This window comes from Lipophrys pholis (assembly GCF_963383615.2).
Source record: "Lipophrys pholis genome assembly, chromosome: 12".
NCBI classification, from domain to species: domain Eukaryota; kingdom Metazoa; phylum Chordata; class Actinopteri; order Blenniiformes; family Blenniidae; genus Lipophrys; species Lipophrys pholis.
This window is the reverse complement of record NC_137641.1, coordinates 10,442,504-10,972,520: the sequence shown is the minus strand read 5'-3', so window position 1 is coordinate 10,972,520 and position 530,017 is coordinate 10,442,504. Positions and strand designations below refer to the sequence as shown.

The 530,017-nt window shown below is 41.9% G+C and overlaps 8 protein-coding genes across 10 annotated transcripts in view; 6 read left to right on the top strand and 2 right to left on the bottom strand.

Annotated features, from left to right (window-relative positions):
- alad (aminolevulinate dehydratase) overlaps positions 1-4,837 on the bottom strand; it is a 6,150-nt gene extending 1,313 nt beyond the window's left edge. The window contains 12 exon segments of the mRNA XM_080476514.1: positions 388-514; positions 516-518; positions 600-774; positions 850-905; positions 1,953-2,002; positions 2,005-2,040; positions 2,210-2,293; positions 2,376-2,511; positions 2,644-2,740; positions 3,494-3,544; positions 3,651-3,776; positions 4,767-4,837. Coding sequence (XP_080332640.1) covers positions 388-514; positions 516-518; positions 600-774; positions 850-905; positions 1,953-2,002; positions 2,005-2,040; positions 2,210-2,293; positions 2,376-2,511; positions 2,644-2,740; positions 3,494-3,544; positions 3,651-3,769 — 934 coding nt within the window. The 5' untranslated portion in view covers positions 3,770-3,776; positions 4,767-4,837.
- Positions 4,838-5,088: 251 nt separating this feature from the next.
- On the top strand, positions 5,089-7,308 carry tmem203 (transmembrane protein 203). Its single transcript, XM_080476515.1, has 2 exons — positions 5,089-5,220; positions 5,630-7,308. The coding sequence occupies exon 2, from the start codon at positions 5,878-5,880 to the stop codon at positions 6,292-6,294; it is 417 nt and encodes a 138-aa protein (XP_080332641.1). The 5' UTR covers positions 5,089-5,220; positions 5,630-5,877; the 3' UTR covers positions 6,295-7,308.
- Positions 7,309-10,325: 3,017 nt separating this feature from the next.
- Positions 10,326-36,784, top strand: tprn (taperin). Of its 2 annotated transcripts, none has more exons than XM_080476512.1 (4): positions 10,326-12,666; positions 34,094-34,295; positions 35,752-35,876; positions 36,028-36,784. In XM_080476512.1, the coding sequence occupies exons 1-4, from the start codon at positions 10,516-10,518 to the stop codon at positions 36,088-36,090; spliced, it is 2,541 nt and encodes an 846-aa protein (XP_080332638.1). In that variant the 5' UTR covers positions 10,326-10,515; the 3' UTR covers positions 36,091-36,784. The 2 variants fall into 2 exon arrangements, with proteins under 2 accessions (XP_080332638.1, XP_080332639.1); XM_080476513.1 differs by having other exon boundaries at positions 10,350-12,666; positions 34,094-34,289.
- A 2,052-nt stretch (positions 36,785-38,836) lies between these two features.
- Positions 38,837-41,931, bottom strand: ssna1 (Sjogren syndrome nuclear autoantigen 1). Its single transcript, XM_080476516.1, has 3 exons — positions 41,695-41,931; positions 40,793-40,992; positions 38,837-39,540 (listed from the first exon to the last, which is right to left on the bottom strand). The coding sequence occupies exons 1-3, from the start codon at positions 41,744-41,746 to the stop codon at positions 39,448-39,450; spliced, it is 345 nt and encodes a 114-aa protein (XP_080332642.1). The 5' UTR covers positions 41,747-41,931; the 3' UTR covers positions 38,837-39,447.
- Positions 41,932-69,190: 27,259 nt separating this feature from the next.
- Positions 69,191-96,173, top strand: ehmt1b (euchromatic histone-lysine N-methyltransferase 1b; the record flags this gene model as incomplete). Its single annotated transcript, XM_080477042.1, has 26 exons — positions 69,191-69,202; positions 69,996-70,083; positions 70,173-70,768; positions 74,188-74,440; positions 74,554-74,705; positions 78,739-78,891; positions 81,354-81,425; positions 81,509-81,611; positions 82,528-82,644; positions 84,022-84,293; positions 85,913-86,145; positions 86,228-86,443; positions 86,533-86,615; positions 86,710-86,816; positions 88,166-88,288; positions 88,361-88,462; positions 90,094-90,198; positions 90,283-90,437; positions 90,524-90,694; positions 91,798-91,942; positions 92,029-92,106; positions 92,991-93,106; positions 93,205-93,291; positions 94,012-94,090; positions 94,163-94,338; positions 94,939-96,173. The coding sequence occupies 26 exons, from the start codon at positions 69,191-69,193 to the stop codon at positions 95,117-95,119; spliced, it is 3,975 nt and encodes a 1,324-aa protein (XP_080333168.1). The 3' UTR covers positions 95,120-96,173.
- A 9,440-nt stretch (positions 96,174-105,613) lies between these two features.
- cacna1bb (calcium channel, voltage-dependent, N type, alpha 1B subunit, b) lies at positions 105,614-332,681 on the top strand (the record flags this gene model as incomplete). The annotated part of the gene is made up of 50 exons (XM_080476704.1): positions 105,614-105,918; positions 108,622-108,727; positions 114,685-114,824; positions 185,319-185,410; positions 187,633-187,785; positions 195,625-195,812; positions 225,689-225,792; positions 228,421-228,536; positions 230,907-230,996; positions 236,606-236,695; positions 239,354-239,575; positions 239,728-239,840; positions 240,517-240,629; positions 243,208-243,339; positions 252,179-252,251; positions 252,546-252,663; positions 253,355-253,422; positions 253,588-253,694; positions 257,235-257,297; positions 258,945-258,986; positions 262,480-263,163; positions 264,376-264,581; positions 264,965-265,103; positions 268,022-268,151; positions 268,871-268,930; positions 269,141-269,247; positions 274,008-274,028; positions 277,697-277,793; positions 282,617-282,777; positions 283,170-283,307; positions 288,906-289,107; positions 289,561-289,725; positions 290,435-290,545; positions 293,424-293,507; positions 299,220-299,336; positions 300,163-300,228; positions 302,574-302,665; positions 302,786-302,936; positions 305,415-305,542; positions 307,386-307,482; positions 314,389-314,494; positions 314,636-314,743; positions 316,246-316,355; positions 317,637-317,818; positions 319,194-319,323; positions 319,414-319,524; positions 322,721-322,759; positions 325,482-325,728; positions 331,075-331,298; positions 332,121-332,681. The coding sequence occupies 50 exons, from the start codon at positions 105,614-105,616 to the stop codon at positions 332,679-332,681; spliced, it is 7,209 nt and encodes a 2,402-aa protein (XP_080332830.1).
- A 9,082-nt stretch (positions 332,682-341,763) lies between these two features.
- Positions 341,764-478,285, top strand: LOC308117666 (uncharacterized protein). 2 transcript variants are annotated; one of them, XM_080476705.1, is made up of 68 exons: positions 341,764-342,027; positions 382,716-382,863; positions 383,106-383,264; positions 388,204-388,396; positions 393,247-393,378; positions 393,695-393,775; positions 413,746-414,435; positions 418,072-418,116; positions 418,718-418,837; positions 419,279-419,317; positions 419,420-419,473; positions 419,556-419,609; positions 423,484-423,591; positions 423,709-423,762; positions 426,966-427,019; positions 427,396-427,440; positions 427,888-427,941; positions 429,158-429,202; positions 429,287-429,340; positions 430,487-430,531; positions 430,620-430,673; positions 430,752-430,796; positions 432,002-432,055; positions 433,000-433,044; positions 433,115-433,168; positions 434,267-434,374; positions 434,525-434,578; positions 437,865-437,918; positions 438,351-438,395; positions 438,818-438,871; positions 440,029-440,073; positions 442,036-442,089; positions 442,258-442,311; positions 442,731-442,784; positions 444,027-444,080; positions 444,212-444,265; positions 447,783-447,827; positions 448,179-448,223; positions 449,757-449,864; positions 450,020-450,073; positions 450,161-450,214; positions 450,742-450,795; positions 451,978-452,085; positions 456,081-456,134; positions 456,246-456,353; positions 456,605-456,658; positions 456,798-456,851; positions 457,654-457,707; positions 457,799-457,852; positions 458,813-458,920; positions 459,504-459,557; positions 459,651-459,704; positions 459,844-459,897; positions 460,374-460,427; positions 461,259-461,312; positions 461,406-461,459; positions 461,665-461,718; positions 466,133-466,186; positions 467,109-467,162; positions 467,295-467,348; positions 467,830-467,847; positions 468,110-468,163; positions 468,857-468,919; positions 469,026-469,191; positions 470,837-470,946; positions 473,954-474,034; positions 475,085-475,267; positions 476,489-478,285. In XM_080476705.1, exons 1-68 carry the CDS (start codon positions 341,904-341,906, stop codon positions 476,636-476,638), a joined length of 5,499 nt encoding a protein of 1,832 aa, XP_080332831.1. In that variant the 5' UTR covers positions 341,764-341,903; the 3' UTR covers positions 476,639-478,285. The 2 variants fall into 2 exon arrangements, with proteins under 2 accessions (XP_080332831.1, XP_080332832.1); XM_080476706.1 differs by lacking the exons at positions 341,764-342,027; positions 382,716-382,863; positions 383,106-383,264; ... (1 more) ...; positions 393,247-393,378; positions 393,695-393,775 and adding an exon at positions 404,296-404,469.
- A 5,653-nt stretch (positions 478,286-483,938) lies between these two features.
- On the top strand, positions 483,939-508,207 carry man1b1a (mannosidase, alpha, class 1B, member 1a). Its single transcript, XM_080476702.1, has 13 exons — positions 483,939-484,076; positions 491,063-491,171; positions 494,504-494,709; positions 496,233-496,372; positions 498,461-498,579; positions 498,948-499,139; positions 499,950-500,098; positions 500,963-501,151; positions 501,626-501,816; positions 502,742-502,862; positions 503,143-503,337; positions 505,586-505,717; positions 507,284-508,207. The coding sequence occupies exons 1-13, from the start codon at positions 483,975-483,977 to the stop codon at positions 507,491-507,493; spliced, it is 2,055 nt and encodes a 684-aa protein (XP_080332828.1). The 5' UTR covers positions 483,939-483,974; the 3' UTR covers positions 507,494-508,207.
- Positions 508,208-530,017: the final 21,810 nt, after the last annotated feature.

Here is a 530,017-nt window from a genome sequence, read left to right as displayed (position 1 = left end):
CCGTACATCAGCGAAGCCGATTACAATAAAATTGCAAAGAAAGTGTCAACTTTTTAACATAATTTGTCAAGGTGAGTTTGTAAAATTACCCATAATGCAACAGCTATAGAACTTTTCTGGACATTTCACTGTATTTTGCACCAGAGGTTTTCATTAGAATTGGCTTTACGTTGAGAATCTAGACATTTTCATCATAGATACTCTCCAAAGAGAAGTTTTAAAGTTTAGATTTAAAGGTTATTATGCCACTATTTTACCGGTCCGGCCCACTCAGGAGGAAGTTGTGCGTTTTGTGGCCCCTGACCTACAATGAGTTCAGACTGTGGTCGGTACAATATGGTAATCTTTGTATGAACTCGCTGTGAGGGACCGATGGCAGACGCTCACCTGCCCTGCGGAAGGCGGTCATGGCCTCCATCACAGCCGCCCGCAGGTCGAAGGCTCCGGCCTGGGCGCCGTGCCACATCATGGCGAACTCCCCCGACACGTTGTACACAGCGAGAGGGTGGGTGGGGGAACTGGACACAAGCGGAGGGAAGGAGTGAGGACGTTACTCCAGACAGCGGGTTCGTCGGGCAGAGCCAGCTGCAGCTGCTCACCTTGTCTTTCACCTCCCTCACGATGTCCAGGTAGGGCAGGCCCGGTTTGACCATGAGCATGTCGGCTCCTTCTCGAACGTCGCGCTCCACGGCTCGCAGGGCGAGTCCTCTGGCTCCGGGAGGAAGCTGGTAGCAGCGGCGGTCCCCGAACGCAGGCTTGGACTGAGCAGCATCCCTGAAGGGGGAAACACAGCAGAGGGCTGCAGCTCCGTCCAGGTTTCGCTGACCTGCTCTCACAGCGTTCACTCACCTGAAGGGGCCGTAGTAACAGGACGCAAACTTGGCACTGTAGCTCAGCACTGAGACCTGAACACGAGAATTTAAACATCAAAACACAGACAGCTACAGGAGCTGCGGAAACCTCCTTTTGACAGGACCTCAGTTGTTCTTATTAAAACTTTGAATGCAATGATCAAACATCTTAGAGATTTTAATAGGAGATATGATGTTCTGTAGCCAAAAAACACATGGAAATATGTTTGCTTGTTATCTCAGCACAGAGATTCAGGCTTTCTGAGGTCTTGTGTGGAAGAAAAGGCTGAGACAGATTACGACACTTAAATGCCGTTAAACCCAAAAGAAGAAGAAGAAGAAGATTACGACACTTAGCAGCAGAACATAAGCCTTGTTTCCACTGCACAGAGTGTGACGGGACGGTGAATAAAAAGGTATGCGACGTCATTATGTAACAGTAGACTCTGCCCTCTCGGGACCAGCGAAAAAAAAAAACAGTTAACAAAACAGCCAGTTTTCCCACCGCAAAGTGGAGTATGTAAACGGCAAAAGAGAATTCTCAAATTGTCTCACTAATAAGATCATGATAAACAAAGTCATATTACACATTTATTTTACACTATTACTGCTCCACCCAAATGTCCATGATAGCAGTATAGATGCTCCTCTTGATATTTTGGCAGAACATCATTTACAGTCTGTCTTAGTTTTGTCACTCTCATTCATATTATGTCTGGCCGCAGTTGGCTGGTGGATTTTAGTGAAGGAGTTAAGTTTCTCTGGGGATGTTACTCCATATCCAGTCAGTCTCCTGCACTCCGTACACGTCTAATTTTCAGCTCACCTGGAACCTCGACTCAGCAGGTCCTGAAAAAGTGGCTCGTCGTACGTGGAAAGCCCAAATGCATGTTTACGAATCGAGAGAGGAAACCAAGAAAACTCACTTTTAAAGAAGTATCGTAACGATGCAAATGTAAAAGCTGCACCACATCTGGCAATACATTAGAAAACGTGTCGTCGTGTCTGTCTATTTCACTCCATCATTAAAGTAACAAACCGTTGCACGCGTGTTGCAGCTTCTGTATTGTGGTGACATGTTGCAGGTTGCGGTAGCTTTACCTTGTTCCCCAGACCATTAGATAGGAGGGCGTTCTTTATGGCTCTGACTCTCCGTCCATCATGTCGGAGGGAGCGATGATGTGGCAACCTGCACAAAGTCACATCAATCTATTAATCATTCAAAACAATACAGATAATAACAAGAGGAAGAATCAGTAAATCTCCATCAGCATGTGTCAGCTGATAAGGCTGAACGATTTTCACTTGAAACATTGTGTAAACGGTGATCAACATAAGCAAAAGAGGAGCTGATGTACCAGCTCGTGCATAAGCCAGCGCGACTTCGCCCAAACGCAGACAGCTGGCGTCGTTGTCGAGGGTGCCGTCGTCATTCAGGATACCTGCAGGGAGAAGAACAGGAACCGGTAAGAACTCCGCTTGTAAGCGATCGTTCTGATCGTTGTTTCGCGCCGGGACACTGACCGCAGTGTCCGTGTGACGTGTAGGGACACAAACAGACGTCGCACGCCACCAGCAGCTCCGGGAACAGTGACCGGATCTTCTTCACCGCCAGTACAGCCGGTGTGTCGTCCGTGTCGGCGCCCGAGCCCCGGTCATCCTGACCGTCGACACACAGGAGATCAGTGTAAACAAAACGCATCTAGTTCCAATGTTGAGAAGGCTACCGTGTACGGAGGAAAAACTCAAGCAGAGGACATGAAGACAGTCATGAAACATCAGCTGGATGCACCTTTTGGATCTTGGCGGGGACGCCAAATATCAGCACGCATTTCAGGCCGTTGTCCACAAGCGGCCGCAGCATCTCCTCCACCTTGTTCACCCCGTATCTACAGTGCAGGTCCAGTTAGAAGTGGAGGAAACACACACATTCTTCACTTCAAATACACATTAGCTTGAAGACCATTGGAAGAGTTTCATCTCTGTGTCCTTCCAGATATTTTGTTACGGTTTTTATTTCTTGCAATTATTTGGAGCAGGCGTGAATTATTCGCAGTATAAAACTCCCTTCACATTCTGCTCAATCAGCAGTATCCAGCTTCTTTTTATTTTACGAGAGAATTTTTTTCATTTACCCACTATTTTCTAAACCTACAGTGGCAGGAAACAACTTCTGCTTTGCCAAAACATCACAGTGAAGCCAAAATAAAAGAAATAGACGGTTTCCAGGATCTAGACTGTAAACCATGGGAGTCAAACATAAGGCCTGCGGGCCAAAACTGGGCCGCAAGTCCAATCTGGCTAAACCACCAAGCAAATTGTACAAATTTCAAAGAAAACATCGATTTTTGAATGAATTTTTATAAGTAGTGGAGACAACACAACACTGAGACCCAAGCTGAGATCTCAGTGATGCTGTTGTGATGGGGGGGAGGGGGGGGGGGGGGGGGGGGTCACACTTTAAAAAGCCTTTTGTAACGGATTCTCTCCTTATCTTCAGCTCCACCCTACTGTTTTTATCTGCAGGCGACACCCGAGCGCGAGTCACAGCTCTGTGTCGTGTGATTTAAAAATATATATATTATCACATTATTCACAATAGATATAATAGAAATGTAATTTTTTGGGGGGGTGACACTTACCTTGCCTGTCCCGGCAGGCTGCCGATGGGCTCCACTGCATCAGCACTATCTCTGTAAGAAAACAGCGCATGGTTTAAGCTTTAGGTACTGACGTACACCGTCATCCGACACATTCATTGCAAATTTGATGACGACATGGTGTCTAAATTCCACTCACGTGATGAATATAGGGTAGATTAGATTGTCCGGCCTCAGATCAGAGGCGCAGGTCTGCCAGCATCTGAGCGTCGGGTGGAAGTACCCACTGTGGAGGATCGACTCAGCCGGTGTCTGCATCTTTGCCCTGCAACAGAAAGACCATCAGCACCGAAAAACACACTGGCACTGGGGTGTCAAGGTCTGTTTCGTCTTTACCCTGAGAGCAGAGGCTAAACAAAGCCGTCACAATCACCCCACTCAGCTCAGACACCGTGAAAAGTGAGCAAGCATGCGTGATGCTGCAGGACCAACAATCTGCAAGTTTCCTCTGATCCTTTTTCATCCCTCACAGAACAAAAACTGAGCCTGTACATACGTGATAAGTGACTCTGTAGTTTCCCACACAAGCCAAAGACACAGCTGATCACTCTTTTCTTGAGATTTACGAGTTCAGTCTCATGTCGTGTATTTCAATGGGACAGAACTAATGTGAGAATGAATGGAATCATGTGGTGTGTGCCATCACAGCCTAAAACATAACCATTCCTATTAAAGAGTTTACTTGCGTGAATCCAAATCTCCACAGTGCCACTTTAAGATGACTCAGAGCAGGTAAAATTAAAACTTTATTGAGAATCCAAATGACAACCCATGATTAACTTTATTGAACAACATTAGTTGGACAAAAGCCACGTCTAGATTACTGAAAAATCAAACATTGTGCCACATGACCACAAGTAAAACATTCCATTACAGTACATTCTTGAACTGAATGTAGATAGGAATGAATTCCAAGAAGTTTAGATTCATATCTATTATCGTTGTTTTAAAGTATTTCATGTGACCAACTGAAGAATGTATGAACGACTATCAAACATTAACATTATCTGCACTAAACAATTATGAATTTGAATAATATGGGTAGATTTGTTACATTTCTGGAGTAAAATGATAAAGAAATGTCAGATTAGATCACAAATTCATTTAACCTCATACAAGTCTAAATGTCACCTTGCTGAAATAAACATCCTCACGCCAGCTATCTATGGAGCGTTGAACCCACTAGTGGAACTCGTAAATACGCTTTTAGTTTCAATGTATGATCAGAAAATAGTATTAAAAAGGACAATCTTACCAGATCCCTTCCAACTCCTCCACACTTCTACACGGTCTGTGTCTTCTTCGTTGGTTTTAAGGAGTGCGCCTTACTACCGCCACCTATCGACTGGATTGTGGCTCAACGCTCCTGTTTTAACACTATATTTCAATTTAAAACAAAAATTACCTTTTAAAACACGTTATTTGTATTCACACAAATTTATGGAATTAATTTAAAATCTTAATTTGTCGTCTAGTACTGGAAAAGTCTCACTCGCGGAACCAAAACTGATTTCTCGCGAGAAGACAGCTGATAAGCGAAACTCATGACACCAGTTGATGTCTTCTCGCGAGAATTCAGTCTGGCTCCGATGGTATCGGAGACAAACATCGCGAGATGACAGCAGCTGGAGCTAGGATGCTAACATCTTGTTAGCCCTGTTGTATTTTGACTCTTTCATGGAGAAGAAGACTTTTCCAGCCGATTTAAGGTAAAATATCGCGTCTTTGCAGTTAAATACTTCTTGCATGTTTGCACGAATGTGTTGTTTTCAACTAGAAAGCTCTCCATTGTGCCTGTTTGTCTGTGTTTAGCATACACTGTTAGATGCATCATCGTGATTTCAGTTCGTTTATTTTAAACTGATTTTCTCATTAAACAGTTATAATATCAGACAGAATACAGCTCGTGTCATTTATATTAAGCAATCAACTGACAACGTCATTAAGTGTAGGAAAATAGTGCGTAGACCGGCTGTTCTCACTAACTGCCATCTGAATTACCAATGGGCTTTTACAATGGTAAAATAAGACAACTTTTATATGTTTGTACAGTTGTCGATCTGTGTGTGTTCCTTTCTGACACTCTGTTGTATTCATCTTGTTTGTGATCATTCCCAGATTGGATCTGAAGATGTAGCCAGCAGTGGATCATCTCTGCAGTAGATCACCACTCCTAACATCCTCAGTGAGCCCTCCTCTTCATTCCAGTCCTGGAGGGTTTCAAACCCTAAACCAGGGCTGCCCGGTGGCCGTCCTCAGCCAATCAAGACCCCTGATTTTTTTTCTCCAGTCCTGGAGGGCTCCCCATCCTAACCAGGGCTCACCTCAGTCCCCCTCTCTCAGACCAGACCCCCCCTGTCCTGACAATGCTGTTCTCCCTGAGGGAGCTGGTCCAGTGGCTGGGCTTTGCGACCTTTGAACTCTTCCTCCACCTGTTGGCGCTGCTGGTCTTCAGCATGCTGGTGGCCCTGCGAGCCGACATGTTCACTCCGTCGCTGAGCTGGTGGCTGGTGTTCGTGCCGCTGTTCGCCGCCGATGGCCTCAGCACCTACTTCACGGCTATCGTGTCCATCCGGCTGTACCAGGAGAACGAGAAGCGGCTGGCGGTGCTGCGGCTCCTCTGGGTTCTGACGGTTCTCAGCCTAAAGCTGGTGTGTGAGGTGCTGCTGTGCCAGAAGCTGGCCGAGCAGGAGAAGGCCACAGACCTGTGGTTCGGCCTCATCGTCTCGCCTCTCTTCATCCTGCTGCAGCTGCTGATGATCCGGGCCTGCCGCGTTAATTGAAGTACGACGCATTAATAGCGCAAGCACCGACGACGCAGAGAGTAGTTTCCATCTGCCGTTAGAGATTTAAAGCATAACGATGGTGTCCTTTTTCTTTTGGCTCACGGCCACATTTCTGCAAAAAAAAAAACACCAGAGATTTTCACGCTCCACATCACACAAGGATGTAGATTTCTAGGAATGGTTTCTAACAGCTTTAAAGCCAACGCAACAAAACATGTTGCGATGCAGTATCTGAAAATAGATGCAGACAATCCACTGTGTGTCCACTTCCTGCGGAGTAATTCTCTCCATTTATTTCGATCTCCTTTTTTTTCATAAGGAAAGCTTAAGACTCAAAATCCCAGAGAGTCTGAAAACGGCAGAGGTGTTCGCTCGAAACACAGTAGTGCCTGGACAATGTGCAATCACTGGTAAACAACAAGCCATGAGGAAAATCTATACCAGAGTTATGTTTTGATGCACATGTGCACACATGTTGATGGTGAAATTTGTAAGCAGTGATGTTTGTGGTAACGCTCCCGGTTTAGAGATTCCCGGGTGGTTATGCAGCTTTGTTGATCCCCCACCTCGAGGAAGACTTTTCCATCAAAAATGGAATTCTATTCATTGTCTTGTGTCTGACTTCTGACCTTTCTTGCTGAAAGTCGTCATTCTCCTCCATCACATCTCCAAAACTTGTCAGCTCGGTGGGAGAGAACGGTTTGGACGGGTTCAGCTCACAGTGTTGAAGGAGCCGAATGTGATTCCCACAAGCAGCAGCTCTTGTGCACTCAACTTCATTAAAAATAGCTGTTTATTTTCACAGTTTGTGTACGGCATGTAATTTAAAGCCTCCTTTAAAGGTCAATTCCTCTCGTAAAATCTTGTGTAATATGTATATGTTGTTTTTTTTAGTTTGATTTTTTGGGATCGAACAAAAATCATTATATCTTATTTATCTTGTGTTTTTGCAATGGAACCTTCACTGTCATCTGTACATACATGTAAATAAAACGTCCAACATCTATAATTATCCTGAGTTTGTGGTGGAAGAGCTGCTATACACTTTCTAGCCACGAGGAGGCGCTGCTGTATTTATTTGTGGATCTTCTGACGAGCCTCAGCTTGACCCATGACACAGGTTTGTTCTTTTTCACTATTTTATTTTTTCACTTCACTGTTTATAAAAGACAGTTTAGTTTGAAAATCCCCGTTCTTGAGGACAGTGATGGTGCAGAGTAGAGAAGTGAGATTGCTGGTTTGAATCCTACAACATAACATTTTGGGGGACATAATCTTTAAGGGATAGGCAAACAAAAGCCTTGGCTGCCGCCTATACCCATTTCGGCAACAGGACAAAAACAAAAAAACGTGTGTGTGAACTTAAAAGCACCATGATGTGAATACACAAAAATTCAACTTTCGAAACTGAAACTGTGACCGAAATAAACCATTCATTCATTCATTCATTCAAAATTCTCACTGCATGTCCCTGTTGGAGACCCAGCAGCTCCCTGCAGAAACTCACTGCTCCCAATATGAGCAGTTATGGTTCTCCATGAATAGGAAGGGTTATAATCAGAGGAATCATTTCTCCAAGGGGAGCAATAATTGTAACTGCAAATTAAAAATCTCAATCAATTGTCATTGTAACTTCAAGCATAATCCAAGAAGAGTTTCTTGACTCAAAAGGTGTATCACACTGGATAATGTCATATCCATCCATATTTCTTTTGTAGGGGAGCTGAAGGTGAACCCAGACAACAGGACATGAGCAGAAACAACGACACCCATTCAAATTCACAACTCTTCTCAGACTGAAGGGGGAAACTGGAGAAAACACACACACATAGAGAGCATGCAAACTACAGAGAGGCTCCATAAACATCTCACTATAAGTAGTGAAATGTGTTTGACACCCCTGAAGTAGAGTGTCCCAACCTGGGGTCTGGTACCACTTCAAGAAGGCTCCAGAGATCCCAGTGAGGCCGGAGGCCTTGCCTGTTCCGAGGTGGTCAACATTAGATTTGTGCAAGAAAACAATAAAATGACACTTTCCTTAAATGAGAGCAGATCTGTGAAACTGCATTGCGACTGCACTGGTGGTTGGCTTCCCTCCAATAAGGTCAAGGTGTCTGTATTAGTCTACGTTGGGAGAAATGTGTCTTGGACGGAGGGGTCGGCTGCACAGGCAGCATACACCCCTCATACAACAATAAAAACAAACACCCTGAATAAAAAATAAATACCGGTAAGTGAAATATAAAGTGCAACCCATCATCACACAGGTTAAAAACACAAGTGCAATGTGCAAGCTCAACATTATGTATATAAATAATACAGAAGAGAACCTTTGCACTGTTTCGCACAGGGTTATCTGGATGACCTTACTGGCTTCCTGTCTTTCTGTTCATCCCGGTGATCTGCATGTTGATGAGCTCCACTGACAGGGATGGATGAGTGTTTGTACCGATTGTGTTTACATAGTGGAACCCTGCACCTTCGTCTGGAGTTAAGTCAAATGCATTCAGGGTGCAGTGCGAGCGAGGTGTCTCATAAAATATCGTCAGCCTGTCTTGAGGGTCATTTTTAATATTTTGGCTAATAAGTGAATGGAAAAGGCTGCACAGTGACACAGTGGCTATTGCTCATGCCTCTCAGTGAGAAGGTCATAGGTTCAAACACGGGCCAGGCCTTTCCTGTGTGGGAGGGTTTCCGCCAGGTACTCCGGTTTCCTCCCGCAGTCCAATACCATGTGTGACGTTAATCGGTGACTCCTGTAGGATCTGAGTGTGTGTGTTTGTCCTGTGATGGACTGGAGACCTGTCCATGTGTATCCTTTAGCTTGGATTGGCTCCAGCGCTCTGCAACCCTGACCGGGATAAATCAGTATTCAGGAGATGGAGATTGGAACAGGGGTCCACACTCTTTGTTACACATGATCTGGCAACACTGCATTTGCGGTACTATCTTGCATACTTGAATTTTCTTATATTGCTGGACTTTTTTACTGTATATTCCTACATTTGTGTTCTTTAATTCCTTTATATCTATGTATGCTGCTGGGCCTGAGAAACTAATTTCGTTTATGTGTCCATGCATGAGAACGACATGACATGTTCAACCTTGATCTTTTAGGGGAAAAGTTGGTAATGGTAAGCAATAAAATAAATGGGAAATTATTAGTGATAGATGCTTCTTTTTTTTTCTTCTGCTTTTTAGAGTTTATCCTGTGTGGCTGTATGCAAGAGATTCACATCAGCATATTTTTATTTATTTATTAAATACAAGTTATTCAAGGAAATTCTTGGTTTGATTAGTGATTTTATTTTCGAATGAATTTTTCCTTCTTTTGAAAAGGGCTGGAAGATTAGAGAAGAATGAAGAAGAAATTAAAGGGAATCGGTGAGCAAATAAAAACATGTCAAAAAAAGTAAATAAAAAAATCAATATCAGCTGCTAGCAAATATAACATGTAAAATTTTTGGATCAAACCTTTAAATCACATGTGCTTCTTCTCGCTCCTTCACCTGGGCTCTTCTTAATTATGGCTCCATGATAAATATTTGACGAGGCGCAGTAATCTCTTGTAGTAGCCAAGAATAGCCGGCTAAGTGCTGATTCATGTGCATCTTCTCATGCGTTTACTGCACCCGGATTATCGACAGGTGGCATCACCAGCAAGTGATCAGCCTCCATATCGGATGTATCATCACACCTGAGGCAAAACAAGCCTTTATCCCCCTCCGTCTATTTGGATGTGACTACGTAACGGTGTGAATCCAAAATATATTGATGAGGAATGTATTTATCATCAATCAAATACACGGTTCACCTGCTGAGAGGAGAAAGTGGAATGTTCGAGTTGTATGTGAACGCAACATGTTTGATTGACAGGCCCGTCTCTCCCAGTCAACAATAGAAGGGGGAGTGGTTTGCGTCAATGTGCGGAGAGCGATATAAATATAGGGGGCGTGTCATCAAGCTGCAGGAACCAATCAGCAGGTGAGTGGGTTTGTGTCTGCAGCGAAGGGGCGGAGCCGCGTTCAGGGCCGGTGGGGACAAACGGAGGCAGACGGTGTGGAGGCAGAAGGAGAGAGAGCCGGGGGAGAGTGAGCGGTGCAGCAGGTACACACGGAGCCGGACACAAGCCTTCCACAGCCGCATCGGACCGCGGCAAAACACCGCCTCCGAGCCTCCCTCTTCCCCCTCCGTACTGCTTCGCAGTGACCCTCCGCGATGTCGGGCGGAGGAGAGGTTCGCGTCCTCCGCCAAGAGCCCGGACAAGAGAGTCCGAGGATGCCGGCCTGGAAGCGAGAAATCCTGGAGAGGAGGAGGGCGAAGGGCGGTGGGTCTGGAGGAGCCGGGGCTCCGGAGACCAGTCCCGGAGCCGCGAGCCCGCAGCCGCGGCTTAACGGCGAGGCGGCGGGGAACGTGAACGGCAGCGGCGGCGCTGGACCCAAAAGAGACGGCGGAGCGAGCGGCGGGTCCGGGCGGAACTACACCATCAACACGGCCAGTCAACACTTCAGCAACAACAAAGAGACGCGACCGGAGGCGGATGGCGAGAGAACGAGACACGAGAGCCTGGTGCTGCAGGAGAGCCTGGGGCCGCTGGAGGAGAACCCCTTCATCAAGCTGGAGAAGGAGTGGAGGAGGCGGCAGGACCGGGAGAACGTCGCCCGCCCGGTGCAGCACATCCTGGAGCTGTACGGCAGCGTCCCCGGCATACGGACTATCCGAGCGGATAACATCATCATCATCGAGTCGGACCCGGATTACTTCCAGGAGGACGGAGGGGTGAAGACGGGCTCGAAATGGCAGCAGAACGGTGTGAGTAGTTACAGCTCACTGAACGACCTCCTGGACCGGAGAGGGAGTGCTGTGACCGAGATACGAGCCAAGGAAGTGGTCATTTATGACACCACGTTGAGCAAGAGCGAGGAGAACCTGAGCACCCTGGGCCGCCCTGATCACAACGACCAGTATGAAACAGGAGAGGGTCAAGGCAGGGTCAGCCGGATCCTGCAGAAGTTTGACAGCAACTATGGGAAGCTGCAGAAGAAGTCCCACAGCACAGAGAACCTGCTGGACCTGGATTGCAGTGCCAGCAGCAGGCCAAGACTCTGGCCCAAGCCACAGCCAGATCTGGTGCCAAAGCCCAGGCTGACCCCCTCTTTGAGCAGCCCGGGCAGCAGCCAACCATCATCACCCGTCTTCCAGAGTCCCTGGTCTTCCAAACCAAAGCCACACCCTGCTGTCTCCGAGCTGGGCAGCCCCCAACGCTCCCCCGTGACCCCACAGTCCGTGTCTTCCTTCCGTCAGCGGTTTGAGGAAAGCGGGGCCCAAGGTGCAGCGGTCACCCCGAGAGACGAGCCAGACAGCGGGCCAAGCAAGCCCACCAGAGAAAGAGACTGGGAGGGTACCGAGCTGCCCCCGAAACCTAAGATGCCATGCTCCCCGGAGACCCGACACGCCCGCGCTGAGTCCCCCTCCAGTCCCATCTTGTCCAAGGTGGCACGGTCCTCTCCCCATTTCGAGATCCGACCTTCCCCAAAGCCGGATCTCAATGAGATTCCTGACGGGGATTCCCAGGCACGAGCTCTCGCGAACCTGCGTCTGCAGTCCCGAAACTCTTTTACAGTGATCCCCAAACGGTGTCTCGCCACCTCATCTGTAGCAAGCAGCCCTGCAACACCTGGTCCCATCAAGTCTTCCCCCTCTCACAGGGTGACGGAGGTGGCCATGTCAGGACTGCCAACCTCCCACACCACTATTGTCACTCCACCATCATCATCAATAAGAATAGAGGAAACGGTGGAGAGGGTGTCGAGGCAGTCCAAGTCGGACCCGTCTCCAACCATTGCCACAAGTCTCACTCCTCCTCCGCCCTCTGAACCTGTATTCCTCACTTCAGCTCCCTCCTCCCCACCTGTCCTGACTTCACCGCCGTCCTCTCCAGCTGTCCCATCCTCACCCCCCTTCATCCCCACTCCTGCAGACCTTCTCTCACCCCCGTCTGCCCCCTCCCCAGCTCCGGGGCAACCTCCTGCGGATCAACTACCAGTGACAAACATAGACGACATCGAGGTGGAACCCCAACAGAGGGTCCCTGTTCCCAGCCCCATGGTGCAGAGGAAGAAGGCAAACACCTTCACAGTGGTGCCTAAACGCAGGGTGGAGACTGACGGGCTGCCGGCCTCGCCCGAGCCCCCACAGGAAGCCTCAGGCGAGGCTCCGGCAGGGTCTACGCCGCCTCAGGCCCCCTACGCACAGCTGGGCACCCTGCTGAAGAAGCGCTACCCTGCTGTGGAGGAGATCGAGGTCATCGGCGGATATCTTTCTCTGGAGAAGTCCTGCCTCTCCAAGACGGGCTCCACGGGCAAGAAGGTGAGAGCAAAACACTCGGCAAAGCTTTGCTGCCTCACTGACCTGAATTTACAGCTTGTGCTCCGATATTAGCAGAAGGAATTTATCAAGGGAAAAATTGTGCAAAAAAAAAAGCTTTCATCTTCTGAAATTGGAGGTTTGCTGTGTCTCTCTTTTACATGACTGAACATTTTGAACGCTTATATTACTGTATATACTTGTGGCCTCACATTTGTCAGTGATATGTTTGCTTATATATTTGATATAGTTGAACCAGAAAACAAAAGTATTTTTTTTGCGACAGAAGGTTGTTGACATTTCTGCTTTTCTGTTTAATTAATGTTGGCATCATAAAAAATGTAGCTTGGACGAACCTAATTTGTCATTGCAACAGCAAATATTAATGACTGAAGCCTGTAAACTTGTGCTTTAACAAGTACCAACACGAAAATGGAAGTCGTTTAACCCTTCATACCGCATGCAACAAAATCCTCCCAGATTGCCAAGACGGTGTAAATACATGTATATGTATGAAATATGGTCCACTAATCTGACAGATTCGACCAGCTCGAGCTCCAAAAACTCTTTCAATTAGTTATTTTTCTCACTTGATATCGTTAAATTGACCTCCACGCTGTTGAGCACCATTGTTGTAACATTATCTGGAAACAGGTACTCTAACCACGACTTACTATATTCACAGTGCTCGTAAAGCTTTTTTTCCTCCCCAAGTTTTTCCAAATTATCCATCAGAGTTGTTTTGATCAAAGGAAGGTGCAACACATCCCAGCAGCTCATTCTTTAATTCTCATCGATTTCACAATTGGAATCTTCAGCTGAACGCTCCATCTTTGTTCCCGTGCACATCCTCCACCAGCCAGTAAAAGCGCTACCATTGCTCCTTTACACAATCCTCCTGCCCAACACGCTGCCAAATGTTACTGGCGGGATCGTCCCGAGTTTGGTCTGATCTAAATGGGGCAGCAAGTGTCACAGAGCAGCATCTCCTGTTTTTGTTCCCCCCCCCCCGAGCACCTGTCACACCTATCTGTTCTCCAACCTGGCTCTCTGCTCGCCCAGCTATTCTCCTCGCTTATGTGTGTTACCCTAAATCCCCGTCCCATCTCTTGACCTGCCGCATGCCTCTGGTGCCTAAGTGGATTAAAAGCGTGTGTTTACACACCGACTTGAAGCTGCACGCGGCACCCCTTTTTTTTTTTTTTTTTCCCTCCTCCTCTTTCCTCACTGTGAACCGCATGCCCGCAAGAGCCAGTTATTTGTCGCAGAGCTGCATTATTGGGTTAGGCGGCCCTTCAAGCTTATTGGCGGAACAATCTCATCGAGGCTGTAGTGGGTTCCTCAGGAATTTGGCTCATGGATTCAGGCCGGGTCTGACCCGCCGCTCTCTGTTAGAAAACTGCTACCAACGGGTCAGTCAATCAATAAACCTTTTTTTTTTTTTTTTTAAAGCATTTTTAATGCGAGTCAGACGAGCATCCCTCCTTCACAACACGATTTAATCACAATGTCACAACGTGTTCGGAGCCGGAGACCACTGAGGGAAACACTCCCAATGCTTTAGAGATTACGAACAGACTGAAAGCTCAGAGTGACAACTCGGCCCTAAAATAAAGCAGCACAGACACGAATACATAGATAAGATAAGTTGAACTCGATTCTGTTAATTTTTAAAGTGTCTCTCAGTAAAATCAAGTCCATGACCTCGTTTTGATAAGTGACCATCAATCAAGTTCCTGTATTTATCTGCAAGTTTTGATCTGGAGTAGTGAAAAAGATGGTGTTGATCCGTGCTGTCATGTTAATAAGTAGTCTGACATTGTCGTACTATTGCAAACTTTACTTTCGACGCCAAAGTTTCAGTTTTGATGGATGACGGCCGTTAGCTTTGCTTGCTAACACAGTGAAGACTCAACGCGGATATGTTTGTGTTTGAGGGGACATATTCTAGATAAGTTCGCTCTTCAGCATTTCAGAAGTGAAGCAGTTGTTCCGTTTGTTATTTGTAGTCACTCTTCTCCAAAATTTGTTGCAATGAAGCTTGATGTAATGTTGACGAAGATGACAGAAATACAAGCCGTGAGCACAATCTCGTGTGGTATGGCTCCATCTGATTGGCCTTATCACAGTTCAGTCACTCTTTTCTGTGTTGTTGTTGATATCATCATTCTAATAATTCTAATAAATTTGTGAGATGTTTCAGAGATCCCTCTGACAAGCATAAACACGACACACACTACGCGTCAAAAAAGTATTCAATAACAAATCAAAGGAGTTGTATTGCTTGCATGCTAATGTGTTTTAATGGTTACACCAGTGCAGTTCGACCTCACTCAGACATCAGCGGAGAGCACAACACCCACATCTGCTCTTACATGAAAACCATTACAGGTTCCCCTAATTCATCTTGAGCTCAGTTTTTCTCCTCTCTGGCCCTAAATCATAATTAAATGATAGCAGAGGGGTGTGTTTTGTGCACGGCTGCTATCTTAATCACCGATCTGCTGCCTGCCTGGTGAGGGTCTTGCTGTATGTTGCTCCTTTCATGTGTATTAGGGATTAATTAAATATCAGGCGAATGTTTCTAATTAATTTTGCGAAGGTGCTGCGGGCTGCGTTGGAGCCCAGCATGCCAGGCTTTATTTTCCATGTGTTGGTGTTTGTGTTGCGCTGGGGGTGGGGGGGGGCTCCAGCTCTCTAATGTAACACATCAGTGTTATTGACATCTCGTTGGGTTCAGCTGTAGCAGTTGCATGTCCATCTGGGCCGGAGTCCAGCATCTCAACCCTGGCGGTTCCTCTCGTCTGACCATGCACAAAAAAACCCCCCACATTGTGAGGATGCGTTCGGTTACATCACTACCAAAAACTGATCGCTTGACAAAGCGCCACATAGCCTCCGATTCAGGTTTTGTTCAGCTTGGCGGTGGCAGTGGTTCAATCCAGGCCTGCGGTGGAGCCTCTCAGATTCCTGTTTCCTTGACCCGGTGCGCGTGTAATCCTCTGCTCTCGCAAGTAAATCCAAGCACCTCGACAAGCAGGGCAAGAGCCTCACTCACAATCTTATCTCACAGTTTTTACAGTCTGGCTTCATGCAGCTGCTTCCTTAACAGGAAGGCCACAAGGAAGTGTTACACGTTTACCCATGTAGGTTTATCAGTGGTAATACCAATGTCACATTTCGGTTTCTCCTAAAAAAGCCTTTAGACTTTGATATTCTCAACAGACGGGTAGAATTACTGGCTTTAGCTGAGTTTAGTGTGTTAAGTACTTCCGTACAACATCTTTTAAAGAAACTTTCTTGGGTTTTGTTGTAACTCTTCTGATGTTCACGGAATCAGGTTATTATTTTGGGTAGTAATGTTAAATGTGACTACAGTGTCATATAATGACATTATCTGCACATTCATGTGACTATTTTGTTTACCGTCTGTTTGTGGAACTGCAATTAGTTCAAGCTGCGTTGTAATCGCAACCTTTGGGAAGCTGGGAATGATGGCCATGGTGTCAAATTACAGGCACCCGATGCTACTGCACGTTTGCCTTCACGTACGAGTCCTATCATTGGAACGCCCTGTGCTTCTGAATAGGAACACGAAAAAGGGCTTTCAGCAAAGGAGATACTATAATCTTTGATGGGGTTTCCAGTGGAAAAACCCTGAAACAACTGGGTACCAGCAATAATGAGTCTGGTGTCAAATTACAGGTACTTAATGTTGCTGCCATGCATCCGGTTTTTAAATGTGTATGTTCTGGCATGATTGAATGGGCTTTTAGCAAGCGAGGATAATGCAGTACTAAATATAATTTGTGATATCTGTAATAATAATAATGTCTGAGCCAATCTATGGTATGAGAAAGAAGCGGCTGTTAAATTCTTTTATGATCTCGGGGTGCAGAAGAACTGGGCTTCTTGGCCAGTCAGAAGAAAGTTTAGGTTTTAGGGTACAAGATGAGGGGTTGATGTGGGTTTGTACCGCTAAACCACCGTGTGTGACGTCTGTTTTAATCACAGAACAGTGAACCAGTAAGGTAATGCCAAGATGATGGGGCTGGTGTCAAATTACAGCCAAAAACATCTGCTGCATGAAGTCGCATATCGTCATTGATTGGCAGGTTCAGCCTGATTGGCCAATCACAAGAAAAGCGGTATTGTTGTTAATCCGTGTCTGATGTTGGTTTAATCTCAAAACCCTGAGCTAATCAAATGCCAATGTGACATCGAGCCTGGTGTCAAATTACAGGTACTTGATGCAGCTGCTCATGGCTTCCTTGCATTCAAGGGTTGGCCAAGATAATTGCAGTGGGTGCTGTCTTCTGGAATTGCATGACCCCGAGTGAAACTGGTAAAATCAGGATTGTGGTTGAGGCTGGAGTCAAATAACCGGTACTTGATGTCACAGAGGTGAGGTAAATAGCTTCACGGACATTAGCTACCCCAGTGTCTGCAGCATGTTCTCTCCGAATAAAGTGAATAAAGTTCTTTGGGTTTTCATTTATAATGACTGGTACGGACCCTGCAGACTCCATCGTGCACCCTTGTTCATGTGCGTAGATCACTTCCGACGGCCACACATGAGCACATCCTGGCTTTTGTGTACTGATGGCTCGCACTAACCAAACACTTTGTTCCTTTTGTTGTCTGGCCAGCTCCTCTCGGTCATCATCAAGGCCCTGATTTCTTTTCTTCTTCTTCTTCTTCTTGTCTCTTTTTGGGCAGGGCTGTGCAGGCAAATTACAAAAGCACAGAGGCTCGGTCTGGCCTGTGTAATTTGGGTGGAATTTTTTATTTATTTTTTTCGATGCTGCTTCTGTGTGAGAGCAGCCTTCGAGAGCGGCCTCGGCGTTCTGGTCTGGGAATTTTCTTTTTCTTTTTTTTTCTTTTTTTTACGAGAAGCTCGGCTGGAAAAGAATGTTCCGTACGCACGTCACAAATGGAGTTGATGAAGTCTTCCTCTAGGTTTTTCCTTAGTTGTTCTTCCACTGCACATCCCGATTGTTGCAAGGTCCTTTCAGGACCTGTAGATGCTGTAGATACTTTCTCTTTCTCTGCCCCCCTCCAACCACAGTGCACTGCTTTATTCCTGTGTGGTGGTGGTTAATAAGGCCCGTCCCCTCGCTCCCAGCTTCCTGTGATCTCCTCTCTACTGGGGAAGGAGTGGTGGAGGAGCTATGTAGGTCAAGTGCAGCTTCTTGTACCACATCACTTCCACATTAGCATAAAATTTACTCTCTTTTTTTTTTCCAGTGAGACACAGGCTACAATTGACTCGGTTTCCATCTGCACTTTGATTGGATTGGGAACTCCTATCTTAGCTAAAGCAGGCAAAATTGGAAGGTTTTTCTCTCTCTCTCTTTTTTTTTTTTTTTTTTTTTAATATCCATGTGGTAAATGGAGCAGCTCCTTGTAAAGCAGAGATGCGGCTGGAAAGCATTCAGGTCGCCAGGGGAAGAAGTGGTTTGTTTTTAAGGCCGCTGCTCCCTCACTGGTTATTATGGGAAAAGGAAGACGGGGGCCCATGTGTTTGTCAGCACAGCATCCAGAGAGAGGAAGAGCTTTTCTGTTGCACCCCGCCTTTTCTTTGCCCACCGCGCATAGTTTCTGTGCCCTCGCAGGGGAAACACATTGCTGAGATTTAAATAGCACATTCATGTGTGATTATGAGCATTCTGTGGAGCTAATGATTGTTTAAAGAGGAGGTTTGAGTGCTTGTTATTGAAAGGAATTCAGACAAATGCCTCTTATTTTAATGAAAGTTGAATTACAGTCAGGTTGGTTTCCTCTCAGATGGGCACTAGCTCATGATTGGACGGAAACATTTTGCCTGTCTTGGTTCGTCACGCCTGTAAAGTTTCAAGTGGGTCTGGTATGTTGATCAAGGCAGGTGCAAAGATAGTTTGAAACACTTTAACTGCATGTCGTATTGAGTGGAAGTTTAAATAAGAATGAATAACTTCTAGATCTCTATACTGCTTTGGGATCCTGGAGCTCAGCCCAGCTGACAATGAATGGCAGTGGGAACCTTCAACAGGTCACCAGTCAATCACAGGAAGCTTAAAACTTTTATTTATTTTTTTCTAAATAAATGTAATATCCACCAACAAGCATGCAAAGATTTATTCAATGCCAGCCTCACCTGCATTAAGTTGAGTGACTATGTGGCAGTCAGTCAGGCTTGATATTAATATTGTGCTTGCATGCGTAGGGAGTTGGGGTTCAAACCAAGGTTCGACAAGACACAATACTTTTCTGAGACGAAATTGAAAGTCAATCAAGATGTTCATCCTTTGGCTTTGGACCCTTTTAACACCCTTTTTTTTAAACTAACATCCAGTTTGCTTCATTTGTGAAAAAGCTGAAAATGTAGTTATGATTGAAGAAGTAATCGACCATATTTAATCTTAAAACCATCATGACCACGAAAGCGAGAGAAAGAAACTTGCCAGTGCAGAACTTATCGTAAGTTTTTTTTAAAGAGCGTCTCATTTTCCCTAGAAAGTCTGTGAGACTTTTCAGAACTTCCGGAGATCTTGCAAAAACATGGACAACCTTTTTCTTTTTTCTTTTTCTTTTGGGACTTCATGAACTCCTGATGGCAGGAAAACCAGAGTATTGGAAATAATGGAATCACAATGTGTTGCGATCCACCCTCATCTGGTATAAAGGCAGTATTCTGCTATTCCATACATCTCTAAACATATTCCCATCGTTTTGAATGCTCTCATCAAATGTCCTTTACACAGAAATGACAGAAATTCTGAAAACGATATAGTCGCCACGTTGGGCCGCTGTTTATTGTTTTTGTGATTAAAGTACACACACGTCGGCAGAGAACAGTAAGTCATAGCCATTATCAATGGGAGTACACGGACATTCGTATGGACAGACGATGGAGTTAGGTTGTTTGATGATTGATTGATGACTGTCAACAATAAAACAACCAAGTCCCAGAAGAATATGGAGTCATGACACTCTGGAGGAAACATTGTTGTTATTGTCTGTCTAATGAGCAGGTGCAGAAGAACCGTTTACTGGTACACATACTCAGAAGCAGCGTTTCAGAGAGTGTGCGTGTCCCTCGGCCTTCGCAGAGTTGGAGCCTTTTCAAAATGTTGCGTTTTCAGTGGCTCAGAGTACCGTTGTCTAAATGGACACCGAAACGCAGCAGAAGTTTTTTGTGTTTTGAAGTTTCAGTTTAAGTTCAACGCCGCACGGTGTTTTGGTTCCCCCTTGAAAGGCTTTGGTTGGCTCAATATGTGGAATGGAGCTAGTTGGTGGTTAACATAAAGCATGAAGCTGCTTTACAAAGGCCCATTTGAAAACAAAAGATTTGAACAGTTTTTATTTTCTTTCCTGCTGCTTCGATATGAAGGTTTCCGATTGACTTCAATGTCTTCATTTTGTGAGCTTGTGTCGGTGTGTCAGCAGGTGTGGAGGCAGTAGGTCAATCCTCAATCAAATCATAAAAGCACTCTGCATTCTTCATCTTTTATTGGTAGCAGTGACAACTTTCCTTTTAAAACGAAATACATTCTGTCTTCCTGAACTTAAACCTCAACATGCCCTGGTCACTGTAAATATCTCTATTTACTCTGTTTCTCCCTTTTTTATCATTGCTTCTTGAAACAACTTTTAACTTTAAATTTATGCTTTTTAAACCTACAAATACAATGCCTTTTATCCCTTATCCAGGGCAATGCTGTGTATTATAATGAATAGATAATAGTGCAATGGTTATCGATCATTATATCTGTCTGCTTAGTTTAAAGAGATCAATAACTTGTTAAAAAGTTGTTTGAATATGGACAAATAGCTGCAAGTGTATAAAGGAACAGATACGCTATTAGAATCAGTGGTGATGCGTTGGATCTGTGGATCAATTCTGGCTAGAATATAGAAAATGGTTTCATAAATACATTAAATCTCTTGGTGTTTGACAAGTACAGTGGATATTGTGGTGAAATAACCAGATAGTGATGGTTCAGGTGCATGAAAATCTTATTTAACACAATTACAAGTGAATTAAATAGAAATAGATTATTGATATAAATTTAAATGGGCCAACCTGACATCGTTATAGTGAGTACAGTCGGCATCATAAGAGCTGAGATACTATAAAGTTAGATACAAAACGTGCAGTTTAAATCTGATTGAATGATTCCTGTAGGTGAAGGTGCACGCTATGACATGATGGTTAAGGTTTCTTTAATTTGTAAATAGAACTTATAGTTTTGATTTATTTATTTTTTGTCTGGTGTGTGTGTGAATGTGGCAACACTGCTGGGATTTTCCCCGCCACTACAGGAAGTGGGTCAAGTCACAAAAATGTGACTCAGAATGCTCCAATCAGCTCCAACGTTCTGCTTTTTATGACACTGGTGGAGATAAACACGCCACTAAAGGCCGACATAAATAAAGTTGGTAGCAGCTGGAAAACAGTTCCACTGATAGAGTTGGACTTCAGCAGAATGAGTGACGTTGCCTGGGGCAAAATCTGACCACATGCTGGTGGTTTATTTCTTCGAAGTCACAAATCGGACTTTGGAGTCGCAGTTTATCTCATTTCAAGGACGAGTTAATATTTCCAAAACGGTGCCTGAAATCCAAGTGCCTCTACTTCTAGTTAAATGTCATGCCGAAAGGAGGTTAAAAATACCCCAAACTTGAAGAGCTGAGGCTCGGTGTAACACAGGAAGGCTGATGAAAGGCCACACTCCTACATTTACATTGTGCGCCTGGTCTACAGGTGTGAAAGTCCATTGTGTTTAATTATTTACATTCCCCACATCTCCTCCCTTACACTTCCTGAGAACTCGCCACCGCGACCCGCCCCCTCACTTTTTCTCCTTTCTTAAAGCCACGTGTCCTTTAAAATGAAAGCTGGTCACCCGCTGTGCTGACTGCTTTGGTTGTGTATGGAGGCCGAGGTGAAGTCAGGAAACATGTAAAGTCTGCGGTTCATAGCGTTAAACCATCACAGTGTGTGTACAGTTAGCATGTTGTCCTTCATTTATTCCGCTTTATACCACTAGTGAAGGTCTATTTCAATGATTAAAACTGTATGGAAGCAGGAGTGGGCCTAGTTTCCAGGCTGCACATTATATTGTGTATTTATCGTAATCGCAATATCAACTTGCTCAATAAACATATGGCAAAAGACTGAATAAGGCCTTGATTATACAACTTTTCAAGGGAGAAATACACAGTTTTTGCGTTGTCATCCAATAAAAGTTTCGCACTTACACGGTGTCCAGTTATACGGAAACAGCAGAAATGCTGAATTTGCATTGCATTTAAAAAAGAAAACATACAGACCACATAGGCGCCACTGGAACGACATAGTCAATGTTGTTTTCTTTGATTGGTTATTTTTTAACAGTTTAAATTGAGAAATAAATTATAGTGGTTACAGTATTATATAAGTTGTATAGTTTTCAATCTGTCCTGGTGTCTTTTTAAGCAACCTCTCGAAAACTCGCCTCATATGCGCGGCCTGGTGTGAAAAGCTGCAAAGAGGATGAGGATTAGAACTCCGAGAGGAAGCAGAGGGGTGGAAATCAGAGCAGTGAGTCGCTCTTTGACAAAAATCAGGTGCTGGTTTTAATATTGTTTCAGCTTGGGTTGTGATGCTACAAAATGCATGACTTTTCATATAAATCTACTTTAGACAAGCTTGTCTATACATAAACATTGTAGTGCTCTATAAGTGACAAATATAGACGTTTGCTCTGCTCTCAACGAGTGCATTATATTTATATTTATATTTAGCCGCTAAGTGTGTCCTGTATCTGAAACAAAGTTTGAAAGAACAAAAGGAGAGGCCACACAACCTTATGTGCGGTAGAATGAGGTAACGTGAGCAAACAACGACGTAAGCTGCGATCTTTTAATACACAGCAATGAGATTTAAAAGGCTGAACACTGAAGTTTCAGGATTTAAACGCTAGAATTTGATGGCTGCCGATGTAACAAAACAAAAACACTGATGCAGGCTAAACAAATGATTTACACACAAAAATAAATCCTGTTTGAAAAGATTAAGAAAAAAAACATTAGAGCTGCAGGGATTTATTTACAAGGTTATAATGATTAAAGCACCTTGAGTTTGCAAACAAAGCTGCGAAAGTGGACGACATTAAAAATAAGTTATATTTCTTTCGAAAGTTTTGACGTAAAATACACCAAAAATATATTTATATTGATAATCAATTCAAGGTTTTTTTTGCTTTTTTTCTATTGACAGTAAAAACATTAGAGTTTCAGGGTTAGTATAACACCGTACAATTAATGTAATTGTCTTTTAAGCCGTGTTTTGAAGGCAAAACTTTGAGGTAAATTAACAAACATCAATATTGGACATCAAAAGAATTGGAAGTTGCAGATTCTTATGAACATTGACATAAATGCGACATTAACAATTTCAGTTATCGGTTTATTTTTTGGAGGAAAAAAGGGGTTAAAATTTAAGCAAACTAATTTATGTAACAACTAATCGAGAATAGGAAAACTTTTGTATGTTGGGTTTCTGTTTACACGACAACGGTGCCCAGAGCCACTGAAAACAAAACTCTTGGAAAACGACTCCCAAGGTGGAACTTTACAAAAACGCTCCACCTCTATGTAAAAGTGGAAAATAGAACTTTTAGATATGCTGCTTCTGCGCATGTGCGCCATAGTAAATAGTTCTTCTGTGCACGAGTGAGTAGATGGACAACAACAACAACACATGAGTCCCAGTGCATCTTCTCCTGGGACTTGGTAGTTTTATAGTCGACGGTCACCAGTAAAAACAATCCAACTTCATCCGTCCATACGAATGTCCGTGTTGTCCCAATGTTAATGTTTATAGCCTGTTGTTTTCTGCTCGCATGTGTGTGGCTTTATTACAAAAACAAACCGCAGCGCCCACTAGCGGCCTTGAGTGAAAACTACATTATTTTCAGCATTTCTGCTGTTCCCATGTAAACTGACATCGTTTTCAATACCTTGCCGTGTAAACGTGAAACTCTTGCAAGGCGAAAGTGCAAAAACGATGCGTTTTCGCTTGAAACGTTATTGTGTACATGGGACCTTTATTTCTAATAGTCCGAGAATAGCTTTCATGGAGGTGAATCTGCTGCTTGTGCTTTCGGGATTACCTGGAACGCTACAACCTATTTTCATTCCGTCATTGGTCGACTGAATCCAAACAGTTTTTGTTGTTACAGAGCAGAAATATTCAGACCTACCTCTTCCAGGGTAGTATTTTGAGGTAAATCCAGAGTTTTTACATTTTACAGCACATCCAACTCTTGACATACAGCTTGACAGGATTGGTCTGCACAGTTTACTGCAATGTTGTGATGAGCTGGACGCTACAACCTGGTTTGGAAAATCAGAAGCAAGCAGATCACACTACATGTGGAATAAAGTGTGAGCTTCCTGCGTCTCCCACCCTAGGACCTGCTGACGCCCATGTACTGCTCTCACTGTCCCGTCACACCAGTACTGAAGGTTTTCACACAGTCTTTCGCTCGATAAAGTCATTTGCCGAGCAAACTTTTTTGAGTCACAATTTCTCCTGCAACACATGGAAAAGAAATCTTCTTTCATTATTGATATCACCAAAAACGTGTTTCTTCTCAGGCCTTGGAGGCTATAGGGGACACACACTCGCACACAGCTGTGCTTCAATCCTCGCATAGACACACATGTACTGGCGCACCATTCAGGGTTTCCCACACCACCTCGAGGCACATGTGCAACCCTGCAAAGTCGGTGTGATTAGAATTCAGGCAAAGCCCCCACGATGGTCGTCATGTTTAATTCAGGGTGCGTTTGTGTGTATCTTCAGAGCAGGAAGCCAAAAGAAGAGGCCGACTGAGGCTTTTTCAAAGTTTATATAAAGGAAGTGGAGTGGGCGAGTGAGAGGCGCAAAGTAAAGGCCACTGACTTGTATTATCTGGATGCCGTATTTTGTTATCTCGATCACTGGAAGGTGAAATCTCTCCGTGTGGCTAAATGACGTTTTTCAGCTCGGTGTCCTCGATTACTGTCCCAAAACACAGATGGTGGAGCTGCGTGTGGCGCTTTCAATGCCGGATGTAAATGTTATTCAAATACGTCTCTCACATGACCGTTTCCATGCTAAATCTGTTTCCTTGTTCGTTCTGCTGTGTGCGCCTCCTCCTCCCCCTCCTCCACCATGCCCCCGTCACATATCCATGGCGCCTGTCGCCAGGGCAACGCCAGCCGCGGCCATTCTATCCTGTCATTAGGATTTCCGCGCGCGCGCGCTCTCTCGCCACTCGTGTTTTCCCCTTGTTCTCTATAATTGGTGACAGCGCTGCGACGTGACGTAGGAAGACGTTCGTTCTGTAATCCGCTGAACCCAAATCAGTGATTTTGTGGGTGGAGAACCAAACAACACGGCTTTTTCATGTATCGGGCAGCACTGGTGTGTTTCATGAGGCCCACAGTGAGAGGAGAAGAGGCAGGTCTGTCATTTCCTACATGTGACAGCCTTTAAGATTGAGGTGTTGGCATTAAATCCACAGAAACAAAACCTGCTTTTAGGAACAATCAGGAGCACTTTAAAAACAGACGTTTCTCTTTGCTGACAGACGAGGACAGAGCTGCCTGAAATGTACATCAAGTTTGTTTTTAATAAAGTATTGATGTCGTTTTTCTACTTTGTCACTATCATCAGGGTGCTAGGCAGTGAGGGCCGAGGCTCGTGCCCCGTTTACAAGTGAAAATGCTAAACTTTTGTTGCCTTTTGGGTGTCCCGATTACACAACAACGGTGACTAAAAACACTACTTTTTTTGAAAACGGCTTCCAAACTGGAACTTTTGAGAAACGGTCTGACTCTATCTCGCGTAAACTTTGGAAAACTGGGGTTGCACAGATGAAATGAGTTTGAGAAGTTGTTTGAAAAAAAAAAGACACCAGTAAATGTATTTCATTGGGTTGGGAACTTTTGAACTATTAAACGTTCCCTAGAGAAACCTCCTCCAATCACAATCCAGTGTGAGGGATCCGACACCATTCTTTGTTTCAGACACACCCAACCACTCTTCTATTCACGCCAGAGTCCAGAAGTGAGCTGTCAAAAGGTCCCGAATGCTCCCACAATGACAGTACATGTGTGTGCGCAAGGTGGGGATTGCCGACAGGTTTCAATCTCCACCCTCCCAGTGTCGCCTTACATTTAAAGTGTGTGCAGTTCTGTTCCCGAGCGGGACCAATTTAAACCGCCCCACTTTTCTGAGTTTGGATCTGTGACGGCTCACCGATACCAGTTTCTCCCTTCCCTTTTTCTTATCAGTCAGATAATCCAGCAGCGATTACACGGGGACGCTCACAAAGACTTTGCGACAAAGGACGTACTATTAAAGAGTGACTCACGCGGGGCACGGCAGTGGAAAAGATATTCTATGCCGGGCATCGTTCTCTGGCCGAGCTGCGAGTGCCAGACACCCACATGCGTCACGGTGTTTCCACAGTTCAGTTTAACAGTGTTGTCATGCTTAATCACCAACAGTTGTAGCACTCGCAGCGCTTCCATCTGAGCACACTGAGAATGTACGTCACATGCAGTGAGAAATGTCCCGACACCAACACGCAGGACGTTGGTGTCTCGTGTGGTGCTCGGACCTTCACTGGACTGTTTCAGCCCTGATGTGATGCTGTTTGGGTCAGAGCCACGAGCAACAGAGGTCTGAATCCCGACACCTCGGAGCACATTTCTGTAGGTACAATAAAACCTCTGATGTAAGGACACCCTAAAATCCACTCTTCAGAAGGACACATCATGAGGACAGATTGTAGGACCAGTTGGTATTGAATGAACCATTTGGCAAGTTACCAAACCAACACAACATTGATCAAGCACAGAAAATCATTGACAACAGATCGTTTCCTATTATAAGTTAATGGCCGTCCAAACACCCTGTCACCTCGTTTACGACACATTTGCATGTAATCAAACAAAGTGTTCATGGTATCAAGTCATATTAGCCCCAGTATGGATGATTTATTAAACGTTGATCATTATTTAAGTTCGGAGAATCGCAGCGGGAGAATCTAGTCGTCTCCTCTCGACTGTATTTTGCTGCAGAAATTCAAATTGTGAACAATTTACTGTAATTAGATTCACCACGTTCTGTGTGCGTTCTGTAATCTATGGTTTTGTGTGCAAAAAAACAACTGAAAAAAAACTCCTTTGGCACCTGGCAGCCAGGCAGAAAAATCCAAGATGGCGGCTATCGGGAAGACCGACATTGAAAACTTTTCTTACTTTGGCCGTTTTAGTGTCGCTCAGCTTGTCTGTTGTGTGCGTTCGGCGGATTGTCTGCTCATTTAGGTTGTTGGCAGTTAAAAACCTGTCTCATTAGCATCTGGATGCTGTCGTAAACCAGAAAATTTCTCAGAATTATTAGCAATTGTAAATCATTGACGACCCAAATTACTTCATACCAGGTAAACCGAGATGAGCAGAAATCCGAAGCATTAAAAAAAAAAAAATAAAAAAAAAATTCACATTGTTTTCACCTCAGTTTCTTATGAAACTTTGAGAGAAATCCCTCATGGATTTTCCTAACTTGTACCTTGTAAAACTTGAATTTCATTAGTGGAATTGGTAAAGGTTGCTCAGTGGAACCGTGAAGATTTTTAATCAAGGACACACTGAAAAGTGAAGTTCGGGAGCAGCGATTGCGTTGCGGTGTAATTGTACCTTTGTGCCCCGTGTATAATGATGCACAACATGCCCTCCTCTGTTACTCTGTCCTAATCTGACGGCTCAGTGGTTTGGGTACACAGCATGCTTTGTTTGAGTACATGCAGGCTTTGTCATCCCTCTCCTCAGGTGCTAATGCCGCGGCAGCTAAACTCCTCAGCCGGTTCATTGTGGTGCTGTTCTAATATTATCCACCTGCCAGGAGATTAGCTCTAATCAGGCACCTGCTCGGTCTGCCTCTAAGCAGCGTCCGTTTAAGTGGACTTGAACGTGCCACGGACTTGATTTATGTGTTTGCTTGTACCGAAGCAGCGGGACGCTTCCCTGAGCCTCAGGTGCACAGTCGATGTCGCGCCCTCCGCCACCCGGCGGAACGCTGAGCTGAACAGGAAGAGATGCAAACGCAGTGCCGCAATTTCGCCCATTCAGCTTGGAGCCACTTCTCACCAAAAACCAGGACACGCCATGCCGGCTGGCCTGGAAAGAAATTCCTGGCGTGCTGCCCATCTCGCCCATTGGCCAAAGCCCATTCATAAAGACATAATCTCATCTACCAGCTCTCCTCCTCCTCCCCCTCCTTCCTCCTTCCTCCTTCGTCTCTCATGTCTTCCTTTGTCAGTCTTCGCTGTCCGTTCAGATCTCACACAGGCATCGAGCAAATGGAAAAGTATTGATTCCTCAGCAGTTTTCTCTCTCCAGACATCAACCTTCAAACCAATTCAGATTCAGCGTCAAAACTTTTTTTTTTTTTTTCACCAGAGCAAATCTATCGTGCTGACTTCTCAAACAGTCTGATTCTGCTGCAAGAATTTTCTTTTTCTATTTTTTTTTAGCTCAAATCCACATATGATATAAAGTATAGAAATGGCAAATACAGTGAAAAAACCGCTTCCACTGTACATTCGAGTGTTTTCACTCTTGTTTTTTGGACATTTCACAGTAATTTGCAGCAGAGAGTTTAATTAAAATTGGCAGTAATTGTTTGGTTTTGTGAAAATATAGACCTTTTCACCACGTATGCTCTGTGCCACAACAAAGAAAACTTTGGTAAAATTTTAACCTTTAAATTTAAACCCAGTCCGTCCCACTCCAGATGAAAATGTACTGTATGTGGCCCCTGAATTAAAGTGAGTTTGAGACCGCTGCTCTAAATGCTGCAACAGCTGATTGAGCGTCATGTTTCCATGATTCCATGACTCCTTAACTGCTCTGCATGATGAGGCTCTTTTGGCTAAAAAAGAAGCCCTGAAGAGAAGTGGGAAGTTCACAGTGGAGAGGCTGTTTTGGTGCGCACCAGAGGACGGGAGTCGTGATCACACTGACCTTGCTTCAAAATAATTGCTCCCATAATTTTTTATTTTTTTTTTTTTTTAATTGCTCTGACCTAAAAACCAACCATGAAACCACTTTTCAAAACGTACAGTTTTGGTTCTTTCAGATGCATTCATGCCAGCAATTCTTTCATGTGATTGGCTCCCGGTTTTGTGACTTACATCCAGGCCAAAACTGGATTGTCTGCTCTGTAAGTGCTGGTTTTATTGGGGGGGGAAACTTTGGAAAGTGGTCTGTTCTGAGAATAGCCCTATGCCACTGGTGTATTTATCTGTACTTTGTGACACGTGATAAACGGCATTAGTGGTGTTAATGTGACCGTAACACCACTACTTTTGGCAGCAACATGTTTGTGGTTGAGGAGTATTCAGTGGGCTCTGTTGTCACTTTACGTCATGTGATGGTTTGAGAGCTGCTGTTAGCTTTAGCATTAATCAAAATGGTGTGGCATATAGATCGGCTCCGTTACTACTTCACTTGCATCACCTTAGCCTGTATTTACATGGCCTGTGAAGTATTACCACACATGTTATCGTCCCTTTTTGAGGCTCTATTTACACATTTTCAGGTGAAAACGCAAAACGTTTGGTGCATTTTGTGTGTCTGTTTACAAGACAACGGTGGTCGGCGTCACTGAAAACACAACTTTTTTAAAACGGCTCCCAAGGTGGAACTTTCTGACAACGCTCCGACTTCGTTATCATGTAAATGAGGGGAAAACCTGTAAAAAAATAAAAAGTTTTCTAGTTATTGTTTTGTAAAGGTAAAACTGTTGCTTGAAACGTTTTAGTGTATATGGAGCCTTACTTTGTATTGACAGTAACTGGTACAGTACTTTTTCAGAAGTTAGTATTTTCTAACTTCCCACGGTTATGGAAGTGCAGATGGTTTAGAAATCTGCAGAAAACAGAGTAGTAATGGAACTGGATCAGAATCTAAACATCGACAGTTCTTATCATAAGACTAGTCTTGATAAATCTATTGCGCGAGTCAGAATTAGATCATCATCCTGAAAAGGAGTCTCTCCGACATCATCAGTTTTCATGAGAGGCTAAACAGATTCCTAATTGGTGGCAGATTTCATCAACAGCGTTAATAAAATGTTCCCTTTACTACAATCATCAGATGAGGCGATAAAGCTTCATCCTCTCACACATGCGTGCACTTGCATTGCTATAAACAGAGAGCCTTTGATTACTCCTGAACAAAGCTGGTATAATAAGTCAGTTGTTGGTGTCCTGGCGTTGCCGTTTGAGCGCCCCCGTGGTGAACAAGAAGGCCGGCAGGCCCGAATCGGGCCCCAGTTGGCTCGTCCCACAGCCTGAGGACAGAAGACGAATCACTTCTGCTTCCATGACGCCGGCTTTTTATGCCAGACTAGAAGACTAGCAGCTCCGACTGCAGCAGGACAATCTAGGCCCCACTTCAGTTGTGTTTTTCTTTCCTTTCTGCTGAACGATAAGAGTCGGGCAGAGGACGGGGAGCGTTGCAGTCTCACCTAACAGGAGTCTCATGTGAGACGAGACACGGGGGGAAAAGCGAAAGACGGTGAAAGAGGAAGCGAGCCCAGCGGCAAGCTTGATTTATTGATGGCACTCGCTTTTGGCATCCAGAGACTTCCTCCAAGACAGGATGTCTGTTTAGCAGGGAAACACAGTCTTCTTTTTATTTATTTTTTTATTTTGCAGCGTAAGATTTTACACAGGAACTATAGAAAGCAGTTTGAGGGGCTAAAAATAGGCGACGTCTGGGAGAGATGTTAACATTGTGTCTGTATGTGTGTGTGTGTGTGTGTGTGTGTAGACACACAGCACCGTGCTGCTTGTACAGATGAATGAAAATCATTTCTTCTGCTTGATAGAAGGAAACAGTGTGGAAAAAATACATGCCTGGGTAAAAATGCAATCCCTCTAAATGCAATATCTGTTAATGGAAGCAGTGAGCCCCAACTTATTTCATTTTCCCTCTCTGATTGGCTGCAGAGCCCCCTGTACAAACTCTGGTTTTCCAAAACCGACAGAGGAAAAAAAAACAAACCCAAAGCTTGGATACAATCAAATCAATCAAGTTTTATACCCTCTAAATATTTCCCAGTCCTCGGAGAAACAATTAAATGTTGCCTTGGGCCTTTTACGGTCGGTAATCTTTCAAATTGCATTTGGTCAATTCAACAAGTTGCTAATTGTTGTGTATGTTTTCACCTTTTGTGTGCACAGACCTGAGCTGCGGCGTATTTATCTAGAGACTTGATTATATTTAGCAAATCTGAACAAAGTACCTTACGCTCTGCTCTCAGTAAAACACATTAAAAAAGAGCGGTCCCATGTGATCTTAAAGAATCTGATGGTTGTTTAAGGATTCCCCTGATCCCAAATAAACAGACAGAAACAAGGTAATCTTACTTTGTGGCTAAAATGACAGTTCTCATTTGTTAATTCGTACTTTTACAAGTTATATTAGGTTTTGTTGCAGAAAACAAAACAATAATGACTCAGGCCTCTGATCATTACTGACATGGTCCAGTTTCCTGGATCGAGTTTGATTCTTGCCCACGCTGCAAACCAACCTTCATAGGAAGCTTCTTTTTTTTTTTTTAACTTGTCTAAGTAAATTAAATTACTTGTTCTTTTTACCTGGAAAGCTTTTTGTCATTGTTATTGTTAACCTGTGATTTCTCATCTGGAATGCTCACGTTAACGCCCTCAAAAAAACCTTGTATGTTTGAGAGTGTGCCTTGCTCAAGCATCATCAATCCATGATGATGAGGATAGTTGTATTAGTGAGTATAAAAGCTGCCTTCAAATACCTGTTTGCACTAGACAAGAGGACCAAACCTTTTCCTGCTGCGGTTCATTGACTTCTAAGAGCAGCACAGGCCGAAAAGCATCGACGTCCGCCAAACCTGAAAACTAAAAGACGTCCAATCTACCCTCTCCTGGCAGATAATGGAGAAATTGCTCCAATACTTTGGACTTTTTTTATGTTTTTATCAGCAATTCTAAGCTTCAATCTGTTGAGTACCTTCAGAGTAATCCTGGGGATACATTTAGGTCAGCATTACTGTCCTAAGTCCTAAGTGCAGTTTCCCACATGGCTTTGTCAGACTTTATGAGGCGGGCTTCTTGACCTGTATAAATGTCCTATATTTTGTAATCAAATGCAGCCAGGTTACGTATATCTGATTCAGGCCACATTTACACGACAGTGTCTCAAGTGAAAACTCATCTTTATCTGAAAGAATCGCTAATCAATAGTCTCAATACGATACTTTGAGACTTCTGACATGACTGTAGAAACCTTGAGTGTCATAGCCACGTCATATTCTGTAAAAACTCAACTAAACTCTGGCTGTAGGGCCAAGCTTGTTGTTGTAAACACGTGCAAATGTTTAGTCATCAATTCAGAGCCCAGTTGATGAACTCTAGATATACAGTGTTTATTATTGGGGGGGGGGGGGGGGGGGGGGGTTTCTACTGAACTCGTATCATCATTTTTTTAGACATTAACCTTTTCACACTTGTGAATTGGTGAAGGATGTGGGAACCTTGAGGTTAACCGGGAGCTCAGCGCAGCCTCACTGAAACGGAGGCGCGGTGGCCGGATGGCGGCCTTGTGATGGAGATTAGGGCAGATTTAGCTCCTGGGCCACAGTGTGGAGGGAGGCAGGTACAACACGGTAAGAGCAGTCAGCTGACTGCCTCGGGGGGGGGGGGACAGACACAGACAAACCTACTGTTTCATGCGTGCGGACGTGCGTTTATCAGTTGTGATCTCCCCGGCAACTCAAAAGGAGAAAATAAAAGCTCCTGCGCCGCCTGCATGTGGCCAGAACACATGAATAGTGGCTTATTAGAAACTGTTTATGGCCTCGGTGTCAACTTACAGCCCAAAGGCAGAGTTTGTTTTTGTGAGCAAACCGAAGTAAAAACTTTTATTTCTTTGCAATGGAAAGTCGCATCCAGCAGCTGGTTCATTTCTCTTTAAACTGACAGATGCTTGGTGAAGTCGTCTCAAATCGATGGAATCGGGACAAGTTAACGTTGTGTTGGAGGACGTTTTGCCTTTTAACGGCCCGAACTGATGACTTTCAGGTCCAGTTGCTTTGAGATCATGTTGTGGGGCGCAACAAACCCTCGCCATTCATGTGGGATCACGGGCTTTGTCTCGCCGAGCGGATCCATGTTTGCAGACGGACACACCCTGTCGATCAATCCTCGTCCTCGTCCCGCCTACCGCGGCCGTGCAGTGGAGGCGGCCCGAACGCACTGCGAGAATCGCCAATTAAAAGCTCTGCTGAATAAGTCATGAAGCGGCCGTTAGTGCTGCATCAGCAGATGACTCAGACTCGGGATGGCCTTCGGTTTAATCGCACAGCAATGAGGATGTAATAACCACTTAATGGTAACTGTGCTCATAAACCGCCGTCAGTTTGAAGGACCGTGTCCTCGAGTCATTTGTACAACTCCGCAAAAGTTGGGACACTGTGGAGAATGGGAGCGATTATCGGCTGCAAGGATTTACAAACCTCATCAAGACGTTTTGTATTTACAACACAACATCTGATCACATCATTGAAATCATCTAAATTTCAACACCTGAAACTCTTGAAGATGGACATAATTGTAAAACTGTCTCGCTTGATGTATTTCTAAATTGACAGACACTATGAAATTAAGCTTTAGTCATTGCTCCAATCCCCTTGCTCTCAAGGGAACAAGGAAACCTTTGTCTGGATTTTCCTGCAGCATTTCATTTGCAGTTTAGATATAATTAATACTACAAGCTACATTTGAGCCACATTTGTGTATATTGCTTGTATTGTTTGTGATTTTTTTTTATATTCCCGTGGAGAGTGGTGTTTTTTTTTTGCATCCCGGAAATCAGAAATCACAATCACAGAATCTTGGCACAAAAACCCTCAGATTGAACGCGTCGAACACAAATCAAAGTTTTATTTTCGTTTTGCATTTGGAAGAACTTTGCTATAGACAACTGAAGCTTCATGTCTTACTTCAAAATGAAGAGCGTCTTTAAGCCGACCACGGTGAAGAAAAGAAGACACTCTGTGCTGAAAGTGTTTGTCGCGCAGACAAAAGAACGGCGTGTTGTAACTGATGGTGTCTCGTTGAGCTTTCAAAGGTCAAATTAGTTCAAAATGACGTGGAGAGAGAGATGAGTGGTCATGACGTGTGCATGAAAAGAGATGTTCTGAAAGTACTACTGCAAATACCTTGAAGACTGATGGCTGAGTACAGCATCATGACGTAATGTGTTTCCTGCTTTACTATTTCACTAAACACTGAACTGACTCACTTCTCCGCTAAAAGACGAAGGGCTTTACAGAGTCAAATATTCACGTGTAGTTTTTCTGTCCCAGCTGGCGATCTCCTTCAACGAGTCGAGTCTGCAGAGTACGTACGAGTACCCGTCGGAGAGCAGCGTGTGGGACAGCGGGGAGGAGGACGAGGACGACAAACGGGACGGGCAGCTGTCGGACGAACAGCCCAGCATGGTGGGACGCATCCACATCCCCCGGCCCAGCCTCACCGGCTCGCCCACACACGCTGGCAACGGTAACGGTGAGGGCGCGCTGAAGACACGCCGGTCAGCGTGTCCCTGTTCTGATAAGACATCGGGAAGTTTAAGGATTCACAGGGATTTCATTCCCCGATGGTGTTTTTGGCCCCTGGTCAACCGGCAGGATCAAGATGCCAAAAAAAAAAAAAACAAACCCCAATGATTAGTATCTTGATGTTGAACCAGATGTTTAGAGATGGAATGGTTCAGGTCAGGGGTCGGCAGCCTTTATGACCTGAAGAGCTGCTTTCACAATTCCCCACCAAATAAAATTGGCCCGGAGCCACAAAACTATCTGAAATGAAACAAAAACATCTTAAAATAAAGTGTCCAAGGTACATTTTAGATATATTTTATTCATTTTTTAGCTCTTGTAGCCATTTTTTTTTTTTTTTCATGGATTTTTCTACTTTTTCTACTTCTGCTATTTTATGCATCTTGGCTAAACTGATGCATAATTTTAACCTTTTAGCCGCTTCAGCTATTTAACTATTTATCGCTGCCGTGTGCTTCCTCGTGGTTAGAGCATTTTTAGCTATACTAGCAAATGTTTGTTTGGTTTTTTCCCCTCGTTTCTTCTTTTTTCTTTTCCTGAAAAACAAACCCTGTACGAGCAATTTTAATCATTTTAGCGGAAACATTTTTTTACTGTGTTATTAAAGGATTATTTGAATAGTTACAGCAATTTAATAATTGTTTAAGGCAATTCCTGGTATTCTGGCTGCTGTACTTTATTTATCTATTTTTATCCTGGAGATTAGACCACTTTTGAGAATCAGTGTGTTATGCAACGAGAATCCCAAATGTAAGGAAGATGTTTATTCACAAAGAATATTCTGAAAGCTTCAGCGAGCCACTGCAGAAGCGCTGAAGAGCCACATGTGGCTCCAGAGTCGCAGGTTGCAGACCCCTGGTTCAGGCTAACTTTACTGTTTATCGATGATCCCCAGAAGTTGAGCCCTGATGACGATTAGCATTAATGTCATAATGTAGTAACGGAGCAGTCGCTGCAGAAAAGTAGAATCGCGTGTAAATGTGACCTGGTTTATCACGAGTGTATTTATTGACTGACGGAGGAGAAGCATTGCTTTGATGTGTGTTGGGCTCCTAAAGAGAAGCCTTTTGAAGTTTCAGATTGAGTCAGAGGTGTGGAGACGTTTGCTGTCTGTTGAAAGCTTCCGCTTCTGCGGCCGTCTGTGGTTTGAAGCGAGCGAGCGGGTCGTGCACCAGAGTCTCATTTTCCGCTCATTCACGTTGGCTTCACCCTCCAAAGAGAGAAGGAGCTGAGTGAAGCCTGTGATTCTAGTTATGGCTGCTTTATTGCCTCATTGGTAATGGCGAGGCGTAACCAGGAAGGGAACCCAGGAGTAGGGTGACACAGACCTCTAGTGGACAGGCGTGGAACTGCAGCAGAGTGCAGACAGAAAGTGATGCTGATCGTCTCTGCTGTGTCCGCAGATCTTTCTAACTACATTCCCAAACACTCGGTGGACTTCAGCACCTGGCAGGAGCTGAAACGGGACGAGAGCGCGCTACAAGAGGAAACCACTGCACACCAGACGCAGCTCACCGAGGAGGTCATGGTGAGAGGGAAACGCATGCGGACCATCATTGATTCTAAACATCACAGTGGGATCAGCCACAATTAATTCAATTAGTTGATATCATCCAAGTACGTACTTATTTCTATGGTGGTTGCACGTTTCATTGACACCGAGTTGATTTCCTCCCCAGCTCACGCCTGCAGACAGCTCCTCGCTCTCTGATTACAGCAGCGAGCCCGCCCTCTACTTCTGACCGACCAATCAGCCTCCTGCTGTCCACTCTCCAGAGAAGCACACCTTCCTGATGGGATCTCCTGGTTTGTTTGGTTTCTTTTTTTTTTTGGGGGGGGGGGGGGCTGATTTCCTGCCACGGTACCACTGCAGCCTCCTCCACCTGCCTGCCCTTGGGTTTCCTTCTTCTTTTTTTTTTTTTTTGGTTGAAGACAAAAAACCCAAAAGAAGCAGCTGGACTGTCTCACCACTCCGCTCTCCGGACAGTTGATCTGTCGACGCCGACATTTCTCACCAAATCTTCACCCCGCCACACTTTTTCACTCAATGTTGTACGCCAAGGAGCGAACACAAGGGAAGGGAATGAAGCGGTTTCGCCACTCGTCAGTGTTAGCATGGAGACGCAAGGACTTCCTCCAAGAGGAGCTGGAGAACTCTTTACAGCAGATTCAAACACACACACACACACACACACACAAAAAAAATGATGAAAGGGTGCCACAGATGTTTTCTTCTTTTTGTTGTTTTTGTATGGCATGTTTTGATTTCAGCTCCGTTGGTCCTCTTTATCAAGCTTCCGTATGCCTTTTTTCTACGTTCTCTGGCAAACTATGCTGTATCCAAGCTGCTGGACGACCGGCTCGGAGGGAACATATGCATCCCAAGAGGGAGGGAGGGTGGGGGAGGGGGGGGCGGTCAATCAGTAGCAACTCTGTAAAAAAAAAAAAAAAAAAATTTAAAAAAAATACAAGCTTGAAAGAAGTGACCTTGGCCAATAACGTCTGTAATGTTCATACTGCTGGTGAGGAAAGGAAGCGTCCCGCTCTAGAATGTCTATATCCTCTAGAGGAAAACTCCTCGGACTTCTCCTGTATTTATTCCTGCTCGTTTGCATGTTCTAAACCTGCTCATGTACAGAAACAAAAACAACAAAAAAAACAAAAACTTCTTTGTTTTGTCATGTAGACATTTTGCTTGATGTGGGAGGAAGCAGAAGCCCTGAACCCCCCCCCCTCCCCCGGACCACATGTGTTTCTGTCCTTGTTTTTCCAGTGGGACCTCACATACTTTGACATTCCGGTCCATTGAAGACGGTCGCTGCCCGATCTGACACAGAAAACTCTTTTGTTCAGTAAATGCAATGCCGGGCTGGCCGGAGGGCACTCGGCACGCTAGAACGAACTATGCTAGGCAAAGCGTCATCCTGCTGGGCCCAGATTACAATGCAATGCTAACCAAAGCCGGGCTACGCTAGCTAGCAATTGGGCGCAGGTGCTAATCTCACAAAGCTGCGTTCTGAGCTAATGGTTAGAAAAACGACATGAAGCGCGTCATAACCAAGGGGTTGTATATTTAAATCCATCGCTATCGGCTAAACCTCATCTCACCCCAGCTACGAGCTAGCGTAGCATAAACGCTTGCCTTGTAGGTTGAGGCCTGCCGTTAAAAACGTGGTACTTTTGGCCAAAAGAGGAGTTGTACATTCTGTGCTCAGTCAGAACTCGTCTCATAGTACTGCGCTACAGGCCAGCACAGCAGTGTTTCCTGGCAACACGTAGCTTAGCATAAGAAACATGTTAGCATTGTAACCTTATAAAACTATAATCAACCCCCGAACGTCGAACAGTTTACATTTTTCTCTTACTCGGTTATTTTGCAGGAAGCGGCATTTGCGCAAACGTATTGAACAAATGAGAAATCTCTGCGGATCTGGGTCATGATTTTACAAATACGACTACGGCGACAATGATTCTGATCATTTTGTGAGAATGAATGCAAGTGTGAGAAATTGTTTTTTTAAATTCAGATTTTTTTATATCTTTTTTTTTTTTTTTTAAGTCATCATGCCAACTGATTAAAGTGTTGCTGTTAGCGGCCTCATGTTCTTTCTTTCCGTCCAGGATCGACGCCCCTTCGGCCAGTATTGCTGTACAGTTTACACCCGTCTTTTCAGAGGATCTGTCTCTTTATCGCTCCCGTCGTTCCATCTTCTGTTCTTGTCCAATCAGATGACACTTTCTTCAGTCTTTTTACTGTCCGGAGACCGTTTGATAAAAAAAACTTTTGTATCGTCTTTGATGTTAAATGTGTTTTTGCACTGTCATGCTTAGAGCTTTGTTTTGCACCTCATAAGTCGGAAGAAGAAAAGGAGGCGACAGAGGAAACGTGCACTTAAAGAACAAGACGCCTAGCTGGAGAGGTTCATTTTAACAGAGGTCTGTCGGGGTTTATTTTTAACTGGAGGTACAGACTGCATTTTGAACAAACTCTTCACTTCATGATGAATGCACTGCCGATGATTGCCATGACCACTTTTTAGGTTTTTTGTTTTTTTTTAAACTTCTACGCCACAGCCTTGCATCAAAAGTCTTACAATTGTCGGCCTTGTCACTGTGACCACTGACAGCAAACTGAAAACTCCTTTTCGTAACACGTTGGCACGTTTTAGCTCCTTTGCTACAAATAACATTAGCTTGACAGCTAATGTATACAACTTCAGCATGTTTTCATGTATTTTTTTTTTTTAAGGTGCTGTACGTACAATTCAGAGAGCGATGAAAGCCAGCCACCTGATTGACTAAGTAGCTTTAGCATCAAAGCTAAACAGCGAAGACTGCTGCAAAATGCCCCAAAATGGAAACGTTTCAACCACATTTCCTTATATGGGCATCTCTAGGCCAGTCAGTCATGTGAGGCTGGTGTCAAATTACAAGCATGAAGCGTACAATGCCTTCCGAAATTTATTTATTTATTTTTTTTTTTTTTTTAAATTGTACCCGTTTGGTTAAATTGTACACTCAATACTTTTAATTTCTACATAACACAGTCAGATTTCTTCTTGAGGCTGATGTCAAATTACACACCCTGTGAAAGACATGCTGGAAAAAAAACCGGGCGAGTAGGTTCATTTCCAGTTTGTAGCTGAGGAACTAACACATGCTAACACCCCCTGTCCTTCCCTCTGATTGGACGCACTGTGGAGGCGTGGCTACTGGTCACATGACTCAATCCATCTGCAGTAACTTCTGCCTTTTGATGAGCGGATGTCAGAGGTGTGAAGCAGAGAGAAGACCTCTGTGCACTCACACTGTAGCAACTCTGTGGTAGAAGCTCCATCCTTTTTCTTTTTTTTTTTTCAATCTCCCCCTCGTCTGTAAATCTACATCGCAGCAGATGTGCTTACTGTAAAGTTATCGTTGATTCGAGCAAGTAAAAAAATTTAAAAAGTGATGTCATACTTGTACAAATAAAAGCTCAATAAATAGAAAAACTTGAAGGAACACGGCTGCTGTGTTGATTGAAATCCATTTATTTAGAAGAAGTTTAAATATATAATTAGAATCTTGGTCAGTGGCTGTGTGACCTGCTGCCGCCGGGGTCAGTGCTCCTTCCTGCGGGGCTCCGTGGCTTTGCTCAGGTTTCCCGCCTCCTGCTTCAGGACGCTCAGGAGCGACTGCGAGCTCTCCAGGATCTGCAGGACAGGAACACACACACATTCACCAGGTGACGAAGCAGGGTGTGGGTGTGTGTGTGTGTGTGCGTGCGTGCAGGGAGTCATTAGAAAAGGGAGCATGTTGTCTTTAATCAGAGCGGCTCAGGAGGGTTTGTTTGTGTGTGACGGGGACGAATCGGAGACATGCACGCTAGTTTAAAGACTGAAGGAAAATCTTCCTCACCGGAAGGTTTGTGGCATTTTTGGGGATTATTTAGCAGGAATTCATAGTAAAATGGGAATAAATGGAGTTTAAAATTAACTACTTTAGAGGACACATTTGTTGGTCGCTTTTGTAATAAAACCACGCACGTGTTCAGACAACATACTATGAACATTAAAGGCAAGTACACAGATAATCGTATGGATAGAAGACGAAGTTGGACTGTTATTACAGTGGCTCTGGACTACAAAACTACAAATTCCCACTAGAATATGGATTGGGAGTCATGACACTCTGGTGGCAAACGTTATTTGTCTATCTACTTGTGCATTTGCAGAAGAACTATTTACCACAGCCATGAAAACACAAGTTTTGTACTTTCACTTGAAAACATTGTCATGTAAACGGGGCCTAAATGTAATAAAGATTAAAAAATATGATGAAACAAGCTGTACTGTAACCGGTGCAGCAGGCCTCCTGTGATCTCGGACTCTGTCCAGACCAGGTCCCAGACCTCAGGTGGGAAACTGCTGGGCTCCAGAGTTGCGTTAGGACAGGAACCTCAGGTATTTCTAACTCTAATCCAACATTTTCAAGCTCCTAATCTGCCAGTTTAAGAGCAGGAAACCAGGAAACTAGACTGATATGGTGCTGCAGAGTCCTTCTACACTGGGAGATCTTTGAAAGATTATAAAGATTGTGTCTAAAACCAATGGCTTCTAAGAATGAGTGTGGATGTAAAAGGTCCAAGCAGCCTCAAAAAGCACAAATCTGGATTACTAGAAGCAGGTCACTAACATAAGATAGACTCTCAGAGGTAAAACGTAGGCACAGATGCATTAATATATATTCATAATACTGTCTGAAATTAGATTGAGAATTTGTGGAAATGATCTGCATAAGTGGTCCTTAAGATCTCACATGTACAGATTACAGTATTATTAAATGGATGGACTCCATCGTCTCCGAATCGGCCAAAGCTGAATAGAAGACGGACGTATTTGTAGAATTTGGAGAAATGTCTGCTCCGACCCTCCTCAGACCGGGACGTGTTCAGTGGACCCCCACCTTGGTGTAAGCGGCCTCGGTCTCTGCGATGGTGCGGTCGAAGGTGGCTCGAGCGGCCTGCCTCTGCGTCAGGCTCTCGCTCACCCTCCTGAGCTTCTCCGACAGGATCTGGATGTCGTGCTCCAGACGCTCCTTCTCCTCTTCCTCCTGCTTGATCTGCCGGTTCAGCTCATCCCTCTTCGAGCACAGGTCCTCGATACCTGGCGGAGGAGATTTCAGAACCATTTACACGATAACAAGTGAAAACTAATGGTTTTTGCATTTTCATTTCAGAAATGTTACGCGTTTACATGGCATCATCTTGAAAATGATGTCCGTTGACACCAAACCACTGAACAAATGGGAAAAAGAAAAAGAAAACATAGATTTTTTTTCCCCTGAGATTCAAGCCATGAAAGCTCGCTTACCCTGAAAACTAGCATTAGCCTCAAAGCCATGCTGTTAAAACACCCATAATGAAACAGCTATAGGGAGAGTTTTTTGGACATTTCTCTGTATTTTGCACAATATTTCATTAGCATTGCCTTTGTGTTGAGATTAGAGTCATCTTCAGTAGTAATTGTTTGGTTTTTTTGAAAATATAGACAGAAGAGCAGCAAAATATTAATTTCTCTGTAGACAGCTTTATGGCGCTCGATTATACAGTTAAATTGCAGTGCAGTGGCCTGCAGAGGGTTAAAATGGACTTCCAGGTGATAGACAACATAATCTGTGCAGGTTAATCAGATTGAGAGCTGTTCGAGCTCACTGAATGGGAGAAAACCTGATCTGGGTCGATGTCAGGGCTCATTTCAAACACAGAACTGATGTAACTGGAAGTTAAAATAGAGTAATAAAGGAGGAAGGGTTAACTATAGAGCGACAGAGTACAAGAAAACAAGGTTTAGGGCTGGTTTACTTACACTTGACAAGTTCGTTGTTGTAGGTCTGCAAGGCGGCGGCTTGTTGGGTCATGACGCTTGAAGATTATTACACACGGTTCTCCTGAGTCCCTCTCGGTTCTGGAAGCCGGTATTTGTCCACACAGCAGTTCCAGGTGTCGGTGTTTGTCCTCACAGCTGACCGAAGGAGAGTTTGAGACTTTTAATTTAAGAGCTGCCGGGCTCTTTCATGGCTTCCGGTTTCCCGGGCAACTGGAGGAGTGACACTACCGCAGCTGACCAATCAGACCGCAGCAAGTCTTCTTCGTGTGACATATTTGGATTTTCTTTAATGTGTTCTGTGGCGCCCCCAAGTGGTAGTAAAGATGCCCTGCAAGGACGCGTCAAAACGATAAAGGTTTTAAACACATTTCGGTTCAGGGGCCACGAACAGCATTAATAATTACTCAAGTTTCCAATAAACAATTGATCTAACTTATTTTAATGCCTTAATTCATTCTGCTTTTCATGCCTTTCTTAATGACTTTTTTAAAAATGCATTTCATAATCTTAATCGCTCAAGATTAGGATTCTTTATTGCCTTGTTTTAATGTATTTTCTTTATTTCCTTGTAAATCACTGGAAATTGACTTATGTCTGAATGGTGCAACGGAAAAAAATTTGCTTTACCTTGTATATTGTAGTCAAATATCCAAACTTGTTGTGAGGCGTGAATCTTTTTACTGTATTTAACCCCTTCTTTTATCAGTATTTGTTGGGTATGTATGAGTGTTGTCAAACTGGAGCTCGCTGTGCAGTGTAATGTAGTATTTTACAAAAACTGGAAACTCCATAGAGAAGCACATTTGTACAGTGTTTAACGGCGTTTTACAGTGTTACTTCACAGAAGCCGGTAAGGGGTCAAATCTGTTCCAGCAGGATGATTATTTGCTGAGTTTGCATGTTAATCCTGTGACTGTGAACTTTTTAATGGATTGTTTACCATTTTCCAACAGTTCAAAGTCATGAAAACTAGGATTATTTAGTGATGATAAATATTCAGTGGATGGATGGATGGGTAAAACACATTTTATTGAATAAATATGAACATTTTATAAATTGAAGACTCTTTATTTCAGAAAACAAAAAACTTCTGTTTTGATGAGTTGTTTCATTTCATTCAGTTTGATTCCTGTTTTTCATATTTTCGCTTCAGTCATTTTTATTGGTGCCTTTACTTTTATGGTGCTATTTTTTATTGTTACTCTGCCCAGGAGGTTATACAATCATCTGCGTTTATTTGCCTGTTGACAAGAGATCTCAAAAAGTAATGAGAGGATCTTCATAAAAATTCTTACACGGGTGCATTTTGATCAAAGGAAGAACCCATTAATTTTTGGTGGTGATCCAGATATAAATAATTGTTCCAATAGAAAATTTTCATTCTGCAATATATTGTTCATCAAATTATGAAATAAAATCATGTGGTCACCAAATTTAAATAAATGAATATAGGCAGTTGATCTGGATGTGGAATATGTGTCATTTCCCTGAGTCCATGTCGACCCTTGGCGGAGGTCAGAAATCTCTGATTGCTCTTGTTTTACTGTGCCACAGCATTCATAAGAGGTTTGCAAGCTTCGGGTTCTCAGTGCAGCCATGTAAATGCTACGGGAAAGAGTTAAACTCACCAAACTCCATGAATCAGTTCACTCACTGAACAATACTTGTCTCATTTGCCGCATTTGAAGGATGATCCTGCTTTTGAGCTCTGCATGTAAAGGTTAGCCATGTATGGAGACACTCATGAGACAGCTGTGCCTCCACCCACAGGCCATCTCTGCACTTAAAATAGACAGTATTCAAGAAAAGGTCAGGCAGGTCGGAGCTGAGCCCGCTCGATCCCGTCTCCTCGTGGCCTTACAGTCTCTGAAGTGTGAGAATTTGTTGAAGCGCAGAGTGGTCCACTTTTAGTTCCTGAAACTCAGTGACCAAGAGTTTTGGAGATGTTGGTGTACTGTGTTTCCCTGTTAGGTAACAGACCAGGCACTTTGCTGTCATGACGAACAATTGTCGCATTTGTTCCGTTCCACCGCTTTGTGTGACATCCCTTTGGATGCTGCCCAAGTCAATGTGGCCACTTTGATGTGGTGATCAGTGGAGTTCAGCCCAGTGGTGCATCCTAACACTTCCTGCTTGGCCCCTCCTGCTGTGATACGCTCCCTGCTTTCTAAGAACAGGAAGCTGATTGAATTTAAAAGGAATCTGACACCATCCCTCGGCCCGTGTCATCTTTAGTTCAGGACCTCTGAAGAAGATTACAACTAACATGTTAACAGACTGAAAGAAACAACAGGAACTATTGCAGAAAAGTTTGGTACAAAACACAGAGAACTTTATAATGGCGATGGGAATTCTGTTTCTTTCATGTGAGTCGATTCTTATAGCTCAGCTCTCCGTGACACCGCTTAAATTTTCTCATTGTGAACAGCAGCGCCCAGCTCCTGCTGAATCTCTTCCTCTCCTGTTACTGAGAGGAGCGTCTGCACCTCGTTAAAAGACCGCAGGGCTGTGGAGCGCCGACGTTTCAATAAACCGAGTTAACAAAAAAACAAGTGAGCGCAAAGCGGCGGATGTCAACAACAATGGAGGGTTTACGGCCGATGAAATATTTAAATATTGCGGGCAAGTCGAGAGTGATGATCGTCACTATTAATCAGCAGACGGCTTCATTGCCGCTCTTCCTTACAGACCCGTTCCTCAGTGCTAGGTACCTCGACGGAGGGGTGACGGAAAATCATAGCCGGTGGTCGCAATTCTTTACGTGAAAACCCATCCTGCCCCACCCCGTCCTGGCACAAATAATGCGGTCGGATCGTAGCTTTGAATACGCTCGTTCTTATGGCTCAACTCGCTGAAAAGATTCAGTTCTAATAGCTTGGCTCACTAAAATCTGTCGGCGCTCACAGCCCGGTTCACTAAAAAGAGTTGGTTCTTATAAAAAAGGCTCATTAAAGTTATTCAATTCTTGTGACTCATCTCACTAAAAAAGGTAAATTCTGGCCATCCATTTAAATAAAAAGGAGGCCAGTGACGGAGGGGACCCAAGGAAGGTACAGTGATGGACTCGGTCCTTGCTGCTGACAGTTGCAGCCTCATACAAGGTACATGCTTGCCTACATTGCACTTCCACTACCAATTAAACACATTTCGCAATATTCTACTGTCTGACTTTGAATTTGCTTGCAGTGTCTGGGGACAGAGTTGTGCTATTAGAGCCACCAGGAGACGATTCAGTTTGTATATTTTATTGCAATTACAGGCTTGCCATGTCCTTTCGAATGTCAATATGAGTTCTCTTGATTCATGTATGTATATGCAGGGGGAAGGCACATCTGCAGCTGCGGAGTGGACCTCTGCAGATGAGGAGACACTATCTGTGGGCTCCAGAAGGCTTGAGGTATCATGTGAAATGCGTGGAGATTTACTGCTTATTTAGTCCAAAAAATATATATATAAATTAAAAGTAAAAAATGTGTTGCAGGACCATGAGACTACACAGCCTCAACAGGAAGCTGGTAACGTTGTGAGTAAATGCTGAATAAATCCATGTGATGAACAAATCCTGTTGTGCTGATTGGCATTTCTTCTCCAGAATTTCACAAACTATGAGAATACTGTACGCAAAACATCTGCAGAAACAGACGCAGCTGGATTTGTGTATTTTTAAGAGACAGTTAAAATATAATTACCTTCTGTCAGTTCCATTGTAGTCCAAATGTTTAAATGGTGATATATAATTATTTTTCCTTTTTTTCCCCTCTTTCATCATCATGTATAATTTCTTTTGAATGTCTGTATTACACTGTACCTATTTGAGTGAGGTCAGATTTTTTTGTATGTTTTTGAACCTTTCAGTGTTGTTGTTGTATTAATAAGGAAAGCATTCCAAATAAACTGTCTGGCTTCTAACTTTTATTGCTCAAACATTGTCTTTTTATATGTGCTTTGGGTCTTTATAACTTTGATAATAAATGATACTAAAACTAGAAATCAACCAGCAAATGAAATGACAAAGTTATATCTGGATGATGTAACATGTGTAGAAAAACCGTGGAAATTCTGTAAAACACGCTCATTTCTCACAGTACCAACAGCAGTACCTGGATGTTATCCTGGTTTGGAGCAGGCTAAGCTGCAGAGAATAAGTCACCATGGTTACTTGTCCAGGATAAACGTGGCCCTTCTTCTGTGCAACCGACTGGAGGCTAAATTTATCTAGGATAACCAATATTTCCAGGCTTAATCCCTTATCCTGGTTTTGAACAATACTCCTCTGGTCTTTTGGCCCGGCTTGATAAATGGAGTCAGTTCAATTGTTCAGCACACTAAAAAGAGTCAATTCTTATGTCGTACATCTCACTAAAAAGAATTGGCTCTTATGGCTCGTTTCATTAAAAAGAGTCAAATCTTATGGAAACAAATAAAGTCAAGTAAAGAAGAAATCATCTGATATACACAGTAGAGATAATGGTGCATCCATTAGTAACTCCGAATTGGGAAAAATCAGATTTTGAGATGGAAAAATACATCTGAAGAAAAAAATTTGGAAAATTAAGAGAAAAAACTGACATCCTTTAATGAGATGGCATTTCTGTATTCACCTAATATTATTTACAAGAATTATTTACTTTAGTTCAATACAGCAATCTGAATATTTTGATTTTAAAAGAAAAATAAATGCAATTGCAAAATGATGTTCTTTTGAATGTTTACATCGAAAGAATGGTGAAATATCCAAAACACACATTGTTCATTATTTTTTCTTAAAATGTTCTTACATTTGAACATGCAACAACCAATTCAGAATATGAGATAAAACGCCTAAAAAAAATCAAAAAACCTCTTTCTGTTAATGTTGGTAAAAGCCTGTCTCTTGTAAGTTTGCATGATTTCTACATGCATGTGTTCACAAACTCACCCTCACAAGTTGGCTTAGGGGTTAATGCTACTTCTGCTGCAATCAGATCACTGATCTCTCCACTCAGATCCCCAGTAAATAAATCAGCATTTAGGTTCATTGAAAAACAGATAATGTCTTTTTTGGGGGGTTAAAAGAAGGTTTTCACGGGGATATGGTCAGCCTCAACAATTAGACTGTAATCTGATCTTCATGCAACAATAATATGACTTATGCTCGTTTCTTAATAATAACTGCGTGATTAAACTTCCTCATGATTCTTTTAGCATCATCTTGGTCACTTGATCTAATTATTGTAATTAGAATGAACTTAAATCAACTGCTTCTGTGCTTCTTTAAAAAAAAAAAGAAGAAACAACTAGATCACCAGGTTACACTGTGTTAACTAGCTGAGCTAACAATAATCCAGCAGTAACCAGAAGAACAATGATTCCTTGTTTATATATGAAAGTGTCTGAGTGTACAGAGGTTTACAGGCCCATGGATAAAATGTATTTAGTTGTGGAAGAACTAGTCTTTGACCCCGGACCACACCCAATGTTTTTGGAGGGAACCGGCAGAACTGGAACTATGATCAGTGTCAGCGGCGAACCACTCTGATAATCTTGTACACACATGGAAATAAATTACAGAAATTTCAACATCATGTGCAAAATCAGTTAAAAAAAATCAGATCTAAATGTGTCCCTTCAAAATCCAAAATCTGTTAAGCCCTTTAAAGTGATGTACACTTATAAATCTAGAGAATAATCTGTGTTACATAGCAGAGTCATGTATACAGCAGTATAATGTATTTGGTTTTATGTGACATTACTTCCTCCCTGCTGCAGTCAGACTCTTCAACCAAGCCTGCTCCCAGTAGACCACTGCACACCACAACCGGACAATATCACTCCACTCCAACTGGGCAATAAGTGGTGCTATAACTATAATAATCTATAAGAACGTATTTACTATGTAAAATACATCCACCCCCATATTCTGTACATGTCCACACTTATAGGCACCGTGTGCATATTTTTTCTATTATATTGTATTTTTATCTGCTTTTTTTTAGTTCCTGCTATGTGTGCTTCTTTCTCTGTACTATCCTGTTGTACCACTGCAAATTTCTCCACATGCGAGATAAATAAAGGGATATCTTATCTTATATCTTATCTTATCTTATTTACATATACAACCATTATTCTTTATGCCCATTTGAGGGATTTTGCATCATTTGACATCACTTGGCTATTGGCGAGGAACTGTGTTTTTCATTGAACTTTACAATTTACTTAAGTTTCACTGTATTATAACAGTCTGTTTTGTTACAACATTGACCTCCATATTTGTCATAGCTTTTGTATTTCTCCCTTTCTGCTATGTCTCCTCTCCCTTGTGTGTCTGTGTTTGGTGGGTGGAGTCTACATGACCTCTGGCTGGGCTGCACACCAGAGATTCATCTTCATCAACCCCAAGCGCTTCCTCCACTCATCGCCATACTGTCCATTTTACCTCATGTAGTATCCTGCGTCTCAGGCTCTAGGATCTTTAGTTGTTTTTCTGTAACTTGACAAACTTATGTGCTGTTTCCCTGGTCCTGGTCAGATGATCCCTAAGAAGTGCCCATCCAACCGACTGTTTGTGACCGAGCTCCTCGGGTCCTCCGTTGTCTATTGAACCAACTCTTCACCAGTGTCTTGTGACTCTTTAGGGACAGACGGAGGTTTTGGTGGCCGAGTAAGGAGAGTGATGTTCAGGAATATGTGGCCACCTGCCCTGTCTGCACCCAGCACAAGACCTTCCTTCATCTGGTAACTGGTCTGCTTCAACCTCTTCCCATGCCTCAGCATCCATGGTTCAACATCGTGCTGGAACTCTTGACTGGGCTGCCTGTGTCAAAAGTTAACATGATTATACTCACAGTTGTTGACCGATTCTTAAAATTTTTTACACATTATTGCACTGCCAGTATTACCCTCAGCAAGAGGAACTGCTGAGTTTTTTTCTGAATCTGGTTTTCAGAATACACACGTTCCCAGTCGACGTGGTGTCAGATTAGGGGCCCCAGTTCTTCTTCACTAGATATACCATGAAGAATTTGCTGGCCGTGCGTGGAGGGGATGGGGATTGCAGTACCTTGACTGGAAGGGCTACAGTCTTGGCAGCATTTCAGGGAACCTTTGAACCCTTTGAACATTCTGGACCTCCAACCTCCATCGACTACATCCTTACCAACCTGGGCCATTGGGAGTCGGCTATCAAGGGGGTCACTGTAAGGGATAATCTTGTGTCATAAGCCTTGTCTCCACTGCACAGTATGACACGGCACGGTACGGTAAAGCATACCCAGATTCTGATCTGTTGCCTGGTCCCACCGCAGACAGTATAGTTAAAATGTAGACAGGTTTGTGAGCTGTCATGTAACAATACAGGTATGTGACATCATTACATCAGAACATATTTGGTGCAGCACTAATATATGCTGTGACAACGGATGCTCAAGGAAGCCGTTCACCAGTTCACAGAGAAGTGTTTCCAATCTGACCGGTAAGGGCCTTAATCATCGCCTTTTTGTTCCAGAACCTGTCGAGTCTCGGATGAGCCGATGGGGACACTCTTCGAAATTGATCTGTCCACCTGTGTTCCATTGCACATGGGCTTTTCTCCAGCAACATTTCTGGCGTCCCTTGATGTCTTGTGGCACTCGAACCTCTGTTGCCACCTGCTCTATCTGTGTCCTGCAAGGCCTCTTACCAGTCCCTGGCAGGAGTTCTGCAGCCACTAAACACACCTATCTGGCCATGGGTCCATATTGGTATGGACTTTGTTAACGATCTGCTCCCATTAGAAGGCAATACTGTCATATTTACCATTGTTGACCGCTTGTGTGTGTGTGTGTGTGTGTGTGTGTGTGTGTGTGTGTGTGTGTGTGTGTGTGTGTGTGTGTGTGTGTGTGTGTGTGTGTGTGTGTGTGTGTGTGTGTGTGTGTGTGTGTGCGTGTGTGTGTGTGTATATCAACACTATGTGATCCCTCAAGATATCACCTGTGGGCCATTGTCTGACACGATATCTTGAGGGATCACATAGTGTATATCAACACAATGTGATCCCTCAAGACATCGTGTCAGACAATGGCCCACAGGTGATATCCCAGGATCCCAGGTATGGAAAGCCTCTGAGGACCTCCTTCAGTCTCTCCTCAGGATACCACCTTCAGACATATGGGCAGATGGAGTGGGCGAATGAGAATCTGGTGAATCCTCCACCCCTCCTCCTGAATTTCCCTGTTGCCCAGGGTTGCATATGCCCACAACTCCCTCACCAGTTCAGTAGCAAGTAGGCCCCCTTTCATGGTGTCATTGAAAAATCAAACTCTCTGTTTCCCAGTCCAGGAGGAGGAGGAGGAGGAATAGGAGGCAGTGCCATCAGCACAGGTCCCTGCCTGGTATGGAAAAAGACTTGGGCTGTTCTCCTCTGGGGCCTATACTACAACCCGTGATAAACATATCCTTTTACCTGTTAACTTACATAGACATGCATGATCCTGATAAGGGTCAACAAAAAGTTGGTCAACAACTTGATAATTCTACACCGGGTTTTTCCTTCAGGATCAGTGTGCGTTCACATGGAAGGGGTGGAGTTTGCAGTGTCTGACCCATCACACACACGGAGAAATCCTGCAGAGCTGCTGATGTATTTAAGGAGCAATTATTCTCTGAAAATATGAAGAGTTCCAACACATCCACCAGGCTAAAAGCAACACTGTTGCCGCAGCCAAAGCAAGAAAATTCCTGACTTGTTAATGAGTAACTTCATGAGAATATACAATATCAATTCATTGGCTCGTATAAACACACACTGCACTGGGATCACTCAATTTTACTTTATAACAGCATAAATGTGTCGGGCAGAACTTCTTTTAGTTCATATTTTCCATCGAGTTGTTTTGAGGCTGTTTCCTCCTTGTGAGTGCATTTTGTGTTGGATTATCATTTCCTCACCGTGATGGCGCGAGTAGTTGAGCGCTCCCCAAATTCATGTTTCTGCAGTTATGTCAGATGTGACCATTAACCTCGTTACTTCAGATGCAACCCTCGTGGCCCCGAAACAGACCTGGGAACAAGTGAAGCACAAGAACAAAAACATCCTTCAAAGCCTCAGTGACCAGGCTTTATTTTACTATGTCAAAAAGATTGCTCTCAAAACTCTTGTCTCCTCTCTGCTCTGCTGCTCTCTGCTCTGAACCTGCACTCCAATCAGGGTCATCTAAGAATAGGCAGGTCATTTTCCAAGAGATCTGGTCGGTAAGGAAGCAGTGCTTTTATACTCACTGTGATCTTATCCACAACATAACCTGCTCCGGAGTAGGTTAGACATTCACATTAAGTTGCCATGGTGATTTATCCCGGTAAGAAGTGAATAAGCGTTGCAGTATGGAATACTCCTTGAAGTTACCTCAATGAGAGAAAATTCTGAGTCGTTGTAGAAGTCCCTGCTCTGCTACTGGATCGCCACAGAACTGCACCCACCTATACACCCGGTCAGAAGGTGGGCGTGTGGTGCATCACACTGTAGTGGGATTGTTAATGTGAGGTAGGAGGTACATAGATTGTAGGACGGGGGAATCGAGGTACATTATTGTCGTTGTTGTTGGTTATTACTATTGTTGTTTTTAATCATAGTTGAAATCTAGGGCTCTGGAGCCACATGTGGCTCTTTGGCCTTCTTGTAGTGGCTCCCGCAAAGCTTTCACTGAATTATATCGAAATAAACATTTTATCTTATTTGTGTTTTTTTTACACACCAGAGTCATTTTCAAATGACTTATATCAATTGTATAAAAAAGGCTTCAACAAGGCACAATGATGAAAATGGTAAAAAAAAATCTAAAATGACTAGAATTTGTACAGACAACAAAGCTTGAAAATGAAAAGAAAAAACTAAACAAGTAAAGCTGCTTAGAAAAGAGATAAAATGGTTCAAAATGGTGAGGATGTCCATCTTTCCTGTCACAAAAAGACTCAATAACTCCTCCCTGTAAATTGCATTTGGTGAGTTTTGGTTAATTTCATCCTTTCGGTGCTTATAGTAATAACCGTTAGGCCTTGTACATGTTAAAATATTTAAATTGTTCACTTGATCTTTATCCTATCTTGTTTGATATTCAACTTATTCTCTTTTCATTCTGTGTGGACCAATGCTTGATGGAATTCCCCCCTGGGTTAAATAAAGTATTTCAATTCTATTCTATTCTATTCTATGACAGAATTGTCTGAAAATGCTGGAATAGAAGAATGAAACCTCTAAAATCAGGTACAAAACAGCTGAAAGTTGAAATTGAAATGTTTACCATCCTAAATTGTAATTGAAACTTCATAGATGCCACTCTGTTTTTGTAAGTGTCTTAGAACTACTGTATAGATGAAACTTTAGAAGCTGTCAGTCTGATATTGTTTTTATTATTGTTGCGGTTGTTGTTATGATTGTAGGTTATATATTATACATATGTATATATATATATATCTATATATTGGTGTTGTTTGTATATTGTTGTCTCTCAGGTGTGGTGAGTTACAGTGTGGTGGGATCATAAATGTGACGTATCCGGGTGGGCGGGGTTTAGGTGCAGGCACCATGGCTTCGGTTGGGACGGAGGTGAGTGTGTGAGCTTTATCTACGCCGAGCTTCTTTCACTTTTTCGCTGTTTTCCACGTCTCGGAAACCGTACTTCGTCCCGGCGGCCACGGCGCCCGGCTCGAAGCGGGCGGGTAGCGGGGGCTGCGGGGTCGCTCTGTCGCGAATTGCCGGCTGCCAGCCCGGAGTCTTCTGCTTTTGTGCTGGACCGGAGGGCAACTGAATGTGCAGGAAGATGCTGCGCCCCGGAACATGAATCCCGGCCGCGGGCGCGCTGCGGGCTCCGCGCCGGGCTGCGGTCATACATGGTCCCGGCCAGTGTCACTGTCCTGCCTGTGTCCAGCTTTAATGGCTCACAACAAACCAGACTTACAGATGTAAACATTTACCGAGCCCCAATTGTCCCCTGCGTTAGCCCTGCTGCCTGTTACCGGCTCCGTGGCGGCTGGCTCACTCTCATGCATTTGTGAAGCTAGTTAGCAGCGATGCTAGTTAGCCGACTGTGTACACTTTGAGAAACGGAGGCTCCAGACAGATTTTAATTGATGATTTTACACGACAGACTCCAGTCTGAATGGCGTCGGAGCCACGCTGTTAGACGCTCTGTTGATGATGTTCTGTCCTCTGTGCCGGGCAGACTGTTAGCTTCACGATACCTGATGCAAATGAAGGACCCGTGGCGGTGCAGGCAGCCAGCCACAGCCTCCCCCTGCATACATATGGCGCCAGCTTCGATAGCCTCTTCCCTCTCTGCATGGCTCTGCTTTCTCTCCCCAAACTTTGAAATTATATCATCGTCTGACTGCAGGGTTGTCATAGTTAGCAATGTGCACATCTGTCACGGCTACCAGTCGGTGGGGCACACAGCCGGCTGTTGCAGCATCACTTGCATTGTGTTTGTTTTGGTCGATGTTTCATCAGTTTATATGTTTGAGTGTGACCTGTCACCTTAGGCTACAGATCAATGCACACATGTGGCAGAAAATTCAGCCTTTTGTTTCATATAGTCGAGCAGATGCAGGAGATGGTGCTCATTTACTGCCAGCAGGGGGCGCTCTAACCTGCTATGTGATCATAATGAGAAGAAAGTGAGTATCTCATGTCTGTTCAGACACTACCTGATCACTTCTGGTCAATTTATTTTTTCCGTCCATGCATCTTCTATACTGCTTAATGTGCAAGGTAGCAGGGCGCTGGAGCCAATCCCAGCAATGGTCGAGGGCAGGATACACTTGGACAGTTTCACTAGTACATCACAGGGCAAACACACATTCACATTCACACCTAGGAGCAGTTTAGGTTCACCAATTAATCTCACATGCATGTTTTTGGACTGTGGGAGGAAACCAGAGTATCCAGAGCAAATCCATGAATGAACAGGGAGAACATGCAAACACAGAAAGGCCAATTGGTATTTGAAACCAGATATTCTCGCTGTTAGGTGAGAGTGCTGACCGCTGCTCCACCACGTGGTATCAATTTCTTATAATCCTAATGATTCTTAAATTCAATCAGGAACTTACGAGAGGAAAAAATTGTGTCTTGCCAGAGAAAGACAGCACAACGCACCAGCAGCATCACCTGACAATTTAAATCTATATTATATTGTTGAAATATAATATAGTCTATTGTTTTCAGTTTTAAAGAAATGGGAAGAAATACAGGAAACGTAATGATCACATTCCCGATAAAAAGAGAAGACCAACAGTGAAGTTGGTTTTGAATTGCACTAATTGAAATACCCTTAATTTGACCACTTTTACCAATATGTTCTTTAATGTAATAAAATCATTTAGGAAGCACAAAACTGACAAAAATCATAATATTTCACAACCTAGGATACTGGTATCACTATAGATGCATCCCTATTTATCCCTGTTGTTAACTTAGAATGGTTACTGTTAAAGAAGCCAGAAATGTCTGGAATTTTCAATACTTGTTTTTGTGATAATATGTCGAAACGACCAAAATACAATAAAAAGTATCAAAGAAACAAAAAGATTGAGACAAAACAAGTCTTCATACTACCTTGTGAAAACCGCAAAAAATCTCCTTTTCAGTATCATCCAACTAATAGAAGCAAATGTCAAAAAACAAACCTATACCATACTGTTCAAAACTGACAGAAATCTGGTTTTGGAAACAAAATATTTGAATTGAACTTTCAAGCTAAATTTGAAATGTAAAAAGAAAAATTAAAAGGCAAAATTGTCGACATATAAAGGTGGCATGTTTGAGAAAATTGTCAATAACACAACTGTAATTATCAGTGGAATTCTGAATCGTGGTTTGGTGAAAAAGTTTCAAGGGGATTTGGATTTGATTCAAAAGGTTAAAAAGATCATCACCTGGAAATGATTTTTTTTTCTTGTACATGTATATTGGTGTTGGACCTCAGTTGTAACTTGACCTGACAACCTGGAGTTTGAAATTGTTTTCTTTTGTTTGGGCTTTGTTCAAACCATGGTGGCCCACAAGGGGGCGCACCTCAAAACGGGAGAATTTGATTTCCTGTGTTGTTGTCAACACAAGAGGCCAATATTATAAACTCACCTCTGATAGATTTAGCCACAAACCGCTAACAGGACCAGTCTAACCTTTGAACATCATGGGATTTACAAATGACCCCTGTGTTTATTTTAAATCTCCAGGATGCTTTGTTCTGCGGCCTGCATGTTTGTTGACGGCTTCACGATCATTTTCCATTTTTATTTTTTGTGAGCAAAGGACCGCCATGTTATCGCCATCATTGACAGTTCCTGTGGCCAATCAACAAGCGCCTAACATCCGTACCAGTCAAAATCTCACATGTACCTTCACGAGAGAAAGTTACGGTATGAAAAAGGATTAGAACGAGCTCTATATTCGATTTAAAGACAATTTAAGGGAGACTAAATATGTGAGATTACTAGGTGATGATTCCTTTAAATAAAACACACTTTTTGAGAACACAATCGAACCGTTTTGATGTTTGCTACCACATTTGCTATCGGAGTTCAAATGGAAAAAGGCAGAAGAATAAGACTGAAGTGTTGAGAGTTCAACTGAAATGCTCGAAGTGCAACAACAATTAGAGCTTAACTTTTCCACCAGGGTGCTGGAGGGCTTCTCTGTGGCATGTTTAGCTGTAATGCAGTCTCCTGCCACTAGTCAGCGCTACAGTGCCATAGGATATGTAATTGAGTTAGTTTTCAGGTTCTGTCAGAACCCCCCCCCCAAAAAAAAATTGCTCATAATCCCTCCACAGGAGCAATACACAACCATAACTGTTAACCCTTACATCAACTCAAGCATTACAAGCATTAATTTACTGCTGCTAGTCGCGGGTGCTACGTAGTCACACTAAGGTTGGATTGAGCCTTAACTCAACCTGGTTGGAGATAATAACACTACGTATCACAACAGTGACCTGCATCTACTTACCAAAGCCTTTCCCTTCGGTTTTGTGGAAGTTAATACTATTATTAATTATGATAATCAAAATTTCTTTAACAATCTCACCCATCAGTGGGAAGCCAGAGTATGGTGCTCTGGGGAGCTGATGGGAGTCGAGGGTCTTGCTCAGGCACCCACGTTGGTGGCCTGTCTGCGGCGGGAATCGAACCTTGCACCTCCCGATCCCAAGCCCGCCGCTCTAGCCACCAGGTCTGATTGCACCTTACGAACATGCTAAATGCTAACCTCTGTCGCAGCATTTAGAAGCCAACATGGTTGTTGGTGATTGTCATTTAAAGAGCTCAAAGTATGTTTTCTGACAGTTTTCCATTGAATTAGTCGCTTGATCACCAGATCTGTGGCTTTGCTTGCACTCCATACCTTTGAATGCTTTAAACAAAAGGTTATGGCCCTTTTTGCTCCCCTGAACACGGTATGTGTTGGTAAAATGAATATGAAAGAAAAATATGTTGGGAGACAATTGCGTTTGGGCAGGTCCAGGTTAACCCGACTGCTTATCCACGCTGTTTAGGCTGATGACAGAAATCACCAAAGCAGTCATGATAGTCTAGATGTGCAGATGTTTCTCATTTCATCCAGAATGCAACAGGAAACACGGTAGGAGACCAGATCGGGCTCAATGACAAGTTCCTGGTTCCTGTTAATGAATTTAAAATGTCTGAGTTGTTGCTCTGTGATGCTGTACCTTCACAGGCTGTAATATAGATTTAAACAGGCTTTCCTGAACCTTGTTTTGTCCCATGGACCAGTTTGATGCAGGACAGTTCTTCAATGACCTGTAGTTGTTTTGTGTGACTTTTTAAATATAGTAAGCAAAATATAATTAACTTGCATCTGCCTCGTGACTGGGCATCTAGTGCAGTAAGGCCCCATCCCATTGGCCAAATTTGTTTGACATGAGTAGCATTAATCCACAGTGCATGAAAATATGATTTATTGCACTAAAGTCAATTTCATTGTGTATGTTATGATTGTTGATATTACGATAAATTGTGGTTTCATGGCTTTAGTAGCCAGGCCCATGCTGCCTGTCATACAGAGAGGGCTTGGAGCATGTGAATCACCAGTGTTGATCAACCCATGCTTTAAGGAGGACTCTTGGCATTTTCTTTTAAATACATTTTGAGGTCCAGTTGTCAAAGCTTTCCACCTTTTCCAAAAAAGCTCTCTGGTGACAATTCTTTTGATGACTTTCCTACGAGGACTGCCTTGCGGGCCTACAGAAGGCACTGAAAAAATTCACGAGTCTGATGAGGCGTGGGTGGAAGTGGTAACTTTAAAAAAATATATATATATAATGCCCTGAAGACTAAAACTATATTACATTTGATACGGGTAATTCAAAAATGTTTGGCCTCGTAGGAAATGATTTATGGGCTGTGACCTGTCCACTGCTTCTTCGCTGACGATGTCTGACTTATTTATATGTAGCACTTGTTATGTTTTTAAAGGCTGCTGTGAGTCAAATATTCAAAAAGATGATATAATCTAATATAATGTTGTCTCATATCCAGATTGTCACATCTACTTCAGATTCAGAATAAATTCTTGGTCACTTGTGTTGTTTTATGGGCAAGAAACAATATCGATCAAAATGTTTACACGCTACGTTGCTGAAACTATGAACTGGAAATTCTAGTAAGTTAACTTTTGCTCGGTTTGTGATTTCAACGGAAGCCAATGTCTTTTTACACTTGCCCAAAGGTAACGGTAAAAAAAACGACGACACAGTATTCACTTAATTAAATTCCCATAATATGAGACCAGTGTTGCAGAAGCCAGAAGTTGTAAGGGTGACCACCGACCTGACAAATGATCACGTATTTCCAAATTTGCATGAGAATAAAGGAAGCATAGGCAGCAGGACCAACTCTGTGCCTCAGCTATGGACCTATTGGGGGGGTGGGGGTGGGGTGGGTTGGGGGGGGGGGGGGGGGGGGGGGGGGGGGTTCTCACTGAAAGGAGACAGCTTCTTTCTCTGTCCCCCTTAAATCTGGCCCTGCCCACCACGATTGTCCAAAAGCATATGATACCAAAGGTATCATATGAAGTGTTTGTTGGAGCATGATGAAACTGATCCAGGCCAGAGCATTCCAAGCCAGCTATATAGGTACACATAAGTATTGAATTGCTCATGTGAGGCCTCTGATTGGGTTTAAAACAGCTTGACAAGAGTTAACCGAGTAAGTGCAGTCACAAAGTTGTTGTCAACTCCGGGTAGGCTTTCTGATCTTCAGAAACACAGTTACAAAAAATCTTTTCTTTATCTCAAACGCTGAAGTAACCTTCTTTATAGCCTTTGGCTTTTCAGTGAAGTTTTGTCTCCCTCATTTAACTTTTAAATTTACTAGTTTTCATTTGCCTTGGTAATGTGTTGTTAAGCTTTGGGATAAGTTTAGAATATCAAGGTAAACTCGTGAAGTAGGAGTGGGGCTTAGCTTTTTATGGGGGGGGGTGACAGACAACACAAGCTCCAAATACTGATAATACTGAAAAGTAATTTCCATCTGTAGCATTACATTGGACCCGATTATAGTACAGTGGGAAATGATAAGGATAATTAAATTGAAGACCATTAATTCTGTTGGGAGAATTAAAAGTGCTAAATGAATTTCATAGTAATCTAGACAGTTCAGCAATAATTGAAAACATGACGTGCCATTCTTTCTGGCTCATAAACCTCAATGGAGGTGTTTCCTTTAGGTCTCCAACCTGGTTAGTTAAGATGTATTCATTCATTCAATTCAAGAGGAGGTGTTGAGCTCAGACATGAGGTGAAACATTCATGTTTGAAACATCTCTTGAGGCACCTCAGACAATTTGATGTAGTTTGACTTGTGATCCAATAGACTTTGCTCTAAGGCCTAATTTACACAATATTCTTCAATAAAAATGGAAATGTTGGTTGTGTTTTGGGGCTCCAATTACACGACAACTGTACTTGGAGCTACTGAAAACGTAACTTTTTGAAAACGCTGCTACTGCGCATGTGCCCCACGCACGCAGTAATCCTTTTGCACGTGTGCGAATAGATGGACAATAAAAACAATGTTTTCCTCGAAAGTGTCATGACTTCCAGTCCATATTCTCACGGGACTTGTTAGTTTTATTGTTGACAGTCACCGTTGATAGCAATGCAACTTTGTTGTGTGTCCATACGAATGTCCGTGTACTTGCCATTGGTAATGTTTATAGTGTGTTGTTGTCTGTACGAATGTGTGTGAATTTTCATTACAAAAACAACCAACAGTACCCAGTCGTGGCCCAACATGTAATCGTTTAAACAAAATACTTTTCTGAAACAAAAATGCAAAATTTATGCATTTTCCACAATATTGTATCGTTTCAAAGGCTCGTTTTTGCATTTTCCTTTCAGAAAAGTTTTGTGTTTACACGATTCCATTTTGAAAACGATGATCGTTTGCATGGAAACGTCAGAAACGCTGAAAACAACTCCCCCCTGTCGTTCTTAGAAATGTTCCCATCCACATGGCACCTTTTAAAATGACTCAAAATTATGTAGTACATATGCCAAGATAACACTGAGCATGCAAATATCTGCGTATTTGTCTCGCCTTAGTAAACCAAATAGCATCAGTAGCTTCTGCAGCTTGATCTGGAGCATGTAGTCCTTCATTGTTGTTGTTGTTAAATGATGTGGCAGAGAGGGTCGTTTTTCACTTTTACTTTCAACAAGACAATCTTTTAAAAAAACGAAATATATCTCTTGAAAAATAAGACTAGGACTTTAATAAAGTGGATTTTAAAAGAATCACTTGAAATTCATTCAAACGTGGTACTTTGAAGGAGTGACCGAACTATCCTCAGTACAGTAACAAATCTTGAGAAGGTGAAGCAATTTCATTGCAAAAAACAAAATGAAACATGTGATTGCTCAGATGGACGGGTCATACAACGATTCTGTAGGATAGTCATTGACCACATCTATCTTGATCTCCGTATTGGTGATTTGCTCATTTTTCCCGTCAACATACAGAGTTCAAGGAGTCAGTACGATAAAAGTTAGTCATTACTCATTTGCAAACTGGAATTAAAGAACCTACATTTACACAAAACCTGGACATTGACACATGTAAAACTCTATACTATACTCTATACTGTAAAACTATTTCATATTTGTCTCGGTTGTTGTTATGGGATGCCGTCAAAGTGGCAAAAAATAACTGAATTCTTCCTAATCTTTAAGTTGGGCACATATGACCAAATTTAGTGTGTTGTCCGTTCTGCTTTACTCATTTGGATGTTTTTCTTTCTTTTTTTTTACATGTCTGAAATGAAAGAAAAAAAAGTCATTTTCTGCCTTATGGACAACTAATAAACTCAAAATGATAAGTTGATGACGATGAAAATTGTCAACTTCCTGGTTTACTGTGTCATCATGCTTACTTTTATTATAGGCATAAAAGTACAAATGGTGCTGATGTCATTCATTCTTGTATTGTAAACAACCGACTCGAGCTTGTTGGCAGTGTGTTGCAATCCTGGCAGCTAATTATGTTAAAACTTGTTCAACTTAGACCCGCGAAGCTGCTGCAAGACATTTCTACAACTACAACTAGCATGCTTCAGCATTGTTGGGAGAGAGCCTAAACATTTTAAAGCTCACATTTGGAAATGATCATTATACGTCTTCCTCGTTAAGGTTGAATCACATGTCCTTGGTAATGCTGTGATGACATAAGCATCTGAGTACTGTTGATGTTATGTTTAGCTGAAGTAAACACCGAGTCCCTGAAAGACTCGAGAATTGAAGGTTCAATTGGAGAATGCAGATAGATGACTGAATATCATCCAAAAATTCCTGTAATAGTTTTATCTTATTAAAAAAGATATTTGATTGTAAGACTGCCTCCAAACTCAGTATTTCATCAATAAGGATGTTCTTGTTGTCACTGTTACACAAGTGTAACTATTGTCTCCTAATTTTAGGTCAAAAACCAAAATAAAGTTACTTCAGGGTTCTTTCACAAAAAAACCTTGTTGCGATTCAGGCCCTGTTTACTTGACAACGAAAACGAGTGAAATCACAAAACCTTTGTTGCATTTTGGGTGTCCGTTTACACGACAAAAGTGGTTGTTGCCACTGAAAACACAGCCTTTGGAAAACGGCTCCAAAAGGGGAACTTTCTAAAAACGCCCAGGCTCCGCCCTAAGTGGACGGCGAGAGTGCTACTACTGCGCGTGCGCACCGCCGCAATGGTAAATAGTTCTACTCATGAGTGAGTAGATGGACAATATCAAACATGACAGCTTCTGGAGTGGCGGGACTCCCAGTCCATATTGGACTTTTGCTGTCTATAATTGAGATTCACCCCGGAATTGCATCCAATTTGCCATCTGTCCATACGAATGTGGGGTACTCTCGATTGTTAAAGTTTATAGTACATTGGTCTCCGCATGTTTGTGTGTGTTGTTTCATTAAAAAACAAACAACAGCACCAACTCGTGGCCTGGCATGGTAACTACATTGTTTTTAGTGTTTCTGCCGGTGCTGTGTAAACAGACATCGCGTTCAGTTCACAAATGGTTCTATCGGCTATGAAATTGGCGAAATAAGATTTATAAATGTCATAAAGATATTTGTAAAAATCTAAACTGAACCTGGAAACTGTCCACCTCTGGAGGCTCCTGCTTCTTTATTTTCCAGAGAGTGGTTGTTTCAGCCCATGTTTGGCTTCACTGTCATGTTTTGGCAGGTCAGTGTAGGAGTCTACAGCCTTTCTTAGCTTCTGTTCACACAAAATCTATCGGTTTGAAATGGCGTTGTTTTTCTGTGTGATGCGCATTCATGTGCAACAATTTCTTCGCTACAACCCAAGAAATAGTAAATGCTTTAGTTTGCATGCCATGCCACTGGTTGGTGGATCGTTTTCTGTAAATCAACCACACATTCATGTGTGCAGAGAAGAGTTCAAGCTCCTTTTAGCTGTTCTCCCCAAAATGTTGTGTTTCCCCTGTTTAAATGGGAACTGGTACATTTGAAAATGCTGCACTCTGGAAAATTTATCTATAGACTCACAATGTTTATGTTGTGTAACCAAATGGGCCAAAACACAATGAAAGTTTGCTGCTTTCTCTTGAAAATATATCAAACATAATGGTGCTTACATGTAAGACACGATACAACAATTCAGAATGTTATTTTATTCTAATGTGACTTGAAAATGGTTTGGGTTAGGGTTAGGGTTTTTCTACTGAGGTCTTAGGAGAATCTAAAATTCAGGCCTTATTGTGAAAAGAAGAGCAATGTGTGATATAATCTCTCAACTTGTTTCAGAGAGAGCTCTGTTCAGTACGAAAAAGAGACTTGGAAAAACAAAGAGTCAATAGGCACCATTTGCTTGGCCCAATGATGAGTCTGGACAAAAGATGCAAATTGAGTAATCGCACCGATAACATCAGCATGGTTACAGTTAACACCTGGTTCAGAAACTTATCAATCTCTCTGCGTAAAGCTTCTAATCTCTAATGCGAATATACTTTGAATGGGTACAGACACTTGATATGCTGTTATTGAATTTACTAATGTCGTGTCATATGCACGGGGTGTCTAAAGAATGAAGGCGTTGCTGTCAACAGACAGTCTCTGTTGAATCCCGGGCTCATGCGCCAGGTTGTCATTGTTAAGATGTGAAACAGGAGACGGCACATTCCTACCTGTGTCAGATGTTCTAAAGAAAAATTATCCTGTGAGGCAATGAACGTCGACTGTCCAGAAGCCTTCAGGCAGAAAGGCCAGACATTTACACGCTTTGAAGATTCTTTTGGGCTTCTTTTAGATTTTATTTGAGTTTGGGCCGTTTCAGGATATCAAATTCAAGTCTGCTCCTTTCCTGAATGGAAAACATCCACGTTATTGTTTCAGCGAAGCACATGGACATCAGTAGGAAAAGTCCTTGCTGACTCACTGCTTCACCTAGGTTTAGCTTTCCTGCGCCGTCTCTCCTGCCAGGCTTTTTTCTTCCCCAATGCTGCTCCTTCATTTCTCTGACTCGGTGTCTGCTGTGGGGCCTGGCAGCGCTGCGTTTCCCTCCGTCCTCCAGCTAAGAGCTCGTTGAAAACTAAAGATGCTCCTGTCGAGAGGCTCAGAACGTTGAATGTGACAAGAGATAATTCTTTTTCCTCCCGTCCTCCAGTCGTGCAGGTAGAACATGTGCGTACAGGCTGTGAAGTCAGACTTGATGGACAAAGACATATTTTCTTTTTTAAACAATAGTCATAGTAGCAGAAAGACGAGCATGTCTGACATGTGTATTGGCACAAGGCATGACAGGAAAGCGTTTGTGACATTATAGTAACGTAATTAGCTGGCTCCTGTGGGTATCTTCAGATGACCGATGAGACGAGGTCTTCCAGTTCACAGGAATGGAGGGATGTTAGTTGGAGCATGCTCTGTAGAGACCTTTCTGAAGAGGAGGACCGACAGAGGGAGCCACCAGGTCACATGACCGGCGAGGTGAATGTGCATGCGGGGAACGAAAAGGAAGAGAGGAACAATCTGTTCGACACATTCTCTCGGTCTCTCTTTCTTCATTCCCTCCCTCCTTTCTGTTGTCTCCTTCTCTCTCTCACACTCTCACTCTCACTCTCACTCACTCCCTCCCTCCCTGACGCCTTCTTCTCCTCAATGGAGGCCGTGAGAAGAAAGCAGGTATGATGCTTCCTGGAGGCGCACAAGGGAAAAAGACATGTTAGCTTTGTTCTTTTCACCATTGGTTGGCTTTTAATGGTCAGAGGAGATGCACAGTCTTGTTGCCCATCTTTCTTTTCATCCTGAAAGTTGCCATCAATTGATTCGGGCTCTTGCTGTGTCCTCTCTTCAAGATGGTCTCTCACTTGTGCTCCTTGAGACGGTTGCTGCTGCTTTTATCAGCAAGTTTAATTGGTCCTGATTCCTGAAATCTGAAAGACCCGACCTGGAGGAGAGCGTGATCTCTGTGCGCTAGCAACGCGTTCTTTATCGGAGAGAGATTTGTGAACTCGACATGTTGGATCCTGTTGATGGAGAAGGCTCCTCATGGATTATCACAAACAGCTGTATTCAGAGCAGTCGCAGCATGACGACTGTCACGCCGTTCTCGATAGGATATAGAAGTTCTGGCAACGACGCCGATATTTTAAGCTTTCTTTTTTCGGCTGTATTGCTTTCTTTTATCTCGTCCTCTCAGTGGTCAGTGTATAATAAGGTCCCTGGGGTCTGAGGATGTATATGATGACGAACCAACTCCAGCATGCAGGCTGTAGCTGCTGTTGATGTATTATAAAGTGCTGGTGGCTGTGGTTATGAGCTACTGTTTCTGGCCCAGTGTCAGTCGTGGTATTTCTTGGTTTTGCTGCACCCTTGGCTACAGGATAAATGAAGTGTGTATATATTAAGACACGACATCCATTTCCAGGCCACCAGCATGCACTTCATAGTGAAATTGTCTTTTCGAGAAATTCTTTAGCGCATTGAGGGATTCAATGATAAAAAGTTCCTAAATTTGAACTTGCTTCCTTCATATAAAAAAACTAAAAAGACTTGCTACTCTTTGATGCAGACTTAGTTTTCTACTCATCTTCCTTATGCATCCAGAGTATGACACATATTTCTTTATTTTCAGTCATTAAAAACCAACAGAAATCTTCATTTGACATTGATGGAAGTTCAGATTCTCTTTAAAAATAAAGGCCCTGAACCAAAATTCAAAAAAAAAATTTGTGCATCATTAAGCTCTTGCCATTTGGAAGGGGAATTTTTTTCACAGTATATTCATAAAAGTGTCAAATATAAAGCTACTTTTACTTCTGAGGGGAGTTTGGTTAAATTGTCATTGGTACTCTCATTCACAGTGAGAATATTTCAGATTTAAATCCCGACTTTGTTAGTGCAGTTGTTTGCCTTTTTTCAGACTGGCAATCTGCCAGGGATCTACCCTGCCTTAAGGCCGCTACACTCGCAGATGAAAGATAGCAATTGTAGGAGAATTGCCGCGAAATCTTTGGCGTTCGCTCTGAATCAGTGGTCCTATGTTGTGCTGTGAGACGTGTTCAAGGACAGCCGTTGTCATGGTCTTGTGACCAAAGATGACCTGCTATAAAATTGTGACGGTTTGGGGTGATCATGACTGCTGCTGCGACCTGTTCTCTGCATTTACATGTAGCATGTTTTGTTGGAAAGTGAAAGACCGTAACAGTAAACGCCAACATAAAATGCTACGAGAGGCTAACAAGTACTTACTTCAAGTTCCCTTTGCAACATTGGCATCCCAAGTTGGCCTCTCTTTCCGAGTCACGACCGTGTCCTTATTCTCCTCATCTCCTTTTTTGGGGGTATTTCTCTCCCAACACAAAAATGGCGAGGCACTGGACGTGTTATTCTTTCGCAATCGCGTATTACTGCACAATCACAGTAACTCACACTGTTGGCAGGGTTAGCCTGGGTGTTTATCGTGCAATCTGCACACCGCAAACTTCATGTCGTGGCCCAAAGTTTATTAGATTCATGTCGTACAGTGTAGCTAGCTGTGAACGTACAAGACTGTTTGAATAGCACAGTCTGCCGGAGCCTTTAGTCGCCTGGGAATGCAATTCACTCAAAATCAATTTGTACTTCATCGCACAATTTTTGTGAATAAATTTTAATCATTAGCACTTTTCTTTCACTTTTAAAATTCTGGCAGTTTCAATTTGAAGCCACAGTGCATGAAAACACAATTTATTACTCATAAGGCAGTCTTGTATATTGATAAATTTACAACATATTATGGAGCCCTCATGTGCACGCACTTGTATTTTTGCATAATAGCCTCCTCTTAGTTTTTGTTAATGTGAGGTTGAATAAGTTCAAGGAAAATTATGAACCCGATGCTGCGGAATGTCTTTATCTTAAAAGTGATTGTGGTGGCTATTTCAATTTCTCTTCAAATAGCATAGTGAGAACTGAAGAAAAAAAAAAAAAAAAGGTTTCCTTTTTGTCAATGACACAATTGAACACAGTCCTAGAGAGACAAAAATTCCAGAACAAAGAACTGATCCAGAGGAGCCATGAGCAGTGTGATCGAAATACCCAAAACAAGTCTACAAAAATGAATGAATGAAAACTTTCATCAAAGTTTAGTGATGATAGAAAAATCTTTGCTGTCTTTTTAGAAATATCATAAGGTTGTAATCTAATTGAAAATGTTTTTTTTACCCCCCTTCCCTTTATCTTAGATATTACCCATCCAGTCCTCACCCGTTGGCTTTACTTGCAGCAACAATCAGAATTTGAAATGGATCTGCTCTATGGGAATTGCTCCTAGTTAATGGTCATCCAAAGAAAGGATTTGATATGTATGAATCTCTTCCCAGAATGGAATTAGTGATGGGCCATTCTGGAATATAGAATGAACATATTTAAAGTGCCAATAAACTCAGGATAGTAAATGTGATGACAATGAATTGATTATGCTTCAGTAGGTAATGAACATTTACAGCACATCTTATGAATGCAGGGATAACTGTTGTAAATGTGGTTGTGACTGGAATTGTTCCTTACCAATCTGTCTCCACCACATTCTTTTGTCCACTGGGCCCCAACAGGCTCTCTAACATAAATTCCAGGTGATCTGCAAGACAAAGAAATAATAGCCATTCTTTAGCGCAACTTTATTTTTTTTCTTCTTCCCTGACTCTCCTCCAAGCTGTTTGGGTTTTTGTGTGATACTGTAGAATGTGTCCTGTTTCAGTCTCTGAAGGAGATAAAAACAGAGCCATCCGAGAGGGGAGAATCAATCATCATCAGACAGCTTGCAGCCAAGAGACGAGGGCTCACAATTGGGGTGCCTCGCTTTCACAATGTGAAATGGAATTTTTCTCCCGATCTGTCTGATGGGCAGTCCTGGAAACGATCCTGGGTTTATCTCTTTGGGGTGTTGGCCCTTTCTTGTGTGCCTCTCTCAATGTGGCTGTTTGTTGTGCAACATTGTTTGAGGCTTGTGTTTAGATGGCTCGGACTTGTTTTCAGGTCTCTTGCTGCAGATCTAAAGATAGGTTGCATTCCAGGTTCACATGACGACGTACAGACAGTGAATGATTGAGCCATTAGAAATCAGATACAGGCTCTTTGCGGTTCATTTCTGGTCATTTCTGGTTAGCCTGTGTGCAGCTCACTGCAAGGCCCAATCTGGCGGGTCGTCTCTGAGCCATTGGGGCCTTTTTCCTGCAGCCTTTTCTGAAATCTTTGGGCTCCTTTGACATGTTTCCATTTTTAATGAGCTTCTTAAAGCGCATGATCAACTCATACTGCCTGAGCTTCACCTTGTGGATCCACAGTCCATGAGCTCCCAGAGCCCCCCTTCAGTCCCCATCTAGTGGCAAACTGCTGCAATGGCCGCCTCGTGTCAGTAAACAATCCGGTTGCGAAATGGCGGAGATCTGCAGACAGGCTTCTCTGCCTCCCTCCCCCCACCCCTTTCTCTTTTCTAATCTTCAGTGTGGCTATTCCACTGTTCACCACTAGGGGGAGGGAGAAGGCTGGTGGCTTTTCCTTTTTTAGTAAGTGGTTTTCCTCAATTTATGAAAAACCTCAAGGATTGTACTTGTGCTCATCCAGACATGTTCAGTGGACATCTCCATGTTGATAACACAGCCTAGCAGCATAGTTCCACACTAGAAGTTCTTTTGGAAACAGGTTTTGTGCTCGCAGCACCAGCTCTTGGCCTTGTTGTTTGGCTCAGGGACTCCTGACTTGTTCTTGTGGGGTAGGTGTCATTTTGCAGGCAGACCGTGGCTCAAACTGTCTGGTTAATCTTAGGATTTGACTTTCATAGCCCCATGAAGAAGTGAATGTACAGTCAGTGTTTGAATCCTCTCAAACTGAAGCTCACCACTGTCTCTGGCATAGTGTGAAGGGAGAATACTTCCTTGGAGTCCTCAGGACAATCAGACACAGCTCCTCCTCAGTATATACTGTCCCAGCCCCTCAGCCAGCAGCCACGTCTCTCTATTTGCTTTTACTTTTGCCTGAAATGAGCACAAGCCTTTCTCTTCATTGCCGGCTACGGTGTTCTTCAAGGTCAAACTGACCTCGTTCCCCACTCCCTTTTGATATTTGAGCTGAAAAGGTGTCTCGGATTGAAGGATCTGCAACAAAAGGATGTGGTTCAGAAGTGAAAGGATGAATTCAGAATTCTTTTTGTTTTCCACGCCGGTCTCGTTTCCTTCGGGTCTAACTGTCCCGGAAGGTCGACTGTGCTCTCACTAAAAAGACGCCAGGTTTACACTTCCTAGTGTTGTCTCTGTGAGACATAATGAGGGTTGATGTATAGTGGAGGTTTCATTGAGGCTGCTGCAGGAATCTACTGCTCGATTAGGTTGGCTGTGGCATAGAAAGAGTGAATGGAATCGCAGGGGGTGGCCTGCATTCAATTGACGTAACCTTTGTAGTCTTTCAGACAATGGGACAGTTGCTGAAATGCACAAAGAAAAAATTGCTGGATGCACAATGCACAAGATTCTGAAGGTTTTTCTGGGAGTAGGATGCAGGTGTGAGATGAGATTTGTTCCTGCAGTTCTATACATTTAGGGACCATAGACTCAAGATAATGTGTTGTTTCTCTAATTGTGAAAAAAAAAAAAGAAGTTAAAAGCAAAACCAGGACAGACACGAGGAAGCAAACCACCATAAAGGAAGCTTTACTCTTGAATCAAATGCAGATTTATAATTGAGTTTGCAGCAGGATCACAAACTGCATGAAGCAGTAGATTTAGACAAAAGCAGCACAGAAGGTCAGAGGAATGTGAAGCTTGAACGTTTGGATCAAAGGTCGTCAGAATCACACAATGAGTTCCCAGATTAACGCAGATTGATAGATTCAAAAAAATAACCCCAAGTGCTCCAGGATGTTAGAAGTTCATTCAGATGTTTTCGGTCTCGCTAAAGAAAATGTCACACAACAATGTTTTTTTTTTTTTGTTTGATGGCTGTTAGTAATTTTTAGCAGATTCGTTTACAGATCTTTTTTTGGAGACTCTTGTTTGTCAAACTGAAGCACAGTCTGATAAGATGGAAGAGGAATAAAAGCTTCTCATTTTGAGCAAAAGAGGGAAAATGATTTCTCTTTCTCAAGTCCCTCATTGCTTTGACTGTACTAAACATCAGAACCTACTGCTCAGCATCACAATGACGGTGAGGAATTATCCATCTACACAGATGGAGCCACAGAACTCACACCTCAGAAGCTTTAGTGTTTAGAACAAGACCAGAAAAGAGAGTTAGGGAAGGTACTGCCACTGTATTTGGTACGGAAGGGAAAAAAAAAAGAAAAGAAAAGTTCAAGAATGGACTTTAAAGCAAACCGAAGTAACTCCTCATGAGAAGTTTCCAGGGGGAAAAAGAAGCAAAAACTGTTAGATTTAACATATTTAGGCAGTTGGAGAACCCCTGGAACAGTTTTCAATATGTAATTACTTAATGAAACTGACAGGAGGAAAGTCAAAATGTTGCTGGAGGTGAGGGGAGGTGAGAGTCCATCAAACCAGGGTCACAACAGGCTTCATCACATCAAGGGCTTGATGGACAATCCCGAGTGGCTCAGAATTCATCTGTTTAGTTGGTCAAAGGCACGAGGAGGAGTGACTGTATCACAAGGCCCAGCCTTAGATATTTGGAGGTAGAGGGCGCTGTTCTGCCATAGATGTGGGACTGGGATTTCATAAACACCCAAACCCTGCCAGTGCAGGCCTGGAAGTCAGGCGATAAAAGAAGTAGGCCTGGACACTGTAACTCTCAGCTTCTATATATGTGTGGACTTGTTTCCCCCTGTTAACAAACTTCTTCACTAAATCTGTTGTTGTAAAGAGGAAAGTTGTTGGAAGATGATAGAGCACCGCCATTCTAATATCTCTAATATCCTAATATGTTGAATTGCTGTCTGCATTTTCTGATGTGAAAAAACTTACACAACTGACACTCTTACCAAGGAATTAGCAGAGAATAATGGCAGCTTACATCAGTAGAAATGTTTTTAGACTTTAAATTGAAGCCAATACTTCTGGACATTGTGGTGTTATTCCTCTCCAGGACTTTCCTACTTATGTACCCTAGTTTAGCTCTTGTGTGGTTATTCAATCAGTCAAATACCAGCATCAATTTTAAGACTTTAAGAACAATCTTTAGATGTTTTCTAAACAAAGCACTTCATTTTAGATGATTTGCTTAACAAATGAATGACCCTTACAAGAAAGACCAGAGAGCTGCTCTATATTCACCTCTTTCTGTTTATTTGTTTTTGTTCCCTGGCAGCCTGCTGCTTTGGCAAAGAGCAGCACAGAGGGTGCGTCAATGAAGAAAGATGGACTCAACGCAGTGAGCAATGGAGAAGACAAGTCAGGTATTTACTCGGAGTGCACTCAAAGAGCGATCTGTTGGCTGCAGATGAGGTTTTAAATTCTAACTTTGTTTTCTGTGTTTGAGTTGTAGACGCAGACAAAGAGGTGGCAGCCAGGCTGGCCTCGTCTCCGTCGGCAGCAGAGGCGACGCTCAACGGCACCGACCACGAAGGCACGAGGCACAAGAGCCCAAACACGAACAAAACGACGCTGCTGATCAATGAAAATGGCACGTCGGACATGGAGCCACCTCACGGCTCCGTCACCGGAAGCAACGGTTTCATTCTCACCAAACACCAGGAGCAGCAGGAGGAGGAGGAGGAGGAGGACGAGGACGAGGGTGGGGAGGAGGAGGAGGAGGAGGAGGAGGAAGAGGAGGAGGAGGAGGGCGGCAGCGCTATGGCAGCAGATGTGGGAGTTTCTTCCCCTCACAGGACTAACTGTTTGCCCCCGGACTCACCGACGGGGGTAATAGCCGCCAAGCCGCCTCCTTCCGCGGCCACGTCAGAGTGCACACAAAGCTCTGGCGCGCTAAGGACTGCCCCCGGTACGGGGACCACGTCGGGACGAGTGACGCCAGACACTAAAAACGGCTCGGTTTCGTCGCCTCTCCCCGCCCCGGCACCCATCACCATACACAGAGCGCGCAAGACCATGTCCAGACCTGCTGTCAGCCCGGCACAAAAGGTAACGGCCATCATCACATCTGGTCCAACCTCCGGCTCATCAGCTCACTGTGTAGTCAAAAAAAATTAGATAATAAATAAATACTTTTCTCCTCATTGCAAATTTGCTTTGCTGCCACTACAGACACCTCTGGTGTCGCGTTTTCACTCTCAGGGCCTAATATGCAAAAGTGTGAGTGTAATTATCTGAGCACACTGAGGGTTGTCTGGCAAAATAACGCATGCCGGTTATTCTTATAACCGGCATGCGGTTATCCCTCTTGTTTCACTCTTATTTCAACACACAAAACATTGAGGGTTTTATAATATTGGATGAAATGACCTTACAGAATGCATATAATAAATTCATTTAATTTACAATGCATGGATGGATGGATTAAAGCAATTATAGCTTTCATGCTTCCAGAGACGTTTAACCCTTTTTAAAAGGAAGATGCAGATCAGATCAGCCTCAGCAGAGAAGCTGCTGTTATGTTTTTTCAGCTTCGGTTGTCATTCCTTTATTTTAAGATCTTCTTTGATCTGAATATTTTCTTTGACGTCTTCTCAAAGCATTGAAGTTGTGACAGATCATTGCTCTTGTTGTTTCCCTTATTTCTTGTTTTTTTGTTTGCGTTAACTCTTCGATATATTTAACTTCCTCCGCCAACATGTACATTTTGTACATTTAGATCTCTGTCCGGTCTTTCGATACACACAGTAACACTCAGAACACTCACTTGAAACCTCCTGTTGGCGGAAAACATCAGTCACGCTGTTATTTTTTTGGGGATGACCCGCAAAATGCACAAAACGCAACATCTGTTGGTGTGGGCAGACCCTTATTTTGTTTCTTTATTTGCACACAGTAAGAATATACTACAGAATTCCAAGAAATAAAAGCTGACTGCAGGAGAGGACAGAAGGCCTGTATGAAGTCCTTCACACCAATGAACATCACAGTATTGAAAATAAAAATAACAAAGGATGAAGGAACAACGTGCCGAGAAAATGAACAGAGAAATTGATGAAATCTGCCACCGCCGACTCAGGATCAGTGGGATTGTGTTTCTACAGGAGATTACATAATTTAAAAAGTTCCAGAGTTTGGCCCATTTGATGCTTGGAGGTACAACAGAGTGGAAACTGAACGTCTTTTAGTTCCTCGTTGGGTCGGAGTGAATGTCTGATGACAAGAGGGAAAACTTGTATCTGAACGGTCTTGTTTCTCATTCATGAATTTATACGTAAATATGCTGCTTGTTGAGTATTAATGGCTAAAATTGGTAAAAGTATAAACTTTCTCAACGGAGTTGTCTCTTGACTTCTGGAATATGAGGTGTGTGTGTGTGTGTGTGTGTGTGTGTGTGTGTGTGTGTGTGTGTGTGTGTGTGTGTGTGTGTGTGTGTGTGTGTGTGTGTGTGTGTGTGTGTGTGTGTGTGTGTGTGTGTGTGTGTGTGTGTGTGTGTGTGTGTGTGTGTGTGTGTGTGTGTGTGTGTGTGTGTGTGTGTGTGTGTGTGTGTGTGTGTGTGTGTGTGTGTGTGTGTGTGTGTTCCAAGTATTTTAAGTGGAGAAGGATGCACGGCAGCCCAGACAAGTGAGACGTGGATATATTAAACTGTAGTGCTGTGACATCACACATGACTTATTGACTGAGTGAGATCCTCTCCTGATAAAACCAGAGGACTTGGTATGGCTTCCCGATGTCTCTCATCTACTGAAACCCTCAGAAATCTGATACATGAAACCTGTTTAATTCCAAGATCTCTGATTAGTAATTTTGGCTCAATTTTAAAAGATTCTTTGTTTGTTTTTTGTTTTTTTAGGGCATTTTGAACCGTCTCATCCAAGTATTTCCACGAGAAAGACCTCCTTTTGTTTAATTAACACATTTGATACAAATAAACAAATCCTTATTGTTTTGTTTGTGTTTTTTTTTTTTTTTCCTGAGTGATGTGGAAGACTTCTTCCTTCAAGGATTTAACACAGATTCACAAAATATTCAGTTGTTTAAAATGTAGAACGGAGACAAAAACCCTCAAAAGTTCCATTAGTGAGAATACGTTTAATGATTGTGGTCATTGTTTACTGAACCATTATGACACAGAAAACGGAATAAAAATTCAGGACTATAAACATCAGCATTTATTTTTTTCTTTTGAATTTCCATTCAGTCAAAATGTGAATATTACCCATGAAAAGCAGGTGTTTTTTTTTATTTTTATTATATACACACACTTTCTCACTGCAAATGATGGTATTAACCAAACACTGTGCAGATTACACTTTTGTACAATGGTTGCAGGAAAACTTAGACACTTTGTGTTGGTGGCAAGTACTTCACAAAACCGTCATCACTACATCACACTGAGCCATCTTTTGGTTTTCAAGGCATTTTGTTGCTAAATTGAATTGCAAGTTTGATGCACAATAATCATGTTCACACACTGAGGACTTTTCCTTTTCTCAAGTGTGTCCAGAGTCTTGTCTTTTCTCAATTTTTCAACGGATACCGTCACTTTGGTATTAATCCGCTTGTCCGTTTGTTGCAGACTGCTGATGTAAGATCAGTCTGAATCAAACTCTGTAGTGGGCACATGGGATAAAACCAGCTTTCTCTTTCTCCAAGCAATCTCAAATCGCTTTTTAAAACCCCCCACAAGAGCTCTTTCACTGAAATTAGGATTCATGATTTCTTAGAATATATTAGCCAAGGGTATCAAAACTAAGGGCCTTGGACCAAAACCAGCCTGAACAGCAAGAGGCTCCAATCCGGCTAAACCACCAAGAAGGGGTTCAAATTTCCAAGAAAGCATTTAAAAAAACAACCAAATGTCTAAGACCTGAGCTGAGATATCAGTGATGCTGCCATGAAAGCGAGCTCCCTCGTTGCTATCAAACTATTAAAGCCGTGCTCTCAGGGTGAGTTTGTAAAAACACCCATAATGCAAGTATTTTTGATATTTCACTGTATTTCTCATCAGGTTTTATTCTAATTAGCTTCATGTTGAGGTTGTGGTTGTTTTCCATAGTATCCGTTTTTTTTTGTTTTTTTTTTTACAAAAAAACAGACATTTTCATGACATATAGCCTGCGTCACTACAAAGCCAAACTTTTAAAGTTTATGAAGTCACTATTGCACAGTCAACATGAAATTGAGTTGAATGTGGCCCCTGAATTCAAATGTGTCTGACACCCCTGATGTAAGCTGTTAATCACGAATATTGAATTTGCACTGAAAAGAAATTTGAGCAGCACTTCGAAATGATCAAACATCTGTACCTTTATTTGTGTCTCGTCTTATAGATTCCAAAAGTGACAGATCTTCCTATATTTTGTCAGGAACTTGTTGTGAGACAAAGAAAACGATAAACCTTCTGTGTTATAATCTGAGTTGTTAAAAAATTGACGTTAACTGTTGTTTGTTTTTCGACATTGCAGCTTCTGAACAGGGAATTAAGAGAAGCCAAGAACGCCAAACTAGAGAAATCAGAGAATCCGGTTGCGCCCGGCGTGCAGAAACCCTCGGAGCTGTCCCCCGCTCAGAACCATCTACCTCAGAGTCCGCCGGAGACGCCAGCTTCAGCACAAACCGCTCCATCAGCTTCACCAGCACCTCCACCGCCTCCAGCTCCCGCGGAGCCCGACGCTCTCTCGGCTTTTCCGGCGCCGACGCCAACCAAGCTTCCGCTAGGTCAGACCCAATCACCTGACACACGACCTTTTTCTTTTTTTTCTTTTTTTTTTTTTTCTGTTTGGGGTGTTTCAGAGGATAAGTTGGTCATGTGGGTGATGTCTCTCGTACAGCAGGCTCGTTCTCGGCGGGGTTGTCGTCGCGTAAGAAGAAGAGGAGGATGGGAACGTACAGCCTCGTCCCCAAGAAGAAAACCAAAGTGCTTAAGCAGAGGACGATGTTGGAAATGTTCAAGGAGCTGCAGCATTCAGCCAAGAGCCCTCAGGTCTGACAGCCACACACTCGCCAAAGTGAATCAGATCACATTGTGGAAAAACCCCAAAATCCCAAAGGGTTTTGGTTTGGTGATATTAGAAATGTTTCCTGGTTCAGTCAGACTCTCCTTGTGGATTATTCTTGATTATTGAAAGCAAGCGGCATTTTTCTGCCGTCTCAGACAAACAGAAAACAACTTAGGCTCTTGTCGGGTTGAGTGTGCATGCATGCTTTTGAATGTTGCTTCCATGCATTGTAAAAACAAGAACTCAAATTTTAGCTGCGTCCAAAATTGAATAAAAAAAAAAATTAAAAATAGTTTTATATATTTGACCAGCACGTACAATTAGAAAAAGGAAAAAGATGAAGCCCCGCAGTGAGCCCCCAATTTCTTTTTCTTTTAAACGGCAGTTGCACTTTTTGCAATTCTATTAATGTGTCTTTTGTTGTTTGATTCCCTATATTCTTTTCATATGTGCCATTCCACCACTCACACTGACTGGACAACAGAGGGTGATGAGCCTTGATGGAGACTCTGATAAGTAATTATCAACTGAAGAGTCATGTTTCTTAAGAATAAGGTTTTATTTACACTGTCGGTGTAATGTGACCCGACTTCGATGTTTTCTTCTAATGCGGCACCGATCGGATCTGCTTTTGGACAATGTCGGCAGGGAAGAGGCACATTCCGAGAGTTTGAAATCAGATACAGGCCTCAGTCACCCGAGAAACATGTAGTGTGGAGTTCTTTGTGACGGCCGAATGTCACGAGGTGGAAGGCTCTTCAGATGTGTGGGTGGATTGTGAAGTTGCACCAACTTAGTTGCAAGAGGTGGAGGGCGTGTGTGTCGTGTTGAGTCAGTGGTTAACGGTGGAAATATACCAACACAAACTGCCAACTAAGACGTTTTACTTTTATAATAATATCAGAGTTTTAATCACCTCTTCTACAAAAAAGAATGTTAAGACGCTTTTAAAAACTGTGTTGCAGTTTCACGGATCTGTTTACAGGTGCAAGAACCAGTTGGCGAACCCTTCGGGATAACTTGGATTTTTCTGCATAAATTGGTCATGAAATGTGTCGTGATCGTCATCGAAGTCACAACAGACAAACACACGTTTTATTGAGCGCAGCGTGTCAGAATTCACGGTGCAGTGTGGGAAAAGTATGTGTTTCTCCAAGAGGTAATTGGATCCAGGAGTCAACCAACCCAAAGTCAAATCAATGTGATGAGATTGGATGTGTTGGTTAAAGCTGCCAATAAAAAACCGTGACCCATGCCTCGAACAAAAGAGCTCTCGGTAGACCTACGGTCAAGAATTGTTGACTTGCACGAAGCTGTAAAGTGCGTGTGTCCACGGTGAGACCGACTGCCTACAAGTGGGGAAAGTTTGGCACATTTGCTACTCCTCCATCGAGATAACTTTCCTGAGCAAAGCACAGAATGCTCAATGAGGTGAGTATGAGGGCTTTAAGGTCGTAAAATGACTATGTATGGAGAGTTAATATGTCTGATGTGAGATTTATCAACATGTGAAATAATTTGTCAATGCGAACTGGAATCGGCAAACGTCATCCCAAAATTTGACTCTCTGTATTTTGAAATTTGTAAGGAATCTGTATTTTTACATGTAATCAGATTTGTCAATGCGTATGGAGATATTCATAGTTGAAAAGTCTTTGGTTTGAAGTGATGAAAATACAGACTAATCACCGGTTCCGGGTCAACCAGCTTGGCTGGTTTTTTTGTTTTGTTTTTTTACACATGACTTTTTCTATACTGCTGCCGTGACAGAATTCATATCTGTCGATAAAGGTTTTTCCTGCCCAGAGCTCAGGCTCACAGGCTGCACATTCTGGTTGTGTACCGCGCTGTACTTCGGTTATGCCGACTGCAAGACATCAGGTGGCGCTATGCCCCAGAGTCTTATACACTCTGCCCCATGATGTCACATACGTTCAATGATTGAATCCCGGCCACACGCGGTGGACACATTTTAATGTTGTTCTGCAGTATGGATAATCTACACCGTGCCCCACAATGTGTAGAAAAAGTCACGTGTAAAAAGAGCTCCACTTGTGATTCGTTTGTATTTTCAGCACTTGTCGCCAGAAACGTAGACTTTTCAACGATGAATATTTTTGTACACATTGACAAATCTTTTAATACTAACACAGATGAGCATTTTTTTCGGACATTTGAAAACCTTATGACAGAGGGACAAATTTTAGGTCGACTTGCAGATTCCGGTTGGACTTGACAAATTCTTGGACATATTGCCAAATCTCATTTGGGACACGCGTATTGAGATACAGACGGACAACTCTCAATACACATTCACAAAGGGTTCAACTACAGTAACTCCCCCATCGGTGAGGAGGAATCCTCTGCTGTCCAAAACAAACATATGTTGTGAGGGGAGGGTGAAACCCCACTGCAGAGGTTTCAGGAGGGCAGAAGAGAGCTGAAGGGTCACAATCCACTTTTATTTCTTTGATTATCATCCAAAAGAAAAAAAACGATCAAGGAAAAGTCACCGCCAACAAAAGAACCATTTTCTTCTTCATGAGCTGCGTCCCACTCACCATGTGGCCTACACTCCCAGCCATCTTCACTCCTCACATCTCCTCTGCTCTTCCCTCGTCTTCGCCCCGCCTCCAGACTCCTACTGCCCAATCGGTATGGAAAACCTAAGACCATCTGTCCACCAACTGAAGCTCAACAGAGGATGAGTGATGCAACAGGACAACGACCCAAAACATAGAAGTAAATCGACAACGGAAGAAAATGCACCTTCTGGAGTGACCCAGTCCGAGTCCTCACCTTAACACGACTGAGATGCTCTGGCATGACCTCAAGAGGGCGATTCACTTCGGAAATCCCAAGAATATCGCTGCACCAAATCTGTTTTTTTAAAAAAGGAATGATCCAAAATTCCTGCTGACCGGTGTGCAGGTCTGATCTGTGACCACAGGAAACGTTTGGCTGAGGTCATTGCTGCCAAAGGAGTGTCAACCAGTTGTTTAATCCAAAGGTTCACATACCGTATTTTCACGACTATAAGGTGCACATAAAAGTCTTAGATTTTCTTCAAAATGTGCGGCGCGCCCTATGGTGCAGTGCGCCCTATGTGTGTGTGTGTTGTTGTAAAGCGGACGTAGTAGTGAACACGTGTGGGCGTGGATTGTATTTAAATGAACGGGTATGTGCGTTATGCAGAACATCGTTGTTTTAACAACCCTGAAAATGGCGAAGAGACCCGCTTATGAAGCACAGTTTAAACTGAAGGCCATCAGCTACGCGGAGGAACATGGAAATCGAGCAGCCGCGAGAGAATTTAAGATTAATGAATCGATGGTTCGCAAGTGGAGGAAGCTGGAAAACGAGCTCCGACAGGTGAAGAAGACGCAGCTGAGTTTCCGCGGACATAAGGCGAGGTGGCCCGAGTTGGAGGAAAGACTCGAGCAGTGGCTCATCGCACAAAGAACGAGTGGGAGAAGCGTTTCGACGGTCACCATTCGACTAAAAGCAGTAACGCTAGCAGAAGAAATGAAAATTGAACATTTCCAAGGAGGTCCGTCTTGGTGCTTTCGTTTCATGAAAAGGTGCCATTTTTCCATCCGGGCCAGAACTACGGTAGCGCAGCAACTTCCAGCGGATTATAATGAAAAGCTGGCCATCTTCCTGGTACTTTTCCCACCCTGCACGATGAATGTTTCAATAAAATCATATGAGCGTAGTCTGTCCATTGTTATGACTAAGAAGATCAGAACATATTTATACAGAAATCCAAACAATCCCGAAGGCGTCCCATACTTTTTCTTGCAACAGTACATTTTCAAAGTAAAACTCTTGCAGTTTCTATGAGTTGCTTTTACGTGACTGTGTCAGATCCAGTTTAAAAAAAAAAAAAAAAGTGAAACTATGAAGGCCGTGCGCTCAGAGTCGACCAGCATTCCCGGTCAGTGCTGACATGTAATGCCAGACTTCTTGTCACATTTCATTTGCTTTGATAATCTCGAGTCCTCCGCTCTCTCACAGAATAAGGAGGTGACGAGTGTGAACGGGGAGAAGATGGGGAATGCGTCTGAGGAGGAGGAGTCCGAAGATCTGGAGTCTGAGGAGGAAGAGAGACGTCAGCTCGCGGGAGAAGGCGTCAGCACTGTCCAGGAAACGTCCGAACCCACAGATCAGGTCGGAGAACAAATCCTGGCTGGTGTTGCCCCAGTGATGCTTTCCCATCCTGTGTGGGAATTGTTAGGTTGCTGCTCTTGCTTTGGATAAAATGTGCATTTCCAGCAGTAATACATTAAATTTCCCCCAGGTAACTTTACATCGGTTGAAAGGGTTTTATGTTCCTGGAATAAAATCTTCAGGAAATGGCTGAATTTTCATTTCCAGGGCTGTAGAACTGACACATTGTAATTTAGCGTTATCATAAAAGTGAGCTGACCCAAGGAAATAGTTTAAGTACACTTGACATTCTTAAAGGTTCTGACAGCAATTGTCATACAGTGGTGTGAAAAAATGTTTGCCCCCTTCCTGATTTCTGACTTTATTGCATGTTTTCCACACTTAAATGTTTCAGATCATCAGACTAATTTAAACATTAGTCAAAGATAACACAAGTAAACACAAAATGCAGTTTTTAAATGAAGCGTTTTATTAATGAGGAAGGAAAAAAATCCAAAGCTCCATGGCCCGGTGTGAAAAAGTGTTTTCCCCGCAGCTCCTGTTAAAACTTCACTGTGGTTGATCACGCCTGAGTTCAATTTCTGCCGCCACACCCAGTGTTCATGACTCCACCGTAAGGAAGAGACTGGGTGGCAGAGTTCCAAGACGAAAACCACTGCTAAGCAAAAAAGAACATTAAGGCTCGTCTCAGTTTTGCCAGAAAACATCTGATGATCCCCAAGACTTTTGGTAAATATCCTGTGGACTGATGAGACAAAAGTTGAGCTTTTTGGAAGGTCTGTGTCCCATTACATCTGGTATTTCAGAAAAAGGACGTCATACCAACAGTAAAATCTGGTGGTGGCAGCAGAATTCATGCTTCCATTTATCACGGCAAGTCTTCCAAGCAGCAAAACGGCCCCAGACCATCACGCCGTCTGCCAAATTATCCTGAAGGAGAATGTCCGGCCATCTGTTCGTGACCTCAAGCTGAAGCGAACTTGGGTTCTACAGCAGGACAATGATCCAAAACACACCAGCAAGTCCACCTCTGAATGGCTGAAGAAAAACAAAATGAAGACTTTGGAGTGGCCGAGTCAAAAGTGGTGACCTCAATCCTATTGAGATGCGCTGGCATGACCTTTAACAGGCGGTTCTTGCTCGAAAACCCTCCGATGTGGCTGAATTACAACAATTCTGCAAAGATGAGTGGGCCAAACGTCCTCCACAGCGCCATAAAAGACTCATTACAAGTTATCGCAAACGCTTGATTGCAGTAGTTGCTGCTCAGGGTGGCCCGACCAGTTATTAGGTTTTAGGGGGCAAATACTTCTTCACCTCATTAATAAAATCCTTCATTTAAAAACTACATTTTGTGTTTACATTTTTGTTATCGTTGACTAAAGTTTAAATTTGTTTGACGATCTGAAACACTTGAGTGTGGAAAACGTGCGAAAAAGTAAGAAATCTGGAAGGTGGGGGGGAAACACTTTTCCACGCCACTGTATTTCTGTCATTAAAGGGATTTACCTCACTGACGACACATAGAGACGGATGAAGCTGAGCTTCCAGATGAAACGTCTCTATTTTAAAGTCCTTCAGAAGACGGTACAATCAGAGATGAGGAGTTTCTTTAAACTGCCCCCCCCCCCCCCCCCCCCCCCACACACACCCCAAAAATAACCACCTTGGCCTTCATCTCACTCGTGGCAAGACGCACAATAGCGCTGAGATGTAAAGATGCAGCTTCACTCACCCAACGAAACGACGACATCATGTCCTGTCTCTTGATGAATGTATTTCTCTCGTCACAAATCATACATGCAATATGAGAAAGCTTGGGAGACCAAGTCTCACAGTACTTCCAGACCACTGAACCAAACCTAAACCCATCTGAACTCGGACCACGTTAACCATTTAATCTTTGTAGCCCTCCCTCTTTCGTTGATTCTTTTTCACCATCCGCACCCTAAAACAGAGCTCCGTATCAAACTATCGTATCGCTGTGGTAATAATCAATGACACCCTGGGTGGTTTTTCCTTGTCATAGTTTGGTTTTCTGACCTTCATTCAATGTAAAGTGTGAAATCCATTATTATTTTACTTCCTTTTTTGTCATTAGTACATTCCTAACTGAGCTGGATGCCATAAACTAACATACATCTAACGTTCTGTTTGGTTACCCTGTACTTGGAGGACTCTGGTATCTCAGCATACACAATGGTGTTTTGTGACTTTCAGTGTTTTTTTTTTAAGAGAAAGTAATAAAAATGTCAAAAGTAAAATAAAACAATTGCAACCATTAAATCATCTATTATTGGGTTTACTGTGATTAAGCTTTTCAAGTCTTCCAACGATGAGATCTGCTGGATTTAAGTGATCGTCCCAGTTTTCATGTCAGATATCGAAGTTCAAAATCCAGTTTGCTTGGTGGGATTTTAGTTTTTTCTCCTAACTTTTGTCTCTCGCTTCTTTGGGTGCAGTCGAAAGATGAGCAGGAGTCTGAAGAATCTGCAGAGGAGGAAGGAGAAGAGGAAGGCACAGAGTCTGACCTAGTAGGAACGCTTTAATATCATCAGAGTCGGATGTTAAGCTCCGCTGCATGTTTTCACTCAATGACTCAACTGCCTTTCCTCAGAGCTCCGAGTCCAGTCTGAAGAAGAAGCTGAAGAAGAAAACTAAAGCAGACAGCGCGTGGCTGCGGCCCTCCAGGAAAAGGAAAAGGAGGATGAAGGCTAAAGGTAATCACCCTCACATCTCGATCAGTCTGCTTCTCGAGGTAAGAAGCTTTTAGATCGTGTAACGGTTAACATCTTCCCTCTGGAAAACAGACGGTCGTTCTCTGAAACTTCCCTCGTAACGGTCAGGGTCGTCCCATAATCTGAGCCACAGCTTTCAACAGAAGACATGGACAGCTCCAAAACCATTGGGACCTCGTGTTAAATATGAATGATTCAATGAATGATTTATTTCTGGCCACAATTCAACACATAGAAAAATGCAAACGCCAACGGATACAGTTCACTGTAACTGACCAAGAAAAGAAAGAGGCTGAGGCCAGTGGATCATTGATGCAGATCTTCTAAATTCTATGAATAAAAACAATATGTACAACTAACAAACAAAAAACCAACAACAACAAAAAGGAAAAAAAGAAGAAAGCTCTAAAGAACATAATATATGAACACCATGAATTATGATATTCCCTTTCCCTCATCAGTCTGAACTGTAACCCTGAATTCTTCTTTATTTTTCACTCTTTTTGAAAGACTATTTAATTTCATCCCTGAGAGTTTAACTCCCCGAAGAGAAAGACATCTATATCATAGATTACGTTTCACTTTTCTCAAAAATAAACAACCCTTAAATTATATTTGCTATTATTACTTTACCTTTAATGACTCAATGCCCCTTTGACTCGACATGATTCACTCTTTGATTTTTTTTTTTTTTTTTTTTGTTATTTTTTATTTATTTTCACTGAATATCAGTCACTCACCTAGTACATATCACAACCACAGTTTTAGATCTCATATTAGGGAGCGTTTACAAGTTATCCTAACACACAGAGGTGAAATGTGTCCGCGTTTCTGCAGTTTGAAATTTCCATTTTGTTTTTCTGAGGTGAAGCATTTCTCTTTGTGCCTCCCTGCTCAGAACCTGAAGCAGCGGCTGTTCAGGCCGAGGCCGCGGCTCCGGCCCGCGACGACAAGCCGTACACACCGGTCACGCCAGCGGAGTCTGCCAACCTCAGCAAGCCTCCGCACAATAAAGGTCAGTGGCATTTTGTTCACTGGTTTTAATGAGAAAGAGACACGAGTTTATCTACATTTCAGTGCAAAGGCGGTTCAACTCGGTGACTGAGTGTCAGTTTTCAAGCCACAGAGATACTTACTGACAGCACTTGGATTCCCAGTGGGTCTTTGTATCACTATGAAGAGGACGTTTTATATATTCAAATTTTAACTCTCACACACAGCCATATTCAAAGCAACGGGTCAGCAACTATCCACACGCGTGTTTTTGGACTGTGGTAGGAGAATGGAGTACACCAACTGAACTGCTCATGTAAAATCACACCTCAACACTTCAGAAACTCTCGGCAACAAAACAAAGCTGGTGTTTTAGTCATCATCACACCTCAAAGTTTTTTTGGAAGTTGTTGCAGAGTTGGAATGGACACGCCTCCTCAAAGTCATAATTTTTTATATTTTCAACTGTGCTTTATTGCTCTGATCAATTACTTGCATTTTCTGGCTGGTAGCCCTGTAGTAATGCAGTTTTCCAAGGAAGTGACATGTTTTTAGCTGGGCTGTATCCTCCACTGGGACACTTTGTCAGTGTGGATGTGCAAAAATCAATTGCATACACATCCAATGAGTTTAGTAGCACTTTCCTAAGACAATACCTTATACCATATTATAACCCTTATTATAACAGTTATTACTGAACAAATCTGGAAAAGTCCATCAGACACAATCATGTGTTCTCCAGTGTTTTGTTTCTATCTCAGGTTTATGGTTTACCGTGTTGGGTTGTAGGATGTCGAGATAAAGTATTATTATAAACATGTGCAGAAATTGTGTGATCGTCCACGTTACTCAGGCGAAGACATTAAAAGGGTCATATTATGCAATATTCACTTTCTAATGATTTTCCAACAGTAATATGTGTCCCCATACCTGGAATGACTTCCCCAGAAGTGAAAAAAATCTCTCTCCCTGGTTTGTTTTATTTTTTAAAAAGTGTTTTGCTCCAACGAGCCGATCACAAATCAAACCCTGTAGAGTGTCATCAGGGGTTTCGCCAATCCCAATCAAGGCAGGCCGTCCCTTTGACCCTCCCACAATTAGGCAGCTCTGCTCTGGCACATGGCACCACAAGAGGAAGTACTTCCTCCTCTTCCCAAGATGGACATGTGTGGGCGGAGCCAGTCCACCTCACACAGACACAGCAGACTCTGAATGCAGCTCCTATGATCTAATATTAAAATGGATGGAAATCAAGGAAATGCTGGATTTGGGAGAATAAACTTTGAATACAAGGTTTTTGGACCAATGAGACCATGTGAAAGTGTTGAAAAGCTGGATAATATGACCCATTTAAAATAGGAAGAAGCCCTAAAGTCTGCTCCTGGTCTTTTCCCCCCAGCAGAGTCGGTGGTCGAGGAGGCCCAGGAGCTCCCGCTGTGCAGCTGCCGCATGGAGACGCCGAAGAGCCGCGAGATCCTCATCCTGGCGGACAGGAAGTGCATGGCCACGGAGAGCGTGGACGGGCAGCTGACGCGCTGCCAGAGCGCCGTGCTCAAACACGAGATGATGCGTCCCTCCAACTCCGTCCAGCTGCTGGTGCTGTGCGAGGACCACCGCAGCGGCATGGTGAAGCACCAGTGCTGCCCCGGCTGCGGCTTCTTCTGCAGAGCCGTGAGTGCAGTCCGTTTCCGTTGATCGTCACACGTGGCACAGTTTACAGCCGGTTTTCAGTCGATTATTAGAATGTCTTCACAGAGCAATGCTGTGTCCTTGAATGTGTCTTCTGTTTCTAAAACAGTGAATGATCCATCTGGAGAATCCTTCTCAGCCACACGCATCCCATGATTCATTGCACTTATGAAGCTAACATGAATTTGCGTGACTTCTGCAAAATTAGTAACTTTCTTTCTTCAGCAGCACTTGGCGAACAGGCATCAACAACACGTGTTAACAGACACAATCCGCAATCATTCCACGCGGTCAAGTGTCTGTTTTAGCTTTCAACTATTCATAGTGAAGAATTATACTGTGCAAAAGTCTTAGGCCATGGTGGAAGAAATAATGCAACGCAACAATGCTTAATAAGGAAATTAAATAAAAGCTCTGTTCGGTTTGTACTCGCTTTAAGATAAAATGCAAAGTGACCAAAATAACAATAATATTAACCTTAACAATGATAACACAAGGTAGTAAATGTGCATATTGACGGAGTTGTGAGAAGACGTTTAGCTGAGTTACTCTCACACATTCTCAATGACTCTAATTGACAATAGATTGCTAGATATTTTTCTATCTATTCCTAATAAATAAAGGTTTTAAGGTTAGTACCTGTTAACACAATGTGTTTATTGGCCTTCCAAATAGTATTTCTTTCAGATTGATGATCAATGAGCCACAGACCAAACATGTCTCTTTCTGTAACTCCATGCTGTTGTTACTCAGGTCCAAGTCTCACTTTGAGTTTGTTGAAAGGTCGTCGAGGTCCCTTTTACTCACAGCCGCTTTATAATATGTGAGGAAATGCCTCCTAGACACCTTCATTCTGTTACCATAACCCTGTAGATTATCCAGAATATTCAGAGAAACTGTCGTCTATTGTCGGCAGTGTCCCGCAAGCCGCTGACCTGAGACGCAGCTACTTACTCAGTCAAAATAAACTCATGCGTCTCTTTTCCCTCAAAGTTCTCGTGTGAAGTCTTTAATCACAAACCCAACATTTGACCAGAAATGTTCACAAACAGAACTCACTTTGTGTTGGTTAGTTATCTTTTGCTTTTGGCAATACATCTTTTTTCAATTCTATCTCGGGATCACGTTTGAAAACAACAAAGGTGGTCTGTTTTCCAGCAACACGCGTAAAAATGATCCAGCAATAGTAAATAAAGACAATCAAAGTATAAGTTTGTTTTGAGACCTGATTTAAAGACGTTATGGCTTAATGCGGAGTGATAACTGTTTCCTGAGAATAAGAATGATTTGATCTGCTGACCTCAGAGTCCGCTGGGGGCTGTAAACATGCAAGGTGTTGGTGAGCTATAAAAGCAAACAATAAAACTTTAAAATGAATCATAATGTGTCCAGCACGCCAGCAGGGAGAGGCGATTACAGGCGTAATAAGATCTTTATTTAGTATCTTAACAGGCGCATGACGAGATGATGAAGTGAAGCTCGGTCAACACTCACATGAAATCAGTTGCAAAAGAAAGAGACGGCTTGAATTTAGAGTTGATCAAAGTTGAGTTCAGTCCTCGCGGAGCTTCTTGTTGACGTGTGTTTGGTTGTTTGCACAGGGGACCTTCATGGAGTGCCAGCCAGACGTCACCATCTCCCACCGGTTCCATCAAGCTTGCGCCTCGGTGCTGAAAGGTCAAAGCTTCTGTCCGCACTGTGGGGAGGAGGCCAGCAAAGCCAAGGAAGTCACCATCGCCAAGGCCGACACCACCTCCACCGTCCCTCCCACAGCGGCTCAGGGCCCGGCCACGCCGGGCGCCCCCGAGGGCCGGGCGGACACCACCACCGGCAGGTAAACCGCTGACGGGGAGCAGAGCGAATTGATTCGCGATATTTTTCAATCACTTCAGTCAATTTTCAAATTGATCCGCCAGCTCCTCTTGTCCGACTCTGGGTGCCGAGGTCAGCGGGAGGGCTGACAGCTCGCTCTCCATCCGCTCCCCTCATACGCTTGACCCCGCGGCGTTCCCGGGGGCCACCAGGACGGCGTCCCTCCATGCCACGGTGGGGGCCTCGGTCACACCCACACCCCCTCTGGGACAATCCCGAGAAACTCTAGACAGCATCCTGGTGGCTCTGGACATCGAGAAGTGAGTCGGACCTTCTGAGAATCATCTGTTTACCTCACTCACCGAAACCTCTAACTCTTTTTACTTTGTTTTTTGTTATTTATAATCAGACCCAAGAAGCTGCGTTTTCACCCCAAGCAGCTTTACCTCTCAGCCAAGCAGGGCGAGCTGAAGAAGGTGGTGCTCATGTTGGGTGCGTTCACTCCTCCGCCAACTCCTTGTTATTCTGTCACAGTGTCTTTGTGCCCTGATGAGGTTTTTAACCGTCTGTCACATCTACCTTCTAGTGGATGGCATCGACCCCAACTTTAAGATGGAGTCTCAAAACAAGCGCACGCCGCTGCACGCAGCGGCTGAGAGCGGACACAAGGACATCTGTCACATGCTTGTCCAGGTAAGAGGCTGCTCAAGAGGTTAGAGCTGGTTTTACGATAAAGAAGTCCAGAAAATGATATGCTGCTTGGAGAGACGTGGAAGAAGAATGGAAGAAAATATCAGGAATGGCAATGATCAGCTCCAGGGTGATCAGACGATCTGAAGTTATCTCTGAGTACCGAGACAATTACAAGACGCCTGTGTGAAGCTAATCTATCGGCAAGAAGCCACTCAAAGTCCCTCTGAGGTGGAGAAAAGTATTTGTGAACTGACGAATGCAAGATTGTTCTTTTAGGGTCTAATGGGTCAGATAAACACTGAATTCAAGCCACAGTCCACTCTGAAGACAGTGAAGCATGGTGGTGGAAGCATCATGGTATAGGGCTGCCTCTCTTACTATGGTGCCTATGTAACACTCGCCAGGGATCAGTGATCAAAAACACTTGAAGAGTACAAGTTGCATTATGCTGAAGGGGAAATAGTTTCCAAAAGACAGCAGCCACAAATACACCAGTGAGTGAGCTGCATCGTGGTTCAAGGCTAAGAAAATTTAAGTAATGGAGTGGTCAGCTTAATCTCTAGACCTTAATCCCATAGTAAGCTTGTGAGGTGACATCAGAGGTGCTTCTGAGGCCAAACAAAAACATGCAGAGATATTGTGCAGCGTTGTCGGATCATCCTGGGCCGGAATACACGTTCACAGGTAAAACAGTGGTAATACAACTAAATGGTAGTGTCGCGATTCACAGGAATGTTTCTGTTAATACAGTCAATATTTGGGTTTAAAAAAAAAAAGAAGGTAACACTGCTATTGTTTTGAATATTCATTTTCTGTATTCTGAATATTAAGTTGATTTAAAAATGTATCCATACTTCTTCATATGTCATATTTTGAATAATATCCTTTCATAATATTACACATGTATATACCTTTTCAACATATAATTAGTTTTAATATCATAGTTCTAACATGTTTGAATGAATTGATGAGTGATTAAATAAGTGGAAGTTCAAGAAGAGGACTTATTTATGTGGAAGAGTGAGATTTAATAAGCTTTTACTTCTTCTCACTACTTTTTGCACATGCAACCAGATCATATTGTTCTGCTGCTATTCATCCACCGTTTGTTTGGTGAAAAATCTTTTGGTTAAGTGGTATGATTTGATTTTGAGCATGAGCAAGCTGGAAAACGAGCTGCTACAGAGTCTGCTGTGAACAAGAATCAACCAGTTTATACCCGAGTGTGTCCAGAAACGTCACCCAAGTTAATCGTGAAGCTTTCCGTCCAGGATACACACCGCCTGTTGCAGGGCAGCGATCACATCACTTCTTCACACATCCTTACTCTCTGGCGTTTGTGTCTCCAGGCCGGTGCAAACCTGGACATCTGTGATGAAGATCAGCGGACGCCGCTGATGGAGGCGTGCGAGAACAACCACATGGATGTGGTTCTGTACCTGCTGAGAGCCGGAGCCAGTGCCACGCACAAGGTACGCCTCGGTCAGCGGGACGATCTCTAAACTCCTGGAGCCAACTCTAATCAGATACTGTGCTGTTCTCAGGATGTTGAAGGGTTCACGTGTCTCCACCTAGCGGCCAAGTCTGGTCATTACAAGATCGTTGAGCACCTTCTGTCCACAGGACTGATCAACATCAACTGTCAGGTTAGTACAGTTTCACCGTGATATTTTTAAAGGGATTGTTTCAATTCTTTGTTCATGAATCCAAAGTTTATTGTGAAGAATCAGGCAGGGTGGTTGAAGAAGTTCTTCTGGCTGTGCATCAAATACTGTCATGGCTTTAGTCCATTTATTAGAAGTGTTGTTTGGATTTTTTTCAGAGGGATTTACGTGATTGATTCCCAGCTGGGGGCCCAGAAGTCACAGAATATAATAAAGAAACTGTATTTCACATATAGTGTGTTTCAGGTGCTTTCAACTTTTTCTTCTAATTGTACACAGTGTGGTGCGGTCTAGGGTTGTCTAAGTTTATAACCGTAGAAATTTGGGAAAAGGGTTGGGAATCACTGACTCAATTCTCAAAATGTTTAAGCGCTGTTCAAAATGTGAATGGAAACGGGATTCAAGGATTTTAAAATGTAATAAATCATAATGAAAGAGAGACAGAACTCACTCTTGTCTTGGGTTTTGGTTTTCTTTAGTCATCTGCAGTTTGGTGAAACGGCTCCTGCACAAATCAAGCCCATATAGTTTAGGAAACACCTCTTAAAGGGGTCATATTATCCAGCTTTTCAACACTTTCACATGGTCTTGTTGGTCCAAAAAACCTTGTATTCAAAGTGTATTACTTTTTTTAAAATTTTCAACCATTTGAATATTGAATCACAGGAGCTGCATTCAGAATCTGCTGTGTCTGTGTGAGCTGGACTGGCTCTGCCCACACACGTCCATCTTGGGAAGAGGAGGAAGTACTTCCTCTCGTGGTGCCCTGTGCCAGAGCAGAGCTGCCTTATTGTGGGAGGAGTCAAAGAGAGGACCTACCTTGATTGGGATTGGCTAAACCCCCGATGACACTATATAGGGTTTGAGTTCTGATTGGCTCGTTGGAGCAACACACTTTAGAAAATTGAAACGAGCCAGGTAGAGAAATGACGGGGATTTTACAAAGATATAACAACAAACGGCTCATATCCAAATATTTGTCTTTAATTCTTCACTTAAACTTGACACACACCAAAAAAAGATATATTTTCCAAAAAACATGAGAATGACCCTCATTGAAATGTCCACAGATTTGTTGGACATGTGAGCTGGTGGTCGAGTGGTGCGTTCCTCACATTGGACCAATGCAATTTCTACTTCCCAGTGAGATTTAGTGAAGATCCACAATCAAGAGGAACTAAGTTACAATGGCTGCGCCTTCTTCTGCAGTGATCCTTGACCACCTGGTAATGTTAAAACCTCTGACGGGGATTCATGGATCCTCTATCTCACTGCTCCGGCATCATTACAGCTCCACTTGGCCTCAGACGTTCTAATTGTTCCTGCTCTCGGGGGTTTAGCACCTAGATTCATGAAGTTGTGGATTTGTGGTCGAGTTGTTGAAACGGGGAATTAAAGTGTCGCAGAGCTCAGGTTTACTGCCGCTTCACATCGAATGTGAAGTTGGCTGTCGTAACTGATCATGAAGGAATTGTTTGTTTGAGTTTGTTTGTGTTGTTTTGAAGGTGTTTAGAGTTGCACAATGCGAGTTGATCTCGTGAATGTCTGCAGCCTCCGATCAGTTTTCATTTCATCACATCAGTCAGTCTCACGCCCCAGCGTTGTGTCCGCAGGATGACGGAGGCTGGACAGCGATGATCTGGGCCACAGAGTACAAACACGTGGACCAGGTGAAGCTGCTCCTGTCCAAAGGCGCCGACATCAGCATCAGGGACAAGGTCGGCCCCCCTCGCTCTGCGTCTGGTTCACCTCAGAGGCTTCAGACAGCTCGGACATGACGTGTGCGCTGTTTCCTCTTGTAGGAAGAAAACATCTGCCTCCACTGGGCCGCGTTCTCCGGCAGCGTGGAGATCTCCGAGCTGCTGCTGAACGCCCGCTGCAGCCTGCAGGCCGTCAACATCCACGGAGACTCCCCGCTGCACATCGCCGCTCGAGAGAACCGCCTGGACTGTGTCACGTGAGTTGGCGCCCCCCCCCGGCAAGCTCATCAAAACACTGAACGTCCTGCAGTTGAGAGCCGGACCGTCGTCTTTCTCGCCGCAGGCTGTTTCTGTCCCGAGGAGCCAACGTGTTCCTGAAGAACCGCGAGGGGGAAACTCCTCCGGACTGCTGCAGCCACAGCTCCAAGGCCTGGGCCGCGCTGCAGGCCAACAGGAAGGAGAGGGACGCCAAGAACAGCCGCCTGGGCCTGATGGAGGAGAAGGTCCTGCACAGGTGGGGACAGAAAGACGCTTTTCACATCGGGAAAGTAGAAAAGTGCCGCAGGGCGCACGCGTGGCAGCAGGCGGAGAGGAACAGCGACAGCAATGTTTAGTAATGCATACATACATAATACACATTCAGGATTATCACCGTTATATTGTTTTTATGCCAAACCATCAATATATATTCCAAATTGATCTTGAAAGATATTCTATATAACATTAGGTTGATGTCACTTTACGTTTCCAAGAGCTTTAACACTCCATCAGTGTGGTTTCCTTTATTACATTTCTCTGTTCCAATATTATTATCGTTGTTCTTTCTGTTATTATTATTACGAAATGTGCCTTTAAATTTCTTGAAGGGGTCAGGTGTTAACAGGTACTAGTCACATCAGTATCTAGGGCCCCGCTCACATGACAACGCAGAACTCCCGTTATGTTTTGGTCCGTTAACACGACGGTGCTCAGAGCCACTGAAAGCGCAATGTTTTGAAAGCGCTTTGACTCCGTCGCTGTGGAAACGGGGCAGTTGAAACTCTGTGAAAACACTTAGAACTGTGTTTCCATGTAGACACAGATATGCTGCTCCTGAGCATCACAGCCACAGTAAATAGTTCTTCTGCACATGCACGGGGTAGATGTTTTCCTCCAGAGTGTCAGGACTCCCAGTCCGTATTCTAGTGGGACTTGGCAGATTTCTTGTTTTATTATTTTCAGCGTTTCTGCCTGGTAAACGGACATCACTCTGAAAACATTGTCGTGTAAACGTGGACATTTTCTGAATTGAAAACGTAGAAACCATGCATTTTGACTTGAAAACGTATGCATGGATTCTCTGCCCGACTTCGTAGAGCCGCGTTCAGCAGACTTTCTCTGGTTTGTAAGAAAAGGTTTTGCATTTATTTTATTCTCAGTTTTTATCTGTTTGCTTGATCTCTGGGAGTAAAAGTCGCGCTTACGGTTGGACAGTGCTTTGAAAGTCTTGCTTGAATTAGACTTCCTTCGTCCACAAGGTGCTATGAGATTGATGAGTCGACCTAAAGATCGAACAAATGCTTCTTCCAGATGGAGTCTTTTTCTCCTCTGACGCCGTTTGTCTGTTTTTTCCCGCAGCGACATCGCTTTAGGTCAGGAGCGAGTTCCCATCCCCTGCGTCAACTCGGTGGACAGCAAATCGTATCCCGACGACTACAAGTACATCTCAGAAAACTGTGTCACCTCGCCCATGAACATCGACAGGAACATCACCCACTTACAGGTGAGTTGAGCCTCATGAGCAGATCTTTGGCGGCAAAAACACGCTGGATTTCTTCCCTGTAACCTTTTGTCTGCGTCTGTGTGCAGTACTGTGTTTGTAAGGAGGACTGCTCCGCAAGTATCTGCATGTGTGGTCAGCTCAGCCTGCGCTGCTGGTACGACAAGGTAAGGCCCACACTTCTCTGCTAGATTATTGTGGTCATGCAAGTACGAGAGCCAGAGCGTTTGTTATCAGTAATAGTGAGTTTCACTGAATTGACACAACGTACACTGCAACTGTGAACACGGTGGGAAAGCATTTTTCACATTATGTGAACAGAAAAACTGTTTGGGGGTCATGGCAAGACACGCACGCACGCACGCACGCACGCACGCACGCACGCACGCACGCACGCACGCACGCACGCACACACACACACACAGCTAATGTCTATAATTGTCTTCTTTTTCCAGTTTTCCTTCTCCTTTCAATTTTTCCTTTTTTCCTTTTCCATTTTTCTTTTCCTCTTTTTTCCTTTTATTTCTTTTTTCCTAATTTTTTCCTTTTTCCTCCATTTCTTTCTTTCTATTTCTCTTTTCCACTCTTTTTTTTTTTTTTTTTTTTACATTTTCTAAAATTTCTATAAACATTTTTTCCCTCCTCTCTTCCCTGACGTCAATAATTGAATGTATCCGGAGTTTCAGACTGACCAGCCACTGTGTAGCTGTTTTTTTTTTTCAGATTATTCAATTCGAACACTTGATTTCTGCCGTGAAAATACAAATATAGAGAAAAACTTTTCCAATTAAAATGTCTAAAAATAAAATCTGTTGAAGAAACTATCAAAAGCTGCTCCAGTAGTTTTGTTTTGAAAAGGGATTTCCTGCTTTAAACCCTTTTAGCTTCATGTAATCAATAGAAAATGTAAAGTGTCACACATTTCTTTCGGTTTCCACCACATTAGGGGATTAAATACTTTATTTCGGCTTCAGAGAGCGACGTGGTACCGGCCCCGTTCCTCGTTTTGGAACGGCCACCGGGTAACGTTGGTACTGACTGTGTCCCGCAGGCCGGCTGCCTCCTGCCCGAGTTCTGCCGCGAGGAGCCGCCGCTCATCTTCGAGTGTAACCACGCCTGCTCCTGCTGGAGGACCTGCAAGAACCGCGTGGTGCAGAACGGACTCAGGTACGCCGGCGTGTTCTCAAAGGGGAAAAACCCCCTGACCTGCAGGAGTGGATTTATCTGGAGCGTGTGGGATGATAAAGCTGATGTGGTTCCTCCAGGGCCAGACTGCAGCTGTTCAAGACCAGTAAGAAGGGCTGGGGCGTCCGCTCGCTGCAGGACATCCCCCAGGGGACCTTCGTTTGCGAGTAAGTCCAGCAGGTTTCTTCATTTCCCGTCAGACTTTTCAGCTTCACACCAGGAAAACACACAAGAAATGTAAATACTGGCTTTCTGACGCATCAGTCTCTCACAGTGGCATCAGTTGAGAAGTCGATGGACATTACGCGCACGTCGGCTGTAGTGAAGCTCTCCTCTGCACATGCTCAGTAGCTGGACAATAACAACAATGTTTCCTCCACAGTGTCACGACTCCCAGTCCCATCAGCCAATCCCCCTGGGACGCTCCATTGTTAATCTTTATTGTGTATTCTTCTTCTTTGCATGTGTGTGTGTGTGGTTTCATTACAATAAACAACCAACAGCACGCACAAGTGGCCCAACATGAAAACTACATTTTCAGTGTTTCTGCCCTTTCTGTGAAAACTTGACGGTGTTTCCGAAACGTTGCCGTGTAAATGCAAAACTTTTCTGAAACAAAAACGCGAAGCGAGGCGTTTTCACTTAAATTGTCTGTTGAAATTTTTGCAATTTTCAGTACGAATTATTTGATTTGACTCCTTCACTAAACATTCAGGAATTAATTAGTTGTTGATATTAGATCATCAGACTGAAAACCCGGTAAGCGTGTCTCAGGTTCAGGCTGCAGGAATGTGAACTCTTTTTACGCGGAGCTTTGCGGTCAGCGTTTCCTCCCCGTGAGGTGAACGGCTCCGGCAGCCGCTGACGGCTCGTCTGCTTCCCAACAGGTACGTGGGGGAGATCATCTCTGAAGCCGAGGCCGAGATGAGGCAGAACGACGCGTACCTCTTCAGCCTGGACGACAAGGTGAAGCAGAATCCCCGCTCGTTCTCTTCCCCTCATGCTGAGCTGCCTCCTCACCTCTCCGCCCCCCCACAGCCGCAGGACCTGTACTGCATCGACGCCCGTTTCTACGGTAACATCAGCCGCTTCCTCAACCACATGTGCGAGCCCAACCTGTTCGCCTGCCGCGTGTTCACGACGCACCAGGACCTTCGATTCCCGCACATCGCCTTCTTCGCCAGTGAAAACATCAAGGCCGGAGAGGAGCTCGGGTACGTTTGGGGATGACAACGCGTTTTTTTATTCCTCACTTGTCTGACTTCATTACGTCACCTTTGTAGTGAAAGTTTTACCTAAAAAAAAAAGGTGTATTTTACACTTATTTTTCAAAAGTATGCTACATTTACTATTTATTTGTTATAAATTGTGCTTGTTGGAGTACTTTTATTACAACTACTTTTTACATCTGAGTAAAATTCTGCAGATGAAATGCGACCTTGTCACACAATGCTGCTCATTTTCTTCACTTTTGACTGAAAGATATTAAAATAATCTCATTATTAAACTTCTTCAGTCGTGTCTAATACTCCCACACGTTTTCTTTGGTTACAGATTTTATACATTTTAATTTGATACCGTTTCATTTTAAATGGCCGGCAGAGAGTAATAAGAGAGGAATAATAATGGTTATGACTTGTAAAGAGCATTTTCTTCCAAATACATGACAGAACTCTAAAGTTATGACTTTTGAAATCCGGTCAAACAGATCATTTGAGGATACTCTTTTGAGAAATGGTCATTCTAAAGAAATAGCAAGTAAAGTTAGTTAAAGCAACACCTGACTGAAAGCGTTTCCTTCCTCCTGCTCTCAGGTTTAACTATGGCGACCACTTCTGGGAAGTCAAAAGCAAACTGTTCAGCTGCGAGTGCGGCTCCTCCCGGTGTAAGTACTCGTCCGCGGCCATGGCGTCGCTGCAGGCCGACAGCACGCCGGAGGAGCAGCAGCAGCCCAGCGCCTCGCCCGACACCAGCTCTTCCCACAGCTCTTCCTAAAACCCACAAACACTACGAACGGAGACTCGCGCGCCCCTGCGGACCACACTGCTTCACGATCTGCGACCTGTACAAAATGCCGCCACTCAACCAGATGCACAATCAGCTGGATCCGGACAGACAGCAGGGGGCAGCACCGGGACACAAACACACCCCGAAACTTTACCAGAGGAAGAACTCTGCGTTTTCTCTTTTCTGGGTTTTGTTTTGTTTTTGTTTGTTTTTTTTACTTTTTTTCTTTCCCTGAAGCGTCCGGCGGTCAGTGGATCCAGACTCCAGTGGTCAGTTTTTCCTCCACGAACCATTCCAGCACAGTTTAGCTGAAGCATACTGAATTATGTCGCCACTTTTGTTTTCGTGTGTCTCATTTCGTCGTTTCTGAAAGGACGCTTCCCACACTTGACACCATGGCCGATCGTCGCTCGATAAATGATCCAAATCGTGACACGACGACGACGACGAGGGTGTTCTGCTCCCGTGTGGATTAAGAAGTGAAACCATTCCTGATAAAGTGGATAGAAAAAAAGCTTTCGCCTTTTGTTTGTGAAGCATGATGAAGCGGTTTGAAACGCATTGAGGGGGAATGATTTCAACTAAATACAAGAAGGAGAAAAAAAGAAAACTAACAAAAAAAAAAAAAACCCCCGGTGCTGACTCAAAAGTTTTTACTTTTCATTTTTATGACCCACCTGAACATACATTGTAAAATAAGAGAATGTTTTTACGTTTTTCTTTTTCCTTTTGTATAATTTTGTCTTTTTTTTTTTTTTTTTTCTAATCGTAGTTACTGTAGCTAGGTTTTAATTTAGATTTTGCCGACAGAAGCCAACCCGTCATTTTAAATGTTGTTAAGTAAAGCAGTGACTGTTGTGCAAAGTCTTGAAAGATATAAAAGACGAAAAAGAAAAAAAACCTTTAAAAAAAGTGGTTATTGAATTGCACTTCCATTACCTTCTGTTACATATTTCTGGACCGTGAAACAATCCATCTGATTGGTTGTATCTTTTTTCAATAAATTTAATACTAATGCATTCATCCTGCTGGGGAGAGCCTCCTCTGGTGTCTGCCGGCTTCTTCTATCGGGCGAGGTGAGACTGTCTGCCGTTTGGGTTTGAGGGTTAGAAGGACAGAAAAGTAGAGAATAGAGAGAAAGAATAGACTACAGAAGAGAGAGACAAACATTAGGGGCCGTTTACACAACGTTTCATGTGACACCACGAGTGCGTTCACGCTGCAGCAGGGAACACAGTGACTGATGTAGTTAGTATGCCGAGCCATGGGGTGGCGCTGTCCCTTGTTTTTGTAATGAAACCGCAGACTTGTGTGCAGAGAACAATAGGCTATAAACATGAACACAATGAGGAATCAGATTCTGTCGGGTGAGTGAGCCATTAAACTTCCTATATGGACTTCAACAACTAGAATGCTTTTTACTTATTTTTTTTAATTGAACAAGAACATTTACAAACTCAAGTGATGGCGCAACATGCAACCATTAATCACAAGGAGAATAGAAAATAAAACGAACAGAAATACAAGGCGGGCGGAGCAGTCAAACTAATACTCTGCAGGAGGGAACCGTGACCGTGAAAGAATCTTTCCACCTTATAAACACTTTGCGGGTAAAGTGGATTAGAACACTAGTGTTCCCCAATAGTGAAAAGTTTTGCGGATACACTCGTATTCGTTGTTGTGTAAACGGGGCCTAAACCTACAGCAGCTTCACTAGAAACGGGGCCGAATTGAAAAACTTTCCCATCACTATTTTTTTCAGCTAATCCCGACATTATTCCAGGATTTTGGCCGCTTCTCATCTGTCCAAGATTTGGGGAAACTTATGCCTTCCTGTTACTAAAAATACAGACGTCAAACTGGGAAGAGTCTAAAAGCAACAAGGCGCAAATCAGACGCAGTTGCTTATTTACTCAGTAATGACCAATGACAGTGTAGTTAAGGTAGTGGTGCAGTGGTTAAGACCTGACTTGACTGTGTGGGACTCAGGTTTGAATCCCATTCGAGTCCATTTAATTTTATCTCTATAGCACCAAATACAACAGTTATTTCAAAGCACTTTTACAAAGAAAAACCTACAATTCCACATGAGCAAGCAGAAGAAATAGAAAAGAAAACTCCCTTTTAACTGGAAGAAACCTTGCAGAGTCGGAGATGGAGACTTTCTGATGTTCCAGTTAGAGTGAAAGCAGAGGACAGAGTGAAGGGGTTAAAACTCTGGAAAAAGCATGAAAACCTTCCAAGTTCACAGTGAAGGTTGCACCGACTGTCCGACACCTGCAAAAACGTTGTGATCCTGTGGGTTTGCACGTCCCTCCTCTCGGGTTTCAGCAAACCTTTCTGGTTTTTTGCATGTAAAAATAACTTGATTCCAATAATCTTGCACTTTATTGAGCGTCCTTCTCAACGATCAAACTCTGTGAAGCTGCTCGGGAGTAAAACAGGACAGTAAATGAGGTGCTCTCGTGTAAAAACTCCCCGCGGGTTCGGTTTAGAACGTCCCCTGCAGCAGCAGAGGAGTAAAACCCTGCAGGAAGTGGAGTGACGGTGCATGTACCGGCCTCTCAGAGGCTTATAATCTGCCTGATGATTGCTCCCTTCCTGATTAGCAGGGCGGACAGCGAAGGCAGAGTCGATGATCGAATCAGAGAAATCTCTGCCCCCCCCCCCCCCCCCCCCCCCCCCCCCCCCCCCGGCATCCAAGACGGCCGCTCCGATAAGAAGATTCTTAACAGGCCGGACAGGAAGCAGCAGGCTTTCCGCATTCCACGGCGGGAGAAACTTGTTGAGTGTTTGGTGCCCCTGCCCCCTCGCCATGCCCCACACGGCTACATGGACTGTGAGAGGGGCAGACGCTGGTCAGACCCACGGCAGCCATGAAGAGGACAGTTCCCTACAACTCCAGGTGGGCCGAGAGACGATCCACCGTGGTCTACGGTACGTTCACTCCTGATCCACACCGCTTCACCTCATTGTCTCCAGGAATGGCTCCTGGCTTTTAGAAGGGCCAAGACGTCACGATGACACTCACAATTCAGAGGGTACAAAAAGTTCAGGATATTTGGCTTTCAGGGGAAATTTATGGGAAATGTAAAACGCTCATGCGACAGTGAGATATCATGAAAGAGGACTTGAGAAGAATGGAGAGTTCATTTCAAACTATGTATTGAAACAGAAACCACCAACAGTGGAGGGTATACCACAACAAAAACTCTCAATGTCTCAATAACTTGTCATCTGGTCTTGAGCATCAATTACAGCTCGACAACGACGTCTCCTGCTGTTCACAAGTGGACTTATTATCTGCTGAGGCATCAAACTCTTCCTGAAGTACGGCCCTCAGGCCATCGAGGTTCTGGGTACAGAGTTCCGAGCCTCTACACGGCCACTCAGCTGATCCCAGAGGTTTTCTATGGGATTCACATCTGGAGAAAGAGCAGGTTTCTCTCCATTTGAGGTCCCTCAGTCTCCAGCAGCTGTTTCCTAGTGATCATGATGCCCCCTCCAAGAGTCACACTCAACTCACCTGGCGAACAAACAAGCAAACCTGGGAAATAAATATGAATAATAAATCCACACATTATTGTTGTTGAGGATTGAAACTTTCATCAAGTGGTGAGACATTTAAATAAAACTGGCATTTTGATGTCTTTCTAACCCTCCGTCCTCCGTCTAGATAAACCGGCTGAAGTTTCTTCCAAATATTTGAAGATTGTAATCATTTTCAGTCGTAATTGTTTGTTTTCATGAATATGTATACATTTGTATCCTGTCTACTCGGCGTCACAATGAAGAAAAACATTTAAAGTTGAAATTAAAAGCTGATTATGGCACTTTTTTACCGGTCCAATCCCCTCAGGATGTAATCTGGCTGCATGTGGCGTGTGAACTAGAATGAGTTTGACGTCTCTGGTCTAGAATCTACTTACTTGACACTCGTCCTGCTCAAGGCCTTGAGATGTCCAGGACCGGCTCTGCTTATTATTCAAAGGTTTTAAAGGCTTTGAGATGTGATGATCTTCTGCTTCCGTCCTCCAGCGGTGCGCTCCGCCACCTTCGGCTCCTGGAGGATGCTCACCCTGGGGGCGGAGTATGAAGACACCTGGGCTCCGTCACCCGACAGGATGGCCCAGCGGAAGAGGCGGCCGAGGCCAGAGGAAGAGGAAGAGGAGCAAGAGGAGGAGGAAGAGGATACAAGAGGAGGAGGGGGAGTGCAGTGGCGAGCTGTCGGCTCCCAGCAGAAGTACGAGGCGGTGCTCCGGCTGGACGGGCCGGGCCGGGAGGGGAGGAGGGACGGGGTCCGGCAGGCCGTCAGGAGGCACCAGACCCTCCACAGCAGCCCGCTGACCAGCAGGTAAACACTGAACCCTGAAACTACTGGACACACCTGCAGCTCGTCTGCATCCAACAGCACTGAGCAGTGTCTTTTAACGACACACTCACACACTGAAAGTACAAATGTATTTTATCTAATCCCCTGCGGTCTCACATCATACTGAAAGCTACAATTTATGCAGAACAGAACTCTTGGGCCTCGTTTACGCCACAACCTTTCATGACAAAACACCTTATCTGTTAAAAAAAAAAGTGTTGCCTTTACGCTGCAGCAGCGCGCATTGACAACAATGTAGTTACTATGCCGGGCCACAGGAGGGCGCTGTTGCTGGTTCTTGTAATGAAACCACACAGACGTGTGTGCAGAGAACAATACGCACGAACTTGAACAAAATTGAGAGAACTGGACATTCATATGGACTGATGACGAATCGGATGCTATCAGGGGTGAGTCTTAACTATTAAACTACTGGTATGCATTGGCTCCATGGCCTCCGGCAGGCTCTGCAGGAGGGAATCGTACCCGTGAAAGAAAAGTTCCGCTATGGGAGTAAAAACTTAATGGCTGCAGTGGATCCGAACACCGGTGTCTTGTTAACGGAGCCCCCACAAGTGATGAAAGTTTTTGTTTTTGTTTAGTTGTCATGTAAACGGGGCCTTAATGTATATAATAACATGAAATATTTAGTAAAACACATGGTAGGGTGTAGAAGTACGTATGTGACTAAAACTATGAATGGATTTTACGAATGTGGAATTTTTCCATTGATTTGGCACTTTGCGTTGTTCGTCTCACACACACACACACACGCACGCACGCACGCACACACACACACGTGCACTCACTCAGGTCTAAAGAATATGACATTTTCTACACTATAAAATAATGCACTGAAATCTCCATGAATGAAATGCATTGAGTCCTGTTGGATAGGATAATTTGAATAATGGTATCAGAATACTGCAATGTAGTATTTGAACCTTTTCTGACAGTTCTGTAAGTTTACTATTTGAAATTCTTAATAGTTTGTTTCATTAAAAAGACAATAATACTACATGTTATTAAACATGTAATATCAAACAATATTTTCAGGTGATAAAATATATGATGTTGTTGTGCTTTGGGATTTGTACTTGTACTACCAAATAACAGTGCTCTTTCTCTCCTTGGACCCAGTTTTATCCAGACGTTTCTCTTCTTTTATTCCTTTGTTCACCAAAATGTTTTTTCACAGATGTTTTAAGTCTTTTCACTTTTTTTCTTCATGATAGTTTTTCTGTCGTGTTTCTGACCTCTGACCCGTTTCCAGCAGGTGTCAAGCAATGTTAATATGTGCGGCGGGGCTTCATCTAATTGATTAAATATGCAGAACATGAGTTTGGTAAATGTTAGAATCACTGCAGTTCCACTCAGTCTTTTGTGAAGATGTGTATTGTAATATGTGTTCTGTTCTCTGTCCTCCTGTCATTGTCATTTTTTTTTTTTTTTACATATTGTGATTGTGCATTTTAGCATAAAAGCAAATATAATGTACTTTTAATAGGTTCTCGCACTGTAATACTAAGTTCAACTGGTCAAATGTTAACTTTTTGCTCTGTCTTTATGAGTTTAAGAAGATATATGAAGATCTGCTCTGACAAACACACTAAAAGAGTGTCCACATTGTAGAGCTTGCTTTATATGTCCAGAAAATTGAAATAATTTAGGATTTGTGAGGATCAAACAGCTCAGTGAGTTAAAGTAGCTTCTTTTTTTTAACGTAAGACGTGTCGAACTGGAGACCTTTTTGTTTGTATTTAGTAATAAAGACGGTCCAGAGAGCTTTAATTAGATTAACTTCACAGGGGGGCCTTGATGGCTGTAAAATACAAGATTTAATCTGAGTAGAGATTGAGGTTAAGCAGCTCTGTCAAGTGAAGAAAAATATAATCTGCACTGTGACATCAGTGTGTTTCAACAGAATCATGACCGTTTGGTTGATTTCATGTCAGGAAAGTCCTCAGATCACAGAAGTGTCAGATTATCAGTGCAGTGCATGAAGCTGACCAGCAGATGTCCTCAGCTGTGAGTTCAGAAACTAACGCACACGCACGAACGCACACACACGCACGCACACACCACATTTAAATGAGAAATCCTCGTCAGCAAACATTCACAGGGGAGATTCCCAAAATGTTTGGACGAGGCGTAAAAGCAAAAGTTCATAATCACAATAAACAACATATCACATAATGTAACTGAGACACATTTCTGTTTTATAGAAAATATTCTCGGCCATGAAAGATGGAAGTTTACCTCGTTGCTCAAAGCCATGCTGTCATTTTGTAAAAAACACTCATAATGCAACAGCTATAGGAGAATATTTGTGACCATATAGATATTTTCACTGCACACGCTCACAATAAAGACACTTTTTTTTTTTTTAAATGTAAAGGTTGTTATGGCGCTGTTTAACTGGTTCCGCCCACTCAAGATAAAATTAGACTGTATGTGGCCCCTAAATAGTTTTGATGCTCCTGAAATATAATAATAGAATAAAATCTTTGATAAACTAAATCAGCAGCGACTGGATGAGGTGAAGTTTTTGTTTCCGCCTCAGAAGACGAGCTCTCTGACCACAGACGTCAGGTCGAGAGACTGTTTAATTAGAGGAACTCTCAGTTTTGTGAGATTTCCTCTTTAAAATGTTCTTTCTGTTATTACACAGTTCCTAATTGACCCGACTGAGCGTTTCTTGGTCACTGCTTACTCCTCCAGCAGTTTGTCGCCTCGATCCAAAACCTTTTGTTGGCGTGTTGCTGCCATCACACCTGAAAATGAACTCATATTTCCTTATTTTCAACATCTTATATGTTGTTTTTAGCCAATTGCGACCAAACTGGGAATCTCTGTTGTTTTCATACACATCGTTCACATCATGTGAACGTCTGTGAGATAGTAGATGTGGGACTGTGTGAGAGAGAGTGTCACATGATAGGTTTTCCCTGCGTGCATGCGTGCGTGTGTGTGCGTGTGTGTGTGGGCTCCTTGTGTTTACTTAAGCGAGCTGCTGGTGGAAGGACAGAAGAAAGAGAAAGCTGCAGAGGAGTCTCCCATTATCAGCTGCTTGTTTGTGTGCAGCACATTTTGGGAATTCTAACAGGAGGTGACTCACTCGGCCAGATGAAGATGCTCAGTGAGGACGATGCTGTGAGGCTATTTTTACACACACACACACACACACACACACACACACACACACACACACACACACACACACACACACACACACACACACACACACACACACACACACACACACACACACACACACACACACAAAACAACCAAAAACACAGGATGTGGAATCAATGCTTTAAATAGAGAAGTTTCATAGCTGCAATCCGATTCATTGTGTGAACTCCTAACTCATAATTAGCTTTCCCCGCTAAGTAACACACACACAAACATCCCCGGGTGGCTGTAAATCTTCATCCTAACAGGTTTATAGACGTCTGAGGATCCACGTAGCCACACATCACTTTACTTGATGGTTTCCTTGTTTAATAAATAACCAAATAATTGGAGTGGTCGTTTATGTGGTTCATCAGATACACGACGCAGCAAAAACAGAAAAAACGACTTGATTTTGTTGATCTATAACATCTTTTCTTATAATTGTCAGGACGGGTGAGGATAGACCCAAACGCAGACTCCAGAGTTTTCCATAAAAACAGAGTTTTTTTTAAATAACAGCCAAGGGAACCCAAGGAAACGCAGGGGAAAGAGAAGCGACAAGACGAGTGGACACAGACAACAGGCGGGGGGCGGGGTTTAAACACACGGGGGAGGCAGGGAGACCACAGGTGCTACATGTTAGTGCTGAGCAGGGGAAGAACACGATAGGATAACTGAAAACGTGAGGTGAGACACACGGGGGGGCAGACAGACACAGAAACCTCACAATAATTTGTGATTGGAGGGTTCAGGCTGGTCACCTATGTTGGGTAACCCTGTACTGATCTGATTTCAAACTACAGTTTTAAAAACAGTTTTTATTCAGATGCTCAGAATAAATTCTCATGCCTGTAATCCGAGCAACTTTATTGCAATATTCAGCAAATTTCCTGATAATTATACATATACATATATATACATTATATAAAAATGATATCTGTTTATGCTGAAGGGAAAAAAATGAACTGAATCTCCTTTCTATTGGTTCAGTTAGTGCAATGAAAGGCAGGTTATTTTTTCCTGGTTCCACCAAATAAAATTCACCTTCATTCTTTGAAATGAGGAAACACAGGTCATAAAGTTGTATAAATGTTTAAAAACTGTTCTTTATGTTGGCATTAATCAAGTTTCATAATTTCATATTCAAAACTGTGGAGACTTTATTGCATTAGCCAATTTGAGCTTATCTTACCATATTTGTTTATTTCAGCTATTTTAACTATTTTAACTGTTTATTTGATGGCAAATTTTGCTCTTTCAGCCCCTTTAAGTGATTTAGCCATTTTATTTAAAGCTGTTTTGACTCCTTTTTGACATTTTAGCTGTTTTCTCTTGTGATTTTAGCTATTATAGTTGTTTTTAAACATTTTTGCCTATTCAATACACTTTTTTTCAGGAAATTTTGTTGATTTAATTTTTGGATATCTTTTGGGAGAAGAGTCCTTTTGAAAACGAGGCCCCATTTACACGACACTGTTTCAAGTGAAAAGTCGTAATTTTTGTGTTTTCGCTTCCAAAAAGTTTCATGTTTCCACGGCAACATTTTGAAAACTACATTGCTGAATACAATAGCAAGCATGTTTGGCCACTAGTGGGTGCTGTTGGTTGTTTCTGTGATGAAACCACACACACACACAGAACAAGACGCTATAAACAATGACAATGGGAGAACACGGACAGTCGTATGAACAGACCATGTTGGATTGTTATTACAGTGACTGTCAACTATAAAACTACCAATTCCCAGGAGAACATTGACTGGGAGTCGTGATACTCTGGAGGAAACGTTGTTGTTATTGTCCAACGACTGAGCATGTGCAGAAGAACTATTTACTGTGCAGTAGCAGTGTTTCAGAAAAGTTTGGTTTTCCCCTGTTTCCATAGAGACTGAGTTGGAGCTTTTTCAAAAAGTTGTCTCTGAGCACCTTTGTTGTGTAAACATTCCACTCAAAACACTGAAACTTTTCAGTTTTCACCTGAAAACAGGACGTGAGTCGGAGTGTGCAAATACAAATGTTAATTTGAATAATCCAGTGAAAGCTTCAGGAAGCCGTTACAGGAAGACTGGGTTACTGGGTTTATTTTATTTTTTCTCAGTTTTATAGAGAGGCTTCTGAGTGCCTTATTACCCCCTTGTTGCCCCCATGATTGAATATTCTGTGGATCCGCGCCTGGACTTTTATCTATTCACTGGTTAAGTTGACAGATATTTCTCTCGTTGGTGATTCTTAAAATAAAAACAGTCCCCATGTGGTTAATGCGCTCCCTCTATCATCATTCACCCCCCCCCCCCCCCCCCCCCCCCCCACTGATGTCCAATCCAGGATTGATTCCGGCCCCTGCTCGGACCCGGGGGGGGGGGGGGGGGGGGTTCTCAACTTCATTATAGCTCCGGTGTGTTGTGAGCGCGTGTGTGCGCTCCAGCCGGCGATAGGTCCGCGGTGGTCACATGCGCTCTTCCTGATTCCTCCGAGGAGCCGCTATAAAAGCCCGCAGACCCCCGAGCAGGAGGCGATCAAACACACTGGAACATCGCTCCTGTTGGATTAGCCTCTGTGTGTTTGTGTGTGTGTGTTTTTTTTTATTGTTGTTGTTGTTGATCCAGGGTTTTTTGATCCATTTCAACTGGTGTTTGGACGCTGATGGAGGCTGTGCGGACTGAAGGAGCGGCTGTTATGGAAGCAACAGCTTCAGTCAAGTGATCCACACGTGAAGTGCTTTATTACTGAAACTTTAAAGGTTTTTTTCTTCCTCTTCCTCATCTCGTTGAGGATGAATAAGCGGGGAGATTCGGGAGGAGATGGTTTTTAGAGACGCCACCGGGTTTTTCTCAGTGCTCTGGATGAAGCGCGTCTTGTTGTGATGCGTCTCCCCTCCGTTCCCACTGACACCACTTTGGATTTTCCCTTTCGGATCTGTGCGTTTCCAGGATGGCTCGCTTCGCGGAGGATCTGCCCAGCCGCTATGGAGGCAGCGCGGGCGGCGGAGGGAGAGGCGCACCGGGCGCCGGCAGAGGAGGCGCCCGGGGCGGCGGAGGCGGCGGCGCTCCGGGCGGGCAGAGGATGTACAAGCAGTCGATGGCCCAGAGAGCACGCACCATGGCCATCTACAACCCCAACCCCGTCAAGCAGAACTGCCTCACCGTCAACCGCTCCCTCTTCATCTTCCGAGAGGACAACCTCATCAGGAAGTACGCCAAGAGGATAACAGAGTGGCCATATCCTTTATGGAGCAGGTGCATTCCCACAAATGGTTATAAAGCAGAAACACCACACACAACCATCTCCACCACCGCCCGATCAGGAGCTATTTGCGCTCCCGGAGGGGTTTCTGGTTTGATTCCTGCTGCCTGGCCGCACCTGCCGTCTTATCTCTCTCCAACATGACACAAAGATACTGAAAACACTCCACACCCGCCTATTGTGTTCGCTAATTGGATCTTGGAAAAAAAAAAGCGTTCACAACCGCTGATAAGTTGTATATTTTTTTGTCCACAGGGGGACGCACAGTAGTTTATCAAACAACGCAATCGATTTACGCAGCTTGGAGTTAATAATGGAAAAGAAAGCTGCGTGCGTAAAAAGAGGGTTGGAGTGCCTGCCCCTCCTCATCATAACCGTTGAGAAAGAGCTGATATAGTTTACTTTACGGGGGAAGAGAAGACACAGAGAGAGAGAGAGAAAAAAAAGAGAGCGAGAGAGAGCGGCTGTCCACGGCCGCAGCACCGCCTCGTTGTCTTGGTCGGGAGCGCTCTCCATGGTGCTGAGCGCGCCCACGCTCCGAGCTCCACACCACGACCACACTGCCAAACAAATGTCTCTGCTCACATTTCTTTCAACCACACTCTCACAAGAAGGGCGACATCTCCTTCTTAAGGTGAGAAAACGGGTAAAACTGGAAGAATGACAGTTGGAAATATGGATTTTAATAGCGAACCTTCAGGAGATTTCCCCGAAAAAGTCCCCAGAGTACTTTAACCCTTTGTTAGACAAATGGGCTCAATTGGTAATGTACATATTTATTCCAATTTTTCCCCATATTGAAAAATACTCAGATATGACAAAATTACACTACTTCAACCTTCATTTATTGACCTATAAGTTGATTATTTTTGGCTCTTTGCTTGGAAAATCCCTCCTTATATCCAGTTCCTACACAAGATCTCCTATAGTATACTTGGGCATATAACACTGTGACACATTACATAATCACAAAGCTAAAAGAAAAGTGACAATAAACACAGTGCGGCATGTTAGAAGATTTTAAATAACACATCACGCTGCCCTTTTCCAGAAACCTATTAACCAAAACATTAAGGTGAGACGCATTTAGCTCTAAATCATGAAATGTGTGCAGTGTGTGAAGTCTCACCTTAATTTAAGCTTCATACACTGAATTTTAACCTGCTCGACCCGGGTTTTTAAAGCAGGTAACGTTTGCTTCCTCAGCACGATCAAAGACTTCAACACTCAGATACGGAGTAAAACTGAACGAAGAATGTGCTGCATGGTGAATGTTGTGAATGTTGTGTCCAGGATGCTGTCGGACGATCAAACTTAATCTGAGTGAATTCTGTCAACTGAACCATGAGCCCTCCATCACGAAGAAAAGCATCTTAAACACGTGTTTATCATCCATCTAAAGCAGGAAGCAGTGAACAACTCCTCAGGGAATAATGTGACTAATAGATTTTGAAGTAATGGATTACTTTAGCACAAACCTGTTTGTTGCAGAGCTGCTGTCTCGCTCCTTGATTCTCACTGAGCAAATGGAACAACTGTTCAAAGCTGCTGTCTTCAGTCAGGAGCATCTCTGTTACTGTTTCACCGACCTCCTGTTTACATGAGCGATAGCCTGTATGCAGACAAAACGGCATCATTTTCGGCTTTTCTGCCGTTTCCGTAGAAACAGACATCCTTTTGAAAACATTGTCGTGTGAATGCAACGCTTTTCTGAAACGGAAAACACAAAAATGATGCGTTTCCGCGTGAAATGTCGTGTGAACGGGGCCGAAGAGAGACAAATGACATGGAACTGCGATTTGTTACTAATTGCTCGATTTCACATGCAAGCGTTAAGAAAGACGTCTCCTACATGAACCACGTGTTTAAGTCCTGTCTTGTTCATACAGATCATGCCACATTTATGCGATTCTCAAAGCTGGATAAAAAGCAAGACTGACTGATTAAATATCTCACTGAAGCTAATATGTTTTCATGCAGTGAAGAAGCCGAGGCTGCAGAGCCGAGAGCTCGTGTGACAAACACAAGCAGACAGCTGGATCTGCTCTGTGGGCGACAGGGAAAACATTAGCTGTAATTAAATTTATCAATTTTCTCCTTTGCCGTCGCCGACTTGATACAAATGGAACTTCCTGCCACACATAAAATAAAGCAAAATGAAAAAACAAAACAAACAAAAAAAACAAAACACAAGATGAACATGAGGAATTTCAGTAAGTCTTTTCCCTGTTGTGTAATCGGGGTAGTTTTGTATCCATATTACTAATAACACCACGTCTTTGCTGGTCTTCATCTCTCCATTCCCTCGTGATCCGAAGACCCTCAATAGGCCCCGACCCGCAGGCGCTGACCCAGTGAAAATGGATTGCAGAATGAGCCGACCATTGAAAATGGTTGGAAATGTTCAACCATCTGGAAAGATCATAAGCACATGTATAGGATGCTTTCTTTGTAAAGAGCCTTCAACCAGAGCATGATGGAGGGTTCATGCTTTAGTGGGCAGAATGCACTCAAATTCAAGTTTGATGGCGCCCGTCGTCCTGCCGCAGCTGATTCTTGGCTGCCATGACTATGCATCCTGATATTTCATCACAACTAATGTTGAGTGTTGACACCAAATCATCCCCGTGTTTTGTGCATGAGAACTTGTTTTGATTCTGCTGTGAAATGACTGAACCTCTCCTTAACCCTCACACTCCGTTCGAGTACATGATCCTGGCTACGATCATCGCCAACTGCATCGTCCTGGCCCTGGAGCAGCACCTGCCCGCCAGCGACAAGACGCCCATGTCCGAACGCCTGGTGAGTCCCCTCTATCGAGGTCGCCTGGTTTTCCCCTTGCCTCAGTGTTTCTCTAAAACCTCCCCAGGAGTCCCAGAGGACTGACCTGCTCCAGATTATTTACAGCAGCTCCGCTCACTCATTAGATGTGTTTAACTGTGTTTCTCTTTGTTATTCTCTCTCTCTCTCTTTTTTTTTTTAATTCTTCAAGCTTTACTTTTGTAAGTCAGCAGATCCTCTGTGAGTTAACCTTCATCCCCTGTTCCCACAGCTGCAATTATGTACACACAGTTTAAACCGTGATCAATTGAGTTGGTTTTCAAGTTGTGATTTTTTTCTATATTTTTGAATCTTTTCATAATTCACTTAAAAAAACCAAAAACCTTTGTGGCCTTTAAGGAAGTAGATCAGTTCTCTCTGTTGCCAGAAGAAGCTGTTTAAGCTGCTGTCTCTTCCCCTCTCTCTCCCTGGAGGCACGACTTCCTCTAATTATCCATTTTGAAAGCTCCTCCTGCCACCACACACAAAATAGAGCGAGTTCCTAGTAATTTGACACCAGCATCATGATCATATTTCTATTCCAGCACAAGATGATCGAATTTTTTTTATCACATAGTGGATTCAGCTTGAACAAACAGTGGACTCTTATACTTGGAGCCTCATTAATGCCCCACGGGGGGGGGGGGGGGGGGGGGGGGTAAAGGGTAGAAGTTTACAACAAATCAAAAACTCATAACAAATTCTACAGAGATAACACCAAAATAAATTCAGTCAATCTAATGAACAAGTGACTTAAACATAATGTTAACATCATTATTCAGAAGTTTTTTTCACATCTAATACAAAAACTCTACTGTTAAACATTTCACCACAAATGGTGCAGAAGCCATGTGCGACATACTGTTTATCTCATATCTCATATCTCAACCCTTTGTTGGATGAATAACTTTATTTTGTAACTTCAATTCTTCCAAACAAACAAAGAAATATTGAAAAGCATTCAATTTATGAACGACTCGTGACTATGATGTTGGAAAAAAGTGTCATTGCAATCAGAGTCACTCTTTAAAACTTTAAAACACTTTTTATTAAGGATGGACCGATACCGAGACCAGTATCGGGGATCAGGTCCGATACTGCACACTTAAAACATAAAGCAATTTAATAGGCTTTACAACCTTGGAAAAAATGAAAGACGCCACATATTATAAACACACATTAGAAGCAATACGACACAAGGAATAAAATACAGGGTTATAGTGGTTCTCGAGTAACCTTCCATACAAAGTATATCAGTAAGTTTACTTTAAAGGATGAAAACCCAATCTGCAGGACACTTTTATTTTTTGAACTTTTTCAAAATTACAGCAGTCCAGCAAAGCATATATACAGGTTATATGAAAATTCTAATTAAATCCACAGCAATGAACTCAAAGGTCCTTAACATTTCGGGTAGTTATTCTCTGAGTTCCCAGGTACTCCCACACTTGGCCAAACTTTAATGTAAAGAGGTCATTCTGATCGTTAATACCAAACCTTAGTCTTTCCAGAGAAATGTAGTCCGACTTGAAGGAATCTCCTACCCATTTGTTCATCACAGCCTTTCCTATATTTCTGAAGGTAAAACCGAAACTTCCTCTGCAGGACAGTTTTATTATTGCACTCTTAAAAGCCCAGCCCATGGTAAGCAGCACCAACCATTGTAATTTAGCACCAGCCTCATTTGCTTTGTGATGCAACCAGCACTTCACATCTGGTTCAAATTGGGCGTTTCTTCTTGTAGAACTAAGCCTGACGTTAAGGCTATTACCAACAACTTCAATGTTTTAGACGAAACATAAAACATGGAAAAGCTTAAACAGTTTTCCTTCAAGCCTTACATGTGAACCTCGACACGTCGCACAGCTGGGCAGCTTCACGGAGCAACAAAAGAGGAAGGTCAAATGGCACGTGAAGGGGGATGAGAAAATAAATCTGCATGCAGCTTCGTGATTCAGCACTTCCCTTGTTTGGAGGGGCGCCGTAGCTCTGGAGAATCACAAGTTTTGAAGCAGCGGAGCCACAAAATCACAGAGAACAACAGTCTGGATAAAAGTCCATGTATTCATCTCGGATAACCAATAGGACTAACAGACGACCTCCCTCCGCCTCCCCCACCTGAAGGATGTAATCCAACAAGATGCCTTTAAATTAGAACTATTATTTATGAAGCGTTGTCGACGCTGCACGAGGCGGCTTTAAGTGGGATCGCAGCTCTTCAGTGGGAGTGCTTCACATCTTTGGTGCTGCGATCCACTGACAATCCCCCAGTTGTTTGGTGGAGGCATATATATAATTGATAGGTGTTTCAGATGTATATATAATAGATGTTACAACACCGCCGGCACGGACATACATCCAGACGAGCCTCCAGCCCCGTCATTACGTAACACATCTGACGGTTTCGTCTTTTATAGGAGATCACATCGCAGGTTGATGTTAATGGCTCCTGTGAGCCATATTGTCCAGAAGCGGCTGCCCCGAAGCCCAACATGTGTATTATTGTGAATGCTGGTTGTAGAAAAGGTTGCGTTCCTGCCAGCGCTCTGCTGTGTCACACTGCTCTCGTGTGATTGTTTCCGTGGAGGCTGGGTGGCGCTGGGGGTTGTCGGGGGCTGTCTGTCAGGTTGTAGTGGGCTCGGAGCAGGGGAGCGAAAAGAGAACGCAGTGTAGGCGTGAGATATCCTCTGCTCACGCCCCGTGCTTTGCTCCGAGGCTCTGGCGGATATTAATGGAGGCAAAGGAAAAAAGCGTCATGTCAAACTCTTCTGCTCGCAGCAGAACTCGGGGTGTGAACCGCGCCGCCAACTGCAAACAACTCCCCCGAGTCCAAACGCACAGCGTAACGACACGCGGTGCGTATGCTGGCGTGCTGTTTGGTTCAGGTGTGTTGTTTCCCTGCGTTTCATTTCCTGTAATGTCACACCTGAGGAACCCTTGAGCAGGGCAGGGGGCCCTACCCCCCCCCCCCCCCCCCCGACCCCCCACTTCCATTACTCCATACTTCATTTTTGTCATTATGTCACACCAGAAGGCTGCTCAAAAGCCCCAGGAGCTTTTCCTGTCAGTCCAAATGTCAACGAAACGACCCCCTCTGGCCGTTCTTGCTGGCCCCACTGCCTTTATTTTATCCACACGTCAAGTTACCCCCCCCACCTTCCTGCCTGCCTTTTCTGTCGATCTGACAACAAATCTTCTTTGTCTGACCCAGACCATTCAGTTCTTATGGAGGTTAAAATTGGTATTCCAGTTGATTGCTGGTTGTTTTTTCTCTCTCTGATCCTTTACCTTCCTGCTCCCATGAGGCCGCAGTGTACAGGGTCAATCACAGGTCCTTCTGATTCATCTTATATCACATCGGAAGGACGTGCAATTACCCAGCTGCCTTTCCAGGGTAGAGTTAGACCCTCCTAATAATAATGCCCCCCCCCCCACAGATTTGCTCACGTGGTCACCTAACTGGCATTGTGGTTTCCCAGTTTAAGTCCAGTTCACTTTGCACTCACAATGCTGCTTTCAACGTCATCGAAGGATGTAAATGAATCCCATGGCCGATGGTGGTTGTGACTTATATTGACTAACTGGATTACAACAATTCCTATTTGATTCTTATCAATAAAGATAAACTGCAAAGTGCTTTGCCTCCGTCAGTTCCTGTGTTTGGTTCGTGATGCATTCAAAGTCCCAGTGGACAGATTGAATTAGTGCAAGTGGACATCAACCTGTTTCTTGCTTTGAATCTGTGTTGTTCTGATTGATCCACTCATTTGATTGCCCTCCTTCTCAGTCCAAGAGCTTCTCTGGTTTGATGTTACACCTTTTCTACTTCCTTAATATTTATCCAACTGCATTGGAAATATTGAAATGCCAGAGGTCGTCCATCCAATAACAACCACCCCTCTATCATGTTCTCATTATCACAACATCTCCACTACAGCCTGAATGATTTTTTTCCCCCTTGTGCCCACCGACACAGACAAACCAATGAGGTCATTGTGGCCAAACAGAAAACCAAAACTCTTGTTTAATGAATGCAACATCTCTGGAAAACCTTTAGGGAAGCTTTAATACTTCACTCACATATTGAAGAAGTTTCCAAATGACGAGCTCACAGTTTCCTCACATGTTTTCAGCTGCATGATGTTTCCTGTAATTTCTTTATAGAAGTTAAATTAGGTTAACTTCAATAATACTAGTTCCACAATGACACCACATACATAGGTTTCTTTCTTTCTTTCTTTATTTTAATAAAATACAAAGCAATTTAATGGGCTTTACAACCTGAGGAAAAAAACAGTATTATACTGTAAACACACATTAGAAGCAATAGAATACGAGGAAGAAAATACAGAGTTGCATCAATATCGGTCACACGTTGATTCAGCTTCAGTGCAGTGGTGAACACCTGTCCACTGACTGTGGTGACTATCTGTGAGCTGGGTTATAGCCCCGCCCCCTCAGTGACGCGCTGACACATCACGTGTCCATCAAACAAGAACATGGACTCGAAAGGTACACTTTATTCTAAGTTCGGTTAAATGGCGTTCACCGGGACAGCTTCACTTTTCTGTGGATAATTATTTTTTTACGTCTGCACTTAAGAGCAAAAATAAGAAGGAGGCCAGTCACCAGTTAACAGCTGAACCACTTGATCCGTAGCACCGCTCATCACCGGTACAAAATGAGATTGTCGTTGCAGTGAAGTAAAAACAGTCAGATGAAACGTGACAAGACCTTGAACGTAAACAATTAGATATGAGTCTCATATGTGCCAAAAAAAAAGGGTTGTAGTGTGACCACAGTCACAACATGACTTGAGTCCAGAAATATTGAACTGAAAATCTGCTTTGAGCGGGTGAAAAAGGTGAACAAACAATCAACAACAAACACTTGAGTAAGTAAATAAACACTTAAGTGAGTGCGTCAACAAACAGGCAAACACTTGAGGGAAGATTAAATCAAAGAAATGGGTAAACATTTCAGTGAGTAACATCTAAGTGAGTGACTCAACAAAAAAGTAAAGTAAACGATTAAGTGAGTTAACAAACAGGTAAACACAAACAAAGGGAGGAAAAATAGCCAAACTTGAAGAAGCATGTAAACATAAACAATCAGATAAACACAAAGATGCACAGAAATACAAATGAACACAAACACAGTAATAAATAAGATGTAAATCATTTCTATGGTATAACTATAATCATATCTGTTGATTTTCCAAAAAGCTTTAGAACCCGATTCCTCTATTTTCCAGCGATTGACGCGAAAGGTCTGCACATGGGTTTCTGGCTGTGCTCACTTTTTGTGACCACACTCATGTGTTATGCAAGAAACACCAAAGTGCCTTTCCTGGTCACCCTGAATGAAGCCCGTCCGCATGCTTCCTTTTGCCTCAGATGCTTTTGTAGTTTGCTCAAGAGGCCGAGCGGCCGCCTGGCCTCTTGAGCAAACGACAAAAGCTCTCTGGTCATCTCAGTGGTCAGCCGAAGAAGCACTCGACTCTATTAGCGTGCGCCGGTGCACGTTCTGGGCAGAGGTCGCTCTTTGTGTATCGCGCTGACCTCTGGCCTGAGTGTGTCACACATCAAGGTGACAGATCGCTTCCTGTGTGGAACCTTTTCATTTCACTGCAATCTGCTTTCAGTTAAATATTTGATCCTTTTGGCTGCGTTGAATCTGCATGCCAGTGGTTGTATTGACTAAAGAGAGACTCTGAGCTCATGCTGTGCTTGTAAATGTTTGTTTTCACTGTGTTTACGCCTTTTTTCTCATCCGATAGAGGAGCGCACCAGCTCCTGCCCTTCTGCCCGTGCCGCTGCAAGAAGAGCACTTTCACTTACTGTCCTGTCTTCGACTTGACGCTTCATTAAACACTCTTTTACCCCGCAACAAAAAGATCTCCCTGCGCGCGTCTCATTCCTGCCTCTGTCTCCCTGTAGGACGACACGGAGCCCTACTTTATTGGAATATTCTGTTTCGAGGCCGCCATTAAGATCATCGCCCTGGGCTTCGCGTTCCACAAAGGCTCCTACCTCCGCAACGGCTGGAATGTAATGGACTTCGTTGTCGTCCTCACTGGGTGAGTCAACCGCCGACCCCCGCCCGCCGGGTGTCGGCTGCAGATGGAAGTCATAAGTGAGAGAGTGGTTTCTTTTGGGAGCGGCCCACGAGGCCACGCTGGTGGAATCACCCTCCTCCAGCGAGACTCCGCTCTGCCTACAAGCGTGTGTGTTGTTCAACAAGTAAGTCGAGCTGGAAAAGAGCTGAACACAGTGGCGGGGGGACATTTGTTGCTTCGTCCTCACGGGGTCTGTGGATTGTGTGGATGGACTCGCTGTGCTCTTATCAACAGTGTGCAGTACCTGAAGCTGCCCTCTCTGTTGTTCCATCACACCCAGCGTGCGACTTGCTCGGGGGTGCGTACCCCCCCTCTAAGGTTGTCATTCTGTTTGCGCTCCCACTGTGAAACTGATTATCACATCATGATTAAAGGCATCATATTATCCAGCTTTTCAACACTTTCACATGGTCTCATTGGTCCAAAAACGTTGTGTTCAAAGTTTATTGCTTTTCCGTGATTTTCATCCATTTGAATATTGGATCATAGGAGCTGCATTCAGAATCTGCTGTGTCTGTGTGAGCTGGACTGGCTCCGCCCACACATGCCCATCTTGGGAAGAGGAGGAAGTACTTCCTCTCGTGGTGCCATGTGCCAGAGCAGAGTTGCCTAATTGTGGGAGGGTCAAAGGGAGGGCCTTGCTTGGGATTGGCTAAACCCCTGATGACACTATATAGGGTTTGATTTCTGATTGGCTCATTGGAGCAACACACTTTTTATAAACTGAAACAAGCCAGGGAGAGAGATTACAGATTTTCTTCCATTCTGGGGCGTCAGTCTAGGCATGGGGACACATGTTTCTTTTGGTAAACCACTAGAAATTAAATTTTGCACAATAGGACTCCTTTAAAGCCGTTTTCACAAAGCAGACCTGATGAGACACGTCCAAGCTCTCTGTGCACGCTGTCATTTCTTTGAATTTTAGATTTTGTGGTTTTTTTTTCAACAGAAGATCCAGATTGTTGACTGACACATCTGGAACATCAACAAGTATTTGTGTGACATAAATGAAGTTAATGCTGACTCAGCAATGTTTAAGACCTAAAACAATGCTATGGGAATCACTAGTTTACGGCACCGGCCTCTGCTGCTAAACGTGCTATAGACGACTCAACACTCAGCAGTGCACCCGTTTGTTCATTTGGATGAGACACGAGAGAAAATAATAAAATCTTTGTCTTTTCGGGGATTAGATTTGCACAATTTATTTGTGAAGTTTCAAAATAGTATCATAAGAGCTGAAAAAAGACCCAATAAAATGTAGAAAATGATGACAAATGAGCTGTTTGACATGCAGATGAGGCAGCTTCTAAACGGTCTGATCATCCAGTCCTAACTCCTCGTCCTCATTGGTGGATTAATTGTGGAACGCAGTGAAAATGAGGAAGAAAAGCAACCAGAGTCAAACAGAAACATACAAACACAGCTTACGGACATGTCAGATCGTCCTCATTCAGTAGTCTTGAAATCTCCATTGATCTTCCACTGCTCCCACCCGTAAATGGAGAAAGAGTGAAGGAGACTTTCACAGTCGGCTTAAACCAGAAGCCTCGAGACAGTTTTAGATGAGATTGAAAAAAAAAACTTTTTCGCCGCCACGTCTAGCCGTACCCCCTGAAGATCACATTCAAAGTCCAGCGTGTGTTTTCCCACTTGAGAATAAGTGTTTGAGAAAAGAGCACATGTCAGGAGTTCAGCTTGTTGGCCACAGATTTCTCTGACAGAAGCCTTTGTACAGTAAAATAGTTCCTTTTCTCTGTTTGAGCAGCTCTTAGCGGCGGCCCGGGTGGGCGAGCTGTCACACTTTGGGGTTTTGGAGGCTCGTAATGGCCTGTATGTCTTATCATCAGAAAAGGAGTCGGGAAAAGTCAATGACGTTCCCGAGTAGTTACTGCTGGAGTTTCAACAGAGTTCCTTCTCGGCTTTTTACCTGTTGACGGAAAATGACTGACAGCAGAAACATTTCAAAACAAAATCCATGATTTAAGTTAGTCCGTCTTGATTCACGCCAGTTCAGTTCAATAAATGCTTTTTCTTTAGAAGAATCACCTTTAAAGCTACTCCCAACATCACGTCCGTCCACAATATAATTACAACTATCGGCACCGCCGAGCACCATGAGACGCACAAACTGACATTTACATTATGTTTAGAGGCTTGGCAGGTTGCCACCATTCCACGATGATTATCTTGTACATGCACACGTGTCAAACCTGAGCGCCGCTATGTGATTTTATGTGGCTCATGGGAGCTTGAAATGCAAATAATCCCATTAAATAGAAATACACACCGCCTCTCAGCGTGAACGTTCACTACATGTTCCACAAGGCATATCGGTTTTGTCAGCCATGACAGGACATTGCTCTGCCAGTAGACTGCCATGTTTCCTTATCAGTTTAGCAAAAGTACTCTTGCAACAAGTTGTTGAGTTGAGAAAGAAAAGATGTCTTCTTTTATAAGGCTTGAAGCTGTAAATGTCTCCGTCTTTCCCCACCTCCGCTTTAAACCTTTTGTAATGTTTACAAGTTAATTTTATTCTCTTAAGCTTCATCTGTTCGTGCAGGTTTTGTTTGTCCTCACTGTAGACTGACAGAATCACTGTTGTGCGTTTTTTGTTCTGCACAATATCTCATTGGATATTTAGATTACAAATGTTACACTGCCTGACCAGGACGTAATATGACAAAGGTGAGCCTTCAAGTCTCTGCTGAGGGAAAATAAACCCTGCAATTATGCTCAAATCTCACTGCAGGAAAGACACGTCTCAAACATATCACACAGGTACAACTTGTATAAGCACAGAGGCTCAAATCTAATTATTTGATCCATTATACACACACATATTAATACACACACACACAAACCAGTGAATCTGCAGGCCTCAGTGCGCACTAGCAAATCTCATTACAGACACAAGCTCTCCACACACACACACGTATGAGTCACTTTGTTTCTGTATCAGCACCAGAAATACAGTTTATACCTGCATTTTGGGAATGGGGTCTGGTCAAATTAACCCTGGAGAAGAACTTAAAATTTTCCAACACTTAAAAGGCAAACTGCAGTCAGAGCAGAACATTTCTGTCTTTATTTACTTAGAGGTATTTGAGTAATGTGAGTTTCTTAAACATACATTCGTTTTAAGGTATGATGAAAGACATTCTCTTTTTTCTTTACAACAATGCATTTACAATAATAAGTTCATATTTAAATAAACAATAATCAAATACAGTAGATTAACTCCAGAGACAGCTCATTACATCTATCTATTACATCTAGCAGTGAGCTCAGTCATGATGCTGACAAGGAATTAGACTCTCATGTCTTCATTAAAAAGCTTCTTGATATTTATTGCAGAACTGTTCCTCCTGTAACATATTATTATCATTATTATTAGTAGTAGTAGTAGTATTGCTATGTTTGCATGTGTGTGTTTGCTTACGATGGAGCTACTTTTTGAGCCTGTTGGATCTGTCTGTCCATATATAAATACAACTATCTCAGTCAACTTGTGCAAACATAAACCAGATTTAACTCCTGTGTATGCATGTCAACCCAAGTGTCTGTAATGGAACAAAAAGTGCGACATGAAGTGAGAATATCCACACGAGGAAGAAGTTGAACGGAGAAGTTTCACCTGGGATGTTGATGTTTCAGTCCCATATAGAGATGGAAATGACTCCAGTTACTAATGGAAACCTGGTTTATGCACCAACACGTGACCCGATTCATTTCAGTGGCTCAATCCCATAATGCTTTACACTGTGATGTTTGTTGTTTGAGACATACAAACAGAATCCCACATCCAGTTTTACCCAGTACCCAATTTCATATTTGGTGTTTGGTTGGTTCAATATCAACTGGTCCTCCATTTTGTCATGTCACAATGTAGTATTTAGTACTCCACAATGCATTAGAATGCACCATTTTTCTTATTGTGCATCTGGAGGAAAACATCCCTCCATTCACCAGTGAGTGAAAGTGTTCAAACACCTGTGGCGCATATGTACATGTTTTACAAATTCCTAATATTAGCATTTGTTAAAGGTTTTTCAATCTCTCTCAAACAGCAGTGCATCTTTTCACGAGAAATTGTCAGGTGGGAATGTCCATTCATGACCCAGAAAATAGAAACAGGTCTGTCGCAAATAGTATTTTGTGGAAAATAACTTACTTTCGCTGTGCAGGGAGGGCTGTTTATGTCACTGGGGATCGAAAGCCATCCACCGTCTTTGTCCCTGAGGAGCACAGAGGCAATACAACAGAGCACAAAGACTTCTATTTTGAAGTCCATCAAGTGCAAGTGTGTATAGAGTTGTGCCTTTATAATCGCCCCTCATGACTGAGAAGGACTCCGCAGATCAAACAGTTTGCCAGCTCCACCGCTGCAAACCCTGAAGGAGAGTCGAGCCAACGACTTGTGGCTCTGTGGTGTTGGCAGAGCTCGACATCTTTCATTGGCAGAGCACGGCGGGTGGAAAGGTTTGTGGACCCGAACGACAAAGTTCACAGACGTTGCATTTGATGCTTTGTAAGCGAATGTCGAGGGTATGATTTATACATGAGCTGGATTGATACAAGCAGCAGGGTGCCGCGTGCTCTTTTAGGTTTATTGAAGCCCGGACGTGCTTCTGCATGTTGTCAATCTTTTGCGGCAGGAAGGACATGGCCTGCAGTCAAGTGACAAGCTGAGAACGACGGTGGCTTAAGCAAACTTAAGTTGCTTCCAATGCACTAGAAAAGTAGTTTCCGGACAATAAGCCGCTACTTTTTTCACACCCTTTGAACCCTGCAGCTTAAACAATGACGCGGCACATTTATGGATTTTTACGGGTTAACGAGCTTCATGCCGCCAATACATGGGTGATGCGTTCAGGTGCATAACATAACGCCGACATTTCATTATTTTTCTTCTCTTCTTTTCAAATTTGGTGCGTGCGGCTTATATTGAGGTGCGCTCAATAGTCCGGAAAATACGTCATTCGTCTACGAGAGCAGTAGTGGCTCTATTCCTGCCACCTGCAGTCATTTCATGTTCTATGCTGATAATAGTTTTTACGTGCCAAATGTATGCTCAAAAAATATTCACAGGTTTGTTCTCTAAGTTATGTTTTGTTGTTAGACTCATCCCTTTTCCTCAGTCACCAGTAACGGCACAGTTGGTACCATTTTAATGATTGATGTGATACACAGTAGAAGATGCATCGATGTTTTCTCTCGCTCTTAGTTTTCTTAACCATTTTCTTTTGAAAATGAAAGTCGAGCCCACTTTCAGTCGCTCGTCTGTCAGTTGCTACACTGCTTCACTTCAGCCTTTTGCTTTGATTGTAAGGCTTAAAAAATGCGTGCTAAAAATATGGATTGATACAGGATTATGCCATTGCGAGAGAGGAAATTGATCCATGCTTAAAATATTTATTTACAGTGTATTATCCAAACTCAGCTTTTTTTTCCCTTTGCTCCTGAAAAAGAGAGCCTCAGTTTTTGGATACCCATTGCTGACACAGCTGGATACAAATGAACCATTCTGCGTGTGTGTGCGTGCGTGCGTGCGTGCGTGCGTGCGTGCGTGCGTGCGTGCGTGCGTGCGTGCGTGCGTGCGTGCGTGTGCGCGCGCCTCTGTTTGGTTGCCAAGCAACCACAGTAGATAATGTGCCTTGATGTAATCGGAGGGTTTTTTGTTTGTGTGTGCGTATATGTGTGCATGACATGCCATTTGTTCTGTGATGGAGGTGCTCCTGCGGCATCGCGGGAGGCCAATAGCGGCCCCACATCAATCCAGGAACAGTGCGACCACCTCAGGGTGCTGCGCGGCGGCCAGTCCACAGGGAGAACAGAGTGGAATCATGGTTCTCGTGGCTGATGATAGCAGAACGTGATAAAAGACCTGGCAGGAGCATGTCCTCAGGCGTTTTGCCTCCCTTGATGAATTTAAGAGGATTAAAAGGATTTTACAGAAAACCTAGGTGTTAAAAAGCGGCTTTGCTTTACTTCAGTGTTGTCCAGTGAGGCTATGAACAGCCCGCAGGCAGGAATTAGAATAATCGTAGTGGGGCTGAGATGATGAACAGATAAAAAGAAAGCGTGCTGCATGTCCATATATACATAATACAAACATGCATCCAACTTATACACTAATTGGAATACACTCATCCAAACATCCTAACCCTTTTTATTTTATTTTATTTTATTTAATTTTATTCTATTTTATTTTATTCACCTAAAAATGAATGCTGGGCATTGATTAAGGTTTTTATTAATTAATCATGATTTTCTGTGATTAATCATGGTATTAATCTTGATTTTCTGTGATTAATCATGGTTAATTGCATTGTTATGTGGAAGATCCATGATTGAAATCAAATAATAGTGTATTGTGTTTTTTTATTCTAAAGATACATCAACACCGAAGTATCATTTGGGTTTTACCACCAACAATTATAATAGATATGATGCCTTTAAACAGCAGCGTTCCCTTTACACGTAAGACATCTGAACTCATTCATGTGATATTCATGAATTAACTTGCCCGACCCCAATAAAGGTATGATTCATTCAGTTCTCCATGTGTAACTACATATAATCTTCTATCAACCAATATTTATACATCCATCCATTTAAAACCCTCCATACATATAAATACAGTTTCTCTGACAAATATAAATTAATTCAAATGTACATGTATCCATACATGATTACCAATATGTAAACATACGATCATCTATCTGTCATATGAAGAAACATTAATTTATCAATCCATATGTACTGATGGTCCATCCATCCATCCATCCATCCATCCATCCATCCATCCATTCATCCATCCATCCATCCACTTTTGCTCAGACCTGACATTGCTAACCTTTTTAGCCACCACTAAAGTGAAACTAAGTAGCCCCCCTGGCAAATGTGATGTTGCTACAGATGGACTTCTTGTATCTTTAATAATAGTAAAAAGGAATGCTGGGTAATCAATCAAAAGCGAATGGTCATGGTTTCTTATTGATCCTCTTGCTCAGAAATCTAATTTGGCTTAAGTTCTGAGAGCATGTAACTGTAGCTCTGCCGTGAGGGAGGAGACGTAGATAATCCTGATTCGTTTGAAATTAAAACACAATCCGTTACAGTCGATTAATCGTCTTGCATCACTCGAGTCAATAACCCATCTCATTGTACTTCCACTTTGCCAAGAAACTGCTGGTTCTCTGCCACTGTTGTGATGCTCCGTTCCGAGGCTAATTATGTTGATACAGCCATCCAGTCCTAATGAAAGGGTCTAAATGATAGTGTAGCTGCAGGCAATGTCAGACCTTTAATCTGTCCTGATCAGACACTCGGAGCCCCCTAATAAGAGAATAAATCTGCTCAGGTTGCCAAAGTCTTAATCAATACAACACTGCTCGCTCTGGAACACTGAGCCCCGATGAGGAGATGGACAGGCTGAGCATCCATGAACACTCACAGAACCATTTTTCTTCCATTTTAAAGAGGGTACGGGTCGATCAGACTGGGCGACACCGTCTCTTACATTTTGAAACGCAGCCATCATTTGGAAAGCCAAGACAGTGACGTGTGGTGACCACAGAGAGAACTCGGTCCCGCAGGCTGTTGCAGATAGCTTGTGTTATTTTTCAGATTAATTGTACCAGATAGCCTTGAGATAACATCTCTGGAGCAGCCTTATTACTACGATTTTACACGTAAGCATCTAAACCGCTTACAAGAGGGATCATTCAAATAGGTACATCGTTAATGTACTAATCGAAGATTTGTCTAAAATGTCAAATCTTTGTAACATTTTCTACTTGGAATTGTATTTTTTTGAAGAGCAAAGTGTTGAATGTTGGCACATCAGCAGCAGCATGTTCTGTTCCTCTAAAGACCTTTTGTAATCGCTGTCAGCCAGATCAGTGAAGTAAAGCAGCGAAGTGTTATCTTTACTTATCCCATCAAGAACAAGTCCAAAATAGAGTTGTGAAGACGACACTTATAGTCTAAGACCCACAGTTTTCTTTGATTGTTGCTTCTGCTCAGAAAAGCTGGTTTCAGGGTTCAGATCAGAAGGCATGGGCATGAAAACACGATTTCTTTGTTCCCCTTCAGCGGAATGACTCGTTTCTTTCAGCTCCTGTTTCAGGGGGATAAAAGAAATCTTTAGGTTTCTCCTTTAAATCTTGGGAATTGTCTGAGCAGCTGGGATCGGACGTGGAGACCACAGCAACAGAAAGTGTTTGTTGGAGTTTTTGTTAAAAGAAAAACAAAAAAAAGAAGGTAGTTTTCTATTTACGAATCCTCTGTCTCTTAGGCACCATTTACACAACTGTGTTTGAAGAGAAAATGCCTTATTTTCATCTTTTCACTTCAGAATAGTTTTTGGTTTACACAGCAACATTTTAGTGAGCACGTTGGGCCTCTAGTGGGTGCTGTTGGTTGTTTTTGTAGTGAAACCACACAGAACACTGTAAATACCATAAATATTATCGATGGTGAATACGCGGTCAAGGCCGCCATTTTTCTATTGACCCATTCATTTTCACATGTGCAGAAAATCTATTTACTACGGCTGTGGTGGCTGTTTTCACGCAGACAGATTTGAAACGTGTTCGAATTCGTGAAAGTTGTGTTTCCACTGAGATGGAATGGGAGCGTTTTTGAAAAATTGTGTTTTCCCCTGTTTTCATGGAGCCTGATTTGGACGATTTTTAAAATTTACATTTTCCCCTGTTTCCATGAAGATGGAGTTGGGACGTTTTTGAAAAGTTCCACCGTCGTTTTCAAAATGTTGCATTTTCAGTGGCTCCGAGCACCGCTGTCATGTAAATGGACTCCCAAAAGTCAACCAAAGTTTTCTGTTTTCACCTAAAAATGTAATGTAAACGGCCGTTCCACACTGTCCGCATTGCGAGGTTCCATTCATACTACCCTTCAGGGTTCAAGTCGGCCTGCATTCCACAATGCTGTGCATTGGTCCAGCCATCCCCGTCAATGAACACGCTGCACGGGTCCAAAGATATTTCCACCTCTGGCGGCAGGGCAGACTTTCGCCTTCTTCCTTAATTTTTCAGCTATTTTACACCAGCAGTTCTGAGTCATCTGGCTCTTTATATTTTTTGAATAGATGGGGATACCAGCGGGTCTCCTCACACAAACGCTCTTCCAAGTAGGCGTCTATTGTTGTTTTGTGTTGTTGTGTGTTGCGCTGGTCCATGCGTGGTCGGCGTCTTCCGTCTGCGCTGTCACAAGAATGTGGCGGTGCGCGGTGGACCGCAGGAGGTCTGCGTAGACCCTCGCTCACGTGTGGATGACGTTTTATGTCACATGGACAAACGTGGACTCTGTGGACACGTGTAGGCAGAAAGTACGAATTGGCCTTAAGTTGTTATGAATTGCATGAAATCTTCAGGGTTGATTTGTCATTAGGTTTTGGGACGTTACCGGCTCCCTGCTCAGTGTTTCACACTACCTGACAGGCTAGTCAGCATCGCTATGAGCTCACGCCTAACATGCTCGCGATGCGAACTCGGTCCAGCAAACGAATGTGGCGTTGGCGAAGGTCTGCGCTCTGCCGAGTGCCGTTCTAGTTATTTCGGTAGTCTAAGGTGAACTCTGTTAGAAATAGGCAGACATTGAGCTCAGTCAGAGAGAAAACCCTTTCAAATCTGAGAGTAAATAAATTGAGATTGCCTACTCTATCTCGATGCATGACACACAGTGAGGAGAGGTGGAGAGCTTGGTTTCCAGCACCGAGGCAGAGCGCATCAAAAATACACTTACCTCCCCTCAGAGATTTGGACCAACGACTGAGTTTTAGAGAACCTCACCTCTTCTCCTTTTCTGCCATCAGGAAGTCAATACAGACTCCTCAAAACAGACAGACAGCAGCTTCTACCCCATTTGTTGCAATTACTTCCTATTCTGTAACTCCACTGTACTTTGTCCCTCTCTCATTGCTCCTGAAAGTTCCTCCAGTTTCTCTGTGGTTGACTTTTCCTCCCTCTCGTGGCCTCTTGGGCCTTTGATGGTCTGTCATCGCTGGTGCTGACCAACACCTCACATGACCTTTTAACCGCCCGTGCAAACACTATGGCAACCGCAATCTGAAGCTGCCGGCCGAAGATACAGAGAACAATAATCCGTCTGTCCTCTCCCGGGAAACAAAGCCAGACCAGTGGTTTTTATTTATTTATCTGGATGTTTTTGATTCGCCAGCCTCCCGGCTGTAGGCGGCCGTGGCGAGAGTCGGCGCTCGTGTCGACTTCAAAGTTGTGAAACTCCTTTCATGTGCCTTTCAGGCAACGGTCTAACACAATGGGAGGCTTCAAAGTGTGGTGTGCACACACACACAGGCCAGAGGGTGGGTCACTTTAGCTTCTGGCCCGCCACTGGCAGCATGAATAAACGTAGCCTTTCAACATCTGCCAAAACGCTTCTGTCTGATCTTGTTAGGGCTGACAATTAGGAACTTGCTGAAGTTACTCGCGTGTTGGACGAGGGTATTCTGTTGCCTTACGTGTCTCTACATTTGCTGTACAAAACCACACTCGACAGCTGGGGTTAGGTTGAAAACTAAGTGGAATGTGTTGAATAAAGTGGAACATACGTATTTGTAACTATGACATCGCAGCGTCTTGTTGGATATGTCGACTGCAGTTGTGATTCAGTTTGATTCTCATGTTTTCCTCTGACTGTTCATCTCCAGCACCATCATCAGCTGACCTTTCTCTCTTTGGGTTTTTTGTTGTCTGTAGTTGCAAAAACCTTCTGTCTGTCAACTTCACTTTTCTATTTACCGGTTTCACCTGCTGCTTCTTCTTCATCTATTGTGCAGTTTGTGGACACACTCAATGTGCGTGACTCAAGGGTATCAGCAGGCTTCAGTTGATCTGATTGCAGAACAATGCAAATCTGTTAAATAACTACTTGGTTGACTAATCTCATTTGATAGGGCCCTGAATCGATGTTTTATGTGGATTAAAGAGTTAGGACCTTTAACTTTCCAGTGAGTTTTGTAGAAACACTGTTTTCTCTTCTCATCCACAAATAGATGCTTATATAGCTGGTTGTAATCTGCATCTTTAGTGCGACATGGTGTTCAATCGTCCGCATTTCTGCTTGTAGAAAAGCTGAAGGATGTACAATTCAACCTGCAGAATGACCATTCATAGTGAAAAACAAAATATTAACCTAATTTTCAAGAAAAAAGTTGTTTGTGTTTTTGAAGCTACGTCTATATTTCACAAAGGCCCTGTGGCAAAAATGGGAAATTTGTTTCCAGCATTTTACCTGAAAGAAGCAAGACATTGTGTTTGGAGGAGATTGGGGTGGATGGATGGATTTTGATTTATTTTTAGGTGATACTACAGATGGATTTTTTTTTTTTTAATAAACCTACCAAGTCCTTTTAACATGTAAACCTGTGGCGTTGAAGGTAAAACACAACTTTTTTTGTGAACCAAAAGAGACAATATACCTGGTGTTGTTTTGTTGTCATGACGTGTCTGAGTGAGTGTAATTCAGTGTATTCTGTCATTTCATGATGAGAATAACTCGCCAAAACCTTATGACGACTGACAGGTGGAGCGGTGGGCTCTTCAGCATATCATTAGTTGGTGGGATACATCATTGGAAAGCGAACATATTGTCGCCATGGTTGATTGGTTGAAAGCAAAGATTTTTTATCAATAAATTGATAAAGGTATGACAAGGGCTGAATTGGGCAGGATGACAAGGTCAGAGCATCTCCAAAACTACCGCTTTAGTGGAGTGTCTGCAGTCTGCAGTGGTCAGAATCTATCAAAGGAGGTCGGAGGAAGGAGAAGCGGTGAACCAGTTGATTGTTGAAGCACGAGAGTAATGAGGAATGAAAGCAACAGAGCTCCTGCAGCTGAGACTGTTAGTTCTTGCTGGTTCTGATAAGAACATGTCAGAAAACACAGCCCGTCACTCATTACTCTCCCTTGACTCACACAGTGGCGATGGCTGCCGTTGGTGGAAAACGTTGGGCTCAGAGTCAAACAGACATGATCTGGAATGAAAAACACTCCACCGAGCTGCGGTCGCAGCAGACGCCATCTCTTTTTAAATTCAAGCACAGTTGGTGTCCTGGTGAAGTTTCAAGCGTCTGTGTTCTGGGTTTTGGTCGCATACATTAAACATGGAACACATTCTCTCCGCTTTCATTTGTTTGACAAGCCTCTTGCACGTCATTCATTTAAATGTGTAGATAGACTGCCGGCTTCTTTCTCTAGTGATCCACTCCCCACTTTCTTCTGAGTTCGATTTTTTCTTGTCTGAATTCTTTTGGGGTTGATCTGATCTAGTTGATCCTGTTGTTAATACGCAGCGATACTGAGGGATGTGGTCTGTGACCTGGCAGCTGCAGGCTTGTTATGTGTGTTTGTGTGTGTGTTTGTGTGCTCGGTACAGGTTGTTCTTGTCAGTGCCTTGGAGTCAGTCGGCGATCTCTTTACTGAGTGCTCGGGTGAACACTGTGTGCTCTGGGAGGCCGGCTGAGTGCTGCTGAAGCCACGCTGCTGCAGACTGATACCTGCTCCGCCCGGCCTGCGTGCAGCCGCACAACAGCTCCGAGCAGCGGCTGGAAACCCAGCGGCCGTTTTCACTCTTATTTTGCTCTTCCAGCTCACGTCCTGGCACATGCCGGCCAGGAATACAAAGTGAGCCAGGAGCTGCAACCAACCATACTTTTCATTATTGATTAAATAGTTTGTATTAAATAGATCCATCCTTTAGCCACTTAGTGTATAAAATGCCAGACATTATGAAAAGTTTCTTTGGCAGTGCTCCTGAGTTCAAGGTAACATCTTTGACTTGCTGTATTTGTGGAACTGAGAGTACACACTCAGATGTCTGACTATACACCAAAACGGGTAAAAGAAAACCCTTTGTTTATTTGTTCCATATCTTTTATTGAATGGTGATGAATTGAGTATAATTGGTGCAATAGGAATAAATTGCATTAAATTATATTAAATGACTCAAGCGACTGTGAGAGTGCTTCTCAAATTTGTGGTTAATTGTCACAATATTTAGATTGCATGAGGGCCTTGTGATGTAGTGATTGTCACTCGGTGTCCCTGGTTTGGTTCCATGGTTTGGGGCGTTTCCCGTTTGAAGTTTGCATGTTCTTCCCCTCCACGTGGTTTTTCCTTTGATTCTCCGGTTTCCAGCGTTATATAGCAAAAGACAAAGGTGTGAACGGTCACACATTATATTTGGAATCCAAATGATAAAATGTCAAGTTACAGATGATTTTCTTTTAAAATTTTAAGATAAATGGGACCGGAATTAGTAGTAGTTGGTAGTTTTATAGTTGAGAGTCACGGTAATAACAATCCAACTTAATTGTCTGTACATACGAGTGTCCGTGTACAGTTAAGGTTTCAGTATAAACAGAGAGCAATACGGTATAAAGTTTATACTGTTTTGCTCTCTGTGTGCATGTGTGTGGTTTCATTACAAAAACAACTTTTAATGCCAACTCATGGCCTGGAGAGGAAACGACATCATTCACAGTGTCTGTGCTGTTTCCGTGTAAACGGAAACTTTTTTGAAATGAAAAAGCAAAAACGTCCTAAATCACTTGTTGAGACTCACGTTCACCACTCGGCATTTATTAATGGGTTTTTCCATGCTTCTCATATTTGAATGTACTTTTCTCTTTCTTGTTCAAGTCAAGTCTCAACAGTTTGTGAAGCTCCTTTTATCTCGCTCTCACGTCATCCAGTCATCTTTCTTTTTCACCTTGTCCAGTTCAGGGTGGAGTGCTGCTGGAGCTGATCCGAACTGACTCTGGGTTAAGGCCGCGTTCACACTGAACGGGTCTTTTGTCCTTTAGTGGGCAAATACAGAGACAGACACTCATTTTACAGTCAGTTTAGAATCCCTCAGCCTCCTGAACGTGTTTTTGGACATTTTTTAAGAACACTTGCACGGACAAATTATGTTATTCTTCCTCCCGAACGTGTGTCGTTCCAGTTTTCTCTGTGGTGAAAGCCTTGTGCTGCTACGACGAGACCAGATTGATTTGTCCATGTTTTGTGTTTGTCTCAAGTTTGGTAATCAGCCCAAACTGACTTCATTTTCTGCTTCATGAATGATGGACTTTACATTAAAAATCAATCTTCATGTGGTATTTCAAATGTTTTAGGGTTGAGAGCTTATGACCCATGATTTATTATGACATAGTGACTACAGGAAATGAGAAAATAACAACTTGTGGATCGACTCGACTTCAAGAACCACCCTCCAGATGCTAACAGCAAATGTCAGGATCTACATTTGACTCTTCTGCATACAAGGTCATTGGCGAGTTTAATCCATATTTTGATGTAAATGTGACCCTTGTATGTTTGGACACGACAACTGTCTTGGCAAACTGATTAATGACGGCTCACACCAACGACTGAGGCAAGCCCCGGTTCATTCATATTCATGCGCACAGAAATACAGTAAGCCAAGGTGACTCAGAATAACACGGAGTGTAAGAAAATCCAGCTTGCATCTGATTATGTCTATTTATGTCTATCCTAAATGGCTGCTCGTGAGATTAGTTCACATATGGTGACTCAATCCATTATCACAATGGCATATACTTGGTGGATTCTTGGCGCGACGGGCGAATTTTAAACCGACGAATGAAGTGACGCACAGCTCGGGATGTGCAGTCTGTAGCCGATACATGCCTCCGAAGACAGAACGTGACTTCATCTGGCTCCATGGGCACTTTGGCAAAAACAGCGAGACACACTATAGTGCAAATTAATCACAGATTTGTTGGACTAATTGATGTGCACGCCACACACAAGTGAAGTACACCGTGCACTCATGCATGTCTAGACACATGAAACCTCCACATGAGTAATTGCCGTCTCCCTCGCTCTCGCTCTTCCACACAATCACCACCAGCGCACACGCACAACACACACACACACACACACACACACACACACACACACACACACACACACACACACACACACACACACACACACACACACACACACACACACACACACACACACACACACACACACACACACATGCAACTTTGTGTCTCAGTTGGCTCGGCTGCCGCGGTACCAGTGGAGCGTGCTGAAAGTGATGCTTGTCATTTCCTGTAGGCAGAAGAAGTGCACTACAGCGCGGCTGATGTGGCAGACTGGCAGGTTTCCCGCTTCACACATGATTTGGTCCGAAGCTAATTACAAACAATGCGCTGTTGTCTGGCAAACATCAGTAATTTCACAGGTACTCCAACAGCATTTTGCGCAGATGAGGCAAAAGGGAGAGTGACGGCCATCTGTGATGGAATACGAGTGGGCTGTGGGCACTGGAAGCCAAAGAAATCTGTCCAATACATACAGAATTAAACAAAAATTTATAGAGTTTTCTTTCTTTCTTTTTTTAAAATGAACTAATCCCAACTCTCAATATTAGAAGAAACACTGTGGAACACTGGTGGGCAGTTAATTTTCACAAGGGGGCCACATGAAAGTATCTTCTAATTAAAAAGCTGCGGGTTATATAGTTTAGATGAACTTCTGTTCGTGGTTTTTTTTTTTTTTTTTCTGCATTTATGATGTCATGTAATGCTCGCCGGGTTGTATCAGGTATTTTTTTTAAGAGTAACCCGTTTAATATCCAACCCCAAACCGCATACAGGTATCTGTGCATGCCTAGTATGTGATTTAGATATCAAACCATAATTTCCTTCATTGGCAGGCCATCAGTTTGCAACACAAGTTGGCCCTGAATCAATCCATCAAACTGAATAAATGTATAAGACGCATTAACATATGTTGACACACAGATGAAGTGATTAATATTTAAAAAGGGTTGACAAGATGAATCTGGTGTGACATGCCTGTCTGTGAAAACATCTGTGAACTGACTCACTACAGAGCATACGATTGAATCTATGAGGATTTATCAACACACTAATGGATGGTCAACTTGTATCTTTCATGTTGTGTTGGAAAGATAAGCGCAGTGGGAACAAATGTACCGTGGATACATCTGCAAAACTCATCTTGACACTGATTGGAGGCTGCATACAAAACAAGAAGAGAGACGGACAAAAAACAAGTCATCAGGATATCTCATTGGTTCCTTCCAGAATCTAAATGAAGGTCTGATAGACCAGTGGTGCCCAAAACAATGGTCTGTGACTGAATGTATTGTGTGTTTCTAGCTAATACTTGTTGAAGGTGTTGGTGATGTTGCTGTGCTCTCTTTTTAGTCCTGATTACCTTTGGTGAGTTAAATGACGTTCGTCTGATTCTGATCTTTCTGGATCCATTGCAGACAGGCTCCAGGCTCCTCTCTGGTCTTTGATTTGCAAAAGTATGACAGTGAAGCCAAATGCCGTCGGACACACCCACTCGTGAAAACAGACGTGAAAACGGAAAACCTTTGTGAAAGTGCAACTTCGTGAAAACAGCTTCCAAAGTGGAATCTATCCCACTCAGAATTGTATATTAATAATAACAATGATAATGATGACGATGATGATGGTGATGATGATGATAATAATAATAATACTAATAATACTAATAATACTTGTTATTATTATTATTATTATTATTATTATTATTATTATTATTAGTAGTAGTAGTAGTAGTAGTAGTAGTAGTATTTCCGTGTAAACAGATATCGTTTCCAAAATGTTGCCATGGAAACCCACCAAATGTTCCTGAAACAAAAACACAAAAACGACGTGTTTTGACTTAAAACGTTGTCGGTCATGTAAACGGAACCTAACTTTGTTAGAGAACAGGCAACAGTTCAAACCCACACATATGATCCCTGGCCAGTGTAGCTCACCAGATACGAGCGAAACGATAAACTATTAATCCCAGTTGTGCTCATTAACGTGACGCTTGGTTCAAGCTATATTATAATGTATGTATTGTATACCCGCTGTACGGCTGCTCATGCTCCAGTGGAGTTCAAAAGGTTAACCAATGAGCTTTAGAATCAAATCTGCGTGTTTGACTTTATTTCATTGTATTTTTTGGGGGAAAGAAAGTTGTATGTGAGCATCTCTGTCAATATTTCCGGCGTCATTGTCATGAAATTTATTGCTGACCACTTCAGTCAAAGAGTGAGGTGACGCACGCCTCCCTGAATAATTTAATCATCCAACTATGTGGCGCTCCGGTCAGCTCGACGGCGTCTCTCCCTGATTCGCTCCGGAGTCACCTGTGACGGCAGCAGCTGCACCACAAAATGGGCTCCGCTTGGTCGTACTGCCCCCGTGGGACAGATTGTCTCCTCTTGTTTTCCTCCCAACCGGTTCGCCTCCTAAAATGGCTGGGAAAAGTGGCTTTTTGCGGCGGCGCCCCTCCGGTTTCCCGAACATCTGCTGATGCAGCGAATTGCACCACAGCAGCATCTCGTCCTGTGCGGTGGCCGGCTGGGCGAGAGGGCGTGGGGATGTTTGTTTGCACTGTGCTGTGAGAGAAACAACATTCCTCCTCTGGTTTTTCTTCCCTTCTGTCTCATTAGATCTACCAGGAGGATACTGCTGCTACTAGAGCGCTCACCTTCCTCCTCCTCCTCCTCCTCCTCCTCCTCCTCCTCCTCCTCCTCCACTTCTCTCCGTCGCGCCTCAGTGGAGAGGAGCTGTGTTTGTTCACCCTTCCCGGCCCCCGTGTTCGCTCGCTCACCGTGGAGTAAGTGACGGAGAGGTGCGGGGCCAAGCGAAGAGGCTGGGAAATGAGGGAGATAAGAGGAGCTGAGATCCAAAGAGTAGAAGGATTAGCTCTCACGTTCAATAGTGAACATAACCTTGTGTACTTCAGTCTCGATAAACATGATCACATTGAAACCTCAGTGTAGCGGAGCGCCACATTTTTTCAGTCTTTTCTTCCTTTAATAATCACAAGTAAACTCTGGCAAATCATCAGCAGAACTCATACAATATGGTCAACTGTTAATATCTGAATACTGTTGCGAGGGTGTCATCTATGTTTTTTAATGATAATTTAAATACAAATAAAAACATTTTTATCTTTCATTGTACAAGTGGTTTCCAACAATAATTTTTGCCCATTTAAAATGTAATAAAACCAATAATGTGTAATGAAGCAGATACAGAGCATAGTCGTGATATCAATTCATTGAGGATACACGCTGTGCGGCACTTTGAATTACTGCGTTCCGCTTGGAATTTTTCTATTACGACCGTATCACACTGTTGGTTGGTAAGTTACTAAATTATTGGCTTTATTACTGTGGGAAGAGTTTTCGCTTAAGATGAGCAGAAAGAAAGGAGTCCTGGGTTCTAGTTTGAGTTTTACTGGCGGCTGAGACAGCACAGAGACAACTGGAGAAACATCACCATGGGTCTTTTTTTTTTTTTTTTTTAAAGAGGCAGGTTACATTTCTGAGTTCATATCTGAAGAATGAAGTAGGAAGATTTACTTGTTTTTTTTTTTTGTGAGAAAAGGGAGAGTTACAAGACCTGTGGTCAGCATCGTTTTCTGGACATCTTCATGGTCAAGCAGATCTGTTCAGTTTATGGCAGAAAGAGTAAACATTATGATGAAGATAGTTAAACTGTACAAGAGAGAAGAATTAACTCAATATTTTTTCAGCAATTTCATTTAAAAAGGTCCAGCATTGTGATATTGAAGCGGGATTTGTTTTGTCAAGTCATTTCTGCACACACAAGTTTTAATTATTCAGTTTTAGCTTTGGGAATGCAGTTATGCTGGGTTTGATCCAGTCTGCTGCAGAGTGAGAAATATGGATTTTTTTTTATCATATGAGGAGATGCAACAACCAGTTCGATCCATCACATGTTGGTGGAGTTGTGTGTTGGTCCAGTGCACCTCTTTTAGGTACGGTCAGGAATAATTACAGCGCCTATCACACGATGGCATTTGGACAAATGCCACTGCAATTTAAAACACAGCATAACCTATTGTCCCCGATAGAAAAAGCTTTGCTTTTTTGTTTTTATCAAATGTACTTGACTGCAGCTTCAACGAAATGAAAGAGGAACAACTCTGATCTGCCATCTTTGAATATTTGAAATATTTACATGTTCAACCTTTTCCACTTGGTGAGTTGAATTTGACCCAAACTCTGTGTACAAGTATGCTGGTACCATTATATATATTTCAAATATTCTTTGGTCAAGTCCACCTGAGTTTCTGAGCTGCATCCGTACAATGTCGAGGGGAGATTGGCGAGAATGAGCTTCCCGCTTGTCCTCACTTGCCTCTGTCATTCTGCTCGGGAGCTATTGATCCTGGTGTTGGATCGTTGCGATACAATGACCCGGGGTGTGCTTTCTTTGAACAATCCATTTTTAACCATGCTTCTGGGGCCACATAAATAACTCTCAGGCTGCTCGGTGCGTGCTGTGCCTTCGAACTTTTCAATATTTGAACAGTATAATGATGGAGGGATACTTGTTAAACCGCCGTGAGCTACTTTTAGTGTAATTGCCTCAGCTTTGCCGCTCCTATATTGTGTTATCCTCCCGAAGCGAAGAGGTTGTTTCTGACGGTCCAGGTGGAAATCATCTTTTCAAGTTTATCTTTCATTAATTTGGTTTCTTGCTTTGCATAATCACTATTACACTAGTAATGTTTTTTCAGTTTTGTTTTTTTTAACGTTCAGAAGCAGCTAATAACCCGACCTCTTAAATCAACGCATTAGACAAAAACTAAGTAAAGTTTAAATCTTTCAGTGATTTACTGCAAGTCAATAAGAGATGTGTCGACTGTGTTCATGCAGGAGGGGGCAGAAAATTAATGATATGTGAGTCATGTGCTTGCTGAGTGTCTCCTTGTCTTTACTGCTTGTTGCCAACAGGTCAAATGTCCATTTAACAAGGTGGACGGACGCTCAAACCTGTTAACAGTCTGAGAGTGGCAAAGGGGGAAGAGTCGATTCCAGTCCCATATCTTGTTTATCCATCACAGTGCAAAAAGCCTGGCCAAGTCAATGGAGCTATGGATAAATGAGCATTTCAATCAGAACCCTTGGATATTTTTATTTCTATCTCACATTGCTTTCTAGTGGGTTGTCATCCAATCCGATCTTTGACACGTGGGCTGACAGAGCTGGAGATCAAAGTGTCTTTCAGCAAGACGATGAACCTCAAATTGCTCTCAATAATGGAGGTCAAGATTCATACATGGCCGCTTTCAATATTGATCTGAAAGTATGTTTCTGTGAATGGATGAAATGACGAACAGTTTAAAGTGCTTTGAGACGGCTCAACCTGTGAACGAGTAAAATCCATTCCTTCCCTGGTCTGTATCAAAACAAAAAACTAAACTATATATCAGGTTTTAATCAGGTTTTTGTCACATGGCCCCAGAAACACTGTTATGCGTCACCATCTAAAATCTCCAACTGAACTTTCATGACTCCAATTGTAAGTCAAATAGAACAGAACAACAAATAGAACAAGGGACAGACAATAAGTGTACAGGGCACCAGGGACAAAGCCCCAAGGTGGATCCTGGATCAGTTGGACATAATATCAGCTGGTCTGGGAGCGACTCGGTGTCCTCCACATGAGTTGGACTAAGATGTCTGCTGTTTGTGGCTCTCCATAAAGAGAGATAGATTGATAGATAGAAAACACTTTATTAATCCCCGAAGGGAAATTCAACTGTCCTGCAGCTCATCAAAAGAAAAACATAAAAACATTAGCCACACTTCCATTCATACACCACCGTTTCATGGATGTGAATCGACTAAGTTAAAAAAAATATATATAGTCAGCGTAAACGGAGGTAGAAATAAAGAGAGGTGGATAGAGAGATGGACCACGGTGGAATTATCGTATTTTCACTTTCATTTCACTGCCACTGAAAGCTGAACTTTTAGAAAAGGGCTCCCAAGATGAGACTTTGGAAACGGGGGGAAAACAACTGAAAATACTGCTACTGTTTTTTTGCCCGCCTCTCCAGTTGGAGTCCATCTCATGGCCACTTTAGGTACCCTGTCATCGGGCTTCGTTAGGTCTTGACAAAACCACCCAAGCCTGTAATTCTTCATTCCAAGAGGTGTGGTCATACTGTCCATCCTCTCATACAGTTCTTCATTTCTGATTTTGTATCGCCAGTAGATATTGCAGATCTTAAAAAGACTTCTGTGGTATGTAAAATCTCTGATGCCCTCCAGTTCCTCTCTATCGACGGCGATTGGAGCTGTTGGGGTGTTGACACACATCACATGGGTCTATTTCTGGTTCATGTGCAGACCAGGCCGCTTTGCAAAAGTCCTCAGCCAGTCACATTCTTCCTGGGGATGGCAATGGAAGGCCGATATGACTGCCAGACCATCGGCAAAGTCGAGATCTTCCAAATATACCGTGAGGATCAACGTGAATTTAAAACTGTGGAGTTCTATATTTTGACTCAGTGAGGCATTTGTAGTAACTTTAATTACATTTCTTTAACTTTCCCCCGTGTTAATATGTTAAGTTCTATTTGTGAAGGTTAATACTTGATACATCCTTGCAAAATGAAAGACACAAAGCGAATTAGCACTTGTAAAAGATTTTAACCAGTACAGTTACAGTTGGGTATTTGTTGGGAATCAAAATATTTGCATTGAAAGTGTAAATTATTTGCATACCAGAACCAGAACTGAATTCATCCAGCAGATTTGAAAGACACTGAGAATGTCTGTGTGACATTGTAATACTTTGTGATACTAACTTCAGGTGCACAAAGAATCAAAAAAAAAACATGAAACAGCTTATGTGACAACGGTTATTATCTTTGTCCTGACACCTTTCCTGTCCAATCTCCCACTACGCCTGACCTGTGCTGCCTCCTTTCCAAAGATAGAAGATTGAATAGGAGAAGAAAAGCAGTTGCGTGTTTGGTTACATGCACAGAGACGGGGAAGTCTCCAGAGAAGAAGGAAAGCTGGTGCGCTGTGTGGCTTCTTGTCCGTTCCTGGAGAGCACCGGTGGTACTGGAGTGTAAATTGGAAAGGAGGCGCTCTCCCTTCCCCCTCCAAGGATGAGGATGTTTGCCCTTCAAGGAGCACAGTGAAGGTCCTTCATACCCGCCGCCTTGATGAGAAAGGCGACAAAGCTAATTTTGCACTCAGTCCCATTTAAATGAGCTCCAATGAATTCCTTGAACGGGGGAACCATCCATTACCATAATACAGTTCTACCTCCATTATCCTGAATTCGTTGGAAGTGCAAATATGTCGTGCTGACGATCCGCCAGAAGTTGGAAATTTGCGATCTTGCAACAATGCGGCGGCCTTCCGACAGAGATATCACCCGTAAGTACAGCACCGGCCAGTTGCTCAATTAAAAAAAAGAAAAGGACCTGTGAGAGTTTCGTCCAAATAAAAGTTTAAAAGGAATAACACACCGTTGTTGAACATGCTATACATATATTGAAAAAAATATTATGACACATGAGTTTTGATTGACAACTTAGTGTGTTGCCATCATGTATTATCCCGACAACGCGTCTGGACACTGTCATTTCGGTTATCGAGACGCACGAGAAAGTGCGGGACAGGCTTCTGGGTAAAGCTACACGTGGGACAATGAGCACAAGTCAGAAATGACCAAAACCAATACAAGACAAGTGCAGCTAGTGTTTTGTTACATCTAATACACTGCTCTGAAAAAGCTTGTATTAAATAATAATGGTGTAGTTACTGGGATGTTTTCTTTGTCATTTTGAGTCTGCGCAACACCACCCCACAGCTGAAATCCTGTGATCCTTTTGTGATCCAATTTAGACCAGCAGACTATTTTTCTGATGCCTCTGCTCCAAAACAACCTACATGTGGCGTCTGACTCATTTGTCAAAGGTTTGAGTTGTTCTTTGTTTATGGTGCTGTTGTTAGATTTTGTAGAGGGAAACATGTTACCACATGATGATTATGATACCACACCCATTTGTGCTACTGATACATAGTTTACTCTGGTTTCACTGAGCTTGGCCCCAGGAAGTTTGTTGTTTGTATAGTAAGGCATCACCCATGGAATGATCTCATGGAGTCTCATGGAGATAGAGCCGTTCAAGTAGTCCGGCCAAATGCCTGTATGTGTCATACGGTCATATCCACTCACCAACCACTTCATTGGGTACTTGTAGAACGTAATGTGATCCAGTACATTAGCTCTGTACAAAGGTTGTGACCGGCAATTTACACGAGAGAGCTGCGATATTAGAAACACTTCTCAATGTAATGCTCTTCAGCTCAGCTGCCTGGAGGAAGTGCTAATCCTGGTAAACATTGTGACCTACTGAGACACAGTGTACACACATACAGGTAAATGCAGCAAGTGTAAAGAATACAGGTTGGAGGAGAGCAGTTACACAACCCACAAATCCTTCTACATCACTTAAAGTATTTAGAAATGCTGCAATAGTCCTAATATTTTTGTGGTTCATTGACAAGTAGCTCACAATATCAGTGCAGTAACACCATCGGCTGGTTCATAGTGTTTCATGTGTTTTAATACCAAAAGTCGCAGCTTGGATGGAAATGGATTGATTTTACAAATTGGCCACTTAACCATCGCCATTATATTTCAATGCAAAGACTCTCGTGTATTTTCAGATCAGATTATACTGAGTCTACTTCAACGTCCAGGTGTGCAGTAGACAAAGTAGTTTTTAAGACCATACTGTTGTATTGAATCTCAAGGGAAACTGAACCACTCCCCTCTGAACACTCTTCTGTCGTAGCCATCCGGATTCAGTGGGTATCCTCCTTTATGATGTATATCAAAGCTCATCACTGCAGTGTGGCCAGATTTCTTGTTGAATCTGTCGGCTCTCCAAACCCTCTTGGCAGCTTTTGTGTACAAAGCAACTTACGGCAAATCTAGCAAATTGTTTTGGTGTTCAGACTTTGGCACGAAAGTACATATATTGTTCTGAAGATGATGACACGAGTCCTCTGTGACGGGGAAGGGAAGTGACCGAGTTCTCGTTGAGCAGACCTTCCCAACCTGAAGTCAACTCTGGAGATATTCACCTCTTGATGTCCAAACAGATTGTATAGAAATTACAGTTTTCCCATTGTGGCGAACTTTTGATGGGGAGGCTACTTATCGGAGGTTCTAGGAATTGCAAAGGTTCCTGATTCTGGTGCAAACGCATACTAAGACATTCTTAGAGTTAGGGCCTGCAGCGGTACTTTGGAGGCTAACAGACCTACCGCATACAGACGGACCTAATGACCGTATAAAATATGAATGTCTCACATCCATTTCAATGAAACAATTGGGGCGATTGGGATCCGTTCAGACACATCTGGCTGTTGAATCGGACGGAGATAACGGAAAAGAAAGGGATCAGTGTTTGATTGGAGAAAAAGCAGAGCTCAGTGTGACATCGTTGTCCTTAACATTAATACATACACATGAAAAAAGAAATGTGTGCATCAAACAGTGTACACATATCACTGCCTTTATATTTCCATGTGTTCAGTTTGTTGGGATGTGTGTGTGACATTTTCACCACATTAATTAAGTTCAGCAGGAAGCATCACTAAAAACCTTGAAATGTCACACACTTGCTCTTCGACAACTCCCAGCACTTATTTGCTTCCAATCTCACCACTGCCCCCCCTTTGGCTGCTGGGGGTACTGCAATAGTTGTTTGCAAGCGTCCAAATTCGAGAGAACTTGAGAGAGACTGACAGGTGCTGGTGTCCAATGATAAGCAGGCAATTAGCTCACCTCTGTGTGCCAACATTGAGTTCAGTTCACCTCATAAACAGTGTTTCAAGGAAAGCAGGCCTTCCTGGAAGGCGAGGGAGCCCCCCACAGTGAGCTGCTGACCGTACTGCGTGTGCTCGCACGCACTTCTAATCAATTTTTTTTCTCTTTGCTGCCTCACACCGCCACTCGCTTCCCACTCCTCCACCACAATATGTGCCTGTGCCTGTGAGAGCTTCAGGAGTAACATTAAAGATCGTGCAACTGGAGATTTAGTAACCACAACGACACATTTACTGCCATGTAGCTGCATGACGATAAAAGGCAGGAAAGATTGATGAGCGAGAGCGAGAGAGAGAGAGAGAGAGAGAGAGAGAGAGAGAGAGAGAGAGAGAGAGAGAGAGAGAGAGAGAGAGAGAGAGAGAGAGAGAGAGAGAGAGAGAGAGAGAGAGAGAGAGAGAGAGAGAGAGGGAGGGGGGCATCATTCTCACTTATGAAAATGAGCAGCGCAACAGGAGGAGGAAGAGAATAGTTACTAATGATGTGGAGAGGGGGCCCAAGTGCTTTGCCAGATATAGACCAGAACATCATGAAAAAAGCATGTCGGATTTCTAACAGACTCTGAGCGAATCTATGCAACAAATCCGGGGAATATACTGCATATGAACTCACATTCTACTGAGTGGCACTTAGCTCCGGTAGTTTGATTCCTCACAGTTATCATGCTACTATTTGTAACTTAATTCGGCATATTTTGCTCGACACCTTAGAAAATGAAGTTCTTCACAGATAAAAATCAGATTGCACTTAATTCTGTCCTGCGATTGACTGAGCACATGTTAGCTGCGAACTCCCTGCGATGCTGAGATGGATGTGCCAGTATAGAAGATGAAAAATTCTGCTTTTCTTACCATGAGAGTGTGTCTGTCCATATGAATGTCTGCGTTCTCCCATTGTTAAACGCTCTTAGCGTATGGTTGTTATTGCGTCAGCGCACGCGTGTGTGTGGTTTCATAATAAAAACAACCAACAGCATCCACTAGTGGCCTGGCTTGCCAACTACATCATTTTCAGTGTTTATGCCCTTGCCGTGTTTATGAAACGAAAACGTAAAAACAATGATTTTTCACTTGAAATGTTGTAAATGGGTCTAAATTACATTTTAATGACATTCAATTTGAAAAAATAAATGTGGGTTTTAGATGGAAAAAAGTAAGGTCTACATTGGTACTACGTTATTTCTTTAAAAAAATTGTTAGAAATGAAGTATGCTGAGAAAATGACTCTCCCACACCTTTTAAATCTAAAGTTACATTTTCGTTCTTGTACATAAATACGTATACTAACAGATCATACGTTTACCTGACAGGAAAATCACATTTTAAAGGTGAGTAGGTGTAATATTACATCTGTGAATGTTTGTCAGAAATATTCATGAAGCAGTGAACACAGAGCGAGGGGCTATTCTCATTGGTCGACCTCAAATTGACCTCTTTATGTTCCCATGTATCAACTCTACGGTGGAAAATGTGAAATACTTGCATACAAAATGCGATTAGATTGTGAAAATGTTGCTGCCGTCAGAAAACAAACCCAACGGCATCTCCAATAACAGACTGTTTCCTCACCTCTGGTGTAAATTGACTTCACTGACAGGACCCGATTACATTTTTCTCCGTACTTGATCTCTTCTAACAGAAAACTGCAGCCATGTTAATAAAACGCGAGGAACTCAATGTCTCATGATACAGATATGTATTAATAAGCAGTTATGATACGGTCCATACGATGAGTGTCCTCATACATAAACGTGTGCTGTAATTTATTGCTCATGTAGCTTTGCAGAAATGCTCCTCCTGGGGTTGCTGTTGGCTGCGCTTGATTACATTCTCACACAGAACGACTCCAGTGGGGAATCAGCCCTTATTGCACTGTAGCAAGTTATTGTCTTCTCGGTTTAAACCGAGGCTCCAACAATATATACAGTACGTGAAACAATATGCCGCTCATGTCGTCAGCCTTTTGTCTGCGTTTCTTTTGATCCCCGTGACGAGTCGAGACAGTTTTGCCACGTTCCAGGATCCGCCGGGGAGAAGGAGGCCTCCCAACGTTTCTGTTCACTGGATTGGCTAATCCTGTCTGACTGTGGATTTTGCAAGTTTAGTCTCAAGTAGCATCAAAAAAAAAAAGAAGGATCTGCAGTTACCTGCAGTATTAACAGCAGAAGACATGCTGCCGTTGCCGCCGCCGCCGCCTGGTCGAGATTCACTCTGGAGCGGATCGAAAACGCGACATTCATTCAGAGTTATCGCAGTTATGTGAGCAAATGTTTCTGCGTATCGGTTGTATTTCCTCCCGTTGATGAAATATCCACTTTGTCATCCTTCCTCGTGAAACGTAAACAAACTTTCGAGCGTTTGTGCCGCTTGGACGCCATGTTTTGCTGCTGGCTGCACTGGTGAATGACATCACCGCCCATGTTGCGTCGCTGCAAACAATTCCAAGAAATTGAAATTCTCAAGAAGAACTGGTTTTCAGTACCCATTATTACCCAAAGTTTGTCATTTTCACTTGAAAATTAAAAAAAAATAAAATAGTGAAGACCATCTGCTATCATCTCAAGTGCAGTTTCTTTCCATCAGTGTCTCATTTCTCACTCTGCTGCTTCTCTTCCTGGTTGTTTCCCGTCCGTCTCCGTTATCTGCCGTCTCTCGTCTGACGATCACCCGCTGGTTGTCTGCCGCCATGAAGTCCTCCCGTCCCGGCCAATGACATTTAAATGTTAACACCGCCACAGATGTTATTTTTCCACTTCTCACCATCTCGTCGTTGCTGTGTGTTTATGTGCTTGCATGTTTCTGCTCGCCGAGAAATGTTCTTCTTCACTTTTTATCACCTTTGTCATAGTTTCTTCATTTAACACCCCCGGGAATCATCTGAGTCATTGTTCTTGTAACTATGATGGAGTTAGATGAGCAGGGTAAAATGTGTTTCTGAGGTGTTATCAGGACGATTTCACTCCAAACAACTATTACGAGGAAAGTTTCTCCTCATCTTCAGAGGGGACGGCCTTCAATCATGACTGTGGAAAAACATGAAGCCTCCATCATCTCATCTACTGATGCTTCTCAGAGAAAAAGAATATTATCACAATTATTTTAGTAATGCTATTCAAATATGGAAATTCATATTCAAATGTTGGTGCTTTAATTGAAAGCCAATAATAAAAAATAAAAACTTTAACAGACATGTCGGACTCTAAACATATTAAACTTATACAGGACTCTATGATTCAGTACTTGCTGAGGTGTTATGGTAGACCAGGTTAGTATGATCGATTTTCTTGCTCATTTTTGTGTTTTGAGATAATTTGATGGTTAAAGAGTGAAATAACAAGTTTTCAATTTTGAACTTCACTCGAGATACCGACTCTTTGGTTTTTATTAAACAAAATTTAAATCAGGAAACCTTTCATGAAACATTCTGATTTTCACTTTTTGAATCAAATTACTGCATTAAATGAAGGTTTTCCAAGTTTTCTTTTCATTGAGATGCGCCTCTATGCTGATGATTGACTGGTATAAAAACCTCTTATGTCCAGTCGTTAAACTTGAAAAACAAATCTGTCTATTTTTTTTAGATATTTGCATATTCAATTGGAAAGAGTATGAAGACTTTCTTCAGGACAGAGAGAGGAAGCTGTATATAAATCCGAAATTCCGACAATGCCTTTCAATATGCTTTTTTGATAAACCTGCCAAAACATACTTCATTTCCAAGTAATCCAGTCCTATTTATGTATTACATAAGCAAGACTATGTATGTAGTTGGCCGCAATTCTAACATTTAATATCGTTAATGCTAATTCAATACTGTAGCAAGCAATCACAATGTAAAAATAGTTACGTTGTAAAAGCAGCCAAATGTTTCATTATGTATGTAAGTATTACATAATTGGCAATTATTACATACAACATAGTCTCATTTAGACATGGAAACATTTTTCATCGTTTATTGATGTGAAAATTATTTTGACATTTTTATTCCATCGTTGGCGATGATTACGTTACATACTGCCTGACCTGCATGAAGACAACTCATGTCAGCGAACATCCTTTCTGTGCGTGTGTGCGTGTGTGCGTGTGTGTGTGTGTGTATCACCCTCAACAACAATTTGGGAATACACAATATTACTGGAACATTGTCTGTATGGGACGATTCTCATTTAGAAATGTAATGTGTGGAAAAATGCTTTCCACAACTGTTCAGTGCTTGACGATCTAAAAAAATAAAAGGCCAGCCTTAGCTGTTGGTGCCATGTGTACATATTATTAGGGACTGTATTTTATTTCTCTGTAATATAAAAGTAGGACTAAACATATCAAATCACCTTTCAAAAGTTCACCTAAAAAGTTGACATCACATAAAAATACAGTTTTTTTTACAGCATATTTTTTACAGCATGCTTTACTTTCATCTGTGTATGCAATGCACAAACAGATTGATATTCTCAAATAATCTCAAATCCTATCAGCATGAAATGAAAATATGTGACTCCAACTTCTCCTTTAGTCCCACCGAAAGCGTCACATCTTCTCCCCAATGAGGTGGAGGTGCTAGATTTCTCCGTCAACTGTCCACTAATGACGCAGTTTAAGCTCCGGGCAATAAATGGAAATGAAATCTTTTCGCATTCTATGAAGTCCCTCACCTGCTCCTCTACTCCCCTGGTTTCTCTGTGGCTTCCTCTGCTTCTTAATCTTTCAGCAGAGGATTATCTTTCCCTGCTTCATCACTGTCGCCACGCACAGCAGCCGAAAGAAGCAATACGTCCTCATTCAGGGACAAATGTTTGGCCTGAATCATCAATCGGGAAGTTGAGCAGAAGCGTCTTATCTGAATGTAAAGTAATTGTGTTTGTGACGGCTCGAGGTTTCTCAGCGTGGATGTTTCAGGTAACATATGGTGGTAAAGTCTCTCTGCGTTGAAACGATGCGGCTCTTCCTGTTAGTTAAAGGAGGAACATCTGGGCCGAGACGGGCTCAACGTAAACAGAGCCCCCGAGTATCCATTCTTTTTTTTCTTTTTCTTTTTTTTTACGTGTCTCATCTCGAAATCATTAAACGGATCCATATGTTTGGGGACCACCGTGTGCAGTCGAATTAACAAAACAAACACAAAATCTGTGATTCACTCCACCGACTCACCCCCCCCCCCACACACACACACACACACACATACACACATACACCCGAGTGGCTGACTTCCTTCCCCTCTCTCTCTCTTTCTCTTTCTCTCTCTCTCTCTCATCCTCTTCTGGTGGCGACTCTGGCTCCTCGTGAATCTCCCACCAGCCCCACAGAGCCATTGTCATGTCGTCTTTCTGTTTCTATGGTGACGAGGTGGGATCCGTCGCCAGCCAGTCTCTTGGCTCGACGCTCCTCGTTTGCCCCCGGTGACTTTTCAGCATGTCCACTTTCTCTTAAACGACAGTCACATTGGGGACGGCCGACTTCGCTCGATCTCGTTCAAATGGGCTTAATCACAGACGGATGAAGTGACATCGCCGGTTGTTGAGGGATTTATTTTTTTTTTCCTCATGAACTCATGAGTGAAATGCATTTGCTGTGATTTTTCTTGCAGCTTGTATTGTGCAGTGCTCGTCGGCTTCAGATAAATGCATTGGGAAGCAGAAGACGTCTCTACGTTGACCCTTTGTAGAGCATTTATTAAAATACCACACCCCAGAATGTGATAAACACTTTATAAAAAGCATTAGAAGGCAAAATCACACATCTTCTACCATTTCAAGATTAAAAAAAATGTCAAAATTGAATACATTTCTTCCTGTATCTGGGTATTGTTGACTGTAGTTATGCTGTCTAGGTTATTGAGCACCGTTGCCTCGTGATATAAATTTGTATTTAACCCATCCTTAACTACACTCACTATGAGTGAGCTGCAGTGGCGGGAGCATCTGGGAGTCCAGGGCCTTCCTTGGTAACGTCCGCATTGGGTTTTGAACTTGTGGACCTCCAAAGACAAGATCACGTTCGTAACCTTGAGATCAGTGATTCCCAACCGTTTTCTTGAGGGACACAAATTTATACCAACTTAGGTGAACCCCCACCGCACCTTGTACGATTCCAAAAAAAAGTTTACGAAACCTCATAACGCAATATATGTGAACTACTTTTTCTTTGTTTTATTTTGTAACGATGAGCTCTTTTTCTCTGAGGATAAACTCTTTTGGGTCCACATTCTGTCTGGGGGTGTTTGATGCTCTGATACCACTTCAGCTTACACAGTTTCAAGTTCTCATTCGCCAATTTTCCACCACAAAAGATGCATTCAGCTCTTTTATGTAACTCTCTTTTTCTTTTGGACAGATTTATTCTCTAGTCTCTATTTATTCTCCCACTGCTGACTATGCAAGCTTTCCCTTGGTTTTTTTGCAGGTTATTTTAGGAAGTAATATTTATAAATGATACGCTTTTAACATAAACGTTTAAGCTTAGTCAACGCTTTAACAGATATTCGTATTGACGGTGAAGTCCCGGGGGAATATGGACTGGGAGTCATGACACTCTGGAGGCCGCGAGTGTTGTTATTGTCCATCTACTGAGCATGTGCAGAGGAACTATTTATTACAGGCGTATTGCGCATGTGCACGCGCAGCGTTTCAGAAAGTTTGCATTGTACCTCATTTCCACGGAGTGTTTTCAAAAAGTTGCGTTTTCAGTGGCTCTGAGCACCGTTGTCATGTAAACCGAAGTAACAAAAGGAAACAAAAGTTCCTGGTTTTCACTTTAAAATGTTGCGTAAACAGGTTTATCATCAATGCCATGGGTTTGAGCCTTTTTCATACAGTTTGCACGAATTCGGTTTCCTCCCATAAAAAACATGCATTCGAGGCTACACGCTGACTCTAGTTGTGGATGTAAGTATGTGATTGTCTCTCTCTCTCTCTTTGTGCCGTGTGACGGACCGATGACCTCTCCCAGGTGGAAACCCTGAAGTGGCATCCAAGTTGGATGGATGGATTATGAAAAGGGATTAGTATTGATACAGCTATATTTCCTTTTCATTATCAATTAATTGCTTTTTCGTGGAGAAAAAAAAAAATCACTTCATTACAAAGTGCTAAATAATTCAGAACTGGATTGGAATTTAATAATTTAAGTGAATTCCACTCTTATGTCCTCTCTTTGATGCTGATGCAGGCTCAGTTCCTCGCAGGGTTGAAGAGCAGTTTTAACCAGGAGTTTGCCATATTTCAGGACAAAAAAAACACTAATATTAACATTTTGATTACACGCAAGGTTGTTTTTTAGTTAACCACATGCTGTTAGTAGACGCAGCACCTTGTGCCTTTGTAAAATGCTCTTTTCATTGGGTGAATGTGGTTATAGCAGATTTAAATGTTACGCGTCCTTCATGTGATGTATGGGTCATTTCTTTAGTCTCTCCGATGACCCCTCTGCTCTGCTGCGTTCGGTCCTCAGCAGCGTCTCTGCCATACTGTGCTCTATCCTCATCTTTCCAAAGACAAACGTCAGACTCAGAGTCTGTTGAAATGAGCCGATTCTTTCATTTTTGTTATATTTTGACAAAAGGCTTTGACTTTTATTGTCCTGAATTTTGATTTGGTCACTCTTTGGTTTGGTTTAGGCAACAACACTGGTTACATGCACAAGAGAAACTGGTTTTTACCAAGACATTAATGTAGATTGCATGAACACTTCCCAACTTTCCTAAATGAACGTGCCTTTAACTAAATAAAGATGTCCTGGATGTTGACCAGTGACCCAACCGGCTTCGCTGTATGAGTTGTAGTTCTATGCTTGGTCCTGTTCCTCCTGTATTAACGATGGCCAATCTGTCCATTAAACAAATCCTCTTGTGGTGTTTTTGTATTCCTACAGTCTGGGTTTCCTTTTGGAACAATGTGAAAAAGAGGTGAATGTCAGATGACTATTTTCTGACAGAAATGATCAGACATGGATTTCTCTGTCACCTGGTGTCAGGAGTCTCATCTATCACAGTGTGAAACAGCTAAACGTCTCCTGCTTTCTGTCTCCCACCTCTCCCGTGTCCAATATGTTTGTCAAAAGTTTAAACTGTGACCGAAACTCATAATCTTCTTGTCAATACGTCAGGAGGAGCAGGTTGATCACCGTGTCTGGGCGGTGACTTCACCCACACTGACCTTTGAAAGGAGCAATACCAGAGAAAGTTAGAGGCAAAAGCGTCTGTCACGTTGAAGTACAGCAACAAGCCGTCTAAATCTCTCCTGCCTCACATCATTAACTTGAATCTGACCGCCGGACCATTTGTGTTATTTGTCCCAAACTGCCAATGTACGTCAGCTTTTAGAGGGCTGACGGCAGACACACTGACCACATCTGCCAGACTGTCTGTTTGTGGCGTCTGAACTCCAAATGAACTCTGGATAAGATCAACCCTTTCTTTCTTCCTTTTTCCAATCATCTCTGTTTGAGTCTCAAATTCAACAAGTCCTTGGTTTTGGAGGAATTCTCACCAACTGATGTCTCGTGTGAGCTTGATGCTGTTTATGATGTGGACCAACCAAACAGATCAAGACTGTTTTTAAGTGGTCCTTGAAGCTCCTCCAATTGATCTTCGGCATGGTTGAATGGAAGTAAAAAAGCTACCTGAACCAAAGACTTCTAAATGAACCAACTGCAGACATTGCAGCCGGTGTCTCCTTACAGAGGTTTTGTTTGTGAATACATTCCGAAAGGTATTCTGAATTTCCACACTATTTGTGAAGACTCAGTTCATCATTGCATTCAACTGAGGTGGGATTTGTTGGGAGGGGTCGGAGGGGTGGTCGGAGGGGTGGACCCCTTCAGGTTCACATATCCTCCTTTCAAATAATGTTTTTCCTTAGCGAGGAGATACTTATTTCAATGTCAAAGTAAAGCACTGAGAGTAAAACCCGTGCAATTAACTCTAAACTTACGCAATCTGCCTGCCCGTTTATCTATTTCTGATTTCCTGTATGTTTACAATCAGGTAACGTGGACTTGGTCAAATGTCTTGAAAGATGTGATGTTTCTTAAGTGGCTTCATCCTCTGTTCCCTTGACTTTTACTTTGAAGACAGGCAATCAGCATGCCTGAAACTTGTATGATGGGCTCGTATTGTCTTCACATCAAGGATCCATTTACACAACAATGCTTCGTGTTCACACGGTAATGTGTGTAAAGATGTTTGTTTCCACGGAAACAGTAGAAACGCTGAGAAACAATGAAGTTATCATGCCAAATGTTTCTCAGGCACGGTTGCCTGATTGCTAAAAGTCCCGGTACATATTTATACCAGGGCCCTATTTGTGTGGAGTTTGAATGTTCTACATGTAATTTGAAGTTTAATTGATCATGTTGATGTGATTGTCAATGTCATGTTTAGGCTGTACTTTGTCCTTCAGTCAGGGGGCTTTTCCAACTGAAAGACCCAGGGGCTAGTTCTGAGCACCAGTTCTTTGTCTTTCCAATGTCGAGAACCCGGCCAAAAATGTAAATAACACGTAGGAACGATATAATAAGTCGCTCCCTGTAGTCAGCAATACGAGGGAACAAGATAATTTAATCCGCGATCGCGGAGCCACGGCTCTCAAGAGCCGCGGCTCTCAAGAGTGCTGCAGAGCTCCTCCGCTGTCAGTCAGCTGCGTCTGATATGTAATTTAGAAGCAGTTTTCCATTGTTGTTTATGTCACACTTTTCATGGTAACATCACTGTAACTAACTTCACTTTCATATCTTGTTTCGCGTTATGACTGCAGGCTGAGGTCTGTGGGGCTGCGTTGCTCTCCGCTACGAGACGCCCCGCTATTATTTTCTAACCCACAGAACGTCTTTATAATAAAGCCAGACTTTTGGCTTATTGGCAACTAAGAAAACAAACTACAAGCTACTGTAAATGAAAGCTTGGATTTTTTTAGCCATAAAATGAGCCTTTTAATGGCTTCATGTGAAGGAGAACTTTAATCAGCGTGTGTTTACGTAGGTTGCCATTGGAAACGGCTGTAGCGCTGCGTTCTATCGTTCTAAACATCCAGAAATAAAGTAAAAGGAGCAGAAATTCACAATGTAATGCCCAAATGTTGAAAAATAAGAATTTAAGAACTGGCCCTGGCACCGGCCCTGAACTAGAACCTGGTTCTTTTTGGTGGAAAAGCTCTCTCAGAAAATGACTCTCAAAGACATTTGACTTGTTCTGGTTTCTATTTGACAGAACAAGGTTGGTTTTTCTCTTTTATTAAAGCTAATACTGGTCTAATAGTGTGTTAAAACTCCTCACATTTCAATTTAAAAGAGATTACCCTTCTCTTTGTTGGCCTGGTATCACATTTCTCTGATTGTTTCCACTTTACAAATACTGTAACTCTGTTTATTTCCTTTTAGCAGATCCAGGTTAAAGACAATAACTCCTTTTCTTTTGAGGAAATAGAAAGTCTTTGGTGTCTCGCACCGGTCCAGCAGGCTACACATTTTCCTTGTCTTGTTTGTTTCTCGCTTCCTGTCTGCGCGTTATAATGACGGCTGTATCGGATCACATGTCCGCGCAGGCATCTTTTTTAGCTGGAGGTGGAATCGGAGTTACACACCTGCTCCCGCTCCCAGACAGGAAGCTGTGAAGTGACTTTGGAGCACGTTACGCCGTCACTCGTCCAGCTGGTGCTCGGGCAGCTGTGGGCAGACGTGATTGGCACCGGCGCACTCGCACATGCTGATACACCGCCACACGTTCCTCCGGCCCTCCCACCTGACAGAACATGTCATGATAGATTGCACATGCTTACACAGGCACGCTGCAGTGATCACAAACACGCTGAGCACGCTAACACGCTAAGCACCTTATCAGCCCAAAAACATCTGTTCTTGGGGAGGAACATTTATCTATGTCAGGAGGAAGGAGAAGAGGAAGACATTTATCACAGATTTTTGAAATATTTCATGAAAAAAAAAGTGATGCTTTGGGTTTTTTTTTTTTTATTCACACAAAAAGTGTAAATAGATTCAGACTTGAGTCATCCCTCCTCTTCTCAGGCTCCGTTTACACGACAACATTTCAAGTGAAAACAAACAGTTTTTGTGTCTTTGTTTGAGAAAAGAGTCACTTTTACACAATGTTTTTGAAAATGATGTAGTTGGCGTGTCAGGCCACAAGTGGGTGCTGTTGGTTGTATTTGTTCTGAAACCACAAAGATGCTATAAACATTAACAATGGCGGGGACACGGACATTCGTATGGACAGACGACGAAGTTGGATTGCTGTTACCGTGACTCCCAATTAATAAAATCACCAAGTCCCAGGAGAATCTGGACCGGGAAGAAGAGCAGAGAGCGTCGTCAGAGACTCTCCATCCAGCTCACAATCTGCTCAGACACAAACGCTGCACCTTTTTGAACCTTTTTTTGCACGTGTGCGCAAATACATACGTATGTATGTCACTTTTGTAGTGTCTTTTTTTAAGTTCTATTTTTTAACAGTTGTGTTGTCTGTCTTTTAACTCGACTTCCATGAAGGCCCAGCACAAGAATTCCCATGAGCCTCAGCTGTGTTGGTTTATGTGTAGAAATAAGAACATTGAATCTTGAAAACGTTGTCGTGTAAACGGGGCCTCAGTAACGTGTCATAATGGAGATGGATTCAAGACGGCAACCGGACAAAGGTTTGCTAGACGTTTGTGTGGTCATCAGTCCTCATTTTCACTAACTGAAACCAGAATTGTAAAGGATTCTGGGATTCCACGTTTCTTCAAGCGGTTTTAGTTTAGATTGGATCGAGTACGGCACAAGTAGTTTCAGTAATCACCGAAAAAGGATGTACAGTCAGGAAGTATTGGGATTTATCGCATATTTTCACAACCATCAAATTCTTGGTCCTTTCTGAGACAGTTGCTCTTTGCTTTTGCATTGTACAGCCTGTGGGTCACACCCGCCGGTTGAGACGTGAGGTCAACAGAAAATTAGGATGCATGATGCATGCAATATAACTGCCTTTATTTTTAATTTGACGGGAGCCACAGAATTTATATATTTATTTTTTTAAATACAGAGTTGGTGTTTGTGGACTGACCTTTTGCTGTTATTGCTGTAGTAATCTTTACCATGATACTATCACTGTCGAAAATAGGAACACCGTTGCAAAATGTGTATTTAACAAAAGATCGGCAGTTATTCACTCTGGCCAGATATTCATGACGCTGCTATTTTATCAGGAAAGATTTTGATCCTGAGCAGAACTGGCTTTGGTTTGAAGCTCGGCACTTTTGATGAGTAGATATGACTTTTCCTCCACTGGTGATGAAAATGTTTTCATAGAAGGGAGAAATTACTCTTCAGACAACAGTCGTGTGTTTTTCAAACGACACCCAGTTTGTTCAGGGTTGACCGTCGCAATAAATCCAGTCCAGAAGCAGAAGAAGTCTCAGAGGACAATAGGATTATATTGCAGTGCAATAAACTGTCAAGTGGATGAATCTTAATTCATATGGCCTACATTAATCAGTCGATCTTATATACTACTTCATTTTATGTAAGGTTGTGGGGCTCTGGGTGAAGGCAAGTTACGCCCCGGACAGTCCATCGCAAAACAAACAGACACAAACATAAAAACCAAACATTCTCGCTTTCACGCCTACAGACAATTTAGTCTGGAGGCGTCAAACAAATTATAGTTAAGGGGCCACAAACAGCTCAATTTCATCTTGAGTGGGCTGGAGTGGTAATATAGAGGCATAATAACCATCACATTTTAATTTGAAAGTTTTTTTTGTTGTTGTGGCAAAGGCCTTATTTTTGACACCCCTGATTTAAAGATCACATGTTTTTGGACTATGGGAAGAATCTGTACCTGTAGATCACAAACAGAAAGGCCTGGCTGGGATTTAAACCCGTGACCTTCTTCATATCAGACAGTCGTGCATGGTAACCGCACTGTGCAGCCTGATTGGGACACGTGGTGACGAAAAAAAGAACTTTGGCAAACTGAAATAAGTCATTCATTTACGGATGTTTCAGCTCATCAACAAGAACTATATAAGACAGGACATTTGTCCCCAAGTTCAATTAGCAGTGAAGCTTTCATAGAATAATCATCTCAGGAATACTTCACAGATCCAGTGAGAAAAGGGCTCAGAACGGTGCAATAGAGAGTCCTGAAACGGCTTCCATCATTCCAAATGCAGTTGGCAGATATTAAACAAACAGCACGTTATAGAAAATCCTCAAAAGTCTTCAGGCTCCTGCAGACTCTGCAGTCTTATAAATTTATTACCTGCTGCACCGTGGAGTGGATCCAAGAAACTTGGGTAAACTTGGGTAAGTTTTAAGGCTCGGGAACCGCTCTGATGGACAAGAATGGAGACGTCATCCTGTATTTTTATATCCACGCACACACCGCCGGTACCTTCATCAGTTAACGAACAAGGTGACATATGACATGAGACCACAGATACCGTCTACGGACCCAATTACGCACCTACGCATTACATTTCTTTTGATACAGGGTCTTCTTTATGTCGGCCAGTTCAATTAAAAAGCACACATGTACAAGTGTAAAATCTCTTCTCTTTGAATACAGTGTCATGCGTTCCTGTAACTCCTCCACATCAAGCGTGCTGTAAATGACTGATCAGAAAGCTCATGCATAAGCCTGACAGATGATTGTGCTGAGAAATTAGGGGTTGGGTTGAACAGTAGAATAGCAAATGCAGTTTTGAACAGCAGGCAATGGAATGCTTAAAAGAAACATCACTAAAGCCAATGCTTCCTCAGGAGACTCCTCTCCTTTGTTTTCATCTCCAAGGTCGTCAAATTGTACTCCTTGTCTATTGAATACGTTCAAACATTCTCTTTCAACTTATGATTCACAAGAAAAAAGAAGCTCATGAGTATCAGGAGAGTCTGCTGTGAAACCACGCAGTGGTCACACGATATAAATATGTACATTATATGAACTATGGATCTACAGGGGATTCATGCAGGACACCAGGGTTACACGCACACGCACACACACACACACACACACACACACACACACACACACACACACACACACACACACACACACAGTTTTTTCCATGCGTTGTCTCCCAGTGGTCCTCATCAGTATCTTGGGTATTTACATTATTCAAAGAGGAGGAATAGAACTGCGAACCCTATAGTGGAGTAACTAACCACACTGCTGCTTCTCTGGTGGCTTCGCTGAAGAAGCATATTTATCAGGGACGGGCAATTCATTTTCCCCAAGAGTCGTGTGGAAGACGAAGACTCCCATTGAAATCCAAGCCAAAAGCTGAATTAATATTTTCTCGACATTGAAACATGTATTGAATGGAGAAACAGCAGAAAGTCTCCATATACTAGTCTGGTTCTGCAGGTTTCTTTCTATAAAAGGGAGTTTTTCCTTCACAACATCTCCTTTGCTTGCTCATGTACAATTGTTGTTTTTTTGTAAAAGTGCTTCAGAATTACATACAATTCAATAGAATGTTGTCTCTTTAAAATTAAAAACATAATGTGAAATGGTTTTGATAATTGATCACGAGTGTAGATCACTGAAGTTCTTGTACTATTGTTGTCATTTTTGTCTGAAACAACTTGACTCCAGCTTTGACTGCAGTAGATTAGTACTTTGATGTCCAGATCTTGGTGAGAATTGTTTAATTTTGAGTCGTATTTACATTTTTAAATCTAATGCAGAGCAGCTATATTGCATGTGATGGAGAGAATCGATCACTATCATTGATCTATGGAGGCACATCCCACCTGCTTCACTCCAAAGCTCCACTTCCAGATGCAATTAGTTCACCACACTAAAGACATGTCCGTCCACTCCGAGGCAGCAACCTGTCCATCTGTTGGCTTCTTAAATCTGCTGACATATCGAGGCTTTATCTTTCCAATCATGTCAGTCAAGTATAGCGTCCGTACCCATCTTCATCAGGATTCACCCTATAGTTGATCTCTCCATGATTACGTTCTCTGAAGGTGGCCCTCCTGAGGATCGGGCTTGTGTGAGTCTTGTGGGATATTCCTTTCAGAATTCTCCCCCATAATTATCTTAGCTTCATCTGTGATAAACTCTTGTGCACCGTCCTCAAGTCTGGGGAATCCTTTCCAGAATTCCTTCAACAGTGTGCATCAAGTACACCAATTTTCATTTGATTCTTAATGTCTTGGCGACGTCACGCAGGCTGTCGCCAGGACAACGAGTGGAGGGACACGATGTCCAGCTCCAATAGATCCGGGTGTTGATGTGTTTCAATGACGGCAAATCGATTTAGCTGAAGGAGCAATAAGGCGACCTTTGACTTCTGACCTTCGACTTTTGACCTTTGACATCTTTGTGTTTATATTTGTGCACTGCTGTGCAATACAGTGTTCCTACGTGTCAATTGTATTTATATCATATTGGTATTTATGTGTGACGTTTGTCATCAAAAAGGTCACATGAGCAAAAGTAGTGGCAACTCAAACCTACTTTTGTTCGATACGCGACAATTATTTTCTAAAAATGGTTCTTTTCCGATTTAGCCTCGAAACTCTCCAGGGCTACGTTTCATATTAATGATGCTGTGTGTTGTCAAACAGCGTGACGGGCAGCCTGGCGAACAGACTGAAACAAGCACTCGCTCACGCTGGCTCTCGGCCACGCGGCCAGTTGGAAACTCCTCCTGCTGATTGATTGGATTTCTATTGCTGGACTCGCTTCCTGTCAGGGTTTAAAAATCCTGCTCCTCCCGCGGCTTCATCCTCGTCTGGTTTCGTCTTCCTTGCAACTTGTTCGATTCAGAATCTTGTCAGACGGGAGCAAAGTTTTTACTGGGTGGATTGTTCGACGTTTCTAGAAAACTGCTATCGAGTGCATTTAAAAGGTTCTCATGCTGCGCTTGGAGAATGCCAAAGAGATTATAATTATCTGCACATAAGGAATTATATGTCTTAGAGCACTTTTCCCAAGAAGGAAGAATTAAGTATAAAGCATGCCAAGCTGCCAAAATGATAAAACTTTATCTTGAGGACGAAGGTGAAGTCCCAAAACAGCGAGGCTTGAAAATGCTACGGCAAAGTCCAAATTAGGAAGAACTCAACTCTGAAATGAAAAAGTTCTGTACCTGCTTCCTGTCTTTGAGAGAGCCGACTGCTCCATCTGATCTGTGATGATGATTATCAACATGATTTGCTCTCTACTCAAGGTTTCAATTCTCTGTAAGCCCACGAACACGCATGTACTTGTGGCCTAATACATGAGGTGTCTTAGGGCCCGTCGACTTATCAACTTTCGTTTCAAAAAAAGTTTTGTGTTTACACGACAGTGTTGGCAGAAACAATAGGAGGACAGTCATCAAATATCGAAACATCTACATGTTTACAGTCTACAAGTGATGCTGGGGATACAAAAAAATAAAAGCTTTCCTATTTTTCAGAACATAACTTGTGTAATCAGGTTTTAGAAGAAAAAAAATTGCAATTATTTGATTGTAAGTCACTGCTTTCAGTGACTTCTTTGAAAAATATATTTCTCTGGGAGGAAATATCAACAAGAGACGAGAAGAACTGAATAAAACTCACTCCTGTAATACATATAAAGCATCCTTTTTTTAAGATTCAAACTGCAACATATTCAGACTACAATGACATGTAGGCTGGTTGTAGAAGGTAGTGTAGAAGCCACCAAGACAGTGAGTCTGGTGTCAAACTACAAGCCCATAATGGTGGCAGCAGTAGAGAGAATCTCAGGAAGCTTGCCCTATGGATTGGGGGTCTTAAAGGGATCGATACTAAAACAATTTTGCTTAAGGCAAATTCAGTCAAAGGTCTGCATCAGAAGCCAGTGTGAGATGAGCTTTTTTCCAACAGGGAATTAAAATATTTTTAAAGGAGCTCCACAATGTAATCTCCCCACAAAAATGTGCCTCGTCTGTCTCTTTTAAGTTCAATATCTGCTCTCGCTTTAAATCTGGCCTCATTTCAACTGTCTCCTGTGAGAAATCTCTAAAGCCATTTGATTCCCTTTAAATTTAAAACACGCTGATAAGCAGTAATTAATGGGCTTAAATGGTTTTCTTTTCTTTTCTATTCTTGTTTTGTATTTCTAAAGAGCGCTCAGGGAGGAGGAGAGTACTCGGCATCAACACCGTCGACTCCTCGCTGTCCTGTCGACACTCTCCTGGATCCATGCATACGATGTGTCATGTTGAGACTCTGCATTAGCAGCTCAGTTCTGTGTCGAGGCTCCCCGCTTCCTCTTCAGCTCCAGTTCACCAACATAATAGCGAGACGTCTAAGAGAGTAAGGGCAGGGGGTTTACAGGACGCAGTCACTGGCAAGTTGTTTTTGTGCACGTGCGAGTAATGTTCGTATGTGCCCATAATCATGTGTGCATCTTGATTTTCGTGCGTTCCCCCTCCGTCCCCGTGTCGGCGCTCGCAGCTCTGGGGAGACGGATGATGTATTGCTGCTGCTGGTGTGTAAATAATAGAGAGATTCTGAATGTGATTAATCATGAAGGGTCTGGAGCCGGCATGAAGAGAAAACACCATGACACGCTGCAGTCACTGTGTGTGTGTGTGTGTGTGTGTGTGTGTGTGTGTGTGTGTGTGTGTGTGTGTGTGTGTGTGTGTGTGTGTGTGTGTGTGTGTGTGTGTGTGTGTGTGTGTGTGTGTTGGCTCGGAGGCTCCTGTGTGGACCAGTGAGTCCAGGTGACTCAGGTGTGATCTTGTCGCAGACGCGACCTCCTCATTTTCCGCCTTATTTCTCCTCATCTCAGGTCTCATGACCCCAGGGACAAGATCCTCTCAAGACACTGAATCTTAATATTTGAATTTAATTGGAATTTACAAATTGATTTCAGATGTTTATGTGTGGCGTTTCCTTCTAAAGTCTAAAAACATGCGTATGAAGATAATTGGCGTCTCTAAATTGCCTGGAGGTGTAAATGTGAGTGTGACTGTCAGCGTCTGTGTTTTCCTTGTGATGGACCGATGATCTGTCCGGGGCCGCAAACTGCTTCCGCCTGCTCTATAGTCAGCTGGCATTGTTGGAGGTTGGAACCAGCTGTATAAAAGATGGGTGGATTCATTTACTTCAAGCATCAACAGAGTGAAGGTGATGATTACATCAGCATCTAAGACAATACAGCATCTGGCAAAGAGAAGGAACATCTCCACTATTATAGGTCAATTTAAACGATGTTTCCATAATATGAGAGGCAGGCAAAGCAGCACGTAGTGGGAAATGTTCTCCACTCAGAAAGATAAGATCCTTTTGTGTGGAATTAGCATTTTCTCCTTGTGCCTGCAGTAATAATAAGACATTTTATTAGTTGATACTTTAGAGGGAACTGGAGCTCACTCTACAGAGTAAAAACATGAAATAAGAACGAGCAACAATGGCAAAGTGAGTTGTAGAGGCGGGGGACAGAGTGGCCGAAGATTTTGGACGCTGTTACGACTCACAGAAAGAGTGAACATATTCATACACGCGGGAGACAAGAGGATGATTTTAAACTTTCAGTGTATCGTTATGTTTCACTCGGGTTCTTCTTGTGATGTTGTTGAAGAGTGTTCACTGGAGGAGTACACACAAAACCCTTGTCCACCTGTGACCCAAAAAACAGAAACAAAACTAGAAAGTATAAACGGAAAGATGGGCGTGACAGCCCAAACTGAACCCAGATCAAAATGAAAGCGAAAACAGGACAGCCAGTCCAGCCAAGCCAAAAGTACTGCCTACAAGAAGAAAGCATCCCGGCTACCAGGAAGTCAGAACAGAGTGACGCAGCACAGCTGACGGCGTGAGCCTTGCCATATACAAGCAAAACTTTTCAGAAACAAAAACACAAATCGATGCATTTTCACTTGAAACGTATGGAGCTGGCGGAAGGCCTTGATGGTAAAGAGGAGAGTTTTATAATCTGTACACTGTTCGATTAGAAGCGAGTGGAGCTGTTGGAAAGCAGGTGTGATGTGATAGATTGATGACTTCCTTTCTTGTGATCCAGGCGGCAGCATTCGGAACATTTTTGGAGTTTGCGGAAAGATTTAAAGGGAGGACCAAACTGAGTTAAAGTCCTCTGGGTGTGAGGTGACCGGAGAATGAACAAGGATGGAGGTTTAAGATTGAAAGAGTTGAGACGAAGTTAAGTTATTGATGTGGGTTTGGAGTGGAGTGCTATCAAGGACCCCCATATAACTGGGATTCCTGGAGCTACTAACCATACATATGCATGACCCTTTGACATGCAGCTTATCCTTGTTACAAACTGGTGAGTTATAAATGGTGCAGCCTGCCTCTTGACATCATTTCAGCTGTGTTTGACTTCTCCACCCTAATTTTGAAGAAGGGCACATGGTGAATTAATGGATGGATGGATGAATGGAAACAGGGTCACAAATAATAATAACTGAAATGATGAATTCAGTCACAATCCACATTCAGATGTCGTGTTAATCACCTAAAACTATGATATATTTAGATTTCTGCAGTCACATGTGTGTTACTGTGCTGCGAGTCCTCATTGACGTGAACTCTATCGCCCCTCAAGCATTGTTTATGCATGTAGTATAGCTATGGCAGCCCCTTACACATTGGAATGTAGAAGTTTTCACATTTGCCTTCAGGGCTTTTTCTGCCAGGATGTCTTTGCAGCAGAAATCCAACTCTGTCCTCTGTGAAACTGCTTTTGGCACAAAGCCCCGAAGGCAAACTTCTCTGTGTGCTGAAAATTCCCCACATGCACAAAATGCAGCAAATGCAGTAAACACAACATATGTATATATATATCGAACATCCCAAACAAAGCGCCATTAATTTTCCCGGGAACATGGACAGGCAGTGCAGCAGCTTGGTGACCGTCTGTAATCCTCATTTAGAGGACAGTGTGGACGCCTGAAGACTTGGACACGTCATGCAGACCTAATATTGGGAATTAACTGACTTAAGAAGTTAAATATATAGTGCATAAGTCTGTAACAAGTAAAAGTTAATCCAATATACAAGCTTACTTCTTTATCAATGTCGCCATGCAGAAATGACCAACGCAGCACCAGACAAAACCTTCAATGGGAGTCATAACCTGTTCTTTGTGAAGCCACCAGGGGGCAATATACTAACTATTGGCTTGTGCAGCTGCTATTGTTATGTCATTACTCGTTGCTTTAATTAAACCCGAAGATAATTCCTGAACCCAACCTCTGAAGTTATGAGGATCATCCTGTGTGTCATCATTACAACGATCGAGAAATTTATCTCGTTCCCCCTAAAGCTGGGGTCTGCAAACTTTATCACCAAAGTGCCGTTTTCACAGATTTCCACCACATAAATATTGTCTTAAAAAAAAAAAAAAAACTGTGGGAAGGAAGAGTGGATAGGTTCACAGCTGTGTGTTAAATAAGAAACAAAGGATTTACACAAAACAGAAGAAAGTCCTTGTTTTCACCTCAACGTGTAGCCACAAGCACAGATGTGCTCCATAACGTTAAGGTTCTTCAAGTGTGATAATGAAACCACACTAAACATTAACATGCAAATAAATTCTAATGAAAAAAATACAAAGACCCCGATGTAATCTTATTTTGATGGAGGCCCACCACTCTCTTCTCAAACGTGAGAATCGTCACTTGTTGCAGGTTGTGTTCCGTTTGGTTTGTCCTGTAACGGATAATTGGCTCACGACAATAAGCTGTTTTTACAAGCTGCGACTACAGATGGTTAAACTCAGTCACCTAAAAGCAGCAATGTGTAGGATAATTATATGCAATGTACTTTCTGGCCTTTCAGCAGGTGGGCAGCTTTTCTTTTTCTTTTTTTTTTAGATAAATAGCTCTGATATAAAGCCATTATATATGATACAACCTGTTATTATTTAGAGTGTATCTTTCATATTGTACGTAACATGATATTTTCCTTCGGTTTGAGAAAATAAGCTGATGATAAAGCATCGCTCAGTAAGTAAGTGTCAGTTTTCTTCTTGCTCTTCTGGTAATAAAGCCTTCGTTACTCAGCAGCCGCAGTGGTTGCTTCATCTCCTTGGTGCTAATGAGCTGAAGGCTGATTACTGCGTAGTTAATAGCTCTCAGTAATGTCCTTGTATAGGCAACGTGATATACGGTAACACTGTTGAGCGCCACAGAGGTTCATTTTCAGCATTGATTAGCCATTGCAGGCCTGTATCAATTCATTTACTTTGCCCTCACTCTTGCTTGTGTGTGTTTTGTGACGGTGTCTTTGTATGATTCAAAGCCTGAGCTTGTGCGATCCGACCGGGTTTTTGTGTTGGTGTGAGAGGTTTAGTAGTAGTGGTATTAGTAGCAGTACTTTATTTAGTGAACCTACGGAAGAGTTTTAGGGCCACTGAAGAAAAAAAAAAATTTTGGAGGCAAAAAAAAAAAAAATCTTCGCGGCCCTAGAAAAAGTCGAAAATCAAAGTTTTTTTTCACGGAGAGACCGTCTATCCGTCCCTCATCATTTGCCCGTAGATGTGAATTCACATTAAATCACTTAATTCTGACTATATCGGGTTGCTTACTGCTTATGGACATGTGATTTTACACAGGATTTCCTTGATTAATAAGAAGACATTTAAATAAGCAGCCCGGGATCCGTGCCTTTGTCCTTCGTACTCGACGAACTTCCGCGACGGAACAACGCAGCAGGCTGCTCTGTCTCTTATAATCCTGATACTGATGATAACTGCAACCTGTTTATGAGCTAGAGTCTGTTCTGAAGCATCTTTTCATCACTTCATTAAACCGCCTGATGTGCATTTTGAGGAAGCAGTCACACGCGCTGGCATGTGGATGGACGGACTTTTTTTTCCACCGTGAAAAAAAAAAATCTCGACTTTGATTTTCGACTTTTTCTGGGGCCACAAGGTTTTTTTTTTTTTTTTTTTTTTTTTTAGCCTCCGAATTCTTTATTTCTTCAGTGGCCCTAAAACTCTTCCGTAGTGAACCAGATGCGCAAAAACAGAAAAAAGAAACAATTGCTGTCCATTTATTTTGTCAATGAAACATCCTTACTTGTAATTTGCCACCGAAGGGTTTGAGCAAGTGAAGTTAAACTTATTTTAGTCATTTCACTACATGTTAGGGACTGTGGTTGTTAACATTGTATGTGACAAATAAATAAATACCCAACCCTGTACATAATACAAGTAAAGCTTCTACAAGAAAAAAACTGAAACAATTAATTCTCAAAACTGAAAACAGTATCAATAATCTCATTTCACTCTCTAAGTTTAGACTAATTGGGGAATGAATATATATATATATATATATATATATATATATATATATATATATATATATAAAATGAACATTGATTTTTTTGAGTTTGACTTTTGATATTACATTTTAAATGGACTTAAATGTATTGTCTGGATTTCTCCAAAAACATTTAATTATTTGATTTAAAATCATTTCATTTCATTGGCAGCATGACCTTCCAATATTCTTTTGTCCTTGAAATGAATCCTTAACTGATTCATCCTGCACTTTATTATGATTTGGCACCCTAAAACTCTTAGATACTGTATAGTTAAAAACATTACAGATACTATTTTGAGTAAAGAAAAAAAGTCTTCCCACCTGTATTCAACAATATTATTTATAAATTAAAAGAAAAAAAAAGGATATATGTAATTTAAAAGTACTGGGTGTCTTTGAAAGAGGTAATGTGAACTAATGTTACACACAGATGTGTTTAAATCTTATGGGAGTCTTATTATGGAATGGATTCTGTGATGATTTGAAATTGTGTCTCTGTTGGGTAAAATAATTAAGGATTACAATGTAAAACGACTGACACGTGAAATGATTGTTTTTTTCTACTTCTTTTGTATGGCTGATATTCTGAGTTATTTTAAGGATTTTACAGAATAGGAAAGCATCAGCCTTGGCTTTGGCCTATTCCTTTTTCAGGTACAGATCTTGTTACTTCTTTGGTGAGAAAATGCACACAAGCTGAACGCACATCTCCATATTTGAAAATAAAAATAAAGTATGACTGACTGTTACGCATGTCATGTAATCTGTAAAATCTGGATCACACTGCATCGGATTGTATTTCAGTATCCGATATTTACAAAAAAAAAGAAGATAATTTTCCACAAAGCTGACTGGACACTATTTTGCACTCTGTGAAACATTGCGTTAGTCGTCTCTCTGGTTCACTGGGCTGTGACCTGCTGCTGCAGCTCGCAGCGCCATAGCGACACTTTATAGTCCCAGAAGGAACTCCTTGTGCAGCGAGACAAACAACAAATAGAAAAGAAAGTTAGGTATGAAATAAGACGAGATAAATATTCAATAACAATACGTACAGGTATGTAAGCTTTCCAAAGAGAAAGTTCTTTAGAGATCATTCCACTCAAATGTAATCCAACCGGGCTGTATGTTATGTAACCCCTCAATTAAGATGAGTTTGATCATATTCTCATCTGTTACCAACTCTTAACGAGGCCTCGTGTTAGTTTTCACCGCCCGTGAATAATTTCTGTGCAAACAGAAAGAGCTCTCCGTTTTCAAACCCCTGCTGGCGGAGGATAAACGTTGTGGACACAAACACCCCGGAGGAGGTCAGACGCAAACCTGAGGAGACCAAAGCGTGTAAAGAGATTAGAGGCAGGTAGAAGAAGTCGCAGGATGTGCGGAGCTGGTCTGCGCTCGTTTCCTGAGTGGGACTCTGTGTTTGTTCTCGGCGGAGTTGCTGTCAGCTGGCGATGTCCTCAGCAGATTCGCACTTAACAACTGACACAAATAGACGTGACTGATTTAGTTAAAACCAGAGAAGTGGGGGCAGTGAAAGTTGTGTGTGCGGATGATTTGACTCTGCGTGTTTATTTGAGAGTTGGTGTGTTTTATTTATTTATTTATTTTCTTCTTCCTCTTTCTGATGTGTTGTTTGTTAGTAACACCCGCGCTTTTCCTGTAGCGTCAAGTGAAAATGTCAGTTGAAGTGTTTGAGCATGACAAAAAGGTACAATAGGCCCGCAAACAACGAGGAGTCATTTTTATGGTTCCCGCCCACAGCTTTGTTTGTTGCACTGGTGGTGTAGTGGTGAGCACGCTCGCCTCATTACAAAATAGACCCGTGTAGGATTCACTTGAGTGTGGTCGTTTGCATGTTCTCCTTGTGCGTGAGTGAGTTTACGGCGGGTGCTCTGGCGGGCTTCCTTGAATTTAAATGCATGCCGTAAAAGCTGTGCGGGATGGACCGGTGCTTTTCATCCAGTGTGACGTGAGATCAGCTCACAATTCAGTTCAGTTGAATTCAACAGGCTCGCAAACAACAACGAGGAATCATTTTTTGAAGAGAGAGAGAGAGAGAGAGAGAGAGAGAGAGAGAGAGAGAGAGAGACGTAATAGTGAAACATGTGGTTCAGTGTGAGTCTAAACCTATAGCGGCATCACAAGAAAATGCTCCAGGGTGGCCTGGACCAGCCTGCGAGCTTGTTTAAATAGAAACGTCTTGAGTCTAACCTTAAAAGTAGAGACTGTGTTTGCCTCCCGAACTGAAACTGGTTCCACATGAGAGGAGCCCGGAAGCTGAAAGCTCAGCCTCCTAATTTACTTTTTTACAAACCCTCAGAATCTCCAGGAAGCCAGCACTCTGAGAACCAAGTGTTCTGCCGGGCTCGATGGGAAACGAATGAGTGGTAATGATTATCTCTGCTCAAAGTATTAGAACTGTCATCCGAGGCTAAACTGATTAGCGCAGATGAAATATTTGGTCACCTCTGTGAACGTTCCATGCCTCAGTGCAGCAGATTGCATTTATCCCACCGCGATGAGACTGAGTTCATCCGACATCTGCTTACTGAGAAACATTTAAGGCCTCGACTGTGTAAACTGTGACTGAACCTCCAGTCTGCTTGTGTTCATTTCTAAACTTTCGTGCTGGAGCCGGGCTTAGCTTTAAGGTGACTCCCATCAGATGCTTACCTCATCATCGAACTGATTATCTCTTGAGGATTTGCAGAAGTCTGGAACTATCACAGGCAGACCTTTTTAAAAGAAATGTCACTTGAATGAAACTTTTGTACTCCCTCTTTGACTTTTAGGACTGAAAAGAAAAACCTCACTGACATTTGGGTCTCATTAGAACTTTTACCGCTCAGCCAAGATGTTGCTCCTATTTCCATCTTTATACCAGGTTTTTTTTTTTTTTTTTTTCACTTTAGGGCTCAACTGAAAGCAGCACCGTCTCTGGATTATTCAGAGTAATACGCTGCATATTGCCGATGTGTGTTCCCTGACCTGTGATGGTGTGAAGGTTCAGGACAAAAAAATATACTCTCCCAAAGTTTGTCTCTGCAAGCGAATGAATCAAGTCAACCGAACTTGGTCTAATGGAACTGGACGTATGACCAAGATTAACCTGACTGAATGGATTTGAGATCAACCAATCAAAGCACTGTCTCCATCAGATATAAATCTGAGGTTTGCCCAGACTTTGTCAACACTGCTACATGTGCAACAAGAAGTTCCAGAAAAGTGAAAATCACAATTTCCCTGTAGTGTCTGCAATCATCAGTTTTCATGTCCAGTCCAGGATTAGAAAATAAAAGTTCTTTGGTCAAGTATATGTGCAGCGCTTAGTGCTGAAGAAACACATAGAAGTGCAGTATTAGAGACACAGCAAAGAACACAACCTCAGCTCCTCCCAACAATTTGGCAAAACCCTTGTGTATAACAGGCTGCGTGTAGGCATGTTGTGAAGCACCCATCTATGAGGGCGTACAGTACCACTAGTCCTTGAAGGAACTAGAAAACTCTCCACTATTGACTCAAAACCTCCATCTTACTGGTCACTGGTGCAATCGTTTGTTTGCAAAACTCAACTATTAATCGACCTGACCGACCCTAATTTTCCTCACCTTCCCAAGAATGGTTGTAGTTCAAACGTCGCGGGCCATGGCCGCAAAGGTTTACATATTTTAGGTCCTTATTGTTAAGTGAAAGTTAAATTCTTTGACTGATTTCACAACCATATTCATGGATTGATTACTTCTTGAAGATCGAACCGACCGTCATTGTTGATGCATTCATGGAAAAAAGGTAAAGTACGAACAATTCTTGTCAGCGTAAACGAGGAAAGCATCAAAAGTTGCGTTTTCCAGGGTGACACAGGCAGAGCGTTTTCAAAAAGTTCCACTTTGTTAACCATTTTCAAAAAGTTATGCTGTCAGTGGCTCAGAGCACCCTCAAAATGCAACTAAAGTTTTTCTGTTTTTACTTGAAAACATCATGTCAATGGGGCCCGAGTCCTCCGATTCCTTTATTCATGACTTATGGTGTCCTCCATGAGCTCAGTGCTTCATCACTGTTTAATGCTGTCCTCTCTCGTATTATAATATTTACATATTTTGGCTGATAATAGCAGCATTCATTACGAAAACTCTCCACTGTAATTTGTGAATGCATTTGCACACAGCTGTCCTGCCAAAAACATTAATACATCTTCATTGTTCCACTGTCGAAAAACTGTCACGCTTTGTTAGGGGCTCAGATGTTGCCAGCTGCATCAGAAACAAACACAAACACAGATTATCATAATACATTATGTCTCTTTGAGGTGAACCTGGCACGTGTATTACATAGTTCTGTTGTAAGGAATTTCATCTCCAGCGCTGCCGGTTGTCTCCGAGTGTCTGTTTGTGAAGAATGAGAGCTTGGGAATCTGTTTCTGACAGAATCTGACAGCGATCCAAATTCAGCAAGTGGTGGCTGCACATTTGGGAGTTTTTCTTCCAAGAAAGACAGATCTCCCCACTGATTACCCTTCTGTGAATGACAGCCTGGCTGTTCGCACGTCAGCGGGTCGGCGCTTTCTTTTCACCGATGGTACTACAGCTCCAAAATAAAATGAAGGGTGGGTTGAACGCGCTAAGGTCGTTAAGTTGGCGTATCGTGGTTAAAAGCAACTCTGCATTTGTATTTGCGAAAGTGTTTAAGCTGTTAAGATGCGAGGAAGAGGCATGGTTTCTCTGGGTCTTCGTCAGTGGTTGTTTGCTGAGACGGATGATGGTCGCTGTACCATGCGATTGCAGGGGTCACCAAGGGGTGAGCCTTGAATTATGGAGCACAGCATGAAGCTGAGAAATATATTGCAGTCAATTCCAAGCGATCTGACAACTAAAATTAGCAACAGAGGCGTAGAAGCTCAAGCGTCATTGATATCGGTCCTGACGCCGCTGGAGCTGAAGCATTAACTTGACCATCATCAAGAGGAACATCATGACCTCGGAGCTTAAATCGCACTGACGTACCAATGAATCAGCCAAGATAATATACTGCAATTCCAACGGTCCCTTTGATTCCTTAGTTGAGATTGAATGACGCGTGACGTGGAACCTTGTCTCTGTCGAATGGCCTTCCCACACATCGACACTGGATCAGATGTAGATTTAGAGTTTATTTTTGATAACTGAAAACAATTCATTCTTACTGGCAGGATGTTTTTGGTCTGTCTAGAAGTTCATTAGGTTCACTGGATCTAAAAAAAAAAAAAAACGCACACTGCTACCAGTTAGTAGATGAAATAGTTTAGCAAATTAACAATTTTTTCTTCAAAATCAAAGTGTCAGAATCCGAAAATGGCCGAATATAAGGGTTTGAGCGAGTTTGAAACGAAATGACGACTGGCTCAGAGTAGCCCCAACTCCGTCGCTCTTCCTGGGCTAAAGAGGTCAATATCTCTCAAAAGTGATCCAAAGGGGGGAAAACTAAGGTTTGCTGGTACAAAGGTAAACGCTGGTTCGGACAAAAAGACCGTGGAGCCGTTACCTCCATGGGTCATGATCGGTAGCTGTATTGGAACCTACACACAGTATGTGGTTATAATGTTATGGCCGGCCCTATACTACTTAATGGACGACCTATTTGTCCATTTCTTGGACAAAGTAAGCAATGTTCCCGACGTTAAACGTCATAGGAAAAACCCCTCATTGTGTTAACTGTAACCCAACAACAAAGGTTAGTTGCCTCATGAACAATCCTTCCTCCTAATGTGCAACACTGCAACATGCTGACCAGTCTGGTTACTACTGGACAATCAAACACCAGCAAAGTCTTTCTTTCTTTGTTGTGTCAATCCGATGCCATGGATCATTTACACAGCTTTCACAAGCTTAGTATAATTTTCTTTGCCACTCGAGGTTGGATCTTATTTATTAATGATGTCTTGGTTCAGTGAAAAAAAAACACAAGTTGTGTGAGATTTAACACCATTTTACTAATTATCCTCCCTGATATACTTTCAAAGATGCTCTTTCCCACGATGCAATCTTGTCAAACGGATTCTAGAACCTAAATGACCGTGAAGCTGGAGAACACCGCCTCAAATTGACTCAGGAACCAGTTTTCCCAGCTTCAAGCTCAGGTTTTCAGCTCTTTTGTCAGGAGTTAGTCGTGATGAAGAAATGACACAATATTTACCCATGATACAGATCATTTCTTACCAGTCTCCTTCAGGCTGCTATAAACACATTCAGTGTAATATTTTCAAGCAATATCTTTACTGTCTGGCTGGAGATTCATTTGAGTTTTTATTAGTGTTGCCTCATGTTTGCGTCTGCTCTCCGCCTTTCTATGTCATCCTTTATGAGCTTTCTGTAAAAAAAAAAGAAAAGGAAAAGAAAACACACACCATAAAGCCGAGGTTATTCTTTCTATCCATCCTGCATTTCTATATTGTACAAACAGACGAGTCAGACTGAAGACAGTGTTTCATATGGACGTCCAGCTTCTCCCGCCGCCTCCCCCGGGCTACAATCTGCGTGATGTACTGTGAGTCCAGATCCATACAATGACTGTCGGACCATGCAGTGAGTGCGCGCCATAATGTCACATCCCATGCAGCTTTCCAGAAAGGACTCGGCTGAGGCCAGTCGGCTTGATTGCCTTCCCAAACATAAATCAAAGGACATCTTGTCAGGATGACTCCTTGGGGGTTGTGTCCTCTAACAATAGCTCTCGTACTGTGAAAATATTGACCTCCTCCATTGGTCTGGAGATTCATTATGCACACACTGGACTCCTTTTGCTTCACTAGTACTACTGCGAGTAATTGTTGTGGAAGCTCAAAACCTTCATATCAAAATGAGCCTTGGAAACAGGCCGGGGTGCACCGATGCTGGTATTGGGTATCGGGTTCGATACTGCACGGCGTACCTGTACTCGTAAAAGCTCCTTGACACAACTTAGTTACTATTACATGACACAGCAAGGAGCTAAAGGTTAGTACTCATACTCCAGTTGACCTGCCTCCAACCCGCTGTCATGTTAAAACAACCGGCTGACACTCTCTCCTGCCATTCTCATTCCTGAGTCCGTCCCCTCTTTATGTCAAGCATCTGCTTCCTGTTGTGAACTGTACGTGATGAAGGGTAATCTGATCCCTTCTTCTTTTACTGGAACACCTGGGCTGTAGGTTTGTCAAAGAAACTCACAAGGATTTGATGACAGGTAGATGTTTGTCTCGCTTCCTGTTTTATTTTGAAGTCGCCTGTCCTGTCCCTACCTCTGTATACTTGTCCTTCCTGTTCACCCTCCCTCTGTGTTTAGTGTTGATGTGTGTCACCTGTGTCTTCTCCTCCCCGCGTGTATTTAAACCCCGTTTCCAGTTGAATCGTCGTTCGTAGTTTGTCTTGTCTCCTGCCAATCCTTGTGCATGTTTTGGGATTTGTCTGTATTTTGGACTCCTGTCCCGATCCTAATAAACTCTGTGAGCTGATCTGAGTGTGTGTTTGGGTTAGTGACGGTTTCGGCAATCGAATGCCAATGCATGAAGGAAAAAGTCAAGGTAGATTCAAGACTTTATTATTAGTTTTCAGAGACCAAGTTTTGCGTTTACACTTGAAAACATTCAGCGTTTAAACACGCATTTCTGATCATTTTCAAAACATTGCTTCTCTTAAAAGAAGACGTATTATCCAAATCGATTGTCTCAATCTGCTGCTCTGTTGGCCTCACACTGGAGTCTTTCCTCATAAAAAATGAGCAAACATGAATTTGGTTATGTTTGTGTTTCCGTGCAGACGAAACATAAATGACTAAAATAGAGTGAAAACCAATTGGACCCTTTCACAAAACATGAATGATAAATTTGTACAAACATTCACAGCTTTTTGAACCAGCTTACTTTCCAAGTGCATCTCACCTGCTGCATTAGTATTGCATATCCAAGTGTTTAAAATGTCAGATTTTAATAATCGATTCAAAAATTAGTTTAAGAGTAAGACATGAAACTTTATGTATTGGATGGGAAGTAAATGACATTTAAAATCTAAAGAATGTGAACTTGTGTAGCTTATGAAAATGGGATTTTATTGTGCGGGACACACACCTGGGAACTACTTCATTCATTCATTCATTCATTCATTCGTTCATTGACAGTAAAAGAGCAGTTTCAGATCATCATGCAATCAGTTATTGTTGCTAAATGGATCATTATAAGTACTTTATGGACTGTATAGACTTAAAAGCTTCAGTCCACAACAAGCGGCCAACAAGTCAGTGTGTGTAATTATGTTTATTGTGCAGTATTTCTGTTGAAGAGCGTGACCTTGTATTGTTCCATTTCCACAGACCTATGTACATTTTTCTGAACAGTTCTCACGGCGTAAGACACAAAGGCTGATTGCTGGTCTAAGAAAGAAAGAGGGAGCCGAGCAATTAACGCCCATTTCAGTGAACCAACCTGTGTGTCGTTGTGGAGAGAACTACTTCATCTTTTGAGAATACTAAAACTGTTGTTCATTTGTTGGAATACTTCAGTGAATGTGGTCCAGACTCCAATCAGACCGGTGTCGTGATCTCGGTTTGGTTTGGCTCAAAATCTCACTCAGCCTCATCAGATCAGCTGCAACCGTCACGCCTGTGAGCCAAAAGGTACTAAAACCGAGTGCCTCCGAATGGACGTGTTGTCTTTTCTCTTTTCTGCAGCAGGCAGACTGAACGCGAGCGCAGACCTCATGACACATGGCTGCTTATTAGTTAACCACAGCTCCACGTTAAGTGGCAGTGAATCACACTGCTGCCAGCCTCCCTCTGTTTCCTCTCCATTTGGGTCTTTTTGGTTGCGCCTCATCTTAAATTGGAGCTAATCATCCTTGAGTTATTGTTTGGCTCGGGTATGGTAACTGCTCGTCAGATTTTATTACTTGAGCTCTGTGTTTTTCGGTTTTGCCTGCTCAGCTGCTACTTTATTGTTTAGTACAAAGGTGGACTGTATAGAAATAATAAGGTGCAATAGACTGGAAGGCAGTGTTTGTTTGGATGCAGATTTTATGACATTAGGAGGAAGCTTCACATTGCTTATTTCTGTATTTTATAATCGAGTGATGCTCTTATTGATGGTGTTTACTGACGTTACGCCAGCTGTAGGAAAATCTGGGGGGAAATTTCATTGTATTTTGCACCAGAAGGTTTCATTAAATTTTGCTTTATGTTGAGATTGTGGTCATTTTCTGTAATAATTGTTTGGTTTTGTGAATTTATGGACATTTTCATCCCATACACTCTGTGCCACAACAAAACAATCTTTATAAAGTTTGAATTTAAAGGTTATAATGGCACGATTTCAGAGTTTGACATCCCTGATCTACGCTCACGTCTGCAGCCATCCTCCCTCCCTCTCAATCCATGTATTTCTTCATTTTATCCTTTATGTCAATACTGAAATCAGGCACTGGCCATCAGATGCAGATTTTGCCTATTGAGCATTGTTTTCATGTTTTGGTTGCTCAGGGTTTATTGCTTATGTTGGTAGAAGGGGAAAGGGTCAGTAAAATGAAGTGAAGGCAGGAGAAAAGGCAGGTACCATCTTCACTTGAGCTCCACAAAACCACTATATTTGATCATTAACCCTTTCCTGTGCAGTCTGTTCAACATTACCGGCTGTTTTGGAAACATTCTGGACTTCAAGTACGAAATATTTGCGGACTGAAGCTTGCAGTTGTGTTTTAATGTCATTCATGGAAACGTTTTGCACATGGTTTCTGCTGCTGTTCTAGTTTCACCTTTTGAACAAATTCCACTTTCATCAGATATTTTCTGGGTTGTGTCGTCGAGTTCAGTTCGTCATATTATCAGGCGTTATGTTAAGTTTTAGCCTGAGGATCTGAGCTGTGATAGTCTTACTTTTGAGTTATTCATGAGTCAAACAAGGAGGAAACCTGCCCGTGTGTGTGTGTGCGTGTGTGTGTGTGGGTGTGCGTGCGTGTGTTTAGTGCCACAGCGGCCATGTTTGATGGCAAGCGGCTCTGGCAGCCTCGATGAGTTCATGAGGACCTCCTTCTGTCCTCATGCGCATTGTGGGAAATGCTTGGTCTCTCCTGACTGTCGCAGCTGTCCACTCACATTGTTGAGGCACAACACCACACACACACACACACACACACACACACACACACACACACACACACACACACACACACACACACACACACACACACACACAGAGTCCATTATTGTTCAGAAACAGGATGTGACATGAGGTGACGTCTGTTTTATGATTGGCTTGCTCATTTCTTATTAGATGAGATGGTTGAAATGAGGTTCTAATGGGAAAGAAATGGTCTGTGTCTAATGATGAGGTTAATTTTCTGTGTGTGTGTGTGTGTGTGTGTGTGTCTCCGTGCATGTACACATCCAGTGCCCTGTCGTGATGACATGGAACAGATGTACCGGGGATCATTTTGACGTGGTTTATGGGATTTTGTCTAGACCAGGGGTGTCCAACCTCGGTCCTCGAGGGCCCCTGTCCTGCATGTTTTAGTTCTCTCCCTGCTTCAGCGTACCTGAATCTAATGATGATGTCATGACCGAGGTTGTGAAAAAGCCCAATAATGAGCTCCTCATTGCAATCAGGTGTGTTGCAACTGGGAGGAGCTAAAACATGCAGGACAGGGGCCCTCGAGGACCGGGGTTGGACACCCCTGGTCGAGACAATGACACGAGCAAAAAGATGAGGAAATGACAAGCTGATATTAGATTTGACTAAGAAATCATGTTTGAATGTTTTCAGTTTTTAAACATGTGATTTAACAACATTTTCCTTTTCAATAAATTCAGTTCAATGTCACAACAATGACTCCAGCGCTCTCATCTGGATATTGCCTCAAAGTTTCCTGCTCATTGATTTGGCACCAACACAGCAGGGATGGATTAAAGGTGCCTCATTGTTTCTTTTTAAATATCAATCAGGCCTTTGTGCCACTAGAAATCTGGAAAACTACCAAAAATATTGTGTTGAAAGAGACGTCCACACAATCTCACTTAGTAACTGTTGTGTGAATAACACTACGTCGCCAGTTAACCTCACATGCATGTTTTTGGACTGTGGGAGGAAACCGGAGCAGCCAGAGGAAACCCACATACACACACACACACACACAGGGAGAACTTGGCATTGCCAACTATCTAAAATTACATAAAACATCCAGAAATGTTTCCATCATAGACATACTAGACCAAAGTCCCAGCAGTGGTGAGCGAGACAGTTATCCATTTAAAAGAAAGCGTTGTCTTTCTTTTCAAAACGGAATGAGTAAAATGTAAAAATCGGAAATATGAGTAACCCTGCCATTGTTGGATCCATTTTTCATAAGCAATGATTTGTCTTCAAGTGTCTCTCCAAAGTGACATTCTTGTTTATGTATTTCAAAATATTTTTTTATTGTGCTTCTCAAACATATTCTTACACTCACATCAACATGATTCAGTATTGAGCTCCAAAACAAACACACACACACACACACACACGCACACACACACACACACACACACACACACACACACACACACACACAGGCACATTCCGTTACTCCAACACAGACAGAACATAAGAAAATAATAGAAAAAAAACAAAACAACTTTTTTCCGTACTTTATGTTCACTTATTCAAAATATGAAACGCTTCCGGAATAAAGAAGATATCCATGCAGAGCCGCTAATACAATATGAGAATCAGTAGGCCCTTATCTTGTATTACAATAAATAAAACAGTGAGTAATTATCTTGAAGACGACAGACAGACCAGACAGGGACGTCCACAGTCCTCGCTTCTATTCAATTTGGCCATCGAGCTGCTGGGAGGAATGAAGCAGGCTGAATGGGGGTCAGCAGAAGGGGAACAAACCCATCAATTATCCCTGTATGCTGACGACTTAATCCTGTACACACACAGTACATGCTCACACATATTTCCTCTTCTATTTCCTGCTATCATGGTATAAATGAGTGAATACATGAGCAGGGATGGGTAAATTAGTTTTTTTTTTATGTGAATACATGTTCAGAACTATCTATATCTATTTCAATAAGTTACTGACTATAGCCTATACAGTATTTCCAATACATGAGGAGATCTAGAGAGGATTTCCTGCTTCTTTTTTTTTTCCTTTTGGTTTTAAAAACCCAAACATTCTCTCATGCGTGTGGTGACTTACTGGGGCAGCTTTTTGCCCACAGTGAGCAGAGATTAAATTCCTGGGGTGTGCTTCGTATGGAAATGATAAGTAATAAAAGCTTTAAAAGGCCGCACTTTGATTTGACACCAATAAGTACTCTCAGTAGAGGTGCAGAGAGTGAAATTATTGAGTTATCATGAACCAATACTGCAGCTGCTGGCCGACGGGCAGATATTTTATAAAAGCATAAAAGTACACACACACACACACACACACACACACACACACACACACACACACACACACACACACACACACACACACACACACACACACACACACACACACACACACACACACAGTTCGTGACCAGCTGGCAGAGCTCATCCAGACAGACACAGCAAGTCGGTGGCGTTGTCAGGACCAAGTTCCCTCATCTGTCCTCAGAGATCCCCCCTCCCCCCTCCGTCTCGTCTTACCGGGATGTGTGAAAAACTCAATCACAGCCCCCCCCTGGCCCCCAGCAGGGCATGGTCGCGGTAATTAAACTACATCACTCCGCCGCACAAGAAAAAGCTGCATTTCTCTGTTTTTCTCTCGGCTACAATCTTCAGCCTCACTTCACCACTGTGTCTCCATCATGCCTTTTTTCCTGCCTTAATTAATCATTGTGGAATATAAATTATCATCTTTTTAGCATTTTGGAAAAAAAAAAAGGCCCGTCACCACTTTGAAGTCTCGGAACACTAAAATATCTCATTTTATTGCCAGAGGTTTTGTCAAAAATATGAAAATCTAATTTGTTAATGAGGGAGCTTTGATCATATTTTCTATTTCTTCAAAAGCTCAGCATGAGGCAAAAAAAAAAAAAGTGGGTTGCATTTTAAAGACAGGACTTTATTTTCCTTGAGTGATTAAATTGGTCAAAATGTCAGCTGGAATAGACTCCGCCCATCTTTCTGAATTGTATTGAAGCTGTGTAATTCCAAGAGGTTGTATTGTGAAATCATATAAAGACATGAAATGAATCTGAGTGAGGAAAGCGGCAGATCTGAATGGTAATTCTGTGTGGGCTTGTTACTGTGAGCAGCCTCCTCTCACAGAAACGGCTTTACAGAGCATGACTTTGTAGCGTAGGAGCATGAAAAGTGCTTGATTTATGCTTAGTGCTGTTTCTTCACTTTTTTTTTTTTTTTTTTTCCATAAAGCATGATTCTTTATCTTTAGTCGTGCCTGCATCCCACTTTCATTCATATTTATCGTTGTATGATGGCCCGACGCTGAGATGCAGCAGAAAATGTAATCAAACAGAAAAGTCTCACAGTTTTTTTGTCCTCCTTTGTCCCCTTCATGATTTGGCCTTTTAAATTCAGGATGAACTCTTGATCCTGTTCACTCTACAGTGTTTTTAAGGTGAAATGGAAAACTTTCGTAGCACTTTGAGGGTTCCGTTTACGGAGCCACTGTAAACTTTTTTTTAAATGGCTCCCAAGGTGGACCTTTTTGAAGATTCTCCAACTACTATGCATCTCCGTGTAGATGACAGAAAACACAACTTTTTGGAAACACTGCCACTGCGCATGTGCACCATGCCCATAGTGAATTTTACTTCTGCACATGCTCAGTAGATGGACAATAACAACAATGTTTCCTCCAGAGTGTCGTGACTCCCAGTCCATATTCTCCTGGGACTTGATAGTTCTGTTGTTGACAGTCACCGTATTAACAATCCATCTTCTTTGTATGTCCAAACCAATGCCCTAAACTTCTATTGTTAATGTTTATAGCGTGTTGTTCTCTGCGTGCATGTGTGTGTGGTTTCATCACATAAACAACAAACCGCTCCAGCTCGTAGCTTGGCATACTAACTCGATTATTTTCAGCGGTTCTGCCGTTTCTGTGTAAATTGACATCATTTTCAAAAGGTCACCGTGCAAACGCAAAACTTTTCTGAAACAAAAATGCAAAAAAGATGTGTTTTCACTTGAAATGTATAAATTGGGTCTTGCTTTAGATAAATTTTACCACTGAGAGTGGTTTTAAATGCAATATATTTTTTATGTTTACTTTAAAAAGTAACATTTATTCAGTTATTCCATCAGAAAAAAAAAAATCTTTGAAACATACGTACTTCCCATAAAGGTACCACCTCTGCACAGAGAATTAATCCATTCGGGGAAAAAAAGACCATGACCACTCACTTCCAACCCGCAGTTGCTCAAATCGATCACACCAAAGTCGATATGTTTACAAGCAAAGCGGAATTTGTGGCCAACAAACTGTGTTTATGTTTCAATAACCGACGTCATCTTGAGAAACCCGCCACAAGGGTTTCTGGGATATCAAAGATGGCGTTGCCATAGTCTTAAATCTTCGGGAGTTTCTGTGATGCTCAGATGTCAACAAACCCAGGGATGTTCTGCAAAATTAAAATTTTGGAAATGCGTGTTTGGATGACTGTAATGATGAAGTTCCAGAAAGACATTGACAACGCATTGGAGATCTACATCAACTAGAACTGTGTCCTAAAACTTTCGTTTTTCCCGTGTGAATTATGGTAAAGGAACTTTAATGTCGGCCCTTACCTTGAATTTTGACAGGAATATTTAAGAATAATCTCATTATTAAGACTTCCGCCTCAGAGATCCATGAAGATACAATTTCCCATCATTGCTTTTTAAATTTGGAAAGGGACCCTGACAAAACAAACTGTAATTTCTTTAAAATTGCATTTTTATAACTGAATTAGTTTGAACTTCCATTAGAAGTAGTAGTAGAGTAGTAGAAGTCTCGTCCACTTTTCCAGTCGTGGTTTTTAATTTTTGAAACTTCCTCAATGAAATTGCTTGAATTTTACTCTACCAGTACGCGATTCTTCTTTCTGTTGACATAACCTGCTTTAAGTAGAAAATACACAATGTAAATGAATTAAACTACAAAAAACTGCTCAAATAAATCATTCTAATGGTCTTCAGAAGACCCTGAGGGGAATTCTCCTTCTCTTCTTACCAGAAGAACATAATTATCGCTCATAGAGCACAGATACTTTTTTTTTTTGCATGACAAATAGCAAATAATGGACTGAAGCTTCTTCCCACGGATTTTGATAGGCAGCATGAATCACTCTCACCTCGCTATCTGCTCCTGCTTTTGTTTCCTCCATGTTAAAGTGGTTCCAGCTCTATTTATATTCCCTTGAAAACGGCTGAATCACATCTTTCCTCAGAAATGTGTGTTTGATGAGCTGCACCCCCGATGAGTTTTTTTTGTTTTGTTATTTAATGAAATTCTCCACCAATGTAGAAGTCTTGTTTGTATCCTTTTATGCTTTCCATACGATCTATTCTTTTTTTTTTTTTTAAGGATGTTAGCTGGTGGCTGACAAACAATATTATCACCCTCCATATTTCCTGTGTTTAGTGTCTGGCGCCCTCACGGTCAGATTGTGGTGACGATAAAGGGATATTAAAAGTCGTAGTGGCTTTTCCAGCCCGCTGCCTGCTTCAATTGTCTGCCTGCGCGGCCATCAGATCAAACCTCCACACACACACACACACACACACGAGTGCGTCCAAACACACAAACCTATGTACTTAGATGTGTTTAAATAAAAGCTGGGAGGGTGAGTCATGCTTTTGCTTTTTTTTTTTTTTTTTTTTTCCTCATATTTTTATGCTCTTTTCATCTTCTTCAGGTCACAGAGTCTCGCTCTGAATAGAGCGCTCTCACTCGGGTCACGAACAGGGAGTTTTTTTCTTTTGGGTGATTCGAGGGGCTTTTTCCTCCAGAGTATAACCAGTAACATCAATAATCAATTTACACTCTCTACACTTGTGAATGGATGTCACTTAGATAGCGCTTTCCCACTGATTTGGAGCTCATGTAACAACAGAAATGAGTTTTTTTAAATAGGAGCTGATCCTGTTGGTTGTTTCTATAATGAAACCACACACACATGCGTGCAGAGAACAATACGATATAAACATTTACAGTGGGAGTCCATGGACATTCGTATGGGCAGACGACCAAGCTGCTGAGAGTATTAACTGGGAGTGAGGACACTCCGGAGGACTATTTATCACGGCCGTGGTTCACATGTGCAGTTGCAGCGTTTCAGAAAAGTTGTGTTTTTTTCCCCCTTTTGCACATAAGGAGTGGTAATGGTTTAAACTCGGACACCAAAAAAACAACAACTGAAGCTCTCTGTTTTCACTTGAAAGCTGTTGTGTAAATGAGGCCCGAGTTTTACACCTCTGCTGTAAACCTTTTACCAGATTCCCTCCTCTGATGCTTCATTATCAAGCTCACAAAAGAAAATGTGCGAGTCCTTTCATTTGGAGCGATGAGCCCAAAGTTTTTTGTTGTTGTTGTTGAAGCCCACCAAGTTTACCCTTTAAAAAAAGCCTACAAGTTTTTTCTCCAATTTCTGTGAAGCCAAATCCCGGTGGACACACCCACTCTCAGCAAGAGCCTTCAAAAAAAAAAAAGGAAATATTTATCAAAGAATATATTTCCTTGAAAAGTGTAAAATTCCAACTCCTGGACTCCATGTGTAGAAACACTGTGTAACCCAGGGGAGAAAACGTACCTTATTTCTGCCCTCGTTTCTTTAATGCACTTATATAGGTGTTTTATTTCGAAAAGGATTTTATTTTGGTAAAAGGAAGTGTGTATCCTCTCTCGGAAGTTTGACTTGCTGTTGTTGATTAGAGTGTCAATTACCCTGCAAAAACTTAGAATACACACATTGATTTGCTTTTATAAGCTTCGGAGTGAAGCCCTGATCAATGGAAAGACGGTTTTTATGTTGGAACATCATGTTGGTGAGTCTGTTGAGCTCTAATTAAAATGCTAATGCTAAGTGAAAATGCTAATGCTATGCTAGCGCAATGCTAATGCTAAGCGCGAGAAGCAAAGTCCTGCTTCATTCAAGTCAGAAAAAGTATTTTTATTTTTCCTCTTTTGTATGCTCTGGCAAAATAAGAGTTGTGTTATAACGTTGTTATATAATACTATAGGTCTTTGTTGCTGTTTTGACTAGTTCTGAGGTTTATTGACATTTTTTGCAAAAAAGCACACCTTTATGGTGTTTTTGAGGATTTGCGAAACTTTTCTTTTGTTCACTGATCCAAAGGATGGATCAACGTGGTGGAATTGATTCTTTTTGTCGTATTTCATGCATTGTATTGCAATGATTCAATTCTAATTAATTTAATAAGAGATTAATAGAGTTGTAACAACTCAACCACAAAGAACAGGAACATTCATGAGTCCGAATTCAAGGACGCTGCGTACCTCTTCAAGACTGAAGATACCACTGAGCTCAGTAGAAGGACATGTTTGTTCTATGGCAACTCATCTCCTGCTTCAAGCTATTTCGTTTCTCTCCTCTTAATTCACTGTACCCCAATAGAACCGAGGCACGTGGTCCAAAGCCCTCATTAGTGAAAGTTACTAGTCTTCAGTAGAGGGCTTACAACTGGTTTAGAGGGAAACATCATGAGAGAGAAGGCACACGTGTGCCTGTGTTCATTTGGATTGTAAAGTGAAACTACTAAAATTGTTTTCAGCTACGCCACTATATTGGCTGTGAACATATATATCTGACAATATTATTGAAAGGAAGCTCTTTATTGGAAGTGTTGGTGCAAGATTTCTTCAGTGTCTATGGATATTTAGATTACTCACCACTCAACCCAGTAGTTTCTTCTATATATTGCAGTAGTTGCTTTTCAAACGTGACGGCAGAATCAGGTCGAAGAAGCGTTTCTTAGCTGGATCTTCTGAAGCGGTTCAAGATTTTCTCATGACTTCAGTTGTAAGAAAGCCCATTCATGGTTTAGGCGCTCCAGAGGAGAACTACATAACTGCAGTAGTGTTTGGAGAGGTCACGCAGTATTTCCAGTGTAGCAGTTTGCCAAGTGGCTGTAGAAAAAGTAGCTGAATGGGGAGAAAATATTTGGAACGTCAAAGCGAGACGGACTTGAAAAGCCATTCATGACAATGAAGAACTGATTTAGTATATTGTCAAAGCTCCAAACAACACTAATTAATTAAGGTGTAGCTTAGCTGTAAACTATATTCTTAGACATGTTTGCCAGCTACTGTAAATTTCTTCTGTTTTCTTCTCGGCTCCCACTTTTAATCCTATTATGCTGTGTGTCAGTTCAGTGGAACGGCTGACATCATGATTGACGGTCATTAGCAGGATTAGAGTCGGACAAAAGATGGCTTCTGTAAGGTGTGGAACAGTGAAAAACCTGGACGTAGAAACAAACCTGAGCTTTTATATTGTGGGATTATGATGGGAGTAATGATGCTTTGCAGTCTTCTTCGATCATTTGTACTGTGATTAGGATAGAAATGTATTCCCTTTATGGATAATTGAAAAAAGGAGTGATCTTACCATGTTATTTTGGAGAGCCTTGTGTCTTAAGTCAAGCCAGTAATATTTACATTAACCCAAATATTCTACCCAATCTGAAGTCCTGTTTACATGACAGTGTTTCCAGTAAAAACGCATCACTTTTGTGTTTTCGTTCCAGAAGAGTTTTGCGTTTACACGTTAGCGATTTGAAAATGATGTCCGCTTACATGGAAATAGTAGAAACACTGAAAAAGATGTACCGTAATTTCCGGACTATAAGCCGCTCCTTTTTTCACACGCTTTGAACCCTGCGGCTTATACAATCACGCAGCTAATTTATAGGTTTTTACGGGTTAACGGGCTTCATGCTGCCAGATTCTACTTCCGCATGTTGGTACATACTTGCCCTAAAAGTGTTATTTCTGCTCTTCGTGACCTCGCATTGTGCTGCTTTCCGTGGTCCGGAACACCAGTGGCTCACGGCCGTGAGTGATGCGTTCAGGTGCATCACGTAAAGCCGCCCTGCTGGACTATGTGGCTGAGAAATGTTCCTCCTCAGAATCACAATCAGCAAATAACTGATAAAATACTTCATCAACAGAGATAAAACCCTCTGTGATAGCGTGTCTCGCTCTCCCTCTGCAGCTTCTCCACAGCAGGCGAACGACACGCAAACACACACACACACACACACACACACACACACACACACACACACACACACACACACACACACACACACACACACACACACACAGCACTGTGTGCAGGAATTTCCAGCACTATGAAAGATTTGATAATTTGCGGGAGTTGATGAAAATATGAGCAATTCCCGCAGTGAAATTCCTGCCCTGTTACAACATGGACACCTGCGGCTTATAGTCAAGTGCAGCCTATATATGTACTTTTTTTTATTTTTATTTTGCAGGGGTCCGGCTTATATCCACGTGCGCTCAGTAGTCCGGAAAATACAGTAGTGAGCATGTAGGGCCACTAGTTAGTGCTGTTTGTTTTTGCGATGAGACCACACACACATATATAAACACTATAAACATTAACAGTGGCGAGTACGTGGACATTCATGTGGAAAGATGACCAGGTTGTATTGTTGTTATAGTGACTCTCAACTATAAAACTTCCAAGTCCAAGGAGAATATGGACTGAGAGTCATGATACTGGGGAAAAACATTGTTGTTATTGTCCATCTCGTCGCCACATACAGAAGAATGATGTCGGCTCTTCCTATCACTGTGAAACAGAAATCACCAGGGATTGGATCGTTCACCCACTAACAGATCTTGAGCTGCGATTAGACTGTCATTTTACCCTGCCGATGATGTGTTGTTGCAATAGGTAAGTTACCTTCGCCAACGGAAGTTGAGGCGAATGTTATGTTTTTGTCCGCGTGCATTTATTTATTGGTTTGTACGTATGTATGTATGTATGTATGTATGTATGTATGTATGTATGTATGTATGTATGTATGTATGTATGACTTACATACATGTGTGTGTGTGTGTGTGTGTGTGTGTGTGTGTGTGTGTTAACTATTTGCAAAAACGATTGACTCGAATTGCATGACATTTTCAGGGTGAAAGGTCAAGGTCTAGTTTGTATTTTCATCCTAATGCGGTCAGTTTTAATCCAATTGCTGTCGTACCAAAGACAAAATGTTCAGTTTTTAATTCCCTTTACTCTGATATGCATCATGATGCAGTGAGGTGATTACCCTGGTTGGCGGCTGTTGGGTCAAAGGTCAGGGTGCGGTGACACGGAAATTGTGAAATATGTTGACATCTGTGTCAAACAGTGAAGCAATTCAAACGACCATGACAAACGGTGGAAGGAGTGGTGTGGTGGATCAAACAACCTTGTAATCATTGGTTTCCATGGTGATAAATGTGGCGTTGGCGAAAGTATGCACTCTACCGACGGCCCGTTCTAGTTGACACATGTGAACGGCGCCTCAGAAAACTGCTGCTCACTGGTTAGTTTCTCTTTTTCTCACTTTTCTCTGTAAACCCTGGAGATGCTTGTATGTGAAAATCCCACTGGATCAGCAGTTTCTGAAATATTCAGAACAGCCCGTCTGCCACCAAACCGCCCTGCTACGTTTACCCTAAATCACTCGGCTCATCTCCTCCATGTCTGCATGTTGAAATACTTTGAGTTGCTGCCATGTGATTGGCTGATGAGCCTTTTGACTCAGCAAGTCAACATGTGTTCCTAATAAAGTGGCTGATCGTGTATAGCAATTGGAAATAATCAGTTTATCAAATATGATGGACCTTGAAGAGATGCGCAAAGCATGTTAAGTAAAAACATGTTTTTCTTTTTTTACAATCGTGTATAGCGAATGGATTCCCCCCGTAATGGTAAAGCCCTCCAGCAAAGATATGCTTTATTGGTTGCTAGGCTGCTGGTAACCAGGGAGAGATAAGCTTGCTTTTTTTCTGTCCCTCAATGTGTGTGTGAGAACGACTGTGTGTGTGTGTGTGTGTGTGTGTGTGTGTGTGTGTGTGTGTGTGTGTGTACGTGTGTGTGTACGTGTGTGTGTACGTGTGTGAAGATTCTCTTTCAGTCAGAAATGACAGTTCTCTGCCGTCTACATTAAAGCTTTTGCACCCTTGAGGATTTTCTGCAGGCTTTGGAGCTCCTGAAAACACTCTGCTGTGAAGCTTTAAAAGAAAAACCCAGATTTGATAAATACTATCAGTTATTCTTCAGCATGTTTCACAAAAAAAAAATTAAAAAAAGGATTTGAATGACATCAGTAAAATGTTAAAATGTCAGTAAAACCTGAAATTTATGAAAATATTACAGCTATATTCAATTCATTTAAATTTTTTTTTAGCTTGTTACTCATTAGTTGCTCATTACTTGTGTTGCAGAGTTGTGAAGGTGTCGTCTCCCACTGTCAGGTCTTAACGTTTAGCGTCAACAGAAGTTACCATCACACTAAACTCCTGTTTACTGGAGGAGCAGCACCACATGAGTGCCAAAAAAGTCAGTGACATGGAAGTAACATTGGCATTAGCTTGTATCCACACTGAAGACTCCCCCACGCAGGTAAACTATTACGTATGTTTCAAACATTGTCAAGCATCAGTCTTCATATGAGTCCCTTTTATTGGTGTGGTTGTTACATCCACTAGAGGGCAGGATGGAAAAAATTCTGAGTTGAACTCTTCTCTTGTGAAACTCTCCTCCCTTTTTTCATGCCTTTTTTGTAACTCCCCGTCTGAGGATGTTCCCGGGAAATCTCATACGAACTCACATTGGTCTATAGATTTGTCAGCAGATCAAAATGACTTAAAGTATGTTGACTCTTCATACATGTTTGACATGAATTGTGAAATAATTTAGTTCAGTGCGAGGCTGCATCAGTAACAAATTGGCTCTGGGCACAGGCTTTCATTCCATCCAAACGGCAACAAGTGAACCGCTTTCCTTTCAGTCTAATCTGTTTTTAAAGGGGGCCTATTATGCATTTTCATATTTGCTTTGAAAGCTGTTACAGAGTTGGACGCTCGTGTTCGACGGGGCCAAAGTGGTGAATAATGAGTTTAATTGCATGTTAAAATCTCTCCTATGAAGAGAAAGCCGAGGCCCGATAATAATGAGGCCGGGGGCTTTAGAAAAACTCAGCCTATTAGTCCAGATTGAACTTCTTTAGCTTCCTTGATGTTATGATTTTCGGTGTTTCTGTTTTCAGCGTGTTGCCATGTAAACGCAAAACTTTCCTGAACCGAAAACCCAAAACGATGCGTTTTCACTTAAAACGCAGTCGTGTAAATGAGCACTGAGTCAATTCAGCTGATCACGGGTTCAAACCCCACCTATGGGCTCCAAGAGGCTGCTGGGAGCTGAGGGCCTTGCTCCAGGAAACAGTGGCACCCTGTGTGTCTCCAGGGGGATTCATACTTGTAAACCCCCAAACAGAACCTCACTTCTGTAACTTTCTCCCAAAAGCCTGCTTGAGTAGTAATTTGCACATATACTTGAGTTCCCTGAATGTTGAATAATATGTTGGTTCAGCAAAAGTGAAGTTAACATTTTATTTATTCCTATATATTTTTTGTAACAACAAATAGATTCCGCAAGTTGCTTAAACTTGGACACATCTTGGCTCAGCTCACCGATTTACACGACGTTGTCACCATTTTGATGTATTTGTACTTTATGGGCTTGGTGTGTTTTCCACTGTAATCTGGGTTCAGTTATCTTTCTCCAACAATTCCAATCTTCTCCATCGTTTTTCTCATTACTTATTTTCTTTTTGCCCTCCGTCTCTCTCCCGGCTCTGCCAGGAGTGTGTTTTCTTATCTTTTTTTTTTTTCTTCTTCTTTTGCCGTGGAGCACTTACCGTAAGTCCCCGCTCTGCGTACAGCTCGTAATGAGGGCTGCCAGCTGTGGCTCTGTAGCTGAAGTGCATCTGCAAACGCACACGCACACACGCACACACACAAACACACACACACACACACACACACACACACACACACACACACACACACACACACACACACGCACACGCACGCGCACACACACATTCAGCACGTCGCCTCTTATATGATCAGCCTCTGGTTGTGTGAGTGAATGTGTGTGAGGGGCACCGCCGGTATCTGCTGAAACACTGTTTTACACCCTCACTCAATCGACTGAGGCCAAATGAAAGAAAACCACCGGCCACTTTAGCGTGAAATGACATTTGGTTCATTTTTTAAGAAATCAATGACAACATTAATGGCTGCTGGAAATAAAGCTGTTGTGGTGTTTTGTTCAGTCTCGACTCCACTGTGAATGGATTTTATATTTTCTAACGCTTCATCAAATATTAGAATCACATCATAGAATATTTATATTTTGCAGATTCCTTTTTTTTTTTTTGAGCCACTCTGTGTAGGTATGTGCGTTTCTAACCGTTCTTTTATGTGTTTCTGTGCAGGATCTTGGCCACGGTGGGTTCGGACTTTGACCTGAGAACCCTGCGAGCGGTGAGAGTGCTGAGACCCCTGAAGCTCGTGTCAGGAATCCCCAGTAAGCGGCTCTTCCAATACATCTTTCCTGAACATAACGTGTGATCAACACACTCTCTGTAAATTTGTAACAGATTTTGTACACGGAACAACTTTTTCATTGATGTCACGAAGGGAAATGAAGCTGTTATTTTCCTGTTCTTGTTCAACCTCGTGAGCTCTTACAAAGTGAAATTCTATTCTGAGAAGCCAGGTTAGTTTTAAATAGTATGGTGGTGTTGTTATTTTTCCGGAAGAAGTTGGTACATGCCTGACTTTTGCCTTTGTTTTTTTCCTTTTTTTAGAACGTGTAAGATGACTCCATTTAAAATTCCTCCTTTTTATTTCCTCATTGTCACATAATTATAGCACAATTTATCAGTTAGCAATATTTGCCTGCTCGTAACCCGCCCGACTCGGTCTCTGATTGGCTCGTCAGTCTTCATGTTGGACAGTAAACATCAACATGAACCAATCAGATGAGTGACTGCAGTAAGTACGAGCCAATTAGAGGCAGAAAAGAGGCAATCTGGCTCATAGAAACTGCTGAGCGGAGCATTGGGGGGGGCTTTGGAAAAAATGTACGCAATGCTGGGCGAAAAATAAGTGGCTATACACTGTATACCTGCGTATACCCTGAGGGCTGTACTACGACGTTGGATTTTCTCTTATCGAGATAACTTCAAGGATTAAGCCTGAGTTTTCTCTACTACGACGCTCGCTCACTTCTCACCAGGATGAATCACCCCGGCAACTTACGCTGAATCTCTAACCTGCTCCAGACCAGGTTATGATCTCGATAAACGGTCAGAGCTCCGCCTCCTGACCAATCAGATCTTGGAAAATGACCTGCCCATAAATGATGGTGATTGGTGCTCAGGTTCAGTGCAGAGCTGCAGCTGAGCTTAGAGGATAAATTAACTTAGAGCGATCTTTTTGACATAATGAGATAAATCCTGGTCACTGAGGCTTTGAAGGATGTTTTTGTTCTTGACTTGTTCCCAGTCTGTTTCGCTCCACGAGGGTGGTTCTGGAAGAAAGAGGTTAATGATCACACCGGACAGAACTGCAGAAACATGAATTTATGGAGCGCAGAACTACTCGTGCCGTTGCGGTGATGAATTCATATTCCAACGCAAAACACTCTCACAAGAGAAACTCCGCCTCAAAACAACTGGATGGAGAACATAAACTAAAAGAAGAGCAGTGAGAAAGTTCAGTGAAACTGAGTGATCACAGTGCCGTCCGTTTATAACGCAGATGAATTAATATCGTATAATCTCATGAAGTCACGTATTAACAAGTCAGGAATGTTCTGGCTTCGGCTGCAGCAGCAGTGTTGCTTTTCGCCTGGTGGATGTGTTTTAATTCTTCATATAATCTCAGAGCATAACTGCTCCTTCAGTAATCTGTAAACTGCTCTGCAGAGTTTCTCCAGGTGTGTGATTGTTCAGACGCTGCAAACTCCGCCCCTTTCATATGAACGCGCACACGTAGGTCTGGGTTGAACCAGCGAGTTGATAACCTGCTTGGTAGTAACGGTGACTAGGATCCCGCGTGAGAGAGATCCTGGATAAGTTTATCACCGTTTGTAGTACAGGCCTCTGGACTACACCACTGGTTGTTCATGTGCACCTCAAATGGTCTGGATGTACTTGATGCACAGTGTTTCAAAGACCCCCGATTTACACGACGATTCAAGTGAGCTGGGGAAAACATTTGTCGTGTTTTAGGTGTCGGTGGTTGGAGTCACTGAGAGCACAACTTTCTAAAAGGCCCTGACTCTGTCTCAGTGTAAACAGAAGAAAACACAACTGTTCGGAAATGCTGCCACTTTTCGAAAATACTGTAACTTCGCATGCGCATACTTCGCAAGCAGGTGGAGTTACTATTATAAAAAGTCCAGTTCAGTCTTTAAGAATTTTTGTCCCATTCAGGGAGTCCTGGTCTGTTTAATCTCAAAGAGGCAAAGTTGAAAGTTGATTTTTAATGATACACTGACGTCTTCCTCAACACATACCTGGAATTTTCAAATCATACCCTGCAAAAGCTGCATCATTCATGATGTTGTGTAATGGAAAAGTAGCATTTGTTTCTGAGCAGGTGAAGAGAAACATACCCAAGATAACATACAAAATATAGCATCGGTTTGAGAGGTGGGGGGGGGGGGGGGGGTCAGTTACAAGACGTAGACGGCACCCTGCTCACACTCTCTTATCTCACTCATCTCGTTGTGTCTGGCAGGTCTCCAGGTGGTGTTGAAGTCTATAATGAAGGCCATGGTCCCACTGCTGCAGATCGGCTTGCTGCTCTTCTTCGCCATCGTCATGTTCGCCATCATTGGCGTGGAGTTCTACATGGGCAAATTCCACACCACCTGCTTCAGAATCGACACGGGTGAGAGCAACAGCTTGGTCATGCTACTACAGGAATGATCGGATATGTATTAACCACTCTGCTGTGTATGTATGTGTACAGATGAGAACATACGTTTCATTGCATGCTCATGCGCACACACACACACATAAATGATTCATAAGTTGTGCGTTGGCTTTCGGGGAGCTCACCCCTCTGGCGTCGACGCAGCAAACAGGCAGGCGGCAGAATTCCTGACAGCCATTGCTCATGCCTTGATGTTGATGAATGGGACTTTCACAGTCGTCAGGCTCTGATGGATAACTTCTGCTGGAACTCGACAGCCTTTCTCCTCACCCTCCTGATTGAATGCAAGCTCAAGTGATCCTAATGAGGTTATGATTTCCCAGTTTGTATTTGCTCCTGAAATGGAGGTGTGTGAGTTAATGTAGCTGTGATGTCAATGAGTTCAAGAGTGTTTACCCTCCCTAATCCACGTTGGACTTCAAATTGAACCGACTTTGATTAGACTTCTTTATGGAAGTTTCTGGTGTTTGAACTCCAAAATCTGCTGCCATTGGTCTGAGAAGAACTAATGAAGTGGGGTTGAGATAAGAACCTGGACACCTTGATTATTTTCAATGGGAGGAAACCTGGATTAAACTCCACATGGACAGCCCCGAGACAAGAATTTGGAGATCTTCTTGCTCACCACTACAGCACAGGCAGGTCTTTAGTGATTGGCTGTGGTTCAGTTAGTGGACTAGGTCATTTTCCAGTCACATATTGGTTTGATCCTCAATACCACCCTACCCATATGATGAGGAGTCTTAGAGCAACACACTGAACCACAAATTCTCACCAGTGGAAGTCGAGCACTTTGCATTAAAGCCATCATAATTGCTGTGTGTGGCTCGGTAAATGTGAAAGCCCATTTAGAAGTCCATTTCTAAATTGATAGCTGTAGTGATGCATGTGTTCTTTCATTGTGACAGAAACTTATTATTCTAAAGTATTGTTTTAAAGAACCAGGTCAGTGATGATATCTACAACTGTATAAATGCCTCACAAAGTTTAACTCCCCATTTACATGACAATGTTTCAGGTGAAAATGCGTCGTTTTTGCATTTAAAAAAAATTCAAAATTCTGAAAACTTGTCGTTTCCACGTTGGGCCACTGGGGGCTACTGTGGCTTCCGCACTGAAACCACACACACATACACATAGAACAACACGCTATAAACATTAACAATGGGAGTACACGGACACGGACATTTTTTTTTTTTCAAGGGGTGTTTGTTTTTGTCTCCTCAAACATAAAGCTTGTGTTGAAAGAATGGATTTTTTTTCAATATCAGCTTTGGTTTTTCTTGATAAATCACTGAATGGAATATTTGACTGACCACAGTTACAACAGTTGGCGCTGCTTTTAACCATGACCAAAGAAACTGGATAGCAGGAACCTAAGTTTAAAAATGGTCTTCGCCAAAAACCACCATTTTTTCTTTCATGGAATTCTAGGTTGTAAAAGCTTCATGAATGACATTCAAATGAGGTAATGATAATATGGTTTATGTTACTAACAATGCAGCAGAACTCACACAACGCAGATCTTCAACAACTTGCTTCATTGATGACTGAAGGGGTTAAAAGCACACGATGGCTCGGTGTGGCAGAGCAGCGCTGGACAATTCCTGGAACTTATTCCAGGTTTGGAGACGCTGCAAAAACCTTTAGAATGAACATGTGGCTCTTTGGCCCTTCTGTAGGGGCTCCCTGAACCTTTTTAATAAAATTATAGCTGAATATACATTGGAGCTTATTTTCCCTTTGTTTACGCACACAAAGTTCTTGGGAGGAAAAAACTGCTCAAACATTTTTAATAAAAACCCTAACATAACTCGGATTCGTAAAACATTTTTTTTTGAAATGAAGGAAAAACACACAAAACGGCTTAAAAAGAGTAAAAATTGTTAAATCGGCTCAAATGTCTCATATTGTCAAAACTTTTTTTATAGAAAGTTAAAACTTCTAAAATTATAAAATTGAAAACGATAAAAAAAAAAAAACGTGATGAAAATGTAATGAAATGTTTACCATAATAATTTATAATTGAAACTTCATAAATGCAAGTTGATATAGAGTATATGAAAACTATATGTGTAACTTTACGTGCTGGGTTAGCCTCATTTATTGGTTAAACATGTTTTACGGCTCCAGTTAAATTTGATTTGGTGTGAAGTGACACAAACAGTTCTTTTAGTCATAAAGGTCACAGACCCCTGGAGTAGACGGAGAAAAATGCAACTTCTTGAAAATGCTGCCACTGCGCATGCATGTGCACCACGGTCGGAGTAAAAGAAGTGAAAATAGCTGAAAATGTTGCCCGTTTTATCACAAGAGTGCAGTCAGGAAAATGTGATTGTGATTAACAACACGAGCATCTTGTAAAGCCGAGCAACATCACAATCTGTCTTCGGTGAAAATAGGATCAAGTTTAAAAAAAAAAAAATGATAATAATAATAATTGAGGAAAAAAAAATAGTTTCCTCCCCTGGGAGTAGTTAGCATAGCAGCACAAATGGTTTCCGCTAAATCAAAGCTGGACGACTTTTTACGATGTTGTTTTTATTCTACATCGTTATTGTAATTATAGGAGGCAGCCGGGCTGCTTAGCAGAAATTACCCATTGTGTTATGTGGTGATAAAAATTATGAGAGGGCTTAATTTCCCCGCTGCTGGTGTCGGATGGAGTGTGAAGCCGTGACTTGAGGGCTATTGGCGGAGTGTGCGTGTGCGTGCGCGTGTGTGCGCGTGGCTCGAGGTTGCTCGTAGTGGTGTGAGCAGTTGTGACAGCCTGCTAATGTACTATACGTGTGTTCCTGGGTTATTTTTGTCGTCGCCACACAGCGGGGAGGAATTCAGCTCTGCAACACCGGTTACAAGTTTCTGTGTGTGTGTGTGTGTGTGTGTGTGTTTGTGTGTGTGTGTGTGTGTGTGTGTGTGTGTGTGTGTGTGTGTGTGTGTGTGTGTGTGTGTGTGTGTGTGTGTGTGTGTGTGTGTGTGTGTGTGTGTGTGTGTGTGTGTGTGTGTGTGTGTGTGTGTGCGCGCGCGGGTGTAATTAGTGCGTGACTCATGAGCAGGTAAAGCTGCAGTCACACAGGCTGCTCTGTATCGTATGTCGGAGTGTGTTTTAGCTCAGTCAAGGACTTCTTAATCATTTGCCCGACGGAGCAGACTGTTTTCTTTTTATTTCTCACTTTCTATGAATAATAAACAAACTGCCAAGAGCGATTAATAAACAAAATAATTTCCCTTGTGACATTAATTAGACGATCAACTAGTAGAAAACAACCGAGGAGCCGAAAAGTGTTTGTTAAATTGTGTGTGTAACACATGCTGTATATTTACCCCCTGGACTTATTGTTCACCCTGTGCACTTATTACTGGAGTGGTGGTTGATATAGTCTGTTTTTCTTTTCAGGAATTTACAAAAGAAACCCGCTTGTTTTCTAATGTGAAAAATGGATTTAGAAGTAATTTCAAATAATTAGAAAAAAGGAATGTAATTACCCCCGTTTCAAGGACTATTAGTGAAAAGCTCCACCGTTTTCAAAAAGTTGCGTTTTCAGTGGCTCCGGGTGCCATTGTCGTATTAACGGACTCCCAAAACACAATGAAAGGTTTTCATTTTCACTCGAAAACGTGGTTGTGTAAACAGTCTTAGGATGACAGTTTTTCTTTTTTCTCCTCTGAAGTTGACGGAGGTCTGGGCTCTTGGCATGAAGACTTAATGTTCACACTGTTGACTGGAAACTATTTCCACGCAGCGTTTACAGCGTGATAACTAAAGGTCACATCCATTCATACTGAATCAGTCAGTGCTTTATTTGCCCTGGTCAGTGTGGGGTGAGTCTCCACTGGGGGTTGTCAGAGCAATAACAAACATGGAGGTCAGAAGGAAAGTATTTCTTAATGTGATTAATATTTTTCTTAGAATTTTTTTTTTTTTTAAGGAAATCCTGGTTAGAGTAAAAAAGAGGAATATGATACAATCATTCATTCTGATAAAACACATTCTCAGGATTGATTTTACTGTAAGAGTAACAAAGACAAATAAAATAGAGCCTATCGTCTGTCAACATTAGATAACTAGAATGCAGTTAACTATCTGGTTTAGTATGATTTAGTTCTTTTAGGCAGATTAATTGTTGTCTAAAATAGAGGGTCAATGTATGACAAGGATAAATTAATGATATTGAGGTGCAAGTGTTGATAACAGCAGAAGGGAGGATTGTTTGAGTTGATTTAAGCGACAATGTTTTAATGTGAAAACTGAAAACTTTCAGAGTGTTCTGTGTGTTTGTTTACATGACAACGGAGCCACTGAAAAGGCCACTTTTTGAAAACAGCGCCCAAGGTGGAACTTAACAGCAACACTCAAGGAAATGGGGGGAAAACGCAACTTTTTGAAAAAGCTTTCACTGTGCATGCACGCCACAACTATATTAAATAGTTCTTCTGCACATGTCAGGGTACATGGACAGTAAGAACAATGGCGTCCTCCACAGTGTCATGACTCCCAGTCCACGTTCTCCTGGGACTAGATGCTGTTTAGTCACCGTCACAGCAATGCAACTTGGTCATCTGTCCATGCGAGTGTCCGTGTTCTCCCATCGTTAATGTTCATCGCGTTTTGTTCTCTGTGTGCGCGTGTGTGTGGTTTCACTTCAAAAACTAACAACAGCTCCTACTAGTGGCCCGACATGAAAACTATGGTGTTATTATTGGTGAAAAAGGTTTGAGCACTTGGAAAAGTGGGATTTGTAGTTGTGTACCGTGAGTTGTGTTCTGGTAGATTTACTTTTCTCTCCGCAAATACAACGCCACACTTACACATTCATAAATTCTTAATTACAGGAGCCCAAATCTTATTTTACAAGATAAAAAAAAAAACTGACACGCTCACATTTTTGCTACACTCGTTGCAGTAAATTTGGTGAAAAACCTATTTGTGCTCCTGTATCAATGTGAAGTTCTTCCTCACGAGTCACACATTCTGTTTTCTTCAACTACAAATCAACACGTCGCTGCTCCTTGCTGAGACATCCGGTGAAAAACTACCTGTGCGTTCAGTCAATAGAGAAAAAGCTTATCTGAGATTGACTGATTTCACCGTTTTTAACATTCCTTGCTGTTTCCGCGTAAACGAACATTTTAAAACGTTGCTGTGTAAACGGGAAACCTTTCTGAAACGGAAAAGCAAAGACTATGCTTTTTCACTTTTCTTGTCAATGGGGCCAAAGAGACATTAGATAATTCAGGATTTAAATAAAAAGGTAAAATGAGCTTCAGTGAAGGTGGATGTCACAGGATGAATGAATCGTGTAACAATATGCCATCTCCTGGTGAAGTCACTTTAATAAAGGAAGGAAGGAGATACATTTATCCTCGTCAGAAGAGAAAATAATCAAACAAGAGGTGGACTATGTGAACCAGAGAGGCGACGATTCTTCCACTTCCCTCCCAACAAACTGCACCTCGCGGGTCTCCTGCTTTTTGATGTTGGATAATTAAAAGTATTTGTTTGTTTGTTTGTTTGTTTATTTATTTATTTATTTATTCTTTGAATTTAGCACATGGAGCCACAGTTAGCGAGCACCAGAGATGTTTCCGTATCATTCGTGGCCACTTCGTCCAGCTGACTCAGCACCTACCTATCAGGAGGAAGCAAAGGACACGTTTTACTGGCGTGACACATCAGAGGGATGTTGGCCGGGCCGTCTGGCTCCGCAAGTCATCGTTAAAACTTGGCACGGATCAAGCTCGTGGCACTACCGCTCATGAAACTCTGGGTGCACGAGGCATCTGTTATGCTCAGCATATTTATTCTTTAGTCTGATCCCCATCTGCTGACGTGAGTGCCAGAACACCCCTCAAACAGACCCTCAGCAGTCGCAGCTCTGCGGAACATTGGGATCTCTGAAAGCTCAAAGACGTCAACACGCGTCTCATGTCGTCCAACAACCTAAAGACAGACATTTCTTACGTTCTTAAAGCAGAGACTTAATCACTTCTGAAGGTTTATTGTTGCACTTACATTTTATAGCATTGGGTTCTGGGCTATTGAAATTAGATTTTTAATTATTTCAAAATTGAAGAGGACGCAAAATATTGTAGATCGTGGGAATAAAAAAAGTTATGGTTACACAATCCAAATGATTTACTTTGGATTAACAATGTGTGGCCCTTTAACTCTGCTTGGCAAGGCAAATGTATTTATAGAGCACCATTTAGACACAAGGCAATTCACATTACTTTACAAAGACTTAAAAGAAATGGATTAATTCTTTAGAAAACATAAAGGAAACACATTAAAGCTTTTCAAAGAAATACAAGAAATGTATTCATTTAAATGTGTCATTAAATCATTTAACCATTAGGAAACATAATACAGGGATCAGACTGAGCATTTAATTATTGTGATTATTATTATTGTTATTGTTAATGTTATGTTATTGTTGTTGTTCGATCACAAAGTTGGTGTTAAACACGGGAAGATAGACACAGTAATGAAAAAATATAGTTATTTACTTATTTACTGAATTTGAAATTTTGAAAAATTGTGTCAGAAAAAAGGTCGCGGAGCAACAGAAAGTAATAAAAGTCATTAGAAAAATTATTTAGTCAAGAAATAATTCATATCGAGCAAAACTAAAGTCAACTTAAGCCTCGGCCCTCGACAGCTGTGCTAATTTTTCACGATGCCCCTTCAGGACATTGAGTTTCCTTCCCCTGATGTTCAGTGTGTCCGATCAAGATTGAATCAAAATGTGAAGACGGAGACACTCGAAACTCAGATCAACTAATATTGTGCTTGTAGCTGGAGCCATGTTAGAGTGAATAAATGAAATAGAAAGCAGTGTATTGCTCAGCACTGTCTCAGCAAGAAGATACCACAGTTTGCTTGTTGTGGTCAAAACTCAAGTAAAAGACAACCTGGGTGTTGTGGTTTATTCTCTCTTGCAGTAAAGTTTCTCACAGTGACAAGAACTGGATCAACCTCCTCTGCTGCCTGAGTGGGTTTTTCTTTAGCTTCCCCGACTCTTTCCCAGGAGGTGTGGGTGTTGATTATCAGTCTCTCCTGTGCTGAACTTTCAACCTGTTCAATGTTTTCTGTCTTTTAGCCACTACCATGTTGGTTTGGCAAAAAATCTCTGTATTTGTAAGTTTTTAAGAAAAAGTTTTTGTCTCGATGTTCTGTGGTGTAACTTTCTCATGGTTTCAGTAAAAAATTGGTATTTTTATTACGCTACCCATCGTAAGCAGAGGATGTCTACAACAGGACTTTTGGTACTTTCTGTTTCAGGCTCTACTTATGAAATTGTACTCATGAGATCAAGATAATGTAAGCTGTTGTTGAAATAATGTAAATCGAACACTTTGAAGATTTAAACAGTTTGGGCAGCTATTCAAACCGCTGTCTTATTGTAGTATGTTTTTTTTTTTATATGGTCAAAGTGAATGTAATAAGTGGATGTAATAAAAAAAATCCTTCATTTAGGGTTTAGGAATTTGTCTTGTCATCGGTGGGCTCCTGTTGGGGGCATATGGAGGCTCAGTATCCACTGGGGGGTTTCAGCTTACTCTTGGACACTGATGGGGAGCTTGACCGCTTCCGTCGTGCGGTGCTTTGTACCGTCCTAAGGTCTTTTCGGGGCTTCTGGAGGACGGTTGCCCTCTCTTTCACGGGAACTGGGGGTGGAGTCGGGGGGACTGGGGGGATGGCTGAGTGCCCTTTGATTACACTGAAATAAACATACCTGAATCTCACAGTGAACCCTGAACTCACTTCCTTCTCTCTGCTCCTCGGCCATTTAGGTGAGAGGGCAGCCGACTGGCCTTGTGGTCTGGATCCTCCTGCCAGGCTTTGTCCCAACGGCACCCTGTGCAGGGAGTACTGGACCGGACCCAACTTCGGTATCACGAACTTCGACAACATCCTGTTTGCAGTGCTGACTGTGTTCCAGTGCATCACGATGGAGGGCTGGGTCGACATCCTCTACAGCGTGAGTCTATACACACTAGATTTCCCTGGATTGCTAATATACCTGAACCATTTTACCCTATGTTCGCAAGACAAAAACGCTTTTTTCAAAGGGTCATGGTCAGTTTGCAGCTTGTTGGGTTCCCGGCTTGGTTTTACGTCATTGTTCGCACTCTAAAAGATCAAATTCATTACGTATGAAGACCTCCAGACGTTCATCATGGTTCAGCAAGGAGCCCTCTATAAACTGTAACTGCATTATAATTAGCCTTTTATTTACTGTGCGATGATTAGAATCAGAGTAAAGCACTAAAGGAGGCATTGACTGATTTTAAAATCCCCAAAAGCACAGAATGTACACATTCATGCTATAAAGAGGAACCACTAGACTCACTACTATACAATCCAGAGTGTACAGTCAGTATTTAGGTTGACACAGATATGTTAACTTAGTGTAAACTTTCCAACAATCTGGTGCTCATCTCATCTTCTTATGGGAAAGTTTAGGATCCATTCCCCATCCTGCTATGAGGGAGTGATAAGCTTTAGTGACATTAAATGCCTTTAGAGACTTCCTGTTAGAAGTAGAGGGATTGTGAATGAGGCAGATGTAAATATCAACAGAGGACAAATCTGGTAACGTTCCCGTGTCAATAGTTGAGAGTGATGATTCAGTATGGCAAACAACATCCTAAAGGTGCTTCCCAGAACAAAACAGACTAGTGATTTAAACCCAGTCCTTAGACTCAAAGATCTAAGACTTTTTCTGTGTATGCAAAAGGCCTATTTCTATATACTTCTATATATTTTTATATATATATTTAGACAAATCTGTCAACCGTATTTGAGAGAAATAGGCCTTTTGCATACATAGAAAAAGTCTTAGATCTTTGAGTTCAGCTCATGAAAAATGGGAGCAAAAAAAAAAAGTATTGCGTTTATATTTTTGTTCAGTGTAGTTTTCAGCGTTTCTGCCATTTCCGTGCAAACGGACATCGTTTTCAAAACGTTGTTGCCTTGTAAATGCAAAATTATTCTTTAAATAAAAATGCAAAAGTGATGCATTTTCACTTGAAATGTGTAAACGGGGTCAGAAATGTCTGATACAGTATGATAAATCGATGGATCATGGATGTTCCAGAAAAGGATAATAGCCTTCAAATTAATGTCATGCAGAATGGTTTTATTACAAAAAGAATCAACAGCGCCAACTCATGGCCTGGCAAGATAACTATGTAATTTTCAAACCACAAAAATGCAAAAACCAGGCGTTTTCACTTGAAACGTAGTGTAAACGGGGTCTTATTTTTTCACTTGCTCCCTTCAGGGGTCGCCTCAGCAGATCATCTGCCTCCATGACCGTCCCCCTGTTCTCCTTCACTACAGCCACTGATGTTATTATTCTGCCTCGCCTGCGAGCTCCGTCTCCCAACATCCTTTGTCCAAGAAATTCGCAATCTCTCCTCGGCAACATATCCAAAACATCACACTCTGGTATCTCTCGCTCTGTCGCTAAACAGATCAACTTTTCCTTCTCCTTCTGATCTGTCCATCCTGCTCGGTCTAATGAAAGTCTCAGTGTCTTCCTCTCCGCCACCTCCAGGTCAGCCTCCTGTTGTAAACATCATCGCAGGCCTCATTACTCTGTTATAAACCTGGGCTTTCACTCGGGCTGCTATCTTTCTGTCACACATCAGTCTCAACGAGCTGTCAATTACTTTGAATGGTTCACACGGGTACGTGACATCCTCCGTCCACCGTCACTGCCTCTACTCCTCACACCTTAACTTCGTCATGTGTCTCCACCACATTCACACACATGGACTCTGACTTGTCTCTCCTGAGCTTTGTTCCCTCTGTCCTGTGCAGATCTCCATTTTTCCGGGTTGTTTACCATCTGCTCTCTCCTCTCTCTCGAGAATACAGTATCATCTGCAAACATCTACGACAATGACGATTACTACTACTACTACTGATATAGATCTTCATGACTGTAATAGTAGTAGTAATAGTAGAGCTTCTATATAAACAACGGGGTGCTTGTTTCTGGCATTTAGTCATTATTTTCATACATGATATCTGAGTGTGACAGGATACTGAATGATTCACACAGACGGGAACATATTTTAGCATCTCTTGCTCGACTGCCCACGGGATTAAAATTCATAAAGTCCTGAAAAAAAGCCTGGGAGCTCCCAGGTCCAGAAGTGTAACCAGTTGAAGGGCTCTCGTGACGCGTTTGGGGGACTAGTGTGTCGCTGAAGGGCACCATGAAGTTAGAGAGTCACCGAGTGAAGAGGTTTCTTATTTTGTTGCACTGTTTCTGGTTGTTCATACGAGTTCACAGACGTCAGTGCATCAGTTTGCAATTTGCATGAATGGTAATGTCACTGAAAAGTCAAATTGATGCACAGTTCATATGCTGTGCCAATGCAAAATGACTAAACTAACTAAACTAAACTTAACTTAACTAAACTAAACTAATAATACTTGATTAATCCTCTGGGGGAAATTCCTTTTGTCCAAATTGAAACCATCAGTGGGCGGCCACATTACGGCGCTCCGGGGAGCTGGTGGGGGTCAAGCGTTTTGCCCAAGGAGCCACGATGGTGACCTGTCTGCTGTGATGGTCTGGTTAATGGATATTTTACTATCCTTTATTGGGATTGTAGTTAATCTCTGCCAAATGAGAAACACGTTGTTTGCAATAATGAAGTTTAGTTTTAACTTTATTTTCCACACTGACACATACATGTTTCCATAACCTCTTTACACTCAACATTATAACCATATTATTGAATTCATTTTGTTTTTCTAGACATTCATACCTATTTTTCTCCATTATGACTTAATTTGAATTTATTTTTAACATTTACTGTCAACACCAAAACTTTATTCTCCATTTCTGAGAATTCATTCCAGACATTTTGACCCAATTAACTGTATTTTCTGATCTTATAACTTCATTGTTCTCTGATTGATTTGAGTTTTCATATTTTGAATATGTGAAATGTATACTCAACATTTTCACAATATTTTTTGAAAACACATATTTATTTTTTTACATTTCAGTTCCATTCTCATTCTCACATTTGACAAAATTTTTTTGACAATTCTAATCTGTGGTTTACAAATTTATTTTCAGCATTACTTCTTCATTCCCAACCGTCTGACCTTTTCTTAAAGGACTCATATCACGCAACTTTTCAACACTTTCCCGTGGTTCCTATTGGTCCAAAAACATAGTATTCAAAGTTGCCCTTGATTTTCAGCCGGTTGAATATTCAATCATTCAAGTCGCATTCAGAATCTGCTGGGTTTCGGGGAGCTGGACTGGCTCCGCCCCACATGCCCATCTTGGGAATATGCCATTCGCTATTGTTTACATTCTATCTGTCGGAGAAACACCGTTCAACCATACCAATATGAACCAGAATGTTAGCCAGAAGGAGAAGCCCCTGAAGAAGGTCTGACTCTGCTGCTGCCGCAGGATGTTTCAGAAGGTTAGTAACACATATTATGTGTCTGAATGTGTTAATCAGCTGCACCGAATATTTTCGTTTACAAAGAAATGTGCTGTTTTAACAGCAAATAAATGACTATTCAGACCAGCCCGAGTGACTATGCACTTATCTAATTGTGCATGCCACACTGAGATCGGAAAATGTAATTATCCTCTACTAATGATCATAATTAGTAGCGGACAGGAGAATATCCTGAGCCAACCATTGAATCATAGAAATAAATAAAAAGATCACCTCACAATTATCAAGCCCCTACACAGACCTCAGACTCAGCAAAGCCTACATTTGATCTGCAGTCTCTGTCAGCACAACTTTGCAGACATGAACAATAAACTCACAATAAACAAAAACAAACAAACAAAAAACTGGCCTCAGCTGTTGCAAACTAACCAGCCTGGTGCTTCGAAAAGTCATATAAAAGCACAAACCAGAATATTTTACTTACAATCCCCACATTTGCAGTAGAGTCACGGATAGTTGGTACAGATCCACGCTTTATTAGACGTTTTGCAGCGAATCCAGCGTTGTTCTGGCCGTCGTTATGAAAACACTCCTCTGTGAAGTGCTGGGAGTGACATACAAAACTTTAGGAAGTCTTTCTAAAGTCTTTCTTCACTTCTGGAGTGTCATTCCCAGGTATGGGGACGCATATTACTGTCGGAAAACCAGTAGAAAGTGAATTTTGCATGATATGTCCCCTTTAACATTCTGACTTTTATTTCCTTTCCTAATTTTCCTAATTTGGAATGTTGTAAAATGATAGATTATGTCTTCATCCTCAACCTCCTGAATTAACGATACCAATAATGTCATGACAAGTTTGAGAAAGCAAACAGATTAATTCTCCTTAACTCGACTTCTAAAGCATGTTAAAACAAACCACGGCGGAAACAAAGCGCTCTACTCAAATAATCAAACAAAAACAGGGATTATTAGTAGTTTGAATGTGACTAACAATTCAATTACATTTTTATTGCATAGCACCAAATACCACCCAGTCATTTCAAGGGTTCACTTTCGCAGAGAAAAACCAACAATTCCTCACGATGGGAAGGAAAAACTCCCTTCTAATAGGACGAAACCTGCAGAACCCGACTCAGAGCTGTACAGAGACTGTAGGAGAGTCAAATGTTAGTCAAACTTAGTAGTGAATTCTGGAGAGTGAGACATGAAAGAAGCTCACTCTCCCAGCATTCTAAACCGATAGCAGCTTCACTAGAAAACCAGCCTCACTGTTAACTTTATTAGATAGTGAAATATTAGCCCTAACCTTAAAAGTGAGAACGTGTCAGCCTCCATAACTGACACCGGTTCTACAAACCTCAGCATGTATTATATTATATTATATTATATTATATTATATTATATTATATTATATTATATTATATTATATTATATTATATTATATTATATTATATTATATTATATTATATTATATGTTTGTACATATACCTTCTGTCTCGGTTGCTCACATACAGAAAAGGCCTGTGTTTTGGAAATGGAGCGCTTTCTTTTCCTCACATAGCGTGACCTCAGTGGATAAGCAGGAATACATAATCAACCTCTATTAATATCCCCGCTCTTATTATTTGAGCCTTCTGTGCGACGAGGAGCGAGGTGCACCTTGCAGGGGAACACAAACATGCAAAGAGCAGCGCAGCTTGAATATCGTTTGTCGGGAGAAATTTCACAGTCAAAAAAAAAAACCTCAGAGAGACAGAACACACAGGAATCAGACTTGAAAAAGCTTAAGACAATTTTTCACTATGAAGTCAGACAAAACCTTCTTAACGGCTGAATTGTTTTGAGAAAGATCCACGTGCTTCCGGCATTGAAGGTCACCAAAAGGAGCACAGAGGTTCCGAAAGTGCTGACATCCTTAAACCTAAGACTTGCAAAATTACACATCATTCTTTATGAGACAAAACAAGATTTCTCTAACAAGATTTGTGTCCGGGAAAACAGATAGACGAGGAAATGACGGCTCGTCATTGAATTAACATTCTTCACTGTTTCATTTCTTGGACGTCTATCCTGGTGGTCCTTTCAGTTTTTACTCTTTAATTTTGTCCTGTGTTTCTGTCGCCTGTTAATTCTCTAAAAGCTTCCCCTCTTCCCATCCTCCCCTTCATCTTTTCCTCTCCCAGGAGGCAGCGGCTCACTGCCACTACAATCGGAGCCACTTACTGAGCCACCCGTCTCCTTTTTCTTCCCTGCTCCAGCTCCAACATTTCCTCTACCTTTTTCTGCCTCATTATCCTAAAAGCTGCTTCCCCACACCGCTGTGATCCAATAATTCTCTTTCCTCTCAGTTGGAAGTAGTTTTTTTGTGTGTGTGTGTGTTTCTACCTTGTTCTTCCTTTCCCCTCTGCTCGGAGTTGATCTTTTTGATCAATCAATTATTTTTACTCCAGCGGCTTTTGCGTGACTTTATCGCTTTTTCCTGCTCTAACTGTCTGAAAAGGACTGCCTCCTTATGTTTTCCAGTCTCCTCATTTCTCTGACACAATTCAAATCAAAGGTTGAATATTGTGTTTAGCATGGCGTCATTGCAGATCTTAAGGTTTTTTTTTTTTAACTCTTCCTGTGCTCAGATGGTGTTTCTCATTCTGATAAACTCTTCAACGTTTTAAACCTTTATCGCTATTTCGTATTTGTGCTCGCCATTGTGGGCGTTTTAAAGAATGCCTGGAGTCCGCTCGGTGCGTCTCCGAAAGCTCTCTGAACAAAAGGACTGGGAGCAGCCTCAAAATAGACTTTGATGCTTCAGAATACAAGAAAAGCAACCTGCCAAAGACCAATTCTGGATTCAGAAACAGTCCCCACAAGAAAGGGTTGTATTGAAAAACTTCAACGCTACTCTGACGCCCATCTTTTTACTTGTCCTCCTTTAAAAATAGTTTTCACTGGCGTTTCATTTCTGAGTGTACATCTTTCATTGTACATTCTTTGGATCATGGCGCACAGCTTTGCGTGCATGGAAACTTGTTTTAACCATATTGGTGTGAAATACAGTTTTCCTACCTACATTATAGCTCCATGGATCTGCAGGACAAATATTCCGTCGGTTCAGCTTGATCAGCACGAACACACATTGTCAGAATGAAAGCGGACCCTCTCATCCGAATCTCCTTCGTCGGGGGTCAAATGATCCTAAATGCATGATTGCCTTCGTTCACCTGATGAATTTCTGCCTGCATCCCTTCATGCTTGGTGCTTGGCAAGGCAAGGAAAGGCACATTTATTTATAGAGCACCAGTGTTCAGGAAGTTTGTTCCACAGGTGAGGAGGTAGGAAGTAAAAGCTGCTTCACCTGGTTTGTTTCTGACTCTAGGAACACTGAGTAAACCTCCTCCTGAGGACCTCAGAGGTTTGGAGGTTTGATATTCTTGAAATAAATCTTGGCCCGAGACCATTCAAAGCTTTATAGACCAGAAGTCAGATGTTGAAGTCAATCCTTTGCCACACAGGCAGCCAGTGCAGGGATCGGAGCATGGGGGTAATGTGCTTGGAGGAAAATGACAGTGACAAATGAAAAGTGCTCGATATTGGAGACAACACTGCTCTTAAACATAATCTTCCCTGGAGCCTTCTCTGAACTGAGAGAATGTTTCCTTGATTAGTCTGGAAAACAAATCCACCTTCAATGGTGGCAGGCTTTTGAGTGACGCTGGACGCAGGGATCATGTCGGAAATGGTGCGAAACATCATAAGATCAATCATCCGATGGACTGTAGCACTCCTTATCCGCATCTACTGCTTTGTTGAGCAGCTTCCTCACCTACGTGCATGCTATGGATTTATGTGATAAATAGTTTTTTATGTAATTGTATCAAATATGATGAAGTAGGCATAGTCTTTGCGTATTGTTTGTGTATTGACTGAATTAACCGTTTGACATTTATTAAGTACTCGTATCAGTACTCAGTATCGGCTCGTATCATAGCTCATATTTGTACTCGTCCTTTAAAGAAAGATTTCTTTAGCCACAGCTCGTGTCTTTATACATCAGCAGTTTCACTGACACTGACTTGGAGAACGTTACTTGCCTTCAGGAGAGTTTTGTAAGTTAGAATGTTTGTCTTGCAGTGGGAAAGCATTTCTCTTGAGTTTCTAACTGTTTTGAGCTGAGTGATACATCTGTGGATCATTGCTGCAAGTTTTTTTTGTCATAGTTTATCTACCACATGGGCAGTTAAATCACTTTCATCCTGGCCTTTTACACTTCTGGTATTTCTCAGTGGTTTGGGCCTTAAGCAAAGCTACCTAATGAGGATGATGTTGTTGGAACATCAGCCTCATCCTCTGTTACTTTTTTATTGGGACACCTAAAGGGTATTATTCCTTTTAATAGCCCGTGATGAGAACCTGACCTTTAAAGAGCCCGATATGCCCACTGCAGTGAACCAGTGTAGGTTTGTCTTTGGCTCACCTCTGCATATTTCATATTGCTCTGTGGAAAATCCCAGATTTATTTTGTTGTACTTTCTGCCTCCACTTCATCCAATAGCTGTTTTTTTCCAAAAGTGTTTAACCAGGATTTCTCAATTTCTACAGTTTGGATCCAAATAGACAAAAAAATTAAATAAATAATCACAACAGTTACGAAAGATATGGTTGTCGGTTTGTATGTTTTGTCATGTTTTTTCCGGCGAGGTTGATTGACAACTCTCTTAGCCGCTATGAGCACTCAAGCAGGGCCAAAATGTTCTGTAGCTTCTCAAAGTTTTCCCCAAAGCCAGTGCCAAACAAAAAGAAACTGCCACATTTTCTGTCAGGAGAGCCGAAAGAAGGACCCAGAGGCAGACTGAAGTGTGCTCAAATGTGAATGTTTGGAAAGAGAAAAGGTTAGAAAGGATTTCAGACAGGTTGGCAGGCAAAGAGAACCAGATGGTGAGGCAGGGATTGTGGGAAAAGCAGGTTAAGTATGCAAACAGGCCAAAGGACAAGAAACTGGTGGGGGGCATGTATGAGAATAGATATCTGTAGTAGACACACCACACCACATCAGGACTGCATTTTAAACCACCAAAATCTACCACAACTTTTGCCAAAATATAACGTGCAGTGCTGTCAAACGGAATAGAATTGAATAGAATTGAATAGAATTGAATAGAATTGAATAGAATTGAATAGAACTTTATTCATATCGCACCTTTCACAGACGTGTGTCAGAAGGTGCTTAACAGCACTAAAAACAGAAAAAAATAAAACAAAATGACATTGAGGGGGCACATACAACTCTGTTTGATTTCAGGCCCAGTCTACACGACATTTCAAGTGCAAACACATCATTTGTGCGTTTATGTGTCAGGCCACGATTTGCCGCAGTTGTTTGTTGTTGTATTGAGACCACACACGCATGTGTGCAGACAACAGTGCACTATAAACATTAACAATGTGAGGACAGATCGACTCAGTGTCATGACACTCTGGAGGCCGCCATTATTGTTCATCTACTCGTGCACGTAGAAATAATTAATACCACGGCCATGTGGGCATGTGCAGTATCATCGTTTCCACAGTTTACACCGAGACGGAGCGTTTCTAAAAAATCGTGTTTTCCCCGTTTACACAAGCACGGAGACGAAGCATTTTCAGTGGCTCCGACGACCATTTTGGTGTAAATGGACACAAAACGCAACAAATGAAATAAAGGACTTTTAGCTTGTAGTCCAGTGATAAGTGCATGTGTAGTTTTGTTTGATGGCGTTGTCAAGAGAAGTTTTTTGGGATGTTTCACTGTATTTTGCACAAGAAGATTTCATTAAAATTGGTCTCTATGTTGAGATTGTAGTTATTTTCAGTAGAAACTGTTTGGTTTTGAGGATATTATAGACATTTTCATCACATATACTGTGCAACATCAAAGAAAGACTTAAATATTTTAATATAAAGGTTATTATGACAGTATTTTACCCACTGAAGATGAAATTGGGCCGTTACCCCTAAGCTAAAATGTGTTTGACACCCCTGATCTCGGCTAACTGTTCAGAGTGCAAGAAGCCGACTTGATAACAAAAAAAAAAAAACGGGGGGGGTTGCAGATTTATTATATTCCCCCTGCTTCTTACAGCAGCTGACTTTTGACCTCTGAGAAAAACCCAGTAGGGATCAGCAAATCAATACCAAAATATCAATATTTGAGAAATGTCCCTTCTCTCTTTGAGCGCAGACACAGTCAATCTTAGCATCTTTTTAATGACTATGATATACTGTAAGAGGAAGTAACTAACTGCTTTCTTTTACCACATAAGCATTGATACTGCATCAGTACGGGAGTTGTGGTTTTATAGTCAGTACTCATGCTAATGGTTATGTGTCACTGTTCATGACTCAAGGTACTAGTAGACTACTGGATGTTACTTAAACTCTGGAATATCTTCATCCTCAAGAAAGAAACATAATCTATTGTTTCAGGATACCCATTTGTTTTTAAAGTAATGAACTATTCTTCCTGGGGTCCAGAAAAGTCATACATCTATTACATACCGCTCAAAGATCACTTTTAAAATCCAGAAACATACAAGAATTACTAATGAGAGACATTCACAACCAAAACCACTTTAAAACTTTGAGTTAAACTGTGAGTGAGACAGACAATAGCCATGAGTGTGTTTGTGTGACTGCAGTGTGGCCTGCCTACATGTCATGTACATACAGTGGGGCAAAAAACTATTTAGTCAGCCACCGATTGTGCAAGTTCTCCCACTTAAAATGATGACAGAGGTCTGTAATTTTCATCATAGGTACACTTCAACTGTGAGAGACAGAATGTGAAAAAAAAATCCAGGAATTCACATTGTAGGATTTTTAAAGAATTTATTTGTAAATTATGGTGGAAAATAAGTATTTGGTCACTTCAAACAAGAAAGATCTCTGGCTCTCACAGACCTGTAACTTCTTCTTTAAGAAGCTCTGATGTCCTCCACTTGTTACCTGTATTAATGGCTCCTGTTTGAACTGGTTATCTGTATAAAAGACGCCTGTCCACAACCTCAAACAGTCAGACTCCAAACTCCACTATGGCCAAGACCAAAGAGCTGTCGAAGGACACCAGGAGAAGGATTGTAGACCTGCACCAGACTGGGAAGAGTGAATCTACAATAGGCGAGCAGCTTGGTGTGAAAAAATCAACTGTGGGAGCAATTATCAGAAAATGGAAGACATACAAGACCACTGATAATCTCCCTCGATCTGGGGCTCCACGCAAGATCTCATCCCGTGGGGTCAAAATGATCATGAGAACGGTGAGCAAAAATCCCAGAACCACACGGGGGGACCTGGTGAATGACCTGCAGAGAGCTGGGACCAAAGTAACAAAGGTTACCATCAGTAACACACTACGCCGACAGGAAACCAAATCCTGCAGTGCCAGACGTGTCCCCCTGCTTCAGCCAGTGCATGTCCAGGCCCGTCTGAAGTTTGCCAGAGAGCACATGGATGATCCAGCAGAGGATTGGGAGAATGTCATGTGGTCAGATGAAACCAAAATAGAACTTTTTGGTATAAACACAACTGGTCGTGTTTGGAGGAAGAAGAATACTGAGTTGCATCCCAAGAACACCATACCTACTGTGAAGCATGGGGGTGGAAACATCATGCTTTGGGGCTGTTTTTCTGCTAAGGGGACAGGACGACTGATCCGTGTTAAGGAAAGAATGAATGGGGCCATGTATCGTGAGATTTTGAGCCAAAACTTCCTTCCATCAGTGAGAACATTGAAGATGAAACGTGGCTGGGTCTTCCAGCATGACAATGATCCCAAACACACCGCCCGGGCAACGAAGGAGTGGCTCCGTAAGAAGCATTTGAAAGTCCTGGAGTGGCCTAGCCAGTCTCCAGACCTCAACCCCATAGAAAATCTGTGGAGGGAGTTGAAAGTCCGTGTTGCTCGGCGACAGCCCCAAAACATCACTGCTCTCGAGAAGATCTGCATGGAGGAATGGGCCAAAATACCAGCTACTGTGTGTGCAAACCTGGTAAAGACCTATAGGAATCGTTTGACCTCTGTTATTGCCAACAAAGGTTATATTACAAAGTGTTGAGTTGAATTTTTGTTATTGACCAAATACTTATTTTCCACCATAATTTACGAATAAATTCCTTAAAAATCCTACAATGTGAATTCCTGGATTTTTTTTTCACATTCTGTCTCTCACAGTTGAAGTGTACCTATGATGAAAATTACAGACCTCTGTCATCATTTTAAGTGGGAGAACTTGCACAATCGGTGGCTGACTAAATACTTTTTTGCCCCACTGTACTTACATCCGGGATGCTCTCAGTATGGAGGCAGTGGGGGAGGGTGAAGCCTCTCAGAGCCACAGTACCATCGAGGCAGAGGGTCTGTGTTTTGAAGATTGTGTACTTTCCCGTAACCCAGCGCTAACCTCACAGATTGATGACTGTGGCTGCCGTCGCCCGGAGGGGGAGCGCGCAGACCCTCCTCCCTTAATGGCACCGAATGAAACGCAGAGCGGCTCTCCCCGTCCTCTCCATCATTACCATCTCGCTCTCGCTCCTTCTTCTTCTCTCCTCATTGCCTCCTCAGTGCCCTCCACGCTCCCCTCATAACTCCACCCTCCCCCAGCGAGGCCGTGCCACAGGATCCCGTGGCGTCCCAGCAGCTGATGTAGCGGAGCGGAGCGCTGCTTGTCTGCCATGTTTTCCTTCAGCTGGAGGGTGTGGTGACAGCTGCGGTGCTTTCAGATGGGCCGTGGCGCTGGCTGTGACAGCATGAGCCTGCTGCTACAGGTCCCATTGTGCAGATCAAAAGCAAAGCGGAAGGTCCAGTTTGGATGAAGGATTTCAATGGGAAATGTTGTCATTTGAAAACAAATTCAATGTTAGCAGGATGAAAACTCAGTTCCTCTTCAGGAAACTCTGGTGGAGAGGATGTTTGATTACACACAACGTTAAAGCACAGTAGTGTGGTTTGTAATTAACATTTTACATGTTAATGTCTGGGTCATATTAAACCACCAAAATGTGTATTTGTGTTGTTCAGCTTTAGGAAAGGAGCACTGTTGGTAGATATACAATAAATATTATATTTATAAGATAAATTGGTCTAAAATAATCCAAAAAAAACAAGTAATTTCTGCAGCAGTGTGCTGGGGCCATTAAGTCATCTATTCACATATAGTATGGCGTGTTTCCAGACCTAAAGGCTAGCAGATGTAGAACCTTCTGCTCTGCTTTGCAATGCCATTTTATGAAGTAGATGGCAGTGTTTAGTCATCGTATTAGAATGACTAGTGATTGCTAAACATTGGATCAGTTGATAACATCACCATATTGCAATGGCTTGGTATTTCTATTGTGAGATTTAAGGTCTGGAAATTCACACAAATTCCTGATCTGCAGTTTTTTTATCAGACGTGTCGCAAACGAGCCTGTAATTTACTTATGTTGTCGCTTGATTCGTCTGTTTGTTCTTTTTTAAAAAAAAAAGTTTTCTCCTTTTTTTTTTTTAAATCACAACTTTAGAAGCTGTTGGAAAATTCAGAGTAAATTCAGTCCTTCACCGGGCTTATGTGGTTGTGCTTTCTTCTGTATTATCTAAATTCTGAGTATTTGAAGAAATGGCCAGTAAACCAAGCAAAATAATCAAATACAAACATTTTCTTTCTAAACCTTTTTACCCTTCGATCTTTCAGTTGATGTCTTGTTTTGGAAATATGACAGACTCTCTGATGCCTGTCAAAACTTTGGCCTACCCATCAACACCAAGAAGATGGAGGTAATGCATCAGCCATACCCTGCGCCCAACATCTACATCGACGGACAGCGACTGAACGCGGTGGAGAAGTTCACGTACCTGGGCAGCACCCTTTCTTGCACAGCTGTCATTGACGATGAAGTGAATGCCATACTTGCCAAAGCCAGTGCTGCCTTCGGCAGACTCAACAAGAATGTATGGGACAGAAGAGGCATCACTCTAGAGACCAAACTGAAGGTCTATAAGGCTGTAGTCCTCAACACACTGCTCTATGGCAGTGAATCCTGGACCGTATACAAACGCCATACCAGGAAGTTGAATCACTTCCACACCACCAGCCTCAAAAAAACTCCTCGGCATCAGGTGGCAAGACAGAATCCCAGACACAGAGGTGCTCACCCGTGCCAGCCTACCCAGCATCCACACAATCCTAATGCAGTCACAGCTGCGCTGGTAAGACCATGTAATGCACATACCAGATCATCGGCTCCCAAAGAAACTGATGTATGGCAAACGACCAACATGGCAAACGCTCCAGAGGAGGTCAAAAGAAGCGCTTTAAAGACACCCTTGAAGCTTCAACATCTACCCTACATCTTGGGAGAGCACAGCAGTTGACAGATCAAAATGGCGTCTTGTGGTTCAGAATGGTGCCAAATCCTGTGAAGCGAGCAGAACAGCTGCAGCAGAGCATCACAGGCAGATAAGGAAGAACTGCACAAACAGTTCTCCATCAGCTGCCTCAATTCCCTGTCCACACTGCACAAGAACCTTCAGAGCGCAGATTGGGCTCACCAGCCATCTGCATACCCACAGATGAACCAGTGAATTGATGGTCCTCGTCGTAGCGACGGACGGACGGACGGACGATTGTATCCACATACAGTGGCAGAAGAAAAAAAGCACTAGATGCAGTTAATCAAAGTCAGATTTTTAAATGTTTGGAAAGGGTCCACTCAGATTGTGCAACAATACCATTAAAACCTATAAACATATCTGTTTTATTTATCTTGCAATATGAGGAGTGTCATCAACCTATATGTTAAACCGCAAAACATTTTGGCATTTGATATCCAGCTGATGGAATCAGACTGGCGCCAGTGGTTTGCATTTCAACACCTTGCTCCATCTCGTCACTCCATTGTGACCGTCGCCCACACGGTGGATCTGAAGGTCCCGGTGAAAGAGTCAACGAGGCGACTTTGAGCACAGTTTCGTCGTATGTATTGTGGTAAACCTGATGTGCATTTGTTAAACCAATGAGTCCGTAAACTCTCTGATGTAAAGTGACTGCTACTCCGTTAATAGTCTGCCTGAGATGCATTTGAGGGATATTGTTACATCAGGAATAACTCGACTAGCCACAAAGTTAATATAGCACCAGTTAGGTGCGTTTCGACAGGCAGTAGTGAACAATAGTTAGCCTTCGTTAGCTTAGCTTAGCTTGGAAATACCCATTAGCATTTGAGCAAACAGACAAATGGTGAAACAAGCTGGGGTTTTAGAGGTTCACAGTATTGACAGAGTGGAGATGACAAAGGAGCTGACAGCACTTTTATTAACGTCTGGCTTCAACCAGTGGCCACAAGACACACAGGTGAAGCCAACTTCTGGTTTTAAGCAATCGCTTCAGAGTTTGCAGTGTGACGATTTTGTGTATAAAGGAAGCCACAATTACTCTTTACCCACAATCCAAACAATGGTGAGAACACAACAAATACCTTTAAGAAAAAGTTCCCAAGAATAAAGGTATAAGTATTGTCATAATACTAATAACCTTCAATATTAGCTAAGCGGCTTATTGTGGTTTGGTCGCAAGTTGTTACCGGCCGATGGGACCTGTTCACTGCTGTGTGACGGTGCAGATCTCTCAGCCTGACGAAGTAGTCCTTTAACTTTAAACACACAACTAAAATCTCACTGAAACAGACGGAGATGTAGCAGCATATGAAGTGCTCTGCACACACCGACACCAGATCGTTTACACAATATCATCATATGCAGGAAGATTTCAGCGATGAAGGCTGCAGGACAGACGAAATCGCAGTCATGTCATTTGGAAATGCTTTTTGTTTTTTTCCAAGATGCCCGACAACGTCAGCACAATCATGGGATTGAAAATAATGAGGCAGCTACTTTATAAAACAAAGTCTTATTGATGGCCTGAACATGAGAGGAAGAGCAAAACAAGAAGGTTTGATGCTTGCTTGCTATCCATCTTTACTGAAGTTGTTGCACTCACTGAGCGCAATGCCTCGGAGGGATAGAGTGTCGCCAAACAGAGTCAACGCTCCTTCCTGATGTTATAATCATGAGCCGAGCAGAGGAAAGGGGACGTCTCTGCAAATGAAGAGAGATTTCAGCTTATGCTAATGATGGTAATGTTGCCAGCTGCCGCAGAGCTTTGCTTTTGACTCCAGAAAAATATCCCCCTCCTATCGGCGTCGTCTTCGGCGGCTAAAACTGCACGGTGGATGCTTCCGACATGCACCTCAAGAACGCTGGAAGCCATATTACAACGGAAGACATTCAGAAAGGCTCTGACACTCGCTGAGGAAAACAATAGGCCTTAAAGTGGTTTCTCTTGAAATATCCTCCCTCCTCTTCATCACCTGACGCTCACCAGCACACACACACAAAAAAAACTGCCTTTAAGATGAAAACCGGATCTTAGCAAGATGAGAGATCAGTGAAGATGCGATCATACTCATTTTTAGAACTGTACTTTACTGTTTCATGTGTTCACTGCAAGTGGGTTAACATGCTTCGAGCCAACAACAGGAAATACTGTCCTTCATCTTTTTCACCCTCCGATCTCGTTTCAGATATTGTTGCTATCTTGTCAAACACATGCAGCATCTGATTCGCCCAGTCCATTTCATCATCAATCTGCCATTGCAATCTCCCTCTACTCTCAGTTCATTGAGATTAGGATTGATGGGAGGAATAAGTAAAGCCCTTGGTCAACCACTTAGGACCTATACCAACATTTGTATTTGTCTTCCTGTTGAGCCGGATGCGTGTGTGTGTCATAGATTTGTGGTTGCCAACCTTTCTTTTCCTGTTGCCCCTTGAGTTCATGTCTAAGAAAAACTGAAACGCCCGTCGGTTCTTTGATCTAAAACATGGCCGTGTAGCCCAGCTCTGCTGGACGAGGCCAACATCACCAATGCACTAATGTTTCCAAATTGAAAGGAAATAGTTGGAGAGGAGAGAGCCTCCACGGAGGACCCCAATACACAGCTAGTCTCAAACTTAATGCAATATTTATTAAATTGAGCTGCCAGAACAAGAATCTATGGGGATCCAATCCACAGGAATACGGCAGACGAACCAACAAAGCACTGGGGCCGTTTAATACACATAATGGGAGGCATAGCTGATGAGGCGCAGATGGAAACATTTGAGGGGTAATCAAAGTGGGAGCACACGAAAGATGAGGTAAGAGGAAGTGCACAAGCGCAAACACACCAGACCTACTGTTAAAGGGTAGTGGAGGGAGGAGGGGTGCACACATGGAAGGACTCACAAGACACAAAAAGACAAGAGGAGAGAAGAAAACGCAATAGAAACCCAGCATAGACTGGATTAGCATCATCATTGTGTTCTCCAGTAAAGTGGCGCTTACTATTTCACTAAACTCCTGTTTACTGCAGAAAAAGCGGCTTACTGATCCTCAATAGTCATTATCAATTGTATCTGTGATGCGTTACCGCTCATAAATAAACATTAGTTTGAATTTATACTCAGTCGCTGACTGCATGTTGGACGTTTTGCATAGAAAAAATGTTTGCGTTTACAAGACAGTGCTTTGATAACGATGTCCGTTTACATGGAAAATGATGTAGTTGGCATGTTCAGAGATCGGAGCCATTTTTAAAAAAGTTGTTTTCAGTTGCTGCGAGTGCCTATTTTATCTGTAACTGCTTCTTCTCCTCATTGGTTCAAAGATCTCTTATAGAGCATCGTCCTCTGACAGCCCTGTTGCAGCAACCTGACCATGATACGATAATGCGGCACAACAACAAGACAGGACTCAGTAACTAATAGAAGAAACCAGAAACTGGCACAACACCGGTGGTGAGGAAGAATGAGTAAAAGGTCAGCAACAAACCCATCTGAGGACATGTTTGCAGGGGTTGTTGTTGAAGCATGAACAAAGCTGCTGCTTCGCTCCCACACTGCACAAACTCACCGTGGTCTTGATTGTAGGAGGCGTGCTTGAGAAAAGGGCAAAATCAAAATAAGACTGAGCGTGTTTTTTTTTTTTGTTTCTTTAAGTTAGAAATGTTGAAATGGAAAAACCCAATTACATATTGGTGAAAAGTGAAACGTATGCGCTCAGTTCGCTGCACATTTCCAACAAATCAGTGTACAATTTGTAGAACTACAAGGCTGCCACGGTCCCACCGTTCCTCCTCCCCGTTAGCAGTAATACGACGCCGGTGATTCTCGCTGCGAACGCCGCTTCAGCTCGCAGCCAGTCGGTGGGGAAGTGACACTGTTGTGGCAGCAGCAGGATGTGTGGGAGGCTTCTCAGTGCTGATAATGTGGCAATCTTCATTTCATGGCTCGTGATTTTATTACCCCCCCCCCCCCCGTCTCTCCTGGCGACCCAGTGGCTGCCGTCGAATTAGAGGCGACCCTAATTACCTCTGCTGTGTCATGTTGGGAGTACTCGCTGAAAAATATGATACGTAATTACATTATGCCAAGAGATGAGCTGTTATTTTCTTTGTTTTGGCTGCGATTGGTTCAAAGGGGGTGGGACTTCCTGTTACAGGTGGGCGCTACGGGCCACCTTTTCTTTTCACTTAATTACAGCCGTATGAGTGATGGAGGAAGGGGTACTTTGCCCCTGTCATGGCGGCGTCTTGAGCTGCCAGGATGCTTGTCAGATTCTCATAAAGACAGTGCTACTCAGAGGTTCAGCTTTGGCTTTGTACCAGTTCCAGTTCGCTGCAGACGACTGGAAACTGGATTTTAAAGAGAACAATCGCAATTTAGAATGTGCGTTTCAGTCTACGCGCATGTTTGCTGTTTTCTTATTCATCTCAGAAACTCTGTTCTGCAGAAACACACATCCAGCCATTTTCCATGAAGAAGCATTGAAGCATAAATGCTCAGCACAATTTATTATTGATGACTTTTATTTTCCTACACCAGGTCTTCATTAACAGAATATAAATGATCTGAAATAGACTCAGCCTGCTGATTACTAATTATGAATAATATTTTCATGATGCTCAGCTTTTGGCATTGGCAGCAAAACTTCATAGAAAGCATAACTTAGGCATTGATACGTGACGACTGTCTCGTAGTCTATTTTAACTTTTCTCGCTCAGTACATAAGCGAATATAGGTTATTGTGCTGGTAGTAGTCAAGACTGTGTTCTTCTCTAAAACTCTGAGGGAGATGAAGATGCAACCATTTGATCAAGGGGTTTTCCAAGTGGAGACGCAAAACTTTCCTTGCCATTTGGGTGTGCGTTTACCATGGTTTTAGGCAGAAGTCGGAGTATAGGATGTCCGTTCAAAAAATATTGGTGTCCAAAATTTGGGGCCGGGATGGGGGGGTGGGGTCATTGTGACATGTAGATTTTGCTTCTTTAAAGTAATATATTTCCTTTTCTCCTGGACATTTTTGGTGATGCATCCAATAAACTGTCTAGCTTTGTTAAAAAAGTTATATTTTTTCTTTTAAGGTAATATCTTCTTTTTATTAGTGATGGTTTTCACTTGTACCTGTAACTGTAACTGTACTTGTACGTGTACCTGACTCCCCTCACTCCTACCTTCACTACATGTTCTTGTTTATGCCCCCTGTAGTTTCACACTGCTTCTATCTGCACCCCTAAACTGTGCACCTGTAAACATTGAACTCTCAAATAGTTTCAATTATCCTCTTATTAGTTTTTAATTGAATATTAGATGCTTATTTGTTATCTGCAGACCTCCTATAGCTCAGTCCCAAGACCTCAGAATGTCACAGTCACACATGAATTGGTGATGGAGCAAGCGTGATTGTCAATACTTATATTAAAATCAGCATTTTCACAGCAAAGAAAATTTTATTCTTCAATAAAAAACATTATTGATTTGCAGTTATCCAAACATGAGTCAACATTCTGGAAATGAAAAATTGGATCGATCATATAGGTCCATAGAATTAATCCCACCTCTGTGGATTTTGCAGATATAATTCCTCAGCATTTTGGAAAGAAAATTTGCCCAAATCCCTCCCCTCTGCCCCGGCATTTGGATGCACCAGCATGAGTCAGAGAATTATGAACCAATCAGAGGCCGCCTTTCAAAATCTATATACCAATTGACGGTTGCTCATTACTGGGCGTAATACAAACCGGAAGTCAGTCGCCAGTTGTTTACTCGAGCCCATAATTCGCTATATTTTGGCGAAAAAAGATTAAGCAAAATTAGATGGTGACAAGTAGTGATGGCCATTATACACATATTTTAGAGGCTTTGACCAACACGTCTGCCATTAGCCTTTTCCGAGAAATGACCGTCCAAATTGACGGCTGGACGGCTGGCTGCCTAAAACAATGCCGTTTACACAATAACGTTGCTCGGAGCCTCTGAAAACGTAACTTTTTGAAAACGGCTTTTGTATACAGCAGAAACGCTGCCACTATGCATGCAGACCGCGGCCGTAGCAAATAGTTCTTGTAGAGTCGATGGGCAGTAGCAACAATATTTGCTTCCAGAGTGTCATGACTCCCAGTCCATGTTGTTCTGGGACTTGTTTTATAGTTGCTAGTCACCGTAATAGCAATCAAACTTTGTCATCTGTTCATGCGACTGTCTGTGCACTCCTAATATGTTAGTAGTGTATTGTTCTCTGCATATGTTTGTGGTTTTATTACAAAAACAAACAACAGCACCTACTAGTGGCCCAACATCAAAACTACATCGTTTTCATGTAAGCGTAAAAGGACATCATTGTCAAAATGTTGCTGTGTAAATGCAAAACCTGTCTTGGGCCTTATTAGTCCACCAGAGAAAACCAGAGGACACCCCTGCATGCACAGGGAGAATTTGCAATCACCAAACAGAAAAAGGAGCCGCCTGACCTGATGTCAAACCAGTGATGATCTTATTGTGAGGCAATACCAACTACCAAGTTCACAGAAACTTAAGAATTATTGTCAAACGTAAAGCAAGACAGAGAATCACACTCAGTATGAGATGCTTATTTAACAACAGAGAGAAGAAACGTGCTTCTTTGGTATAAAAGCCAAACTTTCCCCAGCAGTATTCTTAACACACACGTTGTTCTTTGACTTTGTGACACAGCGGAGCTCACAGGTCTAATATGTGTTGTATAAGAAGGTGTTAATTTGGAGCTCAGACCAGTGCAGCGTCGGATTCCTGGAATTGCACTGTCATGCAGCGAGTGGGCAGACTCTCCAGGGGAATTTGTAGACGTCTTTTAAATCACTGCTCTTAGGTTGTACAAAGCCAGCCACTGAGGGGAAAGACCTGAAAATGTAGCGATCTCTGCAAAAGTCCACTCATTACAGGGTCCTTTAATGAGGAAAGAACTTTGTCCACATTCAAGTAGACGGCCTTTTGAACTGCTGTTTGATTAAATATGTCTAAAATTAGCCTGAAGCAATTTACTTCACTGGAAACAGGAAAGAAATATTTGACTCCTGGTGCCCTGATAAGGGCTGTTTAAGCCTTTGTTTTGATGTATTTGCCTTCTTTGTGGAGACCTCTTGCTCCCAGAGTCACCGGAGCTTTTGAGCACAGTCACTGTGGCTGCTCGTTGTAAGTTTCAGGGCTGTAAGGAGCTTGCGGAATGATTCAGAGTGGCTGTCTTCATTTTTGCAGGCTTTTCCTCGGAATTTGTGTGTGCATGTGTGTGTGTGTGTGTGTGTGTGTGTGTGTGTGTGTGCGTGTGTGCGATGGCAGCTCTCTAAGCCGAGAGTGGGAGTACACTGTCACCCCGCAACTGCATGATGCATGAGTCCAAATTTTGTGGCGAGCTTTTTCTTTTTCTCCGCCGATCATTCAGAGCAGTCAGCCGGCGATGACTCATGGGAAGAACAGAGGTGGAATAACGATACCAAATGAACTCGCATGAAAACATCAACCTCCGTGGATTCAAGTCATTACCCAGCGGTTCATTTTAGACATCAACACAATGTAAGCTGTGGCACCGATCCGCCAAGGAAAAGTAAGGCCCCGTTTACACATTTCAAGTGAAAGAGCATCATTTTTGCATTTTCAATTGACAAAACCTTTGCATTTCCAAAATGGCGTCCACAAGGAATGGCGGAAATGCTGTAGTTACCATTCCAGGTCTTGAGTTTGCGCCGTTGTTTGCTTTGGTTATGAAAACACACACACATACATACACACATACACACACACACACACACACACACACACACACACACACACACACACACACACACACACACACAGTCCATTTTTAACCACTGCACCATCGTGTAACCACATTCACCTAACCCTAACCCAACCATCCAGGCCGAAGTATCTTGTCGAAGTTCTGCAGTGTGGTCTGCAAACTGGTGTGATTGGTCAGAGTTTTCTTGTTTACGCCCACAGTTTCAGGGAAGTTGCATTACCCCTCCGTGTCCATGGAGATGGAATGAAAGCATTTTCCAAAAGTTTCATTTTTCATTTAAAGACGTTGTGTAAACAGAGTTGAAGAAACAAGGTCAGTAATCAAATGAATTTCATATCACGTCGTTTTTACATCTTTAACTTGTCTGCAGACAGTTTTGATGGGCGACTGAAGCAGGTACTATGTTCATTAACGAAAAATCAACTTTTTTATTGAAATTACAACTAAAATCAAGTCAAAATTTAGCTTGACCAGTTTTAGATTTTTTTTTGGGGGGGGGGGGATGCAGAAGCTGGTGATAGCTGATGACTTCAGTAATGTGACACTTGGTCGTCATAAAACTCTAAAGTGACAGGATAATACAAACTAATCGTTCAGGACAGCTGTTGACATCTGTTTGGGTTGATCAGTTAGTACAGTGGATCACTCTCCATTCTCAGGCCATGTTTACACGTACCCGGGTTATTGAAAAACTGTTATATTTCTCTGTGTTTCTCTGCATTTACACATAAACGCAGCTACGACTCACCACAAACGATAATTCCTGAAAACTCCGGCCACACTGGAGATCTGGATAAACTCTGCGTCTCTGTTTTCATCTAAATGGGGGCTATTTACATCACAATTTGTGACGTGGTGTTTTTTTCCAGGATTCCGATTGGCTATCATGGCTTCATGCTTCTTGCAACACTGCCCCCTACAGGTTTGGTATGCTCATAGCAGCTCTGAACCAGGTATATATGCGGGTACATATAAATGAAGATAATTTTTTTTTAAAGGTAGAGGGGGACATACGTGTAAACGTGACCTCAAGGTTAAAGGTTTGTGTGGCAGAGAGGTGATTAAGCCCCTGATGGGAAACAGGTGCGCTGCCTCACCTCTCTGCCCATAAAGGAGGAGCCGCCCGGACACTGGTGTGACAGGCAGGAGACACAGAGTGAAAAATCTGTGTGAGTTTTGGGTTGTTTAATTTAATAAAACAACAATGGTTTGGGGAACATCTGACTCTGTGGGTGAACCCGACGGTGGCAACCACAACTATTTAATCTCGTCCACATGATACGTGGAAGTGTCCTTGGGCAAGATAAGATGCAGCCAGTGGTGTGCTAACACCTTGCATGGCAGCTGTTTGAGGTGTGTGAATGGGTGAATGTTGATGTAACAATACACTGTATGATGGAGTTAATCTACACTAACATGTCATCTTATTTGGTTGCTTTGCTGAGCACTAAAAAACTAAAGTCAATCCATGTTTCATTGGTTAATTTTTTGATACAGAATTGATGCAGATATTTGTATATCATTGGAAGTAATAATGGACCAGAATCTTTAAATCATAAAGGGTTCCTAGACATGGGAACTTTGAGGTTGACATGGACTAATTTTGGTCGATCAGAAAGTGTGTTAAAACGTGAGCTTGGTCCCTGCCAGCGACTGAATCTCTGCTTTGGTTTGTCAACAATCAATCGTCCCATTAGAGAAACCGATGGTGTTTTCTCAGACTTTCGTACGCTTGCTTTTCTGTTTTGCTTGTTCTTTTGAATCAGTTTCAAGAGGGATTTTTTGAGGTTTTTCTAAGTTTACCTGAACAACTTTGTTTGCTAAATTCGAATGATGAAGATCTAAATAATGAAATAGGGTATCTTTATGAGTCCTGTTGCCATGCTTCCTTTAAATCATTTGCATTAATAAGACTTTTCCATGTATCTCCCATAACTAGATGTTCCTCTAATATTTGTTTTCATCACATTATACTAAAACAACATATGGTGTAATTAGGAGGGCCTTGCTAAAGGCAACATAGTACATAGTTCAGCAGTTTTGTAATGAACTAAATGAGTGTAGCCCGTGGCTTTGGTTTGCCATATGTCCTGTATTTATTATCATGCACATGCAGTTTAGTTTTAGCTTTGCATAGCCCATACACACTGATCAGCTTATGCATAAAAATGACTCGTCCAGCACAAAAAGGGGTCCTTTTTTGTGATAATGTTGCTCAGAGCCACTGAAAACACATTGTTTTGCAAACAGCTTCTGAGGTGGAACTTTTTGAAAACCCTTAGAATCAGTCATTTAAACGCAAAACCTTTCTGAAATGATGCGTTCCACTTGAAACACTGTCGTGTTAACGGGGCCTCGGAAGTGTTCCCGAGTCCATCCTTTTAACCTTTTATCACTCTGTAAGGTAAATATTTGAAAGTCAATGTGCGGTACGATTTTTGTTCGAGAAACGTGACCTTCTGAGGCCTCAGCCTCTCTGGGAAGCGCTTCGTAGACGTGCTCATCTCACTGAGCTGCTGTTAAATAATGAAATGTTACTGCAGGTGTTTGTTGTTCGTTACAAACTACAAACTGTCAGTCTCTCTCAGAAAGGGCTTGTTTTTCTCAAGTAAAAAAAACTAAATGATTTTGTTCCAGATCTTTCCAAATGGGGGTTAAACATTCCAAGCATTCTTTAAAAACCACAGCGCGTCTGTGAGGGATTGGTGAAATTGTAAAGAAGATTTAGATTCATTTAATTGAGGATACACACTTTCTGGCAGAATATCACGAGTCTTATCAGTTTATCATTCGACCTGTTCTAAATTGAGACAAAATCTCAGCCCAAATATATAAATTAGATGGAGATTGAAGCACAGATGTGCAGCCGGAGGCTGTTTGTTATATAGAATACTGAATCACACCTTCCATCCTGATGCCACATATGATAAACTGAAGTGATGGATGTCCTTCCATGATGCCCTGTGGTCATACAACAGGTCTTCTCTTTTCTCCTTTCATTTATTTTCAGTTTTTTTGCAGTATTTTATTTCCTGCATGAAATAAATGCTGCTTATCAACATCCTTGGTTGTTTTCTTATATTTTTGTGGTAATTAAACACAGAATCCAGCAGTTAGTGGGCCAATTCAGTATATTATGATCCAATCAAGCAAGATTTCCTTTAACTTTGTTAATTAGTCGTGTCTACGTATGGATGCAGGTCCTCTTAGTAACAATATTCATCTGGCGAGAGAAAAAAATTATGGAAAAGTGCAAGAGGCATATATTGAAAATCAATGTGTAGAAATAACTCAGTTATCATTTTGCCATCTCCTTTGTTTTGGGAGACTATTCAAAAATAATTCCATAAGCTGTGCGTTTTCTTTTCTCTTTTTAAACAGAGTCTCCTGAATATCTCCTCACACTGTGCGCATAGTTGCTTGTTCAGCTCTTTAAACTGGGGGAAAACCCTGCTTCCTGTCAGCTTCCAGCACCGAGGCTGTGCCGCGTTTCAGGTTCTCAAAACATTTACTTAAGCGTAACTCAACTCAGTGCATCTGTCCGAGCTGCCAGCTGAAGAAATCAACAAACGCTGAGAGAAGAAGACTGCATGTATCCTAATTTTCCTGAAAAATCTGAGCTTGGAAACAGCTGAAAACAATGTGCAAAGTATTAATTATACATATAGGTCAAGCAGAAGAGCTACAGAAGTTTGGCTTCTTCCAAGAAAACCAGAATATATCTAGTTCATTAGTACAAAAATGCCAGTTAACTTTATCTTGCTGGTTGTTCATCTCTTAAAAACCAGCCACAAACCAGCTCTTTGTGGGGGAAAAAGATGTTTTATTTGTTGCTGCAGCCTCAATATAAAGATGAAGAATTAGGAGCTGTGCTGTAAAGTATCAACATCAGTTTTGAACACGGCCAAATGCACTTAAACCCTCCGTGTCATTCTAACATATCTATTATGTCATTAGCTCAAATGTCTCATTTAATGCACTCATATCTCTGTCCAGAAAGAGAAAAGCGTTTTGGGGAAAATGTCCAGTGATTAACTTCAGGTTCACTGAACTGAATTTAATTGAGATGTAGAGGAGATGAAAGCACGTTGATGTAACTTTTGTACTGAGAAGGCTTAACGGAGGTGGAGAGAGAGCGGGGCGGTGGAGAATCAGCCAAAGACGTGAAGATTGAGAGAGACGAGACGGTGATGAAATGCTGGAAACATAGGAGAAATGTTGCCAAGCGAAACAGCAAAGCCGATGTCAGCTGTTTCTCCTGGCTGTCGGCGGCCGCCCCTCCCGACAGCCGAGGGGCGAGCGGAGCGAAGGTGTACGCCGCTGTGCACTTGTGCGCGTTCGTCTCACTTTCTCGGGTGCATAATATGGATCTCCAGCCTGCTGATTCAGCCGCCCAGAACCTCCCATCACAGTTACAGCCAACGTGTGGCAGCAACTCTGCAAAATGTCGCTACAGCTTCTCACAGCCCCTCAGTCCATAGGTATGCCCCCCCCCCCCCCCCCCCCCCCCCCCATGTACCTCCTTTTGGAAACATTGCTCTGTAAATGTGAACCTTTCCTGAAATGAAAATGCGAAAACAATGCAAAACAATTCACTAGAAACTTTGTCACGTAAAAGAGGCCTTGCTCTTGGGTTCTTTATAAACTGGTTGACTTCAGGTCAGCCAAACCCTCAGACCTCCATTGGGATTTCGAGTATCTCCCAAGAAGGTAACAAACCACAGACTGGGAACTGGTGGATGCAATTGAAGTGATGAACTTACACTCTCACGCACAGAAATGGACTACTGTCTGCTCCTGATATCGCCGTGTTTAGTTCCTACTCACCTGCGAAACTCTATTGTAAGGGAACTCATGTTGTGAAGAAGATACTGCAGACTTTGTCCAAAATGGCAGGGTGTTGTTCTAGTAACAGATTCCTGCCTGTAGTTTTGCTTCGGCAGTCGCAGCAGGCTGTAATGTTCAGGTGTCCGCAGTCTGTGGTGGGTGGTGTACTCCAGTCCACATTGCTGGAAGCTGGCCAGTGAAAAGCAATGTGTGTGTGTGAGCCTGTGTTCATGTACTAAAAACTGTTTATACTGAAGGACGAACTCGTCACACCTCTTTATGTGGAAATAATTTGTTTGAAATGAATGTTTCTGTTTAGCGGTGATAGAGGACGCTGAGCTACGTCAGTTGTATTTTGGAAAAGTCACTCAGATGGTACAAAGACATTTTTAAATTACTTTTTTTTTTCTTCAATTGCAAAGTTTGCATTTTTTTAATGAGGCAAGTTGTCAAAAGTTATTCCTTAGCCCCCAGAAAATACATTTCTTTTCACCAATAGAAAAGAAATCAGGAAGACTGACTCTGAGTCATTAGTATCTGTAATTACTGAATTCCCTGACATAGGTTGTATTTAGGGACACACTGATACCAGCATAGGGTATGTCGGCAGCAGGTAGTCGAGAGACGACGAGCAATGCTCGCGGTTACGCCGAGTTAGCCTCATGGCACTCATTTGTAAATGCTACATGCTAAAGAGTTCCAGGGCTCACACACCAGCGGTGCTACATGCCACACATGATTAAAGTGTGACTGATACACTCACAAATAGCGAGCTGGAGCGTGTGGCGGGACGCAGCGAGCTCGCTCTACAGTCTACAGTACCTATAGAGCAGTGTGTAGATAGATGCTAGGCGGTACTCTATGCGTACTTGGAGGTGTGTGTCGCATCGACGCAGAGGAGGTCCATTGCAACGCATAACCGTCACGCATCGTTTCCCTATGGAGTATGAATTAGGATTAATAGCATTTAATCAGTACTCGTGTCAGTACTCGGTATCGGCAGGTAGCTAAAAGTTAGTTTTCTCATATTTGTACTCGTACTGAGGAATGCGATACGATTTTTACAATTCCGATTCGTGCTAACATAGCCGCTGCTGCCGGGTTGAGATTCACTCCAGACTGGAGCGAAAAGGTGACATTCATTTCAAGTTATCGCTGCTATGTGCGCAAATGTTTCTGGGTGTTGGTTGTATTTTTCTCCCTTTGATGAAATATCCACTTTGCCAGTAGCCCTGTTGTCATCCTTTCTCGTGAAATGAGACCAAACTTTTCTAGCGTTTGTGCCACTTGGCCGCCAAGTTTCCCGATGGCTGCGTGCGTGGTGACGTCATTCGTGACCACTGGAACCGACAAGGGAATCGTTTACAAAATTTGCAAACGATAAGGAGTTGAAGCACTCCTGCTTGTACTCGTTCTTGAAGAAAATAGTATCACTGCATCCTTAGTTATATTACTTTTTAAAAAGGGGAAATTTGATGCCAAATGACAAGATGCATCTAATATTAGGTATTCCTTCTGAAAGAGCACATTACATCCTCATATTTTAATTCTTCATAAACATTGAAAATGTCTCTGAAGGCCCATATACAGGTACTTCTCAAAAAATTAGCATATTGTGATAAAGTTCATTATTTTCCATAATGTAATGATAAAAATTAGACTTTCATATATTTTAGATTCATTACACACAACTGAAGTAGTTCAAGCCTTTTATTGATTTAATATAGATGATTTTGGCAAAAAAGTAAAGAAAAACCAAAAATCCCCATCTCAAAAAATTAGCATATTTCATCTGACCAATAAAAGAAAAGTGTTTTTAATACAAAAAAAAGTCAACCTTCAAATAATTATGTTCAGTTATGCATTCAATACTTGGTCGGGAATCCTTTTGCAGAAATGACTGCTTCAATGCGGCGTGGCATGGAGTCAATCAGCCGGTGGCACTGCTCAGGTGTTATGGAGGCCCAGGATGCTTTGATAGCGGCCTTAAGCTCATCCACAGTGTTGGGTCTGGTGTCTCTCAACTTCCTCTTCACAATATCCCACATATTCTCAATGGGGTTCAGGTCAGGAGAGTTGGCGGGCCAATCGAGCACAGTAATACCATGGTCAGTAAACCATTTGCCAGTGGTTTTGGCACTGTGAGCAGGTGCCAGGTCATGCTGAAAAAGGAAATCTTCATCTCCATAAAGCTTTTCAGCAGATGGAAGCATGAAGTGCTCCACAATCTCCTGATAGCTAGCTGCATTGACCCTGCCCTTGATAAAACAAAGTGGACCAACACCAGCAGCTGACATGGCACCCCAGACCATCACTGACTGTGGGTACTTGACACTGGACTTCAGGCATTTTGGCATGTCCTTCTCCCCAGTCTTCCTCCAGACTCTGGAACCTTTATTTCCAAATGACATGCAAAATTTGCTTTCATCCGAAAAAAGTACGTTGGACCACTGAGCAACAGTCCAGTGCTGCTTCTCTGTAGCCCAGGTCAGGCGCTTCTGCCGCAGTTTCTTGTTCAAAAGTGGCTTGACCTGGGGAATGCGGCACCTGTAGCCCATTTCCTGCACGTGCCTGTGCACGGTGGCTCTGGATGTTTCCACTCCAGACTCAGTCCACTGCTTCCGCAGGTCCCCCAAGGTCTGGAATCGGTCCTTCTCCACAATCTTCCTCAGGGTCCGGTCACCTCTACTGGTTGTGCAGCGTTTTCTGCCACACTTTTCTCTTCCCACAGACTTCCCACTGAGGTGCCTTGATACAGCACTCTGGGAACAGCCTATTCGCTCAGAAATTTCTTTTTGTGTCTTACCCTCTTGCTTGAGGGTGTCAATGATGGCCTTCTGGACAGCAGTCAGGTCGGCAGTCTTACCCATGATTGCGGTTTTGAGTAATGAAACAGCTGGGAGGTTTTAAAAGCCTCAGGAATCTTTTGCAGGTGTTTAGAGTTAATTCGTTGATTCAAGGGTGGGTGTGGTGCTCCAGATGATTAGGTTAATATCTCATTTAGAGTACCTTTTCATGATATGCTAATTTTTTGAGATGGGGATTTTTGGTTTTTCTTTACTTTTTTGCCAAAATCATCTATATTAAATCAATAAAAGGCTTGAACTACTTCAGTTGTGTGTAATGAATCTAACATATATGAAAGTCTAATTTTTATCATTACATTATGGAAAATAATGAACTTTATCACAATATGCTAATTTTTTGAGAAGTACCTGTACACTTATTATGATCTAATTAAAAGCGTAGATATAGACTGTGCCTCTTGCATTGCCATGCAGAGTGATTAATTATATCTTGGTGTGTGTGTGTGTGTGTGTGTGTGTGTGTGTGTGTGTGTGTGTGTGTGTGTGTGTGTGTGTGTGTGTGTGTGTGTGTGTGTGTCTGTGTGTGTCTTTGTGTGTCTTTGTGTGTCTTTGTGTGTGTAGACCAATGATGTAGTGGGAAACACCTGGAACTGGCTCTACTTCATCCCCCTCATCATCATCGGCTCGTTCTTCATGCTCAACCTGGTGCTCGGTGTCCTGTCGGGGTAAGTCACTCTGGATGATGAATGCAACCGCCGCTAATCACACTGCTAATGTAGCATTTTTTTACGCTCACTTAAGATTTGACTTCGATCATAAAAAAAAGCTTAAGATGAAAGTTTTTTGCAGCTGGTTTACATTTCTCTTTCTACTTCCCGGAAGCTTTCCCTTGCAGTGCATGAAAACCTTGTTTACTGTACAACAAACAATAAACACAGCTTGTTCTGGGTTAATGAGGGGATGGTTAAAATGGGGCCTCCTTTAAAAAAAAAACAAAAAAAAAAAACATTTCAGTAGAGAACCTCTAAAGAAGGAGAAGCTCAGAGCATTTCGGACAGGGATTCAAACTACCCTGAATGTGCGTTTTCCTTCCTTTAGCAGCTCCCAGCTTGTATGAGCTCCCAGTTTCATGATCCTATCCTGCCACTTTATTAGCTATAGGAGACAATAAAGCCGAAGGGAAATTGTTGAATTGAGTACGACTTGCGCAAATTGAAAGATTATTAACCTCCCCCCCCCCCCCCCGTATCATTGAGTGCTTCCACTTTTTCATGTGTGCGTCTCATTGTTTATCCCGCTGTGCCGTGAAAAGGCTGCCCTCAGCGGCTTTAATCATCCCCGTCCTCTGTGCTCCGGTTCTTCATATCTCATTGTGTCCGCGGCCACAAAGAGCCTCGTCTCACCTGCTGTGATTCACCGGATGAAAGCAGACACACGATCCTCAGTCTGCAGGGAAGCCCTCTCCTGAGGGAGGAGCGATCAGACGCAAAGTAGTCCTAAAAATAAAAGGGGTTTTCTCTGTGTGGTTCCCCCTTGATTGAATCAGAGCAAACACCTGCACATCGTGATGATGAACGGTTTTACCGTTTAGTATTTGTTCAGGCCGCGTTTACGCAACGTTTCTAGGAGGAAACGTTTCTCGTGTCTGTTGCCATGACAACTGCGCTTAGAGACACTGAAAATGCAACTTTTTGAAAAAGCTCTCAGGGTGAAACTTTTGTAAACGTTTTCTGAAACAAAAAAGCAGAAAAAGAAAAGAAACCTCTCCTATTTGTCTTATAACTTTCATTGGCAGTCTTCGTTCGGTGTTAGTTAAAGGTGGATGGCGTCATAGCTTCTACTGTGAGGATACAGATCAGCCAGCTCGTCATTAAGTTAATATACATTTGGAAAGTTTGTTTATTTTCCTTTGAAGTGGCACATTTGAAGGAAACGTGCATGATCAGCCAAGCTCACTATTTGGGCTGAGCCCATGAAAATGTCTCCTCCGCCATTAAGTTCTGGGTCTCACTTCTTTATATCCCCAAGTCCTCCTCAAACAATGAAAATCTCATTAGAAAAATGAGGGAAAAAGTTACTTTATAACTGCTAAACTGCCGTTAATGTTTGTTATTATGGCATCTTGCAAGGTCATCCCAGTTTAGACTCCCATGGGACAGTTTTTGGGCCGAGGTGTCTTGAGCTTGTGGTCCAACTGCAATAACGAGGTAAAGTTTGCTCCAACATTTTTGACTGATCTGGATGTGGATCCGGACTGAACTCGATAGGGCAAGTACAAATGGGCAGCTTGTGTGTGTGACCATTTAAAAGGAGAAAAAAAAAACCCCTTGTTCACGGTGCAAGATTTATTACCAAATAGCTGTGTATATAACTGAAATAATTCAGAACAATCACATTTTCCTCACATTTTGTATGTAGTTTACTGCACACGGATTGAGTTGTTCTGAATGTTGTTGGCCCAGCTTAAAGGTCAGTGTCAGCTCTCATAACTCCCACTGTCATGAGGCAGTCGGGGTTTCTTCTACATCTCAGTTGGCTCATTGACCACTGGCCAACCACATGCACTGTATTCATGTTGGTAAAAAACATTTGCATGCTGATTCGGGTTTGCTTCAAAGTTGCAATAAGTCATATTTTTGTTTAAAGCCTTCAAAAAGATATCTCCTTTTCCGCTGTAATACCATTTTTAGCCGATCCAGGATCCAACCTAACATCAGTCTGACACCTTGTTTACATGACTAGATTTTGAAAAAGAATGTCTGTTTAGATGGAAACGGCAGAATCACTAAGAACGATGCAGTTTTCATGTTGGGCCACTTGTAAATGTTGTTGTATGTTTTTGTAATGAGACGACACACAATCAGAGAACAATACGATATAAAGATTAACAATGGGAGTACATTGATATTCGTATGGACAGTTGGATTGTTATTACGGTGACTCAACTATAAAACTACCAAGTCCCAGGAGAGTATGGACTGGGAGTCATGACACTCTGAAGGCAAACATTGTTGATATTGTCCGTCTACTGAGCATGTGCAGAAGAAACGGGGCCTGAGCCAAAGGTAGTTGGTAGTCAAGGCTTTACTAACATCAGTAAGAGGTGTGGAGTTTCTCTCTTCTCTTTCAGTCTGAAGTTCTGCACTCGTATAACTTCTCTTCTCTGTCTGTCTGTCTAATCTGTCACAATTCTCCGATGACGCTCGAGCCTGAGATTCAGCGTTTCCTGCTTGTTGCCGTGAATGTAGAATAAAGTCTCTCCACATGCGAGACAGAAGAATCAAACAAGTCATGTGACGTCACGCTAACGTAGGCTTTTCTTTGTTGTCGTTGTCGTTGTTTTGTCTGGACAGAGAATTCGCCAAAGAGCGAGAGCGCGTGGAGAAGAGGCAGGAGTTCTTGAAGCTGCGCCGACAGCAGCAGATCGAGAGGGAGCTCACTGGGTACCTGGAGTGGATCTGCAAAGCGGGTGGGACAACGTCGTCGCTCGTCTCAGAATGTGAAACTCCCATATTAACACTGAGTGTTGTTAAGCTTTGTTTTTGGTGATTTGCAGGCTTGTTAGAGCCCGATATGTAACAAAGACCCAAAATGTAACAACGACCCCAATTGTTATAAAATATAATGTAATAAAACCCGAAATGTAATAACTGGTCTATAATGTAACAAGATGCTGAGCCCAAAACGTAAACACTTTTTAATATTATAATTTTTCCCCAAATAGTGGAATAATTTTATTACATTATAACATGTGTTAATAATTTATGGTTTGGACTTGAACTTGAACGGTTTCAATTTGAATAACACTGAAAGAATGACTTCTAAACGTTTGGACTATTTCTTTATATGTATATCTATATACAGTTTATGGTATTTATGGAGGAATACTGTTGCCAAAGTCCTTTATCGTCTTCTGTTCTTTATATCTGTAATCTGTTTCTCCAATCATCAGTACAAAATTATGTATAATCATTAAACACATTAAGGTCACATTTAAATTCTTGTTCAGTCTTTTTACATTATCAACCAGTTATTACATCTCAGGATTGATTACATTACATTTTATAACAATGTGGGTCATTGTGACATATCGGGCTCTAACAAGCCTCCCACACACACAGTGAGAGTTTTGGCTGTCACAGACGAGATATTGGAGAATCGTTAGTGAAATCTGTGGCTGCGGCTCTAACCGGTCACACATCGTGCAAGGTTGATGGACGGCCGCGGCTCAGACCCGCGCTGATCAGTGTTTCATCAACACGTCTTTTTTCCCTCTTCCTTTTTTGGGGGGGGATTCTTCTCCAAACTCCAAATGCTGCAACGGCGAGAGTTCCGTCCATGTTTCGGACCTTTCTTTTTCCTGAATGGATGGCGCACGCTAATGACGTAATCACGTGGCGTCAGCTCTGATTCAGCTCACATTCCCCTCATACAGTCTGCAGGCACGATCACTCACATTCATCTCGTACAGCGTGGGAGGCCGTGACTACTAAGATTGTTAATGGCAGTTTTTTTGGGGGTTAGGCTGTACTTTTTTAGTTTCAGACTGTGTTTCGTCTCGTTTCAGATTATCTTTATGTTATAGGGTTTTTTTCTTTCCAGTTTCTTTTTTTTTTTTTTTGTCTTTGTTAATATCAAAAACTGCCTTTGTTAGTTTATTGCTGTCTTAGTTGCCTTAGTTGTGTTCATTAGTTTGAATTGTTTGTTTTTCATTTCATTGGCCGTTTCAGACCTTGTATCTTTTAAGTTTATCTTTCTGACTCTCTCTTCTAGTTTTACTGTGTCTTTGCAAATATGACATATATGTGTCACTGTCAGACTGTCTGTGTCAGTTTCAGACTGTGTTTTCTAGTTGTAGACTGTCTTTGCGAGAGTCAAGCTGTCTGGTTTAGTTTCAGATTGTCTTTGCTAATTTTAGCTCATGTGTTTGTTACTTTAAGACTTTGTCCTTTCTAGTTATGTGCCCTTGTCAGTTTCAGACGGTCTTGTCTAGCACTCAAACTGCTTTTTTAATTTAACACTGACATTTGTATAATGTCAGACCATATCCTTGAAAGTTTTAAGCTGTGTTATGGTTAATTTTTTATTATCATTATTATTTTTATTATTATTATTATTAGTAGTAGTAGTAGTAGTAGAAGTAGTAGTAGTAGTAGTAGTAATGTCTATGCTGTATTTGTTTGTTTTAGACTTCCTTGTCTCGTTTCAGACTTCTTTGTCTTTGTGAGTGAGACATTTGCGACTGTCAAGCTTGCTTGTTATAAGCTTTGTATTTTTTGTTGCAGGCAGTGTCCTTGTTATGTTCAGACCTGTCTTTGTTCATTTATGACTGTGTTTTGTCTAGTTTTATACTTTGTCTTTGTTAGTTTCACACTGTCTTGACTTGTCTAGTTTTAAGCTGTCTTTGTAGTTATTAATTGGAGATATTTTTGGTGTCAGGCTGTGTTGCTGTTCATTTAAGAATGTGTATTTGTTAGTTTAAGATGTTTTCTTGGTCTGTCCATTGTAAAACTGCCTCTTTGCAAATTTAAGATATATTTGCCACTGTCAAGCTGGGTCTGTCCAGACTGTCCTCTCTAGTTTCAGACAGTGTTTTGTCTAGTTTCATACTCTTAGTTAGATTCAGACCATCTTTTCTTATTCCCCTGACTTTCTTTTGCTGGTTTCAGACATTTTTTTATTTTTCAGTTTTATACTTTCATGTCTAGTTTCACACACTCTGTTAGTTTTCTTCTTTTCTTCTTTTTCTTATTCCTCCAACTTTCCTAGTTTCAGAACGTCTTTGTTTCCACAGTATGAGAAATTGATGCTGTCTCTTCGTTGCTTCTTTCTGCTGCAGAGGAGGTGTTGCTGGAGGAGGAGGATGAGATCGCAGAGGAGAAATCCCCGCTGGATGGTGCCTGGTACAAGAGGAAACAAAACCTTCCAGGTGAAAACTGAGTATCTGCTGCTTGGTGTGCCACGGGAAGCCGTTGGTAAAGCGGGCACAGAGAGTGCTACGCCTCAGTGCTTCGATTTAAAGAGGACCTTATGCAGAGTGTCATGGCGCTACGTATTAATCAATCGAAAACCATCCGCCATGATTGTGATGGCTCCCTTTTCCCCTCTGTGGACACGCAGACCCGACCCATCCCACAGGAATTCCTTTTCTGAGAGAAAAGCCGAAATTTTTTGAAAAAAACCAACAAGATGTCTGGCAGCCTTTTGGTGCCGACAGGCTTCCAGGAACTCGATGCACTTGCCAGAAAACAGTCTGGCGTGGAGCACTGCAAACTTGTCATTTTTTGCAGTTTAGATAAAGTGCAGATTCAACCTGACAAGACACTCCAGACACGAATTAATGAGCTCCCGAGGTGCTGGAAGGCGAATCCCTCTGCCTCCTCAGAAACACAGACTGAACTGCTCCTTTAAATCAGACTTATTCTCTCTTTTAACGCTTCCTGTGTTCAGAGTTTCCACTTGGAACGTTCATGTAAAGGAGGATCTGTTATTGTGCGCCGGCTCTTAATTCCGGGGTCTAAAAGTTGCATTCTGACCTCGGATTTTACTACAATAGTACAAACTATAGTGCACACACTGAAAAAAGTTTATTTATTGATATATTTTTATTTATTTGTGAGGGACATGTCTGAAGCCGACACAACAAAACACTGAGACCCGGGCTGAGATATCGGTGATGCTGCCATGAAAGACAGGCAAACTAGCATTAGCGTCAAAGCCATGCTGTCTGGGTGAGTTGGTAAAAAGACCCATAATGCAACAGCTACTGGAGATGATTTTTAGACATTTTACTGTATTTTGCAACAGAAGCTTTATGTTGAGATTGGAGTCATTTTCCATAGTAATTGTTTGGTTTTGCAAAAAAAAAGAAAAATAGACATCTTCATCACATATAACCTCTGCCACAACAAAGAAACACTTCAAATTAAAGGTTATTGTTGCACTAATCTACTGGCCCGGCCCACTCAAAATGGAATTTGGCTGAATGTGACCCCTGAACAGAAATGTGTTTGACAACCCTGCCATAGAGGATATCACTTTATAATTGTAGGATAAGAAAAAAAAACAACAACAACAAATTAATTTATTTCAAAAACCTTAATGTGGAGTATGAAATGTGTAATACAAGGTTGAGTCTTCTTGTACTTAAGCCTCACAACTATGCTCCATAATCACAATCAATCCATATGCAATCAATCATATAATCAGCACTTCTGATTCTGGGTTTTTAATGAGGGTCTCCTCTCTGTACTCTTGAACTTCCTGCTCAGAGTGCACTTCATCGCTCCCTTTCTCTGTCTCTTCCTCTCATCTTGCCTAAGGTCTGGTGTAAAGGGTTAATTAGTATGATAAACAGTCACAGTCTGATTGGATTTGTTATAGTAAATTCACACGTCCACGCCGAGGATGCCAGTGAAGCGGCGGCGGTGCCAGAGGTCTTATTTTATCAATCCGTGACAAATGGAGGATTGAAACGTTTGAGAAAAACCACTCCGATGTCGTTAGAGCGGAAAATATGTATTTGGCCGTCGTCAGAATGAATGGCAGGTAAGAGCAGCGGAGTAAAGTGCCAATCACTGTCACCCTCGTCTGTAGAGGTGATTTTAAGAGGCTTAGTTCTAAAACGAGCCTGTTAATGGTTTTTGAAACTGAGAATATTTCAGACAAAGAAATCAAATTGGTATTTGTAAAAAAAAAAACTTCAAATCAACACTTTGAATCTTACCAATCCTGACATGTCTAAAGTAATAGTATGTTGTTACTGCAATGATTTTTACCCGAATATTTTCTCCTGTGCGTCTAAAACAGGAAGAAAATAAAAAAAATCGGAGGGTGTCAAACCCATTTGAATTCATTTTTCCACATTCAGTCCAATTCCACCTAGAGTGGTCTTGACCGGTAAAATAGTACCATAATAACCTTTTATTTGAAACTTTTATGTTTTTCTTTGTTGCGGCGCAGAGTATACATGATGGAAATGTCCATATTTTCACAAAAAACAAACAATTACTGTGGAAAATGACTATAATCTCAACACTAAGCCAATTTGGATGAAATCTACTGACATAAAATAAAGTGAAATGTAAAAAAACTTCTATAGCTGTTACATTATGGGTATTTTTTACAAACTCACTCTGACATCATGGCTTTGAGGCAAGCTTTTTTCTTTGTTTTTTCTTCTTTTTTTTCTACTTTTACTTTTTCTCTTTTTGAGGATTTGAGGCGAGTTGGATGGCGATGAGGTAGCGGTATCGCAGTATGTCAGAAATGCGATACCGACATAACAGACGCGTGACTCGTTTAGTAGTGGCTCCTTCTACTATTCACAGTTTCACATGAAATAAATCTAAAACCTTTTATATGATCATCGCTGAAGTCATGAAAAATGGAAAACTCTCTATAAGACTTTTTGAGGTAACAAAAGTAAAAAAAAAAGGTAATTACACACTTATCTGCTATATATTTATATGATTTGCAACAATATCTAAATCTGAAATCGCAAGGTTTGGATAGCAGGTTAAAATGTCTCATTGACACATTTAATAAGCAAATAAGCAAAGACATGTTAATATACACAAGTTTTAAAGCAGAACTGTCGTGCTTTGTCTTTATCCTTCGACCTTCTTTATTTTTATCCACCTAGAGGTGCCGAGCCAAGTTGACTGTGGCTGAAAACTGCATCATAGAGACACTCTCACACAATCAAGTTTAATCGTCTACACACACTCTAAAAATAATTTGAAAAGAAATGAAGCCACCAAATAGGGTCATAGCGTATCCAGCGTGAACCTCACATGAAAGATTACAGGAAAGATGCTTTGCACTCGATAAATCAACCGAGGGTAAATAAAAATGAAGAGAGTAAATTTTGAGGTGGACACACTAAGACAACGATAACGTTTCCAAGTGAACACTATAATATTCCATCACATTTTGGGAGTCCGTTTACACGACAGTGAAAATACAAGTAAGGAAATTTGTGTATTCCTTGTAAGTAATGCTATTATTTTATTGGTCTGACACAATTAAAATAAATATAAAAAAAATTTAAAGTGAAAACGCAAAACGTTTTGCGTCTGTTTACACGACAACAGTGCGGTACACACCCTTTTGAAAACGCGTCCCGAGGTGAAACTCTTTGAAAACGCTCTGCGTTTGTGGAAACAGCAGAACACAGAACACTGAAACGCCATTGTTTTTGAAACGTTGTCGTGTAAATGGGGCTGAAGTGATCAACTTTCTGATCCAATACAAAATAAAACCATAACCGGTGTCACTGATATCCAACCGACAGCGACAATTTGTACAACTGCGTCACATGCGAGGATAATTCTGAGCTCACGTGGTAAGAGAAAGAAGATATATGTATTTTCTTTAAAATGACAGCTCTTGAAAATACTCTGAGGCCAATCATATTCTCCTATTCTTTACCTCAGCTTCGCAGATGACTGTGTTAGAGGTCAGAGTCTGACATGATGATCCTGAGATCTAACGTGTGCTGATCACTTTTCACAACTGTATTAGGACTACTAAAAAATGTGGAAGGAGTAGTGGTTACACTAACAACCAGGGAAGAAAATCTGAATAATCTGTGCATGTGCCAACTTATAAATATATAAAGAGGTGGAGATAAAAAAAAAAAAATAAATAAAATTAAACGGGTAAAACGGTGCAAATTGATCACGAGTCAGAAGGTTTACCGAGAAACGTAACAATAATAACAATAATTGTAATTATAATTTAATAAATGTGTCTACATTTAGAATCTGTGTGTTTTCAGAGGTTAGTTGTGTTAGATGTGAGCCAAAATGCTTGAATGGCTCTTTTGGTGGTGAAGGCTGCAGCCTGCAGACGCACCAGGCAGCAGACGCGCTGGGTTGAAGATCAGTGCAGTGGATGAGGGCTGTGGAGCGCAGAGCGTCGGTCATGTGACCATCACATTCATTCGGCGCTGCCAGTTCTGCCTTCCAAGGCTGAGTTCAAGCAGGAAGCAGAAAATCTCCAAATGAAAAACATGATTGATGCCTGCCATTCATAGTACACAATTAGCTCGCCACACACACGCGTACGCGCACACACACACACGCACGCACGCACGCACGCACGCACGCACGCACGCACGCACGCACGCACGCACACACACACACACACACACACACAGGCAACCTTCCTGCTACTCTTGTCTCATGAAAAAAAGTACTAAATCATTAAAAGGATGCAGGTTGAGCTGAAAAGGAAAGAATTTAGAAAGGAATCACAAAAACAAAAAATTATTTTACTCCTTTATTGTCACAATGCTTCTTGTATCTGGTATTGTATTAAAATCCATTTCTCTTTAAGTGGTGCCATTAGAAAGAAGAAAACATTTAATTAAAGTTAAGATGCTTATTCTCGTTTGTCTCATAGCGGTTAAATCAGGTCTGCAACAACTAATAACATAATAATGACCAATAGTTTAATAATTTTTTTTTCCATTCTGAACCCAGTAACGCCAGTGATCATGCCTTTCCAATAATGGAATTGAAACGCACAACCACGATTGAAAGTCTTTTATAGTCTTTATCCTCAATGAATGAATATGACGACTCTCATCCACTTTACCTGTTTATGATAAGCAAACTGCACAAAAGCCACAAAATAAACTTTCAATTCCAATAAATGAAGCCCTATTTATGTATTATTCCACTATATTGCAGTTGTTACATTTTGAAATGATTATTATTTTTTTTTTAAATCCTCTTTCAGGCATGTAATATGTTATAGCACCATTGGCAAGTTATTACATTTTTGGTCTTTTTTACAGTGAAAAAGGACAGAATTCTGACATTATTTGTTAGTGTTATGTTATTGACCATTATTACATTACTTTGGTTGTTACAAGGCCAATAGGACCTTGTTTACATGTAGAGGAAGATGTTTATCCCCTTACCCAAGTGGTTTTAACAAGGGATGCAGCAATATCATTTCAAGAACAAGTACAAGTTCGAGAACTTACCTTTAGCAATTTGCAGATACCGAGTACCGATACCAGAACAAATGAAATTCCATTAAGTCTAATTTATACCCCATATGCAAATGAAATGTAAATGATATGCGTTGCAGTGAACTACCTCTGGCATTGCTGATACCGGGTTGTATCAGGAGTCTTTTGACGAGTACGAGTATGATTGCCCCGTGCAGTATCAGACCTGATACCTGATCCTGGTATCAGTGTCAGTATTGGTGCATTCCTCATTCGAACCCTGAGTGACACACCCAAAGAGGGTGAATACATGATCGGGCAAAGGAACAACATGAAATTGTATAAGTGGTGAAATGTCTTCCCACACGTATGATTAAGTCCATTTGTCCTGATTAAACTGCTTTGAGTTTTGTGGGACGACCAGCAGAGACGATGATCTGTAGCATCCATGCGAAATGTTTAAAATCATATTTCTGACTTTTGTTTCTATTCCTCCACATTTTGTGCTGCTCCTTTAGATCAGTGTGTCCCCAGGCTCGCATGTACCTTATTTTTTCTTGTTGCTCTCGTTGTAGTGCTGAAGCGGGGCAAAGTGAAGAAGGGTAAAAACGACCTGATCGGCGCGGAGGAGGGCGAGGATCCCTTTGCAGACATCTCCTCCGTTGGTAAATCTTTCCTCTTTTTTCATCTGCGGCCACCGGCGGGTGACCTCTGACCTTCGCCCGCTGTCTCCTCACAGAGTCGACCTTTACAATAAAGCAGCCGCTGTCAAAGCCTGTCTTCTGCAATGAACGTAACCGTGTCCTCTGACTCGCCGGCCCTGCGTTTATCAGATCACTGTGTCATGTCAGCTCAACCAGGAAGCTGAAGATCTTCATATGGAATAGGAGCACATTCAAGCCACAGACACGAGTACAGTCCACCACCTCCAGCAGGGGAACACATGATTAACTCTTCTAATTAGACTGTGAAATGGAAATGGCCGGAGAACCACCTGCAGCACATCATACTTTTTGAAAATTAATTGACTTCACGGTCTCTCACAAAGACAACATGTAATAGCTTTCCTTCAGGAGGGACAAATTAACATTAGCAAGGTAACTGAAAGAATTCTGTTGCCATCAATTTATAAAGAGAATATTGGCGGCGATCTCATTTGAATGAGTGTTTTCCATAAACTGAAGCCCAGAGGGAAAAATCTTTCTCATGTGGTTTGCTTCTCACGTGATGCCTGCGAGTTCTGCTTCACAGTACGTGAACATTAAGCACACTTTTTTCTTTTTTTTTCTAAATGAGCAGCTGCAGGTTCATTTAATAAAATGTTTCATGCTTTGATTTTCACTGCCATAGTAAAAAAAAAAATCTGTTATCAGTTTGCTTTTTACTGAAGGCCTTTGCCACGCTTTTTGGCCCAGTGGACAAAAAGTTTTGAAAGTGTCCATTATGCTCTTTCTCACTTCTTTTCAAGCGCCAAAACTTCACTCAGCTATCTTCTCAGGATTCACAGCTCAGACAAAAAATCCAGTTTTATCCCAAACTGGCCCTTTCTGCAGCATTTTCCTTTATATTTTTGTCTGAGGTTCCAATTACATGACAAAGTTTTCAAGTGAACATCTGAAAATTACTCTCAAGGGGGATTTTTTTCAAAAACACTTGCATCTCTTCAGCTCCAGAGAATTGGAGGAAAACATACTTTTAGAAAATGCTCCAATATGTGGAAACGGGCGGAAGGAGTCCATATCCATGTAAACAGGGAAAATGCGACTTTTTGAAAATGCTCCGTCTCCCTGGAAACTGGAGGGCACTTGTAACTTTTTGAAAACGCTAAAACTCCGTCTTAAAGGGGGAAAGCGCAACTTTTCCAAAAGGCGGCGACTGTACATGTGCACCATGGCCATAGTGAATTGCTGTTCCACACATCCTCAGTTGACGGACAATACGAAGAATATTTCCTCCAGAGTGTCACGACTCCCAGTCCAGATTCTCCTGGGACTTGGTGGTTTTAGAGTTGAGAGTCACTATCATAGTAATCCAACTTCATTGTCTGTCCATACGAATGTCCGTGTACTTCCATTGTTTATACTTCTGGTGTATTGTTCTCTGTGTGCATGTGTGTGTGCTTTCATTAAAAAAAAAAACAGCACCAACTCGTGGCCCAACATGCTAATTACATAGTTTTTCAATGTTTCTGTCATTTCCGTGGAAATGGACGTTATTTTTAAAACATTCCCGTGTAAACGCCAAAGTTTTTGGGACCAAAAATGCTTTTTGATGCTTCTTCACTTGAAACATCGTCGTATAAACAACAAACAGTTTAAAATCCTGTCACTTTGAGTCTCTACTTTCCGCTGATGGGCGACTTTCAAAGCAGCCGGTCCTTACAATGTCCCGAGCCTCCTGACATGAATAATCAATACTCAGAATTTGTCACCGGCTTCATTGACATCCAGCAAGGCCGTCGAATGAATATATCAGACATTCTGTGACAAGGTGACTCCTTCCAATCAATATGAATCCTGATTATTGTCTCAGAAGGCAGCAGCTTAATGTTTCAAAGACCTTTCACGTGTTTCACCTGAAAGGCTTCGTCAGTTTGGAGAGCTGATCATCACAGGTCAAACACAAAACGACATTCACTCACTTTCACAACAATTCAGAGTCACATTACCTGAAATATTGTAGGATTGTGGTGAGTAAATCCACACAAGCTCAACTGTCATCATTTCAATTAGTTCTTGCGGATTTGATTCTATGACTTCGACTTAAAAACACACTGTTGAAACTGTATTTTTTTTAATTCAAAACGAAATTGGCTCTATTCTGCCTTTAAATAATATTTAGTAATATGTATCAAATAATAACTAATAATTATTATTGATTATTAATAAATGAGCAATAGTTCTGTTATTTTCACAGATGCTATAAAAGTAACGTCAAAAAATAATTAATTTGATGGATTTTTCATAATATGAAAATGGAGAAGCAGATTTCTAATCTTCAGTACAAATATCACAGGCAAAGTAGGCTGGATTATGGTACTGAGGAAAATGAACTAAAACCAAGACTCAAGCACCATATATATCATATTGAATACACACATTTGTTTTATTAATAAAAATGTAATGAAAGGGCAGAAGAAGGATAATTTCAGTCATGAGAATTTCCAAGATACTTTGAATTCTGAATGTTAAGATAAAGAATGACATTCATCCTGCTGGTACATTTCATTCTCTTTACAGAACTGCGATTCAGAGAGAAACCTGATCTTGAAATGATCGTGTGTTTGACCTCCGCACTCTCACACCCTCCCTCCTCCCCTCCAGCTCCGCCCGGCTCTCCGTTCGGCCGGGCCAGCGTGAAGAGCAGCGGCAAACTGGACAGCTCGTCGTACTTCAGACGCAAAGAGAAGAGGACGCGCTTCTTCATCCGCCGCATGGTGAAGGCTCAGAGCTTCTACTGGATCGTCCTCTGCCTGGTCGGCCTCAACACGCTGTGTGTGGCCATCGTCCACTACGACCAGCCGGAGTGGCTCACCACTGCTCTCTGTGAGACACACACACACACACACACACACACACACACACACACACACACACACACACACACACACACACACACACACACACACACACACACACACACACACACACACGCACACACTGGCTCCGGGTGTTACAAGTCTCTCTCTTCCTTCCAGACACGGCAGAGTTTGTGTTTCTGGGTTTATTTCTGACTGAGATGAGTTTGAAGATGTACGGCCTCGGAGCCAGGAACTACTTCCACTCCTCTTTCAACTGCTTTGATTTCGGGGTGAGTTACTATCAACTGTAACACACACACACACACACACACACACACACACACACACACACACACACACACACACACACACACACACACACACACACACACACAACTCTGAAACGATAACACAATGCAGAGATTACACAAAGTAACTAATTAACCCACAATTAATTAAAAAGAGAACATGAACAAAATATTAGAATGTTGATAGCAGCCCACATCTCAAACAAGCTTGGACAGGAGCCTTGTTGTTTTCCTGTTATGTTGCAGTCCATATTTTCTATTTAGACACAAAGATATGGTGAAACTAATGGACTTTTCTTGGTTTCATCTGTGAAACGTGTTGGTTTCAACTTGTTTTGATGGGTGAGCATTGAAAATAGGGTTTCCCTTGAGAGGTGTGGTGTAAAAACTAAACGTAACATTCACCTTTCCAGATGTGTAAGCTGCTAAAACATTAGTACTAATGCAGCCTCATACCATCAATGTAATGGTCACCAGTAGTAAAAGTCTGATCTCCTATGTATATTCATGTGAAGTTATCAGATTTAACATCAGGTATTGTTAAAGTTTTACTGTGAATCCAATCTGATATGTTTATTTTAAAACATAGCACCGTGTTTTAATGACATTTTACAGCCTTTTCGAGCAGCCGTTGACGTGCCTGTGCTCTGGTCCTCAGGTGATTGTGGGAAGTATTTTTGAGGTGATCTGGGACATGATTAAACCGGGAGCGTCGTTTGGGATCAGCGTGCTGAGAGCCCTCAGACTGCTCAGGATCTTCAAAGTCACAAAGTGAGTTCACACCAGAAGAAAAAACGGCTTTGAAAGCCTTAGTTTCCTTATGCAGGTTTGCCTTCAGACTTATGATGTGTTTATTATTCATCATTTTCAGGCTCTTTGTGTCACTAAATATACGATTGTTTATTTCAGGTTTGCAGTTAAAATTGCTCTTGGTTTCTGTCAAACAAAATAGGCTGAAATAATTCTTCTTAGACCCAGTTTCAGCCACAACACATTGTTTTTGCGTTTTTGTTTCCGGAAAGTTTCACGTTTGCATGGCAAACGTGAAACAGGAACAGCAATAGTAGAGTACACAGACATTCGTGTGGATTGACCATTAGTTGGTATAATGAGTCTCAGCTGAATGTGAACCGGGAGTTATGACACTCTGGAGGCCGTCGTTGTTGTTATTGTCCATCTATTATAGTAGCAGAATTTCCGCCATTTGCATGGAGACGGAGCCTGAACATTTTCAGAAAGTTGCACTTTCGTCTGTTGACTCAAAACGTTGCATTCTGAGTGGCTCCGAGCACCGTTATCGTGTAAACGGGGCCAGAATACTGGAAACCTTCCAAGTAGAAACCATTTCAATGGTTTCTACTTTTCTACTCGTCTGATTGAACCTTTTGTTCAAGAACAAGCTGACATCATGTATAATGTCACACTAAACTGTAACCAAAGTGGTGAAAATGTTATTTTAAGTGACATTAAATGATGGATTTTATATAATCTTAAAAGACTTTTTAAATCAGTGTTGGCTGAGGTTAATGTGATAGTAACTAATATTTAGGATTCATTAGTTTACATCATTACCATTAGGAGCTGAACAGAAATAAAACGTTTTCAAAAATGCTAAGAAAACCTTAAACTTATTTGAATAAACAATATAATTATTGTGGTTGAATCTAATGGACATATACATTAAAAATAAGAGCAAATTTCACCCACAAGGCTGTCACAATGATTTGTTTTTCTCATTATTCTACTCTTATTATAGTTATAAAATCTGCTAAGCGAAAGCTCAAAAAACTGGAGGAAGAAAGTTAATTGCAGTTTTTATTCTTTAGTGTCGCAATATGGGAAAAAAAACTATAATGAAATCGTCTCAGTGAACATCTGTACACAAGAGGCATAAACACTCGATATCAGAGTTTCTCAGGATCATAATAATTATTCACTGGTGACAAGAACAGAACTAAAACTGTAAAGTATGTTTAGAAAACTACTCAACTGATTTAAACATTTATAGTGTTGAAATATATATATATATATATATATATATAGGACATTGATTGTTTCACAACATACTTATAAAGGTATTTGATCATCTAATAAACTAAGTGAATAATATTAGAATAACTACATGATTACGTGTCCTTTTTTTATAGTTTTATCTTTTATGTAATATGAATGTTTGTATCATGACAAAACACTTAATGATTGATAATAACTTATACCAAAACAAAAATTGTTAATTTATATAAATTAAAAGAGGAACTACTTCATTTTGAATGACAAACATATCCAAATTATTTGATATTGTTACTTAAATTTTCATGTGCTGTATGTATAAACTCTTTGGAAAATATTTAAACAGAATTAATTGAAACACCTCATTAAAAAAAAAAAGAATTATATATATATATGTTTATTTTAAAGCAAAACTCACATCAGCTCAGCATTCTTTTAGTTTTATATGCTTCTTTATGAGGTTGTTTTCTTTTCTTCTTTTTTTTCATTATTGAAACAGTATATTAGGGGTGTCTAACATAAGGGCCGTGGACCTAAACCGGTCTGGTCTAATCTGGCAAAACCACCCAGAAAATTGTAAAAACTTCAAAGAAAACATTTATTTTTCAAATCAAATTGTTTTCAGTGCGAGTTTGTGAAAACACCTACAATTCAACAGCAATAGGTGAAGTTTTTTGGACATTTCACTGTATTTTGCACCACATGGTTTCATTAAAATTGACTTTATGTTGAGATTGTAGTCATTTTCTGGAGTGATTGTTTGGTTTTGTGAAAATAATAACATTTTCATCATGTATACTCCTCACAACAACAAAGAAAAACTTCAAACTTTCAATTTAAGGGTTATTATGGCACTATTTTACTTGGAGATAAGTTAAAATAATCCTTTATTTTGTCACACAGTGGGAAAAGTTTCATTGTTGCAGCAGCAAGTGGAAAAAGAGTGGCTACAGAATGTGAACAATATTAATAAATAATAAAAATATTTCACACACAACAGTGATGGATTTTAAAAAGTGCTAAAAATGTTGTTTGTATCCACCAAAACAAACTCCAGTGAATTCTGCTCAATCCTTCATTTTCATTCTATTTTCTCTGAGATAATTGTTTTCCGTCGGCAGTGAAAATCCTGTTTCTCAGATTAGCTGTAATCCTGCGATTGAGAGAAACTGGCAGCCACACTCGCTGACGCATCGATTTTTGATGCCACCTGCAGCTCATTTTGCTTTTTGTTGCAGCTTTTTTCTTCCTGTGCTTCGCTTGTCTGTCACAGTTTTCATTTCTGACCGGAATTGTCTGGAACAAAAGTCTTCTGGTAATAATCCCATGTTTCTCTCAGGTATTGGAACTCGTTGAGGAACCTGGTGGTTTCTCTCCTGAACTCCATGAAGTCCATCATCAGCCTGCTCTTCCTCCTCTTCCTCTTCATCGTGGTGTTTGCGTTGCTGGGCATGCAGCTCTTCGGAGGACAGTGAGTACACCCACCCCCCGCCACCGGCCCACCTGGGGTGTGATCGCCGTGGTGACAGACGTGTCCACGCAGCAGGTAGCTGCTGGATCGACTGCAGACCTTTGAAATGTTTCCCAGCAGGAGCCGCATGTCTCCTAATGACAGGAACATCTCGTGGTCGGAGGGGGGTAGGGGGGGGGTTAATCAAACGGCTGGTATCAGGCCCCGTCTGACTGCTGTCACAAACACAAACACACACTCTCCATCACCTGCATGTCAGACTATGTTGCTACAGAACCATGAGGGAGGTTTTAATATTCAGAGTTTTACATTTCAAGGATGTAAAATGTTGGAAGGAATGAAGTCCAAACAGGACAGACAAATTTATTAGAGAGATTTCAGGGGCCACGTACAGACAAATTGAATCTTTTGTGGGCTGGACCGGTAAACATAATGCCTTAATAACCTTCAAATGTAAACTTTTTGTTGTGGTGCAGTGTGTATGTGATGGAAATGTCTGTAATTTCAAAAAAGCAAGTCATTTCTCCCCAAAATGCCTTCAAAGAAAAATTTTATGAAAACTTCTGGTGCAAATTACAGTGAAATATCTCAAAAGCCTCTTTTTCGCTGTTGCATTATGGGTGTTTTTACAAACTCATCCTGGCAGCACAGCTTTCAGGCTAATGCTAGTTTGCTATGTTTAATGGCAGCATCACCGATATCTCAGCTCGGGTATCAGAGTAGTTGTGTCGCTTATATTACCTTTGAGAAATTTGTTGAATGGATATTTTCTTTGAAATCTTTACAATTTGCCTGGTAATTTGGCGAGCCGGATTAGAGCCTCTTGCCAACAGGTTTTTGGCCATGGGCCTTATATTTGACCCTCCCCTTTATTAAAAGGTTATTATTTTAAAATTTGAGTTTATTTTTTTCGACTGGCCAATCCGGTTAAATTAAAAATTGTCAAAATTCCAAATAAGCAATCGACTGTCAAACTTAATTTTCTTCAGAATGAAAGAACACAACCTGAACACACAAGCTGAGATATCACTGATTACAAAGGTTATAGCACAAGTTTTTTTGTACATTCCACTGTATTTTTGCACCTGAAGGTTTCATTAGAAATGTCTTTTTGTTAAAATTGTTGTAATTGTTGGTACTAATTGTTTATTTATGTGAAAACATACTTTTTTTAAACTTATATTCTGCATCACAACAAAGAAAAACTTTACAGCTTAATCCTAAAGATTGTGACACGGTGTTGCCGTTGCGGTTACCACCCGAGATGAAATTGGGCTGCGTGCGGCCTCTGGTTTTATAAACCTCCATGGCTTTCAATGTAATGTAAGGTATAGCTTCAGGCGTGTGGAAAGATGAGTCGCAATAACAACAGAAAGCCCTCGGAGATGCCTCCACTGGATGTGTTTGAAGCAGGCGGTTGCCATGGCGACCAGCCACACGTCGGTCTGCGGCATCGTTACCATCACGTCGATCTGCCGTGATGGACAAGTGTGAGATGAGTCTGACGTCCACATGGTGCTTCGAGCCGGCCAAACCCGTCAGTCTGAGCCCTCTGTTCTCCAGCCACGCTAACCTCGCGCTTCTTTCACCTCGCAATCTAAAAACGGACCCAAGGTGTCAAATCATTTCTCGGTTCTTCGTTCTAATAACTCACCAGTCCCCGGTTACCTGAAAATAGGACACCAGATTATGTAAAAAAAAAAAAAACCCTCCATAAGAAAAGGTCTTCAACCTTAAGTAGAAGATTAAATGCGTTGAAAGGAAGTAGAAGCAATATGTGGTCACACGCAGACTTTATTTTGGGACTCAGAGATTATTTCCCCTGCTCTCAAAACACCAAAAGTAATCTCCTGGTAAAATTGTGAGAATTAGAAGATAAACCGCTTGAGGGAGAGGACCGTCTTCCCACCGAGGCTCGCAGGACTTCGTCCAACGCTTTGGAGTGAGCGAGAGAGAGAGAGAGAGAGAGCGAGAGAGACTCGATAAGCTCAAAGGAAATTCACTCTTACAGAATAATGAATTTCTCTCTGTTTACAGCTTTCAGTTGGATTGGTACAGACCGTCTTTGTTGATTAACTCGGCGAGATGGCATTTTTTAATATTTTCTGCTTGGGTGTTGTGTTGCACAGCGTCACGTGTCAGTTGCATCAAAAGACTATTGTTTACTCTGAATGCCAACCAGTTTCTCCCCGTTTTGACATTTGTGAGCGTTTTGGACATTTTAATGAGTTGACATTCAAGTTGACAGAATAATCTATAAACAAAATAATGACCGGTCAGTTGTTTTCAAAGGGATTGATGATCTTGATGGAATGATATGGATTTCTCCAGATTTTAATAATCCAAGAAGGCAAATGAGTGAAAAGTTATAGTTTTGAAAGTTTTTTATTTTTTTTCCAAAACCTCATTTTAAAAAAGTTGCTCTTGTGTCTAAATTAATAATTTACAAAGGGTTGTCGATCAAATCTTTGCAATTATCCCTTTAATGTTGTAAACCTGATTATTTTAGGGTGGAAATGATCAAATGCATTGATTTTTAAATTTAAGTGTAATTTACAGGTATTCTTTCCTTAAATGAGTTGCTCCAATGGTCATACAGGGTTAAATAATCTCTTCCAACTATTTTTGTGTCCCTCCCCATTATAAAAGTTAGACTTGTTAGTGGATGGTTAGTTTGAGGGCTGACTAGCCAAGACGTAGCAAACAGAGCTTTCAATGGAACTAATCCAGTTGTACACAAAGTTAACGTGTCAAAGGAGATGAGAAAACACGACCAGTGGGTGACAAATAAACGGTTACTGTGTGACACATCATACTTTGACCTCATTTACACAATGTTGTCAAGTGAAAACAGAAAACTTTTATTGTGTTTTGAGTATTCGTTTATTTGACAACGGTGCTCGGAGCCAACTTTTTGTAAAACGGGTTCCCAGGGGGAACTTTTGGAAAATGGAGGGAAAACGCAACTTTTCTGAAAGGCTGCCTCTGCGCATGCGCACTCCGGCCATAGTAAATAGTTCTTCTGCACATGCTCAGATGGACAATAACAACTATGTTTTCCTCCAGAGTATCACGAATGCCAGTCCATATTCTCCTGGGATTTGCAAATGGACTTTACTGTTGCGTGCCATAGCATTACCACTGTCGAAAATTAAGTTCCAGCGGACTATTTCTTTTGTATGTGATTAGAGTCGTAATTATCTCAAAAAAAAGTTTCACTAACATATCATGTGACACTAATTTGTAGTAGTTCCTACATTTGTCGAATGATTAATAGTTGAGGACCTGCAGGGCGTCTGTCTCTCGGTCCCGCTCAGCTTGCTGCTTTTACTATTAATATTGCACAAAGTCGTCTCACTAATCAACTCAACAATTAAGTTGTGAAGCAGAGCCCTTTATTAACTCGCAAAGTAATTCAACTACTTTATAGAGAAGCAATTAATGACTGTACTCAACTGCTGCTTTTCGTGATGTTGCTTCACAGTCGTGTCCACAGTAACTCTTTAAAAACTATAGCACGTCTATAGCAAAGTCAATTATTTTTATGATGATCTTTCGGTTTTTTCCATGGCAACATTTCAGGTGAAAACACATAGTGTTTGTGTTTTTCGTTTCAGAAAAGTTTTCCGTCTACACTGCAACATTTTCAATACGACGTCCGTTTACGTTGAAACGACATAAACGCTGAAAATGATGTAGTTAGCATGGTGGGCCACTAGTGGGGGCTGTTGGTTGTTTTTACAAGGTAACCATGCACACACATGCGCACTGAGAATACACCACGCAACAAAAGGTTTGCATTTTAACTTGAAAACGTCGTGTAATCGGTGCCTTGATATGTGGAATTCAGACAAAAGTATTCAGTGTGCACACTCTGCTGCCGTTTGGTGTTTTTCCGCTCATGAAGTAGTTCAGACACGTGTGTTCAAATTCTCATCGCGCTCGCTGACACACATCCGTTATCTCCTGCTCACATACATGTACATTCAGAGAAGCGTCTGCCTCCATCTGTACGACGTAAACCTGCTTCTATTGTCATGTGAATTAGATATAGGGCACAGGCTTGCGGGGAGTTGGGCCTTGACGGGCTCTTGTTTCCGGGATTGATTTAATGAAGTCTCCGTGGACGAGGCATGGGAGCCGAGCAGCGCGCCTCCGATCCCTATTATCAGAGTAAACAGAGGTCGACACACACAGGCACAGCAGAAGACCGCCGGCGCTCCGGCTTCCTGCACTGGGTTCACTAATCCTCCAAGAGGGGAGGGCGGGGGGTAGGGTAAGGAAAGGAGTGGCTGGTGGAGGGTGGGATTGCTGACACGAGGAAGGACAAAGGTAGAAGAAGAGGTGCACAGGACTGTGATGGCGTTGAGTTGCCCCTCCTCCACTGTCACCCCCCTCCCACCACTGCCTCCCTCATGTAGACAGTAGAACAAGATTGATCCCAGACAACGTGTATTACCGGCTGGTATTGTGTCTTTAACAATTTACTACATGGGTAAGGGTCCATTGGCCGTCATGATCATGATAAGCGATGATTCCAAACCAAGTCTATTACATGTCTGAGGGAAACGTCTCTTCAGCTGGGATCGGTTCAATCTCAGCTTGAGGGATTTGCTCCCATTCAGGATTCATATCGGGTAAAAAGACACACAAAGCTTTCCAGTTAGAAAATTGTAAAAGTTCTGGCCTAGAGGGAGAGAACAGACATGGAAACACACAGAACAATTGTAAATTTTAGGTCAGAGGTTTCGTCCAGGAGCCACATACAGACCCATTCTATCTCCAGGAGGCTGTATCATTAAAATATTTCATAACTTTTCAATACAAGTTTTTTTCTTGGAATGTTCCTGTTACAGCCCACAGGTTGTATGGGCCTCGCCTCCGCCTCTGTGTGTGTGTGTGTGTGTGTGTGTGTGTGTGTCTGTGTGTGTGTGTGTGTGTGTGTGTGTGTGTGTGTGTGTGTGTGTGTGTGTGTGTGTGTGTGTGTGTGCGTGTGCGTGCTGTTTGACAGGAGGTACCCTCACAGACTTCTTCCTCCTCCTGTCCTGATGTGGAGCACTTTAATGGGAGGATGAGTGCTGATTGGCTCAGCTCCGCCCACCAGCTGAGGCCATTTAAACCATAGATATAAAACACCCGATGCCTCACGGCGCTGATAGGCCGTGCAGCATCTAGGTTTTATATCTATGATTTAAGCAGCTCTAGCAGACTCCTCATGGCGGCTGATGTGGGAGGTGCCAGCTCAGTCTGCCTCGAAGAACCTTGGTGTGTGTTTAAACTAGTCTGTGATCTTCTGAACTCGGAGTCGGCTCCACTCCGATTAAACTTTGGTCAACCTGAACCTTTTGTCCAGCAGTTTGGTGAAGGTACCAGCTTTTTTGTATCGAGTTAATTAGGTGTTTTGCTTGTTTCCTTTTTGCCACTTGTGTTTAGTAAATTTGCTTTGGTTGAAACGGTCTTCTCGAGGAGAAGCTGCCTTTTTGTTTATATTAAATCAATCATTGTGTTCTGTCCAGTTCTGTCAAGCAGTGCCTACATTGGCACCAGCCAATCAGCCTCACTCATCGAAATCACATGGTCTCAATGAAAATAGCCAACACCCTGAGCATGTGTACTTATTTTTTGCCGTATGCAATACACACTGCATGGTGAGAAAGCTGTTAGCCCCATTCATGCAGGACACAGCCTGAAGCACCAATTACCATGAACTGAAATCCTGACGCATGAATTAGATGCAGTTAAGATCATCACACAAAAGAAAATATTTGCAGAAAATCTGAAAGAATTAATACTTACTTACTTTTTAATTCATGCTTTGCCTGCATTCCCTTCTCGTGATGTCAGGTGCGGCATTGTTTTCAGTCTTGTTGCTGTTTCCGTACAAACATCGTTTTCAAAACTCAATAGTAAGTTTTTCTGAATCAAAAACGCAAAAACAACGCCGTCTCCCTTAAAATGTTGTATATATACGGTGCCTAAGTCTCTAAACTGATCCATAAACTTCTCATAGTAGTTCGCGCTCCTATCTTTCAACTGAAAAGCAACACTGTGGATGAACATTGTGGAGATCAGAATTGAGGTTAATGTGTCGTCAAACCCGACAAGTGCTGTGTGCTTCCAGGTGTTTGGCCACACAATGAGTGCAAAATCAATCAGAGAAGAAACCAGCTGTGGCGTGTGCAGCTGGTCGCTCTGGAAACAATGTGCCTTCACATTCTCTCTCGATTTTGAAATTTTTGGAACAGATCCTTCTCCATCCTATTGTGCTGTTTCCGCGTGTGTGTGTGTGTGTGTGTGTGTGTGTGTGTGTGTGTGTGTGTGTGTGTGTGTGTGTGTGTGTGTGTGTGTGTGTGTGTGTGTGTGTGTGTGTGTGTGTGTGTTTGTTTTTTTCCCAGATTTTGTCCACCACATGGAATTATGACAAAAGATACTGAATTGATTTCGTAAAATGTACATGACGTTCACATTCAGATGTATAGTGTATGAATCTATAAACAGGTTTTCTGGTGGGTGAACGTTTGTACAGTCTGACATGGGAACATTCATTGGAAGGCTGCCATGCTTTTTTCCGAGCTGTGGCACGCATGTTCTTTGCCTTCAGCATATGGAATAAGCTCAGATTATTCTGTGCTCTGTTATTTAACGTGTCCTCCATCCTTGATCTGAACAACAGAAATACATGTTTTATGCATTTTAATGATCAGGAGCCTTCAAATCACCATGGCTGGTGTGTCGACACAGTTGCCACTTCTTCTTTCCCTTCGCTCAGTAACGGAGACTTCGCTCGTGTTTCTTCGCTCACTATCAAACTCTCCACTTAGACGTGCTGAGCCCCAAACAGACTGCTGCTCGTCACGATGGCCACCTGCGACGCTGCACGAAAACCTGCTTCATAGCGGAACTGAAGTGATGAAACATCCTTGACATAACCAGGCTGCCTTGATTGTTCTCTCTTGTCCCCCAGCTCTTCTCGTTTGTCTGGTTTTCAGACTGATGACAGTTACTGACTGACGGCAAGGAGACATATTATAGAGAACTAACAATAAGAACAAGCTCTCTTGGTGATCAGGAATCTGGTTCGTGTTAAAAGAAAAGACAATTCCCGCTGTTTTCGTCTAGTTTATGTTGGATGGTTTGCCACTGTGTTTACTGTGTGTAGGACTATGACCAATGTCACATGATGCGGCAGCTGTGGCTCAGTTGGCCGTCTCTCAATAGGAATATTGCTGGTTCGATTCCCGACTTGTCCACACGTCGAAGTGCCCTTGAGCAAGACACTGAGTGCCTTCCATGGCAGCTGCCTCCACTGGTGTGTTAGTGCGTGTGAGAATGGGTAAATGTGACTAACAATGTAAAGTACTTTGGAGGCTGCTCAAGCGGTGGAAAAGCACTTGTGAAGTTTTATAAGTTACCATGTAGGTCAGAACAGTGGCGGTGGGTTTGGCCTGAATGTTGGCGTTATGGTTCCCTGTTGATGGTGTGTTGTGTTTTGTCCTTTTTGTCCCACCTATGGTTTAGTTTACTTAGCTGGGTATGTCCCACCACTGGTCTATGTGTTCATTCATTCATTCATTCATTCATTCATTCATTCATTCATTCATTCATTCATTCATTCATTCATTCATTCATTTATTTATTTATTTATTTATTATCTCTGGGAGATGCATGAGAGTTAAAGCTGCTTCACATGCAGATGGTCAGTGTCACATAAATGTATTTTTATATATCTGATAAAAGCAGAGTTTGCAACTTTTGCTCACCCAGAGTGAAATTAACCATCTTTAACTCACAAATCCAACACATGTTAAACAGCTTTTATCTAAAAGCAAAGACGACACTGAACTCTGCAGGACTATACTAATGTTAATACTGAGTGGAATTATCTGTAAAGTTTCAGGGATCAGTGAAAAAACACTTTTTGTGCTGGTGGAGAGGTCATCGTATGTAAAATTATATTTTTTACTGACTATCACATTGCATAATGTGTAATTCATTTTATTAGCACTTTTTTTTTTTATATGTACCAGCCCTGAGCACTGTTTCGGGCAATGCGCCCCAAATGTCATTGTGTGTTTGTGAAGATTATGACTGGATTTTTATCTTTATCTTCTTAGGTGCTAGTTTGAGGTTTTCACTTTCAAGGGGGGGAAAAAACACTATAAACATTAACAATAGGAGTACAAGGACATTCGTAAGGAGAGACAGCCAAGTTGGATTCTAATTACTGTGACTGTCAACTATAAAACTACCAAGACCCAGGAGAATATAGACTGGGCGTCATGACACTCTGGAGGAAAACATTGGCTGTGTAGCACGTGCGCTGGAGCAGTGTTCTCCAGAAGTTTTGCTCCATCGACACAAAAACAGAATCTGAGTTCCACTCTGGGAGGTGTTTTCAAAAAGTTGTGTTTCAGTGGCACCGTTGTTGTGTAAATGGTCATCCAGAACCTCAAGATATTTTCAGTTTTAACTTGATTACACTGTCATGCGAAGCTTTCCTTAATGTCAAGACACAGTACTCAGATGTGACAACAGAAAGAAATAGAGGAGACAGACCAGTGAAGCAGGGACAGGGAAGGAGCAAGGAAGAAAGTAAAGGGAAAACAATGAAAAACAAACCAAGCATTAAATGAAATGGACCACACAGACAGCTTCATATGGAGTTGTGCTGCTTCCAGAAAGATGACCTGAGCGCATGTTAATGCCAATAAGATTCTTTATCCAAGTGGTTTTCCTGAACTGCGGGTGGATCCCACTCAGACTCTGACTGCTGCTCCGTTCCTTCTTTTCCTTCCGATGTCTCTTTCTCTCTGTAACCTTGTTGTCGTGATTCATTCAGGTTCAACTTTGAAGATGAGACGCCAACAACCAACTTTGATACCTTCCCAGCAGCCATCCTCACTGTGTTCCAGGTAAGAAACACACACACACACACACATACAATGACACACACACACACACCTTCAGAACGAAAGAGAAAATGTACATTATTATTAGGTTTTAAATATTTATTATTTTAATTAGGTTGAATGAGTGGTCCGTGTGCCTCCCGTGCTCTAATGAGCTCACTGATAATCCTTCAATTAGTCGGCGCCCGTAACCTTTCACTCCATAGTCATTTCATTCAGCGCCCTGCTTTATTTGCACAACGACTTCCTGTCTTCCTGTCTTCCTGTGCTCCCTTCATCAACCTTTTTCTCCCTCAGATTCTGACCGGTGAGGACTGGAACGCCGTCATGTACCACGGGATCGAATCTCAAGGAGGTGTTCGCCGGGGCATGTTCTCCTCCATCTATTTCATCGTGCTTACGCTCTTTGGAAACTGTATCCTCATTTTCACAAGCATTGGAATCGCAATTTTGGAATGCATTTATGTTTAGAGAATGATTTGTTTTTCTTGTCTGCACAAAGTGAAGGTTGAGAGATGTGGATTAATAAATGGACTCAGACGTTCATAGAGGTTTCTCTCTAAGTGCTTCAAACATGATATTTGGTGGCCTGGTACCCTCTCCAAGGAGTACCCTACCAAAGTTAATCATTCATCATATCAATCAATTCAACAGGAAGTAACCCGCCAAGTCAGAATCCTGCGTCATTGAGAAGGATCTTTAAGAAATGGACTGTGTATTTTCCGAGAGAACAGATTGGTCAGTAGATGGTCTTTTAGATCAGTTCAGCTTGAACATAACTTGGTCTGTAGCTTGTTAGTGTTTAGTATAAGTTACCATGGTAACATACCTTGATTTAAAAGTTTACCACGATTCTAAGCTCAGGATTAACCCTGAAGTAACTCAGAGTCCTGCTTCACAGTACCAATCGGTTCCAACACAAAGTACTTCAGAGAGGTTTAGGTGTGAGTTACCATGGCAACAAAAAGTACCTTAAAGAAAGGTTATCTACCTTTGTGGTGCTGAAAGACCTCCAGGGTCTTGGTTTGGCAGAAAATTAAAAAAAAACATCTTATCACAGGATTACATGACGGCTGTATTTTCTCCTGACTGCCGCTGTAATACAGACACCTTGCTGAATGTCTTCTTGGCCATCGCTGTCGACAACCTTGCCAATGCCCAGGAGCTGACTAAGGTAGGCCGGGTCAGACCTTCTGCTGTGTCGACACAATTGTAAAACAATACAGATGTTTTATTCTTCCCGGTGAATTACATCAGAGCTGAGAAAAGCCCTGCATGTGAAGAGGAAATGTCGGTGGTATTTTTCTGTGTTTAATCACCTTTATTTAACCGTCTGAAGGATGAGGAGGAGCAAGAGGAGGCAGCCAATAAGAAGCTCGCCCTGCAGAAGGCTTTGGAGGTGAAAGAAGTCAGCCCCATGTCAGCAGCCAACATTTCCATCGCAGCGTAAGTTGTCCCAGCATCTCTCTTCTCTGCTCTCCTAAACCCCACAGTGAAAGCGAATGTCCTCCTTTAGTCGTTCAGTGTGTCGTCAGAAGTGTGTGTGTGTGTGTTAGTGCATTTTGTGAGTATGTTCTGGGTATCTCCTCATCTCACTCCCATTATGAGAGTGCTCCCGTAGTGTTTCTTGTTTATTTCACCCCACTCTTGACCTTCTCTTAATATTTCGGACAATTAAGGAGGATTTAGTTGCCAGCTCATGTGAGCTCCCACAGGCAAGTTTCACCTTTTTAGTTTTTTTTTAATTATTTTTGATCCTTGAATATGTTTTCTGATTAAATTTGCTACCAGCTGTTAAAGCAGAGCAATATATTATTACTCAATTACTTCAGAAATGTGTCCAACAGAATACACCGCTGTTAACACCACTGACCAAACACTATGTCTGTCTCCACCCAAAGCCACAGATTGGCATTTTGGCATGGACTGGCTCTTATGTATCGTCTAATCTGAAATACTTGCCTGTTAAGGCTAAGTTTGGGGTAACCATATTGGTACATTTTGTGGCATTGCACTCAATTTGTGAATGTGAAGATTTTATTTGAGTAAAAAAAAACAAACACAATAAGCTCATTTTTAATTGCTGCCAGAGAAACATAATGACTGCAGAGCAATTGTTTATTTCAGGAGCACTTTGGCGAGCGGCTTGATGATTGAGCGTTGATTTGATAACGTGATCACTCTGTTTACTTCAGGACATTTGTTTGTTAAAAGTGAGGAGCCATTAACAGGAAATTCATTTTTGACCTGGCTCTGTTGCCCATTAGTGTGCACACCGTGGCTCTTAGGTCTGATTGTTTTTTCCCCTATTTTGAAAACTCACAAACAAGAGGAAATAAAAACCTATAATTAGCTCAACCAGAAACTTGAAATGAGATGGAAATTGCTTGATGTAGTCAGCATTGTATTTAGAAATCAGAGATTTGCATGAATCTCTACAGAGAGCAGTTTAAGAGAACAGTTTATACTTTGAAGAAGTTGTAGTTTGGTTCCATGTGGAGTAAAACTGCCAAAATGATCATGAGTGACAGATTTAATTAAATAAATAATAATTAAATATTCATCATTAGGATAAACTAAAAAGAAATACATTGCGTTTCTCAGGCCCCGTTTACAAAACATCTTGCGTTTTCGTTCCAAATGGCAGATACACAGAAAACAGTGTGGTTAGTTCATAGAGTGTTTTCGAAAAGCTGTGTTTTCCTCCATTTCCATGGCAACGGAGCGTTTTCGTGAAGTTGCACTTTCGTGAAGTTGCGTATTCTCTCGTTTCGATGGAGATGCATCATTTTCGTCAAGTTGTGTTTTCCCCATTTCCATGGAGATTTAGTCAAAGTGTTTTGAGAAAGTTACGTTTCCCTCTGTTTCCGTGGAGACAGAGCATTTTCACCAAGTTGTGTTTTCGTCGAGTTGCATATTCCCCTGATTCCATGGAGATGAAGTCGGAGCGTTTTCGAAAACTCGCTATTTCCTCCATTTCCATGGAGACAGAGCATTTCATCAAGTTGCGTTTTTGTCGTTAGGTTTTTGTCAAGTTGTGTTGTTACTTGTTCCTACGGAGATGTAGTCAGTGTTTCCAAAAAGCTGCGTTTTCCCCCCGTTTCTGTGGAGACAGCATTTTCATCAAGTAGCGTTTTGGTCAAGTTCCCCGAATCCATGGAGATGAAGTTGGTGCGTTTTTGAAAAGTTGCGTTATCTCCCATTTCCATTTAGAGGAAGTCGGAGCGTCTTCCCCCGTTTCCTTGGAGACGAAGTTTGAGAATTTTCCAAAAGTTCCACCTTGGGAGCCGTTTTTAAAAAATTCCGTTTTCAGTGAGCTTCGTTGTCGTCTAAACAGACAAACAAATTGCATTGAATTTTTTCCGTTTCCCCCTTGAAAACTTTGTATAAATGGGGCTTAACTTGAAAAATAATCAAGCAAAAACCAAAAAAGTAGAAAATGTCCTGATATCCAAAATGCATATTGAAAGCAATTATATGCATACGTGTTTAAAACCCTAATAGAGTTTTTTATTAAGTGCGTTTTTAACTCTAATCTCCAAGTGTGGCTTAACTTTGGTCGAAAAAACTCGCAAAAATATTACTAATGAGCATCTCCCACCTCGGCTTGTTTGTAGCCGGTTTCTGTATTTAAGTTCAAGAAGGTAAAACAAATAGCTTAATTCATTAGCACAGATTTTTTCACCGGCAGAGTATTGTTAAAAAAACTAAAAAAAACATCTTCATCAAAAACAATTGCTTGGGAAGATGTTTTGTTTGGAAAGGTACAATGAGCTTCATGCTGGGGCTCTTGAAATTTTTTTTAAAAGTATATTTCAAATAGCTCTATCTTTGTGTTATACTATGAGACAAGTCGAGCCTGTTTTACAGTACATGTTGCATGAAGACATTGCTGAAAGGCAAAACACAAAAGCCAAAGAGATACTCTGAATCCGTAGTGTTAGCGTGCCCTTTCAAGCCACAGTGTACTCTTTAATGGGAACTACAGCAAGCTGAAAAGAAGCACAGTCTTCTTTTGAGCTAAACACAGAAAGACAGCTGAGTCATACGAACAGATAGATTAATAAAAACTCTCTCTTGAGGAGAGAAGTAAAAAAAAAAAAGAAGAATTCCTCGTATAGTGAAGACAGTCGTGCCTTTAGAGCCGGAGTGTCAAACACATTTCAGTGCTTCAGGGCGTCAGACCGGTAAAATACTGCAATAATAACCTTTACAATTTAAACAATTACTACTGAAAATGACATCGATCTCAACATAAAGCAATTTTAGTGAAACAGTCTGGTGCAAAATGCAGTGACATAAAACTTCTCCTTTCGCTGTTGCATTGTGGGTACACGCCTCATCTGCTCCTTTGAACAAAACCAATACTGCAGATTGCCCCTGCATTGTCGCAGCCAGTAGTCGGCCCGTACATTTCACGCAGTTCCACGAAGCCTCTCCTTCATTGGTCAAAGTCATCGTCTTGGATTTTCCTTAATTGCCGCCCTCGTCGGGTCAGACTGTGAAAACGGTAAATGTTCGGTGAGCTGGCCACTCCTCCCCTCTTCTGTCCTCTCACTGTGATTGTGTGATCCTGTGCTTTGTTTTCAGGTGTGTCCTCTGTGCGCCGCGCCGTGCTCCAACACTTTGAAATGAACTGTTTCATGTGCGATCTGTGTGCTGTTTGAGACTCTTGGGGGTTTTGTTAGAAAACAATTGAAAGGAGGAAAATCAAACTTCTTCAATTAGAAAAGTCTTATGATCTTTGTATATTTAAAAAATAAAATAAAATAAAATAAACAATTGTAATTAATGATTTTATTGTTTAGTTGTTTTGTAATGAAACTCCTGAGGATTGCGTTTAGCTTGTGTTGCTGTAGTGGCACAGTACTGTAAAGCAGGAGGGGGCCGGTGGACAGACAGACTTGACAGATGCTGTCTCTCCACCGGCCCACCTTCAGACGTGTGTCTCATTTTTTTCCTTTTGTTTTTGTTCTGCATGTACAGTTTTGTAAAGCAAAATCGAGATGCACTCTCTCGCAGGTCGTCCATCAACAGCATTCAGTCACCGTGAGTTATCACTCTCTGTTACGATATTCTCCTCTCCTCTCCTCTCCTCTCCTCTCCTCTCCTCTCCTCTCCTCTCCTCTCCTCTCCTCTCCTCTCGTTCCTCCTCCCTCCTGTCTTTTCAGTGATTTTTCCGTCCTCACATCGGCTCCTCTTCATCCCAGCTTTCTCTCCTCTGGACCTCTATGTAATTAAACTGCTGCTGCTGCTGAAGTCAAATGTGTTTATTTCTTTTTATATTCACCAACCATTTAAAAAAATGTAATAAATAGATAAAAAAACAAACACCATGCTGGGAAAAAGGCCTCACATTGACCCTCAGATTTTCACCTTTTAGACATTTAGGGATGGTTTACGCAACAACGTTTTACAACAACAAAGTAAACAATAGAGCTCAGAGCCACTGAAAACACAACTTTTTGTAAAAACACTCCGACTCCCTCTGTGTGGAAACGAGTGAAAACTTAACTTTTTATGAAACGCTGCTGCTGCGCATGCTGAACCACAATCTTAGTAAAAAAAAAAAATGTTTAAATGCAAAAATGATGCATTTTCACCTTGAAAGGTTGTGTAAATGGCCGTAAGTCGTCTCACTGTGATACGCAACCACTATAACTCCTACAATATCATCCCTACAGAGGTTTTAAGCACATAATTGAATATGGATCAAACCCCAGATTTAAATTGATTGATAGATATTTACTAGTATTTACTAGTTGTCTTTCTTCTAGACTCAATTTTCAAATTATACTCTCAGGCCATTTTATTAGGCACACCTATTCAACTACTTAAAGCTAATGGGTTATCACCCCATCTCATGGCAGCAGCAAAAGTGTCATGGCTGCTTGTACCAGACAGCTGGAACTGAGTATTTCTAAGGAGTCAAAGATCAAGATACAACTAGTTTTTAATACATAGAAATGGTAATTTCTCATTGTATGTTCTAGTTTTCAATAGACTGATTTCGAAACAATCCCATTTTCCAGGTCTAAATATGTGAAACCGTCACTGCAAAGTGCAAGACAGAGCAGAATTCCACAGTCTGCTGCATGCAGCACATCACACACACTCCGCAGAGAACCCAAAGTGTAAAACTTTGTTGATGGCTGCAACTCATCTGCATCGGCGCCTGCAGGAATTCGTCTTCCGCTCTCTGCGCTCCCTGATGCGAATAATTCTCTCCATAAAAGTTTCATTTCTCTGAGCGTTGCGATCGCCACGGGCAGTTTGACATTTCCAGTCTGTTTGTAATTTCAGACCCCGGGACATCACTTTAAAAGATAATATGAGTCAAGGCTAAAGAAAATGAAAAAAATAAAAAATAACCCCACACAACCAGCAGCTTGACGTTTGCTCTCCTTCTCCAGCGCTCTGCTGTCTCAGTTGATTACGGTGCAGATGGAGGCCCAGATCCACCGACTTAACATCTTGCCCCTTTCAGCTAACACTCATTCTCACTGTGAAACACTCTTCCTCTCTTTCTCCACTGTGTATGTGCTTTGTTCATAAAAATAACCAAAGAAAAAAGCATCTTATCTCTCAGCTCAACACCTCTGGCTGTACCTGTATGTGTGCAGCTCACCTGTCTGTGGATATCTATCCTGTGTGCTCTGTGTTTCCTGTCTGTGTGTCTTCTGTCTTGTGTTTTAGGAGTTATACTGTCTACTCCTCCCCCGCTCGACGTGTCTTGAGGTACAGGTGACCCAGTGGGACTAACCCCCCCCCCCCCCCTCCTCTCCCCCCATGAAGCCCCATGTACACCAGCCATACTGCGCTCTCGGGCAGAAACAGTATGGAGCGCCTGGCTACATAACTAATGGCCTCATGGACACAACAAAAGATTTTTGGTTGTGTGATTTTTAATTAGGCGACAATCATCTTTTTCAGTCAGGATTTAGTTTGTTTCTTTCTTTTATTATGTGGGGAATGATCATTACTCATAGCATGTTTATCATTTTTCTACTTGTCTCATTTACCCATGAGTCCGAAAAAAAGATCTGTTCGACAGGTTCAGGGGTCACACACTGCCAAAATGAAAATGTTTACCATTTAAAGTCAGGAAGCTCTTTATTGGCAGGAATATTCACAAGGCGTTGTTTTGGAGTTTTTTGAGCAGATTTTACAACAGTAAAGATCACCAAAAAAAAGGAATCCTGAGAGTTTTATGCTCCGTTTACACGACAACATTTTAAGTGAAAAGGCATCGTTTTCGTTTTTGTTTCAGAAAAGTTTTCGGGATTCCACATTTTGAAAATTATGTCTTTTTACACAGAAATGGGAAAAAAACCCGCTGGAAACGATGTAGTTACCAGCCACTAGTGGCTGCTGGTGGTTGTTTTTGTAATGAAACCACGAAAGTTTGGAGTTATCGCTTGAAAATGTCGTGTAAACGGGGCCTCGATATGCCTCAGTGAGCAATTTTTCAATAATTTTGACTAAGGCGTCTCAGAACACTGGATTTCTGTCCACACTCACACTCGCCAACTCAATGTCACGGTCTGGCTTTCATTCAGGATATATTAAGGTAGCTGACTCAGAGTTGCATTGTTGTCATCCGCTGCTTAGTCCTTACTGAAATATCGTGTCCACCCGGTGGACAAATTATGAAAAGTGGTTAACAAGCATACAGTTATTGTCTCCTTTGCTATATATTATTTGTCAGTGATATATTTGTCACTTTATACACCCAAAGAAGCCTGGCAAAAAACTAGTCAACCTTAAGAAGCAACATATACTGTATGTAGAGTGTATTTGGTTATATATGAAAAACTATATCTTAGGTCATATTCCTATATTTCTAACCTTTTGTAACTGTAGTTTATTTTGTTAGATTCTAAGCCATTTGAACTTTTCTAGCTATTGTTTTAAAGGAGACATATCATGCTTTTAAATCCTTCCTTTTTACATATAAATCACACAGTTGTGGTCTATACAACGCGAAACTGCAATGCTTGGGTCTGAATTCCTCATTATTATAGCTCCACAGGCCCCTTTTCAACCCCTTTTCTGATGTGCTTCTGAGAGCAACTCGTTTTGGGGCGGTCTCTTCAAATGCAAATGAGACACTTCATACCCCGCCTCCTCTCCAGGTTGCAGAGGTGACACTCGGTTCAACGTCACCCTGTTCGGCCATCTTTGTAGTTTGATAGAACAGATACAATTATCTAGCGGCGCAGAAACTTTATATTCACACGTTATTTACAAAATGTCAACAACGGAAGATTTGTCCATCCAGCCATACATGTTGGAGCCAGAGTCGGACCCGGCGGAGCGAGATGAAAATGACGATGATGCACCTACAGAACAACGTCTTCATATGGATGTAACGCAATGGTGTGTTACTATATTTACACTAACTTCTCCATCCATGCCCACTACTACAATACTGCCTGTATTACAACGACTATTTAACACAGAAGTTACATTATAATCTAAAACGAGCACACAGCGCTAACATATGAAGACGGTGCAACTGCTAATGCTAACAAAACAATGACAGGGACGTCTTATCATCACACTTTTTAGCGTTATATACAGCTTACCGAAGTGCTCTGTTCGTCGTCTCCATAGATAGAAGGAACTGACCGCTCAATCAGACCAAGTCTTTCGGCAAATCCTTCTTTATACTGGCGGAGGTTGTTGAAGCAGTCGTCCTTAAAGTGATTCGCGCACAAAAAAATGACCTTACCCACAGATGTGGGTACATTTCTGTGAAAAATAAAACTCAACCAGGCACTTCGAAAAGGTTCTGATCCTGCGAGACGGTGTAACGAATCTTGTGGGTTACTACATCCAACAACCGAACATTTCGACTTATCCTCTCGTAACTTCGGTTGGACTACAAAATCGCAGCGAGAAACAAAAATGGCGGATTGCTCGAAATGTCGATGTCCTAATTTGGCAGTTCCGCTGAGAATACTGTGACGTCATTGTTCAAAAAACGTAATAGAGAATAGAAAAATCGAAACGGATCGCAAAATATGACCAAAACAGAATATAAAGATATCAACGGAGCACCTGAAGAGACTACTTTGAACTTTTCTGTACTTCTAAACACTCTAAATATACAACAAAATGCATTTAAGGGCTAAAAAAGTGGATTTAGCATGATATGTCCCCTTTAACACTTTTTTTCACCCTCTTGTCATGGGTTTAGCCATTTTAGCATGTCACACGTGACTGGTTCAGACCGTTGAAGCTTCATGTCTGCAACGTCACTACTGGAACAGTGGTGGAAAGGCACAACTATTCCGAAACGCTGACTTTGAAACGCTTCATCTTTCTGATAATGCTGTGAACAAGATGAATGTTTCTTGACGTTAAAAGACAAATAATCTCGATTCGTCGATCTTACAAATCCATGGCGATTGGTGTGAGGCTTTTGATTAAAGCTGGGTGTCAGATTATGTGTGCAAACAAATAAAATCTAAAATCACAAGTCTTGGACCAAAGTGGATAATATTCATAGTGACTTGATCACTATTTAGGGTTCATGCAGACAAGACAGTGTGATCTCTGAATTCCGAATGAATTGAACTGTTTAAAACAAAGCTGAGCATGCAAGCACAGCGACTGGATCACGTGGTACGAAAAGCTTTGGTTGTGTCAAGCTTTTCTTTGGTCATACCAGTGAAATTGTTATGAAAAGCCAGTTGTTTTTTTTCTACCTGGACAAATAAGCAAGTTTTTCAGAAAACAAAAATCGTTTTACACCAGTGACACCAACACTGTATTGTCTTACATTCCATTTAGTTTAGTTTCCCGGGGAAAGGCTTCGTTTCCTGCTTGTATCCAAGCCCTTTGGAAAAACCTCAATGTTGAGGTGACAAGTTGATAAACTATATGTCAAGTAATGTAACAATGGAAAGTTCAGCCATTGTACCTCCTGGGTAATGATCTTATTTGGCCATGACGGTTATAAATCACCTCGTTGTGTACTTGTGCATGGTAAGTGAAGACTTTACCATGGTGAACATTGGTGCAGAGTCATCCATAGAGCTCTTGGTTTCTGACTTTGTGAGAAACCTGATCAAATGAAGGTTATTCACAGAAGACGATGTGGACTATGGATGAAACTTGTGGATTGCGACAATCACGCAAACACCGTTCCAAAAGAAGCTCATGAAATCACCTTTTTATTTGTGTCGTCGTTTGTCACATCGTGTTTCTCTGTGGATTTTAGCAGCAAAGAGCAGCAGCGCTCAGCAAAGGCCATGTCGGTGTGGGAGCAGAGGACGAACCAGCTGAGGAAACACAACATAAGGGCGAGCAGCGAGGCCCTCTTCAACGAGCTGGACCCCGAGGAACGCCTGAGGATGTCCAGCGCCCTCCACCTGCACCCGGACATGAAGACACACCTGGACCGGCCGCTCATGGTGGAGTCCAAGAATGGAGACAAGCCCGGCTGGCCCGCCGACGGCACGCCGGAGGAGGACGCGGTGGGGGACGGCCTCCACGGCCGTCCCAGGAAACACCACCGACACTGCGACAGGAACGGGGAAGGCAGGGACGGTGGCGAGGGGCGCGGCGAGAGGCGCCACTCCCACCACAGCAGGGGCAGAGAGCACAACGGCGAGAGGAAGGGGGATGGGCACAGACACCAACACCAGGCAGGCTCCCCGGAGGAGGACGCCAACGACCCGCGGGCGGGAGAGGACAAGGGGCATCGCCACCATCACTCCCATCGTCCGTCCAAGGAGGGCAACGGGATGCTGGCCAACGGTGCACACGGGGAGCGGAGGGGGAAAGGTGGAGGGGGGAGTGACAGTAACGGAGAGAGGAAAGGACGCTGCTCCCGCATGGTCAGGGCTCACTCCACTCTGAGCGGAGAAGACTCCAGGAGGAGCAAGAACGGCACCAAAGGACAAAGGTACCATGATACAGAGCACAGGACGCTCTGCAGAGACAGACACTTTGTGTCTGCTCCTCATGTAAATGAATTTAATGTTACATTCACAAGTAATATTTTAATACCTCATGACAATTATATGAACTTACCTGTTTGTACGCTAGATTAGGACAGATACAGACTTCTGTATCTCTGACTTATATTTTTGAAAATAAAAAGATAATTTTATTGAGCAAAAGGATCATGTATTCATAGTTTTAGATAACAGTCCATTTGGTTGGACAGTGTCTCAATGACTATTGTTTATGCAATTTGTTAAATTACTCCTCAATTTCTCATTCAAAAGCCCAGGGCACTGACTGCTTGTAATTTGACACTGGCGTCATTATCAGTCAGATGTCTGTCATAAGTTTACTTCACCTTAGACCAGGAGTTGCACAACCATGTTAGTCCAGGGGCCTCATGCAGCCGAATTTCATCTTGAGTGTGGCGGAACAGTAAAATAGTGCCATAATGACCTTCACCTTTAAACTTTAAAGTTTTCCTTTCAAAATTGTGTGTGATCAAAATGTCTATATTTTATCAAAACCAAACAATTAGTACTGAAAATGACTACAATTTCAACATAAAGTGTGCATGTTTTTAGATACATTATTGAGTATCTAACCTTGCTAGTATGTTAATTTTGTGAAACCATGTTGGAGGCAAAAATAAAAGCACTTGGATTGAAATTTCTGCCTTTGAGCTGTAACAGTTGCAGTAATCGGACAGATTTCCAGGGTTTTAAACCCTAACCCACACAAAAGGAATCGGTTCTGTGAACTTGAAGGCATGTATCTGAGGTGACAAATGTTTAATTTTGAAAACCAAGATACGTGTTTTTGTATTGTATTAGTTGTAGGAAGACACAGAAAACCCTCATATATGGAGAGCCTGCTCCCCACACCATCAACCCCCACCCTTAACTGAATGCCTGATGATCACTGAGCTGTCGTTGGTGGGATTTGAAGTATTTTACGGATATTTATTACAAGTTCCAAAGGTTGCCAGCATTCAGACAAATTAGTTTTTAAAATGTAAATCTAAAACAGGCGTTAAGACACAAATATAACAGATCATCAGTATGAATGATTATATCATGGTGTCTGAGCTTCTTCACCACACCATTAACCGTTTTGGACTTGAACCAGGACATGACGTCATGTTTCATACGGAACTCGTCTTTTTCCACAGGGAGAGGCAAACTGACGCTGAGGAGGACGGCCTCGCCGGCAGTCCTCTGCAGCCGACGCGGAGCGGCCTGAGTCTCGGGGAAAAGCAAGAGGACGCCGACAACCAGAAGAACTCCACGAGGGCGAGCCAGGCCGGCCTCAACAGCAACGCCATCCACATCCCCGTCACCATCACCGCCCCGCCTGGAGAGACCACCATCATCCCCAGTGAGTCTCAGGCCCCGTTCACACAGCAAGTGTCTACAAGTGAAAATGGAAAACTTTCATTGGGTGTTTGTTTACACAAAAACGGCGCTCAAAGCCACTGAAAACACAACTTTTTTATAAACCTCCATACGAATGTCCGCATAGTATTAGTCCAAATAATTTCTATTCAGGTTTACCAGCTTGTTTGTACTTATTTACTGCTTTTCTTTGCGGTTTCAGATTTTTGTACAAATCTTAATTCTCCATCCACCAGCCAGAGAAATGTTCACTTTGTCATGTGACTGAGTATTGATTCATGTTATTTTATAGCACTAAAACCAACAGCTTGCTTTATATCCTCTGAAAACTCTTCTCCGGTTTAATGAGCTTTGTCTTCCCTCCAGTGAACAACATCGACTGTGACAACTTCCTGAGACTGAGTGAGGAGAAAAAGGATCTGGAGGAGGAGGAGGAAGCAGCAGCCAACGGGCCTCGACAGATCCTCCCCTTCAGCTCCATGTTCGTCTTTGGACCAACAAACCCGTGAGTTCAACCTGGAGGAGGAGGCATGTTGGGAGATAATGAGGTCAACATGTGCAGTTCTAAATAATTGCACTCACACACTAGGGTGATCCTTGAAATAGTGAATGTAGGGCTGATTGTTAGGAGTTCAAACATAGTTTAAGCACAATCACCTGGAGAAAGACAACACGCCGTTATGTCTGTGTCCACTGGACCTTATGGACGGCGAGTGCATGCCAACATTCCTACAATCATTACAAAACAAAGAACTATCTTAAACTATATCTATCAAGTACAGAAGCACACAACATGTTGGCATGTTGCTGGTATCATGTGAATATAGACAGATATTATTTCACTTGGTCTGGTGAAAATTAGAGCCCCGTCACAGATTCCATAGAGCAATTTCACCTTGTTTTCAACCTCTGCTCATTAAAGAAAGTACAAGTTTTTATAAACAAACTTACAAAAGGAGCCAGTCATGTTTTCAGAGTTGGAAATTGTGTAGGTGATAGGTTCTTGGATATTTATACATCAACACAATTTAACTCCTTTTAGACTGAGTGGACGGTGCTTCAAGTTTCCCATGAATAACGATCTGAAGCAACGTACGAGAGCATTCAAACAATTTTCAAAAGCAGATAAGAACATATATAGCATTCAATGAATCTTTTTTTTCTATAGCGGCAAATGCAACCCAGTCATTTCAGGACACTTTTACAGAAAAAAACCCAACATGAACAAACAGAGGAGACGGTGGAAAGGAAAAACTCCCTTTTAACGGGATGAAACCTGCCAAACCAGACTCCGAAGTGGAGGATTTCTGCTGTTTGGTTTGGGTTTGGGGGGGCAGAAAGAGAGAAAGGGATAAGATTGGAGACAGAGAACAACAGTCATCCTCTGGATGCAGATGTGATGAGGGCAGGAGGCTGACACCATCAACTTTCAGTTTCACTGTCAGAGGTCCTGTAGGGAGGGAAGGAGGGTAGGAGAATAACTTGTGTTTTAATTCCTCCGTTGTTCACCTGATTTCGATGCAATTATATTCGATCCATCCAGTTTTCAGGCAATATGGGTGTCGCGGGGTCCTCTCGACAACCTTCCCAAACTGGGAAAAACGATGGCGTAGTCGTCAGCTGTGTTTGTTGTTTTCAATTTATTTTTCAGGCCTCCCAAAAACAGTGAATCATAATATTTACAAAGTGCAAAACCCGAAAAATACCCAAATGTGAAAATAAACAAAGCAAAGAAAACTCTATATACAAATCTGTACAGGCTATTTACATCTGAGTTCTTCCTCAACCTCAGGATTCAAAAATGACACTCCACAGATCAGTACTGGTTACCACCTCTAACCAGAGTCCAACTCTCTCCTCAGGCCCAGCGCGGCCCGTTTTATCTACTTAGCCCCTCCCACTGGGCGTAACCTTTCGCTAGCAAAGATTATTTTATTCTAAACCCCAAATCCTAATAAATAGTTTTTCCATAATTAAATACATATTATCACTTACTGACAGGATTATGCCCTCCCACACTAACCCCTCAGTACACCCGGCAATAAGTTTTAACGAAAATAAATAATAATATTGTTCACGCGACTGAAACCTTCCGGGCCCAAACCATTTAACCCGACTGGTGGTATGGCCCGGGTTCGTCAGTCACCCTGCCGGCGCGTCACTGCCGCTACTCTGGAAGGTGAGTGAAGGTGTGTGTGTGAATGTAGGAGTGCCGTGTAGGCAGCGAGTGGGCACCCTCGTCTGCCTACAGCCAGGAAAAATGTCCATGGCCCCGGGAAAACAGTTTCTGGAGTTGCTCTCCACCATAAGATTGACAGCGCCGTGTGCGCATGCCCCCAGCGCCGCAATTCTCCGGCCAGCGGAGAGAGGAAAGGCGCACCGCTCCGGGCATGACGGTGCGTTCACGAGTGCTCCGTCACAATGGGCGTCAGCCTTTTGCTTAAGGGGCCGGTGGAGATGGATGATCAAACGTCGTCAGAGAATTATTATTAAGGTTATATTCCAGTACAGAGATTTTAAAGTTTGTGCTTCCAGCCAATTGTTTCCTTTTTCTTTTTTTTTTTCACTTTTATTTTTAGTTATATATTTATTAAACTTTTTACAAACAAATAGAGCCCAAACAAAACAGAGCAAAAAAGACAAAAAAAAAACCCATCAGCAGACAAAAAACAACAACATTAGGGTACAGACCATGGTCACAGTGGTGACACAAGTTGTGTTAGTTTTTTTGTAATATGAAATGAAAATGAAAATATTAATATAAATACTCAGAGGTTGAAAAAAGGTTTCCAAATCTTTGTGAAGACAAATCCCTTATTTCTTTTAAAGTGCACGTCTGTTGTGGCAACCTCAGAGTTTCAGTCATAATTAGTTTATTGTTGAATGTCGGGGGGTCTTTACTGGTTCCAGTTGAGGAGGATGCAATTCTTTGTTATGTAAGATATTACATTAATCCCAACCCATTGTTTTCATAGTTGGCCTTCGCTACACGTCCCAGTGGGATTCAAATCAGCGAACATCCAGTCACAAACTCACTTTTCTAAATTTCCACCGATATGCATGCAGTGTAGCCTTTTCTGGTTGAATCTGGAGCTGCTCTAGAAGTAAATGTTTGGACGGGTTGTGGCTCATTTTAAAGCTACTTCACTCTGAACCAGAGCCGAGTTCAGTCTTTATAAAGTTTTAATGGAACCCATAGTCAGTGAAGCTCAGGTACAAGCAGCAGCATGTTCAGAATAAATCAATCAATAAAATGATTGTTAGGTGAACCCAGATGACCCTGAATAGTTTTGCCCTCCACAGGGTCGCCTTTGTTCCTTCCTCTCACCAATAGTCACGGGGCTACGTCGCCTCTCAAAATGAACTTTAAATGAACGGCTGCGCACGCAACGTGTTTGTTGACGCGTGCGTGTGGCCTTGCAGGGTGCGGCGGCTGTGTCACTATGTGGTCAACCTGCGCTACTTTGAGATGTGCATCCTGATGGTCATCACCATGAGCAGCATCGCCCTGGCAGCCGAGGACCCCGTGCAAGCCAACGCACCGCGCAACAATGTGAGTGGGCCCGACAGCCGGCCGTCATAAACAAACATCTGGAGGAGCGCACAAACAAACACAGAGAGACAAAGAGACAAAAAAACACCACACACACACACACACACACACACACACACACACACACACACACACACACACACAGCAAAAGCTTTTTCAAGTAATTTACTCTTGAGCATTGATGCCAAACCAATTTTACATTTCCATAATAAGTTTCTTTATCTCTTCTTCCGATGAGTAAGATGTTTGTCCACATTTAGAATGAAGAGACTCGCGGACACGAGACTCCAGGTTTTGTTTTTATTTCTATTTTGACAGACAAGCAGAGTTAATTAGCATTCTAGTCGGGGCACAAAGGGGAACTGAGGTGATGGTGTGTGTGTGTGTGTGTGTGTGTGTGTGTGTGTGTGTGTGTGTGTGTGTGTGTGTGTGTGTGTGTGTGTGCTTTGCGTACTCAGGCAATGAGCGTTTGTGCAGGGGAGCTCAAAGCTGACAGAGCTCGAGACCTCTGACAGGACAGAGGAGCACAGCGTGCATATCTGATCCTGGCACGCACACACACACACACACACACACACACACACACACACACACACACACACACACACACACACACACACACACACACACACACACACACACACACACACACACACACACACAATGGCCCTGTTGGCGAGCCATCACAGAGGACACTTTCCGACTTCCTGTTTCTGCAGGTCCTGAAGTATCTGGATTACGTCTTCACCGGAGTCTTCACGTTTGAGATGGTGATTAAGGTGAGAAATCCGGAGACTTTTTTAATCTGTCTGAACATCTTTTCGTTTTCAGGATTCATACCTCGCCATGCGCACAACTCTACTGTCTTTATTTTCAGACCCCCCTCATATAACTGACCTACCGAATGAGCTTCTTTGCTTTAAAATTTTCTTTTTTTCAATTTCAAAAAATCTATTTCACAACTCTCCCGATTGTTTGTGTGAATCTAGATGATTGATTTGGGACTGCTCCTCCACCCGGGCTCTTATTTCCGTGACCTGTGGAACATTCTGGACTTCATCGTGGTCAGTGGTGCTCTGGTGGCCTTCGCTTGCTCGTAAGTCCCTCCAGTTCATACCTCCCCACACGGCGACCCTAAAATCCCCTGCAGTGCTGACTCATCGCGTTTGTGTATTTTCTCAGCTGATTTTACGTTTTCCAACTTCCTCCGTCAGTGGAGCGAGGGAGTTAATCTGTTATCTCCCCATCACGCTCCAGACTTTTGCGCTGCCTGGAGGTTATTTCATAATCATGTGTGTGTCAACCTCTGCTTCCAGTTACATAAAGTGTCCTCAGCCTCTCGTGCAAGTAGGTTTAATGAGCCGTGCTCGATTTGGCTCATAGGTTTACGACTCAGGACACACATTTTATACACAGCTGCATTTTGGTCAGTTTGGCGAAGGCGAATTTGAGTAGGAAACCTGATTTTAACAAAATTGGTTATATACATCCAAAGCAACACTTAAGAGTAATAATAATAATAATGATATAAGCTGACTTTGTTGATAATTAGTTCAGTATCCTTCACACACTCATCATATGTGTTGGAAAAACATCTAGAGAAAGTATCAAACCTTTAAAGGACTCTGCATTATGAACAACTATGGAAACTAGTCAATTTGAATAGTCAATTAGCTGTTGTACAAAAGATATGTGGCATTAATGCTCCGTTTTTACGACCAAGTTTTAAGTGAAAATACAAAGATTTTCTGTTTTTGTTTCAGAAAAGTTTTGTGTTTACAATGCAACGTTTTGAAAACGATGTCAGTTTACAGAAGAACGGCGCAAAAGCTGAAAATGATGTAGTATTCATGCCAGGCCACGAGTTGGCGCTGTTTGTTTTTGTGATGGAACCACACGCACGAGCACAGAAAACAATACACTAGAAACATTAGTGAGAGTTCACAGACATTCGTCTGGACAGACGACCAAGTTGGATCGTTATTACGGTGTCCCAGGAGAATATGGACCGGGAGTCCTGACACTCTTGAAGAAGCTTTGTTCTTATTGTCTTCTCCTGTTTCCACACAATCTTATTGAAAAGTTCCACCTTGGGAGCCATTTTTTTCTTTTTAATTAGCAGTGTCAGTGGCTCCGTCTTAAACGGGGCCTCATTTTGTCAACTCAGCAAAGTCTCCCCAACCACTGCAGATTTTATTCCAGGAATAACTTCCTGTGATTTTAACTTAAGATGAAAACATCTACTTACTATGTTGAGCGTTGTCGCTAACTACCACTGTTCATCAGGTCAACTCTTCTACCTGTTTTTTTAATTATTCCGTGTTAAACTATCATTTCTCCAAGTTTTAAGACACTTTACATGACCAGTCACATTTACCTGCTGACTCGTGCAAGAATACACACCGTGGTTGCATCCAAGGCGCTTAATGGAGTGACTGAAGACATGGACAGGGCAGGAAGGGGAATCTAACCACCAAACTTAGTCGATGTGTACTACCAGCTGACCTCACAGCCACCGCAATAATAACACAACACCTTCAACCAAAGCAGGATTGGAGTCCAGCTCAGTTTGATATTTGTTACAAGTGCAGCCCAGAGAGGAAACCTCCACCAAATAGGAGACAGGACTCTGAGGAGCGATGCAGGACATCAACACTGTCCTGAAACACAGTGAACCGTTACGCTTCCCGAGCTTCAGTCGCTGATCCGCTGCTGACTGACAGCAGGAAGAAAGTTCTTCTGGGTTTCCCTACCTCTCTCTGTGTCAGACGATACAGTGAAAGGAGTGTAAAGCTTTTCTAAACCTGGAAATGGTGTTTGAATGTTTTCAAATGAATATGAAGAAAACACTGGAGGGAAGGAGGGACGTTTTGTCTGTTTTGTTTGATGCAAATAGTCGTGGATAGAAATGCTCATTAATATTGATGCAGTGTTACAGGTAAAGTTTGTGTTTCTTTGCTTCCTGTCGCGTTGAGGCAGACAGAGTCAGCGTCAGGTTCAGACCCTCATTATGCACGTCAGAGAAGAAAAAGAAGAGAGTTCAACGACTGGGATCCTCTTTGAATGTGATTAAACACTTGTTGAAAAAAAAAAAAAACTATTCTGAATTGCAGCCAATTCCAGTAAATTCTCTAGTGTTTGTTGACTCTGTGCAGAAACTCTCCTTTGTTTGTGGCTGTGTATTTTTTCTCTGTGTCGCTTGCCATCCCTGAGATTGTTGTTGTCTCTCGCTGGCTGCAGATTGATGCTGCTCTCTGTGTTTTAACTGTGTCTGACTCGATCTCTGTGTTCTTTCTCTGTCACTTTCTTCCCCTCTTCTCTTTGTTTTCTGGCTTGGATTGCTTTCAGGAGCCTTATGGGGTAATGTCTGCTCTTTATGCCTCTCTGTCTATCTGTTTAAATTTATCTCCTCCCATTTGCGTCCTCTGTTTTCCTTCCTCTCCATCTCCAGTCGGCCGAGTTTACAATCTGCAGCATCCTTCCTCTCGCAGCTAAATGTCACATTTTGTTATTTGCTATTCTTATCATTGCTGCCGCAGCCACAATTAAAGACACTGGCATTTAGTCTGTTTGCGTTACATAACTGTGTTGGTGTTACACCCGTGTTCGGGTTACGTAAATGTAATTACCTGTTTTTCCACGTATCAGATGCGTTTCATGTGTGTTTGCGGGAGCGATGTAAACTACCCACAGCAGGGCAAAACAAAATATGTATTAATGGTTTCAAAGGTTCACGTTCTGCTTCCCGCAACAAGCAGGCAGAGAACATTGTGCTAACTTTAAGCTGTTAGGCGCAGTGGACAGCTGCTCTGATTAGTTTTCTTTTTGAATGGCAAAAACACATTTTGTCCAGTTTGCACGAGCCCTCTGGAGTTGCATTCACTCGTTCATTGAATCATCTCCTCCATTCTTTTCCTGTCCTTCATATCAGCTCACATACATGTTGTGCAGCAGGATGCATTGACAGAGCAAGGATGGAACCATCATTCTGGCTATTTTAAGTGCTCAGATCTTTGAATCTTGATCTAGTTTTGAAACATTACGTGCAAAAAAGATGCTAAATTGAGTAATTAGATAGACGAGTAGCATAGACAACACTTTACAACCTTGTACACAGTGATGCGTTCGTAAAGATACTAATATCTCTTCTGGCTGAAACAACAAAAAGTCTCCAGCAGGATTCATGGTCATCTATTCGCTGACCCCAAGATATTCTTGTTCCCGCCATGCAATGACATGGATGTTTGCCCTAGTTTCTATGTGAAGGACAAACATGTTTTAGTTCAGAGGCCACATGCAGCCCAATTTCATCTTGAATAGGTCGGGCTTGTAAAATAGTGCCATAATATCCTTTAAATTTGAACGTTAAAGCTTTTTTTTTGTCGTGGTTCAGAGTATACATGATGAAACGGTCTATAGATTCACAAAAAACAAACAATTACTATGAAAAATTGATTCCAAAATCAACATAAAGACTATTTTGTTGAAATTTTCTGGTGCAAAATACAGTGAAATGACAAAATAACTATAATGTAGTTGTTGCATTCTGGGTGTTTTTACAAACTCACCCTGACATCATGGTTTTGAGGCTCATTTGATAGCAACGAGGTAGCTCCTGTTCATAGAAGCATGACTAATATTTCAGCTCAAGTCTCACTGCTGTGTTGTGTCCTCTACTCTTAAGAAATGTGTTAGTTTTTTTAAATCGTTATTTTCTTAAATAATTTTTACAATCTGTTTGATGGTTTGGAGGCCGGGTTGGAGCCTCTTGCGGGGCAGTTTTGGCCCATGGGCCTTATGTTTGACACTCCTGACTTGGACAATATAATTTGATGAACACAGTGGTGTTAAGAATTGCCATGCAGGACTTTATTTGTTATAATTGTAAGATTAACCCTGTTGGTCACATCACTGTTTGGTTAGCTTTAGATGTTAAAACTACCTGGATAGACTCTGGAACTCAGCCTGATTAGGATCAGAGCAGTCAAGTGAAACTGAGCACAGAGCGTTTTGTCTTGGACAGTTGGTGTTCGTTCATTTGATCCAAATAATGCTGATAAAACAGGAAACACAAATCTCTTATACATGAGAAATTAGCAAAATGGATGTTGAAATAGTCAAATTTCTGGCGTCCTTCTCTTTAGGCAGTAAGATGAGGGGGAAAAATGTTTTTCTATTTTACTTATCTGAAGCCAAAAGTTCCCTCTTGGATGTGAGTGTGAGCTTTGCGCTGATGTGTGGACTCGCTGTACTTGAGGTGTTAAAATACATACATGCACTAATCTGCCAGCGAAGTTGCTTTGATCACTATGAAGGTGGTTTTCACGCAGCGTTAAGTACTTCTGGTCCTGCCGATTCAGAGGCTGACCAAACATTTCAATTCTTTATATTCTGGAAAAGAAAAAGAAAAAAAAAAAAAAGCTCTAAAAGTCGCCTTGTGCGAATGCAGCATTAAAGTACCCAGATGTCACAGGAACAGACTTTTTCTGTGTGAAATGTGGGCGTTTTTCCTGCAGCCGTGAAGCAGACTGTCCTCTCACCATCATCATCATCATCATCATCCTCATCATCATCATCATCATCTTCTCTTGCTATAAATTCTCCTCACATTCACTTTGCACAAACACTGGTAATTCATCACACTCGTCTCTGAGGGCTTCAACTGCTTCTCCTGTGTCTTCTGCTTTCTCTGGAGGTTGTGTTGATGTTGTGAGTCCAATAACGCTGCTGTATTTTCATGCTCAGAATGCTTCTTTTGCTCTGTCTCTCCTCACACGCCGGTCTGTGTATGTGTGTGTTCCTGTGCGTGTTCTTGTGTGTGTTGTCTGCTTGCTTATCGCAACTTTTTCTCATCAGATCGCAACAGAGCGTGGCCAGGTGGGAACTACCGATATCTTACCTTTCTTTACTTGCTCCTGCTCCTCTTCCTGCCCCTCTTCCTCCGCCCCCCTACACATTTCCCCACTTTACTCTGCTGCCGTTCATCCCAAGCAGCTTGGGATATGACCATGATCTCCCTTCCTTCTTGCTCTCTTCCCTTCGAGAATGAAATGTCCCAATATAGGGGCATCAAGGCAATAAAAACAATATTGGGAGCTCCGCTGGATAGCTTTCAGAAGACCGACATGTATCTCTTATTAAAAAAAAAAAAACAACCTTGGCTCTAAGCCTAAAAGAGGGATTAATAGGTCGAATGGCTAAGTGATCACAGACGTCACCGTTGCGACTCTGCGTCTTCATGCAGTCACGAATCAATAAAGGATTAAAGCTGAAGTCACCTAAAGTGGCTTTATCCTATAAGAGCAGCTGTTTTCCTCTTGAATCGGAGAAGAAATATTACTAAATTTATGTTAAAGAAAATAAGCCTGTTGGGTAAATTATACTTATTGTTAAAAATACTTATTGTCCTACAATAGAATGACAAGTAAACAAATTCCACATTGATTTTCTGTTGATTGATATTTCCTTTTCACCTTTCATTTTGGAAATAAAAAGACAGATCATAGGTCAGTATAATTAATATCACCTGTTTGGATTCTGCAGATATAATTCCTCAGCATCTTGGAAAGGAAATTCCTCCTCTCTGTTTTAGCATTTAAGCGCACCAGGATGAGTCAGAGAAATACGAACCAATCAGAGGCCGCCTTTCAAATGGTAAATACCACATGGTATCAATTGACCAATCACTTGCTCGTTACTGGATGTAATACAAAGCTGGAAGTCAGTTGCGATTTGTGTACATGAGCCGGTAATTCACTCTATTTCGACCAAAAAAATATTAATTTAAGCAATATTAGACGGTGACAAATAGTGATGGCCATTATACACCTGTTTTAAAAGGCTTTTAGCAACACGCCCGCTATTTTTTTGGTCATCTTTTCAGAAAATTGACCGTCTAAATGAGGGCTGCACGGTTTGCTGCTTAAATCCATGATACTTACAGTAGATGCTGATTTTACATACTCTGTAGTAAACAGTGTTTTCCTGCAGGAAATACTCCCAGCAACCAAATGCTGAATGCAAATGAGCTGCTGATTGTGCATCAGATCCTCTGAATAACGAGAAAAGTATGCTGCTTCGGGCTTCACCACTGATTGCCCGTACAGAATAAAGCATAAAGCAGACTCTTACAAATTAACATAAAAAGTTCAGAATATGCACGTTTTCCCAATTCAACAATACACTCCCTGGAGTTTAAATAAAAACAGACTCAAAAATTGAATTATTTTCATTAATCATTTTCACAACTTAGGACTTAACTATCATTAAAAACACAGCTTGTAATAATTTGTCAGCTTTTTTCATGGCGTATTGAATTATTTTGAGGTGCATCTCTATATTTCTAAGTCTGGATCACAACCTTTTTTAAATGAAATTGTTGAAATAGACTCTAAGCAGCTGATCAGAGGCGGCCCACAAACTGCAGAATCCAGTGTGTCCTGCGTGGAACCCACGGTGCTTCTGAAAGCTGAGAGGAGACTGTTGTTGCCATCTCAATGTGTCGAGGTCCTGGAACAGCAGGACTGGCATTGACTTTGCAGACTGCATGCCAGGAGGCCCAACTTATCCAAGCATGAGAGCTGCATGCCATTTTAGTTGGTTGTAGAGGTTTTTATCAAGAAAGCAAAAGCTCCAAATCATTTGGAGCCATGCTTCTTATATCTTTGCATATTGATTATGTAGATAATGGTACTTTTTTGGGAGTCTGAAACACTGTACAGGTAATTTAGGCCCCGTTTACACGACAACAGTTCAAGTGAAAACACGTTTTTGGTTCCGTTCGCTCACTTGTTAGTACGTCCATTTCAGTAGAAATGCTGAAAACCATGTAGTTACCATGTTGAGCCAGTAGTGGGTGCTGTTGGCCGTTTATATCATGAAAACACACACACACGTGTGCAGAGAACAATACGATATAAACATTAGAAATGGCGAGTATGCGGACATGCGATTGTTATTCTGTGTGACTCTCAACTATAAAACTACCAAGTCCCAGGAAAATATGGACTGGGAGTCGTGACACTGTGGGGCCAAGCATGTCGAACACATTGTCATGTGAACGGGCCTGAAGGTGGTGAAATACTAACTTCTGTAATGAGGTCAATGTGTAATATGTAGGGATAATGATTTAATTACACAAGCCATATGACTCTTATTAGCTGAATTTGTTCAAAGAGAACAAGTGCACTCATACCAGATAATGTGTTCTGCTGTTGTTTAATGGTTTCCTTTTATATGTGTTTGTCTTGGGCAAAGAGCACTATTCTTTATCCAATACCGGGAATAGTTTGCAGCATTTGTTTGCGAACTCCTCTTTGTCTGTTTCTGTTCCGATCCTTCACGTTATCTCCCTGCTCCGCACACAAACACAGACTCAAGCTCGCTCCCCGCCACTGCGGGATGTTTTTTTTTTTTTTTTTTTTTTTAATGGAGTCAAGAAAAAGCACTATTTATGGAGAGTGACAGCCACATTGTGCGTCTGTGTCAGCGGCTAATTAAAAATTGCCTCTCCCGCCGTCCTTGGCCAATGTCAGTCTCTGACTGAATGACGGCGTCGCTCTATGCAATTAGCATAACAGCTAGTTGTTAAACCCCCACACCTTCCTCCCACTCGGGTGACCAGCTCCAACAACACGTGCAGTGTTTGCTGTGACAGCAAAGAGAAGCGCCTCCTGCACTGAGGAGAGGCAGATTCTTTTCTGTACAACTTGCACAACGTTTGGGTGTTATTCAACTGAAACAAGGTTAGCTCGGGGTCAAAACACTTCACAGGCAGGGCCACTGTGAAATCATTCACTGCAAGTTATTATCTTGTAATATCACTTTGTCAATATGTGTGTTCGTGCAAACCTATATGCTGATAAATAGGAAATATTATGAAAGACGGGATGGATTATTTGAAGTTAAAGGAAATAAACCTTAATTAAATACAAAGGAAGGAAGGAAGGGTCAGGAGAATTTCCTAGTAAAAACCTCAGGGAGACAGAATACACAGGAATCCGGGTGAGAGCGATTTAAAAAGTTTAAGACAAAAAAGGAAGGAATGATGATAGGAAGAAGGAAGGAAATAAATGATCAAGGAACAGGGAAGGAACCAAAAAAAACTTCATATTAGTTCAGGTAGACATACCAACATTAAATCCTGACACGTGAGACAGCAAAATAAATATATATATATATATATTTTTTTTTTTTTTAGAAGTTTGGACGTCGAAACATGGTTGTTTCTGATTGAACACTAAAAATCAAACCTTGGCTCAACTTCAAAGCGCTTTATAATCTGCCTGCACAGAAACGTTGGACTAACCCAGAGAAGAAACAGCCAGGTTACTTTGTCAGGACAAGTTCAGACGATCGAGACAGATTGGCTTGTGGAAGTGATCCAGAAATAATCTTGTTCCTGTAGAATACATGATTCACTGTCTCATATGCATGCACTCTACTAACAGACATGAACAGATCCTGCTGTGCTCGCAGCACATCTTACTAATGGAGGCCGCCTCACTCCAACACACCGGGCTAACTTGTACTCTCAATCTGCACAGAGGGACGAAAGGCAAGGACATCAACACCATCAAGTCCCTGAGGGTCCTCCGAGTGCTGCGGCCACTCAAGACCATTAAACGGCTGCCCAAGCTGAAGGTACGGTAATCCAATCTCTGTAGTCCGGTGAGCAGCTGGCACAGTGGTCGTCCACAGTCACACACCATCATGAGTCATTTACAGTGTGTGAAGGGGGGAGGAGGGTGTATCTGATGTAAAGCTGTCAGCTTTTAGAGTAGATGTAAATCTACAGCTGTAGCGGAAAGATTTGATCTGTTTAACCTTTGAAGTGTGGAGGAACCGGAGCAGTTTAGTGGAAAACTGAAGATTGAATGTGGCTGTTTTCCCGAAGCTGCTCTGCTCAAAAACATGACTTCATCTCTGCTGAAAGGACGGCAGGATTTGCTCACTGGTCGAGGCCGTTTTAAAGAGGTGTATTCCTGTCAATGCTGTCTGTTGATGTTCTATATTTCTATATGAGTCTGAATCTGGATTAATGGCGGTCTATAATGGTGTGATTCTGATCTGGGTCAGGCTTGATGATGGCAGTTGCTTTTCTATTTTGGTTTGATGCTTGATATTTGATATTCTAGATTATTATGGTCTGTTGATATTCAGATGATGGCCTGATGCTCGAATAATGATGGTTGCACTGGCCTATTGATGATCTAGTAATGGTTTGGTGGCGTCTGTATGGGTCTAATGGTGGTTCATGCCGGCCTGATGTTCATCCTGCCAATGCTGCTCTATTGATGGTCTATACTAGTCTGAAGGTGGGCTGACGATGGTCCACACTGGTCTGATGCTTTTGTGATGATAGTTATTGCTGGTTTATGTTAGTCTGGTGGTTTATCATGCTGTTCTATTGATGTCTCTGATGCTGGCTTGATGGTGGTTTTTGCCAGTTTATGTTCGTCCGCTGCTTGTTTATGCAGGTCTGATGTTGGTCTGATGAAGATCTGAGCCTTGTCTTTGTTGGTTTATGGTGGTCTTATGCTGTACCACTGATGATTGTCCATGGTGCTCTACCAGTGATCTGTGATTGTCGATGCTGGTCTCATGATGGAGTGAAGCGTTGCCACCAAAACAGAGCTCGTCTGATGCTGGATTAGCTGATACTCCACTAATATAGACTGGTACTCCACTAATATAGACCATCACCAAGCCAGCTTAGACCAGCAAGAACTCATTCATTTATCCTGGTTCAGCAGCATCATCATATATTTTTTTCAGGATACTCCTGAGCTGGTGAACACACCAAGGGAGCAAACAAAGCCACAGTAAAACTCTTAATATTAAAAAAAATCCAAGTCTGAGATGAGCCGATGGTAATCTGAGGAGGTACAATCAGGTAGAGTGTGATACTGATAGTTGTAGAGATAGTTGTTTTTTTTTGTTTTGTTTTAGCTTAATCTATAGCTACTTTAAATGTACTCGATTAATTAATCAGATGACTTACTCTGATATTCCTGCTGTAACAGACAGTGTGATGAGAAGAACTTTTAGATCTTATTTACACTGTCAGTGGAATGTGACAATGTCTGTGAGCAGGAAAAACACACAAGCATCAGATATATTGAGATAGGTTACAGGCGTCAATTATATTTGTAATTGAATCAGATATGTATTGGATACGTCCCAATGTGTAACCAGACTGATCGGATTTTCTTAACATTGCGTTTCTAACGTCATCATATCTTCAACCATCCAGCTTATTCGGTCACATAGTGAACACACGGTAAATGAATCAGAATCATGGAGACTATCTGACAGGAGAAAAATCTGGCGCAGTGGTTCGTTGAGGAGGTCACGTGACATCTCAGTCTTTGGGCAGAGGAGGAAATAATGGCAGCAAATACATAAGATGCTATTATGTTTCTTTTCCTCCTCCTCTGCCTAAAAACCTCTGGGAAACTTCTCATGCACTGCAACATTAACATCAAACATTTTTCATCATTCATTTCTTTGGCTTCACCGCCGGCGCTTGGATCAGAAGCAGCCTGAAGTTTAACAAACACCGATTTTGTCGGGAAGTGTAATCGTGAGAATCACATTTGGATCCCTTGATAGAACACGTGCAACCGCACGGTCAAATAATTCAGAGTCAGGCTGCAAATCTGATTTGGGCATTCAAGACGAGCAGGGTAAATGTGGCCTTAGTTAAATATCAACACACAGTATGCCGGCACAGAAGTGAAAAGAATGCAAAAAAAAAAATCAGGTGAGAAGTCGAGGAGAACAAGAAGGGAGGTGCCATGCTCTCTAAATTAGAGTCTTGTTTTTTTCGTAACAGCTTCTTTCATTGCTGTTACAAATCTACACAAGGTGAGAGTTTGTTAATCAGGAGAAACTATTGTGCTTCGTACTCTCAAACCATTTCGGTGCCAATTAGCGGCCTACACAGAAACCGTAACGAAAAGCAAATATATGCATTGATGAGAATCTGGCAATATGGTGCAGGTTGATAAGTTGGTATGTGGTGATCCTTGAGTCGAGGTAGTATAAAGTCACAGTTTAAAGACTGGACATGCTCTATATTGCTTTACTTTAGGAATGGGGATTAGATTTCAATAGATTTTCATGTTCATGTGGTTGGGAAGTTGGAATGATACCACTTACTAAAGGGATATTTCGCAGTTGGGCGCAGTCACAAAGCAAAAAACAGTCGAAAAGGTCAGTTAGGAGATAGAAGTAGAGAAAAAGATGAGACAGACAGGTCAGGCTTTTCCTCCAAAAAGAAGCAGGTGCTAGTTCAGCGCCAGTTCTTAAATGAACACCGCCAAAGAACCGGTTGTTTTTCTATTGTCAACAGAGACAAGTGAGAGCCACGTCATTGCGTCAGTCCAAAACATCGTACGCCACTGATTTCACCAATGCAGCACTCCTACAGGAATGAGGAGACGGACTGTATTCATCGGTTTCATCCGGGTCGCTTCATCGAGTTTAGCCTGAACCTCGGATGCAGACACTTTAATTGTGGGTGTGTCTGAATGAAATGCTTCGACATCGGGAGGAACGGAAGTGTAGAATAACAGAACGTAATGCTACAGCTGTTTCCAATGGGAACCTCGGTAAACATGCTGATCAACAACAGAAGTTCTCTTTCACATGAAGCGCCATTAAAGACAAATCCAAGCTTTCATTTACAGTAGTATGTAGTTTGTTTTGTAGTTGCTGATGAACCAAAAGTATGTGTTCATTATAAAGACGTTCTGTGGGGGTAGAAAATATTGAGGCGTCTCATACTGGAACGCAACGCAGCCTCATGCGGACCTCGGCCTGCGGTCATAACGCCATACAAGACCTGGAAGGGAAGTTAGTTACAATGATGTTACAATGAAAAGCGTCAACGGAAAACTGCTTCTAAATTACATATCCGACACAGCTGACTTTATGTGACAGCGCAGGAGCACTGCAGCACAACTGTTCCAGAGCCACCGGCTCCGCGATCGCGTATTAAATTATGTCATTCCCTCGCATTATTAACTTGAGGGCGCGACTTCTTATCTTGTTCTCACGTGTTAATATTATTTTCTTCAGTATAGCCACTCCGGGGCTCCGTGTTCCCTAGAGATTTCAGAATGCTGGTTCAGCTTCTCTTCCGCCTCGTAGGTCGCGATAACTACAGCGATAACTCCGCCTCCAGCTGATGACGGGTCAGGCTCCGCTCTGGCCTCGCTCTGGCCCAGCAATGACGGGGGGCCGGCTTAGCACCCGTTTAGATCCTGATAGGCCGGGGCTTTGGCAGTGGAAAGACAAAGAACCGGTGCTAAATCTTTCCCTGAACTAGCACCTGGTTCTTTCTGGTGGAAAAGCCCCCAGATTGTGGGGAGGGATTCAAACCCTGGTTCAGGTAAGTGTTCGGGGTTCTCTATCAATTTACTTGACAAAGCAGTTGTACTTCTTCATGAGTCATTCTTCAGAAAACCTTCCTCGCTTTCGATGGATGGCTCTTTGTTGTGATCACAAGACCCTCAACCGTTTCCTCTGATACGGAGACGACAGCTTCCCTCTGGTACACGAAGGAGGCCGATCATCCAAAAGTAATGGATCTGAGAAAAGACCAGAGGTCTGATTGGAGTAACAAGAAGTGGGATGATTGAGACAAATCAGGGCTGGCAGGCAGACGCCTATACACTTTTCTTGAGTACTTGGACAGACGGGCTCACAGAGGAGTGGCAGAAAACTCTGTGTCCTCATCCTGCTGTTTCAAAAGAGGAAGAAAAAAAGCTTTGACGGGGATCACTCAGGCAGGAGCATATTCATTGGTTGAATTGCACACACGTCGGGTTGGATTGACCAAGCATTTCATCTCGCAGAGAGATCAGAGCACGAGCTGTCGAGGGGACGTAGCCGAGGCAGGGAGACGTGAAGAGAGCCGTCATGCAAATGTCTTCGTTCTTCCAGCAGGAACTCATGTGCTCGTTCTCTAACCAGACGCTCGATGAAGAAGATCACCTCAGTCGGCACACGTCTTGCAGGGAGACACAGGCCAGGGAAATGTTTGGCGCTTCAGTGGTTACATCGCTGCTGGTTAGGAGCTGTTAAAATGCAAAACTTTCATTTAGTTTCAGGTGTTCGTTTACACAACCATGGTGCTTAGAGTCACTGAAAACGGCTTTAATGCCACACCGCTATGATAATGGCAGAAAGAAAAGGTTATCAACACTTTGTGTTGGACCCACACACCCAAAAAACTACCAAACAATACAAATTTGAGAGTTTTCTTCCATTTAATACAAATATGTAGATATAGTTTTGATGGTTTATTTGGGCCAAAAGAAAATAAAAAACAACTAAAGAATCAGATTTTAAGGTTCACTTAATCATAATGCTTTAAGAATGATGAAACGGTGTAACCCAGTCTGTATTTAAATGTATTAATCTTGGCATGTGATTTTGTGTGTGTTAATATCCTCCAGGCTGTGTTCGACTGCGTCGTAAACTCTCTGAAGAACGTTCTCAACATCCTCATCGTCTACATCCTCTTCATGTTCATCTTCGCCGTCATCGCTGTGCAGCTCTTCAAGGGCAAATTCTTCTACTGCACCGATGAGTCCAAAGGCCTGGAGAAAGACTGCAGGTACGCAGAACACACATCCTCCTCCTAACTTACTTCAGACCTCAAGTTTTTTGTTTCACAGTTTCAGTGTAATTCCAAATGTTTTTAATCGTTTTATCGTAGAAACTCCAATTGTATTGCCTGGGTGAAAGATTTATGCTCAGCATGTCTTTCATTAGCTCACTTTTTTTATGCTGTGTGATCGATTTTACCATCAGTCTTGGTAGTCCTCGGAGAATATGGACGGAGAGTCATTACAACAGCACCTACTAGTGGCCCAGCATGACCACTACATTGTTGATCTTGTCCTACCCTGAAAGAGTTTCTTCCTCACGTGTCATGAACCTCAACACGTCACTGCCTTGCAGTTATCAGAGACGTGGACCTGATCCTCCACCTGTTTCTACCTCCAGGGGTCAGTTTCTGGACTACGACAAGCACGATGTCGCAGCTCAACCCAGAGAGTGGAGGAAGTACGAGTTTCACTACGACAACGTCCTCTGGGCCTTCCTGACTCTCTTCACCGTGTCCACCGGAGAGGGCTGGCCATTGTAAGTGCTGATAAACGAAATAAGTTGACTGTTGAGTGATTTGTACCCTGAATATGACAACAATATATCTGTATTAGTCTTTCCTGCTTTTATTATTCAGAGACTGTTCAGTAATATAATTATATGCCCCGTTTACACAACCCTTTTCAAGTGACTTTAGTTGTGATTTGGGGTCCATTTATGCCCGCAACACACTGTGATTTTAACAATCGTAGAGGTTCACAGCTAGCCACATTGTACGACATGAATCTAATAAACTTTGGGCACAACATGAGGTTTGTTGTGTGCAGATTGCACGATGAAAACTGAAGCAACGATGTACGCGAGTCTACGCCATTGCGCAAGAATAAACCCTCATAAGCGTGCGGCGTCCATTCACGAAAAAGAAACACAAATGGGGCCCTCTCCCTCGTGGCATTTCTGTATTTGGGGAGAAATCCCCCCCAGAAGTTGTTGTTTACATCCCACATACTTTGTTTTGCCATTCTAGCTGCAAAGCATCTATTTGGATTTAGCGCCAGTGTGACACTCATCAGTATGTCAATTCATGCTGCATTTCTATTGGTTCACATAGGTTGCAGCCAGGATTGTCAAGTTGCTTGGAAATAGTAATGAGTTACTGATTACTTCCCAGAGAAAGTAATCCAAAAGCTTTCTTACCACGCAGAGTGCACAGCGCGCGTTGAGGTTTTTAACCACCTTTTATTGAGTCGAATTCAAAGTAATGTGGTATTTTCCAGCATTAAACGCTACAGGTCCTGCTCTGTCCTACTCTGTCCTACTCTGTCCTGCTCTGTACTACTCTGTCCTGCTCTGTCCTACTCTGTCCTGCTTTGTCCTACTCTGTCCTGCTCTGTCCTACTCTGTCCTGCGCTCCATGTTGTCACTGACGTCACGTGGCTGAAACGTCATTGCTACAAGACAGTCTCACTAAACAAAATCACGGATTAGTTTCCGCCTGCTTGTGGGAAATCTAATTACTGTTTTTGCAAAAGTAATCACTTACTTAACTTGTTACTTTCAAAGTAATCTGATTACAGTAATGCATTACTGCAAATCGGTGGTCGCAGCAGCAGTCACCATCATCCCACATTTCTGTCAGTTTTATCGCAGGCTGTCTTTGGTCATAAGCCCATGACAACGGCTGTCCTTGAGCCGGTCTCACAGTGCGACGCCAGACCACTGATTTAGTGCCAAGAACAAAGAAGTTGCCACGATTCCTTCACGATTGTCATCTTTCATCTGGGACAAAAGACAGTGGGCGTTATACAATAATGGTGCTCAGAGTCACTGAAAAAACAACTTTTTGAAAATACTCAGATTCCATCTCCTTGGAAACAGGAGGAAATGCAACTTTTTGAAAGCGCTGCCACTCCGCATGCAATACAGAGTGTTACGGAGCTTCTGGTTGTGTGTTGTAATCCACCCAAAGCTTCCTTGTGCTGTACAATGAGCACAGAGAGAGCTCAATGTTTTTGATCATCAAACTGGTGTCTTTGTGAGACGGATGTTCTAATGTGTTGGTATTACACTGAAAAAAATAATAAGAGATATTAGTTTAAGGCTGAATTATTGAGATCATAGTTATTTTTCTCATTAGACTTGAAAAGAGATGTTATTTTATGTGGAAAAAGAGACTTTGATTCCGCCATTATTCATTCAATTGATTTTTAAGTAGTTTTTTGTATAATTGAAAGACAAATGACTAGTAGGCATAACAAAGCATGTTTTGAAAAAAAAAATTTCTATCAGACATTTTGTGAGATAGCCTAACTGAATTATCATTTAATCTCCTTATTCAAGAGTTCTTGACAAGTGGAAATAAGACGTTGTCATCCTATATTTATATCAATGCTGACGGATGTAGATGAAATGTCAACATTTTCTATATTGGTTCCCTTTATGAGTGACACAGATCCTATGATTGCATAATTGTATAAGAATATACTTGATATGATGATTGACAGTCCTGGTTGTGGATTCACACACTTGGTGTTGGTAAACACAAATGAACCGTAACACATGGATGATAAAACTGGATCTGGCAGCAACTCCAAGACTATGAGAAGCATCGATGCCTTTTATCTTGCTGCGATCTGGTCCTGAAACACTTTGAGCACACCTGCAGGTGGATAAACGCAGCCGATGTCTCCCAGGATTAATTACCGCACATTCTCTACAGATGCAATTAGGACTCATTGCAGTAATGGCTGCAGTTCTGCTGCCGGAAGCTAAAGAACCAGATTCATCGCCGCCATCATCCTGTCAAAAGCCCGCTGAATCCCGTTTGCTTGTTTTTTTTTTTCATCCACCCGACTCAACTGAACGGGAAAAGTAAATGGTTCGACTGAGTCAGCTTGACATCTGAAATTATACCTTCATGAGCTCATTATCACCATGATCACAAAGATAAGGCTCATAACGAGATTTACACTTTATGATGCTGAATAAATGTCATAGATTCAGAGAGGACAAGGCCCAACCTCTGCTGTAAAGTGGTTGGAATCATGTGAATAATGTGGAATGCTTCTTGTTGAGAGTCACGTTAAATAAAAAAATTTTTTTTAAAGTAGGGACAGGAGCAGCTAATTAACTATAACTAATTATATCAACTGTTCAGTAATGTGGTATGAAAACGTAACTTAAGAATTATCGGTGGATATTATTTGCGGCTTTTCAAAAGGGATGAACTAGCAACCATCTCTACAACATGTCAGTTACATGACGGGAACTAAAAAGAGCCTTTAAGAGAGAAACTCACTGATCCGCAACAAAAATAATGTTCCGCAAATAGTCGGAAAAAAACATATATACAAATGAGAACATTTCTCGGTGATGATGCACAGCAGAGCAAAGTTGACTTGGCTTTTGAATGTACGCTCAAAACACAAGACACTAAAGCCTTGCTTACACAAGTGAAAACAGACAACTTTTGTTGTGTTTTTGGGGGGTCTGTTTACGCAACAACAGTGCTCAGAGTCACTGAAAACATATTGTTTTGAAAATGCTTTTTCACCGTTTTGACTCAACCTTGCCCTGTGCTGTACTTTCCACACACGTAAAAAAAATGGATCATGACATGTCCTAAATGCACATAGCTTTTATAAACTGCTCAGTGCCATTAAAACATGGTTTACTGCTGATACGATGCTCATGGTTAAGGTTTCGCTGCAATTGTGGTCACAGTGCTGGAAATTCCTCACTCCAAAGTAACCATTACTATTATTAACCAATCCTTTACACTCCACTATATTGACTAGTACCTTAGTGCTATTTGAAAATGATCAATGCAGTCACTATTAGTCTCTAATTTTGGCTTTGGCCAGATCTAAAAAAAAAAAAAAGTTCCTCTGAGCTGCTATCTGTAGGCTGAGCTTTCGTTTCAGTGAAACTAAACTCCTATTCCCTGTTGGAGCATCCGACTAATTCTGATCTGAATAAATCATCTAATTAGGAATATTTCGGACTTGAAGGAGCATTAACATCAACCTCATCCACAGGACCTGAGATGCCTAAGTAAACTCACACCACATTTGTAGCTAGAACGGGCATTCGGTAGAGCGCATACCTTTGCCAACGCCACATTTGTCACCATGGAAACCACTGGATTACGAGGTTATTTGATCCACTCCTTCCATCATTTGTCGTGGTTGTTTTAATTGCTTCAGTTCATCACTGTTTGACACAGATGTACACGCATTTTACAATTTCTGTGTGACCCCCCCCCCCCCTAAATGGGAGAGGATAGATAATTGAAAACTGAAAATTTTGGCATTGGATTAAAACTGAGTGTCATGATGTAAATACAGTTTTGACCTTTTTGTGACCTAGACCTTGACCTTTGACCCAATCGCTCTCAAACTTTAATGGAACCATCCTTGAATAAGAGAGCAACATCTTTGACCCCTGTGTGCTGTTTTTTTTTTTTTTCATTTTTGACAATCACGGAATATCAGTGGCTTTTGGAACCTTCTAAAAAATGGCAACTTATATACACTCAAAAAAATCAACTATTCAGTTTACATATCAGAAACATGTTTGATTAACATGAGCTTATTGAGTTTCTTGTTGTTAAATGGTTCATTCTAATACATGTTGTTCAGATAATATTCAATCTACTTAATATGAATAGATGGAAATGTGTGACATGATTAAATTACATGAACTCAACAAATTATTTTTGTGTGTGGGGAAATGACTGAGAATGATTTTTTTTCAGTATACGAGTTTCAACAATTCAAAACTGACAGAAAGCATCCGGATGGTGATTTCAAAAAGTCTGTTAGAGATGCATTAAGCACTCTTTGCTTTCACCCCAGATGAGTTTAGAGTTTTAATTATCTTAATGGAGAAACCTGTAATGTGCACCTCTGATCGAGGATCACATGGCCCTTCCATGCACTTTAATGTATTCCCTCATAAATATCTCCTTTGAAACGTGATGGAAACCTCTGAAGGGCGGCTAATCGGGTACTTTGGGAAAGTCTCCCTGAAGATTTGACAAAAGATTGGTCTCATTATTATTTTATCGAGCTGGCTTGGATCTAGGATTTATATTTTGTCAGTGTCACGGTAAGTGGGTCAGCGCCAAGGGTGAGCTATGAGCCATTTCTGATGGTTCTCATGGGCTGGGTGGAATTTTAAGGATTTCGTGGGGTTTTCTACAGATCACATGTGGTAGAGCAAATGTGAAATCCAAAGAAGAAACTGTGCCCTTGCTGCAAAATGACAAAAGCTGCAACACAATCACAAAAGTCCCAAAATGAATTATAAAGTTGCAACATGATGCAAATGCTACAACACCGATGAACGCCCAAACCACTAAAACATGGACATAAACATATTAATACCAATGCAAAAGTAACTAAATGAATGCAAAAGCCGTATCCTCAATGCAAATACTACAACATGAATACAGAAGCTGCAAGATTTGTACAAAAGTCACAACACAGATACTGAAGTTGCAAAATAAACAAGTATAACAAATATTGAAAAATGCTCTGGAAGCTAAAATGCCCCAAGCCCAAAGTAGCAGCATAAAATCAAAAGCTGCGCTGTACCTGCAAAGACTACAACATGAATACAAAAGATGCAACACGGTTTAAAAGCCATCTAATGATTCAAAAGTCACAATACAAATATAAAATCTGGAAAGCCAATGCAAAAATCACAGCACCAACACAAAAAACATTGACATAAATGTTTCAATACAAAGGCAAAAGTAACAAGATGAATACAAAAGCTGCAACACAATTACAGAAGTCCCAACACAAATATTAAAGTTGCGACATGCAAAAGTCACAATCCCAAAAGTCGGACATAAATGTTTCACTACAAAGGCAAAAGTCACAAAATCAATGCAAAAGCTGTACCCTCAATGCAGAAGTACGTTATTACAAAAGCTGTTATACAAGTACAAAAGTCACAACACGAATACTAAAGTTACAATGTGTTTCAATAGCCTATATAGAATGATTTCAAAGCCACAACACAAATACAATCTGCAAAATGAAATGAATACAAAAGTTGCAACACAAACGTCATTGTTCATGTTTGTCTGTCAATCTTTGATTATTGGTTTTTTACTGTGTCTTTCAGGGTGCTCAAGCACTCTGTGGACGCCACATACGAGGACCAGGGCCCCAGCCCGGGCTTCCGCATGGAGACTTCCATCTTCTACGTGGTCTACTTCGTGGTGTTCCCCTTCTTCTTCGTCAACATATTCGTGGCTTTGATCATCATCACCTTCCAGGAGCAGGGAGATAAGGCCATGTCGGAGTGTAGCCTGGAAAAGAATGAGGTGGGAGGCTGGAGACAAACGCCTGTCCGTGCTGGATCTGATGCAAACTGATTTTTTTCAGCAGAAGCACTTGTTTCACAGACGTGTTTATCTGTTGCATCACAAATATTCCCCTGATTAAAAATCAGTGCAGGCTGAACTTGTAAAATTCACTTCAAGGCAAATTAAGGTTCATACAACTTACAGTTCCCCGAAACAGAACACGGCACAACAGATGAAAACTCGTCTTCCCGCTCCACTTCATTTCCACTTCACAGGGACTGAGTGAAAACCATGCTCTTATGTTTTGTCTGTAAAGTATTGGCCTGTGATCACAGAGCCCTCATATTGCAAAACACTTAGCAAACAGTGTTCAGACCTAAATTCAGCCTCTTTTCTCTGATGAAAGATGTTGAGTTTAAAGTATCGGAGGAGCATCCAAACACAGCCGGGTCTTGTCTGGTCTTCCAACAGAGAGCGTGCATCGACTTCGCCATCAACGCCCGGCCGCTGACCAGATACATGCCGGAGAACAAGCAGTCCTTCCAGTACAAGATGTGGAAGTTTGTGGTCTCGCCTCCTTTCGAGTACGCCATCATGACTCTGATCGCCCTCAACACGGTCGTGCTGATGATGAAGGTCAGTTAATCTTCAGGACTCTCTCAGCCGGAAAAGGGAGTGTTTTCGCTCTCGTTGAGACGCAACACACTGAAATGTAGTTTTCAGGAGCGTAAGCTACATTTGTTCGTTTATTGATCCCACTTTGGGAGGTTTATTCTCTATTTGACCTCTGATTCATTGGTGAATTGGTGAATTAAAAGGTAGCATAGAGCCGGCAGTGCAAATAAATAGATAAATAATGCAAGAACAGACTAGAACTACCTCTCTGGGTAAATAAATACCAGATATCTGATAATAAAAGCGTGAGTCAGATATAAGTCCAACAAAGAATGTAGGTCCAAGATTAAATATGTATCAGCAGGTTCTGTAGGTCAGGCAGGGACCAGAACAGTTTTTTGGCAAAACCGGTTGTCATTTCAATGTTGAGACGACGGGGGGTGTTGTGTTGTGTTGTGTTGTGTTGTGTTGTGGCAGCTGCTGAAAGTAACTTGCAATCAAACTTGGTTACTTTTAAAAACAAGTAGTCAGTAAAGTAACTAAGTTGCTTTTTAAAGGAGTAACTATTAATCAACAATCAGATTACTTTTTCAAGGTAACTGGCAACAGTGGTCATCATGTACTGCCACCTCACAGGGTGTGAGTAACCCAGTAAAAGTCCCCGGCAGCACGTTTCTGTTGCATACACCTACATTAGTATTCAGTGGATGTTTTCGTCTTCTGCCCGCAGTTCTACGGAGCTCCTGATCTGTACGAGTCCATGCTGAAATACCTGAACATCCTCTTCACGAGCCTCTTCACTCTGGAGTGCATCCTGAAGATCATCGCCTTCAATCCACTGGTGAGCTGCCATAACCAGACGGTGCTTGTTTCGGTTTACACACACACACACGAGATCAATTTATTTGAATGGGACTTCTTTGAAGGTGTATTTTATTCACAAGATGTCTCATTCAATGGCATCACTGGTACATCTTGTGTTCAGACATGGAGTAGTAGAGGGGAAGAAGTAGTGAGAAAGGCCCTCATTGATATCTGGCCCGAAGACTATATATCAAGGTTTATGTGGCTACCCATTAGCCACAAGCTAATTAGCCTAGCCACCATGGGCTAAAGCGCCAGGACTTCCGCTCTCAGTTCAAACCAATCAATGAGTCGTGTTTCTTCTTTCCTTCCTCTTTGGTCGGTGTCTGTTCTGGGCGACAGCGCCCCCACAGGAGCAGCTGACATTTTCCAGGCGGTTTGATTGGGTCCAAAAACTGCTGCTTGATTCCCCGAGTGGGTGAATCAGAAAGTGTTGCAGAAATAATACCCCGTCTAACCCAAGGCCGTCTTACCTCATAGTGAGTTTGTAGGCTTTAACCAGGTTTAGGCCTTTTTGTGTGAATTTTGCCATTTTGATGCACGAGTGGGTTTTCTCCAGTTACTCCAGTTATCTCCTACAGTCCACGAAACATGCATGTGGGGTTATGTGGTGGCTATAAAATGTAAAAGGTGTCGATGGGTGTGCGTTGTTGTTTGCCTGTCTGTGCTTGCACAAAAGATGAACGCGGCGGGGTTTTCCTGCAACGAGTTGTAGCTTTGTCCTTGTCGTCTGTCTGCTGGTCTGGTTGCTGGTCTGCATCGGTTCACGCCTGCTCCACCTGTGTACTCATGACTGTAATTGGACTTTAGAAAATGGTCATTACAATTAAGTGAGCCCTCCCCTTACCTGTGGTTTCCTCTTCCTGTCACCTATGCCCTCTACATACTGTATACAGCCTGCAACTGCATAAAGTACCTGCATGTCAACAATAAGCATAAATGGCTCCTACACTGAGTTTGACACTTTTAATAAAGTAATTACAGAATTTCTCTCATCCAATTAAAACAGGACTATAAGCGTCGTATGTTTTGCAAATGTGTTGTGGATTCAGGAACGGGGTTCTGGAGCCACAACAAACGGAGAGGATGAATGGTAGAGTGCACAAAAAGAATAAATCTTCTCCCAACATGGCGCCGCCTTGCCTGCAGCGGGGCATTTCATCTGCTCTATTGCACTTTACGAGGCCCATTTATTAAATAGCTTTTCTCACACACCACTTACCTCCACCTGTTTAGCTGTTGAGCTCAGACGACTGGGATCGCATCTGCCTTGTTTTTTTTTTTCCTTCCCACAATCCCTCTGTTACCGCAGCTGCTCAGAAAGCTGCAGCCTCTGGCCACAGGCGCTGGTTGATTGAACAGTTTGAGATCCAGTTTGCAGGTCGCAGCCGAGAATTTATGTGGGACATATTAGTAGTAAGAAAATATATCTCACCTGCTTTTTCAGGAGTTGCTCCATTAATCTGTGTTATAAATGAGTCACTTTTCACATATTTATACAGCGCTTATATGCAAACGTTGTGTGACACTGTAGTGGGTGGTCTTTGCTGGGACCCTCGAAGAAAGTCAATTCAAACGAAGGCCCCCGATTACGCGACAACATTTTCAAGTGAAAAGGTTTTGTGAATGGCTCCCAAGGTGGAACTCTGTTATCGTGCAAATAGGCAAAAATGCAACTTTCTAGAAATTCTTTGCTCAGTCTTGTTGATGGCAGAAACGCTGCTTCTGTACATGAACAAGTAGATGAGCAATAAGAACAATGTTTGACTCCAGAGTGCCAAGACTCCCAGTCCATATTCTCCTGGGACTTGGTAGTTTTACAGTTGAGCCACCTCTGATCGCAATCCAACTCCGTCTGGCCATATGAACGTACGCGTACTCGCCATTGGTAATGTTCACAGTGTATTTGTTCTCTGTGCGCATGTGTGTGTGTGGGTTCACTACAAAAACAAACAACAGTCTCTCACTAATGGCCCTGCATGAAAACGACATCTTTTCTGCCGTTTCCGTGGAATCGCACAGAATTTTCAAAGCGTTGGCCTGTAAACATAAAACGTTTCTGAAATGAAAAAAATTCCCAATGTGTTTTCACTTGAAACGTCTTCGTGTAAACGCCGCCTAGTTTTGACCTAGTTTTGCTCCACAAAACAAAACCTTTGTGTGACCTTGTGTTTCCTCTGCAGTCCAGGGCCACAAGTTAGATTTTTATTATACATGTATGTCTTATTTGTTTTCATATTGGTATTGTAGCACCAGCAAGGTGTGTAACGAATACCTGATACCTGAGACTTCGTATTAGAACTTTACTCACAAGTATTCAACCACATTTTATAACACAGAGGTATCATCAGCTGACACACCCATCTCACGCATAACATAACCTCCTCTAACCAGGGTAATAACACACAGCCGGGTGAAATAATAACAGAGCATAAAAACCACAACCACAAATAACTCTCATTTCAACTGCACAAGGTACTTTATTACACTGGGTATCTGGAAGCTTGTTCAATATGTCTCCGTTGTGCTTCCCTTGTGATCAATCGCTGGATGAATTTGTTTGAATTGTAGAAAAGAGCGGACTGTGGTGTTGTGGACAATAACTAAGCTTCCTAGTTTTGTGTTTCCTCTGCCATTGTTACCTTTGTATCACATAAATGCAAATGCCTGCGCTCCAAATATATCACCCATTTTTTTACATTTTTGTGTTCTTAGCGAAAAGGCGATCTCATGATTTATTACTTAATGTTTATATTGTGAAGGCAGACACTCGAAACATTGGATAAGAAACCTTTCAAAGTTTTAATATTTTACGTCTCATCAGCCTGACTTGTGTGTCTCATTTGTTCTTGCAGAACTACCTGAAGGAGCCCTGGAACGTGTTCGACTTTGTGACGGTGATCGGAAGCATCACAGACATTCTAGTCACCGAGATAAACGTAAGAGCTGCACCCATGCTCCCTCCCTCCATTCCGACTGCCGTGGAAAGAAACTCGCATGGGTCAATTCCTCCAGTTCCTGAGTGTGAGAGCGCAGTGCATGCTCACAGCTGCAGGGGGCGCTGTAGCCGGGCTTGTAGCTGGGCGGCATGATGCGAGTCAGGCGGAAGGTGTTGTGGCATTAGAGCTGCTGTAGAAATGCAAGCTGGAATGAAGTGGGAAAGTAGTCTGCGTGCGATGTTTTACTCTGCACCGGGAATGTGGTTTTCTTTGATTATTGCATCCATCATCAACACATAAATCCTTTTTTTTTTTTTTTTACTTTGCTTGTGCATGAAAGGTTAGAGAAATGTGAAAGACACCCATCGTGAATGGTATTACAATTGACTTTGATATTTATTAGATTTTATTTGAATCCTTTGATAATTCAAATTAGAGTAATTTGTATTGTTTTTACCAAGTAATTACCAAAATAAGCAAAACATCCATCTGCTTGCTGCAGTCACGAGAAATTCACGAAAAACAAAAATTATTAAAATGTAAAAGACTCATTTGAATTCTTCCTGATGATGACTATGTTTAAACACATAAGTTTTTTTAAGTCAACTTCATTGTCAATTCTTCATGTTCATATGTGCAGTACACACAGAAAATTGAAACTGCACTTTCTCTTCAGACCGTTGAATTGATAAAATACACCAATATATTTTAAGCTAACTTACCGAGTTTAAAAAGAGAAGCCACACAGAAATAGGTGGGCTGATGCATTGGTTTGGTGTTAAAGTGCACAGTGCACTTTAATGAAAATTATTCCATTATTTAGGAGAAATTCAGACTTACGGCCAATATTTTTATTTCTTTTTTGGTTGTTCCTGTAATCTGACTGGTTCACTGCCTTCCCTCCGAGGCCTTTGGCTGTTTATTTGACTAAAATAGTGATTTCCAACTGTGGACATGAAGGGCTCCTGTTTCGCATAGTTAAGGCACCGTATACACAACGAAGTGAAAGTGAAAACACCTCGAATTTGTATATTAATTTCAGGAAAATTTTGCATTTATTACAGCGTTTTGAATACGATGTCCGTTTACATGAAAACGACAGAAACCACGATGTAGAGAGCATGCCTGACCACTAGTGTGTGCTGTTGTTTGTTTTTGTAATGAAACCGCACACACACACACACACGCAGAGAACAATACGCTATAAACATTAACAGTAGCGTGGACACAGATATTTGTATAGACAGACAGACGTTTTCCCTCATTTCCATGGAGACTGAGTCAAAGCGTTTTCAAAAAGTCACGTTTTCACTGGCTCCAAGCGTCATTGTCATGTAAACAGACACCCAAGATGCTACACAAATTTTCGGAAAGCATTGTGTGAACGGGGCCTAGATGTGTGTAGAACTGTCAACAAGCTACTAAAACACTCAGTTTGTTGTAATCAGGTGTTTTGCTGCAGGAAATGAACTAAAATCTGCAGGACATCAGCCTTCTGGACAGAATTAGACAAACCTGAAAACTCGGCCTGTTTCTGTGTCCGACTCTAAACACAGATTTCAATTGTTTGTCATATTTAGGTTTCTGCTGAATATTTGACTTTTAATGTAAAATCAAATAAGCAAAATATTAATTTGGGTGTTAATCGCTTGTCATTGATTAGTCTAACAAACGTCATAAAATGTGGAATATTCTGCATATTAACACTAAAACAAATGTACAATTCTGGCAATAACTTGTATCCACTACAACAACATAGCAGGACACAATCCTGTTGTCTCTGATGGGTCTTTTTGTACATTTCTCCAGCTTATAAGTATGTGGATGTAGAAGTCATGCTTTGCTATACTCTCATAGCCTCAGTCTTTGATCAAGCAAATTAACAAACAAAAATAAATATTGGTAGTGAAACCAGAGGCAGCCACAGCGTGGAAGAAATGGAACCGCTTGTGTTGCTGTCTCGAGAAAAGATAAGAGACGAGACGAAAACGTCTTGAATTTGGTTGGAAGACTGAGGCGGGTTACTGGAGCTTTTCGTGGTGAAGTCAGTCTCTGTGTGACTTTCTCTTCATGTGATCATTAGTCTTCTTTTCTGTCTCTTTTCTCTCGCTTTCCTTCTGGTTTTATTCTTTTCTTTTTCGCTGTTTCCATCCTCTGCTGTGTGTTTCCTGGCGCCTGTGCCCTCACTCTGCCCCCCTCTGTCACATCTGACACCTCTAGACGGTAAGTGGCTTTTCTTGTTGGCCGCTGATTTTGTCAATTCCCCCGTCAGTGTTTTGTTCGCTCCCGCAGCCTCGGTTTAAAGCGTCTACCTACTGAATCTTTAATGAGACGTGATGGAAAAGAAAAACGACCTATTAGGGCTCTGCAATCTGTTACAAGGCCTCCCAGTGCAATTACAGTTGCGTGAGATGTAAAGTTAAAATGTACACTGCAAAACAAAGAAGCTCTGCGTGTCCAAATGTCTAATCCTAACAGACCGTTGCGGTTTCTGTTGATTGCATCAAAATCCTGCGCTATAAAAAGATCACAGGCTCTGAATCTGCAAAATCGTACAAAGCGGTTTCTTTGTGTTGCTACTGAATTGCAATAACTCCCATTTATCTCCCATTTTCTGTGCTCGGTAAATCAATATTTTAGGGCTTTAAGACTCCCCGTCTTGTTAAGGCTGGAACTTTTGCAGTGCAAGTACCTAACCCTTCAAATTTAATTAAATGTTTGAAGGAAAGAGAAGGGAAACACAGACTTTCATACAAATGATCCAGTCATCACCATCTGTGCCGTTTGGATGAAAGGAGTCAGATGGAGTTTTTTTTTTTTTTGCTATGAACTGGCTTCCTTCAACCAGTTCTGCTCTATTTTTGTCATTTTTTCAATTGTGTTTGGCAAAAAGGCTGGATCCTCCCCGCACAGGTCACCAGTCTACAGAGAGACAGACAACCATTAAACAGGCTCCCGGCCACTCTGACGGCCAATTAGGAGTCACCAGTTTGTTCTGCCCTGCATGTATTTGGACTGTGGGAGGTGATCGAAAAGCTCAAAGAAAAATCACGCCGGCAACAAAACAACATCCAAAGTCTAAGAACAGAAAAAGCCCACAAAAGGAGGAGAAGAAGAAGAAGAAGAAGGCAGGGAGTGCAAAGCAAGAATTGTCCTGCTGTTTAAGGCAAACTATCAAACATTTGTATCCATGAGCCAAGTCGGTGGCGTACTGGATAAAACTGAGTGGAACTAAAAGGAATAACTAAAAAAAAACAAACAGCAAAATGAAGTGAAATTTGAGAAGAATTAATAAGAAAGCGAACCCTCCCTGGAGGATCCCTTTTCTTTTTTTCTTTCTTGTTTCAGGCATGTCAAAACACAGACAATACAAATACATGAATAAAGATGAAAATCTATTTACACCAATGCACTAATATGAAAGAAAAGTAAACAAATATTATCCATCCTTTTATATTGCATGTGTATTAATGAAATATCGATTTATTTATTCATAAAGTATAATTAAATGAATCTATATTTTTATGAATATACATATACACTAAATAAATAAATAGATATCCTATGTACACGTCCAACTGGACATAAATAGTTACTGTAGATACCCAGAAATACACATATGATACATATATCAAGTTCAACATGTTAAAGAAGAGGTAGGACAAAGTAATTTAACCCTACTTATATATATATATATATATATATATATATATATATATATATATATATATATATATATATATATATATATATATATATATATATAGTTTCATTATATTCTTCTTATGTATTTCTTTGTAACTAAAAGTGTGTAAATAACTCATCTATCATGCTCCGGTTGGCAGAAAATGGCCCTAAAAAAATTGCCGCCATTTGACATTGCTGTCTGCCCTGACATGACAGGAATACAATGTCTGATCTTTAGCGCTGTCAAAGACGTGTGACGCTGATTGAACGCCGTCATTTTCAGACCTTCCAAGTAACACATGAAACACAGTCCATCATCGCTTCAAGTGGTTCAGGAAAAACTGGAAAAATGATTTACTTGGATGGGAAAACATTTATTTTTTTTTTTGACATAATATCTGAAATAAAACATACAACATTGAATGTCTGATGGAAGGTTGAGAAGCTCCTGAATAATCCTACAAATGTGTGTTTTGTTTCAATCAAGGTTTTGCTGACATTCTTTCTCCATTCAAGCTCCATCTCCTGCGGCCGACAGCCAACAGTTTAGGTTACCAGTTAAGCAGCAGGAGGAAAAAAATGGCGGTACTTCAGGCTAAATGGAACAATGAATCTGTCCAAAAGAAAAAAGAATGAACCAAGAGAGTTACGTAGAATATGGTTCCACAGAAGCTCTGGAGAATGAAAGCTTGAAACCGTTCAAGCTGAGGCGCCATCAGTCCAACAAGCACTGCATTGTAGTGGGAGGTTGTCTAAGTTTACACTGGAAGAAACGTGGGTCCATAAAGAAAAAGGTTGGGAGTCACTGGCCTAAATGAGTTTGCTAATACGGTGAACTGCCGAGGCGTTTTGACTCAAAAGGATGTAAACTTATCGGAAAACAACCTTCATTTTGTCCAAAGTACCTTGACGAGTCCACACAAACTCTGTTTCACCCATTCACTGTGTTAGAGCATTTATGAAATATCCTTTTGCCAAAGTAATAAATGAGTATTTCTTATTCTTTGTTGTAGGTGATCAAACATCTTCCTAACTTGTGCAAATCAGTCTTTACGTAAACCATGCTCATCGTGGAGCCATTGCGGCTCAGATACTCTTTGCTTAATCAGATGTCAAAGGGTCAAAGTTGCTGTATGAATATATATGAAATGGGAAAATGGGATTGAGCGTGTAAAGTGTATCAAGACTGTTGAATGCTGCTAAAATGCTACAATTTGATTAAATTCTCTTGACCACTCAGAACCAAGTAGAACCTCATTTTGCCTTCTGAGTCTTGTCGTTTCGACAACATGAACTGCAGATTCACACTGACCCTCCAGATACTGTAGACCTGAGATACATAAAAGAGGCCAATGAAACCAGAAGTTCTCAGTCTTTCACCGTCTTGTGTTGGTGAATCTGTGTGAGCCTGGGTTTTAGGGTCCCTGATGGCGCCCTCTGCTGTTTCGTAGTTCACCCAGGATGGTCTTTTGCATACTTTGGTCATAATGAGTGATTAATGCTTGACTTTCTCTTATTTCCAACCAGTCTGAGCGTTGCACTCTCAACCCTACAATGCACCTTCACTTCCCAAAAAAAATCTTCTCATTGGACATTTTAAATCTGTTTCTGAGAACGCTGCGTATGGTTGTGTCAACAGATCAAAACCATGCAGGGTAAAAAGTCAGGAATACTTCCGCACATCCCGCAGGTTATTTTTTAACATGTTCTCATGGCTGAGTTGCTGACATATGGCCGCCTATTTATATTTGCATTAACCGGCATTTGAACAGGTGTGATAACTTTGTTACTCTTGAGTGTGTAAGTTTTGCTGAACAGATGAGAACTGAGCAATTAACAGCCGTGACATAATTAAAAGTCATACAGATTCAGCAAAGTCTCGTGTTTCTCAAAATAACATCAGCCACCAGGTGCTAACGGGCGAACCAGGCAAAGCCGCAGCTCAAATAATCTCCAGTTTGGTTTCCAGCTGAAGTTTTGGTTCTTTCAAAAGGTGCCATAGCTCACAGAATTCCTCTTTTCCAGGACAAAATGATCAACCTCAGCTTCTTGAGGTTGTTCAGAGCAGCACGTCTCATCAAACTCCTCCGCCAGGGCTACACCATCCGCATCCTGCTGTGGACCTTCGTTCAGTCTTTCAAGGTGAGAAACATACAGACTCCAATTGATCCGTAAGGCCCCATTTACGTGACATTTTCAAGTGAAAATGCAAAACCTTTGTTGAGTTGTGTGCGTCCGTTTACACGATAAACGGGCTTTTAAAAAATGGCTGACAAAGTGCAACTTGAAAACTGGAAAACGCTCGGTTGTCTCTGTGCAAATGATGGGAAACGTCATTTACATGTAAACAGACTTGTTTTCAAAACATTGCTGCACAGACACAAAATGTGTCTGAGCTGAAAACGCAAACAAACAATGTATTTTCACTTGAAATCTAAGATCACTCAGGATGTCGGTGGAAGCCAAAAGTCTCAACGACACGTCGACTCCCCCTCCTGTTAGAGGAAGAATCGAACTGAGCGGGTGTCGGCAGAAGGCAGCAGTTTGCTCTCTGAGCCCCCGCGGGACGAGTTGAGTTAAATGTAGAGTGCCGGGGCCGCCGCCCAGAGGATTTATAGCAGGTTTAATGTCAGCAGTGAAAGCTTTTCAGCTCAATGAAGATGGACAGAAGCTACGGCTTGTTAGAAGGTGGCGATTTAATTACAACAAATGTTGGCCCCCTCCTCCTCCTCCCGGTATAAATAGCCAGGTGAAGGAATCGACCATCAGGTCAGGCTCGCTGTTGGGGTTTCTCAAAGAACACTGTAATGTCTCCTAACGGGGCTGGTCCTCTGTGGAGATGTGTGAGTTTGTGGAAAAAGCAAAGCAATGGTGCACTCTGAGTGCGTTCGTACATTGGAGGGCGATAAAAGTGTCTGTTTCTGCTCCTTGACCTTTTGTCACCATGATATATGGATTTCTGTTCCAGGCTCTACCGTACGTCTGCCTCCTCATCGCCATGCTGTTCTTCATCTACGCCATCATTGGAATGCAGGTGAGTTGTGACACAATGCGTCCGGAAAATGGTGTTTCCTCAGTAACGTGTCAGTGTAGAAGTTTGGTTCACACATGATTACATTCAATCCAACCTTCAGTTAAAGTGTGATGTACACATAAATCACCACAGGAAAACCTTCATTCTCAGAAACGTTGTTAAAGTTCAGTCCACACTTAGTTTGCAACAGTCAGAAAAACTGGTCCACACCTTCGTCTCCTCCACTCTAAATTATTTGTTACGATCCTGGATTGAAGTGGCAAAAGGATGATGATGCAACATAAAAGCCAGATAGATTTTGGTTTTTGGTTTAAGTCATTAATTTCCCTAATTTCTGAACAGAGACCACAAATAATTTACCGCAAAAAGAACCAAAACAACTTGGATTGAAGAACAACTGCTACACATGTATGTTGTTCCATTACAAAAACAACCAGCATCAAATAGAGACCCAACACAGAAACTACATCGATTTCAGTTTAGCTTTAGCTTGTTTTTTTAAGAATAAAATCAAGATAATGTGTAAATGTCAGAAATTACATTTTAAATATGAACCTGAGATGTTAATATTAAAACGTGTTGAGATTGAAGAAGAAATGTTTTTTTTCTATTAGTCTGTTGAAAGAGTAAAAAAATGTTTTCAATGTTGAAGATTTTCATCCTATTTTTTCTCTTTTACACTTACAATAAGTTATATTTTAGAATATGTGTTGCACTTATTTCTCTTTATTGTGATGTTTTTTTCTTGTAAAGACATTGAACGCTACTGGTCTGGATAGAAGCTGAGATCATAATGAAATCTTATCTTTATCTCTTAACTGTACCAACTTTTCTTTTAGTTGTAATAAAGATACTCTTAAGGCTTTTTCTTATTTCATGTTGAATGTATAACTCTGCTGTATAATTAATGCAGCATTCATAATAAGTCCAACTACTACCAGATTATGGATGTTCTTTGTCAAGATTGTTAAATTTCACTATATTCTATAGATCTGAGCTGAGATGGAACGCTGCAAGAGAAAGATAGCAGATATGTAAAACTGACTGTCCAGCTGCATCCTACACACCAAGCCTGAGCTTAAAATATTTATTTGCCTCTCGGCGTTGTCACTGGAGACCTCTGGTGAAAATATGGCTGTACGATTGTTATCCTGGGCTGCAACTTGCTTCTTTATGAGCTCAACTATCGTGATGATCTGTGTGTTTAAGAATAATATCTTACTTTTTCTAAAACTTGGATTGAATTACTACCATTTTAAATGTCCAAACGAGACTGCACTATCCAGAGTAGATGTTTGTATTGGTGTAACTTACAGAATACGTTACAAAATGCAACTGCAGACTGAGCACTCACATAGTGATATTACACCCAGAACAAATTATAAAATACGATTTTTAGTTACAAAGACTGCGTTAATATTGGCCTTGTTTTGTTTTTTTTATCTAACTGTGGATCCATCTTGTTGCATGACCAAGACAATTTAAAACCACAATAACATGGAGAGCTTCAGATCACCAGTCCTGGAGTGTCACTGATGAATTCAAAAGTTCTGTGTGCTTCAATTTCCACTTTTAAAAATCTCCGAATGCAAAACCGCAACATAAAGTCGACTGTGCGGAAATTATCCACTTTACCTTTGCATTTGTTATAGTGCAACAACCACCACAATGGAAAGTCAACAATAATAAGTTTGTGTTGTATGTTTGACGCTCTTTAACTCGGTAAATTCATCTTCAATGGTAACATTTACTTTTCTCTCTTTTTTTGTTTTTTTTATGATTGGCCTTTATTTTTAACATATGGGAATCCGTGCCATATAGTTTTTACACAATATGAGGAATTTGTTCTGGTTGGTGCAGACAGTAAATACAGAGAAAAACAAAGACACAACATTGAACAGTGCAAACATAAGTAAGAAGAAATAATATCCGTATTAAGAATGAATTAGTTTTGGGGGCGATGATTTGTTCGGGTACACATTATTTTTAAATTGTTCCTTTTATTCTGGACTTGCTCACTTTATTTGTTATATATTAATTTCATTCTGAGAAAAATCTTTTATTTCGGATAATGTATATGTTTTTGCCAAATGGTTTTCTTTCTCAATATTTCTTGAGACGTTGACTTTATATTGACATTTCATCTTTATTCTTCAGCAAGATTATTTTAATTAACATCTTTAAGGGGTTATATTGGGTTAGTTACGTCTTGCCATTGCAACTTTATTCTTTTTTTATTGAACATAATTAAAATGTTGTCATAATTCTGAACATTATAAATTAAAAAAAAACTTCTAACTGCCTATTGTTTAACCTCTAAAACCAGGTGTTCTCCTGTTTCGCAGGTGTTCGGGAACATCGAGCTGAACGAAGACGCTGCCATCAATCACCACAACAACTTCCAGACTTTCTTCCAGGCCTTGACGCTTCTCTTCAGGTGATTCTCGAACTGAATATTACCAAAAACCTGCTCTCCATCCTGTCAATCTATAAACAGCTGTACCACGGGTCTCTTGTCATGTGTTTCCTGCGCGTGCCCCCTCACCGTGACCCTCAGGAGTGCGACGGGCGAGGCCTGGCACGAGATCATGCTGGCGTGCCTCAGCAACCGGCCGTGCGACAAACTCTCAGGAACCGTGGCCAAGGAGTGCGGCAGTGACTTTGCCTACTTCTACTTCGTCTCCTTCATCTTCCTCTGCTCCTTTCTGGTCAGTGTCAGCGTCAGGAACACGGAGGACTATTTACAGCTTCTTATAATACTGCAGAGAGGTTTACAAGGGTTGCATGTTTTCTTCACCGAGTTACTCTCTAGACGTTTCTTACACTTGATGTAGCTGGAAATGGAATCTAGTTATCTCAACAGTGTTGGATAGCGATTTTGGCAATGAGAGGAAAGTCATTGGAATTTCTTTTCCATATTCTCTAATTTGTACCACAAAGTTCCAGGTTGCAAATGATAGGCACATTTTCCATTCTGACATTTTCAATAATGTAGCGCGTGGATCTGGGGGGGTTAAAATCTTGTTTTTGGGTGCAAAATTCTCCAGGCGCACACTTGTAACAGTCAAAAACAAACAGTCATTTGTCTATACTTTGCTTTAAAATGTAAGTAAGTCCAGTCATCCTGGTTATAAGAGGAGTAAATTAACAACATTTTAACAGCTTCTATGTGTTCGCAAGTATGGAAACAAATCCAGCTCAACCCAGTCTGTCATGATATGTCACAAAATAGTGATGAAGGTCAATGTCATGTCATCTCTTCTTAGTTCAGCAATCAGGAAAGAGAAACAGGTAATAATATCTCTACGTAGGTCAGCAGTGTCAAAGAAAACATGCTTGGGTCAAAACCAGACCACAAGAGGCTCCAATCCGATCCAACAAACCACAAAGTTGTAAAACTTTCAAAGATAACACAGATTTTTTAAACACTTTTTGAAAGAGTAGCGAACAACAACACAACACCGAGACCTGAGCTGAGATATCAGAGATGCTGCGAAGCTCGGTACCTCATTGTTATCAAACCAGCCTCAAAAAGCCATGCTGTCAGCCTGAGTTTGTAAAGGTGCGTTTACACATAGGCACGATGAGCCACGAATATCAGTTTCCCGTCATTCCTGACATTCTTTATGTGACTTAATGCATCTGAATAAGGTTCTTAAATGGGCTTTTCGGTGCGTGACATTCCTGATATTCGTGGCGCATGCTTTGAGCTGCCAAAACAATCTTCCAAGAATAACAAGACTCGCCTCAATACGTGAAATTTGTAACTGAGTGTGTCAATTAGTTGTGATGCGTGGTGATGCGTTATACAGTGTGACAGCATCCGAGGCATCCTCCTCTATGCACACCTCTATGACATTTCTCTGGATGTGGAGCGATCTGGAACGTGTGAACTGTACAGCAGCTGATGGTAGAGTGACTGGGGGGTGTGTGGAGCCATATATATACCCAAGCGTGGACCTGACTTACTTTACACCCTGGGTGAACACCAGCGCCTCCATGAGACTAATCAGAGACGGGGTGATTCTCTTTTCCTCTCGTGCACGGTGCGCCCGTCAGAGATTACACCCTGACCGACTGCCCACGTTACTCATAGCAAAATCAGCATTGTATACTGTATATACCAAATTCTCCTGATTCGCCACATTCCTGACAGATTGGTGACAGAATGTGACAATGGGCAATGGCGCACGGCAGCGCGGAACAATATTGGTGACCGTGCTTAATGACTGGTGATGATCTGCCACCGTTTCTTGCTTTTACTTGTAACGGATGATAACAGGTCGCGACTGTCCGTGACGGCGCGTAACGCCTCGCCCCTCTATTCGTGCCATTCCAGGCTTGTTGTGGTTATGTGTAAATGCACCTTTCAAACATGCATAATGCAACAGCTATAGGAGACGTTTTTATTGGACATTTAATTGTATTTTGCACCAGGAGGTTTCACTAAAATTGGCTTCATGTTAAGATTGTCTTCATTTTTGTGAGTAATTGTTTGATTTTGTGAAAATATCAACATTTCCATCTCATATAATCTGCGCCACAACAAAGAAAAACTTTCACATTTAAATTTAATGGCATTATTTTATCAGTACGGTCTACTCAAGATGCCATTATTTTATCAGTCCGGCCCACTCAAGATGAAGCTGGGCTGAATGTGGCCCCTGAACTAAAATGTGTTTGACACCCCTGATCTAGACAATGAATGGATCATTTGGGAGTCTAATATCACAAAAAGCATTATGTCAAAGTTAGACCAGTGCTAAAATAACATTGTCAGTTTTCAAAAAGGATTTTGCACGATATTCATCAATCCCATAACCTAAACCTCTATTTATCCAACTTCATCCCGGTAGGACTGACCGTGGAGAGGCTGCACCTTGGTCAGGTTGCTAATCCATCACAAAGCATATTGACACACGTTCATATTCACCAATTACCTTGAACACAAGTTTTTAGACAACATGCAAACTCAACAGGAAGGAGCCCAAGCTTGGAATCGAACCAGAGATGTTGTTGCTGTGAGGGGCGAGTGCTAACCACTCCCACCCTGCAACCCAGATTACATAATATAAGCTTCAGTTAGAACGTAACGATCATTTAAACCTGATTCAAAGCTATTACTGTTCGTCACCAAGTTGTTGTTTGACCTCAGCATTTCTATGTATGACTATTCCGCCTCCCAGATGCTGAACCTCTTTGTCGCTGTCATCATGGACAACTTCGAGTACCTGACCCGGGACGCCTCCATCCTCGGGCCCCACCACCTGGACGAGTTCATCCGCGTGTGGGCGGAGTACGACCCTGCGGCCTGGTAGGTGCTTCAGCTGGAGGGTAATCCTCCGGGTTATCCGGGATTACAGCAGGTAGACCAGGAGGCAGGGATCTCCCACTTTGACTCCGACGTTCCAGCAGGACGACTCGGTGATGTGCAGCTGGAGAAATATCCCATTTTAGCAGCAATGAGTGGATGACATTAAGCCCCCCCCGACCCCCCGTCGACCATACTGATTCATGTAAATCCAGCATTCCACTCCGAGTCCACTCAGCTCTCTTCAGCTGATAAGCTGCCGTTTTCCGGAACTCGGTGAGATTTCGATCCCTGCAACCACGCCAGGAAATATAGGCCTCCGTCATCCCAGTCTGCGTTCTTTATTCCAGCCCGACGCGTTTTACCTCGACTCTGTGAGGCGTAATCTGTCTCAGATTACGTAAGGCTCATTAAGTTTGTAACGAAGGCTTCGCGGGAGCCCTGTCAGTGAGTCAGGACTCCACGAGAGGTGTGAGATGAGAAAGTGCCATCACCTGACAGACATTATGGGGGAGGAATTATTTACTTCTTTGAATATAAATGAGCTGCACTCAGAAGCGTCGACACTCGAATTCAGCAGATTCTCAAATGCTTGGGCTCATCATTTCATCCAGTGGGAGTATATTTAAAGCTCAACGTCTTCATATTTTATTGGTTCTCATCGATTTATAGAGATAAATGAGGAAATTAATTTAATGATTCATTACTTTTAGATAAATGTTTCGTTGAGAACATTCGTGCTGAACTAAATTCATCATTTACCGGTATGCTGCAATTTAATTTATGATTGATTCAACATGACCCACTGATGAGTTGTTTATTTGTGTCTCTTAAATAAATAAAGAAGAGCACAGAAAAGGAAGCAGGATTACAAACCAACAGCATTGTGAATGTAGTGCGTCAGTGTAGCACCATCACTCTCAACGTGGCGCGATCCAGCATTCGACACCCCTGATGTAGAGTTTTGTATACAATGTAAAATAAGATAAGAGTGGAGGAGATCCAGGCCCGTTTACACGACAACGTTTCAAGTGAAAACGCACCGTGTTTATATCTTTGTTTAAGAAAGGTTTTTCGTCTACATGACAACATACGTAGCTTACCACGATCGAGTATGGCGTGAATGAATATTGCAATGTAAAGCGTCTTATAGTGTCCAGAAAAGCGCTATATAAAACCAATGCATTATTATTATTATTATTATTATTTCTGAAATTTAAGCGTGCCAGGCCATGAGTTGGTGGTTGTTTTTGTAATGAAACCACACACATAGGCACAGAGAACAATACGCTGTCAACACTAACGAAGGGAATACACGGACAGTCATATGGACAGACAATGAAGTTGGATTGCTGCTACGGGTGACTCAACTATAAAACTACAAAGTCCCAGGAGAATATGGACTGGGAGCCATGACACTCTGAAGGCAAACATTGTTGTTCTTGTCCATCTACTTGTGCATGCGCAGAAGAACTATTTACTATGTCCACTGCGTGGGCATTAGCCGCTTTTTCAAAACGTTGCGTTGTCCTTCGTTTCCAAGGAGACTGATTCCAAGCGTTTTCGAGAAGTTCCACTTTGGACGCCATTTTCAAAAGCTCCCAGCACCGTTGTCATGCAAACAGACACCTAAAACTAAACAAAAGATTTTTGTTTTCACTTGAAAACATTGTCGTGTAAACGGGGCAATAGTCATTAAAAAAAAAAAACAGAAAAAAGAGCTTGAAGTGTGTTGCCTTTAATGTTGTTGAATAAATGTGAATATAGGCTACTTGATACCAGACGATGAGAGGCGTGATGAATAAACCTTTGACCTAACCTCTTCAACATCTCTCATCTTTTTCAGCGCGAGGATTTGCTATCAGGATATGTACAAATTGTTGCGTTTTATTTCGCCTCCCCTGGGCCTGGGGAAGAAGTGCCCCAACAGGGTGGCTTATAAGGTTTGCACTCCCACACAGTCCCTGGTTTGGTCTCAAACTGGGGCGCTGTGATGGTTTCAGACTGTTTGTTCTCATTCCCTGCATTGCCAGGGAATGACCTCGATCACACATGCATACGAGCGCCCATCGACCCTCCACTAACCAGCTGGCAGGTAACCACGGACACTTTGAGAAACAATGCAGCAAGTCAGGCTCAAAAAAGGAGTCGTGAAATGATCTTCGGATATTTCTAAGCTGTCCAAACACAGGAGGCAATGAAAAGAGAGAGCATTGTGTGCTTTGTTTCCGATCTGGTTCCTGCTGATGTCTCTTAGCATGCAGAAACAGAGGAGCATCTTCAGGGAGTTCTCAGCTGAAGGTCTAGTTTCTGTCTGAACACGTTGAACGGTGGCTCGGAACGGTTTGAAGCTGAATTCTGTGATCATGAGAGAAAAAGAAAAAGCTCAAAGGCTTCTCAACCTACGCCTACAGCCTCTTTAATCCAATACGTTTCAGCGACTTTGTTAATAGAAAAAGAAATATTAAAAAAGTACATCAGGACTTTATAAAATAAGCTTTCTACTGTCCAAACTGTCATGAACGCTTTCTTTAGTGGGCAGGCCTTTGCTTAGTTTTATTTTTTAACTTCAGATGTGTATATATTCCAATATATTGCTCATTTTCTTCCAAATGACCAATGAGCCAAGGCATATCTTCAATGTGTCTGTGAAGATTCTTACTAATCCAGGTCATGCTTTATCCAGCTTTGTCATGAAGGACTTGATTAATGTTTTGAGATACTTCATTCCTCATTCAAAATAGTATAAATTTGATAATCTCAGGGATGTGTCACAAGCACTGGCAGAACCCAAATGTAGAGTCAGACACACAAAGGTACAGTTTAAAGATGTAAGGCGGTTTCCAAACAAACCATGCGACGGTATCCAAAAAGGATGAATCAAAAGGCAGATGATGCGGAAAAGTGGTCAGTACACAAAGAAACACTAGAAAAACACAGTCTGGCAAGAGGAGCATGAGGGAAATGAGTTAATCTGCACTATGGAAGAGGAGACACAGGTGAATAGGGAGGAGTCAGGTAATCAGACACTGAGGGACAGCAGACAGGAACAGGAAGACCAGTGACCTGAAACAAGGACGATGTGTGAGTTTCAAAATAAGGTCCAGGAAGTGCTCAAACTAAAAGACGGGTAAGAAATACAAACTCATCCCGGGCTGGAGTGAGTCCTGACAGGATGGAGTTGAAACTTGGTCCCCTCAGTCTTCACTCTCTGTATTTATCAATCAGAACATTTGAAGCCTTCTGACTTTCGAAACGTCATGGCCAAAGGAAGTGGCGCTTCAGTGTTTTAGGAAAATGACTCAAGGACAAAAAATACAGGAAGGTATACAGAAGTGTATTTTGCCATTTTTAACCCAAGATGAATAATTTAGACCAATACTGTCAAATGCTAATATGGTGGAGGTAAACAATTAAACATCTCTGAATCAGAGCTGAAATTCTCTGTTACAAAGATGACAATGCATATTGAATTAAAGCAGTGGTTGTAAATTACTCATGGTGATAGTTTAACTGTAGGTAATACAGTACCAGCCTGTCAGTCTCCAATCCGCTTCAAAGAATGACCCTGCATTGTTTACAAGAATACAGTAACGTCTGCAAACCTTCCAGAGTCACTTATTTCAAAGATTTCGACAGAGTGTTTCTTCACATAGATTTCTTAAGCTGAGTACTTCTTTTAGCAAAATGCTCTCATTCCTAAACACATACCTTCCCTCAGGGTCCTTCCCTCTCATACAGGGAATCCTCCGGAGCATCCTCCCTTCTTCTTCCTCTGGGATCCATTCCTGAATCTGTATATTCAACTCGGATGGCATTCCAGTCCATGATATCCTGGAAACCTTATTAACAAGGATTTCTGTGTTTCCCTCTTTTTTTATCCCCCATTCTACCCCCTCCATCCTCTCCTCTGGGTTTTCGGCTGCGTTCTGTTGCCATGTACCTCCTCCCTTCCCTCTTTTTCACCTGGGCACTCTTCGTCCCTCCTCCCATGGCCTCCTACCAACCTCTCCCTCGGGAAGCGGCCGCATGACTTACCGCGATATGTACGAGATGCTTCGCGACATGTCTCCTCCACTAGGTTTGGGAAAGAAATGTCCGCCCCGAATCGCCTATAAGGTAGAACGACTCCTTCCTCCACCCCTTTCTCTCGCCCCGCTCCTCTCTCCCACCACCTCCTCCATCCCTTCACGCCGTCGCTGCTGGTTCCTGCTTCCACCTGTCAAACGTCTCCAGGCTTCTGTTAGTGTGTCGCAGTTGATATCTCCTGTCCCGCTGTTGTGATGTTCTTTCTGTTCGTCTGTGACGCTGCCTGGTCTGCGAGGGTTTGTTGCACTGATTTAATGCAGGGCCATGTAACACTGATAAGAACAGATCAGAAGCATGCGGGGGGAAAAAAAAACAGTACGACAAATTTATATAGTCTTCTTCAAGTGAAAACGCATCATTTGTTTTTTCTTTTCAGAAATGTTTACATTTGCACAACATTTCTGTCGATTTGTTAGTTAAAGCGACAGTAATTCCATGCCTGCATGATGTGAGTGGAGGTTAAACCCATTTAGAACTGTTATCAGTCCTGAGTTCTCCTTGTAACCTCGTCTTGCTTCTTGTTTGGATGGCGCGGCTGTCTTGGCGCTCCTGGTGTCAGCAGCAGGTGGCTGTTTGCTTCAAACAAGCTCTGATGGATTCAGCGTGCGCCATCTGTCCAGCAAGCATCACAAGTTAAAGTTAGAAAGATGAAGAAGGGGAAACATCAGGAGGATCGGCAAGCTATTTCAACATTTAATAGCTTTAATAACTTGCAATAATTTGCTGATATCCATCTTTCTTCAGACACTTCAAATATTTATGATGCCAAGGGTTCGTCCCCGAAAAGATCTGGAATGTCACCGGTTTTCATTCTTGTTTTAGGAATCTAGATATTTAATTCTTGTTTTATTTTAAGAGAAACCCTATCAAAAGATTTAAGATTTTAATTATTGGCCTGAAAAGAAATGCTTAGTGACAAACGCTCAGGGTGCAGCACATTTCTGTCAGCAAGACTGTGAAGCTGGTGTTAAATTACAAGCATCGCATCTTGGAAGTTTGTGTACTGAAAACAAAAGAAGCTTCCAGGAATCACGACCTTAGAGCCAGACCAGAATGAGACAAGATCTTAATCATGGAGAGTTGCTCATGTAGACTTTTTAAATGTAATGTAGACATGTGAACTTCAATCGATTAAAATCAAAAAATCATTAGTTGGGTTGTTTTTGACTTTGAATTCAATGACGCAGTTTGCAGTATAGCTGCAATCTCGCTAATGGATGTTCAAACATGTTTGAAATTGAAGCCAGGTCATTTTCCCAAGACGTCATTGAAAGATTTATTATCTTGACGGTGTACATTGATAAATATTGTTGTGCGGTGTAATCTCAGGCTGCATCTTCAGTTAGCTGCTGTCTGGACAAATTCAACCAAATTGATAAATAAAGATGAGGTGCATTGCTTTCAACTTGGTCGACAGTATTCCTGCAAACATGAATGAGTCGCATGACAACAAAAGAAAGCCCATGCAGATAAATGACAAACATTGTCAAAACCAAATTAAACAAAAACACAGATTCAGGCCTTTTTTCAGGTGAAAATGAATACATTTTGTTGCATTTTGAGAGTCTGTTACCACAACAATGTTGTTTGGAGCCACTGAAAATGCAACTTTTTGAAAAATGCTCTGACTCTGTGTAGAAGGCGGAAATGCTGCTACTGTATATGTGCATATGCAGTAAATTGTTATTCTACACAGGCGCTAGTTGAATGACAACAAATGTCATGACTGTTTGACAGTCACCAAAATAACAATCCAAATTGGCCGTCTTTCCGTACGAATGACCGTTTACTCATTGTTTTCCCCTGTACTCGTGTGTGATTTTATTACAAAAACAATTAACAGCACCTACTAGTGGCCCTACTGGAGAACTACATAGTTTTCAGCAGTTCTCCCATTTCCATGTAAACAGACATTTTAAAATGTTGTGTGTAAATGCAAAATGTTTCGAAACAAGGAACGCAAAAATGTTGTGTATTTCACTTGAAACATTATCGGGCTCTAAATCGTGCCCGTATACTCAATATTAGTTTCCTAGCTCGCATTTTTTGCCTCGTCTAATGAAGTTTAGTTACATTTATTACAGAGTGCATCATTAATAAACAATATTTCTCATATAGATTGACTTGACGTTGTTGAATGTCAGATTCATTTTCCAAAATTACCAACTCTCCAAGTGTAAAGTTCCCAGTTCGACAGCATTCAGAAGTATATTTACCATTACAAAGTGGGATTTTTCCCAAACTACTCAGCGATATGCAGTATTGTTAAACAGTACTGGACCATTTCAACCCTCTTCCTATCATCTCCTGAACTGAGTGAAGCAGAACTTGTCCCGGGTTTGCTTGACTTGATATTCCGCAGTCGGAGTTGAGTCCACACCTGAACAGTCCTGCATCCAGACTGAATGCGAGTGTTCTGGTGGTGCACAGCTGTCAGAGCGAATCACGGTTAACACGGCGCTGCCCTTGCCCCAGTTCTAAACGTCTGACGTGGCCACATCTCCAAATATAACTCTTGTTTTTGTGAATCGACGGAGGGAAAGACATAAACAAAGACACGCAGGCGGACCAGTGGGGCACTTGAGTGCGCCGCTCGGATTTTATGTTCCCGCTTCACATTTGTCTGTTTGTTTCCCCTCCTTCTGCCACCTCGCCATTGATCACACACAAAGCTCGCTCTCATCCCGACGAGCACATCTCACCCCGAGAGCTACAACTGTCCCCGTTACCCCGTAGTCTCCGCTTTTATGTTCCGTCTTCAGGCGAAGCGTCACCACTGTCTCTTCTCTCGCCCTCTCCAGGGATTTCACTCCTTTCTTCTCCGCTGTAACTTCCCCTCAGCGGATCCTCACACCTGCTTGTGTTCATGTTGTTGTTCCTCAGTCTCCTCTGCATGTGGACGGCTTCTTGTCTGCTGTCATGCTTTTCCTTGAGTTGTGACAAAACAAGACTTCCCTTATGGAAAAGCTCTTCAGTCCTTTCTCTCTTTCTATGTTTCTTTTTTACCTCTGCTCTGCTTGAAGAAAAGAGTGGCTGTCGGTCTCTGTGGTTCTTTGCTCTGCTGCTTGCTTTAATCTCTGCTGTGAAACACACGATACTAACTCTGACATGCATGCTCACATGAATCACTCATCCACCAGCTGTGCATGGATTTATGCTGACCGGTGTTTTTGTTTCAGGTCTCCTGTTCTACTATCAAAATGATGGTTCATTCCTTGCTGAGCGTTGTTTGCTCATCATTTTAAGTGGTTTAATACAAAAAAATAAATAAAAAATCAAGAGCGATTCATTTCTAATTGAGCCTCTGTGCTGCTGAGCTGTTGTTGCTAATAAGCGCAGCATCATCGTGACATTTTAAATTGCTTGTTTGGTTTTTAACCAACACCCAATTTAAAGTACATTCAATTTACGTCACGAATAGAACCGAGAAAAGCAGATCGTCAAATCGGGGAAACAGGAAGTAGTAGAAATAGTTTATTCAGGATGGTATATTTAGGGCAGCTGTAGCAGCCAGCTCCCTCGTGTCGCATCGAAAAACAAGTACCTGATTTGAGTTCTGGCTTGAGGCCTTTGTGTGCAATTTGAAAACTTGTTTTACTGTTCAGGTTGTACTTTGCCTTCACCCACAGTGAGCTGGAACAAGAAGCGAGAATCAAAATAAACCAAACTGTATTTATATAGCCCTTTTAGTACAAAAGTATTTTCCAGGTTCAAAACAGAATAAAAACAGGGTAATACCCAAGGGTGATACTTTTAACAACATGAACATTCTTCGCAGCCCTCAAGAGTTTCCAGCAGGCTCCATAAAGGAAGAGCACAGTGCTGGGGAACAGCCTCACTGGAGGTTCTTGTATTAATGGTGGGAATGATTAATAGGCCGGTCCCACGGGACCTGAGGGTTCAATCTGGTTCATAAAATAAAAGTAAATCTTGTGAGATAAGAAGGCGCAAAAGCATTAAGACTTAAAAAAAAAAAAAAAAGATGGATGAATGAATCAATAACAATTACCCAGGTCTGTTTTGGATTCTACCAAGTGATTTAATTTGGTTTTATTGGTTTAATTCATTGTCGCGTGTGAATGTAATTTTAATTTCTTCAGAGCAGTAAAAGCCTCAGGTGGGTAACAGCCTCCATGTTGGGAAGTAGTGATCTAGAGGTCTCCACCTTGTTAGAAGAAATCTTTTTTGTTTCTGTATTTGAAAGTTGGAGGCGCCGTTTACATTTTCATGTGACAACGCAAGTCTTTTGTTGTGTTCTGGGTGTGTGTTTTCACCACAACGGTGCTTGGAGCCACTGAAAACATAATTTTTTAAAAACGGCCATTAAGGTTGACCTTTTGGAAGTAACTCCATCACCATGGAAACGGGGGACTTTTCTTTAAACGCCCTGGTACTCCGCATGAGCACCACGTCCACATTAAATTGTTCTTTTGCGTGAGTCGATACAGCTTACTGCTTCTCATAAAGATTGGATGAACAAACACATCCGTAGAAATTCTCTACATGATTAGTATTTCAATTAAGTGAAGTTGAATTTGAATGAAACGCTCCATTCACTGGAAAAAAAAAAAGAATTTTTCTGGTAGTGGGTCTCTTTTCTCAGTTCTATGTATAATTTCCTCGAATGTTATATAGAAAACCATTCGGCCAAGTTAACAACACATATGAGAAAAGTATATTGAAATAGCCCTCCTTTCCCTGCGCTCTGTTCTTCTTCCCTGGTTTACTGTGTCTCCCTCTTTGGCCTCCCTCCCTCTCAGCGATTGGTGAGGATGAACATGCCAATCTCAGACGACAACACGGTGCATTTCACCTCCACGCTGATGGCCCTCATTCGTACCGCCCTGGAGATCAAGCTGGCATCTGGTGAGAAACTAAAACTACAACATCCAGAATCCCCCGGCGGCCGCGCTGAAGGCTCTGATGATGATGATGTGATCAGTGTGGTGCTGATGTGATGTGACAGGTTTTGTCGGTGGGGGTGGGGGGGGGCTGTTCTGTCTGCAGGGGTTCTGGCACAGCATTTGTGTGACGTGGACCTGAAGAGAGAGATAAACCGAGTGTGGCCCAGCCTCTCGCAGAAGACCGTGGACCTGCTGGTGACCCCGCATAAATGTAAGGAAAAGTCAAGTAGTGATTCCAACTTGTATCAGAAATGTATTTTTGCATATGTATTAATTGAGTTTTTGTTATTTTCGATGAAATAGATATGTAACATTAAACTTAGGATTTGTATTCCCCCCTGCAGGTGCTAGGCTAGTCGGAATGTCCCATCAGGATCACTGAAAGGTGATCCTGTGAATGACATTTATTATCTCCTCACCCTGGCAGCTGCCAGTAGGTGGGAAATGTCAGAAAGCCAGTGAACAATCGCTGCTTGCAGTTCATGTGGCGGCGGTTCGAAAAATTGGGAAAGTAGCAGCAAACCGAGTGACTCCCACCAAGAACAAATTGTCATGAGTTGGTTGTTATATGTCCAAATGTGCAGCTCTATTCGATTGTTTCACGTCTCTACATAAAAAGAGATTCCGAGGCAGGGAAAGTGAAACAGCATAAAGTTGGTTGAGGGCCGAGACAGAACAATGTCCGTGATTCACCCAGACTCTCCACTGTGCTCTGATCTACCACCAGAGGTCCTGGAGTTTATGTGCATTCTGGGAGGAAAGTCTCAGTGTGTCACACTTTGTTGTGTACAAACTGTGGAGCTGCAGAGTAAACAGGATAACTGTCAGTGCCCAGAAGTTCCTATGTTGCACATAAGTCAACTCGGCCATGACGGTTTGGTTTTGGGAAGCAGTGATTCCATTACTGGGTATCGGGGCCAATACGGTGTACTAGTACTCGCAAAAGATCCCCAGTAGAACTGGGCGACATCAGCAGTCGGTAGACAAGAGAGGACAAGTGATGTCATCGGTTTGGAGATTCTTTAATATTAAAGACAAGTAAGACAGAATGTAAATAATGTTTAGTCAAAATATCAAGAGGAGGAGAAAGTTAATTCGTACAACAGCAGTTTAATCACCTGAGACATTTTGGTCCTGCAGAGTTAGTCTGATGTTGAAAAGGTAATTCTTTAGAACCACTTCCTCTTTTATCTGTTGAGTATGGTCAGATGTTCATACCTGGATTTAGAGACGAGTCGGTGGTTCATGTTTTATAGGGCTCAAAGAAGGCAGCAGAGTCAAAGTTGGCACCCTTCAATCTAAATGTTTTCTTGTATTTGTCGGAAGTGCTGGACAAATTAGTCCAATTGATGGAGGCTTATCCTCAGAAGACTCAAGAGAGCTGTTAATGATATCTTGGTTCCAGATACCTTAATTCATCTTCAAAAGTAGGGAAAGTATCTGCCTTGATGGGTCATATTATTGTGGCTGAATTGACCCAGACAATCTTCTTTGTTTTGATTGTCAAACAGATTCCTGAGAAGCAACAATTCCTTGACGGGGTGTGCATTCCTGATAATGTCATTTGTTGATAATCAATGCAAACTCTGCTCTTTAGGGCTTATTCTGAGCTGCATGACGCTCTGAATCCCACCAGCTGCTTCCTGGACTGCTGCTTTGTTATTCATCTGGCGCCATCTACTGTTCACATAGAGGAACTGTGTGTCTCTGCAGATAACGAGCTGACCGTGGGGAAGGTCTATGCCGCTCACATGATCTTTGACTACTACAAGCAGAATCGTGCCAAGAAACTCCAGCAGCTGAATTCTTCGGGGGGACCTCAGGTAAAGTGTATAGAACGTAATGGGGGTGATTTTAAAAAAAGTAAGGTAACTGCAGCAGTTCAGCCTGGAAGCAATGGATTATTTTAGTGAGATCCACTGCTCTGCTCTTTATTATATGAAACCCAGTTTTAAACACTTTGTGGCATTTTGTATGACAGCTTGTGAGGATTTTAATCTTATTTTTTCTTATTATTAGTTTTTTCTTATATAATATATGTTCGAAAATATATACTTGATTCTTTTGCCACTATTACTGCAACTTTATTGACACTGTTTTGTTACTACTTGTACTTTATTATACTTCTACACTTTTACTGACACTTTATTAATACTTTTTTTTACTACTTGTACTGACTGATACTTTTTCACTATTGCTGGTACTTTATTGATCTTTTTTTAATATCGGTGTTATTACACCTACATATCATCGTCTCTCTCTCAGACACACAATCCACAAAATGAAAGAGCTATTGCTGTTTGAACTTAGTAGTGGCATTATAGAAATTCCATTTGTCATTCAACCTTATCAACTTTAAAGCTGTTATATTATAATTCACCAGTAATTTTAACAAAGGACTTGATAGATTTCAAAGGTGTCTCCAACACTAATAAATACACAGCGATGAACCCCCCCCTAAAAAAATATCTAATTTCAGCCATCAGATTTTCAGTGTGACCCAACTGAAAACGTCAATTCCTAGTAACTTCTAAAATATGCAATATTACTATTTGCAACCAAATGTTACATCCTTTTTTACATCCTTATGGCCCAATGATTTCAATCTGTGGTGAACAGAGGATTTTTGTTGCTTTCTCGCTTCATCCTGTTTGCTGTGTTCTTAAAAATGCACTGTTGATGAAAGTAGTTGTTTAACTTAAAGAAAGCACACTGTTTTCACTTAGATTGACTCACCTTTATGCCATTATGGTTCTAATTTGGACAAACGCCAGTTTGGGATGAATAATGTTGGTAAAATGCAGTGATGCACCGATACCAATACCAATATCAGGTCTGTTACTACACAGAGTACTTGTGGTTAACAGCTTTAAAAAAGAGAAATATCGGCTCACTGCTATGAAAGAAATTTTTTTTTAGCTCCTTAAGAAACTAATATTTCTATTGATTGGATGCAGACCACAATAGAGGTAAAATAGTTCAACAAGTTCTCGAAATGACTCAAAGCAATGTTATATTCTCTCTTTTGGATGTTTGAATGTGAAAGATTTCCTTTTAAGATGAGTTTTTTCTCTGTTTGTTTTCACTGTTGTGTCCTGCAGCTCGGTAAACTGGGGGCGTTGTTCCGCCCCGTGCTGCCGCTCACTCAAATAGCAGAAGCAGAGCCGCCCTTCCCCAGCCCCCCACCTGCCACGCAGCCCCTTCCAATCCAGCCGGAGCCAGAAGCCAAAGCCGACGTCCCGCCGATCACCGCCATCACAAGCACGTCCATCGACAGGGACACAGTGTGAGTGGCTCTCCTCCAGTGTCCAGGGGAGAAAAGAAACAGCTTCGTTCGTGTAGTGAGAACAGAGAACTTTCACAGGGATCCATTGTTTCACTGCTGCAGCAGAGTAACCTGAACAATGCAGCTTTCAGTGGGAAGTGGCTTCTCTCAGGAACTCAGTGGTGAAGAGAAAATGTAACGTGAGAAAAAAGCGGTCAGGCAGAGATGTTTTCACTTCAGGGTAAAATGACAGAAGTAAATGGGCGTCATCGGCATCGAGTCATACATCATTATTGTACGTGTTCACTGTGAGAAACAATAAAACAACAGACAAGCACATATTCACACAATGTTTTCAAGTGAAAATGGAAAACCTTTGTTGCGTTTTGGGATCCGTATGCATGACAACGGAGCTCGGAGCCACTGAAAATGGGATTTCTTTGAAAACACTTCCAACTCCATCTCAATGGTGTGTAGTTTCATTACAAAAACAACCAACAGCACCCACTAGTGGCCCTACATGAAAAGTAAATCGTTCTGAGCCGTTTCTGTGCAGGCGGACGTCGTTTTTTAAAACATTGGCATATAGATACGAAACACAAAAACCAAGTATTGAAACATTATCGTGTAAATAGGGCCTTATTCTTGTGTGAAAACAATCGTGTACATGAACCCATCATGACTTCTGTCTTAATAGCAGTAATTTGCAATATATTCTGAGTAAGGTAATGCTCTTGTCACACTAAATAACATTGAAATGTATCCAGTTTCTCTCACTCAGGTAGAAATGTCTTTTCATCAGTATACAAAAGATGGTCTGATTTCATTATTCAGTAGTACTTGAACTCTTCAGTCACACTTTCAAATGTCTCTTCCTGAGGCTTCCTTTCTTTTCATGCAGCTGCTGTAAAGTAGATTCTGCTTAACTTGTATAAGGTCTAATTCTAAAGTTTGGCTCAGCATAATAGTGATAGATTGTGGTTGCTTGTGTTTTTCTCAGTCACTGTGAATTAAACACATGTGGGAAAGTAACTATAGTGTAAGTTTTCATAGCCTCTCAAAAGTATTCTTTCCATGGCTTTCAGTAGTATTTGACTCAGTCTAATCAGCCGAAGTTACACCATTTAGTTCAAAAAAGATGCTCAATGTTTCATGGAAGAAACACATTCATGATTGTAATTTATGTTGACAACAATAAGCATTAACTAAACCTCTTTTTTTATTGGACATTTGTCATGTTTCTGTCAGGAGGACTGAGTGAACTCAAGATTAATCATAAATATCAGTTTGTTACTGTGGAATTCTGTGTGTCATATTAATGCGCTACGTGTTACTCACTGGTCTGTCGATACCCTCTAAACATTACAACTCCAAACATGTATGTGTTCATGTTCAGATTGAGCCAGAGGAGCGCCATAAAACATTCCCAGTCTGGGGACGTTTCTCAGGCACTTCAGAGGCCAAAAACCCGAAGGAAGCTGCAGCGAGGCCAGTCGGAGGATGTACAATATTCCACCAGACCCCAGGTACTAAATGTTTTTGGTTTTTTTTAATTCTACCTGAGCACTCTTCTGGCTCGGTTTGACTCCTGTGGTTTCTCTTTTGTTTTCTTCCAGGAACAGGTTGAAATGAAGCAGGTGGAGAACACTTCCGACACAGAGGGTTACCCCAGCCTGGAAGGCCACTGCCGAGCGGCCTCTCTGCCCCGCCTCAACGCCGAGTACTACGTAAGCTCCTCAACGGAACGCCTCGTGTTTTATCGCTCACAGAAATCATCTCTTCACAGATATTTTCCTTTTGCAGTTCTGAGACAGTATAAACTGAAATGAAAATGTAAAAAAAAAAAAAAAAAAAAAGACTGACGGGCGGCTGAATGGGAGCCGGTTAGTGAAAGCAGCCGTGAGCAAAAGGCAGCGGAGTCGCTTTCTGTCAGACCACATCAGCTCAGTGAGCTGACCTCCACCTCTCCAGGATGAAAACTTCACATATTTCATAGATACGGGATAGAGAGAGACAACATGCAGTCAATCTGGTGACAGTTGTTTTCATTAGGTGATGTCTCGTTAGATATCAGAACGCTCAAGTCAAAAAGTGAAAATGTTGTTCAAACATTGATTAGCTGAATAAATGTTTTGATAATTTTATCCCTAACTTACTAATAGAGTATCTTAACTGACAATCAACCGCTTCACTCAGATACAGAACTTGTATCTCTTATGTGTTTTACATGATATTTGATGTCAGAGCAAACCAACCTGACTATACGCCTGTCCCTTTAAGAGCCAGGTGCACTTTCACCTTGGCGCATCACAATTACTGTATGAGAAAGGGTTTGCCTTTCCCACTGTGTCATTTACTGAAGGTCGGATGTTAGTTTCTCAAGCCCCATTTACGTGACAATGACAAGTGAAAACAGAAAAAAGAATTAGCTTTTTGGTTTCCATTTACACCACAACGGTGCTCGGAGCCACTGAAAGTGCACTGACTCTGTCTCCATGGAAACGGGGGGGAAAGCGCAGCTTTTCTGAAACACTGCTACTGCGTGTTATTTCGTTACAAAACAAGTAACAGCACCTACTAGTGGCCTGGCATGAAAACTACATAATTTTCTGCATTTCTGCCGTTTCCGTGTAAACCGACCTGTTATCAACAATAATGCGTTTTCATTCTAAACATCCTGTAAATGAGGCCTAAAACCTACGGAAATTATATTTTCCAAGAGGCGACAGGCCTTTTCTCACATTGATCTGAATGGAAACACTGGGGTGCTTCTTATTTGTTCATGATAGATTTTCTAATAAGTACATTGAATGTCAACTTTTGACAGAAGAAACAAAGAATGTATACGAATTGTTGCAGAACTCATTATTAATGTAGAAACAATCATTACTTGACATTGTTTATGATAATTACAATTTTGTGGCGTCAAGCTTAATGTGGCATGCAGACAAATTTATTTTGATTACAGAGTTTAATTGGAAATATACTGCAATGTTCTAATCTCATTTCATTACATCGCATATGTCTCAGGATATCCAGTTTATTAGTATTGCTCAGCATGTCGGTATCTTTTAACATTTGATCCAGTTGTTTTCTTCAGGATTCATGTTTTTCACCTGCAGTCAGATCAGCTGAGTTCTGCATGACTGCTTCAAAACTTTCTGTTCATCTGTGTTTCACTTGTTCTCGACCACTTTGATTTTTACGACTGTGACTTCCAGTCGCTGCTCTCGTCTGCTGCGTGGTGATTTTCCTGTCCCTCATTTGTGTTTTCTGAATTGTCCCACCTGTCTGACTCTGTGTGTGCAGCTTTGCTCTCTGTGTTTTCTCTGTGTGTCAACTGTCTCTGTCTCATAACACTGAACATGTGCTTTCCTTATGTTTATGTTGCACACACACTCACACACACACACGCACGCACACGCACGCACACACACGCGATCACACACCTCTCTTTCTCTATGCAAGACCAGGCTGGTGTTTTTCTGTATTGTCTTTTTGTCAAGAACATTTAATGAGAGACCAAATCCAACAATGTGTTAGTTGACATATTTGTTCTTTAAATTCACTTCAATGGCTGCAACAAAGCTCCTTTATATGAGCCTAATATCACTTTTACCCCTTATGTAATTAAAAAAAATAAAATAAAATTTTTATTTTAAATTGGTGAGACGCAAGGTTTCATTCGTCATCCGGACAAATCACGAGGCTGCTCCCCCCCGAGTGTTTCCCTTCAGAACTAAAATTGCCAGAGGGAAACCTTGACATGATGCAACGCAGCGTTAGCAGAGCTTCCCGATACAAAGGCTTTTATGTTTCTCTTTGCATGGAAGTCTCCCTGAATCCCTCCAAACCCGCCCAGGCCTCAGAACTCCTGGAGTCCGGTGTGCGTTGCAGCTGTTTGCCAGCGAACTCGGCTTTCATCTGCGTCTCACAAGGTCTTTTCCTCCAACTTCTGACTCCGATCTTCAGACTTCCGTGTGTTCATGTGGAGAAATGCCACAAAAACATGTGTTCTGTAAACCTGTGCTGATTAAAGGTGTTCAAGTGAGCTTTTCATGTTGGGAAGTTGGTTTCCTGATTGATTACAGGAAGTTAGTTCATGGTGATTACACGCAAACTGATTACTTTGTTCAACTTCCACTAAATTGGGAGTGAAAACCTTTGGGATGGAAGTGAGTTTTAGTCAGGAGATAAATGAGTGAACCAAGAATCGCGATTCTGTTGTTGCATTTATATGTTGGGGGAAATTATGGAGACATAGTCCAACATTTAATATATAAGACTCTATATATACCTGTTCTTAGTTTAAATGCCAATGTGGTATTTCTTTGGATGTTCCATGAACCTTTCACTGTACAACTTTTTTCATACAAACTTAATCACCACATTAGGACCAGCAGAGTTAATTTAACTGCTCAGAGGATCCTGTAGGATTTAGATGCTACATGCTACATGCTAAAGAGTTTCAGGGCTCACACACCAGCGATGCTACATCCTCCACATGTTTATTGACTGATGAGCTCATAAACAGCAAGCTTGGTCCCGCACCTCAAGGCTACTGCTGCCTCTACAGTGAGCATAGGGCAGTACGTAGATAGATGCAAACTCCACACAGAAATGCCTTGAAGTCTGGGCTGAGAGAGATTTCAAGTTTTAAACCAAATGAACTCAAGTGAAAAAAATCAAAGAAACAAAAACTTAACTTTTAAGCTAAAAAAAAAAAATTTTGACCAAAGTCTCTCATATCCAGATGAACACATTTTGGCGTCGGTCTCTTGATGAGATTTGTCGACAACGTACAGAGCATCACCAGCCTCGTCCTCCTTGAGTCTGCTCTCTTCCTCTGTCCTCCCTTCCTCCTGATTTCAATGCTCACTGCTAATGTTGTGCCCACCTCCTCTTGTGTGTGCTGTCTGATAGCGGAGCCACCCTCGCCACGCCCCCGGGACCCACCTGGCAGTATGTACCACCTGTTGTGCCACCTCTCTCTCTCTCTCTCTCTCTCTCTCTCTCTCTTTCTCTCTCTCTCTCTCTCTCTCTCTCTCTCTCTCTCCCATCACCATCTCTCCTCCTCCTCTCGTCCTCTCCTTACTTCTCCTCTCATGTCTGTGTTGGCCACCATGTGCTGAGATCACTCCCTCCCATCACGAACACAGTAATCCTCCAACACTGAACACTCCATTTGCTGATAGACGTTACGATAGCGACATTACGCCCATTGAGCATACCCACATCCCATCCCTGGAGAAGGATGAATGTTCAGGGTATGTCTGCCGCTCTGTGCTGCTTCTCAGCCGTGAGCTGCAGCAGTACGGTGCTACACGTTGGTTAAGTGTGTGTGTGTGTGTGTGTGTGTGTGTGTGTATGTGTGTGTGTGTGTGTGTGTGTGTGTGTGTGTGTGTGTGTGTGTGTGTGTGTGTGTGTGTGTGTGTGTGTGTGTGTGTGTGTGTGTGTGTGTGTGTGTGTGTGTTTACGTTGTGATAGTCGTGTGCAGTTTCTCCCGTGGGTCAGTGTGTGGTTGTGAAACAAGGTAGAGACGGTACTGCTGCATTTCTGCTTTGGACTAAACACTTTCTTTCCACAACACACTTAACAACCCGCCAACTTCTTTATGTCATTGGTTGTTATGATCAGTCTTAAAATCTCGTTTCATCGCAAGACAAAAGATTTGGAAGTGTTTAAGTCTTCTAAAATGGAAAAAAAAGAATCCATTCACATGACTTTCCTCAAAGTGTGGGGAGAAATAAAGGAATTTCGATTCAACATATCAGCCTTTTCCATTAATACACATCTCAAATATGAGATTTTAAGACTGCATTGCTGCATATTAGGAAAACGTACCTGTTGATATGACTATTTCTTCCAGTGTTGTGATATTGTTGTCTCTGACCGTAGCTACAGGCAGACTGTGCGGTAGGAACCAGCAGAATAGCACAACCACCCCAAACCACCGCTCAGCCAGTTTATAAACCAGAGCTACAAAGTGGAATCAAACTCCGGTTTTGGTGAATTAAATCTGAGAAATACAGTTTTACCATAAATCTCTACACATACTCCAAAACCACACTGAATGAAATCTGCAGTAACCAGCAGGCGGGGTGGTACTTTAACTGCTGTCCCAGTTCCCTGTCACACCAGTCTGTTTCCTGGTAGCCGTATTGTCAGCAAGGTAAGAATCAGGTGGGGGTCGTGTCATTGTCCCCGAAGCATTAATCACAATGTTATTCCATGGAGAATCAAAGGTAAATGTAAAGTTTTAAAGGAATACACCATGTAAAATTTACTCTGTATTAACAGGCCATCATAGAGCAATATGTGATGACAGAGAGAGACGAGACGAGCAGAAAGCCTCAGGAACTGACCAAACGTGGAGAAAAAGGGAAAATCATTATCGGACAAGAGTTAATGTGGAATATGTCCTCACAGCCCGAATGGATGATATACTCCAATTCTGTCCTTAAACATTTTATAGATTACCCAAATGAATAATTGTATACATCAGTTTTTAGCTTATTTGAATAAATGTCAGTACAATCTTCTGATCGGGAAATTTACGCAAGTTAGTGAGCCAACCAAAAAACGGGCTCAGCCTTGTGTTAACACTTTGAGCACCGCTTTGAGGGAAAAGCAGCTGATGGGAGGAGCTTTTTGCAATTACGAGATAAAAATCCTATTTGAAAATCTGTGAGAGCTGAAGTGCAACTCGATGCAGATAAATGGTACTAAACTCTAGCTTTAAAGCAGGAGTGTCAAACATAAGGCCTGTGGGCCAAAACCAGCATGCAAGAAGCTCCAATATAGGAGAAACGTTTTGGGACATTTCACTGTATTTTGCACAAGGAAGTTTCATTAAAATTGGCTTTTTGTTGAGATTGAGTGATTTTCTGTAGTTCCCTCATTTATACTCTGCGTCACAACAACACACAATGTAAAAGTTTAGATTTAAAGGTTATTATGGCACCATTGTATTGGTCTGACACACTCAAGATGAAAATGACCAGTATGTCGTCCCTGAGCTGAAATATGTTTGACACCCCTGCTCTAAAGGTAGTACGATGATATGTCAGTGTTTGTCAGCTCGTTTCTCCCATCGGCAAGAACTACAGCTTTCGGCAACTGGCAATAGTGAAAAAAAGTGTAATTAGATGTTTGTCCGAGTAGATCCAATGTCTGTTTCGCGATATTTAGCAATATTTTGGATCGAGCTGCCAAATTTTAGGTCTCGTGACAAGCAGAAGCTATACTTTCTGGAACTATATTTCATGTGTGTGTAGGCACCGGGTATTGTTCAGTTCTTTTAGTGGTGTGTTCCTTTAAATAGAAGATGTGTTATATAATTACCTTGTCAATGATAAAATGTAAGAAGAGACGAGAAGTGCCACAGAGGCCAGTGTCACACCCCACCTCTTCTCTGTTAACTAGCAAACACCTGCTAGTTTTCGTGATTAAAGTAGTTGTAAGTATTCAAGCTGTGACAGAGATGTTTTCATTCTTCTCAAAGTTTTTTTTTTAAACACCCGTTACCTGGAGAAGAACGGCTTTGCTGTCTCAACCAAAGGTTACCATCCACTGGTTGTGTCATTTGTGTGTCGTGGATAGTTTGGTGATCCAGTACAAGTGCTTTGGGTTGGTGCTCTCCTCTGTAATCACGCTTCTCCGTGTGTGTCTTCGCCCCTTTCAGCCGATAGTTGATCTCAGTCCTATACGACGCTCGGCATCCTCGCTGACGCCACAGCGCCACCATCAGGAGGTCGGACTCGGGGAGTACGATCTGGAGCGGCCCGGTCAGACATGTACGGGACCGGGGCAGGGCCAGGACAGAGCCCACCACCATCACCATCACCACCGCTGCCATCGACGCAGGGACAAGGACAAGAAGCAGAAGTCCCTGGACAGAGCAGCGTCGGTGCAGCCATCCAGTACTGTCGGTGAGGATTACTGTTGTTACGATCAGGAATGACTGCATGGATAGTAGCGATCCCTAAGAATGGATATATTTCAGTATTTCAGGCTGGTTTCAGTCTGTCTTACATTGGTAACCACCCATAAGCCCAAGGGAAATATCCTGACCTTCATTCACTGAATCAGCCATCTTTGATCACAAAGGGCCACATGTTCTGTCCAGGCTAAAATCACCAGAAAGACACATTTTCTTTGTAATTTCAATCGCCTTGACAGATTATTTTGGAAGCCATTACTCTAAAATGTGTTTCATGTATAAAATCCTCGTCCGTGTACCAACAGTACTGACAGTACTTTCACTCCTTGTTACCGAAACGAAGCAGAGTCACACTGCATATTGTAATAAACATCTAAAACTTGCGAAGCCGTTTAACCATTGCGCTCGTTGACCATCATAAGCGCAGAAGCTAAAGTTATGTTTAAGTTAACTCCTGAAAAGTTCTATGCAATTGTTTATTTTTGCTGTCCAGCTGCTGCGACAACGAGCAGTCCATCCATCATTAATAGCAAAACGCTAAACACGACGACAGCGTTTGCAGTCGGAGTGACTCTCGTCTTTCCTGTGGGGAAATAAAAAAACAAATAGACTCCTAACAGGTGTTTTCCTGTCATGGCGGAATGAGAAACACACGCAGAGTCCAACTATGTGGTTTTCATCAGGTCTCACGGCTGGGCCTGAGGGTTTGAGGCTGCCAGTCAATTGTTCCACCTTTCTAGTCCAACTTTACTTCCATCGTGATGAAATGTGTGGAAACGCTCCTCTGCGTGGAGATTCCCCGATTTTTCCTCCGTCAGCCAGCAGCTGACTGATCGCTCGCTCCATCAGCAGGTCAGATGTGGAGTCAATTCCTGCCAAGCTGTCAAACACGTTTGTTTTACGGCCCAGTTACAATCACTGTCACTCGAGTTACCTTGTGTTTAGGTCTTAGAGTGAATGAGGGGGAATTCATCCGCTAATTATCTTGGAGTTTATGACTGATTGAATTGGCTGCCGTTCAGATGAAGTCGAACTGCTTTTAGAAAACCCACAAGAAGCGTCTCCAGCGCCACGGAAGAAGATTCTGCTATTATATATGTATTCATAAAACACTGAAGCCTCATGGAGGAATAATTAAAATGTAAACTATAGGGAACCAAAGAGGTCAAAAATTTGATTTGTGATCTGCAGTGACTGCACTTTGGCTTCGTCGTGGAGGATTTCAAAGTATCGAGAGACAAATTAATTCAACGTTGCAGGATCTATTCATCCACATCGGTGTGCGCCGCGTTCACAATGAAACCTGGCAGCTCTCTATCAGAGCAGCAGACAGCCAGCCAGGCTTTCCTTGGATGTCTTAACACAGCAGCGAGAATTCTTTATGGGATTAAAGTTCCATGATCGGGTTATGGAGGTGAAGGGTTTATCTTCATCCAGGGAGTTTTGCATGGCGGCATTTCCATCTGATTAGTGCAGAAAGTCGTCAGCCTTCGCGGGAAAATCGGCTTTGTTGGGGATTTCTTTTCTGACTCTTTCAGCTCCATTTATGAAACTGTGGCCGGCGCTGACGTGCTGAACGTTGTCATAAATGTTACAGATGGATAAGAAAGTGATTGGTTGACGGCGGAACCGTTTCTATAATGTGATGCTTTGTGTTTCGCTTTCTGCACCATCATATTAATGTGAACATGACTTCAGAGCAGAAGGGCGAAAGCTCGCTTCATCATGACTTTCAGTATGAATACAGACCGTGGACGCGGGGCCTCACCAGCTTTCAGACCTCTAGGGTCTTAAGCAGGAGGTGTCGGAAAAATTGTGAAGCAGAATTATAGCACACTCACTGCACACTGCCCATACCTTTAGCTGCCTTCAAAGGTCCTGATCGAAAACATTTTATGAGTGTGGACATATATTATTATTATCTGAAATCCTGCTGCCTAGATAAGAGCCTGGGTTAATTCTGATGTTTTTGTGTAGAGTTTGCATGTTCTTCCACCAAAGACATACTTATTAGATTGGTTGGTGACTTTTACTCAGTGGTATTAAAAGTTATTTCCTCCAGCCATAACCGGAAAACAAGATGGTCCGATCTTACGCACCAGGAAAATGAAATAGGAGCATTAACTGCAATATATAAGGTGATGGTTATTCTTGATTCAAACAGTGGAACCCATAACTCAACAGCAGAATATCAACGAGGTAATGAACCATAACTTGTGCACTGTGATTGCCAACAAAACTCCAGTATTATTAAATCTGTTGTGGGTGAGTTTGTGAAAACGTGCGCTGTATATCCTTGTGAGAGCACACAGATAAAAGTGAAGAAAAAAAAATTCTGAATGTGCTTTTACTTTTTACTGATGCATCCTGATTGAGATCAAGCTGGGTTGTATGTCGGCTCTGAACTTAGATGAGTTTGACTCCTCGGTTCCAGGTTGCCGTTGGTGGTGTGTGGGTCATTGTGTGTCTAAAAGAATCCAGCTGGTATTGTGCCACACGGTGGAGAATGAGTTGTTTGCGTGCGATTTGTATGACTGGACATTATTAGCACTTTCCACATGGATGGAATCCTCAGGTGTGCAACTTCGTGCTAATGCTTGTTGATATAGAATTAAACGCTGTACAGTACAATTGTGTGTTGGAGGCCATGCTCAAAGGTCTTTATTTGCCATCCAGGGTGATCTGCTGGATAGATTACCAGCTGAGCGCCTGGCGGGGTGTTTTTGTGTCAACACTGGAGGGCAGTAGCTCGGCTTTATTGCCGAGATAAAAGGCCACAGCAGACAGGGATTTATGGGCATGTCCATTGAGACAGCGCAAGACCAGCAGCCCTCTGTACGTCAATTAAAATCCACAGAAACCCCACGGGGGGGGGGGGGGAGGGAGGAAGAGGAGAGAGTTTGAGCCCTCGGAGCTCGTCATTCCCAAGGCAGAACTGACACATCGGATTATGATGAATAGGCTTCTGTGTTTCAGTCATCGTGGTTCTAATCTGAAAAACTGGAATTATTCCAGCGCCAAGAAAACTCATTTCACCACAGGACTTTGCCTTATGTCGCACGGCAAGAGTCTGTAAAGTAACACGTACTGTAAAAAGTGAGGGAATTTTACTTTCTTCTGAAAGTTTCCAGGTCGCCATTTGCCAGGAGAGATTCCTACAAGTTATATCACCAGCAATTAGAGATGCATCGATATCACTTTTTAAAGTACGAGTACTAACCTTCGGCTACTTACCAATACCAAGTACTGATATGAGTACTTATTGAATGTCATTAGGACTAATTCCTGCTCCATATGCAAACGATATGCGAACAATTACTGTAACCGGATGTATGACTGAAAAGAATCCTGTGCAGATACCATACATCTACTGAAAGCTGCGCTCAACTTCATCCCCTGGTGAAATGTAAACGTTGTGGCTGCTGCATTTCCTCCGATCCCATGAACTCGTCCAGTCGTTCCACTTTAAAGGTCCCGTTGTTGTGTGACGCTGCTGATGTTTGATCTTGACTGGACGGATTGATTTTAGTCTTTGGGTTCAGGGACCACAGACAGTTCATTATAGAATAGAATAGAATAGAATAGAATAGAATAGAATAGTTTATTGCTGTTGTACAAGTACAATGAAATAAAGGACAACTCTCATGGTGCACGGTACACCTAGAATAAGGCAAAAAGATAAAATCTATAAATATAAGGATTAAAAGCTATAACTATATATACAAGGGAGCCAATAGAAAAAATATATAGAATTTGTAGTGCAAACGATAAGCTTCACAGCCAACAACCAACAGGTATCGATATATTGCAGTCTTTCCATTCCCTGAAACACTGCGGATACATACAGTACTGTATATGCTGATTGTGTCTTCAGACACAATGTTGAGTGCTCAGTGCCGTTATTGTTATGCTTTTTTCACAAGAGGTTGTTTGTGCCTCATGTGAGGTCCTGAGAGAAGTGTGTTCCCAGGAATTTGAAGTCTGTGACCTTCTCTACCGTCCCCTTGGATGGGAAGAGTGGGGGGGGGGGGGGGGGGGGGGGGGGTTCTCTTTCTTCCTCCTGAAGTCCAGCACCAAGTCCTTTGTTTTTGAGGAGTTGAGTGCCAGGCTGTTGAGGGGAGCACCAGGTAGTGAGGTTCAGGACCTCCTCTCTGTAGGCCGTCTCATCGTTGTTGTGGATCATCCCCGCCACACTAGTGTCATCTGCAAATCTAACAAAGATGTTGCTGTTGTGGATCGGCAGAGGGCTGAGTACACAGCCTTGAGGGGCTCCAGTGCTCTCAGTCAGGTCTGAGGAACGACGAGGCCCCGGAATGACCGAGTGTAGACGGTTGGTGAGGAATATGTCTACTGCTCCAAACCAATAAAATGATACCATCATCACTTATCAATGATGGTAACTCCAAATGTGTCCTTTTTTTATGGCCAAAATTAAATGGCAATTTAACATCATGTTGTTTATACAGATGCCTAAAACTACTATGAAATATAATTTCTTCCATTTGATGGTTGTTGAATTAATGCAGTTGACTTAAAATCCGTACGCCTGACTGATGAAAATTAGATTTCAGTTGTATTCTATTTCTGTAGCACCCGAGTGAGAAAGCAAAGAAGCTCAGTCTCGTTCTCCCAGCAGTCTAAACCTTCAGCAGCTTCAATAGAAAACGCTCCAAGGTTGCCCTGAACCACAACCGTACACTTGTATCAGTAGAAAAGTCTTGAGCCTAAAAGCAGAGACTGTGCCAGCCTCCCTAATCTGATCTAATCTGAAATCCTGATCAGATCTGAAATATAAGCAGTTTGGCTTTAATGCTGATGCGAGCAATAAGTCAGCTTCCACTGATGTATCAAGGATTTTTTGAGATCCACTGACACTGTTTTATGTTACTCTAAACCTGTGTAACTCATGGGTCGGGTTGGTTTTGTTAGAAACTCCTGATTTAGAAGATGGATGAAATATTCCTGCAAAGACCTGGCGGGGACAAAACACATCTTAATATTCAGATGACTTATTGTTTGAAGCTGAGTCAGCTAGTTGTCAAACCACCTCAAACTAACTAGAAACTTTATCAAAAATGTAACATTTGTACTCACACACTTGGATGCAAGTACATTTGTAAGTATTATAGGAAAAGATGACGGTCACTACACTGAAAATACATTTGAAGTTAAAAAATCCCAGTTGAACAGTAGGTGAGTGTAACATTATAAAAATGAAGCCGACTACCTATTATTATTACTATTACTATTACTATTACTATTACTACCACTACCTAATTCACGTAAATGTAAAAACCTTCAGCATGTGTGTGTCCCCCCCCCCGCTGTCTTCCAGGTTCGTTTACCGACCCCTCCGCCGAGGACTTGTCCAGAGAGCGAGCGAGGGAGCGGGACCGCAGCCGGCCGCATGAGAGGAGGCACCACTCCTCGGCGGGGGAGAAGCAGCGTTACTACTCCTGCGAGCGTTACGGCAGCAGGGAGCAGTGCCACGCCAGGTCCGCCGGTCCCAGCCGGTCCACGTCCCCGGGCGAGGGGCAGGACTCGGGTTTCCCCAGACAGGTGAGAGATCTGCACTGAGAAGCCATTCATGGCGCGAAACAACTACTTCGTCTAAGAATGTGCAGTAGCAGTGTTTCTGCCGTCTACATGAGACTGAGTCAGAGCATTTTCAAAAAGTCGTTTTTTTCCACAGAGAAGGAGTCAAACCAAAAAGTTCCACCTTGAAACAGTTTTCACCGACTCCGAGTACCATTGTCATGTACACTAAAAATCAAACCTAAGTTTAAATGAGGCCTAAAACCAACCTGGGAAACTTTATATTGCTTTAATCAGAAAGACTCTTGCTTCTCTGTGTTCATTAGTGGGATTTTCAATTTATTGTGATGTTTTGACAAATCAGCGATAAGAGCGGCGATCTGCAGCTCCTTGTAGAAGTAAAAACCTTGTCCTACACTGTTTGGTATGACGGTTCTAAAGTTACATCTGTAATTCACAGCAAAGCGCCGCAGTGAAGATATACCGGAGAAACTGTGAACGTTATTCGAAACGGCTTTTACTTGGTTCTGACCAGATTCCTGAACTGTCAATATGTTTCATTTTAGAAAAAAAACTCTTACTGACTTTTAAACTCGAAAGCACACATTACTGTCGCTCACCAACAGGCTTGTTCAGACGTCCCCGGCCCCGTTTACACAACATTGTCAGGTGAAAATACAAAGGTTTTGTCATGTTTTTGATGCCACTGAAAACACAACTTTTTGAAAACACTACGACTCCTTCTCCATGTAGACGGCAGAATCGTTGCTGATGCTCGTCGCCGCCACGCCTTAAATGAGCTCCAACCTTCTGCACCAACACGCTCCCTGTGTCTTGTTTCTGCAGCACGGTAGCAGTGTGGTTAAAGCCGGCCACGGGACGCTCCCCTCCGGTGCGACCACACCGGGCCGCGGCCGCCGGCAGCTCCCTCAGACGCCGCTCACCCCTCGCCCCGCTGTGGCCTACAAGACCGCCAACTCCTCACCCCTCCAGCCCAGTGGCGGCGCCGCTTCCACAGGGCACCAGACTCGCTTCAGCCGTGGCCTTTCAGAGCACGACCGCCTAGTCGGGGCCCTCGACGAGTCCCCGATACCCGTCACGCGAATCGGTTCGGACCCTAACTTGCACCGGCAGCAGCAGGACTCGTCTCGCCGGGCCCTCCTCGAAGAGAGGGAGGACTTCCAGGACGCTATGAGCAGCCAGGGAGGAGGGGCCGGACGCGCCGCTCGGACTGCTGCCTCCACCACAGCCTCGGCCTTGCACGGGACCGCCGCCGCCGCGCCCGCTGCACAGGGCCGGGCGGGGGTGGTGCCTAACGGGTACCACTTCACCCTCGGGGTCAACTCTGCGTCCGGGCCCGGGAACAGAGGAAGTCTCAGGGAGCGGGAGGAAGACGATTGGTGCTGACTCTGCAGAGAACTTTGTGAAGAGTTTGCTGTTGAGTAGAGCGAGTCTCTGGGAGGAGGGGGGGTATGAGGGGGGGTGGGGGGGGGGGGGGGGGGGGGGGCTTCTGTAGAGCTGTTCAGAGCTCGAGTCGGGCCCGGCGAACCGGTCCGGCAGGACGCCAGGCAGCGGGTACAGAGGGAGAGGTGCTGAGCATTTGAAGAGTCAGCGGACAGTGCTGTAAAAGGGGATCAGATATCATTCCAGCTTTGTAGTGTCACTCTGGTTTTAATATGACGAGCTCTTTGTGGAGAATCAACCTACTTTTTCTACCCCGTTACTTGCACTGAAGTCACAGCACATTTGAAGACCCTCAAGTATTTTTGCCTTGGCCAGGAAATTCAGTGGAGCAGAAGACGAAAAAGCCAAAATCTCCTCGTTCTCTAAGTGAAACCGTGTTTCAGGCGAACCCCGACGGCCTCAGTCCTCACGTAGACACCACCAGTCTTTACAAAGATGCGGAAGAGTTGCGGCGTTTGCATGAAATCTCACGAAAAACAGATTGCAATGATGTGCAAAAGAGAATAAGGCCATGGCAGCATGTCAGATGTTGGAATTTTTGGAAACGTATAAACACAGAATGTGGTTTGGCAGCAGCCTGACGGAGCGAGACGAGTTGTCCCTGAAAATCACGCTGGAGCGTAACGTTTACCGCGAGACGTGTAAATATTTTTCAACATGAATCTTCCACACTTTTATACTGATTACAAGTGTACACCAACGGCTTCATCCCTCCTCCTCGGGCGGTGTCCCTTTTGCCCCAGAATCCTCGGTTCTCGTTGTGGTTGGGCAGGTTTTAACTCCAGATTGCCCGTCGGAGTGAGAGTGTGTTGGCCGTCCAGGAAAAAACCGTAAGGAAGACGATTTAACGGGTCGCAATCAAAGTTTGCGTTCAGCATTTGATCCTCCTCTAAACGTCCCGTTCGGCTTGTTCCACACTTTACCTAACCGATCCCCTCCGACGCCGCAGTCGATCAGGTAGTTTGTTCGTTGGGGATCAGTTGACTGCGTCACTGCTGTACGTAGACGTTAAACAGGACGACGTTATTCTCGCATATCGAAGTACGTCGTATCAGATTTATGGGATTGTGATATTGTGCAGTCAAACTTACCGTTGTACCCGAGTTCATGAAATTCATGTCACACAGTGACATTCTATAGAAATACGATTTCTTTACCGTCTCCCGGTCAGATGTCAGAAAAGCCGGTAAGCTCCAACATCTGATATCTTGTCTTTCTGCAGGTTTGTCGTTTGGGAACAATCTGCACGTCATTGCATTCTCTTTGTATTTACACTTTAAACAGCGTGCCCGTTGTTTTTGGAGTCGGGGTCACGTCGATGTGTCTCAATTGTTTGTTTGCCATATATGTGAGTGAAACGTTTAACCTGCCAAATTTTAATCTCGTCTTCATTTTTTGTCCCTCCACTGTTACTAACAGGGTTATCTCCGGATTATGGCCAGAGTAGAGGAACACGTGCATCTTGGTTCTTCTGCCATGAACCCCAAATGAACACAGTAGGTTAGCCAGGAATAATTCTTAACTGGGATTTGAACCGAGCTTTTCAAAAAATTGTACCGGCTGGGGTTCAACTAAACGAGTCTTCTTCTGACATTAAGTGGCTAAATACTAAGTGCCTCATTTCCCGCGATGTATTAAAGATGCATCCTGGCTTTTGGGATCAGATGGAGATGGAGCCGGAACCTTCCAATTCAAGGTAACGTGGACTGATTCCAATCTGGTATCGAGGACGACATGCAAAAAAATTTGACTTTTTTTTTTTTTTTTGTATTGAATTTTATGGTAGGTAGGTCTGAATTAGAGATCCAGAGTCAGCGACTTAGTGCATGCCAGGGTTGAAAAAAGAAAAAAAAAAAAAAAATAGTGTCTGTACTTCTTGCTTACTGATGATTGGTTAGCATTTGCCTTTCTCTTTCAAAATCTACTGCCAAAACCGAAAACAGTCTCAGAATGGAGAAAAGTGCCATTTTTAGATGAATTAGCAACAGAAGAGACGGAATCCGTACGCCTGCCTCCTGGAGCATGCAGTGGAAACGTCTCACGTCCGCCATCTTTCCCCGGGGTTTTCTCTTGGCGTCCACTCTTCTTAACTGTCTGTGGGGCCGGGGGACTTGCTGTGTTCACCGGTACAACAGAGAGTGGTGTTGCTGCTGCTGCTGACTGTTGAATTAAAGTAGGGCTATGCAACAAGACGACACTTCATCCGCCCTGTAGCTTCAGCCTTCTGAAATCTCCAGCTTCAGGCGTCCCAAGCGTGACCGAGACCAAATTTTGAAGTTGTGAAGACTTGTAAATGATCAAATGTATTATATGATGTACAGCTGACACAGTATGAGGCACAACTCGTCTGGGAGCTGACGCGCTGCGTGTGAACGGCGGGGGCATTTTTGAGGCTAGCGAGTTTACTGCATGACGCCTACTCACGTAGAAACACCCAATATATGAAACTGTGTCCTTTGCAGACTTGGGCCGAGTTGTATTTTAAATTAAATTGAGTGGTTTTGAAACTTACAGGGATGAAACGAAGGAGAGGAAAAAAAAACAAAAAAAAAACGATCCTTCCAACCAATAAACAGGTTTTTGTGTGAAAACGTGACGAGCGAACCAAGTTTTGTTTTTTGTGTGTGTTTGTAGAGGTCTGTACAGGACTAGAAGAAAGTCTTTATCCAGTCCTCTTCCCACCACGTCAGTGGGATAGTTTAGATCACTTTAAATCAAGTTATATGGGGTATTTATGAATTGAAGGTGTAGTATTAACCCTGCTCGGGCGTAGCTCCATTTTCTTTAACTCCTGCAGGAGTTCCACTGTGGAGCTGTCTCTAGGGTTTATCAATACAAGCTGAATTACAGTTCTCCAGCTCCCATTCTATCGAGCTCTCTATTATACTCAATTGTGGTTTCACTTAAACCAACAACCTGTTTGTTCGATCAAGTCCTGACTAGACTGTTTATAGAGGTTTACCTCCTGAGTAGTACTTCAATACTAGATCAGATCAACAGATCTTTAGTAACAGGATATGTACCACAAGCCTTTAAGGTTATGTTGTTAAACCTCTGGTCAAAGTTACTCATGATCTTCTCATGGCCCCAGACAAAGGACTGGTCTCTGTTCTGGTCCCCTTAGAGCTCAGAACATCCTGTTACAGAGACGAGAACACGTCATTGAGCTTAAAGGTACAGCGCACTTCTGGTTTCTATCATATTTATCAGGTTCCACTTCCTTCCTGTTAATGATTGCTACTCGCCTCAGACTGAAGTTAAACATGGAGTTCCACAGGGTTCTGTCTTCGGACCTATGCTCGTCGTTTTATACATGTATTTTATCGGTTTGTGACGTCATTAGAAGCACCGACCAGCTCATTGGTTTAATAAGTATAAACAGTTCTTTAGAGTTTCCATTGGATCCATTTCCGCTAAGCACACATGCGCAATCCAGTTCTTTTTTTTTTTAGGTGCCCAATATATTTAATTGTAACTTCTCTAACTGTCTCTCTGATCTTCTATACCAGTAAAGACCTTCGCATCTCCTGCATCTCAATCTCAGTAGAAGTTGTATGATGATGACTCCTGCCTCTTGATGTGTCATCTTGTTTTTTAAGCCGGTACCACTGCCCGTGTCCGTTCAGCTTCCTGTTCCTCCAAACCGAAGCCCATCTACTGCTGGGTTGTTTTTTTTTCCAGAGTGAATAAATGCCTCATACATTTCAATTTCAAGTGATCCAAGTTATCCACTGAATTTCTTAACCTGTAAATTAGATTTTCCTTTTTTTTTTTTTTTTGTGCTGTGATTCACCACGAGTGACTAATATTCTGCCGGGATGACACAACACGTTGACCATACTCCGACTCTACCTCTTCTTATCATAACAATGCAGGATTAAGCTTCCAATGATCAGTTTTTCTGTTTCCTACAGTCACCGAGCCTCAATGTAAGACCAAAACCAAAATGTTTTCAGCTCTGCTAACAATTTAAAATCTCCTGATACAGGCCACAAGACAACTCTGATGTTTCAGTCCTCAACTTAAAGTGTTGGTATGACAGTAACAGTCTTTGAATAAATGCTTTTAAAAACACAGTAATTTTATAAAACTGCTGGAAAGGGTAGATTCAGCTCATGTAAAGCGGAGGAGACATTGAATTTGTCCAACCCCCTGTGGACGTTCAGATTCAGTGATGATGAATGAACGGTGGCGATAGTGCATGTGGCAATCATAAATCCTGTGATTGTGTGTATTAAAACACACTAACTCGTGCTGCTTTGTGGCTGATAATGTGTCTTTAATGGTTTTCCGCAGCAGTTGAAGTTCTGCAGACACTGAAAACACGTTTATTTGGCTCATTTTTACAGGATGTAAAGATGAAAGATTTTAGAGAACACGAGCAAATGTTGTTCTTAAAGACACCATGGATGTGTGTGATTGCTCACCAGGCAGAGCTTTCATTGCACAAGTTCAGTATCTTCTGGGATTTCCACGAGTCTGATTGAAAGTACAGGCTCTTCCAAATATCTTGTCCGGGTTGTTTCCTCCATTTTTTTTTTTTCTTTGTTCCATAAATGTGAACTCTTTTTTTTTTTGTTTTGTTTAATGGCTCTAACAGGAGACGTGTTAGACTTTAAAGCAGTAAAGTCTAAGTGTAGGTGTGGGTCTGGTCTGTGTCACTGTAACAATAGATTGCCTGTCGTTGTGAGTTGCTGTATTGGAGCAGTAGACCTGAAGTGTAGTAAAGAAATATATAGAAACAACCACCTTCAAACCTTTACAAGGTGCCATGGTTTGTTTTTGTTTGCCCTCTCACAGGTTTTGAATGGCTGCCCCCCCCCCCCGCCTTTTCCACATGTCCCGTTTTGCATGTTTTGAAAAGAAAATGTGCATGTGAAAAAACAAAAAAAGAAACGAACTGAGGAATTGTTCTGCTTCACTAAGGTCATGACTTGTACGATTTATTTCCTGGTGGTATTTTCTATCTTCTATCTAAACACAGAAATGTATCAATTTCAGGTAAAAAAAAGGAAGAAAAAAAAAAAAAAAAAAAAGGCTTGAATATTTATTAATTTTTTTTTTCTCTCAGAACCGCCAAAGTTGAAACGAGCTGTTTCTGGAGTGGCTGAATCCTTCGCTGCCTGATCTGTTTCTTGACTGTCTCTCCCCGCAGTCGTTTGGACTGCACCTATAGGGTTTTTTTGTATGAATATAAGTCCTTGAATAAAGAGGTACGACGATGATATGGCAACATGCGGATATTCGAACGCTGTACTGAAGTGTCTCATTACTGGGGTTGGGAATTCATTTCATTTCAATTCTGATGCTTCGATTTTATCTTACATGTTGCTTTCTGCACATTTGTTTCTTTCAGCTAAACAGCTGCTGGAACGTGTGTCGTCCCGTCCCCCCCCCCCCCCCACAACGTGATGGAACATCCTGGTTTGACCTCCTCTGCCTTCGTTCTAGATTCAACCAAGTTCTGCAAACTGTAAACATGCATGCGCACCGTGGCTGTAGTGAATAGTTCTGCACGCGCTCAGTAGACACACAATAACAACGACGTTTCCTCCAGAATGTCATGACTCTCAGTCCGTATTCTCCTGGGACTTGGTGGTTTTAATAGTTGACAATCACCTTGTTGCAAAAACACGGAGCAGCACCCTCTAGTGGCCAAACATGAAAACTACATCATTTTCAGCATTTCTGCCATTGATGTTTTCAAATCGTTGTCGTGTAAAAGGACTCGTGGTGTCGGCAATCCACCCCACACTATCAAAGCAGAACCAGGACGCAGAACGGTCCAGAGTCACGTGACACTTTAAGCCAATCAACTGAAAGCAGCAGTAGAAATTCTTCCATCATCAACAGCCACTTTATTTATAGAGTGCCTCTTATAAACAACATTTTACAAAGTGCTTTAATATTGGAGACGAACTCTAATACAACTTGACATTGACGGTAGGATTATCATCATGGGGAACAATATAGTACCTATAGCACCTAAAATAAATATTTCATCAGCCAGGCCGGTGCAGAGCCGTTACCTGTGTGTTGTGGGTGTAGCAGTGGAGCGAGACATATTGCTGCTTGGTGATGTCTCATGGAGTCCAGATTCATCAGATATGCTTTTCAAATCTTCTGTTACCCAGTTTTGCCGAGTCTCTGTGGATTTACTTTGTTTCTACGACACCTTGCTGTGGTTTGCTTCTCCTTGGAGGTTGATGTGAGTTTGAAGATGATCCTCTGCAGACCTGCAGTGGTCGGTCCTCCAGTACTCTTTTGGCGTCAACACCCTGGGAACTAAAACTCACTGATATTTTCCATCTTCACGCTGTTCTCTGTAAACTGTACAGATGGCTGTCAGTGAATAAAACTCCAGCATGTCCAGAGTTTGTGAATCACTCCAACCGGCCATTTCTACACCAAACGACCACTGAACAGTCAAAGTCACTTAAATCATCTTGGATTCTCACTCCGATCCTCGTTTTGACCTCCAGCAGCTCCTCGTTGGCCCCGGCTGAACGCCTTGAAAAACATCAGCTTGTCTTAGCAGATAGAAAGAAAGTGCACATGACGGCAGCCAGTTGCTGTTCCTGCCTTGTTTCTTCTGTGTTTCTGGAACAAACCACGACCTGCATGGAGCGATATTGTCATGATCAGCTCTCCTGCAGCCCCTTAGGGGGAGGGGTTATTGGCTGCAGGTGTGTGCTTTTTTCCCTGCAGTGTGTTTCAGGTGGGCGTGCCTGGAGGTGGTGTTTGGGATGGAAGAGCTGGCTGGGTTAATTACCAGGATTCAGTACAGCTGCGGGTAGCAGGTGGAGGCGTTTTGGAGGAGTGGCTCTGCTTTTTAAACGGGCTCCTCACTCCACTCGACGCGGGACCGTAAAATCAACAAGAGTTAGTAGTTGTGGTGTTGTCTGTTAACTCTACCTCTTGCTACCTGCTCATACACTCTCTCACTCCTCCTCATCATCAGAGTGACGTCGTCTACACTCCACGCTTGGGCCCAGCCAGCACCAGCTCGTCCCACACTGCCTCGGCCGCCACCCACTGGACCACAGCTTCAACCTGCTCTGCCCCAATCAGCTCTGTACTCGGCTCTGGTGCTGATTCCCGGGAGCCCCCGTCCGGACAAGGACACGTCCCCTCGCTCCGTCAGCCTGACTCCGTCCACGCTAGCCTGACCCGTGAGCCACTCTCCCCAAGACTTTATCTCTTCTGGAGGAGTCTAAAGTCTAAAATTATTATTTTGTTTGTTAAATAAAATCCTTGGTTCACTTCATCTTTGTTCTGGTGACTTTCTGCGCTTGAGCCTCTGTCTCCCCGCCGTAACAGATATTACCTCGAGTCCATTTACATGGTCTACTTCAACGTGACGTAGTCATAGAAATCAAAACCACGTTTGACAAAATGACAATAATAGAAAAAGGGTATTTCTTTTGAAATTCACACGACCCACACCTTCGGGCCATTTTTTAGCGTCCAATATTAAAACGTTCCAATATAGCGGGAGTGTCAAACACATTTTAGTTCAGATGGCACGCACATCATGAGCGGGCCAGATGGGGTATAACAGCGCCATAATCACCTTTACATTTAAAGTTTAAAGGTTTTGGTTGCAGTGTGATGAAAATGTCTATATTTTCACAAAATCTAACAATTCCAACAGACAATAACTACAATTCAGGCAATTTTAATGAAACATGGTGAAAGAAATAAAGTGAAATGTTTAAAAAATAACCTATTGCTGTTGCACCTTTTTACAAACTCACCCTGACGGCAGGACTTTGAGGCGAGTTTGAAAACTTTCACGGCAGCATCACTGACATCTCATCTCAGGTCTCAGTCTCCGCTATCCCAGAGAAATTTGTTTAAAAACTCAAGGTCTTGTTTGAAATTCTTACGGGTTGTTTGGTCTTTTCCCGGGCCAGCATGGGTGTTTCTTGGCAGTTTGAGGCGACGGGCCTTATGTTTGACACTGCTGCTTTATGCTCTTGTTAATGAAAAAAACAGGCAGAATTTTATTTATAATAAATACTGAAGTGATGTAATGTCGCATGATTTCTTAAACGAGTAACACCACATCCATGCACTGGTTTGGAAAAGCCCCAGTTTTCAAGTGAAGTCGCTGGTATTACTTTCACATGAGTGTGTGTGTGGTGGCAGTTTGAGCCACATCACATCACCACTGACTTGTTTTCTAACTCTGTGAAAAACGTTAAATAGTGTTGTGGCTGAAGGTTGATTCTGTCTCTCCTGAGGCGACGCCTTCTTCCTTTCCTCACGACAATGGGCGACTGGAATATTTCAGGACGGAGAAGAAAGGACCAAACTTCTGCCTGAATCTAGTTTGGATGATACGAACTCAGTGAGGAGCAGGTTTCCCTATTTTGTCATATTCTGAAATGAAGGAACGTAAACACACCGAAGGGATGTAAAACTGGGGTTTCTCCCGGTTCCAACTGCTATCCAACAACAGGCTTTAAAAAATGTTTTTAAATAATAATAATAATAATAATTTCTGAGGAGTAATGGACACAACACATCACTGAGCTGAGGCTTTGACTCTAGTTTTAATCTCTGATGTCAGGGTGAGTTTGTGACATTTCACTATTTCACACCAGAAAGTTGAATTTAAATTGGCTTTATGTTGAGATTGTTGTCATTTCTTTTGTATTAATTGTTTGGTTGTTTGGTTTCATCACGGATACTCTGCACCACAACCAAGAAAAACGTTTGAGTTTTCATTTAAAGGTCATCATAATGCTATTTTACCTGTCTGGCACATTCAAGATGATGAAACATCAGTTCTCTGCAGAGTTTAAAGAAGAACGTGGTGCAGACACCAGGAGCAGCAGTTTCTGCTTTCTGTGTGAAGTCTGGCTGTCAGCAGTGGAGGATTCTAGATGCTTCATGAAGTTGGACGCAGGGCTGAGGAGAGAATGGGGTGAAGCCTCCGTACGAATTGAATTGGCCTGCATTAAGGGGGGAAGGGGCGGGGCCTGTGGTGTGGCTTTAGTGAGGAGGTGCAGCTGCAGGAGGAGAAAGGCTGCAGCAGGCTGAGGAGGAGGAGGAGAGGTGAAGAAGATCCAGACGCAGGGATCAGAAAAGATGTTTCTGGGTTAGAGTCTTCTTCTCCGCACACCTTCTTCTTTGCACGTGCAGCAAAGAGGCGGGAAAATGTTGCCGTGCCTGGTGAAATGTTCCCTGTGCCTCGTGTGGCTGTTGACCGCACGCGCCGTCTCACCTGAGGACGCAGCGGAGGGATTCGGAGGAGAGTCCGGCTCCGGGATGCTGCGCGCAGGTAAGAGCCGTGCGTCATGACGCACAGCCGAGGAGCCGCTTTACGAGGATAATAAGTCCCAGATCCACTTTATGTCTGTGGTCGTAAACATGACAGCAGGTTAACGACCTGTGTGACTTTCTTTGACTCACGAGGTGGGAAAAAAAATGCATGTAAATACGATAAGATGTTTAAAAAGACTTTGCTTATGTGACTTTTTCATTTGACTTCATAAGAGAGAATATTGAGGGTCTTTTTCACATTTGAGCACCGAAAACTGGTTGTAAATTGTAGATTTGGACAAAAATAACTTACGAGTTTATTTCATTCACTTCAATTAATATGAATCTGATGAACACATTTAGCCTTAACAAGGGTTCACCTCTTATAGACTAGAAAATGAAAGAAATACTTTATTAATCTCAGAGGGAAACTCTTTCACATTTCAAAACTGTTTTGGTATAATTATCATATACGTGTTCTTTTTTTTTGTGTGTGTGCATTTTTCTGTCACTGCCTGCTCCAAAAGACCTGAACATTCTCTGTGTGTGTTTTGTTTCATTGTGAGGTGAATTAGGTCCTCGGTCCAGGTCCTGGTGAGCCCATGTACTGCTTGTTTTAGTTCTCCCCCTGCTGTGGTGCTCGGTGAAAACATGATCAGTATATTCAGGTGGGTTGAAGCAGGGAGAGAGTTAAACTATGCAGGACGGCAGCTCTCCAGGACCACAGTTTTGGGACACCTGACCAACAAATGTGCTTCACTGGTTGAATTTGTGTGGTGACTTGCCTCCTCATGAGGACAGGCTGTCAGGAAAGTCTTACAGTCGAAGACGGGGGTGTCAAACATTGGACCTGTGGGGCAAAACTGGCCCGCAAGAGGCTCCAATCCGGTCAAACCATCAAGCAATCAGTGGAAATCATAAATGAAAACATTGGGGGGGGGGTCTTCTTTTTTTTACAAATTTCTTCAGAGTAGCAACTCGACACACACTGAGACCCGAGCTGAGGTATTGGTGATGATTGTTGGTAATCTAGCATTGGCCTCAAAGCCATGCTGTCAGGGTGGGTTTCTAAAATCAATGCATAATGCAACAGCTACAGGAGGAGCACTTTGGACATTTCTCTGTAATATACACCAGAATGTTTCATTAGAATTGTCTTTATGTTGAGATTGTAGTCAGAAGTAATTGTTTGGTTTCTTAAAAATAGAAATCTTCATCACCTAGACTCTCAACAATGAAACACAGTTTAGATTTAAAAGTTAATATGCCACCATGTTACCGGTCTGCTAAACTCAAGATGAAATTGTGCTGAATGTGGAAAATTAACTGTCAATGTTTTTTTAACAACCGGTCCGTGGCTGGGTTGGTAGAGGTGTCATCTCTCAGTTGGAAAGTTGCAGGTTCGATTGCTCCGACTGGATTGACTCGAGCACCTTGCATCAACGTGTGTCTGAATGGGTGAATGTGATGAATGGCGTCAAGCAGTTGAAAAGCTCTCTATAAGTCAAATCCATTTACCCATGATCTAAGTTAGGCTTACGTCACTTATGTATAAAGTTTGAATACGACAAATCTACAAGAACTGAATGCAGCAGAGCAGTGTGAGGTCATGACTTCACGCCGTATGGCCGTAAAAAGCTCAGAACAGTGATGGGATCAGAGATGCCCTGGGGAGAAGAAAAAGCAAAGGAAAGAAAAGCATTACGTTAAGAGGTGGGCTGTGGAAATGAGTGTGTGTGTACACTTGTTTTACTGACACTGTGGGGTCTGCAACCTGAGAGCTGTTCAGTCCCATCAGCCCCGTGAGCAAAGGCAGGGAATCCAAAATGTTCTGAATCGGGCCCCAGAAGTTATGCTCCAACAATCTTGTGTGCGTCGGTTCGCTCACCTTGTGGGGTCTACGTTACCTTGTAGGGACCGACATGGTACAACAACACCATGTGTCTGATGTCTTCAGGAGTTAGATGTGGTTGTAGGCCAAAGGTCACTGCTCAGTTAAGGTCGGGGTTGAAGTGGAATGGTAAGGTGAAGCTCCAGGGCTGGAGAATACCTCGTGTCAATAGGTGGAACACATAAATCCTGTTCTGCAGACTTTTTTATCGATTGACAGAGCGGAGGTGGAGGTTTGCTTACATCTTGAATGTTCATGGCACCGTTTTTACAGTTTGATCATTTCATCTGCTGCCAGTGAATTTATGTTTAAAATCTGCAGGTTTCCTCCTCTTAAAAAGGAAGATTTTCTTTTCCACTGTCTCTGCTTCCTCGTGGCTTTGTTGGGTTTTTCTATGTAAAAGTGTCTTGAGATGACTGTTGTATTCCGAACCGTAGAAATAGAATTTAATTAAATTGAATCCCAAAGTTATCAATGAAAAAACTCAATACACCAACAGTATAAACCGATTTCCTCCTGAAACCCCGGAATTATCAATCACACCCTCCGACGTTTCAACGCCCCCCCCCACTTGTGAATGTTTTCTTCATCAACCTCTGAAAGCCGTGATTTCACCCAGTCAAAATCCGTGTGCTCATGCAGCTAATAACAAGGCCACTTCACCCTGCGAGGCTCTTTAAAACGCAGCAGGACGGCGGCAGGCCGGCCTGACGTCATGCGTTCACTTTGGATCCAGATGAAAAACTTCCAGCTCTCATCAGCTGCTGCTGCTCGACTCCACAGCTCCAGTCAGTGAATCGGCTCGCCACCCCTGGTGAGGAAGAGGAGGAGGAGGAAGAAGAAGAAGAAGAAGAAGAGCTTTTGGAAGGACGAGACTCTGACCATAATGAAACAATAAGGCTGGAGATATTTTCACGACAGGCCAATTACTTTTAACAGGAGTTTGTGATTACTCTAACAGCTCCTCAAACACAAATCAAGAACTTTTAAGACACGTCTGTATTTTTTAATTAAAACCGAACCCCAACCTTTTAGTGAGCATCAACAAGTCTCGTCGTAAATTCAAAGACCTTAAATGGAAAAATTCAAAATCTCTTCTTCATACATTGCTCGCGCTGATGTTCCTCACTGATTTACATTCAAATCCAGCAATACATTTGAGTTATTTCCACCTTTTCATAAAGATTGCCGTCACCAAAGTTGATCGATCCTTAAATGAAATCAGATAAAAAATCCTTTATCTCTTTCTTAAAGAGCAGACTGCAGAGGAACCAGCCCAGTCTGGTCAACAGATCCATTTGACACGACCCAGTAGAGATGTTTGGACTTGTCAGATGCATCATGCTGACAAAATGTCTTCAGTTTGCGTATAACACATGTGGAAGCTAAAAGTCATGTGTGGTTATTAAATCACGTGGAATCCTTTCATTGTGCAAATCAAAACATTGTCCTCCCCGTGCTGCCATGTCGTCTCATCGCTGCTTTCCTTGTCTGGCTCTGGTCTTGTTTTAGCAGTACTGTTGACACAGTGACACACCGAGCTTTTTAATGGAACCCAAACCCAGCGGAAGTCGGTCTCACGTTGGAGCTCTGCCAGGAGCCGGCGGGTGTTTTGAGTGGCGTCCATCCAACATTACGCGTTGTGTCCTCTTCTGCGTGGATTTGATCACGTTTCCTCCACGCCATCGCCTGAGAAACCCCAAACGGAAGAGTCTGAGAGGGAGCCAGCTGAGAGTTTGGATTCCACCGATGGGCTGTTGATTGAGTCCTGTCTGTTTTACACTTCTGGTGGATGACATTACATTACGTAACGCTGCAGCGGTCGTCTTCCCTGATACAATCAGTGAGAGTGGACAGAGCTGCTCGTCTCTGCGGCAATCACTACAGTCTTGGCTCGGTATTTTTTTTCCCATGCATCCGCTGAAGGTCTGCACATATTCTGGAGCCAATTCGCCTTCAGGTGATTTCTCCCAAATAACAAAAATATGCAACCCGCTCAGCCTTCAGCCTTCAGGAGTGACATGTCAAAGGGAAAGACCCCTTTCAAAGCTGTTTGTGGTTATGATATTCCTCATGTGTTTACTATTTTACTGTCAGGTTTCCTTTGTTAAACAATGGCCTGCTCCAGATGTAATTCAGACTCATTCAGAGGAGTGTGGTTTCTGCTGATACTGCAAATCAGATACAAAGTTCTGGTCTGTTGCTCCTTGCGCTTACTCTCGTATAAGGTAAAAACCTGTCGAGCAGATCTTGCCGGATCAGCTGAAGCCTCCTTATCAATATGGTGACTGGGAGTCATGACACTCTGGAGGAAACGTTGTTATTGTCCATGTGGACGAGAACTATTTACTACGGCCTTAGTGTGCATGACCAGTAGCAGCGTTTCAGAAAAGTTGTGTTTTTCCTCCGTTTCCATGGAGTTGGAGCTGTTTTAAATTCACTTTTGTTTTTCAGTGACTCCAAGCGCCCACACCCAAAACACCATGAAAGTTAAGCAGTTGTCAAGCAAATGGGCCCTTATACTTGACAAACAGGCATCCTAACGGTCTGATTCCATCAACCAACTAACAATGGGCCACTTTCCATATTACACATAGTTTGGACATTTCCATCTGTCAGTCTTTCCCAGGTGAGATCTGTTTACGTGTCATGAATCATGCAAAAGCGGGCAGGGACAGTTATATGAGGGTTCTCCTTTAAGATTACCAGAAAAGATTGCACTGGAACTTCTGTCCCGTAAATATTTTGCAGTCTATCCAGTGAAACAGCCGATGACCTCATCTCGTAGTCTTTGCCAGCAGTGGATTTAGATGTGCTCAAAGTTTCTTTTCACTGCACCCGTGGTAAAATCCCATGTGGAGTCAAGAGCTGCTTAACAGGGTCAGGATATGAAGGTTGTCCACATATGTCCACTTTTGGCCACGTGATCCATGTTACCCCCTGGTTTCCAGCCAGGTCCTGTCTACCATGGACATCAAGTGTTTCGGTCTTGGATTTGGCAGCTTGAGAATGTTGTTGGAGGAACCCATGCTTGGTCTATTGATTGGCAGGGTGAATGCGATCAGGTGGACTAGAAGGAGGAGCAGTGTGAGGAGCCACACCAGCAGCTCGATTCACTACACTCAGAACTTTCATCACTTAACACGTAGACGCTGTTTACGTGTCAACATCTCAAGTGAAAACTGAAAACTTCCATTGCGTTTTAGATGTCTGTTTACGCAACAACAATGCAGCCACTGAAAATGCAACTTTTTGAAAACGGCTCCCAAGATAGAACTTTTGTAAAGTGCTCCGTCTCCGTGAAAACGGGTTAAAACCCAACTCTTGAAAATGCTCCGACTGCACATATGCACCATGGCCATAATAAATAGTTCTCCTGCACATGCTCAGTAGATGACTACTACTACTACTACTACTAATAATAATAATAATTAATTGATTTTATTTGTAAGTGCACTCTACATTTGGACAATTTCAAAGTGCTACACACGGCGACCTCCAGAGTGTCATGACTCCCAGTCCGTATTCTCCATATTCTCATCATTGACAGTTACCAAAATAACAATCCAACTTCGCTGTCGGTCCACATAGATGTCAGTGTACTCCCATTGTTAATGTTTAGAACATGTCGTTCTCTGAACGCATGTGTGTAGTTTTATTACAAAAGCAATCAACAGCACCGACTAGTGGCTCAACATGAAAACTACATAATTTTTTTTCTTCTATTTCCGTATACACAGACATTGTTTTTAAAATGTCACCGTGTAAATGCTAAACTTTTCGGAAACAAAAATGCAAAAACGATTCACTTGAAAAATTGTTGTATAAATTGGGCCTTACATTATCAAAATGACTTCATGGATCAAGTTGCCAAAAATTCACGACCCCTGAAATCTGAAATGCTGAGTTTCTTCCACATTTTTTTCACTTCCGAGCCGATCCCGATCCGATACTATATACCAGAGCTCTGTTTGCTTTAATATTATTATTATGATTATTGTTGATTTTATATATTTTATATGAGGTTGTAATAAACTCATCTCTACAGGCAAGTATGAAATGTACGAATGTATGGATGTATTCTCTCAAAAGGCAACTTGAGGTTAGTATAAGGTCAGAAAACGAAGCAGTACAAACTATTTTTGTTCCATTTGGACACTGTGGGGGTCTGCGAGACGTCATCATCTCATAATAAACTTGTTACATCTTTAAAACCTCACAATCACTTTATTAATCCCTGGGGAAATTATTTGGCAACGCAGCACAAACGATTGGAACTATTTTCACAGAGGTTTGCGTGGAGTAGGACGCAGCTTCACGGAGGTGTGAATCGCTTGCGACAGCGTGGAGGAGCTTTTCATTGTTTTGATGCTGCTTGCAGTGCTGTTCTCCTTGACAAGCTGGAGTTTTAAAACGGTTTTAATATGTCCAAACAGCGACATGTTGTCATAAAAAGTTGGATAGCACAGTGCTATTATGTTAGCCTGCTCGCTGGCTGCAAACTGTGGAATGGATTTCCTGACTCATTACTCCTCGTCTCATTGAGACCCGCCTCCCTTCAGGAAGTCCAGTCCACAGTTTGCAGCCAGCGAGCAGAGCAGCAGCAGGGAAACACTTGTTGAGTCATTACAGCATCAGTAAAGCGCAGACGCGACTTCATGGATCGGAAATCTCCGCAGGTTGGATCGGAAATTTCTGATCCGGGAATTACATTGGTATCGGAACCTGATACCGATACTGGATCGGATCGGCTCCATCCCGAGTTTCTTCATTGAGACATTGAGAACCAGAAGCATCACATTGCAGTTTGTAGCAGGAGTGCTATGAAGTTGAGATGGAATCCATTTTAAAGGTATAGAAACCTCACTAGTTGGAAGTAAATTGATCCATGCAGGTACTGTATAAAAATCACACAGTGTCCCGTCAATAGAAGAAGAAAGGAGGAATCCATAGCAAAAGATCCTCCTTCTTAAAGTCACTGATAAGCCTCCTCACTGAAAATGAATAAGTGGACAAGAGATTCACTTTGGATTAAATCAATCCTCTGATATTGTTATGATAATCCACAGTGTGTAAAACAGGACAGATCAGAGACTCTACTTAATGTCTTCCACTGTGGTCTGTTGTGCAATCCTCGCTCACCTTGGTTCCTGAGCCCTTTATGACGTCCATAAATCACCTGTACAGTACATGAAACATTCCTTTCACTTGGACTTGATGAATTGTGTTCATTCTCACAGCGACGGTGAAAGAGAAATTCCTCCGCCGCTGATTTATCTGTTCTACAAAGGTGTCTTTGTCAAAGCAGCTCAGATTAGACTTTGAAGCTGGGCAGACGAGTGTGCGCGCCTAAAAGCCCGGTGGTGAATAGATAACCCTGCTGCCGGCCTTTAATCCCATCTGACATGAATCTGTGAAGGAGCTGCAGACTTCAGCCGCCATGTGTTTCAAGAACAGAAGGGTAGATTGCAGGTGAGGGGTTATAAGTTGGTCTTTATCCAAAGATTTGCTGAAATTTGAACTTTAAACACTAATTTTCACTAATTAGAAGCTGGACTTCTCCTGCTCATTCTACACTGGTAAAAAATGTGAAATGTAAATGATTACACAATTTTGCCTAATTTGTAAGTCTTTGTTTCCATTCGACTTTGCTGCTTTCGCTGCTCCTGATAACTTTTCTATGGAAACATGTGGTCATTAATTGAATGATTTACATTCTACTTATTGCTCATAGCCCCAATAAAGCTGCTTTGGAAAGTCATAAAACAAGTGATTTATGATTTTTTTCCAAAACTCTTTAGCAGCTCCTCTATAACCAACATGGCCTCCTCCACAAATGAAAGATTAGCATGGAAGCTTCTGACGACGTTCGGAGGACAAATTGTTTTTATTTGGCAGAGACAAAATGCAGGGGGACTCAGGAGCATGGATGATACTATTTATTCAAAGACGCGTGAATATTGACCAGAAGACATCAAGTTTCCTCTCAAAGGAAACAACTAAAGTTTTCTGACCATTCTGTTGGTCGTCTGCCATTTTTAAGTTTCAGCCATTTAGCGCTTTCGACATTCCTTTTTTGTGTTTGTTCATTGGACAATATAAGGCACGGCACTGTGATCTCTCAATTCCACTTTATAACAGCAGAAACGTTTCAGGCAGAACTTCTCCAGTGCTCTTCTTTTAGTTTATCTTTTCCATTGAGTTGTTTTGAGGCTCAGATTTCTCCATGTGAGCGCGTTTTGTTGTTGGAATATTATTTCCTCACCGTGACGGCACGAGTAGATGGCCACTCCATGAATGAATGTTTCTGCAGTTCTGTCAGGCGTGACTATTATTATTAACCTCGTCGTTACAAATGCAAGCCTCGTGGAGCTCAACAGACTTGGAACAAGTCAAGAACAAGAACAAAAAACATCTTTCAAAGCCTCAGTGACAAGACTTTATTTTACTTTGTCATAAAGATTGCTCTTAAACCTCTGGCTCCTCTCTACACCGCTCCGCTCAGCTCTCAACCTGTGCACCAATGAGGATTATCTAAGAATGGGCTGGTCATTTTCCAAGAGATCTGATTGGTCAGGAGGCGGAGCTTTTACACTCACTGTGATCTTATCCAGAACATTAACTACTTAGGAGCAGGTCAGACATTTAGAGTAAGTTCCCTGAAGTTACCTTGATAAGAGAAAATCCCTGGAACTTTGTGGCTTTATAGTTAAGTCACCTGGAAAAACAATCCAACTTCATCTTCTGTCCATACGAATGTCCGTGTACCATTGTTGATGTTCAGAGCATAATGTTCTCTGCTTGTGGTTCCGTTACAAAAATAAGCAACAGCGCCAAGAAGTGGTCCTACAGGAAGATTACTTTGTCTTCAGCGTTTCTGCCGCTTCTCTGGAAATCGACATCGTTTTCAAAACATTGCCATGCAAACACAAACTTTTCTCCCTATTTTCCTCTGAGACTTTTCTGTACTTGGATTCTTTGATGGTCTTCTGACCTTCAGCTGTGGTCGAAATCACTCTGTTGATCGCCTGAAGTGAAAAGCAGCATTTGGATGACTTCCTGTTACGTGACACATTTTAGTTGAAAAACCATTAAACTATTATTTCATAGAACTGTCACATTTCTCACCTAAAACTGCAACCTAATGTATCCTCTGAAAGATCATCTGCCCTGGGAAAAAAGGCCTTGTTTACACAACGTGTCAAGTGAAAATGGATCGTTTTTACCATTTTCCCTTCAGACAAGTATCACGTCAATGTTTTGCAAACAATGTCCATTTCAGTGGCTTTGAGCATCATTTTCATATAAAGAGATACTCAAAACACTACAAAAGTTTTGTGAAAATCCACAGAGGCTTCACAGTGGCCGGCTGCGGACTGTTGTCACATAAAGAGAAGTTCGCTTTTTTTTTTTAAATTGACGAGAACGACTTGTTTCCAAGATTCAGTTTCTTATGCTGTCTTGGGTGAAAACATGCCCAGCTTCAAAGGGGCTTGAATTCCGGCATGTGTGTGTCGTTTCCAATCCTTGTATTCATCCATCCTTCTATCTATCTCTCCTAGCCGTCACCCACCTCCGGCTGTGATCTCCCATATGCCTGGAATAGCCTGTATTAACCTCTGACCCTGTGAGATCGGTATCTCCAGAGCAGTTTGCAGCACAGCTGCTGGGAACAAACGCCTTTGAGACGTTTAGGGAGGTGTCCCTGTCTGTGTCTCCGTACGTCTCGCGATGAGCCATTCGCTCACATAACAGCCAGCAGATCTCTAACATGCCCACTTCAAAAGTGGAAATCGCTGACTTGCCGTCTTGACCCTCTGGGAAACTGAGCAGCCTTCATAGTGAATCTTTAGTGAAAGTTTTTCGTAATGTGGAAGGCTTCTTCTGAAAGACAGGGGGAAAAAAAGAAATGTTTTCAGTCATGTTTACCATAGATGACATGAATGTGGTTTAGATTATGTAGTTTCCAAATGTTTTCTGCCCTGTGAGGACTTGATCCTGATGTTATCTTTATATCTGGCAAACAGCAGACACTTGCTGGATACACTTCCATGAAATTAAAGTGAAATCTTACTAAGGCTGTAACGATTAGTCCAATAGTTTGTTGGCATACCACACATCACAAGAAATTCCTTGCAGACATCAGAGCTTTTCTTTCAACTTCTGCTCAGAATCAATATGTAACTCAGTTTTTTGGGATTTGCTGTATTTAGGAGCCAAAGATGTTTAATATGATCAAATATTACTTTAGCACATCAGTGCCTTCTAAAGATAAAGCCTTTGTGATGTTATCTTGCTCAATCCTATGAATGATATTCAATATTTCTAAATCCACATCTGGTTAGGCTATGATCCACTCTATTGTTGGGTCTTTGTGGCTAAACACTGTTGTGTAGTGAACATTGCAGCTGATACGAGGTGCTGCTTGCGAGATGTCAAAGACGCCTTCAAATAGATTTCCTGAGGGATATTTGATCTCATGCATTTACATATTTTCACAATTTTATCTTCTAAGTAGATACAGATACTGGTATCGGTATCAGAATCAGTATCAGTGCATCCCTAAAATCAACCATTTATCTTGCATCCATAATGTTTTAGCACAAAGATCTTGGACACAAAAAAAAAAGTATTTTCATTGTGTAGGATCTTTAGTTTGATTAATAGTATCTGTGTGTACATGTAGGATAATATACTGAGACCTAAAATACCCGAAAACTATTTCTGATTAGAGACGGATGCAGTTGGACACCAGCAGTAGAATCTACCTGCAGATCCTGTGTTAAAGGTTAAAATCATTTTTGTATCATAAGCAAATCTTTAACATCTGTCCCAGAATATCTTCTCGTTGTTATATTTCTTGCATCTTCTGAAGAATCCATTTTGTCCCTGAAGGAAATCTTTAGATATCAGCGTGACGCAAAGACACAATTCCTTTCCAAAGCCTAAGGCCAGTTTACACAACATTTCAAAGCAAGAGTTTCTTTTCAGTAAAGTTTGAAGCTTACATGTTTTGAACTTGATGTTCATTTACATAGAAACACCGAACATGATGTCTTCAGCAGGCGAAACCACAAGTTGGCACTGTTGTTTGTTTTTTTAATGAAACCACACTCACATGCTCGCAGAGAGAACAACGCTGCAAACATTAACAGTGGGAGAACATGGACACTCGTACAGACAGACGATCAAGTTGGATTGGCATTACTGTGACTGTCAACTCCAAAACTACCAAGTCCCAGGACAATATTGACCGGGAGTCATGACACTCTGGAGGAAAACATTGTTGTTATTGTCCATCGATTGAGCATGTGCAGAAGAACTATTAACTACGGCCGTGGTGTGCATGTGCGTTGGCAGTGTTTCCTCTACCTACACAGAGATGAAGCCCAATTATTTCCAGAAAGCGACATTTTTTCCCGTTGCCATGGAGACGGAATCCGAGAGTTTTCAAAAAAAATTCCACCTTCGGAGCGATTTTAAAAGAAAGTTGTGTTTTCAGCGGCTCCGAGCGCCTCTGTCGTGTGAATGGACGCCCAAAAGTTTTGCGTTTTTACTTGGAAGTCGTCGCCATGTAAACGGAGCCTGAATGTTCTGCCATACTGTATGGATTTGAATGTGCAGTGACTGGCTGTAACCCATCAGTGTTTGTGACTGTTGTGTTTACATTTTGTTTAATTCACAAAAACATAAAACATCTAACAATCTCTTTGAAAATGCAGCCATTATCAAGAGACACTGTTTCAGAGAGGACCTGGACGTCTCAAACATGTGAATTATACCAACAGTGTTTCAAACGGCACATTACTTTTCATTATGATGAAAAAGACATGCATTGTTTTCATAGGATATTTTTTTCTTCCGACACCCACGACTCGGTGATCTTTGCCATTCATAATCACTTAAGTGCCCTGCGCCGCAGTTGTGTCACATCTTGAAGCCCTTGAGTGAGACCGGATCAAAAGCCCAGCACCAACCACGTCGCTGAAATTCTCATGCGCTCCGAGCAGGTTGAGCCCTCATGATGTCACTGCCAATATAATGCCAGATCCATAACCACACATCTGCGTCCAATGAAACCTGATGCGAGGCTTCAGTGCCCGGCGAGCCCCGATCTGGAGCCCATTAGCCAGCCTGTAACCAGGCGGAGGACCGGGCGCTGTGGCACAGTGCACGCGGACCGGGCCGTCGGCGTGGTTCCGGGAGCGGAGCGGGTCACAGCTTGTGGTTAGCTTTGTGTGAACAAACGTAGGTGGAGGTGGGGGGAGTGCAAACCACATGTTGGACAAGAGTCTCGCTCCCCGACTGTAATCTCTTCCCGGGCCCAACTGGAACCAGATGGCAGATGGAGCGGCTGATAGCTCTCAGACCGGAGTTCCTCAGATGTTTGGGGCCAGACATAAATAAAAGAAAAAAGCTTTTCATTCTTTTATTTTGTAACATTTACAACCTGAACTCAGTGATGACTTTGTAGTGTTGTTTCTCAGTGTGTCTGCCATCAGTCAGCCTGCAGGCGCAGCGCAGCCTGCAGCACAGCTCTGAGGAAGAGGACGTTTAACCATCTGGATGTTTGTCCCCCCTTCGCCTCTGGTTGTGGTTCTGCTTTTGACTAAATCTCGTCTTTTCTTTTCGCACGCATCTTCACAGCTTGCAAATGTCGAGCACCTGCTCTGTGGTGGAGTTTAAACTGCTAATGATGACATAGCCCAGGTATGATCTGTTTAGGCTGCTCGTGAGAATGTGTTTTGTTTTTCTGGTGCAGCAATTTACATTCTTACTTGTTGAATCAGAGACTCTGTGGCATGATTGGGAGAAAAGGAAGCACTGCGGTGGCGATAGATTGTCATATAGTTGTACCCTAATATGCTTTCCACTCAATATTTGCATTTGACTTTTGTGCTTAAATCTCAAAAATAGTACAGACTATGATCACTACTGAAGAGTAAATGATGCAGAGCTCGTTTTCCTTGGCTTCCCAGAAACTGTTAGGATACATTTTGACAGAAGGATCTAGTCATGATTGCAGAAAATTCAGCTTCTTGTTTCAGTTTATGAGCTTTTACTGCTTTAGTGCTGTCGTATGTAGTGAACCCCAGTTAACTGACAGGTGTGGACTATTGTTATATTGCAATGTTGAGAATATTAAGAACTGGTTGAGACCAAGGCAGAAATAAAAAGTGATCATGGCATCAGCTGACAGAAAACCAGATTTAGTCTCAGGTCAGTAGTGTGGAGACGGTGTGGCTTCGCTGATATGGACAAATAGCTGCATGGAAAAGGATTATGGATGCAGTGGCACGCCATGTCGCTGACGACAGTGGAAATGCACAGTGGGAAAAAAAACTGGCTTCAAACACAGATAAACTTGTGTTTCTTGCAAAAAATATGTCAATGCAACTTTAGAAACGTACTTAGTGACTGAAACAAACTGAACCACAATCTGTGCTTCCTCAGGGATACATTTGTTTCAAGCTTTATTTAACAGAAGGTTAATGTTTTACACTTTAGCTTTTAATGTTTCCTAAAAAGAAATAAAAACCTTATTATAATACTTCAGTGTACTTTCTTTACTTTTGTCTCACCACTCCCAAAGAAATGTGAATCAAAAATCTAGTTTTCAGTGAAAAGAAAATATTTTATTGATCAAACTTTTACTCACAGCCACTTAAAAACATGTTCACTTTGCTCTCTCACGCCTGGATTTGTAAATTTGTACAAAAAAACCGATGCTTTTTCACTAGAAATGTTGTCACACTGCTCTCGTCTTGCCGAGATGAAAAGTCCGTCTTCCTGCTGTCACACGACCATGATTTGGAACAAGGTGCTCAGTTTCAGCACTTGGCCTGAGTTCGGTTCATCCAACCTAAATCTGGCTGTGGACGGGTGTCTCGTAACTAAATCCTGACTTTATTAGGTATCTCTCTGCCCCGCGGGACCAGTTTAAACTATCATATTATTGTAATTCATCATTAGAAAAGAGTCACGGTGGAGCCAGGAGGCCGCTTTTAACTGCTGCAGCTGTGACATGTGTAACTGCCTTCAGACGCTCGCGTTCCACAAAACAGATGCCAGGTGATGCAATGTTGTCTCATACCAGCAAACATGAACACACCCACACTTCTGAAGGGAGACAACGTGATGCAGCCTGGAAGCCGAGGACGCTGATCCAGTGGGATTCATAGACATAATTTCGATTGGACAGAGCGTGATTTAGTAGGTTGTAGTTAGAGAGTTTGGGGACAGAAAAGGTGCCTCATGTCAATGTCACAACTGTCTTTAGGTCATTGTTGGTCAACAAACATCATTCAGATCTTTATAATATATTTTAAAGTCCTATCTGATGGATCAACACAGATGCCAACTTCACACAGCTATGTTGTCAAGGGAAAACGTAACACTTTTGCTCGTGTTTGCTCAACAACACTATGCGGAGCTACTGAAAATGAAAACTTCAAAAAAAAAAAAATCGGCTCCCAAGATGGAACTTTTTGAAACCCCTCCAACCACGTCTCCATGGAAATGGGAGAAAATGGAACTCTTACAAAACATTCTGACGCTGTCTATGTGTCTTAACTCGGGAAAACGAAGCTTTTCTGAAACGCAGCGACTGAGCCTGCACGCCACGGCTGAAGTAATAATTTTTCTGCACATGCTCAGTAGAAGGACAATAAGAACAACGTTTGCCTCCAGAGTTTCATGACTCCCCGTCCACATTCTCTTGGGACTCGGTAGTTTTATTGTTGACAGTCACTGTGATAACAATCCAACTGGGTCATCTCTCCATATAAATGTCGTTGATGTTAAAAGCGGATTTTCTTCTGCTTGCTCCTTGTTTTGTTACAAAAACCAACCCACGAGTGGCTCAACATGCTCCTGGCGTTCCCTTGTAAACAGACAAATTTCAAAACGTTGTCGTGTAAACGACAAACCTTCCTGAAACAGAAGCTATGCATCCATTTTCACTTGAAACATCGTCGTGTAAACGGGCCTTTACACGGGCAGAGACAGTCCTCCATCTTTACCTTCAGGGAACTCTTTACAACTCTTCTCTTTTCTAAATGAGGCAGATCTTTTTAAAGGTTATGCACTGTACAGGAAACCATCAATAACAGCTGTGGAATGTGTTTCGGCTTCTTCAGCTACGTAGCAATACTTAACTTACACTAAGAATCTACATATTCACAGCATAAGAGGTGCGATCAATATACGGTATCACCACAGAATCTAAGTTGGGATCATTTTCTTAGCAGTTGGATGTCTGTTCCAAACTTGGTCCATTTGTTGTGGTAAAAGACACGCTGGTTCAATTGCTCTTCAATCCAGAGTCTTCGAGATAACATGGAATAATTCAGACCAGAGCCTGCCTCTTTGAACGAGATCCAGACGATGTGATGACTCATTAAACTCGCCACATTCTGGACATTCTTTAAACAGGACTGTTTAAATGGAGAGAGACGTGAACACAAAATGTGCAGCGCCACATCGTCCCACTGCACAGTTAAAGGGTCCAAAACACTTAGTTGACTGTAATCAGAGAGGTTGTGAATACATTGTTTGTGCTTCCAGCAGAAGAACACGTGATCAGCTCCAGCGTAATGGTTATATTTCGTTAAGAAAAATAAACGTGCATGACAACTTTCTTGTTTTTCATTTTGGTTTTTCTGTAAAAACAACGGCTTGTTATGGGACATTTTGGAGTGTATGAATGGCATGTTGAAAACTGCCGGGACAGAGCGAACACCATGTTTATTTTGGCAGGCAGCGCACCTTGCTCATGTCACTCAGGGTCAAGAAAACCCACATGGTTATGAAACAGTGTGTCTGTGTGTAGTGGTTTGCCCTGGTGGTCAAAGTTTTCACATGTATGAATATGTGTGTGTTTATGTGTGTGCACATTGTGCCTCTGACAAATTTAGCTGTTTCTCTAAAAATACACCCAAGTTTTCACAAATACGCCACTGTAGGAGCCATTTGTGTGTCATCACATCATGAAAATTCATGTTTTAATTCATATTACGGTTTAAAAGCATGTTATGAAGCATATTTGCACATTATGAGCTAAAAACCAGAATATAAAAAGGCTTTGATGAAAGTTCTCATTAAAAAAAGGATTTTAAATTTGAAACTCTTAGTTAATCGTTCGAGGTTTGCGTCATAATTCTTTCTATTAATGTTTATTTATTTTCACAGGAATAATTTCAGCCTAAATAATAGATAATTTATTCACAATGAAACGGGAGAAACGCTAAAAACAATGTAGTTTTCATGTTGGGCCACAAGTTGGCACTGTTGTTTGTTTTTTGTAATGAAACCACACACACATGCTTGCAGAAAACAATCCGCTATCAACATTACCAGTGGAAGAACACGAACATTCCTATGGACAGACGACAAAGTCGTAGCCCAAGTGTTTTTCAAAAAGTTCTGTTATCAGTTGCTCTGAGCACCATTGTTGTGTAAACAGCAGAAAAACTCAACAGCAGCTTTGCATTTTCACTTCTCACTGAGCTCAAAAAACAAAAATTTACTGAAGTCTGTTGCAACCAGAATTATTATTATTTTTTTTTTTAAATCCCTCAATCCCAATGAAATCACTTGAGTTTATTTTATTGGTGGTTGTTGCATGTACTCGGTATTAATCTATTTACAAATTATTTATTGGTACAAGCCAGCCTTTCATTTGTGAATATTCCCATAGCAAAGTGACAGAATATGAAAGTTCACATTCAAGCAGCTTGGTTACTTTCTTGGTTAGTCTCTTTGGTGTCGTTTAAAACGTTCCACTTGTTTCTGAGCTGCTAATGAACTCGTAAAACCTTCAATAAAAGCAGCAGGTCTTCGGGTTGAGCGATGAGCTTGACGGACAGAAATGAAAAGGCCCTGATGGGTTTCTAAATGAGCTTCACCCTGATGAACATATGCCGATGCTTATCTTTATTGGTTTGGCTGAGCTGGACTGATGAAGCTGATGAAGAGGTGACAGCTCCTCTGATTCATAACACGACTGCAGCAGGTTGTGTGTGTGTGTGTGTGTGTGTGTGTGTGTGTGTGTGTGTGTGTGTGTGTGTGTGTGTGTGTGTGTGTGTGTGTGTGTGTGTGTGTGTGTGTGTGTGTGTGTGTGTGTGTGTGTGTGTGTGTGTGTGTGTGTGTGTGTGTGTGTGTGTGTGTGTGTGTGTGTGTGTGTGTGTGTGTGTGTGTGTGTGTGTGTGTGTGTGTGTGACCGCCTGAGGGGAAACACTTCAAAACAGTTCGGTTTTCTCTTCTTTGTCTCTGCTTTCTCCACGGCTGAACTGTGCCCTCACTTTTCAAACCCCGATCAGACGCTGTCTGTCATGACCCTCCTGACCTGTAAAGCTCTTGTTTACTTTAATGCGATTGATTTGTTGTGAAATCTGCACTCGCAGTCCGGTATGTCGCCCCGGCTGCTCACATTGGAGTCCGGACAGATCGAGCTTCATCGCCCCGGTGGATCTGCTGCCGGGGACCGAGGTCCGACACCCTCACTCAGTCTGTCATCCGTCTCCTGCATGGCTCTGCGTGGCCACTGCAACCGAAACTGCTTCCTCAAACACAGTGGGCAAGGCACTGAGAACTGATTACAGTTTAGTCTCGTCTTCAAAAAGTAGGAAAGGCTCTTTTTATTCATGGGTGTATTTTTTGTTTTATGTGCCTCAAATAGGAGGACGCAGCAATTTAGGATCAGTCAGTTTGTCTTTTTTCAACAGTATTATTAGAACAAGAAATCAAAATGTACTAAAAATAATATTTATCTGTTTTAGTCGTTTATTAGCAAAAATGACCATATCTGGTCATGTATATCTAAAGGTATAATCTACATTTAGAAAAACACATAATCGTTCTGTAAGAAAACAACTAATATTTTTTGCAGGAGAATTCCTAGTAAAACCTCAGGAGACAAAATACATAATTGGACTGAAAGCAATTGAAAAGTTTAAGTGAATTTTAATAGTTTATTTATAAGTAGAGACAAAAATCACAGTACAACATTGACAGGATGTCCAGGAGTCTGGGTTAGAAACAATTCTTCAGCAGGTGAGTCTTTTAGAGGCTGAATTGTTTTTGAGAAACATCTGATTTTGACGAGTGCTCTGTAAAGGGTTAAACTTGTTTTCATAAACTGGAAAACAACAAGCTGTTGTGTGAAACTAACTGGAACAGGTGCGATGATTGCAGACTATGTATAAATACTTTCCACTTCCTTGACAATGAAAGTTTCTATGAAGCACACTTTACACTATAGAGCCGGAATTCAGCTAATATTGACTTATTTCAATGTGGAAGACAGAAAATATGGCGTGAAACTAAACATTACGACTTGATGTGAGAATATTTTAGTTGGAGTCTGAATTAAGTTGAATCCTGAAGGAATGACTGAGAAGAAAACAGCATAAAATATGACCAAGACAGTGTCGACTTATAAAAGGAATCTAATGTACTGAAGGCTTTTAAATACAGACTTTCTAATGAGATGCTTGTCTCTCATCCTCCTCTTGGCCCCCTGAGAACGGCTGTGTCATTAACTGTACAGCAAACGTAGACATGTCAGCAGCTTGTACATGCTGGCACACACACACACACACACTCACACACACACACACACACACACACACACACACACACACACACACACACACACACACCAAAAAAAACCCGCATGTGAACAATGAACAATGAAGACGGTCAGAACACACACACAAGGCAGGTAATTGTACCCCGTTGTCTACATCACATACCTGAGAGACGTGAGACTGTACATGTGCAGACTGACAGTGTTCAGATAAAGTCCCAGCGCAGCTACATTCCTGCTACACCTTCAACCACTTTCATTTACATGGATATGAAACCTCCACATGTCGTAGGAGAATCAAGGACTGGGGTCGCTCCACATGTACACTGGCCTTTTGAATTTACACATGTCGATGGTATTTTGATTTCTTTTTTTATATAAAGTCCTTGTTTAGGTGATTCAACCTGTTCAACTTGAAGAGTTGCAGGTTTATTTTATTTGTTGTTGTGTTTATGTTGGTGTCGTGTTTATGTTGGTGTCTCATAGTTAGACCATCCCCTGCTTGAATCTGTGCTCTGGATGCGTTCTCTATTTATTTTCTTTTATTTCCCTGTGCGTGTATGGTTTCCTTTAGATTCTACTTGTGGGTATTTTGATTTCACTCCACAGCCCTTCCAGCCAGTTCCTGTACCACTTTATCTAACTGGACTCAGGGTACACCCTGGGCAGGTCGTCAATCCATCACAGAGCAGAGACAGTGAGGACAGCCTAAAAACTGCCTTGAGCTTATTGGTGAGTACGAGAGGAAACCAGAGCATCCAAGCCCAACTCAAACTTGAACCGATCTTTAGCTTTTCAAAGTCCCTTACAGTTAAATTTAGAGGGCAGTTTGATTACATAAAGACTCAAAAGCTTTAGAGTTTTGAATCTTCTGGTTTGCATTGACTGTCCACCAACGATTGACTAAGTTGGACATAGTGAGTAAAGAAGATGAGTTGCAGTTTCGTGTTATCAGTTATACACTGAGATGAGGGTAACTCGGGTTCAGGAAGGCACAGTTCAAATACACTAAGTATAATTCATATTCAGGGATTTTCTATTACCTGCTTGAAGGTTTTCCAAGGTTGTTGGCGTCAACTTGTTGGTCTAGAATTCACCTTTTGCTAATAATTTCTTTTCTACTTTTCATATCTGAAATTTGCTCATTTGTCAAACTCTCTTTGACAATATGGAGAGAAAAGTGTCCCTACATTTTGTTCATGGAGATCATTCTTAGATGACCTTCAGCAGAGTTTGCGTTCCTTTCCTTTGCCCTAACTTGGTTGCAGCCCGCAACCGAGCAGTCTGCAGCGGAGGTGTCGGATCCTGCTATTAATCAATCAGTTGTTGGCAACCAGGATGCAATCTTTGGAAAACTATATGGTATAGGATTTCCTCCAAGGCACAAGTCTCAGATGCAAGCTTACACCCATCATGACCTATTTTTGCAAAGTCCTACGGCATCCATCATGGTTAACGTCACGTCACTGTCTTTGTCTCTGCTCTTGTTTTCCTGGGTTTCCTCCTGAAGCGAGGATAACCTGGCTCTCCTGACCCGGCTGTATTATCGGAGCGTGATGCAATCGACTGTAGTCTCCACTGCTGACAGACTTGAAGAGAAAAGCAACAGTATCTGCGCTGCCAGGGCGCGCACACACATGCACACACACACATGCACACACACACATGCGTCTCAGGATGTCTGAGCAGCGCTGCCATTACCGTGTTGTGGGCCACAGACATGTTGGAGATCGTGTTTCCACCAGCCGATGATCTGGAGTTCAGTCGGAGGACACATCGTATGTGACAACTCTTCTGCTTTAATGAGTGTGTGAATGACAGGCGGTTACACTCAGTCCAGCCTCTTATCCTGGGAAAACAGTGAGCTGTATTGTTCTATAACCGTATGGTGCTAAGGTCTCAGGAGACCTTGGGAGCAGCAAGCTCGGCTGCACTTGACTCTCCGGGTCAGGATTCATTCAGCTCAGGACCTTTTTGACCAGAAAGTCTTGTAAAGGTTTTTACAAGAAGTTTTTACAAGCACTTTAATGACGACGTCAGTGTAAGTCTGGTGTTTTCTTACCACATCCAGTCTGTCTGCATGATGAAGATGAGCCTAACGAGACCGATGACAGTGAAGACTTCTGCTGTCTCACAACCTTTGGTTGGCGGGTGTCCACCTTGAGATCTTTTATTCCTAATTGTAACCAAATCCCAACACCCTGCTGGAAGGACAGATGAGTTTTTAAAAAAGAAAAAGTTACAGCTTGTTCGCCAGTCTAGTTTGCCATTAGATGTTTTGCATCACTTCTGCTCAGTCACTTCTGCACACTGTTTCAGTCAGCATTACGTATGCCAACTTCAAATCCCCCATGATGCACCACTGAGCAGGAGCTGCATGTTGAACTGTGTGGTTGTGCTGATTTTGCCTGTTTGTGCTTCTTATACACTATAGTTTTAACCATTTATGTATTTTTGTCTTGTTTATGTTTTTGTTTTGCATTCTATATCTTTTGACAGCCGCTGCATTCAAACAAAACAATCTCATCTCATCTCATCTGTTGATTGGTTAATGTCAGCATGAGGGCTGACGAGTCAATCGGAGGCAGAATAGGGCGTTGTCGTGGAAACAGTGTCTTATAAGCATCGTGAAAAGAAAACCCCACATAATATGTGATTCAGAAAGGAATTAGCATTAGAAGTGTCAAAGAGTGATTAAATTTACAATATGGTGTGCTGAGCTGGTATATTAAGAAACAATGGGCCCAGGAGCTCTGGATTCATCACAGAAGAATCATCACGTTTTAATTGTAGTTTTAGAACATCTGATTAAATCTTTTGACTTGCTTCAAAACTTCAAATCCGAGTGGCCTTGTAATGCAGAACCATCTAATAAACTTCATGCTCGCTAATTTTAATACAATTGGAAATAGAGCATGTTGAAATGCACAAAATTCTGCTTGAGTGAAAGAGCCAGGGGACGCTGGGAGGGCCACTATTATAATCATCTCAATTGGTTTGTCAGTCGTTTGAGTCGTTTGAGTCGTTTCCCTCGAAAACCACAAATGTGAACCTCATGGTAGGACGAGAAAAAGGGCGAGGGATCCTCAGAGTCATTTGGATTCATTCTCCGGGAACTTTGGATGTCTGCACCAAACTCTGTGTGAATCCATGTAGCAGATGGTGAGATACTCACCTCGATGCTTAAGTGAATTGTTTGAGCAGCTGGATGTGTGTTTCACAGCAGTTCATCCAAATGATGTCGACATGTGTGCTTTGTAAGCTGTAATTCAGTGACTGGGCAGCTTTTCCATCAAGAGTCTCTGAAGTTGGGAAGTGAAAAAGTTCAACAATGGACTGATAAATCATATTTAGAAGTGTTTTACATTTGAAATTAGCATCTTCTTGAAAGACGTGGACAACATTTTTCCATTAAGATGTACAGTAGCACTACAGCGGACATACATACGAGATATTGCGGTGCAGGCTCTCCAGCGGTCACCACGTTCTTCTAACTGGAATTTCCCACGCAAGTTCCTCCAGGCTGCAAAGGAAGAGAACATAAAAGCCTGTTTGCCAAGTTCAGAGTGAACCTTAGAAACAGTCAATCAATGGAAATCTTTTGAACGCCGAGAAAAATAGCTGGTTTTAATTCAAATATGTCCACAAAGGTAAGAGGGGAGCTGGACGGATGGATTTATGGATAAAATTGTACCAGTGTGTGAGTGTGGTCAGGGAGGGCCACTGAACTTTTAAATGAAATCTGCGTTTTCACGCGAATATCAAAAGTGACTTCTTCGAGCAAGTTGCAAAAAAAGAAAAATCCCAACCCCTGGACTCTGAGGTGTTGACGGAGAATTCTTTGTTGAGAACCTGAAGCATCACATGGTGATGAGTGTCAGGATCATTATAAAGTTTAAATAGAATTGAGTAATAGCTCATGCTAACTACATTATTTTTAGCATGTGAGTGTGTGAATGTGAATCAAACAAACATTGGCTTGTAAATGCAAAACTTTTCTGGGATAAAAAAGAAAAACGATGCATTTTCATTTGAAACGTCGTGTAAATGAGGCCTGAGTAAATAAACATGAGAAGAGTTACTACAAGACTTTTGTATTAACCAACGCTAGTTTGTTAGCTCAACAGTTTCTTCTACAGCGCTCAAAATGACATAATAACTCTCGTTGTGTCCCGTTCTACTTTGTCTTTCTAAGGGATTTCAGATGTGTGCTCCAGCCAGACTCCCATTTCTCACCGTGTTTAACTTTCGTCTGGAGCGTTTGTCGTGTGAAGACAGACGCTGCACAGCAGACATGCAGCTCTGTTTGTACAGGAGCGACGGCGGCAGCGCGCGGCGTGGCATCATGCCAGCACCGCCGTACTGTTCCCATACACCGATAAGCCTGGATCCTATTTAATTTGTCAGTTTAAAAACACTCCGGCGCTCCGGCTTTAAAAAGAAAATCCCCCCCCGAATCAGGTTGCTGCTTACTCAGTAACACGCTCCCAGCAGAGTTGATACAGTATCTATTATGTAATATGGAAAGCCTTAATTTGTTTTTCTTCTGTGGTTCCTGGTCATACGATCCACAGGTAACAACAGTCATGAAAATAAATCAACAAACTTCAGGGTGCTGTAAATTAAAAGTTAATTTTCAGTCTGTTGAGACAGTGCTGACGCTCATATTAATGTTTTCTGTGGAAATAGAGGCCTCTTCTCCATGAACAAGCCCCCCCACCCTCCCTCCATCTTGAGGTAATCTCCTGGCGGGGGCTGGGATTTTGTGGTTTTCCAACACTTGTTTGACTCTGCATTTCCACGCTAGTTGAGATCTCGTGTTCCTCCTTCAGTGCTGCAGTAGGCTTGTTATCTGACTCACTAACTCCCCCCCCGGCCCACCCAAAAAAAAAAATCCCCCCGCGGATTTCCTCATCTCATGTAAAATGCTAATTTACAGGCTGCTCTGGCCTCACCCGCCCTCCGCGGCTTTATTTTTCTAACCGGTATGTACGACACATGTAGCGCAGAGCTTTCCCGGGCCTCATGTGTTCGCAGCTTCGGCCGACACATTCCTCATCTGGCATGTGCGTTTCTAGGAATCCTAAAAAAGAAAGGAGGCCCAGACTCAGCAAGGAGGGCACAATAGCGCTGTAATTGCGTTAAAGAGCATGTAATCACATAATACCCTCATATTCCGGCGTTTGTGTGGCTCTGAAAGCCAAAGCCTTTCGATAAATCTTAGTTGAATACCTGGCTCGACGTGGAGCAACAGCGTCTCATGTTGCTTTGCGGGACGCCGGCCAGTCAATTACAGCAGGTGTTGTTTATGTGCCTGGTCAGAGTCCAGCTTAAGAGACTGGCCGTCTGTAAAGTCGACTTCTCCAGATGGAGCCAGGGGTTTGTCTGCTAAGACCCTTTCACCTCTTTCATCTGTTGTGCATCTGTTGGGTAGGTGCGGCCCGGGGATGGAACCCCGTCCCAGGAGTTAGATGTGCGTCCGCTCGGCGAGAAGTGAAACATCTCTCATGCAAAGCAAACCTTGTCAAGATCACATCTGTGAAAACAGGCAGATTGTTTATGTCAATGTGTCCAAATCTGACCAAGAAAAGTTTGTGCTGCTCTAAAGTCGTGGAGTCGAATCGTTTCTGCTGGAACTCGTAAATGTTGAGTTGATAATGAATGTTATCTTCCTGTACGTAATCTTGTTTGTATTTGACATATCTGGACAACCGATCAGTCACTCCTACTTCACTGATAACAATTAAATAAAGAGGAAAAATGGTATTTATTCAAGAAATGCAGCAAGTTTTCTTTAAAAACAGTTGTAACGTCCTCTGTTTCAGATGCTCGTATGGTCCGAGGGTGAGGGACTGTAGATAAATATATTGTCACCCTGTAATAGGCATGAGAATATGGAGAAATGAGAACGAGGTGCAGCACGTCATTCCAAATGGTTTCTTTTATTTAACAATCAAAACATATGTAATCACATTTCAGTTTGTTTTAAAGTTTCTTATTCAGTTAAGTCATTTACAATCATTCAACATTTCTTTTTCCACTTCAGCAAACAGGTTTCAGATATCACTGTGCTTCAATACACCCTGAGTTGACGTGTCAAACAACATTGCTTGTGACATAAAAGCCATTTTTCTTACAACATAACACTGATAATATCAACTGCTTTTCATTTTAGGCATCAACAATGAATTGTACATGGTGCCTAAACCATGCTGAGTCTGCAGTATTCACGGGCCACTAAAACGTATCAATAAACAAATGCCACATGTTGAACAAATTCAATAAATTGGAACAGATACGTAGACTATGAACAGTAAAATAATAATTCAAATCACACTATGCCCTTGTTGCTCATTTAACAGGCAGAATCCGTACCACACGTGGTGACGTCATCGAGCATAAACTCCTGTAGAAACAATTAACTCTTCTTTTTTCAACTCGTAACAATAAAGAAACTTCACAGTCTTGATATAAATACAATGTACTTACCTGTAATAGGTGGGATGATGAGGAGAAATGAGAATCAGGTGCAACACATGTCATTCCAAATGATGCGTGCAGAGAAGATTGCGCTGTGAACATTAACAATACCCGACGTTCGTGTGGACCGACGACGAAGTTGGATTGTTTATAAAGTGACTGTCAACTCTAAAACTACCAAGTCCCAGGAGAATATGGACTGGGAGGCATGACACTCTGGAGGAAGCATTGTTTTTATTGTCCACCTACTGAGCGTGTGCAGACGAACTGTACTTCTGAACTTCTGAAAAGTTCCACTTTGGGGTTCATTTTCACAAAGTTGTGTTTTTCAGTGGCTCCAAGCACCGTTGCCATGTGAACGGACACACAAAACACAAAGAATATTTTCCATTTTCCATCTGTCACTTCCAAAGGAGCTTCAAGCCAATTCCCAAAGTCCTCAGTCCAAAGCTTGATGTCTTAGGTTTGATTTATTGTGACTTGGGATTGTCAATAACAATTACTCCAGATTTTGTCATACTTTTGTGTAAAAAAAAAACCATTTCCAAAGTATTTTAAATGATAGTTGTTAAAGTATGTATACTGAACAAGTAAGAAACAAGAACAGTTACTTTAGTTACAAAGAAAGTCGTCCTGGGTCCTGAGCCTCCAAAAAAATAAAATACACCTTTTGTAATGATTTGGTTTTCAGGCTGTTCTTTTCTCTGATAATTATTTCAAAACTAGTCCAGTTGTTGCTGAATGAACAAGGCTTGTTCCCTCTTTTTCCAGCTTGATTGCCTTTCTCTCTGGTTTCATTAAATTCATTAGAAATGTCTGGATCAGTTCCTACGACCTGCTAATCTTTTGTCGATCCTGAACACCCTCTGACCTGACGGCGTCCACCGCAGATATTTAATTAAGAAAACATCCTGAAGCTGCTTCTTAAAAGGCGGAACACCTGCCTTGCTGTTGTATATCAACCTCCCAGGCCATTTGGCATTTGACATTGACTTTCAAATCCTCTTGTTGTCTTTTTAGTCACACCGACATTAACCCGAGTCCTCTGTGACCTCTGGGCCGCTGAGCGAGTGTCAAACTGTGGAACAAATCTCTGATGAATGTCCTGGATTCCCCGCAGTCACACTCTCTCACTCCTGCCCTCCGCCCCGAGGTCTCCAAACACCAGCAGCTAATTTTACGCCGTCACCTCGCTGCTCGGCGTCTCAAGTTCACAACCTGCCAGCTCATTAAGAAAAGGCAGAAATCAAAAAGTTCAATTGAGGACATTTTGAAAGTACTGAGACATGGATGAGTCTCATTTAAAACGTCTCAAATGAGATAAACATTAGTCGTCATCCACAGCCACAGTCTGCAGTGTTCTGAAGAGGTGAAGCTCCTCCAGGCCCTGCAGCTCCATTTCGATCGGGACAAGTCGGTCCTGTGGAAAACGGCAGGGAATTTGCCCCCCCGGGGGGTGTGATCATCACACTGTGTACTTCCTTTGGTGTCCTCTGATGGATTTCCAAACACACAAGTCCGGGGCAAGTGTTGACTGGTGCGGTTCTACATTTCCTGAGTTGAAAGTTGCCCCGGAGATGTTATGGAGCATTGTCTGAGGGAGGCTGTCCTGCTGAAAGCTGCAGAGTGGCTGTTTTCACCATTGACCCGCGGTGCAAAACACAACACTGGAATTTAACATGGTTTTATTCTCATTCCTGATCTCAAGGTGGAATCGTGTTTTACCTTCTTGTATTGAAATATTTATTACAGTTTGGGTCATTGGATATTATTGTATGTTGATACAGAATGAGTTCAAATACAGTTCAGTGTATATCAGCTGGAACCTCACACATTATGATTTACTGAGTTGTACATGTAGGAAGCAGGAAAATAACCCCGGAGTTTAAAAATGTGCTTCATGTGAAGGTTACTCAGAGGAATTGGGTCACATCACTTCTGTGATCTGTTTTACGCCTCTGCCGCAGTTCATTAGTTCCAAAGGATGGCACCGTTTTCTATCCTGGAGTATCCTGGTTAGACTGTAGATGAAACAATTCATGTGCAAAAGACATTTGAAACAGAGGATTTTTAAGAGAGATGAGAAGTCAGAGCATTTAGATGGATTTTCATGGAGCCCTGCACTTTTCGGCCCCATTAACGCAACATTTTCAAGTGAGAACAGAAAACTTTGGTAGTGTTTTGGGTGTCCGTTTACACGACAATGATGTTAAGATCCACGGAAAAATACAACTTTTTGAAAAGGACTCATCACGGATATCGTCGCTGTGTAAACGTGACAACTTTCTCAGACGAAAATGCAAAAGTGATGAATTTTCACTTGAGATGTTGTGTAAACTGTGCCTTAAACATGGTCCGCTCACTCAGCTACCGTCACTTTAGTTTCACTGCAACTTCTTACTGAAGTTTTAAAAGATTTTTAAGATCTTGTTTTGTATTCAACGCCGCTGTTGGTTAACTTTGCAATTATTTCTGGATGCTGTTACTTTACAATATGCAGAGTGTGAGACCTTTATGGATTGCACATGAACTGTATTACATGACAGAATTGATTCAATTCAAATGAAATGTAGTTAATGTGTGAAAACAACAAACCAGTATGTTCTTCCTGGATTAGGAAGAGAAAGTTTGAAAAGTCAGACGATTTTCTTGAACATTCATTGTTTCAATGCACCATGAAAAAAAAACTGTTTTACTGACACACAGAATAGGTTTGGTCAATTGCTGCAATAAGGTGAGGGTGTATACACTCACCACTACAAATAAGAAGAGAAGCATTCATAACTTTGTCCAGGTCTGGTCACTCTGGACACGTCTCCTGTCCATCACAGGGTTAAGAGAGAGACACCGCACAATCACTCACGCACTTACAGGGATTATTAGAGTTACCCGGCTCCCATTGGCAGCACTGAGGTCGGCTAAAGGACTGCTTGTACACATCCTGTCATCCAGTTTCAATCATTCTGTGACCGTCGGATATTCTCTGTTTCATCCCCAAACCTTGAATCAAACTTTAATTGGACAATTTTTTTTTAAAACTTTGCAATCCAGAAAGAAGCCTGAGTAACTAGATAAAAACTCACACAAGCCATGGAATAACATTCACGCTCAAGTCTTTACGGAAAGGCCAGGAATTGAACCGGATTCTCCTTGGTGTGTAGTCAGAATCTAACCACTACACCACTGCAATGCAGATCGATAAAATTGTCATTTGCGGCGCTCCGAAACACGTAAACAGACATAAACTTGCGAGTATTGTTTTGTTCCTGCGGTTGGGCAATGTACCATATAATCAGATGTAATATCACATCTCTTACTGAAGCTCCCTTTCCTCTAATTTATTCCGCTGCACTGTTTAATTTACTTTGCCGATGACTGGCTCCAGTGTTCTTAAGGCCTCCTTTGAGGGGATTACAACTGCGGTTAAGCGATAAAAACAGCCCAGGAAGTTTTTAATGTCTCTCTCAGCCCTCCAGGACTGACTGATTAGTTGGATCGGCTCTTCGAATGCATGAAGCGAAAGAACTAGTCCCACAGCCCGCATGAGGCCGTCAGGTGCCTGGAGGTTTCTGTTCACAGAAAAAAGTGCAAAAATAGGAAAACTGTTGAAATAGACTTAATCAGATGGTTTAGACTTGAGTTAAAACAGATTCCAGAGATGCTGAATGTCTTTTACTTGCTACTGATTCAGCTCTGGTTTGAATCTCTGTGCAGATCTGTGTGGTTCATTTTTTTAGTACCTATTAAACAACATTACTCCCAAATCAATGCCCGAGGCTCTCGAATTCCCTTTTTTATTTTACCTCCATTTGTCCACAGAAGGACCTATTGTAGGATTTGTATAACCACATCCTAAATCTATTGCTTATCCAATCACTCATTGTGCACTGCTGCAGACCACAGACACTCAAAGTGTTCAAGAAAACACCTCAACACATTCCTATCATTGTTGCTGTACTACTCTGCGTTATCTGAGGCTCCAATTACACGATGTCTCAAAGGAAAATGCATCGTTTTTGTTTCAGAAAAGTTTGGAGTCTACACGGCAATGTCTGTGTGTTTGTTTAATTATTTATTTATTTCCGAACATGTACACAAAATAAAATAAAGAAACAAACAATAAAAAAAATAAAAAAGAAACGATCATCCAAATGAAAATCCAGAGTTCATGACACACGCTCCAATCTTTCAATATGTGCTTTACATGTTCGAAAAGGGAAAGTTTGACTTTCATTCTATAAGGAAACAGAAACAGTTGAGCCACTAGTGGGTGCTGTAGTTTGTTTTAGTAATGAAGCCACTCTCACGCACCCAGACAAGAATAACTATAAACTTAAACAGTGGCGAGTACACAAACATTCGTATATGCATTTGCAGTAACAGCGTTTCAGAAAGGTTCCTTGAGCACTGTTGTTGTGCAAATGAACACCCAGAACGCAACAAAATCATACATCTTCACTTGAAAACATTGTCATGTAAGCGGGGCCTCGGCATCCTGAAGTTTTTTTTTATCCTTTAAAGAGAAGTTCAGTCCTCTGTGTCTTATCCCCCAACATATTGTCTTTTCTCTCAATGTAACCCAGTAATTTTGATAGGAAACCCCATCGATCCCTTTATCACTCTGTTATGTGATGACCAACAGTAGCTTTGATATGAAATGGATCTGTGGCTCTGAAATCAACACAACAAAGCCCTTAATGTGGAGAGTTGGCATGTGCACAATCCAAACACATGCCTGTTGGACTGTTGGTGCTTCTGGTGGGTTGCGGGTGTAAATGGATTGGCCAGTTATTGCTCCTCTGTTGGATGGATGGATGGATGGATGGATGGATGGATGGATGGATGGATGGATTGTCCCGGGTTAAATACAGACCAACTGCATGGCTGTTACATCCATTCAGCCCACTTAACTCCCTCTGTGCTCCCTGAGTGGCCGTAAGCCCACCTAACAAGTTTTGTCTGCAGCGCCGCTGTAAAGAAAAGCTCTTGAACTGGTTTCCCAACACTGGATCTGTTCCTCTGTGATGGGCAGTCCTCTTTCACTGTACAAGCAGACGGTATTTCCATCTGTGAGCGTTTCACAATCTGCAGCTCAGTTGGAGCTCCGTGTGGCAGTAGGTGTGCTCATCAGTCCGACATGATTAAGATGTTTAGGAAAACAGAGTTTCCCATGTTTCCTGTGCTCATGCCAACTTTCCATCTCTTATTTCCCACTTATCTGTCCCAGTGATCCCAGACTGTCCTCTTCCATCGAGCAAGGTGGAAGTCTTTAATCTTCAGTCTTCTCCTGTCAGAGCAGTGATTCTAATTGTACCAGGATGGTAATTGAGCTATCTGTTGCTCCGTCCAGGTCTTTCAAAGTAACGTGATCCACCACAGGACAGAGTGGCAGCCGCCTCGACTTCCCCCTCATTATGGCTGCTGGAGATCAGCCAGACCAGGAGGCAGCGGCGGGCGGGGGAAAGCTTCATTTTTAAACCCCGTTTTGGGTGTTTGTTTACACAACAACGGTGCTAAGAGTCACTGAAAAGCCAATTTTGACATTCTTATCATGTTCCTGGCTATCACCATTATAGCCAGTCACAATTAGAAAGAGACAAAAAAAGCAAAAAAAATGTTTATTAATTTTTGAGCTGTATTATGTTACATTTCCCGTGTGGGAGGGAAGTGGGAAATGGAACACACCAGCAGGAAAAACTTTGACATTATCTGCTCGTAAAGCTCTCAGCCTCTGATAGCAAACATATGCACATCAAGTAGGACTAATAGAACACTGCAACTTTGGGCCTGATTTAATAAGATTGTGTATAAAGCGTGCTAAATTGCACACTTGTGTAAATACACTGCACTTTCAGTTCACATATGTTTTGTGAGTGATCATCCAGCAATAATTCCATGAGTGACATCAAGCACAAACATTCAATTGAAGAATTTTGCATTTGTTAGACATCGTTTACATGGAAATATCTGCTGGACACACAGTTGTTTCAGTGTCCGTTTGCTTGCATTCGTCATGAAGGATTTAATGGAGTGCTGAGCTTCAACAAGCACGTAATGTAATATGTTTTGTGGAATGTTTTTTTCATCTTATCGCACAAAGGGTTTGAAGGGACTGTGATTTCAGTTCATCTGCATGTGATGAATAGAGCTGATGTGACATGATGAATATGAAACTATGGAGTTGTATGGATGCATCGATGTTATCTAACATATTTTGAGCATCACAGCTGGTAAATCTGAGTTTGGCCAAAGTAAAAATACAAATGGGAAATGATCAAGTTCAAAGCTGTGTGGAAAAACGACAACAGAATAGATTCAAAAAAGATTGCAAGATATAAGAAAGGGGGACATCACTGAAAATACCTTCAATACGATTTGCAAATAAAAGTCGTGGGGAGCCAGATGAGGAAAAGCAATATGCAACTCCACATTAAGGCCCCGTTTACACAGCAACGAATACGAGTGTATCTACAGAACTTTCTTCACTTATGGGGGGTCCATTTACACAACACTGGTGTGCGGATGCACTGTGTCCGCAAAGTTTTTATCCCGGCTCCCAAGATGGAAAGATTCTTTCACGGTCGCGATTCCCAGCGACGGAGCCTGTTACTGCCCATCCGATGCGTCATCAGTCCATTTGAATGTCGGGTTCTCTCCATTTTCTTCACGTTTATAGCCTATTGTTTTCTGCACACATGTGTGTGGTTTCATTACAAAAATATGCAACAGCGCCCTTCCGTGGCCCGGCATATTAACTGCATCATTGTCGGTGTGTCCGCTGCTGCAGTGCAGTGTAAGCGCACTCCTGTTTTTTAATGGATTAGGTGTTGTCACGTGAAACATTGTTGTGTAAATGGGGCCTAAAAACAAACGGAAACATCAACAACAAAAACATTTTTAAATGTTGGATACATATACTGCAACATATTGCCAGTTGTACAGTATTTTTCACGACCCAGAAGACCTAAAGTATCAGATATTCCAAATTCTTGAAGAGAAAAAAGCTGGATTGATTGTGGATTGTTCTGTCAAATGCAATCCTCAGTGCATGCCATTAGTAGATCAGCTTTCACACATGTATTCATGCAATATCAACTAAAATAGCATTTCTGGCTTAGATGTCTGCTTCGCATCCCTCCCCACTAATGAGTAAAGATCTCTTGGTTTCCACCTTCATCTTTGTGTCCAGCTCAGCCTTTGATGGACAATAGCTCAGCACAGTTTGAACGATCCCGTTGCCTCAGGGTCTCTTGGCGTTTGCCATGGTGCAGCTTGTAAAAGAATGTAAACAAAAACGTGCCTGTCCAGGTTTTAAGAAGGAAATGGACCCTGCCAATCTGCTTGCAGAGTTAACGTACTGTAGAGAAAGCGAGGCCAGAGGTGAGGAAACATTGAATGTTTGTGTCCCGTGACAGTGACCCTCAGAGACCCTGATCTGCCAGGTGCAGCTCTGTTCGACTGGCTCCACCTCCACACTGGAATCTGCAATGCTGATGGAGGGAGAGGAAGTTAAACATGTCTATGTGTGTGACTCTGCAATATTTTCTCCTCTGATTTAAAGGTCTTATACTATAACAGTTTGGACCCGAGAGATGGAGTCAATAAAGTTGATGGAAAAACAACACAGAAAGTTGTAATATTGGGAGACACCACAATCACAATATACTCTAAACCCCATTTAGTTGTTCGTTTGCGTGTTTTACTTGTTTGTTCATTCATCTTTTTGTTCCAGAGATTTCAAAACATAAAGAAATCTCTTAATGTCTTTACCAATACAAAGTTCCTCCTAAACAATTCAGCGAATGGGGCAAGTATCCCGGTTCATCTGGAACGGAAGAAAACAAAGAATTAAATATTCAACCCTCCAACTCAGCAAAGACAGAGGCAGTATGTCCAAACCGAACCTCAGAGATTACTATTATGCTGCACAGCTTAAACCACTTGTCTCCTGGTGTGATGACAACATAGAAGCCAAATGGAAAGACATGGAGCTTAATAACCAAGAAAAACCCATGCAAACCTTATTGGGAGACGTAAAACGTGCCAAGTCTAAAATCAAACAGCTTGACCCAATCATAGTGATCACCATACAGAGTTGGCTCACTATCGTTAAACAGCTAAAATTAGAGAAACAAACTAGGAAACTAAAATGGATAGCATATGACACAGCATTTGCACCAGCATCCGTGGAACAAAGATTTAAATTTTGGTCTGACAAGGGTGTGACTGCTTATTGTAAAATAATGAGGTATAATAACTTGCTGAGTTATCAAACTCTGGGAGACCCAGAGGGCCGGTTAAGCAGAGCTATGGGGCCACATGTGGCCCCTCGGTCTTATAATATCCAGGTCTGCATTGTTAAGTTTTTAACAATCATAGAGAAATTGGAGGGTTGTCAGTCTTTTTAATGAATTACATTACAGAGTTCCACTGTATTCATTAAAATAACTCCTCTGGCACTAAGTCCTTGACTAGTGAACAGTTCACAGGCAGAATTATGAATCTGAACATGAATCTAAAGTGGAGCCATGTTTTTCCTCTTACCAGTCGAGAGCGCGAACCACGACACTGCCATGCAATCATCCAATCTTAAACAGGGATTAGAAGGAATAAAAATACTAATGAAGAACAGAACATTTCAGGAAGAGTTTCTGATAATTCTTCATCGGTTTAGGCTGTCATGAGAAACATGTTGGGAATGCTATTTGAATGATTTACGAAGGCTTCCCAGCTATTTCATCTGACATAGTCCTGGGAACCAGCCAGCTCTGATAATTGCTGGAACTCTAGAAGGTTCCCGAAATAGAAGAGGTTGAGATTGGCTTCGTTCTGGCCCGGTGCCCCTCTGCTGGTTTTTTTTGGTGGACCAACGCTTTGGTGCCAAGTCTTGTAAGCCTCTTACACCGCTCTGCTCGTGTCTCTGCCAAAAAATTTGTCCGACCGAGAGACGTACACATTACACGAAGGAAAGCAGAGATTCATTAACTTTTTTTTTTTTTTTTTGCCTTATGTTAAATTAAGTTTCTAGTGCTGGTGTTCATGTTCACGCTGCAGCGTCATCCGTCTGGAATGAGAAGATTTAAATGTCTGAGGTTTTTCACATTTTCACTCATTTTGCTCGCCTGAACCATTTACGTGAAGAATTTCGAGTTTTGAGTTTCTCCATGTGTTAAAAGTTTCAGCCAATCATTTTTCATTGCTGTCAAAGAGATTATTATTATTATTTTTTTTTTTAATCAAAGAATGTATGACAGCATTGTAAGGCCGTATTCATTTTCCTCAGACAAGTAATCACACGGGCACAGTCTGCGGATGATTTATATGCCATGGTTACTGACGCACAGTTGGACAGATGTGAGCAGCCAGCGGCTGCACAGTGTATAATATCTGTGATGAGGACGCTTTCATCCAACAACAATAAATATGCACAAACCCTGTCAGACGACATACAAATTGTTTCTTATTCTTCTTGATGCAGATATTCATCATATTCACATTACCGTGCCGTACGTTTGAATTCACTAATTGCTTTATTATACCCACTATAGAGGTACAAAAGAAGAGCAATGTTTCTTTTGTGTTTTATTTTTTTCCCTAGCAGCCTTCAAAACATGCTCCAGCACGTAGACTTTCCTCTCTGTTGTGGCCCCCCTACAGCACAAGAGTCTGTGCAGTAGTATAGTGATCCCATGAGAAGTAGGTAGAGCTACTCTCGATTTTTGCCTTTTTTTAAAGCAGCTCAGAAATGCCGTTTGTTGGAAACAGTGGCATGTAACACAACTCATTATCAGTGAAAATCCCTCCATTTTATTTGCTCATTGCCACATAATCTTGATATCATTTATTGCCAATATTAGCCCGGTCATGACCCGCCCTACTCGCCCTCATGCTGCACAGTAAACATAGACAATAACCAGTTAAATCAGTGAATGCAGTGAGTACTAGTCAATTAGAGGCAGATTAGGGTGGGTGATATCTTCATCATCCTAAGGTGGAAAAATAAGCAATCTGGCTGATGCTGCTGAGTGGTGCATCATGGGGGATTTGGAAGTGGGTATACCTGCGTAATCCCTGGACTACACCACTGCTTCAGCACCTCTACAATAAATTTAAAAAGTTACGAGCAAGATGATATTAATATTTTTTGGAAGCTGAATAAAACAATTGGGTAATGTTAGACTACTAGCGGACTGTCTGATGGTGCCAATAACTTTTTCAAGTTACTCCTGATGTATTTCTGTGAGGTTTCACGAGGATCAGTCAACCTTTATGAAACCATTTACATTTTGAATCCAGTGGGATTAGTCAGTCAGGATAGGGCAGATAAAATGGAGGCCTATGAATGTTTAAAGCCTCTGTAGTCATTTTTTTCCCTCACAAATATGCAGCAATGTGCTGTTTAACAATTCCTATTGTGTGCTGAAGAAAAACATAATTGCATTGTTTTTCTTTCTTGGCTTTTGCTTGTTTTCATGGTAAAACACCAACAACCTTGTTGATTGATATCGAACAGATCTCAGAATCAACAGCCCGATCGACACTCGGTCAAAGTTGTTTACATGTGGAGGAATCATGTTGGATGACTTAATTGTCTTGGCTTCACAGAAGTCATGCAGAAATGCATGAGAACCACATGGGCCACTCATAAAAACATGTTCTTTATCCTTTGTTAGTGCTGACTGAACTATTGACGTGTTTGCTGGTAAATCAAATTGGTACTGAAACATTATAGACCTGCACAGGAAACTTCCACATGACATCTCAAACACTGAACTGAGAGACTTTCCGACATTTAATACTTTTAATTATCAATAGTAAGTGTTAATAAAGTAGGACTAAAAACAATCAATCAATCTCAAAGTGGTCATGTAGACCAGCCCCATACGCAAAAGAAGTCAGACCAGTCAGACTTGTTGCTGTTCTAATCAAAAAATAAATGATGACAATAAAATATTTTGATATAGTTGGATTTACTTGGCTTGGCTTGTGTCACAGAAGAACTTATCCTCAACCTGTTCCTCAAGGCTATGTCAAATCTAGTAGTCTCAACGTGATGCTGACCCAAAATCTGCTGTTGCTCCAGCTTTACGTAAAGTTCATAACAAGCTTTTAAATGAGGTACCTGTCAGCCACTCTCTCAGAGGGGAGGTGTTTATAGCCGCTCTGAATGGCCACACTGGACGGCAGGGTGAGAAGGGTGTCTTCATAGAGGGGGTGTTGTTCAACCGTTTGACAAACTCTACAGTTGTTTTTATGGCTACATAGCATATGGTGTGGCCGACGGCTTCTTTTCACCTCCCAGTATTGAACATAACCTTCAGGATTTAAGTCACTGAAAGTCAAACTGTAATCAATCTGTAACAGGCTTTAAGATCCACTGATGATTACCAATTGTACATACTTGGCAGTTTTGTGGAAAAGAGTGTTTTGATTGCTCTTTTAGTTTGGTAAATTTGTGACATTCAAATCTATATGAACTTAAAGCAAACAGACGTTGACTTCAAAACAACATCAACTTCTGAATATTTCTTCAAAACCCTCCATAACTTTTCGATATCAGCTCACCTGGCTGGACTCTAAGATCTGCCTCCTCTCAGTCTCACTCAGTCTCATAGTCTCACATATACAGTGTATGTATATATATATATATATATATATATATATATATATATATATATATATATATATATATATATATACCTCCCTATGGTGTAATCCCTATTGTTTTCACAAAGATATACCTCATTAAGTTGTTCTCCTATTGTTTTTTAATCCTTTGTTTTTGCGTTCACCTTTTAATAAAAAAAAACCAACAGCCAACACAACACCTTTGTGGTTTTTGAGTTTATGTTACATATTCATCACTCGGTTTAACAACAATTTTCAATATTTTTAATTACATGCCTAAAAAAACTGGAAAAGAAACGTCCAAACCGGCATTAAATACGAATTCAAGACTTGGTCTCACTGTACCTGAATGGCACAAATCTCAGACGTTCCCGGCAATGGAGCTCACCCTAAAAGCCCTCACTCTTCACACGTTTGTAAAACTCCAACATGGGCTTTATTCTTCAGGAAACTCAACTGTCACGATTGGCAGCCCCTCCTCCCTCCTCCCTCCTCCCTCCTCCCTCCTCCCTCCTCCCTCCTCCCTCTGTCCCCATCCAATGGCTTGATCCTTTGATTGCAGTGTTTTGAGAGAGAGAGGGTAGAGGAAAAGCACATGTTCCTGGTGGGCACAGTGTTGGTACATGATATTCTCTTATATGAATGTTCTCACACATGTGGAGCTTAATAAAGACCATCAGAGCATCAGATCTTAAAGTGTGTGAACTTTTTCCAGTTCCTGGGGCTGTAAATTATCACTCAATTAGATCGTGAAGCATCAACAGTTCTTCTCACTCTGCAGTCTGACAGAACAGCTTGTTGACTTTGTGATTGATGTTAATGATGTCATTATGGTCCATTGCAATTTGTACAGTGTTTGAGGTTCTGAAATTGTCTTTGGCCAAAATCCAACTGGAAAATGAGCAGTCTGCTCCAAAAAGTGTATTTAATGCATGTCCAAAGACATATTGTTGAAAAATTATCAAATACTCCTGGCAGAATAACCGTGTTGAATCAATATTATGGTGTTGACTGGATGGTGAGAAGCAATCTAAATGTATTTCAAGGCTCTGAGTGAAATGCACATTTGATCAGTGTGTCCACATGGCATACAATGAGGCTTGAGTGTAACCACATGCTTGGCTGTGTTATCTGAAGAGTTGGTTGGCTTATTGGAAATTCAACAACAGTGAACAAACATGTGCCCTCGACAATATGACTGACTTCAGCTGTTGGTCAAAATGGTTTGAAGTGTAGATACTGGTCATGAAAAAACAATCCCACTGCTTTAAATCTTGCAGTAAGAGTCACAAAAGCACAGAACGTCTATGTCAATTTGATTTAAAGGAAGAAAAAAAGACGAACTATTAATCAACTGATTTCATGTTATGCGAGAATGGGTGCATGTATTCACCAATTTCCTCTTGAGTGAGCCGGACCGGTAAAATAATGCCGTGATAACCTTTGAATTTAAACTTCAAAGTTTTTCTTTGCTATGACGCAGAGTATACATGATGAAAATGATGATATTTTGAAAAAGGTTTCATGGCCGCCTCACTGACATCTTAGCTCAGGCCTCAGTGTTGTGTCCACTACTGTCAAGGAATTTGTTAAAAAGATTAAATAAAAAATGGTTGAATCCCAACGAGCAGTCAATAGTGTTGCCCTAACCTTAACCATACTCCAAAAACAAGCAAATATGAAAGAGAAAAGACAATTTCTAAACCAACTGTGGACATTCTTTGATGGTTCACCATGTTGAGCTGAACACAAATACCATTTGATATTAGCCAAATATATATATATAGAAATAAGTGCAAAGACATTGTGCAATATAAATTAGTTTTGGGTCACTGAAACCCTCATGGAAGCAACAGTCTGAGTCTCTTTAGGACTTTTATAGTGCCAACAGGCTCTTGAGGAAAAACGTGCTCCCTGACTGTATTAACATGTTTCAATATCACCCATCTGCAGAAACCACACATTCATTGTGTGGGCACTTAAAAAAAACCAAACCTACTGTGAACACACTGATGGCGTCATTAAAAAGAGGAACACCACTGGTGGTGGTGCTTTGGCCCTTTAAAGCTGCAGACTCCAGCTACAGATTCCATTTTTATCCCTGTTTCGGTGGCCTACAGTGCCAATCATTGTTCCCCCTCCCTCACCGGTGGACTTGTTTCCTGTCGTTAGCTGCAGGTTCTGGGAGAGTCTTTATTCTTGCCCCATGTGAGCAGGTAAAGTGCCATTCGTCATGTCTTGCCCGTAGGTGGGTTCACTGATTATCCTGCGCCTGAACGGTTCCTTTCAGAGGGTAATAAACGCAGCTCTTCATCGCATCTGGAGAAAGTGAGTCATGTAGTTAACAGAAAATAAAAAGCTGGTATCTAACTTGTGGACTGACTGTGATCATTATAAACCAAAATGCCAATGCTGTTATGTAAGAGGAGGGTCCACAACTAATTAGGTGCATTCAAGGATCATGGAGGAAAAGAAAAACTGGGTTTAAGACCACGGCCTCGGTGACATGCATGAGCAGAGGCTCTGAGATCTGAAGCACCACAGTGTGCAACATTTCAGACTGCCTCGGGACTTTTTAGCCGAGCTATAGGATTGCTCAAGCAGATCAAACTCTTTTCTTCTCAAGCATTTTCTCCAAATGAATCCATGTCTGTCACCCCCCGGAGACCGCTCAGCTCTGTGGAGTCGTCCTGACAGCAGAGCTGCAGAGAGCTGTGTGGTCACACTCGGCTGCCCCGAGGAATTACATATCTGATGTCCTACATACCATAATTTCCTGGAAAACCCAAAGATATATGAGCGAAAGAGAAAGGAGGGAACTCGCCTCTATTATGGTCAAACATTCAACCTTTAAATGGACGGGAGGAATTTTGCATCTGGTAAAAAGTCAGTGAATTCTACTTACAGTTAAGTGTGTCCCAAAGGATTTCATGAAAGCAGCGTGGGATAAAATGATAAATGAATTTCACTTGTATAAATGCTTTTCTACCACGTACGATAAGATTGTTTAGAGTCTCCATGATGTTTGTGAGTGGTTTTCCTAAACGATATATTTGATAAACACAATGTGCTGTAACATTTGTTATGGTATAGATAGATAGATAGATAGATAGATAGATAGACAGACACTCACTGTTCTGAGATTTTATGCAAAGCAATTTGTGTAAGTCTCTTTTTTTTTAAATCGTATACCATTACAATTTTTTTTTACATGCCCTGGCACAAAATATTCTGTTCTTGAAGCTCAGTCGGCGTCAAAAACACAGTTAGTAAAGACTGAAATACAATAAGACTGAAGTAAAATGTGAAATCGAAAAGTAATATGAAATACGCACAATATAAGATAAGCACAACAAAAACAATAGATAGTGTTTACATAATAAATGAACAAATGAATGTGTGAATAAATGAATGAATCATGATAGTAAATAGCCACTTAACTAAAATAAAGAGGAGTTACTTTAATTGTCTCTGCCAATCAAAACTAAAATCCTAGAAAGATCAATTTTACTTATCAACAGTAGGAGATGTGTTTTTAGTTGCACACATCAGCTGAGCTCTCAGCACCATGTGACACAGTCTGAGGTGGATTAACTCATAGAGTTTAAATTAAACTACACCAGTTAGAGCAGATATGACAAACATAAGGGCTGTGGGCCAAAACTGGCCTGCAAGAGGCTCCAATCCAGCCGAACCACCAAGCAGATTTTAAATAATTTCAAAGGAAAAAAAATGTTTCACTGCCCAAGCAGAGATATTGTGACGCTGCTATGAAAGATAGCAAACTAGTATTAGTATCAAAGCCATAATGTCAGGGTGAGTTTGTAAAAAAAAAACATAATGCAACAGCTACAGGAGAAGATGTTTTTTGGACTCTTTTTCACTGTATTTTGCACTAAAAGGCTTCATTCAAATTTTAATAAAAATTAATTAAAATTGGCTTCATGTTGAGATAGTTGTGTTTTTTATATATATATATATATATATATATATATATATAATTGTTTGGTTTTGTGGCGATGTCAACATTTCCATCACGTATACCCTGCGCCACAACAAAGAAAAAACGTAAAGTTCACATTCATCAAATTAACATCTTTCGATACTCGTCTCTCTCCAGATGAGGTGAACATCCTGCGGGAGCTTTCCCTCCAGGTGTCCAACAGCAGTAACTCTTCCATGTCAGTGGAAGCAGGCCGGTGTCCAGTCCTCCAAGTGGGTCAGTACTCCACACTGGCTCTCCCTGTGCAAGAACTCTTCCCCGATGGGTAAGATTTCCTCCCTCATGTGTTCAGTCTGCATTATCAGTGTCTCTCTGCGTTCTGCCAGACTTCTGTCAGTCACCTGTATCGTTTTTCATTGTTAGACTACATAATTCACCACAGGTTTGTGTCTCTGAGTGTTTATAGGACAGCACTTGCCCCCCGGCTGCAGCTTCTTTCAGAAGAACTCATTGTGAACTCTTATGAGCAGTAAATTTATGGCTAAACGGTGCGTGTCTTTTCTTTAGGTTTGACAATGAATTCAGTTTACTGGTGCAGCTGCGGAGTCCTCAGAGAGAGGAGCGGAGCGTCTTCACCATGCTCAGCCCGGACAGCCAGGTGATGCTGCAGCTCCGAGTCAGCGCCTTCGCCGTCATCTTCATCGGAACACAGCAGCGACACTACGAGTGAGTTGCTGCATTGACGTCTAAAGAGTGAAGTGGAACCTCTTTGGGAGATTTAAAGATTCCCCCATTCATGTCTAATTAGCGACATTTGGTTGAAATCTCCTGGTGAGGTCGTACCAAAAAAGTGCACGCTTTTGACTTTCACGCATTACCCATCATCCTAAAAATCCAGATGGGAACATCTGTCGTCAGGTAATAAAAGGAGCGCTCTCAGGCCCATTCCTACTCTCTGACTAAAGCAACTTAGCGAGAGAGAAGACGAGAGGAAGAAGGGCTCGCTTTCTGGAAATCTGTTTGTTAGCTGTCTGTGAGTCTTCATCCTGGAGATGACTGCATTCAGCTGAAATGATTTATTAGTCAGCTGCTGGCAGGTTTCTCCTCTTCTGGGTCCACAAGAGCTTGGAGTAATACATCACTGCAGGACAGCAGCTAGAAATGGACCATAAGAAAGACACACACACACACGGATACATTACTAATCCACCGATGATCATTTTATTTCAACTCAAAACTCATCTGTTTTGTCCAAACCAAGTGTGTCGAGGATTTTAAATGAAGGTTGTCCAGAACCAAGTCTGACCACTAGGGAGTGCCGATGCTGCTTTCTGCTCATTTCACAGTGAGATATTATGGGGGGATACATTTACAGTTTAAATCATCAGTCTTTAAACTGCAGAATACAAAGTACTGAAGTGATACAGTTTTAAAGCTACCGTTTGTTTCTGTGCGAATTGTAACAATAGAATTAATACACAAAATGCATTTTTCATAATAATGTGAAATGGATGTGGTGCCAATCAAACACAATGGGTCATGCTCTTGTGAATGGATTATGTTTTCAGTTTGTGTGTTTAGCAGATAATTCATGCACTGTTGAAATGAGGGTTTTGCCTGCAATATGCTTTGTTTACCTCCTGGAAATAGCATCATTTTCATGCCCATTTGGATTTTTGCTATGGAGTGATTGAAAGATACACTGAGCCTCCAAAAGCACAAGATTATATGTGATATCATGGGAAAATAATTAAACTTATCAGAGCATTGCAACAAATAAATCTGAATTTGGCAAAAAAAAACTGAAAACATAATTTGAGGTTTAAAACCAAGATTAGTTCATAATAATGTCGATGAAAAAAAAAGTCCTGTGGAGCCAGCTCTGGAAACGCCTCCCACACATGAACATCTCTCCTAAAATCTGGCCTGATTTTCACCACCTGTTCATACACAGTAAAGACTTATGCAATCATAAACAACGCAAGCGTTTTCAGATGTTTTAAACCACATTGAGCATTGTACATTAATCCATGAGCATGAACTGCTGATTTCTATACGCACAAAACTTTTGTAGATCGAGCTCAATGTGTGTAGAGCCGTTCTGTCTTTTCCAACTTACTTCATCTCCCGACACGTGGCTGCCAGCTTCCTACTGAATACTATTGGAGGTGGTTAATGAAGACCGCGAAACACTGTAAAACTCAAAAAAACTAACTCGCCTGTGTAGGAGTTTTGTTGTTTCTGTAAAGTGAGACACCCCAGTTTACAGGTACTATTACTTGCCATTTTTGGCAAAAATATCAATATCAGAATCATAAAATTGTGAGTGCCGTCCGTGCAACATCTGTTCACCCACCCTTGCAAACCTAATGTTGCATTAACGTCTTAGCAGCATCATTAAAAAGAATAATAGAAGGTTTTATTGTGTGTTGGTCAGAACAAGGGATCTACGAGGTCACACCCGTCAGTGTCAGGCCGTCAACAAACAAAACACAGTTAGCCGATAGCGCTAGCTCGCCATGGTAGCTGGAGAGAGTCAGCAGTGGCTTTAGTGAGACAGTGCAGCCGGTTTTGAAGTTATTCTGGACAAACATGCAAACAAGACAATTTGGGGTATTGTATGATTCATTCATTAGCAGATGGACGCTACTTTCTTTCATAGACTTCAATTCACTAAGCTAAGCTAGCCTGCTGTTTTAACTGGGCCAATGAGAGCGTCCATCTTCTACACAGCTTTATCCTGTTCAGTGTCGCAGGGCGCTGGAGCCAATCCCAGCTCACGATTGGTGCACACACACACACACATTTACATTTACAGTGTCACCAATTGACCTCACATGCATGTTTTTTTGGACTGCTGGAGGAAACCGGAGTACTCGGAGGAAACCCAAGCACACACGGGAAGAACATGCAAACTCCACACAGAAAGGCCTGGTCAGTACATAGTTTTTGCGATGCGTTGGACCACCGCTCCCCGCGCCTGGTTGAATCCATTCAACTTTATGCAAATTAGCTCAGAGGCAAGGCGTTGCAACAGAGCTTGAAACGTGCCACACTGCACCCAGCATGCATTGATGCATCTGTCCACTCTGGATTATACCGGCAATCAAAAATATTTAGTTTGAAATATATGGACACATGGACGCTCCAATATAGTGGATCCTTGATAATATTCACAAATCAAGTCACAGATTAGTATGATAGATTGTTTGAGACAATGTGATACAATTTTTCTGTTGACATCCTGATAATATTGTTCTCAACAAAAACAGTGAAGTGGAAAAACTGATGTTTTGAATTAGAGTCTAGTTAAAGAGCACATTAAGACAAAACACGAAACATTTTATACATTAGTCATATTTCAAGAGTAAAAATGTTAAATTTAATTTCTTTGTCAAATTCCAATCAATTTGATCTCTTTCAGTCAGTATTAAAAGTAAATATTGCTTAAACGGAGCCACTAGAAAGGATTTTCAACATTTGTTTTTCCAGTGAATTATCAATAAAAGTAAGAAATAACCCCTGGTTGTAGAAGCTTTTATTTTCCCCGTCTCCATTACACTTTTATGAAATTTTATGAAAACTTCTTTTATCTCTAAGATGTTTGAGGGTTTTCTTACTTGCACTGCTCACTTTGAATCTTTCCCACATTTTAACGGGATTCTACTTTTTATTGACATTCCTCAACCGTCCTTCTATTCATTTGTAGCTATTCCCTTTGTGGATTTGTAACTATCTCTTGAATTGTCTTGTTGTAAGATTGAACATATGGTTCAACTTTACCTTTCCCATCACTATTCTTATACTGTCATCACCTTCTCTGATATGAGCCAGCGTTCATCGTGGATTCAATAACTGCACACTGTCCAGTCCCCAGGGCAGTTCAGAAACCCAACACCAGAACATTAGCACCACCGAGCTGCACAGATGGTACAAGGCTGCTCCGCTGAGAGCCGGCTCTCGTCTGCGCCAGACACACCTATTGGTATTGTAGCCAAACAGCTCGGTCTTATATTCATCTGTTGAGTGCATCTAAGTCCAAACCCCCGGCTCTTAGTTAATGACACGCTGGAGTCTGAGTCCAGTGTTTAATTTTTTAGGGGATAGCACATGCCTTTTTTTTTTTCTTCACAAGTCAAAGTTGTGCCAAAGCAGGGACGAAGCAGTAGGATTTTAGGATTCTTAATTTTGCCTATACATTCTTTCTCTTAAGCTAAATAAGCTCAGAATGGTCAAGCTGAACAAAGTAATAGTCGTTTGGCATCAGCGAACCAATCAAAGCAGGTCACAGATTAACCACGCACGGAGCACGGTTTAGTGCAAAGCTGGGCATCATAAGCCTCGGAGGTCCACATGTGGCCCTTTAGCTCCGCTCGATCGGCCCTCAGGAAATCCTAAATCCAATGAAAAATACAATTATTGTCTTTATTGCATCTGAAATAGTGACGGATTTCTCGTTAAGATGACATGACTGATTGTGTCTAGCACCTTGGCTGGCATAGCGAGCAGTTTGTTAGCTTACAAAATTGGTGTGTGACACTGGAAAAAATACGGTTAATGAGAAAATGTAGTTTTTATTTACAGAATAGAATAAAACAGTCACTATATTGTCAAACAGAACATACACTAACTGATGTCGCGCCGACAGTGCGCACGCGGAATGATGGGACTGAATTTATTGCTCAGAGCTTGGCTTTATTTTAACACACACATTGGATCAGTACAGACGGGGTGTGTCCACTCACAACATCGCTCGAACCAACGGTGCCACAAAAAGCGCCACGGTGCCATAAAAGTCCAACTAAATAAACCAGGCAAAGACATAGGAACGACAAAGAAACAATAATCAGCAGCAATAATAAACCACAGAAACACAGAATTACAACACGTAACCATAGCAACGACCAAACAAAGTCTCTGCGAGCATTTCCCACAATCCCCTGCGCCGCCCCCTCAGTCCACAGCGGTCGCTACAGTATATATACACACACACGCATACATATGCATCCGCCCACATTTAATGCAAAGTGAAAACGTGGAGTCAGTATTACACAGAATTAAATTCACCACAGAAGCATCGGAAATGTAGCAGCAGTACAAATGTTATTCATGATGTCCAGACAAAAACTGAGCAACAGTAGCTCATAAAAATGTTTTGTCTCGGCTCTCAATAATAATGTTATTTGTGAAAACGAGTCGCCCAGCTCTGGGTTATTGTAACCTAACAAGTATGTTTTGGGCAGTGGGGGGAAGCTGGAGAATACAGGCTCGGGGATAAACCTGGAGTTTTTAATTCCATCTTTTTGCTGGATCAAAAGCATCCATTACCTTTCTCCTGCAGGCCTCGGAGGGCTCTTTAGGTCTTAGCATGATGACAGCCCATACTGTAATAGCAAAGAGACGAGCAAAGCCCGAATGACAGAGCTTTAAATCACACAGGTTTCACCTGTCATTGCCTCACCACGTTCAAATCATTTGCAACTAATGTGAAAGCAATGATTTTCACCTTATACATGCACTGGAGATAACACAGTGGAAAGCGTGTGCATGAAGTCTGTGCAGTGTGTGTTTTCTGACAGTAGTCATGTTGTATAAAAGCAGTTTGAACTTCTTGATTCATAGCTCACATTCAGATGACAGAATGACCCGTGTGCCTCTTCGCCAGGTTCCCGTTCAGCGGCCTGTCCGACGGAAAGTGGCACCACGTGGCTGTGAGTGTGTCTGCGAAGCGGCTGGCGCTGTACGTGGACTGTTCTCTGCTGGAGAGCGTGGACTGGGTGTACCACGGCATGGGGATCGGTACAGACGGCCTGCTGATGGTAGGAGGGATCATTGACGGCTTCGAGACGCCGTTTGAGGTGAGAATATATTTGTCTTTCGTATGGTTTCAGTTTAAATAAATAAATAAAATAAAAAAATAATATAATATATAATTCCAAGACCGTAGTCTTAACACTGTAATGGAACCAAAACATAGTCAGATTCAGCAACTGCACAGATGTTTTCAGAAATACATCTTGCTTAACTGTTTTAGTAATAATAGAGAAAGATTTTGACCGAGTCGCCATTTTGGTTTGAACTCCAGGAGCAGACGAAAGTTAGAGGATTCATTATGATTTATCTTAACCCCAAACCCTGTGACCCATTTAGTATTGTCTAAACATTTCCAATAAGCACCACAGCTAATTAAAGGCCATATTGGTGTTTGATGCTTCAATTTATTTCTTCTTTGCTGTATGATATTTGTGTTTAGAACCATATTTTATGATCAGTTAGTTTTGCAACATCCAGATGCTCTATCGGACAAACGTTTGAGGCTAATTAACCACATACCGACTTCCAGGCAAGTCTGGCTCGATTTTCACTTGGTAGGAAAAGTCATGAATGCTTTTCTGTTCCTGTGCACTCACACAATCACACAAATGGAAGAACAGACAAGAACTAAGTCCAGCCCCCGGGTCTCTCTGACCCCGTTCCCCTTCACACACATGAAGATGTGGAGCTCGTGATGCTTAGAAACTGTGTGTTTGTTTGTGTGGACTGCATGAGAATGTAACCTGCTCTAACCTTCAGCTCTTCACTGACAATTCACAAGTGTTTGGATGTGGATATTTGCATGTTCCTGGTGGTTATTATCTGATGGTGGTAAAACTCTTCATTCATGCTCACCCTGGTTGAAACCTCCTCCGTGGAAGAAGTTTGATGACTCTTAATTTCCCCCCCCTGGCCGAACATTGTGGATTTCCCATCCCAGTTGTAACAAGCAGCAGTGCAGGCCAAAGATCAGCATCACATGGGGGGGGGGCATCTGGATTTGTTCTTAGCATCAAACGCAGAATGGATTCTCCATTTCTATTCATCCTGTGGTGACAGCCTGTTGGTGCGTTCCGAGGACGGAGCACTTCGACGGCCGGAGGTGGTGACAAGCTTTTCTCCAGGCAATCTGTTTGTATTGAGCCCTGTTAAAACAGACAAAAACACATTTTGCTCCTCTCTGCCTACTGTCATCAAAGATATATAAGAGATTTAGCAGTGGATGATGTGAGACGTAGCTCGGCTAAACTTGTCCATAGCAGAAATGATGCACACTCAGCAGTAACAAGTGAAAAGTTAATAAACTTCCAGACCATTACCACATTTGGTTGATAAAAAAAGGCATTTAGTCAGGTTCTAAATCGACCAGTTAATAACTGGACATCGATCGAATGTCAGCATGAATTAAAGAAGACGAAGAAACAAGAAAAGTGTTTCAGCATGCCTGTAATCCAGATAGAAAGACACAAACATCACTGGATCATCAGTTTTGAGAATGAAGCATGTTTTGTGTTGCAATATGAATTAACTTTGTTTCAAGTGCAGTGACTCAGTCCCATGTTGTCAAATATGAAACTTTATTGAATCTAGAGCAGATTTGGACAATATCCCATTGCTTTTTGTATTAAAAAGTTGATTTATTGTCTTTTTTGTTATTGCTCATGCTTTGGTCTTTCTGGAAGAGCAACATGTGGCTTCACTGTCACGCATAGGCTGGTTTGAGATTTCCTAAAGGTTTAAAAAAAAAAGACCTTAAATCTGGCTCCTTTCATAATGTCAGAATTAACATGACAGTAAAATATTGTTTAAAAACCACCCAACCCAATTTTTATTGTGAGGCATAAAAAAAAAATCCAAAGAAATTCTGAGTAAATGTCATATCACAGCACCAAAGCAATTGTCAAAAGTAAAAACTAGGATGAGTCGAGATATCACTGCTCCATCAAATAGATTGATTCAGTTTGGTGTCTGAGCCACCAATGTCAAGAACTGATCAAGTATAAAATTCAAAAACATAGATTACCTCAGTATTTCAATACACTTTACTAAAGCCCAATTTAAAAGCAAATTAATTTTGAAATCAGTCACTTAACTTGGAGGAGCTTATAAAAAGTAAAAGGTGTGTAATTTGCTCAAGACAGGCAGGATGTAAGGTGCTAACTGCTCTTCGCCTTTATAAATAGGATGTATTGCAACAGACCACTCTATAAGAGTAATAAGGACAAAAATGTCCTAGCACAGTTTTACTTTGAGTATGTCTACATCATTCCAGCAATCCTCTGCTGAATACTTGTCCAGAAATACAAAAAGATCAACTTTTAAACCCTGCAGGAACAATGCTAAACTGTCTTCATGTGCACAACTGATTATTCCTGATTCCTCCGCATGCTGCATCATTTCAGACGCACATTGTCAGAACTCATCAGCTCCATCTGTGTTTAGCTTCAGGATGAGTCTGATGCACATCCCTATCACCAATTAAATAAATCATTTTCCTCCATGGAAATGTTCAGCAGATGAACAGGTTTTTATCAGATGTTTGTCGTTTGATCTCTCGTCTATTTCTGGCCTCGGTTCTCCGCCAGAGAACATGAAATGTTTCAGAATGTATCCTCAATGCAGCTGTGCCTCATACATGACCGTGTTTCAAGAGAAAACACGTTTTTGCACTTTGCTTTCAGAAAAGCTAAAAAAAAGATGTCATTTTTATTTTGGGCCAGTCGTGGGGTCTGTTTTTTAATTTTTTTATAATGAAACCACACAAAGAACAATACGCGATGAACATTAACAATGGGAGTACACAGACATTCGTATGGCTTTGAGGTGTGGACAGGCAAGGACTCACTGCGCCCCCTGAAGGCCTGGCATATGTACAACATCGAGTTGAGCCGTGTTCATAGTGACAGGTGGACAGAATTGTTTTTGAGAAAAAGCACCGTTTTGGCTCGAGTGTACAGGGCCTTAGTCTAACTTTAAAACTTTTTTATACTTACAATTTTACTTGTTTACTTGGTGCGTTAAGTTAGTGCGTGAACACCTTTCTGTGAGATTATATCCATCCACACACAAGTGCATTCAGGCACACAACATTGCTTGCAGTCATTGGTATGATGCTTTACTGAGTCCTGAGTCTTTATCCATCACAACTGAATCTCAATCTAAATCTCACTTAATCTCAACTCTAAATTCCCAACTTGTCCCTTGACACTATAACAGGTGTAGCAGCATATTTCAAACCCTCCGAGAGACTGGGCCTCACTGGCAGAGCAGCGTTTTGGACCTGGGAGGTTAAATTGTGTACAGAAAGATACACACACAAGCACGCACGCACATGCTCCTATAAACTCCATCTGTATGTGTGCATAACGTCATGTAGTGTATATTTGTACGTACAAATGAGACCATCGAACCACAAGGTGCAGACGTTCTCGGTTGCTTGTGTCTATACGTTTTGGTTAAGTTGTGACTCACTTCCAGTCTGAACATGTTTACATTTAAGCCTTTAAAGAGAGAATCAAACCACATTTGTTTTGATGTAATTGCCAATGATCCGTCCTGGAAGCGCCACTGGCGGTTCAGTCATAAATAGCACCGAGACATAAATAAGAAACCAAGCGGAGCTTTTGACGCAGATGAGGTGGTCCAAATTGTCCATTTTATTATAATCGTATTCCTCTGAGGCTGTCAGCTCTTCTCACCCATCTTCTAAATGCTTTGCTGACAGTTGATGAAGTCAGATTTTGCTTCAGTCCTCCAGATATACATTTTTGTAAAAAGAAAATCATAATGATAAGCAATAATAAAACGGTTGTGTCTTTGTAAAACAACACATTTCTAGGTCTACTATCTGATTCAAATAATTACATTAAATATGAAGATAATAAAGAATATATAATGAGCCATCCAACACACCATTATACCCCACAGGTACAACAGTTGTACACTGTATGTGAAGACATTCCATGCCTTTTCCAAAGATATGAAAACAGGAAGAATAATAGCTAAATAAACAACTAAATATGTGTGAATTAATAAAAATAGATATAAATACTGATAAAGGTACAGTAATAAAAGCAGTACACTGCCAATGCTGTTCACATTGATTCTCAGAGTGATGTTACTGTGTTACATGTGACTATGCTTCAGGTCTCTACAGCATTTGATGAATTTATGGTCTCGACTTGTGCACTTGGTTGACGCTGGGATTTAAATGGTTTTTTTTCCTGTTTTTTCACAATTGCAAAATCATTTTTAAGTTTATTTTGATTTTATCTCATCATTACAGTGTACCGCTGTGTCTACAATACGTATAGAGCAGTGCATACCGCACTGTAATCAAGTTTAGCATGTAGCTGGTTTGTGAGCCCTGAAACTCTTTAGCATGTAGCATGTTGCGCGTTACACGGATCGGAGTAAAATCCTTCTAATCCACTGAGCAGTTTAACTAATGAGTGACATCGAGCTAACGCTGCTGGTCCAAATGTCTCTGGTGATTAAGTTGCTGGCGTTGTACCATCTTTCTCCTCCTCTCGATAATTTGGCCGAATTTAATTTACAGTCTGTCTTACTTTTGTCATTCTCATTAATACTGACATCGCTCGTCCTCTCTTGTCTAACTGATGCTGACGCTGCTGACGGATGATGTCACGTAATACTCACCGGGTTGTAATCGGGAATCTTTTACGTGTACTAGTACTCTGTGCAGTATCATACCCAATACTTGTATCATTATCGGCAGCGGTGCATCTCTATTCATCTTCGTTTTGTTTTCTTTCACTGTGATGTTGGACTGTAATGAACTGGTGCTTTCCCCCCCAGTGTTGGATAAGATCAGCTCCAGCTGATGGTGACTCACGTCTGGGTGAACGAATTTGCTGTTAATGTTTTTCTGCAGGGTCACATTCGACAGCTGTCCTTCCTGATGGACGAGCCCGACGCGGCGCCGCAGCACTGCAGCCACCATCCGCCCCGGTGCGGCGCGGCCGCCCCGAAGCCCCCTCGCTACCCGCGCACCGACAACGTGCGGGTGAGGACAAGGAAGAAAAGTATTGTTCCTCTGATTTGTGCTCAGTGGGAGGCTCTGACGTGTCCCCAAGGCATTTCAGATAAAGCCAGATGTCTTTGAAGGCCTCGGGGTAGACACTCCGACTCCGGAGGTAGACACTCCGCCAGAAAAACCTGTTGAATGCTGTAATATAAACATTCCTAAAGATCACCAGGGGATTTACTGCGCTGACTCCTGCGGTTTTCCGATCCAGTCTGGTGCATCTAACGGCGCTGAGTGTTTAGACGTTTGTGTGGTTAAGAAACATTTAGAGCTTGTCACCTTTGTATCCACGCAGGATGTCTTCCTGTCCTCGAACGACCTGGAGGACCTGCTGGGGAATCCTGAAGACGAGGCCTCGCTGAGCCCCGGCCGAACTGTAAGTGTCTGCAGCGAGAAGTCACACTTCATTTAGGCGGCTGAAATAAAACAAGAGGAAACATGGCTGCCCAGTGTCGTGGCTCTTGTTGGAGGTTAGTGTTGAGCTGACCACTCTTGAAGGTAATTGTGTCCAGCTGCGTTCGGGCTGCCAGCTACAGTTGTATATACCAACCAGCGCTCTGCGTTGGCACTTTCTGTGTCAGTGAACGCACCAGTCCCGTCTGCCATTAATTACCTCGGCGCAGCGCCTCCGGCGTCAGAGGCCCACCGCATACCCCGTCCGACTTCAGCTGACTGCTCCACTTTATATACGTGTGTGTGTGTGTGTGTGTGTGTGTGTGTGTGTGTGTGTGTGTGTGTGTGTGTGTGTGTGTGTGTGTGTGTGTGTGTGTGTGTGTGTGTGTGTGTGTGTGTGTGTGTGTGTGTGTGTGTGTGTGTGTGTGTGTGTGTGTGTGTGTGTGTGTGTGTGTGTGTGTGTGTGTGTGTGTGTGTGGTGTGGTGTGTGTGTGCGTAGTGTGTATAAGTGTGAGCCCCGCCAAATGGCCTTTGGCCTGAACCCGTCCGCCTTGGTTCCCGTCACTCTGTTGTCTTCTCATCAGTCTTTGATGCCTGTAAAAGGCTTCATCTGGACACTACAGCCTGAAAGTCTGCTCTGATAAATTACAGGGAGGAAGGCTTGTTTCTTTTAGACTGCCAAAAAACAACGTGGACAACAAAATAGGAAAGCATTTTCACAAAACAAAACACAACAAAAAAGAAAAATCAATAATAGCTCACACAACACAGCTGTTGCAGCTCAACTCAACAACTTATATCAGCGCTTGGATCATGTGATCGTCTGGATTAACAATCAAACCGATTCAATTGTTCAAAGTCACAATAATTCTGAATAATCAGTGACAAACAGGTTGATGGCAGAAATCCAGCGTGAGTTGTGAACCAGATGGAGACTTTCTGTGAAGATGCGGATCGTTTCCAAAGAGCACAATAAACTTCACAATACATAAGCTTTGAACATATACAATGACTGGGCATGGGAACCGATCAAGAATGTATTTATTGTAAGTACATGGTCAAATCAGCCTTTTATGTGTCTGGATCACAGTTCAGTTCAGTTCTGTAGAAACAAATGTCCCTAACTGACTCACTGTTCGATCAAATGCTGTGAGTTGACACAATTTACAGATCCACACTTTGATGATTAAATGATATAAAAATTTGAAATACTCGCTTGGAATATTTTTGATTCAGGCTCCGTTTACGCGGTACAAGTAAAAACGCATCGTTCCTGCGTTTTCGTTTCAAAATAGTTTCTTGGTCACACCATAACCTTTTTATCCGATCCCATGGAAAAAGGCAGAAACGCTGGAAATGATGTTGTTTTCATGCTGGGCAACTCGTGGGTGCTTCTTTTTGCAAAGAAACCACGCGCATGTGGGCAGAGAACAATCCCCGATAAGCAATAACAATAAGAATGCAATGACGTTCTACACTACTTTTGTTTGTTTCTTGACTTGTCGGCAGAAGTACGCATCTCGTTCAAATAGAAATATATTGGGGTTTTTGACAGAGAGACAAGGCTGCAGCTCTCTTGTTGATTTCGGACCTCCGTGTTTTGTCCGTTCAATCGACGGCATCAAGCTACCTTCTCTGCATTTGTTTCCACTTACAATGCCCTGCTGTTTAATATCATGTTGATGATGACGAATGTTTTAATCTGGTCAGAGCATTCACAGTAGGCCTCATTAGTGCGAGTGACACAGTGCATATGGTATTGTTATGGCTGCGCACCCTGCCGTTTATTCTCATGGACCAAACAATATGGAGTTCAGCAGAATCGTACACCGGCACTTTGCAATGTGCAGTTTTTTCAGATCAGCACATGTTTGAAATGGAACCACAGCCGTGAATAGTCGACTGAAGGAAAACGCAAAGCTGGTTTGAGTTGATATTTTTCTCTACGCAACGGAACGCCTCAAACAATCAGCGAGGGTCTGCTTCTCTTTACGATGTGCAACCAATGAGGCTACTACAATGCAGAATGTGAGAGGAGGAAAAAAAACACAGCAGACGATGTTGTGCCAAACCCGGCAGACACACACACACGCACACACACACACACACACACACACACACACACACACACACACACACACACACACACAATGTGTAACATGAGGATGGCACTGAAATGCCTCTGTGATGATGTCGATGAACGGGCCCTGGGTTGTTGTGGATGTGGTGAAATCTCCCTCTTTCTCATCATTCTTTGTTGTTAGATCACCTGTTTCTGTTTTGGGGTGTGTTGTTGTGTCTGAATGCGCCTCTTCTGGGTGCATCTCCTTGCGTTTCCATGTGTTTGCTCACCTTGATCCTGACTGACCTGCGCATTCAGTGTTATTTTGAAGAACTGCTGCAGCTCACGCGCACGTTTCTCCACTCCGGCTAACACATGCACATCGTTTCCACAACGTTTCAGGTGAAAGTGTCTTCATAAGGCAATGTTTTGAAAATGGTCACCTTCTCCACAGAAACTGCAGAAAATAATGTAATTAGCATATTTGGCCACTAGTAGGGGCTTTTGGTTGTTTTTGTAATGAAACCTCACAAACATGCACGTAGAGAACAATACGCTATAAACATTAACGGCGAGTACGCGGACACTCGTATAGACAGACGGCAAAGTTGCAATGTTATTAGAGTGACTGTCAACCATAAAACCAGAAGTCCCAGGAGAATCTGGACTGGGGAGTCGTGACACATGTGCAGAAGAAATATTTACTTCGACCATGGTGCCCATGTGCAGTAGCAGGGTTTCAGAAAAGATGCGCTTTCCTCCGTCTACACAGAGACTGAGTCAGAGCATTTTCAAAAAGTTCAGTTTTTCTGTTTCCATGGAGACCGAGTTATAGCGTTTTTAAAAGGTTGTATTTTCAGTGACTCTGACCAATGTTGTTGTGTAAATGGACCCCCAAAACACAAGTAAAGTTTTGCTTTTTCACTTGAAAACATTGTCACGTAAACGGATGTAACTTTCTCATCCTCATTCTATTTCCAATACTAGCAGAAGTCCAAGATATGAAATGTCTGATTCCATCAAACTTCATTTTAAGTACAGTAGGTATTAAACGAGGCCTCAGTCCACTAAATGTACCTCTGATCACTCTTAATGAAAGTTTGTACTTGACACAGTTGCTTATAGAAGTTATTACATGTAAAAATACATTGTGCAATACTTTAAATGATCTCTCTGTTGATTTTGATAAATTTATAATAACATGCATGACAAATGACTGATTAACTCATGAAACTCAGCTGAAATCTCTTTGAGTTTAATTGATATATTAATTCTATTTTCATGAACTCCACTTTAGTCATTCCTCGAGGAATTACATTTTCTGCCGCCATGCAGAACTTTGCATAACATCTTCTTGTAAGAAAAGGAAATCCTCGATTCTGTGGATGCAGAGTATTGTTATTACAGTCGAACTTTCCGAGTTAGTGCGGAGGAAATGAGGTGAACAGTAAACAGCCATCATTGAGAACAGGGAAGTGTTGAAAAACTTCATCAATTCTAACTGTATCATTAATTTCATACCAGTGTGTTATAATCAGTGTTTTTGTAAATGGTTTTACTCACTAATGAGGTGAGTGAGGATGCTGAAAACTCTTCCCAGAGCAGTACTTATAAGTAGTACACACCGCTGCACAACTCATACTGTTTGAGCTCCTCTGACAAACAGGCGGTGAACTATCCGGAGTTCAGCTCGTAATATTCGTCCTCAATCTGTTCATCTAATGCTCCCTACCTGACAGCCCTGCAGGATGAAGCTTTACAGGCCCTGACCCTTGAACTCCACATCAGCCTGCTGCAGCCTCGGGGCAAGTCAGTAAGAGAAATGAAGCTGCGCTCTCTTTGCTCCGTGTGGAACTAAGCGGGGGGTGTCAGGTGTGTTAATTCTTTACTTAATGAAAAAAAAGCCAAGTTTGTAATCCTCATTATGATTCAAATACAAGCAGAAAGATAAACTTCATTTTAAGTAGGTAAAAAAGATAATGGGAATACAATGACTTTTCATTTTTTTACATTTCTGTTAATTCACTTCCAACGTTCCCTCTTCTGGTGCAGCTTTAGTCATGCCAGAAGATACTCGCTCTCTAAGCTGCCAGTTGTCCTCATCAGACACATTACCATCCGTCAACAAGACTTTTTGTTTATCACCTGTTTTGGTGAGTTTCATGAAATGCACGAGTAGATTCAGAAAGGCGCCATCTTTTCTATCTGTTGACATCTCATTCAACGAGGCTGGTATCAATGTAACTCTGTTTAGGTTTTATTTTGAAAAGGACTTCACTTTTTTAAGAACTGGCCAGAGAATATAGACAGTTTTGGCTCAATCTGGCACATTGACCTTTTTAAAAAAAAAAAGGTTTCATGGTTGAATACTTTCTATGCCAAATAACTTTGAGATGATGCTTTGAAAGAGGGACCATGATATGGTAGTGAAGGTATCTCTTACAAGAAGCACATGCACATGCCACACATCATGAGAAGGAATGTCAAAAATAGATAAGAAATAAATATAATAGATTTTTATAAAAAATTATGTTATAAAATATTGGAATAAGAAACATCTTTATGTTGCTCCAAACATGAACATATATGTCTTTGATACTCAATGTGTCACATTAACAGAGTATGAAATGTTACTGATTCAATAACAATATTATTAAATAAGAAATCATTCAGAATTCAGTGCGATATCTCAGCGGCGTTGTCCTGCAGGAAAACTCAGGTCCTCCCACCTTCCCATGCATCCCTCCTGTCTCTCGCTCGCTCCACTTCCACCTCTTGTATTTCTTAAAGTTCCACCCACTCATGACAGAAAGGAGAGAAGCTTGATCTGCTATACCCCCATTAATAGATCGACGAGAGCAAAGAGCCAGAAGCGGCTCGTGAGCTGTGGGTTGGTCATCCCAGCTTTATATTATCAAAGCTTCATTGCTTTATTTGTTACCAACTCGAGGAAGTGAGAGCCTTTTAATTGTCACTTAGCTCTAATGGGTCATTTCAGTAATTGGGTCAAAACAACTTGTCTGGAGTCTGAACCTTTGCCAAACACTTAATCTCTGCTCGGATGTCCAGATTCCAGCTCAGACAAAGTCATTTCATGAGTTCTTACCAAGGCAAACTCTGCGGATTGTCTTTGATTGACGGTGCCACACAAAAGTGTCAAAGTGATGGATCTTTTTTTCCACTTCTTTTTCAGATATGGTTTGAGGTGTTTTATGACAGGGCCTCTTCAGAGACCTCAGTGGAAAAGACTCGGTTGTGATAGCATCGGGAACACGGGAGATCGTCACTACAGGCGTGTCTGCCTCGCTCCCGTTGACAGATGTAGCTTTAGGGATCAAGTGTGAGCAGTGTTCCAACTTATAAGACAGAGATTTAATCAAATAAACAGGATTCAGTTGCCTGGTGACATTCAGAGTCCCCAAAAAAAATAATAAAAAAATCAATCACGTTGTCATGTAGTTTTTCTGAAGTTTTCTCACAAACAGGATCATTTTAAGTGAGATTTGTGTCGCTCCAGGACTCTAGAATCTTTGCTCTTAGATTAAAATAGAATTTTCTGAAAGCTTCAGAGAGCCGACACAGAGGAACGACAGAGCTGCAGGTTGCAGATCCCTTCTCGCTTCAACATTATCCATTTAGCAGCGCTCTCTGACCTCCAGGAGTGTTTAGTGGAACTTTTAGAGGAGCTGCACATTAACTGGTTGAGTGTCGTGTCTCCAGAGGGAGAACCTGTCAGTCGGGGGATAAAACACTGAGACCACGCAGTCAGAAGTGTTTGGCTTCAAAAGCGAGGGCGGCGGACCTCAGAGAAGGAAAAATTGGTTGTGTTAATGTTGTTTTACTTTGCTTTTTTAAAAACCTTTTTGCCTGTGTAGAATGAGAGGAGTGCCAGACACAGCTGAACCTCCACGGGTCTGCTTTATAATGAGAAACAGACTCTGGGGGAAAAATCAACTCATTTACTGCTTCCGACATGATAAACTGATTATCGGCCAATTGTCTTTAAAAAAGATCAATTAGTAAAATTGAACTCAACTGAGGTTGGATTACACCAGATTACAACATTTTCCATCCTCATCAGTGAATCTCCATAAACCTTTATTGAAAGACTCTGCAAACTGCATTTTACAGTAAATTCTAATTATCAAATAAACTTACCAAATAAACCAGGTAACAAATAGCAGCTTAAAACCTCTTGTAGTGAGACTAAAAGCCCCGTCGTTGAGCTGAAACACAGCAGAGCTTGTTGTTAATGGCTGCTGGAAGCTATTAAGGTGCACAATACTGATGACACGTTTAACTTTCCTTCAGTTGGTCTTTAATTAATATCTTAACAACAAACACACAGTTAAAGGATCCTGTACGACACTCTGTGTTGTGTTGGCTTATTTTATTCTAATGAAGCAGCTTTGAAATTGCCAAATCAAATTATAATCAGTATTTGGTAACATATAACGACTACAAGTGATTGTTTCCCTTATAAAAATGAGTTACCCCTGATGGACTTCTAAAAAATAAATCACTTTTGAAAGGCTCTTTGAACGGAACAGCTCGTCAAGATCCAACTCCCTTTAAAGAGCCATAAATCCCATCTCTAGTTCTGATTTTGAGATAAAAGACCTAACCACTATGTAACACCCGTACATATTCTAAGTCTGAAATATATTTTCAATATATATTTAGAATTCTAATTCTAAAAATATCTGTGTCACCAGCTACACGTGGACATGAATCAATAAAAGTCATAAAGCAGATGGATGCATGGATCTTTTAGTTTGCAAAGTTGTCCAGTAACTAGATATGTGAAAAGCTGGCAGATGTGCCAGAATACCTTGTGTGTTTTATACACAACAAAATGAGAATTTCTCCTCTCCTGTGTGGCCGGAGACAGAAATAACTGTCTATTGTTCTGGTTACAGAAACAACAATTTCTAGTCAATCAAACCATAATCAAGTCCTCTCAAGGCATTTAAGGAATAGTTATGGGATCAAGAATTCTTTATTTTCTTGAGGGTCTTTGCACTAACGGTCCAATATCAAATCTCTCTACAGGTGGAGCCTCAGTTTGAATTCTCAAGGAAACAACCAGGAATCAACTAAAAGACCAAGCAGGTGTATTATTTGACTTTATTTTGTCTTGCTTGAGATGAAACGAAGGCCTGGCGTTCAAAATGGCATCACAGGCACACATAGAGAACAAATCATGAGTGAACGAACAAAAACGCAAAGTCGTACAAAATAAACAAAAAGAGAAAGTCCTGTCCTGACAAGACCACAGCACACGCTGACAGACCATTAAAACAAAAAAACACAAGCTTTTTTTTTTATTCCATTTATGTGAACTGGGGCTTCCCTTGGTGTAGCTTTCAGCCATTGTAGCTCCGGTGTTCTGCCAGTGTAGCAGCCAATTGCTTGGCTTTAAGAAAATATTGTGGTTTTCCTTCGCATGTATACACATGTATTTGTCAGATCACTGGAAAATACTTTTACCGTGTACAACCTGGATCTACTGGAAGCTGTTTTCTCTGAAAGGTCTTGTTGTCAGAGTTTTGTTCACACTTGCCCGATTTCGTCAAACCCTGGTGTGATGTATTGCACTTTGAGATGGAGTTTTATTTCAGAGGACACCAAGGAGCTCGCAACGGACTGAACACCAGACGGAATCACTTCAAAAGAATCACTGATGCAGAACAGAAAAGGTTTCTGCTTCTGCTGTCAAGATTTTCTTCATATTTCAATAATGCTGGACTCACTCGTTCCATTATGAAAAGCAAGACTGTACAGTCATTTTGGGGGATTTTAACTTCAGTGTCCGCAGTTGAGGTTGAATTAAAAACGCTATATAAATACAAGCCATTATTACTATTAGGTGCATTTTGAATGCACAGAGACGAGATCCTGAGGCCCATTGTTGTGCCATTCATCCACGACCATCACCTCATGTTGCAGCATGATAATGCAGGGCCCCATGTTGCAAAGATCTGGACACAGTCGGTATGACTCGTTTTCAGCTCGTGAAAAATTCGATCAAAAACAAAAGTGTCGCATTTATATTTTTATTCAGTGTAGTTTTCAGCGTTTCTGCTGTTTCCATGTAAACAGACATGTTTTTCAAAACGTTGCTGTGTAAACCTGAAACTTTCCTGAAACAAAAACTCAAAAACAATGCGTTTTCTCTTGAAATGTTATGCAAACTGACCCTTTTACTGTGAGTGTTTGGTGAATGCCCATAACACAACAATTCTTACTTCCCAACTGTTGGAATGGGTTCCAGATTATTCAAATTATGTTATTCTGCTGTTTTCCCTTTGTTGCATGATGCATCAAAGACGCAGCTCATGACATGCAACACTTCAAGCAAGTTATTTGCTAAATTAGAGCGTAAGGACACAGAAATATGGTTTGTGTCTTGTTGTGAAACCGAGCATCTGCATGCTATCCCCTTTGGTGTTGTTTAATCCCCCGACAGCTCTGGACACCGTCAAACTTTTCTTTTATACCCAAAACCATAGATTCAGCCGTCATGTTTCATCTGCTTGATGGGATTTATAGCTGCTTCCAATACAAGTAATTACAGAGGAGCGGGGAGGCTCTCGGTGACGGCGCACATGGGGAAGGGGGTTGTTAAAAGAGAATGAAGAGGAGCCGGAGGATTTAGAGTCGTTGTTGGAAGAACTCGTACCCGTTTTGTGTCTTTCCCTTTGTCACAGAGCAGCTCGGAGCCCACAGAAGAGCCGACATGCTCACAATAATAATTTTCCCCTCAGAAACTGTAATTTACACCGGGGGCATCAGCACTGTGAAGATAAATCAAACACAGTTTAAATGCCAGGTGATGGAAAGTCGTCAGCAGACGATCCTCCATGAGGAGAGCGAGCTCAGAGCGGGACGTCCTGAGGTGGAGCGCCGCGGACGGCGGCGTCCCCTGGAAACCATTAGCGAGCAGCGAGGACCCATGTGCTGGGAAGTTGTTTGAAAGTAGAAAGAGATCACTAATTTCCCCTTGCACATCTGCCCAGCAGTTCTGAAGCAGCCGCGGAGTCGGGTTCACCTCCTCCTGCTCTTATTTATTCCCGCTGGAGCGCCTCTCGTTTTGTGCCGAATGGACATGAAGGAATGCTTCCTGTGACAGGCGGCTGAATCTGTCGAGAGTTTTCCCCTTCAAATCTTCTCTCAGCTGTGGCTATTACACTCAATCTGGGCTGTTTGTGGTTTCCACTGTCCTAATTTCTCCAGGGAACTTTTTCTTTTTCTTGTGCAGCCCAGAAATCCTCCGTGTGTGAAAGCGATGGGGATTCCCTCACGTTTCCCCTGTTTTCCTTGGTTCGGCTTCCAGTGAGCAGTGATTCACTCCAGCAGGTTTTCCGCTCTCCGTGACGTTGCACTTCATGCTGCCATTAGATCCTCACTCTAGTTTGATCAATTGAGAGCCAAAAATTAAATATATAACGACTTTAGCACATCTGTAATGTGGACTAATCTCTGTCGATACAAAGATGAGAAAGAAAACGCTTCAGAGATTGAAATTCTCTAAATGTTCCCTTCTAAATGGTCCTATACTATACGTACAGTATGTACCAGAAGGAAATTTACTGTAGATATTGCAAGTAACTAGCCGTATTCTAATATACTACATGTAGCATGAAGCATGAAGCACAACTTGGAGTAAAATCCTAGTGATCCACGCAGCAGTTAACCAGAACATAATTTACAGTCTGTCTAACGTTTGTCATTCTCATTAATATTAAAGAATCTCAAACATCGCTCCTCCTCTCGTGTCTACCTGCTGCGGACGATGATGAAATCTCATAGCACTGGCAGGGTTGCGTTGGGGATCTTTTACAAGTACGAGTACTCGCTGGTATCGGAATTGGTGCATCGCTGCAACGTGACCCACTGTCTCTGTATCGTCCAGTCTCATGACACTCCCCGTGCTGCAGAATAAGCACTGAGTCTCTTCAGTACCTCGTTAAAAAAACATCTAACACTGTTAGATAGTTTAAAAACAATGATGCCTGAAAAGTTTGGTAGGTACATACAACAAACTACCAGATATGAATACACTGAGGCCAGAGTGGATGTTTGCATGCAGTGCTTGTTCCTCTCTCATAGGATAGAAGACAGTTATTCAATACACCATCCTGTGACACAAAGCAGTAAAGCAAAGCTCCATGTCAGATTGATAACTTCATTAAACATCATTGCGGCACAATACATGGTTAACTTCAGAATTATGTTTCAAAATGTAGCTTTCACCACATGTTCCTGAGTTTCTCACATGCACAGCGAGAGCGACTGGCCCGAGCTCTTGTCCCATCATGCACCAGATGGGATGCTTTATAGAGACATGATGTACGGCTGGGGGCTGGGTGTGTACCCGGTAGGTGTGTGGGTGTGTCTGCTGGGAGCTGGATCAGCCTCCTGTGCAGAGGTCTGCCTGTGGGCACAATGTGAGCAGAGCCTGAAGTGCAGACAGACCTGCAGTGTCTCCTGCAGTCATGCTCTGCCATGGTGGCTGCTACCTGCTGCTGCTGCTGCTCCTGCTGCTGCCAGGAAGCCTGCTGCTGGATATCAATGGGTTGCGTGCACAAGGTCAAAGACAACGGAGCGGGAAGGTAAAACTACAGGATAAATGAACAGATAGATTCTACATTGATTTGATTCTTGAGTCGTTCAGGATGTTTGATTCCTTTTCATAGTTACTTTATTTGACCCTAAATGAAAATGCCTTGCATGCAAATCTCTATCTTCACTAGAACCTTGGTCGGTCCAATCCAACCTGAAGTAATAAATTAATGAGTTGTAGATTTTTCATGACACTTTGTGCTGCAGTTCGAAGGTTGCAAGCTGCAACAAGACCAACAATTTAAGGGTTGGTGGACATCGACCTTTTTACCAACTTCAAATCTTCATGCATTCATTTTCCCAGCCAATGAAATTAACAGTTATCTTAATTTAATCCCACTGCACTTGATTTAACTTAATCTTGTATTTAGCCACTGAAATTACTCAGTACATTAACTGGAGCAGGCATCAGCTTAATCATTTCTCTTCTATTCAGAAACCTTCATTACAGAGCTCCACCTCTGTATTGTGGTTCTCTCAGTAACGCATGTTTGTGGCGCTGCTGCTTCACGGTGCTCATAACGTCAGTGCCATTCATGATCTTACTGTATAACCCGGGACCACCACTGGAGACTGGCTGGAAGCTTTGATCCCAGCGAACTGTGGCATTTCTAACATGGGTGGTCCTGCTGGGGATGAAATCCCTCCAGACCACGATGGCGTTAATGCCACACTTGACCTGCTGAGCCAGCGAACAGCGGAGTCACACGCTAGCGTGTGTGCACATGATCGCCCGAAAGAACACACACACACACACACACAAACACACCACTGTGGCGACACTGTGGTTTGGCTGATTGTGTTGGTAACATCCTTTTCCGTTGCTTTTACAGTGCTGATCAAGTGACTGTGAGTAAATTCTGTGGTGATGTTAAATCATTGCAGTGACCTCAGCTCAACTCTGAGCTTCAGCAGGTTTTCGCAGTTTTCTGGCACTCACCAGCATGAGGCTGATGTTGGAACAACTGTTGGTTGGAAAGATTGATAAATAATTTTAATATTTGTTACGCTTCAATCAATCATCACACATTGATTGAAGCATTAACTTCATCAGATAGCTCAGATTCTAGCGTCATTGGATTGCCATGAAACAGCTCATAATATTCCTTATTGTAGCGGCAAATGTTTCAGCACTTCATCAGTTTGTCTTGTTTCCAATATTATACTATGGCCTATTGTATAGTATTGTATAATTTTGAAAAATGATGTCTGTTTCCACCGAAGTGGCAGAAACACTTCAAACTATGTAGTTTCCATGATGGCCACTAGTGGGAGCAGTTGTTTGTTTTTTGTTCTCAGGGGCTCTGAGCACCGTTGTCTTGTAAAGCGACACCCAAAAACGCAACAAAACGTTTTGTGTTTTCACTGTCGGGTAATGGCGACTATGTAAATTCCTCACTGCACTCATGGCAACATGTATTTTCAGCATTTAAATTTCACGGAACATCCCCCGTGTTTGTTGACATCTTGCGGTCATGGAAACTCCCGTAGATTTATCTAACTATTGATGCATTGTTGGACTGAAAAGAGCCTGAATTCCTCATCTATTGGTACAAAGTGGTATTACAGCCATGTGCTTTAGATAGTCTCGTGATTGTTGCATTTGTACGGTTACGCTTCCTTAGGTAGCAGGAAGGTAACAAACTACTCATTGTCATTCATCCTTTGTGGCTTCCTGTCACTTGAATGGGGTTTAGAGTTGCTAAATGTAAACATTTTAATATTCGAACTGGGAAAAACATTGATTTGGCATCCCATTAGAAGAAAGTTGAAGAGTGGAAGCCGGGGAGTGTTTCCATGTATATTCCTGAAGCGTCCGACCACTGTCGTCGTGAATCTTTCCAGGCCAAATTGCCTCCTGGTTGCCTGCAAGACCGCGCCAGTCTGAGAGCGTCTGCATACCTGTGTCTTGCTGAGATTTACGGACCTTGCCATTTGATTTTAGCTCCTTTGTCGGTGCAAGTGTACATTGTCTGCATGTGCGTGTGCGAGTGTAAGTGTGTGTTAATGACAGCGCTCTGGCCTGCGGCCATTTTGTTATGCCATGAGGCCTTGATAGATTTCACTCTACTCCAAACTGAGGATTTGTCGGGTTTGTTGCCTGAAGAGACTTGCACTAATAGAAGGACACAGCATTTAGCGGGGAAAAAAATTACCCAAAAAACATTAATCTATTCCAGGTGAGCCTGTCAACATCTGCCCAAACTCATATTTACCAAGTATTCCTTGCGGTTTGAGCTGATTCATTGTGACTGTGTTTTTCACCAGACTTGAATAAATATGGGTAAATATTAGTTTTAGAATTGTTGAAACACCAGAGGAATATACCAACTGCATTAACTCGCAATGGTACTGTAAGTACACAACAATAAAAGACAACAATGTGATGAATTAGGAAGATTCAAGTCCCTGCAAGTTGGACGAGTAGTTGCCTTGGAGGCTGGAACAACTCAGTGAAAAACAAAGCAGAGACATTGTTTTGGCAGATGATGGAGGGATGAGCTAATCTTTTCTTGAATGTTATGTCATATTAAAGAACCAAAAAGTTTAAGTCAGTGAAAAATCTCCAGATTATGCCTGAACATCAGAACTGTGTGTTCTCCAAGTGGTTTCATTACAAAAGCAACCAACAGCTCCCACTAGTGGCCCAACATGACAAATACATTGTTTGCCTCGTTTATGCCACTTCCCTGGAAACAGACGTCGCTTTTGAAATGGTGTTGCGCTAACGTGAAATTTTCCTGAAACAAATCGCAAAACCGATGTGGTTTTACTTCTATAGAGTGAGACACAATGCACACACATGAACTCTCACCTGCAGGCTCCTGGGGTTTAACACTGGACATAACAGAGTGCCTGAAGAAAAGCAGGAATGCAAAGTCAAAGAAGCTTTCCAGGCACGATAGAGAGAAGCCCAAGGCTTTTCTTTTGGTTTGATCTTCTTGTTTTAATGCATGTAAACAGCTTTTTCTCCAAATACCCTCTTTTGGTCATTCCAGTAATGGCAGCTCCAGTCTTTCGCCTTGATAAAGTGCAGCATGAACTGAATTCAACCCACTCTTATCAGCCTTCTCTTTTATCTGTGAAGTTTCTCCAAGTAATCTTAGACCAGATGTATTATGATCAAAGGTGGGGAAAAAAAGAAAACAATTTGTGGTTGTTATTTAATTTACATTTGGTAATTTCACCATCCTACTGAAATAGATAAAGACATTTCAGATGGTTCATATTCATATTTTCATCGAGTACAGTGGAAAAGTGTTGCAGACTAAGAGCAGTCTTAAAAATAGTGATGAACAGCAGGTACCAGTATTTAGTGGGATCACCCATAGACATAAACTGAACTGAGAAAAGAATGTGTCACTGATCTTCTGTGGATGAAGCAAGTTATTCTAACTCTCCATTCAATTCCAAACAGACTTTTTGATACGGAGATCAAGTCTCTGTGGGAGATGTTGTCTCACTTCTCAGACTAATAATTCATCTTTATACTCTGAGATGGGTCTTAATGACACTGGCTAGATGCTTGGGATCATTTTACTCTGCTGCAGAGAAAATCTGGAACCAATCAGGCTTTTTCTTCTTCCGACTGAACTGAGGACTGAAGTTTTATTATAACTACCAATCCACTGCTGCACGTCATACTAATGTATCAACATATAGAATGTAAAAATGAGTTAAAACTGCATCACTTGGTTCATTTGGATGTCTTTGGTCCACTAGTTGGCCCAACATAGCTAACTGCATTGTTTTTCAACATTTTCTGTGTTAATGGATCCCAGTGGGTCCCAGGGTTGCCATGGTAACAGCAAACCTACTTGAGTTCTCTGTGCATACAAGCATTAAACACCATTAAAATTTTGTTTTGTTGTAAGTTGAATGTCAAAACATCTTTAAAAGAGCCGTGATAACGATAGAGAGTGCTACATGCTCAAGTAATTACCTGTTATTAGACCAAAAAGGTTTCAATGGCAGCTTAAAGTGACTTTCAGGTCCCTCAGGGGGTAAAAAGTGAGAAAGTACATCCACAAACATGTAAAAAAAAAAAAAAATGGATTTATCGGCCGACAGGAGTAATAAAGAAGTTTTATGAACGTCTGTAAAATAATTCTTTCTGCTCATCTGCCTCCGGCGATACATACATGAACCATCTGACAATCTGACTGTCTTTAATTCATCTGCAGAGCCTCACCCATTCACATTGTACCAACACTACATGTGTTAGGATACAAAGCTGTGAACACACGCACACACACACACACACACATACACAGGCACACACACACCGTGCACAGGCAGTGTGCTTGCTGGAGCCTGCTCCTGCTGAGCTTTCAGAAGGAGATAGTGAGTGTAAACATTGTCTTGGCATGTGATATGAAGGCTCAGGGAGATTACTAGTCTGCTTTGACAGGATAACGACACAGGTGGATGCAGTCCAGCATCTGCTTGGTACATTATCTGTAAAATAACTGTGTTTAAAAGCCCTGAGCATTGTGTTTTTTTTTAATGTGACACCACAGAGACTGACATTTAACACCAGCTTCACCTCTGCTTTGAGACTTAAAGGCCATGTTCAGATACTTACGGTTTGTTGATAATGATTCCAGGCTTTTGACTAATAAGAGCTTGAATACATCTGTTCCGAAGAGCAGCCTCTCCGGTGCAGCTTTGGTGACTTTACTGGATCTCTGTGGGATTGTGCTGCAGAAAATAAAATGGACGTTGACGGCCAGTTAGTGCATGTTAATCGTGCCGATAGAAACACATGGACCAAGACCTTTCAATGGTCTCGACAAATGAGCTCCACATTAATTCAGGTGTAATTCAAATATAAAGCAGAAATTTTGATTAAAATTGGCTTTACATGAGATTGTAGTCATTTTCTGTCCTAATTTAGTTTTTGCGTCACTCATACTCTGCACCGCAACAATTTTTTTTAAATGTAAATGTTATTATGGCACTATTTTACCGCTCCGGCCCACTCCATATGAAACTGAACTGTATGTGGCCCTTGAACTGACATTTGTTTGATCTAAACGGACTGATCACAGAAGGTTGCAGGAATCAGCAGTGTCATCTGTTCATTCAGTCGTCAAATTGTTCTCAGGAACACTCCTTTTTATGTCGTGTGAACTTTCAGTGAATTCAGCTGGTCAAAAGAACAACGTATGAATATGTGAGGTACTATGATGCACGTTTTCAGTTAATGAAGTCCATAGAACTGTTACGAGGTTCCCACAACTCAATACCCAGTTGGTACTACATCTGAGCAGTGGTGGTTTAGTATTATCGAACAGGAATGGAGTTGAGCTTCCCGGCTACGTGATACAGTAATAGACATTTCTCACGTTTGGACCACAATTGTATTTACCTCTTTGATTACAAAATCATACATCTCAAGGTAATTTTGACTCCTTGTTTCTGCTTGTTCTGCTTCGATCATATCCAACGTATGGAGAGTATATTGTTGCACTAACTGAGTTCAAACAGCAGCCCAACATCTTCTGCTGGACACAATCAAACATCTGCAGCAGGAACCAGAGGATTTGACGCCTGTCACACGTTGTGTTTGGTCCATTTAATCATTCGTCCTTCCATTGAACTGCTTCCAAGTCTTTTTGGAAGCAAATCATGTTCTGCTTCTTGTTGATTGTCAGTTTACTTGTTGGGATCGCACCAGTGCTCATATGGCATCGCTGTTGCTGTTGCTGTTTTTTACTCCAGCATTTTATTCCACGGTGAAGACATTGTAACTTTCAATGAGGGCAGCAAAGGAGCATTATTCACCACAACCCCAGTACCTTTACACTTGAGGAACCATCAACTCATCAGGTCAAGAATCATAGAAGCAAGTTTCCACAACATAACTTCTTTCAGCTAAATTAGAAATGAAAGATGAAAACCTCAAAATGGAAAAGAACCAACTTCACCAGTGTTTGAGTGAATCAATGTAGAATATCTTCTGGACTGAAACCCTCAACCCATCCCGTGGTTTTCCCACAGCAGATGTAAATCTTGAATCTCAGGTCTTTAATACACATTTAATGAAAATTAAAAAGAACAACTGCAGTTTTCAAACGAACCCTTCTCACACAGTAACTGAAGCATTTTATTGGACCATATTCAGTGGTAGATAATTACACATTTAGTGGTCGTGTTGGTTTTTTGAAATTCTTGGACAACCAAGGTTTTTTCCTGAAGCAAAGGGTTCACCACGAGAAATGTAAATGATTCAAACAGCATCATCTTTGAAAACTGATGACTGAACGCCCCTTTTTTTTAATCCAACATTTTCTGTATTCTTATTTGTAGGCTTGAGCTTTCTGCAACCCTGAATGTTCATTAAACAAACATAGGTGATGGATGAACGATGGACGTCAATGTGTTATATCTCCAACTTCTATACCTATAATACTGTATTGTTGACTTGCAAACATTTCTCAGGTCCTGGGCATGTTTCCACAGTCTAGAGCAGTGGTGTCAAACATGAGGCCCGTCGGTCAAAACCGACCCACAAGAGGCTCCAATCCGTTCAAACCACCAAGCAAATTGTGAAAGAAAGCATTGATTTTTAGACAAATTTCATAACTGTAGTGGACACAGTACCTGGATTAAACCAGAGAAAGAAAATACTTCCTTTTGTCAGACATTCATTGGTTGGATTTTACTGGCATTGGGTTTTTAACATAGAGTGAACACAAAAAATCATAGACCTGAAAGGGATTTTAAGCATGTCTGATATTTTTTATTCTGATAATATAATGCATGTATGCTCAATTGCTTCATGTCCTGGCAGAATGTCTTTAACAAGAAAGGAAATCAGATTTTTATCTCTCTCCACCAGGAATTCCCCTCGCTGTCTGGTTTCCTCTCTGTGGAGTTTAGCAAAGTTGCAGGACCTTTTGAAGAAAGTGTCTTAGCATTCTAAGATAACAGTAAGCGTTAACAATGTTGTTATTGTTCTGTTAGCCACTGGGCCGTAGATCACTCATATCGATGAATGCACTCTGTGAGGTGCTACTCTGTGCTTTCGCCCTACGCTGCCGCCTCTTTATTTTCCTATCCTCCTGCTCACCATATGCCGCTCAGCTCCACTTTAGTGCTCTCCGTTTCAGCCCGCCGGGGTCATCAAACTAAATTTATAGCCCTTCGGTGCCATTCCCTGAAAGGCCTCTCTCACTACACCACCGTTCCCCGAGGCCCAACAACTTCACCTGCTTTGTTTTTGTGAGCGTGTGTGTATTGCAACATGATCAGCGAAGGGAACACACAGACGCCGCCACGTTTTCTGCGTTGTTAATTTTGAAGTGTTCACACTGTCACCTCTGGATAACAAGGAAGGCTGTAAACCCCCCTGTTTGTATGGAAAGAGAGAAGTCTGATGGTGACTGAGCTTATAAGAGACTGTAAATTATAATATTATTATTATCATTATCATTACTGTTATTGTTGTTGTTGTTGTTGTGGGGGGGCAGTATCTTTGTGTAATAATAACCGTAATAGTAAAAAGGTTTCAACAAAGTACCACTAGTATTGAAAAAGTATCAATAAATGGCCAATAATATTGAAAATATATCAACAAACTGTGAACGAGGTGAGGCACAATAAGTTTGAAGACTTATTAAATGTCTTTAAAGTGAGAAAAATGACAGAATTATTGAAACAGCTTTCGATTAAATCTGTCAGCTGTTTAAACTACCTGCCTTCAAACAAAGGGAGTGTTGACAGTCCCAGCAGGTGTGTAACTGGAACCCCGGGTGAGTTTGTAATGAAAGAATACAACAGAGAAAGATCTCTTCAGTCCACTTAGACAGCAGCTTACAGAAGAAACAACTCAGTCTTATCTGGATTGATGTTGAACTTGTGGAGAAAGATTCATCTGGAGATGAGTAGGAGTGCGATCTTCAAGCCGTTAGTTTTTGTCATTCACTGACTGTTTGACGTGTTTTTGATTTCTCCTTTCAAAGCTGGTTTTAATGGGAATATTCCAAGATAAACATTTGTTTAAAAAGTTTCAAGTTTATTTTGGCTGTGGAGAAACTATTGTCTGGGTCTTTGAGAGTTGATACTACTTCTTTAAGTCATTTGTGTTAATATGTTTTGTTGATAGTAATTTGTCACGATTGCTGTTAGAGCCACTTGTCTGGTTCTTGGAAGACACCAACTGGTGGCACTAAGTGGTATTGCAAGACTGGTTGACCAGTCCAAGGCCTCACTTGCGCAACGTTTTCAAGTGAAACTGGAAAACCTTTGTTGCTTTGTAGGTGTCATGAAAGGAGCCACGGCGGAAACACAGTTTTTCTGCTAGGCTTCTGCTGCGCATGTGCAACACCGCCATGATAAATAGTTCTTCTGTAAATACGTGAGTAGATTGACAATAACTATAATGTTTCCTCCAGAGTGTCATGTCTCCCAGTCCATATTCTCCTGGGACTTGGTAGGTTTGTAGTTGACAGTCATCGTAAGAGCAACCAAACTTCATTGTCTGTCCATGCAAACGTGTCCTGGACATTGTTAGTGTTTAAGGCGTATTGTTCTCTGTGCATCAAAACAACCAACAGCCAGTGCCAACTCATGACTAAATCATCGTTTTCTGCATTTCTGCTGTTTCAAGCAAACGAACGTCGTTCTCTGATCATTATATACACAAAACTTTTCTGAAACAAAAATGCAAAAAAGATCCATTTTTACTTGAAGCGTTGTCGTGTAAACGCGGCATGACTGCTGATGCTAGGTTCAGCTTTTTTCAACGTTCTCACCGGTTCGGCTTCAATGAGGAACTTAACGCAGAACAAGACAGTGGTAATTGGAATCAGCGGTTTCAAGTGTTCTTGAAAAGAAATGACAAAATGATTAGTGGTGTGCAGATACATCAGTGGTAACCATTGTGAAAAGATGAAGTGAGTTGAAGGCAGATGAAATGGTACCAGATGTCTGTGTGGAGAAGGGGATGCGCTCATGAGCAATTTTTCTTCTGCAGGTCAGGCCTGTGTGAGGAGACAATTTTAAATAAGAGTATTGTGTCATCATTACTTCAAGATTCCCTGATTAGATAATGAATAGAACTTCGCTAATGTGTACATGGCTGTCATAAACAGCTCAGTATATTAACGTCTCTCTGGCAGTCCACCACAATAACGCTTGGCCACACAATTCGAAATCCATATCCCAGCAATCAACATCAAAACAAACCGGAAAATTAATGTAATAATCTCAAATAGATGGACAGTAAATGAATCCTTATTCCTGTTTTTGCTTCTCAACAGAGCACGTTCCTGCGACGAGGGAGCAGTCGAGGAGATGGCACGTTGCCTTCTCGACCCAACCGGAAAGGTTCAGCAGGTCGTGGGGATGTTTTCGTGGTGGACGAGGACACTGATTTGTTGGATCCGATCTTCCAAAGTGGTGGACAAGTGAATCCTCAGTGGAAACCTTCACGAAATGGACTTAAAGGCAGTCAGAAGGAGAAACCTGAGGCCTCATCTAAAGATCTGGACGAGAACATAACAACGGAGAAGAAGACCGATTCGAGGGGGAGGACTCCGTCCCTGTTCCCTGGAAAACCTTCTGAAGGTATAATCAACTTGGACGGTGGAAGTTCCTCTAAGAAGCCGTCAATAGGATTTCCTTTACCTACTAAGGTACCTTCAGGACCCAGAATGTCCACAGATTCCAACCAGCTCGGAGAAGAGTCCAGGACTGATTTACCTACAGACAGAGTCATCAGTTCTGGTTCATCGGCAAAGGCAGGAAGTGAAGACAGAAGCCCCGGAGCTACACAAAGCCCCACACACTTCGATGAGAGAGTCAAATATACCTCTAAACAACCAGACAAAAAACGCCCTGCCATTGTGACTGTTGTATCCAGAGATAGAGACCTGGTCCTTGGCTCTGATGGTAAAACGTATCGGCTCCAGAGAGGGCCGACAGGCCGGATGGGTCCGCCAGGGCCAGAGGTGAGTCACTTTGTTTGGAACAACAATAATTAACTCATTGCTTTAGAAAGAAATAGAAAGAAATTATTTCGGTGTCTTTCTGATTTATCCATAAATGCAAATTAAGTTTTGTGTTTCGTAAGCAGTTTTGTTGTTGTTGTTGTTGTTGTTTATTGTTTTGGTTGGGGGTTATTTCTATCCGGATTTAAACAGGGTTCATTGTTTATTTTCTTTAAAATTCCCTTTTGTCTTGATATCCATCCGCAAGACTTGTATTTGGTTATAAGTACAAAAAACTATCTCAACTAGGGATGTACCGATACCAGTATCTGGTATCTGGTCCAATACTGCTCTTAGTACTTGTACTGGCAAAAGATCCTTGATACATCCCAGGGAGTATTACCTGACATCATCAACAACAGAAGACAAACGAGGTTGAGCGATGTCCGCCGTTTGGAGATTCTTTAGTATTAATGAGAATGACAAAAGTAAGACAGGTTATAAAAGATGTTCTGCCAAAATACTAAGAGAAGGCAAAAGTTAGTTGTGACATCACCAGCAACTAAATCACCAGAGACATTTGTACCAGCACAGTTACGGTAGCTCGATGTCGCTCATTAGTTTAACTGCCCAATGAATCAGGAGGATTCTACTCCAAGCCGTGCTACATGCTAACTGCTACGTGCTAATGACTTTCAGGGCTCACACACCAGCGATGCTACATGCTAAACACAATTAAAGTATGACTCATTATTTATACTCATCAATCCATTGATCTACAGTCTACCGTACAGGAAGTGCATAGATAGATGCTACTCACTGCTCTATGCATAATGTAGGCTGCAAGGCTGTGCAGAGGAGGCGCAAGGGAGCAACACAGAGCCTCTGCGTATTGAGCGTAATTCATACTCATTTATGCTTCTGTATCAATTACATAGTTACAGAGGTCAATATAATGTGTTTTTTACATGCATAAATGTTGACTATCTCCAACAAATGGAGTCAATAAAGTAAGGCTTACTGAGTACAGTATGAGGGCTTTGATACTCTCACAGTGTTTATATGTCATCCAGGCCTGCTAAAAAAAAAAGAAATACCAATCCCCTGTTCTGCAATATATCGGCTTTAACAATCAATTCAAGGTATCACATCCAACCTATCTGATGTTGAGTGAGATAAAAATGCTTGGACAAGTCTAGTGAATGAAGAGAGTGTGACAACTGTTAGTGCTTAAGGGCTTACGAGAGCTGTTCTCCATCAGCTGCATCTGATTCTGATCAGGAGCAGTTCTGGTGATCCAACATATGGTAATCCACGTATCTTTGATGCCGTGATGCGAGTGCTCAGACGACTACATAGTTAAGAAGCTTCAGCAGTTTGTCATAGCGTTACTTATCACGACACTCGTTATCTGATTGGTGCAGAGGAGCAAACACAATTCATCCCATCCAGTCCGAAGGCTTACCTGGTGTGAGTGCTGGGTCATTATGGGGACTGCGGGGCAGACAGAACTGAAAGCAGACAGCACATCTGGTTGCGTCTGGAGTCACGCCACCATAAAATCCGCAGGATCACTTGGCACGATTACCATGATGAAATCCGGCTGGGGGGAACATGAGATAAAACATCCTGTTGGCTTCACTCTCCTCATGAGCCGCATCACAGGTCTTCATGCTGGCATTTCCCACTGCTATAAGTACTGGGTCAAGCATGCTGAGATGTCAAACTGTGGGTGTTTCCAGAAGAAAAGAATGCATGCACAGGGAAAACATGCAAAGTCTGCACACTAAAGTCCTGAATTCCAGACCAGGAGCAGCATGTGGACCACTAAACCAGGGTGCAGCTAAGTTTTACAAACATTATCAGTCAGTTTCAAGTCATCCCAGATCTGCTCATGAATTGAGTGACCATAAGTTTAAATGGATTCTGTTCCACCTTCTCCTCCACTGGTGACTATCTCTCATCGAGATAGTTGAATGCTGTAAGGCAGCTGCTTTCTAATTTGTCTAAAGCCAAATACTGATGGACACATCGGAGCCACTGAAAACCCAACTTTTTGAAAACGTCTCCCAAGGTGGAACTTTTGGAAAATGCTTTGCCTCTGTCTTCATGGAAAAAGGCCAAAAACGCAACCCTGAAACACTGTTTCTGCGCGTACCACATAGTAAATAGTCATACGAGGGACTGGATGGACAATAACAACAATGTTTTTCTCCAGAGTGTCATGACTCCCGGTCTATATTCTCCTGAGACTTGACCGTTTTATAGTCAGTCACAGTAACAACAATCCAAGTTCATTGTCTGTTCATATGTACGTCTGTTTGCTCTCATTGTTAATGTTTACAGCGTTTCGTTGTCTGTGCTCATGTATGTGTGGTTTCATTATAAAAACAAACATCGCCAACTAGTGGCCCAACATGAAGACTGCATTGTTTTCATCATTCATGCCGTTCCTGTGTAAACAAACCTCATTTTCAAAACGTTGCCTTGTAAATACCAAACTTTTATGAAACGGAAACACAAAACCGTGGCCCCAGGGTCACTAGGTCTTGGATCTGATCTCAGCTAACAGTGAGCAACAGCAGCACACACCATGAGCGAGCTGCCAGTACATCACTGGGCAGAGACGGAGACAGACAACCACACAAACTCACAGTCAGGCAATTTAGGATCACCAGTGAACCTCACATGCATGTTTTTGGACTGTGTGAGGAAACCATTCTACTTAAATTAAAATAAAACCTAACCGCACCTTTGGTGTTCCCCTGCAATATGACCTCAAGTTGGAATGGAACTGACTGTTGTGAAATGTCCTGTAGTCAAAACAACTGGACTGAGCAGCATTTTTAAATTTCTAATTTGTAATTTTTTTGTTGCTTTTGTGATGCTATGCATGGGAATTGTGGGATCTGCCAAACAAGTTTTGGGGAAATTCAACAGTTTATTGATATATTAATTTAAATTTGAAACACCCATCTCCCATGGCCTCATTTCAATTGGACATGTCTCATTCAATAACAGATAATACACATACAGAGCCAAGTTATATACGGTGTGGTTAATTTTTGTCTTGATTCAAGATTTAGTTGATTTAAGTATTTATAAGCCTAACATCTAATAACCCAATCACAATGCAAAGCAAGTCGCTGCCCATAAATAAACCCCTACATCTTCTTAAAGCCTTATATTTGGACAACGCTCTCACTATTTTTCTGCCACCTCAATATAACTGTGTGTCACCGATGTGGCTGACCACAGCTCATTGGAAAAGCAGCACACCCATGGGCGCAGCTGCATGTGAAGTATAAATAGCATTGGAACCCTGGAGGAGAAAATCTAACTTGTGCACTGCCAAGAACAGTGTGAGAGTGGTCTAAGGGTTAGCCCACCGCTGTCTAAGGGCTAAACACAGCATGTAATGTTTTATTGGCCACAGTGTTGAAATGAATTATTTGTATTTTTTTAATCGGGGCACAACTTCTTCTATAATGAAACATCAAGTCACCGTAGAAAGGTCTGAAATTTATAAGATTTTTTTGTCTTAACAATGACTATTTCTAGATCTTTTACAAGTGTTATGTAGGATTTTAAGTGTTAATTTTACCTCATCAAGTTTATGTATTTGGGGTTTTTTTCTGAGATGTTTTGTTTCCGCAGGGCTGCCCTGGTGAATCTGGCCATCCTGGGTTCAAAGGTGACAAGGTAACAGACATTTATTCACGATGTGAGACACTAAGGATGAACCGATATCGATACCGATACCAGTAACAGATCCGATACTGCACGGCATACTCAAAAGATCTCCGATACAACCCGCCGACTATTATGTAACATCAGCAGCAGGTAGACAAGAGAGGACGAGCGATGTTTAATATTAATGACAATGACAAAAGCAAGACGGACTGTAAATTTTGTTTTGTCATAATTTACAGCAGCTAAAGATTAGTACTTGTACTCGTCCTTTAAAAAAGTGGTATCGGTGCATCCCTATGAGAAACTAATGTGGTGTGTTGAGTCAGTGCCCTGAACTTCTCATGTTTTAAGTGCACCCCAGTTATTTCCTCTGACATATTTTTCTGATGTGGTTTCTTATTTTAAAGCCTCTATTCACTTCAGACTTTTTAATAGCCAGTGCCATAAAGGCTCGTCCCTTCCCTCATTAACTGTATCAGGTGTTTACGTCCGAGCCCCCCAGTGTTGTATCAGATCACGTCATGATGTAATGTAAAAAAAACAAAATCTTCTGTATCACACATAAATTGTCTTGCATGAATGTTGAACCTCGTCTCGTTGACGACTGCAGGGTAAAACTGGCTTTGAAGGGAGGCCAGGGGCGAAGGGGGAGTTGGGACCTCCGGGACCACCGGGTTTACCCACCCTGTACCTGTGGAAGAATACTGCTGAGGAATGGGCTGCTTTCCAGGTACGGTCTATTGTACTATACTTCTATAACTGATCAGCTTATATCTCTAAACAGCTAATGTGTTGAACAATTAAAAAAAAAAAAAAACACCACAGTCCTAACTACAAGGATTATCCCTTGCTTCCTACAATTTTAATTCCAGCTGTCTTCTATGGCATCATTTCAGTAACGTGATGACAATCTACATCAGGAGTGTCAAACACACGTTACACTGAAGAAATAAAGTAGTTGAATCAACTTAACTGAATTCCCTCAATTGGTAACAACAAAATGAATCAGGTTCTTCAAACTCAATTAACTTCATTAACTTAAATGAAGTTTATGAATTAGATTAGGTTTGAAGAACTTGATTCCTTGATCTCTCGATACATAACCACTGATATGTTTGGTATTATGTTTGGTGTAACTGTTCTCTCTAAAGTACCTCGATTCTTCCTGTAGCAAACCAACTTCTACCAGTTGCTCCGCTCCGGTTGGCCTGTAAGTACACCGTGATCGTTAATATCCTGACTTTGGTAGAAGTCAGTGGTTTTCATTAGTTCTCCTCAACCTGAAGCTGGTTTCTTCTTCGTGAGCTTGCAGAGTAAAGACGGCGCCGAGGGACCACCCGGAGAGATGGGCAAGCCGGGCATGCAGGTCAGAGATTGGCTGGATTCTCTGTTTAATGGTGTGAATCACGGACATGGACATGATGTAGTGGAGTGATTTTCTTTCTCAGGGGCCGGCGGGGGAACCGGGAGAGCGAGGAAGACCAGGAATGACTGGAGAGATGGTGAGTCGCCGGATTAACACGTAAAAGGGAATTATTACACACTTAAGGCTGTTAAATCTGTGGTAATTCACCTCTTACTGGATTTTTTTTTTTTAAGAATGTTTGAAGGTGTATATATCATGCTACTTTGGATTGTGTGTTTCGGTTAAGTCTGTTGATGAAGTGCACAAAGCTGTACTATTGTAGAGATTTAAAAACACCAAAACAGCTCATATCTCATTTATTTATCTATATATGGGATTGAAATATCATCCATAATAAAATTCCCAGTAGATTCTCGGTGTTGTAATTGAATTGGACATGAGAACACAAACTGGCTTTCCTATCACGCTCACTGTGTTTATGTTTGCAGTTTGATCAACCGAGGTCTTGATTCAGGCGAAATGCACAAGTCACATGTAGGAAATATAATCATTAAATGATTCGATCAAACAAAGGCAGTTGAGTTCATTTATAAAGTGTTGAGCGTAAGTTTAATGCTCTTTTAATTTATGTCAAATTGTAGAAATATGACAGATCTGCACCAAATCCGAATGTGGTAGTCATGGAATATCATCAATTTACCGCAGTTTGGAAAATATAGGAAGAAACCAAGTGACCAAACCAATTGTTCAGTAAAGGGTTAAATTCAGCCAAAGTTAACTCAGCTAGTTGGAGGAAGAAGCTTTATAATCTGCACGTTAGTGGAAGGAAGATGCTCGCAAAATAGGGTTCTTTTGATAACCGAGGGCCAATTTAGGAACCCAACATTGGGGGCCGCCAAAGGAGAGGAAAAGGGAAACAATCTGACAAAAATTCCCATTTCTAATCATTCTAATGACCCGTTTGCATCTCTACAATTTACATTTACTGGTTTGCATTCAGTAATTCAGTTATTGCATTCAGTAATCTGCAATAAATAGATTTTGATTAATAAATGAGGCTAAACCACTTGAGAAACATTGTAATGCACAAACATCTAAAATGTGGTTTTATGCCCTCTACAGGCACATTTGGGATATAACAGTCCTGTGTGCAGTCCATTTCAGAATATGTAAAAAAAAACATTTAAAACAAACATTTATAGCATTAACAGGAATAATTTCACCCTCAACCCACACAAATGGGCAGGGACCATCTGCAAATTGCAAAACTCTTAGGAGATAGTGGACACAACAAACACTGAGACCCGTGCTGAGGTATAAGTGATGCTGCTATGAAAGATAGCAAACTAACATTAGCCTCAAAGCTGTGCTGCCAGGGTGAGTTTATAAAAAGACCCATAATGCAACAGCTATTGGAAAGGGTGTTTTTATTCCGGATATTTCACTGTATTTTGCACCAGAAGTTTTCATTAAAATACACTTTATTTTGAGAATGTAGTAATTTTAGGTAGTAATTGTTTGGTTCTGTAGAAATAAAGACATTCTCATTACATATATTCTGTGCCTCAACAAAGAAAAACTTTGACATTGGAATTTAAAGATTTACTCTGGCATTATTTAATGGGTACGACCGACTCAAGAGGAAACTGCGCTGTATGTAGAAAATGAACTAAAATGACATCTTTGATCTGAATAAATGTCATTTTTCATGAACATGCTGTCAACAGTATGAGTGTTTCGAGCTCATTCCAACTCAGAATAAAATGAAAAATATGTTTCTGGATGTTCGCCAGGATGAAAAGTGTGTGTCGGAGGCTCTGAACAAAGCCGGTCCGTGCTCCACATTATGAAGATGAAGTGTTCAGTACAGTTCATTGTCGAGTCGCTGGTGAGAGGGTGTTGGTGTTTGGATACCCTCCGTGCATGAAACTCCCTATGACCTCACTTTTCTCATATTTACAGAATAAACTCGGTGAGTTCTTCTACTGCTAAAATAAGATGGACTGTATTTCTTGTTAAATTGGATTACATCAAGGCACTGCTGAGTTCAGGGTTTTTATATTTATATCATTGGACAGCGTGAGCCCTGTGTCCCCTGGTTTCGTCCCTTCTTTGCGGTAAATGTGCCATCGTGTGACTTCATTTGTTTTGTTGAGCAGATTTTATAAAGTCGGTACATAAACAGAAGTGGAAGTCCGGTGGGACAGTGAGGAAAGTGAGCGGCTGTGAGTGTCGTGTGAGGTCTCGTTGGAGGAACAGTGTGGAAAGACTCACTCGCCTTGGCCGTCGGCTCTGTTTGGACCCGTGTAGCTGAGGACAGCGAAATCCTCTGGAAGTGATCGTTTGCGCATGCATGGTCGCTAATCAGCGTGTGGATGATGTCAGAAACACTGCGGGAAGAACTATTCAAGTACATTAAGTGAAAGCAGAGATACTTTAATGTAAAACATAAGTAAGTTTCCTATAACACATCTTTACTGCTTCTGCAGAGTTGGAGTGAGCCGCATTTCATTCCATCGCCTTTTTACTCTTCTACCAGTTCCCCTCACGACTGTGTCCTCTTTAATTTACTTTATACACACCTACAAGACAGTCGTTTAAAAAAAGGCATACTATTTGCAGATGACATTATATATTTATAGATTATATTGTCATTAATCAGTGTAAATAAGCCTATAGATTTTAATGAGAAACGCCTTTAATCACCATGTTGATGTGTTTTGTAAAAAAAGAAGATAACAAGCACATGTTGTTTTTTAGAAAACTAAGTAATTTTAACAATGATCACTCTTTTAGGACAGAGGTCTGCAACCTGCAGCTCTGGAACCCTATGCGGCTCTTTGGTACTTCTGTCGTGGCTCCATGAAACTTTCACTCAATTATATCCAAACACACATTTGATCTTAGTTTATTTACACAACAGAATCTTTTTCAAAATGATCTCTAGGATAAGAATGACATTTTCTCTAGGACAAATAAGGCTTTAAATAAAAGCGCAATAGCTAAAATGGGGGGGGGAAATTATAAGAATTTCTAAAAGGGGAAAGAAAAAGCTTAAAAATGTTTTAATGAAAGAAAACAAAGCTACTTAGAAAAGAGATCAAATGGTCAAAATGTCTTTGCTGTGGCCATAAGACAACAACATGAAGCAATTCAAACGAGCATGAGACATGATGGAAGGAGTGATATGGTGGATCAAATAACCTCGTAATCTATTGGTTTCCATGGTGACAAACGAGGCGATTGGTGAAGGTATTCGTTCTCCTGAGCGCCCGTTGTTTTATTGAATCTCGTCTCACTTTCTCCTTGATCTGTTGGTCAGTCACAGTCCAAAACAAAAACAAACTGGAGAGTGAGAAGCTCCTGCAAAAATCCACTTTATTCACTCAACAATCTCAATGATTTATACAAGACGAGAACTGATCGCAGGTGTATATTGCGTGAGACGTTTTCTTTAAAGTATTTCTTACTACTGGTTGACTGAAAATGCTGGAAACGAGTAGTTAAGCTGTCATTCTGTTAAAAGGAATATATACGTTTTCACAGTGTTTATAAAGGTGTAATACTGTATTTTATGTGTTACACGCCTTTAGAAATAATCACTGGGTGTCATTGTGTGTGCACACTGAATAAATAGTACGTTGCTCTGAGTGTGATTCATTTTTCCAGCATCAGCAGAGTATTTATCAGCCGCGCAGGTGGTTTAACCATTCGCCCTGAACCTCGGCGTGTTTCCCACCTGCCCGCAGGCAGAGTTATAGCTGAGCGCGCTCCCCGTGGCGGGCCAGCGTGGTTCAGGTGATGGCTTGTCTGTGTGATGGATGGTTCCACTGAGTGGTGGAGAGAGCCGGTGTCTTCACTGTCCAGACCTCGAATTTATTCCGTCCTGTGAAGAGATGCTACCTGTCGGGTTTGGGGCCAGTTTGGGTTTAGATTTTCATGTTCAGCCGTGATGTGAGTCCAAGAATGTCATTTGTGGTAATGATGACTGAGTGCATTTTGTGTGACAGGGTAATCTAGGTCCCAGGGGCCCCCCGGGACGCCCCGGGGCCGCGGGCAAAGACGGTGAACACGGGGACGACGGTCAGCCGGGACCGCCTGGTACTCCCGGACCACAGGTGGGCACTCTGTTGATGTCCATCCTGTCAAACCACACCACTCTGTCATAGAAGGTAAATTATTGAACTTGTTATGTTGTTTCATCTGTTGAAATCTTTCCATCTCCTGGACGCCAGGGCCCGTGGGGGTACCGGGGAGAACGAGGGTCCAAGGGGGAAACAGGTGATGAGGTGAGGAATTAAACAGCACAGCTGCTTTTGTTGCACAGAAACGTCCCAGCTATTTCAAGGTGGGATTTATGGTTTGTGAAATTAAACATGTGTGGAGCGAGGAACTAATGGTTATACTGTTAACAGGCTATCCATACAACACGCTCGGCATTGTGGCAAGGGTCGGTTTCTGAAGTGATAAAGTTATAATACTAATGCGACAAACTGCAAAAGCCCAAAACACGAGAAAATATGATAGTTACAGCATAAATACGTTTAAACAAAATGGTTCCAAAATCCATGATGTGAATGCAAAAGCCACGAGACCAGGGTGTCTCAAGTCATTTAGTTCAGGGGCCACATAGACCTCAGTTTAATCCTCAGTAATTGCCAGTTGCAATACACAATACATAATTGGTAAAATAACCTTTAAAGGTCTCACGTCATGCAAAAATCACTTTTTAATGGTTTTTGAAAAGTAATATTTGTGACATATCCTGTGTATGAGGCCCCAGAAGTGACGAAAGTCTGTCATCTCCATCACTCCACTTTTTAGTGAACATGTGCTCAAACAGGCCAATCAGAGACTTTCCCTTTATGATGTCATGTGGGGAAATAACCCCTCCCTCTGGTAGTGGACACTCACTTTGACCCTCCCACAGGTAGACGAGCTCTCCCCTCTAAAATTACGATCGGGCGCCATTTTTTCTCTCCTGACAAATTGAAAACAATCATGGAGTAGGTGTGGGCAGTCACAACTCATTAGCATTTAAAGGTACAGACACAGAAACAGCCTGTTCTCAGTAGAGCTCATGAGAGGGACTTTTAGACTGGCCGAAATTCAGGACCAAGGCGATTTGGGGAAATTGTATAATATGTATAATATGTACTGTAATATAATATAATATGTATTATATGTACTGTAATACTGGATAATACAGGAGCTTTAAATTTAAACATTAACATTTTTTTATTTATTTTCTTGTCGTGGCGCAGAGTATGCATGAGGAAAAGTTCAATATTTTCATCAAAACCAAACAATTACTCCCAACAATGGCTACAATCTCAACATAAATGCAATTTTAAAGATATTTTCTGGTGCAAAATACAGTGAAATGATGTTTGGAGGCCGTTTCAGCCTGCAGGCATTATGTTTGACACCCCTGCACTTGACTTGCGTCGGATTTCAGAAAACAAAAATTTGACCGTTTGTCTGTAACTATAATTTTTGTGACAAATATGAAAACACAATCTTAAATTACAACCACAGACTTATAGGCTTCATGGAATCAAAAGAAAATTGATTTAGAAGGGGTTAATATATGAAGATTGAGACAATAAAAGAGGAACTGAATCTTCATTACAGTAAAGAGGCGATTTATGATGAAAACATGTGTTTTTGTTTTAACGGCCAATCATAAAATAATACTTTACTGGACAATAGTGGAAGAAAAACACTGACGAAGAGTATTTACAAGTTTCTTAGCAAGTCCTTTATTGTGGTCACAACCCGAGCTGTTACGAAGTCACTTGATGTAAATCAGACCCGATCTGATGAAAGACAAAGAAACAGAATCAACACAGTCGTTTCCGTGTTCCGCTGCAGGCTCTTTTTCCCAGAACCGAGTGAAACAACAGAAATGAGTCGTGGATCAATAACCAGCCAGAGGTCTCATCGGCCCAGCTGAACGTTGAGATGAAAGCCAGCTCCTCTGCACTCAGACATTTGCGTTGCATTACTGTCATTACCACGAATGAAACAAGCTCCTCGTTATCACGTCATGTCTGAGATTGTAGGAATGTCTCTTGAGGATTCTGTGGTGCAGCTGAAGAGACTTCATCCCCTTTTCACTTCCTCACTCTAAACTCTGAAATCGGGATTGACTGCGTGAATTCTCAAACTGTTGTGATGACACCTTGCTTACGCCAACAGCACCCACTAGTGGCGCCAACATGAAAGCTGCCTCATTTTCAGCGTTTCGGCTGTTTCCATGTAAATGGGCATCATTTTCAATATGTTTCTGCGCAAACACAAACAATGCGTTTCCACATTGTTTAGTTGATCAGCTGCACTCAAACTATAAGTCCAAGATGTGTGGAGGCTCCTTTAAACCAGACAAAACACTGAAGGAAAGGAACGTTTAGGCCACACAAGTTGAGTGTTGCACATAAGATAAAAGAAAAATGCAGCCTCTCGAGTTAAACGAAGCTTCGGAGATGTTTGAGGGTTCAATGCTCAAAGCCAACTAGTGTCCCCATACTGCCACTACAAAAGAAGAGCAATCAGAGATTGCTGACGTCCGCCAAAGGTCGACCTGGTCTCCGAAAAAGAATATATATCGGGATCACCTACAAAATGGAATGGAATCTTCCATGGCCTAATATCTATTTGTGGTGAAAATGTCGACAAAATCTGTGCAGTAGTTTTGACGTAATCTCGCTAACAGTCATACAGACAGACGAACAAATATACACCAATTGTTTTATTACATCCTTGGAGGACGTAATGAGTTAAGATAGCAATAACTCTATCAATATGTGTATGTGAGAGAGAGAGAGAGAGAGAGAGAGAGAGAGAGAGAGAGAGAGAGAGAGAGAGAGAGAGAGAGAGAGAGAGAGAGAGAGAGAGAGAGAGAGAGAGAGAGAGAGAGAGAGAGAGAGAGAGAGAGAGAGAGAGAGAGAGAGAGAGAGAGAGAGAGAGAGAGAGAGAGAGAGAGAGAGAGAGAGAGAGAGAGAGAGAGAGAGAGAGAGAGAGAGAGAGAGAAGAGAGAGAGAGAGAGAGAGAGAGAGAGAGAGAGAGAGAGAGAGAGATGTGTATTGGTAACAGTAATTATTCAAAAGTATAAATATAGTCCTAGTAAAATAAAAAACTATCAATAAAGTACATGTTACATAAAAACAAATATCAATTAAATACCACTAATGGTGACGAGTGAAAAATCAGGCGGAAGAAAAATAAGCAGAACAATACAGCGGCTTCTCATTATCGTACATAAATAGAATTTAAACAATCCACAAACCTCCAACACGGTGCCAGCAGCCGTCATCTGTACAAAAAGAAAGCAGAATGCCAAAGCAATCAACATAGTTAGTTCAGAATATTGATTATCGGAGCTTTAACGCAACACCTGCTCATGTTCTTATTATGGCTTTTAATCACCTGTGAGAAAGCAAGCCGTTTTAAGTGTTGTTGATGTGTGTGCTTCTTTCTTCGTCCTACTTAGGGTCTCATTGGCCTCAAGGGTCCGAGAGGAGAAGCTGGTGAACCTAGTGAAAAGGTACGATGTCGTACGTTTGTTATTCGTCCAGCCACTCAATCACAGTCTGACTTTGCTTTGAGAGCCTTCTGCTATACGTTTGGTTTCATGAAACACCGATCACACAAAACATGACGACCACGGACAGATAAAATGGTTTGCGGGGCCGGATTGGCGCCTCTTCGTTTTGGCCCGCGGACTTTATGTTTGACACCCCTGATTTTAATTATCTGCTGCAAACGTCTTGGTACCTGATCTAACTTATGATTAGAGCTGTTATTGCTCAGGGATTCATCTTAATTTGGCTCTTCAGTGTTTGATTATGTTTTTTAACACTCATGATTACTCTTTTTTGCATTAACACTGCATATGAATGATGAGTATTTTCTTTGTTCAGGGCTCAACTGGGCTACCCGGTCCTGCTGGTCTGGTCGGACCTCGAGTAAGTATCTTGTACTGCATTACTGCATTCATGAAAAGAATGTAAAAAAACAAACAGATATTGTAGTATTATATAATAATAATAATATATTATAATATAATATAATAATATTAACTCTATGTTATAAAGCACATTACAGTTGAAGGCACACAAAGTGAGTCGGACGAGATGGAAGTACATCAGAGGATCAATGAAAACAATAAGATTAAACACCAATCCTCTCCTGATATATTCAGTGTAATACTGGAAGAAAGACACGCATTTAATTAAATTCCTAATCCAGCTCACTTTGGAAGTTCGATCAGCTCACTTCCATTTATTTGTCAATGTATTCTGCGTTCATACGTGCAGTCTGAGTATTGATCGATAATCAGTGTTGTTACTCCTCCTCATGAAGAACTTGAACTGTGACACAAGGAGTTAATTTAACTTCAATCTTCTCTGTAGGGGCCTCAAGGGATCCGAGGTGGACCGGGAGCAGAAGGGCTGCATGGACCCGATGTGAGTGAAGAACTGCTTTTCTTTTTTGTCTGAAATCAATAAACAACACATTTATTTGGATTACATCATTTAATCACTTATTTTGTTGTTTGTTGCTACTTTTTTACTGCATCGTTTACTGTTGTTGTGATCAAGTTACTTCAATATATGATTTATTTTTCATTTAAATTGTTGTTTACTAAATTAGGGCCAATTGATCAAAATTGACACACACAATTATATAACAATAGTTACTAAGATGTGCGTAACAAAATTGCTGGTCTTAATTATTTTTCCCTTTTAACTACACTGTGAAAGAGCCTGAGATCATTCCTCATACTTTATTTACAATAGGTAACAACAAGGTTTCAGGATTTAGTTCAGGGGCCACAAGCAGCCCAGTTTCATCTTGAGTCGGCTGTACCAGGAAAATACTGTCATAATAACCTTTAAATGTAAAATAAGTTTTTTCTTTGTCGTGGAGTATATGTCAGGAAAATGCAGTGAAATGCACCAAAGAAAAAAAATTGTAAAAGACAGAGTTTAAGCAAATCGTACGTCGCTGCATCATGTTTTTATTTACATTTTACACATTATCGGCTGTTTTTTTACTTCATTTTTTGGCGTATTGATAAAGACGTGTGCAGCGCTGCGTTTTGTAATACTTCTTACATATTGCAAGAGTTCTTACAAAGTGAAGAAAATGTGATAATTTGGTGTATTATGTAATGATTATTCGCCCTTTATCCATATACATGGTTCTATGTTTAATAATGGGAAAGAATTAAGATTCAGTTGGACTAGAGCTCTATGTCGCTCTTTGCATTTGCTCATGTCCTGCCAACATAGTAATGGGAGAATGAGGGGCTCTAAATCAGGTTTAACCTTCTAGATCACCTGCCGCTGTGGCTGGACATTTTTAACGTTCCAAGCCAATCAGTATTTCAACCAGCCATTTCTATTTTTTGGGGGGGAAGAAATGAAACCAGATTTTAAGTGCATTTAATCATTTAACCCACATTTTGTAATAACTGTTGCAATATGTAACAAGTTATTACAAAATGTGGCGTTATTACATAATGAGGTGAAAATGTATTACATTGTTACGTATTGCACCGTTATTACATAATGCGCTGCTACAACGTGTTATTCTCCTGGATATTAAAGTACTATTGAAGGTGTGAACAGTGACGAATTCTACAACGGCGTTTTGTACTGATACGGTTTCGTCCCCCAGGGGGAAAGTGGACTGAACGGCCCCCCGGGTCCACCGGGACCACCGGTGAGCACGCGGCTCAATTCAAACAACACGATATTTCTGCTTATTTTCTTTAAAGTGTCTGACATCCCTCTGTGCGTGTTGCAGGGCGCGCCGGGTGCCACAGGACGAGTCGGAGCTCAAGGAGTTAACGGCTCCAGGGTACAATTACAATTCAAGCATCGAGTGTTTTAGTTAGTCTGCGGCTTGAAAAGGCGGCAAACTTCAAAAACGTTTTACACTGGATCTGTGGAGAAGTATTCAAATGTTCTAATTGATTATAATACTAACATAGCACAAAAAGTGAGATGACATGTGATTAGAATTTTTTCCAAGTGCATCATTGCTTCTTGAAAATGTTTCTTATCGAAAGTCTGTTTGTTCCATGTTTAACTTGTGCCACATTTGTAAGGAGCACATTTGTAGGGTGAGTAACTGGGTTGATTATGTTCACTATAGATTATAAATGTGCCAATTTTGCTTGGTGAATTACATCAGTGGTACTTGTTGGTAATTTTAAGGATGTATTCATTGAACTACTGAAAAATAATCTGCTATGTTTAATATAAATGTATATAAATCATATATATATATATATATATATATAAGAGAGAACATGTCCCTGTGAGCCATTTATATAGAAGAGTGAAGCAGCTTGTTAGAAGCGTCCAGCGTCTGGAGTTTGTTGAGTTTCCAGGTTGCAGCAGATCGGACTCTTTCTAATTAAAACGCGGCCGCACTGTCAGGGAGTGAGCAGGATGTTGATGCTTCGGCAAAATGATGCTGAACTGGAACGATAGGGACATCAGGAAGCTTCGACGGCGACTTGCCAACGCCAGGACTTGAACCTTCGTTTCCGTCGCCGGGTCCCACACGGGGAGGACGATGAATGCAGTGGAGCTTTCAGATTCAGATCTTCTCACCGTTTCTATACGAGAGCAGCATTAATCCACAAAGAAAGGACAGATTTCCACACAAAATACCTGTTATTTTCAGACCAAACTATTATTATGATCTTGGTTCTGGACTCTAAAGGTCATTTTATTTTGCTAAAATAAACTCGGTAAAACATCAATGTCCTGGAATTGGCAAATAACTAAGAGGAAAGAAGAAAAAGACTTTAACTGCTTCTTTGTTGCTGTTTAAACTGCTTTTTGAAACAACACAATATATTACTTTTGACTTGATTTTGCACATAGTAATTAGATTAATGCATAAAAATATGTGATTAAACCCAGTTAGAAATGCTGACAGATGTTATTCACAAGGAGCCTCGTTTGTGTCTGAGTCGCCCCATGTTTGTTTCAGGGGGACCTGGGTCCTGCTGGTGGCGTCGGCCCCCAAGGCCCACAGGTACCACCTCTGTACATCCTGCACCCATTCAGCCAGAGTCTGTGTTTGACATCAGATGTATTACCCTTTCTTCATTTTCACCGAGCAGGGTCCTCCGGGCGTGGAGGGACAGACGGGACCTCCGGGACTCAGAGGACTTCAAGTAGGCTGAAGTTCAAGGCGTCTTGTTGGCTGTAGGTAAAGAGCAGGAGTGTTTTTGACAGTCTGCGTATCCCAACAGGGACATCCGGGCCTGACGGGCGTTCCCGGACCGAAAGGAGATCCCGTGAGTTTGGCTTTGTGGCATTTTGAGATGTAAAATTGTGATTCGGAACTTGTTGAAAACCCCCAGTCAGGGTCATCAGGAGGTGAGAAGTTAGCCTTTAGTTCAAAATGTTTTTGTGAAATCATATATTTTCACATGTAATAACGATAATAACTCCAATATATTTCAATACATTTGCATTGAGAAGGCAACAGTGTTTGCAATTTGTAAAACTTTGACATTTAAATAAAAGCCGAATGAATTGATGATCAAATAATATAAACCCTCTATTTTATTGAAAAATGTGCTAAAGAAGCATTCAGTTTGCAAAACTCGCCATCTTATTTAGTTTAAAGTCAACGATTTGGTGTTTCAAAAATTGCCAAGCAGCCAAATTCAACCCTCCGACCCGTCGACCTGAGATTGAGAGGGAAATATCTCCTAATGACTTTACTATATTCTACTCTAATCCAGGAGTTTGCGTGTTCTCCTGGTGTCTGGATGGATCTGTATTCAGTTTGGCTCGTAATCTTATGGCTGTCAAACATAAAGGCCTCTAATCCAGACAAACCACCAAGAAAATGGTAAAACCGTAAAAGAAAACACAGATTTTTTTATTTTATTTATCTATTTATTTTTTTTTTTTCACAAATATCCTAACAGTACTATTTTACCAGTCTGGACGATTCAAAACGAAATGGATCGATCTGTATTTGGCTTCTGAACCAAAATGAGTTTGACACTCAAATTAACAATACGAGTGTACAAGTGTGGGTGCTTGTGTTGTGTGTGTGTGTGTGTGTGTGTGTGTGTGTGTGTGTGTGTGTGTGTGTGTGTGTGTGTGTGTGTGTGTGTTTACACAGATGAATTAATCTCTTCAATGCAAAGAAGAAATCAAAACAAAGTCCTCTGAAGAGACCTCCACCCTCCGTGGGGTTCAGTTCATTAATTGGTCAAGTTGATATTAATCATATTGGAGCTGCGACGTTGTGACTCAATAGTCGACAATGAAAAATCTATTTTTCTAGAAATACAACAAGAGATTTGTCTGGTTTAGAGAATTTGGAATGTGGTGATAATGAAACAGGTGGCTTGGTCAGCTTTTGTTATATAAGTAGTCCCTTTATCTTCATGTCATACTGTGACTGAATTTACAAGTATTTATAGGGAACATTGAGCTGGGTTTCAGTGAGTAAAATGAACATTTGCGTTTTTTTAACACCAAGGGGCTTGTGGGGCCAATGGGAGACCGAGGGGATCCAGGCTTTGAGGGGCCAGTGGTAAGTCGCACCGTAACGCCTCCAGAACATCAGATTACAGATTATGTGCGAGCAGATTACATGCATGAGACAATAAAATTCAAGAAAAAAAGAAATACGAGATCAGAGGTCTGCAACCTGTCCCATCATTTTGTCTCTTTCCAACAAATAAGATTCTTCTGAAGCCACAAAACACGTTTAATCCTAAAAGATCACAGGGCTGATAAAGTTTTTTTTTATGTAGTTTTGCTTAATGTACATTCATGTTTCATGGCCACAAGTTAGAATAAATTTAGCTGTTTCAGCTTTAACTTTTTTATCCTATTTTATCTGATTCAGCCATTTTGACTTTTTAACAATTTTCTTTATAAGCCATGTTCACCATGTGACCTGTTTTTGCTCCATTCTTGACAGTTTCAAACATTTGGATTACTTTTTTTTTTTTTTTTAGTAAACCTGGCTTCTTTTGTTTTGCTAATCGTTCCGGGAAACTTTTGGTTTTTAGCACTTTATAGCCTTTTTGCAAATTGCAATTTTAGCAGATTGTGGCCTTTTTTTTAATAAAACTTTTTAGCCAAGAAAGTCTGTTTGAAATGAACCAGGTATGAAAATAAAAAAATATCTAGGATGAAAAATGTTTCGACATATATTTTTCAAAAAGCCAATACAAAGGAACTAAACAGACCCCTGGTCCAAACCCTCACATCCTCACACTGTACCTGCAGAAGCAGGTCGCCTGCAGAAAACCTGCTGCAGTATCACACTGCCATCTAGTGGTGATATATTCTCAGTGCATAATCACTGGATGCTGTTTAAATTCAGCATTGATCACCGTGAACATTCAGTCCCTGAATAATAAATCAGTAGATTTTCAACAATGTTCTCATCAAGTTAATAACTGAATAATCTATTCATACTTTCGATTTAGATTCATTTAGATTTGATTTTACCTTCTTTCTCCACAGGGCGCGCCAGGCAGCCTGGGTCACGTGGGCTTTCCTGGAGGACTGGTGAGTGTTTGCAATATCTTTACACACATGCTGGACTCTGCCTGTATTTTCATTGTCGTCTTGTCAACAGGGTAACAGAGGCCCAGATGGAGACAAGGGAGAGCCAGGACCCAAAGGAGACAAAGTACAAACACATTTTTCTTCAGTACACCACCAAAAGGGAACAAACTGATTTAGCTTTTTTTTTTCACTGGTGATTTTTATGCGTGATTGGGAACATAGATGCATTCATACACTGATTTCACATTTATATATCTTATCATATGAATATGTTTTATAATATATATATAATAAGAAGTGATTATGAAAAGTAAGTGTGATCAAACTGAAAAAATTCAAATCAATTAAATACATAAAATGTTAAAATGACAAATGAAATGTTACGATGTCATTTAGAGGAACATTGCCTTAAAAAGGCTGCTGTGCGGCTACATTGATTTCCTGAAGTTGACCTGAATGCACATACATGTTTTGACATTTCTAAAATATAAAGAAAAATGTCTCATCGGGTGGTGTATATTTTAAATCCTATCATCCTGTCATCCTTTTGAATGGTAACACGCTTTGAGCGCATGTGAATGTGCAACATCTCCAATCTGTATTCGGTATGGTGCCGGCTCATAATTTCAGAGGGCAGAGCTCTTCGACCTGTAGGAGGGTCAAATTGACTATTCACTACCAGAGGGGGTGGTTATTTCCCCTCATGATGTCATGAAGAGAAAATCTCTGAAGCGCCTGTACGACCGCACACTCACTAAAACGTGGAGCAAGCAAGTGAGGGAGATGACAGACTTTCTTCACTTCTGGGGCCTCACACACAGGCTATGGTAACACATAGTACTGGCAGAAAACCATTAGAAAATCAATTGTTGCATATGGGACCTTTAAATTCCTGCCTACCTGCGAGAAGCCACAGGATATCAAAGTAGATCCGTCTCCTCCCCCCCCTGCCCTGGAGTCAGAAGGGAAATGGCTTTAGGTACGAAGGATTGCTTGTACCTGTTAAAGTCTGAGCCCAAAGCCAGAAGGTAAAAACTGGAACTCAGAAAGGATGGCATCAGCATTCCTGATGATTTATCTGCTTTGTTCACTCTCACGTCTGCTGCTGCTGTTTTTCTATAGAAACCCAAAGAAGAGTCGAAACATCCAGATAACCTTTTAAAGAACTGCTCCTCGTGTGTTAGAAAAACCAGAAGTAAGAAGTGATGTGTTTTTCTTTCAGGGCTTTCAGGGGGCATCAGGGATCAGGGGTCCTCAGGGAGAGAGGGGCCCCATCGGTTTCCCAGGTTTCCCAGGAGCCCAGGGCTGGCCGGGAACCAGAGGCGTCCAGGTAGGACACTTAAAGTCTTTTTAGGTTGATTAGGCAGTTCCACATGATAGGCGGATGATTGTAAATCTGCACCAACAGCAGTTGTATTCAACATTGCAGCCCAAATGGCTCGACTCATTTTTTTTAAAAAAAAATGATTTCTCCCTTCAGGGCTCAAACGGGGAAACGGGTCCTCAGGGGAAACAGGGCAGCCGTGGGTTAAAGGTCAGTGATGATTGAGATGCCTTCATGTCAACGTGAACATCAGCGTTTAACTGTGTAACGTCACAGCCGGCGGCCTTCTGAATGTAAATCGAACCATTTTATTAGGTGAGAGAGCATCTTCAGAGTGATGGAGCCAGAATGTTTTAAAGAAAAAGTAACCCCTCACGCTGCCGCAGCTGCGTGTCAAACGGCGTCAAATGATAATTGGAATTACTTGTCACAGCTCCTCCTCGGTTGTGAGAACAGAAATAATCCCCACATGAATGATACGATGTTTGTCTTCTTTTCAAACAGGAGGTGAATGCTGATGTGGATTAATGTTGAAAAGGTTTCAAAAATAAGCTCATTAATCCATGTTATACAGTTATACTAATGATTCCAAAGAATTTGAACAATACATAGACGACACATAAACAATCACTTTCTCATTGTCATGTATCTTTAGAAGTTCAAAATACATGCCATGTTTTATTCTAACGGGAGGTAAATACAATAAACTACTACAATACTACAAACAGGCAACATAGTATGATGCCGTCAACATTATCAGCATCAATTTACTGTAGATCAGTGGTGATCAGGGGCCACATACAGTCCAACTCCATCTTGAGTGGCCAGACCGTTAAAATAGTGCCATTATAACCTTTAAATTTTAATTTTAAAGTTTTCCTTCGCTGTAAGCACGGCATATAAGTGATGAAAATGTTGATATATATATATATTTTTTTTTTTGTTGTTGCAAAAACCAAACAATTACTACTAAAAATGAATAAAATCTGAAGATAAAGCCAATTTGAACAAAACCTTCTGGTGCAAAATGCATTAAATTGTCCAGAAAACGTCTCCAATAGCTGTTGAATTGTGTCGTTTTTTGTTTTTTTGTTTGCTTTCATGGCAGCATCTCTGATTTCTCAGCTCAGGTCTCAGGGTTGTGTTGTGACGCCACGCTTAAGAAATTATATATTTTTTAATCTATGTTTTTTTAGCAGGAAGCGCCTTTGAGAGAAATGTCTCTTTTATGAGGGAGAGTTGCATAGCAGTGCAGAAAATACAATCACTTGTTAACCTCCACATCCATCTTCTACTCTCATTTACAGCCTCACACACGTTCACACACACACACACACACCTTTGTGCAATTTATTTCAAGGGTGTCAAACTCACGTTACTTTAGGGGCCACATACAGCAAGATTTCATCTCCAGTAAATGATTTATAGAACTACAACTCTAAATCTCTGTCTTTGTTTTAGAGCAACAATTAATATATCATCAAGAAGTTCACATATTATCAACTATTCTTTTGAAATAAAAACATGACAAACCTGAATATAAATCTTTATATCTTATATTTTATACAGTTATTTTATATATCTGTGTAAAATAAATGCAATTCCAACAGTCTCACTTCACCGCAGTGGATTTGTATTACACTATTTACATCTTGTTCGGCAGAAAACATTTGGCCACATGTAGCTACATTATCTGTGTTATACAGATCATTTTAAGACAATTTCTGGAATTCGACAAATTATTCTGGTCATAATATGAAGTGACTATATATATTGTAGTCACAGCTACATGTTGGCCAAATGTTTTCTCCCATTACACAAAAGTGATCGACTGGAAAAGGTGTTTTAGAAAATGTTCACGTTCTGACATAAACCTTTTGAAAGAAATTGCTCTATACGGCTGCGGCTCAGTCGGTAGGGTGGCTTGTGTCTCATTCCAAAACAACAATCCCCTATCTGTCGATCTTTGATCAATACACTGAACTCCCAGTGGATGGGTTGAGCTTTGCCTGTGTGAATGTGTGTGAATGGGACAAACATCGTAAAGCGCTTTGAGGGCCATTAAACGTCAGGTAAGTAGTGGAGCACACATATACACAGAAATGAAAGCTCATTTCGTCATTCTATAGGGTCACTCAGTATCTGCTGTGTGTCAGAAATGAATCTCCGTGTATGCAGATGACGGTGTAGTACTGTCCTGTTTCATTCAAACACTTGGACCAGTCATCGTTCTTAATCTGGATCTACTCACACTCAGCTTTCCTTGTTTACACACCGCATCATTGTACCTAACCTCCACTTCATGGATCGGTGTGTTTCAGCCATCACTGCAACTACATCGGTCAGATTCCGAGCTCACACCGTATCTCTCGGTACTTGATAGTTAACCTGGTCGCTGGAGTTTAGAGCAGCTGGTACGTGACAATCTGATCTCATGCGACAGCTCCCCTCTCGGAAGTGAAGCTCACAAATACAGACGCTGTCCTCCCACCGGGGTGGTTATAAAGGTATTCCTGCCATGTGCCAGACACAAACACATCCGTCTGTTTTTTTCATGAACACAGAAGAGACATTCTTGGAAGCGTCTGGAAACACCAGGGCTTCAGGGAATCTTGAGATGGTGACAAGACATGTGTATCAAGCAGGAAATAGTCGATTCTTTGTGCCGGCGCACCATTGTCCGGGGCTTCAGAGAAGCGACACGCTGTGCCATTGACTGAAAACCTGGTTGAAGATGCTCATTAGCGCAGCTGCACCAACAAAGAGCCTGGACACACATCCACACCTCCGTAATGATCCGTTGCAGGCACATTTACCTGCTGGCTGGGAGAAATATCATCAGACTCAGGCTAACACTTGTATATTCATTCTCAAGTCATTCAGTCAAACACATTTAGTTGAATTAATATTAATATTTAATCGTGCAAATCCAGCAAGTTGGAAAACTTGAGATAGTTAACAGGGGAGATTATTGGTTTCGCGACAGCCTCTGATAAAGGGGGTGTCAAACTTGAGCCTAAAACTGTGAGGCTACGATTCGGCCATATCACCAAGCAAATGGTAAACATTTCAAACAATGATTTATTTATTTTTTTAATGATTACTTTAGAGTAGTGGACACAACACAACACTGAGACCCGAGCTGAGATATCAGTGACGCTGTCATGACAGATAGCAGACTAGCATTAGCCTCAAAGCCATGCAGTCAGAGTGAGGTTGTAAAAACTCCCATCATGCAACAGGGAAAGGAGAAGTTATTTTGGACATTTCACTTTATTTTGCTCCAGAGGTTTTTAATTAAACTTGGTTTTTTGTTGACATTTTGTGAAAAGGTTGACATTTTTATCATGTATGCTTGTCTGTACTCTGTGTGCAACAACAAAGAAAGTTTGACATTAAATGTTATTTTGGCACTATTTCACCAGTCCAGCTCACTGGAGATGAAATTGTGCTCAATGTGGAAACTAAAATAACTAATCTCTTAACTTCCTTAAAGGGGAACCGCGGACCCGATGGACGTCCCGGCAAACCCGGACCCAGAGGCAACAAGGTATGATGGACATTTTTGATGTTACCTGGATCACGATGTCGACGTCGACGTCGCCATACTTTGTTAGTGTTTTTTGTTTAGGATACAGTTCTTGTTAATGCAGTTGAAGCTGGCTGTACAGATTGAGACTAAGTTTGGCATTCCAGATTTTTATCGTCTCTGTAACTGTTTCAGTTTGAAAACCTCTCCATCTAAAATGAATGAATAGATAAAACATTCAATATTTCGGGAGGGGGGGTTAAGGTTTATATTTAGTTTTTGGACCAGCTCTTCAAGTCTCTCAAAGTTTTTTTCTTTATTCATTATTACATTGTAGAAGCATTACATCTTCTTTTTAGATTCTATCAAAGTTTATAATGTTGGTATGTTGACAGCCCCGATGTGTGTGATAGCTATGTCGCTGATGCTTCGTCTGCCTCTTCTCATTTCCAGGGTTACTCTGGACCGAGGGGACACCCCGGCCAACCAGGCCCATCGGTAAAGTTAAACACATGATCGGAGTTCAAAATGACAAAAACTATATGTGTGTGTGCGTGTGCGTGTGCGTGTGTGCGTGTGTGTGTGTGTGTGTGTGTGTGTGTGTGTGTGTGTGTGTGTGTGTGTGTGTGTGTGTGTGTGTGTGTGTGTGTGTGTGTGTGTGTGTGTGTGTGTGTGTGTGTGTGTGTGTGTGTGTGTGTGTGTGTGTGTGTGTGTGTGTGTGTGTGTGTGTGTGTGTGTGTGTGTGTGTGTGTGTGAGCTATGTACAGATTTGATTTCCTGAAGTTGGCCTGAATGCACATTCATTCATCCATGTGAATAAAAAGAGCTTACAGAGAGAGAAAAACAAGCAATAATCCTAACAGTTTTCTTCCTTTGTGCTGTGTTTGTGTGCTGTTTGTGTTTGTGGCTGTTTGTTGCAGGGTTTGCCAGGCCCGCCCGGACCAGGGGGAGCAGAAGGAAAGCCTGGTACACAGGTTCCCATTCTCTATCATATTCCAATCTCATCACCTGAAATTACTGTGTGTGCCTGCGTGGTCTTAATTTCTGCCTTTTTGTTGTTCCCATAGATTGGGAGCACAATAAACTTGTAGGTTGTATACCTTACTGTGGTTTTAGAGCTAAGATCATCATTGAAATAAGTTTAAAATGAGGGAAAGAACGTATCTGCAATGGTTAAGGTGGAGGTAAGGGGCTGGGGATTGTATGAAGTCAACCAGGTAGCAAAAGACAGCTGTAAGTATCTGAAATGTGACATGGGTTTACACTTGGGAACTAAAAATACTATAACTGTGACTCCTCTCCTACTGTATTACAATCCCTTTATTTATTTATTTATTTATTTATTTATTTATTTATTTATTTATGCATTTATTTATGCATTTATTTATGCATTTATTTATGCATTTGTTGTTGTTGTTGTTATTATTATGATGATGATGATGATGATTATGATTATTATCATTATTGTTTATAATTTTCTTATTGTTGTTATTATTGTTTTTATATGACATATATACACATACATTTAATACATATATCTAGTGCAACATGTCTGAAAAGTGATAGGAGGAAGTCAAAACTATTTGATCCTACCTCCTCTTTAAAATTTACATTTTATAATCGCCCTGCTTCCTGGATCATATGTCTCAATATAGATGTAAACTCAGATCAGTGTTTTTTCTCTTTCCTCTTCAGTGCAGTTCCAGCATTTCTCTTCCAGGGAGGTGTTACTCTGTTTATGACACACTTTAAGACGCTATTTCCACTGAATACAAATCTTTCGGAGCGATGCACTGAAAGCGTGATCGAAATGACCTCAAACTGTCAAGACTGACTCCTGCTCTGAGTGAGAAGCGCCTCTGTGAATTGGGCGCTGCGTCGGGCAGCAGGAGGCAGTCTTTGTACAGTCTGAGTATTCACTGCTGCTTGTTATCCCGCACTGAAACTTTTATCTCACTGTGGGATTTAATTGTAACTCAGAGGCACATTATATGATTACAAATATTAGATTTTCTCCATTTAGTGCAGAACTTTATTATTTCTGTGGGAGCGAGTGATAAAAGCCTGAGCTGGCACTCTCGTTGACCTCCACTGAAAGCAAATTGCAGTTTTGGTATCTTGTGTGTTTCAGGGTCCCTCGGGTGCAGCTGGCAGCGCCGGCAGTAAAGGGCCGACGGTAAGACGTTTAGCCGCTGAGTGACCTCATTCCCTCGACCTCCAGGGTTCGACAGAACAGCAAACACACCATTACACTTTCACAAGACAAAATCACAGAGCGTTTTATAGATTCATGAGCAGACTATAAAGCAGGCAACAAAACAAAACTCCCAACCGGGCTACACGTATCAGGTGTGCTTAAAACCTTAATTAGTGTCTTTAAAATATCTTTCAACATGTGTAATAGTTTGGGTTGAGGTCATAGATGTGCTGCAGGCCATGGAAAGCATCATGTGATAACATCACATCATATATTAACACATCAGAGTGCGATACGTTTTCACTTCATGTTGTAATAACACATGTTTTGCAGTCAGCGCAATAGCTCAGAAAATGTGGGTATTACTTATATTTATTTTATTCATATTTAAATTTCAATCATGTGAGCACAGCCCAGCAATAATGCCTTGATCCATATTGTTTTGATTTCATGATTAATTTGTTCCAGTTATGTCAAAACATATACAGAATACAGATACTTTCAAAAAAAGAAAAATAGATCATGTAAACTGGACCTAAACCTATAGCAGCACAACTAAGAAAATGTTCCAGGGTGAACTTTGATTAGTCTGTACGATAGATATTATCAAATAGGAATGTTTTAACCCCTTGTCTTGAAAAAAGACTCTGCAGGCCTTACAAACTGAAACTAAGATCTAAAGTTGGAGATTGTATACGTTTTTTCAGGTTTTAGATGACGCCAATGAACATTAATTGCTCCTATTTCCTATCATGACGTTGTCATTCAGCTAAATTCTGTGGTGCAAACGACTGTCTGCGTTTGCATCATTTGATGCAGTCATAAGAATTGGCTTTTTCTTTCATTAAGAGAGGGATGTCTAACTCATTTTCGTTTAGGGGTCACATACAGCCCAATTTCATCTTGAGTGGGCCAGACCACTAAGATAGCACCATCAAATTTAAACATTAGTTTCTCTTTGCTGTGGGGCGGAGTATACTTGATAAAAATGTCTATATTTTCACAAAGCCAAACAACTAGTGCCAAAGAATTGCTACGATTTCAACATAAAGACCCTGTGGTACAAAATATAGTATATAATACCATTGTATTTGGTAGCTGTCTTTCATGGCAGCATCACTGATATCCTACCTCGAGTCTGTGTTTTGTTGCTAGATAGTGTTTTCTTTGTCATTTTGGGGGTTTTCTTGGTGGTTTGGCTGAACTGGAGCCTCTTGCCGCCAGTTTTGACCCACTGACTTTTTGTTTGACATCCCTGCTTTAGATCAACTCTACTGAATATAATCACTAAAATTAGATCGATAAAGTGGCTTTAGTTTCATTGATTCATTAAACACCTTTAAGTGTATGATCTGATATTCAGGATTTAATATAATAATAACCAGGGTTATAGACCCACCTGTTGTAATAAAAGCAATTATGTCTGATGGCTTGTAAATAATATAGTGTTGTTGTCGATAATATAAAAATTCTAAGCAAAGATCTGCTGACTTTATAGCCTGATTTCCGCAACGTTTTAGAGACAGTCGGTAATGTTTATGCTTTGAAATCCATCTAATCCCCACGTCGACTGATCGTGTGATGGAGTAGAAGCTCAAACTGCAAGTTGAAGGAAATCCTTCGCTGCCCAAAGTGATTGTAAACCGAAAAAGCTCTGTGCTGAACTGAAAAAAAAAATTCTAATTTCCAATCTTTTATCCATAATGACATTGGAATTGTATCCTCATAAATCTAATAGCATGGAATGGCCAGGAAACCATTAATTAAACGCCAGATTAAACAACTATTAGTAAAACACTGAAGCAACTCATTTAAATCAAGAATTTAACAGCTCGCTGCACATCTGCTAATTGGAATAAATAAATTACAGGGCTCCTTTTGGCACATTCACTTTTAGTTTGTGTTCTTTTGGTTGTTTCTCAGCACGTCTTTCATTTCCAGGGCATCTCGGGACTCGCTGGAGAGAGCGGCGTGGACGGCCCACCGGGATCTCCGGTACGATTCTGAGGACCCCCCCCAAAAAGAACAAAACAAAACAAACAATAAACACAAAGTTAGATTTCTTTATCTGTACTCCTGTAGAGTTAATTGGCTCGTTAAAAAAAATGCATTGCTGCTGATAGTCTGCCTTCAAGGAGAACTCTTTGTTGGTTTATCTAACAGGGAACACCAGGGAAAGCTGGACCGCTGGGTGCACCAGGACCCCCAGGAGATCGGGTGAGAATAACAAAATGATCAGTAATGAGATTAACATTACAACAATGCAGTTTTTGTAATACAAGTGATTATGTTAAATTAGTAACACATTTACAATAACCAATGTTTCTGTGAGCGCTGCCCTGTCTGCATATTTGTACTTAATTTGACCTGTTTTAAAACTATTGCTTTATTTTAACCATTAGTGCTTAAATCTGTTTCTTAGCTCCGGATTTTAGAGCATCTTCCTCCCACTACAGTCTTAGTCTTTAGATTGAACTGCACAACGTGTCATAATGCAGCTATATGCACATTCTATCACTCAGTCCTTGGTTATTCATCTCCAATAATAAAATTGCACTACAATTCAATGAAGTAAACATTAAAAGTGGTTAATGCCTAATAATGATGTTTTCTCTAAAACTGCATTTTGTTTGCAGGGTTTCACAGGGAAAGCAGGGATGGAGGGACCTCAGGGCTCAGTAGGCATGTATGTAAGTGATTCTTCAGCAAAGACAGCAGCTGCATCACTTTAGATTCACACAGAGACACCAGTTTGAGAATGTGTGGTCTGCCACACAGATTAATCCACAGGAGACATTTGTCTGTTTTCTTTGGGCTTGGAAGTGGGATAACGTGAACCCTGCTGTCTATCCTTTCGGGAAGCCTCGTATCGATGTTGCATGTGCCCCGGGCACATTGTTTCTCCAGTTTTATATCTTAAATGGCGTAAATAGCCTAGAAAACAACCAAAGTGTCGCCAGCTATCATGCTTCTCTTCAGAGCTGGGAATGTTTGTCCATGTCCAGGAAGTTGGTGGTTGAATGCTATTGGTTCGTTTGCATTTGGGGGCGGGGCTTAGCCAAAGGTCAATTGGCCTGCATGTGGCCCCTAAATTTAAATGAGTTTAACACCTTTGCCGAACATCAACAGCAAATTTTAAAATGTTCTTTGTTGGCTGGATATTTACCAGAGACCTGCATGGAGAGTAGATGTTGTTTTTATTCCTACAAATCCCGATGTGATTTGACACTGTAGTAAAATACCATTTAGTAGCATAGCTGGCAAAAAACAAAAAAAAAAGAAAGAAATTAACTAAATAATTTTAGATGTGATGTGAGTGCGTTTTAGATGATGCATCATTTTCATGATTTGCTGAATCACAAAGGTTGCACTTTTACTAAACAGATGCATGTAGAGTGAATATGACCTTTTATTTTGCTGCATTAATGCAAGGCTGAGCAAGCAGCCCATTGCCTCGCGTTCGACTATGTGGACCCATACTTCAGAAAGTATTGATCTCGCCTGCTCACTCCCTGCAAATCATCTGATGGGAATATTTTAGCTGAATTTTACCTTTTATTTCCAAACCAAACCTGTAGAAAAATGCTGGTTTCTTGTCTTATTTATCTATAATCACAAATAAAACTAAATGTATGGGTTTGAACAGAAATACGCCACAATATTACTTTCTTTATTTTAAGGATGTGCAACACAGTTTAATTGTATGTCTGTATATACAGTATTTCTTTCAATGTTAATCTCCGTGCCTCTTGGCCAGCAAGTCACTGTAAATAAGAATTACCTCTCAATTGACCTACCGGCTAAAATAAGGGTGAAATAAAGAAATACAAAATACTAAAGACAAAGTCACCAAGGACATTCAAGCTTCATGTTATTCTTGTTTGCGCTGCATCCCTTTGCTCACTGATGATGTTCGCTCTTCCCTCCATCAGGGGATCCAGGGGACCGCCGGCATGCGTGGGCCTCCGGGTTTCCGCGGAGAAAGGGTGAGCTTCCTTAGAAACATTAGAGAGTGAGGAAAAGTATATGTTTGTATATGCTAAATATATTTTTAAAAAAAACTCCAAAACCTGCAACACACCCTGTGACCATTGCATTTCTCTGTCCCGTGCGTCAGGGCGAGCCAGGTTTACGAGGATTACCCGGAGCGCTTGGAAAATCCGGGCCTGCTGTAAGTGTCTGAAGTTTATTTTACAGTCATATTTCCTGACTCTCAGCCCTTGGCTTCTCTTCAGCGGGACTGAGAACCGTGTGGCGGATTAGATTAAGAGCAAGTTTGATAGAGGTCAGACCAAGGATGGCGTGTAAATCAAAGCATTCACTCACTGTGCACGACGTGCCAGCGTAAAGATGCGGACGGCTCGCAGTGATTGATTTGGTTTGATCCAGCGGTGGAAAGTCTCTGGGTGGAATGTACGAGAGGGGACGTTTAGCTGATACAAGACAAATAAATTAAAGACCTGAAGCGCTCAGACTCGCAGCCAGGCGACATCTTCAATGACTAAGCAAGTTCTTTTCGTACGTTTGAGCCAAAATCAGCTCGTTTTTCTTTACATTCACTTGTACAATCTAAGTGAGATCCAGGCCTGTTTACACAACAACGTTGCAAGTAAAAATACATAGTTTTTTGTGTTTTCATCGCAGAAAAGTTTCAAAATCATGTTTTGAAAACAATGTCTGTTTACACGAAAAATGTCAGAAACACTGAAAATTTAGTTTCCATGTTGGGCCACTAGTACGTACATATAGAAGAAGAATGTGGACTGGGAGTCATGACACTCTGGAGGCAAACATTGTTTTTATTGTCCGTCTACTGAGCATGTGCACAAGAACTATTTACTACGGTGTTGGTGTGCAGTAGCAGTTTTTCCGAAAAGTTGCATTTTCCCCCTTTTCCACAGAGACAGCAGGAGGAACACTGCGACCTCCCACACCTTAAAGGGGACATATCATGCTAAATCCACTTTTTTAGCCCTTAAATGCATTTTGTTGTATATTTAGAGTGTATAGAAGTACAGAAAAGTTCAAAGTAGTCTCTTCAGGTGCTCCGTTGATATCTTTATATTCTGTTTTGGTCATATTTTGCGATCGGTTTCGATTTTTCTATTCTCTATTACGTTTTTTGAACAATGACGTCACAGTATTCTCAGCGGAACTGCCAAATTAGGACATCGACACTTCGAGCAATCCGCCATTTTTGTTTCTCGCTGTGATTTTGTAGTCCAACCGAAGTTACGAGAGGATTAAGTCGAAATGTTCGGTTGTTGGATGTAGTAACCCACAAGCTTCGTTACACCGTCTCCCAGCATCGGAACCTTTTCGAAGTGCCTGGTTGAGTTTTATTTTTCACAGAAATGTACCCACATCTGTGGGTAAGGTCATTTTTGTGTGCGCGAATCACTTCAAGAATGACTGCTTCAGCAACCTCCGCCAGTATAAAGAAGGATTTGCCGAAAGACTTGGTCTGATTGAGCGGTCAGTTCCTTCTATCTATGGAGACGACGAACAGAGCACTTTGGTAAGCTGTATATAACGCTAAAAAGTGTGATGATAAGACGTCCCTGTCATTGTTTTGTTAGCATTAGCAGTTGCACCGTCTTCATATGTTAGCGCTGTGTGCTCGTTTTAGATTATAATGTAACTTCTGTGTTAAATAGTCGTTGTAATACAGGCAGTATTGTAGTAGTGGGCATGGATGGAGAAGTTAGTGTAAATATAGTAACACACCATTGCGTTACATCCATATGAAGACGTTGTTCTGCAGGTGCATCATCGTCATTTTCATCTCGCTCCGCCGGTTCCGACTCTGGCTCCAACATGTATGGCTGGATGGACAAATCTTCCGTTGTTGACATTTTGTAAATAATGTGTGAATATAAAGTTTCTGCGCCGCTAGATAATTGTATCTGTTCTATCAAACTACAAAGATGGCCGAACAGGGTGGAGTTGAACCGAGTGTCACCTCTGCAACCTGGAGAGGAGGCGGGGTATGAAGTGTCTCATTTGCATTTGAAGAGACCGCCCCAAAACGAGTTGCTCTCAGAAGCACATCAGAAAAGGGGTTGAAAAGGGGCCTGTGGAGCTATAATAATGAGGAATTCAGACCCAAGCATTGCAGTTCCGCTTTATATAGACCACAACTGTATGATTTATATGTAAAAAGGAAGGATTTAAAAGCATGATATGTCTCCTTTAAAATAAACACTGAACTTTATGGGAAGTCACAACAGTAGAGGAACAATATATGATCCATATAACATTAACAGTTTCTTTAAGGAAGGCTTTGAAACAATGTCGTTGGGTCCATCTTTATTTTTGGTACCACTGTTTTATTTTTTCTGTATGGTCTTGCTAAAATTGTCACTACGAAGGCTGTGGCATTTTAAACTACATGCTGACTCATACATGCGGGTTATGAAACATCTTGAACTCCTGACCTTCAACATTTGCTTTTATCTCAGAACGGTGATCTATAAAGATCATTTCCTGTCTGAAGAGGCTTTTTCTTTTTGTCTCTGCTCTCTTGTTTTCCCACCCTGTGACTCAAATCTTCTTGTTTTGTGAGATTTGGGAAAAAGAAATGTCCCTCTTGCATGGGAATAGTCACTTTCAGTAATAGAAGAGAGACTATTTTTTAAAGTTCAGGGTCTCCTCCATGTGGAGTCACTGAGCACACGGTGGAGTTGATCACATGACTGCCCACTGCTGGTGAAATCCATCAATCTGTCGTAGAAGAAAGTCAAGAGTATGACTCCGGGGAGCCGGACTCAGCAGGTCCGAGTTCTAGCAATAAACGCGTTGTTAAAGTCAGGACTCCACACTGTGAAGGTCTTACACTTTACTCTTTTCTCAAAAGAAAAAAATTTAAGGCGTGAGACGCTGTGGTGACAGAACGTGTGGCAGTGTTTCTTTTAAACTTGTGATTTAGTGATCAAAAGTGATTTCAGTATTTTCAAATGGTGCCACGTCTGATCAGCAAAGATGGATGGGAAAATAAATCATAAACTATCACATTTTTTATCTCGGAGCTAATCCATGGAGAGCTTAAAAAAAGAAAATTTAAATATTAAAAGAGGTGTAATCCAACCAGAGCTGCTCCTACTGGTCCTGAGCAGGTAAATTCTGAGTTGCACCTGAAGGCACCACAATGGGACATTTAATATAGTAACCCATTGATTTCTCTCAGGAAGTAGATTTGAATAAAGGTGGTATGATAGTGGAAAACATTTTCTGGTTGTTATTTGCACTAATTCTTATTGGAATTTTTTTTTATTTAGTTCTAAATTGAATTTCAGTAGTTTGTTTTTGTGGTTTTTTTTGACATAAGTCTAATGAAACCGCAGCATCAGAGAAAACGAAGTGAGGCTTTTCTTGTCTTTTTTTAAAACTAATTCTTCCCAGACGTGTCAAAACACACAAAATACAGATATTTACAAAAAAAAAAAAAGTATTTATTTAGACTCAAATAAATATATATGTACATTTATAGACCTGTTTACGATGATCGTTCTGAATCTCATCCTCGGACATTGTTTCAGTTCGTGGAGTTTATTCCAAACCTTCCCTCCGTTTATGAGCGAACTTTTTTTACACCCACACAGTATCTGCTCTTTCAGTGCTCAGGTGGAGGTGTGAGCCATACATGTGATTCACATGTTCTGACTTGCTTTGTGTGTTTTCTGTTGCAGGGTCTGCCCGGTCCACCCGGGGAAAAGGGACCCCGAGGACCTCAGGTTAGAGGATCTGTTTAGTTTCACCTGCTCGCTGACGATGGACCTAAACTATAATTGCCAACAGCTTTTTATCTATCTTTATTTAAATATATTTCTTACTGTGATTCAGGAAACGAAGCCTATTAATGCAACAATATTTTGGACAAAAAATAACTTTAGGTAATTTTAAGGTTATCATGACTCTTTTTACCGGTTTGCATGTTACATAACGTGTCTTTTACGATATTATAAAGCTAAAGGCTGGAGATGAGGTACACTCTTCAGAAATAACTCATATGAAATACAGACATCCCCAGCAGCACCGATGATTGCATTGAGTTTTCATACTCCGTGTTTGTTCTTTTTTCACAGGGTCGTCTCGGAGACGAGGGACCCAAAGGCATTGAGGGCCCACCAGTAAGTCGGCGAAGTCAAGAAATTTGCATCCAAACTTCATAAGCAGCATTTTCACTGAGGCAAATCGCATTTTGCATTTTGGACACGCACGGCTTTCTTTTTGACTGGACGTGCGCTTGCACTGCGGCACATTTAGGGTTTGGCATTGCGAGAAACTGCGCTGGCGCCTCGCGCCTCGAGTAAGAAGACTGTCACAAGTGTTTTATTGAGCGTTAAATTCAAAGTTCTGCATGTCCTCTCATCTACAAATCAGATATAACGTATTCATGGGGCTTTATTTGATCCAAATTTCTGAGCCTGAGACAAGATGGGGACTAAACTGAATCAGTTTAAGGAAAATGACATTGAATATTCCAACATATGGCAAATGACAAAAACATATAAACCCAATGTGCAGAGGGAGGATTCAGATTGGAAATGTTCAGACAGCACCGCTTAAGTAAAGCTGATTTGACTAAATCATTCACAGTTATCACTGTCGTGTGATATTAACTCACAAATGAATCATTTTTCACAGAAGCAAAAATTAGGCCTATTTGCATGTGTTGACATCAGTCTGAGTAAGATGGATGGATGGATGGATGGATGGATGGATGGATGGATGGATGGATGGATCATACTCTAGATCAGAAAAGCGGTTCATAACTTTTCTTTTAAAAGTTTAAAACGGCAGATACCATTACAAAAATGACACCTCTTATTTAAGCGTTACCTTAGCCACGAACCACATATGAGAAATGGTCAGATTGAGTCTATATTGTTCATTTTACATTGACAGTGCAGGAGAAACCTTCCTTTTTTGACCTCAAAGTTTCCTAAAAAAATTAAAGTCAGATGCAACATTGAGGAGCAAGTCAAGGGTAAAAGGTTTTAGAGCATTGTGTGCAAAATATGAGTTAGAAAATCAAATTCAAGGGGACAAAGAGTTTGTGGTATGCCGAATGTTGTGTCCAGAAGAGCTAGTAGAGTGTTTGTGATGAATACTCATCTCCTACTTCAATGTTGATGCATCAGCTCACTAAGCTCCTCGTAGTGTTTAGGTTTGGGTTTTTTTTGTAGCACTAATATCACTTTCTAAAAGGAGGAGTACAGGTATGAGTAAGTGGCCTTTCAGCTGCGTGTGCAGCCCCAAAGCGCTTTACACAGCTCATCACATCCACCCATTCACACACCATTGGAGGCTGCAGCCATGCAACGTGCTGTCACTCCAATGGGAGCAGTTTGGGGTTCAGTGTCCTGCCCAAGGACACTTCGGCATGTAGACAGGCAGAGATGGGAATCGAACCCACGACCTTCCCCTACCAGCTGAGCCATGCCGCCCCCTAAGCTAGACTTATCGATACCTGTGCATCCGTTGTTTTTTTCCTCTTCATTTTACTTATGAAATACTAAACAAATTGAATCAATCTTGAATAATCAAGACATTAGAAGCTGATCCTCGTTACTGCAGTCTGATTCTTTTGTGGATTTTTCTCTCTGTAAAAGTGTCATGAAATTAATATATATAGAAATATAATTGAATTGAATGTTTAGGGACCTCCAGGTATCCCAGGTTCATATGGCCCAATTGGAAAGCCTGGACCCAGGGGAACAAAAGGACCGCCGGGACCTGAGGGACCACAAGGGCCCGCAGGAATACCAGTGAGTGGGTACCGACCTTCAACTATTGTTTCTCTAGCATCCGGGAACCGTGGAACAGAACTCGTACAAAACCGTACAATCATCTAAAATCTTTATTGAATCATCACAGTAGAGAAGCACTTAAACCAACTGAGGCACCTATTTGATCTGATCAGGGTCCGCAGGGTGCTGATGGAGTGCTGGGAGCAGCAGGGGAAAAAGGACCCAAGGTGAAGTACCGGCCTTGTAAAAACACTTTGATGTTCAATATCAGTAAAAGTGACCGTTCGTCCCCGTTGCTGTGCTGAATGTCTCAGGGTTTGATGGGACCTCCTGGTGAAGCCGGACTCACGGGACACCATGGACCTCAGGTTGGTGGATTTCTGTTGTTCAGCTCTCAAAAGTCTTTTACATTGAAACTCATTGCACACTGAACCAACCATTTTCAGGATCAAATTCTATTAATATCTACAGTGCTTGTTAGAGGAGCGAAGCAAACGATTAACCAAACCATTTAATTCTAACGTAACAACGCGATGCGTCACGTATGAATCATACGAATCTACACAAGTATATTGTAAGTTCCCGTTTTTATGGCCTGTCGAATCAGATAATTGCTACTCTTAACACGGTTCCTGTGTGTAATTAGTATTTTGAATCTAATCTAATAGCACCTCCGGTGTTGGTCAGGAAGCCACCATGAACACAATGAGTACAGGTCTGTGAGGAATCGTTGCACATTTAGACTGAACTAGTTCTATATTCTCTATTTGCACCAAAGTGAGTAAAGTTAATCACCTGGAATATAAGAAAAACTGATTTGATGTTCTCAGTGTATTATAGCCGTGCATTTCCAACAGTAGATGTTTAATTTCAATTTCTCTTGCTTTCTTTCCAGGGTCCTCCGGGCCAAACAGGTATCGAGGGTCCACCTGGAGGGAAAGGTGACCAGGTCAGTGAGAACATCATCACATGACTTTTACTGATGTGTGAATCGATGTTTTCAAATTCAAACCCGGAAGAAGCATTCATTAATTAAGGCAACGTTTCAGGTGAAAATGAAAAACTTCCTTTGCGTTCTGGAGTCCGTTTACAAGACGTCAGAGCCTGGAAATGTTTCAAAACTGCTGCAAAGGTGGAACTTTTAGAAAACGCTTCAACTCCGTCTCTGTGGAAACAGCAGAAAATGAAACTTTGTGAAGAGTGTCATGACTCCCGGTCCTTATTCTCCTGGGACCTGGTAGTTTTGTAGTTGAGAGTCACTATAATAACAATCCGGTTTCACCGTCTGTCCATACGCACGTCTGTGTACTCGACACCATTAATGATTACAGAGTTTTGTTCTCTCGTTATAAAATCAAACGGCAGCCCTCACGAGTGGCCCCACGTGAAAACTACATTGTTCGTGGAGAATTTTAACTAAACTGAAGGATGATTATCATTATCATATCAGGTATTTGTTGAAACTGACCTTTAAACTTGGCCTAATCCAAACTGCAGGGACATTTCAGGGATTGGATTCCTTCTTCCTACAGAAAATCTGAATTCTACTATTCACACCATATATGTTTTCCCTCGTTCCTTCTTCTCTGGTATTTCGACACCGGCTCATCAAATCAGTGATGCCACTAACTAACCCATTGATTCAACTGGATTTCAGAATATTACCCAGAGAGGGAGGAGGTTTGTGCTTTGGTCTAGTTTTCTGCTTATATATGAGGCTCTAAAGTGAAGGCTGCTTGACTAAAACAGAAGACCAGAGAGAGTGTGCTAATAATTGGTACCGGAAAGGAGTTGGACTGACAATGTCAGATTGAGGAGGAACTATGCTGATTTCATCCCGCCTGCAGGCAAATCGACCAACATTTTACCCTCAGATTACCGACTGGTCATCAGAAGTTGACAACATGAGTTTGTGGCTGTAGTATCTTTTTTTAGAACTGTTCCAGGAGTATGGGTTATGAGGACTTTCCATTGTGAGAGCTGGGTCTGTAATCATGGTATTAAGTCAGACCTTTTGACTCTACCGACCGCTGGTACACAAAGAGGTCAAGCTGACGGGTTTTGACTAAGAGCATGGAAACACACCTAATATGTGACAGTGTCCCACTTCCTGTCTTCTTGTGTTTGACAGGGAGACATCGGACAAAGCGGGAAACCCGGTCCTCTAGGACCACCAGGAGAGAGAGGCTTCGAGGGAGCCAAGGGTCGACCAGGTCCAGCTGGACCAGTTGGTAAAGAGGTGAGTGCATTATTCCGCCCATCGGTGAGATAATCATTGGCTTAAAGCTGGGAAGTCAAACACATTTTAGTACAGGGGCCACAAACAGCAGTCCAACGTGTGCATGTGTTATTAATTCTTGGTAGAATTAAGTTGCTCTTAGGCTACCTATTTGTGAATGAAGGCAAGAAATCATTTGAGAGGCATTCATTCAACGACTGCTGTTACCAGAAGCGTGAAATTACATTCGTCTGAAGATGTCATGATGACAGTGCGTGGCTTAGTTTCCTTGGATTGATTTTACATCTTGATTATAAAATAGAGTATTAGAAGAAAAGATATTTCTTTTCATTTCTGTGGTTCTTTGCGCTCCGTGAAAGGATGAAGCAGAACTTAAAAAAATGCACTTTCTCTTGAAAAGCAAACAAAACACTGCTGCAGGCCTCGGCCTGCTTCTTTGCTTAACTTTGTCTTGTTTATCAAAACACGCCATAGTTGGCACACAGCATTTTATTCTGCTGTATTATTGAACACCAGCGGAAATAAAAGAAGGGACACATCCAGCCTTTTTTCAATACTTTCCATTAGCATCTAATCAAAGGAGAAGTCTGTTTTTAATCTATTTACAATCATGTTTTGCTGAAGCTGCAGTGCAGGATACTTAACTTTTATTTAAAGAGGTTCTTTGTCCTCGCTGAGATTGATGTTGCTTTTCCTGGGGACAGTAGGGTTTTTGTGTGTGTGTGTGTGTGTGTGTGTGTGTGTGTGTGTGTGTGTGTGTGTGTGTGTGTGTGTGTGTGTGTGTGTGTGTGTGTGTGTGTGTGTGTGTGTGTGTGTGTGTGTGTGTGTGTGTGTGTGTGTGTGTGTGTGTGTGTGTGTGTGTGTGTGTGTGTGTGTGTGTGTGTTCAGTTTTCAGCTCTTTTCACTTCATCCTGGCTTGACTTACTTTGGTACCTCAATCGCGGATGGCCATCGCTGGATAGACAATATTTTCCATTTAAATATCTGAATTATGTGTTGTTCCTCAGAAAAAGTGATTCTAATCAATCAACTGGCAGATTCTGAAAGGTTTAGTAGTTCAGGATAAAAACTAAAACTGAGGATGCACAATATGGAATCTGTGTTAATATCTGATATGCTGATATTTCTCAAAGAAAAGATTGCAAATTAACAATGCAGATACCAATATAATCACGTGTCCACAGGATCCGTCAATTTCCCGCCTCCCATTCATTGTCGTTTCCCTGGAGCGGGTCAGATCGTTTGCATAATGTCAAATCCAGCCAACTTCATGCAAATAAAGTGCAGGGAGCAGGAAGTCCGACGCATTGTGAAACTTTCGTAAAACGTCTAAACTTTCTGTAGCGGGACCAAAACAAGGCCAGATTCAACAACTGCACAGCTTAATTCTCGCCTCGATTGTTTTCAGAAATACTTTTCTTTAAACTGTACCAGTAATAAAAGAAAGAAAGAAAGTCTGTGACCGAGCCTCCACATTGGTTTGGTTTGAAGTCCAAGAGCAGAAAACCTCTAAGACAACACGTTCATGTGCAGCACGTAACGCCGAGCCATGCTATATGCTACATGCTACATGCTACAGAAAGAGTTTCGAGGCCCACACAGCAGCAATGCAACATGCTAAACATGATCAAAGTATGACCGATACTGTGGCATCATATCAGTGCCAAATACACGAGCGCATAAAAACTGTAATCATACACAGTTGGACCACTCTCTGCGCGCTCGCCGTCTCAGTCCGTGCGCTCGCTGTGACTTCTGTGATCTCTCTGTGCGCGGTGAGGTTGACTTTTAGCACGTTGGCATTGCATAGACGGCCTCGTAATCCCCTCTCCTTTCTGATTGGCCATTTTAAACGTCACAACATCTTTAAACGTCTTATGTTGTGCTCACGCTGAGAAATAAAATAAAATCGGCATAGGACCATCTGTGTTTCATACTGATGTTTTTTTTTGTGTGTGTGTTTATCGTGCATCCCAACTAATGAATATCACGTGAAAAAAAGGTTTTCCCCATTGATAGCTGCCATTTGGCTGTGATAAAAATTAGGCTTTGTCACTAGGCCCTCTGTTTAAATAAAAACAAACACTTTGTGCAAAGTGAAAACACAAAACTTTCATCGAGTTTTGGGGTGTCTATTTACACGGCAACGGTGCCCGGAGCCACAGAAAACTTTTCTAAACGGCTCCCAGGGTGGCACTTTTCGAAAACACTTGGACTCCATCTCCTCGTGAACCGGGGAAAATGCAACTCTGTGAAAACGCTGCTCCTGTGCCTGCGCACCATGGCTGTAGTAATGAGTTCTTCTGCACATGTGCAAGTTGATGGACAATAACAACAATGTTTTCCTCCAGAGTGTCATGACCTCCAGTCCATATTCTTCTGGGGACTTGGCAGTTTTATTGTCGACTGTCACTGTAATAACAATCCAACTTCATCTCATCCATATGAATGTCATTCAAAGAACAGTGCCATCTCTTGGCCCTACATGGTAACTATATCATTTGTAGTGTTTCAGCCGTTTGTGTGTAAACAGACGTCACTTTCAAAACGTTGCCATGTAACCACTATACTTTTGTGAAACAAAAATTCAAAAACAATGCGTTTTTACATGAAACGTTGTCATGTAAACAAGGCCATAGACACAGAGAATGAGAACTTTTTTTCTTCTGCTCTTGAAAAACGCTTACGCCACGCTAAATCGACCAAAATTGACATCAAAGTACCTCTTTGGGTCTTTTGTCTTCTTTTAAAAAAGCATTATCATAAAATTTGCATTACATTTACTGCCAAAAAAAGTCTCATATCAGCACCTCTTGTTGGTGCTTGATTTTTAGTGGCGTCCTGCTGTGTTCATTAGCGTCTACTCATAGGACATCTGCACCATCAACTTTGATTTCATCGCTCCATAAACCCTCTAAAAAACCCACTCGAGGTACTTTATAGCTCATTCTTGATCTTCCAGCTTTTCCTACACTTTAGCCCTTTTTCTGAGTTCTTTGCACCTTGTATGTCTACAGGTTGAGGAGAAATTCTGCCGAATGGAAAACTTGTTTATATCAGCAATAAAGCACAGTCAGTCGTTGAGGCTCATTTCTGATTTACCTAGGCATGGGATTATATACTGTACATGCATTTCAATTGCTGTGAATGTCACTGCCTTTATGCTTCCATGCATTCACTGTGTTGAAATGAGGGATTGGAAATCAGTCCAGCAGAGCGCGGCGCTCTAAATTGATATTGCGCTCAAATACCAGAGAAAATAGAAGAGTTCTTGTCATTAGAAGACGAAAAGGCAACACTTTGATGGGACAACTTCAATGTTGATAATAAGAAGGAAGCACAAGCTGTCGCCTATCATTGAGGCATCTTCATAGGGATCATTGTCAGTGGTTTTCTCTCACAGCTACTACTGTATTAGAAACACTTGTTTCTGTTCTTTGCTTCTAATCTCAACACTGTCCAAACATCAGCCAGGGTAGAGAGTCCCTGCTCCCCTACCCGAGCCAGGGTTTGAATCTCTCCCCGCAATCTGTCTCTCTGTCCTCTCCTTCGCTCGCCATCTATCCCCTAACCACAACCGAAGCAGCAGAAAGTCTCCACTTCTGAGTCTGGTTCCTTTCCACTGTATCCACTGAATTGTTAACTAAGTGTCATGAAATGTTTGATAAAATTAAACTGGGTGATGCAGCAATGTTTGGTCCGTATGATTCCAAGAGACAAACAGAAATACAGATGTATTGAAGGCAGTGTATGGAGAGCATATCTAATGTAGAGCATGAATTAACCTTTCATCGACCCACGTCATTTTCTCTCTCATTGTGCAAATGCAAGTTACCCGACAATGAATAGTTTAAATAGGAATTCAGCTTCATAAGACAGAGCAGTTTCTCCCTTCCCTTTCAGTTTCATCTCCCCGTAAAAACCAGTAAAAGTCCACAAGGGCTTGGTTGTTGAACCGTTGTTGTAAAATAAGAATGATGTTTCCTCCTCCACAGGGGGACACTGGGCCTCCTGGTGAAGCAGGAGATTCTGGGCCTAAAGGAGAAAAGGTAAGCGCCATTTTTTTACTCCGAGGTTCACTGATGGCTTTGGATCAATAATGTGATTTCCTAAGTAATGATGGCAGTTTATGATCAGACTGTGGTTGTTGTTATGGGCAGGGTGGGGTGGGACCTCTTGGTCTGAGCGGTCAGGAGGGCCCCTGGGGAGCCATTGGAGGAAATGGTAACAGAGGTCCAAAAGGAGAAAAGGGCCACATTGGACTGATGGTAAGTTCAACTATTCCAACAGTTTGCAGCAGAACTTATGTCACTGTTTGCTTGGTTCTAGTTTAAATGCACCTTCGGCTGGATTGTGTCTCTAAATTGCTTATACTTCAGCAATAATCCACATAATCCCATTAAGCCCACCCGACTGACATGTGCTGAAACTCTGAAAAAGTCTTAATGAAACGTGAACTAATGTAATGATGAAACACTCCAATAAAGATACATCTGACTGTGATGCATGTCTTTTGCAGGGTGCACCAGGACTGGTGGGAGATGTAGGAGCTGCAGGTTTGGCAGGTTTGCAGGTAAATTGATGTCATTAACAGTTCAGTTTGACTGGCATTTACTGGCTAAACAGTTTCCATTTTGAACACTGCAGGTATCCACACAGGTGTTCGATGCTCATGCGTTACTTTTTCTGTGATGTATTTTTGTTAATTTCAGGGAACCCCAGGACCTCGGGGAACTCCTGGACCAGACGGACATCAAGGAGAGAAAGTAATTCAGAGTGGTGTCTCTGTTTTAGGCTACAACACTCGCAGTGTGGAAGATAATTGTTTGATTCATAAAACATCATCAAAGGTTCTTCACAAGACTGGTGTTTATTGATAACTAATTCTAGATTCATCTTATGCTACACAACCCCTCAATTGACCCTTGGTCTGAATTAGCGAAGCGCCAATACCACTATTTTAAAGCACGAGTAACCTTTAGCTACTTGCCGATAGCGAGTACTGATACGAGTACCTATTAAATGCCATTAGGCGGAGTTCATACTCCATCCGCAAACAATATGCAATGTTGCTTATATGTGACGTCATGTAATATTAGTTGTTTCTGGGGGGTTTTACGAGTACTAGAACGCCGTCCAGCATTGAACCCAATAACCGATACCGGTATCGGTATCGGTATCGGTGCATCCATAGTTGGAATGAACTTGTTAAACAATCCAGGATTTCAGTTTTTAACAGCACTGAATTGAGAAATCACGAAAAAAAAGAATATATAACATCAGATAAGAATAAACTAAACCGAAAGGTTTCCCTGATATGATTCCTTTGCCTCGAGGAAAAAGTTGGACGTAGCTCTCAGCAGGAGGTCATCGTGACTCCAGGTTTTCAATCAGTACATGTTCTCAGTAATCACCTGATTGAGACGGCTTCCGCTCTACTGTAAATAAACCCTCCTGTTTTCTTTTTTAGTTTAGTTTCCTACCCGCAGAGCTCTGCTGGGGCCTAATCACTTGAATTAAGGGGAACGTCTAGAGGAGGGTTGCTAAAGCTCTCATCCGTCTCTCTAGGGGGAGTCTGGGCAAGCAGGGATTTCTGGACCTCCGGGGTCAGGAGGCCCGCTGGTAAACACTTGATTTTATACAACGTGGATTGCAGTACAGAATGTACTATCAACAAAACAAAGAAGTTTTCTTGTCTGTGCTTGGTTTTTAGGGAATTAGTGGACCACGTGGTGCTCGAGGAGACATCGGGAGGCTCGGACCACCTGTAAGTTTCATCTGATCAAACACACAGGCATTATCATGTGTTTACTCCATTTTATCATAGCAAACGTCAACAGGTTAAGTGTTCATTAGAGGACAGTTGTTCCATTCTGGAGGATTATACAGAGATTTTGAAGATTTAATGAGGAAAAATGAAAATATATGATGGTTTGATTGCTTAGCAGCACCCTGATTAAACTGCTGATGACTCGCAGCCATCTGTGTTGATCATAAAATGTGGTGATCAGGTGCACTGATGGTACATCGCTGTGGTGAATGTGCTGTTGAGTACTTGGTGAGAAGATGTTTGACTTTTTTAAGGATGCAGATGATTGTAGACTAGTGGGCACCGAGGCGTTTTGTTTTACTGCATTCTGTATTTGCTTCTTCCAGCTATTTGGCCTGTTTTCTTCTCTGCATTTTAATTATCTGCTGCATCACATGCTCACACTTAGTTTTTCTGATCAGAGTCTTCAGAAATTCTTTTTGTGGCAATTTTATGTTCATAATAATAATTCCATACTAGTATAAATGTTAGGTATAAATTTGCTTGAATCAAAATGTGCACAGATTTGTTGGACATTGCTTTTATTTTTTGGTGTAATAAAGAAGTGAACCAGGTTCTTCCAGGAGAATTCCCTCTAGATACGTGAGTTGGTGATCGAGACTTGTGTTTCCCACATGTTGGACCAATCTTCTTCTGTGATTTGCACTTTAAGCTTGATTTCCGCATATTTAGTGCGTTTGTCGTATGAATTCAGTCCACATTTATTTGATGATACTATTCTTATATTTCTTTAGCCATATGCTTCACTTATCATTTGAATCACATCTTTTAAATCTCTTGTTTAATCATTCAGCTAAGATATCTGTAAAAAAAAATCACCCTCCAGCTGCACTTCATTTATCAGACCACATGGCTGTTTGATGTGTTTAATTGTGTATTTGTGTGTCTTTGTGACAGGGTCCAGTCGGGCCGGTGGGACCTCAGGGAGACGAGGGAGCAAAAGGTGATCCAGGAACCCAAGGAGAGAATGGAGAGCCTGGACCTCCAGGCCCGCCAGGAGAACTGGCAAGTAGAGTTTTCCTCTTAATTCAATGTGTATGGCATTGTGAGACTGCATGTTGATGAATACATCCATTCGGTATTTATGTATAACAGTACGGTTTATATGTTAAATGCTCTGGGTTTCGTTGATCCAAAAACATTGTATTGAAAGTTTATTGCCCCACATCCGGCTTTTCCTTGATTTCCATCCATTTGAATATTGGATCATAGGAGCTGCATTCAGAATCTGCTGTGTCTGTGTGAGCTGGCCTGGCTCCGCCCACACATGCCCATCTTGGGAAGAGGAGGAAGTACTTCCTCTCGTGGTGCCATGTGCCAGAGCAGAGCTGCTTAATTGTGGGAGGGTCAAAGGGAGGGGCTACCTTGATTGGGATTGGCTAAACCCCTGATGACATTATGTAGGGTTTGATTTCTGATTCGCTCGTTGGAGCAAGACACTTTTTAAAAATAGTAACAAGCCAAGGAGACTTATGCCAGATTTTCTTCACTTCTGGGGCGCCATTCCAGGGTTTTGGATGCATATTTCTGCTGGAAAACCATTAGAAAGAGAATTTTGCATCATATGACCCTTTTAATCCCTCATCAGGGTGAGGAGGGCCTCGCAGGAATCCAGGGTCCTCCAGCTTTGCAGGGGCTCGAGGTAAAACTCAACTCACTCTGGATCAAAGAAATACCTCCTCATGGTTTAAACCTCAGGTTCACATTTACTCGTGCCTCTTTCTCATTGTTGTAGGGGGCTCCAGGTGAGATAGGCCCACGAGGAATCCCTGGTCCCATCGGAGCACCTGTAAGTCTGCCTGATCCAGCAAAAACACTGGAAGAGTTTTGAAATTGGTTAATCATGGAATTGGGAGAGTAGTCAAGGTGTATGTGTACAGTACATGATGTTTTTATTACATGTGACAGCATGAACTTTTTGTTTACAGGGAGCAGCAGGACGAGCCGGACCTGAAGGGAAACAGGGCATGAAAGGAGAGAAGGTGACAACTTGATGTTAAAACATATATTGACTGTGTTTCATGAGGAATTGATCCAAGTTATATAATGTCAATAAAAATGCAAAAAAATATAAAAAATACAGCAAAGTAGTTATGATGACTTCTTCCCTGGTAGTAGAATGCGATTGGTTTGTTGCCGATCAGGGGCGGGGCTTAGCCTCGGGTCAATTGAACGCTAAATGCTCATTCATGCGTATGAAGGCAGAGACATTTACATCTCCTGAAGCTCATGTACGGTTCTCGCACAATATTTGATATATGTAGTATTCTTCATTCATCTTCGTTCATCTGATAACTTTGTAGCTTCTTTGAAGAGGGCAGTTCATTGAAATGTCAACTCACCAACGTGGAATTTCAGGAAATAAACTGCTTCGGTCTATATTTTTCTGTAACTAAAATCATTGTTACGTTCAGTTTTAGACCAACAGCTAATTTTTCTCACTGTTTTCCTCCAACAGGGAGACGATGGGCAGATTGGATCACCGGGGAAGACAGGTCCAGCTGGACGGAGGGTACGAATGCTGATTTAGTTTTTAACTGAAGACCGAAAACTTTCAATGATTTTTAGTTGTTTACACAACAACGGTGGTCGGAGCCACAGTAAACACAACTTAAAACGGCTCCCAAGGTGGAACTTTTTAAAACGCCATAGAAACGGAGGTAAAAAAAAGTGCAACTTTTCTGAAAAGCTGCTTCTGCGCATAGTAAATAGTTCTTCTGCACACGTATGAGTAAATGGACAATAACAACAGCGTTTGCCTCCAGAGTGTGATGACTCCCAGTCCATATTCTCCTGGGACTTGGTAGTTTTATAGTTGAGAGTCGCTGTAATAGAAACCCAACGTCATTGTCTGTCCGTACCAACGTCTCATTGTTGCTATGTACAGTGTAGTTTTCTCTGTGCACACTGCACCTGTGTGTTGTTTCATTACAAAAAAAAAAACCAACACCCACGAGTGGCCTAACATGAAAACTACATAATTCGAGTGTTTCTACCGTTTCCGTGGAAACAGACATCATCTTCAAAACGTGCGTTAATGTGAAATTTAAAAAAAATGCATTTTCACTTTCACTGTGTAAATGGGGCTTTAATTTTTTTAAATGTTTATATGAATGAAGCAAACGTAGTGGAGAACCGACAATTTTGTTAATTTGAACAAGGTCTATACTGAGTGTTTCTTTGTTTGTAGTGAAGGAAGCGTCTATGTGTGGTTGTTTATGTTGTTTCATGCTTTCATAGCTCTCACACGAAGGAATTCATACAGTACATAAAAATACCAGCTGGTTTGTGTGCTTTTCTTCTCGCTTTCACTTCATTGACAAACATGGCACCTCCTCCTCAGGGGAAACGAGGGAAGGCCGGGGTCAGAGGCGTCCGGGGAGATCGAGGATCAAAGGTGAGGTGTCTTACAGCTCGACTGGGGGCTTCCTGCACGCCTCATTTAATCATGATGTACGATCTGACAGTAGATTGTGTTTTTGTCATTCAGGGCAACAAGGGAGACACAGGGGTAGTTGGTGTCCCCGGGTGGTCGGGCCTCATCGTAAGTCAATTATTCCTTCACCGGACATCCGTTCAGGCATCATAGCTCACCATTTCAACCCAGCAGCAACGACAATTGCTTCTTCGGCAGTCCGTCACATCCAATGACTTGAAGAGAAAAGAGCTACAAAGCGATGCGATTCACAACTAGAGTTCATTCCTCAAGGCGGTAAATTGATTTATTTTGTTTTGCTTGTGTCACACAGGGAATTCCAGGTTTGCGCGGAGAGCTCGGGGATCGAGGGGAAAACGGGAAAGAGGTAAGAAAGAGTTAAACCCGACAGAGATTCTGGAAAAAGATTTGCATTAGAGGCCAGGTCTGTCAAGATCTGGTTCCCTTTGTTTGATATCACACAGCATTTCTTATTTTGACTTTCCTGGTGCAATGCAGGTCATGTTCAACCATTTCACAAGCTTCGCATTCAGGAAATCTTCAGTAGAATATTCCAGAAACTTTTGGAACATGCTGTCGGTCAAAATCACAAACCAACTGTAATTGCAAAATGCCTTGCCAATCCACACATGCTGTTCCAGTTTATTAGAACTGGCTGTTAGAATGAAGGCAATTAAGTAAAAAAGACGATCATTACTAACCAATGTAATATGGATAAAATAGACAAAATATGACAGATTATCTGAAACAAAATGAGTGGAAACAGTTAGTTTTATCAATCCAGATGACACACAGCATTTCTATTTTTTGGCTCTGACTCTGGGACTGATATAAAGTATTTATATGTGTCTGTATCATCCTGTGGGAGATGCAGTTATTTTGCCTGAATTTAGCAGTAAGATGATATTTAGGCTGCCAGAATGGGTATCGGGTCTGACGCTGCACAGCGTACTCATAAAATAAGTGTTGCGGAGGAGGTTCGTGGCGACGCATAACCTTCACGCATTGTTTGGATATGGACTATAAATCAGGCTTCATGGTATTTGATAAGTACTCATGTCAGTACTCAATATGGGTAAGGTTAGTACTTGTACTCGTTTAAAAAAGTGGTATCTGCTTTCTTGATATTTCAACAAAAAAAACACTTCTTTAGGATATTATTTGTGGGCCCCACATTGGGGCCCGAGCTGTCCATTGAATGTAGCTTTAATGAGCTTGTGTAAATGCTAATCGTAGCCTTTAATCACCCTGACATCACTTCTAATCTAACCTTGGCATTAAAGACACAACTACAGGTCAGTTAGAGGTTAACTACTCATTTACCACAACTTTCTTTGTGGCAAATGCATTACTAAACTACTTAACATCCATCAATTTACTACCACTAAGACCCTGTTTACACGATAACGTTTCAAGTGAGTTTTCATTCTAGAAAAGTTTCGCGTTTACAAGGAAACATTTCTCAAAATATCTGTTTCCATAGAAACGACAAAAATGCCCAAAACAATGTAGATAGCGTGCCCGCTGAGTTTGCGCTGTTGTCCAACGTTTCCACTGAGATGGAGCATTTCTGAAAAGTTCCACCTTGGAAGCCATTTTCAAAAAGTTTTCAGTGGACCTGAGTGGAAACAGACACTCAAAACCAAAGAAATGATCTCCATTGTCACATGAAAACATTGTTGTGTAAACAAGGCCTCAGTGTCTTTCCCTGTTAGCATTACTGTGGTTCATCCCTTCAATTGTTAACATATAATCAGCTCTCCAGTCGGCTCTAACCTGCTGCATAACATGCAATCGGCATTACTTTTTTCACTATTCTTTTTTTTTTTTTTTTTAAATCCTCAGACCCACTCCTCTATGACTGGCTGATTAAGTGGTTTTCTGCTCTGCTGAAAGGTTTATGTCAGTTGTTGTGGAGCTTTTGGGTGTGATCTCTTCCCATTGCTCAGGAGTGGATCCTGGTACTATCACGATCCACTGTTTTTATCTTTAAAATATAGCCGTCAGTCTTGAAAAACGAATCCCTTCATATGCAGTATATTCAATTTATTCATTTCAGTTTTAATTATATGCCATCAAATGAAAACATAAATAATTTAAAGCGCTTTTCATAATAAGGTCAAGGCTTTAAATCTTATAGCTAAAATCTCTATTAAGTCTTCAATCAGCACTTGGCAACAGTGGCTGAACAGGCATTTTGAGAGAACACCAGCGGGACCGGAGAAAGATGACAAAATGCCATCAAACTATGCCGTATAATTAGGGTGATCTTTGAAACGGAAGGTATAAAGTATATTTATTGACATTTAAACTGTCAAGTATAGCATAAAGTAAAAGAACTCATTACTAAACAGCTTTTTGGGTACCAAGGGGATTTTTATTACTTTCAGCACAGGAGAGTTGGAATCACAACCAGTAAATAACGCATACAAAACCACTGACAGGTGGAGTGCATAATAGCATCTTGCTACAGTAGCTTTGTAGTTGAACCTGATGCATTAGGCAGAATGTAAACAGGACCTAAAGTTTATCCGTTGGAGCCAAAAATATGGGGCTTTGAAGCAATTTACCAAAAAAATAACTGTGTGAAAGCCTCTCTCAACCGTGGGTGTTTTCGTGTCTCCCTTTTAGCCAGTACTTACTCAAATAATAAGTGAGCTTCATCTATATGGTGTATTTTCATTTTTTATTTTTTTTTTTAAAGTAGTTTCAGTGCTTTATATTGTTATTCATTTTCAGCTACTCAAACATGTACAAGCACACACTAAAGCCAACAACCTGCCTTGTATGAAGGGCATACACTATAACACGGGTGTCAAACACCCTGTAAGTTCAGGGGTCACATAAAGCATCTGGAGTGGGACAGAAACAAGGCCCAGGGTCCAAAACTGCCCGTAAGAAGCTCTAATCTGGCCAAACCACCAAGCAAATTGAAAAATTTGCAAAGGAAACATAGATTTTTAAAGTTTAAAAAAAATAAATAACAGACAAAAGTCAACACTCAGATACCGGTCGTGCTGCCATGAAAGCTCGCTACCTCCTTGTGAATTGCAAACTAGCATTACCCTCAAAGCCATGCTGTGAGTTTGTAAAAATACCCATAATGCAACAGTTCTCGAAGTTTTTTGGGGGGGCGTTTCACTGTATTTTTTTTATTTTTCTTTATTATTACTGCTTCGGTCAGTGGTCAACAAAATAAAACTAAATAAAATATGGAAGAGCAAAGATTGACAGTTTTACAGACCAAAAGGGTCTAGGCTGAAGTTAAACACTTATTTCGCGTAACCCTATTAACAAATCAAAATACAAGATACAGCAAGACCGCAAGACATCACGCTGAACTAAGCCTCATATATAATGTGAAAAACATAATAATACATTTCATTTGTACAAGTATACACAATATATTATAAATACACATGTATACACATCATATCATATTATAGTTGTACAAGTACATATACAGTTATTGCGATACACCAACAATTACACTTATATTTTCTATAAGTATTTATATACTATTACTATTATTATTATACTATTATTACTATTTAGTTTTTGTTATTATTACTATAATTGATCATAATATTAATATTCCTGGTGTTTATTCTAGAGCAATATATTTTTCTATGACATTGGTCTTAAAGGTTTGTTTTAAACGTGTGAGCTGAACAGGAACATTTTAAAGCATCATCCAGGCCGTTCCAAAGCGGAACCCCCCCTGACAGAAACACTTCTACTTTTTTGACGAGTTCTCACATTTGTTTTCTGAAAGCCAGATGAACCTCTGAGGTCATACGGACTCTCCCTGGGGTTGAACCTCTCCTGGATGTGCTGAGGCAGCATGTGATTTTGTGCTTTATACATCACGACTGCAGTGTTGAGGTTTGACAAGGTCGTGTAATTTTAACGTTTTTGATTCCATATAGCTTTCATTAAAATTGGCTTTATGTGGAGATTGTAATAAATTTGGCAGTACCTGGAATTATTTAGCAAAAAACTAGATATTATCATCACGTATACTCTGCATCATTACAAAGTAGCCGAGGCAATACCATGCAACACTTTGCATGGTATTGTATTATTTCACATCTTTTCTGGGCTTTTATGCTGATGATGTTGTCCTGACAGATTCGGGCAGGGCACTGACTGAGGCAAGGCAGTCGTACTGCACTGCAGCGGCGAAGCTGGAGCCCAGCTGTAAAGCAAACGGTTCTGTTTAACGGAATGTCTCCGTCCCCACGCTCACACTGCTCGTGACCTTCAGGTCACGACCGAATAAATCAGTTTGCAAATGCAATGTAGTGGAAGTTGGAGTCCTCCGCAGCGTGGTGGGCCTCAGTCTTTGTGACAGTGTCAGAAGCTTTATTGTCCTGGAGAGACTCGAAGTCGAGCTTAGGAAAGAAGATGTATGGAGTGACTTTGACTATATATTATTTAGAATAACACACTATTCCCACAGCTGTGGCTCCAGCTGTAGCGCTGGTAATCTTCTCTTCAAATCCCAAGGTTGATAGTTCAGTCACAGTTTCCTCTCATGTTATTGGGCCTGACAATGAACCACAGCTTTTTCCCTGCGAACAAAGAGAAATGGAAGCACCATGACAACTCCATTGTCGTCCCATTGAGAATGTAACCTTGTAGCCATGAAGGATCATATGTTTGACCTAAAAATTGACGAAGCTACACATTTGTCCCTTTGCAACATTTAGCCCCAACGTACATTGATCTTTTTTAGTATCTGACATGTATTTCTGTAACTCCACTGTCTTTATCCTCAGGGTGAAAAAGGAGATATGGGACTGCCTGGACCCGCTGGAGGTGATGGCACTAAGGTAGGATTTCAACTCAATATCACCAGTTAAAACAATGTCATCTAATGAAACCTGACATCCCAAGAAATAAAAAAGAAAAAAGGAACAATCTCATATGATCAAGGAGATTGTGAAGTGGAAGGAAAATCTCCCTTTTTACTCACTCACTCATGCCCATCACACCGGGTGGAGCGTAGGGCGGCAACATGATCCCTCCACTTCTTCTGCTCCTTCGTCATGAATGAAATGCTGCTCCAGGTCTTTCCCATCTGTTGCAGTTCTTTCTCAACCATCTTCCGCCATGTATCTTCTGATGATTCCTCCTTTGCCTTGCCTCTGGTGTCCAGTACAAGGCGGTTTTGACGTAACATTCCCAATCCACCACCAGAGCCATCACATTAGGATGGTGGCCACAGATCGCCAAGATTCTGAACTGTATGTGAGAGTTGTACCTTTTACCATGAAGAAAGACCTCTGTAGACAGACTGGGTTTTTTTCTGTTATGGGGTGAGGGGATAATAAGATAGAAAAGGGAAAGACATGGCATCAGACAAGCTAATCCATTCACTGCCTTGATGGCACAGGTCACAAAGCTCCAGTTCCTCAGTCAGAGATCCTGCAGGAAGGGACAGAGAGATGTAGGAGACAGTACAGACTTCAGAAAGACCACAGACATATTGAACAGACAGAATCTGAAGCACTTTGTTGGTTTCTTGGTGTCGGATGTAACGAAAGTGGCTCTACTTGTTAATTATTGTGGGATGGGGATGACATTGTACTGACCTGACTTGTCGATAGCAAGTACTGATACAAGTATGTATTAAAAGCGATAAACGAGTACTCTGCGCAGTATTGCACCCGATATACAATACTGGTATCGGCATCAGTGCATCTCTAATTAGAACCATTTTAATATTGTTGCTGTGTGATTTTCTTTTGTCAGGGTGTTCGAGGCCATGTTGGATTGCCAGGTTCAGGTGGTTTGAAGGGACAACAGGTAAACACAGTCAAAAATTTGAGTTTGTCTTTTCATTGACTGCATTTTGAACCTGGATCCATCAAGTTAAATATGTTTTACCACATTTGAAATGTGGGTATGTGAATCTGTGTGGATCATGTTTTGGTTTAGGGGAACATCGGTCCACCAGGACCAAGAGGTGCTCCTGGAATTCCTGGATTTCCTGTAAGTGCATTTTAAATCTTTAATGTATGATACAGTACAAGCAGTGAACATAGTTATCGTCCTTAAACTGCACAGGCCATCATTCAATATTTTAAATCCTCTGTTCATCTGTCAGACTGTGTTTGAATAATGGAGACAGCTCAGGGGTGAGACGAGTGATAGAAACATTATTGTTTTATAATAATCCCTGTCTTTCCTGTAAAGCCCAGACTGCTATCTATCAGCCAACGGCTTTTTTTCCTTCAGCTGCTAGTCTGTCAAATTATCCAGAGCTCCACAGCCTATTATGTCCATGTTAAGCCCACTGTGTCTTCAGCAGAGAACAATCCAGTGACTGGTTGGTTTTAAAATCTGTGACTGCACGGGCGACAGGTTCTTAATGCAGCAGATAAAAGCGTTTGGTAGCTCTTTGTCGATAAATGAACCTCATAGTGTAAATTCAGACTAATGCCCTCTTCCTCTGCTGTTTCCTCTGTTGCAGGGTTTGTTTGGATTAAAGGTATGATATCATCGACTCAAGCGTTGCTGTCCCCACATATAAAACACTCTTCAGCTCCCACTCACATCCTGAAACTACCTGAAGCCAACGGTGCTGATTATTACTCCTATGTTGGTTACACGTGAAGCTGTCACACTTGGACGTTAACGTTGGAATGAAATGGCCTCCTGGGGAAAGCGTTCATTTCCATTTCCACATATGTGGTAGCGAACAGCACGAACGGTGGTGAATTACATGTTATAATATGTCATTTTCCCCGCAGGGTTTAAAAGGCTACCCAGGTGTGGCCGGGCTGCCCGGACGGAGGGGGCTTCCAGTAAGTCTGTGGCAAATTTCCATCTGAATGGTTCAAACACTCTGGCCGGGCCTTTCTGTGTGGAGTTTCAATGTTCTCCCTCTGTGTGTTTCCTTCTACAGGCCAAAAACATGTATGTGAGGTTAATTACTGACCACAGATTTTCCTGAGGTGTGAATGTGAGGGTGGGTGGTTGGTGGATGATGCTTTGTTGTCAATCTGATTGAATTCGTTCCTACTCTAGGATCAGATTGTTCCGTTTACATGAACACTGAATAAAGAAATCAGAATGTTGTGCTGCTTTATATGCACCAAGATGTGACCCGATCCATTTCGGTGGATCAATCCCATAATGTTTTGCACTGTAACGTTTGCTGTTTGCAACATGTGTGCATAGAATCCCACAAGCAGCTTCACCCGGAAGTATCAAAACTTGAATTCACTAGAGTGATTACGCTTTTGGTGCTTCTTTTCAAAAAAAACATTCTCTTGGTTCAAATTCTGATCGGGAAGAGATGAGAACGGGTCGGGTTTTTTTTTTTTGTGTGATGTGGCACAGAATACTTTGCTAATGCGGGCTGTCATGACGTTCGATGAAATGACGTCACAGACATTCAGGCAAAGCTCCGACTGTAGGAAGTAACCCGGTGTGCCGCTTACGCACATGGACTCTGATCGGATCAATGGTCTTAAAGTATCACCTCTGTGTTTTAGGGTCCACCTGGGATTCCAGGTCCTCCAGGACCGTCATTGAACATGACGCTGACTCAACTCAAGGCAAGTAGTTTTAACTCTTTGCCCAGCGAAAAACTGTGAACGTGTAGTAATGGTAAAACCATGCCATTGAGTGTTTGTGTTGAAATGATTCTCTTCCCATGTCCAGGATCTAATTTACGTATCGGACAAGCCCAACTACCCCCTGATCCAGACGGTCCTGGATTCTTTGCAGCAGGAGCTCCGGCTGCTGTTGGATCCTCCCGATGGCAGCAAGGAGCGTCCTGCTACCACGTGTCTGGAGCTGTGGCTCTGTCACCCCGAATACAGCAGTGGTCAGTCCCACCAACTCACGACTCAGAGTTTGAACACTTTGATACACTCTTGCTGAAGTACATACATGAACATGAACTAAAAACTGAGTAATGTACAATGATATTTACCACATTGAGTAATGTGTTAGCGGACAATGTAACTACGTTTGACCGCGTCTATGTAGATATATGAGCCCTGTACAAAAATGTTCAACATCTGTGTTTGAGTGTTATTATAATTGATAAAGTTTATAAACTAGGGATGCACCAATACCATGTTTTTAAAAGGACGATTACAAGTAGGAGTACTGACTGTTTGCTACTTTCCGATGCCATGTATCGATGCAGAGTACAAAAAAAAACAGCCTTTAAAAGAAATCCCATTAATCCTGATTTATCTGGTGATTTTTCTCCTCCTCTTGATATTGTGACAGAACATAACTTATATACATAACTTATAATACATACTGGTATTGGTATCGGCGCTTCTCCAGTATATACACTTAAATATTTTGTCATCAATATTTCACAACTGAAAATCATTAATTAAATGATTCATTTTGGTTTAGACAGTCAATAAATGAAACTTCTTATCTCATACATTTTATTAGATGTTTTAAATGCAAATTGAAGTATTACTGAGTCTTCTCAGTATCAAAGTGTTAAGCTTTACCACCTAACATGGTGGAAGAATAACAATATCATCTCAACCCAGGTTTATCCCAACTAAGCTGAGCTTTTTGTTTTGGACACCTGAGTATTTTTTTCTTCCATTTTTTGTATTTCTACGTGGAGTTAAGATGTTAAACTTGAGTTAAAAGGGACTCTGGTTTGAATCCCGCATGCGGTGTAATGACTGGCCAAGACGACAGTACAGGGTGACTTCTACAGAATCTAGCAATCACTCCTGGTCTTTTTTTTTTTTTTAATTTTCACATTAAAATTATTGGAGCAACTATGTACTTTTTGCCGATAGTAAAACAAATGTGAGCCTCAGATCTTCCAAAAGACACAAGAAATCAAAGTACTTTCGCTACATTTGAATTGCCGTCTTTTTTTATGCAGAGGATTTATTTTTTTGGACATTTCACATATGAACCCCTCAGTTTCCTCTCGATCGTGGGTAAAAAAAAAAAAAAGAGTGGAGAGCTCCCCCTGACATGTTTGGGTCAGGTGGTTTATTGTGCCTCTTTAGGCACAGTAAAACCTAACTGATAGCTTTTAATTCCGCCGCTGTCTCCGGGGTGCCGTGGTCGTTTTAGTGCCGCTCGCTGAGCATTCCCCGAGAGCTGGTGTCATGTGTCAAAATGTATCCGAGTTACAGCCTCCACTAAAACTGGACCGTTTGTGTTTTAAGCGTCATCATCCATCACAAAGATAAACACTGGCTTTGAAAAACAGCATTTTTTTTTTTTTTTTTTTAGTGTGAACGATTTTGTATCATTTTTCTTTACGTACTAATATAACTTCAAATCTTTGGAAATCAGAACTTTACGACAGAGTGAAATGGATATATTGTTGAAAGTAATATTTCTTCCCAGTACTTCGCCATAGCTGTGTTTCTTGCACTCAGCAGGTCCTGCTGTCAGTTTGAAGTATGATATCTTGATCCGCTCGGCTCTCACTGACCTTTTTTTTTTTTTTTTTTTTTCTTTCCTTCCCACAGGAATGTATTACGTTGACCCCAACCAGGGCAGCTCGGCCGATGCTCTGCTGGCCTACTGCAGCTTCTCTCCCACAGCGGTGCAGACCTGCCTCCATCCTCAGGACTCACAGGTATAAAGACCTCACCGGTGACAGGCTCAGGGGAAATTACTCCTCTGGATCAATGGCGCCCCGGCTAACCTGACGCAGCCATGTTGTAGGTCGGACATGAATTTCAATGGGGCGAATTGTCAGTCGACCCCCGCATGTCTGCCGCGAACGCAGCTGTGCAAGTCTTGATCTTGAACCTGTCATCCAGCCTGTCACCTCTCAGGAGATTTTCTTTTCTTTTTTTTTTTCTTCCAGTGTCAGGTCAATGATGCGTTGCAGTGTCTGCACACTAACACGGCGAGCTGGAGTGGCTCGCTTCCAAATGTAGAGTCAGGACAGAACGTGACATATTGTGTCCTTCGGAATGTCTTCAAGATAGAAACGCTGGTAAAAATAGATTGCTCCTTAAAATTTTTATAAATGTTGACATACTTAAATTATTATTGTGAGCAAAGTTTTCAGTACAAATTGGGAATCAACTCAGTAATGTGATCATTTGGTGTGAACCAGTAATGTTCTATTTACACCAAGGTTTTCAAGTGGAAACTCAAACCTTTTGGTCCTCCGATCCACTGAAATCACATTGTTTTGAAAACAGCTCCGTATCCGTCTTCGTGGAAATGGGAGAGAAATACAATCTTTTGAAAACTCTCCGGCTGCGTCTCCATGGAAATGACTGAAGACACAACTTGTTGAAAATAGTCCGACTGTGTCTCCATGAACACTGGGGAAAATGCAACTTTCTGAAAACTCTGCTGCGGTGCACGTACAACTCGGCCGTAGTGAACAGTTCTTGTATACATGCGCCAGTAGATGTACAATAACAATAATGGTGGCCTCCAGAGTGTCACGACTTCCAGTGCTTTTCAGTGTTTGAAACGTTGCTGTGTAAACTCATAACTTTTCTAAAAAAAACAAATGAAACCCAATTATCGTCCAAGAAACCCACAAACAAGCTCCTCTGGTTGGTTTGACAGTCACATCGTTGTACAGGGTAGTAGTTCAGAGTTTTTATATTTCCCTTCTATCCCTGCTGGTTTCCTTCACTTGCTCCCACAATTAAAAGACTTTAATTTTAAGTTAATTCGGAAGTAAATTACACTTAGATGTGTATGTGTTTGAGTCGCTGAGTGTCTTTGTGTTGCCACAGTCAAGGTATTCTTGTTCAAGGTGTATCCTGCTCTACCTCCTGTTCAGAAGGTCAACTTTATTGTCCATGATGGGCAATTTGTGTTGCCGTCAGCAATCAAATCTGAATAACAGAGACCACATATGGTCAAGACACGCTTACACGCACTTATTTACAGCTGTTTAGCAGATCAATGGAGGGAAGAGCAAACATTAGCAGACAAATGTGTCCACCTGTCTTCTCCTACAGCGATCTATACAAACTACACGCAGGTCGAGTTTATGCACGAGATAATCATAGTGTGTTTGTGAGGCGTACTCAGACAGGTCAAACACAAAGAAACACACAATCACACACACACTTGCATATCACACCAATGAACAATTTAACAAATATCTTCAAACGCATATTTTAGACTGTGGGAGGAAACCGGAGAACTGGAGAAAAGTATGCACAGGAAAAAAAAACATGTAAACTCCCAACAGCTCAAGTGGAGAACAAAGTTGAATCCATGCCCTACTCTATGTTTGATTATCGATATAAAGTTTGATCTTGAAGTTGAAATGTTTTGTTCGATGTAAAAAGGCACCCTGTTAGTATTTTGCACCATTATCCATCTGTTTCTGACGCTCGCTTTCATCCAATCCAATCCAATCCAATGTATTTATAAAGCACTATTAAAAACAACTCAGTTGACCAAAGTGCTGTACAACAATATAAAAATACAATTATAAATACAACAATACAGTGGCAGCACAGAATACACTTTGAGCAGTAAAAGTCAACTTCAACACTGGTTAAAAGCCAAAGAGAACATGCGTGTTTTAAGATGTGATTTAAAAACATGAAGGGAGTCAGCCTGTCTAAAGAACAGAGGAAGCTCATTCCACAGTTTGGGACCAACCACAGAAAACGCTCGGTCTCCTCTGAGTTTGCGATGCGTCTGGGGGACCGAAAGCAACGCTTGATCAGCTGACCTGAGTGAACGTGCTGGGGAGTACGACACCATCCAAACGGTCCAAAAGTCCTTCAGCTGTTAGGTGTTTCAAAGTTTTCGTTGCATGAATCTCTGTTTAAAATATATCGAAATTTGAATATGTTTTAGATTTGGACTTTAAGCCCAATAAATTTTTGGTCCTTGCGTTTACAGAATTATTTTTTTGTTGAAATGTATTCTGTTTTACTTTCAGGCCTCGTTCACACTATGTTTTCAATTAAAAACAAAAATATTTCATTGTGTTTTGTACGTCCGTTAACACGACAACTGTGATCAGAGCCACTGATAATGCAACTTTTTGAGAACGGCTCCCACTAGTGGTCCAACATGATCTTTTCTCTTGAAATGTTGTGTAAATAGGGCCTCAAATTCAGATTTAAATTTCAACCTGTTTTGGACGTGTTCCACGTGTCTTTTGTGTTGTCTTTTTGTGTATATATATATATATATATAGGACCACAAAACATGTAAGCCTTTATTAAAAGCAACAAGATCCGCCCAAGCTCGGTGTTACAAATAAGCTTCTCCCAGTGGAAAGGAGTCAATCTACACATGTTGTAGACAATATATTAATCCAAATGCCATTGGATGCTATGATTCACATCATCAATGCCTTTGCACATGTACCCTGCTCTCACGTCTCCCACTCAACCAGCTCATCCCTTTCAAACTATGGGCTCAGTCGACCTGACAACACTGCAGATTGCTTTCCAGTCACATGAAGCGATGAGACTTTTTACTTTGCTTGTGGTTCATGCTTGAATAGCAAGCTGACCCAGGGCTCATTACCCACTGAGTGAACATCATTGACCTTTGCATGTGGCTTGTATGAGAGCACGACCTGCATTTATTTGCAAATATGGGCCTTGATTTTTTTATTTATTTTTTTCCTGTGCTGGCAGCTGCCCATGAAAGCTTGGATGGAAGAGTCTTCAGAGGACGGCGCGTTTCAGTGGCTCAGCAGGCAGGATCAGGGATTTCAGGTGAGCAAATAGTGCTTAATTTCTACTTTCTGATATGGACAGAGTCATTTCTTTGTTTATTAGTTTATCGAGAGATTTCAATTAGGTAAGAATTAGTTTCGATATCTGCATCTACTGTTTGCAGTCTCGTATTACATCACAATATTTGTAATTTTTTGTTCTACTCAAACACTGAAATAGCCCTCAAATTAATGAGACTGACAGAGAACGTTGGGTGACCATGAAACTTGGATATAATGCAAAAATGTATTGTTTGTCCATCGTGGGCTACTTCAGTCAGTGAATCCATGCCCTCTTTAAAATGCACATATTGTAAAGTTACTACTCGAATGATGTACACAAATATAATAAAGTCCAGATTCCATTTTTGGTCCTTTAGGCTCTCAACGGTCTGTCAACCAGTAGTTTATGTAGTATGATGCCCAAGCACTGATTTACTAGAGTAAAATGCAGGAGGTCTACATAAGACAGTCATGTCAGTGATTTATACCACTGATCCCTGAGACACTCAAAACACAAACAAATCACATAATTATCAGCTTTTAAATTCATTTTGATTAGGGATGTACCAATACCACCTTTTTGAAGGACGAGCTCCAGTACGAATAGGTACAGCGTCAGACAAGATCCTGGTATCGGTATCGGTATCGGTATCGGTGCATCCCTATTTTTGATTCAATTCATTGTGTGTCATTGCAAATATGGCAGATTTATTCAGATTCTTTGTGGTTTAGTCCAATCATCATAATTAGTTGGCAATTTTGGGAGTCATAGAGATACAAATCTTTAAATTCAAGTAATTTCTTGACTCTATTTTGAAAAAGAAAAAAAGATACAGTAATGTCAGTTATAATGTTTTTTTTTAAAGTTGTTTCTTTAAAAAAAAAAACATACAAATGAGTTCCTTTGTATGAGTTCCGCGTCACAGCAGGAGATTCTAGTATAAGTAACACTTTTAACGCCGTCTGGTCTGGTTTTTGTTCTCTGCTCATTCTAGAGTCGTTCCATAGTCACAAACCTTTTTCGGTGAATGTGTTTGCCTCTCCCCAGTTCTCCTACCCCGGTGCGGACGTGGTGCAGATGCGCTTCCTGAGGCTGCACAGCACCGCTGCCGTTCAGAAGGTGACGTACTCGTGTCATCCGGGTCACAGACTGGGCCAGACGGAGAGAGATGTCAAGTTCCTCACCGACACCAGGAGGCAGAGTTACCTCGGAGTGCTCAACGGCTGCGTGGTACGCAGGAGCATTTCTCTGTTCTTTTCACTTGTTTCTGATCTTCTTAAGACGCTTGAAAACTTATTTTTTTTTAAAAAACAACAACAATAGTGCGAGAAGAATCTTAAGATTTCTGGATTTACTGAAAGACAAAAGAGCTAAATGTTGTTCCGAATAATTGAAACCAAATGGGATTTGAATGGGATTTGTGTATTTCAGAGACAGGAAGGACAAAATCTGAAAACATTTCAAACAAGTCTATAAACCAACATAATAAACCAGTTTCGATTGGATGAACGGCATTAAGTATTCAGGCATCTTTGTTGGTGCTTATTTTCTATTTTGGCTGCTTCTCATGAAGGTAAATGGTATATATGTATGTACTCTATATAAAAGTGGAGTAACATGTAAATGCATAGAGTATATAAGTGTGTGTAAGGAGTATAATTCAATTCAACTTTATTTATTTTGTGCAAAATCCAACCAAGTCATTACAGGGCACGTTAACCGAGAAAACCCAACAAATCAACAGGATAATCACTGGAAAGAAAAAACTCCCATTTGTATTGGAAGAAACCAGAAACAGAGGTGGCGGCTTTCTGTTATAACACATGTGGTATATAATGTTGAATAGATGGCATATGTATGGATAATATCTAATAATCACATAAATGAGATTCAGGGCTGTGATTTATCTTCATATGGAATATGATATAAAACAAGACATACTAAATTAGTATAAATGTTTTATTAATAATTTTTACAAATCTTCCTTCACCCTTTTATGAAAATTTATTTGAAAAATGACAATGGCAAATGTATTTCTCAAGCACCATTCAGAGACAAGGCAACTCACTATGACTTACAAGGAAATCAAGGAAGGCGATTAAGAATTCTAAAAGATTATAATGATGAAAAACATTAAAACAATGCAATTAAGAAAGGCATAAAAGGGAGGAAATGGAGCCCTGGAGAACCCCACAAGTGATTTTCATACACTGAGATTCAGAATGACTTATTGACACAGAATAATCTTCATCTTGCAAGTAAGATTTAAACATTTGAAAAGGAAAAAGAAAAGAAAACGACAAACATGTTGAAAAGATAATTCAAACGTTAAGTGGGTGAACGTCACCAGGAAACGGAGAGGTCACCTTCATGTAAACGTAAAAACGATGTACATCAGAAGCTGAAATCTCCCATTGAAATGTGGAGTAATGAAGTTTTCTTGTGCGTCAGCCTGGAGAGGAGATGGTTTCCGGTCCTCGGGAGTCGGTCATGGAGTTCGAGGACCTGCAGCTGCTGCCGCTGAGAGACGTGGCTCTGATGGGAGGAGGAAACTTCACACACCGCTTCGGCCTCACCATCGGACCCGCGTGTTTCAGCTAGAGGTGGAAGGAAGCTTCAGGACTGAAGCCTCTGTTTCAGAGAAGACACCGAGAACTTCTCCAACTCCTCAAATCTTCAACTCTTTTGTCCTTTTTGTTTTACCGAAGGCGGATTTGGTGCCCCCCCCCCCCCCCCCCCCACCCCCACCCCACCCCCACCTCCACCTGCAGTCAAGTGACTCCGTGTGAATGAATTTTAGACGGAACCAGGAGACGTCACTTTTGTTTACAGAGACTTTGATCTTGTGTTGAATAATTTAAAATGTATTTTTTATCTTTTATATACATTTCTGGAATGTTTTGATTTGTTGTGTATTTAGGGATTCTCCTGGAGTTTTCTTCTTGTGTATATAAACGTTGGATTCTCCTTCCACACCTCTTAACAATGTGTTCTTCCCCTGAACACGGCTTCTGTGGTTCTCTTGCGTTTCCAGGCCACTTCTTACCGCTCCATAGTACTGTAATCTAAATGAGTCACTGTGATGACTTAAGGTGCTGATCAAGTTCTGTCTGAGTTAATTTAATCCTGAAAAGGGACCCAAAGAGGCCATGCTCCCTCGTACTTGATGCTGTCTGTTGTCAACAAGACCAACTTAGCTTGTTTTTGGTAAAATACAAAGCATTTTATAATGTTTTATTATAATGTCTCAGGTATCACACTTCATTATTATTCACACAGACGCTAAATAAGCTACTTCATTCATGACCACAAACTACAATATTCAGTCCATCCGTTGTTCAACTTGCAGGAAGAAATATTCATTGAGAGCTTCAAACACATTACAATCACCCAGTGCCTCCCATCTCTCCCACGATACTGTGTCTCATACCAGGAAGTAGCGGTTGGATGAATGCTGAATTCCTTAAATTCTTCCATAATGAAAGATATTCTTGGTCATAGCTGTTGGGAGACAATCAAACCCTGTTTAGTGCCAGTAGAGAATCTTTGTAAAATATTCATTTGAGATTCACTTAAGCATTACATGAACGCAAGCATTATTCTCACCGAAGATAAAGTAGTGGAAACAATCTCGTATTTCCTATATTTTACAGCGTATTCAACCTTTTCAGCACAAATAAAGTGGGATCCCGGTTGAACTGCTGTTCCTGTCAATACTCAACCACAGGAGCATCGAGGAAAAGCCGTTGAGACGTGTGAAGCCAGTGAAGAAGCAACCCACCTCGCTGCTGCTGGGCAGTATTTGTGGCTTTTTATCTTGGAGCTGGTCAGCAGTGAGCGATGTATTGTGTAATAGGAGGATAAAGCTAAGTGAGATCTCAGGGAGTATTGTAGTGGCAGTGTGATCTACAAGCTCAACCAACAGCAGCAGCAGCAGCTGAAAGTCTCTAGTTTTCTTGTGCAGCACAACATGTCGGCCAGATGAGTTTGACCCTTGGCTCCGGTCTGAGATTCTTCCCCCGTGTGTTTAATCTGCAATGTTTTCTTTTTGTATTTAGAGTTTCGATATCATTTTGGTATGATTGCCTTAGCTGGCTGAGACCGATCATTGGTACTTCACTTGTTTTGTACAAATTGTGGCTTTGTGAAAGATATGAAACGACATGCTGGACATCTGTCTCGTGTGATCCCTCCATCAGGTTGTTCAAAGAATTGTGTCAGCTGAATTAAAAACCTACTTTTAACCAAGTGTTGGCTAATGGTGCTTCATCTTTTTCATCATCACAGTGTAAGTAATACCGGCTGTACAGCAGCTCCAAAACAAGCAGGAGTATACTCGTACAGGAGCCACTGCATAACGTTCCTAAAGTGTCATGGAGCCAGCTGACTATGGTATGTACAGTACATGCTGATATCTCTGATGAAAACTAAGAAGGAGCAGCTTGGGTTTTTTTTGTTTTTAATTTGGGAATACAAACAAGTACAAAATACAGGAAGCATAAACTTTATATAACATTTATTTTTAATCTACATATATACACACACACACAGTATGTACTCACTCTGTGGAAATAGGCATGTAAATACAATACATATATGTGTATATACACAGTATATACACATATATAATTATACACACAAGAAGCCACTTTGACTTGCTTATTGACTATTGTCCGGCCAAACAAGCCTGCACCAGTCCAGATATAGTATAAATGCAATATATTATACACAACAATTATTCCTCGAGAATATTTATCACAATCAAAGTATAATCCAAAGATATACAGAGTACCAAAACTATTTTCGGGTTGAGCCCTGTCCTAGACTGTTGGATTTACCTGGTTCGATCAAAGAGGTTTCAGAGTTGTAAAAGCTGAGTTCACAAAGTTTTCAGCGCCGGTCTTCTCCCTGTGTCCACTGTCTGGATGCCGCCGTGAGGAAAAGCACCAAATCCTTATATTTCTTTGCTTTTCTCCAGACGCCACCCCGAGTGGGGGTCATCTCCTGATACTGTTCATATTACTGTATTAGCCTGTGGTATGTCCCCCAATGCGTTCGCACCATCCTACGCGAATCAGATTTCCTATGTATGTGTCGGCTGTTGACAACTTCTAAATGAGATAATGAGCAGCAGCTGCAGTATTGTAGGATGTTTTGCGTGCATACAATTAGTCCTTCAAGACACGGTGACTTTTGATAGGGGGATGAGAGCGGAAGAATAATGAACAACACGATTGCAACTGCAGATTAAAGTCTTCTTTTATATGAATAATGTGATATTATTTAAAGTTTCTGTAATTATTTGTGTATTTAGATTAGAGCGATGCAGACCATTTTAAACTGCAACCCAGGCTTTGAGAAAGACCGGTGAATATTTTTTTCTCAATCTTTGTTCACTTATAGCCCGATTGGCCTTCCTTGATTGTTTCTCTTGCAAAACGATTAAATTGTGAGTGGTTTGAGACCCTCGAGGAGCTGCACTGTAAATCATGCTGAGCCAAAAAGGCTCAATGCCAGGAACCTCCCAGAGCCTTCTGACAGATGGGGAAGTCTTCAAGTGCTAAAATCGAGCGCTTTCCATGACGAATATGATTGAGATGAGAGTGCAGCTTTGCATCAGTCCTTTACGAAAGACCTGGATGTCTTGTATCAGATCCTACTTCTCTCCAGATGTGGCAGACAGCTGTGTTCATCAGTAGTGTTGAATGCATGAGGAACAAACACCACCTGAAAATATTGAATTTACGTCCCGTTGCTTTATTGAAATCAATACATAGAGAAACATAAAGAAAATAGGCGAGTGTGAACTGTACATCCACATAATGAGTTCTGATAAAGTGTCATATTGGACCACTTACAAGTTGCAGGCCTCTGGAACAAGTATTTAACCTATACTAAAGAAATCTGTCAGTACTGCAATTTGATTGCAAAATGCAAGCTTTGTTACGCTGATTTTTTTAAATTAAAACCTCTCTGATTAATGGCGTAGTTCGCCTCTTTGATTATTCATTGTAACAGATGAGACTTATTATACAGGCATGTAATTACAACCAACATTTAAGAGATGCGCTTCACTCTGCACTGAGAGAAACTCAATAACTTCCTGTCGGCTGCACCTTTCTGGGCTCCCACAGTGGATCATGTGATCAACATGTTTGATTTAGTTTGAAACCGCAAGTCCTTCCGGACAATCTGAGTAGTCCGAGACCTCACCGGGTCAGTTTGCGATCCAGAAACACAGATGAAAGCAGCCCAGCAAAATGTTCTGGTGACGGCGCACCAGACACAGACAAACAACCCTTTAATAGCTTTATTTTTTTTCACACGGTGCGTACAGGATGACGGCTGGCGGCGCCACTCGTGTTGTGTGTTTTGTTGTTGGATGAAGACGGGAGGCTGGAATATTCTTTGTGTGTCCGTTTATTATCTGGGTATGAAAATGAACATTCGCTGGTCAGGTTCACGGCTCGCTATGGGTGTAGTAGTTGGATATGGTGTGCCCTGGTACGTACTGGTGCACTGGGCATCAGACAGTAAATAGAACCATTTGCCCATTGGTGCACAATTTTCCTGTTCTTCATCAGACAACTCAATAACTGGGTTTCTATCAACGATATTCAGTCAAATTCTCTCTGCTTCTGAGAATTACTCCCTTTCTTGTCATTTGAAAAAAAAAAATGAACAAAATAGATCAATTAACTACAAATGTCCACTACGGACGACATTTTTTAAACACGTAGATATGAGTAGTTGATGGAGCCTCTTTTCCTTTCATTTCAATTCAAACTTTGTGATGTTAGAGATTATATCAGCAGTTAGAGGCACAGGGGAAAGTGGTAGAAATGTGCTTTTAGTAGTCCATTTTTGCACATTTGTAGTATTTTCACCGTGGCAAACACCATTAACCTGCGCCGCTGTGCGATTATTAGTACGTCGCCTAGTGGAAGCGCAGTCTCACATGATTGCCTTTCCCTAAGTCATTTAGAAAGTCTCCTAACACCTTTCCTTAACCCTGTGATGTCATCCACTGGGTGAAGGAGAAGTGGATAGGAAAGAAGATAGGCAAATCCTAAACTCATCCAGTCTGATGATGGGAAACAGGTGAGTCCTGGCAATGTGAGGAAGGAGCTTCCAGACAACCCAGAGAGATTTTCTCCTTGTCTGAGTGTTTTAGGAAAACAGAGTTTCTCTTCTGGTAGATTTTACATTTTGAGGTTCAGGTTGGAGGAAAGACTGACTGGACTTTAGGAGTGAGCAAAGAGTCCATCAACAGGAAGGGAAAGATCGCACTGAGACCCGATGAAGGTTTCTGGACAATATTGTTGAGAAATGGAAATCAGTGCTCAGCTCCTAATGACCCTCTAGTTCCTCTCTCTCTGAGGTGTGTTCCTAAGAAGGTGGGGGTGTTTGTGTATTATGAGGAGGGTCTTTTTATAATGTAGATGCTGCAGCTCTGATCTACTCCTTCACTGGCTGCTGCTTCACTGACAAACTCATCCCATACATCTGGCCGTGTCTCAATAATGGTGGAAAAAACTGCGCCTCTGATCATCTGTCCATCAATCAGACTGTCTGATCTGTTTTTACCATTAAACACAACCCAGTCTCACGGCAGTTGGTCAAATGGTCACGAAACTTAATCTGTTTATTTTTGTTCAGTGACACGTTTTGCCCTTTTTTTTTTACCTGTTACACAGAACAAATTTCAAACTAATACATTTCAATTGAAGTTATCTTTCGTGTCTGGGTCACGGTTTTTTCCCTATTAGACAGCTCATATGTCGTGATGTTTTTGTCTTTATCCAAGCGTTATCGCTGCAGTTGAAATTGTAGGATTGGTGCACTGCTGAGAGGATGGTGTACTCTTTGATAGTGGGGTGTTAGGTGCACCAAGCATTGCAAAGACCATAGTAACTCATGTGCTGCTGGACTACATCTATTGAGTCCCAGTGTCGGATATTTGCTGCTTTACTAACTCTGTCTACTTGTGGATTGAGGGCTATGTCAGAGTGGGTTGAGAGGGTGGTGAAGAAGTTGTGCTAGAAGGAGGCGTCATCAACATCCACGTACATTCCAGGTGACAAAAGTTAACGTCAGTGGGACCTGGCCAATACAACCCTCCGATGCAATACATCGGGGCGTTCATGTTGACAATAAACTGGACTGGGTGAGGAACACTGAAGCCCTTTACAAGAAGGACCAAAGTCATCTCTGTGAGGCGTCTGAGGTCCTTCAACAACTGCTGCACTATGCTGAAGGTCTTCTATGAGTCTGTTGTGGCGAGTGCTATCCTCTATGCTGTTGCATGCTGGGACAGCAGGCTGAGGGTGGCCGACACCAACAGACTCAACAAACTCATCAGAAAGACCAGTGACGTGGTGGGGGCGGAGATGGACACTGTACAGGTGGATCAGAAAGGAGGATCTAGTTCAAACTGAGGGCCAACCTGAACAATGATTCTCACCCTCCATGACGTCCTGGTCAGTAGCAGAAGCTCCTTCGGCAACAGATTCATTTCACCAAAGTGCACAACAGAGCACCACAGGAGATTTTCATTCCTGTGGCCATAAGACCTCCTTGAAGTGTTGTTGTGCTTTCTGTTGATTTCATTCCTCATTCCTATAACAATCCCCATTTATGCTTGTACATATCAATGATTAATATTAGTTATTTATTTATTTTGACTCTGTTCTATTGATATCTTAACTCTATTCTATTAATTCTATGTGTTCTTTCTGTGTGGAGCAACACTGTTAAGAAATTCCATCGGAATTGATAAAATATTTCTCTTCTTCTTGATAATAATACTAATGATACTAATACTAATACTAATACTAATACTAATACTAATACTAATACTAATACTAATAAAATTACTTTTAAGGTAATTAAGGGTTAACGCCCCCACATGCAGCGCACGTGCACACGTCACATGACACGCAGCGTCACGTCGCTTCCGCGTCCCCCCCTGTGTTCCTCTGTCCCTCATCTTTAGCTTCGTATCTCTTCGTTTTAACGTGTTTTGAGCTCCATGTGGCGGCGGTTCTGGCTGTGCGGCGGTCGGACGGACGGCTGTGTCCCGCTTGAGCCCGTGTGACCCCCGGAAGGCGACACGTTTCATCCAGCAAGGAGCCGCAGAGCCTCGTTAGCCCGCGGAGGCTAGCCTGTGGCGGCTAGCTGTAGCCGAGCAGCTGAGTGGAGGAGGAGGAGGAAGAGGAGGAGAGCCTCTGAGAGGAACACTAGCAGGTACAAAGGTGAGGAAGCTACGGCTCACAGCGTCACTCAGCCACTGATTTATCTCCCTCTGCCATTGTCAGTGATGTCTGTATGAGGACAGTGTTTAGCTCACATAGCCTGTGTGGTAAGTAGCTCTGATTAGCAGAAATATACCTGCAAATCCTTTAAACTGCTGTAGTGACACGCTGGAGCCTTTGTGTTTTCGGTGTCATATCACGCTTAGCTTTGCTCTTGTCACATGTTTTTAGTGCTGAATTTATACTAACATCACATCAAGTACCATCTGTTATGTTTTGCTTTTGTCATTGAGGGATTGTTTAAATTCTGGACCAAATATTAGATTAGAATTTGCACTATTGCCTTTATTATAACTGTCGTCCAGATCAAGGTTGAACTTGACATACTACAAATTCAGTTTTTAATCACGGCTTGTAATCAATGTACTGAAAATACTATGCATCTTCCAAAATGTAATCTCATCATAAGGCTTTAAAGGTACATACATACCATTTACATCCATTTGTCATATATATATATTCCTTTAATTTCTTCTATACCAACAGCACCCATTTTCACTCCCTATAAATCCAACACAAACCTTTCACACGGTCTAGAAAATCCTGTATATGTTGTTTTATTAAGCTGTTCTGTTCTTGGCCTCCAGGTTCTATGACCAACACCTGCCCGCCTCGATCAGAGGATGTATTCGCCGTCCAAAAAGGATTTCATCTCTCTGACGCTCAGTGACCCACACAGTCACGCCTACAACAACGGCAAACACCGGAGACAGTCCTGCTGGAGGGTGAGTGCACTCATACGGCGAACAACAAGATTTTCTTGAAAACAAACAAACAAAAAAAGCTATAAATCTCCTCGCTAATCGCTGATATACCAAATCATTACATTTTTAGCAGTATTTCTTACAGCAGCAGGACTTTTTAAAAGTAAGGGTGTGTGATATTAGATTGTGAAGAATTAGATTGTGTTGACGATGTGACAAAGCAGAGAGGTCCTACGATCGTCTGTAGAGCACACTCTATATATGTTGCTGTTCTACGCTGACGCGTCAGAAGTGTCGGTTGCACCTGACCAACCAATCATAGTGAATTATGAGCGTGTCTGTTTTGGTTGTGTAGCAAGGAAGCGCGGTGTAAACCGGCATAATGCCTACTTTTCAGAAGGAGAGAAAACTCTGCCAGATGTCTGAGCAGGAAAATGTTCTAAAGCTGTTGGAGTTTTTGAATAGGTTGTAGACATTAGAGTTTGATGATTATATTAGTCGCTGCACTTTAAGAGAGATCCTCAGTTACTCAAGTTTGAATTTTTATTTTACTCTTTTTGATAAGCTATTTAGTGTTGGTATCCTTAAATCCTGTTAAGTTGTGTTTTATAATATTTTGCAGAATTCCCTTAGTTCGTACCGGTTGCTATTTTAATTTTTTGCCATGTGAAATAAGCCTAGAGTATGACTTGATTGATTTGATATTTTATTTTGTAATTTTTATTTTACTTTTCATGTCCATTCACTGTTCCTGTAAAAGCTTCCTCAAAAGCCAGGCACACTTTAGTTTTTATGTTGCAAGATTGCACTTTATCACTAGTGTGTTGTTTGCTTTTTGCTATGTTTACTTTCTTAGCACACGTTGACAAAATTGCACAAACGATTAAAATAGGGTCTGTTCAGAAAAGTTCTTTGGCCTAAATTGTCTTGTTGAGGCTGTTTTACATTTGGAAATGGTCTGGTTGTTCAGAAACCTCCAAATTAATCTAAAGAATCGTGATCGCGATTTTATTATAAAAACAAAAATCTGGATATTTTTGCCATATTGCTCACTCCTACGTAAAAGTATAAAACATTTCATTTAATTTTGACAACAGAGCAGGAAATGACTCCATGATCTCTGACACAATGTTCGGCGTCATTGCTGAAAGTTAATTCACAGACTGTCGCTGTGGACAGTTTTGAGATCTCCTGTCGTGTTTTACAAATTCACATCAAACTGGGTTGTCTTGAGTGAAACTTGAGTCAAGTTTAGTGAGAAATCTGAGTGATTCATTTAGTTATTTCACCCCAAGGAGAAGGAAACTTCCCCTCCGGTTTCAGAAAGAATACAACTGAGATTGTCACCATGTGAAACTAACCATCCACCTGGAAGGTCTCCTCAGATTAAACCAGAGTTTCTTTTGTTATGTGAGCTCATCCATTCCCTCTCCTGACCCTGAAGGAAATACCAGACAGTGGATGTCAAATAATTTTACTTCCAGTCTCACAGTTTGTGGTTTGATGTTTCTCTGGTTCCCTGAAATCCTCCATTGGTGTACGAGTGTGTGATTGGTAAATGTGACCAACAGGATAAAGCTCTTTTTGTACTGGAGCGGTAAATATGTGTTTCAACGAGATCGCTTGCTGCCGACAGGTACCTACCTACCTCTTCCGTTAAAGTTAATGTCCTTGTGTTTTTCAATTTTTTCTTGTGTTTAGTGATTTGTTGTCGTGGTTTGCACTTCAGGACCACCGTGACTTTCACACTTTCAGGTAGATGTTGGTTTAAAGTAACGACTCGCCATGGAACCCTCTGTAATACACCTGTATTTGTTCTGTGGCTGGTTAAATGCTGATATGAACTGTTTAGTAATCCTCTCGGGGCTTCTTTGTCTTTCATGGATCACTTTAAATGATTTTTATTCTGAATCTGTGTCCACAATAACTACTGATGTGATGAATATTTAATTCTTGCTGTGTTGTCATAGTGAATGCTTGTGTTGGACCTCGACTGGTGATGACTTTGTATTTTTCCTGTAGGCACTGAACAAAGCCTAATGGGCCGTCCACACCAGAACGCCGGTTCACGCAAACGCGCCGTTTTTGGCCGATAATCAACATGAGGCGGCGTTTAAGAAGCCCGAAAACACATTTTTTTTTTTTATTTTTTAAATGATTTATTTATTTATTTTTTATCAGGGTCCCAGAGTGGGTAAATTCTAAAACCCTTGAGGTGTGGACGGCAAACACAATCGTCTGTGGGATAAACGATGACGTAATCACCCACCGCGGTTCGCGATGTCATGTAATAACCACAAGAATAGCAGAGTACAAGCTCCAGTCGAGCTGCAGAAGCTACTGACGCTAGCAGGAGGAGGAGCATTGCCATAGACCTATATAACTCAGAGATATGAGCAGGAGTCTACTTCTAAATTACTATGGGCTCTGTTTTCTTCTGCATTTTTGGTGTATTTGGTGCGTCACAGCGCCCCTAAAGGCCTGGCATATGTACTAGATGCCCTTAAGCCTCGTGTTGAGCCGTGTTCATAGTGAGGTGTGGACGGAGGTTTTTGGGAGAACCCCGGGGAGAAAAAAAAATCGTTTGGCTTGTGTGGATGCGGCCTAAGATGATTGGATTATTTGACAAATTAACTGTTGTTGAATGAGAGCGTCTGTTTTCCATTTCTGAGTTATTGTCACACTCACTTAGTTTAATCTGCGTTCTTAAAGTAGCTGGTGAGCTTTTGAATCTAGCATTTTGGAGCAGGGACACACGTGAAGAGCCAGTGGGCGATGGGAAACTTCAAGCAAACTCAGTAGCTTCATATTGACATTAAGACTCCGTTTACACGACAAGTCAAGCATTGTTTTTGCATTTTTGTTTCAGAAGAGGTTTGTGTTTACATGGCAAAGTTTAAAAAGAGATATCCGTTCACACGCAGATGGCGTAAATGCTTAAAAGAAACATTGTAATTTTCATGTGGGGCCAGTGGTGGGTTTGTTTTTGTAAGAAACAACACGCACATGCACGCATCAAACAACATGCTATAAACATTAAAAAGGGGAGTATGCCGACATTTTTATGTTGGATTGTTATTACGGTGACTGTCAACTCTAAAACTACCAAGTCCCAGGAGAATATGGACTGGGAACCACTCTGGAGGCAGACATTGTTGTTATTGTCCATCTACTGAGGATGTGCAGAAGAACTATTTACTCCGGCCGTGGTGCTCAAGAGCAGTACCAGCAGCATTTCAGAAAAGTGTTGTTTTCCTCTGTCTACATAGTGGGAGCATTCTCAAAAAGTTGCTTTTACAAGGACTCCGAGCATCGTTGTCATGTAAACGGACGCCCAAAATGCAACCAAAGTTTCCTGTTTTCACTTGAAAACATTGTCTAAACGAGGCCTTAGGTTGAGGAGCTGCTTCGATTTTCAGATTTGTGCTCCCCATAATTTGCAAATGCGTCTCGCGAATGTTAATTAAATCATTGACCAACCTACAAACCTCATTAAAATTTGACAGAACTATAATTTCCAAGAACTCATTTAATGCACCGTCACACTGTGTTGGTGAAGAACCATTTAACAGGTCTCACATTGGATTGGCGGAGCCCCCAATCAACCCCAGCTGAAAGCATCAAGCAGCTCAGATGTGTGTCTGAAAAGGATTGATGAGTTCTTCCATTATGAAAAGTGTTTCCGTGACTGATTCCACCGATGTCTACTACTCTCTTCAAACCTCTCAGATAAAAGCCCCGCGACTACATTACATGTCTGATCACTTATAAAACCCCTTTATGCTCCTTGTCATGCTTCCCTGTGCCCCCACCACTTTCTTTAATCTACTTTTCCTTGATTGAATTTTTTAATCTCATTTTCCCCACTTTCACATCACTGCACATTTAAACCTTCACGTCTCATTTCGAACATCTTGCTATAAGTACATCTTTTACAGATGTACTTTGGTAAACGCATCTTTTCATGTTTCATATACATGTGTTTCTTTTGGTTATTCAAAGGTTTAATTTTTCATTCCTGCACAACTGGTTCTTCAACTTTCTCATAATGAAACCTGGCTGCAGGATAACTTTGCGTGTGCGTGTGCGCGTGCGTGTGTACGTGTGTGTGTGTGCGCGCGCGCACAGTACTGTTACAGAGGCTTGATCAGAAGTTTTATGATGGATTATTTGCGACGCTAAAACTTTGCTTCCGTGTTTTACTCCTTGGTCATATTTCTGTTGGAATACTCACAACACTAACATGTCAGACTGGAACTTCAGGTTATATCAAAACATCTTGTTTTGTTGAGAATGGCTTCTTGTCTTCGCTCCATTTTCTTTTCACTATGCCACTTTTCTGAAACGCTGCTCCTGGGCATGAGCACCATGGCCTTAGTATAGAGCTCTTCTGCACATGTGCAAGCAGATGAACAGTAACAGTGTTTTCCTCCAGAATATCATGCCTCCCACTCCATATTTTCCTGGGACTTGGTGGTTTTATAGTTGAGTCTCCGTAGAAACGATTCTTCGTCTGTCCATACGAATGTCCCTGTGCTCGCCCTTGTTAATGTTTACAGTGGATTGTTCTCTGAGTGCATATGTGTGTGGTTTCATTACAAGGACCAACAGCACCAACTAGTGGCCCAACATGAAAATGATGGGCTTTGGCGTTTCGGCTATTTCAATGGAAACAAACATAATTTTCAAAAATGATGCATTTTCACTTGTAATATTGTGTATATGGAGTCTAAGACTATCACAAGGCAGCATGAAGTTGATCTCTGAAGTTCATGACATTAGAGAGACACTCGATGTGTAAATGAAACACTGATTTCCATTTCTTCCTAAAAGATTAGGCATGACGTGAGTTCTCGTCAACAATGTAAATGTGGCCCTTGAGAAAATGGCCAAATTCATCAAAGTCACATGTTTGGTTTTACCAACAAATTTTCTTAATTTTAATCCAGTTTGGCAGTTTAATGTCAAATGTCTGCTTCGTTACTTAATCGTTTCCTGTCTGACACCGTGTTGTTTTCCAAAAGACAAGCAAAATTAAAAAGTACTCCTTTCATATCCATGTGATGGCGATTACTTTTGTCATGAGCTCATAAATAATGGTAATTTTCTCTTTGAGCTGAGAAGCTAAACACCAGACCTCATCAATGAATCCGTAAGTTTTTATTCCAGCAGTATATCAGCGGACATTTCCTCCATAATGTCCTGACTGTCGATCTGTTGCCGCACCTCGTCAAGCTGGAGGGCAATTTATGCTTCCTAAGAAAACTGCTCTCTGCAAATCATTTTCTTTTTAGTTGGCTTCCTTTTTGCCTCCCGTGACGCATAACGAGACCTCGCTAAAGGCCTCCGTCCTCTCTGCACTTAAGTTTCATTCAACCTTTTGAAAAAGCATGCGTATCAGGTGGAAGCTCTGAATATCTTAGCAGGGTGAGTTTTTCCTGCCTCCAGCCCAGTGCAGGCCCCAGAATAGCCAGCTCGGGCTCATTGTGTGCTATTATTTCTTTTTCAAAAGAAATGCAACACCTACATAATACCCGCCGTGTCTGGGCAGACTCGCAGAAGCCTTGTCAAGCTTCGGGTTTAAAAACCCACAAAAGACCTAAAAAGGTACAAGCTGTCAGGAGACGGGACATGAAGTGGACAGAATGTCTCTTTTCCCTGGGTCCTCTGCAGAAGCGCCACAACTGGTCAGTGAGAATACGGATGTTTAAATAAAAAAGTTATTTAATTAATTAGATTAAGTAATGTGAAGGTTTCCAAATGAGATGGAGGACAATCGGAGGACACAGATACTAAAGCCACAAAAAAAGTGTTTCCTCGACAATTCAGCAGCGGGGGAGGAGGAGGAGAGCGAGCACCGCGCGGTGTGGGGGTGGTTGCAGCGATTATTCAGATCTCGAAATACCACCACAACGACCAAATATTCGGATAATCGGGTCCAGACCTAGTACTTTGGCCCTTTCAGTGTTTGCTCAGCTTCAATTTTGCCAGACAACCTGTCCGTTGTCCGGGTTTGGCAGGTTGTCCGCTCCTTAAGGTGTGTTAACGGGTAAAACCTGTCCATGCATGCTGATTCCTTTGGGAATTATCTGTAGTTTACCTTGCTACTCGCGAGTCCTTGACCCAGTGCAGGACTCTGCTGTGAAGGTGGAAACTTGCGGCGGTAGTGTATTTGCAACACAAAGAAAAAGAAGTCAAATATTTTCAATATGTTGCCAAGTAAACGTACAAACAATGCATTTTCACCAGAAACTTTGTTGTGTAAATGGGGCCTTCTTTTCATGCCGACATGCTGGGATCGTCCCTCAGATTTGTCCTGCTGTTCCTCGGCTGAAGCTCTCTTCATACTTTACTTCGACCACGTGACAGCTAACCTGAGTACAACTGGAATATTTGAAACTATATAACCTGGTTTCCAAAACCATTTGTGTGTCTGTATACACACTGTCAATAAAGTGGCATATCACAAATTACGTCTCACAGCTTTCAGATGGCTGGACATTGCAGTTTTGTTTTCTTTTTCACACCATTGAGCCTACAGGTCCAGACACTGTTCGTTTGGAAGAGCTGTGGCAGAGTGAAATGACTCCGCCCTCCTGAGACGAAGCCTGTTGTGTGTTCCCGCTCGCTCTGAGACGATGGCTCAATAGTTTCAGAGTGTTGCACAGGTGTTAATTAGAGCGGGTATCAGAGTGGTAGCAGCCTGCCTGTTAGTTCTCCCTCCTCAGAGACTCTGGCTTTGTCCCTCCTTCACTCGCTCCCCCCTCCACACTCGTGCTCGGCATGTCAAGGTGATTTATTAGCGAGTTGCCGGTGCGCTCGCAGCAACATGAGGTGGAAAGAGATGTTGAGTTTGCACGGGGTAAGCAAGGGCGTCAGTCTCTCGCCTATGAAAATATCTGAGCGATGGAGGATGTTCTGAGCGGCTCTGAGGCTCTTCTCATTGCACTTGGTTCCACACACTTTTCTGTGTATTTACTGGTTGTTGTTTTTTAATCTGCCCGCAGAAATGGAAGCAGCTGTCTCGGCTCCAGCGCAGCCTCGTCCTCTTCCTGCTGGCCGTGCTGCTCATATTAGGACTGCTCTCCTATCCCAGCATCAGAGCGCAGTGGAGAGGTAAATATGCACTTTGAACACCGAGTTCACTCGCACGGCGGCAGACGGAGCCTGGCCTTAAGTCGAGACACGTCTCTGCTTCACCGCCTAATGTTAATGAGCTAAGTTTCCTCTAAAATTCAAATAGAGTACTGCTACTTGAATACCAAAATTATTTTTTTTGTGTACTGTATTTATAGCAAGTCTGAGCTGAATACAACTAATACAACGTATTCCCTAATGTTTATTTCTGCATGGGGTAAACCTGGAAGCTAAGGGTCTGTTTACTCAACGTTTTCGTCATGTAAACGAGGAAAAACGCAACTTTTTGAAAACGTTCGGGCTCCGTCTCTGTGTAGACGGTGGACATGCTGCGACTGCACATGCACACCACGCCATTAGTAAACGTTTTTTTTATGCGCATGGACAATAACGACGGAAAACGACATTGTTTTCAGCGTTTCGCCCATCATTCTCAATAGGTTGCCGTGTAAATGTGAAACTTTTCTGAAACAAAAATGCAAACGCAATGCCTTTTCGCTTGAAATGTTTGAAATGTGTAAGCAAGGCCAGAGGGAAGTGTTTCCCTTTATTTTTTCTTCTTTTGTTTTTTGAGAAACAATGACGTAAAGCAGGGGTGTCTAACAGATTCAGTTCAGGGGTCACATGCAACCTGATTTCATTTTAAGTGGGCTGGACCGGTAAAATTGTGCCATAATAACCTTTAAATTGAAACTTGAAAGTTTTTCTTTGGTGTGGCGCAGAGTATACATGATGAAAAAAACAAAAACTGACTTATGAAAATGACTACAGTATCAACATAAAGCTAATTTTAAAGAAATTAGAAACTGCAAAATACTGCAAAATACAGTGAAATGTCCACAAAAAAACCTCTCCTATAGCTGTTGCATTGTGAGAGTTTTCACAAAGTCACCCACACACCATGGCTTTGAGGCTAGTTTGACCACAGCTTTCATGGCAGGATCACCGATATCTCAGCTCGAGTCCCGTTTTGGCCCACAGGCCTTATATTGTACACCCTTGAAGTAATCAAAGGAATGCAAGATAAAAATGAAAATTTTTCCACCTGAAATGAGTGAAAATGTAACAGAGATGGATTAGAATTATGACGTAAGCTTCGGTGTAAAGTGTAGCAGCAGTTGCAGTGTATATACGAACATTGGTTTTCAATTTAAAATCAAAGTCTCCAACAAGCCCAGGAACAGATAGGCAATGCTCTTCCTCCAAAATGTTGACAAGTCCTGCATTAGTGTTGGCTTGTATCCACTTTCCACAGTTCATGAAATGGATTTAAAATCCTAAATAAACATGATCTTACCTATGAATTCCTCTCAGGAGCTGCCGCCGCTTCTTCAGAACGTGTCCTCAGGTTGCCAGGTGCGTGCAGTTCAATGCCTGCAGTAGAAAATCTCAGACTATAATGAGTCTAATCACTTCAAAAAGATCAAAATGCCATGTGAGCACCACCAGTGGACTTCCTGATGCCAGATTTAACTGCAGTGAAGCCTAATGAGTGAATCAGTCATCGGACTGACCCACACAGTGCAGACAGCTCGGCTAATGAGACTCAGCAGCACCAACATTAATCAGCTGCGAACGTTCAAGACATCGCAATGGAAATTACATCATTATTTACTCGTCTAAATAACTTTGTCCCTTGACCGAGATATTCATTATTTTATGGACGTCACTAATTGAGCACTGATCCTTAGCGACTTCCACAACATCAATATTTTTTTTTCTGATGATGTCACACTTATAATGTAGTGATTGAAAGTTCATGTGCTCGCTCGAAAAACAGTTCAACAAAGTTGTAGAAAAGTGTAATCATTCAATATGATATTGAACTGAAAAAATGGCACATCAAATGTATTCCAAATACTTGCATACTTAATAAAAATGTTTAGCTGGTGTAGAATTCATAAAAATGATGGCGACAATGTGCTCAGGGGCCCACAGTGATGACCTGTCGGCTGTAGGAATCATACCAGCAACACTCAGATTTATATATATATATGTATATACCGTATATATATATATATATATATATATAAAAATAAGAAATCTGATTGAAAGATAAGGCTGTAGGGCTAAAATCTGCCAGCAAGAGTCTCCAATCTGCTAAACCACCAAGCAAATTGTCAACAGAAAAAATTGATTTCATAACAAATTCTTTAAGAGCAGCGGAAGCAGCACAACACTGAGACCTGGGTGGAGATGTCGTGATGCTGTCATGAACACTCCCTACCTCATTGCTATGAAACAAGCCTCAAACATTTTTTTTAGTCCAAAGGGGGCCCGACTGAAAAAGTTTGGGAACCACTGCCATATTGCAACAGCTATAGAAGAAGTATTCTGGACTTTACATTGTATTTTGCACCATAAAATTAGTTTGGTTTTGTGAAAATATCGACATTTTCGTCACGTAAACTCTGCACCACGACAAAGAAACCCTTAAAAATGTACATTTAAAGGTTATTATGGCACCCCTGATCTAAAAGGATTAAATGGCAACAGGTCGGTGACATGACGACCTCCAACAAACACACTGACCAACAATTCCAGAAACAATATTTTGTCAAATTCAAGTTTTTTTTAATTTTTTTATTTTTTATATTTGTGTGCATTGTTAGATTAATCCCCAGAGACATGTTTATGTCGTGGAAGTCACTCTTCATCGTGAGACTTTCTCACTTCACCATGCAAAGAAGAAAGCCTATTTAAAGAAGCTGCACAAACACCTCTCTTCTCTGTGGGTTAGCGTTGATAGTCGGACTAGAGAGGAGAATAAATGTGCAGTGAACTCGATGGGACCGTCTTCACTTGTGCTAAAGAGGAGAGCGAGCAGATCACTACCGGCAGTTCAACAGCCAGTGTTCATGCAGGTGTGTGATTATGGATTAGTGTGTATCCGTCATCGCACTGCTAATATTGAAATATATTTCCATGATTGGAGCAGAATATCCCGAAGATATTTTTTGTGTGTTGCTTATTACAGATCGCCACTGCCAAACCACGGTTTGCATCGGGCCCCACAGCAAAAACCAAAAGTCAAAACAGACATGAATGAATCAAAACTGTATCTCCCAAAACATAACCCATTTGACTCTGTGTAAAAGGAAAAACATCAAACCTCGAACTGAAGCAATATTAATAATCAAGTTAAATAAATGCAGTAGGACTTTATGTTCTCTGTTAGATATTTACTACCTCGTCCAGGCTTTATAGTTCCTCCTCTCTCAGATTCACCACGCCTTGTACTGATCTTTAGCTGTTTACAGAGAACTGTGTGAAAAGGAACTGAGTTTCCGGTCTCCTGTGTGTCGCTGCAGCTCTGCCGGACCCGGAGGACTGGCTGGACGTCAACGACAGAGATCTGAACGTTCTGGCTCCAGGCGTAGACCCCGTGTTGGATCCAGCTGTGGGTAAAGTGCCAGCTCCGGTGGCTGGACCACATCTGGCACCGGCTCCGCGTCCAGATGCCGAGACGGAGCCCGGAGGACCAAATATCCTCCTTTTGGCAAAACCTTCATTGAAGGTCAGAGTCTTATTAGGAGCAGTTTAAACTGCCTTTTATCCAGAGATTAAACCTTTAAAAGTGTTAAAAGAGTGACCGTATCAATGAATGAAAATCAACGATATAAATACAATAATGAGCCTATTGATATATATGAAACGCGTAAGTAACGGAATACATGAAAACTACTCGTACAACTGAGTTGAAGTATAAAAGTTACTTCTTCCTGTGTACATATAAGTGTCTATAAGCTTATTTTTCATCTCGATTCTCTTGCTTCCAAAGAAATATTTAAAAAGAAAAGTGAGAAACAATAAACAAATGTATTTATTTCATTATGTGATGGTTACTTTTTAAAGATGAGGTGTTTTTCTTCTGCACTGTGCATAAAAACATTCTCACCATTATCTAAGAGCACTTTGTTAGTGCAGTACCAGAAGAAATGAGTGAGGATTAGGGATTATCACGACGGTCTTAGCTTTGCCTAAACACAGATTCCATTTATGACTGTCCTGCGTCTGCACACAGATTTATCTGTTTATTCTCACTCACCTAACCGGGGCTGCACAGAGGAATCTTAGGACGACTCCAGCGCAGCTCTCAGATGAGGTCGAAATGAGACGTGTTCTCTTACTGCAAGTTATCATGAAATGCCTTTTATGTAATCTTTTCGATTGCTCTGTCTGATTTGTCTGAAGTTTGTCTCCTGAGGTTTTTCTTTTTTTTTTTTTACAATTATTGGGAACATCACATGTATTGACATCCATTGCTCAGCCTTATAACACACAAATACATTTAATGCTTAATTTGAATGTTGAACATATCCATTAGAACCAGCAGAGTCCTATCGGGAAAAATAAATGAATCCTGGGATTTAATAACCGCTTTGGCAACAATGACTTCAAATGAAAGCTTCCAGTAACTTCTGTTCAGACCTACAACACACTCGGGAGGAATTTCTGGCAATTCTCTCTTGCATACCTGTTTCAGCTCATCGATATTCTAAAGAGGTGAACGGTTGCCTTGAGATCATTTCACAGCATCTTTATTGGATTCATTCTTGGATAGATGTGACGGTAGATTGTATGTTAAGTAACACAGAATAGAACATATTTTTCTGGCCTGGTCTATACATAAAGGATACATTTGGTATCATACACTTTTAGTCTGCCTGTTTCTGTTTATATTAACTTTATATATATGCTTTAATCCAGATTTAACACCCTTCAATGGAAAATATGCGATAATTCACATTCAAAGTCAGTTTGCATTGAAGAATTGAATGTTTGCTCCCACAAAACATGGAGAGCATATGATTCTAATACCACTTTATGGTTTCCTGAAGCTGTGCTGCTATAAACATGTTTCTAGTGACAACACATGCTCATTTATGCAGCATATCTTGGCCGTCCAAAATTTTATGCGAGGCTCAACAGTGGCTGAGATCGAGGCGCGTCTTTCCACATGCTGATATAGGCTGCACTGTTTGAATTCTCATTAGTTGTTTTGAAGCTGTGTTCATGTTTCTGTTTGTTTCTCCATAGAAAAAGACGCTGTTTATCAAAAGAGGCCCGCCAAGCCTGCAGAAAGAAGGGAATGTTTCAGATACCGTCGGAAAGCAGGAGGTAGCAGCAACAGTTCAAGAAGAAGAAGCGGAAGACGAGAAAGACAAGAAGATTGTCAGGTGAGCCTTTTGAGGTTTACTTGCTTTTTTTTTTTTTTTTTTTTTTTTTTAAATGAACACGCTTAAAGTGCCTGTATTTAATCCTCTGAGCATTCAGTACTCCTCATACACAGAATTAGTTTTGGCAGTTTAGTTTTTTCTGATAAGAAATCACATTCCAGCATCCCAAAATATTAGAGTATGTCGTATTAATACTTGGTGAGGGATTCATGCACTCGGTGAGGTTTCTCTTCACATGTCTTGTCGGTGTGACTGTGATCAGGCTGTGGTCATGTTGAGGCTACTTTGATAGCAACCGTCATCTCGTCAGGGTTTAGGACCAGAGTGCAAAGCAGTTGAAAGTCCTGGTGGACAAGAAAGCTTGTTATCAGACCGACGCAGGAAGTGCTGTGAAACCTCCTGGTGGTGACGGTTCTGACACAGCGGAGCAGCAGCAGAAGGCGAAGACTACGTTCACACTGCAGGCAAACGCAACCCGATTCCTATTTTCTGCTCACAAGTGACCCGTATCATCTGACCTTTTGTGTGACCGTGTGAATGTTGCAATTGCTGTTTTTGCACCCCAGACCCAGGCCTCGGTCGTATGTGGCACCAAATTAAATTTGTTTGGTTTGTTTGAAAAACAGATTGAACAACACAGTCTGACCTGCCATGTCATATGTATGTGACGTCCACATTAATGTAACGAGGAAGCGGCACCGCCATATTGTAAAAAAATATGTTCTCTTGTTTCTCAATCTCTTCCTCCTTTCCCTCGACATTGTGTCCTCTCCTATTGCACAGTGAAAATGGGAATACACGCACAGACTGATGTAGCATCCATATTAACTTGTGTATAAAGCGTATTTGGCGTGACGTCACACCTTCTGAGCATGCGGGTCGCTCTGGGCTCAGATAACAGTCACACTGCAGTCTGATGGAGGTCACAATCGCAGTGTTCATGTAAATGAACACGTGAATTGAGGCTCAGCTTTGTGGTATTTATGTGTTTGGTAAGAAAAGCCCAAAAAAGAGGAGGAGAATATAGACACGGCCGTGACTCCCGAGAGAGAGGACAACTTGAAGGGTAATGTTGCAACGGGAGCTTGAAGGAAGTCTTGTTAGCGTCTTTTAGCATCTACTGTTGTAGTCTTTCATTTTCCAACAAAACACACTCAATGTAAACCAAACAGTTTGTTCATGCAGGCTGCAGGTCACAGCAGCAGCGGACTCCCCAAATATCAGACACAATTCGATAGTGGTCGCTGGCTTGAGACCGATACCTCGGCCGCCTTACAACCGTGCACAAAGCCCGACCGTTTGTGAGCCGCGACCACGGATTTTATGAACGATTCAATCTTTCGTCTCAGACGGCCGAAAATCGCCCGGCTTGTGTTAAAACGGACTGTGGACACTTGACTAGACTTGAAGCAGCTTTCATTGTGAGCCGCTTCACTCTCCCTCCACTCTGGGATTCTAACGTCCAAATGAAGTCAAGCTTTGAATTTCAGGAGATTTTTTGTGACGCTACGTCTGTTTCAGGACCTGGCAATGTCCTGACCAAGTGAATCGTCTGGGACCATTTCCTGGTCATTCTTTTGTGTTGACTGTTGCTTCTCTTGCTCCAGCCTCAGTCCACTTCATCTGTGTTCTTGCTAATCGTCAACTTGCTGCTATTCTTTCCTCCTCAAACATTTTGTCCATCCAGTCAACTTTCGGTGCAGCACCGGGAACAGCAGCGCGTTCAGCAGGCAGCTTCTGCAGCTGACACTTGAAATAATGAAGCCACTTGTGGAAAGATCAGAAAATGTCAACCGTACTTTGTGGTATTTGGATGATTGGAGGAGTCTGTGCTGAACCTGACCCTGGTTTTAGCTGCTGGAGTTTTTCTCACTTGGTTTTACTCTTCTTTTTTTCTTCTCCTCAGTATTTATTGAAATAACCTGCTTGAAACTATTTATTTTGACATGGAATTTTTCTAGAATGTTTTTCACTTTCTCAGGCAACTTCAAACCTTTTGAAATGTGTTGCAGTCTAGACACACACAATGGCTTCGGTAATACAGCCGTAAGATGTCTTTGTTTGTTTCTTTAAACGTCCATTGTGCAGCTGGCGAGGAGCCATGATTGAAGCTGACCAGGCCACCGAGCCGCCGCCCTCAGCCACTGTGAAAGAGGCTGCAGCGCCGGCAGCAGCTGTCAACCCCCCCAACACCGTCCCGGTGGAAGGTGAGCCTTCAACTCCGATCTCTAAAACAAACCGGCGAGCCTTTGGCAGGAAGTATTAATGAAGAGTAAACAGTGTGAACTTGCTGAGAAAGTTTTTAAACCGCCGTCTCCTCGACTCGCTCAGCCACTGTGTGCTGTTCACAGCACTGATCCGTCTTATTTTCCCTCCGACTTAAAATCTGACTTGTAGGTAAAAAGCCCTGTTGGGCTGAAAGTGTGGAGGCGTGGGGTGGAATATTTCCTTTCTTTCGGATAATCACAAATCGAGATGGAGACAGTTGGACGCGCTTCCTCGTGGAAGCAAAAAATCATAACTTCACACTTTCATTATTCATCGATTTCCATTCTGTGTGTGCTTCGCTGTGTAGTTTCCACGGGAACTATAGACAGACTGGAGACGGTGCGGGATGCCTTCAGGCACGCTTGGAAAGGCTACAAGGACCACGCCTGGGGTCACGACGAGCTCAAGCCCATCTCCAAGTCTTTCGGTGAATGGTTCGGTCTGGGACTGACTCTGATTGATGCTTTGGACACCATGTGGATCATGGACCTGAAAGAAGGTGTCGCATCTTTGTCATGACCTTCGTTTTATGTCTTGATGTCCGGTTGAAATGTTCTGGCGCTTGTTAGATCTGCACAGTATACCACAAACTTATCATCACTACAACTGACTGAACTGAATAATAGATCGCATGCAACGCAAATTGAAAATCACAGGATTTTTAATATAAGATCATTAATTGTAATCAATTCAGAAAAAGGGTGGAATTCCCTAATTAAAATCTATATACAGCTGTAATTATTCCATACTCTGTGGTGATCCACCAGACATTTGGAGCACAGTGAGGAAAGAAAATGACTAAAAACAACAAAGTCAACAAGCTGCTCCATTTTCCATTTTTAAAATAATTTTTAATAAAAAATTTTTTTTTAAATGTAAAATAGCTTTGTGCAACGCCCACAGCTAATAGGGTTAGACTCCACTACTCTATGATCAAGTCAGCCATTATGGTGGTTCTTAGAGAGCTCAGTATGTTCTCAGGTGGGACTTTGTGAAAAGTTTGAGAACCACCGCTTTAAGATGCCATGTTGGTCCAGAAGAGAAGCCACATGCCGAGTCCTGCTTGTCCAAATCCTGGAAATAATTTGTACCTTGCTTTTATTTGTAAAAGCCGGCCATCAGAAATACCAAAACCACAATATGAATTGAAAAGCTACAAGTCAAATAGGAAATCTACAACGTCAACATGCAGAGTGTGCAGCTACTTCTCCGATGTGGCGTTTTTCAGTTCTTGATAGTAACGAACCTTCGCTGTGGCTTTTTCTTCTTTATTTCCTCCCCATGACTTGATTTCCTTCTCTTTACGCAGAATTTGCCGAAGCCAGAGGCTGGATAGAAAAAGAGTTGACGTTCAGCAAGAACGTGGACGTGAATCTCTTTGAAATAACCATCCGAGTCCTGGGAGGCCTGCTGAGCACTTACCATCTAACAGGGGACCAACTCTTCCTCGATAAAGCTGTGAGTGAAGCAGTGACTCTCACTTCCCACCCCTGGCTCCTCTCCTCTCCGGTCCATTTGAAATTAAAGATGTTATCACTTTGAGAGCTCAACTGGGTTTGACCTTCACCTCAAGCTATGTTGACGCCATATGAGCCGGCTCAAACTCTCACATCCTCAGATCGGTTCCTTTTCGATGTTCCTAAGTTGAGGTGAAATCTAAACGTCACCATACTTTTGCCATCATTTGGCTTTGAAACGAACTCCCCGAGGCGGAAAGGCTTGAAGAATTGTTCCTACTTTAAAGCCCCGTTTACACAACAACATTTCAAGTGAAAGCTTTTTTGGAGTCACTGAAAATGCAACTTTTTTGAAAACCACTCCCAGGGTAGAACTTTTTGAAAATGTCATGTTGTTCTACAACCATTTAATTATATCTGGTTTTATCCCCAGTAATTTTAGAGTTGATTTTTATTGTTAAATCTGCATTTCAAAGCCTTTTTTGTTACGTGTAATTTGGCCAACAAATTCATTTTAGGAATATAGATTGTTTTTTTAAACTCTGTAGAAATAAAATGGCAAAATCAAAGACAAAAAGCACATCAAAGTTGAAGATGATTTTGCTTTAGGATTTGGATTCATCGTATTTATTTTTTGTTTTTTTTAATGGAGGAAGAAACTTTAAACGTCCTCAATTTTATTGGGGATACTGACGTTTACCGTTTTGTTTTTAATTCCTATTTCTTGACACATTGTGGCACTTTGACATTTTAAATGTAGAGTGCACTAGAAATGAAAAAAAAACAAAATTATCTCTTTCCTTGATCGTCAGACCTTGTAATTACTGTTTCCCATTTTCATCTAATTTTCTTTCTCCACTTAAAGAAAGACCTCGGGTCCAGACTGATGCCGGCCTTCAAAACACCCTCGAAGATCCCCTTCTCCGACGTCAACATCGGCAAGGGAACGGCTCACCCGCCTCGGTGGACCTCGGACAGCACGCTGGCTGAAGTGACGAGCATCCAGCTGGAGTTCAGAGAGCTGAGCCGCCTCACGCAGGACCCACAGTACCAGGTCAGGACACCAGGAGGCGCTCTGTCGTTTTGACTGACATCCATTGAGGAGAAGTGAAATATGACTGGGTGCAGTTTATAGGCGTGTTCTCGGGGTTGAGATGGAGGATTTTGGTTCAGTTGAAATCCCGTGCCGCTCTCAAACGCGGGTGTGACTGATGTGCCACACACCAGCTGGGATTTGTTTAGAATCCGTCATGTTGTCAGTTTACAAGCAGACCAGAGGTTGTGTCTGAAGATGTTCGGCTCAGTCTGACGAGCATGCATAATTTCTGTCATAACCGGCGCCGGCTCTATGTGACGCGTCGTTTGATGAGACCAATTCCATCAAAGTGTGAAATTACTAATGCTTCACTCAGAGCAAATTGCTTACACTGGTTTTTCGACACATATTATCTTCATCATCAGCAGAGTGAACTTAAACCTGGTCTGGTCATGATCTCGTCTTCACATCTTTAATGTCTTTGGTGTCCAGGAGGTCGTGAACGAGGTGACGAAGCAGGTCCACAAGCTGCCAGGCAAACACGACGGCTTGGTGCCCATGTTCATCAACACCAACAGCGGCCAGTTCACCCACAAAGGGGTGTTCACACTCGGCGCCCGGGCTGACAGCTACTACGAATACTTACTGAAGCAGTGGATCCAAGGAGGCAAAACAGAAGACGAGTAATTACAGCTTCACACGACTTTCACCAACAGGAAATGATGAATGAAGGCTTTCTTTTCTCCCTGTGTCTTTTTTTTCTTTTTTTTTTTTTCTTTCACTCAGTACTTCCTTTCTCAATCCAAAGACTTGATTGTTGGGTTAATTGTTGACTCGAAATTACTCACAGGTGTGTGCTAATGTGAGAAATCTAAAAATATTTGGGACTTTGTTCACAGACAATGATTTCTGAAAGTATTCCTGAGCCCATCCAGTGGTTTCCAGTTAATTACTTTGACCATTACAGTCACTGAATAACATGGATTATCACTTTGTCAGTTGGATGGGGAAACGTTAAGCAGGTTAGAAGCAAGAATTGAACAAGTGTGTTGTCTGGATAACTGGGTCAGAGAAACTTTAAACGGCAGCTCTTCTGTACATACCCGTCCCGGTTTAGCCCTGTGAATTACATCCAAACAGGCCCACGAAGCGATTAAAGAAGGAATCCTGATCTGATGAACGTCGTTCCCTCATAGGCAGTGGGTCCTGCCATCTATGTGGAGGTTCCATTGACACGTTTCACCTCCATGAGCATTGTACACCCTTACATGGAAACAGTAGCAGGATAATGCTTGACTGGTTTAAGGAACACAGCAACAATTATAAAGTGTTTAATGGCCATCAAATTGCCCAGTTTTCAGTCCAACCAAGCGTCTGATGTGCTGGTCAGATCCAACTTCCAGGGCCTGGGCGCTAAGATCTTGGCTGTTGAGAAAATAGCAAAGTACACCCAGTCCGCCGATGGGCTCGCACAGAAAGACACCCAATCACACCTAGAGGCAGTTTCGAGTCCCCGAACGCACACGGCAAACATGTCTTTGTTTATATGTAGGATGAACCTGTACGTCGTCCTGTCTCCAACATTTTCTGTGTGTGTGTTTTGCTCAGTCTGCTGGAGGACTACATCCAGGCTATCGAGGGAGTGAAGAAGCACCTGCTGAGACAGACCGGGCCGAGCAGGCTGACCTTCATCGGGGAATTATCCCACAACCGCTTCAACCCGAAGATGGTAAAGCTCAGCTCCCTCTCAGAGAGCGCAACACTCGGCACAGCAGAGCAGATCCTGACGGTCATAGAATATTCCATTTGCTCCCTGGAGAAAGCCGTTATTCACAGACAATGACTCTCTTGTTAAATCAATCAGCCTCTGTGCTTCCATTGAATCTGGAGCCATTCTAACATGTGTTGAGTCAGTCTTCTTCAGCATGAGCTCGTACAATCAATCCCTGATGCCTCATCACTTCTCTGTCTCATCCATCCTGATCATTTCCCTCCTCCGTTGCTGTCAGGACCACCTGGTGTGCTTCCTGCCCGGGACTTTGGCCCTCGGGGCCCATAATGGCCTCTCCGGGGACCACATGGACCTGGCTGTGCAGCTGATGGAAACCTGTCATCAAATGTACAAACAGATGGAGACCGGCCTGAGCCCGGAGATCGCTCACTTCAGCCTGCAGTCCGGTGATGGACAGGACGTGGTGGTCAAGGTGAGGCCGCAGGCAGACATCTGCTTCTTTGTGATATCCGTCTCCTTGGTGAGTCACTTTCTACCGAATGGAAATATTCTCACAGCCACACTAGTCAAGGTTTTCTGATTGGACTTGAGATAAAATAGATGCTGGATTCACCGGACTGAAACAGGTTAGCTGCAGTTGAGCTGCCGGACCCGCAACACAATATGTGAATCTCAACGAAATGATCCAATCACAGTTTTTTTTTATTATTATTTACATTAAATATCACTTACTGTAACTTCCAACTGCTCAGTGTAACATTAAGACGTTGAAACTAATTCATCAAACATTTGATCTGGAAGTTTTTTTAGTTTGATTTTCAAACCGTTTCACAACTTTGTCGAAGTGTTATTTGAAGTGAACGGACATGCACAATCACTCAACAACTCATGCCCTGTTTACGCGACATTTTCATGTGAAAACAAAAAAACTTTTGCATTTTGGTTGGCCATTTACGCAACGATCTTTGGAGCCGCCGATAACGCAACTTTTTGAAAACTCTCTGTCTCTGTGGAAACAAGGTGGAAACCGCTTGGGCTCCATGTAGATGGCGGAAACACTGCTGCTGTGCATGAGCACCACGGCCGTAGTGAATAGTTCTACTGCACATGCTCAGTAGATGGACAATAAGGAACAATGTTTGCTTCCAGAGTGTCATGACTCCCAGTCAATGTTCTCCTGGGACTCGGTAGTTTTATAGTTGACAGTCACTGTAACAACAATCCAACTTGGTCATGTGTCCATACGAATGCTCTTGTACTATTATTGTTGATGTGTATAACCTATGGTTCTCTGCGTGCATGTGTGTGTGTGGTTTCAGTACAAAAAGAAATGGCTTCCACTACTGTCACATCACGAACATGACATCATTTTCAGTTTTTCAGCCTTTGCCCTGTCAAGGCACTTGAAACTGTCATGTGAACGGGCTCTCAGCCTGGTGCAACCGCTTGTCCTTCTGACAGTAGTCAGCACTCCTTTCAACTCTTATAAAAGTTGTTTATTTGTGTTGAAGGCACTTGCTTCAACTGTTTTTTTTAAAAAGAGAAGTTAAGATCAGGTGCTCCGCCTTTACATGGACTGTCTTTACACACACACACACACACACACACACACACACACACACACACACACACACACACACACACACACACACACACACACACACACACACACACACACAAGCAAGCAGCCTAATAACTGTCTGTGGATTGTAAGAGGAACCGGAAGTAGAAATAAAACCCACGTATAAGATTCTCGCTCCGTTACAGAACAGCAGTAGTTTGTCGTGCGCCTGGAGTTCTTCCATCAACTTGTCGCACAGAAAGCTTTTCCGACACGCTTCCTGCTAAGGTTTCCCGAGGAGCCGCACATCACCTGAATCACTTTAGGAACATCAGAAATCTGCCATCAGGGAATGGAGAGGGAACTGTTAGACATTTTTATCTGCAGGTTGTATTACTGAACAGGATGTCAAAAAGATGGAGAGTTGAAGGAAAATCTCTGAGGAGGAGTGAAGGAATTTAATATTATCGTCATTCAGATGTACACAGTGGTGAACAGGGGACGAAATGTGACTGCAGAAGATTCGGCAAGTGTCCAAGATAAATGAGCAAATTAAAAATAATTTATATATGTGCATCCATTTTCTATCTTTTTGTGGACTTGGAGCTTAATCTGTCATGATCAGAGTAGATGTGGTGACGGGGCATCGTACGTGTATTTACTTATACTTATAAAAGACTACAATATGAAAATGCATTATAGTGGCCAGTTCTTGTGTTGTTGTTTTTTTCACGTTTGTTCATTACTCGTAGAATTCTTCAGATATTCAGGAGATTTTTATCAGCAATGCCAAAATAACATATTTTAATAGTTTTTTAATTTGAGCTGCTGGACACCTTGAATTTCTTCTGTAACTAAACATTGTAAACTTTGTCTTTCTTAATGAATATTAAGTTAATTACAACACTTTTCTAACCCCAAGGGTTCAAAGCCGTTTTTCCTTGTAGTCGTTTCTCCGTCTGCGGACGCGGTGGACTCTTTCTGATTTGTGTTGAAGTTTAACATCTGTCTTGTACTGTAGAGTTGAGCCTGTAGCTGCGCTCGGTGATCCCTCTCTTGATACTTGTTAAGGTGAAACTCAGAAGCTGATCAATGCGGAATGGATTATGCTGTCGTCTTTGTTCTATCGTTGATGGTCTGCCTGTCCGCTCCCTTCCAGCCTGCTGACCGACACAACCTGCTGAGACCAGAGACGGTGGAGAGTCTCTTCTACATGTTCCGATTCACCAAGGACCCAAAGTACAGAGACTGGGGCTGGGACATCCTGCAGAGCTTCAATAAGTACACCAAGGTACAGCCCACCCATGGAAAAAAACTGAATGTTACATTAGTTATGGTATCATATAAACTGAACACCTTAGATCAGGGCTCTCAGACAGCCTTATACATTTTCACAGAACCAAACAATAACTAGGAAAATCTCAATACAGTCTCAACATAAAGCCAATTTTCATGATCTTTCAAGTGCAAAATACAGTGAAATATATAAAAAAAAAACTCTCCTGTTGCTGTTGCATTATGGGTGTTTTTACATGCTCGCCCCGGGTGCTTGATTCTGAGGCTGGTTTGATAGCGACGAGGCAGCATCACTGCTAACTCAGATCAGGTCTCAGTGTTGTGTCGTGTCTACTACTCTTATTTAAAAATCACTTTTTTTCTTTGAAAAGTTTACAATTTGCTTGGTGGTTTGGCCGGATTGGAGGTGCCAAAGGCCGGTTTTGGGCCATGGGCCTTATGTTTGACGCCTCTGTGCATAAAGTAGTGTAAAGTATAAAATACATTTTCTCTTCACGCTGTTTATCAGTGTAGATTTGCTGACTTGTGCCAAAGAGTGATTGTGAAAGACGAATAATTATCATGTTGGTAAAATGTAAATATTTGTACAAACATCTCAGACATTTCGTGGTTACATTTTCCAGTGTCTTCAGTTTTTTCCTCGTGGAGATTTCACTCCAGCTTTCTCTTAAAGACTTTACTTAAAGCATTTTAAAGCCTTAAAGCAGCTTCTTATTAAAGTCCAGCACCTGGAGCTACCTGGAGCTACCTGGAGCTACCTGGGGCTACCTGGGGCTACCTGGGGCTACCTGGAGCTGCCTGGAGCTACCTGGGGCTACCTGGAGCTGCCTGGAGCTGCCTGGAGCTGCTCAACATCCACCCTTACCGGCTCAGTCGGATCCGGATATGTTCCCACATTTGAACAAAGTTGGAACAGATCCAACTTAACAGCTTTATTAAATAAGGTTTTTTTTCCAACAACACTATAAAATCATTTGGTTTGGATCAAAAAGATTAAAAAGAACTTTTCTCACTCCTCCTTGATAAAAGACTTCATGAGAGTTTCATTAATCCTGATGAGAGAGTGATTTGTTCCTGTTGCTCGGCGCAAGACTAAAGCACTTAAGGGCACACGTTGTGTTTGGCGAAGCTTTGATTTCCTTCCTAAATGTGTAAATCAACAGGTCCGGTGCACTGAACTCTCCCAGCTACTGGGGTTTTAGCAGCACACAGAATATTTGAGGAATTTATTTTTACAGGATTCTTTTGTTTGCCTTCAGTCCATCTGGAATGAGCCCAACATCTGATTTAAATCTGCTTTCCTCTTCAGGCTTTTTTTGTTGTTTAATCTCCATTTCTAGTGCCGTGTTCTCAGACGAAGACGTTTAGATTTGATCCCGAATCAGTGATTTCAAAGGTTTTTAACCTTAACCTGTGCCCATCTTATATATACTTAAACAATTCTTAGAATAAATAAACTAATCGTATCCCCACATTGTTTAAGAATATTGTTTCTCAGCAGAACATTTCAGACTTCATTATTTTGTTGTCTCTATCTAAGCGACTCCCTCTGCCCTCGCAGGTCTCCGGCGGCGGCTACACGTCCATCAATAACGTACGCGACCCCGAAAACCCCGGGCCGCGGGACAAGATGGAGAGCTTCTTCCTGGGCGAGACGCTCAAATACTTCTACCTGCTCTTCTCCAACGACACGGAGCTGCTCAGCCTGGACAAGTTCATCTTCAACACGGAGGCTCACCCTCTGCCCATATGGCCCTCGGCCCCCAAGTGACGGCGGCGGGCCGGCGCAGCGCTCTTTAAGAAACAAACGGAATAAGACCGGGCTGCTTCGGGAAGCTTCCGTCCAGGCTGGAACAGCATGACCTGCGCCGCCGTCCAGCCGCACTCGGAAGAGCGACGGAGTCTCCGTGACTTTCTGTTGTTTTTTCCCAGTATTTTTCCTAAGGAAAAGGTTTGTGACAGAGCTGGACTCTAAACATGGAGGAAAATAAAAACTCCTCGGGTGACTGGGAGGATGACTCGCCTCCTGCACGGCCAGGGGAGCGACGGACTCCACTGTGTGTGTTTTCATGGGTGTCTGAAGGCGGAATTACTTCGATTTTCACGTTGATCCAGTGGTGGACTCGCATGTTGTTTGTCTTTAACTTGGCACTTGCTCACAATTGACACAAGTGAAGACTCTGTGTGTGCGTCCAGAGCTGCAGCAGGGACCAGCGCCTCGCTTCAGGCAGTGCCTCGCCGAGCGGCGACAGAAGAAAACTCACACAAGTGCAACATTTCTTAAAGTGTGTCGGGTTCACGTGCTGCCAGATTTAAGCGCCGTTGGTCGTCGTCAGCAGACGGACCTTCAACACGAGCGCCGTGCCAGAACTCTTTGCACTTCACCTTCAAGCTTTCTATGTATTGGGCGAGGGGTTTTGCACATGTAGCAGTGATTCTGAAGACACTTAGAAATTAAAGTGGGATTATTGTTCCTGACCATTCGAACCTCTTCGTGCTCTGAAAGTGGTTTGGGTCTCAACGCTCAGTGGAGCGAGTGAAGGAGTGATGCTCAGTCACAACAGAAGCTTGTTTCTTTGATGAATGTAGACTTTTTATTTTAAGTTATTTAATTTATTTTTTTTTGTGTTTCCAAGCCGTCTTATCTTGAGTCTTGTAGTCAATTCGTCAACATCAGCCTCTCCTGCATCAGGAACAATTAACTGTTCTGGCTCCTTCTGGATTATTTACAATTTTTCCAATTCCCAACATCGAATTTATATGGAAATAGTGCGAGGAACCCAAACTAATTTGTCTGTTACTTTTTCCAATTCAACATCTTATTGTTTTATTAACATTCAAAATTTGCAGTTTTTCATTAAAGTCACACTCATACTTGATAAACATCTATACGTTTACCCGCCTCAGCATTTCCCTCCTCCGGGTCGAACTCCCGACCAACGATGAAACTCTGCGCCATGTATAATAGCCCACCCGCCCATTAACAGCCAATAACAACAAGTGCACCTTCTGCTGCTAAGCCACGCTTCAGAAAAGAACAAGCCAGGAAGTCGGTGACGTAACGTTCCAGGAAATTATTTGAAAAAACTGAAACTGGAGGAATTGATGGAAACTGTCCCAGCTGGCAGCTGTTTTGTCCCGTTTCAGTTTGGAGCTGCAGTTTGTGTTGCTCTGCCCTGCTGGTCTTGAGGTTTAAGTTTGACTAATTTAACTTATTGAAAGCGACGAATTGGATTCGATTATTGTATGGGAGTGATGATACTCTGTCTGGGTTTCATTATGAGGTTTCCTTTTTTTTTTTTTTTTTAAATATGACTAAAATGAAATAACTTTAGCTTCCCTGAATAAATGTGCTTGTTTTCAGCAGCAGCAGCAGCTTCCAGCTCGTCCTCCGTTAGTTAGTCTTTTAGTAATTTCGCTCTTTCATCTTCCAACATCTGGCGCACAAGTGATCCAGAACGAGGATAAACCAGCCAAAACTAAAGTTTAAAAGGCGAAGCGAGGAGAGAGAATTAATGAGGACTCTTCATCTTTGTGGAATCTCAGGGAAACTTTTCCAGCAGTGAGAAGGCCCGAAGATTTCTCGCGCACGCCGGAGAAGTTGGGAGGCACTGGGGCGAAACGCTGGCTTTTTCTTCGTTTGTCCTCTTTTCACATGCGACTTGCTCCAGCAGTGCATTTTTTCTGAATTGTTTACTTCATACTTGAGAGAGTTTGATTTATCGGCGCTTAACAATCTCCGACTTGCTGTCAGACGTTGACGCGGCGTCGGGCGCTCGCCTCCCCCTCGCCGACGCCACAGAATCAATCCCGAGACGTGACCGCCGCGTGGTAGTGTCTGCTTCAAGACGTCCGACCTCCAAACCGACCTCGGCGTCTCTTTATTCACGACACTAAATCACCATCCAATGTTGAAACCCCCCCCCCCCCCCCCCCCCCCCCCCCCCCCCCCTTCCAGAGCGCCGAGTCATACACGGCTACACTTTCTGTTTCTTAATCACTGCTGCTTCAGTGGCGTTTCGTTTTGGAGGGAAAGTTTGATTGCTGGCTTATTTCCTTCTGCACATGGCCGAGTGATGAGACACTTTGGTTTGCAGATTTCGCAGCATTGTTGGGGAAAAAAAATTACACACTTGGGGAAGCTTGGTTTTTGTTTTTTGTTTTTTTTCATCACGTTTCCATGAATAAGCTTGATTGTGAACACGAATATGTGAAGAAATGCATATTCAGCTGTAATTTCTATATTTCCATGTATGTAACTTTATTTTTGCTGCAGTTAAAACCCGTGAAACGGCTGCTTTGGTCTCAGTTTAACGTTTATATCGAGCAATTCATCCATTTTATTTAAATCCCTGCTGCTCAAGAACTGATATTTATTCCAGATCTGTCTCAGAATGTGGATGTAGACATACATTTAGTATGTTTCTCCCATGAGCCTGAGATTCTGGAGAAGCCAACTATTAAAGGGGTGTACAGGAGCTTCTGGATGGGAAATTATGTTTATGAAATGAAGGCCATCATCATATGGAGGACTAAAACTGCCACAATCAAACAGACATTTAAATAAATGTGCCATTAAATGCGGTAAATGGATTAAATCCGCGACTCTGCATGTCTCTACATGTACTGTGTACTTTTCGGATGCTTTGATAGTTAAATATCTGATGGAACTTTATAAATAGTCTTCGGACCAAAGCTCATTCTGTTTAATTAAAATGGATTCGCTTCATAAAATTATGAATAAAAGTTCAATAATTGAAGGGACTTCAAACAGTTAAGACAATTAAAGAAGCAAAACAAACAAATGTGAAGAGAGAGAATAATTCCTGCCCACATAATTAAATGTTTAGAATTTGTGCAGGTTTCGTCCTCCATATATCCTGATTTCTTGAGTTGAGGAAAATTCTCCACGTCAACAGGATGAGCGCTTAACACTAAAAACTACTGGTGGCTTTTCCTAATTGTTCCCCCACATTTTTATCTCTGGGTTTGTGTTTCGACACAGAAAAGAGCAGAAATAATATATTGAGCCGCACAATGTGTTTGTCTAAAAGAAAAACTGATTTGTCCTCCGCTGGTTTCTTCCTCATGAACTGGTTTTATGTTGGTTTCCAGTGAAACAAGCCGAGGTTCCTTTCTTTAACGTCATGTGAGTGTAAAGGGAGGATTTGATGTACAGTGTTTGTAAGATCAGCTGATTGGCTTGATGATTATGATTATTAATGTAGATTAAAAGTGAATCCAAGCCATAGTTGAGATAACACAACGGGAAGGTTTCCCGCCGGGAGACGGCCGATCCACGGACCGAAGTCGTAGATCAATAATGTTTTTTCCGCGGCTCGATCGACTGCTTGAAGACGTCGGCGGTCATCTGGTTCTATGATGAGCGAGCCGCCGCGTCGATAAGTCATCTGCGTAATGTGACGACCTGCTGACATGTCGAGTCCGCGTCGGTTTCCCGTTACACAAACCGATTAACTCTTCGTGCTGACGAAGTTTCCTCCCCCGGCGTCGTCTTGAAACGCTCCCGAACTTTTCTCTCCCGTCTTCCCCACCGCTCTGTAAACCTCCGTTCACTGTACAGACAATTCAGCACTTTGGAACAAGCTGTGGCTTATTGCAGTGTTCACTGAAGTCGAACCTTTTTCATGCCGACGGGAAAATTTCCAATAAAACTTTTCAAGTGGAGAACTTGGTCCGCTCGTGTTTTTAGTGCTGCTTTTTCTGTCACATCGGTCTCCAGTCAACCCTCAGTGGGTTTCTGCAGTCGCGAGCAAACATGCCTGATATCTCCAAGCTTCTCATCCCTGAAATACCTCTAGGTAATGGAGCAGATGGACCAGACGTACACGGGAACTCGCAACAACTTTCAGACGCAACGACGATCCCTGCCTCCAGTACCAGATTCACAAATAAACACATTGTGGTACCAGGTACTCGCCACCCCCACTTCTTTTCTATCTTGTATTTACTGCCAGTCGGCAAAAACACTTACTTGATAATGGAACTGAAAAGTCGTTAATCCTTCATTTAGAAATATCTGAGGCTATATTGGCAAATCCAAGGGAGGGGTGGTACTTTACTGCCGTGGTTCCAAACCAGCAGGACCCGGTGCCAAAGATTCACAGGAGTTGGGCGAACAATGAAGTTGGCAGAGAAGGTTATCATCTGCGTGTATTCACTTATTTATTGGTTTGCATGTGTGTATTTTACCAACGTTTCGCCAAAAATTATCAACCCAAATTGCATGAAATGTTCAGGGATGATTTGTCATCGTCCAAAGACCAATCGATTAGATTCTGGGAAGTTAACGACGAACCGTTTCCAGATAAATCCCAAAATACTGTGAAACAATGTCCCATACAAAGGGATGAGCGAGGCACCTCATGGAGGGAGTCAAAGGAGAGCAGCGGCTGTTGCCATGGAGACGCTCCCTGCTCAGTGTTTCACACAGGGATGTTGCTACCTGACCTACATCGTTAGCATCCATATGAGCTAATGGCTATCATGCTCGCGATGCTAACTCGGTTCTGCAAACAAATGTGTTGAAACTGAATCCAGTAAAACAAGAAGTCCCAGGACGTCCCACCTCAGAGAGGCAGTTCCTTCAGAGGACAAACCCTTTCACCACCCAGTGACTTCCTGCCAGATCCTGTTCAGACTCCTTCCCTGGTCGCGATGGAAAGACGGCCTGCCGCCGCTGAACGGAACCCATTTAGCCACTTGTCCCGATGCAGTCGATTCAGTAGGTTCTTAAGGTTCTTGGCTGCTGTTCAGCAGGAGGAAGACTCGGCTCCCTCTTCACCTCTACAGTTCGACGACTTTATTGCATCTTCAGCCTGACGCCATCCCAAAATCAATTCTCATTACAGCATCAGATCCTCAGATACCTGGATTGCTTTTTAAGCTGTTCGTGCGCATGTGAATTAGATATATTGCAGTTTGGACGACTTGCAGAGTGCCATGTTTACACAATTCCAACGGGTCTTTGTCCATAATGTCCAAACTTGTGGAACCACGTTTTTCTTGTTCACAGCGGGACTGCCTCTCCAAAGCTATTGGCGACTGATGTAATGACTGTTTTGTCAGATGTCTTTATTTTGCTAAGCAAGGTCAAATCTTTAGGATCAATCATGATCCACTAACGTTCTTCAGAAAGTCTGGAATCCAGTTCATCACTGAACATCCGGACTCAATGTTTGTACAGATGCAAAGAGGTTCTAAGAGGTTTGTATTGCAACACTGGATGTTTGTCTGTGCTACTCTTTTCTTTCTTTTCATTATTCTTTTAGTAAAATCGACTGACTTTTGAAGAAACGGTGCTTTGCTTTCACAATAGACCTCAGGATGAGCATTTATTCTGATTTTGAACCCATTTAGTAAAAGTCCCTTTTTCCAGTCTCTATGATGCCGATCCTGTCAAAAGAGCTGCATGAATATAAAAAATGAGCTGAGACTGCGGGAAGTTATAAAAGCCAACAAAAGAACAAGAAAGAAAATCTTGTATGAGGTGAGTTGTTGGGCGATTCCTCCCAGCCTCCCTCCTCCAGGGGGCAGAAGAAACCCTCCACCACTCTGCAACACCAGAGCTCCTGATCGTTGTAATGAATTCAAAGGCTGGCGGCCCCCAAACAACAGGAGATGTTTGTGTTGGAGGGCTCATGTGGCGTCTCTGCAAGCTACAAAACGTAGGGAACAAGAAGTGTAGACAGAGAAGAGTCGTGTCTACAGCCAATACGGCCACTGCACAACAACTGTTTTAACTAACTGCTGCACCTGCAAGAAGAAAGTCCACCTCATCAAGCTGGTTCAGCTTATTGCACCAAGCGAGAACTTTGACAGACAAAGTCTAAAAATAGTGTCTGAAATCGATACAGGTCATATAGAGCGCTTCATTTCTACCTGTTTTTCTATCTTACAGCAAATCGTGTCAGATATTTCTCTAAAACAAGGCCCTGCTTTCTCACTTCTTTCTTTCTGACGTTGCTGAATGGAAAATATCTCATTTAAAACTCCTGCCAGCTTCTGCGTCTGTATCCTCAGTTCGTTCAGTTCGTCCAAAGCAGGTGTGACGGCAGCGTTGGTTGTTTTTTGATTCCGACACATCAGTAGTTGATCTCTTCCAAGAACTGTGAGGCCACAGGACTCATGTTCAGTGTGCGACCCTCCAGTTTAGATGGACCTGATGAGGACGAGTCTCTTTCTAAACAGTACAAAGATGTCTGTGCTTTGGTTTAGTTTCACCTGTCGAAGCTGAAAATGTTGTGAGAGGTATGAGCGAGAGGTCACGTCCGTTTTAATTGTCCTCTTCTCCCCCTGAACCTGCACGATGTCAGGAATGATCCAGAGGAAGTGAGTTCTCAGTGATTAATAGCCTGCGTAACATCATTTATTAGCCATAGTACCTCTAATAAATGTTGATGCCGTCTATTTTTATCACGAGACTGGATTTAAGGTCTTTTTTCTGGGCAACGAAAACAAAATCCATCTGACTAATCGATACGGCCTCCAATTCTCTGCAATTACGCTTCCATCCAGGAGCATTTTGCATCGATCTCATTGGAGCTTTTCACAGTTACCAGTGTGGGACGAGCTCCAAACACCATCCAACATTTTCCAATTCTTCTGTGCCTAATTATATTTGGTCATTTCTCAGGTTGGTGTTGTTGTTGATGTTTACTTGGGATTTGCAAAGCGTGGAGGAGCTGCCTCTCTCTGTGGTTTGGCTCAGGAAGTGAGCCTGAGGCTCAAACCTGCATCTCCTTCCCAGAAGAATATGGAGAGTGAGTTCTTAACAACTAATTGTTGCCGGCGGGGGAATTTAGGGAGATTTTCACCCAGAACATGAAGCTGTTTGCCAAAAGACTCACTTACGCTGCAATGCCTCTGTGATTCTTCAACAATCTGGCGTTTTGTCTGCTCTGTGTGGAAGCTGTCTGCCTTTAGGGATGCATCTGAATAAAGCTCAGAGTTTTGTATACTTCAGAGTCTTCCACATAAAAGTGAAGAACAAATCAATGCTGATTTAGCTGTAAAAACCGTGTGATTCCATTTCCTCGACTTAGTTCATCTACATTGATCAACACTGTATCGTCCAACTTTGAGTAATTGGAGCCGGTCTCAACTGGCTTTACGCAAATACAGAGTCCATCACACACAGTCCATCATCGGGGAATCACACTCACAGTTTACAGGCTGCAGGTAGTCTCAGATGGATTATCCAGAGAAAACCAGCTCAACCCAGACATCCTCACTATATGATGCAGTCCAATACATCGCTGTGTAGCCAGGCTGGAATCCTGACTTCTAATCATCAGACAAAAAAAGTTTATCAAGAAGAAGCTTTACTTGCTTCCAGAGCAACCGACAACAGCAAAAGCTGAGATCTGCACAGTGTCATGTCGAGCATGTCTCTGGGGCCTTTTTTACACGACAACGTTTCGCGTGACAACGCTTCATCCGCTAAAACAAAAAGTGGGGGCGTTTACACTGCAGCAGCGGACACAGAGACAACGATGTAGTTAGTATGCCGGGCCACTGGAGGGCGCTGTTGCTTGATTTTTGTAATGAAACTACACAGACGTCTGCAGAGAACAAGACACTGTAAACGTGAAGAAAATGGAGAGTACCCGACATCCGCATGGACTGATGACGCATCGGATGCTATCAGGGGGTGAGTCTCAACTATTAAACTACTGATCTGGACGATAAAACTAGAATATAGACCGCGGGTCGTACCACTACGCGGCCGCCATGTTTGTTTACAACTGGGTAAGCAGGAGGGAGGGGGAGAGAGGTGCATGCGCAGTAGCAGGCTCTGTAGCCTCCATCAGTCCCCGCAGGAGGGATTTGCGCCGTGAAAGAATCTTTCCACCTTGGGAGCCGGATTAAAAACGTTGCGGATACAGTGCATCCGCAAACTGGTGCCGTGTAAACTGACCCCCCCAAAAGTGAAGAAAGTTTTGCGGATACATTCTAATTCGTTGTCGTGTAAACGGGACTTGAGTTGTAGGAGGAAAATAGTAGAAAAAAAGTTGGTAAAATACACACATACATACATACATACATACATACATGCCAATAAATATATACATGGAGACGAAAACATGACCGTCTCGGCCAACTTCATTGGCGAAGGTAATCATGCGTAAACTAGAAGCATGTAAAACAATGTTGTCGTCTCTTCTCCAAAGCTGTATTGTCTTGTTCCACAATAAGGCCCCGTTGGGATATGGATCACCATCTTCATCTTCATGAAGTGATCCTTCATCTGCCCCTTCATACTCTGAAATGTACTCTCCACCTTCGTGCTGCTGACATGTTGTTACCTCTTGCATAATGTACATAATGTAACTCTTCTTTCCGGCACCATCAAACTATATGGTCGTCTTACACATGAGCATGATGAAAACCGTCTCCTCCATTGTTACATCTTAACAATCCCACAGAATTTTATTTCATTTCTCCTCCATGTGATTCTGGCCGTGCTGCAGTGACGTGACAGTAAATACATCAGTCTGACGGACGACATGTTTCAGGGAAAACACGTCTCAAAGGCACCTTGATGGCTTTTTTCTTCCTGAAGTTGCTGTGCAGGAATGGTTTCTAGGGTTTCTTCTGGATTCCACTTTATTATCTCATCATTTGAGTTGATTTAAAGGATCAGACATTTAAAAAGCTGCACTTGAATTACTTTATTTATTATTATTTTTTGCTTGATTTTGTTTTGAATATGAATATAATAAACAGACTATTCATAAGAATAAGATTAAATACCGGTAATCATGTTAAAAATGACTTATTGTTTCCCTACTACCGCCTTAAAAACAAGACTTGTAATTCTCCCACCATCATGAGCAAGTGGAGCGATAAACAAAGTTTCCGTTGGTATAACAGTACTCTCCAATAGGGATGCGCCACTTTTTCAAAGGACGAGTACAAGCACAAGTACTAACCTTTAGCTACTTGCTGATACCGAGTACAGATACAAGTACTTATTAAATAAAATTAAGCCTAATATATACTCCATGTGCAAAAATACACAAATTAGATTTAAGGATCAGTACTGATATCCTTCTTGATAATCTGGTTTGCTTGTGTGTGTGTGTGTGTGTGTGTGTGTGTGTGTGTGTGTGTGTGTGTGTGTCGTCGTTGTTTTTTTACCCTTAAAGCCACACTGTGGCTCCATAACTGTATGTTTGCAATCATTTCTAAGAAAACTCCTCACACACATCCTAGAAGCTCGGATCTGTTTGACGTCACGGATACAAATGAAGACGTTTGAATGAAAAAGGATCTCACCTCTTTTACATATAAGTGTAGAATGATCCATGGTTGCTTGGTGGAACTCCTGGGAGCAGCCGGAGACCTTGGCACCAGTGAGTCGCCATCCATCAGCAGCACGTCAGTCCCACCCTGTGGTTTCTCACACGAGAGATTAAGGCGAAAGCAGGAGGAACAGATGAAGGAAAGAAGTGGGACCGACTCCGGTCGCTCTTTCTTAGATTCAACTGTATTAAGATCCGAGCAGGAGATTTCTTCACGCAGAAGCAGTTTGGTAAGAAAAAGAGAAGGTTCTTCTTTTCGGAGTTTACAAACTGAAAGATGCTTCAAGCCTGTGCTTAAAAAGTGAATCCAGAAGATGGAAACCAATATTACAAGCAATAGAGATCGAAACACCCCCCTCTTTTTTTCTCTTTTTTTAAATTCTATTCTTTAGTTTTACTGTATTTTGTTGCCAAAGTCTATTTTAGTTTTGTAAGTACTCCCATCTGTTCTACTGGACTATTTAGGAGCAGTCATATCTCAGCGAATGTCCATGGTTTCAGTTTAAATTATATGTGATTCTGACATTGCATTTACCTTAAACTTTACTGATAAGTTGTGTTGTATGTAGGTAGAAGTAATATGATTTTTAGTAAGTTGATTATAAAGTGAAACAGGTGGGATTTTATGTTACATCTTCATTTGCTTTGTTTATATTGAATAAATTAAAGGTTCAACAATAAAAAAGTAAATCCACTCGACTAGAACCTCACCAGATGTTTTTGCAGAATTCATGTTGCGTCCACATTCTGATCTGGGCTCGGTAGCGCCTGAATGCAACACAAGCTTCTACTTTCCATTGAAACAATAATCACTGACGTACTTTTGGTCAATAACATGTAGGATTTAAATTTGGAGGCTGTTTGCAAGTTAGCGTGACCAGGATTATTACCCGGGTCAGTACAGGTTACAACACGATTAGATCAGGACCCGTGGGCCAAAACCGACCCCCAAGATGCTCCAATCAGGCCCGACAAACCATCCAGCAAATTTTAAATACGTTTTTTTTTAGAGCAGCAGACAAAACACTGAGACCTGAGCTGAGATACCAGCATTAAAGCGAGCTACCGTGTTGCTAGCAAGCTACCTGGAAAGAGTACATTTGTAAAAACAACCATAATGCACTTGGCGAGTTCGTACTTGCTAGTACATTCTTGGAAGTACAGATGTTCAGAATTTCTTGCCGAAAGCATTATGGGTAATTTAGATTCCAGAGTCCACACAAGTCTGGTCTTGATGGATTCTCGATAACGTGGGCAGAGCGAGAGCACATCCGGGTATTTCATGTGTACTGGGCGAGATGCGTACTTTGTATTGGATCAGTACTTGGTCTTCGACTGGTGATGTACACATATTGAGAAACGTCCGATGTTTAACTTCAAAAGTTATTGTTTGACTATTTTTCCGGTCCATCCTACTCAAGATGAAATTGGGACGTATGTGGCCCCTGAACTAAGACGTATTCGACATCTCTGAGATAAATCAAACTTGACCTGTTTAACTAATATCCATGTGTCGTGGTAATTCCTGATTTGGGCCACTGAAACTCTCAAGAGGTGAATGAATGAATGAATGAATGTTTTGCATGTGTTTCCTTAAGTCAAAGCTAAATGCAACTGCAGAACTTTCTTATAATCACAACGTTCCTCAGAGAAATTTCTGCAGGGGACCTAAAGTTTACTGCCTTGACAGTTATGCCTCTTTAATAAATACAGTATATAATTTAGGAATGACAGGTAAAGCTCTCATGAAACGTTGCACCAGCATTGTTCTACGTTGAACCTGCAGACGTGTTTACTGCTCCGCAGTGTGACACTCGTCTCTCACACACTTTGTTTTATTTCACACTGCTGGTCACTTATGGAAAACGCTCCTCCAGGATGCTCCACGCGGCTGAAAGCCGTGTGGGTTGTAGTAATGGCTGCTGTTTGGTGTTTATCCTTGTCATAAGTGCATTTTATTGCTTATATTTATCATCGCATATATTGGACAATAATGGGGTTTCATTCTAGGATTATATAACAGCAAATTCCCCATCTGCCCCATGTGCCCCAACATGGAAGTAGACCGACAATAATTTATGTGTTTTTGTTGCTTTTTTCCCCCACAAATATATCAACCAGTTTTAAATATCATCCTCTTTCAAATATATCACACTGAACCGGGGTGCAATTTATAGAGGAGGGTTGGAGTGGTGCCATTATTATAATGATATATAAATATACTTTATATGCTATAATGCCACTGATATGATATGTATTATTGTTGAAAACTGCATTAATTTATTCCTGCTCTTTTTAAAATAAATTATCTTCAAAAAAGAGAGGATGGAGTTTAAAACTGACATTTATTTGTATCAGAGGAACATTTTTTACAAATTAAAATAAATAAAGCAAGAGTGTAAAGCTGGTCAAGACTACGGTGGCCCAGAAGGGCCAACAACACAACACACCAACAAACAGTCGCAACACAACAACAAAGAGTCGCAACACAACAACAAAGAGTCCCAACACAACAACAAAGAGTCGCAACACAACAACAAAAGCTGCAACACAACAACAAAGAGTCTCAACACAACAACAAAGAGTCGCAACACAACAACAGAGTCGCAACACAACAACAAAAGCCGCAACACAACAACAAAGAGTCGCAACACAACAACAAAAGCCACGACACAACAACAAAAGCTGCAACACAACAACAAAGAGTCCCAACACAACAACAAAGAGTCGCAACACAACAACAAAAGCTGCAACACAACAACAAAGAGTCTCAACACAACAACAAAGAGTCGCAACACAACAACAGAGTCGCAACACAACAACAAAAGCCGCAACACAACAACAAAGAGTCGCAACACAACAACAAAAGCCACGACACAACAACAAAAGCTGCAACACAACCCCAAAGAGTCGCAACACAACAAACAAAGCAACAATGGAAGGACGCAGCAGTCGGAGAGCTTTTAAGAACCTTTGTTGTTGTGTTGTGGCTTTTGTTGTTGTCTTAAGTCGTTGTCTTGGTTCTGTAGGAAGTCTCTTCTTCTGACTATGGTTTTGCATGTTTCTTCCTGTTCAAGAGACTTTTTCTTTTCGTTTGATGTGAAGTTCAACAGGAAGTAGGACGCCTAGCGTGAGATTCAGAGAAGGTTAAGTTTTCGTGTATTTCGTCATTGGTTTGTATGTATGTGTTTTACCAACTTTTCACAATAACTACACACCCCAGTTGCATTTCATTTTCAGGGATGATTTGTCAGCATCCAAGGACCAATCGATTAGATTTTGGGAAGTTAACAGTGAACCGTTTCTGAATAAATCCCCCCAAAAAGTATTTCCCATCCATATGAGCTAACGGCTATCATGCTAGCGATGCTAACTCCGTTCCACAAACACATGTGGCGTTGGCGAAGGTCTGCACTCTAAGGAGTGCCCCTTCTGGTCAGGATAGAAAATTATTCAAGAGGAGGGACTACAGATGAAACTTACTCTGAACTAAACTCATTTTTTTCTCACTCAAGATCTAGTTTATTCATTTCCCTTTTTTCATTTTTTTTTTTTTTTTTCATTTGTTCTACTCATCCACAGATTACATATCAGTCAAACGTGAGTCAGCGGCCTGGGATACAAACCGAGAGCGACTTTAGCTCGGTGAGGTTAGTTAGTTACTGTTAGTTACAGTATCGATGAAGCTGCTTGACTTTTTACACAATCAAATCTGCAGATTGGCTCTATCTGCTCTGCCGCATGAACACGGAACAGCTCAACGCCACGGTGATTCATGACTGATATCCAGCTTATCTCCGCAGATTATCTGGCTGCAAGCTCGCACTCTGCCTCTGTGTGTGTGTGTGTGTGTGCGTGCGTGCGTGCGTGCGTGTGTGTGTGTGTGTGTGTGCGTGCGTGTGTGTTTGTGTGAGCAAGCTTTTCTGTCTTTGTGTTAACTGTGTGGAAGCGGGCCATCAGTCCAGCCGCGGCAGCCATTCCTGCGGCTCAGCAGGTCGGCGGTCCCTCATCAGATGAGAAGATCAATGACAAACACAGCAGGAGTATTTTTAGATACCGATCAATTTATTGCTCTGAAGCCAGGGTGCATCCGAAGAGGACTGCCGTGTTAAAACCGAGACAAAATGACCCCAAAAGTCATAAATAGGTTCAGTATTGTTGACATTGTCATTTAAATGACGTATTAAAAGACGTATTAAAGTGTAAACAAATAGGGAAATCAGACCAGATAAAAACATCCAGCTACAGGAAGTTAGGAATTAAACACACTACTTTTAATTAAAACATGTTAGACAGCCAACGTCAAGGATTAAATCCAAGAAATTTGGTCACTTTAACGATTTACAACAAAATATTAATACAATGGAGAATGGAAGAAACTCAATGAGCCTGATTTACTAAGATTCTGCCGACAACATTCTGAACTGAATGTTTATGCAAATAAATTCAGTTGGCATCCTTTTTTTTAAATGTGATTTACCAAGAACACGAGGGACACGGTGTGCAAACGAGTGTTTTTGCAGCTTTAGATTCAGTTCACAAAACAACAATGTGCCTTGAACAGAATCGCTTGTTTGTTTGCGGTCACCATGGAGCCATCGGCTGGACTGCTGAACTTCATCTAAACTAAAAAAAAAGTGACGCTGGACGTGTTTCTGGAGGAAGTTAAGATAAGATAAGACTTTATTCATCCCACATGGGCCGATTCAGTCATTGGACAAGGAGAAATAAATTAGAATATCAGAGAATAATAAATATTGAAACAGTATGCCTATTTAAAGGTGTAGACGGTAAGAATTTCCAAAAAGGGACAGGCCAGAACTTACAACATAACAAACTCTTAAAGGAGACATATCATGCTTTTAAATCCTTCCTTTTTACATATAAATCATACAGTTGTGGTCTATACAACGCGAAACTGCAATGCTTGGGTCTAAATTCCTCATTATTATAGCTCCACAGGCCCCTTTTCAACCCCTTTTCTGATGCGCTTCTGAGAGCAACTCGTTTTGGGGCGGTCTCTTCAAATGCAAATGAAACACTTCATACCCCTCCTCCTCTCCAGGTTGCAGAGGTGACACTCGGTTCAACGTCACCGTGTTCGGCCATCTTTGTAGTTTGATAGAACAGATACAATTATCTAGCGGCGCAGAAACTTTATATTCACACATTATTTACAAAATGTCAACAACGGAAGATTTGTCCATCCAGCCATACATGTTGGAGCCAGATTCGGACCCGGCGGAGCGAGATGAAAATGACGATGATGCACCTACAGAACAACGTCTTCATATGGATGTAACGCAATGGTGTGTTACTATATTTACACTAACTTCTCCATCCATGCCCACTACTACAATACTGCCTGTATTACAACGACTATTTAACACAGAAGTTACATTATAATCTAAAACGAGCACACAGCGCTAACATATGAAGACGGTGCAACTGCTAATGCTAACAAAACAATGACAGGGACGTCTTATCATCACACTTTTTAGCGTTATATACAGCTTACCGAAGTGCTCTGTTCGTCGTCTCCATAGATAGAAGGAACTGACCGCTCAATCAGACCAAGTCTTTCGGCAAATCCTTCTTTATACTGGCGGAGGTTGTTGAAGCAGTCGTCCTTAAAGTGATTCGCGCACACAAAAATGACCTTACCCACAGATGTGGGTACATTTCTGTGAAAAATAAAACTCAACCAGGCACTTCGAAAAGGTTCTGATGCTGGGAGACGGTGTAACGAAGCTTGTGGGTTACTACATCCAACAACCGAACATTTCGACTTATCCTCTCGTAACTTCGGTTGGACTACAAAATCGCAGCGAGAAACAAAAATGGCGGATTGCTCGAAATGTCGATGTCCTAATTTGGCAGTTCCGCTGAGAATACTGTGACGTCATTGTTCAAAAAACGTAATAGAGAATAGAAAAATCGAAACCGATCGCAAAATATGACCAAAACAGAATATAAAGATATCAACGGAGCACCTGAAGAGACTACTTTGAACTTTTCTGTACTTCTAAACACTCTAAATATACAACAAAATGCATTTAAGGGCTAAAAAAGTGGATTTAGCATGATATGTCCCCTTTAAATTAGGGAATATGTACATAGTCACATCATGTTATCAAATATATCGTTAGAATTTTTCCACAAATACATTTAGCCAAATAAATATATCAGCTTGTTTGTGTATAATCCAGTTAATGTACGATGTAACAGAAGTAGGTTGATGTCAAATAAAAAAAAAAAAAAAAAAAAATGAGGCTATTGACATACGCAAAAGGTTTGGAATAGATTTTAGAGTTTATACTTCTTCCTACTCCCGATCGATCATGTAAACTAGTACGCATTGAAGACAGATTGTTTCTTCTACATTTGTCTTATTTATTTAAATTGTTTTAATTTTTCTGTTTTGTCATTTTGTACAGTTCTACAGACTCACATGAAGTCCCGAGGACTGGATCTCACTTTGTTACCGTCAGAACTGAGTTTTAACCACCCCTTTTACAGATTTTCAACAAACAGAAAGTTTGTTTTTGGTGAAGCAAAACAATGTGGTGAAAGATGTTGAAGTTACCCCCCCCCCCCCCCCCCCCAAGTTCTAAAACATGAGCGGGGCAAAGTGAACCCAGAGTATCTAAAACCCTCCAGATGAAAGTGTTTAGAACTTTGTCTCTCTGTGACCTGTGAAGGACCGGAGACCTGTCCATCTGTCCAGAGTGAAACCAGCCTTCCTGGAGTCTGATGACAACATTTGATCTATTATAAAATAATAGAATTAACACACAAAAACGTCTTAATTTAATCTTTAATTTTTTTCTAATTCAAAGTAACTAAAAGATGAGAATAGTTGATAATGTGTATATGTTGTATTGGAGCAAAAAAGATAACCTCTGATGTTCAAAATAAATATTTAGAGGAACTCAGAAACTTGGATTCAAGCCCATGATCTCATAAATTAGACAAATTATTGGTTTTACTTTTATTGGCACAAAAACAAATTAAGCAAAAACTGTGTTTAATTGTACAACTATTATCCTTAAGAGTCCAATTTGTCCAGGAGGACGGCGACAAGAAGCTGATGGAAGAAAAAGATCCGCCAGCAGAGTCAATGGGTCGATGCTGCTGCACAATCCCCACAAGCTAAAAGCTGCAGAAAAAGAAACCAAAAGCACTCAGCTGGATCAGACACGCTGAGTCGGCATCGATCCCGAACAACAGACTGCCCGTCCTCATCGTGGAGAAAGAGACATCGGTGAGCCGGTTCTGCAGTTAACGCCGGCTCACGACGGCCTGGAGGGGTGCATGACTGAGCCGCACTCCGGCGTGAGCAGCATTCAGGATGCGGAACAAGAGCAGGATGGAAAAGTCCAGACTTTGAGAAGCAGCATCGCGGAGCTCGGCGTCAAACTGCAGCAGGAACGAGTCACTCTGGTCCCAAAAGAACTTCAAGCTTGTTCCCTGCAACACTGTGGATGAAGGCAGCCGCAGCAGACCTGCACTCCACCGGCTGCAGAGATGGAGGAGGTTCCACCTCCAGCTGCTGAAGCTCCAGATGCAGATGTTCTTACTTTTTCTACAAAGTTTATCCTCTTTACAGTTTTATGTGTCACATAGATTTTTCCTGCTCGTCCCTGTTGCTCTGATTCAGACAATGGAATCACCAGAGACCAGAGAACAGCTGAGCTTCACAGCAAAACTGCTGCTGGAGAGGAGCACAACTTACCATCGCCCAACCGGGGCAGGAACTCGTGCTGAGGAGAGATGGATAAATGACAGAGCTCCTTCCTGCTTCCACTGGAGGAGCTAAAAAGGGTGAAGGTCAAAGTGTCAGCAGCCCAATAGAAGGTGGAGGAAGAGCTGCAGAACAACATGAAGCAGTGGGAGGAGGAGGAGCTTCTCTGCTGCTCGTCACCGAGGAGCTTCAGCAAACCATGAGGGACAAACTGCTGGTCTGAGGAGGAGGAGAAGAGGAAGAGGAGGAGGAAGAGGATGAGCTCCACTGCAGGGTGGCTCAACGGCACAAAAACCAGAGGCCAGACTCTTCACCTGCTGTGTCAGCAAACTCTACCGTGAGGAGCTCCTCATTTCACGCTGTCCTCAAGTGACGTCGTAAATCAAACAAGAAGGGAAATACAGTGTGAGTCACCAGACAACAAGTCAGACTGATGTTTACCGTTTGTGTCGCTGAGACAAGTTGTTTCACAACCAGAGGCTCGATCCCCTGAAAAGAACTGAGATGAACAGTGGATGAAGCTTTTTCTGCTCTGAACAGTTCAGTTACACATGTTAACTATTCATAACACACTCACTGAAATGTATCCCGTTATTGTGTAAATTAGCTATATGAATAAATCTTATCTTTACATTTAAAATACATTTCACTCCAATAAATAGTCTGTATCCAGACAGTATACACACACACACCTATCTAGAAATACTTACTCTTATACATACACACATATAACAGACACAGTACATCTCATTCAACATGTCTGAAAAGTAAAACTCCATATGGATAGAGTGACGCATCACTTCCAGAAGTTCAAATCAGACAGATTATCGAGTAAAAAAAAAAGTATTCAGAGTAATCAAAGTAAAACTGTTGTTTTCTTCTTCGTGACATGGCAGAAATTATTTGTCCTTGTTTTGTTTTCTGTCTCTGCACCCATTTCATATAGTGTCCCGACCTTTTGTTTGCAATGGAGCTTCATCATCCTCAGCTCTTTTCTTCATAAGAACAGAAACATGAAGCTCTGATTGGAATTCGAATAAAAAAGCGATGGCGCATGTCTCTCTGATGTTGCCTTAAACTGAGCAGTAAATACAAATCAAATTAATTCTTCACATCAAAGAGCGTCTCCGCCGATGCGCAGATTGCTCCAATTAACTCCTCCTTGGTTTGTATGTTTTCTTCTCTCGGAGGAGGGCGTCTCTTTGGTGGGGGGTTACGAATCGATTCGGAGTGGCAGCCCACCTCTTTAACAAACACAAGGGAGAGAATTGAACCCTTCGCCGCTTCGCCGCCGACTGTCTTTGGCTCTTCATGTTTAAAGCGCCGTGAAAGCCTCTCCGCAGGGGAGCTGCTCGCGTTGAAGACTGAATCAACTGCAAAGCAAATTCACAACGGCGTCGGCCTTTTCTTTTTTCTTTTTTTTTTAATCTCCCACATCTGATTGTAGAATCTTGTTTAAAAAAACTCGTCTTCATTCAGAGGCTGTCTTTCCCTTCAAAACATGTTGCTGTCACATGTCTACCTGTCAAGGTCTTACTTACGTCCCGCCTCAGTCTTTCTGTTATAAACCATGTTCAGGACATAGAATAGATCAATAAATCGGTCTGGGTTTTGGGGGGGGGGTCTCACTAATTCAGCATCTCAGACGCGGAGAAAGAAAACAAGAAAAATTTCTCTGTAAAAGTGCAAAATGCAAAATGCAATGGAGACAGAGGACATGGCGGCGTGCTCACACCGGGCCTGTCAAACCTTTTCACCTCTCTGGATGGTTTTTCACCTTCGATTGACGACTCGTAGTAAGTAAGAGTCATTCTGCTCTTCTGACAAGAATTCATAAAAGAATAGTCTTCAGATCTATCTATCTATCTATCTGTCTATCTATCTATCTAGCCATCTATCTTTTTATTATTTATTACTTTCAGTAATGCTAATAATCAAACGTAAATCCCAACTATATATATATATATATATATATATATACTCTTTTCCCCTTTTACTGATTAAAATAGGCCTGTACACAGCAGATGTGTACCTTCATGTATTTTTATTTGCGTCATGTTCATTTAGACGAATCGGATTTCTCACTGACGTTCAAAGGTTTTAAAAAAAAAAATCTCTTTTTCATTCAGGAAGTAGTTTGACCATGAGCCTTCACCAAACAGCATTCCAAACGTCTGAAGGTGGTGAATAGTTTTTTAATCATGGACGTGGTACGAGGTATTCTACGCGACAGCAGGGTTTCAGCGTCATGAAGCTGTTCGGCTCATGTCAATGATTCAGTTCTCATCTTTGGTGAGGCGAAGCACGTTGTGGAACCCCTTCCTCCCAGATAAACCCAGAGTCGTGTTCTAGAGCTCATCAGTGAGAGAAGTTCAGCGTTGCGTGACTCATTAAGTTGCTTCGGAGTGTTTATGTGCTCAGACTCCCAGTTCCTCTTCTCCCGTGTCCCTTCCACCCTCCGATTACTGCCACATCACGGATATACACACATTACACAAGTCCGTTTTAAAAATGGTTGAGCTGTGATGATTGCTGCACGCCGGCAAGTCAATATTAAAGACCTGAAAAGTCTCAGGCCAGCGTTGACACGTACCCAGGCTTTTACAGAAACGGATATTTCCCCCTCTAAAAAATCTTAATTGACACCGACCCGCAAATACACCTTGTTTTTTTCCAGTATTTTGATGGTCGAGCGTGGCTTTATGTTCCTCGTTACACTGCCTCCTATAGGTTTGGCTGCTCATAGTCGCTCTGTCAGGAGGATTTCCTAGTAAAAACCTCAGGGAGACAGAAAACATCTCCTGAGAGCGATTTAAAAAGTTCAAGACCATTTTATTACATTGTTCTTGCATGAAGAGACAAAGTCACAGTACAGCCTTTGCATGATTGTCCAAGAGTTTGTCTCACTATGAAGTCAGACAGGTTAAAGATCCAAGTACTTCTTGCACTGGAGACGTTGACGGTTACAAAACGTAGCAAAAGTGCTGACACGGGTCATCCTTGAAACTCCGACTACAAAATTACACATCATTCTTTATGAGACAAAAAACTAAATTTCCATAACAAGCTCTTAGCCAGATTTTTAAGCGGGTTTGTGTAAATGAAAAATCTTTTGTGAACATTGCTATTTATAAAAATGTAAAGGGGGAAGTATCTGTTTTTTGGAAATACCCAGCTATGAGTAAACGTGGCCGATGGCCCGGTATACACGACAATGTTCTAAAGGGAAAACAGAAAACGTTCCTGTCTTTTTGGGTGTCCAAATTATACAACGGTGCCACTGAAAACGTGAATGATTGAAAACGGTTCCCCAAGGTGGAGCATGTTTAAAAATAGAATTTTTCTGAAACGCTGCTACTGCGCACAGTCAAAGTAAACTGTTCTTCTGCACATGCTCAGAAGAAGGACAATAACCACAATGGCGGCCTCCAGAGGGCCATGACTTCTACTCCATAGTCTCCTGGGCCTTGGTAGTTTTACAGTAGAGCGTCAGTCTGAATAACAATCCAACTTGGTCGTCTTTGGTTGACTTTGTACTCCCATTGTTAATGTTTATAGCGCATTTTTCTCTTCGCAAACAAGAAAACAACATCACTTGTGGCGTTTCGGCCATTTTCATGTAAACTGACGTCATTCTAAAAACGAGGAATTAACCTGAGGACATCTTTCTAACTTCAAGTTTATACATTTTTTACAGAAATATCTGTAGTTCCACTCGTTACTATCCTGCACGGATGACGTAAGAGATGTAACCATAAACAGAATGGAAAATGTGTTGAGAGAACTGCTTGTGATACGGAGAAAATTACCAGTAGTAAAAAAACAACATTATTTTATTACAGGTATAAGAAGTTATAATTGATGGTGAGAGATTATTCTACCTGTGATATTTACCATTTTTCCTTTCAGTCTATTTCATAGTTGTTACCCTTTTCTCATTGGAAGTGCTGACTCGGCTGCTCCATCTTACAGGGGGACAACACAGCAAGTGGTTGCAACTTGCATCAATGCCCAAACTATTAGAGACGCAGAATAATTTGTTAATGCCTTTGCAGAGTCATGAGTGTGAAATGATATTTGTGTGTCCGCACTTTGATTTCTGCATCCATGAATACACCGATTTGTAGGCGTAATAAAATATGTGCTTTCATGCTGGAATCTGTGCACGTGTAATTTGATTTGTGCATTCTACTCCGATGCATCGAGTGAAAATCAAGTTCTTCCACCACTTCTCATGAGATACAAGCTTGAAATTAGAATATGCAAATATGAGGAAACTTCAACGCCCAAACATGGAGTTTTTAAACTGTGCATTTGCATCCCTGTTTACAGCAAATTTCTCTTGTGGTTGATGAAAACTGACGACTCCGTTGAGCATTTAATCAGGAGCGACTAAGCCTATTAAACTGAAGTATTTAAGCCATGATAATCCTTTGGAATGATTAATCTTAACCATGAAATTTAATTGGGGGTAGGTATCCTATTTTTATTGAGAGAACATTGTTTCTGGGGCATTTCCGATCATCTGGAGAGCAAACAGAGTCGCAGGTGGTCACCTTATAATGGCTGTGCCACCATGAGAGTGTGTGTGTTCTCCTTCAGTCCTGCAGTCTGAGACTTGAGCTGAGAGTCTACGAAAAGCCAAAAACCCTCGTCTCTGCGGGTGGCGGGGGGGGGTCCTGTAAGAACTCATTGTGTTCATCCACTCTCCTTCTGCTCCCCTGTCCCTCGGTCTCTGCTCGCGTCTCCATGGTGAACGCTCTGTTCTTTTTGCTTTGTGGTGCAGCATGTGTCTGTGGCCACTGTAACGCAGTCTGACTTCAGAGTGCCTTTCAGCCACAAGCCTCTTTTATGAGTGCCACCAGTCAGATTTCAACCTCCTCCTTCAGCACAGGGACTAAAAAAAAAAAAGAGCTTGAAGCTAATGAAAGTACCAGAAGCTGATCTCTGGACCACCTGATGGCAGCAGAAACTAATTCTTATTTCCATTTATACAGTAACATTTGTTAGGTGTGTTTGCAGCCTTCTTCTAAAATAGCCTTTAAAGGAAAAAAAATACTGTCTTAACACTGATTTTATCAGATTTTATTACGTTTGCTAATGAAAGTTGGGCGACCAACGAAAGTTGGGCGATCAATGGAAGTTGGCCGATAAGATTTTCGCCTGTGTATTTATTAATTTATTGGTTTGCATGTATCCATTTTACCCGCTTTTAGCAAAAAAT

Bases quoted from the DNA above. Each gene is read 5' to 3' on its own strand.
- ssna1 (XM_080476516.1), bottom strand. From the start codon at position 41,746: ATGACCCAACAAGCCGCCGCCTTGCAGACCTACAACAACGAACTTGTC. The intron at 40,993-41,694 runs GTAAGTAAACCA...CTCCTCCGCCAG, and splicing joins CAACAACGAACTTGTCAAGT to GTATCGAGGACCTGTGCTCG. The intron at 39,541-40,792 runs GTGGGGGTCCAC...CCTGTCCTGCAG, and splicing joins CCGAGGCCGCTTACACCAAG to ATCCTGGAGAGCTCGCAGTC.
- LOC308117666 (XM_080476705.1), top strand. From the start codon at position 341,904: ATGTTGCCGTGCCTGGTGAAATGTTCCCTGTGCCTCGTGTGGCTGTTG. The intron at 456,852-457,653 runs GTAATTCAGAGT...CCGTCTCTCTAG, and splicing joins ACGGACATCAAGGAGAGAAA to GGGGAGTCTGGGCAAGCAGG. The intron at 461,460-461,664 runs GTAAGTCAATTA...TGTGTCACACAG, and splicing joins CCGGGTGGTCGGGCCTCATC to GGAATTCCAGGTTTGCGCGG.
- tprn (XM_080476512.1), top strand. From the start codon at position 10,516: ATGTCGGGCGGAGGAGAGGTTCGCGTCCTCCGCCAAGAGCCCGGACAA. The intron at 12,667-34,093 runs GTGAGAGCAAAA...TTTCTGTCCCAG, and splicing joins CGGGCTCCACGGGCAAGAAG to CTGGCGATCTCCTTCAACGA. The intron at 35,877-36,027 runs GTGAGAGGGAAA...TTTCCTCCCCAG, and splicing joins AGCTCACCGAGGAGGTCATG to CTCACGCCTGCAGACAGCTC.
- tmem203 (XM_080476515.1), top strand. From the start codon at position 5,878: ATGCTGTTCTCCCTGAGGGAGCTGGTCCAGTGGCTGGGCTTTGCGACC.
- man1b1a (XM_080476702.1), top strand. From the start codon at position 483,975: ATGTATTCGCCGTCCAAAAAGGATTTCATCTCTCTGACGCTCAGTGAC. The intron at 501,152-501,625 runs GTCAGGACACCA...TTTGGTGTCCAG, and splicing joins CGCAGGACCCACAGTACCAG to GAGGTCGTGAACGAGGTGAC. The intron at 501,817-502,741 runs GTAATTACAGCT...TGTTTTGCTCAG, and splicing joins GGAGGCAAAACAGAAGACGA to TCTGCTGGAGGACTACATCC.